Here is a 576,716-nt window from a genome sequence, read left to right as displayed (position 1 = left end):
GGAAAGGGTGTGAAGACATCAATCAAGTGTCAATATTGTTATATTGAGTTATTATTGTTTTTTCCGCTGCTAAAAAGCTATGATTTTTTTGTTTGTTTGTTTCATCTTATACACAAAAATAACATTACATAGTTGTGATGTCACATCAGTGTGCTGCTATTTTATAAACAATTGTATTATAATTATTTTACTGCTTACAGAATACTTTGAGAATACAGAAGTAGAGGGTAAAAGAAGAACATGAAATGAGTATTCGACTGGAAATGCTCTTTGTACAGTGTGCTCTTATAAAGGCATGTTTCTTTACCTTTTAGTCTTTTCCTCCTCTTCTTTCTCTGTCACATTCTGTAAGTATGGTATCTCTATACCTCAGGTTTACTGGACATAAAATACTTTTTCCATTACCTCACACAACTCACAACAGTTTTTTCGGGAACCTGGAAGGGACAGCACATAGAAGAGGTTATGATATGTCTGATGTAGTAAATACAGTTGAATTTCGATGTAGATGGATAGAAAGCTTACAAGGCTCCCACCTGGACGTCAGAAATAGTGGATGGAGGAGGTGACAAATGTCCGATTGACAATGTCTTGTGTACCCTGCCCTTTTCAGTGAATATAAACCTGTAAATATAAAATAAGCAACAACGAGTAAAGGCCTCCTCCCTCCACTATAACCATATCATGTACCTCAGTTATGTCTGTTGCACAACCTCTGTTCAATAAATATCTGCTTTAAAGAGTGTGGTGCTATGTTGGTCCTATGTTATTCTTAACCTTTTATTGGCAATGTTAATGGTGAAAATAACAACGGGAATCTATCCAGCATTTTATAACCTGGTAGAGAATGACTGTAAAGATTGAGTGTGGGTAATCAGACAGACTGGGTGAAAATTACACATTTGAACAGGTTGAACTTTTATATTCAACCATGTTTCCTTACATAATTATCCGCTAAATAATTATAACTTAAATAAGTTGGAAATTGTTACAGCTGATTTATAAGAGATGAATTATAGGGTAAGTCATTAGGGCTTGGCAATTCTGTGGATAATCTTTGGATTTCTGTTGAACTCAAATAATTTGTCATTGAGAGCATGAATGAAGTTAAAGGAGATCTGTATGCTAAGGTCAATAAACTTACCATGAAAGAAGTATTCCGCCTCCTCTTCTTATTTCAGTAGGCCTACTGTAGGCTACTGTGGTAAAATTGTTTAGAAACGTTTATATTTTACTACTGAGGAACAGCTGGTGAGTGCTTAAAATATCATAATTAAAATGAAATACCTATGTCGAGTCAATGTAATGCCAATGAGATACAGTCCAAAAGAAAACTGTGACAGACAGACGTTATACAATTTCAAAGCCCGCCACGCGCCACTGGCGCCAATGTGAGTCACTGCAAGCTTGGAGACATCGCCGTTAACGAATCATTCTTTTGAGTCGGATCTTTTCAAGGATTCGGTTGAGCTGGTGCATACAAAACAAATCTGAACGATTTGTTTATGAATCGAATGTTAAACACACTGGAAATATGTATATGACTTAATCAGCTGTGACAGCTTTATCAACAAACTTACACAACAGAGTTGGTTTTAACAAATGGCATTTTATTAAAACAAGCAACGACTATTTCAGCCGAGAAATATACATTTTAATAATGTTTCAGCTACATCAAAATTAAGTAGGATAAATTAAATTCCAATAAGCAACCTTACAAACAAAATTTAAAAGGATAGCAAATATTGCTTAAAGGCTACATTTTGGAAATTGAGTCGGACCTACCAGCCATGCGTACGAACTTCCGGCTAAATCAAGTACGGTGATAGTCGCTGTCAGTGGCAGTGCTGTCACCACAAAACAGCGCATATTTGAAACCGCAAGGGCCGTGACAGACTCCTGGATCAATGGATGAAGATCTATAACCTCACGACGCTGTTAACTGCATCGTAATAGCTGCTGCAATGCTCGCTTTTGGTTTAACAATAGTCCGACAGTAAGTTGGCTTTTCTGTTTTGTTTGCTTAATGAAAAAATTTTTCTCATTATACCTATTCATTCTACATTGCTATCTGATAATCACTGCATCATTGATTCAGTAACTCTAAATTAAAGTGACCTGATATTTTAATTATTTGCTAAAGTAGTTCTAAATATAGCTGTAGCAGAACGTCGTGGTGTTATAGAACGGTATTAATACATGAGGGCTGTCTGACATTTAGTAGAGTTTGAATATGCTAGTGGGAATTTAGTTTAAACTTTACTGGGCTCATATCATATTACTCCTGTCTGTTGTAACTTGTGTTTAAAGGGCAATACGAATCCCTCTTCCAGTGAAAGGTCAGAGGCAAACTTGATGTAACTCCAAAAACACCAAAAATATGTCCTACCCTCACTGTCCATGTTACATAGACATTTAAGTTATATAGTCTGTTGTCTTCATTGCTAGAGGTTTTGTAGAATCCCTTTCTTTTTCATTACAGCCTACAAGAATAAACGTGTGAAGTTAGGAACACCTCTAGTCACAATTACAACTATAGGGGTTTTCTTGAATTAAAATGATTGGTTACAACTGTGTGCTGGTTAGTAATAAAGTTTTTATTGATCACTATTACTGTTTTGGTTTACCAGTGGTGAGACGCAGTGCAACAAAGATGGCCTTTTACAAGGTATTTTTTTACAGGGGAAAAAACTGTTATCCATATTAGTACCCCTGCATTTATTTCAGGCATTAAGCATTACTCTTTTTTTTTTCTCTTTTTTTTTTTAATCTCACCACATGCTCCACAAACTATAATTTCTTTGCTTTTAGGTCAGAAAATAGACTCACCGCTTTCTGAAATTGGGATACGTCAATCTGAGGCTGCTGGCCAGTACCTCAGGGATGTAAAATTCACAAACGTGTTTGTCAGTGACATGAAACGTGCCAAGCAGGTAAGCAGAAACATACTAGTTCAAGTCTAGTAGAAACATACACGTTTGCCACAGGTAGAGGGAAATGTTTCTCCCCAAAATAAAAGAAACTCTTTTTAGGTTATTCTGTTCAGTGCTCATGTGGGTTAATAGAGCTGGAAATGCATGTTTCCCTGGATAAGAGTCAGTAAGCATTGAAGCGATATACCTATGTGAGTCGATTTTGAACATGATAAAGAAACCATCAATAATAGTCAAACCATATGTTAACAGACAAGATCTGTTAATTTGCAATATGCAACTGTTGCAAATGTTATTGTTATAAGGTTGCACATGCCCACTGAAGTTATAATCATATCTAACTAGTGTGTCATATTGGTTTCTTGTAACAAATATCACTTTCCTTGTGTGTATTCGTTTGTTAGGATGAATAATCACGTTTTTTTTGTAAAATTACAGACTGCGGAGATCATTGTGAGGAACAACAGAACCTGCCATGATATAGAACTAGTAGCAGATCGATCACTTAAAGAGAGAGTAAGTAGAGTACTGCTTGATAATATAAGAAAAATGTCTGATCAGAGTATATGCATCTCAGAACTATTTTTTTCTCCAGAGTTTTGGTATAGCTGAGGGAGGCCGAGTCATAGAAATGAAAAACATGGCTAAAACAGCCGGGCAGCCTTTACCAGAGTTCACTCCACCTGAGGGAGAAACCATGGAGCAGGTAAAATGAATGGCACTTATGTCAACAAAAAAAATAATAGTCAGTATAGCTGGTTTGTGATGAAAGAAAACAGCCACTCTAAATGGCAACACTGTACAAAACAGGAGTTTGTATTTTAATATAATATAACAGTCCATGTCCTATGTCCCATGTATTTAATATAATTTATTTAAATGAATTTTGAATTATTATCAATAAATAAAAAAGGATTTAGTGTCCAGTTCGTCACATTTTCAACAGAAAACAACAAATCTGATCCTAAACTTCTGTTTACCAACATGACATCATGACTTTGCGTAAACATACACGCCACTTTCAATTCAAGTGGCGTGCTATCTATACGCATTTTGAGCTATCCGCGTGTATGTCCACGCCGAAATCTTTTGCGTGTATGTCTACGCCATTAAATGTCCGAGTGATTCCGCGTGTATGTGTACGCCGTTAAATGTCCGAGCGAAACGAAGCAAAATCTATATCTACATCTGTGGAGCGATATTTCTTTTCCTAGGATGGTAGGAGAAGACTCATAAATGGTATTAACCCCAGTGACGGGTAGGTTTAGGGACGGGGTTGGGGTAGGTCATATATTTATATATACATAATACAGTAATATAACGTTAAGTCAAAGGCGTTGATAAACACGCTGAAAAGCGATTATGCGTGTTAATAGCACGCCAAAAATGGAAATACGAATTGGCGTGTCATACATACGCCATTTCATGAGATCAGTCATGTCTTTAAATGAGTTAAATGAGGCAAAAAACAAATAGTTATTTTTACTATATATATATATATATAAAAGCTTCTATTCCTTTCAGGTGAAGGTGCGAATCAAGGATTTTCTCAAGGCTATGATTCAGCGAATAGCTAATGACCATCAAGACAAAGTACAAGATGGTGAGACATCCATATCAGATGAAACCAATTGGGCTCCTGCAGGACTCCCAGATGACGGAGTCTTGAATGTTTCTGTCCATGCCTTGGTTGTTGGCCACGGGGCTTATATGAGCATAATGATGCGGCATTTTTTTGAGGACCTGAAGTGCCCCGTGGGCCGTGGTTTAGACCCAGCTCAACAGTTTTCCATCTGCCCGAACACCGGAATGTGCCGTTTTATTATCACTTTGAAATGTAGTAATGCGGGTTTTGCACTTTCAGACATGAAATGCGTGTTCATCAACAGAAGAGATCACATCAAGACTGATTAAGAACAACAATATATGAATAGAAAAGGCAATAAAATGTTTGCATGTCAAAGTTCAAGCACTTTACCCCGATTCATCATACAGAATTTTGTGCTATAACTTTTAGAAAGACAACCTTTACAAATATCTGATTTGATTTTTTAATATAACTTATGAATCCTATATTGTATACCATTCAGACACTGGCAGTATTAAATATTGTTTTTTGAAGATTATTAATTTTCTGCAAGGGAGTGTTTGTGTGTATGTAAGTTATTGATTTACTTTTAAATGGTATAAACGTGTAAATGTTAACTAAATAAATGTCTTACATCTATGTTGTTGTGTTTATATATAGCCACAATTTTGCTGTTGGGAAATTAAAAGAAGTTCTTTAGGTGAACTTCTGTTTTCATCTTTGAAGGATGACTGTCATGACCTGTTATTACTGAACCCGGAACCATGCATTGCTTGTGTATGTATTCTTGTGTAAAGACTTTTTAAAATGATATGCAAGAACACAATATTTTTATATATGCATTTTGTGCCTCATATTTGCATAAGAGTTGCGGCGGAGTGTCCTGACATGTTCAGCAGCACAGAACAGTCAATATTGAAGATATTCAGCTACTCTGACCTTGTTTTAAGGTGTTTGTTGAGTGAAGGTTTGAATTAACTCATGCACCCAAATCTGTTGACAAAAGAAAGGATAAACTGTTGGTTATATGCACTGCTTGCCTCTTAAAATTACATAATCACTAAAAACAAACATCAACAAGTCCAGCTGATACCAGTCCAATGCAAATGGAAACAAGTTTTAAACAGATTGTCAGTATATGGGCCATTACAGAATATGTGCAATCTGCTGTCCGACAACCAAAAAAACACATTTAAAAAGCATTTAAGTATTCAAATTCTAGATGTTTACTAAGATCCTTCTAATATCTATTGAATCCCACAATATTATTTAAAATATAAGTAAGCTTAATATATATAAAATCATCATTTATTGGGTACTTTCAACTGGGAGGGGGCTGTCCCGAACCCTAACCCCTAAATTTCAACTTGTGAAAATGATATTGAAATGTTTTTTTGTTTTTTTTCAATTTTTTCCATTGTTGTTGCTGCACCGTTCTGAATCATTTGTAGAGGTTTAGTTGCACATGATGGAAGTCCAGCCTGAAGAGCATTGCAGTAATCAAGCCGAGAATATGACCAGGGCCTGGACGAGAAGTTGTGTTGCATGCTCAGTTAGGAAAGGCCTGATCTTCCTGATGTTGTGCAGTGCATCCAGCATGATCGAGTTGTCTTTGTAATTTGGTCTGTGAAGGTCAGCTGGTCATCAAATTACTCCAAGATTTCTGACCGACCTTGATGGGGTGATTGATGATGGAGAAGTCGTGTTGTAGTGATGGATTGGCAGGGAGGACGAGAAGCTCAGTCTTTGCCAGGTTGAGCTGCAGGTGATGTTCCTTCCATGCCGAGATGTCCGCCAGACAGCTTGAGATACGTGCAGCTACTGTGGGCATTTTCCACAGTGGCATTTTCATGTCACTACCAAAACAGTGTGTTTAACTCCATTGGCTGAGACTGATTTGAACCACACTTTCATTGTAGATAGGTACCATCATTTTGAGGGAAATGTGTTCAAAAGTCTGATGAAATCTGTGTGTAACTTTAAGGGACGTCACTACCAAACACCTTTTTTCTGCAATTAAGTGAACTTTTTTGGGTGTACAACTGTTCAGCACCGTGCAACCATGTGCTGGTTATCATCTTTGAAGTAGGCTCAAAAGTATCTTAAATTGTCATTACCGAAACATGCCATCATTATTTTGGTAGTGACAAAAGGGAACACATAAACTTTTTCTTTGCGTTCTCTTACGACTCTTTCCCCGTAGCGTAAGCTAGCTTACGCTACGGGGAAAGATTCATCTTTTCTGAGAAATTGAAGCCAAAAATGATCCTATAATTTTGTATCTATTGTCAACGCAGTTCAGCTGCAGCAGAGCATGAGCAGGCTAGCTAGCAGCTCATTGGCTCGCTCACAGGGAACTGCTTAAGCCTATGAGGAGACACGAATGAACTCTCGGCCAATGAGAGTCTGACCTGCTCTCATTGCGTCAGAGCCCGCCGAAACGGGCGTGGTCAGAGAGTATAAATTCGCCTCTCAGGCTGTAAATTCTGATTTTCATCTCTTCAGCGAGGCTACACGCATCTGCTGATCCTGAGAGAAGCCGCCATCGTAGAAAAGGCACCTTCTAGCGAGCATCTGGGAGACTGAGGAAGCCGGCCGTCTTCGCCACCTTCAGCCGTCCTGCAAGCTAGCGCCATCCGACGGATTCATATCCTTTAATCAAAAGCTTCTTGTTTTGTGTGTGTGTGTATCTAAAAGAGCCGAGCGTCTTTGTAAAGATGTCTCGTTTTTCCTCCTGCGGTTCTTGCCGCGCTCCCCTCGAGACTGGAGACCGCCACGTCATCTGCGCTCTCTGCCTCGGATTGGAGCACACCGAGCTCGCCCTCGCCGATGGCGGCTGCGATCTCTGCGAGGAGATGCCGTTATCGACCCTGCGGGCTCGACTTCAGGCCACAAAAGCTGCTTCCGCGCCGCCTTCGACTTCGCCGCGTAAGAAGAAACGCCGCTCGCAAAGGCCGCCGGAACCCCAGCCAGAAGCATTCATCCCGCCGGAGCCTGTCGCCTCCCGCTCTCCTTCTCCGCCGCTTCCGGACATACAGTTGCCGCCGAGTGGCCGCTCTGTCGCCTCCGACGACGCCGCGGACATCAAGGAGACATGTTCGCTTCTCGCTTCAGACAGTGAGGATTGGTCCGGTTCTCACGCCTCTTCGGCCCGAGAATCCTCTAGGACCCGCGCTGGAATTGAGGAGGAATTAGTGCGCCTCCTCTCACAGGCCGTCGAACGCCTCGGGCTCGATTGGTCTCCTCCCCCCGAGCAGACCATCAACCGCATGGACGGCAGCTATTTCCGCCAGCGCTCGACTCCCGTCACTAAACGGGCCGCGCCCTTCTTGCCCGAACTGCACGCGGAACTCACAAAGTCCTGGAATGCCCCGCTCTCTGCCAGAACTCGCTCCGACTCTTCCGCCCCGCTTCGCGTTGTGGACGGAGCCGCAGAAAAGGGCTATCTTTCCATTCCCTCTGTAGAGGACCTGGTCGCCGCACATCTGTGCCCGCCCTCCACGAGATGGCGCTCATCACCTGTGCTTCCTTCTAAAGCCTGCAGAGCGACTTCGAGCTTCCACGCGCGCGCTTACTCAGCCGCCGGCCAAGCAGCCTCTGCACTTCACTCCATGACCGTCCTCCAGATTCTACAGGGTGATTTACTGCGTGAGTGGGACGAGAGCGGAAAAAATCCCCCATCAGTCGCGGATTTGAGGAGCGCTACGGACATTGCCCTTCGCGCTACAAAGTCTGCTGCTCAAGCCCTGGGGAGATGTATGGCCGCCATTTGTGTGTCCGAAAGACATTTGTGGCTCACGTTCGCCGACATGGGAGATTCCGAGCACGCCACTTTTCTCAACGCCCCGCTCTCTCCGTCCGGCCTCTTCGGATCTGCTGTCACGGGTATCGTTGACCGTTTCTCCGAAGTGCAGAAAGCCTCCCAGGCCATGAATCTTTTTCTGCCTCGTCGCGCTAGCTCCTCTGCAGGCCGCTCACGTGACCAGCCTCCTGCACGAGCCCCACCCCAGCGCCCAGCTCAGCACAGTCAGACTTCTCAGCGACGCCAGGGCGGCCGCCCTCGTTCTCGCTCCGACAGCCGCCACAGACCGCCGCCTCCCCGTGGGCCTCGGTCCAGGATCACGCTGAAACCCGATCACTCTAAGTCTGCCTAGCACAGCTGAGAAAAAGACGGCGCTCTCCCGCCGAGGCCGGACCGCCGTCAAAGTTTCGCCCTCTGTTAGTCCCCGCTCACGCGGCTACTACAGCAGTGTACCCCGCCATTACCAAGCCGGTTCCCTTTCCCGCTTGCATGAGCACAAACGCCGTTTTCACGGCGACCCAGAGAAATCTCAAAAAGAGCATAAAAGCCTCACGTGTAGAAAATGTGCCCACAACACTGTGTTCACTCATACACAAAAGCATTTCAGTTCCCGTGTGTCTCACAGAGCCCACTCTCATAAAGCGGTTCCTACCCGCTCGAGTGTCAGAGTACATAAGCGCGCCCACGAGCCCGTGTGCGCGTCCCACCTCTGCCCACTCTGTTACACGGCCCTTAAACTCATCTCTGAGTGTAAGTCCCGCTGTTATAAACACGATGAGCGCGCCCGCGCGGCCCGCTGTGTACAGCAACGGGGACCATGTAGCCATTCACCCCTTAGCATTACGCTTCAAAGCGTGGGAAGCTATTCCGGGAATTTCCCGCTGGGTGCTAAACACAATAAGGCTAGGCTATCGCTTACAGTTTCACCGCCGCCCTCCACGTTTCCGAGCTCGGCTAGAGACTACTGTGAACCCAGAAGCAGTGACTCTGCTCCGTTCAGAGATAGCGAAACTATTGTGCAAAAGGGCTATAGAGAGAGTCCCTCTATCTATGAGCGAGTCGGGGTTTTACGGCCGTTATTTTCTGGTTCCAAAGAAAGACGGCGGCCTCAGACCAATCTTAGACCTCAGATTTCTGAACAAAGTTCTCATGAAGAGACCGTTCAAAATGCTCACTATCAGAAAACTCCTCGCGCATGTGCGCCAGGGGGACTGGTTCATTTCACTAGATCTGAAAGATGCTTACTTTCAGATTCAAATAAATCCCCTTCACAGGCCATTCTTACGTTTCGCCTTCGAAGGCCAGGTTTATCAATACACCGTCCTCCCGTTCGGCCTATCCCTAGCACCCCGCACATTTACGAAGTGCATGGATGCGGCGCTCGCCCCCCTGTGGAGTCAGGGGCTGCGAATACTGAACTATTTGGACGACTGGCTGATTTTGGCACAATCACAGAGGGAGCTACTGTCTCATCGTACAGTCCTCCTCGACCATCTGAAAAACCTGGGCCTCTCTGTCAACTGAACAAAGAGCGCACTTCAACCCAGTCAGACTATCTCCTTCTTGGGTATAGAGCTAGACTCGGTCTCGATGACGGCTCGCCTGTCTACACAGCGCGCGCGCCGTGTGCAGCGTCTCGCCGCATCCTTTCAGATGAACAGACTCACACCTCTGAAAACTTTTCAGAAGGCGCTGGGTTACATGGCCTCAGCCTCCGCAGTGCTCCAGCTGGGGTTACTGCGCATGCGCCCGCTTCAGTTCTGGTTGAAGAGCCGTGTGTCTCACCGCGCGTGGACCACGGGCCGCCAGCTGATAAAGGTAACGCAGACCTGTATCACAGCTCTGCAGCCATGGACCATGACAGAATGGTTTCAGCGGGGCGTTTCCATGGGGACCTTTTCTCGCCGAAAAGTCATTTCGACAGACGCATCCAACATGGGTTGGGGTGCGGTCTGCGAGGGCTCACCGGCCTTCGGCCCCTGGTCAGCTCAGGAGAGTCTCCTCCACATAAACTGTTTGGAGATGCTGGCGGTCCAGAACGCGCTCACGCGCTTTCTGCCGCGCATTCACGGTCACCATGTGCTGATCCGTTCGGACAATATGGCTGTGGTCTCCTATCTAAACCGTCAGGGCGGTGTCAGATCCAGAATGCTCTTCCGGCTGACAGAACGCATCCTAGTTTGGTCCCAGTGTCACCTGCTCTCGCTCAGAGCGACGCACGTGCCGGGCCATCTGAACGACGGTCCAGACAGTCTGTCCAGGAACCCCATTCCCCCTGGCGAATGGTCCCTGCACACTCTTACAGTCCAAAAGCTGTGGCGAATATTCGGCAGAGCAGAGGTGGACCTCTTCGCCTCAGAAGAAAACACCCACTGCCCAATATTTTTCTCAAAACGCGAGGACGCGCTAGCCCAGACCTGGCCCAGCCGCCCGCTTTATGCATTCCCTCCGGTGTCTCTGCTACCACAGGTGCTTCAGAGAATCAGGGAAACACGCCACTCGGTGCTCCTCATAGCCCCGCGTTGGGAAGGTCAGACTTGGTTTCCGGAGCTCACTCAGCTGTCACAGACAGCCCCGTGGCCCATTCCAGTCAGAACAGATCTCCTCTCCCAAGCTCGCGGCACGATCTGGCATCCCCACCCAGAGCGCTGGGCGCTTCATGCGTGGGTGATCAACGACTACCCGTTGCTTTGCCAGAAGGAGTGTTAAACACGATCATGCAGGCTAGAGCGGCTTCTACTAGAAGGCTCTATGCGTCTAAATGGTCTGTGTTCTCTAAGTGGTGCACCGACAGAAACTTGGACCCACGGTCATGCGAGGTTCCTTCCTTGCTAGTTTTTCTCCAAGAGATGCTGGATAAGGGCAGGTCCCCTTCCACTCTCAAGGTGTATGTGGCAGCCGTCGCAGCGTTCGCTGAACCCCGGCGCGGCCAGTCACTGGGCAAAGATGGCTTAGTCATCCGCTTCCTCAGGGGAGCTAGAAGGATGAACCCCTCACGCCCCCCGTCGGTGCCGATTTGGGACCTTTCCATAGTTCTCGAAGCTATGAAAGCCCCCCCATTCGAACCGTTAAACACCGTGGAGCTCAAATACCTTTCGCTCAAGACTATCTTCCTGCTCCCGCTCGCGTCAGTGAAGCGTGTGGGGGACCTTCACGCGCTGTCTAGCAGCGCTTCCTGTCTGGAGTTTGGGCCCAATGACTCCTTAGTCGTTCTCAAACCTAGACATGGTTATGTCCCAAAAGCGATTGGTACCCCATTCAGGGCACAAGTTATTTCTCTATCGGCTCTGCCTGCATCCGATAGCGAATCTGACTCTAATCTCCTGTGTCCGGTCAGGGCCCTGAGATTATACTTTACTCGCACTGCTCCGGTCAGACGAGCTGAGCAGCTTTTTGTTTCGTTCGGTGGGCGCACCAAAGGGTTGGCCGCCTCGAAACAGACTCTGTCCAGATGGATAGTTGATGCCATTGCAGCCGCATACGCGTCAAAAGACCTGCCATGCCCTCTGGGCATCAGGGCCCATTCCACTAGAGGCATGGCCTCATCGTGGGCTTGGTCCAGCGGAATTTCCATTCATGATATTTGTGTGGCAGCGGGATGGGCTTCCCCCTCCACCTTTATCAGATTTTACAATCTGGAAGTTCCCACCTTGCAGGCTAAACTACTAGCAGTCTAGTATGTTACAGCTCTTCTGGTTGAGCTGCACTATAGGGAGTTATTCACGCAGACCGGTCTCGTTCTGTCCCTCCTTATCATGTGCTTATGTACCTCACAAATCCCCGGCCCGCTCCGCTGGCCTTTGTCTCATGTACATATTTTATTCCCACTCATAAGGGTTCCCCGGGGTCCCCCCTGGGACTCATAGTGGATGCTTAGCACGCACGGCGTTGACCAGGTGTTCCCGTAGCGTAAGCTAGCTTACGCAATACGAGAGAACCTCTCGTAAGAGAACGAATCGGTTACCTAACGTAACCTCGGTTCTCTCTAGATGAGGGAACGAGTATTGCGTTCCTGGCCGTGCTTGTGCTACTAGCGTTCTCGCTTCATTCTATGAAAACCAGAATTTACAGCCTGAGAGGCGAATTTATACTCTCTGACCACGCCCGTTTCCGCGGGCTCTGACGCAATGAGAGCAGGTCAGACTCTCATTGGCCGAGAGTTCATTCGTGTCTCCTCATAGGCTTAAGCAGTTCCCTGTGAGCGAGCCAATGAGCTGCTAGCTAGCCTGCTCATGCTCTGCTGCAGCTGAACTGCGTTGACAATAGATACAAAATTATAGGATAATTTTTGGCTTCAATTTCTCAGAAAAGATGAATCTTTCCCCGTAGCGTAAGCTAGCTTACGCAATACTCGTTCCCTCATCTAGAGAGAACCGAGGTTACGTTAGGTAACCGATTCGTTTTTCACGTACAGACGACAACGTTGTCAAAACAATCCACACGAATCCTCGAAACGACTAAAAACGCTGTATTATGCTGCCAGGCCAGTAGTTGGCGATGCCACTCTGTAAAGAAAAACTACACGCCAATAGACTGAACACGTAATACGTGTCATTTTCCACAAATTTGCCTCTTTTTTGTAGTTTACACGGAGAGAATAACAGTGTCGTTTTCAAAAACTTGCATTTTGAAACCCGTTTTCAAAAGTTTGTGTTTTCAGGCCCCCAAAACGCTGTTGTCGTGTAAATGAACAGCCAAAACACATAAACATTTTTCAGTTTTTAGTTAGTGTGTGAACGGCCCCTCAAACACAATGAAACTAAGCATCCGTTACAATCTTTATATTGATATTACTTGTCATTGTACTTGATTATCATCATCATCCACCATTAATCTTGAGATCTAGAAAATCTTGTTTCAAAAATAAAAAAGTATCATTACCTCACAAAAACAATTTAAACATTGTTTTTGTATAATGTGCTGGGAAATGTGTGAGAAACTAAATTTAAGAGATTTAATGGGAAAATCTGACACTCACGTCATAACATAAAACTTTAACAAGAACAGGAACAAAAAAATGTAACCCAATAATTTTATTGTTTGAATGGATTTTTTTTTTTTTTTTTTTTTTTTTTACATTTTTGCTAAATGAATTACACATTATAATCAATATAAATCCTGGTAAGTACTTTCTTAAGATTTCCTGCAAAGATGATTTCATTTAAGGGTATTATTGAACATACACTTTTAAAAAATTCTTTCACATTTGATAAATTGAAATTTGATCATTTTTCCGATTTAGATTAAAGACATCAATATAAAATGTAATAAATAAAAACGTATCAATACTTCTTCAATAAATAATTCAGTAGAGGTGGCCAGCACCATCTCATATATGTTTGAAACTATGATATTTAGGCCTACTGTCGACATGAAATATAATGATACAAATTGCAGACTCCAAACATTGCAAGAAAATAATTGCCAACTGCACGTGATTCTTAGTATTTCATGATATTACCTACATCAATCAATGAAAAAGGTTCTTGCACAGTTCTGATGAAAACAACGTCATTGCCACAGCATTGCAGAGTAGTTTAAATTTTAACTGACTTAAAAAGGTGAAAGGACTAACAAGCAGTGACCTAAACTAGCCTCGCTCACTGAGCTGAAAAAGAGGCCCTGGATTGCATCAGTTGCTGGTTATTTGTTTCCATGGAACCATTTGCTTTCTTAACCTTACATTAGAAGTTCTTCAGATCGGTGTATTGTTTGTTTTTAGGTAGGCTATCATCCAAAAAGGGAACCATCCCATGTAGTTTAATTCACAGATGGTTTTCTTTGAGGCTGTAAAGGAACCTAATTTGTTCAGAATGGATCAGATGGTGCAACGTGCTTATTTTTCTTTTCTTTTTGTAAATTTGGACTGACTGGGCTCTTGGAAAGCAGTACGTGTAAAGGGTCATCATAGGAACTGATGGTCTCTTTAGAGACATTACTGCTGCGCTCGTGCTCTCGCTCTCGATTTAGTCTTCGATAACTGGTGGTCTTTGACTTGGGGTTCTCGAATCCCAAAGGATCAGATGGGTCAATATTTTGGCTTCTTCTCTGCCTGAGATGTGTTTTATGGTTGTTTGATTGCAGAGAAAGAGCCTCAGTGTGGCTTATAGCTCCAAAAAGCTTGATCATTGCATCACTCCGATAGGAATTCTTTCTTTGAATTGTTTTAAAGGAGTCCTTATTAATGACATCAACCTGAGGATAACACATGTCATTTATTAAGAAAAATAATTTTTCAGGATTCTTTGATGAGCAGAAAGTTCAAAAGAATAGCATTGATTTGAAAAAGAAATCTTTTGAACCATTATAAATATCTTCGCTGTCACTTTTGATCAATTTAATGCATCCTTGCTGAATAAAAGTGTTAATTTCTAACCAATTTTTATTAATTAAAAAAAAATACTCACCCCAAATGTTTCAACAGTACTGGAATTAAAAGTATTTGGTATTGGAATTTATTGTTATTATTATTTGTTATTTAGGGCTTTTAGCCATAATAAATAGGCTATATGTTTATTAATCCATAACATAGTAATTATGATAGCAAATGTCTAAGTATATATCAATAGCTGTAAAATTAGGTGTTTATTTTTTATTAATATTGATAAAAAACAAAACAAAACAAAACAAAAAACTCATACTTACTGAAATATGTGGCTTTTTGGTTGTATCCAAACACATTATATTATTATTTTTAATATCAAATACTGAAAAGCAGTCCTTGCTTCTTTTCTTCAGTAAAATGTCTCCTTTATAAAATAAACGAGTGTCAGTAATATTATTAAAAGTAAAAATATGTAGATTCAGTTTATGTAAAAAAATGAACTTACCTTTTGAGTGTTGATGAATGGCTTTCCTCATCCTATTACTAAATTGAATCATCAGGAAATTGCTGCTGATCTTGGCCTCCATATCTCTCAGATTTTCACATATTAAATCTGTTTGGATTGTTTCCTTTTGTATAGGATGACAAGTTATTAGTGTGCAGATGCTTAGAGCTGCCAGACAGAGAAGATGAATCATGTGCATGATCAGTCTGGATCAGGCAAGAGCTCAGGATACAGTGAGGCATCTCACTGCTGGCTTATATAACTGGGGGAACATTAGTTCAAAGGTCATGTTTGCCAACTAAGAACTTTAGGCTACTGTTGAGCACATGCAACTGGCAGTTGTAACCGGATTATTTTACTGTCAAGTGATCCTGGGTATCCAAATGAAGTTGTTTGATTTGGGAATTTTACATATTTTTACAACATCTTTTAAGTTATAAATGTCTGAAATGGCTATACCGCAAGTTGTGTCCTTTTTTGTAGTTTTTATTGTCATTTATTTATTTGATAACACTTTACAATAAGGCTTCATTTGTAAGCATTAGCATAGTATAGCCCATATTACTGAGGTGGTCCATCCGTCTTGTGTTCCCCCTAGAAATTTTGCGTTGAAAGCGAACGCAAAGTTTCTTGGTGGAAGGCAAAGTTTTTGAGAGGGAATCCAAAGTTTCTCGTGGAAACGCAAAAGCATTGACATATATTTTTTCCTCCATCTCATTATTTTTTTCTCTTCACCAGGTAAAGAATATGAGATAGGAGGAAAAAAATATATTTCAATGCTTTTTTTGTTTTCTCGCAAACAATTTGCGGTCCCCCGAAAAATATTACGTACATATGCAAAGTTTCTTGGGGGAATGCAAAACATTTGCGAAGGAACATAATGTTTCCCGGGGGAACGCAACACATTTGCAAGGGAACGCAAAGGTTTTGCGAGTGAACGAAACGTTTTCGAGAGGGACCATGTTTTTCCTTCACCATGTCCCTTTAGGGACTCCGTAGCTATGGCTACATTAGTTAACATTAATTGACAATGAACAATACTTCTACAGCAATAGCCTATTAACCTTAGTTGATGTAAATCTCAGCATTTACTAATATATTCATTAAGATAAAACGTTGTATCTGTTAACATTAGTTAATGGGAACTAACACAAACATTTTTTTTAGATACACTGTAAAAAATAAAATGCCATTTTTACGGTAAAATACCGGCAGCTGTGGTTGCCAGAACTTTACCGTCAAAAATATGGTACAGACGTTATTGGTTTTACAGACTTAACTTAAAATTTACAGTAATAAACCGTATTTCGTTATCTGATATAAAGTTAATTTACCCACCTAATTATGATTTAATATCTGTTTTGTACCATTGTAATACACTGACAACCAACAGTCATCACAGCAGCGAAGAAAGTCACATGATAAATGAAAGCTCATCACAAGCATCCCTTCCACGACTAAGTTAGTACTACTACTATATAGAAGCTGCACAGTGTGATTCGCACAAACACTAAACAGCATCATGGTAGCACATGAAATTTAAAAAATGCAATAAACATTAATTTAACAACATTAAATGTATCATACAACTCGAATGTACATAACTGATAAGAAAAGAACTAAGAAAACTAAGAAGAAACAGTTATTTCAACAAAAATACATCAAATGTGAAGTGTCACGCAGGGAATTGTGGGAATGTCAATTTACGGTTTTTCACTGTAAATTATACAATGAGTTGTTCTTTTTCACTTTCAAAAACTTTAAATTTAACGGTATTTTACAGTAAAATTACATTAAATGTACCGTTAGATCTATCACAGTTATTTACCTTATATAGCAAGGAAACTTTCTGTTAACCTATTAACAGTTTTTCACTGTAGCATTTTTACCGTTAAAATCACGATCATTTTTTACAGTGTAACATTAACAAAGGTTAATAGGCTAAATGCTCATGTTAGTTAATGTTAACAAATGAGACCTTTAAATATAAGTTAATTATTGGGGGAAGTCAGCAAAAGTGGGACATCAGCTAAAATGGGACAAAGAAGCTTTTTGGTGTAGTACTTTTTTTTTTTAAATGCTTTACATTTAAATTGTAATATATATCAATCTACAATATACATTTGTATTACATTTACATTTATTCCTTTAGCTGGCACTTTTATCCAAAGCGACTTACAATTGCTATATATGTCAGAATTCGCACGTCTCTGGAGCAACTAGGGGTTAAGTGTCTTGCTCAGGGACACCAGTGGATTCGAACCCGGGTCTCTCACACCAAAGGCATGTTACATATGTTCATGTGATAATTCAACTTATTGCAATGATGTGCAAGTTTCTTCGTTCTATTTTTTTAATTAAGTTTACTGTCCCAATTTACCTGAACGTGTTAGATAAAATGGGACAGTATAGCATTCAGCTAAAGTGGGACATCCTATTAAAAAAAAAGATAATACATTGCTTGATGTGAGAAATTATTTTCAGAAAATGGCATAAAGCTATAGGCAGAAAGGGAAAAAAATGGGAAAACATGTCAGCCAAACAGAAGAGAGGTGTAATCCGTGGTGAAGTAAGAATGAAAAGGGCAATCAATGAGTGCAGGGTAAGAGTGGAGGAAGGCCAGGAACCTAGACTTCGTATTTGGCTAGGGCATGGTGTGTTCCAAAATCCACCTTTAAAAAAGAGTGAAGAGTTGTGAGTGTGTAGTCATGCCTCTGTCAGAAAACCATGGAACTGGCAAACATGTTAAAGCTTCTTTCGCAGAGATGTGCAAAAATAGCTTTTGAATATGCAAAAGCTAGTGGAATTAAATTGTTTTCTGAAAGCAAAAAACAAATAGTTCCAAAACTTTTTTTTTTCTTTTTTTAAAGGAAACCAAAGCTGAGCATGAAACATCATCATCATCATTAACACAATCCGCTCATGTGTCTGTTTTTGTAGTTATTCTTTTACATATTGAAAAATAGAAGTACAATATTCTGTTGTAAGTAATTGTATTATCCAAGCACAAACTAGATGAAAATGTGTCCCACTTTATGTGGCCTAAAATGTGTCCCACTTTACCAATTGCACTGTCCCAATTTTCCTGAAAACAGCTGTAGAATAAAAATGGTTTCTTATCATTTTTAAACACACACACACACACACACACACCTATATTTCTTCAAAAAACATAGTTAGAGATACAAGAGACCTGAGTATTTGTTTAAAACATTCAATTTATATGTTTTTAATGCACAGTTTACTAAAACGTTACCCAATTTTGCTGACTTCACCCTTGTTGTTTTATTTATTTACTATTTATTTGTTTGTTCATTCTGTGCATAAACAGGCATAATACATTTTTTAATAAACAGGATGGTAATTTTACGTAAAAATAAAGCACAATTAAATGAGATTCTCATGCATTTCGGATTTTGACCACACGAGGAGGCTCTAACCCAACAAATACCATCCACTTTTTTTTTATTGATAACTCAAACTAAATCTTACATGTAGGCCTACCTGACTAAACAAAACCAAATGATTAAATCACAATTAAAGTACACTGCAAAAACAGAGGCTAAAAAACAACCTTTTATTTTCATTTCAGTAATACAGTTGGCTGCTGTGCACAGCACATACGTATAAAAATAAAAGGAAACATTTTCTTAATATATTAGAATTCTTACTCATTTTTTTTTTCTTTTTACATTTTTTCTTTTCAGAGAACAAAATGATTGGCAAAAAGTTTGTTGTCTCTAACAAATCGTACAATCATTTCAACAAATTGGAACTAAGGCAGAAGGTGAGGTATATGTTAGAAAATAGGAGGGGAATTTGGAGGGGGTCTGCCCCTCAGTGCAGGAATACAAAACTGAGGAAAAACAAAGGCTGCATACGTACAAGGACACGCACACATGCACTACCCCTTACAATCATCTCGCAAGCCGCAAACGGGGCCATTTCGACAAAGGACAGTACAAAGAAACTGGTGGAACTTACATGAGAAATAGCTGTTTCTGTATAAGCACTTAGTTTAGAGGGCCTAACTTCTAGATACAACATTTCCATCCCACATTTTGCATTAAAAACCATGCAAAATTCTGTTCACCTAAATATAAAGAGATCAGAAATGTGACAGGGTACAGTGAAGATACATATCAATAAATTAACATCAGTCATCACATACATAAAAAAGCAGTCATTTTGACAGTTTCATTAAAGCAATAACATTGCATGCCATTTTGGGGGTACAAAGAATTTTAAATCTGTAGTTGTCATTAATAATAGATAGATCATATTAGCAACATAATACAGCTGAAAATCTCTCTTTACCCAAAACACTCACAAAAGAAATGACCATACCATATTGTTTCAGTTTTGCTTAGTTCACCCCGAAAGAAAATGAAGATTCTGTCATTATACTCACCCTCATGTTGTTCCAAACCTATGAAACATAATTTTACAGTGAAAGTCAATGGGGTTCAAAACAACATTTTTGGACCCCATTGACTTTCATTGTATGAACAAAAACATTCTTTCAGAAGAAAGAATGTCACACAGGTTTGGAACGACACAAGGGTCAGAAATCTTAATTTTTCGGTGAACTATAACTTTAAGAAAAAAGTCTCACACACGCTCCATGATAGTACTGTAAATAACATCCTTCTACAAAATAACATCCTTCTCCTTTGTAGCATTAACATGTCTCAAAATGTCAAGTAGAAGCATTAATGCAAGAGAAAGCAAGGTTCATGTGTACTAACCAGAACTGCAGTGATTACCAAACTTGATCATTGCAGTCTGAGCTGCAACCTAGATGGAAAATTAACAGATTATCTTCTGTAAAAAAAAAAAAGAAAGAAAAGTCGCTGCCTTAAATTTTTAAGTACAATCAACTTGGATATTTCAACTTAAGTCATATTAAACTAACTTAAAAAAAATAGTTGAATCTTGTATTACTTATAAAAAATGTTGAAAATTGCTTAACTTATTTTGATGAGTTAAAGGATTAGTTCACTTTTAAAAAAAACTTTTGCTGATAATTTACTCACCCCCATGTCATCCAAGATGTCCATGTCTTTCTTTCTTCAGTCGAAAAGAAATTAAGGTTTTTGATGAAAACATTCCAGGATTTTTCTCCATATAATGCACTTTACTGGGTAAGTTACCAAACGGTTCAAGGTCCAAATGACAGTTTCAGTGCAAACTGCAAACTGTTCAAATGGTTTTAAATGACACCAGACGATGAATAAGGGTCTTATCAAGCTCATTTAAAAAAAAAAAAAAAAAGTTTAAGTTTTATAAGCTCACATGCTCGCCTCGCTCTGTTCTGTGTAACTCTCCTGTTCGAACTCGTTCATCAAATTGAACAAATCTTTTTCCGAGTCAATTCGTTCATTTCGGTCGTTAAATGAATCAAATAACTCGAAAAAAATGAACGATCGTTTCGCTTGATAAGACCATTATTCATCGTCTGGAATCGTTTAAAGCCCTTTGAACAGTTTGCAGTTTGCACTGAAACTGTCTTTTGGACCTTGGACCGTTTGGTACCCAGTAAAGTGCATTATATGGAGAAAAATCCTGGAATGTTTTCATCAAAAACCTTAATTTCTTTTCGACTGAAGAAAGAAAGACATGGACATCTTGGATGACATGGGGGTGAGTAAATTATCAGCAAAAGTTTTTTTTAAAGTGAACTACTCCTTTAAAGCAATGTAAAAACATGTTGTCCTAACTTCTTGATCATATAATTTTTTAACAGTGTAATAATAATTTAATATGATTTGAATTTAAAGGAGTTTGCTGTTCCTTTAATTCTAGAGTTAAAAAAAAAGTGGGGTGACATTGTAAGTGAGGGAAGGGGAATGCCTAAATACCGAAGTTCAATTCAATTTCAAGCGCGACCAAATTCTCTAGACAAAGTCAACTGACTTGGGAATTTAAGAATGTGCACAGGTGTTTGTGCAAATTATGTTATCTCGAACAGATTAAGACGGTTGTATTGGTTTTTACATTCCAAAGACTTTTTAAAGGAGGAGTTCAAGTATGCAGTCAACATGTTGGTGAATGAGCCCTCACTGGAGATCACTGACTGTAGAGGTAAAACAGAGACACCACTGACTAGTATCAATACAGATCTATGATTTAAAAGAAGAAGTTGTTTAATCGCACGCTATATTTAATCTGATAAGTAAAATTATCACTAAGCAACAGCTATGCTTTCATATAATTGTGCCACATGATTCAAGATGAATGCAATTCTATGCATTTCACTAGCTTGATCAGTTTTCACTATTCATTCAAATGGAAGCACCCAAACCTTACAGGTCTAGCCGTCCACAGGCTTTCAGTCAAATTCTGACCTTACATGAGGCGTAAAATGGCCTTCTCCGAGTTTAACTCCCAATAAGTATGCATGCAATCAGTTTTTAGTTATTGATCTAAAAAAGGAACAAAAACCTCTTTCTTGCATGCACAAAAGGAGGCAAAATAGCAGAGGCTAAGGCACCACCTAATCATGAAAAAGGAGTAACTACAGAAAAATAAGTGCTTTCATCTCCCTCGTAAAATGGCGCAACAGATGAAGATCAGAGTAAACTGATATTTATTTTTCCCTCCCTAATTTTTCCAATGCGGACGTGTCTCTTTGAGGTAATAAAAAGTATCCATTTCACTTCTAAAAGCTGAGGATGTTAGTCCAACGCCAGGTATGGTTTACACCAGTTATGGCAAGCACCCATAAAAAGTGAGAGGGCAAAAAAAGCTCCTCGACTCTCATATATTCATAACAGAAATCATAAGCAGCAAAGAATGGCATGTACACAAAGTTCAGACACAAAGTAAGCTACCGAAATATACATATATTATTATTCTTATTTCAATGAGAATAAATACCGTAAGTGTTATTTTAGTTCTTTGCAGTTCACCTCTTAGCATGTTTGGGTTACCTACGAGAACATCCAACATGTGCAAATTATTGTTTTATTGCCAGTTTTGCTCATAAACGTGGGAGGAAATGTGTGACAGTCATTGCTGGGGAAGCCTTGTAGCCTCGCTTCAAGCGGCCATGTTTGCTGAGGGCAATATAAAATCCCTTGTAAATGGAAGACTCGTATGCGTTGTAATTGTTGGGCAGCAACGTCTCCTTGAACTTGCACTCGTCATGGAAGGCCCTCTAAAAATGGTATGGATTAGATAGTTAGTTTGGTATCCTCCTTCTAATTCCACCACTTCTCCATCATACTCTCAATATACATCTAAACTCACAGAGCAATGGTTCATCTTAAATAAATAATGATCTAACTGACAAAAGCTTTGCTTTAAAAATCCAGGCAACTCATTTCCAGTTTTCTTAGAAGCTTCAAAACTTCTCAATGTGAATTCATTTTTAAACTTTCACAGTCATCACATAACATACACATGAATTCAAGGTTAGATTCATTTTCAAGGCCCATGCGCTTTCTAATGGAGATGCCAGTCAGCGGAAAATCGGGAAAGCAAACTTTTTCAGTTTGTCTTTATAACTGATCTTTGAAAGTGCCAACAGAATAAATCTTTTAAGTGACTTTAATTAACAGATTTGATCAATAGAGCAGATTTGGTGCTGTATGCTAAACAAAGCTTTAAGTTCACAATTTATGTTTGAAAAAAAAAAAAGACTGAAGCTAAATAAACATTTTTACTAGGACATAACAAATAAAAAATTTCTATTAAATAAAAATGTTAAAAATATATAAATAATTTATATATATATATATATAAATAGTAATAAACAGGTAGAATTTTAAACAAATGTATACATGGATAACTTCTGCCTTACAACAATACAGCTTTGTTCCATCCTTATTTTGTTTTCTTTCTCTCTTTTTTAACGGCAGTGTGTGTGAATATTGACTTTGACAAGAAGACCATGGAGTTACAAAGGTTGAGAAGCACTTTTGCTGATGATTCTGTCTATGTCATCAAAAGATAATGTGTTACTCATGGTGAAATCTGGCATCTAAGTAATGCAAGTTGAAAGTAGGTCAAAATTTCATTCAAGCTATGCACAACATCACAGTCCACTGCTCATATGAGCCAACAGTTATTAAAAATGAATAACAAGCCAATGTATTCAATGCATCATCAACTAGGCCTACAGCTGAGGAATCCAAAAAATAAAACAAAGCAAATGACATAGTCCATCCAGGCAATGATGCTCCTATTTGAATGCACTTCAAATTAATCAAACACAGCAAAAACAGAGAGAAAATTCATGCATTTGGGTCAATGACGTGATGATCTTTTTTCCGTCTGAACCCATATAAGTTTTTCAAATATAGCCTACAATAAAATTCTTTTTATTTCACTCTTCTGAATCATTAGGCCGAACCGTTCTGAGCACGGTAAGGAACCGTTACATTTGCATTTCCATATGTGCACGTTTCGGCATGGTAGCTAAGATTACAAAACCTTGAGTTTGATGGTTGGATTATGGTTTTCTTGACCTAAAAAACTATTTCTACACGCTTTTCTCGTCAGCCTTTCATATAATATATACATTTACTGTATGTATTATTAATGTAATTTAATGTCAGTAAATGTCTGGTAACTTTTACTTTTCTAAGGTGATCGTCCTCCGCAGCACGCTCGCTAACTCCAAAGTTTACCAACAGCATCGCGTTTCAGTCTCCAGCTCTTGCGTAACCGAGGTTACATGGATACATTCTTCTAATCCTGATTTCATAACGCCAGTACCACACTGTAAAAAAAAGTTGCTGCCTTAAATGTTTCAGTAGCTACAATCAACTTGAATGATTAAGTCATTTCAACTTAAATTAAATTAAAGTGACTTATAAAATAAGTTAGCCTAATTATTGTAGGCTATAACTTGAAAATTGCTTAACTTAGGCTTTTTGATGAGTTAAATCAATGTAAAACATATGTTGTCATAACTTCTTGATCATATCATTTTTTACAGTGCACGGTTAAAAAAGAAACCGTCCGTAACCGTGCCAACTGACCTGGATAGGCACGGTTTCGCAACGAGAACCGTTCGGCCCGATAGCGATAATTTGATATTTTGTGAGTCAATCATTTCGGGTGGTGTTTTGGCCTTTAATGAAAGGATTTAGGTACTTTTTACTTAATGGTTACACCACTTGACATTTCAGAACAAACAAACAAGCAAACGAACAATTTTTTTTTTTTTTTTTTTTTTTAAGAATCAGAATGTGTCAGAATATGACATAGGCCTACAAAGACTAGCCTACTAATTCTAAGAACTTGGCACTAATGTAAAAAGATCAGCATTTTTATCACCTCAAACCACGAATCCTTATTTGCCATTGACCCATTTAAAACCGCAGTAAAACTGTGGCGTTCTCTGCACAATGAAATCAAACGACAGGCATAGGCCTACCTACCGTTCCATATAACCTTCCGCGGCTGCTCATTGCGACAAACATCTCGCTTTTCACCCCGTATAGAGTAACCACTCCTCTCTCTACCGCTGAGATTTCAATGAGACCTGATTGAACAGAACATCAGTGTTACATACATGACAATGTGCCACACGGCTCATTTACTCATTCTGCGGGATGCGTTCTGCACAAGCCTTTGTTCTGCATTTTCTCCCATGCTGGCTCAATTTTTTTATACAGTGACATGAAGAAAAAAAAAAGCCCTGCAGTTTTGGCATGTACGACAAGCAGATGGACGCTGTGTAAAATTAGTTGCCGTCTAAATTCGTCCAAGCATTCGTGTCATGTTTGAGCCTCGGGAAACTCGGCAGTGATTGACACTAGGGTTTATTTTAACAGATATGTCATTGCTTTAGGACACATGCAATAATAATAATAATAATAATTTAAAAGAATAATTATATAGTAAATAATATAATTTATAATAATAATTATAAAAAAATTGTATAGAATATATGCTATATTTTATATTATTATAGCCCATATGTCTATATTCTGAAATTAAAATAATAATTGAGCTGTTCATTCAATCCTTCTGCATCCCTGCTAAAACGAGTCATGCATGACATTTCTGGATGCAACTCACTGTACGGGTTCTCATTATGGACACCGTTGATCTTTCCGCCTGGCAGGACCTGCAGGTGAAACCCGATGCCCACATTGCAGTACAGCCTCCGCACTCTCTTAATGCCCAGCAAATAGTCACTCTCCCAGTTCAGGTCCGATTTGTCCACCGAGATCCCCAAAACGGAGCGGGAGAACAGCATCTCCCACCTTTTCTCCAGTGGAGTTGCATTAGTCCTGTTCGAGGTGGGGTAAGAGGACACGATCCCAAGCAGAAAGCCCAGCAGAACAACCGCAGTCCACGTCCAGCGCCCGCTGCTCTCGCACATACTGATGAGGAACCTTTGCGCAGTGGCCATCCGGTTTACCCTCGGGGCACGTGGTCAAAATTAATGCCCCTAAAAATACCACTCTTGTTTTTCTTCTTTCGGCATGGTGGCAGGGGCTTATTTTTGGAAGGTAGGTCGGGGCTGCGGGCGTGTAACACAATAAGCCCCTCGGTAGATGAGAAGAGCAGGGCGGCAGAGCTTGAGCTGGTGGCGGTGGTGGTGGAGATGATGATTACCATGTTTCACCTCTCTGGATGGGGAGCACCACACACTCACCAAAATGCAAGCTCACCTTGCCTGGGAGATCTTCGGGATGACATCACTCACCTTCAGGATGACATCACGCTGACCTCACCGCGACCGGGGGGTCAGTTCGAACGCGAGAACCCAATCGCTGTCGATCCAGGCGAGCGGCCCCGGGGACAGTGAGCGCGAGAGCTCGCGGCAGAACATGGGGCGTGCGTGATGGGCTTCGTTGACAGCTCCCAAATTGGACCTGTGGTCATATGCCCGACGGGCCGCTTCCTTATTTAGAAGGAAGGTGTAAAAACAGGCCAGTTGTCACCGCGGGGCCATGTCAATCTCGCAAAACACTTCCTGCGCTGTTTGCTCAGGAAGCTTTCACTAAGATATATTTTGAATATGCCCCCGTGATTTATTAATCTGGGCAAAAACACATAGGTTAGTTGCATTGACAAACGTCCGAGCGCGAGCTGAACTCCTTTGATCGCTGACGTAGATAGATAGATAGATAGATAGATAGATAGATAGATAGATAGATAGATAGATAGATAGATAGATAGATAGATAGATAGATAGATAGATAGATAGATAGATAGATAGATAGATAGATAGATAGATTTTTACACCTGGCAGGTACACAAAAATAAAAGACAGTATGTGTCCACCACCAGGTGGCGCTGTATCATAATGTTGCAATCAAATAACCCATTTAAGAAATTACACCCTGAGTGTCAAGTATTTTTTTTATACATTTTCTTTTGTATATTAGGTTATTTAATACTGGTACTATCATTTGGATCATTTATGCATAATTCTGTATAGCACATAATCCTTTTCTATATGAGGCACCAATATCATATAGTACAAATGCAATAGATTTGACCTTTAAGATTATTTTAAAGGAAGTAATAGGCAATTTGTTTTAATTTCCTTGGGGATTAATGATATTTAAGACTCACAACACTTCTCAAATTTAATTAACCTAAATCAGTCAAAATGTTAAGATATGTTAATATTAGTTTATAATTTAAATCAACCTTGCAGGGAAAATAAGTTTCAGAAATATCAACATTAATTTTGAAATATCATGTAATAAAAGGCGAATACAGTGAGAAGATCAGACGAGTATGCATCATTGCTCAATCCCTGCTTCTTTATATTTGGTTTTTAAAGATGTTAAGCTTATCATCTCTAAATGGAGACAAATAATTATTTCTATGAATTTAGGGCCTTGGCCTATAAAGTAATGAATAAACCATTAATAAAACTGAGTCAGACATAATCCCTATGCTATCATGGTCATGCTATGATAAAGCTCAATGCAGTTTGTTTTTTCAATGCAAAATCCTGACCCATTTATCTACAGAATTAATTGTCAAAACACTTCAGAAGTCTAATTTTTGGAACAAAAGAGAATGTTGAGTAGTTGCAGGAGGCAGCATCATGTCACTTGAGTGCTGAAACTGCATCCACTTTATAACATGACACTGCACTAATTTACAGCCTCCAAATGTGTTTACCCTATTTTTAATTGGAAGGTTTTATCCTGTTTACATATAAGATTAACCAAACACCATTTACCCATTCAGGAACAGATAGAAAATTCTTTGAGCTTGCGTTATTTTTTTCTCTTAAATGACAAATATTTAATTCAGTGGCTTTCTAGACACTTGCAACTAAAGTTGTATGATGTAGTGTTTTTTGTTTTACAGAATTTATTTATAGATTTGTCAGCCAGTCAACTCTGGAGGGGAAAAAATCCAATGAGGGAGAAAGCAAGATTAAAAATTCAGAGAAATTTCTGAAATGTTAAAGTTAACACGAAACAGCATTTGCACTCCATTTCACTTCCGCATTGTGACTATATTTAATGAGATTTTTTTTTTAAAGCAGGAACTGATTGGATATGATTTCTGCTGATGCTCATCTGAAACCAACCAGTAAACAAAATTGTTCATGGCATTAGTGTGATGAAGATCATGTCGAGCAGGAACAAAAAGTTGTAAACCTACTGCATTAGATGTGAGAATTCACCACTTTAAAGAAATAGTTCACCCAAAATGAAATGGGACAGAATAAAAAAATATTCTCATATTCTCAGCAATTAAAAAATCAGTACCTCTTTTATTATTTAATTGTGCTGTGGTTGAACAGATGGTTTTTCAACTGGACGACACGTCTATCCTGAGAATCTTACCACTTTTTACAATGTCACACCCCATTACACACACAAATAAGGCTCCACATACACAGTTTCTGGCCAATGGTGAGTGTACCTACAGATAAATAACTTATATAGTACAGGAAACTGTTACAGTTTTGTAAAAGCAACATATGTAACTCAGTCACACCATAGAAATGTCATTTTAATATTGTTGATGATGCTTTGCAACACATAATAGCTTAGGTCTGTGTAAAGTCACCTGTAGAAAGGTATCACAGATTGTCATTTTGAACACCAGACTGAGATTGTATACATGAATATATTGTAAGTCTTGGTTACTGACCAAAATTTCAGGTTAAAAAAAATTAAGCCACATTTGTTCAAGGTTAGAACAACAAGGTTAGAATACTACATAAATACAGACCTCGCCAAAACAGGTTGCATAAAAAATTCCCAAAGGGATATAAATATATATTATCAATATAAAAATATATATACAATAAAATACTTCTTTACAAAAAGTCTTTAAAACACAACAGGAATTACATCAAGTCCATGTGTCCATTGGTCCTATAGAGATCTGAAAAAGCACAATTTATCCTCATAGCAAACATGACCTATGAAGAAAAGAACAATCAGTCAGTACATACAAAGGACTTGCATTAGAAAAAGCGAAAACGTATCTAAGGTTGGTCAGGTATGTAGCCCCTAAGAGGACATGAAATGTTTTTTAGTTCTCTTGCAAAAATACTGCATTCCCACCTTTCATAAAAGTATTGCGTTCCCCCAGAGACACTGTGTTTCTCTAGCAAAAGTATAGTGTTCCTCTGAGAATAGATATTTCTATTTCGGTGCTTTTGAGAGCGAATGCAAAGGGGAACGCAATACTTTTGCAAGAAAACGCAAATGTTTTGTAAATGAACGAAAATGTTTAGCAAGCAAACAAATGTTTTGCGAGCGAACGCAAAGCTTCTCAGGCGAACAAAATCCTTTTGTGCGCAAACACACTTCTGCGAGTGAACGAAAATGTTTAGCAAGCGAACACAAATGTTTTGCGAGATAATCCAAAGTTTCTCAGGGGAACACAATCCATTTGCGAGTGAACCCAAAATTTCTCGGGGGAATACAATACTTTTGCAAGAAAACGCAAATGTTTTGTCAGCAAGCGAACACAAATGCAAATGTGCGTTTGTGAGAATGCAAATGTTTTGCAAGAGAATGCTAAGCTTTCCTCCAATCACCCTGTCCCTTTAGGGGCTCCGTAGATTAGTCAGTAACATTTAAGATGATGCTTGGTACAAGGTCGACTGTGAAATGACTCACATGATTACTGCTTCTTCAGCTTCTGAGGTCCTTTTGGTCAAAGATAATGTGGGTGGCAAAATAGATGCCAATTGCACCAAATATGGCAGAGGAGGCGATATACGCGGTGACGGACTCTGTGAACTGGACGATCATGCCCATGAAGAGGGTAGGGAAGACCTGAGACAGAAGGAAGGTGCTGTCCAGAATGGCAAAGTCTAGTCCCACTCCACGTTTCTCAAAATCCTCTGATTCCAGGCCATTCTGATTGTGCAGAGGTGGGTAATACTCTGGTTTATCTCTATTGTAAGGAGCATGCCCGTTGGAAACACCACTCTTGTGGTTGAGATCTCCAGGGCCATTGTCTAGTGTCAGACAAACAGAATCCCTTGTTATGGTAAATCCATTTGTGTGCGTTTTTTTGGTTTTGCTGTTTTGCATGTACACCTGCGATGAGAAGCAAGTGAGACATCACATATATGACAAATATATCTAGCTTTTATTTTAGGGCTTCTTGTAATTGTATAGGCGCCATACAAGGATGACAATAAATGATAAGGAAAATGTCTTAGTTTTATATATATATATATATATATATATATATATAGGTATATACTATTTTTATAATTGACATTTTTTTAAATATTATATCAGCAAATGTTGCAAGCTGGATTCTATGGAAGCTTGTTTTCGCCACTGAAAAAATTTTTTTAAAAAATAATTGCGACTTTTTATCTCACAATTGCGAGATATGAAGTCAGAATTGTGAGAAACAAAGTCGCAATTGCAAGATATAAAGTCGCAATTCTGAGAAATAAAGTCGCAATTGCGAGATATAGTCGCAATTATGAGAAATAAAGTCGCAATTGCAAGATAAAAAGTCGCAATTATGAGAAATAAAGTCGCAATTGCGAGAAAAAAAGACAGAATTGCGACTTTTTATCTCACAATTCTGACTTTTTTTCTCACAATTGCGAGTTTATAACACATAATTGCGAGTTTATATCTCGCAATTGCGACATCTTTTCTCAGAATTGTGAGATATAAACGAGTTGTCAGGCCAATTCTAAGGGGGAAAAAAGACTAACTTTTTCCCCCTTAGAATAGTTTATATCTCACAATTCTGACTTTACAACACGCAATTTCGACTTTATATCATGCAATTCTGACTTTATAACATGCAATTGCGACTTTATATCATGCAATTCTGACTTTATAACACGCAATTGCGACTTTATATCACGCAATTCTGACTTTATATCTCACAATTCTGACTGTATATCTCGCAATTCTGACTTTATATCTCGCAATTCTGACTTTATATCTCGCAATTCTGACTTTATATCTCGCAATTCTGACTTTATATCTCGCAATTCTGACTTTATATCTCGCAATTCTGACTTTATAACACGCAAGTGCGATTTTATATCACGCAATTCTGACTTTATATCTCGCAATTCTGACTTTACATCTCGCAATTCTGACTTTACATCTCGCAATTCTGAGAAATAAAGTCAGAATTGTGAGATAAAAAGTCGCAATTACCTTTTTTATTTTTCATTCAGTGGCGGAAACAAGCTTCCATAGGATTCTAACTGACCTTTCTAAAAATATAAAAAAATATATTGTGAAACTACTTAAAAAAATATTTTGACTCTATATACAGAATATGTATTTTCTATACAAGCTATATATATATATATAAGCATTTAATGCCTACCTCTTTCTCTTTGTGGTAGTGGCAGGTGAGCGTGTAAGGCAGTGTCTGCAGCGTTGCATAGGCAAAGCCAGTCAGGGCCGACATAGCTGTGACCAACAACACACTCTTGGACAAGCAGATGACCAGAGCAGAGATGGTGAAACACACCATGCTGCTCAGATAGACCGTCCTGGACCCGAAGAGGCGCACCAGCCTGCTCATGGCCAGCGAGAAGAAGGTTGAGGTAGCGCACTGCAGGAACAGGCCCAGGCTGCCCATACGGATACCTGTAGAGGTGACATTAGAGAATTTCACAATAGAAACTACTTAATTCTGATTTAGAATCAATAAAGTATTGATTCAGAATCAGCACTTGATTCTAACTGGTGACTCGCAGCATTGTACAATCAATTAATTTTTTTATATTGCCGCTTAAATATGCTTGAACTGTTATTTGTTCACCAAATCAGCATATTATAGAATGATTTCTAAAGGATCATGTAACACTGAAGACTGGATTAATAATGATGCTGAAAATTCAGCTTTGCCATCACAGAAATATATTATTTTAAATTGTAATAATATTTCACAATATTTCTGTGTTCTTACTGCATTTTATTTATCAAAATAAATGCAGCCTTGGTGAGCTTAAGAGACTACTTTCAAAAACATTAAAGAAAAAAATGTAATGCCCCCAAACTACTGAAAGTGTAGTGTGTGCGTGAGTGTGTGAAAAAATAATATTACAGGTTTTGGTAGTACTATATTTCGATAGTCCACTTTAGACATTCTAATCTACAAGTACAACTACAAGTAACTTTGCAACTACATGTCTCAGAGTATTAGTAGACTGTTAGGTTAGGGTTTGTAGAATAAGTTACTTTTGTCAGTATAATGTATGTTGTGTGTGTGTGTGTGTGTGTGTATAATCATAAATTATAGAATAATGTTATTGTGTATCATTACTCCTTACAAATATTGTTAACTGACCTTTATTATACTTTAAATTCAGTGTGTGCACCATTATTTTCAACAACTGCATGTCCAGGTAAACAACATTCCCCAGCCCTTGCAGATTTGACAGATGAGGTCATTTCAAACGGTTTGGTTTGCTTTGACCATTTGAGCATAATGGAGAATGCTTCCTTTGAATAAATCCTACGAGTGATGTTGACTAAGGCATGTGTTTGCAGGCTTTGGCGTTGTACTTCAAACAACCCAGGAACTTTCCTCACAGTAGGAATTGATCATTTAAACACAATTGCAGAGAGCCGAGATGTTCACTGAACAAGTATCTCAAACATTTTTCGTTACATGGTGCAGTTACACAGTTTGCGGTCGACTGCACTGACAGACTTCATTTGTTTGCACACTGATCTTGACCACATCTGTCAAAATGTTTTGCTAAAGGAGCGTTCTGCTGGTGTCAAAGCTCAGTGGGAGGCATCCAGATGGGTGTAGATTTTGTAAGCCCGTTGTTGACTAGCTAAGGACATGCATTCGTGTTTATGAACATTGCTGGAAACTTAAGCACAAAGCTGACGGATGCCACATGTGGAGGTGAACACAAGTTCACAGTCTTGAGAGAGACGATATGGCTAGAAGACGGAAATTAAAGACCACCAATACCAGGAAAACAAGTTCATGGACAGTGAAAATGATTCCCTAGGGAAAAAATCCTTTTGGCCATAGACAGACAGTGAAATGAGTTGAAGGTCTATTAATGTATATTATTATGCATTATTAGTTATTGTCCCTTTCCCTTAACATTAACAGAAACGCCTCTTGAGTAGGAATGTATGACGCATGAGTCGGAGAGCAATCTGAAATAAATACCATTAATCTCTTGGGGTATCAAGTAATGAACTGCTTAAAATGCAACATCATGACAAAACAAATAGTTATTTTTTACCATCTTAAACATGTTTATAGTGTTTATAATGTTTGTAAACGTTTCATTTTATTTAACGGTATACATTATTTCTTAATGTCATTTTCTCTCAACAATGCAATTTTGACCCAGTGCAATTTAAAGTCAGGTGTGACTTATTTTCTGGAAAATGTGCTATTAATCACAATTTTTGGCCAAAATGTGCAGCCCTACAAACAAGCACACCAATTATGGAGCATTTCTTTTTTTTTTCTAACTATAACAATAGCCTGGCTAAATTACATTAGTGAAAAAAGATGAATCACTGTAATGAATCGCTTACAATAAAGACCAGAAATGTGCCTTAAGAAAGTAAATAGGGTTGATTTTGATTTTATGTTGACTAAGTCTTACTCGCCTTCATCATAACGTTGCCGGAGAGCGGTTCCCGGAGCAGCGCTGGGAACTCCTTCGTACAGTCCCTCGCCGACGAAATCTGTGTAGAAGAGCATGAAGGACATGACACCCATCCAGCTGCAGAGCTGCGCCAAACACAGCTGTCGCATGACGCGCGGCACGTGGCAGTAGCTGCGATAAATGACCGGTGTCATGGACCAGCAAGTCCTCAGCAGGCACATGAGCGGGCCAGACTTAAGAACCCGCAGCTTACACTGAAACAGATAGCAGCACGAGCGCGGAAAACACCGCCCGGGCTCCGACGGTCCCGGTTCCATGGTGGACGAGGGTTCCTCTGATACTTTCATGGTGACTAACACGCTGACCACGAAGATGAGGATGAGGAGGGAGAACAAGCACTCAGCCTGACCACCCAGGTAGAAGGACAGGAGCCCACCGCTCCAGTCCAGGGCGGGTAGCAGGTAGCCCACGCAACCTCCAAGGCTAACCATAAAGGAGAACATGGCGAAAGCCTGTCCGCAGTCGTCCTGTTCGCGGTAGAGGTCCGAGAGTAACGCCTCCAGTGGTGTAAAGCACACCTGCCCGCAGAAGTCTAAAAGGCCCACGCCTAGGATGAGCAGGCCCACCTGGAGAGCCTGGTTGCGGCGGGTGCTACCCCAGCTCAGGTTGGCGGCCAAAACGTCAGCATGTGGTATGATCAAAAGGGCTATGAGAACTCCCAACGACAGCAGCCATATGAAGGGTCGACGCCGGCCGTAGCTACTGTTGCAGTGATCGCTGGCTGAGCCAATCAGGGGGATGAAGAGAAGTCCCAGAACAGGTCCAATACCTAAAAAAATGTCATATGAGTATTAAAGCAAGACACCCAAGGTGAATATTTCCAGAACAGAAATCTGAGCATTGGATAAAACCAGGTTTAAAACCAAATACATTTTCACCATGTTTTTAGGAATAAAAAGTACCGGAATTATATATGAACAACCCCCTATGTAAAACCATCAGAATGTAGATAGGAATACAACTGTAAAAGTTTGGTATAAGTGCTACTGAATTGGAGATTTCTGGCTCTGTACATGAGCAAAACAACTCATTTTTGAGAAATGGCTTTTAAAGATATGTAGTGTAATTGAAATCTACAGATGCAAAATAGATGAAGTAGAATAAAAAAAACTTTAAAGTCAATTTGTGTCAATTTTCTTTCCATTACACTCTTAAAAATAAAGGTTCTTAATTGGCATTGATTGTTCAATTAAGAACATTTAACATCCATGGAACCTTTTCAATGCATAAAAGTTTCTTTATATTTTAAAAAAGTTCTTCACACTAAAAAAAAAAAGTTTTTTAAGAAGTGTTAACTAAACGGTTCATTGGGGGATCTAAAAACGGAATCACTGCAAAACACAAACAAAAAAAAACCTTTTGAAACCTCTTATGAAAAGCCAAATAGCCCAAAATCTCACAATTGACCAGTGCATGAAAAAATAATGATTTGCCTGCAGTTTCTCGCCTTCAACTAAAAGAGAAATAGTCACTGGAAACAACACAGCTGTGGCCTCCATTCCTTCATCTCTGGGCTTGGTCTTAAGCCTGCTAAAGCTGCCTGTAGTTTAAGGTGACCAATCTCTGGCCCAGCTTCCTCGTCACAGCTTTTCTAATTAAAGAAGATTTACATTTTTACATTTACATTTATTCATTTAGCTGACGCTTTTATCCAAAGCGACTTACAATTGCTATATATGTCAGAAGGTCGCACGCCTCTGGAGCAACTAGGGGTTAAGTGTCTTGCTCAGGGACACATTGGTGTCTCACAGTGGATTCGAACCCAGGTCTCTCACACCAAAGGCATGTGTCTTATCCACTGCGCCATCACCACCCCTATATGGATGACTCAAGATGACTCACTCCACTGATTTGGCACAGATTCCCATTTTGATTCATGTCTCGATCTTCAGGAGCTATTTTTATTCAAGTGCGTGGTGCAAAGATGCCCTGAACATGCAATTAAAAGTTAAGAGTCCATTTACACACTGCACACTGTAAAAATGTTAGCTAGTTTAATGATAAAGCAATGTAAAAATCTAAGAACTAATTGACAAATTATATTACATTTAACAGGACAATGCATTACTAAATAAAATGACTACTGTAAATTAAAATTAAGTTAAGTTTTAATTAAGTACAAATGACCTTAGAATTTACAAAACACATACTTGAATAACGCATGAAAAAAACTAAAAGGACATTCCCAGACGTCTTTGCATGATGGTTTGCATTTGGTTATCCCTTATTTATGCCTAAATAGTTTTGTTTCTTACTATTTTTGTTATTGTTATAATCTGTATGGTGTTTTTTATTTGATTTTATGATGTGCATGTTAATATATGTGTAAAGTCTACAGACACCAAAATGCCTGAAACAAATTCAACTGGACTTTTTTAACAGTGTACTCTAAAATTCATATATACACTAGTGATCAAAAGTTTGGGGTCCTTAAGATTTTTGAAAGAAGTTTCTTATGCTCACCAAGGCTGCATTTATTTGATCAAAAATACAGTAAAAACAGTAATATTGTGAAATGTTACCACAACTTAATTGACCATATAAATGTAATTTATTCCTGCTGAATTTGTCAACAAGCATCATTACTCCAGTCTTCAGTGTCACATGATCCTTCAGAAATCATTCTAATATGCTGATTTCCTGCTCATGAAAAATTTTTTCAGGATTCTCTGATGAATAGAACATTTATTTGAAATAGAAATCTATCTATAAATGTATTTACTGTCACATTTGATCAATTTAACGTGTTCTTGCGGAAAAAAGTATTAATTCTTTTTTCTTTTTTTTTATCTTACTGACCTCAAATTTTGAACGGCAGTGTAATTTTATGGTGAGTCATGGTGATTATAACGTTTGCAAATAAGTGAAACTCACACACATCACATTTCCGCAAGAGAACATTTCCATTTAAAGCGGAAAGTGGAAGCAGGTGAGGAATATTACACCACATTTTAAGCCAACCACTTTTTAAGGCATTGAGCAGGTATTGACAAACCATGTGAGGAATACAGTCGAAGAGAAACCATGGAAGTGAAACAGCCAAGGAAAGTGCCTATAAAAAGGTTTATTTAACAATGTCGGTCAACAGTGTCTGTAAGTCAACACATGCTGTTTTTCCCAAAGTGGAGGGCGAGTGGGCTTCCTTTTAAAGGTGCCTTTGTGCTGTTTGCGACAGTTTGAGACAATTAATCACGTTACTCTTTTATATACTACACAGTGCAATTCATTATAGTCATTCTAATTGTTCCTGTAGCTCAAATGGAAAAGCGTGGCTTTAACAACAGCAAGGTCATGGGTTTAATTTCAAGAGAAAAATGTACACATTTAATGCACTGTTAGTTTAAAAAGAGGTCTCAAAACAACTGAACACATGACCATTAAACTGGTCCAAAAAGCTCAGACTAAGGCATGTATTTCTCAGGTCACCATAACAAGAAAATTAATAAAATGCCTCCAAAACCCACTTCGTTAAGAACCAGTTCAGCAAAACCTCTGGAATCACATACAACCACACATGAAATTTCTCCAAATGAGCAGCAATGGCCTTTTGGTGGTTTTGAAAGCACTTAATGACAACGACATTATAAGTTTATAAAGCTTGTGAATGGAAATGAGCACAAAGGATCTTTCTTTGCTTTCCACTGCAGCTGTTGACAAAGAGAGCGGTGTGGAGTATGTATTAACACACCAAATATCTTCTGTCTGTCTGGTGTGAAGTAACCACATGCACGTTTGTGAACTGCTTTCCTTCTGTTTTGGTTGCAAGGCTAATAGTCTTGGAGAGAGATTCATTTACAGCAAAAGCCATGTGGAAGCCATTTGTGGGCACAAAATAATGCATCTGTAATGCATATGGCACGTTGAAAAATCTCAAACACAGAGGCCAAATATTTAGACTTGTAGGTCTGGTTGTTCTAGGACAAAAAGAACAAAAACAATCACGCACCTCGCTGTATTTAAACAAATTTCTCCTGGACACTGTCTCTAGTGGACAAAAACACATGATTCTCTTGACACAAATTAAATTGTTCCACGCCATGGCCGAGTAGTACATCTAAAAAATGAATATATTATATATTATAAAAATAGATACAAATATTTGTAATTAATATATTACATACAATACTGTTAAAAAAGTTTTCATTGTTTTTTAAAAACATCTCTTTGACTCATCAAGGTTGCAATTATTTGATCAAAAATACAGTAAAAACTGTAATATTGTGAAATATTATTACAAATTAATATAACAGTTATCTAATTTAATTAACAGTTAAGATAACGGTTATCTAGTTTAATTTATTTTGAAATGTAATTTACTCCTTGTGGTTACTCCAGTCTTCAATGTCACATGATTCTTCAGAAATCATTCTAATATGCTGATTTGCTGCTCAAGAAACATTTCTTATTAATATCAATGTTAAAATCAGTTTCTTAATATTTTTGGAAACCAATATATTTTTTTCAGGATTTTTTGAATGAATAGAAAGTTCAAAAGAACAGCATTTATTTGAAATTTATATCTTTTATAACATTATAAATGTCTTTACTTTTGACCAATCGATGCGTCCTTGATAATAAAAGTATTAATTTCTTTCAAAAAGAGGGAAAAAAATCTGTATATACACACAGAATAATGTATTTAGTCACATTTGATCTATTTAATGACATCCTTGCTGAATAAAAGCATCCAAAAAATATTTACTGACCCAAACTTTTGAACGGTAGTGTATAAAGATTTAAACTAATAATAATTATTTATATAATATATATATAATCTATATTTTTTATTAATATATTATATTTTTTTTATTTAAAAAGCATGGCTCAAAAAAATAAAATAAAGACCACTGAAGAGTAGAGCTTCATCTACTTGTTTTTTTAAAAGGTTCCAATTGATTACCAAAGTGACATTTTTGAAAATGCATCTCAAGAATTAGGAGAAATGGAAAATGTGCGCATTTAAATAACTCATTCGACTGACTCTGGGGCAGCCCATGATGACTATATTATCTGCTGAAAGTCCAGAGGAAAGTCCTACAGAATTTTAACAGGATGCAGTAAAACTATACAAGCATCCATACAGCTGCTGACCCCTAGAGCCTCTGGGCCTCTTCCTGCAGCCCGGTGCCTTCCAATTAGCACCCGATTACCACCTGGATGAGGCAGCGAGTGATTTAGCCAGTAATTATGATAATGACCCCCATTATAGGATCAACTCCTTAATGGGAAACAACCTTGACTTGCTATATACAGCGCAGCCCTTGGTTTAAACATTGGATTGACATTCCACAGTTAAGATGAAGCCTTACCTAAAACCATCGTCATATACTGTTCCTCCACGCCAGCTTCCAGCAGCAGAGGCGGCACGTAGGTGATCCCAGCTGCCACGCAGATCTCCAGGCCACATGTCAGCGAGTTCAGTAGGACCAGACGCCACTGAGACCTCCATCCAGTCATATTTACACAGGAAGGGTTTACCTTTCTCCCGTGTGTCGGTGTGAAAAGTCTACTGAAGCTTGCTGGAGAAGGAAAACGGCACAGGCTTGGGTGCCCAGGGACGAGGTGGGCGCGTGTGGTGCGGGAGAGCAGAGATGCGGACTCTCAACGGGCTCAGATGAACTAGGGGATCCATCGTGTCTTCAGCATTCTTGATCTAAAAGGAAGAGTGAAGTCAACTTTATTTATATAGCTCTTTATAAAATACAGATCGTTTCAAAGCAGCTTGTAATAAACAGAATAAATGATGGAAACCATCAAATATGAGACAAATTAAAATTCTGCTGTAAAAAGACAATAGTGTCATTATTGAACTCAAGTCAGTTCATTGTTGATTCAGTTCAGTTCAATAACTGTGTAAAGTTCAATTATGAAACAAGTTCAATTCTGTTATAAGCAGCTCTACAGAAGACAATAGAGTCGTTATTCAGCTCAAGTCAGTTCATTGTTGATTCAGTTCAGTTCAATAACTGTAAATATCATCAATTATAAAACGAGTTAAATTTCAGCTATAAGCAGCTCTACAGAAGACAATAGTGTAATTTTTCAGCTCGCGTTTTGTTCTCATCCAATATTGTCAGTGTCATCAAATCAACAATCTTACTGAATTTTAAGCGTCTTTTAAACGAAACAAAAGGTTTGCATGATCCATTTGTGTGATGGACAGTATGAAACACGTTCCTGCGGAGGTTTTTCTCCCCATTCTTCACCCGCAGGCCACACTAAGGTCACCCTGTCTGAGGGCCGCCTTCCCTACGCAGCAGCCATATCACCCTGTAGCCCAAGACTGGTTGCCCACTGAAGCTAAGCAGGGCTGAGCCTGGTTAGTACCTGGATGGGAGACCTTCTGAGAAAACCAGGTTGCTGCTGGAAGAGGTGTTAGTGAGGCCAGCAGGGGGTGCTCACCTGTGGTCTGTGTGGGTCCTAACGCCCCAGTGTAGTGACGGGGACACTATACTGTCAAAGAGCACCGTCCTTCGGATGAGACGTTAAACCGAGGTCCTGACTCTCTGTGGTCATTAAAAATCCCAGGATGTCTTTCGAAAGAGTAGGGGTGTAACCCCGGCATCCTGGCCAAATTTGCCCAGTGGCCTCTGTCCATCATGGCCTCCTAATCATCCCCATATATATATATACACTGATTGGCTTCATCACTCTGTCTCCTCTCCACCAGTAAGCTGGTGTGTGGTGAGCGTTCTGGCGCACTATGGCTGCCGTCGCATCATCCAAGTGGATGCTGCACATTGGTGGTGGTTGAGGAGATTCCCCCTTCCATGTGAAGCGCTTTGAGTGCCTAGAAAAGCGCTATATAAATGTAATGAATTATTATTATTATTATTATTACGCTCTCTGTCATTAGCTCGTTCACTCAGTTCCTCAATGCAGTTGCCACCTCTAATTAGCAGCCTTTGTTCATGAAAAGCAACATTAATGAGTTGGATTTTTACTGCTTCCAGTGGAGAACTGAGCATTGAGAGCGTTAATCTGTGGCTGCTTTTCGTTCACCGGGGGAGATTGTGCAATTATGAATTTTTTATGACTAATATCAGGGTTTGTTTTCCTCAGCAGGTCACTCATGCTTATTCTGGAACATTCCAGTGAGACACACTGTGATGGTTGTTGACTTGAATATTCAAGTCTAGGAGTCTGAACTGAAGTTTACAAGTAATTAAACTAAATTTGATTATTAGAAAACAAATTCACAGAGCCATCCATGCCGTGATATGGATTCAGGTTCAAATCTATCCTGCTAATTACTCAGCAAACAAATATAAATACTCAGCAAACTAATCTATAGCTTGAGATTTGCTCATAGGAGTGGCAAAATGTATTTACATTCTAAATGTCAAATACTATAAGCAATTTATGTGAAAATACAGAATAATAGACAATATGTTATTGGAAAGTTACTGTACTTCTGTTCAGTCATGGTAAATCATAATTATGAAATTATGAAATACTAAGTGATATATAAAAAGTCATAACTATGAATTTGTCAATTTTTACTTTTTGTCAATGTTGACTGTCATAAATTTGACCTTTTATGTCATAATTATAACTTAGTATGCCATACTTTTGACTTATAATTCATAATTATATGACTTTTACATGATTCACCAAAACATGATTAGGGCTTCCAATGCAAAAGTTAGGCTACTGATAATAAAGATAGCACTATTTTAAATAAAAATATAAGTATATCTAAAAGTATATATATATATATTTATTATATTATATTTAAATTATATTTAAAAAAATTATATTGCTTTTTAAGATTTTAATAATTTTAGGAATACATATTTTAACCTTTTTAAGGAAACAAAAATGTGAAAAAGTTACTTTTTTTTGTTGAAGTAGGTTGGCCATAATTATTAATAGGTTTATTAAAAGTATTTTCAAAAGATGGATACTTCATCTTGTAATCTTGACTTAAAAAAAGACTTAAAATCTGTTGATTGTTTCATTAATCACCTGAATAGTCAATAAATCCTAATTAGATTAGTTGATTATCAAAATAATCATTAGTTGCAACCCTTTCTTTTATGCCAAGCTGTTAATTTATATAGCCTAATCAAATCAGCTAGCTAGCTACAATATTTATTTCCACACACACCAACTTCATCCACAACCCGGCGTTCTTCTCCATGCATGTACAAACAAAGCATCTCCTATACGAAATACAACACCAACGCACTCCCTCTCCGAATATCATTTCCTCCCACAACTCTACTGGGCACGATATGTCAATCAGGTGAAGGACGTCTTCCCTCAAAATGACAAGAAACTTCCAACAAGGCTTTTCACATTCTGACCTTGTAGAGAGAAGCTATTTGCTTTTCAAATGCAAATGAATGTTGTTAGAACTTGAATAAGAGGCAAAGCGCACTAGAAAAAAGACTAAAAACAGTATTTCAACAAGAACAAATAATATTCTATCACTTACTTCTCTCCAAGCACTTCAGGTAACTTGATTCGCTTCCAAATTGCTCTCGATAATGGTTAAAGTGCTGAGACTCTCTCTAGATTACATCAAGCTCTTCCTGAGCTCAGATATTAAACCATGAGCGGTGGCGAGTTTTGCGTCTCTGGTTCTGAAAGATGACTGTCACCCTGCCATCTGATTATGAGACATGTGTGAGAACACTCAGAGCAGCCGCCACCTTTCAGGAGGATGAAAAACAACCAGGTGCTAAATTCATATTTGGTGTTACATTCCTCCATCCATGTGAGCCATCTGCTCAACATTGGCAGACAGAAAGCGTAATCATCTTCATTTAAAGAATCTATAAGAAACTTTGCTGAAATGGTTCAAATATACAAGTTCCTTTTGCATTAAACAGCTTCATTAAACAGGTTTTTAAATAGGACTATAGTCAAGAGACCAAAACAAACCAAATATATAACAAAGACTTAATTTGCATTCTGTATTTCATTATTGTATTATGCCTCATAGTGGACTTATTTTAAGCATTCAAATAATCAAGGAAATTAATTAAATATGTTTAATCCAAATCTAGTGAAGTCTAAACGTCTTGCACCACCAAAAAGTGACCATTTCTGCATTAATGGCTCGAGATTGTGTGAATTTGTGAAATATCTAATAACGATTTCATCATATGGTCCATTAATGGATGGTCAAAGAAAAAACAACCACAATACTTGCACAAAGCATATGACAAAATGGGGCTCCACAGACGCAACCATTTCACACCCATTCCTTCAGTCCTGAAAGGAGCCCATCAGGGGTCTATCCCAGTCCATCTCTGTAGGAGCTCCACCCTGCTGTCCCAATGACAAGACAACCCCCTGCTTTTCACCCATCCCATTACAACTTCCCCCTCCTCTAGCCCTATAGGTCATCCTTATTGACGACTTATTACAAAAGAGAGGCACATTAATGCCGTAGTCGTAGTTAATTGACTTTTCTGATGTAGATGTGTTGAATTATCCCACCATCTCCTATAGTTCTGATATGGTCTGTTTTTAGTTCAACTCAGTCAACAGCATTTGTGACATAAGTATTATTTATTAAGTCTGGTTCTGTTTTTATTCAACAATTCAGTAAAGTAACTAGCATTAAGTAACTAGCATTTTTGCAGGTTATTTTGTTATCCTTGCCATTGTTGTTGCGGACAGTTAGCTGTGTTTCTTTCCTAATTGAATCAGTTTCGAATAAATCAGTTTGATTCAATGACTCACTCACAAAGACATCACTTGCTTTGGTTCTGAATGGATCAGTGCTTTTGAACAAATAGGTTTATCAAATGCTTCAAAGACACTTGTTGAATGGGGGGAAAATCGATGTAACTTGCAGAAAGAGTCGCTAAAAAAAATCCCTACAAATAATACGCAGACTGATAATCTGTTTAGGACATCCAAACAGACCAGGGGAATGATACAAACAGTAAAATGTCAGATTGTTTCATAAAATAAATCAATAAAAAGGAAGTTGAAATTGAGTAACATGAATTTTAGGCACAATATTGTGTTATTTTGTTTGTGCCTCTATTGTTCTGCACATAGTTCTTGTTTGTTCCGCACAGTAGTGGTATTTTTTTCCCTGAATGAATTGGTATCTTGAATGAATCAGCTGAGTTGATTCAATGACTCCCTCAAAAATACATCACGTGTAAATGCATCAATGTTTATGAATAAATCACTCAACGACTCTAAAAAAAAAGTCATTCATCATTCAATATTGTTAAAAAAAATTTCAAGACTAATGTACCATTATAACTGACCTTATGAGTACATCTAAATCCAATTATTCTACTTCGACGACCATGTAAAGCTGTTAAACCAGGTCACGTTTATATGACACGTGATGTACCTATCCAACAAATTACTGACGCATACTTCACAGTAGGCTAATTATGTCGGTAATGCATAACTAGATACATTTACTTTAAAAGTATTTTTCAGCTCAAAAAAAATGATCTAGACAACATATAAATCCAAAACTAACTCTTTTTACTGAATAATTAATTCAAGAGCCGAAACATAAATATGAGCTTCACATTTCTACTTTTAACTTAAAAAATTCCGGTAACACTTGACAATAAGGTTCCATTAGTTAACATAAGCAATACATTTGTTACAGTATCTGTTAATCTTTGGTAATGTTAGTTAATAAAAAAATACAAAGTGTTCATTCTTAGTTCATGTTAGTTCAGGTCCATTGAATAAAATGTTGAAATTAACATTTACTAAGATTAATAAATGCTTTAGATGTAATTTACACTGTCAGTTTATGTAATGTAGTTAGCCAATGTTAACAAATAAAACCTTATTGTAAAGTCTTACCAATTGTTCTTTAAAATAATGAATTTTCTTTAAATTCGAGTCCAAGTTATTTACATTTACATTTATGCATTTGGCAGACGCTTTTATCCAAAGCGACTTACATTCCATTTCAAGGTACACATTTACATTCTTATCAGTTCTTGCTTTCCCTGGGAATCGAACTCATGACCTTGGCGTTGCAAGCGCCAACGCTCTACTGTTTGAATACAGGAAAGCCCTGTAGCTCTTTTTATTTGCTTTGGTTATTAACATAAGGCTTCGCCATGGAACATTCCTTTTAAGCACTGCAAACTAAGGACAGCATGAAGGATTGTGTTACTCGAGTTAATTTCAGACCCTTGTTACCAAGGGGAGAATTTGACATAATGAAAAGTGACAATTCAAGGAGATGTGTCACTCAAAGGGCTTTAAAAGTGTTATCGTTCCAGTGGTATCATGGTTCAGAGACACAGGGGAAGCTGGATGTTATAAGCGGAGCTACCGTATAGAATTTAGCAGCATGTTTGACGTGCCTTAAATTATGTGTCAAATGAAAGCCACATGTGTTTGCTTTAAACCTGGCGTGCCTTTACCGTGACATGAATCACGCTAAGCAAAGGCACTGGGTCATTCAGTCAGAATAATGGCCCCATTTTTACATCTCCAAAACCATTTCATCATGTCTACTGATCACCGAAATGCACGTTTCTTGTAAACATGCTCTAAGCACCTGATCTGAAATGGTTTGAGCACTGCATAGCAGGTTAAGGATCTTTTGACACCACCATTGCTCCTCTCGTACACCACAATCCCAGACCTATTCAATATTGCAACCCCCTCTGTCCCTGCAGATAAGCTTTAATGGCTCTGAAGGGCATTATTACCATACAAAACAGGCTTTGTGAACATTGAGCCAATGTTAGTAACTTGATATACTGAGGAACCAAGCCCTTTCAGTTAAGCTTTTATCAAGTCTTAGAAACACCCTTAACAACAGCACGAGTGTCTGAACTTAAAGCCGAGGAGAACATTTCTCCAGAGTGACATCAGAACCACAAGCAACAGCGGACGTCAAACCAAAAACCTCAGATGTTTAACAGTGGTTTGGCTGAAAGTGAGATGAGACCGAGGCGAAGCTGGAGCTCTAATCCCACAATTAACATTCCACGTAGACAAGCTAGCAGTCGACTTAAAATCTCGGACTTTGTCTGGGACTCCACCTTGATGAATCCTGGTCTTGATTGTAGGGACGGTCTTGGCGTAATTCTTGTCTTAACGACAATGGCATGACCTGAAGGCATTAATCTTTTCCTAGCATCCGTTAGAGCGACCCCTGACCTCGGCACTCGGCCCGATCATATGATAAACCTTCCCTCAAAGACACAGAGCAGTTTGACAGTTTGTTCTCAAGTTGTTTTATGAAAAACATCTGGATTAAACACCAAATATTACAGCAATGTAGTTATTTGTTCAAATGAGAAGGTAGGTGTGTAATGGTTCGAAATACTCAAGGTTCAGTTACTTAATTATAAGTAACTTTAGTAATATTAATACTTAATATGCAATTTATGTAATTAGGAGGGTGCACATACAACAGCCCATGTGCGAGAAACTTGAGTGCTTGAATACAAAGTCCACTTGAAAGCATCTTTCAGCACTCATGGCCAATATAGTATACTTTGAAAAGCTTTCATGCTCAACTTTGCACGAGCTGGAGCAGAATGAGGAAAATTAAGTACTTGGGCCTTTATGTCAGAAATAGATTGACACATTAACAGCGCATGATTGGACAGCGCATGCACCGACAGAAGCATACATTGGCAGAACTCTGTTTTACGCGTCATTATAGATGCCTCGTCAGATTTGAGATTAACCGTGGTGCAAGTGCATGCCGAACTTTGGGTGTAGAACAGTTTGGTTCGATTTTTTACCGAAAACTGTTACACCCTGACCCCTAATTAATAGAAATAGAAAATAGTAATTTAATTACTCAAAAATGTACTTGTCTGACATTACAGAAATTATTGTGATGGTATACCTATTTGCTGGTGATATGAAATTAAGTATCAATGTTCAATTCAATTCAAATCAAATTTATTTGTATAGCGCTTTTCACAATATATTGTTTCAAAGCAGCTTTACAGAAAATGCAGAATATCACAATGATTCATTTCCGTAATTCCGTTCATATAGTCAAAAATATAATCAATTCTGAAATCTGATTCAATGTTGGTCAACTCAAAACTGTTCAGTCCCCAGGAAGCATTTTTCATGTAGTAAAATGTTTTAGTAAAACATAAGTAAATATTACTGTTTATTTCTATTCACTATTAAATGTATGCATATAAAAGAAAAAATAAGTATAATTGTTTTTGTTAATTTAGTGAAAACAGAGCAGAAAACACACCTGATTATTTTGAAATAGATTTTTACTGTACTTTTACTTTCGAAATGAAATGCTTTGAATCCACTGGAATAATGGTTCTTCTGGAAAAAATTTAATCAATTCATTTTAGAACAAATCAATAGGCCTACATGATAAGAGAGATATACTCAATATCATCAAAGGGTTGATAATATTGGGATATAATTTTACTGCTACTTCGCCCAGCTAGCAATGCATTGCAAAAGCGAGAAGTTGCCTTCTCTGAACTGTAAGATCCCACACTTTCTCACCCAATGGTATCAGGTTCAGGTGCAGACACACAATCTGTAGAGGCTGTTCACACTCAGGCTTTATGCAGCTCCCGGGAGAGGAGCGCTCAGCTATCTGATACAGAAAGACACTTATCAGGTCAAAAGAGAGAGGAATGTGGGCTGCCGATGACCTGAGAGACACAAAAATGCAAGCGGTGATCCTCTCTAATGGAGTGCTATGAAATTACCGGAAAGTCCTGGAAAGGAAGGACTTCAAATCAGCTAGCTGAAGACTAGTCAGACTAGCTAAATTGTGAGTTGATCCCCCCAGTCAAAACTTAAGAAATGGAATATCATTACATTATGTCACAACTATGTTATTCCTTCACTGTACTTATTAAATAAATAGTACTAATGTGCATATTATTTTAAAATATAAATGAAGAGGAAAAATGTAGAAGTATGTGAAGCATTGCAGGTTTCATCAACATTCATGGCCTTAGCAAATACCAAACATTGGAATTCTTCTATAGGTATAGCTAAAGCATGACTTCATCACCTTTGTACTTTCAAAGCAGCCAGATTACACACATTTCTCTCACAGCATGCACAATTTGCTCGAAGGCAATATGAATAACGAAAGAGTTTTGGACATACAAAAATTCAGAAACCTTACCAAACAGTACACAATTCTTTCTGCCTTTAAACTCATTCTCACCCTTATTCTCCCATTATAAAGGTCTTTCTTCTTTGCCCTGACCTGTGTGTGATGGAAAACCCCCTGTATGGGGCAGAAATCCTCTTCTTAGACACCAAAATCCTGTCATCTCAGGCCCCAAACAACACTAAATATGGCCCCCAGCACAGCAGCCCAACGCTGATACGAAACAAAGAACAGATTCATATCAGTTCCACCTCAGGACTTTATTCTCTCTACCCTCCTCTTGTCCAGCCCACCCACCTACCCCCTTATTCATCTCATTTCCCAGCCCAAAAAACCCTGCAATAATGGCCCAGATCAGGTTAAACTGCACATACGGACAGACCTTTCTCACACCTCTACCTCCCAACCCCGAGGCCAAAATCTTCTATAACCCTCCCCAACATTACCTCAACACCAAAACGTACCCTTATGCTAATCCGTACTCTAAAGCACTTTGAATGTTAACTCCTTTTGTATGTACAGTGAAAGTCAATTGAGTCCAAAACAAATTTGGACCCCATTTACATTCATTGTACAGACACAAACATGCTGAGACATTTTTCACAGAAGAAAGTCATACTGATTTGGAACGACATTAGACTGTCTTTAAGCTAAGATGTATGAATCAATGTAGCTACAACGAACAGCTACAGTTATTGTGGGATGGTATATGAAACAAATGTAAAATGTCATCAGTATTGTCGATCAAGCGAACCTTAAAGCAAACCTGTGACTGGGATTGTCTGTTGTACATCTTTGGCTGAGTGCCAACACTCCTCGCTATGGATCAGTCCTTATTGCGATGACTGCGTTTATTGACATCTATCTTTGGTTCATTAAATAGTGATTATGTGAGCAGAAGGAATGATGAAATTTTCTAGGAAGACAACATGCACTCCCAGTTCCTGAGAAAACAGCCCTCAGGACTGTTTATGACTATGAATCATTCGATCTGTTGGGTATTAAGTATGAGTAAAAGAAGTAAGGAATAAATACTGCCAGTGACTGTTGGTCAGCTCAAAAGAACAGTATCACCTTTTATCACCCTGAAGGGTGCATTATCTTGCATTATCCTGGTTATTATATGGCTGCTTACTAACTAAAACTAACTAAATAACTAAAATAAATAAATATTTTAGTTAAAATTATTTTATTATGTGGAAAGAAAGAAACAGTAGGAATAGTAATAGTAAAGAAATTAACAAGTCTGGTTCCCTTTCTTTAACAGATTAATTAACAATTCTTGTACTTTAAGTACATTTAATTCTCTAAATTGTAAGCTGTATGTGTTTCATTGATAAAAAGAACTGACTCATTGGATTAATTCGTTCGGAAATCCGACTGCACAAATCATGTTGTATGTATTTGCTTCAGAAAAAGAACCAGCTCACTAGAGGCGTTTGTTCAGGAATCAGACTACACTGGATAAAAAGAACAGACTCATAAGAGTCATTTGTTTGGGATTCATCCTTCAGGCTACAATGATTGCGCTGAACCGGCTCACAATAATCATTTGTTCAAGAATTACACTGGTTGCGCTTGTTTGTCACTGGTCATTTGTCCGTCAGTCTGACAACAGAATGATTGACCTTAACCATGGTCAATAGTCAGTACCTCTATAATTTGAAGTTCCATGTGAGTCATGTAAGGATATAGACATTCACCAAATGAGTCACAGTAAAACAGGTACGAAAAGAAACCATACCCTAACCCTTTCAAGATGCTGTAGACAGTAGCCTAACCAAAGTTTGTTGCTCCTCCTATTTCAAAAAGAATTTGTATAATCAGAAAATCCCAAAATTATATGAAGTTTCAACAGGGAATGGAACAAATGGTGCCACAGTAGCAGGCGCAGCCTTGCAGCCATTCCCGAGTGGAAAATTCCGTCATGCAGGAGACGCAATTTGGAAACAGGGAAATTACAATCATTCAGGAGCTCTTTCTATGTTTACGTGCCCATCCATAACCAGGGATTGACTTTTTACTGCCTGCACCTCTTTAAACTCACCTGGTCTATTCTTGTAGACGATAATGTCATTGTTTTGGAAACAGCTGCACTTACAGTGCAAAGTTCTTTTCATGTAGAATTTCCAGATGAAAAGACACTGGAATATAACTTTGGGTGTGGATGTGTACATTCAAAAAGACACACATAAGGCTCTCAAACATTCACTGAATCAACAAAACGCAGAGACGCTTCACCAAAAAAACATTTATGACGCAACAATAGCCAAGCTGAAATGATCATCAAAGCGCATGGCCATACTGACTTAAATCACAGTTTATCTTTTCAAAGAGTTCAGTGCATCTCAAATATCAAAGGTCTTCTTCTATCCTTTTCACTACATGAAAGAGACCTTCTCCCCCAACCCATATTTCTCACTGTCGCCCAGACATTGACTTACTTGAAAGGACAGTAAATCATAAACATTCATTTCATCCCCTTCCTTTTTTCGTATCTTGGGGTTTCCTGGCAAATACAGAATCTGTTTATTCAACCGAAGCATCCGTGTTTATATACGAGGCTGTTCTCCCACACTTCAGTCAATGTGGCTTTTCTCTACCAACATCTGGCATTATCACTCTGGGAAAATGCTTCAAGAAAAGTCTCATTTATCCTATCCTCAGGGCCCCATGTACACCATTGTGATTTTGACCTGATACTCTGCATAAAAGTATTTCTTGCTATTAGAAAAAAAAGCTTAGCTTTGGAGCCTCCACTGCAGACATTAAATTTGTGGTTGCTTTTTTTGCTACCCGTAATGAGGCCTCCATGAAAACACTCTGAGAGGGTTCTAAATTGAATTATGCACAAAATGGACGTTTAAGATGCAGAATGTCTAGCAGCCACGTTGCTGATGAGCGGCAGAGGCACATTAAACAGTTCTAACTTACAAACAAATCCTTAAATGCAGCTTTTAAAAGCCCTAGGAAAGCATTCATGATGATAGGCTTGCAAACCTCGACTAAATTTTCTTCATAACCAAAGACATAAACAGTTGAAACAATGGAAAGACCTAGATTGCATTGCCTTAAGAATATCAGTCTGTCTTGTGCAGGGTCCAGAAATGAAGATTTTTGGCAGAATCAAGCCACAAATAACAACATTTATGTTGAACTTTTGCTGAAAAACAATGTCAAGCATTACTATCATCTTTTAGGCAATTTGTTCAAGCACATACAAAAAAGTAGTCATACTTTCTTGTCAGTTGTTGCGACTACACCAAACATCATCTTTTTAAAGGATGCCAAAAATATCCCATCTACAAGGCTGCAACTCCCCAGTTCTTTGTAATGAAAGTTCTTTGAGACCATGTACGCAGACTCGCACTCTCGCAGAGGGACAAAAAAACAGCAGGTAAAGCGGCAGTGAAACACAGTGTTCCCACATACTCTGTGGGTATACTCAGTGGCTTTCATCACTTTTGTCATCTTATTCTACAAGTGTGAGGTTGGCATGACTAAAAAAAGCTAAATATGAATGAATGGACTTGAAATCATTCTTGATTCTTTACACAAGATGGGTCATATGGGTTTGTCGGCAATCTTAGGATGATGGGCAAATAAAACCATTTGAACCGCACTGCCTAAGGCATGCAATAGGCTACAAAGTGTTTTCATCACAAAATCTGCATTCACCACCATTGTCTTGTAGTCCTTAGAATACACCACATCAATCGGAGTATACATTTCATTTTCCAACTCAAGCAGACATCACTTGCTCAGTCTGGTCTTAGTTGGCAGCTCCGATTATTTACTGAAATCCAGTCCAGCAAACATTAAAGGAATGAACAACTTGAAAGGAATAAACCAAGCCAAGAGGATGGAAGGTGACTTTCCAAAGCTGCTTGGTAGGCAGCCATCCGAATCTTGCAAACTTGGCCCTTTGGTGCAGACATGGAGACATCATTCACCTTAAGCCAGCTGGCAATAGCTCAGTATTACAGGTTAGCGGTGTAAACGCTGACCTTGAGGCAAAGGGAGGCTTTCTGGAATGCGTTTGTGTCTTTTAACGACAATTTGAGTACCACCAACTAGTTGAGTTACTAGGTGAGTTACAGCAACTTAAATTCCAGATGTCAACCGTTTCTCGTCTAATGAAAGACAATAATGGGTAACTAGAACAGGGTAACTAATACTGGCTAAGTATACTGAGGACAGACAAATATGCAAAAGGCTCAACAAATAATCTTGTTTCTGAAGCAGACTATTTGGCCAGCCATGAGTTAAAAATTTTTTATAATAATAATTATATATATATATATATATATATATATATATATATATATATTCTCTCTCTCTCTTGCAGCCATTATATTAATAACTATGCATAATAACAATAATAATAATAATAACCCTTTGGTGCTGTTTGGTCATTTTTGAGCCAAAAAAAAATTTGTCAAAATGTTTTTTTATTTATTTTTACTTTACTTTACTTCATCGGGATGGTACGAAACTTGGTAAAGGTTTTGGCACTTGCTGTGTGAACACAAAAAAAAAATCATGGACATGATTTGAAAAGGTTAAATGGTCCTGAAAAAAATAGTCACACTTGAATTGTTTGCAGTCAAAAAATGACCGCATTGGAAATTAACGGGAGACGAATTTCATCTATTGGAAACGTTTGGTACAGCTCCCAAACAAAATCTTACTGAAATCGCATCTTTTGAGATATCAACCTCAAATTGCACACAGCTTGTTTAGATTTATTTAGATTTTCTCACAGTTTTAACGTGTTTTGGAAAATATATATATATATATCATAAAATTTGAAAATGGTATTTTTTACAACAATAAAAGTAAAATAGTATAACTTTTTTCAAGTTCACTACTTTGAACTTTTTTCACTTGAGAAATAATCTGCTAAGTGTCGTCTTAAAAAAAAATTAAGTCTGTTGCATCAAAGCATTCAAGATTTATGATAGTTTAAGTTGGAAATTTCATTTTCAGGTCCATGATCAAAAAGTGAATAAATGGATTATAACTACTACATACATATAGGCTAATTTAGTATCATAAAATCCCCTAAAAATACAAAATATTAAATAAAAAAACATTATCTAAATAAAAATATAGTAGAATCATTTCATTGGGGAAAAGAAGTATTTCATTAAAATATTTTTTTCTCTACCAGTCATTACCTGCATAAATAATAATATTAATAATAATATAAAATTATAATAATTATTATTGTTATTATTACTATTATTATTATGCAAAGTTATCAAATTATCACTCAAATAAATCAGATGATCACCATTAAACTTTCAACCAAAACGCTGACTATAAATCTACTATAACATGCCTAGTGGTAACGGTGCTTATACAGTCTGGAGGGCTGAAAGAGGAGCATGTGTAATTAAGAAAACAAAACACCTTGCCTAGCTTAAAAGGCTCTGCAGGTTGCGTGATCTTGTGTAGTATTAGGCACGCTTAGTAGTAGGCTGCTGGTCTAGCAAGGGAATTTCGGGTGAGGAACATTTCTCGAGGAAGCAGATGAGCCCTGTTAGTGCTGGATCTCAAGCCCTAAAGCATCTTCATGCTTAGCTAAACTTAATGGGGGGAAAATCTTTCTGTGTTTGTCTGTCTGGTAAAAGAAACAGTGGAGATGCACTCCACCCTCCCACTGAGCAATGTGCTTTTAAATGTGCCACTTTCTGTTTATTAAATTTCAGGCGAACAATGTCAAGAGAGACTGCTATAAATAAATACTTGTCTAGACTCCCCATAAATATTGTCTAGCTGTCAGCAGTGACTCATAACTGTGCTGGTGGATGGAAATGTGACCAAATTTGCTGCCTCAGTTCATAAAAAAAAAATGAACAACTGAACCTGAAAATATAACATAATCGACTTTTAAATGACATGTTTGTTTAGTTTATTACATGCTTTAAAACGTTCCAATAAAGTCTATTTAATTACAATAAAGGGTTGGATCATTTTGAGTCGGATAGGCGGTTCTCCGGTCGGTGAGTCGGCGAGTTGTAAACGAGGATGGCTGCGAGTCGAACGTGGTTGAAAGAGACAGTTCATGGTTCAAAGAGTCAGTAAGTTATAATTCAGAAAAAAAGTTAGACTCCACGGGAGATTCGTTTATGAAGCGGGACTCCGAACGCGCATAAGATGCCGAATATGCCAAATGACGCCAAAAATGCTGTCTAGCAGGCAGCATTCTAGGCATACTTAAGTAGGCTATTTGCCTCCCCCACAGACATGTGTCAAAACAGCGGGGGTCTCACCAAATGCTTCATTTGGGGGAAAGATAATCGACTCTAATCGTTTAACAGTCGTTTAATCGTTTAACACCATGGCACTTGGGACCCCATACAATACAACTAACGTTATATTAGAAAGGCAGAGTACAAGAAGTTTGAGAGTTTAAATGAGAGTCAGGGTTTATAAGTTAAACTTCTAAAGAAACCCACTGTTTATGCTGTGGACATAACTGAGAAGAAAAATTAAGCAAATATCAACCTCATGCAAACAACGCTAGTCATACGTCTCACGTGTTTGTATAACGGTACAAACATGTTTGCTGTTCTCCTCTAGTGATTTTATGCGGCGCGAGCTTATCATGCAGGAAGCGGAAGTCTTTTAATTCAATGAACAAGTTTCTTGCGTTTAACACTCATTTAGAAACCTCTCTCAGCTCGACCACATCAATGACGTAAAGTAAAGCTTTAATATAGCATATCATCACTTATACAGAACATATATGCTGGTCTTACCTTCCAGACGCGGCTCTCGTGTGTCCGCTTGCATTCACGGACGCTCCGCTGTTTCCCAACTTTGTGGGAAGGACTCAGTGACGTGCTGAAATTATCCAGGGAAAGGCTTGAATCAATGCACGGACCCGGGAGGTGTAGAGGATGGGTTAAATCCTCCTATTGAGCTCATGTCAACCACCAAAGAAGAGAAAAAAAAGGCATGGAATTTTCTTTTCTTCTTCGTTTTAGAGTCTGATCCGTGATTTTATTTAGGTTTTAAGGACCGTTTTTTTTTTAAAGGAAAAGTTCTTGATTTTCTTATTTGGCTTGATATATGGAAGTGCCTGAATTTGCATCTAAAAAACAAGTTTCTAACATGACCTTTTAAAACAAAACGACGTCTCTATTACATCTCATCTATCTATCTATCTATCTATCTATCTATCTATCTATCTATCCTTGATCCATCCATTCCTCCGGCATACTTAGTCCCCATAAATCAAAATGGACACATTTTTATGGAATATAACAGTATATGCTAAATGATTTATCCGTGCATATCATTATTTTATAAAAATGTATGTGCTCTTGTAATCTTTAATCAAAGTAATTAAAATCAAAATGTTTAGGCTACTGGTGGAACAACCTGTCATTCACATGAGATCACAGCAAGAGCAAACAACAATCATCCAATCAATTCCAGATGGACAAAATCAAGTCCAGCCATACATTTTTTCCTGTTCGAGAAGCCGTTTCACTCGGATATACATCACAATAGGAAAGAAAAAATATCACAACTTTCATGCCAACTTTAACAGAACAGTCCGTGCCACTATCTGATCCCATGAGGAATGTCTGGGCCTGGCCGCCTGGCTTATGGTGTTCAAATGATAGATTGCAGAAAACTGTTATTAAATTGAGCGTCAACTTCTTTTTAAATCTTAATCACCGGGAGAATCAACTTTCCAATTATTGTTTCTACGCTTTTATGCACCGACGACACATGTAGACAGTGTGCACTGTGCAGATGATGAGCTCTAATTAAAATGAACACATCCTACACTCATCACACAAACAGGACAGATAGGCCAGTCCATCAGCGGAGGCCGTTCAATGTTTCACCCTGGCTGAATAAACAGTGCTCTGTCAGGCACAGTTGTTGGATGATAAGGGCTCAGATGGCTAAAGAGCTGGCCGTTAAAACAGCAAGCCAAGAGGGGGGAGGTGGTTGTGCTGGAGGGGCCGCTGCTGAGCATGCACCCCTGTCCCCTACCCAAAGCAGGGGTAACCAGAGACCAGATTCTGCCACTAACTGATACTGAGAATGTGAGACATTTGGTGACACATTTCCTTAGCACAAGCTCTCTGAGTTGAGCACCAATGACAGCGAGACTGCTGGGCCATTAGAGACTGATTGAGTTCACTTTGGCAGAACAGTCTAGAACTTTTGTTGCCCTTCCGTGACCTGTTTGATTCATACATCAAATTAAAAGGAAAATATTTGTACTGTTTTTGCCAAGAATGAAAGAAACCCTGCTGACCAAAAACACACAATGGTCCTAAAATTAATAATTTAATGTACACACAGACACACACATATTATATATGTGAAAGTATACAAAAGTATATACAAGTATATTAAGGGATAATTCACCCAGAATTTTTAATTCTGTCATAATTAACTCACCTTTAATTGTTTCCAAACCTACATGAGTTTCTTTCTTCTGTTGGAGACAAAATAATTCATTTTAAAAAATGTTGGTAACCAAACAGTTGATGGTAGCCATTGACTTCCATAGTCTTTTTTCCTACTATACAAGTCATTGGCTACCGTCAACCGTCTGGTTACCAAAATTCTTTAAAATAAATTATTTTGTGTCCCAACAGAAGAAAGAAACTCATGCAGATTTGGAACAATATGAGGGTGAGTAAATTATCCCTTTAATTACAAATAATAGTATGCAATAGAGGAAGCAGACCTGCAGTTGATCAAACCAACTCATTTTTAATACAACTTTGGCATTATCAAATAGTCAAATTCAGAGTTAGATTGAAGTGTACTTTAATTACAAAGCATTTACATTTAGCAATGAATGTATAATTAGCACGTCAGTAGTATCAGACAAAAGGCTAATATGGATGCAAATGCTTTAACCCTCAGATTAGCCCTACTTTGCTACTTCATATGGTAATATTCTCATTAGGGGAAATCCAAAAAAAAGACTTAACAGAAAACAGTTAATATGTAGATTTTCTTTGTAAAGGCTCTAAAAATCTTTCCTGATTAATATTATGTAGGTTTATATTTTTAAGAGTCCTGTTAGGTTAGATTTACAATAAAAGACAGATGATACTGTTTTCAAATGCCCCACTTTCCAAAGATTACACAGTTCAAATATAACTGCACATGCCAGGGCTTACAACTGGCACCTAATCTACAAACACATGGTAAATCACTTAGAATGCTTGGAAGGTTGGTTTCATTTGACATTTGGAATCAGCAGCTTTGGTTACCTCAAACTACATGTAAATGCTATACCGAATAAAGCGCCATCTTGTGTTTGTGGAGAGGAATGATGACACAAGAGGCCAAAGGTGGTTGACTGCAATGCAGCACAAACACACAGCTTGTCTTGGCATTACCTGTTTCCCATGCAGCATTAGGTGAACGGCAGTCACAGCAAGACAGCTAAAACTCTGAACACTTTCCTCTGATATTTAATATGTGTGTGTGTGTGTGTTTTTATGTGGAATGCACAGATCTATGAATTCCAGTGAAAATTCATGACTGAAATAATCAGGCCATGGTGCTAAGCCTCCGGTGACAGGATTGTGTTGATCACATGACAGTGTGCATATCAAAACAGCTTACGGTTTGTACGTCTCCGAAAATTAAGAACCTAAAGTGACAAGACACCAGCTGAGGCGTAGTGTGTGTTTAGCGTTTTGACGTTAGCGTAAGCGTCGAGGAGACTCTGAAGATCTGAGGAAGCATGTTGCTCAGCTGGAAGAACATCTCGTCTGAGATACTCTGATGATAAAAGACAATCAGAAAGACAGATTGATGCCACATTCTTTAGTAAGTTGCTTATGTTTTTTGCATTAAATTGACCAAAAGTTAGACTTTCACAATGTTTCTTGAGCAGCAAATCAGCCTATTAGAATGATTTCTAAAGGATCATGTGACACTGAAGACTGGAATAAGGATGCTGAAAATTCAGCTTCGCCGCACCAGGAATAAATGGCATTTTACAATATTTTCAAATAGAATTTTTTTTTACATATTATACCACAATATTACTGTTTTTACTGTATTTTGATCAAATTTCAAAAACATAAGAATCTTACAGACCCCATATTTTTTAATTATAGTGTACATATATATATATATATATACAGTGTAAGTATACAGTGTGTTCGGCATCTAGACAACAGGGTTTAGTTTAGAGGAGTTATTTTAAAAGGTGTTAAAGAGTAAAACAGGCAGCTGTGAATGTGAAGAGTCCACTAAGCCTGTAAGCATTTGTCAACCGATGGACACTATTGTTTGAGAATACAGTTAGTATATTATGGTTTATTTATTCTACTGTACTGTCAATGAGGCTAAAACTAACCTGTGGAACAAGGAACTGAACAGTCCGTGAGATTCCTCCATCCCAGGAGGCCATTTCCATCATAAAACCTAAATAAAAAAGGTAAAGACTCAATTTGCATTCTTACCATTATCATATTGTTTCAAGTAGAGATAATGGAGAAAATGACTTATTTTAAACAGAAGATAATTAAATATGAACAACAATACTCGACTAAATTGATTGATTATACTACTCTTATTGACCCTCAAAAGTAAACAATTGTTTTTTGTTTGTTTGTTTGTTTTGTTATATGCTTTATCCTAAAGGGTTGACCTTGGAAATTACTTAAATATGTTGTTCCCAAATAATATGTAAAGAATAATGTAATGTCTTGCAAAATATTTTTTTTAAATATCCACATTAAGGCTAGTCTTACACAACCAACTAAACGGGATGGGTATCTTTTCAACTAAAATATTTTACAACCCAGTATTAGATGCCTTTAAAACCAACATTACAGACAAAAATAATCAGAATGTAAACAAATTATATATAGGCTATTGATAGAATATGTCGATAATCAATGGCAGTTTCTGCACATTCTACATTTGTGCTCTTTGCATGCCCACCTTTCACACACTTGAAGACCAGCTCAGCTCGTTTCAGACACCAGGGAATGGTCATCTCCTGTACAGAAGAGGAGGAAGAGAGGGATAAAATCAGTGACTGAAATAATATTTAAAGTACCAAACCACTCTTTGTAGAGAAAAACTTCCACAAAGTGAAGAAGAACTACAACTTCTCATACAGTACTATTCAGATCTCAAATTAATTTCACTTTGTCATACGTTTAATATTTTACTATAGATAATTTTGTTAACAGCAATATAAATGCAGTAGTTAGTCGCACTTATCTTGTCGATTTCTACAGACATTCAACGATAAACATTACAGATGTCCAAAGTAACAATTACTTTACAGACATATACGTCCTAAAAACTAATCCTGTCCCAAAAGAGCTTAAGACCTCAGCCTTATAAGCATCCTTGGCCTTTGGCAGGGAGAACACACAGTTCCTGTTCAGATGAAAAACATTTCCTGAACACTGAACATTCCTCAACATCGGCCTGTGGTCAGAGAGGCTGTGATTGAGGCTTTCGTTTACCCAGAACTACATTGGTCAGTCCAGACGGCCTGATCCAAAACAGACTATTTCTAAATTAGACGACAGAGTTTTGAGGTTGAGCATCCAAGTTAAAATTTAACCTAAAGTTAAAGAGTTCAATTTAATCAGGACAAAATCTCAGTACCACATTGGTTACCGTTCATTATTTAAACGATGTGTCAACATACTGGCTGATATTGGATATTTTTTAGCATATTCCTTTTTTTTTTACATTGTCAATTACCTTTGCTGTCACCTTATGCTCACTTACAGGTAATCTTTTTTTTTTTTTTTTTAAGCTAATAAGTTACATAAAAAAAAAAAAGAAGCAATTTTTAATGTTGTGATGCCTAAATTTAGTGATTGGCGCTTCGTGAAGCTTCAAAACCCTTGGAAATCATTTGTTTTGAACCTGTGATTCGCAACATGTTTCAAACGTTTGTGATTTTAGTTAACAAGTCTTCGTTATGTCATAACCGTTTCGAAACATTTAGACATTTCAATGGTTCGCCGCTAGGGGGCAATGATCTCTGTGAACGCATGAACCAGTGTCTATATAGTTTTATGAATTTGTAGACATTTTTAATGACACATTTGTATAATAAGGAAGAGTTGTAGTTAAAAGTCTCTTATTGGCCTGATTAACCAAGCTCTCCATAAAAGCCCTACAATTTATTAAATATTATATTATACAGACAGTTCATATTTAATGGTTTTAAATGATTTGTTAATTGCATTTAATAGATACATTTGCAATTGGTTTGTAAAATGTGTATTTATGCACGTTTTGGATGGGATTTCATTACATTTACACTGTTTTTACCAGCAGGCACCACCAGCGTGTGCATTTCCCATCACTACCTAAATTCACTCTAGGATTCAAAATGATGATTTGTTTATTTGTGTGTTCATATTTTAAGTAGAATACAATTGTTTGCATAATAGGACATGGGCCTTTTCATTTTCCACACATCAATGCAAGCCAGATCACATGCTTTGGCTTGTTAATAAATTACAGTAATTAAGCGTGCACAATGAAGCAACATCTTCAAGGAAAACAAATGCATGCTGAATAATAGGAACACCGATCACAAGTGAACAAAAATGCTTTTTGCTTCTTGAGAGCAAATATATCAGATATATGTAGCGTCACGCAGGTGGTTAAAATGGAACTGGAATGTTTTGTTTTGTTTGGCTGCTTGTTTGCATGTTCTAGAACTAGATGCCATTGTAAAGAGCCAAAGCCTCCAACATTCCCACAAAAACATCTTAATGATGGTAGTTGGCAGCAGAATGTTCTGGAACACACTTAGAATGTAGATTGTTATAGATTCCAGTAATAGAAAAGTTGAGGCTCAGTTGGGTTTTTGAACACCCTACGATATTTAAGTCCTCAACTACAATTTTTACAGACATCAAAATTGTGTCTAGCGGCTCAAAAGTTCAGGCTTTGGACACTTTTAGGAATTCAGACATGAATCACTCCCATGATTCACTTAACAGATGATCAAATAATGTAAACATAAGTCATTGTTTGTAAATGTTTACAAAATAGTTCAGCAATAAAAATGTTTTCTTTAATGAAATGAATGTCATCTATCTACTCTTACCTCAGACATGTCATGCACCAGCAGCAGTGGGATGGTGATGGTGGTGATGTCATGGGTGCAGCAGACCTTCAAGATGTTCCTCAGGCCCATGATGGCCGGGTCCCGGGCTGTGATGTTCCCCGAACGCACGTTATCATCCACACAGAGGTGGAAGACAATATGAACCTCAGACAGGTTGGAATGGCGAGAGATGTAGAATTCACCTTATGAAAAACCACAGCATGTTAGGACTAATCAAACAGAGCGCTAAAAGCATACGGAAATGTTTGAATTACCTGGGAGGATATTGGAGGAATTCCTATCTATGATCTTATTTTTGTCTTCACTTCCCCCATTTCTTGTCATCTCTATAAAACAAAATCAAGATGTGTATTAATGTAATGCATCCAAATATGTTGTCCTTCACTTTTGAGTTTGTAATTATCATAATTTTAAACAATGATTGTCATTAGATTTATTGGACACAAATATTTAGTATCATCACACATTAAAGTCAGTACAACAAATACATAAAAATAAAGTATAAATACAATTTACAATTTAAAGATTATACCATTTTTATTTGCACTATAGTAACTGAATTTGGGAGAGAATGTGCTTGTCATATACAAAATAAAAGAAGGCAGAAACATTACTACAAAAAAACTAAAGGCAACCAAAAAAATTATATTTGTTTTAAAAATAAGAAAAAGCAGGCTGCTGTGAATTGGGGTGGGAGGATATGCTTGATTTAAATAAATAAATTAGTGCTGGGCAACGATTAAAAAATTTAATCGCGATTAATCGCATGATTTTCTTGCGATTAATCGCGATTAATCGCATTGTTACGTGCAAAATTGAATAATGAATTCTAAAGTAGTGTATTGCGCACTTTTGATTTAAATGTACTGCTACAAAAGTGCAATAACATGTGGTTTGCAAAAACTTTAAACAAATAATGTGCTTTTATACCAGCAGTATTTCCTTTACACAGTATCAATAAAATATTTCTTGTAAATCTCAACTTAAACATTAACGTAATCAAATCAAATATTTAAACAAAGCTATTTGCCACTGCCAGGGCATTACCTTTTATCTAGCTTGTTAAAACGAGTCCAGTTTTCTTGTTTGTTTTTTTCTGAACAGGTATATTGTATCAGGGAGCAGCAGAAACAGTCTATGTAGTCAAAGGGTCATGATCACTACTACAGATATAAGTCGAGTCAGTCGACCAACGTTACTTCTCTGATAGCAGCTTAGGTTTGGTCATGGCATGCCATGGTTTCCCACGTAAGATTACATTAAACAGAGGTAAAGCCCAATTTATACTTCTGCGTCGAACTCACGCCGTAGCTGTGTAGCGTGCGTACACTGACGTGCATCTCTCCAAAAATGTAACGTCAAATCAGCCTAGAGTGAGGTGAAGTGGTCGAGCACAGGTGCAGCGACAAGCGGGTGCGTTCCTGTGAAACTGTTGCGGTCATGCTCGCCTCATGCACGCGCCGCGCGTTGCCGAAGTTGAATTGTCTAACTTTTTGTACTCGACGCGCAGCACAAATCATTGGAAGAGAGACTGATCCTCGGCTCGCTGTTTGTGAGTTTCCAGAATCTAAATAGTTATCAGGACATCAACAGGAGGGAATTCACATGGCAGAGCATCCCCGCTAAACGAAACGCAGGCCTATCAGGTAAAGTTATGTATAATTTTAATTCAAGTTAAAAAGGCTACAGCTGCATAGCGCACAGAAGCCGTTGCCATGGTTACTATCCATAGAGTGCCTGTCATTCACTCGCGGAGCGCTGTCTCCCTTTCTGTTCACCTGAGGCTGAGAGAACCTGCCAAAGCCTCTCCACTGCTTGTTTGGGTGGGTTATTTGCTGGCTGACCAACATCCCACCCCTCCTGTGAACATGGTTTGACTGTAGGCCTATGTGTATTCAGAGCCAGTGAGCAACGGACTTTCAAAATAATAATAATAAAAAAAAACTGCGTTAACGCTCGATAAAAAAATTGTCGCCATTAATTAATAAATGCGTTAACGCGATAATAACGCGTTAACTTGCCCAGCACTAAAATAAATACATTTATGTTTCATGTAATTTCCTTTTGATTTAGGGGTGAAATGTATATATGTATATGTATGAAATATACAACCCCTGTGTGTATATACACAACTGGTCCAAAGTTTGGAATAATTTAGATTTTTTTAATGTTTTTAAAATAAGTCTCTTATTGTACCAATTACCACACAATAAAAGTTGAATCTCAGTGGTTTAAATTCACTGCAAATGACTATGTCACTGTGTTAATGAAATATGCAACAGTTATTACAAACAGTTAGCAAACTGAAAAACTGTACCAGTGCACTTTCTGCCAAAACATTTGTGCATCTTGAAAAAAAAAATGTGTATCAAGTTTCATTGTAGCCTGTCATAGTCCCTGTCGAATGAAACTGAACACTTCCTCATGGTGGGACTGAAGTTGGATATGCGATGGTGCAATGTAGAGGTGCTGGTTTTGGACGGACACACACACACACACACACACACAGTTGTTGTGTCACTCACCGGGCTGCTCTCTCTGCTTGCTGCTGCGCTGAGCTCGTGCGTACAGCACCACCTGCTGGATGATGTCCAGCTGCTCATCCACTCTGGAGAAGTGGAAGTCTGTGCACTCTTTAGACACTGTTGCAAAGTCTGAAGCCATAGGAACAATTGAAGATATTATTGTTGTTTATGTTAGTTGTCTTTAATTTGACTTTTGTTTATCTTTGCAACTAAATGCTACAAATTAGATATGATACCTCTTTTGATGCCACTGTACGAGTTGACTCTGTTGTCGACCAGCAGCACCAGGCCGCAGAGCGATGTGGAGTAGAGCGAGAGGGCAGTTTGCAGTCGCCGTAACTTCACCCCACTGCTGCTGTGCCGACGGTGCTTACAAAAGTCCAGAACATCTGATCGCAGCAGACGGAGATTGTGCATGGTCTTCAGCTGAGCCCCTGAAAGAGAGAAATATACGCATCACATCAGTGGCTTTTTGGCTATCTGTTTATTTAAAAATAAATATTTTGATGTACGGTATATTGGATATACTCTACTGTTCAAAAGTTTTGGGTCGGTAAGGTTTTTAATGTTTTTGAAAGAAGTCTCTTATGCTCATCAAGGCTGCATTTATAAGATCGAAAAATACAGTAAAAAACCAATGCTGTGAAATATTATTACAATTATAACAACTGCTTATTTATACAACTTCTGAATTTTCATTAGTCAGTGGCACATGATCCTTCAGAAATCATTCTAATATGCTGATTTGCTGCTCAAAAAACATTTCTTATTACTATCAAGGTTGAAAACAGTTTTCAACATCCTTTTTCAGGATTCTTTGATGAATAGAAAGTTAAATCATGAAGTTGGCATTTATTAGAATTTTTATACTGTACTTTATAGTGTTGTGGCATCTAAATTCTAAGGAAGCTTGTTTCCACCACAGAATAAAAAATTTAAAAAGGTAATTGCGACTTTTTATCTGCGTCTTTGTTTTTTCTTGCAAGTCAGAATTGTGAGATATAAATTCACAATTGCGAGTTATAAATTTCGATTTGTAAGATATAAATTCACAATTGCGAGTTATAAAGTTCGAATTTCGAGCTATAAAGGACTTTTTTTTCTCGCAATTGCGAGTTATATACTCAGAATTGTGAGATATAAACTCATGGCGAGAAAATGAGCTTATATCTCACAACACAATTTGACTTTACAAATCTATAAAACACTTTTTTATGACTTTTTTGACTTTTCATTTGAATGCCACGAATTTACATTTCAATTATCAGATTACGTTCTTGCCCAGAATTTTAAAATGGGTGCATCCTTAACTTATGAAGAGTGGCCCGAAAAATATTTGGTTAAGCCAAAACTAAAAATGCATGAATGTGCATCAATGTCATTATATTAGATACTAAATTAGAGTCAAAGAATATTTCAAGCAAAACATTTCACAAAAAGAAGTTTTAAATCGAGACAAAATGCATTTGGACGCTTTCTGGTCAAACATTAATTGAACATGTCCACTACATGTGAACAAACTGTTGTTTATAATGACCTTGCGAGGCAGACTGAAAACACATTGGAAGTGGGCGTAAATCCCCGCGCCGGTTTGTTGTATGTGGGTATTTTTATGTGCAGTTTTGTAGCGCCCAATGTTTCCAAGGAAACGCCATACCTAAGTGGATGGTGAAGCTCTCCTCCAGCTGTCGCTGCTCCTCGAAGAGCCGAGCCCCCGCTTCCCCTGCCTCCCCCAGCTGACCGGGCTGCACCTTGATCTCCTCGCTGAAACACAAATAACAAGCTCAACTTCTAAAGCTCCTCGCCGTCCATCAATCACAATGATAAATACAGTTGTTTTGCCGTTGGCTCTAGTGTAACACTATTTACTCATGTGCTAGACGGTGTCAATGTGTCCAAGCTGTGATGCAGTAAAAATCAGTTAGAACTGAAACCGCACATAATGTGGTGTTAAAAACATTCACAGTCAATGAAACTGAATGAAATGTTTAAGGCAGAATTTCCTAAATCAGAACCAGAAGAATCTCTTTGAGGATGTTACTCGCACATGGGCAGCTTTCAGCTTCTCTGTGTCTGATTTCTACTACTATTCACTTCAGCACCTGACACAATCATTGATCACCTCGGCAAGGATTCATAATCTTAATGCCATCGGTATCTTTACATCTTTCTCTTTCACTCACTTTATTGTGCTGTTGTTGGGGTTCTGTAGGTCCCGGTGAAGCTTCATCACCCATTCCTGGTACTCGTGTTTCTGGATGCCTGTGACATGCTTCAGCTCACTGGCCCACTTGTTCTCTAGCACCTTCCCATCACAAAAACACCAAACAGAAGAGTCTGGAGTCATTAATATGTTTTGCATTATTATAGTTTGTTTCAATTTGACAGTTTGGTCTTACTTGCTGTGCATCAAAGTGTTGGGCAGCCACTGTATTCACATCCTGGTCACACAAGCTCTTCCCCAGCTCCTGCATGACTTTATTCATCTCAACAGCCTGTCTGTAAAGACAAATTCTAATATTTCATCTATTTCATAGTAGGAGTTTTGGACTTTTGGACATGTTTCTGTGTATACACACATATATGTATGCTATTTACATATAAATATTTAAATATAATATACACACACACATATATATATATGCTGAAAAATCAGCTTTGCATCACAGGAATAACAAATAAATAACAAATAAATAAATATAGCCATGGCAAGCATAAGAGATTTATTTTTAAAAAAAAATTCAATCTAACACCACAACTTTAAATGGTAGTGCATATATTAAAAATAAATAATAATTTCATATTTATGTAACATGTGAAAAATAGTCAATATAAAGAAAAAAGTTGTGTCCAAATGTTGACTTGCATTTCAGTCACAAGTTTCTGTTCAAACAATTAATATTATCATTATCTTTAAAAAGAATATATGCAAAAAAGTACACAAATAAAAGTACTTCATCTGCACTATTATGCAATTAAACAAAACTTCTTATTTTTGACTGAATATGGAGAGATTCTGTATTTACATTCAGAGCTCATTATCCAAATTGCACTCCCTGGCATTTTGCCTCATAAAACAGAATTCCATCTCGCTGCAAACTCCCACACAAACCTCTCCTGAAGTTTCTTGAGCTCCATGTCTCTCTCGCTGATGAGCTCAGAGACACTGACAAAGTAATTGTGTTCCAGGTTGAGAAGGGTCTCTGAGGCTGGAGAGTGGATCAGTTCATGATAGACACTCGCAAAATCCTCGTCCCAGCTGGATTCTTCAGGACGGGCATGTTCCAGTGTAGTCTACACACAGAAATGATACAGAACAGACACACTTACCAGGGTGGCACAAGAGTAATCGACTTGCTGAGTACTTGTTCTGTACCAACTAGTCACCTACTGGAACTACATAAATTGATTTCCCTAAATGCTTTTGTATGTTGTTGTTTTAAAGTCCACCTGCAGTCAATAATTCTATCCATTAAAAAACTGATTAAAAATTGATTAAAAATCAAAATGACCTATCTAAACGTTTTTATTTTTTTGTGAAAATAATATTTTCATGCCTTAAAATAGCTTGAATGTAACTCTACACCCTTGATTCAATAAGAATACGTGGATCCATGAATATGCAAATGAGTCCCTGTCTCCACTCAATCACACCAGCTCGGACTTCCTGATCCACTCGATCAACTGTAGTAAATGCTACACAGTGGCGAGTGGATATATTGGTTTAATTTAGCCATTTATGTTTATACCAAAAACTGATTCAGAAGAGTGAACTATACAGGCTCGTCAACAAAAGTCAATGTATCAGAATGGTAATGCGTTTTATGTTTCGCTCTCTACAACGTCGAACACATAGCGGTAATTGATATGATTAGGTCTTTGATATGATTAGGTCTTTAAATCTTGATGTTGTTATTAATATTTATAGTTCATATTTATTTCTAAATAAATTAATAGGTCGTTTAACATATTTTTATACATTAGATGAACTTTTCCTACATACTTTGTATATGCAGATAGACCTGGAAGCTTAATTAACCGCTATAAATAAAACTATAAGAATCTTTTTACATAAACAACCAGGTGGTCGTTAAAAGGCCATTTGATGAGCTTAAAATAGATTGGAGAGCATCCATGTGTATTTGTGTATGGCTGCTGTAAAATGTTAATGGTTATCCTGTGTGCATAGCTGTGAGCCATCAGCGCTTCATAGAAAAGGGAGGGGGTGGATTCTGCTTTCTTTTTATAAGTTTGCTGGAGCAAGTGGAAGCAGAATTTAAACTGCAATACTTTGAAGTGCTAATGCAGATGGTCAGGCTGACCTTCTTAAATGTGGAAATAGGACAGATATTCTGTTTCAAAGGAATTATTTGTGTGGGCAGAGCCAGTGTGATTTATTGGTTTAAAAGACAAATTAGCAAATTAAAAGACGACTGATATTGAGTAATTCAGTTGATTTAACTGCATTGATGCTACCGGATGAAATAATTGAGCTTAGTAATGGACCTTAATCAGCATAGCGCCATAATTAATTTTTGACGGGAATGAAAATGAGATTGTAAGGGATAGAATTACAGTGCGTTCAATGTATTGTACTGTTGTGTACGCGCCGCATAAAGTAGTTCCAGGCAGGTCTTGACCGCATTACAGTTCCATATCACTACTCTGATTGCATGTTTTGACTGTGTTCAGTTTTTATTTAACCTGTTAGTTAAGACTTCATTAGCCTATTTATTGTATGTTTGAATAAATCTGTCATGAAAACAAGTTATTACAGTTTATTGTCGTTTAAAGGTTTATTTCACCAACAAACTTAAGAAGAAACAATTCTGTTAATAAAACTGTACAACTCAGTTTTAGCTTTTTGAGTGTTGATTATTAAATTAATTCGATTATTAATTGATTATTATTTATTTATCGGCTTCGGTTTTCGGCAAGCGCAACCTGAATTTTCCGCTCCAGCCTAGAATTAAATTGAATAATGACACTATTGCCTTCTGTTGAGCTGCTTATCATAACTTGATTAATAATTAATCAACTTTGCAACACTGACACATTGAAACAATGACTTGAAATTGAAACATCATACTAAATTAAGCTGAAATATAATGGCACTATTAACTTCCGTAGAGCTGTTAAACAGATTAATTTGAATTCGATTCAAAATTGACAATGTTATTTATTTTCCAGTTTTAGTAATGTGAAGCTGCTTTGAAACAACCTGTATTGTGTAAAGCACAATATAAATAAAAGTGACTTGACTGATATAATTAATAAATGGAAATTGATTTAGAATTAAAAGATGAAGTGTGTTTTCATGTTAAAATATCTTTTTAATGTTAATATTCAGAGAAAACTATAAATAAGACAAGTATGTTGTATCCCCAAAAAAGTCTGAACACAAAAAAATAGGCGTTAAAAAATTAAAATGTCATGCCAATAAATAAAATGGTGCTGGTGTAGATGTAGAAGGAATGTAATAATACTTAAGTAATTGAATTATTAGATTAAGTCTGTGCTCTCACCTCAGAATAGGCCTTGGCCCATATATTTGTAAGTTTGTTGACGTCAACCTCTCCAGTAGTGAGTCTCTGCAGGGCTGCCTCTGCTTCTCGGTCGTAATCCGCTAACATTTCCCTCTCTATGAAACTAACAAGTCTGTTTTTCAAGTCTAAAATCAATGTAGAAGCGTTAGAGGGTTTACACAATAATTCATGTTTACAACTTGAAAATAATGTGTTGATAAACTGAGGATTGAATCTGATACATTCTCAAATAAATGTTAATACATTACCATTTTCTACAAAACAGGGGATTTTATGAAGCAGCATGATCCGCCCATGAAGATCACTGACATTTTCTTTGAGTGGGAACTGAATTGGTACTTTGAGGACACAGTGATGTTTTCCTGCCTTAAACTCAAACACAAACTCCTTTTCAATTGTATTGGCTTTCCCTTTGTTTTTCCTCATCTTAGCCTGTATTCAGAAGACAGACAAACAAATAATGGTTTTACAGCATAGACGGCAGAAACAGACGTAGGCAGCTCCCTAGGTTTTGAGACACCGCCATAGATTCTGCAGAGATGGACTGAAACATATAAGCACGTCAAATAACTCTGCCATCGTGATGTAGCCAGAAATTCTCCTTAGACACATACAGAAAATATGGATGCAAATATATGTTCATAACTAAGCGTCTTAATTATTTGAATAAACAAATGCTTTTCAACAACAGCTAACATCACACGAATAAATTCAGTGTTCGGAAACGAGCTCGTCCCAGAAGACCAAAAAACCACATACAAACTCAAGTATGTTTGAAAATCAAGTGTGGTTGAAATACACGGCTATTATTCATGCATTATTCAGTAAACTGTTCAATAATATTTGCTTGCAAGACACTTCGGGCTTACCTCCGCTTGTTTGTTTTTTACTCGGCTAGCTGTCAGCTTCTTCTTCTTCTTCATCTTCTTCTGTAGTTTTGTCAGGTTGCAAACGAGGTGCATTACCGCCATCTTCTGGACTGAGGTGTGATCTCATTGGGCTGTCAGTTTACACGAAAAATAAAATAAAAATCTAAATTCTATTTGCTGAGTTTCTTTCAGAGAGATCATAACTTCCTTAATTATAGATTGTGTGCCATACAAACTCAATAGGTTTTTTAAACACAATCCATTCTTCGTTGCCCTCTCTAGTTCTTTCCTTTTTTCAGAGTACTTTCTTCCTACATATCAAGAGTAAATGTTTTACATTTTCCACTTCTCCACAATGTATACATAGTCCAGTCTGGTGTTTTCCTATTATATTTAGGCAGCCATTTAATATTGTGTGCCCTATTCTCAACCTTGTAATTTTCCTCCTCTCAGATTACTGCATACTTTTTAACTATCACTTCTTTCTGAATGCTTTATAAATGTCTTCCTTTCTCCTCCTGTTCCCATGTATCCAGCCACATTTTGTTAATAGTATCTTTAATGATAACTTTAATTTTTCGATTTACTAGTGGAACTTGTATATCTATGTGCTCTGCCTTCAGGGCTTCTTTTGCTAACTTATTTATCCACCTTTTCATTTCCCTCAATACCCACATGCACTGAAACCCAAATAAACTGTATACTTTGTTGAGTTAATCTAAAAATTAATTGATTTATTTAATCTAAAAGATCTTGCTTACATATTGATTTTCCACTCTGAATACTTGACAAGAAGGACATGAAATCTGAACAGATGACTATCTTATGCGGCTTAACTTCCTCTACCCATTGCAGTGCTAAAATAATGGCCATTATTTCAACGGAGAAGACTGAGAGGTGATCTGATGTTCTTTTTTTTTGGATGTTAATATTGTATTTTGGGATGAATACAGCTGCACCTGTTTTGCCAGTTATTGGATCTTTGGATGCATCAGCGTATCTGCATTGAGTCATTACCTGGTTTCTATATATTGTTGTTGTTCTATGCTCGATTGTGCAATGTCTTTAGTTTCAATGTTTACAGGAAAACAAAATAACCATTGTGGGATGGCCGGCGTCTTACTTATTGTTCTGCATGCAATAGTGTCTATTCCCATCCCTTTTGCCTCTTTCCCCCATTCCATCCAAAGCTACTGATATTAGTATACGGCCATACTCCCAACACTCTTCAAGTAAATTTTTTGTACGGTGTGTTATTTCATGCCCCTGCAGATTTGTCCAGTATGACATTATTAGTTTGAGCCTCCTGATTTTTAATGGAATCTCTACTTCTACTTGCAATGAGGCTACAGGACAGGTGATGTTCTAAGGCTCCACAACACAAACGCAAAGCTGTCAGCTGATCAGCTAGTGTGCAATTGGTAACAGCAGATTCTTCTCGACAGGAGGTTTGTCGTAAAAAAAAAAAAAATGTTTAAACTAATTTATTATAATTATTTCTTTCTCAATAATTATCATTTAATATTTCAGACCAACATACTGGCCAAAAGTTAGCAATAAAACATAAAATATTTGAGTCATCTCCTGCACAGTTTACATTCTAAAAAATTGCTGGGTTAAAACAACCCAATTTGGGTTATTTTGGCAACCCAACGCTGGGTCAAATATGGACTAACCCAGCGGTGGGTTATTTTAACCCAGTTGGTTGGATTAAATCTTTAACCCAACCTGCTGGGTTGTTTAATTGAACTCAACTATTGATTAAAAATTACTACATTGCTGGTTAAAAACAAACCTGAAATAGGTTTGAAAATACTGAGTGCAGATAATTACCAGAGGAAACAGTAATAATCAAAAGGAGAAGATTTATTAATAAGAAAGAACATCCAAATGTAATATAAAAAGAAATTCATAGAAAAAAGGCAATTTTTCATGCTCAATGAACAATAAAACAGCATATAAAACATTTCATTCCAATTTGTTTAGAAATGTATATTTTTTTTTAAATTAAAAAATAATAAGCAAAAATCGATTAGGCCTATTTGTTATGAAAAATGTTAATTGCTGCATTTTTGTTAAATTGCTGCATATTAATCACACAAAATTTGATCTCGTAGGCCAATATGAAAATGTTTGTCTACATGTAGGCCTGAAATCTTTGACATGTTTATCAGATATATCTTAATTAAGATAATAATTAATAGTAGCCTATATTTAATAGGATATAGGCCTTTGTGTGGGCCTAATGGCACTCGAGGACCTAAATGGTCCACTGAATAATATAAATTCCTTTCGTGCTGCAATAGTGTAATATTAGTATTTTGTGTCACTGTATCATTTAGGATGGGACACTGTTGTCTTTGAACAGAAGCATGAGGTGTGAATACAGGATTTGTTCTCTGTTACATAGACAAGACCTCTATTAAAGATGCATGCTGTATCAGTTACAGGTAGAGTGACACATTTGTTGAGCTCTTTGTCTCTTGAAGCCTAGAAAATCACGCACGATACTGTCTCTTTTCAATTAGTCACGAGGAAAAAATTAGGACATCATCACATAATCATGTGGCCTGAGTGTCAAAAAAGCATGCTTGACTAAATAGAACTGAAAGAAAATTGATAAGTAGTGTAATTTAATGTAATTGCTTTGTGTTCTTGATATTATAATCAATATTTTACTGGTATAAAGCCAGCAGATAGAGGCATCACAGAAGAATTCTGTCATTTTGTCAGCTTTTCTGAAAATCATGAACTTGTCACCACATCTTAGGCTATATATCCTAAGCATCTCATTTGATTTGGGGCATTCTGTGATGGAAATTACATTTTAAGTATTTTTGGAGAAAAATGGCTGACTTTATGTGTCATAGCCTACATGGCCTAAATAGTATAAATAGTAAAAAAGAAAAAAGTATACAACAAATAATAATAACATAATTTTTTTTACACTTTTTGCAAATTTTGACAAAATTGCATGCAGTAAATATTTTTCATTGTTTTCTTCACACGTTTCTAAAAAATATATAGGCCTAAAGCTTTTCATTGACACTGTTGTAAACAACTTTCGATAATTTTTTTTAGTGGTGTTGTTGGTTGTGATGAAAGGAACACTCATACAAATATTTAAATAATTTTCACGTGATAAATATTGAAATGGTTTATTGCATTGTTTCAATCATAAACATATTCATATTTATATATAATTATTTATTATTTTAATGGATATGCTTAGGGTAAAACAATATCATAAAATATTAAAATGGAGAGATCTTTTTCTTTTTAGTTTTAATAATAAATAAAAAAAACACACACCTAAAGTGACCAAAGTTGAAGCAACATCCAACTGTGACTTTACTTCCCTTTTAACGGAAAAACAAAACTTTCAATCAAATTTCACGTAACGTTGTCACCATGGTTACGGCGGCCACTACAACAAGAGGGAACATGCGCGTGGGAGGCGCGCCACCTGCCTGCCGCCTTCATCAGTTTCACTCTGCGCGCTGCCGTTTACTACAGTACACTAATCCATCAAATATAGGCTACTCGATGTGAAGAAGATAGGCAGAAATGTATGAATTTCCGTAGACCATTTTAAATGAGGGCATCTGACTATGGACAAAAAGTAAGTAACGTTAGTAGACAACGACGTTTATAGTTTGTTGCAAAGCATTCTTCCAATTTTCGTTGCATGTTGCATGAAGTTGTGCAAGTTAGTCTATACATTTGTAAAAGTTTTATGACATCTGCAAAAATATGTAAAGGCTTATGATGGCTACACAGAGTGAATAGAGGACAAATCTGTAGAGAAAATAAATAGGCTAACGTTATGAAATACCTTTTTACCCAGATGGGGTCACTAGTAGCTCGCAGCTTCCGGCATTAACGTTATTCATATAAGTTAGCCTAATATACTATATCATCAGACTTAATGATACACTGGACATTAAACTGTATAATTCTATATCCTATATAAATGAGTGTTATGAATATTTTTCTAAATAGTTTTGATATATGAATATAGTTTTTATATTAGGCTACATGTACGCCTATACGGCCTACACTGTCAAATGAAAGACATTTGAGTCAATAAAATAAAACAGAGATATTTGGAGTTTTACAAGAAAATACTATTTCAGTCTTTTTTACTTCAAAATTACACATTTAAATCACCGTGTTAATTGCTGTTTCTTTGTAATTATTTGTGAAATATACCAGTAATTTCTGAGTGAAAAGAAATTCAACTGCACCATTTGTTTCAGTGTAGCATTTCCTAAAACAGACATATTTTTTTCTTTGAACAGAAAAGCTGCAAGGAAGAAACTAGAAACCCTCATAAAGGAGAAGAACATTCGCCTTCCTTTGGTGAAAAAGGTAGGTGAATTTAATACATAGTTCAAAGGGATGACTCATAACATCGTGCAGCATACGTGCATAAAGAAACCTCTATTAAAATGTTCAAATGGGGCATATAGGTAAGCACCATTGACTCAAGTTTGGGGCAGAACTATCTGTCTGTTGGACCGATGGCAGATGAAAAAATTTGCATAGGTACCCAATACCCAATATTGGGTATACAGGGTTTGGCCAATACCACAACACTGATGCAACGGTAAACCCATAAATCAGTTACAACATGATGTTATGAAACTGTGGGTGCCTGTTTCTGCTGACATGTCACCCGTGCATCTATTTTGAAAATACTGCCATTCGTTGTTGTTTTTTTAAATGGATGACAGGTTGGTGACATTTGTCCTCAGATTATTGCAATGTACCTGTAAAACAGGAACACTGGTGGCATTTTGCCTAATGGCTGACCTGTTCTGCTATAGAGAGAATAATGTCCTCCTGTTTCCAGATTCAGCACTGCACATAAAGCGGTAGTTTATCAGGAAAAAATATTTATTTTAATAATTTACTCATCCAAATGTCATTCTAAATATGTCTGATTTTCTGTCTTCAATGGAATACAAAAGATGTTTAGCAGAATGTTCACGCTGCTCTTTTCTATGCCAAAAAAAAGACAAAAAAATGTAGGATATTATAATAATATCCTAGGTTATTATATAACTTTAATTAAGGTTTTTCTTTTTTTTTAGCTTGACAGCCCCTTGTCACCATTCACATTCTTTATATCCAAAGAGAGCAGCATGAACATCCTGTTAAACATCTTTTTGTGTTCCATCGAAGAAAGAACATCATCTTAAAAACAAAGTTAAACAGGTTTGGTATGATATGAGGGTGTATATACACTCACCTAAAGGATTATTAGGAACACCTGTTCAATTTCTCATTAATGCAATTATCTAATCAACCAATCACATGGCAGTTGCTTTAATGCATTTAGGGGTGTGGTCCTGGTCAAGACGATCTCCTGAACTCCAAACTGAATGTCAGAATGGGAAAGAAAGGTGATTTAAGCAATTTTGAGCGTGGCATGGTTGTTGGTGCCAGACGGGCCGGTCTGAGTATTTCACAATCTGCTCAGTTACTGGGATTTTCACGCACAACCATTTCTAGGGTTTACAAAGAATGGTGTGAAAAGGGAAAAACATCCAGTTTGCGGCAGTCCTGTGGGCGAAAATGCCTTGTTGATGCTAGAGGTCAGAGGAGAATGGGCCGACTGATTCAAGCTGATAGAAGAGCAACTTTGACTGAAATAACCACTCGTTACAACCGAGGTATGCAGCAAAGCATTTGTGAAGCCACAACACGCACAACCTTGAGGCAGATGGGCTACAACAGCAGAAGACCCCACTGGGTACCACTCATCTCCACTACAAATAGGAAAAAGAGGCTACAATTTGCAAGAGCTCACCAAATTTGGACAGTTGAAGACTGGAAAAATGTTGCCTGGTCTGATGAGTCTCGATTTCTGTTGAGACATTCAGATTGTAGAGACAGATTTTGGCGTAAACAGAATGAGAACATGGATCCATCATGCCTTGTTACCACTGTGCAGGCTGGTGGTGGTGTAATGGTGTGGGGGATGTTTTCTTGGCACACTTTAGGCCCCTTAGTGCCAATTGGGCATCGTTTAAATGCCACTGCCTACCTGAGCATTGTTTCTGACCATGTCCATCCCTTTATGGCCACCATGTACCCATCCTCTGATGGCTACTTCCAGCAGGATAATGCACCATGTCACAAAGCTCGAATCATTTCAAATTGGTTTCTTTGAACATGACAATGAGTTCACTGTACTAAAATGGCCCCCACAGTCACCAGATCTCAACCCAATAGAGCATATTTGAGATGTGGTGGAACGGGAGCTTCGTGCCCTGGATGTGCATCCCACAAATCTCCATCCACTGCAAGATGCTATTTTATCAATATGGGCCAACATTTCTAAAGAATGCTTTCAGCACCTTGTTGAATCAATGCCACGTAGAATTAAGGCAGTTCTGAAGGCGAAAGGGGGTCAAACACAGTATTAGTATGGTGTTCCTAATAATCCTTTAGGTGAGTGTATGTCACAATTATGTTTAGTTTGTCTTATGGGCTGTTTACACGAAACCGTTTTCAACTAAAAACGGTTTTGGTTGTTCATTTACACGACAACTGCGTTTTGGGTGCCTGAAAACACAACCTTTCTGAAAACGGGTTTCAAAGTGCACGTTTTTGAAAATGGTCTTCGTGTAAACAACAAAAACGTGAATCTGTGAAAACGATGATGTCATGCGCATGCGTAATTACGTGTTCAGTCTAGTCTAGTGATTCATCGCCATCTAAAGGCCTGGCAGCAGAATAGACAGCGTTTTAGTCGTTTTCACGGATCCGTGTGGGCATCGTTTTGACAATGGTATCCTCTGCACATGGAGTAGCCTACTTACAGGAAAAACTTCTCCGTTTTAAGCATATCGTTGTCGTGTAAACGTTCCCTTAGTTTGGTTTTCCCTGTTTCCTTGTGGTTTAATTCCTTGTTAATTTCCTGACTAATTACACCTGTGTCCCAATTAGTTCACTTGTTTGCTTCTCTGTATATAGGCCTCTCCCTATTCTGTTCAGTTCATGGTCCGGTATCGTCAATGTTAATGTGGTTGCGTTAAGTTATTCTTCTGGGAGTTTTCTGTTTTGAATTTATTAAAGGTTGTTTTTGTTTCTCCACTCCTTCGTGCACTTTATTACACCAACAAGTGACAGTATAGAGAGCCTAAGTCCCTCCCCTTCCGGTGGACCACCATGGGACCTTATTTCGGAAAAATATTGTATGGTAGTCAATGGCGAGAGACAACAAATATTTTGATCTTGTTTGAATTGTGCCCTGAATTACACATATGATGTTTGTCAATTTAAAAGATACATTTTAAGGTCAAGAAAGTCGCAGTTTGATTTAAAACTGTTGAGGTATAAGACTGTGAAAATACGTAATTAATTACAAAGACTACAAACCCAAAAGGCGCACATGTGACATCATACCTTTTCTCTTAATGAATGAAGCTAACTTTACTGAAGCTAACGTCTGTCATTTTTTCTATAGTCTTACGTTATAATCGTAATGTTACGCCGTCATGCCTGAGTGTTTTGTACCAGACTGCACACATACGAGCAACGGATCTTGCTCGTTGTTTCGCTTCCCGGGAGATGTAGTTCATTGAGCGATTTTCACATAAAACTAAATGTTACTCTTCTGTTTTATGACAAACTGCGACTTTCTTGACTTTCATAATTATCTTTTATATTGACAAACATCATATGTGTAATTCAGGGCACAGTTCAGACGGAATACAAAGATAAGTTGTCTCTCGCCATACATAGGCCTATTTTTTTCCGAAATAAGGTCCCATGTGCTGGAAGCGGAGGGGAGGGACTTAGGCTCTCGATAAATGGTGATAATTTTGATTGATTGATTGATTGGAAGAACTAGGCTATTCCTGTAATGTAAAATACACTGTATACACTGCAGAAATCATGAGCCCAGGATCCAACCTGAAATGTGAAATCAATGACTTTTTGATGATATTCTTGTCTTGATTGACTGTTGCTTTCTTTGCTTGTTGAATAGACCCCGCGTGAGGATTTGTTTAAGATTAGTCATGGATTTAGACTGATTTTTTTTTTTGTTCAATCTGTCTGTAAAACAGTATTACAGAAGCTGTGCATCTGTGCTTTAAATCTGCACAAGATTCTCACAGTGCATCCCTTTAATACGTCACCTGGCAGAAAAACTAGACCATTTGTTTTCTGAAGAAGCTCGTTTCAATAAGAGTGAGAAGCAGTAAAAGACCTTGAGGCGAGTCTCTGAGAAAGAGCCCACTTCTGCTCAACAAGTCACACTGCCATGGAAACAGTTGTTGGACTAAATGTGCTACTGAATGTTTTACTTAAGAACGGTGGACTGGTGCTGGTTTCAATTCTTTTAGTGGAGGTGTTGCGCTCCCACCATTCCTTTGACTGCAGGAGAGATTCACTGAATGTGGCCCATCTGGACATGGCACTGTACTATCATTAGCTCCAGTTTGTGCGTGGAACATACCGTCCATCTGTACTGCTACATATTTTCTAATTTAAGCTTGGGAAGATTTATGGCAAGCTATATTAATAAAATACTGCGTGAAAAGCAGTTTTTTGCAATTGTATATGAATTGTTAAGATTAGGTTTAAAGACTTTTTATGGCTGTATGCGAATATTAAACAGCAGTGTAGTCAGCACAAATGCAAATTGCCTCATTCCTTTTAATAGCAACTATCCAAGATGTAAGGCAGCAAACGATTTCAAAAGGCATCCATAAAACTGCTAAAACATCTGCTATAATTTAAGGATTTATATGTTGCATGGAAAACATCATTTAGTCAAATGCAGGGCTAATTTTAAGTAGCCTTCAATGGAGAAAGATGCTTCTGGGGCCATTAACACAGAATACGTTTTTGAGAGACATTTTTTTTTTTTGAGTGAAAAGGCAGTGAAATGAAAATGAAAGCAGTGGAATGCAAATCTTTAGTTGCAGGGCAGTGGGATAAACAAAACAAGGCCCCAAGATGTGATTTTTAAAAGCTGAACTACTTTTCACTTGAGTTTTTTAACACTGGATGTGCAAGACGCTACAAAAGACGGAAAATACGTACACAATAGTCAAACACGTCCGTTTATTGCACAGAAAAAAACTATGGAAAATAGGTGCAATGGAATACAGAAACACAAGATGCATGGAGGGCGAAGAAATGAAAAAAAGCAAGGTCTAGAGATGTGTTTTTTAAAAGTTGACCTACTTTAAACTTGAGCACCGCATTTTAGAATTCAAGTGTCCTGCACGAGACCACAAAAGTCACAAGACTTAAGCGCAATGGTCAAACACGTCCGTCTAGCTAGCGCATGTTTACAAAGAAAAAAAACAGAAAAGTAGCGCACTGGAATGTAAAAACACATTCTGTGTAAAAGCCATTAAGGTCTATCAGCAGGGGCTTACTGGATCATGCTAACCAGCCTACCCCTTACAATCCCTCTGGTGCACTTTGTGGTTAAGTGCCTTGCTTAAGGGCACAAAGGTGATAGAACACTACTCAATTGTGCTTTATGTCCTTCAAACCAGTAACCTTCCAGTTACCAGCCCTGAGCTTTAGTCTCCAGTCATTTAAAGTTAGCTATCTCCAGAAAACAGATCAGTATAAACAGACGGCTTGCAATTATATTTAGTGCTGCTAGTGACAGAAACTACAGACTTAATTTTCAATATACTATGCTAACATTTTATGATAATAAGCAGTGAATTCAAAACAGCCAGGTTGTTGTTGAGATATCAATCTTAAATGCATTTTAGTATCATATGGAATATGTTGACTCGTGGATTTTTTGTCTGATAAACTAAGTGTTGGCAGGCCCTAGACCTCCAACCGAGTGTGCGTTGATGATAGCCATTATCGAGATGAACTCCTCACCCGATAATGTTTCTTATGGGAGCTTGGAAAGCTCGATGATACTGGATACTCCAAATTAAACCAGGCAATTCACCTCGATGTGTCAGAGAGCAGCGGGTTTCACCCTATACACACCTGATTTACATGACAAGACTAGCCAGTGTTTACACACTCACGCTAGCATATTTAAGTGTGTAAGCACCATATCTGTCTTTAACATTCAGCATAAATACAAAATATGGACACCATTTCTTAATTATGCTTCCCCTCTCTTTCCAAGCCAACATATTGTATTAGTATCGGCCTCTCTGAATAATTGACTAGTAGATTATGAATGAATTTCTTTGGCATCTACTGGTGCCCTCTGGATCATCCCTAGCCATGTGGACAGCATGCCAACAGCCTATCTTTTCTTTTGTCCACCTGTTTGCGGTGATGTTTTTGCATATGAAGGGTTGTAACAGTTCAGCATGCAGCTTAAAGCAGCACTAAGTAGGAATTCCGTTTTTGTCAAACAGCGACCCCTAGAGTCGCTGTGGGGTACTTGTACTGTTGTGAATAGCACTCACGCAGAGATGGCTCGCACTCACGGCCGGATCCCCTCCCCCTGTACACCGGTACCTGTTCAGTAGGATGGACGCTGTAACGAGTGGAAATAAGGTAACTGTCGGCAGTCTGTAGCCTATTGTATGTGCGCCTCGGCGCCGGGTTATTTCTGTTTGATGCTCATTTTATCAGAATTTTATTAGATCTGTTTTTTGCCGTAAAGCAATTCGTTACCTCGCGACCCGCCGGCCCAAAGTTGCAAGGGTGGTTTTGCGGCTCACAGGCACCGGGGGGTGCGAGACGACCACCATTCAACACGAAATCAGTAATATAAAGATTACAATGACTCCAAAGCTGTTCGGTTTAGGTAAAAAAGTTACTTAGTTCACCTTTAAGCTGTAAAAATGATTTTTGATGCTTGTTAATTTGAATTAAAATGAGTTAAAGGAACACAATCGCTAAACATTTTGTTTCTTCATAATTTAATTGTGTTTAATCTACTTAAATATGTAAAATAAGTTAAGTTTAATGAATTTTTTTTTTAGTTGGGACTAAATCACTGTCCTGGAGTGTTTAGCTCCAACCAGCTCCAAAACACCTGCCTAGGAGTTCCTAATAATCCTGAAGACCTTGATTGGCTTGTTTAGGTGTGTTTAATTTGGGGTTTTAGCTAAAAATCTGCAAGACATTGGCCCTCCAGGAACTGAGTTTGACTCGGACTCCCCAAATTATTTTTGTAGCATTAACTGAAACTGGGCAGTGGATTCTTTAGCTCCCAGAATGCTTTGCATAGGGCTGGCTAAGGAGAGTCACACATCAGAAGTAGCACGCGCGCTCCTTGCGCAGCACCGAATGAACCAGACGGATCGTTGAACTAAAGAACCTGTACGAAATGAATGAATAATAAAGAACCAACAAAAAAAAATAAAATACGATTGAGCCGACAGTTAGAACAGGCTTATGCGGTTCTTTTTGAGTCAGACATGATCGAAAAGCTGACTTTCAACTTTATCGACTTGTGATGTGTTGCGCAAAAAGCGTGCAGCTACTTCAGATGTGCATCTTGCGTCATCAAAACTAAAGTTCAATTAAGTTCGATTCCAGTTACTGGCTTGAAAGAATGATTCATTCAAGAATCACATGGGATGAAATCTCCGGAAACAAATTGAGTACAAATTGTTATTTTATTGACTAGATTCTATGGGTTTGTTTCTACAGTGTAGGTTGCCCTATCTGTGACCATGTGTCTTTCATCTATACCATTGTTTCAGTGGGCTAACACAAGCTCTGGACAGCTGGGTTGCATTTTCACCCTAACAAGGCATAATTGGATTTGTAGGGGATTTACTGACTCAAGAGTCTCTTAATGAGGCTGTATGTTTGTTAGAGTAAACTTCACTAGTGTTGACGCACTCAAACTCTACAATTATAGAAGCACACAACAAATACAATTGCGCTGTCTAACAATATATAAAACAAGGAATGTTGTTACATAATAGGCTGTTACCAGTTCTTTATTCATGGAAATGCCTCATCTAATCCATCTCATTATGTTTATCTCGAGATGTTTGTTTATAAACAAATATTGGAGTTACTGTCACGGCACGAAAGAACAGTCGTGGATTCAATCGCGAGTAAATACAGGTGTTTATTAAACACAAGGTAGTGGCAAACAATGCAGTGGACGACAGACAGGCGACAGAACACAGGCTCGGTAACACAGGACTCCGTGGGCAGACGGCAAGGCAGGAAACAGCAGAATCCTCTCAGAAAAGGGCAGATACCACAGATCAGGAACAGTCTCTGGAAGCGGCTGCTGCTTCCCAGAACGAGGCGGAAAACACCGGATCAGGAACAGACTGGATACGGCTGACGCTCCTCAGAACAGGGCAGAGTCCAAACAACAGGAGAACAGACACTGGGCAAGGAGAAAGGACGGTGAGTAATCCGTGAACCTCAACAACCATCTGACAGAGACCAGACAACATGACAAACAATATATAGGACATTCTCATTCAAAACAGCTGGCGCTGATCAGCTCATCAGCGGAGATAACGAGCCGTGCTGATGAGCCGCGCCCATTCACACAACACGCACACACCTAGCGAGGGCGAGTCAATGAATCCATGAACCGTGACAGTACCCCCCCTCCTAGGAATGCCGCCTGGCATTCCCAGACACCCTTACCTGTCGATTGTAATCATCGATAAGGGAGTGGTCCAGGATGTCCCTGGCAGGAACCCAACTTCTCTCCTCCGGACCGTAACCCTCCCAGTCCACCAAATACTGCTACTCCAGGGGGACATCAAGTGTCGGTTGGCAACCTTGCGAAGAGCAGAGAACCTGAGGAAACTTCGCAAGAAGAAGGAACACACAAGAACTAGGTTCTACAAAAACCCCTTCAAGTTCGTTAAAGATCTCTTCGCTAAGGAAAAAAGCGGAATTCTGAAAATTCCGAAGCAGGAACTGGAAGAACATCTAGAAAAGGTCAACCATGACCCAAAAAGGCATGAACAAATAGTTATCCCACATGACATCCCACCTATTCAACCTCCTGAATTCAATCTGGAGACTGGCCCTCCAAAATGGAAGGAAGTAGAGAGTACAGTATGGCGTGCAAGATCAGCATCAGCCCCCGGTCCGAATGGAGTACCGTATAAGCTCTACAAGAACGCACCAGATGTTCTACGCTATCTTTGGAGGCTCATGAGGATAGTGTGGCAGAAGGGAATAATACCTAAGGTGTGGCGAAGGGCTGGAGGGGTGCTGATTCCCAAGGAGAAGGATGCGATAGACATTAGTCAATTCCGGCCAATCTGCCTTCTCAACGTTGAGGGAAAAATCTTTTTCAGCGTGATAGCACGGAGGTTGTCTACCTACTTGGAGAAGAACAAGTACATTGACACATCCGTACAGAAGGCCGGCATTCCTGGGTTCTCTGGTTGCTTGGAGCATACCAGCATGATCTGGCACCAGATCCAAGCGGCGAAGAGAGACAAGAGAGATATCCATGTCATCTTCCTTGACCTGGCCAATGCCTTTGGATCAGTTCCCCATAACCTCCTCTGGGAATCCTTCAAATTCTTCCACGTTCCATCATCCGTCGCTAGTCTAGTAAAAGCCTACTTCGAAGACCTGCAACTATGCTTTACAACAGCCGACTTTACAACATCATGGCAGCGCGTGGAAGTAGGCATCATGGCAGGCTGTACAATCTCACCCCTGGCCTTCACAATGGCCATGGAGGTCATCATCAGGGCCTCAAGATGGGTGGTGGGGGGGGAGCGAACTAAGAACGGGATTCGCCTTCCACCAATCCGAGCATACATGGATGACATGACCACCGTGACCACTACTGCAGCATGTGCCAGGCGGCTACTTGGAAAACTGCAAGAGAACATCAAGTGGGCCCGGATGAAAATCAAACCAAACAAGTCACGAAGCATCTCAATAGTTAAGGGACAGCTTAAAGATGTGAAGTTCTGCATTGGTGATGACCCAATACCAACAGTGTCTGAGCAACCTGTCAAAAGCCTGGGTAGATGGTACAATGCAAGCCTCAGGGACAAAGACCAAGTGCAGCAAGTAAGGCAGGACATTACCAACAGTCTAGAAAACATCAACAGTACCCTTCTGCCAGGGAAGCTCAAGCTCTGGTGCCTGCAATTTGGACTTCTCCCTCGGGTAATGTGGCCACTCACTATTTACGAGCTCCCAATAACAACTGTGGAGAAGATGGAGCGAACCATGACTTCATACGTGAAGAAATGGCTCGGCGTCCCACGATGTCTGACTAACATCAGCCTCTACGGCAAAGGGGTCCTTGAACTTCCTATCACGAGCCTCACCGAAGAGTACAAGTGTTCTAAAGTGAGACTCCAGATGACTTTGAAGGACTCCAGAGACCAGACCATCAGCAATGCCGTTCCATCTCTGTTAACTGGACGGAAATGGACACCATCCGACGCAGTGCAGCAAGCTACATCAGCCCTGAGGCACAGCGACATTGTAGGGCACGTCCAGGTGGGAAGAGGAGGTCTTGGCCTTACGGCAAGCAAGCCAACTTGGCGTAAGGCCTCAACATCAGAGAGGAGGAAAATGGTGGTCGAGGAGGTGCGCCGTCAGGAGGAGGCGGTAAGAAGTGCAAAGGCTGTCTCTCTTGCCAAGCAGGGACAATGGATGAGGTGGGAAGGCCTGGAGAGGAGAAAGCTTAGCTGGAGGGAGCTCTGGGAAATGGAGGCAAGCAACATCAGCTTCATCATCAGAGCCACCTATGATGTGCTCCCATCTCCAAAAAACCTCCACCAGTGGTATGGCGAGGACCCAACCTGTGCCCTCTGCCCAACTCCAGCGACTCTTAAGCACATCTTGGTCGGTTGTAAGACCAGCCTCACACAAGGTCGCTACACCTGGAGACACAACCAGGTCCTCAAGAGTCTGGCAGCAGCTCTTGAGAGCCAGAGGAATACCACCAACTCCTTGCCCCTGAGAGCAATCAAGTCCATCACGGCCCCAACCTTCATCCGAGAGGGACAGAAAAAGTCCAACCATCACCCTACCAAACCAGAAGCTGGACAGCTAGCCATGGCCCGTGACTGGAAGATGCTAGTCGATATAGGCCAGCAACTAATCTTTCCACCTGAGATTGCAGTCACCACTCTTAGGCCAGATTTGGTTCTCTGGTCCCCTTCATTGAAGTCTGTGTACATCACTGAGCTCACAGTCCCATGGGAGAATTCAACGGATGAGGCCTATGAACGCAAGAAACTGCGCTATACAGAACTGGCAGCAGACGCTCATCAACGAGGATGGAAAGCGAACGTCTATCCGGTTGAAGTGGGATGCAGAGGTTTTGTGGCTTCTTCTACCATCAGACTGCTGAAAGACCTTGGCATCCGTGGACAGGCTCTGCGACAAACAATTAGATCAATCTCTGAAGCGGCCGAAAGAAGCAGCCAGTGGATATGGATTAAGAGGAAGGACCCTTGTTGGGCTCAAAGAGCATCAACATGACCCACTCACTAATCCCTCACCCTATAACCCACTTGAGAACCCATGTCACAACCCTCAATGAGGAGGCTGAACAAGGTATGCGGTCAGCCTTAGGCTTGACTCAGGGAAGAGGACGCCTCCTGCCTTGCATAGTCCCATGGGCAGCGCCATGTAACAAACCAGGCAATTTTCATGATTGGGCATGGGACACAAGCTCAGGTTTGATCACCCTGTAGCTGGCCACCTTTGATGAGGGTGTCTAGTGTTGAAAGGCCGAAACACCCCCTGATTCAAAGGTACATTACTGATGATGTGTCCCGAAATTTACATCTTTCCCATGACAGAGGTACAGCTCCCACGCCACTCTCAACATCAAGGCAAATCTCATGTGCATATCATCCATTGGCACAATGGACAGTTTACCATCACGTCCCGTGTTTATGATTCTGGAATCCGCGTCCCTTCCGTCTCGAATCCAGTATACGATTAACCGAATACGTTGGTTCCCCATCTACGAGTCGCGGCGGGGGGGGAACCGGGGCAGGCGGATTAATGTGTGAATGAAACACAGGTTTAATTTTAGATACATGGAAAACGGGATGAATCCTTCTGTACGCTGGAGGAAGGTTGAGGCGGACTGCCACCGGACTAATGATCTTGGTGACAGTAAATGGGCCAATAAATTTGGGAGCAAGTTTATTAGAAACGGAGCGGAGCGGAATGTTCCTGGTTGAAAGCCACACTTTTTGACCAACGACGTATACGGGAGGTTTAGACCGGTGGCGATCGGCCTTAGCCTTGGTGCGTGCACCCACCTGGAGCAGAGTCTCACGGGCTCTGATCCACGTGCGTTGACACCTCTGGATAAAGGCGTGGGCGGAGGGAACCGCGACTTCGGATTCCAGACTGGGAAAAATTGGTGGCTGGTAACCTACACTACACTCAAACGGAGATAGGCCCGTTGACGACACCGGTAACGTATTGTGCGCGTACTCCACCATAGAGAGTTGCTGACTCCAGGAAGAAGGATTCTTGGAGACCAAACATCGTAACGCCCTTTCCAAATCTTGGTTGGCTCTCTCGGTTTGGCCATTGCTCTGGGGATGAAACCCTGAGGACAGACTGACAGTCGCTCCCAGCAATCTACAAAATTCACGCCAAAATTTGGACACAAACTGGGGTCCCCTGTCGGAGACCACGTCCACCGGGAGGCCATGTAAGCGGAAGACGTGGTCTACGACTGTCAACGCCGTCTCCTTGGCTGAAGGTAATTTGGGCAAGGGGATGAAATGAGCCGCCTTAGAGAACCGGTCCACCACGGTTAAAACGACCGTGTTACCTTGGGAGGGTGGGAGGGCGGTAATAAAATCTAGCGCTATGTGGGACCAGGGTCTCGAAGGGACAGGCAGCGGTTGAAGTAACCCATCTGGAGGTCGATTGAAAGTCTTACCAATGGCACAAATCGAGCAAGCCAAAACAAAACTGTGGATGTCACGAGCCATAAGTGGCCACCAGAATCGTTGCTTGACTAAATAACTAGTACGATTAACTCCTGGATGACAAGCCACGTTGGAACAATGCCCCCACTGGATAACGTCGGACCGTAATCCCTCCGGCACAAACAAGCGATTCGGTGGGCAACCGGGCGGAGGCGTTACCCCTTCTAAGGCCGACTTGACCTTCGACTCGACCTCCCATGTGAGTGTGGAGACAAATAGGGTCTCGGGTAAAATGCACTCGGGAGTAGACGGGCGTTCGGAACAGTCAAAAATACGAGATAAAGAGTCGGGTTTGATGTTCTTGGAACCCGGGCGATACGAGAGAACAAAATCAAAACGACCGAAAAAAAGTGCCCACCGAGCCTGCCTGGAGTTCAATCTTTTGGCAGTTTTGATATATTCCAAGTTCTTGTGATCGGTCCAGACGATAAAAGGTACCCCCGACCCCTCTAGCCAGTGACGCCATTCTTCCAACGCTAACTTGACTGCCAACAACTCTCTGTTACTGATGTCGTAGTTATGTTCGGCAGGCGATAAGCGGCGGGAAAAAAAACGCGCAGGGATGCATCTTGTCGTCTGTGGGAGAACGCTGGGACAGCACTGCTCCTACCCCCACCTCTGACGCATCGACCTCCACCACGAACTGACGTGATGAATCAGGGGCTATAAGGATGGGGGCTGAAACGAAGCGGCCCTTAAGTTTAGCAAACACAGCCTCCGCTGTGTCTGACCACCTGAACACCGTTCTGGGGGAGGTCAAGGCAGTCAGAGGCGCGGCTAGTTGGCTGAAGTTGCGAATAAAACGCCGGTAGAAGTTGGCGAACCCCAGAAACCTCTGTAGGGCCTTACGGGAATCTGGACTTGGCCACTCCACCACAGCCTTAACCTTCTCAGGATCCATTCGTATTCCCTCAGACGAGATGATGTACCCTAGAAAAGGAACAGACTGTGCATGAAACGCGCATTTCTCCGCCTTGACAAAAAGCCCATTCTCTAGCAACCTCTGAAGCACTCGTCTGACGTGTTGAACGTGCTCCTGGAGAGACGAAGAAAAAATCAATATGTCATCCAGGTAAACATATATGAACTGATCTACCATGTCTCTCAACACATCATTGACGAGTGCCTGGAAGACCGCTGGGGAGTTGGAAAGCCCAAACGGCATAACCAAATATTCAAAATGCCCCCTGGGGGTGTTGAACGCGGTCTTCCACTCATCCCCCTTCCTGATGCGAACCAAATGATATGCATTACGTAAATCCAGTTTTGTGAAAATTGATGCTCCCTGCAACCTCTCGAAAGCTGAAGACATCAACGGCAAAGGATAAGTATTCTTTACCGTGATGCTGTTCAACCCCCGGTAATCAATACAAGGTCGCAGAGAACCATCCTTCTTCCCTACAAAAAAGAATCCCGCCCCCGCTGGAGAAGAGGAGGGGCGAATGAACTTAGTTGCTAGAGAATCAGAAATATATTTCTCCATAGCCTCCCTTTCTGGAACAGAAAGCGAATATAACTTGCCCTTAGGCGGAGACGTACCTGGCAGTAAATCTATAGCACAGTCGTAAGGACGATGCGGAGGAAGAGAAGCAGCCCGGGACTTACTGAACACTTCCTTCAGGTCTAGATACTGCGGTGGCACGTTAGACAGGTTCACTGGCTCCTCCTGCAACACAGAACGAGAAACAGACGGAACAGCAGACAAAAGACATGAGGCATAACATTTCTCACTCCAACTGGACACAGAGTTCTGTCCCCACTCTATCCGGGGTCCGTGTCTCACCAGCCACGGATGACCCAGGACAAGGGGAGCGTGAGGTGACCGAGTGAGATAGAGTGAAATCCTCTCAGTGTGGTTACCCGAAGTGATGAGTGTGACGAGCCCAGTAATGTGAGTGATGCCCGGGAGTTCCTGTCCATTTAGTGCGTGGATGGTGATAGGGTGGTCCAAGGCAGTGATGGGGAGGTGAAGCTTGTGGGCCAACGACGAGTCCATCAGGTTTCCCTCCGCTCCTGAATCCACCAGCGCCTGGCCGTTGAAGGAATGATCTGCCCACTGGAGTCTCACCGGGAGGAGGGTGGCGTTCGAGGGTCTGGTCAAGGAAAGTCCGCCCGACAGTAGCCTCCGTCCTACCGCCGGGCTTGGCCTTTTAAAGGACAGGTGGAAACGAAGTGGCCGGCCTCCCCGCAGTAAAGACACAGACCCCTCGAGCGGCGGTGTTCTCTCTCCTCCCGGGAGAGTCGAGCTCGACCTACCTGCATGGGCTCCGGATCGTTCGAGGAACTGACCGTGTTCGTTACTCTGAAACCGGGAAACTCCGCGACCTCCACCCTCGGAGTCTGGAACTGTCGATTCCCTCTCTGTTGTAGGCGTGCATCGACTCGGATTGCCAGTTCAATCAGTCCATCAAGAGTCTTGGGTAATTCCAGTGTGTAAATTTCCTTCTGAACACGGTCAGCCAGCCCATACAGGAAAAGGTCCCACTCCGCCTCCTCGTTCCATTTGCACTCGGCGGCCAATGTCCGAAACTGGATGGAATAGTCGGAAACAGAGCTGTTATTCTGACGGAGATCGACAAGATGGCGGGCCGCCTCCCGTCCGGCAACCGCGCGGTCGAACACGCGCCTCATCTCTTGCTCGAGTGCTTGGAACGAGGAGCAGCAAGCGTGTCTATTCTGCCACACCGCTGTTCCCCACCGAGCCGCGCGTCCAGACAGCAGCGTCATAACGAGTGCCACCTTACTCTCCTCAGAGGAAAACGTCACAGGCTGGAGAGAGAAAAAAATAGAGCATTTTGTTAAAAACGCTCTGCACAGGTCTGGTTCCCCAGAATACCTCTCCGGAGTGGGAATGCGCGGCTCTGGTCGGTTGAAGTTCGGAGACTCCGGGGGAACAGGTGGGGGCGGGGCTGGCGCAGCGGGACCTCTCAGACGTTGTATTTGAGAGGTGAGCTCCGACACCTGTGTTACCAGAGCCTGTATCGCCCGACCCGAGGATCCGATCTGTTCATCTTGTCGATCCATGCGGGCGTGGTTCTCGGCGACCATCTTCCCGACCTCGGCTGCACTCGCTGAATCCATGTAGGTGGTCAGATGGTTCTGTCACGGCACGAAAGAACAGTCGTGGATTCAATCGCGAGTAAATACAGGTGTTTATTAAACACAAGGTAGTGGCAAACAATGCAGTGGACGACAGACAGGCGACAGAACACAGGCTCGGTAACACAGGACTCCGTGGGCAGACGGCAAGGCAGGAAACAGCAGAATCCTCTCAGAAAAGGGCAGATACCACAGATCAGGAACAGTCTCTGGAAGCGGCTGCTGCTTCCCAGAACGAGGCGGAAAACACCGGATCAGGAACAGACTGGATACGGCTGACGCTCCTCAGAACAGGGCAGAGTCCAAACAACAGGAGAACAGACACTGGGCAAGGAGAAAGGACGGTGAGTAATCCGTGAACCTCAACAACCATCTGACAGAGACCAGACAACATGACAAACAATATATAGGACATTCTCATTCAAAACAGCTGGCGCTGATCAGCTCATCAGCGGAGATAACGAGCCGTGCTGATGAGCCGCGCCCATTCACACAACACGCACACACCTAGCGAGGGCGAGTCAATGAATCCATGAACCGTGACAGTTACATCATCATAGGATGGTGATTATGGTATAATGGGATCACCTGTTCTACTACACTGGTGATGGAGCCGTTGTCACGCAAACAGTGCTGATTAATCGTGTGTTGATTAAATCTTGAGATGTGTCACTATGATAAGCCGTCGTAGAGGTGTGTGTTTCCATGTGATGTACCACTGGGATATCGCACACCTGAAAGTGAAAAAGGGGAACTTGCTTGATGAGATGCTGTGCTGAAATAGTGAAAGGTTGGATTATGTCATCAACTGAATGACATCTAATGTGATCTAATGTGGTTTTAAAAAAGGATTGTGTTTGGTTAACACAGATCTCTTAAAAATGGTTCCAAACAGAACCTGATTCAGGTTTTTGGTGCTAAACAGAACCTGTATTTTTTGGGGGAAAATTTAACTTGCCTAGCAATGTCTGATTCATTAACGAATCCTTCTTTTGAGTCGAATAATGATGACAGAATTTTCATTTTTGGGTGAACTATCTCTTTATAGATTGTACAAAAATGCTCGATTGTGGTCAGACAAATTCGATACCAATTTGCCAAAATGTAAAATAGTTACAAATTGCCATGATAAACCGTCAGAGCAAGTCAACAACTGAATTATTGAACAGCAATATTTTAAATAAGTGTATATCAATATGTTTTACTTAAAGTTGGAATGAAATGAAAATTCACTATCTATTATTTGAATAAATATAGATCTTATTGAGAACAATTCATCTGTGCATGTTTCATTTTAATAAAAAAATTGACCTTGTAATGTTCAATCAAGATGTAATAACTCAATTGTCTGGTGAAATATGCAGGACTTCTCAAATAATTTATCTCATCTCAACACTCAACTGCAAACTTGCATTCATCTACTTTTGAGTGAAAGGCCCACTTGTGTGCAGGCTTAGATTCTGTGTTGTGTCTGTTACAAAGGAAGATCACCTTGCTTTTTGACTGATGTTGTTACGCGTCACGCGTGTGTCCGAGTGTGTACTGTATTGTGTTAATGATGAACAGACAGTGACATAACAATTCTCAGCTTACCTGTGTGACAGAAAACTCCTTTGGTCGCCAATGGTCTAGTGGCACAGAAAGTGGTTAGTAAACAGATAGATCTTTAACCACCCACAATGCATCACTGTATAGTGTCTTTAATAACACAATCTTCAAAAATCCTTTCATTAATTAATCGTATTATCACATAAAATGTGTTTATATAAAATCATAATCCATGCAGCATATTAAAGCACCGCTATTGTACGTACATGCCAAGAAAGTAATTCGTCTACAATAAAGTAACCTCCATGTTTACCTGAACGTGACACTGACATGCAATGTGTTTCTGAAGAGCACAAGAATGCGAGTGCAATACAACCAAACCTGGCGGATGGCATCAGATGAGCGCGTGGTGGCCTGACTGCATCTGCTTCCATCACTCAATGCCTTATCGTCAGGTTGCTTCCCTGTCCGGGCCAAACATGTCAGCACTAGACGGCAGGCTCACTAGCTGAAGCGTCACAGCACCCAAACAGCGCCATCAGAGCCCACGCTGTAGCTGCTGTCCATACTAGAGCTGGATTTCTTGATTAATTTGCTCCTTGGATTCATCAGAACGCTCTACTCTTACCTTGCCTGAAGTAGAAATGGGCCCGAGGGCAGAATCAGAAAGAGGGGAAGGAGAAAACAGAGGAGAAAAGGTAAGATGTTGAACATGATGATAAAAGATATGGAAGAACACTATATAATGAGCAGGTATGTGATGCTGTGGTATCAGATTGTAATTCCTTTAGGGCTGTGAATTTTCAACTTGTGATATAATGAAATGTCATTCATTAAACTCTCTTAGAGTTAAAAAAAAAGCTTTAAAAAAATGCATGTTTATGCATTAAGAGTGTGTGCTGTATATCCCATGGGTTGTACACTTTAGCTCTGAGCAGTCCACAATGTTGCCCCAAAATATTTGGATACTAATGCCACACCAAACTGAGTGGCATTTATTGAATTTATTCAAAAAAGGGGTTGTGTTGATTTCATGCGTTTGTAATTCAGTTTAAGATAACCTAGGTAAACCATGGGGGATATTCTTTTTGCAACAACAAGATAGTCCCTTGCTTGGTGTTTCTAGGGTTTGAGGTTTCTCCCTTCACCAGGCAACCAGAGAGCACTGGCGTAACTATAGTCTCTTGAGCTTAGTTAACTGATGCCCATAATCCTGTAAGATAATCATCTTTACCTGCAGACTGTAGAAATTATGGTTGCACTTTATTTTAAAGTGCATGCACTTATGTGTACTTACAGTGTACTGTACTTTCCTAAGAAAATACTGGTAATATAAAGTATGGGTGAAGGTTAGGTTTAGGGGTTGGTTCAGGGTTAGTACCTAGTTATTACCCAGTTATTGCAATTACTATAACAAGTACATAGTATGTACATTGAAGCAGGACTGTAAAATAGAGTGCGGTTACACTTTATTTTAAGGGATCTTTGTTACACTGTAATTGTACATTGAAGTACTGAGTGAAATTTAGTAACTATGTACTTACTGTAGGGTTATGATTAAGGTTTGGTTTGGTTTAGGGTTAGTTGCATGTGATTATGCATAATTTATAGTTATTACTGTAGTAACTACATGTAATACTGACACTGTAAAATAAAGTGTGTCGGCCAAATGTGATTGTTGTTCCTGTAAATGTTGATATCAGATTCCTCCTCCTTTGGTATGGGAAATGTCTTCAAGGTTGTGTCATAGCCTTGAAATGAATCTGCATATTTATATCCTTGATTTAACGCTCAAGATCAAGTTCAAGATGACTGACAGCTGAAAAAGTTGGATTAGTTGCATTAGTTTCAAACAGAGGACAGAAAACCACATCCAACGCTCAGCACACCCCTTCAATATCTATAAAAATTATAAAACAAATACACTAAACTACATAACTTTTCATTGCAGAAAACTACCAGAAGCCTTATGTAAAAAGATGCTCGTCAAACCACTTTATCCTCTACAGTTCACGGGTTGCTCAACTATTTAAAATATATTTTTGACCTGATTAGCTTGCAGTATAACTATTTAACAATTATGTTTTTCAAAGGGACTGTAGCGCAAAATAGCAAAGAAAACACATCTTGAGTTTTTGCCAGCGATGACTGCACGCAGAAACAAAAATGTATGCATTGCGACTAGTGTACTCCGATTCATAAAGAAATTACTCTTTTCAAGACAGTTCTTTTAAAGAATCATTAAAAAAAAAACTTACGAACTCAGCTCCCGTTTTGTATTAGACTCTTGAAACTTTTACTGGATTAACTCCCTGAATAAATCTGTGAGGCTACTGAATCAACAAGACTGACTCAAATAATATTTAAAGTGATCAATAATAAAGGTCTATAAATCAAGTTTTGTGTAGGCCTATACTTAAAACTTGTTAATTAGTGTGATTACTATACTACCCATATGTAATACCTTTAACATCTTCAATGTTAGTAACTTAAAAAAGTTAAATACAAGCGTGTTAAAAGTGGCTTGAAATTTAAAAGTAGCTTCCCTGACAAAAGTGGGGTCATTGTGACTCAATCCTTGGCCTAGACATCCCACGGGGCATATGTGCTCAGATAAAGCACGTTTAAAGTCTAGGTCAAAGCAAAAATGAAATCCCTGGCAACAAAAGAAAAGCTTCTTAATTTTAATTTAAACATGAATAGATGTTGAATGTTATCATTGTCATCCTGACCCATCCACTGTGTGAATGCATGGGTTTGTGTATTTGTGTGTGATAAGGATTAGCCCATGTGAGGCCTGGCCCAGACAGCTGACCTTGATAGATAATGTTACTCATGCTGCTTATGCTGGCATAAGTGAGTGGGGCATTGTCAGTCTGTCTCTCTGCCCACTCATTGCACTACTCGACTGTTGAACATGGACATCTGTATATTTCTAGCATCAGTAAATACCAACTGTATTCGTGAGAGATTGGAGTGTTGTTCTTATTCATTCATTTATTTCCATCAATGGTGCTTGCTAAGGTCTAGAATAAACCCCATAATCCAAGGACAAGGTTTTAGCATGCAACTTGTCCTGGGTGTTAGTGCAGCGGATGTGAATGATACAGCAAAAGGTGTGTTATCACTTTTAGAGGTATAGTATTTTTGGCTGGTAGATGATAAAACGAGTGAAAAGTCCCATTGACTTCACTAAAGACATTTCTCAAATACCATAGGGACATAGGGGTAAGCAACCACCCAGAACACCCTGGCAAATGCATAGCAACATGCTAAAAATTAGCAACCACAGAGCAATGCCCTGGCAAGACAACATCCCACAACATCTTGGCGGAAAGTTTTGCACAGACATTTAGGAAGTTAATAAGCACAAGTTTTTTTGAACATAGAATATTTAAAAGTGTACCAATAGTACAGGTTATAAGTTACTTTTAGTGACAGAATGATTTAATTAGCATGCTGAAAGCCTAAGCTAATAAGGCCTGTTCACACCAATAATGATAACTATAAAGAAAACAAACGATAACTATATTAGTATCCACACCAATGGACGATAATGTTCTTCTTACTATAATGTAGGTCATCTGTCAGCTCTTTAAAGCAGGATGGATTCTGTTTGGCTGTCAATGTTTTTTTATCATTCATCAGCAGGAAAAAAAATAGTTTTGAAAGTGATTCCAACAATATCGTTTCTCTGTGCAGTTTCCGTTATAGTTGTGGTGTGGACTCTGCTATCCTTTTAAATTTAGAACGACTATATCTGTATCGATAAAGTTATCGTACTTAGTGTTAACGGGCCTTTAGACGGTTTGCATGGCAAATCCCTCCCACAAAAGTTGTGCCTTTAAATGCATCTTCACTGGAACGCTTGCGGCTATATTCAGGCTGACATCTTTGGACTTTGTGCCAAGGCTTTTTTTTTATCGTCTTGCTGAGTGTTGCGTTTTTTTTTAAAAATAGATAAAAAATAGTCTTTCAAAGGTGTGTCTCACTAACTGACTATTTGTCAGCTACATACATAACTGCTTATACTGTTTAATTTTATTAGGGCAAGTGCAGGCTTAAATTGGTCATCAACATACTTAACCGGTTAAAATAGACTGCCATCTGTAGTCTCAATAAGGCGAACATATAAATGGTCATGTGCAGAAATAACGTCTTAGGTGAAGACTTTACCTCTACTTTATCTTTTGGCTTCCTAAACGTGTCACATGTGGTTAATCCATTACTCTACAACACCTGCTATTGGATGACCCTTTTCTCACCTGAACAACTTATATTCACTTCTTGATTGCTATATATGCTTAAATTGCACTTCTGCCAGCTAGGTCATTAGCCATCAGTCTGTTGCATTTATGAATTTACATTGTTAAACATTTGTAATATCATTGGTGATATAAGGTAACCACAACCAGTTTGCAGCTTTGCACAATATCATTAGATGAGCCAGAAATAGCAAGGCTGGAAAGTGTAAGGTCTAGCATCATTTGTTGAAGCCACTGGATTTTTAATCCTATTTGATTATCTTATGTGCCAATATTCATGATTTTGTAAGAGAGGCTTAGATGTACTTTTTTTTGGCCACAGTAAGTGAAAATCACTCTTTTGCTTCCATAACTATATAGCCAAAATCATTTCTTATTATTGTATAGTCTTTCTTCAGTTCACATAAATTGCTTCTATTCTTCAGTTCTTTTACTGCGATAACATTCCTCTAGAATAAGTACTTGGAACTAAATATTATACTGTCTGGGTGAATTTTCTATATACTTTAAAATATGAACATATTTCCCAACTGTGTTCACAACTAGGAGTGTCCAATCTTGTTCCTGGAGGGCCACCTCCCTACAGAGTTTATCTCCAACCTTAATTAAACACACCTGAACCAGCTAATCAAGGGCAAAACAGGATCAATCGAAACTTCCAGGCAGGTGTGTTGGACCAAGTTAGAGCTAAACTCTGCAGGTAAGGTTGGCCACCAGGACCAAGATTGATGACCCCTGACATAAATGTACCGTGAATGTCGGCATTGCAGGGGTGTCCAATCCTGCTACTGAAGGGCCACATTTCAGCACTGGAAACAGCTAATCAAAGTCTTGAGGATCACTCAAAACTTTCAGGCAGGTGTGTTAGAGCTAAACTTTACAGGATGGTGGCCCTCCAGGAGCAAGATTGGACACCCCTGTATATTGGTTTAAAATCTTTTACAAAAGCTGATCCTAATCCAAATATATCTATGTTACCTTTGGAGAAATTCTATAGAAGAGGTTAATTTATTTAACGACAGTTCCCGGCTGTTCTACTTTAAAACAAATTTGTTGCCAGAAGGCCTGTAATGTCATAGTAGATTGTAACACATCCACCTGACATTAAAAACCCCAGCGCCCATGTGATTGCAGGCGAAACATCTGTTACATAACCATTGAGTGACACGATTTAAGTGATATGTCTAAGGTCTTCCAATTGTCAGTTACAATGTAAACACAAAGCTGGTAAACACATTCCCATTCTCAGTTGATGGCAGGTGCACAATATCCAATTTGTCGTCTCCTAAGTGGCGCTGAGAGATGTGGGTATACACATTAGACCCCACGTCCCCATGGATGAAACAGTCAGAAATATTATCCATGGAGGCAAATGGCGGAGGTATCACTATGAAGGGCAGGGCTAGCTTTCCCACTCTCTCCGTGCTGTAGCAGGAGAAACCAAAGCCTATGTGTGCATGCTGGGAGATAAGATTTCCTCTCTGCACTTCGCTGCTGTTTGTCAGCGTCCTGGGGGAATGTAAGCAGCGGAGGGGAGGAAATATATCCGACTGTCTCCAGGAGACGGCCTCTGGGATGGAGGAGTTACCAATAGTCCCAACAGAAGCCGCTTCTGCTGCCCCTGAGTGGAGCTCTACTGTCAGGGATCACTCCCCTGATGTTTTCCATTGAGGAAGAGGAAGATGGCACTGAGAGCCCCCACTGCTCAGCCTCCGGCTCAGTATGGCTCCCTTGTGGAGTCTCATCCACACGTCACAACCTCTCCCTGTGCACTCCACGTTACCACCGATTTATCGCTGCCTACAACACACATCTCCTCGAGCAGAGATGGCACGTGAAATGGACTCTTAGATCCAGTGCAGAGAAATGAGTGCGACCACATCCTCCTAGAACCAGAGATTGTGTATCTTTTGGACAAGCACATGTCTGTAGAAGTCTAAAAGGAAAGGATCCCATCGGGTTGCTCAGTCTGGACCATGGAGCTCTAGAAGACCATCAAAGGCCGAAGTTGTTTTGGTTAAATTCAGGGTTTCCTTACCGACAGGTGGACATGATGTGTTGGGACTGAGGCCTGTGGTTACTGCAGCATGGGGAGACCCCATTATGGGTGGAAAAGGGACCACACCACCTTGCTGTGGCTTTGAGATCCTCCAGAACTGCTGGGGCACCCGACAGAGTCACAGGAACAGGAGAGTTCAACCCGAGGTAAAGATTTGCCGTGTTCTGCCAACAGTAAGTGCTGTCTCCTAAAATGTCCATCCCCTGTTAATGAATCATGGATAAGTGTACCTACAACTCTAGATCAACTAAATTGCAATTAAGCAGGTTTAGTGGATTTGTAACAGTAAATATAACAGTAGACCTTTGGGAAAATGCTTTTTTCACATTCCAGATTTTTAGTCAAGTCTTTGTAATTCTGTGCTCTACTTCAGTATGACTGAGAATAGAATTTTTAAATTTTTTAAATTTTTCTTCACAAGGCACAAAAATTATTACCTTGCAAAATGTCTGTCATGCTCTTTTGCCTACAGTGGCTGTTTGCACCTTTACGGCAGGGTTCCTCAAATCTTGCCCTTGAGGGCCAATGCCCTACAGAGTTTAGCTTCAAACCCTCACCTAAGCAAGCTTATCAAGGTCTTCAGGACCACTAGAAAATCACAGGTAAATGAGTTTGATCAGGGTTTGAGCTCAACTTTGGAGGGTTTGGCTTGCCCTCCAGGACAAGATTTGAGGAACCCTGCCTTACGGGTACACTGGGGCAGTAGGCTACCCTTAAAAGGCACTCCTAAAAGGTGCATGTTAGTGCCTTAGAGTAGTAATGTACTGCTTGAAGGTGTTTTTATGAACAGGGGTAAATAAGGTTTAAAGATTAGGGTACTGCTCCTGTGACAAGCTGTTGTACGGTATTTTTTCCAATTTTTTTAAAAACATGTCAAGCACCAGAAAAGTACCATAACAACTTAAATTTTAATTTACCCCTCACAAAGTTATCATATGTCTTCAGAAGACTTGAAATATAGTGCTGGAGTCATATGGGCTGCTTTTTATGGTACTATTTTGTAGTTTTTGGAGCTTGACAGCTCCAGTCATCTATACACTTTCATAAAGAGCAGCCTTGAAATACTTATGGACTTTTTCTAACTACTTTTATTTTTAATGAAAAAAGGCTACATGTTTTGAGCAACATGAAGGGGAGTGGATGATGACTGAGTTTTCATTTTTGCGTGAATCTCTCAAAGACAAACATTTTGGATCAAAGTGTTGAGATGATCAAAGGTTTCCTCACTCACCTCTTTAAAAAAACCCTGTTCAGTTCTCTGTAGCATTTGCCTGTGCTAGCAAAGGCCTTCATAGTCATATATGAAATACTTATGCTACTGAAATTATTTACCAAAGTGAGTAAATTCTACTTCAAATGGCTGATTATATAAAATGCAAATAAGCATGGCAGTCTATCACCTTTTAATCATTACTACATCCATAACAGTGAATGTGTGAGTGGTAGTATTTACCTCACACGTTTTCATAACTGGTTTCAGTCATGCAGAGCTCTTATTTTCTTTAATAAATAAGCATTGAATGGGATTGACCAGAGATTCTGACAGGCTGGGGATAGGGCTAGGAAAAAGTTGTCATGTGCATGTCTCTCTGAGCTCCATTGTGCTGAACGAGCACTCCATCAGAAATAGTTCATCCCCATAGGTCACCATGATTATTAGATTGCTTCTGTGTTATGTAACATAAACACTAATCATAATCAGGCCTCTTTCCTCTCCTCCCACCATAGTGAGAGTGTTCTTCTTTCACACACCTTTGTCTCTATGTCTATTTATCTCTGTCTTTGCTTTAGTAGACAGCCTAGTTTGTTCTCTCAAGGGAGTAGTTGAAAAGCTTCACCCAAAAATGAACATTCTGTCATTATTTACTCAACCTCATTTTTTCATGAACATGCCTTTAAATATCATTTAGATTTGTTTAGTTTTTCACTGAAGTAGACCAGTACTCGTTATAGTACAAATCCAAAGGCTATGTGGTTTTGTGATGCTATGCACGCTTGTGTAATTATTCCCACGATCAAAACAAAATGCCCTCCACTTTTTATCTCATCTTATCACTCATTTTCAGAACTACGATCACTATTTGTCTTAAATTAGCATAGACACAGGGAATCTGACAATCTGATAATATTTGATAATAAGCCTAACATGGTGAGTCACGTTGTATGAGATACAGTGCACAGCTTCTGCCTCTGCTGTGCTTGTTACATGTGACCAGTGCAGTCTATAGGGAATAGGTGTGAAAAAAAGTGTCAACTTGCTACCTTGCCATTTATGAAGGCTTAAAGTGTTTTGTATAGCTAGAATAAGTCAAACTAAGTCCAGTAAAATGGACTTGGGCTTTTGGCCATTTGATGATAATTCAAGTCAGTATATTGTTTTGTTTAATTAAACATAAATCACTAGTATAGCTTACAGAAATCCATTTTGCAATCAAGATGTATCTGTACAATGTAGACTTGGGGGCTCCTCACACATTTGCACGTTGTAGACATGCAGACTGATATTATGTGCTAACATCTCACCAAGATGCCACGTCAACTTAAAAACAGCTCGGTTATTAAAAAACTTAACATGAAGTTGGTACTCTGCGGAGTCTGCGCTTTGTTGCTAGGAAAATCCCTTCTTAAAAAATGTATGCATGGCTCGGTGACCATGTTTATTTTATATTATTTTCATTTATTAGTTAATATTTAAATATAGATTTTACTCTTACTATAATTGTGCTTATTTTTTCTTTTGTCAAAATTATTGTTTAGTAATTAATCATAATTAAGTTTAATTTATCTATGACCCTATTAGCAAATGTATTTATAACCAATGAATAATTTATTTTGCAAGCAAATAGAAGGGGGCCTTATAATCTCAACATGGCCGCCACAAGGGCGAATGAAACTTTATGTAGAATGAAACTGCTTTATTTACACAGTATTCTTCTCTTTATTTTTTTGTTTATCTAAACACATGTGTCACCAGTAGGCTACTATTCATTTTGGGATGTAAAAAGTTAAATTTTTGTGGTTAATGCACACAATCTCCCATTCAAATCAAAGCCCACTTAATCACGGAGTTAATAAGGTTGAGTGAGCCTCGGCTCACCCACTGCTCTTCTGACATTTTGAAATAAGGTTTTGCGAATGACGATGTAGGCTACTGATAGGCGTTATTTATTGGGGTCCCATCGTTCGTTGACGGATGGAAACTTAAAGAGAGGGCAGTAAACAGATAGTGCCGAAGGCGGTGCCGTTGCATAGCCTACTCAAAGCTCGTGTTGAAGCGAGGAAATAGTGAGCGGAGGCAGTCGGGTCTCGCGCGGCAAGTAGCTTAGCTACACACGAAACAATTGTGTTATTAGAGGCTGATTTGTGCTGCAGCACATTCGGACATTGAGTCAATAACTGTCCTGGATTTCCACTTTAGGATCGCCATGACTTGGCAAACAAATGCACTGTGCTGTGCTATGGAAGGAATATGGGTTCAGTAAGTAAGCGCACGTAAACACATCTATATAGAGTGCAGTCAGGCTGGAAAACCTGAACAGGTGGCATATCTCGGGACATAGCCTACACGTCAAGTGGAGCAGACGGACAGCTTGCCTCTTTCCGTTAATCTCCTGCTGACGAAAGCTTTTCAACCTCTCTCCTCCTCATCGGGAATCACTTCATTTCGCGAAGTTCTCCCTGGTATTTTCCAGTGCTGACAGGACGGGTTCCGTTGTCTTACAGGATTCTTAAGATGCATATGCAAGTTTCCTGTTGGATTTAATAGCGAGTCCGTTATTTTTTTTTTTCTTAAGCCCTATGCCTTATGACTTGGATGTGTTGAATATCTACGTGTCAAAAAGCGACATGTTTCCTGAAATTAATAACAAGGTAATGTATGAAGAGTAGCAATGTCATTTGCATGCACTTATGAATACTCTTGTTAAAAACTTTATAATATTTTTGAAGCATGTTTAGATACCTGATTCTATTGGTTGCACTGAAGTTTACAATGATTAAGGTTTTAAACATTATTTTATATATGAAATAATATAGCCTATAGGCTACTTAAAACGTATTTATGTAGCCTAATGGTTTTCTTAGTTCATTAGTTCAATATTTTGCTCTTATTTAATGTTATTATTTAGATATGCCTTTTAAAGTGTAGCATAGGCATACCACAAGCTTTTTATTTAATATCATACTGACCTATACAATTTAAATAATAGGCTACCATATAGTTTGGTAACTGGGTATCAGGCTCCACTTTTCTTAAAAAGAAAATGCAGAAATATTATGAAAAAGTTTTTACACAGGTTAACTTATCTATTACTAATATCATTATTATTTTTTATTTAAAAAAATATGTTTGCGCAAGCTATGCTTACCCGTAATTATAATAGATTATAACATTTAATGTTAGCATCATATAGGCTTCAGTGATTGTTTATGATAACGTGATATATTAGTTTTCACCGTTATCAAAAGCAAATGTTTGTATGTAGGCCTATATATAATAGACCTATATATTTCAGAATATATATGTGCATAACATATAGTATTATATAGCCTACTTTTCAAAGGCAGAATCTGGTTACCATGGTAATAATTGTAAGGGACTATAAATATAACGTCCTCACGTTTTTTTATTTGGTTATTTGCTCAGGTTTCATTGCTCTTTGCCTTCTAAGAATCATAACACACAGTAACACGAGAGATTTGATTGCGCTCCGTTCTGTGTATTTTCGGTTTTATATAGGTGATAATGTTTAGTGCAAGGTTACAATAAATTATGTAAATCCCAATCTGATATTCATACTATCACTCTATCAGTGAGATTTGCTGAATTGCATTTGGACAGAATACATGGTCTCTGTTCTGTCAAAGATTGATGTTAAAGCACCCATTAAACCCTATAACTGTGCATGAGTATATTTGACCTGAACATGTGATGGTTAGGTTGCTTAAAAATCCTCAAGCCAGTGTCTAAGTATGAACCATCCTTTTAGGTGGTTGTCAGCAAATTATTCAGTACTGAGCTCCAAGTTACTATGAAAGGCATTCATAGTCCTGAGTATTAAGAACGGCATATTATGTATTTTTGATCCTTTCTGAGTGTGGTTTGGGTTTTGCCCATGACCATTTCTACTTGATTGAGGTGACCCCAAATCCTCCTTTGGTCCGTCTGTGATACAAAAATGTGTAAAAACCATTGGTTTAGGGCTTAAACACCAATGTATATGTTAAAATAGCACATTGGATATAATATTTGGGTATATTGTAGAGTGAAAGCCTATTGTTTAGCTCAGATTTGTCACAATATAGGGCCTATATTAGAGATTCACATACATTCATACATTTTTGCAATATGACCGATATTAAAATTCTATACTATTTGGTCTAAATTAATTATAATTTAAAAACTAAAATCAATTGTTTTAAATGCTACAAGTGAGTTTAGGCATCACAGCATAATTTAAGTATGAAAAATGGATATTCATTTTTAAAAAGTTTACATTTTAGAGTGTTGTTTAATTATTTGTGTTTTTAAGATTAAGTGAGTGTTTAAGTGAGCGTCCGATGATGGCAAAAGTAATCTAAATAAAAAAAATAGGGAAAATTATCCCATTATATGGTACCAATATATTGTGCATCCCTAATCAATATAGATCAGAAAAATGTCAAATCATCACATAAGTTAAAGGAATTAATGTGATCATTTTATGCCGAATGAAGCTGACTGATTAGTGTATCTGAGTGAAACGGCTCCTTGAATAAGAAAAAAATGTAGTGGGGGACTTGATGTTGTCCAACGGGAATCGATTGGATCGTCGTCATTTGCTATTGCTGCAATTTCATGTAAGTGACCGATTGTCCCACCCTCGCATCGAAAAACTCCTGTTAAAAACGATTAAATATTACGTGGGCATGCACATTAATAAATAAATCATTTATGATAAATACTGCAATATTTCATTATAAAAAAACTATATTTGTCCATTTTGATTAAATTTTTTCATGGTGACTTTAAGGAAAGTATCTCTCACTCTTGCATTGCACACTGACCCACATTGTAACACAAAGCCTTTAGTCCTGAACATAGAAACTCAAAGGTGTTAATATTTGAATGAGTCTTTTAAAGCCCTGGGCTCACATTGCACAGCTGACCGCCCGCAGTCTAAGTGTAACAAATTTTTACTGCCTGTTTTCTAAATGCATCTCTTTGTTGCTGGCTCATTGAAGTCCATGTACTCTCTGATCCCGCTATAAGCCTGTATATTCTTCACTGCACTGTGAATGAATGTAGTTAAGACCCAACACATCTGAATAGCTAAACCCCCCCCCCCCCCGATGGGAAGATACGCTCGGCCAAAAACCGCCATATGTTTCAGACTCTGCAAATAATCAGCCAGTGGATTAAGGCTGTGCGAGCCACATCAATCTCCAAGGTGTGTATATGGGTGAGACCATCCCATTGTCTGTGTGTTTCTTGGCAAATCTGTTTGACTTCTGCTACCGGCACGTGTTTGCCCGCCAGTTTGTATCTCGCCCCCACCCGAGAGGCTCTAAGTTTAGCTAGAGCTTTTCATCTGTCCTTATGCTGTCTGTCACCACTATTGACGCACGCTCCACCTGATTAAGATGGATGAGGGCCTGTTTCCTCATATGTCCGCAATCATGAGTGATTGTGGTCATCGCAGGTCCCCTGATATCCTTAAGCATTCGTGCACAAGCGGAACATAGCTTGGAGATGATTGCTATGAGTGTAAAGTACCAGTGAAGGAGTCTGCACGACTGACTGTCCTCTACTATCAAGCCAAACTGCATCATCTGACATGGTGGGCATCAGCTAAATATTATTAATATGCTTTTGAATGAAAAACAAGCAACCTTGGTATCGAACATGAGTCATCAGCAGTGTTGAATAACACCGCGCAAGCAGAGATGATGCCTGAAGTTATATACGCAGAATCCCACACGTTTGGCTGTGGATGTGGGCTGCAAGAGTGTGCCCACTCCTCACGCTCATGACGTCTTTCCTCCGCTCTCTTTCACAGTCAGCCAGACCCGAGGCTTTCCCTCACCCCCACAGGTCTCAGGCCGAGAACACAAAAATAGGACCCAACTGCACCTACTCACAGGTGAGCCCTTATTCACAGAGAAAACAGGTTACTTAACAGTGATGATTCATTCGAATTGATTCTCAAAGGGTGTGTGAATCACTCTACTGTGAGAGCAACTCTGTCTGGGAGGAGAACTGTGAGATGGTTGCAGGGTGTTTTGGACCTTTCGGTCCACCAGTTGAATGGAATACGCAAAGCAGTTTCATTTGCTGATAGAACTTTTAACGGGTATTGAATTCAGTGCCTGGCTAGAAATCCTACAAAATAGCTTTGTGTTGTACACTAACGTTCAAAAGTTTTAGGATCAATATGATTTTTTTTGTTGAAAGAATGTAATATTTATTCAGCGAGGATACACATAAGTGTATGCTATTGAACTGTTATTACGACTGTTAATGTCTTTTAATTGTAACATATAACCGCATATAAATACAAATAGATTGTTAAATTGAACATTTCTAATTCTTTGTTTTCTTTTAGTTAGCTAATGTTTTGCTTTCCCAAAGCCAACTATATGGTTGCAAGTTCCGTTGGTGCCAATGGAGTTTAATGGACTTGCGACCATAGTTGGCTAAATATGGTTTTGTGAAACGCAACCCAGCATATAGCTTAGAATACCACTAGCTGATTGGCCTACATGCTTAGCCTATACACTTCTCTTTTTTTTAAATTGTGCATTACGAACAGCTACCCCAGGGATCCTAAGTAGACTTAACTCGAATTGTAACCACCATAGATATTTCGAATTGTAACCATAATAGATTATATCAATCTAACATTTGACAATCTAGATATCTTAAAGGTGAAGCATGTGTAAATTCTGTGACATTAGCGTCAATTTAACATTAAACATTTGACTTAGTAATAAACAGCATGTATTTACAAGAAATGTAGGCACTTCCATTGTGTGCCCGCTATCTATAGATGACAATGCATGATCCCTCCAGGACCTATGGAAAGCGCTTGTGTTAAATCTTTAATGTTGAATATGAGATGACCCCCTAACAGTTGTCATTAACTAAAAGCAATCTATTCGTAGGTGTTAACATCCGCTTTTAATAAAGTGCTTGGCATAGTGCCTCTTAATGTCAAATTCCTTAGACTCAATCGGGGTTTTAATGTATCTGCGGTACCTGAACGGTGGACGTTGTTTACGCACAGCCTACTGTATTCTTGCAGGTCTCTTCAGGTGCCCCTATACGCTATATTTAGCTACTGTTTCTATGCGTCATGATCAAGTTGGCAGATGCCGCAGTATCCCCAGAACATATGAGATTGAATATCGCATCTATCTATAGACGCACTTGCTCTTTTTTCAGCCCAGAAGTTTGTCGAGCACTGGCTTTGAACCGTGAGATGGGGGAAAACCTGCAAGCTACGAACAAGCCCCTCCCTTGTGCAGTGCCCTACATTTGTTTCATGGCAAGGGAACCTTTCATTTTATTCCTTCCAAGAGAAGATATTGACAAAACTAGGAACCGCGTTGGGGAAAATCTCTATCATTCACTGTTATTATTTACACCCCAAATGTAAGATTTAGTGTACATGTTCATTGCTCTGATGGGTTGTGAAAGACTGCCCTATCGCTGCTTTTGTCCCCACCTCGGTCTCAACCGCCACTGAAATTCCATCCTCTATGCAGGGGGTCCGGTTCACATGGGGCCGTTGGCCACTCAGCTTGTGTGAAGCTCACGTATCTTTCCCCCCGTTTGGCCCTTGTTACTGATTTGTAGAGTTTTTCATGTTGAACGGTACTCATAGTATTGTGTCTTTTTTTTTTTCTAGAAGTGTGGGACGGGAGTTGGTACTTTGCCCCAGCTAGAGGCTCCCGTCAAGCAAATTTTGGTGACCAATGGCAAACTTCTTCATTCGAATGGAACCTTACCCAGTATCGTCAAACAGTTGGTGCAAAGCACTCAAGGGAATCAGGTGGGATAACACTCTTAAGTTTAGCCAAAAATGAAAATCCGTTCATTGTTTACTCCCCCTCATGTATATCTAATCCCAAATTACTTTCTTTATTCTGTGGAACACAATAACTTTTTGATGCATCCTTTTTTCATATATCATCAGTTAACTGCAATCATGTCTGTCAATCTCCAAAAACCACAAATAGCCCATCAGAATTTCTATAAAAATAGCCCAGAAGACTAGAATAGTGTCCGAAATAGTGTCTGTTCCTCAAAAGACTTGGAATATAGTGAATATATATATTATATATTATTGAGAAAAAACAACAGTATATGGGTTTAGAATGAAATGAGGGTGAGTACAAATAAAAAAAAATTTGAGTGAACAATTCATATAATGGTCACATTAGCCACATAAAAACTTATTTCAGTCTGACGTCCATTTCTTGTAACTCAGGAGGAGAGGCCGAGGCCGCAGTTTCCCAATCGCTTTGGTTCGTCGGTGGAAAACCTCTCCGAATCCTTAACCAGGAGCATCATCAATAAGTTTGAGAAGATCAGGACATATGAGGGACAGAGGCTGCCTATGTCTCCAACAAGTATGGAGTGCTCTGGATTTCTGTTTATATTTCATATATTCAGAAATTAATAGATGGATTTTTGCTCTTCAAGCTGAATCGGAAATAATAACTAAAAATAGCATTGAAATGGTCTGATATTTCCCTGGTTAATTGGATTATATGTTCACTCTTTATGTGTGTCTTCCTTCATCTGCAAAACAGCGGCACTGAAGCACTTCCAGAACCAGCTAACAGAATTTGAGAGGGAGGAGATCATGGACTACTCTGAGATCTGGTATCTGGGCTTGGACACTAAGAAGATTGAGGGCTCCCAGGGATCCCCACAGAATTCAGGCTATGACGATGAGCATGGCAGCTACTTAAAGGTTAGATATGATATATCATATATCTTTCTGTGATTACATTACTTTTGCCTGGCAGTGTTATTTTAGTATCACTGAGATTATATTATAGTTTTTATTTCAATTTTGAATTAGCTTCTATTTTCATATTTTATGTTTTTATTTTAATTTTTAAGTATTAGTAATTTTGTTGGGTGTTTTTGCCATCTTTTTATTAGTTTTTGTTGTTTTTTAAATATAGCTATATAGTATTTTATAAATCTTTATATATATTATTATTAGTGCTGTCAAAGCGATTAATCGCATCTAACATAAAAGTTTTTGTTTACATAATATTTGTGTGTAAATATATTATTATATTTATATATTATATACTGTGTGTGTGTGTGTGTGTGTGTGTGTGTGTGTGTGTGTGTGTGTGTGTGTGTGTGTGTGTGTGTGTGTGTGTGTGTGTGTGCGTGCGTATTTACTGTATACACACATTATTAAAATCTGTCAATTTATTTATTCACATGTATATATGAATAAATAAAAAATACATACATAGCTTGGCCTCTGGCAAACAGCTTACTGGGTGACACACTGACCTCATTTTCAACTTCTCGATAAATGATGAAATTGCATTACAGCACGAGGCTGGCGAATTCAGCTGATTTAATGTGTCTGCTGTCCCACCCCATCTTCCTTAAATGTGCCTTTTCAGAATGACATTCCTCAGATTACTGGACATTAGACTGAATGCCTTCATGCTTGACGATTTAAAGAGTCATATAGCTGAAAGTTGCGGTCAAAACATGTAAACAATGTCACATGTCTGACAGTCCAGATAAGTGCCTGAAAGTTAGTTGAGAAACAAACAAATAAGGAGCGTTTATGCATTTCAATATTACCATTGCAGTGTTTCTCTAAGTAACAGGAAGTCTGCCACTGCAAAGGAGATGTAAATAATTATGCTGACCTGTTTGTCAGCTGACCCTGTCCTCTAAATACTCTGTGCAGGTCCAGCATGACCATATAGGTTATCGCTATGAAGTCCTGGAGGTTATTGGGAAAGGATCGTTTGGCCAAGTCTTGAAATGTTTGGATCACAAGACAAATGAGATGGTGGCCATCAAGATCATTCGAAATAAGAAGAGGTAAAACGAACCTCCAGTCCATGTGTTCATTCTCATTCCCATGCAATCTTTAGTACAATAGGGGTTAGCGACCCCTAGGGGGTCCGTGGTGGTACTGCAAGGGGTCTGTCAATTATTGTTTGAGTTCAAGCTCATTTAAAAAAAAAAAAAATTATAAGATTTATTAAATTAAATTTATAAAAAATATATTATATATATATATATATATATATAAATAAAAAATGTTATTATTAAATGTTAAAATAATATTAAAATATAATTTATATAATTTAAAATAATACACTACTTAAATTAATTTACATAAATGAAAGTTAAAAGTACAAGTTAAACTTAAAAGTATAGTTCGCCCAAAAATAAAGATTCTGTCATCATTTACTCACCCTTATGTTGTTCCAAACCTGTTTTCATTTATCTCTTCTGCTAAACATAAAATAAGATATTTTGAAGAATATGGTTAACAGACATTCTAAAAAATATCTTATTTTGTGTACAGCCGAAGAAAGAAATTCATTCAGGTTTGGAACAACCTCTTTTTTGGGGGTGAACTATCCCTTTAAGAGGCTAAAGTTTTCACATTTATCTCATGATAAGGCCATCAGAAGGTCTTTAATCAGCGCTCAATCAGGTCATAGTTTACACTGGACCTGATACACTGTAGGGTGTTAAAAGGTGTCTGTTGTGTATCACATTACGTGTCTGGACAGAACTGATCTCATGCCCTTCCACTGCCATCACACCTACTTTGACTGATGCTTTAACTTAAAACGCAACGCTACTCTGGTGCTTTGAGTTCAGCTATAGAAGAGAAGGGATAGAATTAGCTTTCAGGAGTGTATTTGTAATTATATTATAAATAATATTACATATATTTATTTTATTAGTTTTTGCTTTCCCAGGGAATCAAACCCATGGCCTTGGCGTTGCTAGCACCATGATTGAACTACAGGAAGGTTTATTATTATTATTACAATATATAAGTACAATTATAAAAATATATATTTATAATAATAATAATAATATACAATATTTGCATACAAAACAAGCTGGAAAGTCAATGCATTTTAACCTTTAAAATTGATGGTTGTAGACTAAAGTTACATAAAACTCTAGAAATTAAGTTGTATAATTTGAAAAATGATTATGCTGTCTCACTGTAGGATAAATAGTACAAATTAGCAGCATCTTGATAAAGTTGATAATAAGCAAGTTATTTTTCTTTTGAACTCCAGGTTTCATCATCAGGCTCTTGTAGAGCTAAAGATCCTGGATGCTGTGCGGAGAAGAGACCGAGATAATTGCCACAACGTCATTCACATGAAGGAGTACTTCTACTTCCGCAACCACCTGTGCATCTCCTTCGAGCTGCTGGGGTGGGTGGATAAAAACTGCATTCATTTAGATGGACACATGAGCGCTTTCAATTTATAAACCTGTATAGTAACTCACGTTAAACATGGGAGTCACAGACTGAACTTAAATAGAATACTTCCCTGTAACTACAGCTTATTATAGACGCCTTTTTAAAGTAATTATGAACCCATTTTCCTTTCATATTTATGAGTGAAACAGGATATTCAATTTAAAAATAAATGTAAAAAATATTAATTTTAATTCATAAAATATTACAAAAACATTTATTTATTTAATAGTCCTTTTTGATTTCATGTTGACATTAACTAGTGCAGATCATCATACTAGTTATGAATCATTAGTTAGATGTCATATTAGTTCTGATTTATTAACCGGTGTGATGGTTTGTTCCAACGGTGGCCATGTTAAGGTGTGAAGTGAGAGTTTCCCACTCAAGACCTTTTGGACACTGGGTAAAGTGATCAATTAAAAGACACTTTGCAGGAAAAGCAGCTTCATCTCTGGCAGCCTGACCTTTAGAGGACATCAGATGCGTCGCCCCTGTCTTCGGTTACAGTCACAGAATCCTTTAGTTAATGCCTTGATTAGGCCCCGATCTTTTTCCTTGCCCACTCATGGTGTGAAGTCTCTGATTACATTAGGCTGTTCACAGCTGCTGTTTTAGGCCTCCTTACTGCCAAAGATAATGACTTTCATGGCTTCCCTCTCAAAGGGCTCTTTAGCATAATGCTTAGCGGTTAACGCAGACTAATAGTGAGATTTTGTTTTTATGGTCGTGCTTAAAGACAGGAGGTTGTTGAGTGACATGTTGAGTACAGCGTGTTGGTATAGTGCCAAATTTAATGTGCTGCCCTCTAGAGGCATTTAGATACATGTCATATAGTTTTTTATCCCTACTTACTCTAATCCTAGTAGTTCACAAGGTATCATGAACATCACCCTGTAACATCGTCACAGTCTATGTTAATTGTCTATGTTGTCTCCATACAGAGTGAACCTCTATGAGCTTATTAAGAAGAACAACTTCCAGGGCTTCAGTCTGGGGTTGATTCGGCGTTTTGCTCACTCACTGCTTAAGTGCCTCCAGATGCTGCACAAGGAGAAGATCATCCACTGTGACCTTAAACCGGTAAACCTCACCACTAGAGTTTGTCAAATGTGAATCACCCCAAAACAAAAAGCAAATATAAGAAAAAATATATTTTTTATAGGACCACTCCAACATTACTATAATGACAGCAAAGGAAAAAAATGCAAAAGGATTTCTATTTCAAATAAATGCTATTAATTTGGACTTTCTATTCATCAAAGAATTATGTGTTTCCACAAAAATATTAAGCAGCACAACTGTTTTCAACATTGATAATAATAAATGTTTCTTGAGCAGCAAATCAACATATTAGAATGATTTCTGAAGGATCATGTGACACTGAAGACTGGAGTAATGATGCTGAAAATTCAGGAATCAATTGCATTTTAAAATATATTAAAACAGTTATTTTAAAATGTAATATTATTTTTATTTTTATTTAATAAATGCATTAGAGACTTATTTCAAAAACAAAAATCTTACTGACCCCAAAGTAATTTGAACAGTAGTGCATATTAAAATATATACTATTATGTAATAAAGAAAGTCATTATATTTCTTCTTCTTATTATTATTATTATTAATAAAACAAATGTGTTATCAAATACTATATGGTATATAAACAACTCGCAATAATAATATTGCGAATTATTTAAACATCATATATATACACTCACCGGCCACTTTATTAGGTACCCCATGCTAGTAACGGGTTGGACCCCCTTTTGCCTTCAGAACTGCCTCAATTCTTCGTGGCATAGATTCAACAAGGTGCTGGAAGCATTCCTCAGGGAGTTTGGTCCATATTGACATGATGGCATCACACAGTTGCCGCAGATTTGTCGGCTGCACATCCATGATGCGAATCTCCCGTTCCACCACATCCCAAAGATGCTCTATTGGGTTGAGATCTGGTGACTGTGGAGGCCATTTTAGTACAGTGAACTCATTGTCATGTTCAAGAAACCAATTTGAAATGATTAGAGCTTTGTGACATGGTGGAAGTAGCCATCAGAGGATGGGTACATGGTGGCCATAAAGGGATGGACATGGTCAGAAACAATGCTCAGGTAGGCCGTGGCATTTAAACAATGCCCAATTGGCACTAAGGGGCCTAAAGTGTGCCAGGAAAACATCCCCCACACCATTACACCACCACCACCAGCCTGCACAGTGGTAACAAGGCCTGATGGTTCCATGTTCTCATTCTGTTTACGCCAAATTCTGACTCTAACATCTGAATGTCTCAACAGAAATCGAGACTCATCAGACCAGGCAACATTTTTCCAGTCTTCAACTGTTCAATTTTGGTGAGCTCTTGCAAATTGTAGCCTCTTTTTCCTATTTGTAGTGGAGATGAGTGGTACCCGGTGGAGTCTTCTGCTGTTGTAGCCCATCCGCCTCAAGGTTGTGCGTGTTGTGGCTTCACAAATGCTTTGCTGCATACCTCGGTTGTAACGAGTGGTTATTTCAGTCACTGTTGCCCTTCTATCAGCTCGAACCAGTCTGGCCATTCTCCTCTGACCTCTGGCATCAACAAGGCATTTCCGCCCACAGAACTGCCGCTCACTGGATGTTTTTTCTTTTTCGGACCATTCTCTGTAAACCCTAGAGATGGTTGTGCGTGAAAATCCCAGTAGATTAGCAGTTTCTGAAATACTCAGACCAGCCCTTCTGGCACCAACAATCATGCCACGTTCAAAGTCACTCAAATCAACTTTCTTCCCCATACTGATGCTCGGTTTGAACTGCAGGAGATTGTCTTGACCATGTCTACATGCCTAAATGCACTGAGTTGCCGCCATGTGATTGGCTGCTTAGAAATTAAGTGTTAACGAGCAGTTGGACAGGTGTACCTAATAAAGTGGCCGGTGAGTGTATATATATATATATAATGTTGAATTATTTATTTAACTACTTTATAGGAAAGTAGTTATTTTGTAGCTTGGACATTCAGCCAGATAACTCCTTTAGCCAGTTTCAGTTCAAAGATATACAAATGCATTCATCAGTGAAATGACCATCATGACAAAGCATTATTATTTATCTCTTAATAGGAGAACATACTCCTGTCCCAGAGGGGACAAGGAAACATCAAGGTGGTCGACTTTGGATCAAGCTGCTATGAGCAACAAAGAGGTAATTACCAAACCCTTGTGTAATGAACAACACATCACCAGATTTATCCTGATTCTGTCATTTACTCTGCACTGAGTAAGACTAAGTGTAGCAAAATCTGCAATTGTTTGATTAGACACCTTTGACATAGAATTTGGGAAGCGTTAAATGCTCTCTTTATAAAAAATATTAATAAAGGCTGTTTTAACTATGCACACTTATAGCTGCATTTTATCATTTGCATAATTTAGCATTGTTTTCCCTCCATTTAAACAGACCTATGACCCATCAATTGAGAAACAATGATTTAGTGCTATTTGATGCATTAAGCTAATTCAGACTGGTAAATTGACGTTGTTAAATTCATGTAGCTGTAATAGACCGCTTGCATTCCCATCTACAGTGTACACTTACATTCAGAGCCGCTTCTACCGCTCACCAGAGGTGATTCTGGGCCACACGTACAGCATGGCCATAGACATGTGGAGTCTGGGCTGCATTTTGGCAGAGCTGTACACTGGCTATCCCCTCTTCCCAGGAGAGAGTGAAGTGGAGCAGATCGCCTGTATCATGGAGGTGAGAGACTCTATTAGTACTTAGAATTAGTTAGACTTTCTTTCTTCTGTGAATCATTTCACTTCAAAAATGGATGCAAAATAAAAAAAAACTTCATTCACAGTTCATTGTTATTGCATGAAAAAAACATAGAAAATAAGTCTTAAAATGTTCTCCTTTGTGTTCTATGGATGAAAGAAAGGCATTTAAACAACTTCATGTTCTTTAATGATTCTTCTATAGTTATTCGAAATGCATTGGTTGCTGAAAAGAATTACTTTTGATTTTGTAGATCATGGGACTTCCTCCAAATGACTTTGTTCAAAGTGCATCAAGACGAAGATTATTTTTTGGTAAAATGACTAAATACATGATTGCTTACAAATAACGGTAACACTTTATGATAAGGTTCGTTGTTTACTGCATTAGATAATATGAACTAACAATGAAAAATAATTCTAAAGCATTTATTAATCTTAGTTCATGTTAATTTCAGTATTGACTAATACATTATTTTAAAAAAAGTTGTATCTGTTAATATTATTTGATGAAATATTAACAAAGATTAATAAATACTGTAACAAATAAATTGCACATTGTTAATTAATTTTAGGTATGCATCACCTAATGGGGTCTAATTGTAAAGTGTTACCAAAATAACATCTAATTTCAAATGCATTTTGTTTATGCATTTGAGGTTTCATTTTGATTGACATCTTACCTTTATAATGCTCCAATCAGATTCCAAAGGAAACCCAAGGAATATCACCAACAGCAAAGGGAAAAAACGTCGACCCAACTCAAAAGATCTTGCCAGTGTGCTGAAGACCAACGATCCTCTATTTCTTGACTTCATTCGACGTTGCCTTGTGTATGTAAAGTAGTGAAATGACTTCATATTTGTTATCACCACAACACACATAAATAGGCTTTTTCAACCTGTACCATTGCGTTCTTGTAGGTGGGATCCCACAAAACGGATGACACCTGATGAAGCGATGCAGCACGAGTGGATTACAGAGGGCCGTCTCACCAGGCTCCATCCTAAACCTCGGCCTATGCGGAAAGACATTGACAACAATTATGACTTCACTTACTGCAAAGCGACTTCAAACAGGACAGGCAAGGGTCAAAATATGTGCTTGATCATTACAATTGATAATGATATACAGTGACCTCAAAAATATTTCGATGCTTAAAAATGTATGAATGTCTTGAATTAATGAATTTATTACTAGTTCAAATAAAATGTTATAGAAAATAATTCAAATATTACAGAGCCCCTAAAGGGATATTTACATTCGCCCGAGAAACTTAGCGTTCGACAGCAAATCTTTTATCGTCTTTTTTTTCGAACACAAAAGTTTCTCGAGGGAACGCAAAAACATTGACATAATTTTGCCTCCCATCTCATATTTTTTCCTTCACCATGTCCCTTTAGGGGCTCCATAAAATATAATTATAATGTAAATTATTTATTTTATATGTAGTATTATTTATTTATTATTATATGGAATTAAATTATTATTGTGTAATAGTATAATTAAATATATTTATAAATGATTTTTTTTTTAAATAATTTTTTGTTCAACTTTTGCATAATATAATTTATATCTTTTGTCTTTCCATAGCTGATAAATCTGGATCTGACGACAAACTTAAGAGGGTCAGTGACACTTCAAGCAAAGGAGGCAAAACGGTAACAGAAGAGCGTTTGCGTCCTATAGGAGCCTCAGCCGAGGAAGAAAACTGCGAAAATTCGGGCAAAAGTGTGAGCAAAGACAGCAAGTCGGACTCTAGCGGAGAGCGGTCCGTTCAGATCATCATCAAATCTGAACAAGGATCAAGCACTGATTCTTCGGAAGGACAGGAGCCTCAGTTTCTCCCCCCTATTGTCTAACACCCCAAAGAAAAGCACAAGTAACATCTTTATAGCGTATGATTTCTACTTTAGCCGCTTGGTCTGGACTTACCAAGCGGCTCAGACTAGGTTTGACTTTGTTGTATGGCAAAAAAAGTAAAATGTCAAACAAATGAAAAATGTGTTGTGTGGTCTGTAAAGGTGCGGTCACAATAGAGTTTGAGCGTGTAAAATTATTTTGCGATAAATGTTGGCAAGATGATGTGATGCTGTAATGCTTCTATTTTTAATAATAAATAAATCACAAATTATAAAATAAAATAGATTGTCTATAGTGCAACCTCACCTTCACTTTCCAGTCTAGAGGAATTAGATTAGTAGTTAAGAGCGATAGTCTATTCAAATATTTTGTTGATTTATAAGTAAAGTGAATGACTTGGTATCATTTTGGTGCTTGTGTTGTATTTTGAAAGGATTGCTATGAAATTGTGTGAAACACTGGCATATTTTGCAGAGCATCATGCTATGTGCATGTTTATTGGGTCTAGTGTGCGGTTTCATTTTTCTTTTAAAAGTATCAAAGCTATTAGCAATGTCAAAAAATAGAGCTCAAGCTAACCTTGAGTACCAAAGCTGCTTTATTGTGCAATATAACTGCATGGATTAACAGTGTTTGTATGTTTTCTTGTCATTTGCCAGGTTTTTTTTATTGTTTCTATGAGTTATTAAGCTGTGCAATAATTACTGAGCCAAAGAGATTGATCATATTCATTTTTGTTGTAGAGAAACACATCATCAGACTAAATCTGAGGGAAAGCACACTAGATCATCAAAATGTGCACAATGCTTGCGTGATTGTATTGATGATGACTGATAATGATGGCAATATTGTTGTTGATGAAGATGGTTATGATTATTATTATTTAGATTCAGAGGGAAGGTCAAGAATGATGTTTTTAAAGTTGCTGTTTAAATTAAAATGAGTGCATCATTGTATGTTCACACAGAATGAAAATACAACATTTTATGGATTGTAATGGTTTATTTTTCTGTATATAGAATTCTTAAGGTAAATACTATCCACCCTATGTGGATGGCACCAAGTCATGTAAACATTAGACAAGGTTTTACTTGTTCTTGTATTGTTTATCTGTCATAATTGAAAACGAGATTTTTACTACCATATGCTATCTCTCTCCCTTGTTGTTTCTTGGCAATTTTGTTTATGGGATTTTAGAAGAAAGTGTTGGGTCAAGGGTGTTAGGTAGTGCCTTTCAGTATTAGAATTAAATAATCTAAGTTGTCTTCTCAATTATGTCTGTAATATACTGTCATATCTATGACAATAAATATGTAATACCGTTGGTGAAATTTATAAGTGCACAACATGGCCTGGTCTTTATTTTATTCTGTTTAATTTATTTAGTCAAAAATGGCATTCATGTGTATCAAGGTGATGTGTACTCATTAAAATAAAGAAATTCTGATAAATGTAATATTTTCACACTTTTAAAGTTATATTTTATTTAAAGCTAGAATAACTTTTTTTTAAGAATGTACTATTTAAACTGAAAAGTTACCCAAACTGATAAATAACCAATAAGTCGCATTACTTGTGTTTTTGTGTAAATGTTTGTCAATGCTGTTTATTGCCCATATGCAAAGGTGGACATCCAAGTAAGTTTATTTGAGTACTGCAGGGCTGCCAACTTTTGAGTTCAGCTTAGAGTGAGATTCTGGGGGGCGGGGCTTGGGTTATGGTGGAGGGGCTTATTGAGGGGCGTGGCTTGGTGTGGGGAAAAATACAAACACAAAATCCTTGCATTAGCAGAAGTGTATTAAGTATATATTGATTGTCAAAGTATTTGGTATCTGTACAGAATTTCTTGGGAGATTTACATTACATTTAATTTTACATTTAACATTTTAATTGACATTCTGTTCTTAGAAAACAATAATTAACATTAACTACTAGGCATGTCCAGATATTTGTCTTCTGGAAATGCTTTTGTACTGTTTTTTATGATAAAGTTATGTAAAATAACTGCTCAGTGCTGCAAAACAAACAACTCTGCTAATGCTAACTTAATTCTATATAAACTATATAACAGGCCTATTAGTTACTAGCCTAAACTGGATGGAGACAAGGAGCGCCCTGTAACTCACTGACCTGCCTGCGTTCACAATTCACACGGTGCAGATGGGAGGGAGAACGGCTGACTACACAGTTTATGGGAATAAATTGTGTAGGCTATTTCCCTCTCAATTGTCACACTCTGTCCAACTCTGCCCATATGTGGAGTCTTATCGTCACCACCATAGACTGTAAAAAAAAAATAGGTCACCACAATTATGTATTGTAGCCTATTATAGACAAGGCACTTACAGAATTAAGCTATAAAACGTTGAAACAAAATAAGTACTAAAAATAACTATGACATATTTTATATGTATCCTTTATAGGTTTAACGTTAACGTTACCTCTAAGGTAAACAACTTGTAATGCCAATACAAATGTGGGAAGAATCCTTTATATTAGCGTCCGAAGCTTTCTGTTTTCCTATTTTAATATATTTATAGCTTAGTTTTTGCTGCTTTGACGTACTTAAAATGATAAAAGAAAAGAAAATGCTTTCTACATGTTCTTATCCCCAAAATGTCAGTTTTTCGTTTTGCGTTTGACCCTCCTCAGCTTCCGTCCTCTGCGCTGACGTCCAGAATCATGGCGGCTGTCACTCTGCTTTGCCGTCCTGCCGGTGTCCTTCCCAAGCTTTCAGGTAAGCTCACCGTTAGATTACTTTACCATACAGACAGTGTGACTGTATATAACACCGTTATGGCTGAGGCTGTTAACAGGACGAATAATATAGCGATTAGATGATGTTTAAAGGAAATCTTTGTCTTTTGTTTTGTGACCCCGGCTGAAGACATCAGGCCTCGTTTATGCACTAGAACAGCAGTATACAGTGTAAATACGCTACTCTGTCATTCAAAACTATAAAAACGAGTCGTTTTATTGCAGGACTTTAATTTGATCATTTTCAGCTTGCAGTTGTCGCATGCAGTGTAGCATAATCCGCGAGTATGTCTCGAAACATAGTTAGCTCCCTACCTAACGTTAGAGATGGTGTTTATTTACATCACAGCCGCACATAAGATGGCCGCAATGCGTCTTTTATTATTTTCTATAACTTTATTCTTTCTGCAACAGTATGATATTGGAGAAATGTGGAGCTCATACTTCAGGAGCGAAAAAAATACCTAAATTTTATTCAGAGGCCCAAACTGAGCAAATATATGCAGTCTGATACATTTATACTGACAAAAAATAAGATGAATTATTATATCTTGTAATGTAAGTAATACAAATGCTATACTATAGCATACTACTTCCACAAAATGTATATATCAACTGCCATTCTGTATCTCCCAACAATGTCTTAGTAAGATAATATTTAAATGCTTGGTTATATTATCAAAACTCTGTAGTTAATAAAAGTTATTCTTGCATAACTTACTTTATAAAAGTCAGTAATGATTTCACAGGAAAAAGTCACATTGACCTGAAGGTGGACACTTTTAGAATTACACTAAAAGGCGTTTTACTTGCTATAAAAGTAAAAGCTATCAATCAGGTGACAAAAAGCATGTAGTAGATTGTGTACAACAGGTTTTCCAGCAAAGTTTTGATCATGTTGATAATGTTTATGTTATACAGTAGACTTATTGGGTTATAGGGTTTCATCTGTGTATTTGAATTATTTCAATAAACATTTTATGTCTCTATTATTTTAATAGACATTTGTTTTGGTATGGTTCTCTGTCCGTCAGGCACCTGTTCTCCAGTGTTGCTGGCGGCTGGGCCTGTGACTGTTCAGCACAGGAAGATCCATCATGCCGTGGTGCCGAAAGGAAAAGGAGGCCGCTCGTCCTCCAGTGGAATATCTGCGACAGTGTTTGGAGCCACTGGATTTCTTGGGAGATATGTTGTCAACCGACTCGGTGAGTCCACATATCGTTCATCGTAAAAGCCAGAATGAACCTCATTCACTTACAAGCCTTCCATTGTCGTTTATTCGTTTGAAAAGATGTTGGGGTTTGTTTTAGGACGTATGGGCTCCCAGATCGTGATTCCTCACCGATGTGACCAGTACGATCTTATGTACCTCAGACCTATGGGCGATCTCGGCCAGATCATCTTTATGGTAAGTACACCCATAACCATGTGAGTTATTTCTAGAGGAAGAGTTTTCTTTCTAATGAAAGTGGGCTAAGCTTATGCTTTTACAGGAATGGGATGCAAGAGATAAGGAATCGATCAAAAGAGCGATCGCTCACTCCAACGTGGTGATCAACCTTGTGGGAAGAGAGTGGGAGACCAGGTACTGTAAAATAAGGCTATGCGATTTGGGGGGGAAATCTAATTGCCCAATTTTTTACATTTTTTTGTGATAAATATTGTGATTGTGACTTAAAAAGGTTTGTTGGACTGTATAATTTGGCCAAAATGTTTTGATTATATATCAATATGTCTATATAATAATAATAAAATATTACTGCAACACTATAAAAACTATATAAAATTAATAAATAAAAACAAAGCAATATGACTTAATATTTCACTGTAAAATTAAATAGAGTATTTTAAAAAAAATACAATACTAATAATATTTATGGATGTCTTCAAATGTTCTTTATTCTCAAATGTTAAACCATGAAACTTTTATTTTGATGGAAAAACGGCAGGTAGCCACTAAAGCTTCTCTTTTTACAGTTTAGAGTTTTTCTATATCTCAAAATCAAATATTCATCAGCCACTTCTATTAAACTAGATTCTGCCTAAGCTAAGTGAAATTCTAACTTAGATACTGTTCTACAGATATATTTATATAGATTGTTTCTGTAAAATATTTGATCTCTCTGTTAAAGGAACTACAAGTTTGAAGATATCTTCGTCTCCATCCCCCAGCAGATGGCGAGGGCAGCTCGTGAAGCCGGAATTAAAAAATTTATCCATATGTCCCACCTTAACGCAGATATTCGCAGCCCCTCCAAGTATCTAAGGAATAAGGTAACGGTAACATCCCTATTCAAAAACCATGTGTGTGCATAGAGTTAAAGTCAACCCGCTTTGTATTGTTACAATGTCGGTAGTACCGTACATGTATATGAACTATGTTACATTTATTTTAATACATGTAATCAATTACTACCCAGCAGTGCCCAGTGCATTATGGTTATTGACGTTTTCTTACCTATTTGGTAAAAGGGAAGACATTAGCTTGATTTCTGAAATGACTTTCTGTTTCTCCACTGAAAAAACCTATGCAGAAAATCATCTCAAGCAATAACCATAATGCTATTTATGCTGCTAATATAGGTCAATCTTTCTGAAGTCATTTGTAATGCATTCTACAAATTTAAAGCATGATTGAATGATAAAGTATGATGATTGCACTGTTCTCGTGTCATAACTGGTTGTAATGAGTTCTACTCTTGCAGGCTGTAGGAGAGGCAGCGGTGCGGGAAGAGTTCCCTGATGCCGTCATTATGAAACCCTCGGAGTGCTTTGGAAGAGAAGATAGATTCTTAAACCACTTTGCTAGTAGGTATCTGACTGCATCCTGAAAACGGTTACTGATTGAAACAATTTAATATTTGCCTTCATTTTATGTGGTATATCTGTCTGAAAGAGACAGTTCACCCAAAAATGAGAGTTCTGTTATTTTGCACAGCTCTGTTATCAATAAACTGAATATAAAAGTTAGCACAATTTGCTTTCCCCAGTCTGTTTTCATCCAATTGGCCTTTTACAAATAAAGTGTACATTTTTTTTTATAAAAAAAACAAAAAACAAAAAAACCTTGAGCCATTTCCATGCATAATTTTGTGTATATTGCAAATTCTGCATCATTCGCATTCCCAGATATCACCAAATCTTTGTGGAATGGAGAAAGTAATGAGACAGTTGAAACCACTGGCTATTCTAAATGAATTCACAATGCAGTTTTACTTTTTTCATCTTCAGCACAAAATGTGTAAAAAAAAAAATTAATTTGCAACTTAAATTGGCAAAATTACAGTTTATAATTTTAATCCCTGCTAAGAAAAAAATCACAGAAAATACTTGTTTCATTCGATTGTATATACAACGGGAAGGTCATGAGACCATATAAATATTGTTTTTCAAAATTTAGATTCCACTGTATTTGAAGTTTGAATAGATTTAATGCACTCTTGAACATTACAGTGAAAAAGCGATTAAATGGAAGTAACATAGATGCATTTGTAGTTCTGTCACGTGATCACATTTATTTGTGTTAAAACTCTTTTTCTCTACAAAAACATTTGAAGTAGCGACATTGAGTTAAAGTTAAGCAAAAAAATGCTTGCAAAATTGTATAGATGAATACCATTTCCATCAGCTATTGGTGAATATTTTGAAACTTGGCTTTTAATTCACCCTCATTTTGTTCCAAACCAGACATTCTATTTTCTGACTAATACAAATAGCAAATTTGTACCCAACCTTGTTTTGTTGAATCCATAATATTTCCTTTAATTGTCTGTTTAGACATGCGTTGGTTTGGCAAAGCTGTACCTCTAATTGGAATGGGCAAGAAGACAGTCAAGCAGCCTGTTCATGTAAGTATCAAACTAGAACACAAGAATCTTATTTAAACTGCACCTATTATGCCTTTTCAGATATTACCTTCCATGTAGTGTGTAATATAGCTGTTTGTGAATGTGAAAAGTCTGCAAAGTTTTAAAATATCAGTGCACAAAGTTATTGTCTCCCAAAAGAAAGAACCGATTCTGAACTGCCTGAAATGAGGCTTATTCCAGTCTTACTTCCTGTTCCTGCACAAACCTACGAAGGTTTGTAACACATTTGTATGATGCCAGCCTATGACCTTCATTGGCTGCCCTTGAACAACGTCTATTTTGACTCGCACTCAAACACTGTAGTTGTAGGCCTGGAAGTTTGGTTTGTGTTGTTGAAATGTCGAGATGACTTTGCACTTTGCATGTACTTCCAAGGTATGAGGAATCAAATTGATATGGTAAAACCGGCAGCATCATTACTGTTCGTATCGCTGTCGAAATTCAGATATGGTAGTGTCTGAACCAATCAAAGCAGAGCAGGCTCTCAAAAAGGAGGGGTTTAGAGAGACTGAATAATTTATCAAAATATTTGAGTTTTTCGAACTTGGATGCATGTAAGCCTGACCTTCAAAACAAAATTAGAAACCTTTAAGGCTGATTTATACTTCTGCGTCGGAGCTACGCCGGAGCCTCTACGCTGTAGACTACGCGTTGGTTTTAATTTATACTTCTGCGTCGTTGTCCGCGTCGATGCACGCAGAGGGAGCATGTGAAACCCGAGGGAGCGGTTCTAGCAGACCAATCACAGCGCTTGCGTCCGTGTAGAATTGACGCGTTGTTACACTTTTTGGAGAGGTGCACGTCAGGTTACGCCGAAGGTTACGCGCGCTACACACAGCATACGATGTAGCTACGGCGGGACGTCGACGCAGAAGTATAAATTGGGCTTTAGAGTAGCATAATAGGGGCACTTTAAATTGACATGGTCATGTTCTCTTGTTATTTGAGATTAAATATTAAATATTTCACCCTTGTTTACTTTTTAAAGGTGGTGGATGTGGCCAAAGCCATTGTCAATGCCATGAAAGACCTCGATGCTAATGGGAAAACGTATGCATTAGTTGGGTAAGAAACAGCCCCATTTCTCCTTCACTGCCTTCAAATTTTTCAAAAAAATGATGCATTTCCATTCTATGATTTATTATATCTGAAAACTTGAATCTCTTGCTCCACAGGCCCAACCGGTATCTACTGCATGACCTGGTAGAGTATGTGTACGCACTGGCACACAGACCATTTTTGGCTTATCCCTTGCCTCGTCCTCTCTATCAGTAAGCATCTCCTAAAAAATCACTACATATTACTCTTCTTAAAGGGATAGTTCACCCGAAAATGAAAATTCTGGCATCAATTACTCGCCCTCATGTCATTTCAAACCCATAAGACTTCAGAGCACAAATGTCCCTCCATTGAAAGTTTTTTCACCCAAAACTCTGATGCTTTAAAATCTTCATAAACAGATTGTAAAAGAAATCCAAATGAATCAAGTGGTTTAATCCAATTACTATATTTGTGTGCTTTAGAGTGATCCCTTTAACCTTTACAGATGTTTCCTTTGGCAGCCTCATATTCACTTTGTGTTCTCTGGTTTTAGCCTTATCGCAAGCTTTTTTGAGATGAACCCTTTCGAGCCCTGGACAACCCGTGATAAAGTCGACCGGGTATGTGTGTCAGAGCATTACAACATAATATATTTAGATTATTATAAAGAACTTACCAAGTAATCTAAACCCTCATTTGTAGTTCCACACAACGGACATGAAGTGCTCCGACCTCCCAGGACTGGAAGACTTGGGCATTATACCTTCCTCCATCGAGCAGAAGGCCATCGAAACCTTGCGTCGCCATCGCCGTTATCGTTATCTGGATGCTGAGCTCGGAGAGACCAAGCCCGCCAAAACAGTCAGCTTTTAAGCATGCGTTGGTCGCTCCTGTGTCCAGTCAGCTCTCTGCTGGTCCTCACGTTGTCTAGTTTGACTTTTGTCTGTACATAAATAAAGATAATCAACCTATAGCTTTGGCTCTTGTTTTTTTCTTGAGGGGAGTGAGATGCATTTTCGTATATTTGCCTTACGTAGAACGCATTACAGATGGGAGGGATGTGATTATAAAAAACGTGAAAAGTTTTATGAATTTTTTTATTTATACTTAATATTCAATGTTTTAAAAATGACTTGTGATCTTGCTTAAATTATTGTAGGTGATTTACTTCAATAGAAATTAGCATTGATCACTTGACTGAGGTTAGCTTAATCATAGCTCATTAGAATGATTTCTGAAGGATCATGTGACACTGAAGACTGGAGTAATGATGCTGTAAATTCAGCTTTGCATGATCACAGGAATAAACATTTTAAAATAATTATTTTCAATTGTCCTAACATTTCAGTTACTTTTTTTATACTTCTAACAATTTTGTTATGAAATAAAAGCAGCCTTGGTGAGCATATATGACTCCCTATATCATGTCAGACACTAACCCAGTGTCTCTGCAAGAACTTTGACCAGCAATAATAAATCAGCAGTAACATTAACTACTCCCGGCCATTACCGTGTCAGAACCAGGCAGTGAATCGTGAATAGGGATTCATACTATACCCTCATGCCATTCCAAACTGCAAGGATATTTTGAAAATGAGGGTGGCTGCAAGAATTGGTTTGATAGTTATTGGCGTGATACTGATAGTTTACAGTCTTATGTACATCCCATTTATCAGACAGGAGAAGAGTAATGACAACAGGTTACAAAGGCCAGAAGTTCTGGAGGCTCTTAGAAGACTGAAGAGAATAGAAGATCAAGTTGATAAAATAGGTGAGTTTACATATACACGAGTTTAAACTTAGGCTACATATAATTCATTAAAGTAAGGTTATGCGTATTTGGCGAGTTGTCCGAAGGGAGGGCTCCGAGCTCGAACTTGGCCCGAACCCAGAGTACTCCCCATCCCAGGTAGTAATCGACTAGTCCGAAGTGAGGCGATGGGTCTGGGATGCTGTAAAACTGTCATAGGACAGAGGTAAGTCTGCTGAATATGTCTCCTGATGCTAATTGAGTTGACTTGGTGAGCGTCTCCCATGTTAATGGGAGTGAATTATCTGAACGTGCTCCTCCCGAACTTTGTAAAACAGCAGCATACTGACTCACCTCTGTGGTTGCAAGCCAATAAGAAGAAGAAGAAGAAGACGACTCACCTCTGTCCCACGACAGTTTTTCAGCATCCATCCTCCACCCCAATTCCTAGCTCACTCGTCTTATCTGTTCCTATCTCAGCCAGGGAAGGGGCTAGGACTCTGCGTTCGAGACACATTTTGAATTCGGAAAGCACGCCAAATACGCATACTCTTTCAAGGTTTTCATTATCTTGTGGCACTATCTCCAATGTTATATTGACTACTTTAATTTTCAGCCAAATTCATAGACGTCAAAAACCAAAAAGTCAAAGAGACTGTTGTGAAGCAGAGAATTGAGGTAAAGAAGTTGTATCCACAATCGCCTCTGTTCAGTTCATGGGGAGCTGAACTCACAGTAGAGGAACAGATGGAAGCAGAGAGGCAGTTTCAGGAGTACGGATACAATGTGTTCCTCAGTAACAGATTACCAGTGAACAGAACAATCCCTGATACTCGAGATCACAGGTAACACCTTCATAACTTAAAAAAAAAAAATAGTTTCCTGTAACATTCCTTATTATTCTTGAAAATAGCTGCGCTGCTTTTTTCAGGAATCTTAAAGTGACAGTACCGGTCAAAAGTTTGTATTAGTATTTTTAATGTTTTTGAAAGAAGTCTTTTATGCTCATCAAGTCTGCATTTATTTGATCAAAATACAGAAAAAAACAGTCCTATGATGAAATATTATTACAATTAAAAAGAATGGTTTTCTAATTTAATACTTATTCATTTCTGTGTTGGAAAGCTGAATTTTCACTATCATTACTTTTCATTTAGTTTCACATGATCCTTCAGAAACATTCTAATATGCTGATTTATCATCAATGTTGGAAACAGTTGTGCTGCTTAATACTTTTTATAACCTTTGATACTTTTTTCAAGATTCTTTGATAAATAAAAAGTAAAATTCAAATAAAATCGTTATATCACAAAATGTTTAAACATTTCACAATATAACAGTTTTTTTGCAGTATTTTTGATCAAATAAATTCAGGCTTGTTGAGCACTCTACTCCAAACTTGCTGGTTCTAGTAGTGTATGCATTTATAAACTCATTTGCATATATGTATATATATACACACAGATGTGCTGTGAAGATCTACCCAAAGGACCTGCCATCTATTAGTGTAATTCTGATTTATTTAAATGAGGCTCTGTCAGTCATTAAAAGGGCAATCCGCAGCATCATTGACAAAACGCCTGCTCATCTACTAACAGAAATCATCCTGGTGGACGACTACAGCTTGAATGGTTAGTTTTACTCAAATAATTTTACTTCTTAAATAAATAAAATAATAACAAATATTTAAAGTTCCTAAAAAAATGTGTTAAGCATAGAAAAATGTAATCAAGAAAAGTAAACTTAATTAATGAAGAATATAGAAAAATCGCTAAAAGACAAAAATACTGATTAAGAAAAACATTTACAAAGGGCATGAGTTATTTTAGTAAATATTATTATTGATTATATAATAAATATTAATAAATAAACATGCATATTTTATTTAACTACAGAGGATCTGCAAATGGCTCTAGATGAATATATTAATCTAATTAATAAAGACAAACTTGGCTTAATCAAGAAAGTGAGACACAAAAGGCAGATGGGTCTTGCCAAGGCAAGAGTTTCAGGCTGGGAAGCGGCCAAAGGCCAGGTGGTGGCCATTCTGGATGCCCATATTGAGGTTCACAAGGAATGGTAAATACCACAATCTGATTATTATAATGTGAGGGATGTATTATCTTTGCCAAATAAATATTTGACTGCCTTATTGTTCTAGGGCAGAGCCACTGCTTGCAAGAATCAAAGCAGACAGGACAATTGTGCTTTCGCCAGTGTTTGACAAAGTATCTTTTGACAGCCTGGAGGTTATTAAATATTACCCCTCTGCTCATGGTTTTGACTGGAACCTTTGGTGCATGTACGAGTCTTTCCAGCCAGAATGGTACAAAATGAACGACCCATCAGAACCAGGAAAGTAAGTGGTGTAACTTTTTCACCATTTTAAACAGTTTAGTTTCATGATGCACTCAACCAGTGTATGGATTTTAATAAGGTTATTTTGTCATTTAACATCGGAGTCTGACAGACTCTCCCCCTCCACTATGCATGGAAATCGGCGACAGTTGACTGCACGAAGTGTCATTCTCAAAAAATTCTGTTGTTTTTAACTCTTTCCACGCCATTGATAGAAATCTACGCCTTTCCGTGTTTTCACTGTTATACGGTAGGGGTGCTATTACACATCTTCTGAAGGAGTACTGAATCTTCAGATCAAAACACATGTGAAGAAGCAGAACTTCAGAACGGACAACTTTTTTCCAAAACTCTGGCAGGGAAAGAGTTAAATGTCCCTGCAATTTGACAGATACATTTTAAAAAAAAAGAAAAAGAAAAAAGCAATTTTTACTCCCATATAATAATCCCAGGACATGTCAACAATACTTAAGGTCCCCATGAAATTTAAATGGACAATTCTTTTTTTTTTTTTTTTGAGAGTAGCTATTTATTTAAAAAATGTATTCATTAATATAATTCAAATTTATTTAATTCATGTGACCCAATAATCTTTAATCAAAATAACTTTCCCTCCCTCTTGCAGCGAGTCAGTGACATCTCTTCCTCCTCTGATGTGTTTATTTGCGCGACAACCTGTCAATCACATGACATCACCGCAATAGCAAATTACAACCATCCAATCAATTCCCAAAGGGCAAAATTAAGTCCCTGCCTTTTTTTTTTCTTGTTTGAGAAGCCGTTTCACTCCGATATACATCACAATAGGAAAAAGACTATCACAACTTCCATTTCATGTCGGCTTCAATAAATAGTCAGTTACTTTTTCTGCACTATTAGGAGTCCCTCAATCATGGGTATCCTTGTCGCTGATCGTCAATTCCTGGGAGAAATTGGAGTTTTGGATGAAGGAATGACAATTTATGGAGGTGAAAATGTTGAACTAGCAATACGTGTAAGTTATTACTGCACATTGTGGCACCAAAAAATGCATATAACATGTAAAAAGTGCTTGAATATAATCAACATCTGATTTTAATGAATAAATCAGGTCTGGCTCTGTGGCGGGAGTATTGAAGTGGTGCCATGTTCAAAGATTGCTCACCTTGAAAGAGCACATAAGCCTTATTCACCGGATCTCAGCAAACCCATGATTCGAAATGCTCTGAGAGTGGCTGAAATCTGGATGGATGAATATAAATCATATGTGAATATTGCCTGGAATATCCCTCTAAAGGTAACAGTCATAGTAAACATTGTTTCAAGGTCAGTTCAAGATAAGTTGAATTTTAACAGTCTTGTTTAGAACTATTCATTTCGTTTTTCCTCTAGGATCATGGGATTGATATTGGTGATGTGACTGAAAGAAAACAGTTACGAGAGAAACTCAAATGTAAGCCCTTTAAATGGTATCTGGAAAACGTATATCCTTTACTAGACAGATGGAAAGACATAAAGGGTTATGGCGGGGTAAGTTGCTCAAAGTCTTCTAATATACACAATTTCCCTCCCAAGAAGAGATATAAATAAATGAATTAAACTGCTGCTGTTTATTTTCATGACAGTTGAAGAATGATCTTCATGGAGGCTACTGCGTTGATGAAGGACCTGTTCCTGGAAGTGTACCTATTCTGTATGAGTGTCATTACTATGACTCTCAGGTATGTAAGTGTAAACCCTTGCTGTGAATAGCTACGTCCAAAATGCACTCTTCATTTCAACATCTCTTACAGCGTTGTTCCTACAACAGTAATGGAGAGATATACATTGGAGGAATCAAATCTCACACATATAACTCCAACCGTTGTCTAACGGATCCCGGTAGTGGAAGCACACCGGCGTTACATGACTGTAAACAAGCCAAGGAGAAAGAACTGAGTATATACTGGGACTTCACTCAGGTATGATCCTCCTCTGCATTTTATTCGTTTATTCATTTTTATGGAATATTTCACACCGCATTGCTTACCTCTTTTAAAAAAAAATATATATATAATATAATATATATAATATACTGTATATATATTTTTTGAACAATCGCTAGGACACATTTCTCAATACTTAGGTCTTTTTTTACGAACTACCAAAACAACCAAAACACTTTATACATGTCTCAAATCAACTCATTCTTCCAAAGCACTTGCAAAGGTTTTCAGCAAACAAACACACTTTGTCAATCATAAAACACTAGCATCCAGGTATTATACAATGTTTACTTTTGTAAAATTTCTTTACAAAGCAAAAATGACTCTCTACTACTTATAATTCACTGCAGCATGTTACATGGTCAATGTTTGCATTACAGTACAAACATGTTTCCTAAGTTTTCCCCTTTTGAGTGGATGCTAATGAAATTGAAAGACTAACACTTGTGCAGGTGTTCAGTTCCATCTAATTGCTTTGATTGTATTTGATTTTTTAGATTCAGAATATATTTCAATATCGTATTACTGTAGAAATGGTGCAGATTTATGTCTTATTCATTTTTGTGTTGTGCAAGGTTTTGTTTGTTAAACTTAAGTTTAACAGTTTTTAAAAAAAGAGTTTGTTAACGTGCAAAATGGCCTTTCTAGTACATAAAGTTTTGGTGGTGTTTGTGTCTGTGAGAAAAAAATGTATGTAAATTGAAAGATGTCGTCGTTGGATGCATTTTGTACCAAAGCAATGATAAATGATCCACAGTTTAGCCCACATAGACTGCTGTTGTGATCACTGAAGAGCTGTGAAAATGTGACCTAAGTATTGAGAAATGTGTCCTAGTGATTGTAAAAAAACTAACATTTTGAAATGCGGTTATTCTGTGCTCTGTCTCTCTCTGTCTCTCTGAATTAAAACTTAATTCAAATTTTTGGATTTAAATTTAGGGAAATGCAGTAAGAAATCGAAAGACAAACCGTTGTCTCGAGATCGGACAAGGACAGGATTCCTACTATCATCTCATTTTGCAGACATGCACAGGACAAAAATGGACAATACAACATGTCATCAAAGACTTTTAAAAGGTAACATTGTAAAGGGAATAAATGAAGAACAAACTTCAAAACAAATGTGTGTGTGTGTGTTTCAAACCCGGTAACAAGTTTAAATTAACTGCCAGTTTAACCCCTGGTTTAACCTGATAGGTGACATCAATAAAAAAATGTCATTAAATGGTTTCCTCAAACACTGATAAAACTATTACAATATAATAACAGTGTTATATTACAATATGAAACAGACTTAGTTCTTTGTGAACCTCGGAGAGAATGGTGTCTTTGTACCTTTGTCTGCTCAGGGAGGGGTCGTTCCTCAACCAGACTGTCCGGCATTTCGGCATCTCAATTCTTACAACAGTAAAACCTTTTTATTTATATTTTATAATCACATTTTGTCATCAATTAAAAAATTTAAATAAATGGTTTCCTCAAACACTGATAAAACGATTACAATAAAATAGCAGTCTTTGTGTGCAACAAAAATTAAAATGTTAGATTATAAAAAATTTTTTTAAAGTATTTTACAAAAAAATAAAAAATGCAAAAAAAAAATAAAAAATGCACAACAATCCAAAGTCTGGAGGTTGCGGCATCAAAAAAGAATAGGCCTACTGATTCCCTTATCAGGGGAATTTATAGCGAGAAAAGGTTTATGGAATTGCAGTAATAAAAAAAGTAGGTAACAGGGTCAAAGCAGAAGTTTTGAAATGTGTATCTTTACCTGTATATACTGTTTAAATAGGCTACATAATAAAAATGTATCTGTGTGTGTGTGTGTGGTGTCATTTTATTTTAGCCATTCCATTTAACGCCTGTTGCATAAATCCATAGCATAAACCTATAGCCACCATGTTGTCTTAAAAGGATAGTTCACCTAAAAAGGAAATTTATATGTAATCATTTACTCACACACTCATGTTGAATACACGTGAATTTTGTTTCATGCATGTGAAATTGTCTAGCTACCGTGAATTAATAAGACTGATCTGCTTCCATAGTAAATGATGACATTTGTATTTTGGGGTGAACTATCCCTTTAAGAACTAGTTTGACCGACTAGCAGTTAACCCAGGGTTGGGTGATCATTCTTACTTTTTCAATTACAATTAGACCAATGATGTTACTAACTTGGAAAAAATATGAGCAGTCTTGTAGAAAAAAAAGAGAGAACTTGTATGATAGAGGGCGCAATTCAAACAAGTGATTCAGTCTCTTAGCAACGTGTTTGTTTGTGGGTTTCCCTCGTTTCGTGACATCCAGTTGGTCGATTGTAACATTTCATTGCTCTCTATATCGATCTATAGATAGTGGTGATATACAATGGATCAAGTTGAGCTTCTGTCAGACCGAATCGCAGCTGTTCAACTTGACAGAAAGAGAAACAGGGAACTGCAACGCCGAGAGAGGATCTTTAATGACAAAGTCCGCACGATTGGAGTAAGTCTGTTCGCTGAAAACATCTTTATACAGCTGTAAATAGCATTTTGCAAATTCGTTTTGTTGATTTCTATCTTGGACAGCTTGACTATGATGCTCTCGACCATCAAGTTAAAGAACGAAGAGAGAAAGACCAACGCGAAGCAAACGAACTGGAAGTCTATGGTGAGTAACACCAAAACCAGCAATATTACAATTAACATTTTCAATTTCTGTTTTAAAATAATAATACAAAATTCCAGATGGTATTAACTGTCTGGAAAAAATTCTAATTAAAATGCTGACATTTTTGGGCACTATATATTGGGGACTACGACTATCAGGGGCGTAGCAACCGGGGGGGACGGGGGGGACACGTCCCCCCCACTTTTAGAAACAGGTGATTCTGTCCCCCGCATTTTTTTTTACTCCGCGCCAATATTTCCGCCCGTGTTCTCTGATTTGTTACTTAGACTTGAGTGAGCTAACATTCAGCCAATCACAGCGCGAAGCATCTATTGGGCGCGTCTGCCATGAGCTTCAAATCTTTTGTTGCTCTTGCGAATTTTCGTCTTTGTTTAGTCGCTTTGCTGTTTGGCCGTCTAATGCACCCCAGAAAAAAAGCAGAGGACTACATCATTTTTTTTCAAACACACACTGTTACAGTATGTCGCGATGACATGAATCACACGTAAAGTTTCCTTATTATGATTTAACCTACTGTAACGCTGTAAGAAGTGTAAGACAACAGAACCCGTATGGACCTCGTCACGTCGCGCCGGATTGTGCCGAGTGTGTGTTAAATGCTCTCCTACCTGTTGCTTTGGATAAAAGCGTCTGTTAAATGAGGCATAACAGATTATTCCCAGCAGGCACACAACGTCATAAGACGTTGATATTTGGTTAAATTTTGGTTGCGACGTCGGGTGACCAAAATTCAATGTAAATTCAACATCTAATGTCAATGTTAAATTGATGTCCAATACCGAATACATTGATTTAGGTTTTATTGATATATTTTTTTTATAAAATGTCTGTTGTATAAAATTACTGTAGGCTATATGTAATCTGTTATACTCATTGAACACTTTTTTTGGTCCAACTGTTAGTAAGATAAAAGTTAGGCCTATTGTTCAAGTGTAGTTTAACTGAAATATTGTAAATATCATAAAATATCTTTATTTCATAAAAATAAAGTATAGATGTCCACAGTTGTCTGAAAGTCCCAAGTCCTGCAATATTTTTTTTATTTCGAGTATGATTTCACAAAAATAGGTTGCTGTAAACTATCATGGCATGTTCCCAAATTTGGCACTAGGGTGCTGTAAAATGCCAATTGCTATTCCATCTAGAATTTATTATTATGAACATCAACTTTCAGTCCCTCCAGAAAAACGCGATTATGCGATCGCATGATTCAATGCATAATCAGCCAAAGTCCGCATATTTATGCGGGGGCATTTTTTCAAATAGGCCTACGCCGCACTTTTGCCGTATAAATTGCCGATTTCCACGCAGAATATGCGGCGCTTGTATGATTTCATAATCCCCGCATTTTTGTTGCAAAAAAAAGTCACATATAGCTATCTTAGCAGAAAGTTGAAAAATGTTGCGTTTGCTTCACACGAGAGCAGCCGTTTCCCCCTGTTGCCATGGGAACGTTATGAAGTGACGTAATTACGCGACATGAACATCATTGAAAAAAAAAACTGTAAAACAGGAAACATTTTTTTCATATTTTATTTATTCATTTTTACTGAAGTTGTAGCATATTCCTTTTGTAAAGCTACAGAACTTGTTTGACTCATCAATGTTTTGTAAGTTTGAGCCATGTGTTTATTAAGGTCTGAAATAAAACAAGATTAAATATTCCAGCACTTTCTGTGATGTAGTATGTTTGCTTATCATAGGAAGTAATAAGAAATAGCTCTTTACATTAAGGTAGTAGCCTAGTGAGAACAGGGTGTTGGGGAATCACTTTTTCTCTCTTTTTCATCAAACCGCAGTTTTTGTAAGTTCCCGCAATTTCATCACATAAAATTGCAAATATCCTGCATATTCCATCGCCGCATAATCAAGGATTTTTGCCCGCAACAATCACAAAAAAACTCCGCATTTTTCTGGAAGGACTGACCTTTGGGTCACATCACCACACCATTTTGTCCCCCCCACTTTTATAATGGCTGCTACGCCCCTGACGACTATACGTGTGTGTGTGTGTGTGTGTGTGTGTGTGTGTGTGTGTGTGTGAGAGAGAGAGAGATGATGGGTAGGTTTAGGGTGAGGGTCCGTGTAAGGGGAAGATAAAACACAGTTTGTACAGTATAAAAATCATTATGTCTATGGAAAGTCCTCATACAACATGAGTGTGCGTGTGGAAAGAGGTTTTTTTCCACAAAAATGTTTTTGGATAACTTTAATAACATAACTCACTATTACATTGAGGCTGACTCAGAAACTTCTTCTCCTGTGTGTTTTCAGCTGATGACCTGCTGTGCAGTGATCGTGTAGCCTGTGTCCTGGAGCAGCGGCAGAAGAAAGATGAGCGTCTGCTGAATGAAGCCATCGTGCAATTTAGGGAACAATTCCAACAAACAACCAGCAGACGTGAGTTTGATCTGAACGATCCAGAGCTGCTAAAGAAGCAGGAAGGTGTACGGATTCTCCCGGGACTGACTGGAGAAGATCTGAGCCAGAAGGACAGGCTGAGGAAGCAGCAGGAGCAGCTCAGAGCATGGACCCTTCAACAGCAAGAAGAACTAGAGCGAGCGAAACAACAGCTTCAACAAGAAGGTACGTTCACTCGCTGAATGGCAGCTCCTTATATCTGAGCCCTACCAATTTTCAGTGACTTTTGGTCCCAGTCTTGAATGTTTGCTTGATTCTTTCTGAAACTACATTATGGCCGTGAATCGATTAAAACTAATTTGTTGCACAGGTTTTTTCGCACATAACCTAACAGCTTTGTAACACATTAAAACCCCAAATGAATGTAGAAGCAACACGATGACCGTTTATTTTAAATTATATTTATAAATTTAAATGAAAATTAAAATACAAATATATAAATAATTGTGTATTTTTAAGGGCTGTGCAACGATTAATCTCGATTAATCACATCCAAAATAAAAGTTTGTGTTTACATAATATATGTGTGTGTACTGTGTATAATTATTTTGTATATATAAATACACACATGCATGTATATATTTAAGAAATATTTGCATGTATATACTGTATATATATACATAATTTATATTATATATAAATATGAATATTATATATATAAATTACACATTTTTATTAAATACATACATGCGTGTGTGTGCGTGTGTATTTATATACAAAATAATTATACACAGTAAACACGTATATTATGTAAACACAAACTTTTATTTTGGATGCGATTAATCGAGATTAATCGTTGCACAGTCCTAGTATTTTTAAATAAATAAATCTTTATTATTATAAGTCATCTTTTTATTAAGTACTATACTTACATTTTTCAAATTTGTTTCTAAATTTTGGGGATAAAATGACTGCCATTCAACAATGTATTTGAATAATTGTTAACATGTAATTGGCAGACTGCAAATTGTCAGTCTACTGATTTTATTAATAAACAATAACAACAATTACAGAACATGTCATTTAAACATGTAAAAACAAATAAACTTACAACAATCATTTCATAAATCTTAATCAAAATTATTTCCCCCAGCCCTAGTATCAATGCTTTCTCTTTTTACAAACTGTATAGTGCATCAGCACGATCAAAGCAGAATGTCTCTGGATAACCGAGCTCTTGAACTGCAGAAGATGGAGGAACAATACAAGAGAGCTGCAGCCATCGCCACTAAAGACTTTAACCGGGCACTGGTGAGTCACTGACGACTGAAGTCCACAAAGTGGAAACAAAAAGGCTTTATAATTCAAATAGAACTCAATTTTCCATTGTTCCTTGACCACAGGCTGCAGAAATCACACATCGCCGTCTACAAGAGTGTCACGAGGAAGAGGAGAACAACCAGACGGACATCCTGAACCAGCTAAATGGGGACCTGCTGATGGAAAACCCTGAACAGAAAGTAAGTGTGCTGGGTCTGTCCCGCCTGCGCAGGGACTGTTACAAGGGAATGAGTCCTGAAGAGCTCCAGCAGTACACGCAGTACCAGCTGCAGCAAGCAGAAGATAGGAAGGTAAAGCACAAAAAACTTTAACTCTATTAATAAGTAACATCATGAAATGTTGCCAAAGATCAAAATATTTTTGTTAATTTGTTACGTATTTGTTAAAAAGCGAACAAATATGTGCAGAGCGCTGCCGTGAAGCAACGTGAGAAGGAGCTTCAGGAACATCACGAGAACATGACATCAGCCCGGGCTGCACTGCTGCTGGAAAGACAGCAAGCGCGGATTAATAAGGAGCTGCGCAGGAGTTTGGACAACACCAACGCACAGCTGGCCCAGACCCATGATGCTCGGTGAGTTACAATGGGTTTGGTTGACTAATTAGCACACACTTCTGAAATAATAATCTTACAGTAATTTTAATTCATTTGAAATGACTGAATTTTAGGGCCCTATTGGAATTGCTCTGTTTATTCTTCTTCTGCTTCTTCATCGTCTTCTCTGAAATGAATGGCATTTTGAGGGCCTAAACATACTCGAAAACTCACTAGACTGTGTGCACACGTGTCAAAAGTGCTGAAAATGTACATCTGATATGGGTTTCAAGAAGTCAGTGGGGCCAAATGGCTTGATAGCGCAACTTAAATTTCAACAAAGCGCCCCAATGCATCAATGTAATACGTGTCACGTTCACGTACAAAATTCTGTAGGCACATGTAACATCCCACACATCCTGATTTTGCTGAGTTTTTTAACTCGTTAACATATTTTGTTGATAATGGTCCGAAAATTGAGTAACTAACCCTAACCCTATCCCTTCCCCTAAACCAATCCTACCTATAAGTGATCCCTAAATTCGGAAATGATGGTGAATAACACTGATGTTGAAGCACCTAACCCTGGTTGTAAACCTGAACATAAACTGTAAACTTGTCCCTCAAGTCTGATATGTTGATTTTAATGTTGCTCCAGGATCAACAAAGATGATGGACTTGATGAAATCAGGTTCTACTAACATCCCAATGGGGGTTAAGCGCAACAACTTCCGTATTCTGTCAAATATTCCGTATTCGGTTCAGGTCTTTTGTATGTGCTTCATTAAATATAGAGCTGTTTTACTCAAGATGCCCTCAAAGTAGCTATGAGCATAAGCTATGTCCATCGCATATGCAGATTGATATCTAAAACTAAGTATTTTATTTTTCTCTTCTAACATTCGGATATTCAAATTGAATAAAATTGCAACAATAAACATAATTAGCCGATTGATATCTGAATCTGACAAGCGGATACGATGAGAACTGTTTTCCTGTTTGTTCATGTGACAAAGTCTATACCTTCAAAGTCATACCCTAAATCCAACAAGAAGTTTTAATTTTCTCTGTAATTTTTGTGCAGTTTTTGCCATTTCCAGACATCCTACTTTAACAAACTATGCTTAGAGATTTCATTTGTATTGATTTAGCTTTTTAAAGTTAGTCAGTGGACTACAACAGTGTTGTTTTTGTTAATTTATTGAAAACAAGATATAACAAAATATTAAAATCTTAAGCTAAAATAAAATATAAATACCACATGAAAAAGTTAAAGGAAAATTTGAAATGTGTCCTTGGCAGCGAAGTACTAAAATGACAAAATTTAAATATTAATAAACTAATGCAAATGACAAAAACAGCAAAATTACTAAAACTTAAACTAAAATCTAATGAATTCTAAAAATATTAATAAATACTAAAATTGAAAGAAAATAATTCTCTGTTACTTGAGTTATTTATTTTGTAACAAATGCAAACACTTTTTTACCATTTACAGGAAGGAACATCTCCAGGATCTGTACACCAACATTCCAGACGAGCGCTACTTTTCCCAGTTTAATACCAGCAGTAGATAAACATTACAGCGTGAACCTGAAAGATGAACACCATCTCGGCTCAGCAAATCAAGAACAATAAACCGTATCATTTTACAGTCAACACCTTGGCTTTAAATAGACGGGGGACTTCAATGGAAGTGTTTTGGAATTTTTAATAGGTCACAAAGATGACAAATGTTATGTGGAGTTGTCACACTAGCTTTATTTCATTCATGTTGTAAACAAAACGAGTTACATATTCATAAAGAACTTAAAGAATTTAAAACACCCTACCTAGGTCAGTAAAAATATACTTTTAAAAACTTTTTTTCATGAAATAGAAATGACATTATAAACCAGAATTTGTATGGTTTATCAGGTGTCCTAATAAGGTGATCATAAATCACAATTAGTATTTACAAAAACGCACACAAAACCGCTAGAGTCCTCCATTTTGTTTCGGTGGAAGTACAGACGATCAGTACACGGGTTCTGCACCAGATGGCAGCACAGGCCAGTTCAAGATTTCACATTCAGTTCTTCACAAGTAACAGCATTAATTGCAGTATTCACAGCACAGTATGTTCACCAATATGGCAAACAAAAGGGGGAAAACTCCTGTAAACAATACCTTTAAAGCCGTGTTTTTATGCAAAGTGTTTTAAAGTAAACTTTCCAAAACAAACTTGTCCCATTTTACCAGCAAAACCTCAATAGCCTCTTTCTTTCTTTGACTTGGCAATGAGCTGTACCTAGAAATGAAGAGCGAGAGGTAAAATAAGTTACAAATAAATTATAAAAGTATATTGTAGGTCATAAAAATGCCCAAATAAACTCACAAACTCATCCTAAAAATCCTAAAATAAGACACTTGTAGACAGTTATGTTACCTGAGGGAGTTTATGACCAGCTCTTTCAATGTGCCTAAATTAAAGCTCATTCCTCCAAAGCCCATGAAGGCTTCATAGAAATCGTGTGAAAGGCCGGTGGCCCGAAAGAGAGCTGGATCATCCGAGCTGATCACCAGAGGATGACCCTCAGCCATCAGCACTGTCGCCGGGTGGTCCCGCAAGTCTGAGACCAGTTTCAACACCTGACAAAGGGTCACAGCATTATTAGTATTTTCAAATAAGACACAGGCAGTTGCAATGAAACAAAAATATAGCAAAGACTGAAAGAGGAGCATAGTGGAGAGCTGAAAATATGTATAACGTATAATATGTGTTACCTACTTATTGGGAAGAGTAAAAAATACTATATATGTAGTACCTCTCCCATGTATGTACTCACTTTAACTTTTCAAAAACCATTACTTGTAATTTTTCTGTTATTTAAAGTGACAAAATGTCATGTGGTGCGACCGTCTGGCCATGTTGTTTTGGAAACGTCTTTGAAATAATCTACCGGTACATTTATTTTCTGCACTATTTCGCATTATTTCCAAAGTGTAGGAAAAAAGTTTTTTTTTATTGTAATAATATTTCACAATATTACTGTTCTTACTGTATTTTTGATCAAATAAATGCAGCCTTTGTGAGCATAAGAGACATCTTTCATTTTCCCCCCTTTTTTTCAAATCTTACCGGCCACAAACTTTTGAACGGTGGTGTATATTGATTTCAAATAGTACATTTAATTCAAAACAGACCTAAAACATAACATAACCTTGCACAATATTAAATTAGTAGAACATTTACATAGTATATACTATATTATTACATATTTATAATATTCATATTTTTTCACTATTTCTCTCGTTCATTAACATGTTGTTATTGTAGCATGTTTATAAATATCACAAACAGACATTCATCAGAATTGTGATTTGAATTAAATATGAATAGGAATATAGCTACCTAAATAATTCAAATGTGTTATTTGGAATAACAACATGAACAAAAACAATAGGACCAGGAACATGCATTGAGGAAGTACAGTTTGGACTTCAAAGGCATACCGAGTGATGATATACCTGATTTGAGATGGGGCAGATTTCAATTGGTACGCCCATCTTTCTAGACATCTCTTTAACTACAGGGTGACGTGCCAAGGCAAAGCCATGACCTATACGTGTGGTGTTGAATAGAAGAGCATCCATGAGGTTCTGATCGACATCTGTTCCCTGTGAATCTGTGGGAAAAGCGAATGAAATATGTTACTATAGCAACTGTGAAAAAAGAACAAGCGCTCAATCATTTTGAGCCTAAAGGACGACTTTGAGTTACACTGCTTTGTACCAGATGAAAGAACAAAGATGTCAAAGGAAACCTGTCTCTCCTGCGTGGAAAAAGTAGGGCAGATTAACACCCCTGTCTTCAGGTAGACTCAAAGCGTCCTTGAAGTACCACAGAGGTCTTCCAAGGTCTTCTTGTCCTACCTGGAGTTATAAAAATGATAAAGTTGATTCACGTATTGGATATTTCAGCAATATGCTCATCAACGAACCATCAAATACTCACAAAGTCAAAGCCTGCCATGATGTTTGGAAAGTTCCTTTGTAGTGCCATTGCTTCCTCCACTGCCTTCACTGCCTCTGTTGCATTTATTCCCCTAAGAGCAACAGGAAATGATTTCTATTCATTCAGATCTTCTTGAATCAAACTCATATTTGATCTAGTTCAATGTTTATCTCACCTGTGGACGGTAAAAATAACCCGAGCCCCTAAGAAGTCTGGGTAGTGTGCCGTAAATCTGCTCACAACTTCCTGGCAGGCCCGCATACTCCAGTCCTTATCATGCAGTCTGCCATCAAGTTCATATGTCTAGACATTTTCAAATAAAAATGAGCACATATTACTTTTCATGTATTGTACATTCTATTTTATATGGAAGCTTATTTCCACCATGGAATAATTTTTTTTTTTTTTTTAAAGTTTGAGTTTACGACCCGGTTTCACAGACAGGGCTTAGATTAAGCCAGGATTAGGCCTTAGTTCAATTAGGACATTTAAAAGCTTTTATAAACGTGCCTTAGGAAAAATATTACTGGTGTGCATCTTGAGACAAAACAATGGAACTGACATATTTTAAGATATATAAGTGCAAGTTGCTTTCAGTTAAAACAGCTCAAAAATGCATTTAGTCTTAATAATTTGAGAAAAAAGACAGAACTGCGAGACATAAACTCGCAATTCTAAGAAAACGCAGAGAGAAAAAGTCACTAAAATGTTGAAATTACTTTTTATTTAATTTTTTTTTATTCTGTGGCGGAAACCACAAAAGCGAATTGCGAGATGTAAACTCAGAATTACGAGTTTGCAATTGTGAGATATAAACTTGCAATTGTGGGAAAGTCAGAATTGTGAGATAAAAAGTCGCAATTACCTTTATTTTATATTTTTTGGCGGAAACAAGCTTCTATAATTATAAATGAAGTTTGTATTTTATTAAGGAGAAATGTATCCATACCGCTGGCAGCAGCGCCCTGATTTCCACAAACATGATGTTGTCCTCATAAAACTGTCTGAGACCTTCATAAAGGTAGTCTTTAAAAACGGGTGCATAGGTGACCAGACCGTAGGCCACCAAGAACGCCTGTTCAAATCTCTTCCACACACTGTCTTGGCTAGGATAGTCTCTGTCTGGGTCCTCAGTGAAAAGTGTGAGATTTCGAATGAAACTGTGGAAACAAACATCCCTCAGCTTGAGACAAACATCCCTCAGCTACAGTCTCAGATTTACTGCAGTTTTCTCAGGCTCTACCTGTTGTCCAACTCGGTGCTGTTTTTAATCTTCTCCCTGAGGGATCTGAGCAGGGTCCATGAGGAGCAGCGTGGACGAGATGCAGGCTGTCCGGAAGAGAAGATAAACTGCACGGTCTGCTCATCTGTGAAGCACACGTAGCAGTTCTCCCTGTAGGTCACGTTCTTCACTAGCCAATCCACATCTACCATAGCAAAGTCATGAACATGCAGGGCCGCACCTGGACAAAAGATGATTTGGATAAATCATTATACTTATTTAATTTATTCCTGTGATGCAAAGCTGAATTTTCAGCGTCATTACTCCAGTCTTCAGTGTCACGTGATCCTTCAGAAATCATTCTGATGTGCTGATTTGCTGCTCAAGAAACATTTACTATTATTATTAATGTTAAAAACAGTTGTGTTGCTTAAAATTGTTGTGGAAACCTTTAAAAAATGCAGGATTCTTTGATGAATAGAATAGAAAGTTCAAAAGAACAGCATTATTTGAAATAGAAACCTCTGTAACATAAATGTCTTTACTGTCACTTTTGATCAATTTAATTGATCCTTGCTGAATGAAAGTATTAATTTCTTTCAAAAAACATATTACTGACCCCAAACTTTTTAACTGTAGTAACAGTCGAATCACAAACTACACAATATCTCTGCATCATTAGATTACTGCACCTTTAGGCATCTTTTGAATCAAACTAAAAACAGGGCTTTGATCGATGAAGCGCTTCGCCTTGAAGAAATGCATAGACGGTGGGAAAGGTCCTGCTTCTAAATCATGCTGCTTCAGTTTCTGAAGCTTCGAGTCAAGCAGTTTCTCTCTCTCGTTCAGTGTTATGTTGCCTCCTGTCCGTCTAGATGCCTCCAGTCTTATCAGAGCCTCCCGCTTCCTGGGATCTGGTCCACAGTTACATGATGCACACCACAGAAACAGCATCCACATCCGCACCAGGGGTCTTGCTGTCAGTGTGTGCATGGCTGTGATGTAATTCAACCACCGATCTCTGCGCTAATGCTGAAAAGTAATGAAGTGGATTGTTAATTATTTAAATGTGCATTACATGATTTTTGGTTTATGCTTCAATGACTGATATGATGTTCTTGGATTTAATACTGACAGATGATGCAGTTCCACGCAAAAGTAAACGTTTTCCATTACTGTAGCCATGTCAACTATGATTATATTACAATAATTTATTTAAATATAATAAACAAATAAAGTGAGTAGAAACTGGTGCCTTTGTCTCACCCATGGTTAATATATTATGAGAGTAAAATCTATTCATTTAAATAAAAAAATTAAGTGATTAGTATCTGGCTAGTCATGTGATCTTAAAATGGCAGCCACCAGAAGAGGATCCCCTTAAAGTTTTATGTAGAAAACGGCAGTTTATTATAAATTCATTAATATGTCATCATTTCTAAATGTACATTAATTGATTTTTATTTTTTATATTTTAAGAGGAGGAAAAAATACTAATTTTACTGGTTTAAGCTAAATGTACTAGCAGTATTGAGACTTCTGTTAACCTGTGAGGTCTGCAGTTATAAAGAAAAGGGGTTTTGCCCACAGCTTTGCACTTCTTTCTTTTTTTCAACGGTCAACTGTTACTTTGAGAACAGTTTCAGCCATCAACCACAGCTGTTCCCTAATGCCGGTGTAAAATCAGCTGTCAGCTGTTTGAAACTGTTTACTTCTATCAGCAAAGTATAAACTATCACAATGATATAAAATGAAATCTATCAATCCTTCTAAAACAACGTGACCATCTGTTAGACTCAATTAGGTTACTTGTAAACAATCCACATGACACACAACAGCATGTCGAGCTGCACTCTACCTATTATCAGTCATGGTTAAGTTGTCTAGCTGTTGTCACGTTTTCTTCATACTTCAATTCTGATATCGTTTATAAACATCTGTCGAATTTCAATGATTTAGCGATTGATTTATCAAATAAAGAGGTTTTCACCCAAAACACTTTAAAACTGCACCAGTAAGTTAAAGTTGCCTGAATTAATCCCAAATAAACGTACAGAATAAATAAATACATTCCAAAACACAGCGAATTAGAAAATGTCTTATCTGGCGATTGTATACAATGGATATATACAAAGACACCGACCGTAAGTGTTTTAACCGAGCTCCCGATCGACTCTAACGCGTTACCCTACCACAGTACAGACTTCCACAACAGAAAGTGACGTCATGTCTTTCCTTAAAGATCATTGGTTCTGCTGTGTGGCAGTGCGCGTGGACAAAAGACCCGAGAGGACAAAGATGTATACACGCATTCTAAATCTAGCTATATTAACTGGATTTCGGGCTTGTTTTCCAAAGTTTACAAGTCCACAAATATACGGGTGATTATCATGTCCAGTGAGGTTTCTCAGGCGTTTTGAACCCTAACTGAAATCTTATTCACTTAATTAACTTAATTCATCTTAAATCACTTTTAGTAGTGCCATGTAAGTTTTACAAAGGAGAAATACACAAATGAAAACAAGTGCAAAATCTAATGAAACGTAATTTATTCTAAGAAATGTACAGTATAGAAAATACTTCGGTCCATTTCCAAAATAATTTGTCATTCAGGTAAGAACTTGTAAACTTCACATAATGAAAGTTACAGGTGTCGTTTTGGATTCCAACTTTGCTGATGAGGTAAAGTGAACCGTTTCAAAACAAACATGAAAAGAACATTTATATTTAAAAAGACAAAAATTTACAAAACACAAGAGCAAATAAATATGATTCACATTTAACCAACTAGTAACTTAACTAGTACAGACAGAATAGATGGCAGCAGATACGTTGAAGGGTGGATTTCAAGAAATAAAGACCCAATACCCACCAATAAGAGAATGAAAAAAATAAAAAAACATCTGTACACAGCAAAATTCACACATTCTTGTAGTTCATTACTAAATCATCCCTTTACATATTAACAGTGGAGTAGTACAGTCTTCTGACAGACTGCTAAAGTGATACAACTTATGAGCAAAGACAGGTACAAAATGGTGGACAACTTCCATGTCATCTCACAGCTGCTAGTATTTCCATATCCCTAGATCATAAAATACATATAAACAGTTCACGTGTCTACAAAAATACTCGCCCGACATTATGCACCATCACAGGATTCTGGGACAAAAGACCTCAGTGTACCACAAACATCACTGTCAAATCCTTTGTACAAGGTGCACAACCTCTTTTCCACTTTAAAGTGTGGATTCCATAAAACAACAAAATGAGGGCAAACATTTGAACCTAGGATGCTGCCTTCATTTCACTGATGGTTGTAAAAAACCAACATTCAAAAGGTGGAATGCAGATGTTTTAATCATGTTCAAACTTGGCACTGATAAATTAATAACGACCATTCGGTTTTGTGAGTGGATATATTAAGGCTATAGTGTTGATTTAAGGATCAAGCCGTCAATCAAGAAAAAGTATAGTTCTGAGTAGAAACATGAAAAAGTGAAAAAAAAAGAAAGAAAAAAATATTTTCATGGGTCTAAGAGGGGAATAGAGAATGTGCCACATTCTGACATTATGAGGTAGATTTTCTTGCTGCCATATCACAAATTGCCGTTACTATTTAAAGGTTGATGAGCTGAATAAAACATTAAGTCAGACAGACCATAAGGACACATAAAAAACAAGCTGATATTCAAAGTAATTCATTTAGTGCAGGACAACAATAGGAGGAGCAATGAAAATAAACAAAACCATTCTACTCCATTTTCCGATCAGCCCTTGTCCCCCATAAAAAATTAAGCATTCAAAACAAATATTAGACTAATTCAAAGAACAGTGTGACAAATTACATTAACCACAAGACAAGTACTGCTTGTCTGGTTTCTGCGTCTGTACTGAAGATCACAGATGAATTGAAGTTAATCACAGTTCCAGTGACATTTCATTGGAATTTTTTCACTAAATATTAATTCGACAATACCCGTATTAAAACCACTACACCCTGAGGACATATTCAGTAATTTGAATTAAAAGAGGAAGCATTCATGTAAAATATGAGCACATCGACATTTCTCCCATTTAATAAAAGGAGTCAGTGTAAAGGCTGATATATACACTCATCTAAATGCATTGTTAGTATTGTGACTCCAGCTGGTAATTTTTGTGACAAATGTAATTTTCATTCCAATATGTGAAAAATATTTTAAGACCGATGGCCAATGAAGAATGATATCAGGTCACAAACAATAAACCAGCCTTCAAGGAACCCCAAAAGCTATGGATTACTAGTAGACTGTAAATATTAAGAGGTGAAAGATACCTCAGTATCTGAAATCTGATTCATTCTGTGCATACATAATTTAGCAGGACACATCAATAGGGAACAAGACAACACATACGAGATAGAGACAACTTAAGTGAAAAGTTAGAATTTAGTCCCATACTAAGAAGCACACATCTAATTTAAGTCCAAGGCCACTCATTCCAGTATGAAAGACTATTCCTAGTGCATAACAAATAAAGCAGCCAAGTTCTCTCCCAGTCTAAGAAAACCAAAGACAATCTTCAAATTGAAGTGGCATTAAAAGAATGCACATCACCAGAAATAAAGTGGATACTATGCTTTAGTTGAGATGAACACCACCTCATTAATACACTCCAGGTGTGGTGTTTCCCAGTGGAGCAGAAGATCCATCTTTTATTCATTGAGTTGAATTACTACATCTAAAATCGTTCAGAACATTCAACAAGTACATGAAGGCAAGAGTCTAGTTTTTTCCAAGCTTCATGGACAAACTAAAGTAGTCTCAGTACGTTCCTTACTACACCTGAGTTTAACTTTGTAACTGTTTAATGGCATCTTGCTCTTCTCATGGACAAAAATTCAGTTTCTTTGCTTCCTAAGAAACAGCCCGTGCAAAGGAGCTTGGAGATGTTGTTTCTTTTGTAGGGACTGAGTCCAAAGACATTCCAGGCTGAGAAGAGAAGCTGCAGACCAGTATAATGGAGTTTAAACAGTATTAACAGGACTGAAGATTCACTGGTCAATGGTCATTGAGCCAACCTCTTATCAAGGTGGGTAGGATCTGGGCTCCAATTGGTACAATAACTTGCCTTTTTCAGCAAATAATTACAATCAATCTTCCTTTCCACAACCAATCTTTAGTTGTGGCCTCCATTTCCTTGCATATTCCAGGACATAGCAGTGTTGTAGAAGGTGTTAATTTTCCTTGGGTTGCCAAATAAATCTTTTTTTTTTTCATACACCTTGTTTATTGCCTGGGCCATTGGGAGATGGTGTACCCAACATTTGGTGCCTATCAAACAAGAAAAAGAGTTACTAAAGCTAAGTACATTTGATGTGAAGGCATTATAAAGACAAATGTAGATGAATGTGTAAGTGGATCCAGATCAATTTTGTCATAAGATTTGAGAGATAAATGAGATCTCTTACCCAGTGCGAAGTAAGTGTTCTGCAACCACTGCTCTTTGAGAAACCATCATTCCCTGGAACTGCCCTGCAACATTTGGATGCCTGTACATAACCATTCGAGTTTGACCTGGAGAGAAAGGCAGGTGCTGGGGCCTCTGTAAAGCTTCCATCAAATGTGGATGAGGATGCTGTGGTGCAAAATGTGCACTGGGAAAATGCTGGCCAGAATACGGCCCACTTGCCATCATATGGGGTGGATGAGCACCACTTTGCTGCATGCTGGGATGCATGCCACGAGTCCCATATGGGAAACTGGGGTGCAGCTGAGCTGAAGTACGATGCCGGGCTGAAGCATTGTGGCTGTCCAGGTCTAAGATCTCTTTTGGGCTCTCTGAGCGTTCAGAAGGCTCTTCAGTTCTTGCCTGCTTGGCAGGGCTGCCATCCTCCCTATTCTCCAAAGCACTGCTATGAGACCCATCGGGTATAGGACTGGGTGACATTAAGCTCCCACCAGATCCATCCGAGCCATGTGGAGACATGCTGCTGTCCTTGTGTCGTCCATTAAAACTTCCAACGGATGGTGATTGGTAAGAATTGGGGATCATTGGGTGTTGAGACTGGTATGGAGGTCTAGGCCACTCCTCATGTGAAAATCCAGGTCTGCCATGTCGGTGGTGCTGATAGAACTGCTGATGCTGCTGGAACTGAGGATGCATGCTGGGATGGCCCTGAGGATGCTGTGTGGCCATGCGATACTGGTATGGAACACCTTGCTGGTGATATCCAGGATAGTGTGCAGGATTTTGATGAGGGTTATTACCCTGTGATGGAGGTCCCTGGTTTGGGTATGCCTGGTGATTTGATGGGTGTAATGGTCTACCCATCTGTGGGCCAAAGTGTTGGTGTGCTGGCTCACTTACACCATATTGGAGCACAGTGTTGCTCTCTGGACCCTGAGAGTGTGCTGGAGGAGCCTGATTTTGAGGTGCTGGCTCCTGCCTTCCCAGCTGGGTTTGTGACTTTGGACTGAAGGGCTGTTGTTTGTAAAGCCCACTGGGACAATCAGTCATCATGTTAGCATTGCTGCTGTCTTGGGAAGCTTTACTCTCTCCTGATACTTTCCTGTTGGTAGGCTCACAAGGCCTTTGGTCTCCCTGATCAGCCGGAGAGGGCTGAGCAAGTGGATGGGATACAGGGTGGCTAGGAGGTAGAGAGCTGAGGGTTGCAGGCTGGTGAACACCTGGCTGACCCCCCTGAGGAGGAATCTGTGGCATTCCATGAAGAGGTCCTGCCTGTGGACCTCTGACAGATCCGTTGTGTTGTATTTGCTGTGAGCCGTTCTGAAAGTACTGATTAGATGCATTTTGTGGCATCTGTTGTGGAAGATTCTGTAGAATATGTGGAGGTACATTCTGAGACTGACGTTGAGAACCATTCTGAAGAAACTGTGGTGGAACATGTTTATGGATTTGTAGAGAGGGGTTCTGGGGAATTTCATCAGGGGTTTTATGGGTCATTGGCTGAGGACTATTTTGGGGAATCGAAGAATCATCTACAAATTTTTGCATTAGGGAACCTGGTTGGGTTTGAGAATTTGGGTGGTCACCATTGTGGATTTTCTCTGGATTTGACAGTCTATATCTATCTTCATTATGACTGGGACCTTCCGTACTTGGAGTGGTCACAGATGCCGAAGCTGTTCCTAGTGAAGGATGCTCAGATGTTTCTGTTGGATTGGGAAGAGAACGGTTGTCAGCCTTAGTCAGAGCAGTCTCGGTTGACTGTTTATCACCAGATTCTGGACTTGAACCTGTCAGGATATACAATGGTGGTAAATGTGGTTAAAATCATGCAAATGCCATCAATCTTACAATATAATTTTCATCAAATGCAATAGTGTAATGCCAAAATATGGCCAGGAATACCACTCTTACCTTTAGGGGATATGGGAGTGTGCTGGTTGTCTACAACACAATCTCTAGAAGGCATGAGGAGATGGTTTTCAGGTGAAGACAGTGTAGCAGAAACTAAAGTATTACCACTACTTTGTGGGGATGACTGAAAGCTCCCAACATGATGAGATGATGAGGTCGAGAGCTGCTGGAGGGCAATCATCTCTGGACTATCAAGCATGGATGCCAAATGTGGCCTTGAGACCTGAGGGGCCCCTGGTGGTCTTTGGCCAATAGGACCTTGGGAGTTGACAGAGGGCATTCTATATTGACCATTTGTCATTGCATAACCAGTACTGTGTGGAGGACGGATCATGTTGTGATTGTATGGATGTTGGCTAGTTGCACTCTGTTCTTGCATCATAGGTCCACCAGGTGTCGGCTGCCCTTGATGGTTCATGGGTGGCCACATTCTGGGCATGTTTATGCCATGGGGGCCATAAGGAGGATAGGAACTATGCATTGGGACACCTGGGCTGGAGTACCGGTTCCCCACAGGCTGCATGGACTGCCCTTCTGGATATTGGCGTGAAGGGTACATGTTGCCTTCAGATGGAGGGGCACAGAGGCCTCCAGGCTGAAGGGCCATTGGCCTTGGGCCAAGAGAAGGACCATGAGTGGGACCAGGATAGGAATGTTGTTGATGTGGAGCTTGAACTGGCCGGCCATCAGGTCCAACTGGGTATCTGGGACCAAGATGCGGACCATTTATGTGGGAACCCTGATAAAAAAGAAAAACATTATAAACAACCTTCAAGAGGTGATTTTACTAATTTTAAGTGATCAACACTAATACTGCTGATCAAACATAACATACCTGCATGTTGTAGTGAGGTATATGCTGAGTTCCATGGTCCCCCGGTGGCCTGGACATGAGGGGTCTCTGTCCAGGATATGGATACTGGGGATCAATCATCATACGTTGAGCATACATCCCTGGTCCTGAAGGACCTGCAGGTCGTTGAAACTATTTGCAAAAAGAACACCTGTTATGAAGTACTGACAGTAACAAGCGCACAGGGAGAACTTTAGGATAATAATCAAAACTGTTGTTTCAGCTGTAAACAATAAACAAATTTAGAAACCGAGACTGTGGTCTAACCTGTTGAGCAGGATGTAACATGCCAGCCTGTTGCTGTCCTGGGTAGATGTTATGAGGATATGGGGAACCATTGCGGTAGTGTGGGGGAGGGGGTTGTAAAGCGGATTTGAGTATGTCTTGTTGCTGATTGTTTCCCTTGCCACTATAGGACATTTTGCGTTTTTGAACCTGCTCAGTGGCTCTGATCAAGCTCTCGGGACCTGACTGTTTGTGACTTTTGCCCTTTTTCTTATCCTTGCGGTCACGGTCCTCACTGTTCACGTGAAACTCCTCGTCTGTGTCGCCATCCTCAGAAGGGAAATGCTTCAGTAGGGCTCGGTTAAAGCAGCGTTCCAAGGACTCAGCCATTATTGTGTATTCTGAGGAGATACAGACAGGTAAGCATTAGCACACACACATATGATCTCATCTCCCCAAGCAGAGCAAGCACACCAACTAGGTCACAGAACCACAGTTGACCTCTGACCCCACTACCCCCAGGGGAATGCATTCTGATGGATGGATGGCTCCAGGGAGGGGAGCTGTGGGGCTGGAATGTCTCTGTGGCACTGCAGGACCTGGCGCACTGGAGGACAGCTCAATCACTCTCTATTAATCAATGTCAGAGCCTCTCGACATACTTCCACAACTATCATGACTTGCTTTGCTTATCAATTCTTTAACACTGATACACATTCCTACGTTTTGTTGAGTGGATTATTGTTAAACAGTTTCACTTCTGCTTAGATGCCACAAATCTTGGAAACAAAACGGTTCATCTTGATCATATTTACCACTCTCTTCTCCGTTGTATTCCAGACAGTTCTCAAACATAAGCTTTACATCGGCCACAAACTCATCCTTAGCAATGTACTCCCCATCATTCAGCTTTCTCTCAATGGTGGACAGGTCCATTGGAGTCTGACGAAACATTTTTAACAACTTATTGATTTATTCTTTATGAGATCAAATAAATGTATTTATAAAAGCTTGTATACCCACCTGTATGATTTCATGATAGTTGGGGGCATATGACTCATCAACAGGCTCCATGAAGGGCCAGGCATCTTTTTGAGCTTTGAGGGCCTCCAACACTGAAGAGAACCCAGTTTTACATTATTTCAGTGGAACTGCTGCAAGTATTGAATGAGGAAATGAACACTGTGGTTTGACCACAACACAAGCACCATTGTCCAAACGTACCTTTGTAGAGAGCTGTGTAATCGTCATCCATGTCATAACTACAATACAGAAATAGAAGTAACGAATAGCAACAATCACCATAAAACATACACATAAAAGCTTTTACATATTAATTAGAAAGTAAAATTAACATCAAATGTGTTTGGAGACAATTCGCAAGATGGAAAGCTAATACTGAGTTTGAGAGTTAAAACAGTCCTTACAACTCTTTGGTGCGGCGTGCTCGACGAATAGGTGAGTGGGTCTCCAAATTTAGCAGCTCGGGGGGAAGTTCTTTCCCTTGGGAGAGCAACCAGGCCTTCTCCTCTCGCTGCTTCCTCCTACGTGCACGCTCTGAACAACACAAAAACATGTGAATGACAGAATAAGAAAGCCAAGTTTTACACTTATTACCATTAATAGTGCACTTTTTACCTGCCCGCCTGTGCCAATGTAATGAAAAGTTGGCAAACGAAAATCGAAAACGAAAAAGTCGTAATAAGAGCAAATAATCTGGCAGCTTTAGAAGGCACATTTGATCAAAGGGCACAGGCAAGATAAAGGGGAGAAGTGTTTTATGTGCTGACATTAAAAGCCCTGACTGACACACCCTGCTGGGAGGATTAAAAGAGCTTGAGGAAGAAACCACTGGAGAGAACTGCAGGCTCGATCTTCATCCATAATACATTAATGTGCATAGGCCCATCCGCAGCAGCACAATCAAGAGTTAATTAACCCGCTGACAGAGGATATCAGAGCTGGATGATTCTCACGAGGAGTGAGGTTGATCTTTTCCCCTAGCTCAGCTCTTTGTATGATTAAAGCAGCCTTAGGGTAAAAGCACGCCGATTTCAAATCCGCCATGTTGAGACAAGACCATAGAATGTGCTCTACCATCAGTGTGTGTTTGATCATGCTTCTGGGGAAACTTTGGTCGCCGGTTACCTGAAGTGTTACTCACCCTCGACAGCTTTGACTCGCTCCTGTTCTTCTCTGTCCCGTTCTTCCTGAAGCAGTCTCTCTTCTTCTTTCCGTTGTTCAGCGAGAAGGACTTGCCTTTCCAGGTCCTCCTCCTTCTGTTTCTCCACCTCAATTGTGGCTTGTGTCTGCTTCACACACATGCATAAATGAAACTACAGCTTACAGAAAATATACAAACAAGAAATTACTGACACGTTTAAAAAAAAAACATACCCAATTCTCTTTACTGCCATGTTGTTCAGTGTAGCTGTTGTGTTCCTCAGAAGGATTCAGTAGCTTCTGCTTCATCTCTTTCTCCTGGGGAAGAATAACCTTGTCAGTTGTGGTTACACACATATGTGGGTGTCAGGTAGGTCACTTGGGGGATATTGGCCCCTCCCAAATATGCCCTTTGTTTAACCAAAGCAGGAGGCTAAAGAGTGTCATTGCAAAACCAAACAGCCCATGGTGACAAAGGCTCATCAAAACCACCCCCTTTCCCTCTGTATCTCGGTATATTCAGGATCTTCTGCTTTGTCTATTACCCTACAACACTTAGTCCCATGCTAGATGGAGTGTCTGTGGTATCACCACTTAAGAGGTCAAAAAACCTGCAGCGCTCCAGGCCGTCAATCACCATGCTCCAGCTCACCCCAAGGTGAGAGCCTGCCACATGGAGACGGCTAGATGGATTGGCTCTGACAGGGCTGTGTGCATGTGTGAGAGAGAGTGGGTGTAGGGGTTTGATTTGAAGAGGCAGTTGTCCAAGTTAAAACCCGTTGCATCAAGGTTGCGAAAGAAAATATCTGGTTCTTTGCAGATTGATGTACAGGTGTGAAAAATGTGAAGTTGAATAACGTTGGCAGCACTGAAGAAAGATATACATTTTACAGTGAGGGTATGTAATGGTGATTGCTGGAAGAGGGGTAGCTATAGCAACGAGACACTCTAATAGGTCTTAATTAGCCACGGAAATGACATGTCAACACCACTGCAAAATGTGCATACCAACATGCATCTGATATAGGCAGTTCTCACTGGTAAGAAAAAGATCAGGTATCTAAGTTATCTATGTGCATATTCCAATGAAATAACTTTAATCACATTTTTAATCACATCACAAACTGCAGCAGTTATGATTGTCCCTAAGGACAATGGACGCTGCAAGGCTTTCTGAAAATCAAAATCTCATGCCAGTACGACCAGTCATGAATTGCACTCATGCACTGGTATTAAAAATCAGCAGCAAAAGTACCAGGGAATGGATTAATAAATAATAATAATAATAAATATCTTAAGATTAATAATTAAAAAAATTCAATAATAAATATCTTCTAAATATGTGTGCAAATCTTGAAAAGTTTTGATCTTATCTGATTGTATACTTGCCTACTCTTGAGGCTGCCTTGTCAAGTACAACAAATTCAATGCTTCAAAACTGGTTATTAATATTAATGCAAAATAACTTAAATAAAAACACCTGATACAAATTAAGACCAGTGTAAACTCACCTAACTTGTATCAAAAATCATTAAAAAGATAAGAACATTAAGATGTCTTTCAAGCTAACAATTTTTGAATCAGAAATTTAAAAAAATATTATTTAAGAATAATTTAATTTGAAAGAATGTTTTCTGCATTGTAGGAGGGAATTCTCATTGTTCTCAAACATCCTACTAATATTGCCAAAGTAAAATATGTCACCATTGTTTTTTTTCTGGAGATGGCAATCTCTACTGAGATAATAACCTATATCCCAGTTTAATAACATGACTCATCATTACATCACATCACATGCGGTGCAATCAGACGGACTGAAAAGTCTCACCTTGTGTTCAATCATGTTACTAATCTCAGGCAGGAAGTTTTGAGTGATGATGCGGTACAGGTGACGGTCCTGAGAAGAAATTCGGTCCTTGATACTTTCGGCCAGATTGACCCACTGTTCCTCGGAGTCACACATCAGAGACCAGACACCCCGCTCACGCTCTGACAACACATTACACAAACAGCACCTCATTAACAGATATAAAAAATAATCAATATCAAAAGACAATTCATGTTTGGAGACCAGTTAAAAACTTGCACAGGATAGGAATTTTATAATAAAACTAAGCATCAAGATAATAATTTGTCAAAGGCTTCTAATCTAGCTACCAACCACAATTTGAGCTTTGATCTCTTAGGGCCCTTTCACACCTACCTTGTTTGGTCCGGACTTTCGGACTTTTCAGTTTGGTCCGAATCAAAATTACAGGTGTGAAATCCATCACAGACCACGGTCCGGCCCAAACAGATGAAATTTGGTCCGACGAAAAGAGGTAGTCTCGGGCCCCGCCCACACTACTGTGTTTTCGTTTAAAAACGAAGAATTAAAACGAATACGATCTCCGTCCACGCCAGCGTTTTATCTGCGTATTAGAATTGATCTCCGTCCACATTAAAACACGGATCACGTGACCATTCACCAACACTGGGCATGCGCCTGCCGGTGTAAACAGGAAACGGATTGACATGTGATGGGTGGCTGACGAATCAGGGAAGGATACGTCATGACTGATTACACCCAATCATAGAGCCGAGCGTAAGCCTCTGCATCAACGTTTCTAAAGTCCTCCGTTTTGTCCCGTCTTCACTAAAACACCCTCAGGAGATTCAAAACGCAAAACGGAGCTGCAGCGTTTCTAAACTTCTCTGTTTTAGGTCTTCGTTTTTTCCGTTTTAGTCTGGACGGGAGGTGCAAACGTAGCAAAAGGTCTCCGTTTTTAAACGACGGGGCCTCGGTCCGGATCAAACTGAACAAAGGTTTGGTTCGTTTCTAGTGTGAAAGCATTTCTGTATGGTTCGGACTTTCAGACCTTTTACAGGAAGTGCCGGTGGTTCCCGCATAGCCGAAAAAAACAGAAGGTGGCAGGAAAAATGAGCCGTAGTAGCACATGGGGAGAGGAGGAGACGAGGTTTTTAATTGAAGTATGGACTGATGACATAAGAATTCAACTGGAAAAAACGCACAAAAATACAGACACTTTCCAAATATTTTCGGAGAGGATGAGAGAGAGAGGGTATGAGAGGACGGGAGATATGCGTCTGTTCATTCATGTTGTCAAAGTTGTTGTAGTCATTCATGTTGAATTGACAACATGCTGATGTCAGACACACGTCCATTTACAAACCAATCAATGTCAAGATGTAGCCCACATAGATGATGACGACAGGACGCAAGTATGTCACGTAAAGTTCTTTAGTGCGCTCTCATAATTGCAGTGTGAAACCAAACCAAAACTTTCTGAAAGTATAAAATGTATTAAAACGTGAACTTTGGTTCGGACCTTGGAGCGGACTTTCAGGTGTGAAAACGCCCTTAGAAATCTATGTGAAGCCAAGCTGGCATGGTTACTAGCATTTTTCATTTCAACTTATGTCATGAAAGCGCTCCACATTTCATGCTTTTGCTGAAAAAGCATTTCATGAACATTGCAGCAGACATGTATTACAGCCGCCATGGGCACTGTAAGCCACTTACATTGCAGAATAAAAATGAAGGACAAATGGTTCTGCAATGACTCAACATCTTTACACATAAAACCAACCAAAAGCAGCAAAACCTGTTTCTCACCTATTCCAGGTTTAGACTCCCCGACACTTTCATCCTCTTCCTTCACAGAATCCTCCTCGTCCTCCTCCTCCCTGAAACAAACAAGATTAGAGCCTTATCTTTCCAAATAATTCAACTTCAAAGCACCAAACTCTGACTAGTAAGACTAGTAGTAAGTATGTCATACAGTGCATTTAACGGATGTTTAAAGAGGTCCTTACATAGATTCATCAATATCCTCAGACTTCTTTGGTGGCCTCCCTCTTCTCTTCTTCTCTACTTTTTCATAAATGTCACTGTGAAAATAGTACAACTTTTAGCCTTTTTTTGGGCGATTTTTGCCTTTAATATGATAGGAAAGTATAGAGTGGACAGGAAGCAAGGTGGGAGAGAGAGAGAGAGAGTGGGGGGGGGGGGGGGGGGGGGCGATATGATATTTGATATCTCTCAGCCAGCGATATGATATTTACCTCAAAAAATTCTGCGATACAATTACAATTCAGTTCTATATCGATTGGTTTATCGATATTTAGATATTATTTGCCAAGTTTACACAACCAGTTACACTTTTATTAACTTGCAAATGCAACCAAAATATATTACATGAACGTTTAATTAAACTCTTTGAAAATTGCACCCTCTCTCAATTGGGACATTTACAACAGAAGAGTTAATTTGCAAAAAACTTACAAAATTAAAGTTCATTGAAAGTATGTTTTTTATATATTAAAAGTTTGTTTTTTGGCAAAAGCAGTTAAATCCAAATTTTATATTTCAGAGTTAAACAAAACCAAGTAATTGCTATGATACATAAAATACTCGGTTAATCTTTGTAACGTTAATCTCCTCAGCTGACATAGACGCCTGACAAATTTTGTTGTTGTGGTTACACGCAATACAGGGAGCTTTTCCCTCACCACTGTAACATGCTGCTTTAGCAAGGTTCCGTGAAAAAGTTTCAGCTTTCATTTTCCTTTTACGCCCCGAAGAACATATCACGGGTTCATCAAGTTCGTTGAAGTCATTCATCCTCGATCACTTTTAGTCAGCTTTGCTAAAACTCCTCTCAGCTAGCGCGTTTTTTCGAAGTGACTAACACAGCCCTGTCACCTGACCTGAATACTGTGCGCTGATTCGCTAAAACGGACTTATCGGGTTGGGTTCACAAACAACAGGGGTGCTTGTTGGTTTCTGCTGTAACATGAACTCGCGATGCCTTGACAGTGGACAATACTGGCTTTTGTGACAAAACGTGTTTAGGGTTCAGTCAATCTTGTCAGGCGTCTATTTCAACTGAGAAAATTAACGTTATAAAGACACGCCGCCACCGGCAGATAGTATGGCGAGTAAACGAAATACACTCACCTAAAGGATTATTAGGAACACCTGTTCAATTTCTCATTAATGTAATTATCTAATCAACCAATCACATGGCAGTTCCTTCAATGCATTTAGGGGTGTGGTCCTGGTCAAGACAATCTCCTGAACTCCAAACTGAATGTCAGAATGGGAAAGAAAGGTGATTTAAGCAATTTTGAGCGTGGCATGGTTGTTGGTGCCAGACGGGCCGGTCTGAGTATTTCACAATCTGCTCAGTTACTGGGATTTTCACACACAACCATTTCTAGGGTTTACAAAGAATGGTGTGAAAAGGGAAAAACATCCAGTATGCGGCAGTCCTGTGAGCGAAAATGCCTTGTTGATGCTAGAGGTCTGAGGAGAATGGGCCGACTGATTCAAGCTGATAGAAGAGCAACTTTGACTGAAATAACCACTTGTTACAACCGAGGTATGCAGCAAAGCATTTGTGAAGCCACAACACGCACAACCTTGAGGCGGATGGGCTACAACAGCAGAAGACCCCACCAGGTACCACTCATCTCCACTACAAATAGGAAAAAGAGGCTACAATTTGCAAGAGCTCACCAAAATTGGACAGTTGAAGACTGGAAATATGTTGCCTGGTCTGATGAGTCTCGATTTCTGTTGAGACATTCAGATGGTAGAGTCAGAATTTGGCGTAAACAGAATGAGAACATGGATCCATCATGCCTTGTTACCACTGTGCAGGCTGGTGGTGGTGGTGTAATGGTGTGGGGGATGTTTTCTTGGCACACTTTAGGCCCCTTAGTACCAATTGGGCATCGTTTAAATGCCACGGCCTACCTGAGCATTGTTTCTGACCATGTCCATCCCTTTATGGCCACCATGTACCCATCCTCTGATGGCTACTTCCAGCAGGATAATGCACCATGTCACAAAGCTCGAATCATTTCAAATTGGTTTCTTGGACATGACAATGAGTTCACTGTACTAATGGCCCCCACAGTCACCAGATCTCAACCCAATAGAGCATCTTTGGGATGTGGTGGAACGGGAGCTTCGTGCCCTGGATGTGCATCCCACAAATCTCCATCAACTGCAAGATGCTATCCTATCAATATGGGCCAACATTTCTAAAGAATGCTTTCAGCACCTTGTTGAATCAATGCCACGTAGAATTAAGGCAGTTCTAAAGGCGAAAGGGGGTCACCATATTAGTATGGTGTTCCTAATAATCCTTTAGGTGAGTGTACATAGATGGACGTTACGTGAGGATGTGGAGAGTGTCAAAATAAAGGTACTGTATATCGATATTTTACGTGTGGCATTGATGTATCGTATCATTAGACGTTTGATCGATGCATCGATCCATATCGATGTATTGTTACACCCCTAGCATGTAAGGGTATGTTCATATGTATGTAGAAATGCTCTCCATACCTGTATTGTGGAGACATCCCTTCGACTGGCTCCTCTTTGTAGAGCCGTGTACCGTAAAAGTACCAATAGAGGGCCCCGTTCCCATCCTGGCCCAGAGGCTCAACACGCAAACTGTCTGCATCCAGGCCCTGCAAAACCCATGATCTCTATTAGACTCTTCTGTTATGGTGAGGATTAAACAAACAAACATGTTTTGTTTTTTTAATGAAAAAAAAAAAGTGTGCTATGACACATGAAAACAAGGTTGCTACCTTGAGCCTGTCGAAGACATCAGCAGCATCAAGACGATAGTCACAGAGTCTGTGCAAAAGCTCCACCTGTGTGCGGGGTGGTAGCTCCTCAAATAGGCGCTCCTTCAGTGGATTAGGCTTCCCTTCTTCCAGTTCCCAGCGGTAATTGATGATGTCTTCCAGATAACTGTTAAAGGACTGAATCCTAAAAAGAAAAAGATCGGAATATCACTAAACAATTTGCAAATAAAGCAGCGGTTCCATCCCATTCCATCGGGGGTTAAGTCACATGTGACTAATGATTAAGTCACTTGACTTGAGGCAAAGTCACATGACTTTGATGCACATCTAGGTCCTTATTCAGAAAAGGGTTTTCTATCGTATTTTACGTGCATTACTTCCATCTGAATTATTTAAGTTTTTTGAAAATTCACGTTTCCATCCAGCTTTTATTTTATCCCAAAATGTGCATATAGAAACTATTAAACTGACCTGTGACAACAGGAAAATCAATGCACAAAATCTTACACTTGTCCACTAAGGTGTCAAGTACCATTAAGCAAAACACACAAAAGCAAAGCAAACTCAAACAATCTTGTTTGCGGCAGATCGGGTCTTCCACCTTGATTTTAAGTTAGGATAATTCACTTGATAAATTATTCATATGATTTAAGTTCTACAACTGCCTTTTTTGTGATGAAAAAAAGTTAGTTCCGGGTGGGGTCAATTCGATCAACCCAACACCCAGTTCCTGGTACTAATGCGTAGGGCAAGGGTGAGCCTTAGGACAACAAGAGAGAAGGTAGAGAGCAAAATAGGATAGAAAGAATAGGCTTATCTTGAGAAAGCAGAATGATCTCTCTCACAGCTGCAGGCCCCCTGCCATTCCATCTTTCTCTGCCTCTCTCTCTCATCCGTAACACTCCCTCCCCCATTCTGCTGGAGCGTTTAGCACATGTAGAATGAAAAGGGCACTTCTGTGAAAGGCCAGTGCCCCGCGGCCTCCCCCTGGATGCCAGTTGCTGTCGAATCCAATAAAACCCAGCGTCCTGCTAACGGCCTGCCGGAGTATGCGAAAGGGATCATTCTTGCCTACCCAGTCATCGACCGGACTCCTTTTTGCTGCTGATGAGGCACCGCTATGGAAGGGAGCTCCCTTTAGGGGCTAGTCATTCATCACAGTACTGACTCTCACAATAACTCACACTCTTTAGTGGGATGGGGCCCATGGCCCCTTGACCTACTACTGCTGCAGGTAACCTAGCTCCATGAGTACAGCGCTACTACAGTCAACTGGTTGCATGCAGATTGGAGATGGAGTCTGAGTCAGACACAGGATGTGGGTTGGGCAATACCATGCATAAGATCCTTCAAGAGCACAGAGTAGGGTTGCAAAAACACCCCAGACAGTACAGTATTATGAGTATTTACGGTTCAATACAAGTTAAGTTCCATCGACAACATTTGCTGCATAATGTTGATTACAAAAAATAGACTCATCCATTTTCTTTATGTTGTCATGGCAACAAAGTTGTGAAATTGGATATTGCAAAATTGGACATTCAATTTTATCATACTAAAATCATGTTAACACTCATATTGTTTACATCTGCCTCTACTACTGGAACTGAGTATTATTAACATTTACAGATTCACTTCCACTGTAAGTGCCTAACTGTAACCCAGATGTTTGCTTTTTTAAAGAAAACGAGTGGCAAGTGGAAATACATTTTTATGGTAATCAAAATTATACCATAAACATATACATAATTGTTGATTGAGCTTACATTTTATTTAAAATGTAACTATCCTAGATTTGTTTTCTTTTTCATTAATCTGTTTACTCAGATGTACGTCATAATATGGAAGAAAAGATCTGTCGCTACTTCAGTTACATCACAACTTTAAGGTACAATAGGAACAGGAAATACTGATGGTGATGCACTTACGTGATGTCGCTGCGTTGATAACATCCTTTCAGCAGGGAGCAAAGGAGGTCTGAGAGGAAGTCTTGGTCTTGTTTCAGTAGTGCTTGCTCAAGTTCCTATAAAAAAAGAACAGCAGGGAGGGAAGGTTAGCCATTACAGCAGGACTGAGTTTAACTAGCAGCTGCTTTTACAAACTTATTAAACGATATTGGCCTAAACAGCCTAGCTTGACATTTTTATACCACTCTTTCGCTGATGAGAAAATGTTGTGCCGAACTAACACCACATAACGTGGGGCGCTCACAGTAGTAACAGATTTATGAATTTCATATAGTAGTTTGACATTCAGCAAAACAGTGTAACCTCATGTTACAAAACTCTTTAGGGGTACTTAAGATTAAAGTAAGGGATGCAATAACAGATCCTGTTTGACCGCCTTCTTAGGTTGTCATTAGGCATTACGACTGAAACCAGAGTAAGACTAATTGTTGTTTTAAGGAACTGCCTGTAAAGCAATGTCATTCAACCATGGTCAGTCCAGGAACCAACCTGACGAACTTCCTTTGTTTGCAAGAGCCACATTTTAAAAACACCCAGTGTGCACTGAAATGTTGAGTGAATGTGGTATCAACTTAATTTGATCTTTTATTTACACTATAAGATCATACCACTACAATGCATTTTCTAACTCCTCTGGACTTGGATAAATGTTCCCAATCCTGTATAAACGTGTTTCAATCCTCATACAGGAAAGAAAGCAAAGAGATATGTTAATGAGATTTAGCCTAAGGTTAATTCTGATTGGTTAATCAACATGTAGAGTAGTGGCATGTCACAGTATGCATGTTTAAGTACATTTCCATGTGCACTTATAATCAAGCTACAGCAGGTTTTGGATATGTGAGCTACAGTCCTCATCTGTCTGTCCAAGCATGCATAACACAAAGCATAATCAAATATTTAAAAGTATTAAATGCACCTTGTGCATGAACCGTCTTTTATAGCAAGCACACCCACAGAGGCCAACTGTAACACATTAACGTGTATACTAAACTGAAGTGAACTAAAGTGTTAACGGACCAAGGCGTTCAAATTGTGACAACCTTTTATTTTAGTTGAACTAAAAGCAATTTTTCATTCATCACCCATCCATCTCAATTTTAAAAAGGCCCCAAGCAAAGTCAAACTTTTAAAGTCCAAATAAACGTACTTCATGATGTGCTTGTTGAGTACTAAGTGCTAAAAGTTGAATACTAAGAATGTCACAGTTTGAATGGCTTTGTCAATAAAGCAAAAAAGCAAACTGATGTATTACATCATAACATCTGGAGGCTTAGCCTAGTCATGAAAGATCTGAGCAACACCACTGTAGACTTAATCCCTTCGAGGGGCAATCCATGAGCTATTACCATCATGACTTTGGGCAAAACAATTCACCCCATGTTGCTCTAGATGTATTTTCCCTGTAGGTGTACTGCAAGTTGCTCTGGGTGAAAGTGTCAGCTTAATGACAATTCAAAGCAAATTAGACATCTGAACAGGCTATGAAAACATCAGGTAAAACCAATACGGGAAGCAATAAGTCACTGTCAAGATGAATTAACAGTGGAGTACTACAAGAGTACAGAAACATGGTTGGTAACCAACTGACTTTAAAAACCTATTGGATATAAAGTCCTGGTAAAGTCTGGTCATCTTTATGGTAAAGATGATAAAGTCCTTAGACGTGCACTAAAAACACACCAAAACATTCTCCAGGTTCTCGATAAAGCTTCTAGGAACAAGATGGAACTGAGATTTAACCTTGACCCCTGTCTTCTTTCATTGTGTTGCAGCTATTGAGGGTTTATGAAGCGGCAGTAAGTGGGACTGCAAACTCCAGCCTACTGAAAGGAACTAAGCGACAGCATGAGCCCACAGCCACAGCTAGGACTAGACTGACCCAGCACAACCTGACCCAGCATGCACTGCTCTCTCTTCAGGATGCCCAATGTCACTAAGAAAGAGGGAGGGGGAGCTTGAGAAATGTAAATGGCCAGTGCTCCATCACCGGTCCATCTCAAGGAGTTTAGCGACTACGGTTGCTTTCTTTAACAAGGACACAGCGAGCCACTCGGTCCCTCAGGCAACGGGGAGCACTTTTCAGCTACCGTATAAAATATCCTCCCCCTTTACCCTTTCAGAGCGGAGTGACACAACAAAATTAACTCAAGGGCGAGAGAGGCAGCCCATCCATTCATCGTGAGATTCACTCAAGCTGCAGATTGCCGTTTCTCTCGAGAGAAATGGTGGAGAGAATGGGGTCATGGAAGGTCAGCTCACACACCTCCTAGCTGTAGAGAGGAAACCAGGAGCCCAGTGTCAGCAGCAAGAGGAAAAACAGGATGAGACATGCTTGTGCTTAAGGTGAAAAAAACAAAACACTGTCCTTAGATTGTTCTCTAGGGGAAAAAATGGCGGTGGTGTTGCTTAACATGCTGAATTCATTAGGCTTTTTTGGCTTGATTGTTGAAGCAATTTAAAAGCTATTGATTATCCCCTCCAGGTACTCAAAGAGTCTAAAGTGTCTGTGAAACTCCTTATTGAAGGAGACAGTCTGTTTGGGCAGGAAGTCCAGAGGGGAAATGGATTCACCGTAACAAAAAGGGTTATCGCCTGGAAAAATTTGGTAACTCTTCATGTCTTCATCTATTTATATCCATCTCTTCACAACTCACTCACATTCTGAGTGTTTGGGTCTGCCAGGAACATCCAGGATTGCCTTCAAGTGATGGGCCACTCTGGCCTTCCGCACGACCCTCAGAACCTCCGTTACACCCACAAAACTTTCTGGTCCCTTGACAGTTAGAGGACCAGAGTGGGCACATCTATCAGTGCAGCCTCGACTTTGATCACACTTCAAACCTGAGGCCGGCTACGGGGATTAACAAAACCCCACTTCGCTTTTGAAGTGCCATTCAGTGGCTCAGATGGCAGAGAAGGGGAATTAATGTTGTGCGTGTCCTTTCCACCACAAAGTCTCCTTTAACAGCTCCCTGAAGATATCAGACCTCAATCTTCTGTCTTAACCAACTAGCAAAACAGGTATGGTAAGTGCACAGTACAGTTTGGCAAAAAACAAAGTGATTGTATTAGATGAGTCATTAGGAGTAACATTTTCAGTCAAGTCCAAGGTTACAGTGACAGTTCACCCAACAATGAAAATTCTATCATTTGCTCACGCTGTATGATATTTTAAAGAATGTTTTGACTGTTTTTGTCCAAAACAACATTGGCCCTATTGACTTTCATTGTATGGACAGAAAAAAAATAGGCTTCAAAATATCTTTTGTGTACCACCGATGAAAAAAACAGACATGTTTGGAACAATATAAATGAGTAAATTATGATAATTCAAATTTTTTGGTTAACTACTCCTTTAATAGTTCATCAAATAATTCTTCAATGTGGCTGTCGTTGTAGGTCACATGACATTAAGTTTCAGTCGGCAACCTATGGCACGGGACAATCAGTGGTACGTGACATTAGCTAGAAAAGAGGTGTATGTACTGTATATAATTTGAACAAAGTTCCTCTAAATTGTTAGTACATTTTGGAGTAATCATTCCTCATGGTCACACACACATTTTAACCAGCGCTAGCGCAGATCCGACAAACCATACGTGTGAGCAGAGGTGCGAGCTTCTGTGATTATCCCTCCGCATGCCATAAGGTTGCTGACTGCCGAGATATAAAATTAAAACGTTAGACTATATATATTTTATCAGTCTCAGAGCTAATTCACTGAATGTCACTGATAAAGTTATGTATCTGTCAAGACAGAGCTTTGGCAAAACTGAGCCGCCCTCTGTATCAGTCCCTGGTGCACACCAGAAACTCTCTAAAGATGCATACAAGCAATTAACAGCTCTTGTTAGTTAAGGGAGTAACAGGCAGACAGTGAACGTTCATCTATCTGTATAACGTGCTCTCCACTCCCTGAACTGTATCTCCTGATGCCACACTTTTTAACCTACATAACAGCACAGCAACATTATGAAAAGAAACTTTACTAACCTAATTGTGGATCTTCCAATAACTGAAACTTTCTTATAAAGTGTTTGCAGCAGTGCTTCAGATTCCGCTGAGCAGCACTGGACTGGCAGTTGAGGATAACGTATAATGGAGAGATACAATCCAGATAAGGTATTGTTACTCTCTTCCCAAGAACTTAACCATGCATAAAGTAACTCTCTTTAAGTCACCAGTGGAAAAACGGCCTCGTTACCACCTATTCTTTCAAGGCATTCAGACCTCTTCTGCTGCTGGCAACTAACAACAAACTCTTGCTTGTATATACTTGTGTACTGTATGTTCATTCTTTGTTCGTCCTTGTCGTTCGTTCATCTTCGCTATATTTTTCGTGAAGCTTTATTTTGCTTCGCTTCTGCTATGATAAAGAGACATCCCCTTTCGCATTGTGTGTTCATTCATTTTGGGGGTGAAGCAATGAATATATATACGGTATATATATATTATATATATATAATTTTTTTTTTTTTTTTACATTTTTGGGTTTAATTCCAATAATATTTTGGTCATATCACTACCCACCAGTCAGTGCAATTTTGGAAAGGGTCAAGAGCAGGGCAGGCTATCCGACGGCCACCCATCTCAATGTCAGGGCCAGGTGCAACAGGTGGCCATGGATGGGTGGCCAGACACATCTAGGGTTTGGGATCACTGCACAGGCAACTGAATGGGGATCATTAACTCCCCTAACAACAGCCTCCCCATTCTCAAGTCTCTTGCGTGGCCTCCACTTGGTGGTCTTTTTGCCAATATCTTGAACAGGATATTGTCCAACAACACCACCAGGTGCAATATTAATGTGCTTATGACCATTAACAAGACTAGTTTGCCAGGGAAAGTAAAACAAAACTGAGCATTAGGGCTGCGTGCCTTACCACATACATAATCACACATAATACAGCACCAAAAAGTCTTATCATTAAATGAAGAGCACACTGTTGTGTTTGTTAACCAAACAGATGCTTGCACAAACTCAAACTTGCTGCTTTTACCATCAGTGACAAATATTATTGCAAAAATAACTTCTCGTTACTTAAACGTGAGTTTGAGAGAATGTTGCACAGCAATGCTTTCTGGTTATGAAAGTATTCCTGGTAAACAAAGGCCAACAGCTTAAACTCACTATAATACCATGCCTTGGCAGTAAAGCTAACTTAAAACCATAATGATTAAGAAACTGCCTCAAACTTATAAACATGAACATCAATATCATCCTAAAATAAAAGTTGAAGCATTTCTTTGATCATTAAGGTATATTTCTCTAAAATAAATAGTTTAACTTAAATCAGAAGACCAATTTCTTAACATAACTTTTAAAATGAATATTTAACAATCAAGGGATGGGGAATTCATTTGAAAAACAACATTAAAAATGATTTTCCTTCTGAAAATACCACTCAATAGAAAATTTGTTTTCATTAGAGACTACAGAAAAGACTCAAAGGCTTAAACTCTAAACAGTGCCACAATATTCAGATAAAATATTTCTCCTTGTAGACCTAAACACATAATTTGAGCTAATTGCAGCTAATTTGAAACTTCAAAGTCATGTCGATGCTTATGCTTCCAAGTCGAGTCTGAATTTAAGTGTGACTTGAGACTTTTAGACCCAAATGTATCCAAAAAACAGACTGATCTCATGAAATGGCGTATGTATGACACGCCAATTCGTATTTCCATTTTTGGCGTGCTATCAACACGCATAATCGCTTTTCAGCGTGTTTATCAACGCCTTTGACTTAACGTTATATTACTGTATTATGTATATATAAATATATGACCTACCCCAACCCCGTCCCTAAACCTACCCGTCACTGGGGTTAATACCATTTATTAGTCTTCTCCTACCATCCTAGGAAAATAAATATCGTTCCACAGATGTAGATATAGATTTTGCTTCGTTTCGCTTGGACATTTAACGGCGTACACATACACGCGGAATCACTCGGACATTTAATGGCGTAGACATACACGCAAAAGATTTCGGCGTGGACATACACGCGGATAGCTCAAAATGCGTATAGATAACACGCCACTTGACTTGAAAGTGGCGTGTATGTTTACGCAAAGTCATGATGTCATGTTGCAAAAAAGGTATTAATTAAGCTGCATTTACTAACTAGTTTTAAGCAAAGCATGTAGTAGTAGGCTAATGCTCAATATTACACAGGCTTGATTGTTTATAGCATTGAAAGGCCAATTTCAGAGTTCAGGGTGACTTGGTCTGAACAAGAGGTCAGAGCAAACTGACATTATCTATTTTTAACATCGGGAGCACAACCAGGAAACATTACTATAAGCATAACAGACAAGACAACCATGGCTTCTCTCCAAACAACTGTTCCCAAGAGCAGATGAGTGGGTCTAGCTGGGCCATTGTTACAAACTCGCCTATCAAAGCACATTGACACCCCCCAGCACACCCCTCCAAAACACACACACACACGCTTTACACGTACACACACTCTCCGCCACCTCCGCTGTAGGCTGAGTGTCCCTCACGTCTCATGCACGCAGCCTCCCCCACCATCCAACTCTATCCTGTGGAGTGACATTCCCACTGGAGCCCCTATCACTGCCACCCCCACCTACTCAACTGTCTGCGGGGAGAGCAATCCCAGATGACACACTAAACATCAGATTTCCCATCATGCACTTACAAGCTCCCAGCAGGTTCTTGCATCATGCTGCCACGAGCAAAAAACAGCACGTCGCTCAGAGGAACACCTGACAGTCACACTCTAAGCGGGTTAACACAAACCCGACAAACTAGGATCACAATGGGGGCTTCGATTTCATCCCAGACGAAACACAAACAAGCAACGGCGTGTGTGGAGCGGCAGCCTCAAACTGGAGACAGACACTGGGAGCCATGGGGCGCTGCAACAATAGAGCAGCCTGAAACAAACACCACAGAGAACAAACCCCTTCACCCGTACCCCATGTGGAACCATCTGATACATTTACTTCTGCCCTCACCTGTCAATCAGAGGTGGGGGAGGGGGTTAGTGATCACAATGTGGATGGATACGGTGGTTAAGACAGACTTGGGAAGTACCAGATGTGTTGTGTACATATGATGGATTCACTGTTGCATAAGGGTCATTATTTAACACACAAAGAATGCAAAGTTAATGCAAAACTTGACGCCTTGATGTTGGCTGGTTGCTCTGCAGTAGCTAAATAAGCTTGTTTTTTTTTATGCATCCGAACACGTAGGCTTTCAAAGTACACTCCATTTGATAGCGCAATGTACTCTAAAAAGTTGCCTATTACTGGCCAATCATCAATATGATACGAAATATTGTCCATCCATGCTTTACACCTCTCCTACGCTGGGACAGCATTTTCTTCCACTGAAATCTGAGACATTTGATAAAGCGGTCTAGAATTGCATATTTTGGAAAATGATGACATTAGTGTAGACTAGAGTTCAAATGTTTGGGGTCATTAGGATTTTTTTTTTTTTTAAGGAGTCTCAAGCTCACCAAGGCATTTATTTGATCAAAAACAGTACTTCAATTTAAAGGTGCTCTACGTAACTTTTAGCGGCCTCTAGTGGTGATGTTTCAGATTGCAACCAAATTTTACAAGAGCGCTCGTGCTCGAACTCATAGACAATACCGTCTATTACGCAAATATCTCGGCGAATACTTGACGGATTCGGCGAGCACCGAGCTCGTTGGGACCATCTAGTCAAGCTGAAAAGAACCATATAAGTTCCATAGTTTTTGGTGGTGTTTTCGCGGAGATATTAGCAGAAAACCATCGGGCGCGCTGCAAAATTGCGGACGCCGGTGACGTCACGATCTCAGAAGAAAATCGCTCGTATCTCTGGAACGCAAAGACCCAGAGAGCTCAAATTCGGGGGAGGCGCTCCCAGGGGAACCCTTGCCCGAACGCTAGAGTGGCGGGCCTCGGGGATGCCCCCTACCGGATCGCCGTTCGCTGGGACCCCCGATTTCGAACGGCTATAACTCGGGGAGCCGGGCGAGTTGGACCTCGGGGGTGGGCTCGTTCGAAAGGCCCCGTCCAGCACTACGAACGATTAAAGTCTTGGGAATATTGATCAAAGATTGACTGAGATATATGCCGAAAAACGTGCGCCTTTAACCGGACGTAACTCCCTGACCGTCTACAATAGACTGTTTATAAGGAGAGAGGCTCGGGAGCGCGCATGCACGTCACATCCGTTGGATTTCGCGGTAAATCCGACCCGGAGACTTCACATAGAAATAGGAATACTGGCCTTCAGAGGTAATAGCAAAACTCGACAAGTGGATCATTTTATTGTGTGATTACAACCCCTTCACACACAGGCAATAAAAAAAGGATTCATTTTAGTAGAAAAGTTACATAGAGCACCTTTAAAAGAACTTGCTTTCTATTTTAAAAATGTAATTTATTCCTGTGATGCCAAAGCTGAATTTTCTGCATCATTACTCCAGTCTTCATTGTCACATGATCCTTCAGAAATCATTCTGATATGCTGATTTGGCTGTGATGGACTGGCCAACTGTCCAGTTTGTTCCTCCACCTGTGGCCCGAGACACTGGGATTGGCTCCAGCATCCCTGTGACTCTAAAAAAGGACAAAGCGGTTTGGAGAATGGATGGATAGATGGATGTTGATTAGGTGTTTTCTATTTTCTATTGTGCTGCTAATATTTTTTAACTACATTTTTCTTTCAGAATACTTTGATGAATAGAAAGTTAAAAAGAACAGCATTTATTTGAAATTTAAATATTTTGTAACATTAAACAAGTCTTTATAGACACTATCAATTTAATGCATTCTTGCTGAATAAAAGAAAAGACCCCAAACATTTGAACGGTAGTGTATGATGAGTTGTCGCTGATCACATGATTTGAATGCTTAGAGAGATCATGTCACAAACAGTATGGCCTTGCCACGCTATAGTAATTAATGAAAAGAAATAATGTCGAGAATATGTGAAGGTCTTTTCTCATCTGGTTGACTGGAGCAGATTAGGCATAAGTTAGAATCTCTAGAATGAAGGTGGGTGAGAGTGGTTATTGTCAAGCTGCAGCATCTGGGGTCTGAAACAAGGCCTGCTGACCCGTCAGTTATTGATGGTGCAAATCCCACAGTCAGAGCTCACTTCCTCCTCCTCAAAACCACAGGAGCTCTTCCAAGGGTGAGCCCCTCGCACATCAAAGCTGCTAATTCAACACAGGCTTCACAGATACGCACATGCAAGCGCATACACGCTCACGGCCATCCTTCACAATCGGCACCCGGTGTTGGAGGAAAACGAGAGAGCACCACAGATCCTCCTGACACAAATCCATTTTCCTCATCTTAATCCATTTGTTTTTCAAAACAAGAGCTTGTCGCCAGCTCCTGCTCCACCAGGCCCCATTGAGATTAAATCTCCCTTTACAATCAAGCAGTGCAAGGCCCTAAAGAAAAGGTGCCCCAGATGAACACCAGCACCCAGTTACGACCATCTCAGCACTCCGGGGGGAGAGGCAAAGAAAGCCACCATCTGTGATTTAGTCATGCTCATGCCAGGGCCAATGACGGAGCAGCAGTGAGTGAGAAGGAACGTGAATGAGGCTCTATTCAACACCGGCAGAACACACAACCCCAAGATGGGTGGAGGAAAGAGCATAAGGGGGCACTTGTACCCAAGGATGAAGGTGTGATAAAGATGATGAAAGGGAGAAGTCCACGATAATCCGCTGGGAAAATTCTGTCATGAAAGATCATGGATGAGACAAACAGCTGTCAGGGAACATGTGGATGGATGTGCTACGTCAGAGCTTGACAAAGGCTTAATGAGCTCTTGCACAATAGCCTCTGTGATCTCCGACAGAGACAAGCGTTAATTAGGGGTGCATCAGTCGTCTGAATTATAAACTCGCTCAGTCACTGATTCTCATTACAAAAGAAATGGAGAAACAACTAGTAAACCTGTGTGAAAGGAATCTGGTCGCAAGAGCATTATAAAATATATTTAAATAGAAAACAGTTATTTTAAATGAATAAAACAATATTACTGTTTTTACTGTATTTTGAAATAAATTCAGCCTATTTGAGAATGAGAGACTTTCAAAATGTCAAAACACTAAAAAAAATATTATCGACCCAGGCCAAAACTTTTGAACAGTACTGCAAACATGAAGAACAAGTACACAAATTGGCATGTGATTTAGGAGAAATGGAAATGGCTGCAGATTTACCAAAAGGATCATATGTTCCCTCCCAGAGTCAATTATTACACAATTAAAAAGTGTGAGTGAGTGATGGTCAGTTCTCTATAACAGATGAAGTTTGAGCAATTAGTAATGAGCTTGTCTTTCTCCAGATGCCCACATTGCTGACTTTGCCCACCAAACATAATCAATTCATAAACTAAATTAAGTCCCACTCTCATCTTCTGCTGCGGCAAACGCTTGGACCAAACGCCCACAGATCAATTCTCCATCTCCACTCACTCTCCAGGCACCACCAAATTGATAATGAAGACATATGAAAAAAGACAAGCAACAAAACACCAACTCTGCGTGGAGTCAGCAGGCTCGGTCCTCTGGATGTGTTTGTGTGTGAGGGGTGAGGGGGGACGTCCTGAAGGACTCTGTCTCTCTCGGCTCTTGGAGGCGGTGGGATTTCAGGGCTCGTTTCACAGCCACACTGCCAGGAAATCAAGCGTGCTTCACACAGACAAAGAGCACTGAGAGAGCCCAAGCGAATAAGGCCTCTTCCTGCCGAGCCCTTCTCTCATCTAGGGCAGAGATATGGAGCGCGACTGTGAAATGTAACCAAGGAACAATGTGCAAGGAGCCGTTTTGTCAGCATGCCAAGAAGAATCTTCATTGTCGGCCCCCGGAACGGATCCTGAGAAGAAAAGGAGCTGGCCAACACCTTTTACTTCATACTGGATCATTGCCTTTGTAATATCCACTGTGTTCAACACACAAAGCTTGTGCTCTGAGTGTGACAATAATGATCAAATTCAATCTTTCAGTGGTTTTCAGTCTTAAGGCAAAAAAACATTAAAATATTTGACAAAACAAGATTCTTGACTAGATTCTTTGCCAATTTTATAAAATAAAATACTTTTGTTCAAGGTATATCACTGTTCATTAAATGAATGAAAATCCGACTTCTGAACAAATACTCAACAGGTGAGATTGTTATGGTCTTTGTGACAAAGATCAGGTGTACTAGAATGTCAACGTGCAAAGTCATTTAAAACAAACAGCCATACGGCCACCTTATAAAGTAGGCTTTCTCCCACGTAAAAGACATTGTATCCTCTTACAGACGGATTTGCGTTCTATTTACCGAACTATCCACCTGCTTTTTTTAGACACAGCCCGGCATGAGGCTCACAAGGGCTGAAAAAAAACAGGTGAGGTACAAGAAAACGTCAATGCAACACCACATCAAGGATCGTCTTTGAGCGAGTTGCTGGAAAATCTGCTTTGATGACATTCCCATCAACATGTTTTGAATGGCTCACGCAAATGAGATAGTTTGACAGAAATCCAAAGATGCCAACTGGATGCAAAAAAAACAAAAGCTCAATTCATCATTTTTTTTGCACTAGTTGTACCTGAATTGAACCTGAATTGAATTGAACATAAAATTGCAAAGTTCTTAAATTACAACGCCAAAATATGTTCAACCTACTTATTTACTTTTACGGCAATGCAAAGACAAGAGACTGACTCTTTTACCATGTTCAACAGCCACTTCAACACTAATAAGCATTAGGACAATTCAGCTTAAGGCAAAGATAATAATAGAAGACTGGCGCAATGTGACGGATGACTTAAAAAACGTCTCAATCACTAGATTAAAGCAACCGATTGGATTATTCACAGTCCCATTCACGCGCGGCTGCAAAGTTACCAGGATACTGAAGTGGGACTGAGAGCTTTTGTGTTGAATGACCTTGGACACCTACGTTGAATGCAATTAGGATGCGAGGAGGAATCGTGAAACTGGTCAATGACTTGATTCTGACACAGTCTCACACCCTCTGAATGTAAATCCTTTGACACTGCATTGACACACGCTGCCTGAATCTGTGATCACCAAACTAGACACAGTACACAAATGCAGGAAGCTCAGTTTGCAATAGTGCTGCAAAAAAATCAAAAATGACCAAAAAAAAAAAAGACATCCAAGTTACCAATTAGAGACCGATAACCGGTTAGGCAGATATTATTATAGATATTTTACATTCACACTTTTCAATTGAATTGATACTGACACTCATATACTGATAAATAGCATCATTGGTCACTGAAAAATAGAACCCAAAAACGGTATTAAAAAGTAAAGTATCTTATTTAAAATTCTTGTTTGAATAATAGCCTAAACTTTTTAAATAGCCATTCATTCTCAAGCAAAAAATCTGTTCAGATCACAATAAAAACAAATCTGCATAAAATTATCTTTATGATTAACAACAACAGCAGCATGATTATTATTAGTAATTATAATCGTTGTTGTTATAATGAAAACCTTAACATATTGTTTAATTGCTGATTTGGTCATTTTGAGTCAAATAAAACACAAATAATACAATTAAAAGTAGTTTCTGCATAATAATCTGTCATAAGGCAATATCAGTCCATCTCTAGTATGAAATTCCTATTTGATCACGCCAGTTATAACTTTTCTGGGAAGCAGCACGCGGTGATCAGCAGATCAAACCCCTCATGCCATAACAAAGCCAGTGGCCAGCACGTTTCACACATGTGGGGGTCGAGAAGGACTGATGCCTGTGACAAATACACACGATCTGTACTGTTTCCAAATGTAAATTAAAGGAGGTGATGATAAAAATGGGGGTGACTCAACTACTCCATTAAGGTTTCTGGGTTATATTCATATTGGTAACGTTAGATCAACGCGAGACTAATTTTACAGCATCATTGTTAAGAAATTGAATCAATAACAAACAAAACAGACAGACAGTAGGAAACAATGGCCAAGTCGAAGGCAGCCTGTGATCCAACAATAAACTTGTAACCCAACAATCATGAACTTGGCTTGAGTTTATAATGACTAACGTTAAGATGAAACAAAACAAGCCCAGGTGATCGAGATAATCAAGTCACTGGAAAGTTTATGCGTAACGTTAAATCTATTCGACGCCACTTAAATGTGAGAATGAAAACCGGTCTTACGAGAATGAACAAGAGACTTTAAACTTAAAACAACGCACGACTTAACGCTAAAATTCAGCGCGGATATTAACAGAAATATCGCAGCGTTTATATTAGCAATTGGTTTAACTTAAACAAGGCAGAACAAAGTCTAACCTTACTATATAACCCAACTCACAAACCAATAACGCGGTTTATAAACAAAGACAAAACACTAACGTTACTAACCACTGAAAAAACAAGAATTTTAAAGCTTGTATGGGAGAAATCAGTCAACGCGTCCAGTCAGTGACGGTTTAATTCTGTTATTATATAAACCAAACTAAATAACTGACTTTATTCTACCAACGTCACTATCAGAGACTTGCGTTGACGTCCTATTAGCAGTAACTAACTTATAACGTGAATGGTTAAAGTGAGCGTTTGCTAGGCAAACAAAGTCAGACTGCTGGGAACATGGTCAACTTGAGTTGGTTTTGTTTAGTGAATTCATACAGGTATGGTCATTTACCTCGATTTCAAAGTCTGGTAAACTGAACGCCGTCCTGAAGAGAGAGCAGAAGTGCGCTATGGCGGGGACTTCCCACCAAGACTGGATCTCCTCCACAGAAGTTATACATCCCTGGGACATCTTTCTGTTATCCTACGAGTGTCTCACATTAAAAAGAGTGGCTTAGACGAATCCGCCCAAGGTGTTCCTCACATAGAACTTGTTTAACTGAACAGTAAAACTTGTTGTCCTTGCGGTGCAGCAGCCATTGCGACTCGTAGAGTTGTACAATCTGTTTCAATCCGCATTTCACAGGAGAAGAACAGATGGGCTGGGCGCTACCACTTGTCACGGGGAGGGGGGTTTACGCGCACCAAAACAAATAAAATATCAACACAAATCAAACTAAACCCTCGTTAATTTTTTTCAATCACCACTGTTGGCATTATTAGATTAGTTTATTAACTATTTGACTTGATCTAGTCACTGTGAGAGAAAACTATCGCAGTTAGTCAGTTTATGCGGCAGGTGTCTTACCTCCGCTCGAAGTGGTATGTTCATTTAAAGGGAATGCACACACATTTGAATTTCGTTGAAAGGGAAGTTGCCCTGTCTGTTGTTATTACAGTAGAATCCTCGCGTTTGATCTAGAAGAGATGAGTACGACAGAAAGGATATTGATAATAATACATTACATGACATTTTTGTATTTAATTAGTTTTTTATATATAAATTATTTGTTTGATTTTAACTTCTTAATTGTTGTCGTGTACGAACGCATCATATGATAAAGCCATGAAGTCCATGTTATTAGCTCTATAGTGGCTGTTTTTTGTAACCTACAAAAGTTGACTGACCCTAATTTGTAATGCGCAAAATCTGTTTCTAAATAGTGTTGTTGTTAGTTATTATAGGCCTATACAAAAATAAAAGCCATAAGTCCTAAGAATTAATGACACATTTTAATTCTAATAGCAGGATGGCGCGTTTGAAGACTACCTTTTTTATTATTAATTTAAATAGTGTGAATAAAAAATTGGTCTTCAAAATATGGACCCAGCGCCCCCTGTTGAGACGAAGAGATAAAGCACACTGCTATCTATCTATCTATCTATCTATCTATCTATCTATCTATCTATCTATCTATCTATCTATCTATCTATCTATCTATCTATCTATCTATCTATCTATCTATCTATCTATCTATCTATCTATCTTAAATGTCTAAATATCCGTTTTTTTATTGTTTTATTTGTTGTGTTGAATTAAGATAGGTTGTTCTCAAATACGTAATAAAAAAAAATTCACATACATAGTAGCCTACCATAATAACATGTTATGTGAATTATGGCATCTTGGTTGATTACAGCAAGACAAATCATATTATGATCATTAATATCATTAATTGGGAAGCCGTAAAGGGCTGTGCAAGTGTCCAGTGAGTTTAGCAAATAATTGAAGAAATATAGCCTATATTAATAATTGTAAATTGCTAATACATTTTAAAGCATTTTTTTTAAAATATATGTTTAATATAGCCTAATAATGTTAATATAAAAAAATAAATATAGTTGTTGTAATAGTTGTAAAATGCATATTTGTGTAAGTGTGAATGTGTCAAGTTTCATCACTGGAAAGCTGCGTATTCCCTTTTTATGTCACTGGGAGTCGCCAAAGGGGGAGGGACTTAGGCACGGAGAGACAATGCTTGTGTTTGTGCAAAGGCCCCTGAGTGGCGGCTCTGTCGGATCTCTTGCGCCTGACAACGGCTGATACACACATTGTCAGCGAGCTGAGTGGGAAGTGGACGACTTGATCTGACCGGTCAATGCACAGAGGTAAGAACATAATAATCATCCTCTCAAACAGAGTTTCTAACTTGTGAATTGGTCAAATACAGGCTTGTGTGAGGGGGTTGTGTAAAGTCTTAGTGAGGGAACGCTTTAGGATGGGGAGAGGGGGGCCAGATCGCACTTGTCTGTGTTTTGGCAGTGAAGGGGCATGAATAGAGCTATGTTGAAAGAAAGCAGTGCTGAAGGGAAAGGCATGCTCAGAATGCCACTGGGCTCCAGAAAAGACAGAGCGAGAGAGGGACAGAGAAAAGGGTGGATGTGAGTATGCCGGAGGAAAAGAGAAAAGAGAATGAGGTAAGAGTTAGTGGAAACATGAGGAAAGAGAAAGGTTACTCAAGGGGAAGTTTAAGACAAGTGATGGGAAAGGAGAAAGCAAGAAAAAGAGTGACACAATAAAAATAGTAGCTATAGAAATCTAATGTTAAGAAAAAACAACCTTTGATTTTAATAATGTATTAGTTGAATTAGTTGAGTGAAAGTTTGAAACTAATATTAAAGATTAATAAATGCTGTAGGAGTATTGTTCGTTCTTAGTTCATGTTAACTAAGGTAGTTAACTAACGTTAACTAATGAACCTTATTGTTACCAAGATTTCAAGTGTTTTCAGCAGGGTTCATCTGATACTTTATATTTTAAACCCCAAATTAAAACCAAAAATATCTTCTATAATTATTATGGGTGCAGTTTTATGGCCTCTTATGAATTGTGAGAATATTTAAATGTTTAAAAAAAGTAAACTCAAACTGCAGGACCATTTAAAATGTGATAGCAAAATTAGAAAAAGCAACAAAAAAGTGATGAAAACCGTTTTTACAGGAATATGTAGACTCTCCCTTCTACATAAAAAGGTCATGGACATTTTATGTGTTAACTACCCAAATAAAGTTTACACTACTTTCATTTACTCTAGACAACTAAAAACACACCTACACTGATATACTGATGTAAAATTTGGATTATTTTAGTATTAGAGAGCATAGAAGTATTGTTTGAGCTACTGTAGACTTCTATATTTAGATTTTTCCACAGACAATGTTTTTGATACGGTGTTGAAGAACAGTAAAATCATGCTGATAAGCTCATCGTCTGCTAGCTCTCTTCTCTAGGTTAATTCAGAGGTCAGAACCTCATTAGCAGCAAGATTAGAGAGACTTTAGGAGGGGGGATGTTCCCTATTTGTGCGCTGTAGAAAAGCACAATTCAGAAAGTATTGTTCTGAAATTCTGAAACCAGTTGAAAGTCTTTTTTTATTAAAAAAAATATAGCATGTTGTTATTCTGTAAAGTCATTATGCAACCACAATTATCCTGAATTGTATTTCTCTTGTGTCTTGGTCAATAGCCAGTTCCAAGGTGATTTATTTTTAGAAAAGAGTGGCTGTTCTCCCCAAAAGGAAGGGTGTGAAGATCGGCACACCATTCTAGGAGGCTGGCCCGGGTGGGCCGTGGAAGGTTTGTGCTGACACTTTTGCCGCAGTGAGAGAAGAATTGGAGGAAACAGTTAAAGCGTGGCCACAATGGCCGAGAAAGTGAGGTACATTTGCGAGCGACTTCCTCTGATAGTGGATGTACAGTTTAAGATCCATCTAAACCGTTATATTGACATGTTTTTGTGTGTGCGTGTTTGTTTCCTGGTGTTTACAGCCTCCCTGCTAAGCTGATTAATGGGGGCGTGGCTGGACTGGTGGGCGTGACCTGCGTGTTTCCCATTGATCTCGCCAAGACCCGCCTACAAAATCAGCAGGGTGCTCGTGTTTATAGTGGAATGTGAGTTCAACATCTTTATGAAGTCCCATAACTATGCGTTGTATGGCTTGCACTTTGTTTGGGGTCTTGTTCTGGTAGAAGGTAGAGAGTTTCTCAAGCAATAAAATGACCAACTGTGCAACTTGCATATGATGATGAATAATTGGTTTTGGAGTAACAGTCATTATAATAGCATATGTGAGAGGTGCAAAATGGCAGCTGGTTTGCTGTCTTAAACCTTTTTAAGCCTATAAACCCTACACTCTTAGAAAAAGGTTCAATTGGCTTCTAGAGAACCCTAAGGTGCTTGACTCAATTTTAAGGAGAATGATTAAATGATTGCATAATACTTTTATTTTCATGTTTAACAGGGTAGTCATTTTTTTTACCTGGTGAAAAATAAGTTTATGTTTATTGATTAAAACTAAATCCATAAAATGATCCCATGAAGGGAATCCATGATGGTTCTACAGTAGCTATATGAAGCACATGACAGAACCTTTTAAGGTTCCATAGAGCATTTTCATCTAAGAGTGTAACATAAGGCCTCTAAATTATCACCATCATCAAAACTTTGCTGAAAAACAATACTTTATACATGTTTAGCCTTTTTAAATAGTTATGAAAACATCCTCCTTTATTGTGGTACATGGCTTTTTGCTGTGAAATCTTCACTGTTATTTAAAAAGGCGAAGGCAGCATGTGTTAGTGATTTACTCTGGGCGGAGGACTTTGTCTGGATTTTGAATGACTCAGATACAACTTGAGTCACATGCTTTTGCTTCTTTGATCTCTACACGCTCCCAAAGGTTTTTCATTCCTTTTTAAGTAGCTTGCTCAAAAATATCTTTATGCATGTGTGATACCATTGAGATAAAGAGAAGGACTCTTTGTAGTGATGGTGTGTGTGAGGAGCTCTTTTCTTCTTTGTACACTTATGTAACAAGCGAATACCCAAGTGGTTTGTGGGCAAGAGACAGGCTGCCATGTTTTAAGCTCTTTCTTCCACACATTACTCACTCCTCCAAGAATTTTTTGTGAATGTCTAATTTGGCTGTTTGTTATACACAGACATGGAGAGCAATAAAAAAGGTTTATTACTGTTGTTTAAGAGATTTTCCACCATTTATTCTCGTTACTTTATTCTACTTTCCAAACAAGAATATTTAGGGGCATTTTCATGAAATGTGATTTCATTATATTTAGATTTGCTTATTTCAGAACCAGATTGTAATATTTGATTAATCATATTAAACATTTCTGTCTTGTTATGAAGGCTGGACTGTTTGGCAAAAACGATCAAAATGGAGGGCTACTTTGGCATGTATCGAGGTACAGTGTTTCTATTTTATTTAGTGCTTTTGGTGTGTACAGTCAACGTTAAAATCAAATTAAAAACCACCTTAATGAATGTTCATGGTGTTATTGAAAACAGTGTTATTTAAAACATTATTAGTTTCAATTGTTATAATGCTGTGGGATATGTTGCTTTTTGTATATATTCTCAGAATTACATTTCATGGTGTTTCTCTCAGGTGCAGCTGTGAATCTTACACTGGTCACTCCAGAGAAAGCCATCAAACTGGCTGCCAATGATGTCTTTCGACAGAAGCTCTCCAAAGATGGGTAACGGCCACTTGTTAACCATTTACAAAAGCAAAGCTACTTATACTTATTTTAATATACCCCAAATTTATTGCTATTGGTTTATTCTGTCTGGTTTTGATAGTTTCGAACAGCTTCACAGTATTTGGTTGCCTGTGCATCCTAAGCTGGGTTAAATATACAGAACTGAGTCTCACAGTTAGTTGTAAGCAGTATGCTTGTACTGTGATTAAATCTCATTCGTTCTGGAATCATGACCGCATGTGGTTGCGCTACATGGTTTAGATTCACTGAAAAAGAACTGACCCAATAGACTCATTTGTTTAGGAGTTGAACCACACTGGTTTCATGTTTCTGATTCATATGAAAAGAACCAACACTTGGGTACACTATGTAATTTTTGGCCGGTTTAAAAAAAAACTGCATGCATTTGCAGAAGAACATTGTTTTGGTTGTGCGTCTTTGCGTGACTTTGTGGATGAATATTGTTACTGCTTATAAAACATTCACTACTAGGCTTATAACTAAGAAATATAACTAGATTAGATGGAAAGGATCTCAAGCTGACTCGCTCAAGACGTTACTGTATCTATACCTATTAATAAACATGTTACTTCCTTCAAAATAAATTCCAGCACAGCGCTACAATAACCTGTAATAAGATGACCGTCACAATAGTTAATGCTTCACAATTGACTTTGTTAGAGAGATACATATGGCTGTGCAATAAAATACCAACCTTACTCACCTGGGGCCTCATGTACAAAGACTTGCGTTGAATTCATACTAAAACATTGGGTACGGACAAAGCTGTAAATGTGCCCAGATGTATGAATCTCTGCGTACGAAGGATCCCACGCATATTCTCTTTGTACATCCCAATTAACGTAAAATTGAGCGCACATGCACGAGCACAACACCCCACCCAGTCTCCTACCCCAATAAAATTAATTGAAATATGGTAATTAGTCCAATTTGGCAAAAGAAACCTGCAAGAACATGGCTAAAGCAAGCAAGAAATGAAATTTCACTGAAAATGTCTTCTATGTGAATGTATAGTAAAGTGTAATTTATTCCTGTGATCAAAGCTGAATTTTCAGCATCATTTCAACAGTCTTCAGTGTCACATGATCCTTCAGAAATCATTCTAATATGCTGATTTGATGATCAAGAAACATTTATGATTATTATCAGTGTTGAAAACAGCTGTGCTTCTGCTTCATATTTTCGTGGGAACCAGGATATAGTATTTTCAGGATTCTTTAATGAATAAAAACTTAAATCAAACAGATGTCGAAATCTTATAATCTTTTGTAACATTATAAATGCATTTACTGTCACTTTTACTTGTCACTTCAATGTGTCCTTGCTGAATAAAAATATTACTTTCTTTTTTTATCTTTACTGACCGAATTAATGAAGTTTATTTTTTATTCCTAGTTGAGCCAACGCTGCCATTGCTAGACGGGTTGTATCAATTTGGACATGCTTTATATATGTTCTTACTTAATTGCATAATACAATATTTTAATAAAACTCGTGTGACAATAATATGTCAAATAATTGATCAATTACAAATTATAAGCAATATCTGACAGCTGGTGGTGCGATAGAACAATTCGTAGTGTAATGTTTGCCACTTCACTTTATTGCCTCTATGAGTCGCCAACGGACAAAAATCACGACATATATACGTACGCCAGACATGAAGTTTACTTGGAGGAACGCACATTCTTATGTTAATTTCACTGTTAGTACATCTGGCCGTGAACGTGAAAGCTGGCGTACGCTGTGTTTTTGTGCGTACGCAGTGTTGATACATGAGGCCCCAGTTGAGTAATAAAAACTGCATCTCCGCATCGCTTTATACAACATTTCCAATCCCTCAGTTCTTGCCATCTCACGAAAAGCCTGAGCCACGAGCTCTGAAGCGTTCTCTTTTCGCCAGCAGATTCTCCTGTTTGGCGTTTGTTAAAATGGGTGATTCCCCAGAGGTTTGCGATTTAGCTGCTCCATGTCAACCTTTCTAGCTCGTTGTGACAACTAACCTGTGCCACTTTTACACCATACACAGATCAAAGTAAGCCGGAGCAACTTTTCTCTATTTACAGATATGACGAGACATGCACGGGCGAGGGACGTTTGTACGCAATTTCCCACCAAAACCATCCCGCTAGGACTTAAATATAAACACTTATTGGCTAAATATAATCACTATGGCTTACCATAGTGAATCAGGGTAAGACAAAAAGATGTTTTGGAAGAAGGATTGATGATGTATTGACTCATTATTTAAATTTTAAAGTTACTTAGTGTACCTTTAAGGAATATTTTTGAAGTTTTCATGAAATAATGGAATAATTCACCTAAAAATTACTGTCATCAATTGTCATCAATCTATCATCAATTACTTACTAACCTTCATGTTGTTCCAAAACGGTATGACTTTCATTCTACGGTGGAACACAAAAGGAGAAATGTTGAACTTTCTGATTCACTGAAAAGAGCTCATTAGATTTGTTCTGTAATCGGACTTCACTGGCCGCGCTGTCTGTTGTGTGCTATGGATTCAGTACCGGTGTAAGGAAAGCAGTATGTAGAACTCTGTCAGTATTTTACTATGTATTCAGTCCACATTGGCAGAAGAATGGACAAGTGAGAACCATTAACGGAACTTCCAGTATTTTTTTTTTATCAAATCTGTTCTGAACAAAGACCATATCCCAACCCTAACAACACATTTAACCTTTGAATACAGTATTTACTTAAATGAAAACATTTTCTGTAAACTATTCCACAGAGGCATTTAGGTCACCAGCTGACTAATTAGACCAGTTATTTACTTGGTAAATGCAATAACGATCTCATCTGCCCCATCTGTCATTGTATCTGTCACCCATAGAAAATTACCTCTGTGGGGGGAAATCCTTGCTGGCTGTGGGGCCGGGACCTGTCAGGTGGTAGTCACCACCCCCATGGAAATGCTAAAAATACAACTGCAGGATGCTGGGAGGTTGGGTAAGTGTGTTTATTATGCTCCCATGAGTGTCATCCGAGGTATGTAGGTCTCTATCTTAGGATGCCTTACTGAGTAGTACAAAGGTTAGCCAGAAAAAATAGAAGCTGTTTGAGTAGAATGGTGTCAACCGAATAGCAGTTTCTCCAAACTTTAGTGTTATTTCTACAGGATAAAAACTGTTAGATAAAAAAAAAAGATGATGTTGAAGATATGAGTTGTAACCGGTCCATTTTTGCCTTTACAAGCTGCTCAGCGGACTGTCACTGCCTCTGCCCCTGCTCCGACTCCCTCACTGGTGGCCTCTCAGACGGCCCAGCCAGGCACCAACGCCCCTCCTCGAGCCTCAGCGACTCGTATCACCCTGGAGCTACTTAAGACCCGAGGCCTCATGGGTCTTTATAAGGGTGCAGGTGCTACACTGATGAGGTAAGACACAATCAGCAATATAACCAAATAGGAATATGGTCTATAAAGCAAATTAGGGTTACGTCTTCATTAATCTGCATACATTTGAAAATGGCGTTTCCTTACTAGCATCTTCAAGCGTTTTCCAAAAGTTTCTCATCCACACTGAAACATAGAAAACGCTAAATTCACCTTGCTGTGCATGCGTAAAGCCCTATGAAAGCTTAATAAGATGATACATAACCTAATATGACATCATAAAGTTATCGCACTATTCTTCTGACAGGATCATTTTATTTATCAAAATATCTCTCCATTCACTGATGCGTTTGGTCTAAAACGCAACTTCTCTCATGTTTTGCGCGCAGGACAGAAAATGTGAGTACATTTTCTGTCATCTTTGCAGGACTGTGGTATGAGGAGTGTGCAAAGTAACATATCTTTAGCAACTGTGTGAAAGTGAATATCACATAACAATACCGGTATAAACATGAATATCTATCGGTATAATATGCGTCACATGACTACACACGCGTCATCGTTTTCAGATACCTCCGTTTTTATAGTCCACACTACAACACGAAAACAGCGTTTTCAAATTGATCCACTTTGGAGAGCGTTTTCAAAAAGCGTATTTTTCGTTAATAAAAACGCCATCTCTGTGTGGAGTAAAAATAACAATTCAAGTTGGCATTAAATGGAAATTTAAAGGAAGTGTATCATCTTTTCTTCCTTATTGTGACGTATATCCAAGTGAAACAACTTCTCGAACAAGAAGAAATGTAGGGCGGGATTAAATTTTGTCCATTGGAAACTTATCGGATTGTTGTTGTTTGCGATTACGATTATTTAAAAAAAAAAAGATGTGTAAGTGTAATCACTTTTAAATTAACATAAAATATTCCATAACAAAATTAAAATAGTCAATTTTGATTTCATGGTGACTTTAAAAGCTCGTTCATACGATGAACAATAACTATAAAGTTATATTAGCTTCCACCAATATAGTTATGTGTTGTATGTTGCTTTAAATGCTCGAGCTCTTTAACGTTGAGTAGATTGGCTGTCTATGTTATTATCATTCATCAGCTGGAAAAAAATCATTCTAAAAGTGATTCCAATGATATAATTCCTCTGTGTCGTTATTGTTATAGTTGTGGTGTGGATATTTCAATTCAGTTTTAGTTGTTGTCCTTGGTGTGAATGGGCCTTAAATCATGAATTGGGCATCTCTACTCAGGATTTTAATTGAGTATCAATCTAAATTTTGGTTTGCTCATCAAACAAATCAATATTATGACTTGGAATATAGTACATGAGATATAAGGACCCTTTTTATTATATTATTTGGTGTTTGTTTTTAGGGCTCATTCACTTTCATTATATTGTAAAAGAAGCCAGGAAATTCTTTAAAAAGAAAATTCAGCTTTTATGTTAAGAAAGAAAACCATACGGGTTTGGAACAACATGCCACTGTTATTAATAATAACAGGATTTGAAGGTATTGGTCAAATAACTAAGCGATGTTAGCCGATCAACATCCAGACCTTTTGCAAACCCTCAGTGACGCGTTGTCTTAACTAACTTAAGTGATTGCTCTCTCTGCAAATGCATGCACTGTTTCAGGACAAAAAGATGGATAGACGGCACGGTGACCTCTCACCTTTAACACCGCCCACACAAATAAACCCACTCACCTATCCAAACAGCCCCTCCCCCACAGGATCCCTGCAGTCTGTGATGTAATCCCAGCTGAACTGATGTAACCTGCCAGCTGTCAGTTCTGATCTGTTATTCATAGCTTCTAATTAACCGTAGGCATAATTCTCTTCTTAATGGAATTCTACCGAGAGCTCGATCTATCTCAATCTGTTGTCTCTCGTCTACGGCCTAAATCATATTTCTCCATTCATCGTTTCACGTTTCACATTTACAGGCTAAAACTAATCAGGCACAGTGATCGATAACGATTCATCAATTACGTCCTGCAGCTATGTCTACATTCTACAGCTCTATGTCCTTTCTCTGTTCAGGGACGTTCCGTTCTCCATGATCTACTTCCCGCTGTTCGCCAACCTCAACACTGTGGGCCGCACTGAGGATCGCCATAGCAACCCCCAGGATCGGGCCCCCTTCCTGCAGTCTTTCGTGGCCGGTTGCACGGCCGGCTCGGTGGCGGCGGTAGCTGTCACTCCTCTGGACGGTGAGATACAGGCAAGAGAGGAGTAGAGGAACACAATTTGCTCTCTCTCCTTTTGAAATGCATGCAGATAAATGTCCCGTTCAGTTAGTCGTGGCCGTCCAAGCCTGTGAAAACCACTGCTAATCCTGTTTCAATGCTACTGCGCTGCTGAGAAACTGTTGATAGACAATTGATATAGATTTTGTGTGGCTAATAGACACTGAATATTTATTTATTTCAATAACAATACATATTATATATAAAATGTTTTATATGCATGAAAAATGTACTTAGTGCATGTACATTTATTTTTGTACTTCTAACATTTCTTAACAAAAAGGAGTAGTTCTTCAAAGAAATACTTATTACTTCTAGTACTGAAGATTATTTAAAGGAATCAGATCTTAAAAAGAGCCTTTTTGTTTTGTGATGAATTATGGGTACATTTTTGCCAAACTGTTGATTAACTAGGTCACTCCAAGTATTTCATAAAGGCACAGAATGAGTCTTTTGTTTCTGAGTGATTAATTATTAAACCCCATGTGATGTGTAGACTAAAACATTTCATTTGCTTTGAAGAAAGTCTGTTAAGTTTGCTTTTCAATTCTATTTAGAAAGCTTTTTGTTTATAGCTCTTGTCTCTATGTCTATTGTATTGTGAGTTCTTTGTTGGCTAAAAAAGCAGTAAAGGGGACAGAAGGTTTATTTGGACAGTAGAAACTCTGGCAGTCACTGCAGTGTCTCCATCTGAAGATTTGGCAGTACTCTCTGCAACATTACAACATTACAAATAGACTCATAGGAAACCTATAACCTAGTTTTTCATCAGTTAATTTTTCCATTTTTACTGTAAATTATGTTACAGTAACCACACTGATGTTGATTTAAAGTGCAGAAACATTTACCTAACGCTTAACTAACATTTAAAAAACCTTGAATCTGTTGGTCGATCCTCACTGTGAAAAAAAGGTTGCTAACTTAAATTTTTAAGTGCAATCAACTTGGCTGTATTAGTCATTTCAACTTAAATAATATTAAACTGACTTTTAAAAAAATGAGTTGAATCTAAAAAAAGTTGAAAATTGCTTAACTTTTTTTAAGTTAAAGTAATGTTAAAACATGTTGTCATGACTTGATCATACCATTTTTTACTGCTGTTAAATCTAACTGAATTGGCCAGAGCAGTTCTTGAGTCAACAAACAGATCTGGTTTTACCAAATAGCATTTTATTAAAATATTATAAAAAAATCACGGGTGTAAATTATTATTTATTAATTAGTATTGTTCAGTGTACATTGTAAAAAAATATTGTTGGTTAAACTTACCAAAAGTCGTTATCTGGTTACCTTAAAAATTTTAGTTCATTGAAATATTTTTTTTTTAAATACAATAAAGGAGATTGGTTTAATAAATAGAAACTCAAATATTAAGTTATCTGAACCACATTAATTATCTAAGTTGATTTGACAAAAGATAAAAAGTTGTGATAACAAATCATGAAAATAAATGTTTATAGTAGACTTATATTTAAATGACTTTTTTTAATAAAGTGAATCATGTGGCAACAAACTGAATTGGAACACATAAAATTATAATAAACATTTGCTAATAGAACAGAATCAAGATATTCTACTTGTGGCTTTATTATAATGTTTCAGAGAATGTTTTCATATAAAAAATTGCATAAATAAACAATTAGCACGGTCTTTGAGAATAATTAAATCTTAGTATGTCAGGGACCACATGTGACTTAATGACATCATGACTTAAAAGAATCGCTGAATCGTTTTTTGAAAAGACTCTTTCAAAGAACACTTTGAAGAGCCGATTCATGGAAATGAGTCAGACTAACTACTGAACCGCTCTATAACCTGCATCTGGAAAACCAAATCTGAGAAATTAAAATATTCATTTTAGGCGTAGATCCAACCAAATCTGTTTTTAATATTCATTAATGCTTATTATTTTCAGTTATAAAGACCCGCCTACAGACCTTACAGAAGGGAGAGGGAGAAGACTCCTATAAAGGCATCATTGACTGCACACAGTAAGCTTTTTATTTACATGTTTGGCTTCTTATTGTATGACATAAATAATTAGCATATTCATGTATAATGACATTTATACTTTCTTTTCACAGACGCATTTTAAAACGAGAGGGACCAAGCGCGTTTCTCAAGGGAGCAACGTGTCGTGCTTTGGTCATCGCTCCGCTCTTTGGCATCGCTCAGGGCGTGTACTTCCTGGGCATCGGCGAGCACCTGCTGGGCCTGCTGGGATAGCAGCAGGTGATGTCACCTCAATCACCATACACACATTACTGTTTCTACACGGGCCACGAGATGATGATGAGAGATGAAGGAAGTTGCGACAATGAAAAAAAGAAGGTTCCAGACTTTATTTGCGAAAAGGTAAAGATGGAGAGAAATTCATGTACCCAACCAAAGGAAGTTCAGACCCTTTGGAAGAACAGAGGAGGGTTGTGTAATGCTAACATAAAAGCCTATATTGCACACTAACCAAGTATGCTACCTAAAAACTGCAAACTTTTGGTAAGACAGGGTCCTGGAAGGGTTATTATTTTTATGTCTTAAAGCCCATAGTTACAATCAGTATTAAACCAACATGATTCATGGTTGATCGATCTGTTGTAAACAGGTTCGATGCGTATTTAGATTTAAAGGAGACTTGAATTAAAGTTGAAATGGATTCAGATCTACCAAATTTTTTGCCGCTCTACCACTAATTCCCACCCCTTTAAACAGCAAAAAAATACTCAAAAACAGTTTGCAGGGTCTGCTGACTTAATTTAATTCTTGTCTCTCAATAAATCTGAAGAGACTGCCGGGCTTCGCTGTGGAGGCCTTGTCTTCCTGTTACATGTTCCTCTGCGGGACAGAATTCCTATAGGCTATATAATGTCGGCTTGATATTTTTTAATGCTTCTTTAAATTATTTTGTTGAGTGCGCAATAAATTAAAAAAAGCAAAAAGCCTTATTCTTGCCACTCAAGTTTTTCACTAAAAAGAAATAACAAAACGTAATATAAATTACCAGTGGCTTTTAAAGTGTTATATATATTTTTTTCACCTTCAGTAAGAAAGAATACAGTGAAAAGTATAGAGAAATTAGGTCTTGAATAGTTTAATTTTGAGTGCACTTCTGTAAAATTGCGGAAAAATAAAAGATCTTTCAATTTAAAATACAGTATTATAATAATAACAAGCAGTTTATAGATTCATTGGAAGGCAAAACCTGATTTTTGAGAAAGAAAGAAAAAACACCCCACAGGCTTCATATTCATGTTATACTGAATAATTTTGATAAGCAACAAGCAATCTGTACATTTTAAATATGCAAGACTGATATATGTGTCTCTGCTTATTCAATTTATTCATCAGCCTTTGTATTTTAAAGTCTTTTTGAAAACATGGTCTGGAGACATTTGATTATGCAAAACATTGTTTGTGCACCACAACCGATGCTAATTTGCATCTGATATGTTTGATTTCCACAAGGCGGCAGCGTGTTTTTAATATTTGAGGTGTATGTAGTATTTTCTGTAAGCCTCTGTAAGATGTACGACTTGATATCTTTCCTGTACGGTGGATAAAGTGTAACCACCAAGCGATGCTTTGTTTCTATTGTAATGGGCCCAGAAATGCTTCAGAATATAAATAAAATATATTTGATTTATTTATCTGTAGTATTATGCAATTGTACTACAAATGAAAATGCAGAAAAAAAAAAAACAAAGGCATCTGTTTTTAAGACATTAAATGAGGACTTCTCTTTTCCAGGGAAAACCTGTTAGGCTGCTGGTTTAGATTACAACTTTCAAGGCAAAAACAATGTGAATTCCTGAGTGCTTATTGCTCTTTGTTCAAACAGCTTGAGATAAGATGTCAGGTATCCATTTTCCCTACTGGTGACATGATATTTAAACAGAAACCGCTAAAACACAGAGATATAAGGTAACACGAGCAAATATGATAAGCCTTAAATAAGCCTTAAAAGCCAAAGCCTCAAACACTTTCTTTGGACTTGTTTTCCAAGAGCAAAAACACACAAGAAAAAGAGCACAACAATAAATGGCTGGAACATGACCAATTGAATATCCAGAATTGCAACAAGAATAGTTTTACACTTCAGAAAAACCACAGTGACCTTAAAAAAATAAAACTGCCCATCAGACCTCCTCATCACTTCATCATGTTTTCTGAATTTCACCGTTCTCCCAACTACCACTAATGTGTGTTAGTAACAGTCCATTAATCCATAAACCTGCGGTTTGGGTTGGCACCAAACAGAGTCACTCTGATCTCAGGCATCATCTGTGAAAGCAGAAAAAAATTATGAGGACGACATTCACAAAAACAAGCTTTTATACTGTTTATTTCTGTTGTAAAATGTGATTGTTTTCTCTACCTGTTCCGCTAGAAGGTCTAGTCTGCTTTCCAGTGTGTTGGACACCTTGATCTTGCCATCAGCATTATAAACTTCAACACCTCCTGAACTGAGGATGCCAAGCATGAACAATGAACAATTTGAGAATATATAAATGAGCCTTTTTTTTAAAACAAAACTGTAGAAGAGATCTTACATGTTAGGGGACAGGAAGTTGTTTTCGTCGATGCGCACCTCAATATTACTCTTTACAGCCTCTTTGTAGATAGGGATGTTTTTCTGAACAGCAGCCTAAAATAAACAGGTATATCAACCTCTTCAAAAGTGTAAACGGTTTGCATAGCTGATATGCACATTGTAAAATATTATGTAAACGGATAGACAGGGAATAGAGCTCACCTGCACCATCGCTACATCTTGCTTTCTGCACCGGATTATAACCCTGGGCTCCAGCAGCTGATAAAATCCCTACCGAAGCAAAAAGAGGAAAAAAAGTTCATAAAATACACAATTATTTTATTAATAATAACAATAAAAGATTAATAAAAATAATTATATATATATATTAACTTATATATACAGTGTGTGTGTGTGTATATATATATATATATAAATCATTGATATACTATTACAGTCTTTGCTAATACTTTGGAGAGTTACATTATTTTTAATATTTTAATTCAAGTTAAAGGTGTAGTATTGTTTTGTGTTTGTCTTTTTTATTAGTTTTTTTAAATGTCTTTAGTTTTAAGTTTTAGTTTATGTAGTTTAATTAAATAAAATGTACAACTAGTTGAGGAAATAACTTTTTTACTTAAGTTAATTTTTATTTCAAGTAATGATTTGTTATAGTTTTAGTTAATAATAACCCTGACACATATATGTTGATATAACTACATGTAAACTAAATATAACATGATAATACTAAATTATAAATAATAGAAGACTCAAGGTGCCAGTAAACTAATAAAACAAATTATTAAATAAAGAATCACATATACATACATATATATATATATATATATATATATATATATAAATAAATATAAAATGAAACCTATATATATATATATATATTAAAAACTATAAAAAGAAACCTATATTATATATATATATTTCTTGCTACTTGATTTACATATATATATTATATATATATATATATAGTTTGTTATTAAATAAATATCCAGTGTCTATTAGCCACCTGACTTTCAACACCCAACAGTTTCTCAGTAGTGCTGAAATAATAATAATAATAATTAAAAAAAAGTATGATATGACCACTGCAAGTCGTCAAAATCTGCTTAAAAAACATTTAAAAAAAAAAAAAAAAAGCTAGCATTGCTAACAGGACCATATCTGACCTGTAACACCAGCCCCTCCAGCAGTGCTGGGTACTGATTTGGGTCTTGGGCAATGTTGGCCAACCGTTGCTGTGCATCCTTTAGGAGATCCTGCAAAGAATCACATGAGGAAGATGAAGAAGAGATGGATTTCTTGTAGTTCTATAAAAATATAGACTATATAAATGTAAAAATCACATCATCATCATACCTTAATCATGTCATCGCGGGCTTTGAGCACCTTCAGTCTTGCCTGGTTCAACAAATTCGACATCTGGCTGTGGATTTGAATGGACACATTAAATACGCCAATGAAGGACTCAAGGTTACACATTTAAAGAACTTAAACTCACATTTTCTTCTGCTGTTCAATCTGTTTCTCTTTCTTCTCATAGTACTCCATTATCTTCAACCTTTGAGTCTGTACCAGTCGTCCCTTTTCGATATTAAACTCTTCTTCTGCCTGCAAGCCACAATACACATGACTTAAAGCAGATATTTAAGGAAAATTAATAGACGATAAAGCTCTAGACAAATTCGACCATATTTATGCACTTATGCTAATCATTGGATTTGTGCTACCTTTGCATCAATTTCTTCTGCCTTCTCATTGGCTTCCTGCTCAATAAAGGCCATCATGTGTTTGATCTGGAGAGATGCAATGAGATCAGTGTCAATAAAAGAGCAAAGCAAGGTTAAATTACAATGTGTGAATTGAAGCACCACTGATACTTTATTAAGCTGATGTAATGAAACAAAAGGAGACGAGGGTAGAAACTGATGGGGAAGCGAGACTGAAAGAAGTGTTGAATCGGTGTAGCTGGGAAAGTCCATGGAGCTGCTCTGGACAACTGAAGGACAGATTTCCTCTTTTGCCATTACAATTCACAGCATTAAACACTCACAGTATATTAATTAATAACATCTAGATTTAAGAAAGTGCATTTTCTCTCCTCAAAGTGAATGGGATATTTCAGATGTATCTACGAGTACAAGATAAAATAATAAATAATCATGCTTTCGTTATAGGCGCCTTTCAAAACACTAAGAAAACTTCTTCATAAAATACAAACGACAATATATAAATTAAAAATGTTTGTTTACGAGAATAATAATCCTGAATATCAGTTCAAAACAACGAACCACAAATTTGTGCCTGCCATGTTTCTTTTTAAAAGTTATGAGATTTCTATACTTACCTGATCTTAAATAAAATACCTCATTTAAAAATATAACTTCTAAAAGTAGTTTATAAACTTGTTAACTGGTTTTCTCACCTGTTTCTGTACCGCGGCATCGCTGAGCGCCATGTTTTAAAGTTGTTTTTAAGGCACTGACTGCGATCTGAAGAGGGATTTATCACGGAAACGATTGAATACTAACTTCGGAACTACTAATCGAAACTATTAATAACTACTTAAGCTATATATGAGTGAAATCTGCTGCAACACTAAAGTACAGTTCCGTCAAGCGTCAGCTGACAAGGGTGAAGGCGTCATGTGATTTGAATCGTCATGTCCGAGGTAAGACTCCGCCCACTTTTCATTTACTTGTTTGTAAACTTAACACTTTAAAATGACTTTCGTGCACTGACTAAGTAGTTAATTATTGAAAAGATTATAATTGTGGAAAAACTATCTTTAATCATTTTACCGGTAAATGCCCGGAACCAAGTATTATTGTATTGTTTTTTGTTTTCTACAGGAAACTCTGTTGGGCCACATGCTATGGCCACATGCATGTTTGATATCTCCTAGGCTACTTCTTTTCCTATAGACATAAAGATGGATGTGACTTCTTAAAGGCTAATATAACATTTAATTTTCAATGTTATTGTCAATCATATTTAATGTAACAATTAAAATCCCACTGCAAAATATAAAAGTTAGAGACTAGGAATTGGTATTTGAACCACTTTACAGATGCACATATAATTCCTAATTTTGAAACTCAACATGAGCAACTCTGACCCCCAAGACTCCGTGTATCTTGCATTATGCAGTGGATTTCATGTGAGTTGATTAGAGCTTCCAGTGCGGAAGGAAAGTAGGTGCAGACATCCATAGGAATTACACAATAAAGATGAAATAATATATAATATAACAAATAATAATATAAAGAAAACAACATTTAAATAATGCAATATTGCAAAGTAATAGACATATATAAAAAAGTATATTTACAGATGTACAATTTTTAGATGTTATGTACAAATGGACAGTTATAATAGGCAATGTATAGTTACGTTTTAACTGTTCAGACTGAATATAGCGTGAGGGAAAACTGTTCTTGTGCCTGTTCTGGTGCTCGTTGCTCAGTTCAAACAGAATGTGGGCTGGGTGTGTGGGGTCCAAAGTGGTTTTCTTAGCCCTTTTTCTCACTCTGGAGGTGTAAAGATCTTTGAGGTTGGGCAGGGGGGAACCAATAATCTTCTTAGCCATCCTGACTGTATGTTTTTGTCTCCTGATGTCTGATTTGGCAGCTGAACCAAACCAGACAGTTATAGATTAGATGAGAATAGGACTCGATGACGGAGTAGAACATTAGTAGAATATTAACTCGCATCAGCACTGAAATCACTGAGAAATCAACATGTGTCTCTGAGTGTATAAGAGCAGCAATCCATGAAAGAGACCTACAGTAGAGATCATTCCCAGAGAACATGAGACTCTATCTAGCTGTCTTTGTGCTCCTGGCCGCAGTTCACTGCGAGGAGCTCTTTAATGGGTAAGTTCAGATACTTATTGCCATTTGTCAGCCTCGTTTCTTGTTCAAAATGTCCTAATTATCTTTTTTATTCTTAATAGAGACCAAGTTCTCAGAATCCAGGCAGAATCTGAAGACCACATTCAGGTTTTGAAGGAACTGGAAAAGAACCTGGATTGGGGGGTATGGCATTCTTTACTGGTCAATTGATCACATATGCAATATGACATGAAAATATATATTATGTGTCCTTATAGCTGGATTTCTGGACCCATGGCTTCTCTACTGAACGGCCTGTTGACATCCGTGTGCCTCACACCAGTCTGTTTGCCTTCAAAGACTTCCTTAGGGGAAACAACATCACTTTCACTGTCATGATCAACAATGTGCAGGCGAGTTATTTACAAAAATCTAAAATAAAATAAAAAGACATTGAAAGTCTTGCACAATTTCTAGAGGAAAATCAGTAATTGATTTAATTCCAATAAATCCCAATAGTTAAGGAAGTCTTGTGATTTTCTTTCTTTCTTTCTTTCTTTCTTTCTTTCTTTCTTTCTTTCTTTCTTTCTTTCTTTCTTTCTTTCTTTCTTTCTTTCTTTCTTTCTTTCTTTCTTTCTTTCAGTAAAGTATTTGTAACACAAGTTTTAACTGTGTCTCAGGAACTTTTGGACAGGGAGAGAGCAGAGATGGTTATGAATGCAGAGATGAAATACAAGACCAAGGACTTCAACTTTGCTGCTTATCACAACCTAGAGACTGTAAGGATGCTGACTTCAGCAAAAACGCATGCATAACCATATTTATATACATTATATCATGCATTTCAAATCTAAACTAAACATCTAAAAGTTTTTATTCACTTCAGATTTACAGTTTTATGGACAGCCTTGTTGCGAGTCATCCTAACCTGATCTCTAAAGTGAAGATCGGCAGCACTTATGAGAACCGTCCTATGTATGCCTTGAAGGTGAATAGATTATGTCACCATAAACACAGATTACAGACTGATATTATATATTATATATTATTATATATTTTCAATGTGTCCAGTTCAGCACTGGTGGAGAGAAAAGGCCTGCAGTCTGGATTGATGCTGGAATCCATGCCAGGGAGTGGGTTTCTCATGCCTCAGCAGTGTGGATTGCTGACAGGGTGAGTTTATAACAGCATTTATATCATTACAAGAAAAAAGACTTCAAAATAAGCAAGTGTTTAGTGTTTGAATGTTTGGCCAATGTGGTGACAAAACAAGTACAGAGTAACAATTTACTATAGTCTAAAAGGAACCATAAAATACTGTAGATTAGAACTTGCAGATACAACCAAATCTGATACATAATAAACCTATAAAATATTTTTTTAATATTCTGACCTGATCCTTCTGACTCTCTAGATTGCCATAGACTTCAAGGAAAACCGTGCCCCTGTGCCCAGTATCCTTAGTAAAATGGATATTTTCCTGATGATTGTGGCCAATCCTGATGGATATGTTTTCTCCCACCTCACTGAACGTGTAAGCAGTCATTCATTGTTTGCTTAAGGCACATGTTTAAAAGCATTTATAATGACATTTCTAATTAACATTACCTCAGCCAATTCACCGTTTGTGGCGTAAGAGCCGGTCTGTGACCTCTAACCCCAAGTGCCTTGGTGTTGACCTCAACAGAAACTGGGATGCTGAATTTAGTGGTATGTTCACACTGTCATTTTTGAATTTTTGTGTGGAAACAGATTCAAATTACGTTGCCTTTTTAAATGTCTCTACATTTTCTCCAGGTCCTGGAGCAAGCGATGACCCCTGCGGCGAAGACTATCGTGGTCCTTCTGCTCAATCCGAGATTGAAGTGAAAAACATTGCGGACTTCATCACGAGCCACGGCAACTTCAAATCCTTCATGACCATCCATGCTTACTCTCAGCTCTTAATGTATCCCTATGGCTTCAATGGCACAAACGCCCCTGACCAGCCTGAACTGGTTAAGAAATCTACATCCATAAAGCTCCTTGGTTTTCTTCTAAATCGTATTTGTTTTACATGATCTCACAGTGACAAATTTGTATGTGTCTATTCTAGCATGAAGTGGCCACACAGGCAAGCAAAGCCCTCAATTCTTGGCATGGCACCATTTATAAAGTTGGGAGTATCTTCCACACTATTGGTAAGTGGATTGTGGATTAATTTTTACCACTTACTAAGACATGGCATATGTTGTTACATTGCACAGTTTGATTACATTCGATTACATGGATTTTGACCATAGTTTTGTCATTAGTTTACATTACAATAAATATTTTTGATAGAAATTGCGTTCAGGTACTATATTCGACAAGATTCATGATTATCATAATTATGATTCATGATTCATTCATCTTTTTTTTCACTCAAACACATCCAAACGCTATATCTACAGCCAGTTTTTTTAAAATGTAAAATTAAGCTCAATTAATCGATTTTTTTTATCTCTCCCACCCCTAAAATCTACAAGTATTTAGTGTTTTTAAGGTCTGTTATGTTAAAATGAGTAATTTTTTTATGAGACACATGAAATGAGAGATTAAAGGGATAGTCCACCCAAAAATTTAAATATATGTATTTATTTACTCACCTTCATGTCGTTACAAACCTGTATGCATATCTTCACAACTCAAAAGTAATATTTTTATCAAGGTTTCAGTTCCCATTTACTTCTGTTGTATTTTTTTTTAATTAATTTAAATGGGAACCAAAACTGATTGATCACCAACATTCTTCAAAATATCTTCTTTTGTGTTTTGCAGAAGAAATAAATGGATACTGGTTTGTAATGACACGAGGGTGTGTAAATAATGATCATTTAAATTTTTTGGTGAACTATCTCTTTAAGTGGTGTCTCAAGATGCATGTTAGAAAAGACTGGAGAGTTTGGAGAAAAAGTGGTATCAGTAATATCAGAAATGAATTTAACCTCCATGTTTTATTTCAGAACAAGCTAGTGGTGCAAGTGTTGACTGGGCTTACCAACGTGGCATCAAATATTCCTTTGCTTTTGAGTTGCGTGACACAGGCAAATACGGATTCCTCCTGCCTGCTGACCAGATCGTTTCCACTGCAAGGGAGACGTGGCTTGCTCTCAAATACATTATGCAATATGTTTGTGAACACCCTTATTGAGAGAAATGTAAGCTTCAATAAAGGTCCCAGCGGATTATGCTGGATATGAAATTTGTCATTTGAAAATATTATGCTTCTGCATTGTCCCAAATAACTTGATTAATTTTTGACAGAGGTCAGAGCAGGGTTAAACTGTGAGATAACACCTTTTAAATGGTTTAGTACATAGAATCCCTGAGAAATATGCAGCAATGTTCACCTGGAAAAGACACACTACACACTATCAGTACTGATATTACTGAGAACTCAACATCTGTCTCTGAGTGTATAAGAGCAGCAATCCATGAAAGAGACCTACAGTAGAGATCATTCCCAGAGAACATGAGACTCTATCTAGCTGTCTTTGCGCTCCTGGCCGCAGTTCACTGCGAGGAGCTCTTTAATGGGTAAGTTCAGATACTTTCTCTTTTCCAATGACTTATAACCATATTACAGTGTTGTTTCTTATTCAAAATGTAACCTTACTGTCTTTTTTGATAGAGACCAAGTTCTTAGAATCCATGCAGAATCTGAAGACCACATTCAAGCTTTGAAGGAGCTGGAAGAGGACGTGGATTCAGGGGTATGACAGTTGTATAGCTGCTGACATACTTTAGTTTTCAATTAAACACCTAAAATATTGATTAATATAAATTATGTGATGTGACCCTATAGCTGGATTTTTGGGCCCATGGCTTCTCTACTGAACGGCCTGTTGACATCCGTGTGCCTCACACCAGTCTGAATGCCGTCAAAGACTTCCTTTGGGAAAACAACGTCCCTTTCACTGTCATGATCAACAATGTGCAGGTGCTAGCCTTGAAGCCACATTAAAACCGAACTTTAAAATAGAGATCAAAAACATGAATTGAAATTATCAATCTGTGCAGAATGTTAACTGTCACCTTCAGTTTTACATGGTAAACTTGTGTTTTCAGCACAGAACATAACCGCGAATAAAACCGTAACATCCAAAGTTTTACTTTGTTTTAGGAACTTTTGGACAGGGAAAAGGCAGAGATGGTTAATAATGAAGACATGGAACGCAGCACCAAAAGCTTCAACTTTGCTGCTTATCATGACCTGGAGACTGTAAGTGCTACAAAAACATATGCATGACATAAGAACGATGTCTTTTCAAATGTCTACATTTTTATTTTTCACATCAGATTTACGCTTTTATGGACACCCTTGTGGCAAGTCACCCTAACCTGATCTCTAAAGTGCATATCGGCAGCTCCTATGAGAACCGTCCCATGTATGCCCTGAAGGTAGAGTCTGAGAGTACCGATTATATGATTGTGATGTGAACTGAGATGTGTTAGGTTTTTCATCTTTTTATACACTGATTCCAGTTCAGCACGGGTGGTGTGAGTCGACCAGCGATCTGGGTTGATGCTGGAATCCATGCCAGAGAGTGGGTTACTCAGGCTTCTGCTGTGTGGATTGCCAACAAGGTGAGTGAAAGTGAAAAAAATATGTCTGTGTAACATAAAACTATTCATTTGAATTTTGTGTTCTAATCTTTTTTCTTTAGATTGCTTCAGACTATGGCGTTGATCCTTCTGTGACCTCTCTCCTTGGTCAAATGGATATCTACTTGATGATTGTAACCAACCCTGATGGATATGCTTTCACTCGCTCCAATGTAAGTCACCTGTTGTTGAACTTGCTGATGGTGCATTCATTTAGCACTGATAGCACTAAAATAGATGTCCTGAGCAATCAAACCTGTCTCTGTGACAGCCCAAGACTACAGAAATAAAGAGTCAATGTTTAGCCAATCAAAAAACTAGCCAATTTAGAAAGGCTCTTTGCTTGTTAATAATTTTGCAAGCTTAGTGTTTTCTGACATGTATTTGGAGGCCTATTAAATCTAAATGGTTATATATATATATATATATATATATATATATATATAAATCCTGACAAAAGCACATAACAAAATTGATAAGAATGAAAATAAAATGAACATAAACAGTAATGTTTAAAAAACTCATTAAAACATTTTTTTAAACCTAAATAGTAATATATTTATATTTAATTTATAAAAATAAAAGTGAATTTAAAATATTAATAAAAACTGCAACAGTATGGTATACGGTTAATTTTGGAATGATTACATTTTCTTTTAATGCTTTTGAAATGTGTATCTTATGCTCACCAAGGCTCCATTTTTTTAAATCCAAAATAAAGTAATATAAAATATTATTAAAGTAATATTCCTGTAATGCAAAGCATTGTCACATGATCCTTTAGAAACCATTCGAATATGCTGATTTTACTGCTCAAGAATCATGTCTCATTATTATCAATGTTGAAAACAGTTGTGCTGCTTAATTCGTTTTTATGTTTTACCGAAATACATTTTTTTCCAGGATTTATTAATGAATAGAAAGTTCAAATGAACAGCATTTATTTGAAATAATATTTGATGTCCATCTTCATATTATAAATGGCTTTTTTTCTGTCACTTTTGATCAATTGAATGCATGCTTGCTGAATAAAAGTATTAATATTACTATAATTATTACATAAAATCTTTACTATCCCAAACATTTGAAGATTAGTGCATAAATCAGCATATTAAAATGATTGATCAAATAAATGCAGCCTTGGTTAGCATAAATAGATATATATTTAAGTAGGATGAATTACTTTCTGTAGTAAGGTTGGTTTGAAACAATAAACCAAATTCTGGGGTCTTTGAATGCAAGTAACTATGACCTTTGACGCATTAATTATTGTTCCAAAAATCATTTAATGTAGGATTCCAAACCATGAAGCAAATGTAGTTTTTGACGAGTTTAATATGTTCTATGCAATAAGTTTAAGTTCTATTTAAATTTAGGCTTACAGCACCTTTAAAAATATATATTTTTAGAAGCATTACTAAAGACATTTGTGCCTGTACATTCAGAACCGTATGTGGCGTAAAACTCGTTCGGTGAACGTTGGCTCCTCCTGCCGTGGCGTTGATCCCAATAGGAACTGGGATGCTGGTTTTGGTGGTATGTAGTTTGTTACTCTCTCTTGTTGAAACATAGACCATGTTTTTCCTCATATGACCATGGACATTTTCTCCCAGGTCCTGGAGCCAGCAAGGATCCCTGTTCCGACTCCTACCATGGTCCCTCTGCTCACTCTGAGGTCGAAGTGAAAAATGTCGTGGACCTCATCAAGAGCCACGCAAACTTCAAATCCTTCATCTCCATCCACTCTTACTCCCAACTCTTAATGTATCCCTACGGTTACACATGCACAGACATTCCTGACCAGTCCGAGCTTGTAAGCCAATTCATATCTTTATCAATATACTACAATACCACAACAGTTTTCTACTTTGGTTTGTCTTATGTAATCTCATCCGATTTATTTATTTATAATTTTCTATGACTTTTATTTTCTTCTTACTAATAATTTACTCCGTTTTTTATGTTATGACCTGTGAAGCACTTTGAGCTGCATTTCATGATGGTGCTATACAAATAAAAACAATGTATTGTTTTTATGTATTGTAGCATGCTGTAGGCACAGCTGCGATAAAAGAGCTCACTTCCCTCTATAACACCAGATACCAAGTCGGAAGCATCTGCAAGATTATCTGTAAGTAGACTTTATGCTCTGTTTGAATACCAAGATATGACTTCTGTTATCTGATTGGGAATACCGGCCTGTTAAATTTCAGACCCAGCAAGTGGTGGAAGCATCGATTGGACCTACAATATTGGCATCAAATATTCCTTTGCATTTGAGCTGCGTGACACTGGCTTCTACGGTTTCCTACTGCCTGCCAACCAGATCATTCCCACTGCAGAGGAGACTTGGCTTGGTCTCAAATACATTATGGGATACGTTCGTGATCACACTTATTGAGAGAAATGTGAAAATATGTTGAAGCTTAAATAAAAGTCCTACACACCCTTTGCTGAAGTCGTGGTTATTTTCAATAAGTATGTGGTTAAATGTTGATCACAACATATTTTGCAATTATATGGTGACATGTTTACCCTGTCACAGTATTATTATTATTTTGCCTTAATTACTTTATAATATTTTTATTAGGTTGTGTTGTTGTTATCAAAAACGTAATTGGCAGATTTATAAAATTGGCTGTTATTTTATTAGTATTCTATACACCTTGGGAGTCGGGACAGATAAACAGGTCATAACTATGCCTAAATACATACATTTCTTCGTGACTTTATTGAAAACTTTTATTTCAATTAAATTATATATTAATTCTAATTAATTTGATTTCTGATATGTTGCTTTATAAAAATTAGACAATTATTTTTTCGGAAGAATTAAATGCATCTAAAGTCTTTATTTCTCTTCGAGGTGATTTCATCAGCAGATTCAGCATCATGACGCAGTTTTCCCGCCTTCCCTTTTTTCCTGTCAGTAACTTAACTCGAGTAAACCAAGTTGCCTTTTTCATCTAGAACTGAAACATGGGTTTCTTAAAACAACTAGACGTGGAAAATTTCAAATCCTGGAGAGGAAAGCAAACGATCGGCCCATTTAAAAGGTTTAATTGCATAATTGGCACTAATGGATCAGGTGAGTTGGTAATTAAGCTAATTTGCGTGGCTAATCTGACAAAACCGCGACTGTATTTTGGCCACTAGCGCGACGCCAATCTAATTATTAATAATTTCGCCAAATAACGTTCTTTATTTAGATGCTTTGAGTGATACATGCGTTTTTAAACATGTTAAACGTTAACAATAACTTACATTCATTTATAAGGTGTCGATTCCTGTCAGTTATCAGCGTCATTTTTTTATGGGAAAGAGAGCGATTAGCAGCTAACTGTTAGATAAATATCAATAATATGAATGTCGCCAAAACATATAATTTGTTAAAAGCGTACCAGTTATCTAAGAGACAACCAGTCTAAGAGACGTTAGATATTTATAGTATTATATATAGGCCTAGCGTATTAACTTATATCCTATGATTATATCATAGTGTAACGTTGGTGTAACGTTAGTATAGTAAGAATATCATGTAACGTTAAATACCATGGTAACGTTACTATCTTTTCATACCATAATTTTACCATAAAACCACCAGTCCAAGGGACATGCATATTTAAAGTTTTAAATGGCGTATTATGTCATATAGTCTGGTCTAGTATAGTTAGAATATCATGTAAATACCATGGTACTATCTTCTCATACCATAATGTTGCCATGTTACCACCACTTTAATGTGGTACATTTTAACTTCATGTAGATGTTTTTCATGCTAAAATGTTAAGGAGGCATCATCAGTATGGATTAGTGAGTGTTATTGAAACACTTTTGATGGTTGTTTATCTCCTCTGTAGGCAAATCTAATGTCATGGATGCTCTTGGATTCGTGATGGGAGAGAGGGCGGTCAACCTCCGTGTGAAGCACACCAGAGATCTCATCCATGGTGCCCACATCGGCAAACCTGTGTCGACGTTCGCCAGTGTGACCATGATCTACTGTAGAGACAATGAGGAAATTACCTACAGTAGATGCATTTCAGGTGAGTGTGATTGAGCTCTGCTAGAAGTTTAAGGTAAAACCGAACTGAATGATTTTCTGATGGAACAATTCACTTTTTATAGGGGAATCTTCTGAGTATCATGTGAATGGTAAACAGATGACTTTAGCGAAGTACACTGGAGAGCTAGAGAAGATCGGCATTGTGGTGAAAGCGAAGAATTGTCTGGTGTATCAGGTGCTTCAGTGATAAAATGGTCAACAAATGCTGTAGCATTTGGTTATCAGCATTTGATTAATTGTTTATTAATAGTTTTTCTTTATTCTTACACTAATCATAGATTTATTTGTATATCAGGGTGCTGTGGAGTCAATTGCCATGATGAATGCCAAAGAGCGAACAAAGATGTTTGAACGAATCAGCAACTCTGGAGAGCTGAGAGCTGAATATGATGCCAAGCTAGCGGTCCTGCAGAAAGCCAAAGAGGACACCCAGTTCCATTTTAACCGGAAGAAAGCGGCTACAGCTGAGAAGAAACAAGTCTTCAAAGATAAGACTGAGGTAAGACCTGTCAGATGTCGAAATATTTTCATAAATTAGCATCTCCTTGACAATGTATTTATCTCGATCTTCTCAGGCGGAAAAATATCAGACACTGGTGGACGAACTCAGAGAAAGCAAACTCCAGCTGGCCCTCTTTCATCTCTTCCACAATGAGAAAAACATAAACGCACAGTCAGAAAAACTGAGGGACGCACAGGAGGCCGCAACGCAGCAGAAGAACAGCCTAGAGGTCTGGGAACAAACTGTGAAGGCTCAGAAGAAAGAACATGGGCGCCTGAACCGAGAACTTCAGCAGTTGGAGAAGGAGATCAGGCAAGTCACTGGCAATGTACTTTAACTGGAAATGTCTTTGAATGTAGAGAGAACAAAAGTAAATTATACTGTTAATTCTTGCATTTAACAATACTTTTCATTAAAAAAAACAATTTTAAATAAATAAATTATAAAGTTTTGCTTTTATAAAGTAATGTTTTATATATATATATATATATAAAACATTACTTTATAAAAGCAAAACTTTATAATTTATTTATTTAAAATTGTATAAAGTAATGTTTAATATAAAGTTTTGCTTTTATAAAGTAATGTTTTATATATATATATATATATATATATATATATATATTTATTTAACAATTTACCTATTATATAATATATGAATTAATAATATCATTATTTAATATATTAGATATTTAAAATAAAATATACATGTGAAGCTATTTACTTTAAACAATATAATTCTTGTATTAGGGTTGTCGACTTTAACGCATGCGACTAATTCAAAGTCCTTAATGCGTTAAAATATTTTAAACCGCAAATAAATTACTAAAGCAATCGAAATTGTGTCATTGACATAATTGACGTCACTTAGTTAGATGATCGTGGGAGTTCATCGGTGTGATCTATAATGGCAATCTAAAATCTACAATTAATCGATAAAGACTGGCATAATTTGCTTTAACTCTGCTGAAAACCGAAGAAAGACATTTTCCTGATGCCTGCGCTGAATAGTTCATGAAAGTGGTGGAGTGAGAGATAGAGAGCAAGATCACTACTGTTGGTACAGAACGCACGAGGAACATGATTGCTGCATCTAGGTTGTTTCCTTGCGGGCACATGCCTTGTATAGCACACATTATACAGACGGTAATCGTCATGCCTCTTCGCTTTTCTGGGTACTCAAAGCGCTTTACATGGAAGGGGGAATCTCCTCAACCCCCTCCAATGTGCAGCATCCACCTGGATGATGCGACGACAGCCATATTGCGCCAGAACGCCCACCACACACCAGCTTACTGGTGGAGAGGAGACAGTGATGAAGCCAATTGATATATATGGGGATGATTAGGAGGCCATGATGGACAGAGGCCAAGGGGCAAATTTGGCCAGGATGTCGGGGTTACACCCCTACTCTTTTTCGAAGGACATTACCATTAGGGACAAAATCCATTAAGGATTTTTAATGACCACAGAGAGTCAGGACCTCGGTTTAACGTCTCATCCGAAGGACGGATGTTTCCACAAGGTGGCATTCCACCCTCAAGAATGATAATCTTGCCAGGCTGGAGAAACTACTGGAATAATGCAGGTTGGTACTTCATTTTATTTGGTGGTGATGTTATCTTTTAGCCAGTGTTTATGATTTATTTTATGCTGTTAAAACATGTCCTGTATATATTTAGACTAGCTCATGGAGAGAGTAACACTTTACAATAAGGTCCTATTCATCAATATTAATGCATTAACTATTTTAACTATAATCAATATCAACTATTAGCTATTGCTTATTTTTTATTAATCTTTGTTCATTGTTTAATTTTGTTTAAATAATACTTATACCCTTAATTTTAAAAATGTATTTGTAAATGTTGAAATTAAAATGAACTAAAACCAATGTTAACAGATGGATCCTTGTGTGAAGTGTTCCTGTAGATGGAATGTGTTTTTTGGTGTGTGTGTGTGTACTGTAGGCACTTGTTTGAATAAATTGGATTTGTGTTTTTGTGTGTTTATTATGCAGGTATAACTTCTTGCTGGTGAAAAATGTTTCCTGTTCTGTTGTGTTACCTGCACTTTACCACTTGTCACAGAAGATGGCTGTTTCAGAAGATGATCCTGCTTATATTGTGCGCTTTAAGGATGCATTTAAAGGGGATTTGGCTAAGCGGCGTAAGCGCATGGAAAACACAAACATTGCTTAGCTCAAAATAGCAACAGCTCTTGATGCCAGATTCAAAAACTTGAAATGCATTCCTAAAGTAGAAAGAGCTGGAGTTTGGGAAACATGAGACAATATTCTTAAAGAGACCCTGGCTCCACATCACTCAGATGCTGAATCAGAGCTACCAATAAAGAAATTTGATCTCCTCTAGTTGGGCTCTGATACAGAGTCAGATGATGAAACATAACTGGAATCCAGCCCTCTTGCTAGATATAGAGCAGTGCCCAACATAAGCCTTGAACAATGCCCTTTACAATAGCGGTGTGCACACAGCAAATGTCATGACAAGCTGGTGACTCTTGCACTGAAATATCTTGCAACTCCTGCTTCAACTGTGCCGTGTGAGAGACTATTTTCACTCGCAGGACTCATAGTGCACAAGCAGAGGGCTGCTCTGGCACCTGAGAATGTTACTGTTACCAAAAGCATGATGGGAAATCGCACAGATTAGTCCTCATGGGTTGAAACAACAGTGATATATTGTTCAATTGTTCTCTTTTAAAATGTTTCATTTTAAAACTCTGGTATCATGTTTTTGATACTGTTTCATGTTTCTGACAGTGTGATCTTGCTATGAGTTATGTGTTTGTTGTCATATTTCAAAAGAAAAAAAAACTATGATACACATGTTTTTCGAATGGAATTACTTGTACCTTGGGTGTCTTGTTCGTCATATTTATTTTCATATAAAAGCAACAGAAGACAGAACCTAAATTATATCCAGTTCATTAGCATGAGTGAATCCTGTGATATTTGCCTTTGATCTCGCAGCTGTGATCCACTATGAGAAAGGAGAACTGTCCTTCTTGCCTGCACTTTTTTCAGTCCTCCCCTCACTGCAGCCGCCTACTCTTGCCTACATTTCAGACGAGGCGTGGCACATCTCAAATGAGCCTAATAAACGTATTAAACAAGAAAAATGGTGTATACTTAATTTTATATGGTGTGATTAAAAATTGTAATCTGTTGACAGCCCTATTATATATATATATATACACAATTGTATTGTTATAATTAGTATTCATCATCTATATACATTACATTTATATATATAAAACGCAAAAAGAAATATTTAAATAGTTTATTCAAATAATTATATTTAACATTTCAAATATATATAACAATTTCATTTCTATAATATAATTTTTATAATATAAATGCACACATAACATTTGACCTAGTCAATAAATATATATACATTACATGTATATATACACACACAAACATAAATATTTAAATAATATTATAATATATTTAATATTTAAAGTAAAATATACTTGTAGTAATGGCTACAGAATTTTTTTAAATATTATTTTATATGAATGTTGTTCTTCCAGATCTCAGGAGCAGACTCTTAATCAGCAGAGGCCTCAGTACATCAAAGCTAAAGTGAACACCTCCCACCACCAGCACAAAGTGGAGGAGGCGCGCAGATCGCTTCAGAAGAACCGGAGTCAGCAGGCCAAAAAGGAGCAGGAGCTTGAGGAGCTGAAGGGAGAGCTGACTGAGCTGGAGAAGGCCTGGACGGTCTCTGAGAGGCAGATGGAGGAGGAGGGGGCTCAAAGAGGAGACGGAGTGCAACTAGAGGAGGCCCAGGTTAAAATCAGTGTTTTGTGAACATTCTCTCTATAAGGACAACATAATTGCATTGGAAAATAATAGTCACTGAAATAAAGTAGAGGTGGACTTGATTTTATCCATTGGGGCTGTATTGAATTGTAACAACAACAAAAAAAGTGACATTGGTTGATATTTTTTCTTGCTGACAGGGCATTCGTTATATCTGCAGAATAGAAGCTGTTTCGATTAGAAATTTTAGGGTCATAAATAGGGCCAATTTTGTTAATATGTTGACTGTAAAACATTAAGATATATGATGTTACACACTGTTTGACTTTGTACAGATGGAGCGGTATAAGGAACTCAAAGAGCTGGCCAGGAAAAAGGGAGCGATTTTAAACCAAAGCGCTGAGAAGCTGCACTGGGAGGTAAAAGCAGACCGTGAGAAGCTTCAGTTTGACCTGAGGAGGAAAAGTGAGATACAGGTAGGCTTCTGTGTTTATGTGAGTGTCTTTTTGCAATATTGTGATGTACAGTAACTCTGTTTACTTGTCTTTAATATTTGAACTAGGGCTGGAACAAACGATTATTTTTTCAATCGATTAATCTAATCTATAGATTTTTAGATTGATCGAACGATTACCGTATTTTTTCGCTTCCATTTAATCTATTGATTCTGAATAAATACCGATTTACCGATAAATAATAACCAAATGTTTACAAATAAATAATATCCGTAACTAATCTATGTATGAACTTTTACCTAATGATTTTTGGGGGATTTACAGCAGCAACTGCTTACAAGTATAAATCCTGAAATGTTTTGTTAATTCAGGAGATTAATGTTATGTTCATTCAGCTATAATATGATCATATGATAACCATGCACATTAGGGGTGGAACGGTACACAGAAGTCACGGTTCGGTTCATACCTCGGTTCAGAAATCACGGTTCGGTACGATTTCGGTACAATGGAGGGAAAAGCAAAACAAAAATGCAGAAGGCATTGTATTTTTTAATAAGTTTTATTATTAAAGGCATAGAACCAGTTTATTTGTAGTGCACTGACAATAGTTTTATATAATTAGTGTATTAATTAAATTAATAAAAAGACAAAAAGACCTTGCAATATGTTTGGTAATTGTACCTGAATGAATTTAAAATTAATTTGCTATTTCAGATCAAGATATTTGTTTTCCTTCATTTTAATTAACTAACTTTATTCTCATCTGAATTATAAATAATTGATTTCCGTATAAAATAATACTACCATAAAAACTTTTGTTAACAGTTGTAGGTTACAGTTTGACAAGAGTTAAGAGTGTGACAAAAGCACAATGTTGTGTTTTATTGCCAGTGTACACAAATATAAGTAAACAATTTGCAGTTTTAATGATGTCCTGTATGAAAAAAATGACGGAGTATGTTTTTACGTTTCCACTGTTCGATCGCCCGTGCCTCTCTCTCTCACACACACACACACACACACTGTTCATCGCGCAAAACGCGCCCGCGCCTCTCTCTCTCTCTCGCACGCGCGCGCACACACACACACACACACACACACACTGTTCCACACACACTGTTCATCGCGCGATTCGCGCCCGCGCCTCTCTCTCGCGCGCGCGCGCACACACACACACACACACACACACACTGTTCATCGCGCGATTCGCGCCCGCGCCTCTCTCTCGCACGCGCGCGCACACACACACACACACTGTTCGATCGCGCCTCTCTCTCTCTCGCACACACACACACACACTGTTCATCGCGCCTCTCTCTCTCTCTCTCTCTCGCGCGCGCACACAGACACACACACTCCTGCATTGCAATCTTGATCGCAGCCTGTTCATTGCTGCGTTAACAGTCACACCAAAAGCGAATAGAGCGAAATTTATCGCTATTTAAGAGTTTTTTTTTTTTATTTGTACCGTGTATTCTGCGTGCAAATTCGTGCACCGAACCGTGACGCCCGTACCGTTTCGGTTCAATACGAATACATGTACCGTTCCACCCCTAATGCACATCTATATGATAACCATGCACATTTGTATTAAGCACAAAATATGAGGCTGACAACAGTATTCTATTGCTGTGTAAAATTTCACTGTAATAGTCCAAATACTTACACTGCCGTCACGTCGTTTTGAGGTAAGAGAGCCCCGGGATGTTTTCTTTCTTTTCAGATGCCCCTGCATAAAGGTTGTGCTGCTGTGCTTTGCCATTTCGGTTTTACAGAGTGTACAGAGCAGCATTTTAATTGGTCTCTGTTAAAAAAATTCCTACACTTTAGATTGGGCTGGATATTTTTGTAATAACAGCTGGTTTTCAGCATGCCCGGGAGCCACTATCATTGGGGAACATAAATAAAAATATATATTATTTATTTATTATTTTTGTGGTGGGGCCAGTAAAAAGTAAAAATGTGGGCTTGTAGAAGAAATCCTTAGCACTGAGCCCTGCGATTTATTTCATGATATAAATGTTTGTTTGCAGGCAAATATTAAACACTCTCAAACTCGGATGGAAGATTTCATCAGAAGGGCAGAGAAGCTGGAGGAGTATGCCAGCACTACTAAGTATGACACACTTAAATCCCTTTGCACTAATAAGAACGGACATTATAGAGCTTGTGATTAAGATAGATGTGATTAAGATTTGTTTTGTGTTATTGTATTATTTTACAAAAATAACATTGCTGTAACTGAATTGTGTTTCTTTTTATTGAGTAACATTATTCAGTTGAACTGTCAGTCACATCTTACTCATTTTTCTGAAGGAAAGCTCTGGAGGAGCAGTGTCAGCAGGAGGAGCAACTGGCAGAGGAGCTGTCGAGAGGCTTCATACGAAGGGAGGAGGTGAACGAGGAGCTCGCGCAGGTGCTGACCAAGCTGCAGAACGCTCGGCTGGACAGCCAAGAGAATCGACGACAGCAGAAACGAGACGAAGTCCTTGAAAGCCTCAGGAGACTCTACCCTGATACAGTGGTACTGTAACAATCAGCTTACACAGCCCCCTAATGCCCCCTTATGTTTTTTGTCATCTGTTAGATTGAAGCATTGCAAGAAATTATGGAAAGTGATGTAATTTGAAATATTTTCCTTTTTGACAGTAACATCAATAAGGGGGGATTCCACAAAAATAAGCAGGAACTGTTTCCCATATTGATAATTATTAATGATTCTGGTACAGCAAATTAGCATATTAGAATGATTTCTGAAGGATCATGTGACACTGAAGACTGGAGTAATGATGCTGAAAATTCAGCTTTGCCATTAAAGGAATAAATAAAACATTTAAATATATAAAAAAGTAATATAATGTAATACAGTAATATAATGAAATATTTGTATAATTGAAATGAACTGATTTTACTGTATTTTAGATTAATTAAATGCAGCCTTGGTGAGCATAAGAGACTTCTTTCAAATTAGAAACTTCTGTTGGTTTCTTAACTCATTTCAGTATGGCCGTCTGGTGGACTTGTGCCAGCCCATCCACAAGAAATACCTGCTCGCCGTCACCAAGCTGTTTGGCAAGAACATGAACGCTATTATTGTGACGTCTGCCAAAGTGGCTCATGACTGCATCCGATTTCTGAAAGAGGAAAGAGCCGAACCAGAGACATTTCTTCCTATTGACTATATAGATGTGAGTGACTCATCAGTGAAAGCCCTTCATAATGAATTATTTTGCTTTATTTTTTATTTACTTAAACAGCTTTTTATATGGTTGGATTTGCAAAGAGTGTTCTTTAACTGTATGCGCATCAGGTACACCCTCTGAACGAGCGTCTGAGGGAAGTGCAGGGAGCCAAGATGGTGGTGGATGTGGTTCAGTGCGCTCAAAACGCCCCTCAGCTTAAGAGGGTGATTCAGTTTGTGTGCGGAAACTCCCTGGTCTGCGACTCTCTGATAGGCGCCCGTCGCATTGCCTTCGATGGCCCTGAGCGCCTTCAGGTGAGTACATGCACCTGTATGCCATAAAGATTACATCATCGTTCCAGGTCGATTACATTTACAGTTTTCCTGTACATCTATGACTTGTGTAATGTATTGTTTAGACGGTGGCTCTTGACGGCACCTTGTTTCGCAAGTCTGGGGTGATCTCCGGAGGCTCCTTGGACCTAAGCAAGAAAGCTCGACGCTGGGATGAGAAGGATATGAATAAACTGAAGGAGGAGAAGGATAAGCTGTCATCCGAGATGCGTGTAAGTGTCCCAGATTGCTAATAGACACTATAGATACCTGTGCGATGGCAGACATGCAATAAAAACCGAAAATCATGTTGAAAGTCCAAAATCCTGCTATATATTAAACTTTAAGTACATGCTGACTAGTTGTGGTTTTGTTTCTTAATGCAATGAAAATCACAACTAGTCAGCATGAATTTAATGTTTAATATATAGCAGGATTTTGGACCAATGAGATTTCAGTGTGGGCGTGGCTACTTAGATGAAAAATTCGTATTAGTATGGAAGAGATTAACTTTCTCTTTATCATGTCATAGTGTTATATTGCAGGCTAATACTGTTGATGTATGTGCAGGCCCTGATGAAGCTGAAGCGTAAGGAAGTGGATTTGAAGCAGATCAGGGCTCAGTCTCAGGGAAACCAGACTCGCCTCAAATACTCCAACACAGAACTGGACTCCATACGCAAGAAGAGCATCCCAGCTTGTCAGGCTGCAAGTCACACTCTTTCTTTTTTCTTTCCCCTCCTCCATTGTTGCATGACATTTAAACATCTCTAATTCTCTAATGAAATCTGTGTGTGTGTGTGTGTATGAACTTTAGGAGATTTCCAAACTCAGGAGTGAGCTCTCCAACCTCGAGGCCCAGTTTGAGATACAGACTGAGAATGTAGAACTAAAGGATAATGAGATGAAGGCCATCAGGGACAAAATTCACCAGGTCAATTGATTTAAGTGTAACATGATCTCTTGAGGTTTTCCGTGGTCATGGAAAACTAGGAGATATCAAGGAATTTAAAGTTGTTCAATATGAGCTTTTTTTAGTTACTCATGCCAATAATGACAGCAAGGTGGCACAAATGTACACTAAACTGCTGAAATGATAGTTTTACAGTATTTAGACAATCTCTTTAAAAAAGTGTATTGGTCAATATCATTTCTCCATGCTAAGCTGTCTTGTGGGTTGATTTTGCTCATCTTAGATGGAGGACGTGGTGTTTGCGGACTTCTGCGTAGTGATCGGTGTGGCTAACATCCGTGAGTATGAGCAGGATTATCTGCGACTGCAGCAGGAGCTTGAGAAGAAGCGGTAAGACCTGCACAAACAATTCCTACCCATGTTATCACTGTCATCACAGACAGCTTAGTGCATTTGTACATTATGGCATGAAATATAATGTGAACTAAATCTGGCTAAATAAATCTCCTGATTGTCCAGCCTGGAGTTTGAGTCCCAGCACACCCGCCTAAGTATCCAGCTAGATTACGAGCAGGCTCAGTTGAAGAAACTCGTCAAACAGATGAAGAAGACAGAAGAGACCATCGAAATAGAGGAGAACATCGTTATTAGCTTGAAAGAGGCAAACTCACTCACTCCACTTTTGAGACACAACATTTAACATTTTGACTACATTTATCTTTTTTTTTTACTCTGTTTAATAGTGTCATGTTGAGCTGGTTATGTAAAAAAAAAAGGTTCTGACATGTTTGGTTTTTATATTTGAAGTACTGCTGTCTGTTCCCCACATCTCCACCAGGTGGAGGACAGACTTTTGATAGCTGTGGAGCAGACACAATCAAATCTCCTAGAACTGAACAACCAGCTGTCAGAAAAGACAACTTTAGTTAACGATGCCAAGACAGAGGTTGACAAGACTCTTAAAGGCTCCCAGGAGAGAAACAAGTGGGTATCTGAGCATGATAATGGTTGATCTGAGAAAAAAAAAAGATGCTAATAGTTGGTGTTATTTATTTGATTTATTTCTCCTTTTTGTCTGCAGGGTGCTGATGAAGCTTCAGAAGGAAACGATCTGTGCTGAGGCAGCCCTAGAACAGCTGAGACTGAGCAGACACAACCTGCTGCTGGGCTGTAAGATAGACAACCTACCGTTGACACTGATTTCAGGAGAGCTGGATGACATCAGTGACATACAGGTGCAAACAGAGGGTCAGATCTACTCAAAATAAGGCAGCACAGATTATATTCCCTTTTGTATTTTTCTTATTCTGCTTGTTAAGTGTCCTCTAACTTTATTGCAGCTGGACTCAGAGTCTCAGAGCATCAGCACATTGGATATTTATGAAAGAGAAGCGCAATTGATGTTTGACTATTCAACACTGGACAAGGGCCTTAAGGTGAAAACATGACATTAAAGCAGTCTCACTCAGAGCGGTCATTCTTATGCTGTAGATAGGGTTGTCGCAATAACCGTAATATTGTAGTAACGCGCTTCTGACAAGCCAACCGCAGAGGAATGCAAGTAACCACAGCAACTGCAGTATTCGCGTGTTTTCTTTTTTCATAAGGTTATACCCTTCTTGTTTTGAACTTAATGCATGTGTATTTTTAATGTTAAATGATAATGTTAATGATAACAAGACTGTTTATCATGGTGATTTATACAGAGGCTTTGTGGATTTGCACTTAACAAGCCTAAACAGACAGTGAATGAGAGAGATCGACTGAGCGCGTGCGATTACCTGCCTCTGTCTTTGAGGTCAAGTCATATATTTGTGGTGAGGTTAGGTAAGGTTGCTGAGTCCAAGGAAAGCAAAATATTTGACGTCTCATCCTTTTAACGTTTAAGGGTATTTACCATGAATGGCGGCAGCGCTGGTCAATGCATTGAATCAATGCCATTGGTCTCTATTTAGTGAAGCTTCAGCGTTACCCATGCGACGCATTGCTGGTCAGCTGAGCCTTGAAAAGTGGAGCTCAAAGTTAAAATAATAACACCTTGTTTCATTACATCTATCTTTTAATGAATCAGCGTTTTTGAACGTGTTTGTTGAATGAACGGTTTAACGACTCACTCAAAGACAGTCCCTTGCCGCTATCTAGTGGCGTAACAATGTAACTGCGTGGTGACCATAGACTAAAAAAAATGGACCAAGCGTCTGTGACGTCACCCATAGATTTTCTGAATAGCGGTTTTGAGGCCGTTTATGGGGGGTATGGGCGGCGCCATCTTTTGAAAATCTTGGGAAATCCTAACCCCGCCCCCCTTTTGGCCAATCCATATATGGGTAAAAGGGCGGGCTTTTTGTGAGACTGAGCCGGCTGGTGGACGCGCCTCTTTAGCCAAGCAGCCTTAGGCCCCATCCACACTACTGCGTTTTAGTTTAGAAACGGATAATTAAAACGAATACGATCTCCGTCCACACCAGCGTTTTAGCTGCATATTAGAATTGATCTCCGTCCACATTAAAACGACTGAAAACGCGGATCACGTGACCATTCACCAACACTGGGCATGCGCGTGCCGGTGTAAACACAACTTCATTGATTAAATTATCCCACCATGCTCTGGGTTAACCCCAAACCGACCCTCCATGTACGGTCAACGCCGCCGCTGCACACGGGAATTGTCACAGATCGCTCGAATAATAGCTTGACTCCGGCGCATGTAGGCAGTTATAGCGTTGTAAAATGCAGAATTTACTTGTACAACAGCTGCTAGCAAAGATATACGCCATGACTGATGACACCCAATCATAGAGCCGAGCGTGAGCCTCTACTACGTCATCGTTTCTAAAGTCCTCCGTCTTGACCCGTCTACACTAAAACGCCCTCCGGAGATTCAAAACGAAAAACGGGTCGGCAGCGTTTCTAAACTTCTCCGTTTTGGGTCTCCGTTTTTGCCGTTTTAGTGTGGACGGGAGGTGCAAACGTAGCAAAAGGTCTCCGTTTTTAAATGAAAACGCAGTAGTGTGGACGGGGCCTTAAGGGGCTTTCACACAGGACGCGGAATGCGCTGCGCTGGCCGCTGGGTTCAGCGGTGCTATTCAGATACAACGTGATTTGCGCTGCGCTATGCCAGAGCAAAGTAGGCGGAGTTTTCAAAAACTTTAAGCGGGAGTTCTACACGTCAGTATAATAACGTTAGTTATTTAGATTTTTGTTCCTCCTTTCGGTCAGCAGTAAACTATGTATCTGTCCCGTGCACAGTGCTAGCCGTTCATCCATTTTGATTTCCGTGTTTGTTTGGATGTCCCGTTTCTATTGGCCGCGCTGGTAATCGTCACAGAGCGCAGTGGCAAAAGTTGAACTATTTTGAACTTTGACCGTGGCATGCGCGCGAGCTGCGCACCGCTGCGCTTGCGCTTTGGTCGACGCAGCAACAAAACGTCTTCGCGCGGCGCAAGCCATTGAAATGAATGGGTTTCATAGCGCAGCGCTTTCCGCGTCCTGTGTGAAAGGCCCATTAGCTATCCGTAATGTTACAAGATCGACTGGCAGACTAGGCTACTTTTTACAGTCTATGGCTACTACATTCACTGCAAAGCTCCTGAAGAACACTCCAATGTGGGACATATCAGTCTATTCTTACATTTATTCATTTGGCAGACGCATTTGCAGTGTTTCAAACGTCGGTTATAACCATAGGCATAGGTGTAATTTGCGGGTGGGACGGGTGGGACATGTCCCAACCACTTTTTGCCATGGTCGATATTGTCCCCACCAATTTTGAACTCGGACGTGCTCTTTAATCCGTTGCGGAGACTCTCTATTCGTTCCGGTGAAATCACAAAGTAAAATGCACACAAATATGTCCCTGCTTGATATACAACCACTGATAAACATAATCGGTTTTAATGAGAGAGAAAAAACAAAAAACTATACGAGTGGGGATGAATGATTAGAACCCAGAACCTCTGACACGCTTGGCAAAAGTTCTGCCACTGGACCATTAAAGTGCATGCATGTAACTGTCGGATCTATGTATTTCTTCACGTGAAAATTCTCGCCAACAACGACATATTAGATCTCATTAAACGACAAATTATTCCTTCACCGCGACAGCCCTAGTTGTAGAAGTGATTTTGATTTATTGTGTGTGTAGGCCCTCACTGATGAGAGTGAATTGGAGGTTCAGTTGGAGAAGCTCAAAGAAAGCGTCTCTTCTCTGGAGTCCATGATCATGATGTCTAGAGCTCCCAACCTGAAAGCTCTAGAAAAGATCAGAGATGTTAAGGACAGCTACCGGGAAGTCATGGATGGTACGAGACAAATATGAATACATTTCATGGTGGGGAGTGGGACTACTCCTGAAATAGCCCCTCTATTAAACCTTCTACATTTTACATTTTTAGTTGCCTAGGTAGTCCATGTCTGTTTGCTTTGAGATGATCTATGGTTAGTTTTAGTTTGTTATAATAACCCTTTTTGGGTTTAAATTTATTGTCGTAACACATCCATCAATCACATAAAACATTGATCATGTTTGTGTGTTTTTACCTCTCCATACTCAAAAACCCTCAGCTTTTGAGACCAGCGCACATACTACTAAGAAATGCGGTCAGGAGTTTGAGCAAGTGAAGACCAAACGCTTCCAACTCTTTAATCAGTGCTTTGAACATGTGTCTATCGTCATCGACCAGATCTACAAGAAGCTCTGCAGAAACACCAGCGCTCAGGTCCATGCTTGACTCACTTCTTCAATGACTTGTTCATTCATTTTTATTTTTGTATGAAACTTTGTTTTTACACACGTCCTTTAGGCCATTCTCAGCGCTGAGAACGCATATGACCCTTACCTGGACGGCATCAACTATAACTGTGTGGCTCCTGGGAAACGATTCATGGCCATGGACAACTTGTCAGGAGGAGAGAAGGCCATCGCTGCTCTCGCTTTGGTCTTTGCCATTCACAGGTGGAAAAACAGCATAAGCACATAAACAAACTTCTTGTAAAGTAATATCTGACTATAAATACAGATGTGGGAGAAAACTGTAAAGATCATTGTTGTTTAATTTTAGCTTTCGTCCTGCCCCGTTCTTTGTGCTGGATGAAGTGGATGCTGCCCTGGACAACACAAACATTGGCAAGGTAAAGACCAGCCTCAATGTCTCAAAAACGTGCTGTTTTGATATTCTTTATTTGCCATGATAGAAAGACATTGTTTCCTTTCAGGTTACAGGATTTTTCCGGATGATGTCCAGAGAAAGCTGCCAGATCATTGTGATCTCCCTGAAGGAAGAGTTCTACTCGCGGGCAGACGCTCTTCTTGGAGTCTATTCTTCGGTATACACACATCCACACTGTATCACATCAACCTCATCACTCATGGTCCATTTAGAGTCCCCATAAAATCAAACTCAAACTAAAATGAACACAGTGTCTGTTTTTTTCCTGGCATCCTTTGGATGTGTTACATTAAATGATCATGCTATCATCATTCAAGTGCTTTAAAACCATTGAAGGGTGATAAGATGCAAATGAGAACTCAATTCGTGAAGCATCTCTCTGGCCTGTTTCACACTGAACGCGTAAGCAGTGCATATTTGTTACGCCGCCCATGTTATCAGATTAGAGCATTCACACTGCAAGCAGAGCAGAAACGGCAGTGCTGCCATCGTTTCAGTGCCAAGTCTATTTTTGCTGTCTCTCGTGCTGAATTTAAGCCACAGTGCATTGTTCTTGTTCAAAATAGCATGAAAAATAACACATTTTACCATAAAATCATATAAGTAAGGTGTTCTGTTTCACAATTACCGAATGACATTCAGCGCTGTGAAAAAAATAAAGTACAAGAAAACACATCATTGCCAGAAGTTTTTGCCCAAACTTCAAAGGCTTGTTTAATTGATTAAAACTAGAGGCATATCTTTAAAATGACTTTTATTATGTAAGATGCATTTTTTAAAGAATCAATTAATTGAAAGTTCAAAGGTATAGCATTTATCTGAAACAAATCTTTTGATACATTATAAATGTCTTTACTGTCACGTGTGATCGATTTAATATGTCCTTGCTGAATAAAACTATTAATTTGAAATGAAATGAAATGAAATCCAAACTCTTAATGTATGAGCTTTTTCAAAGTAACCACCTTTTTCTTACAATATGGCTCAATATATTTAGGTAATGCACCAACATATGATAATATTTGAAAATAATGTTTTTTTTATACATTTATTACCTTTTTTTGCAGGAAGTACATCAACACAGAAATTAAACTTGTTTATCAAGTTTATTTAACATTTTTTAATAAGAGTCTTTTCAAATTTTGGATGCTTTTTGATTCATGCCTAACTGTTCTCATTTATCATGCACCCCTTTTTTTTTTCTTTGCTTGTCGTCACAGTTTGATGAATGCATGTTCAGCCGTCTTCTCACCCTGGACCTCACCCCATACCCACTGAACGACGAGAACGGCACAGAAAGAGAGATGGACAAATGATTTAAATGGCTTTATGGCAGATAATGCCAGAACTGTACTACGTGAATGTTGAATGTTATACGGTGAAAGTTAGAAAAGTAGTTACATATAAAAGTGTTTCATTTTAAAGCTGTTTTTTTATGTGTTTGCTTTTGTTCAATATGTAAAGTAATTTTAATACAGTTTTATTGTTTGCGTTTGTGAAGAGTTTTGTTTGAATTTCTTCATTAGTAGTTGTGCAAACTGTACACTTTGACCTGCCGCTCTGTCACTAGGGTGGAGTTTCAGCAAATCCTCAGCCTCTGTTCTTCCACTCTCTCTTACTCTCTGCTTCTCTCCTCGTTACCTCAAATGTAAAGCTTTGCTTTCTTTAGCAACTCCAATGGCATCTTACACAGTGGTCATTGTCCCTCTCAGGAACAGGCTTACCAGTCTGGATGCAGTGCATTTCTTCCTCTGGGTTAGTTTGCTTTCTCATCTATGTTTGTTATAATTTGTAATGCTATCGGGGGTTTTCTAGCAATGCTTTTAGTAAACAAGTTGAAGTAATTCAAATATAATTGAAGTGACCATATTGTTGGATAAACTAAGCATTCACACTGTTTAGAAAAGGTTGAAAGCATAATTCAGTCAAGTGATGTATGTACTGCTGTTAATTCAGGTTTAACTGTATATTTTAGGTTGTTTATCTGTTATCTTAAAACTGTACCATAAAAGTTACATCAGTATTTCTTTCAAACTAATAGTTTATTCTCAACACAGACGTCAGCCATCACAGTTCATCACGACATTCCCATCCAGCTCCGATGGGAATACTCATAGTTCACAGCTACTTAACACACACATTGTGGTCTATTTTTATTTTGTTTACTTTGCACAATGCAATTGTGAAAACCTGTTTTTGTTTTTTGAGGCAGCTGTATGTACACAAACGCTAATACAATCACGGATTATCATGCAAAAATGTCAAAATATTTTTATATTTGCAGGTGAAAAAACTGAAGGATTTGGAGAGGGAAAAGGACCTTCTGTGGATGGGACTACAGGCTTTAGAGCAGGTTCGAGAGAGGTTATGCTCGAAGCTGGAAGACTATTCCAGCAAAAAAGAGATGAGAAAAGTACTTCAGGAGTTCCCAGACACCCCAACCCTGTTGTTGGCTCAGATCCACAGAGTGAACAGGGCATTGAGGAATCTATTGTGTAACTCCAGGAATCCCACCAATCCTGCTCAAGGCAGGCCTTCGATAGAAGGTTATGTTCCTTAAACAGTAATGCATGTCAAATCACTGTAAAAGTTCTTAATTTTCAAAGATCAAGTTAGTTCGATCTTCATTTGTAACTTTTTAGTCAACTATTGAAGTCAATGTATTGAAAGCCGTTTACCTTTTTATCAGGTACTGAAGGACACCTGCCCTCTCCTGCCTGTTCAGAAGAAAGTGCTTGTTTTTGATCAACTGTTTATTCTGATGTCCTGTACTGTATTTTACAGTAATACAGTAATACTTCTTTGAGTGGCTTGAAATCATTTTATGTGCAATAATGGAGGTGTATCGATATTTGACATTTACGAAATGTGCAGTATACAATAGAGCACACTGGATTTAATGAATCCACGTGTAATGTAAATAATGTCATTAACCCTCTGGTCACTTTTGACTGAAAATGGTAAATGGTAACTTCATCGGAATGAATACGAAACCTGGTACCTTTTGTGGCACTGGCCGGAGCAGAAAAAATGTACATGATTGTAAAAAACTAAATGTCAAGAGAGAGAAAAAGTCACACTTGTACTCTTCGCTATAGAAAATTAATGGGAAATATGAAAAAAAAATAAAAAAATACAGAGAATATTTTTGGGTGTACAGTCCACAAATCAGCCACGATGCAAAAAAAAAAAAAAGCACATAGCAATGAGGTTAAAATCTAAACCATCAAGAGTACAAAATAGACAAATAGCCACATAAATGAACTGGTGCGGGTGTAACAATATTGCAAAATTGAGCCAAGAGACTCAACTAAGAGGTTAAAATAGATCAGTCCCAGATGGGTTAAATTCTGATAAAACATTCCATTTCTTTTTTGTTACATTTAATGCATTTTGATTATATGAGAAACAAAATGTTTTTACTTTAATAATGTAAAAGCACCATATTAACATTTTAAACAAACGAAAAAAGAACGTTATATAAAACCCTAAAAACTTGGTTCTCAGTAACCATTATGGTATTACAGGTGATTTTCTTCATTTCTTTCCACCAGATGGCACCAATCTGCCTCCATTCATGGATTTTGGATTGACTCTATTTTGACTTAAATAATGAATGAATTGAAAAAAGGTGAATATTCACTGAGTACCATAAAAATGAAAATACCATTAAACGCGATGACGTCATGATGATGTCATAGAACTAACTTTATACAACGTCGTCTGCGGCCGAATCACATCATCCACAGCCGTGCTGATATAGAGCCATATCGCACGGCTACTCTACTCGTGTGATATTGCTTATATATTTGGGGGTCCTCGGCCACCCAGAGCGATGTAAATGACTCAGAAATATAGAATAATATCACCAGTTGACCAATCCTGACTCAAGAGGAAAGCAGATTCCAATCATAAATATGTTATAAAATAATGTGATTACATTTTCAAATGTGTCAAGTCTAACACAGTTTATTATTATTATTTTTTTTATATCAATAATTTTATATATTTTTTTATTTGTGACTGTCTTACGATATATGTCAAGAGCATAGACTGGAAAAAAAAGTCAAGAGTCAAGACTTTTATTTTGAAGAGTAGTTTGATTGTGTTCATCTTGGCGCTGAGTTCAAGCGTCGGTTACAGTCAGTGTACAGCGCGCAGATGAGAGGACTCGCGTGCAGAATGAAATCAAACTGATTGCCTGAGAGAACCATCATGTTGAAGAGAGCGAGCAGCTCAAGCAGCGGGAAGAGCAGCACTTCACGGCGGAGCAGCTCTGTAGGCTTCGATGAGTTCGGCTTTGCTCTCAGTAAGAAAAGAGTCAGGAAACTCCAACACAGATGTCATGACTACAGGTAACGTTAGATGTTGACTAATACATAAATACTAGTATTGGTAACACTTATACGTTACTTCCTGGTTTGTGTGTTCAATTCATGTATTTATTTCAGCTTTCAGTTCATTTTCATAACTCGAAATATAATTCAGTTTCACGTGAATAAACACTATGCTGTGATGTGCACTCGACAAGTAACGTTAAAACATTAGGAGCATCTTTAACTGTTTTCATCAGTTATCCTCAGCCTAATCCAGTTAAAGTGAAGGAGCTGTGTGAATTTCTCACTTACTGGAATGGATCCAGTTTCATCTGCAGAAATCAGGTGTGCATCTTTCTCTAGAAGACTTAAAATATTTTGACGTTTACCCAGGGTATTAACGTAGGTACTCAGGATTGATAGTGGCATTCACAAAAATGTACATCATCTTTAAGTATAATCTTTAAAATCTGATCTTTAGAGAAATCAATGAACACATCAGAATGAATATTCATATTTAGTCTAAATGATTGACTTTACAGCAAAACTGGTGTTGGACAAATTACATTCTTCTGTTGATTTGTTTTTTTTTTTACTTGCTGTTATTCCAAACCCAATTCCAGCTCATCAATTAAAAATCTAATCTTATATACTGAATTTTGCCCAGCCCTGCATTTAAAATGATTTACTCAATGTGTTTAATAATTTTCACATTCCTTTTTCCCCAAATCAGATCGAGAGGTTTATTCGTATTGGTATTCCTCCGGCAATACGTGGACGAGTTTGGAAATGCCTCCTAAATATCGACAGTCTCAGAGCTGCTAGCTCTTTTGATTATGAGGTGCAACCCCATCAATATATTTATTTTTGTCATTATTATTCAAACAAATCAGAGACATTTGCCTTGTTTTAACCCATTTGCTCCAGGCATGTCAGGCTGAGATCCGTAGACCTCTGGTTGATCTTGGAGTCAGTGAGTACAGCATCATCTCTACTATAGACTCTCTAGTGGACACAGAGAATGAGATCAGCAGCGGACAGTCGGATCTCCCCAGTGCTGACCTCACACTCTTCAAACAGATCGCCCTCGACCTACGTGAGTTCTGCCTTTGGATGTCCACTGAAATTGCATGATATTTTTCTATAATGTACACTTATCTGAACTATGTTGAGTACTATATTTGAGTACTTTTATTTTAATTAATTAAAAAATGTAGTCTGTACAATTTTATAATATTTTTGAAAGAAGTCGCTTGGGCTGCATTTATTTGATAAAAATACAGTAAAAACAGGAATATTGTGAAATATTATTACAATTTGATATAACTGTTTTCAATGTCAATATATTTTAAAATATAATTTATTCCTTTGCTATTTTCAGCATCATTACTCCAGTCTTCAGTCACATGATCCTTCAGAAACCATTCTAATGTGCTGATTTACTGCTCAAAAAATATTTCTTATTTATTATTGTTGTCAAAAATAATATTAAGTTTGGGATATGTAAGATGTTTTTTTTTATTCAATTTAAATTATATAATTATTAAAATGTAAATGTAATAATTTTAATTAATACTTTTATTAAGCAATGATGCATTAAATTGATCAAATGCGACAGTAATGACATATATGTTGTTACAAAAGATTTTTTATTTCAAATAAATGCTGTTAAATGGCGATAGCTGCTGAAAATTGAACTTTGCCATCAAAGGAATAAATTACATTTTAAAATGTATTCAAATAGAAAACAGTTGTTTTAAATTGTAATATAATATTTCACAACATTACTGTTTTTACTGTATTTTCTATTACATAAATTTGGTTAGCATAACATACTTCTTTCAGAACCATTTAAAAAAAAAAAATCTTACAGACCCCAAACTTCTGAACAGCTAAAAACTGTTTTACTGCCTCATTTTCAGATGAAAAAATGTGAAATGTCCTGTGACTTTTAAGAGGAAGCTGTAATTTTTCACTGATTGCAGTGTTTTTGTTTGAACTTGGCCAATATTCGGAAAACCACATGGGGGCGCTGCCTAAACACACTTCCCATGTTGATTTACACTTCTATTAATGCATTTTGCAGGCCCTTTTACCCAAAGTGCACCAGGGTATACATTCAAAGTTTGATTGTTTTCTGGGAATCAGACCCTTATCCTTGTTGTTTCTGAAACCGTGCTCTACCTTTTGAGCTACAAAAAGCCTAACGCTTCTATATTGGCCAACTTGAACATTTGCCCTTTTGTATGTGTTCTTTTTATAACTTTTGCATTATATATAGAGTTTTGAAAGGTTGTGGCAGTTCCGTTCCATATTTGTCTACATAGGAAGGTCATTTCCGACCCATCGCACTCTGATGGGGGATCGTCCCGAGGCTATTGAGGGCCAGGCCAAACTTTTCAGAGTTCTTACCGCATTTGCCCGATATAATCCCCAGATTGGATATGTACAAGGTAATAAACTGCCTGTACTTCCACAAATGAGGTCACTGGCATTACTGAAATCTTATTGAACTTTGTGCCTGTGCCTTTATTGGTCCTTTCAAACATATTTGAGTACAGAATATACTGATATTCAGTCTCAAGAGGGCAGTCAAGTGCTGTCTTGTTGATATTGCATGTCATTGTCATAATTTGGTTTGCATTTTTTTTTTGTGGAGCTAATTTAGCTAGTTCACCCTTGACATTGAGGCCATAATGGGACTATGTGATGCCTCAAGGTTTGTTTGTTTTGCTCAGGGATGTCCTATATAGCTGCTGTGCTCCTAATGATCCTGTCTGAAGAAGAGGCTTTCTGGGCACTGGTTGCTCTGTTAGAGAAGCCCAAGTATCTCTCAGAGCTCTTTGATTCCTCTATGAAGAAGTAAGACCTTAGCTTTACTGTGTGAACTTTAAACATGCACATAAAATGGTTCCTACTTTACTTGCTTTATATTTTTTAACGAATATTTTCCTAACTAAAATCATCTGTTGACAAAGCTGTTGGAAGATTTTGGAAATCACACATCAGCCAAGTTGATTGTTTTTCGGCCAATGTCAATAATTGCAAATAGGTCAACAATTGGTTGATTAATCACCCTCACTAATATATTAGTGTAGCATTAGTAATTTCTTGTTTCTTTCTAATAAACCTAGTTTAACCTTTTACCTATTTGAATCATTTATTTTATTTTCAGGATTCAACTTCAAGCTTTGGTTTTTCACCAGCTCCTGAAACACAGGAAACCTCTGCTCTTCCAGCACTTGGTGAGAATTATGGTCTACATTTTTATTAGATTTGTATGTAATGAAATTGCATTCCAGGTTTTTATTGTGTGTATATATAAATAAATCATGGCCTCAACTCTCATCAGGAAAATGTCTGAATATAAAAACAGGCACATGCTGCATAACACACAGTCTCTCAGTCCTCTAGATCACAGCCTTTCTCCTGAGAAGCCTTTCTCATTTAATGTCCCTCACAGATTTGTCTCCGTGTCTTATAGACCTTTTCCCAAGGGCTTTTAAATGAGCTCTTCTGTGTTTTTATTTTTATTTTTATAGTAGTGGCTGTCCGCCCCCTCAGAGCATTTGTGCTGCTTTGAGAACTCTTAAGGGATTTCCTTCTCTCTGTGTGTTGACTCAGCACAGCTGTCTAAAAAGCTGAGCTATTAGACTGCAGCACAGGACAAAAGATGATGCTGTAAACTTACAGGCAAGGCAGATTGCAGTGACAAACCTAAAACTAAATGGAGTAGATTGTTATAATCAAGCATTCTGTAATTTGCTCACTCTCATATTGTAACTAACATTAAAGAGGACCTTTTATGCTTTCTACATTTTCTTTAGTGTGTAATGTTGCTGTTTGAGCATGAAAAAAGCAGTGTCTACTTCAAAAAGGGAGTTATTCTCTATATCACACTGTTTCTGAACTCTTTGAAACTCTTTGATTGTAGTCTTCAGTTTTTTTCTGTGAATGTACTCATCACAATACTCCTCATAAAAAAAAATCCTAAAAAAACGATTTTATTTTTCTAGCTGATGTACGATAAAAACATAGACAGCCAATCCATCCTGCTTTAAAGAGCTTGAATATTTAAAGCAGCAGACGACAAAACTCAGTGTGCAGATAACCATATCGATATCGTCCACTGGTGTGGTCCACTAATATAGTTTTCGGTATCGTTTTTGGTGTGAACGGGCATTTACAGTCAGACTGGGAAGAGAGGTGCCGCAACAATAAAATATGTGAAAAATAATGTGTTTTTTGAACATTCAAGCATGAAAACCTATCCTAGCAGACCGCAAAAACAGAATCAAGACTGTGTAAAAGGGCATAATATGGCCTCTTTAAAGCTCCTGTAGGTAACTTTTGAAAACATGTATTTGTTAAAACTGTCATTATGTCCTGACAGTAGAATATGAGACAGATAATCTGTGTAAAAATCAAGCTCCTCTGGCTCCTCCCAGTGGTCCTATTGCCATTTGCAAGAAATACACGCTCCCGGTCAGAAACAACCAATCAGAGCCAGGAGGCATGTCTTAGCACTGTCAATCCCGCTCGTGTACGCGCTGATCACACCCCTCTCTTGCACAGCGCGAGCCGTCGTTCAAACTCAAGATTGCCGGCGTGCTGCAGCTGTGCTTATGACGGAGAAACAACCTAAACTGCCAATTCTCGAGTGACACCTGCTCATAAAACAAAGAGGTAAAAGGAAAAAGACAGATGACGATAAACAAGCGGAAAAAAAAAGAATTACACAGAGCCCATTGACTCGGTGTCAAAACTCTAGCCGCACAACATGTAGATAAAATGTCACGCACTCTGCTAAGCAACAATTGAAACCTGCTAATTCACTGGCTTGTCATGTTGCTGAAATAATGTACTAGCACACCTTATCTAGCATTATATATCGGTAGAAAAATGACTTGCATACTGTAACGTTAGTTACCGTTATATTAACGTTATCTTACTAGCTATTTATTACTTATAGAAAGAGTGCAACGTTATAAAGTTACATGTAGGCAATTGGAAAATACATAATGATTTGAGGACCAAGTTTGTAGTCAAAGTATGGGCAGGCCATAGTCAATGTAAAGCATATTGTTAACGTTTAGTCCCTATAGTGAATGTGCCATATAACTTTTTATCCGCTGTTATCGGTGGCCCTGTTTACTAGCCTGCGCGTTCACGACCGGCTCCGCTGTGGAGGACGAGCTGTGGAGGGAGGGCTGTAGCGCAGCAGAGAGCAAGGGGTGGGACCTGTAAGTCGTGCTTGTTCAAATTTTCAGGCTAAGTCAACGTTTTCTCAAAACTCCCTACTGCAGCTTTAATGAAGTTTAGTAGAAGGTTCATATCGTTCTTTTCCATTCCATTTTGATGGATGGAGACTAGAGCTTTCAAGCTTCAAACAGGGTGCAAAAACAGCTTAAAAGTTTGTCTGTATTGACTGTGTATTGTATTCCAACGTTTATAAGAGATTTGTGTGAGTAACAGACTAAAATGTGGGTAATTATTCACTAAAAATGTAAGTGCTGCATTGATTAAGTCTCATTTCATCCCAAATCAAAAGAAATTATCTTTTGTATAAAATGCTTTAATGAAGCCTTTTTTCAGAACTGTTACGTACTAAGACTATTAAGTTTGCATTGTGACTGACATTTTCCTCTCATGCAACTCTTATGCAAAAAAATAGGCTTGTTTTACTTAAATGAAAAATTTGAATTGATTGATGTGAAATGTGACCTGTTCTTTCGGATGTGTCACGAATGTCAGATAATAATAGGAGTGTGTTGTTTTCTGTCTGCTTTTAGGAGACTCTTGGGGTGTCTTCTCTGCATTTCATCATGCAGTGGTTTCTTACCCTCTTCACCTCCCTGCCGTGCTGGGACTCGGTTTTGGCCATCTGGGATCTTATCATGCTGCACGGTATTACACCCCTTTTTCTTGTTTTTGTACTATAATAACATCCCAAGCGTCAAGCTGCCATGTTTGCTTATCAAAGTCGAAGTGTGTGATTTCTGCACCACTAGTGTCACTTAACAGAATAGCAAATGATTGTTTTAAAACAGGTTTCCCGAACATGATCCAATCAATTCTTCATACTCTCTGCAGGGCTGCAGGCTGTATTTCGCACTGGCCTCACCATCATCCTGCTACTGGAGTCTCGTATCATGAACATGACTGAGGAGGCCGCCGTGCTGCCCGTTCTGCTGCGAGTGCCTATGGATGTGTGAGTGCAACGATATTACAGTCTGGCAGATGATTTTTCATGTTATGATTGATATTAAAAATATATTATTTTGTTTAAATTAAAAATCAAGCATTCATGCCTGGTTTCACAGAAGGCTTAAGCCTAGTCCCAGACTAAAATGCATGTTTGAGCTGTTTTTGAAAACATTTCTTAAAATATGTCAGTGACATTGTTTTGTCTCCAGTCCAGATGCACACCAGAAATGTTTTTTTTCTAAGGAACGTTTATAAAAACGACTTAAATGTCCTAATTTAACAAAGGCCTACACTGTCTGTGAAACAAGGCCTTAGTCATTTTAAGTGACTTTAGACATCATTATAATGTACAGTATCAAAAGATGTATATTCGTTTTGAGATTTGCTAAAGATTACGTTTAATATTTTTATTAAATTATTAGCGTTTTTAAAGATTAACTTTTAAGTGAGCGTTAGATGATGGCAAAGGTAATCTAAATGTAAAAATAAAGGAAATAATAATCATCATCATTATCTTATTATTGTGCATTCCTTGTTTTAGGCTTTTTTCCTTTAATTGCCGGCAGTATTCAGAGATATTAATGCTTTAATATGGGAAATTGTGATGCACGTATAGAAATTTGACTTAATTTGGCCATAATATGATGACTTATATTTTAAATCTTTTCTGGTTTGTTTTTTCTTTTAGTCTTTGCATTAAATTGCAAGAACCTTAAATCAAGCAAACCTGCTGTTATCCAAAAACTGATATTGCTTTCGAAACTGATAATATACAGATAAATTAACTGCTATTTCTTTTCCCAATATGGTCACTAATATATCAAGTGAAGTCAAGCAGCTTCATTATGTCTTTCTCATCATAACAGTGGAAGAACCGAGACCTAGTCCAAGTTCTAGGAGGTACATTTATAGAAAATATTGGTAACACTTTACTTGAAGGGGTGTACATAAGACTGACATGACACTTTCATAATCATGACATGACACATGTCATGAATATGAAGGAGGTTTTATGCATGTTTATGACAACTGTCATTAAAGGTGCTCTATGTATTTTTTAGCAGCCTCTAGGGGTGATGTTTCAGATTGCAACAAGAGGGCTCGTGCTCGTGTGCGTGCTCGATCTCAAGAGCGAGTATTCACTACCGGCCACATGGAGACTTTCAACGCAACGGCGAAAGCATCACACAACATGCTGGAAACTCATGTATAGGGCTGGGTACCGAGTTCGGTACTTTTTAGGTACCGACCGAATTGCCTCGATACTACCGAGTATCGAAACATGTCTTGTTTTTCGGTACCACATTTCGGTACCTAAGTGGTTAATCTCGTCAACGTCAGTGAAACAATAAGCATGCAGCATGATTGGCTGTGGCGGAAAAACACTAGATTACGCGGCTGCCCAGAGACGCGGCTCGTCGCACGTGAGGCTGCAGTGTGTGTGTGTGTGTGTGTGTGTGTGTGTGTAAGCGTGCGTCCCAACCCAGATAGATAGAAAATATGTGGAAATGATCCAAAGTGTACCTATGTCATGTGCCAGACTCGATGCCAGATGCACGCGATGCAATATTTTCGACAAGATCATTGCTGCCAAGACCGGCAACACGGTAAATCTAGGCACTGAAGCGCACAAAATACACTTGAGAGTAATGGTGTTCACATCGAACGCGAATAGAGCGTCAAATACGCGTCTATCGCGTCTAGTTCGACGCTTGAATCTTCAGCTCGAGTTCAAATTTTTCAACTTGCGCGGAAGACGTTCGCGGCAAACGCGTCGCCCAATTCGCGTCATTCGCGACGCCCGGCGCGAATGATGCGTCTATTCGCGTCTTTGCATTGACTATGTATGTAATCTACTCGCACAAATAATTAAATTCGCGTTCGGTGTGAACACACCATTAGTAAACACTTGTTCATTAATAAACAATTAAAATATCTCCTTGCTATTGTTTCCACATCCATAATCATTAGGCTACTTTTGCCAGTGCTTTGCTGCAAGCTTCACGTGCAGGTATATATCCCGCCCCCCAGTAGCCTATATTTAATTTAATTCACATTTATTTGTATAGCATTTTTCACAATACATATCGTTTCAAAGCAGCTTTACAGAAAATGCATGTCTAAATTACAATTTAGAGTGATCTGTTATCAGAGGTGACAGTGTAATGCATTTCAATTAATTTTCATTCAGTTTCATCGTTAATTAATGCATTAAGTTAAAGCAGAAACAATGAGCTCATTGAAGTAAAGAATACATGTTGTTAAATGAATAGGAAACATAGAAAACTTTAGCATTGGTGCTTTTTTACATACTCAAAATATGAGTGTAAAAAAGTCAACAAACTGAAAAAAAATTTAGGTAATGTTATATTGTTAAACCTGGTTACATAAAATTGGTATCGAAAAAAGTATCGTTCAGGAACCGGTATCGAAGTCAAGGTATCGGTATCGGTACCGAACATTTTGTTACGATACCCAGCCCTATGTAAACGCCCACTGCAACGTTACAATAATAGGCATAGGCTACTTTTATCAGCTTGACGTTGAACTAATGCTCCATGCTCGTACCATGATAATGTTACATTGACTGCATTTAGCCGACATGTGATGTTATCTAGCATAAGGCATTTCACTAACTATTCGTGTATCTTTCACAATCAGCAATGTCAACATAGGTGAATATATAATATGATAACGAAAACGGTGAACTAGACTGAACAATGTCAGTGAGACAGTAGGAAGTAACATTACTGTACTGACCGTGTCTGGAAATGTTTATTATAAACAATATGATAGTAGTGGGATGAGTAACGTTAGACAGTAGATCTAGTACATAAAATAAGTTACATCCTAAAGGACCTACTTTTTGTTATCCTGGAACAGTCTTTTGTATTAATTTCATGTCTCATGTAGTTTACCTTGCTATTTCATTAGAGTTTACTCTGCCGATGTTGATCCGTGTTTTCGTCCTAAGTCGATCCGATTGACGTTTGGCCTGACGAGCTTCAGCAGATAAAACTTTTTTTGTTTTTTATATTTATGTGGTGTTTGTGTTGGAGTCTGTGTTGTGCTGGATGCAGGTTGTTTTGGGGTGTTAGCAGACTCCATGTCGTTAGCAGAAGTGCCGTCGCATAGACTGTATATAAGGAGAGCGGCTCGGGAGCGCGCATGCACGTCACATCCGATGGATTTCGCGGTAAATCCGACCCGGAGACTTTACATATAAATATGAATATTGGCCTTCAAAGATAATAGCAAAACCCCACAAATGGATCATTGTAATGTGTGATTACAACCCCTTCACACACAGGCAATAAAAAAAGGATTCATTTTAGAAGAAAAGCTACATAGAGCACCTTTAAGTGTCATTCGCTCAATTATGACATTTTTAATGCAAATATGACATTGTTTGAGATGTCTTTGTTATGACAACTTGAAATAGACCAATACATCATAACCTGTCAGTGTCTTTGTCATGACAACTTGACATTACTAAGTCAACACAACCTGTCATAAACATGACATAGCAGATTAATTATCAAACTTAAAAAAAACACTTAGCTTTATGGGTTAACATTACAATAAACTGTCAGGTGGTTGGTTTTGACATTGGCTGTCATGAGACCATTATAACATTTTAATGACAAATTCAATTTGTACCACTGTAGTTGAGGTCAAGAAAAATATTCATGACACAGTTATAATGGCCTCATGACAGCCAATGTCAAAACCAACCACATGACAGTTTAATGTAATCTTAACCCATAAAGCTAAGTCGTTTCTTAAGTTTGAGTATTAATGTGCTATGTCATGTTTATGACATATTTATGTTGTCTTGGTAATGTCAAAATTGTCATTACCAAGACACTGACAGGTTATGATGTATTGGTTCATGTCAAGTTGTCATAACAAAGACATCTCAAACAATGTCATATTTGCATTAAAAATGTCATAATTGAGCGAATGAAACTTAATGACAGTTGTCATAAACATGCATAAAACCGCCTTCATATTCATGACATGTGTCATGTCATGATTATGAATGTGTCATGTCATTCTTATGCACACACCTTCAAGTAAAGTGTTACCAAAATATTTCTTGTTTACTGAGGAAATAAGAGAACGTGTTCATGTCGATGCAAACTTCAAACAGATATTGGTAGGAGTCATTTCATAGCAGATGTGTTTATTTGATGATGTCACAGTCACCATGGCGACGTGGCCATGAGAACTACTTTGATTAACATAGCGGATCTCAAAGACACATGAAGCCAGGCCATATTGTTAAGTTGTTTCTATGGTCGCCTTTTATTCAATACTGCGTGTTGTCATGCCAATCTGAACCCATTGTCATGTGATCCGGAATTCTTTTATAGTCATGTGCCCATATTAAAACTCACCTTTGCGAATGGATCTTCAATTAACATTTAAAAACGATATTTTTTTGTGGCTTGGTAGAGATGTTCGTGCCCATGCAGAGCCCATTGCGCTTTGCCAGCCACTTTACAGGATTATAAGGGCAAACGAAGCCATTTGCCAGTTTCAAAGGGGATATTTGGCATTGACATGCAGATGGCAGTCAGCACAAAGCTCCTACACATCAGGGAACGGGTTCACGTTGCTCGCCTGGCAGGACGTCAGTGCCGGCAAGGTCAAGCCTAAATGCTCCCCTCTGATTCAGAGTATCGGAGTTTTGCTAGGCAGAGAACTGAGCCGTCTGAGAACGAAGCAGTCGCCTTGCTGAGGAGGCCAAACAGAGGAACCGAAAGAAGAAAGAGGTGAAAAGAGAAGAAACGCCTCAAAATCCCTCCAGAAAAAAGTCTAAAGTGGTTCTTTAAGTTCCCAAAACCTCTTTAAAACGATCAAACCGAGCTGTGAAAACCAGCTTGATGTGCATTTAACCATCAGACCAATCAACCTAAGCTGGTTTAAACAGTTTGGATGACTAACTTCTACAGCTCATCTTGAGTTGTGGTTATGTAATCATTAAATCAGGGAGACTCGGTTGACATCACTTCAGTGCTAGTTGGCTCTTTGGTATCCTGAGTGACAAGGGGGTCCGTCACCTGTCATCAGAGACTGTGAACAATATTAGTCCTTCATGAAAGGGACTGAGGTGTCCTTGCACTTTTTTACAATGCTCGGCCCCTCCTCCAATTCAGTCCCATTGACGTGTTGCTTGCCGCAAAGCCTTGACAGATGGTTTGTGTACGTCTTTTTCCCCTGACAAGGCCACTTCGGGACTTATGTAACTCGCTGTGACATTAAGCACAGACAGACAAGGTTTACTTCTGTTAGGAGGGCTGGTTTCACAGTGATAGTGTTTTCTTTAAATAGCAAGGGAAATAAATATTTTAGTTTTTTGTTTAATCTCTCAATGTTTCTCAGTTTCTGGCTGCTGTTTGATCCAGAGGAATATGTCAAAATGGTCTAAAACTGTCAATTTTTTTAGAAAAGCAGTAGATTATAGATGCTAGATACCCTTTTTTGTCTTCCCTAATCTTTCATCAACTTCTGAAACCACCTCAGTTTACGTCACTTAATCCAGATTTTTTTTTTCAACCTTAATGATACCAAGGACCCACAAAGTAAAAGTATTAATAAGTATTTATAATAAACACAGTGCCCTCCACTAATATTGGAACCCTTGGTAAATATGACCAATGGCAGCTGTGAAAATAAATCTGCATTGTTTACCCTTTTGATCTTTCATTAAAAAAATGAAACAAATTCTAACCTTTCATTGAAGTAAAACAATTGAAAGTGGGGATAAAATCTCATTATAAAATAATTGTATTTCTCTAGTTCACGTTTGCACAATTATTGGCACCCAATTATTGCAACCTTCTTTTCCGAAGATAACCGCTCTGAGTTTCTCCTAAAATGCCTCTAAACATTTTGATGTTTGTTCTGGATCGTTGTCCTGATGGAAGATCCAACCACGGCCCATTAAATGATTTCTAGCAGAAGCTGTCAGGTTTTGATTTTTTTACCTGTTTGTATTTTCTAGAATCCATGATAGCATGTATCTGAACAAGATTTCCAGGACCTTCAGCAACAAAATATAGGCCCACAACATTAAAGATCCAGCAGTATATTTAACCGTGGGCATGGGATACTCTTTATCCCTGTTTGCCTGTTTTTTTGTTTCATCTGACCATAGAATCCGGTCCCTTTTGAAGTTCAAGTCATGTCTGACAACTGAAAATGCTGGAGTTTGTTTTTGGATGAGCGGGAAGGATTTTTCTTGAAACCCTCCCAAACAACTTGGGGTCAGAAAGCCTAATTCTTTTTTTTTTTTTTTATCAAACAGCACCTACATCACCACAAGACTCAACTAATCTCGGCAATTTTCCATGTAATAGTAATAATAATAATTCACCCAGTTGGGCCATTTGTTAATATACAATTTTTTCCCCAACAATCATTGTGGAAAATGTGGAGAAAAAAAATCTATATTATAATATATGCTAAGTTTGACAAAGTAATAATCTGTTTTGTGTTTGTATATGTATCCAGCTCCCAACATCGTGTCCTGATCCCAGCACTCTGGAACACGGATGTTCAGGAATGGGAAATCAACTGCATGAACAGCCTGGTATTGGAAGAGGCCAGTGGTGGACATGATGAAGGTAAACAAACGCATACACACAATCCCACTTTAAAACATCCGAGCATACAAGGACAGCTTACAACATTCAGTCGATTTCAACAATGAATACGCTTGTTCTCCAAGCACAGCCCCATCCAAACATGTGCAGACATTCCAGCCCCCTTACATAAGACCTCCTCCTTTGTCCCGCTTGTTTGTTTAGTGTACATATGAGCCCACCTTCAGTACAGTATGTTGTCCCATGTGCCTCAGTAGCCTACTGTGCTGTAAGCAAGAAGCTGAGTTCAAGACTAAGGGTCAAGTGTAATGGGCTGACAGAGACACTAGATAGGGATAGACTGTTGACTCAATCTCTTCGGTCATCAGCGTCCGATAGGGGACCAATGACAGGGATGCTTTTGACTAGATGAGTCTTTAAGTGCCAGCTTTTTGGGAACAAAATGTCAGCTGCATCTCATGTTAGACCCAGGGGAGGATGCCTTGCCCGAGTGTACAAAGCGCACTCTTAAGTGTGCTCAGGCTGGATGCTATCTTTGACTTCAGTAAGAACAGGCCAAAGTGAACAGACCTTGTGTACTAATGTGGGTTTCAGTGTTTTTGCACATATAAGTATCTTTTATATAAGTATCTTAATAAAAAGGTCTAAAAAATCTCAATTCATTTAAAATTAACACAATAGAAAAAATGTGAATATTTAATTAATTGATTTATATTTCATTTATTTATTAATACAAATTAAATTCTGACTCTACCATCTGAATGTTGTGGCAGAAATCAAGATTTTTGAATTCAATTCTTGCAATATCTGGTACTTTTAACATTTTACATAAGTATTTTTACTCATTGACTCATAGCTTTATTTCTGTTTGTTTATACCTTAGTGTTTTATGAATTCACGTTCCAGCTAATCACCACAATTGTCTGTCTATCTTACTGTAGCTGCTCTCTATTCCCAGTGAAAAAACCCTCCATATTATCTTGTCCGCCCACACGGGGAGCATTAGGTTTCTGTTCTCTTACCGAGAGTCCCTGGAATTATTTTTGTTGTTGCTCTGAGTTTCCTCATTCACAGCTTCTGATTTAAATTGATTTACAGTAGGTTTGACAGAATCCCGTTCAACGGGCACTTCTCTGTCTGGCGGCCGTGACTCATCGGCTTTTAACGACGAAGAAACTCCCGGAGGGTGGGTGGGCATGCTGGAGCTGTTTTTTGGAGGGTGCTGGTGTAATTGAAAGGCCCAGGCAGTGATTTTTACAGTATGAATTATCATCCAAAGCTCTGTGAGTCAATATGAGTCACCCAGGGGGCCGTCAGCCCTCTCTGTCCCCCTTTTAACAAGGTAATGAGAACTGACTCACATAGCCGTCACTCACTGCACCTGAGCTTCCATTGAAGGTCTATTTGGGAAACACCTGGATGTCAGGAAGCCACAGAACGACCACAGCTGACTTACTGTTGAACGAAGAGTTTTTAGTGGTCGGTATCTTTAAATAGATTGTATATTTATTATGCACACCTGTCGGTGACATCATAGGCTGCCTGAAGGTATTTGATTTGCTCTCTCTGCATTTTGAGCAGCTTTAATGATGTTATTGATTTAATTCAACACTTTCTTTAAAGAACAGTAGCGAATAAAAATGCTTAATGTCACAATTAATTTAAGTAAAAGTTTTTTCAAAGTAAGGATGTTGTTAATTGTTAACATTAAAAATGTTTTAATGTTCACACCAAGATAACTATAAAGATAACTGTAATAACAACTATATTAACGTCCACACCAGTGGATGATATCGTTTTGTTTTTTTCTAAGCACTTGCTGCAGTTTTGTCGTCTGCTGCTTCAAGCTCTTTAAAGCAGAATGGATTCTGATTGGCTCTCAAATGTTTTTATTCATCAACTAGACAAAATCGTTCTGAAAGTGATTCCAATGATATTGTTCCTCTGTGTTGTTATCGTTATAGTTGTGATGTGGACTCTGCTATTCTTTTATATTTAGAATGATTTTTATTTATTGTTATCATTATAGTTATCGTCCTTGATGTGAACGGGCCTTTACAAAAGATTTCCATTTCAAATAAATACTGTTCTTTTGAACTTTCGATTCATCAAAGAATCCTGAATTTTACACCATTTTTCACAAAAATATGAAGCAGTACAACTGCTTTCAACATTGATAATAATAAATGTATCTTGAGCATCAAAATCAGCATATTAGAATGATTTCTGAAGGATCATGTGACACTGAAGACTAGAGTAATGATGTATTTATTCCGTCACAGGAATAAATAGTTTTTAAATAAATAGAAAACTGTTATTTTGGATATAAAATAAATATTACATGTAATATTTCACAATATTACTGTGTTTTTGTTTACTGTATTTTTGATCAAATAAATGCAGACTTGTTGAGCATAAAAGACTTTTTTCAAAAACATAACAAAATCTTTCCAACTCCAGACCTTTGAACGGAAGTTTAAAATCAGATTTATGCCAGTTTATTTAACTCACACCATACACTGACATCTTCATTCTTATGGAATGATCTGTAAAGCTTGTTTGAGTTATTAACAGTAACCAAGGGAGGCGGGGCTTGGCGAGGATCAAGTGCATAAATACTGTAGTTCCTTTTTCTACTATTGGCTAAAGATGATGTAAAATTTGATGATTATACACTATAAAAGCTTTGAATTTTCTTTTGACTTCCTGTTTCAGCTAATAAAGTGGCTGTTCTTCTGCAGGTCTCTCTTAGGGCTCAGAGAAACTTAAGTCTGGATCCACGTCTGAAAGTCACGCTTTATAGCTGACAAGAACAGATTTGTCATTTCTATTTCATGGACATATCTGATGATTGCTGTATAGACTCTCATGGGGGTGTGTTGTACAGAAAAGTGTTTGTTGCCTGAGAGCAGGATTGCATTTTGCTTGTGAGTGTGTTGGCAGAATCCTGAGGTGTGCTGCCATCTCAGCGCTGTTTTCCCCGGCTGTCTGTGGTGCAGTGACTCAGCTGATTCCTACAGGTGCAATGAATCCAAAATGTAAAATACTTGTATATTATTTACTAAAATAAAAAATTGTGTGTGTATATATATATATATATATATATATATATATATATATATTCGGAGATCTTAAGTATTTAAAACAGTTCTTTGTACATTTTGAAGCATAGTTCATTCAGTGAACAATTCATTAAAAGAATCAGTTCATAAGAATTATTTATTTGTGAATCAGACTACACAAGCTTTCTTGCCATTATTTTGCTATATGTTTTTATAATCACAATCAATTCAAATTTGTGGGGCCTGGAACAATTGCAATACCAACAAGTGTTCAATATCTTAGGGGACCTTTTTGAAATCCCTTGACGATGACTCTGGCCTTTGGGATGGTACAGTGCTGACTGAAAAATATACCCGAAAAGCCTTATAAAGCATCTATCAAAACCGTTTATGTTGTGTATTAGCTCTGAATCTGCTTCTCTGGTCACCTTGAGCAGGGCTCTGTGCCTGGGCAAACACAATAGTCAGCCATTTCTCCTCTAATCCTGTAAAATGAGATGATTAAGTCAGCCCTTCATTGCGTTTGACTGTTCTGTCCCCGAGCGCGTTCTGCTGAAGGCTAATATTTTCTGTAACCCGAGTGCTCCCGCTGGACCGGCTTAATCAAATGACCGCCCAGCGCTTGTTCAGAAGATGTGAAACAGACAATGACCAACGCAAGCCTTCTCCTTCTGGGCGGCACAGTTGATGAGCGTGAAGAGATGGCTTCATTGCATTTTGTCAAAAGTGGGCAGTGCGGCTTAGGCTCGGGCTTAGCAAGGTCAGAAAGGTGAAATTCTTCCGACCCTCTTGAGTAATGCCTTATGTTGGTTATAAATCCACTAATGACAGAAGGCTTTCCTGGACTTTCAGTATCAGGCCACCCATCATCCACTTTGAACCATTTCATGTGTCTCCTGAACTTCTATGTGCTGAGAGTAGAGGTTTATCTTCTCGAGGTCGTGCACTTGTGATTGAAGGTGGTTTCCATGTGATGGACAGTTTCAGTCTCTTTTGAACTGGAGGACATTCATTTCTGTGTTTGTCCATTATGTCATTTTTCTTAAAGGTGTTTTGTTTGTTATGCAGTAAAGCCTAAATGTGTTTGTTTGCCAAAAGTCTGTTTTACCATCTGTTATGCAATATTAAAAAAATATATATATTATCAAAGGTTTAAAAGACTAGATGTTTTATGGATCCTGTAATAACTATGGATAACTGCATTCACTTGATAGAAAAAAATTAGGTTACACTTTATTTTAAGGTGTCTGTGTTACAGTGTGATTCTGCATTTAAGTACTGTGTAAAAATTAACTACATGTCCTTACGATAGGGTTAGGGTTAGGATTGGGGTATGGTTTAGGGTTAGTTGCATGTATTTATGCATAATTTATAGTTATTACTACAGTAACTACATGTAACGTGTAACAAGGACACTGTAAAATAAAGTGTTACCAAATATGATGATATTTAGAATCTGTTTAGTTGTTTCAAACAAAGTCTAATTTGAAATAATCATTACGTGATCATTTTAGATTTTTAGCTTCTAGGACGGTGGTTGCCTAGAATTCTGGGGTGTTCCGGGTGGTTGCCAAGTCGTTGTTAGGGTTTTCTGGGTGGTTTCTAGGGTGTTGCTACTGTAGGTGTTGGCTCAGCACTTGAATGGAGGTTAGGGTTTGATTGGTGGTTGCTATGACGTTGCTAAGTGGTTGCAAGGTAGTCGCTATAGGCAGTTTCTTCAAGAACTGCATGTGGTTGTTGCATGCCACTTTCTGCCATTTTGGTAATATTATTTAATTTCTTAAATATGAATATAGACAAATTGTATGTGTAAATAAAACAAATAACACAAAAAAATACTAATGAGATTTAAATAAATACATTTTTTTTATACAATTTATTTTTATTTATTTACTAATAAAATGTGCTTAATTTGGTTAGTAAGCTAGAAACCCAGTTGATAGGGTTTTATGAGTGGTTGCCAGGGCGTTGCCAGGTGGTTGCAAGGATTTGCATAGTTTCTAGGGTGTTGCTAGAGTATTCTCATGAATTTCTAGGCAATAAATAGGTTTTAATGGGTGGTTGTTAGAGCATTGCCAAGTGGTTGATTGAATGTTTTGGGTGGTTGCTAAGACATTGATAGGTGATTTCTAGAGTTTCAGTTCACAGTCCCTTATCATACCATTTCTAGCACATGTTTGCTTGCACCACTAATGAATGTTTTAAGCAGGTCTCTTGAATCTTGAATATTCCCCTCATCTTCCATTGGTTGATCAAACAGATCACGCCATTGGTTGAGTCAGTGTGGTTGTTGGGCAAACATCAATGTTTCTATAGAGACTTTTTAGGTAAATCATCCTGCAAATGTCTTTCAAATAGATCTGTCTCTGCAGGAGAACATGTTTAACTTTTTTTTCCTCCCAATGTTGAAAGCTAAATCCTGTCTTTAGCTCTTTCCATCTGGATTTGCAATATATATATATATATATATATATATATATATATATATATATAAGGACTCTTGGGCAATTTTATTTGAGAAAAGGACTTGAGCGAATCTGGGACAAAACTTGAAAAGGAAATGTATAACAACCTAGTAATTTAAATTGAAGGAAAAAGCCAAACCGCAAAGGAATTAACAGACACGCTATGCTGGACTTCTGTTGGTTTATGCTACTGTGACTCATCATATCCATTGGGATATTTTTATACCCTCCCATTAAAACTAACAAGGGCTTGTGTAGTGATTGAAAGATGCTCTAGTCTTTTGTAACTATGTCCAGTATTTACAGACAGCTTTATTTAAAAGGTTTTTATTTAATATAAAAAAGACAGTCTTTAAAAGGTTTAATTTTATTTAATAAGGTTAATTAAACGGTTTGAATGAAGGATTCAAGGATTCACTCATAAAGACTTAACTTGTTTCATTACTGGATGATTCAGCGTTTTTAAACGAATCTCTGGAATGAATGATTCAATGGCAAATACATTTTTAAGTCACTTGTCACTTGTCACCACAGAAATAACAATACTGAGTGGTTGAAAATATTGATTGTGAAGCTGTTTCATACCTATACATGATAACTGCTTTCTCTGGCTCAGTTGAAGCATCAATGCAGATTTTAATGTTCCGCTGTGATTTTGTCAAAGGTTTTACAGAATTGCCCGAATTGTTGTCATTTAGGAATGCGATCGCGTGGGTTTAAATCGAGATCGCTATCTTTTAACGATTAATCGTGCAGCTCTAATCCAGACTATCACTATAGAAATTCTTATCAGAATAAAAAACAATAACATCTTCTCCAGCACACTTTTCTCCATGTTCCTTAAGTCCTTGTTGAGTGTTTGGCCCCTGTGCTGCCCCCTGAACTGCGATCGGGCTTAAAGGCCCATTTAAAAGTCCTGAGTGAGGGAATGTGGTGAAGTCTAAGCTCAGTGTCAGCAGGTCAGGAAGCTCCTCCCATTCTTGCCATATTGATGCGTTCAAATCAACTGGTAAATGATCTAGCCTACCACTCCACATGGATTAAAAGAGCAGACTGTCTGTGCATATATTTAGAAATGGATTGATTGAGTTGAGTGCGTTTAAAAAAAAAAAGATTATATCAACATGTTCAGTATGTTGCAGAATTGTATCATCATTACTTAATTACTTTAAATTTAGAATTGATTTATTTTATTTTTAAACCGTTTTTCTGAAGGAAATTAGTGATGCTTGAAATGAAAGCCATGGTTAGTGGCTCGGATTGAAAAGACCAGTATCAAGTAGTTCTTCTATGACCCGCCTTTGCATTTCGACCATGCAGTGATTGATATTCCTGAGGCGTTGATAGATGACTATCTTTGAAAGAGGATTCAGGACTGATTGATGGCTGGAAAGCACAATGCAGTGGTGCTCCCTCCACACAACTCCTCCTTTATTCCCCTTCGTGACCTTCTTACCTGTCCCTGGAAAGACATGCTTTGAAAACCAAAAGCAGAGTGATGTAAAATAAATAAAATGGCATGTGGGAAGCCATATAAAGATGATTAAAGATGGTGTGTGTGTTTGTGTGTGAGTGTGTGTGCGCGAGTGTGTACATTTATATTAATCTTTTTATTTATTTAAATATAAAATTTGTGTCAGTATTAATAGTGCAAATGGTTGTTACATGGCACTTGCTGCTGTTTGGTAATATTACTTTATTTTTTATGAAAAATTAAGACACATTTTATGGGGGAAAAAATACACTTATTATACTATTTATTATTATTTATTTACATATAAAATGTGTGTATTTATTTAAAATAGTATAATAATAGTAACAAAAATACCTTTTATTTATATAAAAGATGTGCTTAAATTGTCTTGATTAGACCTAGAAATAGTGCCGAATCATAATGTTTCTCCCTCAGATTGCGTTTCCATGTAATATTGGAATATAGCCCAGGATTTGTCCAAACAGAAGGAGTACGGTTAATCACTGTAAAGATGCTTCGGTTTTGTGTTTTACTGTCTGCCAAACCTCCTCATGTCTGCTTCAATCTCTTTAATATCCTTAAAGGTTCGTCTGAACTGCATCGGCAGCACACATGGTGACATCCCTCTCAGAAACAGATGGTTTACCAGTAAATATTTTCCTGTGTCAATTTGTCACAATCAAATCCAAAGCCTGAAGCAAGCGGATCATCTTACAGTCAGTCTTTTAAAGGAATAGTTCACCCTAAAAATGATTTTCTTTAATTTTGTTTCCCTACCAGTATGCTGTGTTTTGTATATATAAAAAAGTCATACAGGGTTGGATTGACATGAGGACGAGTTTGAGATGACAGAATTTTGATTTTGTATGACCTATCCTTTAAAACTAAAGTGAGCATGTTCATGAATGAAACTTTTTTTCGGTGTCATGAATTTCCCATCTTAGTTAATGACCTCCTGTAATCACATGTCCCACAGCTGTACCATAAATCTCATCAAAGGGAGAGCAGGACATTTACAGAAGTTAAATCAACAGCATGTTAGCTTTACTTTGCGGAGGTGCAGGTCTTTTAATGTTAAGTCTTCTAAGTGGTGGTCTTGACTGTTTTTATTGTGATTGATTGTTTGGGTGCAAGTTCAAAAGTCAGCCCATTTCCTTTGTATTTCTATTGTGTTCCTTGGCTTCATCTCAGGACTTTTACTGTACTCATTGTTAGGCTCCACGTTATCTGTTGTTAGGCTCCACGTTATCTGTTTTCCTGCGACGCAATATTTTGGCATGTAAAAACTTCACACATAACTTGGAGAAACAGCTTAATTGAAAACTGATTCTTGGGCGTTTTGTTTGAACTTCGTTAGATGTGCATTGTTTGCTTGAGGGTACAGGAAATCCCTCAAAGAAACACTGGGCCCCAAGGTAAAAAAGGTAAAGGAAATAAATGTAACTCTTTCTGGTGCATGAGAACCTGGAGCCCCCTCCCTCCAGGTGTAATGATAGTGAGTTATGGGAGTTTTAATGGGAATTTATGGGAAGAGGAAGCTTTGAAGGAGGATCTTGGACACTGATGAGACATCCTGCATGTTCACACTGCTTCCATGAGCGTGAGTTAAGCATGATTATGATCCTTGTGGAAATATGGACCCACTATATTGACTTATTTATGCATTGATATATTTATTTGTGCATTTATTTATCAATTTAATTATGATTTTTTTGTTGTTGTCTTTATTCATATTTATTTAATTTCTTAAGATTGCTATTAGGTCAAAATGTACTATGTTGATTTTATTGTTGTACAGTTTTGTGCCTTATGTAATATAATCTTATCAGTAACATTACAGGAGAGAGTTTTTAATAGAATTTAATCTGATGTAATTTAATTAGCTTTTTGTGATTTATATAGCAGGGTTTAAATGGCGACGTTAAAGAAAAATATTAAAGGAAAAAAAACATTGTGAAAAACAATAAAGATAAAATCTAATTTAAACCTGCAAATAAACATAAGTTTTAGTATTTTTAATCCACGTTAAAGTCATGGCATACAATGCAAAATGCAACAAAAAAAAAACAAAAGAAAGTATTTTCACCAGTGGAATCAGTTTTAAACCCCACTTCTCTATAATATACTATACTGTACTATTTTTATTATTTTATGTAGTTCATTCTCTTTGAGTAGTACTTGTGCATTACAAGAGATCCGGTCTTTATGAAACAGGGACTGGCGTCCAGAAGGAAACTTCAGGTTTAATCTTGGTCTTACAGAGTTCCTGTGCACAGACGCCATGGTTACCTGTTGCCAGGCCAACATTGTTGTTTGTGCGTCAGAGGAAGTGGCAGATACCAGTTTGAGAGCAGGAATTTGCTGCCACTGCTGATCCATGCTGACCCGAACGCTTGCACCGATTGGCACACATGACATGCACAAGCAGATTGTGACGGTAGCAGATCTGATCTGGTGGGTTCACATCCAATGCAAATGATGTAATTTGTTGCATAAGGCTCTTGAAATTCAGAGTGTCACAATTTTTTACAAATTCAAATCAAAAGACTTGTTCTCTTTGTTAGATAATGTGCTCGATTTATTCTGTATTGCCCTCAGGGGTCTTTAAATGACTTAATGATTTAGACTTAGTTCTCAACGAATATACTGTATCTTGGCAAATATGTTTTCTGCTTTATTTTAAGCATAAGCCTGACTGCATTTTCTTCGATGTATCCTTAAAAGAACCATGACAATCATGCTCAATCATGACAACATGCTATTTGAATATGGCAATGTTAATGCATTTGGTCTTGGTGGACTAGATCTGCTAAACTGCTGGAGATTATTATTGCTGCTGCAGAGCAAGTATGGATTTGCAGCTGCTAATATTTACACAGACATGCTGCTATGAGCATGTAAGATATGCTGCTGCTGCATAGACATACATAAATCCCATAGCAGATCTAGGCAGGTGGAGCTGGGGGAGGTGGAGGGTTTCAGGGGAACTCTGATAGCTCGTTGCAGGACTAGCTTACAGCAAACAATGAACCAGACTATTTAAATGTTGAACAAGCAATCTCATTGGCTGCAGACCAATCAGCTTGTGACATGTGGTAATGATGTGATTGCTTGCAGGCTGCATGTAAAGGACCTGTCAGCCTGCGCCCTCTAGTTTCATGACTGAACTAGATATTTAGATATTTTTATTTCAAAAAACTCAAATAAAAAGTTTCACAGTATTTCCACTATTTATTCAAGCATCAATTATTATGGGTAAATTATTATGGGTAAACTAGGTAAACTGAACTGATGTTGTCTGTATACACTGCTTTTAAAATGACTTCTCGTAATAGAGCGGCAGCACACACACATACACACCAAACGTGTGTATCGACACCAATGCGTCATGGTTGCTATCATGGTTGCACAGACTTTTAAACACAGAAAGGTGGCCTTTTTCTGCGTCTGGTAGAGTACGATAGCCTTCTGGTTATCAGTTGAGTAATTCGAGAGGAAAGACGCTTTTCAGCTCCACCTAAAGCTGGGAGTTTTGTTCTTCAAAGACCGTATGTGTCCGTGAGAGAGGGCTGGAGAAAGTGAGCAAGCATGGATGAGTTTAATACAGCTGGCTAGTTTATAAGACTGTATCCTATCATTCTGCCAACTTTCTCTTTTATTGTTCTCAAATGGAAACTCTTTTCGTTTGAACCCTTTTGTTGTCATCTGATATTTATCAGATATTTGTTCTCATCTGCAGTCACATCAGTTTATGTTCTGTTTGTGACGCCAGTTGTAGGAGAAAATACAATGCACATTCTTCCTATCAAACGGCACAAAAATGATGGGATTACCCATCATTCTTTTAGAATAGCCCTGTCATTATTGCATTAGAGCCACAGAATAAACCTTTGCTTTGCATCATCAGCTAATCTGTTTTGTTCCTGCTCTTTGAAACCGATGCCAGTGGGTGACATGGTCCATTAACTTTTATTCCCTACAAAATTATACCTCTGAATCTCTACAAGGGAAACCCCAAGAATTTGGCAGAAAGGATTTTGAATTGTCTCAATAGCTCCTCTCTGGCATGTTTTTGATGTACGTCATTTAAAAATCGACCAGAAAATTCATGTAAATGAGTAAATAAGATGACTTTTATGTGTCCTTTGAGGCCCTCGGGTGCTTCAGGGAGGCAAGGTGAGCTCTGGTACCTTCCAGTGTTTTCTCATTACGCTCCTGAACATGGCAGAACTTGTCTTTATGAGATCCACTGCAAACTAAAGCTTTTAAACTGCCGCTGATTGAGATTGATTGTGAAATTACTGCTTTCTCCAAAGCTCGGGATTAAGGTTTAATTGTAGTTGCGAAGTACTTCAAATGTATCTTGACTTTTTGTATAGTTTAAAATGCGACACAAACATTTACTACTATGTAATTTGCGATGAGTTGGCGGGTGTCTGCAGTATTTTTATTTGTTTTGCTTTGCTTGTCTTTTTGTGGGATAGAAAAGCTTGCATACCAAATAAAGTACTGTTATTTATTTTATTTACTATAATTTCTGCCTTTTTTCTGTTTTTTTTGTAATTTTTATATAACTTGATTTTATTTTATAGAACTATTTATTTTTATTTACTACTGTTATTTATTTTTATTTGCTATGTTTTTTTTACTATGTTTTTTTTTTTTGGGCCACCAGATCTTTCACATACCTGTTACATATAAAAATGTCTCTTTTACATCTGTCTTTGCAGAGAAAGTGAAAAAAGACAGCGCAAAAGGCTGTACGAGTTCTCTCAGCGATGGACAACGCGATGTGAAACCTTCACAAAAAGGTGCTAAGAACACTTCTAAAAAAGGTGAGCTGGTTCATAGAGATTATTTATGAGTAATTTAGGCAGGTCTGGACCTCCACGTTATTAATCTAATGGGTCATCGCTATGAGAGATACAATGTCTCATACCGAAAGTGCTCCAGTACCTTGAGATGGCACCCTGGCGTATCATACATGAGATTATAACGCCCCTTGGATCCAATCACATGGCACAAGTTAATACTATTGGCGGAAAGCCCAGAAAAAGAAATTCAAGACAATAGGCTAAAACCTTTGACACACTGTACTTCAGGTCACCAATTCATGCTTTCAATGTCAAGTGAATTACACTCAAGCAGAGAGCGTATCTACCAACTGTACTCTGTCACCTACCCGACTCAAAACCACCAAAACAGACGCTTTGAAATACAATACAGCCCACATTTCCTTGTTCTGTTGATGAGATTACAGGGGACAGGCTGAATCCCTAGTGGCATATGTGGCTGACATGGATATCTGTTCTCTAGCACACAGCCTGCATTAGCAAGAGCAGGCCGGCAGCACCTGTGTAAATGTGATAGTCTGATAACATTCACTTTTGTGCTGTGGGCGCATTTGTGCTGTGATGTTTGTTTGTATCTGGAAATATACTGCAACTCACAGAAGTTCACCCATTGACCCATTGGTACTACTTTTTAAATTTACTCACTAAAGACACTTTTCCACTACAGGAACTTTCCCCAGGAACTAGGGACTTTGGGGTGGTACAAACCGTCGTGTTTCGACCGCAGGGACCAGGTTCTAAATTAAGTTCCGGGTAAATATTTCCCCCTCAGAGAGTCCCTGCTCTGCTCGCAAGGTAGTACTTTCTCAAAGTTAAGGAACTTTCTTGGGCTTGGGCGCTGAACATGGGCGCTCAAGTTCACGCAGCATTTCAATTGGTTGACTCCACGCAGCATTTTATTTCAACCACCAGTCTTTTGCGGTGCTCGCAGTAAGAGTTGTTGCGGTGCTGTTCAAATCAACAATGGAGTTTTAAAAATTCGACCAATGGACCGACGCGACGACAAGGTTCAGGCTTTATTAAGCTTATACGCGGAGGATGAAATCCAGCGGGAACTGGAAATAAATTTGCCGGACTAAATCTTCAAAGTATTTTAGACCGCGATGGAAACACAGACAGCAACAGGTCTGAAAAAAAAAAAAAAGTTCCTGGAACAAATTGTTCCGGGTAATTTCGGTGGAAACACGGCTACAAGTGATTGTGTGTGTGTATAATATATTTGTATAAATGTTGATAAACATATACTGGACTTCCACTTCCGAGTCTTGCGATCCGTGATTCTTGAGACTTTCTTAAGATTACGTTTCTTTTGTGTTTCTACAGAGGCTCCGGGCTCCGGCGCTAAGAATGTTTTCACACGACTGCTGAAAGTGGCTCAGCATTACCTTTTGGAATCAGGCAAGTATAGTACAGCTGCCAAATCTTCTCCTGCCAAGAAGAGCCCTGCCCTCAGCCGCCTCCCCAAAGCAAGAATCTCCACCTCCTTCGCTCAGGCACAGGTGCACCTGCTTTTATGACCACCTTTGTATATAGATAAACCACATATTTGGCCTTAAACATGGCCTTTGCATTATCTGAAATCAAAAATGACAATGTGGTATCAGCAACTCGAATGTCTGTATTATATTTCTGAGAGAAGATACACTTTTGACACCTTTTTTGCTATACATTTATTCTATGTACATATTCAGTCTAAGAAATATGTGATTCAGGTTCGAACCAAGAGGAGCAGTAGTAGACGTTCCCAGAATTCCATTCTGGGTGGGGTCAAGAAGGAGCGACTCCCTTCTCAAGATTCAGATGAAGGTGCTACTGAAGACAGGTGTGTAAAAGAAATAGAGGCAAGATGGTAGAGCGATGTACAAGGAGTCAATAACCTGTCCCCTTTTGTGTTTAAATGGGTTTTCGTTAATTGGTACATTTTAATTGACTGCAATTCCTCTGCCTCAGAACTGTTAAATATAATACACTAATATAAATAGGATACTTCCAAAAATAAACATTTTGTCATTATTTACTCAAGTAATTGTTCCAAAATTTGAGTGTGAGTAAATAATGACCAAATTTTAATTTTTGGAAGTATTAAAAAAAAGCATATAACCCATGACTTTTTTTTCTCTCTCTTTGCAACACCAAAAAAAGTATTCAATGGAATTACAATAAATAAGAATATGCCTCTTGAAAATAAAATGAAGAAATAATTACCAGACATAATGTATTATTAAAAAATAAAAATTAAAGTTTAAAACTTATTCTTATTCTTTTTATTTACTTATTTTTATTTTAATAATTATTTTATTATTATTGAAAATAATTTTTTTAAATGTAACTTTATCCATTTGATGAACAGACATAATTCAATAAAAAAAAATCCTGAAATTCATCCTAAATTATAGCATGTTTCTGAGAGAACTAGCGATGTCCACTAGCGAATCACACAACTCTTATAAACAACTTTCATGATGATTCGATGGTACTTTTGCATCCTTTTTGAAGCTTGAAAGCTCCAGTCCTTATTAAAGGCACACTATGCAAGAGTTGTACCTTAATATAACAGCTTCAAAGTCATTTCGGTGGTAAACAAACTCATAGTAGGGCGAATCATCCTGGTAGTAAAGCTTGGGGGGGGGATGCCGCTGGAAAAACCAGCAATGCAAGTTTGAGAGGAGCGCCCCTGTCAAATCTCGCGAGAATCACAACATGCTTTACGGCAACGACGTCACACACATCAACAACAACATATGAAGCACGAAGACACTTGCGCGCATTTCAGACGTGATACTCGACGATGGAAAAAGCAAAGAAAACGCGGTCGGAAGAGACTAGGAAAAGGAAAAGAGAATGAGCCTCTCTGCTCAACCCGTAAATAAATGCATCAATCCGCAAGTTTTGTTTGAGTTCTTTAATGGTCTAGTGGTAAATCTTTTGCCAAGCGTGTCAGAGGTTACAGGTTCTACGTTTTTTTCTCTCTCATCAAAACTGAATATGTTCATCAGTGGTTACAGTCTATATCAAGCAGGGACACGTTTTTGTGCTTTTTATTTTGTGATTTCACCGGAATGAATAGAGAGTCTCCGCAACGGCGATAGATTGAAGAGCGCGTCCGAGTGAAGACTGCACGCCACAGAGAACACTGTATCCATGACACTGATAGCAGCGGACACGAGCGCTCAGCTTGAGTTCAAAAACACATTTTAGTGCTAGATCTCTTATTTAATGAAAAAAAAATGCACACTGCAAGATTTGTACCTTAATATAACAGCTTCAAAGGGGTATCAGGCCATGAGTGCAGAGACCAGTCTGGCAGAGACGCTCTGCGTGAGTGGTATTTACGACAGTAACGTTAAATACAAGTACTCCACAGCGACTCTAGGGGTCGCTGTTGGACAAAAACGGAATTCCTGCATAGTGTGCCTTTAAAGGGTTAGTTCTCCCCAAAATGAAAATGCTGTCATTAATTACTCACCCTCATGTCATTCCAAACCCGTAAGACCTTTTCAGTCTCTGAACAGCGCCAGAGACTGACACAGAAGAATAAAGGTTTTTTTCCGCACAAAAAGTACTCTAGTTGCTTCATAAAATTAAGGTTGAACCACTGTAAGGCAAGGCAAGGCAAGTTTATTTATATAGCACATTTCATACACAATGGTAATTCAAAGTGCTTTACATAGAAGAAATTAAAATAATCAAAACAAATAAGAATAATTAAAACAGTTTAGAATAAAAAATAAAGTACAGTAAAAACAGTCGGACGAACAGTGGCACAGTACTCATTCAGTAAATGCATAGCTAAACAGATGTGTTTTGAGTCTGGATTTGAATGTGACTACTACTGTAGTCACATGAACTATTTCAACAATGTGTTTACTACCTTTATGGGCCTTGGAAGTGGCAATTACGTTGCAGTCTATCTTTATTTCTGTTCCGAAAAGATGAACGAAGGTCTTACGGGTTTGGAACGACATGAGGGGGAGTAATTAATGACAGAATTTTAATTTTTGGGTGAACTAACACTTTAATTGTAATTGCATGAAAAAAAACAGCCAGCACATTCTTCAAAATATCTTTTTTGTTGCACAGAAGAAATAAAGTCATACAGGTTTGGAACGAGATGAGGGAGTAAATGATGAAAGAATTTTTATATTTCTGTGAATTATCCCTTTAAACAATGTTCAGGTAGTTAAAGATAGGTGGATGCCACCAATCAGGTCTTGCGTTTTTGTTTTGTTTTTTCGTCGCCACAGAGTGACATAATTTATGACTTTGTACTTTTGTCTGAGCATGAATGAATCTGGTTCTGGAGCTTTAACCGTATGGGAAAATGCTTCTGGCTAGTTGAAATAGTTTTGCGTGTCTAACTCACCTGTTTGCATGTGTGTGTATCTGATTATCTTTGTGCAGGAAATTCAAGTTCAAGTGCGCGTCATTGAATTTTATTATGAAGGCTTGTGTTCATACAGAACATTGCTAAGATGCCTAGATGTAGGCATAGTTTTGTAATTAGTTGATTTAGGTATTACGATTTAAAATGGTTTAATCCATATTTCGAGGTGGCTGCATCCAACGTAATATCCCATAGTTCCTCAATGTTTGAAATAATTGGAAAATGTGCAATTGAAATTATGCAGTAAATTTCAACATTTGAACACCCTGGTTGTTTTTTTATATCCTTTCTCTTGATAAAATTTGGATTAAGCATGCTTACATATACCTGACATTCCCATCAGCTCCTGCATTAGGGTCAATAGAATGATCCTTGAGACGGAATCGGGTCACTGAGGGGTCAGCGCATGGATTTTTTAATTTGACATGATGAGGAAATAAGGGGGCTGTTTCTCTGTGTGTGTCCAATCACCCAGCTCAAGTTTTCATCACTTCACCCTGATCCCAGAAAAACAGGCTTAAATACCTGGAGAGCAGGCTGTGTTGAAATACAGATATTCATTGGCCAGTCATGGAAGGAATCAGTGATTTTAAAGGGGTTTTAGGGTTATCCAGATTTGCATAAATAGGGTATTAGAAATAATATTGGAAAAACTCAAAGCTTTGTACAAAAGATCAGGATACTCTGGCATAGTATTTTGCATCTTATAGGTAGCAAACGCTAGTTGGTCTGTGCTGTGAAAAAGCATTTTAATCCTAAAACAAGATACCTTTAATTAAGAAGAAGAGTTTGCTCAGATAAATAAAAATATAATGTATTAATATAGATACTTAATGAAAATTCATTAAGTTGATGTAATTATGCTGTTTAGTTTTTAATGGTTTATTTGAATGATTATTTGCATAAAAAAGTACATAAAACATGTGGTTTATTTAAACCGTAATGTTCATTGAATGTAGTCAGTACTAGTTCTTAGTCAATAGCAATTTCCATACTAATACATTTTGAACTGTCTAGTCATCTGTTACACAGTGGGGATGATAACTAGTGTGGCTATGCTATGTTTTGTGATGCAGTAAGTGTAATTATATGAGGGTGTGTGTGTGTTTTTTGTGAGTACAGTAAACAGGGTGTATCATTCATGACTGCAGGTGTAAATCAGTGTGTGTATGGTGTCCTGTTACTTCGGTGTAAAATCATCCAGTTAAAAGCAAAAGGAAGTGGAGATGGTCTCAGTAGGCGCGTTTCCATTACAGATTTGTGCAAAACTTTTGCGATTTTTTTTCTTTTCTTTTTTTCTTCTTTTTTTCTTTCTAAATGTCGACATTGCGAAATGATGCCGTTTCCATGTTATGCGACTACAACTTTATTTTTTCTTTGCAGTTTTGCGAAATATTTCTTTTTCGAATTGCCTGAAAAACCACCTCATGCGAGCGTAAACTTTTTTGCGATAAATGGGAGTTTTTGCGAAATTGACGTGTTTCCATTGGGCGTATTTTCAATTCGCGCAATTTGAAGGGTAATTGAAATGCCTATTGTTTGTTTGCAGATGCCACTTGGTTTATGCAATAAAATAAATAAATGTTTAAGTCTGTCCAAATACAGTCACTGTATGTCCCTGAGTGAGTTTTGAGTACTGATTTCTGGCTCTTCACAGCTCCAACTCTTCAGTCCGGCGGGTGAGGTCAGGGCCCGTGGGTAAAGTGGCTCGCAGAAGGAGTCGAGGTCAGTCCAGACGAGGAACTTCCCTCCTGTTGAAGAATCGCAGCTCTAGATCTCAACAAACCTCTGAGCAGCCTGAGAACAGCAAGAATGAGGATTGTCAAGAAACCCAAAGCAGGTACTTAATCATTTGCATTGAAGATTAATACATATTTGCTTTGTGTAGGCGCAGTGAAGACATTTGATCTTCTATCATAAACATTTGTTTGGCAATAATTAATGTGTTTTAACATTCTCTCTCCTTTGAGATCGGCTTAAGCTGACAGGTGGCCACGTTGGTTTGGTTTGGCAGGTTTTTGTACTCGTTGAAGACGTTAGTTATAATGATGCTTTAATCTGGGCCGAATCCCTCACATTGAAAGTGATTCATGCGACCGTATGGATTCTCTACAATAGAAAAGGATTTAAATAAAAAGATCAGGTAACCATGAAAGGTGAAAATTGAACGAGGTAAATGGGTTTTAGGGGCTTTTTTCACCACTTTCGAGTGGCATACCTGTGGATTAGTTTGAGCCCAGTGAGGAAGTCAGAGTTTTTGTTAGAAATAAATCAGGGCTTGTACATACTGTATATATCACAAGCCAAACCTCAAGCATCATATTTATCATCAATAATCAATATCATATTGGCTATTAGATATTACATTTTGATTTTATTTATTGATTTATATATATCAGCCAGTAATAGATATTTGTCATCTAACACTCACTTGAAGTTGATGTTTAAAAACACTTATAATTTAATAACACTGTTAAGTATAATTTTTAGCAATCTCTAAATGAGTATCTAGTTTTTCATATTGTACATTATAATGTTGTGTTGCCTTAATTCTAGGGATGCACGATATATCGGCCACCATATCGGCATCGGCCGTTATATGTTCATTTTTAATGTTATCGTTATCGGCCCAATAAAAAAAATTGGTGTATATATATTAAAGCTCATAAATAATGGATTATTTCCTTCAGCTGAGACACTTCAAATGTGCACTGTTCGCCATGATGGTTTTGAATTGCTTGAAATATGATTGGAATCCATTCAAAAAAGGATAATACAGTTAAGTGCAACATGTGCAGCGCAAGTCTGTCATATAGGCCACATAAAATTATAATGAGAACATTATAACTGTGTGCTTGAGACATGGATTTTAATGGTGAGACTTTTGTTTTTGTAATCAGGCTCTCAAAAATTATATTAAAAACCTGGATTTAGATTTATTATCCAATATATCGGTTATCAGCTTTCAAATATAAAGAATTATCAGTTATGGGTATCGACCAAAATTTTCATATCGGTCATCCCTACTAAATTCACATTTACAATAGCATTTAAAACAAATGGTTGTAGTGTTTGGTTTTTTATTTATTTAGACAAAATAGTGCTCATTTTAATACCGACCATTTATTGGTTATCGGCTGTAATGTAAAATGAATTATCAAGTTATCTGTTTCGGAATTTTAATATTGGTGCATCACTATATTTATCAGAATTCCCACCTTGAGAAATTCATTGCATTGACTTTGTCACTGGGGGAAAAAGTGAATGATAAAGATAGCTTATGAGCCTGCTTTTTTGGGCCCTGACACCGTTTTACATCCAGGATCTTTACCCTCTGGGATCAGGCGGAAAAGCTGTAGGTGTGGTGGAAAAATGAAGCAGAAGCCTAGATCTCCGGTCAGTTATGTCAGCAGGCTGTATTTAAACCCTCAGGCCCCCAGAGGCCAATGTCCTGCCATTTCCACCTGCCCTCTTCTGACACCGGAGCAGAGTCAGACCAGCTATGAAAACAAGCATCTGGCCTTTTAACATCCACCTTCCTGGTGCCTTTGCACTGTCCTTTGTAGCACTTGTAATGATGTCAGGGAAGACCGTGAAACTTTCCTTGAATGGGACTTGAAAGTTTTTGCAAAGGCTTTCTTAAAGTCACCATGAAATCAATTTTTTTTATTGCAGTATTTATTATGATTTTTTTTTTTTAAAGTACTTTAATCAAGATAACTGTCCCTCCCTTTTGCAATGACTTCTCTGATGAAGTGTTTACTGGCGTGAGGGCGGAGCAACCTGTCACTCACATGAGATCACAGCAATAGCCAACCACAACCATCCAATCAATTCGCTATGGACAAAATCCATTTTTTTTCTAGTTTGAGATGCTGTTTCTCTTATTCACTTATTATTGGTCACAATAGGGAAGAAAAGACTCACAACTTCCGTTTCACATCGACTTTAAGTTTGTGTCTGTGCGTGAGTGTTCAACAAACATGTTGTTCCTCTATTTCAGCATCACCTCCTGAGAATTTTAATCCTCCCGTGAACCAATAATGCTGTTAATACGGGGTTCAAAATGAGGTTCCTGAATCCTTGCCAGGAACATCTTAATTACTACTTCGAAGCATAAAAGTGGTCTAAGTACATTTTTCTTTTTTCAAATTCATAGAGAATAATGTGAAGAGAAACTTTTATGCAGGCTAACTGACTCGGTTTTCTTCCAGTTAGTTTTTGGTTTTATAAAAAAATGTCCCTGTGGCACATAAAAAGTAAACACAATGAAACTCTTTTATGAAAGGAAATTTAGTCCGAAGGTTTCCTTTTGGCTTCGGAGGTGTCCAATAACCGCATACGATTTGTTTTGTTAATCTTCTTCACTTGGTTTTGTTTTGCTTTTATCTTGTTTTTTCTTCTTCTTTTAAACATTGTATTTTTTTGTTTCTTCTTAGTTTTTTGTGCATTCCTTTTTAAACTTTCTATCTTTTACTTTGGTTATTGCTCTATTCTGCTTTTTTAGTTTAGCTTTTTTTTTGCTTTCTTTTAAACATTCGATCATTTATTATCTTAAAAATTTATTTATTTGCAAATGTAATTTTAAATACTTAAATATTTATTTATTTAATTTTTAGAGCAATTTAAGTTCATTTAAATTGTAGTATATAAAATGTACTTTTTATATTTCCACTTTTTATGCTTCTTTCCATTGGTAAACTTCATATACTTTTATTAGATGTTTGCAATGGACGTTATTTTTGTTGCTCAGCGAGTTTAAAAAATTATAATAATTTATTTACATATTTTGAATTTGATTCTTATACAAGTAGTGTATCAGGGGATAACTACTACTTTTTTCCTTCTTTGAAGTTAGCAGTGCTTCTAGTGGAATGATTGTTGTTGTTTTTTTTGTTGTTTTTTGTGCTTTTTCCCCACCACAGTTCGCTTTCTTCTCAAACCTGACTGGATCTGTGGTGTGGTTCTTTTCTTAATCTTGTGATTACCAGACGTCCCACCTCTGAAAAGAGCCAGAGTGAGGGAGGGTATGGGAAAATCCTGTCCCTGTATGCCATGTGTGCGTCACGCTCCGAACGAACAGCGGAGACATGTGATCCCATGCCCAGTGTTTGATCTTCCTCTTCAGTATCTGGTTTCCACGGGCTCCCAGGGGGAAAGATTACAGCATATCTGGCAACTCTGACAATGAAGTGATGGGATACATGGGCTGAAATACAGCACACATTTGTCGATGTGTGTAGGTTCGTGCCCGGCTGTTGGATAGGGGTGCGATAGCCTTTGTCGTTCGCTCAGGTGCGATAGTTGCGTAACAACCGTGAGCGTGAGTAGGAAAGTTGATCAGGGAACTGCTGACATTATCTGATCACATAGAGATTCAAGTGACCGTGTTGGTGGCTCTGCTATAGGTGTTGCATAAACAACACTGAGGAATGATGTGGTAGGATCAAATCACAAGGGAAGTGTGTGTCGTATGAACTCCCATGATTAACAACACCGAGCCGGAGTGGCGTTTACTTATTCATAGGTTAGCTCCTGATTTCCCAGCATCACCCTGCTGTTTAGAAGTCTGTGTCTTCCCTAGAAGAGCGAGTCATTAGGGAATTTCTTTCCATCTTGTTTCGAAACCCGAGTCCGTGCGAAGTTTTTAAAGTGCATGGTTACTCGGTTGTTTTAAATATCATTTAGACAGGTGAGTAATAGTTTAGCTCTCTTCCAAAGCCTAGTTGCAATTAACTTCACGACTGATTAGAAATGCACAGGCGACTTGACTATTTTATTCCAATAGAGTTTGACATTAGCATGTTGCTAAGATAACAACTCGGTAGTAAACATAATTAGTGCACAGTTAATAGCTTTTAATATGCTATATTATATGTTTTATATTTTCACACACAAGTACAGTATATTGAGTTCAAGTTTTTATATGGATCTAAATTGAAAATGTTTTACTTTTAGGATTTGAATGAAATCCAATATATTTATAACTGAAGTTTCTCCTAATTCACTGAGCGTGCCATTCTTCCTTAGATTTTAGCCAAATTATTATATATTTAAAGGGAGATTAGGGTTACTAGATTTTGCAATTCATTCAAACATTCATACAAATATAAAATGTTGGTTATGCAAATTTAATATCTGTATTGATGGAAATGTATAGGTTGGATCTTTGGTACTAAATGAGGAGTGCGGGTCTTTGGACTTTGAATATTTCACACTCTTTAACTATGCAAATATTTCCCAACCGAGAGGAATGGTCTGGATCTTTCTTCATCACACAAACACACACACCTGCCTTTTGTCCTGCACACAATCAATGTGCTGACCTTTATTACTTTTGAAGAGGTGTAAAGATGCCACTTCAAGTTTCTTTCAAGGATCCTTCTCTTTCTGCACATTCACATATATATATATATATATATATATATATATGTATGTGTGTGTGTGTGTTTTCATTCATTCCAGTTTAGTTCATGTATACTTGGTGTAATTGAAATTGTTTGAATATGTTTGCATATCTTTAACTGACCCCAGGTGATCTTGCTACAGTACAAGGTCCACCAAAACCACTGTTCAAGCTCACTCCTATTGTGACCACAGAAATACTAAATGAGGTTTAGTTGCCTAAGTGTAATTTAAGCATGAATATTGATAATTAGTGCCGTCAAAATTACATCTATAGGGTCCATAAGTCTGAAACCATTAGTGAAAACTTTTACTTTGCATGCTTTTATGTATACAGTATATATATACTGTGTATGTGTGTATATATATATATATATATATATATATATATATATATATATATATATATATATATATATATATATATATACATACATATAATCCGGAAATATTCAATTACTTGAAGTTTACATGAATTTCTTAGTATTTGCTTTGATGACAGCATACAAAATCATATAAAATAATAATTATAAAGTCATATTTTCTGGCTTTTAAATATTTTAGAACACTAAAAATGGCAGTTTTTTCCCCCATATTTAAATGACACAGATAACATTTACACCTTCAGGGCTTTGCCACTTCACTCCAACCCGTTCACGTACGTTCATGTCCAAGTCACACTTGGGCAGTGTTATGCTGTCCAGGGTCAAGAGGCCAGCAAGGTTCTTTAATGAACCAATGAATTATAGATATTCGGTAAACCCATCATCAGCAAAGGTCCAGATTTCCATTTTTCCCCACATCCTTTTAAGCAACAGCAGCTTTTTTAACATTATAGAGTTTGTGCCCAAATAGGTCATCCCAAACCCAGGTCTTTATTTCCATGTAACAAAAAAGGAGAAATTTTTCACTGCAGGTTTTCCATGCAGTGACCATAACGGACAAAAAAGCACCGTGCAAGTTGTTAATACAACCCGTGCACTACATTTGAATTCTTTTTAAGTTGTAGAATAGCGAAATATTATTTCATATATTCAATCTTACACACAAGAACCAATAGCGTTTGGTGTCATTGATGTTAAAATCTGTTGTGCCTGTTTGAATATGTGAATTAATGTCCGTCGGATCGCATTTCGATCCATCAAGACTGTGAGATCGGTATTTCTGGCCATTCTACACCTCCATTGTCCTCCAGGCTGCTCTGTCTCAGTGGCTCTCCTCTCGCTGGGCCTTCTGCACCTCACAGGACCGACAAACGCTAAATCCAGCATGGCTAAACTCTTCAGAATAATCTTCTTAAACACAATTGTGGCGGACCCCAGTGAATGTGCAGTGGAAAGCAGCTGGTCCATACGGACACACATACTCCATACTGGTGCATATGATAGACTGCAGAGCTCTCAGGCTGTATAGCGGAGCTGGGGAGCTTGAAAGAGACATATTGGGATAAAGCATTCTTAATCTGAAAGCATGCTTAGCACACCGTTTAACCACCACTGGGCTTGTGTTTGTGGACATAGTGATGTGGAAACAGATCGGCCCTATTCATAGCTCCAGCTGGTGAATGTGCGATTCTCTTCGGAAGGAAAACACTTTTAAAGCAAGGAGTTCTTATGAAAAAGAGGAGCTTGTTATCTTTGCCACAGAAACATTCTTAAATGCATCAGTTAGAGCCACAAATGTGATTTTTAGTGGATTTTCCGGTTAGTTGATTCAAATCAGCTAATGAAACATAATTCTTGAACATCAAAACTTAAGTTAATTTTGCGCAATCGGTTTAAATTTGTAAAAAAAAAAAAAAAATTGTTCATTACCAGATTTTCTGAAAATCTCAAGCGTTCATTTTTGTCAGTGTGCTGTTTAGTACAATTCTAATACTTTAAGAATTTTAAAAAATCATCATCTTTTTTTTTTGTTGAATATTTTTTTTACACTTCTGGTTGTATGCCAGAAATTTTGTTTTGTGTATTAATTTTTTTATATATATATATATATATATATACACTACCGTTCAAAAGTTTGGGGTCAGTGAGAATTTTATTTTTATTTTTTGGAGGAAAGAAATCAATACTTTTATTTATCAAGGAATAATTAATTTGATCGAAAGTGACAGTAAAGACATTTATAATGTTACAAAAGTCTTTTGAACTTCCTATTCATCAAAGAATCCTAAAAAAAAAAAAAAAAAAAAACTGTACAACTGACAGACCAACAACTGTTTCAACATTGATAATAATAATAAATGTTTCTTGAGCTTCAAATCCTCATATTATACTGATTTGTGAAGGATCATTTGACACTGAAGACACAGCACTGTGGGGCTGTTTACACCTGGCCACTTCATGCGTTTTCCGTGATCGGATAGCTATCCGATCGTGAAAAGACCAGGTGTAAATGCCCTCTGAAACGCATTCGAGACGGATTTAAATCCGATCACTCAAACCACTTCAGGAGGTGGTCTGGGCCGCATTCCAGATGAAACTGGACAAGTGTAAATGCATCTGGTTGTTGAAACCACATATGTAAATTTCACTCCTCACAAAAATGCTAAAAAATAAACGTGTGAGAGCGTGTTATATAGGCTATATGTCATGTTATAGTCAGATATGACGTCGCTACTGCAACACGCATTACCGCAGAAGAGCAGCTGAGCATCTATTCATCAAGCCAACGTGCAAACTATCGCAAATCAAAGTGAAAGTAAGTCGCAGACGCTTAACACACTAATCATCTTCATTAAAAGTAAAGAAACGAAATGATCTTACCAGGGCTGTTGCCGCTCCCTCTTATTGCGGTCTTTGATTTTGAAATTAGCTGATGATCAATAAAATGCAGCTCATATCTGTTGCTTTCGGTGACGTGCACTCCATTAAATCTGCATATAGCGCGGGAATTGAAGATCGGATTTATATCCGTTTTGCAAAAACACATTTATGTGACCAGGTGTAAATGGAATCGTTTTGATAAATCAGATAGCTATCCGATCTGAGAAAACGCATGAAGTGGCCAGGTGTAAACAGCCCCTGTGATGCTGAAAATTCAGCTTTGATCACAGGAATAAATTACACTTTATTATATATTCACACAGAAAACAGCTGATTTACACTGGAATAATATTTAATACTATAACTGATTTTTGTTGTATTTTTAATCAAATAAGCGCAGCCATGGTTAGCAGAAGAGAATTCTTTTAAAAGTATTTAAAATCGTACCGACCCCAAACTTTTGAACGGTAGTGTATATATAATATAACCACATATATTATATAAAATAACTTGTATTATATATATACACTCACCGGCCACTTTATTAGGTACACCTGTCCAACTGCTCGTTAACACTTAATTTCTAAGCAGCCAATCACATGGCGGCAACTCAGTGCATTTAGGCATGTAGACATGGTCAAGACAATCTCCTGCAGTTCAAACCGAGCATCAGTATGGGGAAGAAAGGTGATTTGAGTGACTTTGAACGTGGCATGATTGTTGGTGCCAGAAGGGCTGGTCTGAGTATTTCAGAAACTGCTAATCTACTGGGATTTTCACGCACAACCATCTCTAGGGTTTACAGAGAATGGTCCGAAAAAGAAAAAACATCCAGTGAGCGGCAGTTCTGTGGGCGGAAATGCCTTGTTGATGCCAGAGGTCAGAGGAGAATGGCCAGACTGGTTCGAGCTGATAGAAGGGCAACAGTGACTGAAATAACCACTCGTTACAACCGAGGTATGCAGCAAAGCATTTGTGAAGCCACAACACGCACAACCTTGAGGCGGATGGGCTACAACAGCAGAAGACTCCACCGGGTACCACTCATCTCCACTACAAATAGGAAAAAGAGGCTACAATTTGCAAGAGCTCACCAAAATTGAACAGTTGAAGACTGGAAAAATGTTGCCTGGTCTGATGAGTCTCGATTTCTGTTGAGACATTCAGATGTTAGAGTCAGAATTTGGCGTAAACAGAATGAGAACATGGAACCATCATGCCTTGTTACCACTGTGCAGGCTGGTGGTGGTGGTGTAATGGTGTGGGGGATGTTTTCCTGGCACACTTTAGGCCCCTTAGTGCCAATTGGGCATCGTTTAAATGCCACGGCCTACCTGAGCATTGTTTCTGACCATGTCCATCCCTTTATGGCCACCATGTACCCATCCTCTGATGGCTACTTCCACCATGTCACAAAGCTCTAATCATTTCAAATTGGTTTCTTGAACATGACAATGAGTTCACTGTACTAAAATGGCCTCCACAGTCACCAGATCTCAACCCAATAGAGCATCTTTGGGATGTGGTGGAACGGGAGATTCGCATCATGGATGTGCAGCCGACAAATCTGCGGCAACTGTGTGATGCCATCATGTCAATATGGACCAAACTCCCTGAGGAATGCTTCCAGCACCTTGTTGAATCTATGCCACGAGGAATTGAGGCAGTTCTGAAGGCAAAAGGGGGTCCAACCCGTTACTAGCATGGGGTACCTAATAAAGTGGCCGGTGAGTGTATATAATTGTATTACAATTAAATACTATTAATTAATAATAATATTTAAAATAATTATTATATTATATTATATTATATTACATTATATTGGTAATACTTTCTACCAAAGTCTTCATCAGATGACCATATGCTGTGCACAGTCAAATATGCTGTGGTCATGCATATTCATTTTCTGAATATGCACATCTTGTAGATATAACTGAATGAATTTCAGTTCATACAAGACTAGAACAAACCCATTTGAATTTTTGATTCCATTCGATTTTAATTGTCATTGAAAAGGTTTCATTTAATGGGAATATTTTATTATTATTTTTTGAGTGATTTTAAGTGCAAGATACTGTTCAGTGAACGGCACAGCAGGGCAAAGTGATATTTTGAGCAGTCCTGAGAGACTAGAGCGAGACAATAAAGGACGAGAGTGCTCTTGTTGCCTGAGGTGGCTTTAGCTAAGAACAGCTCATGCTTTTAGCACTCAGTTTTGTAGAGCACAAGCTGCAGGGCCTATAAGAACAGTTGTTACAACGGGCTGTTTTTGTAGCTACATACACATGAGATGTGCTTCATTTCCCTTGTAGTTTTAAATCTATACTGGATCTAATTTTAGTTATGCAATTTATTGAGGCATGTGATTTTTTTTATCTTATTCTATTTTTTCTACTATAAAATAATCTTATTTTATAGTCTAACAGGTTGCAGATTCAAATTCGTAAGTGAACCATGAGCTGGGCAAGGACAGACACTGTGATCATGCTATTATTGTTCTGAAAGTCATTTTGACCCACACCTTAACTAACTACTACTTTGTGTTTGTAAACAAAGGAATGCATCTACACGGCGTCCGTTGCTGAACGAGAGAAACTTCATCACGTGCCCAATGACAGCAAGTCAAGTGCGAGAATCGCAGCTAATTTGAGACCACGTGGGACTCGATATGGAACAAGGTGTGCTCACTTCATAACTGCTCAATGAAACACTGCCATTTGACAGTTAAATCAGGCCTTGTCGGACTCCTTAGGTAATGTCTCTGAAGATGCTGCTAATGTGCACTACGAACTTTAAATCAGTGAATGTTAATGTATGAATTTAGCATTCTCACTACCCTGTTTTTTTTTTTTTCTGGACTATTCCATCAATAAATGTGTGATGTCCAAATTTTAATGTAGCTTTTATAGCCATTTAATAAAAGATTAATTCATAATAAACTTTTTGGCTCGTCTTCTTGGCTCAGAGTTCCTGTCCTAACTGGACGTCTTAAATAGCATCTGTACTGGATCATTGCTGTTGTGCAGTATATTTTCATGCCCAATTGCCCATCCAGCCATCCGTAATAAGTTTGTCTCTAATGACGTAATTATCCAGAAGATGACATCATTTCCAGTGGGAAAACAACTGCACAAAAATCTGTACAAATAAATGAATATATTCAATCGTATCCTGTTACATAAAATTACTAAAATTGCATATCAACATTTCAAAAGAAAGATCAATTTTAAGTTGACACCCTAATTTAAAGAACTGAGCAATGGAAAAGTTGCTAGTGCTTTATTTCCATCCTGTTAGGAATCGTTTTAATTTTCTTGCCATTATTTAAAAAAAATCCATATGCTTAATCAGTTTAAGTTGTGTATGAGCTTAACCACGGTACATTTTTGAAAGTGTGTCCATTTAAAGAAATTCTTCAAATTATCACACAAGAATTATCTTTATTACAAGAGTTCAAAAGGTACTGCGTAACAGCAATGATCCTACTTCAGAGCCTCTAAGATGTTTGTTTTCCGAGTCTGTGAGATAGTATTCCAGTCTAATCAAGGTAGCGGATTTAATATTGTGTGTCAATAAAATTAAAAGCCGTGCTTGTTAGAGACTAAGGGCCAGATTTACAAAACAGGGCAAATTAGCCTGAGAACGCAATTCCAAAAAAGCACCGATGGGAGTGGAAAGTTCTGCGCGTGATCGACTGAAGCCGCGCAAATGAAAGAACAGACACAGCCGGGCCAGTTCCATAATGACCAACACAATCTACTAAGAGCAGCGCAAATTAGCGTCTGGTTTAAGACGTCTGTTTCTGGTTCATCCTTTATTGTAAATAATGGTGCAAATACCAGTAAATTGTCTAGCGCAAACCTTAGTAAATTGAAATTCTCTCCTCCCATAAACTTTGCGTGTGAAAGGGAAACTCCAACAAATGCACATGCAGATCAGCCGCAAAAATAACCATGTTCACGCTAATTTTTCACTGCGTGTCTTTAGTGAATCCTGACAGTAGTTTATTAACGCCAAAAGAGGGTTTGCGCTGAATGCCCTAATCTGGCCCTAAATGAACAGTGTGTATCTATTGGATCCCACAGGGCTCTCTACTGTAGGTTCACAGCCTTCTCTGGTAAGAGGTTGGTACTTGCTAGTTGGAGTACAGTGACAAGATACAAAAACATAGACAAGTTTTTTTAAGAGTGTGAGAGCATGTGTGCTTTTGCGTGGGTGTGTCATAAAGTGTCTGAGCGTCACGGCCCTGTAATTATCTGAGGTGTAGGTTTCAAATTAACACCGCCACACGCGAACGAGACCTGCACTGATGTCATGTAACAGTGGAGGAGCCGGTTTCTGTTTTTCTCTGAAATGTTGTTTTATCTCCTCCTCTGTTTGTCCCGCTTCATACCCCTCGAAGGCCTTTTTCTGTTTGCAAGTGAGCATATAGATTCAGTCCTGAAACGCTCCACATTCACACACGTTTTGACATCAATGGCAAGGTAAATCTGCAGTTGTGTGCCTGTTAAGTCAACATAAAGAGTAACGTGGGAAGGGCTTTATTCACACACTGAAAAGCTGATTGATTATCCTGAGATAGTCTTATCATTAGTCTTGTTAGATTTTTGTCACACAGACCTCGCACTTTCACCGGCTGACTTCACCTCAAATGAAGTTGGAGGCTTGGAGAACAGCCAGTATTTCAGTTCTTTTTACCCATTCAAAGCGTCTTTAATGGCCTAAATTAACTTTAAACTGAGTATTAGTCACTGACCACTATTGAAAAGTTTTTTTTGGTGCCGTTTACTACAACATACACAAATTAAAACTAAAACACGAAGGAGCAGACCAGAATGTTTTTGGTGCTTTTCATGTAAAGCTCATAATTGGGGTGTTGTGGGTGGTTGACAGGGGGTTTTCAGTGTTGTTAGTGTATTGTTATGCGGTTAACCTTGTTCTGGATGGTTTCTAGGTTGTTTTAAGTGGCTACTTGGTGGTTGCTACAGTGTTTTGGGTGGTTACTAGGTTGTTGCTAGGGTATTCTGGGTGGATGGATGCTATGGTGTTTTAAGTGGCTGCTAGGTGGTTTCATATGTTTCCCATTCATTTTCCTCATACGGATTTAAGCAAATTTGTCAGTAAAGACTTTAAGCTTTTAACTTGTTCAACCAGCTCTGAGATGAGTCACAACATTGATTTGAAACGATCAAACAAAAAATCTCAAAGTTCACTTGGGAATTAACTATAATTCCATGAAGCATTGCGAATAGTATTTACCGTACTAAAAAAATGATGGTACTATAAAACTTGATATATTGTCATTGGTCATAATAAGAATAAAATGTATCCATTTTATATTTATTCAAAAATATTAATATGAACATGCACTGCCGTTCAAAAGTTTAGGGTCAGTAGGTTTTGATGTGTGGTAACCAAGTGAAATAGTTGCACTTTTCGGTTGCACTGTAAAAAAAAAAAAATCTTCTTTTAAGATTGTCGAATGCATTTACTACTACGAGAAGTTCTTCTATTGTACATTGCATGGGCCTTTTGCTTTCTGTGCTCTGAGTGTGTCACAACCCCTGCGAGACGCTGCATACCTGTGTCAACCCACTCCCACCCATCTCCACATAATCTATTAGCGTAGTGACCTATTAAGTCGAGGAATGCTTTGAATGAACCTTCATGACCTTGTAATGGCCGAAAGCCGCTAGTTCAGGATCAAAGCCGGCAGGTTTTTGCTCCTCTGAAACCCGAATGCACACAGAGGTCAGCTTTGTTTGTATTTCAGAAACATCCCTGTCCGTTTGAACTTCCTCCTCTCTCTAATGCGCTTGTTAATCTGATGCACCATTTATATTTCATCACCAATAACCCATTAAAGATATTGTTTGTGATGACAGAGCGTGGGAAGACGAAAGTCCGCTTTGATCCCAGGACGTATCTTGCATATTGCAGTCACCTTGTTTTGTTTAAATGAAAGCCACCAAGAAAAGAGTCAAACATTTACAATGAATTTAACTCTGACTGATTCCAATATGATCCAGTTTCCCGAGGTTTCCAGATCGTTTGGCTTTTTGTCAATGTTTTGCCTGAAGGCTGTACTGAAGTGAATATATCAGCCTGTTTAAAGCTGATACCTTTAGGCCAACATGCTGCTATGTTGTGTTTGTTGTGGCTTTTATTCGGTGGAAGGTCAGTTTTCATGTAGCTGTTCGGGTCGGGACAGATGAGAGGTGGTCTGCCCTAAAGGGATGTCTTGGTCCGGGGGCTTCATTCGGGATGTTATTTGTCTCCTTGCTGTTCTCGGAAGTGGCTCTGACAGCATATGTTAGAAACACGTTCACATCTGCCCAGACTGTGTTTAAAAGCTAAGAGGGTTTAATTATTGATCGCTTCCGTCCCTGAAGAAAAGGGTCCATGGTGTCTCTATGAAGGCTTTGACAGTTGTGTTTCAACCACAGTGTCATTTCCAGCACATCTCGAATGGTGTATAATGTTTAATACCATTCTGTGATGGAAATGATTAATCTATTTATGATGTTTAATTATATTTTAAGATTGATAGCATTCTCTGATGGAAAGGATGATTTTGGAAATGACTTTTTAAACATTTTTGGAACAAAATAGCCGACTACTTTGTCTTGCTAAGGCCTAGTTTCACAACTGGCGTTTTATGTATCCTGAAAACACACAATTAAATAATATTTTTGCTAAATTTAAGCTTAATTGGAAATGACACACATTTATATAAGTCAAATATTTAATTTATAAAAAATATAATGAATTATTTTCACAATATTATAAATAAATATATTTTTTTACATTTTACTGAAATTATATATTTCACTGTTTATATGATCACAGTTTTACATGAAGTAATTCATGTATTTATGATGCTTAATCATATTTTACAATTTAACACCATTCAGTGATGGAAATTATGATTTTGGAAATGACATTTTGACATTTTTTTTAAATAAAATAGCGATTCCTTTGTCTTGCTGAGGCTAATTTCACAGCTAGCATTTTATGTATCCTGAATACACGTGAATAAATTTTTTATTTTTGCAGAATTTTGGCAAAATTGATTGGAAATGACACAAGTAGGCTACTTTGTTTACAAGTGATATTTAACTTTGGGTTTCTTTTTCTTCTCAAGCATTTAAATGACAAAAATTCCACCACATAAAAAAAACAACTTTTATTAGTGGTAAAATTGTTGTGGCATAGTTGTCATTTTTTAATAATTTAAATGTATATTTATATATTTTAAAATTATAATTTATATTTATTTATTCAAATTATTATTTGTTTCCCTTAATGATTAATTATTTGTTTATTAAATTAATTATTTGTTGATCAACAATCAACAATATTATATTATTAAATGTAATAAATCATGTATTTATGATGGATAATCATATTTTAGTGGGTTTGGGACAAAAGTAAAAGAATCTAATCTACATAAAAGGCATCTGAAAAGTCCTGGCATGGTAACATTATAATAATTTCAATTTATTTATTTTTTTAATCTCTTGACAGTTTACCCTCTGTAAATAACCTCATGAGTATGCAGGTTCTTTGGAAAGAAAGCAGGCAATAACCAGGTGTAACAAGAGACTGAAAGAGAAATTCTGGTTTTCTTTTTCAAAATAACCTGCACACACACTCACACTTTGTTTCTCTTCCTCTCATTTCGTCAGTGCATTTGGGAAACATTTTGCAGGAAAGGGCGAAAAGCCATCTGCTTCCTGAGATTCATATTATGGGATGCATGAGCATTAAAATTAGAATCCGGCACATTTGAACATATTGACTCATTTTTGCAAAGCGCATCTTCAGTCTGAGAAAAAGATCGGTTTTGTCACCAGACTGGATTTATCATCCAAATCTGGTAAATATATTTTTTATTTCCATAGCTATATCCAAATTCTTTGTTCATGTGAACCCCAATTAGATGTAATGCAGGTGATTACTTGAATGCAGTAAACACATCATCTGTCAGCATGTACTTATTTGCTTCTCCTCAGGGTCAGATGAAGGATGTCCCGCCTAATGCACAAGCAATTAGCTAATCCTTCAAACCAGTTATCCACACTTGGGATGAAATATACAAAAGCATGTCGTTTTTGACCTGACTTTTTGATGCATGTTGTGTGAATTTTTTGATACAATACTATTAAGCATGCTTGCCACCAAGTTGTATACAGGGTAACATTAGCCTATCTGATATGAGATTACAATCGTTGACGGGTAAAGTGGAAGCAAATTTGTTTTCTTTCTTCCAGAGCAGGTGTCCCAACTTGTTCTGCTGAAAACCTGTTAAATGCCCCTTGAGTTTTCCTCCACCCTATGTGTTTTCAATTTGAGACACCGGTGCTCTGGGAAAACAGGAAGTGTGCAGGACTTGTGGTAATATCAGGTGTGCTGATATACTGTCGATTGGTCCTCTTGAAATTTCGAGAAACGTCAAAGACGTCCATTTAATAATGCATGTTTACATACTTGCGTCTCACATTTTTGCATTCCACTTCTCTGCTTGTCTGCTGTTTTCTATGTGAACATGGGCGTATTTAACCGTTGCGCTCAAGTTTTTTGTCTTTTGAGGCATCTTTCAAAATTATTTTTTTAATTCCGCTGCCTCGTGTCTTATTTTTGCATTCCACTGCACTGCTTTTCCATTGTTTTTCTTTGTAAACATGCGCTAGACAGACGTGTTTGTGTTTGCATCTTTTGCAGCATCTAAAAATGCCACTCAAGTCAATAGATCAACTATTAAAAAACACATCTCTAGACCTTGTGTTTTAATCATTTCACTTCCCTGCATCTCACATTTTTAAATGCAAAAACTCATTCTATATGAATGGCCCTTAAACTGAAAAGTTTGCCATTTCGATGCGCTGCGACAGAATGTGAGATTAACAATTAACAACGATATTATCGATTAATATTGTTGATTTAATATGGCTATGATTCAAAACGTGCTTTTTTTATTTTATTTGAACCTATCATTTGATAGGCATCTTTGAAGTTGCCCGAGGCAAAGTCTCGAGACTCATATTTGCTGAACTGTCAAAGATATTGTCTAATAACGCATGTTTACATTACAAGAATGATTAAAATGCAGAGCAGTTGAACTCAAAAACAGGTTCTGGCTGAGACGCAATTTTCCACAGAACATGTTTCCTCATCCACTGGGTTTGTCTTTGGCTGTCACTGGGGTCAAGGAAATGGGCCCGATGTGTTTACCTTTTGTAAATGAGTAATCCTTATTACAAACTCACATTCCTTTACTGTAAATCACTGCAGAGAAATTCACACACTATTTTGGACGCCCTCTTGATTCCACAAATCCCTCCCCCAGCATTTCATCCCAGCTTCAAAATACAGTTAAAACATTGTTTGCTTTTAATTGAAATGTTTATGCATTCGGACTCATGTGATTCCAATCAACTCATCCCTTATTTGTTTCTCTTGTATTTATGTCTCTTACATCTGTATTATATATATATGTAACAGCATAATTTGAGTGAAAATACTGATACAACGTAAAGTGATGCTAAAAAGCCCATGCCACATGGCAGAAGGGTGGAAATGAACTAATCTCTGTGAGTGACAGATTCTCTGGCAGCTTTAATATTTTCACCATTATGTCTGTGTGCACTGCGTTTGGAATTTAACTAAACTTCGCTATTGGCCGATCTTAATCTTCTCTTAAGGCATTGCCCTAGGAAACTATTATTTATAATCTTCTTGTGCAAGTCACATGAGATCACATCATGTCTCAGAGAGATTTCACCGCTCAATCTGTCAGTCCATGTGTGCATGTGTGTCATGGCAAGCACAGAGCTGTTCGGTCCGTGTATTTCAAAACATCCAAGTGTTCATTCCAACTAAGAAACATCCATCTTTCTTTTTTAATAATATATTTGGTCGGCTTGAGTGCCCATCTTATCGTCAGATGTTATATAACTTTCCCAATAAATGAGCTTCTCGGTTCATTTCCCTAACATGCACTGTCATGTTATGTCACTATCATTCCTATTCCATATAAACAGGTTTGTAAATTTGTCCCGAGCAGGTGTGTGTGTGTGTGTGTCTGTGCACCTGCGTGCGGAAATATGCTCTGCGACTTCTTATTTAGCAGTGCTTTATTCTCAGCTGCTGAATATACAAGTTCATCAGCTGACATTATTACTGAACCTGTTAGTGCTGCCTCACTACAGATTGAATATAACAGAAAAGCAGGAATTCACCTTAGCAGGTGCAGGACGGGGCTGGAAAGCACCTTCAGCGTTTAATCGTTTTGCAGAGTGACTCACATTCTGCTCACGGAGTTTAGTTGATATATACACTAATGAGCCAAAACATTATGACCAGTCACAGGTCTGGGTAGATTAGATGGGAAGCAAAGATCAGCAGTTGTCCGAGAAGGGACAAACCACAAACCGGCCACAGGGTGTCCAGGGCTCATTGATGCACGAGGGCACCGAAGGCTATCCCGTCTGGTCCGAGCCAACAGAAGGTCTACTGTTGCACAAGTCACACAAAATTTGAGTGATGGTTATGGGAGGAATGTGTCTCAGTGCATCTCCCTCTGCTGCGTATGGGGCTGTGTAGTCGCAGACCAATCAGAGTGCCTGATAACCCCTGAAAACTGTCGAAAGTGTGGGGTACAACAGGGCTAAAGGCGCACCAGGGTAAAAAGTGCCTTTGATTTGATTTTCCTCTAAACGGCGCAAAAACTTGACGCAGCACTTTCCAAAACATCTGCTTTTCAAGATGCGCGTGGAAATTTGTCTGATTCTTGATGCGATATTGCGCTGAATTTGATCTAATATTTGATGTTTGTAGATTTAACTAGCAAATGAGAATCGCTAAAATTATTGAATATATTTTGAGACAAATGTCGTCTTCATTTTTAGGTTTGAAAAATCCATCATATTTAAATATATATATTATATGCAGGGTTCCCGCGGATCCTTAAAAAGTCTTAAATTAGATTTTTTAAAATTTAAGACCATAAAAAGTCTTATAAAGTCTTATTTTTACTTATGAAAGGTCTTAAATTTTAGATGACACTTTGACTTAGACATATCTAAAAGCTTTCCAAATTAAAACTATCTAATTAGCGTACGTTTTTTTTATTTTTTTTTATTCTATCTTTGTGGATTTGCTAGTTCACGTGACATTTCGCGTCACTCGCGAGTCGCGGCAGCATAACTGTCTCCTGCACGCAAGAGGAGAGAAAGAGAAGAAAGGTCATAAATGTCAGTTCAGTTATAAGTTCATTCTTTATGTGCGTATGGTGTGCGATCATGTGTATTGTCTATTATGATATTGTATTCATTGTTTTAACAATGTACGAGGCACTGCCAGCTGACATCGCATTTGTCTCGTGCTTTCACTGCGTGATGTGTGCAGTGTAACTGTTATGTCCCCAAATTAATTTTTGTCTTATATTTATATCATATTATGTTCTTATATTAGAATATCACATCAGAAAGAGTGCCGTTTTCCCGTGCACGATTCCAAGTGTGATATTTATGTTATACAACTGTTAAATTAACAATAAGTTAACATTGAAACTACTTTTTAGACACAATATTGTTAATATTGTTTGTTTTCCCTTTATTTCGCCGACTATAATTTCAAAATGAAACCGTAGCAGAGTCTCAATGCAACCGACAGCGATGATTTCTTGACTGAAATCCGCGTTTTGAACGAATCACTTGCTTCTTTCCCGAATGAATCAGCCGTTTGAACGAATCGGTTGAATGAATGACTCCCTCAACTCACTTATTAAGACAGTGATTTGCCGCTGCGGTTTCATATTTAAAGTACCCTTTAAATAAAATGTTAAAATTAGAAATCATTTCATATTTAAATATTGAATATTGATTTAAAAATATAGATCTCATAGCTTTATTTATGCAGTTGTAAATGGAGTGTAAATAAATTAATTCCACTTCTGATGCCGCTTCTGTCACCTCTGCACTGCAAAGATGGATTTTGATTGAATGATTTAATTTGACTGGTAACAGTGGTACTGTATGATTATTATATAATTAAGTATTATTGTATAATTACTGTATAATTTAATTTGAATGATAGTATTTGACATTAAAGGTGATGCATAACTCTAAATAAGTTTAGAAAAAATGTCCATATATAGGTGAAAATGCCCCTGAAAAAATCAATTTAAGGTGGCAAATATTGCCCCTTAATCAAAATTTTTATTTGTCACTGCTGTGAACCGACCACTGCATAGAATATGAAAAATATGAATATCTTCGTGAGTCAGCAAGGCACCAGCACAAAAACACAATCAGTAAAATATCATCTAATTATTATCAACAAAACGTTGAAAATATCAAGATATATTTGTCAATACTGCACAGCCCTAATGTACGGTATTAATTTGGATTTCTTAAGGTCTTAAAAAGGTCTTAAAAAGCCTTAAATTTGACTTTCAAAAGTGTGCAGGAACCCTGTATATGATATTAATCATCCTATAATAAAATATCATTTATTGTTACTACTGTAAATCTTTATTAAATTATTATGGGATCTCCTTCAATTCTCCTCCCTTTCAGAATCTTTACTTTTTTAAATAATTTGGTTTCTGTATTTAAAAAATATATATTTTTATACTAACATTTTAATGACAGTATTGAACAAAAATAAAAATAAACTGAGAATATTACAAACTTTGCTAAAGGGATCGTTTTGAACAAGTATTAACCTAGACATTATTAAAAACATTATTTGAACTAAAGTATTTGTATAAATCTGCACCTTTTGCCTCATGCTGGTGAGCCTTTTACTCCGTTACCCACATTTTAAACTAAACAAACCACTTTTATGATTTATTTTCACACAAAATCTGTTGCTCCATCAATTAAACATCAAACATATATTGTGTTTTTTTTAAGGTGTGCCTTTAGCCCCGTTGTACCCTATAGTTTTTGCTGCAGAGATGGGTGTCTAAAAGAAATGTAAAGAAAAATAAAGTGGTGTTTTGTTGATGTTGTTTTTAGTGGTTGCTTTGGTAACCTACAGTGTCTTAACAAGAAACATGTATTATCATTCCTAGAGATAAAAGCTGCATAGCCTGTTTTCTTTATGCTAAATGTTACATGCTTCTAACAATGGCTGGTTAATCTAGCCTAAGCGGTTAAAATTTGTCCGTTCCACAGTTGTAATCTAAGCTTAATCTAAGACAACAATTGCAGCTCATTCCATGCATTAACGTTGATGCCAAGTACAAAACTGACGCACTTTTTTGCCTTTGAGGTATTTTTTTCATGTGTCAATCATTTACGCATCACTCTCTGTAATGAATGACAGCGGTTATTGAATGCGCCCTTGCAAAATCAACTTTCTTGTATTACGATCTCATTGTAAGACGTAATTTAAAGTGCTTAACAGACTTATTGAATGATAATGCCTTTGATCCTGCCAAAACGGTACTGGTGATCTCAATTATGTGTGTGTAATGAGCCTGTGTCGGCTCAGAACCCATAAACACACTGGTTTATCGTCACAAAACCCCTGCTTTTATTTCAGATGGATAAAGAGGACAATAAATAATAGCAAACATTAGATCTACGTTTTTACAATACAGCAGTTCTTGGATCTCATGGATAATCCTAAAGGTTTTGTTGAATGTCATTTTCGCCCTCTCGGCATGCCTCCTGATTCAACACGGCATGTTTGTCCCACATTGGTACGCTGTCGCTGTGCATCTCTGCTCGTCCAGCTGTTCTTGAATCTTTTCCAAACCCGTCAGAGCTCTTGTTTATTCAAAATGGTTCAATCCAATCCAGATTAATGGCGCTTTATCATCTGTCCCCTCCTCCTCCTCCTCTTCGACTTTAATCACAGGACAACGTTGCCAGCAGGAAACCAGGCCCAGAATTTCCCCCTTTTTTAAAAGACTTCCGATGGATTTGCTTCATTTTGATGGGAAATGAAATGCCTCATTATTAATTGACAAAATTATGGCTCTTTTTTTTTTTAGAGCCTAAATCTAGTTGTGTACTAAGTATAAGTATACTACTGTAAGTAGAAGCATTTCAGTTCTCTTTGGCCCGGTTTCACAGGCGGGGCTTAGATCTTAGTTCAGTTAGGACATTAAAATAGCTTTTAGAAATTTGCCTTAGAAACAAAACATTACTGGTGTGTATCTTGAGACAAAACGCATATCAGTGCAAGTTGCTTTCAGCTCAAACATGCGTTTTAGTCTGGGACAAGGCTTAAGCCTTCTGTGAACCCGGGGGTTTAACTTTAATTTGATGTTGTTTATATGATAACTTGAAGAGATGGAACATAAAAACACTGTTTTATCTGCAAATTTGGAGAGTGCTGACCTAGGGCTTTTCCAAATACCATAATTCATCCGTTTCAAAACTACGTAATTGAGAATGAAGTGGGAGGGCGGCTCTATCCCTTTTCTTCCTCTGTTTTTAAACATCACATTTAAGGCTTAACTCTTAAATCCTTTTCATACACCACCGAATCCTTGAACTCGGTGACATTTCTGCATTGAGGGTTGGTTGGATGGATGCCCTGCCCAACCTTAAGAAACTTTGTGTTGGTTACACTGTGCTGAGGTCATGCCGGAGCCGAATGTATGTTTTTAGTGTATATATGACTTTATGCTTCATAATGCATTTGTACTATACAGCAGCAAGAAAGTTTTGAGTTTGATTTTGCCATTAATTCTAATTCAGATGTGGATATCATTCATAAATGACTTTGTAAGCATCCACATATTGAGATGAAATGCTGCAACAGCATTCATAAAACATATTTGCGCATTCCACTTGATCATTTTTCTATTAGTTGCAATGGAGAAATCAAATGCATTGCGTGAAATTAGTCAACCACAAAATGCATTTGATGCTGAAAGGTCCCTTGTGACAAGAAAATGAATGGGTGTAAAGAAAAAGATTAAGCAGAAATGACTTTACTGACATCACATTTAGTTGAATTAAAACAGTCTCGTTTTGAAATTGCTTCAGTCTATCTCTTCACTGTAAGCAAACAGGGATTCACGCATCAGCTCCTCACAAGTGAATAAACAGCAGTGCTTCACACGCAACTTTTGATTCCCACAACTTTAGTTCCCACAGCTCTGAATGTTTTCTGGTTATGCAAATTGATTCCTTGTGTAAAAGCTCTAAGTGAATCATTCGAATTAGTCACCTGGTGAGGATGGAGGTGGTTAGCACTATTTTATCTGCCTAAATGTACAATAAATAATTCTAGACATTTAAAAACCCCGTTAAATAAAAAATTAGAGTTTTGTGCTTTTTAGTCGATGTGCGTTAACTTTGAGAAGTTGTATATGCTAAACGTTGACAAAATTCACTATAAACATTCATATTTGCAATGTTACTCTTCTAGTAAAAATGACCAAAACAAATTGATGACTCATCCTGCACTGCACTTATTTTTGTCCAATCAGATGCTCTCTAAAAGGAGAATGCCCCGCCCCCTAACACCACCTGCAATCTGACTAGCAAATCGTGGTCATGGGTTTGACGTACCTACAGCTGCGCTGGTCAGATTTCTTTCCTGTGTTAACATTTCCCTTTGAAACAGGAAGTGTAGGTGGGTCATATCAAAAGACTCATCCCTTTTATTTTTAAATAGCCAGCAGATTTCAGTTACATCCCAGCAAAAAAAAAAAAAAAAAACTATGATGTTCTATTTGCTAGTCATTTGCTAGTCAATCTCATTATAAAGAGCATTTGATTGGGCAAAAATCCATCATTCCATCAGAGTCATCAATATTTTCTCAGAAAGAAAACACTAAATTTTATATTTATATTTAGGAAGAGCGAAGCTACTGCACTAAACCACAAAACTCTAATTCCAACGTTTAAACATAAGGCTACATAACACAAATACATAGTGTTGGTATTATAACATTAGTCAGCACACAGTGGACATCTCTCAGTCTATGCATCGGTTAATTAGTTTTAATTTGATAAGCTGCACCTTATAAGCGATTCTCCATTTGTACAAGTGAGGCAATTAGAGAGTGAGGCGATCGTAACACTACACTGGTATAATTTACATGCATTCCTCTCTTATAAAGAGAGAATATTACTGAAATCTAGAGAGGCGAAATATTCCCTGAGTTCGCGTCGTATTGAATGATTCTGGGCCCATTATGATTTCAACAGTCACACAAGTGACTCGCAAACAGGTGCGTTATCCGAGTCTTGGCTGTGCATTGAACTCAGTCCGGTGTCCGAATCATCATCATTGGCGCATGTTTTTGACAGTCCCCTCGCCTGCTCTACCCATACATTGTCTTTGTCTACGGAAGGCAGTTGTTCAGTTTTCCCCTCATCTTTGCTGTCATCAGCCTGTTTCCCTTCCAGCTCGTCTAATCTGTGAACCTTTTCAAGTAATTCCCTCAACTCCTGTTCCTTCGCGCCCAAAAGCTCCTCACTCATATCCAAGTCGCTCTTCACCGTCTCCAGATCAGTGTTCAAGCGCAACCCGATGTATAAACTCGTATCCAGCTGTGTTTTGATCCTCTCCTCCTCTAATTGGAGTTCATTGTCTGTTAGGAGGTCCGGAGCAACTAAGACCGGTTCCTCGGGGACAGAAGTCACCCTGAGAGCCGTTTCTTCTCCAGCGCTGTCCGCGTCTTTGTTGGAGAGCTCCTCCTGCCGCCGTCTCATCCACCTTTGGTTGAGTTCTTCTTGTATTTCACCTGTAAGTATCTCCATCAGAGCCTCCCTCTCGGTTAGTTCCTCCTGAAGTTGAATGACTTGGTCGCAGCGTGACGCGTATTCCTCAAACTGCGCAAAGGAGGACGCGTCCGGATGCGCGCTGGAATCCCTATCCAAGCCCTGGTCGAGCAAATACGTGTCTTGCACATAGTTTACGCCGTGTATTTTCATTCTGTCAGAGTGAACTTTTGATTCATACCTCTCGATTTCACTGTCCAGCTCTTTTATTCGCTCTACCTGCTGTCGAATTGTATGATCCTGCGAGATGATAAGATGAACGAGCGTTTCCATTTTCTCCGCAGATTTGTCTTTGGAAACCTCCTCCTTCTTTTTGTTAATTTTATCCAACTTTCTAAAAGCCTTTCGCACAATCCTCCGCTGTTTTTCCTGTGAAAATGGCGTGGTGGTTTTCGCAGTGCAGGGACTGTCTTTGCTGAGCACGACCCGAGCCTCGGCGCTCCTCGGTCCGCTGTTGGGCAGCGACGCATCGCTTCTGACCAGGACGAAGCGCACGTTTTCCTGCTCGTCTCCCCAAGCGCCCCACAGCCGAAGGATTTTCGTTTTATTCGGCAGAATCCGCTCAAAACCCCTCCATTTCTCCACGATGCAGTAAGACTGTGGAGTACCGCTGAGCATCGCGCCTTGCTGTAAGGTCTGGTCCTCCAGCAACACTTTTACCACGTCCGCGCAGGTGGTGCGTCTGGACAGTCCGGACACCAGCTTCTCCTCCCGGCATACCCACACCGAGATTTTGCTCTCCTCTTGTTCCATGATGATTCACATCGAGGCACTTTCACATTCATATAATGTTAGAAGGGGTGAAAACTTGATCAACTGGAGAGATGACTCGTCACTGTGCGTTCGCCACTGTGAACTGAGAGTTGTGTTTGTCCCTGAACTACAGCAGCGTGTTTCTGAGGGCTCAGGCACCTCCCAACATCACATGACTTTATACTCCAACTTCACTCATTGTTGATAATAATGCACTGACTGAGGTGATCATAAACACATACTGAGAATATCGGTGCTACTTGTCACATATTTAGTCCATTTACGCCACTGAATATTTCTCAGGATATGGCTATTTTTATTTTTATGTACAAAATGGATTTTAACATTTCAATCAGAATTGCGCATAAACGTTGACCAATAGCGGGGCTTGATGTCACAATGGAAGCTTCCATTAAACAAACTGTAAAAAAAAAAAAAAAAAACTTTTGTTAATACAAAAATTAACAAATATCCATCAATATAGGCTTTTCAGCAAAATGTAAACTCACAAAACTATGTCACAAATACATTTTTGAAACAACGAAAATGTTTTACTAACACAAAAATATCAAACATTTCTTTTGACAAACAATGTTGTTCGTGGTTTCCCAAACTGGGTTTTTTAAAAAGCTAATAATTATATCATAAAATGTTAAATTAAAATAAACGATAAAAAAAAACTTAATAAAATGTTAACATGTTACATATAATAGAACACTGCATTCAATTATTGAAATTAAACTTTATTTTAAGGTGACGTAGTTACACGTTACTACAGTAGGGTGAAGGTCTGGTTTAGGGTTAGTTGTTATGCATACTTTACTGTTATTACTATTATACATGTAGTTAATTAATATTGATCAGTATAGGCTACTTATTTGAATAAGTGCAATGTAACTACGTCACCTTAAAAAAATAAAGTGTAAACCTCAAGAGGGATATGCTTCGAGTAAATATTTTAGATCAAAGGGTTTCGGCAGACCAAAATTTGGGAATCCTCTTGTAATTAATAAATTACATACATTTGTAACAACGTGTTTACAACACAATTTACAACGTGCCCCAATAAATATTTGATGACTTGCCTGACATTTAAGAAAATGTCCCTATTCTGAGAACACAGATCAACAAGTGATATACAATATAAAGCATTATATAACGTAAGCTATAATCTTTGTTAATATTATTGGTGTTACTAGTTCTTTAAATGTAGTTGCCTACGTCTATTCATGACGCAATTTGATAAAATGAGATTTAGACCATACTGTAGCCAGGGCTAGGCTATAAGATTAAGCCTGTAAAGTGGAGATTCTTAGACTGAAAAAGGTCAACGACTCTAGCGTAAATCACTACACTGGTATTATCCAACTGTGCATAACCGGATGTCCAAATTTCCCACCGGTCAGTCGTCAGTGCGGATTTAGGCCGTAATATCCACAGATGAGAGAGAGGGCAAAAGACAATTTTCCTGGTGAAATAAGCCGTCAGGATTATATCAACAGTTCTGCTGTGCTGACCTGTCGACAAACATCTGTAGAGCCCTATTAATTATGTACAGTTAATAATACTAATAATTGTATATAATTCTCTCTCTCTCTCTCTCTCTCTCTCTCTTTCTCTCTCTCTCACTACATATAGGCTATAATATATATATATATATATATATATATATATATATATATATATATATATATATATATATATATATTAGTGCTGGGCAACGATTAAAAAATTTAATCTCGATTAATCGCATGAATTTATTGCGATTAATCGCATTGTTACGCGCAAGAGTGAATAGTGAATTCGAAAGTAGTGTATTGCGCACTTTTGATTTAAATATAGGCCTACTGCTGTATACACAAAAGTGCAATAACATATGGTTTGCCAAAACTTTAAACAAATAAGCTGCTTTATACCAGCAGAATTCCCTTTACACAGTAGCAATAAAATATTTATTGTAAATCTCACCTTAAACAATAATGTAATCAAATCAAATATTAAAACAAAGCTATGCCACTGCCAGGGCATTACCTTTTATCTAGCTTGTTAAAACGAGTCCGGTTTTCTTGTTTTTCTTTCTGAACAGGTATCTTTTATCAGGGAGCAGAAACAGTCTATGTAGTCAGAGGTCATGACCACTACTACAGATATAAGTCGACCAACGTTACTTCTCTGATAGTAGCTTAGGTTTGGTCATGACATGGTTTCCCACGTACACTAAGATTACATTAAACAGATGTAAAGCCCAATTTATACTTTTGCGTCGAACTCACGCTACGTACCTGCTGTGTAGCGCGCGTACCCTGACGTGCACCTCTCCAAAAATGTAACAATGCGTCAATTATACGCGTACCGCAAGCGCTGTGAGCTAGTGCGACAAGCAAATGTGTTCCTGTGAAACTGTTGCGGTCATGCTCGCCTCATGCACGCGCCCGCGCCCTCCCGTTGCCGAAGTTGAATGGACGACGCGCAGCACAAATCATTGGAAGAGAGACTGATCCTCGGCTCGCTGTTTGTGAGTTTCCACAATCTAAATAGTTATCAGGACGTCATCAACAGAAGGGAATTCACATGGCAGCGCATCTCCACTAAACTAAACGCAGGCCTATCAGGTAAAATTATGTATAATTTTAATTTAAGTTAAAAAGGCTACAGCTGCGTAGCGCACAGAAGCCGTTGCATGGTTACTATCCATAGAGCGCCTGTCATTCACTCGAGCGGCGCTGTCTCCCTTTCTGTTCACCTGAGAGAACCTGCCAAAGCCTCTCCACTGCTTGTTTGGGTGGGTTATTTGCTGGCTGACCAATCCCACCCCTCGTGTGATCCATGGTTTGACTGTAGGCCTATGTGTATTCAGAGCCAGTGAGCAACGGACTTTCAAAATAATAAAAAAAAAAACCTGCGTTAACGTGCGATAAAAAAATTGTCGGCATTAATTAATAAATGCGTTAACGCGATAATAACGCGTTAACTTGCCCAGCCCTAATATATATATATATATATAATCTATCTATATATATATATACACTATAAATTAGGGGTGTAACGATACCCACATGTCACGAGTCGATACATATCACGATACTGAACTCACGATACGGATGTAAATGAATAGGCTTGGACTTGGTGCTGGTAACCAATGCACAGGACAATAGTGACATTAGAATACAAATATTCATGATTCTGAAGCTGAAAATGCAGAATTGTTTTAGACGAATATGTTTCTGACTAGATATATTTAAAATATTGTTGACCACTTTTTACTGGTAACAAGACATTTGGCATTATCAGGACCCACACATATTCCCAGATTGCATTATTATACATTTATATTCAACATTATATTGCAGTCTAATGTAGTACTGACACTAAAACTCTGAAAAGTGGATTTTTTTTCTCTCACAGTATTTTTTTATTTTGGGTGAACTATACACAATACATAGGCCTATTGTCACTGTCCACGATAAACATTGTTGCGTTTGTATTGGGATATATTGCGACATATTATTCATATATATATATAATGGCAAGTAGCCTATATATTATATAGGCCTACAATAATTTCAAAAATAATAAAAAATAGCCTACATAATAAATCTTTATAATAACAGTAATAGTATATCATTGTATTAACAACTATTATTATTTTAGTGAATTATTTCATATAATATATAATAATGTTGATTTAATTTAGTTAATTTGTATTCAATTTTAGTTGAAGAAACGGTAATGTAGCGTGTCATTATTGACTATGTACTGCCACATAGTGGTTGTAATAAACATTACACAGACTATGTTTTTTAGCGTCCACCAAACAGAGCCACATGTCATTCATACTGGTGGTGATATAGGCTATTTGTTTATCAAAAACGTGTGTATGTGTGTAAACAAACAATAATTGACCTTTTCACAGACTGTGATGACGTGTTTTGTCATCAGCATCGTAAATCCTGCAAAGTGTTTTATATTTGACTTTTTTCCAAAAATTTATATAGTCTACAATTATAACTTTCTTTGTATTGTATACTGTTGTATCAACCTACAAAAAAAACTAGTTAATGCTGTTGTGAGGGTGTTTCTGCTTCTGCTATGTGGGAGTGACGGTCAAATTGACACATTGGTTCCGTTATCAGTCTCTCTTTATGGTTTTCCTCTTTTGAAAGTTGTGAAAACACTGTTATGGAGTTTTTCTTTTGCTATTTGAGCAAATGGGAACACGAAAAATATATGTAATGTAAGTTAGTCTCTCATTCACCGCTATAGTTTACCCAACTATGAAGACTTCCGCTTCTGAGAAACCTGAAATGTGAAAAGAGTCAATGCTAGGCCTAATTATTTAGTGCAGAGAAAATAGAGAAGCTCAGTGAAACAGTTTGCAGTACAAACACTAAAAGTTTATTTTCATTTTCTTTTCGTGTCATCCTCTCAAGGAAAATTACACGATTGAAAACAATTATTTGACAAGAGTCCACCTATTAAAAAGCTACCCCAAACTCAGCGTTTCAGTGCTCTCTTTACTGAAAACAAAATGCCGTCAAATACATTAGTGTTCCGTTTTAATGCTCATTTTACTAACAGATACTCTGCAAAACATGTAAAACATGACAAAAACGAACGAACAAAACAGAACCCACAATCGTGTGTGGTAAATAAGACTGAAATCAACAATTTGATTCAGATTAAGGAGTCATCAACAAAAACGGCTCTGTAAGCACTGGACTGTCACTCATCGCTCTGGCTGTCGCTGTAACATGTCATTTGATGCACATGAAATCTCTTTCCACATGACACCACAATCAACGGCTTTCTTTACAGGGTGGAAAATGAATTTCTGACGTATCATTTGATTCATATTGAAATTAAAAATATATTTCCATCAATTAATTAATTATTTTTCCCAGCTTTTTAAAAATGTCAAAGGCATTATGGTGATAGAATCCAAATCTGACCTTTTTTTTTTTTGGCATATACCATTTTCTGAGCTGGAAAAAACAAAAAACAAAAGGCACTTTCAACACCTGTAGCTTTCACTTGGCATGAACAGAAGTGATAGAATGTGTTTATTTGGTGTACAAGAGAGACATGTGACCTACTTAGACTGGCTTGACAAAAAAAAATGTGGCAGAACATTTTTTTGTGGGACAAAATGCAAACATCAAGTGAGGTTATATACTTTTACTCACAAATAGACAAAGTCTGTGATGATAAACACTAAGGCACAATATGCTTTGGTGATTTTGCTATGTAAATTACCTCTATTGTGTAGCCTATTCTGATATGGGACGAAATAACGTGCTAGTTTCTTAAATCTGAAGTATGTAATTTATTTCTATGCCCCAACAGCGCCTCCTAACGGAATTTAAAAAAATAAAATATTGATAGCCCCGCCCCCAAATCACACCATTGGTCGAGTCAGTGTTGTTGCGTAGAACTAGACGAGTCGCTTAAAATAAAAAGGTTAAAGTTTAAAGTTAACCCATGAAATGGCTTTACTTATTTATAACACAGAAAAAGTTACATACTTCAGTTTTAAATGCAAATAAACAAAACTGATTAAGGTTTGTATTTGCCTTCAACATCTTTTGTTATTTGGAAAGTTTCTATGATGAAAATGATTTGTTTCTTAGTGTTTTAGTACTGGAACAGCCCATGTGCAGTGTAAGGCAGGTAGTTCCACATAAATAATACAGTACCTTTTTATGCTCTTTCATTAAAGTTAAATCCACTCAATGTGAAAAAACAAACAAAACAAAAACAAATACCAGGGGCGAATTAAGCATTTGAAATGTAGTTCAACGTGAGAATAAAAGGCTGAACAACAGAAAAAAGCTTCCATGTACTATGACAATACAACTTTATATAGGCTGAGCAACGTTCTTTCAAAACACATTGTGGTTTAAAACATCAACCGAGTTAAACAGACATCCAGACAAAAATAACAAAACTGTACCGTTTCACCCACGACAGGTTAAAGAAAAATAAACACCAAAACACGAGTGATGAACAAATTATAATGTAATTATTCATTCCAGACCTCACCCAAAAACGTGAGAAAAAGCCTTCTGGGGTGGGACTGACAGAGGCACAGCCACTTAAAATGAGCTCGAGTCATTCAAAGGCTTTTCTTAGTCCGTCAGGCTTTGCCGCTCTTGGCGGACGTCAGCTGTGTAAAGCCTCAGTGAATATAAAGTCTCCACTGTTCTGTGTGTGAGCAGTGGGTCGCTGACTGACTGACTGCTGTTAGTGTTACTGGTGTGAGTCGGGAGCCTCAGTCTTTGACCAGTCTGTAGATGTGATGCTGAGCGCCGTGCTCGCTGTTTGACACCTCGAACACGCAGGCCATGCACAGCAGGGTCTCCTGAGTGTCTCTGTTCGTCACCACCTGCAGGAACAGGAGAGAAAGCCGGCTTTTAGAAACCGCCCAACACGAGGACACATTTTTCACTGACTATATACACGTGGATTTAGATAACAGAATGAGATGGGGATTGCAGGACATACCAGGAGGATGGTAAAGTTTTCTAGTACGCTGTTCATCATGTACTTCTCAGGCAGGTGCTTGAGCTTATGGATGAAGTTGATCATGTATTCACACATGGGAGACCGGCTGATCTTGTACACAAAACGTCCGTTCTCAAACCGAGCATACTCCGTCTACCAAAGAAATAAGAGACTTTAATTAATTAATTAAATGAATTCATACAGTTTATATATATATATATATATATATATATATATATATTTATATATATATAAAACATTTTACACATTAAATATTTCAATTTTACAAATAAAATTTAAACACATAATTTAACTGAACTTTAAAAATAGTAAAGAAAACAAACAAATATAATTCATGTTATAACTGTATATAAAACACTACAATACATATTAATATGTACATGTTTATATGAAATATTACATATAAATTATATTAAAACATATAAATATATATATAATATTTGTATATACAAATACATAATATATACAATTTTACACATGATTTAAAACATGTCAATATTACAAATAACACTGAAAAATACAAATAAAATTCATATTATAATTGTATATAAAAATACATATTATTAAATTAAATATATACGCCTACATACATTTTACATGTATATACAATTTTAAATATTACAAGATTACACATAAAATTGAATATTTATTAACTGAACTTTAAAAATTGTAATTGTGTATATAAAAAGGTCTAATATAAAATTATAGTTAAACATATTAAAAAATAATAATAATAATTAAAAAAAATATATATATATATATTAATATGACCAAAAACAAGTGAAATAAACTAAACATATATAGTACATTTTGAGTTTACTTTTGATAGGATACATTTTGACGTTTACAAACATCTTTTTACTCCTTTATTTATCATATTCATTAGCACTCACCTCAACTTTCTCCACCACTTGTTTCCCGAAGGAGCAGACCTTTGTGGAGCAGGTAATGGTCATGTTCTCTGAGCTCTCGTACTGACTGGTCACGCCGTAGAAAGCCCCAGAATCCTCCTGGATGTTGCAGTTCAGGTCGGCCTGCGGACGCACCAGATAACAGCTCAGTGACGGATGGAGAGAAAACATTGACAAAAGCCACTTCGCATACAGTTGGGCAAATAAATGAGTAATTTGTCAGACACTAAAAAAATAAAAAGGTGCTTTATGTCAACAGTAAACTCTTTGGCAACTTTAACCTGTGAATAGAGCCTTCTGTGAAGTTTATCAAGGCCACACACACCTACAATCACTCAGTCTGATTTACAGCTGCATTTCATGAAACATCTGCAAATCTATTTTAAAACGTTGAGATATCAAATGCTGTTGAAAGAACATAAGAAAAAAAGAATAATCTTTTGTACAGTCTCAGAGATTTCAAGGTTATAAAACATGATTTATTATGCCACAATTGTGTAGAGATATAATAAAAATAATAAGAACACTTTGGCCAGCACAATTCACCATCCGAAAACTAGTGTCCGACGTAAGAGTGTAATAAGTGTTAACCTTCAGTTCTTTATTTCAGTCTGTCCAGGATGAGGCCGTCATGCGCTTGCACCTGTCGCTCAGAGCGGCAGGTGTTCAAATAAAGGCTCCCTATCAAACCCAGCATCAGCAGTATTAAAGGACAGAGCGCGCTGTGTTTCACAGGGATTAAACACACCACTGCTGGCTTTAACACAGCACTTTAATCAAACGCCGACGTGTTGAACCGATTCAGCTGCCTCAACTCAAGCGCATGCAGGTCACTAGAGCTCGGCGGACACTGCTTTCTCAGCGGCTCGTATAATGCTGACGTATGGTGGATTCTGTAACTGTGGGTGCTTTTGTGTCACATGACTTTATTTTTTATAAAAAATAAAAACTTTTAAATGTTTTTCAGATGTCTTTTTTATTGATGTCTGATTTTATTGTTTTACATTTTATCCCAGATCCAGACTTTCAGTCTTAAACTAGCAAAAGCTATCATAAAACATAAATTATGTTTTAGGTTTATTTTAGAATTAAAGTTCAAAATGGATAAATAATTAGTTTATGATTGAAATGTGATTTAAATAAAGCCAAAATTACCCATACTTGAAGAAACACTTGAAGTAAATTTACAAAACTACAAATTAACTTTGTATTTACTATTTACTACTTAAGTTTCATATTGACAATGATAGCTTTCAATATGAAAATTATTTGTATTAAAAAAGAACTGACCCAGACTTTTACTCATTCTTAAAAGCCATCACAAAAAAACAATTATGTTTAATGTTTATTTTAGAACTAAAGCTACATTTTTTTTATATAAAACCCATACTAGTATTTATTAGTTATTCAATAAATTATTATAAGAATTACTCTTACCCAAGACCAGAATTTCATTCATTCTTAAACTATAAAAAGCCATCATGAAGAGTGATTTATTATGTTTAAAAGTTAATTTTAGAATTTGTTACATTTTTGTTATATAAAACGTATTCATTTAAAATTGTCCATTCTAAGTATTTATTTATTTTTCAAATTAGGTTTTGACAATGATATCTTTTAGTACAAAAAAATGTTTATATTAAAAAAGAATTAACTGAATTATAATTTATTATAAGAACTACCCTTATCCCAGATCCTAAACTATAAAAAGCCATAATACAAAAATTATTATTATTTATTATTATTATAAGTATTTATTAGTTAGGTTTTTATATTGACAATATCTTTTAATATGAAAATGATTTACATTACAGCCAAAAGTGAAAATAAAATGTGCACAAAAATGCTGAAACTAATTATGATTATAATAATTATTTACTTTTTTTCACATTTATTTTATAAATATATTCACTATATATATATATATATATATACATACAGTTGTGGTCAGAGTTATTGCCACCCCTGGTAAATATGATCAAAGACGGCTGTGAAAGTAAATCTGCATTGTTTATTATTTTGATCTTTCATTCAAAAAAAAAATCCACAAAACTCAAACCTTTCATTGAAGAAAAAGAATTGAAAGGGGGGGGGGGGGTGTTTTGTTTTTTCTCCAAAACACGTTGGCCACAATTACTGGCGCCCCTAGAATTTTTTATGAGTAAAATATCTCTGAAGTATATTTTCATGAATATTTACATTTTTTTGCTTTCAGAGGAGTATAAATATGAGGAAACACAAAGGGCAAATTCCCTTAATCTCATTCATCACAATGAGTAAAGCCAAAGAATATAGTTCTGATGTGCAGCAAAAGATTGTTGACCTTCACAAAATAGAAAGTGGCAGTAAGAAATAAGCTAAAGCAGTGAAAATCCCCATTTCCACCATCAGGGCAATAATCAAGAAGTTCCAATCAACTAAAGATGTTATGAATCTGCCTGGAAGAGGACGTGTGTCTATATCGTCCTAATGCACGGTGAGGAGGAGAGTTTGAGTGGCCAAAGACTCTCCAAGGATCACAGATGGAGAATTGCAGAGATTACTTGAGTCTTGGGGTCAAAAAGCCTTAAAAAAAAAAAATCAAACAACCCCTACATCCCCACATGTTGTTTGGGAGGGTTTCAAGAAAAATCCTCCTCGCTCATCCAAAAACAAACTCCAGCATATTCAGTTGTCAGACACGACTGGAACTTCAAATGGCATGAGGTTCTGTGGTCAGATGAAACTAAAAAAAGAGCTTTTTGGCAGCAAACCCACCAGATGTGTTTGGTACTAACAGGGATAAAGAGTATCCCATGCCCACGGTTAAATATACTGCTGGATCTTTAATGTTGTGGGTCTATATTTTGTTGCTGAAGGTCCTGGAAATCTTGTTCAGATACATGGTATCATGGATTCTAGCAAATACAAACACATAAAAAATCAAAACTTGACAGCCTCTGCTAGAAATCATTTAATGGGCTGTGGTTGGATCTTCCATCAGGACAACGATCCAGAACAAACATCAAAATCAACACAAAAATGTGTCTCTGAGCACAAAATGAAGCTTCTGCCATGACCGTCCCAGTCCCTGACCTGAACCCTAAAATGAGTGGGCTGAACTGAAGAGGAGAAGCACCAACATGGATCTGGGAATCTGAAGGATCTGGAGGAATGCTCTCTGATCTCTTGTCAGGTGTTCTCCAAACTCATCAGGCATAGGAGAAAACTCAGAGCTGTTATTTTAGCAAAAAGAGGTCACAAAAAGACAATAATTAATAAAAGGGTGCCAGTAAATTATGGCCAACGTGTTTTGGAGAAAAACATTTATTTCATAATGTGTTTTTCCCCCCAATTTCAATTCATTTACTTCAGTAAAAGGTTGGAGGTTTGCACATTTTTTGGTAACAATGCAGATTTATTTTTACAGCCATCTTTGATCACATTTACCAAGGGGTGCCAATAATTCTGACCACAACTGTATATATATATTTATATATATTCACTATATATTAATCACTATAATGCACTATAACACCATTGTTTAAAAAAATGTCTCACTATTACAGGTGTTTCTGGACATTTTTATTGGATTGAGAAGTGAAGTAGCACATAAAATGATGTGGAAAAAAGAAGAAAATGGGTTTAGAAAATGATTTGAACTGAATTAGTATAGTTAGCATGAGCAGCAGAGCACATGCGCTAACAGCTAGGCCGCGGCCCGACTGCTCAAACTGACTCACCCAGAACTTGACCAGGAAGAAGGCGTTCTGAGGTCCTTTCCCAAACAGCTCCTTCAGCCCACCCTTCTTCTCAGGGAATTTGTCGTAGATTTGACGTATGTCCACTGTCTCCAGAAGCGCGTCGTTGTACGAGTAACTCGTCTGGCCGATGTGCACAAACAGATGCTTGTTGTACTGCACAAAGAGTTGCGAATTAGATCGATGCAACATATACACAAACATACTTTTTTTGTAAGATGTTTGTTGTCGAAGCAACAATATTTTTTATAGTTTATCGTTTTCAATGAGTTAAAATGCTATTCCCAAATGTTGTTTGTATCCGTAATGAAGCATTTCAGATTTCAGGTTCTGCTGAATGTTTGTGTGGCTGGACGACTGTGTTGAGAACACGACCGGTTCTGCGTATAACGCATGATTAATAGCTGCTGTCACGCCAGACCAGAGGGACAAGCATTTCATACAGATGCTGCCAACATGATGGATAACACAGGTCTGCTTTAACACGGACACTAGACATTTTGATAACCTGTAGGTCACAAGAAGTTCTTCCCAGGTCTCACTTTTAATCTGCACATACAGTTTTGTCTTCATTGTCTTGACTGCAGTCAGATCAGGGCGTAAATAGGACATTCAGCATCGGTCAGCTGATCTACAGACACTTTTGGAGGACTACTAGATCATAATAAGCAGGGGCAGTTCTGCACCAGAAAAGATGTGTTTTGGTTTAGCGCTGCATTTAATTTGAGCTGAAAATGACTTAAGAAATGCAATCTTGAGCTTCTGTAGTTTTCCATCATTATCATTGGATCAGGAAAAATGCAGGATGTGACCTTGGTCATCATGACCATCTCCAATAAGACCCAAACGGCCGGCAGCTGCTGTCCGTGGATTTACATTTCTTTAAAGCATCGCACAAGCTTGCTGATCCAAGGCTAAACTCAATACTTTCACCAAGTTATGTAATTCTTATATTATTAAACAAATATATTATGATTTAATAATAGAAATAATATCAATTTGATAAACAATTCTACCACTAAGTAATGTACTACTGTATTTATATTCTCATTTTATATTATAACTATTATATTATATTATATTATATTATGATATTTTATTCAGTATTTTATTTCTTAGAGGTGTAACTAGTTGATTAATACAAACGCACAATGCAACATTTCTAAAGTAAGAAATTTATAATAAATTAATATAGTTATAAACATTACATTATTTTAAATATTATATTATATTATATTATATTATATTATATTATTTTATATTATATTAAATTATATTATATTATATTATATTATCACCAACACCAAGGATATGCAAGTAAAATAATGCAATACTACTAAAATCAATCGTAGCATTTATGGTAAAAGTATCTTTAATTTAAAATAAATAAATACATTTCACATATTACTCATCTGGTGAAAAGAGTATTTAAGCAATACATTTAAGTAAATAAATAAAAACATACTTTTTTATTTTTATTTACTATAATATTATTTAATTATAGATTTATTATTACTTTAGAAATGTTGCATTATGCTTTTGAGCATGTGTATTCAACAACACCTCCAAGAAATAAAAATACTGAATAAAATAGTAGTTTAAATTTTTTTTTCAGCTATAAACCATAAACATTCTTTTATAATAATTCTGCTGAATATTTATATATATATATATATATATATATATATATATATATATATATATATATATATATAATGTAATATAATATATAATATAATATTATTACATTATACAATGCTTAACAGATGATAAAAATTGCAGAGCTGCAGAAGTCATCATTTAATAGTGTTTGTTGTGATGTTGATTTGATCTCTCCATGATAAAGATGTAGATGTTCAGTGCTGAAGAAGTAAAGCAGCAGTATTTTTGAGGCTGGTAAAGCAGGTCAAGGCTGCTCTTCTGCAGTAATTCTGGGTATGTGTGCTGACTCACTGAATCTGGGTCCCGCTGATGCTCCAGGAAGGAGGAGAACTCCACCAGCCGCAGTTTAGAGGTGCCAATAGAGCGCCCGTGCCACACCGGGACAGCAGCTGTGAGGGCTGTGGGGGACTCGTAAGCTACACACACACACACAGCACACATCAGTGATGGATTAAAGAAATAAGACCAGACTCGTTAAAGGGATAGTTCACCCATAAATGAAAAGTAAATGATGACAGAATTTAAATTTTTGGGTGAACTGTCCCTTTAAGAGTGATTTAACTATAATAAATATACTAGATTTTTTTTTAAATGAATAAATCTTCTTACACTTAATAATTTAATTACATTGTTTTAATATGATAGTATACATATAATTTATATATTTACATATTATATTACAATTAAAGCGAAATATATAATAGTGTAAATATACTTTTTATTTATTAATATTACATAGAAAATACAATTTTAATACAATTTTAATAATAAACAATTCTTCAACCAAGTAATGTAATTCTCATATCATATTATAAATATATATTTTATTTATATTATATAAACTAAATTATATTACAAATTAATCATTTATACAAACCTGCAATAGCTGTGGCCGTCTGGATGGGGTAATTCTGCTGTGAGAACGGCTTTATACTGAGGAACAAGAGAGCTCATTATTACAAGGGGGCAGTTTTATGTTTGCAACAAGTTGTTTATTAGTTTATAATACATTATTTTACTAGGTACAAATTCAACCATGTGTAGCCTAACTGACTTAGTTTAAGTTCTATCTACTTACTCTTGTGAGGAACCAGGCTGTCCTGTCGGCACCTGCCAAATCTAGAAAGGGAGCAAAAGTTACACTTATTCACAAATGTTGCAGTGCTCAAGTGAAACCATACGCATGGATTTATTCTTTTGCTTGTCCTTTAAATGGACACTAATGGCTTTAAAGTGTGCTGGGGCATGTCTTACCCCTGTGGACCCAGGTAAGGTGGCCCGTGGGAGTCCCGCGAGCCCCAGCCGGCTGTGGATGGCCGTGGCCGAGACGATCTGTGCTGAAGACATGGCTGCCATCCTGCTGATCGCATCATTCTTCACGCTCTGGTCCTTCAACGACACACATCACAGAGAACATTCAGCTCCTGTATTTATGACTTAAAGGCAGAGGGTCTCATCATTTCTTCAAATGAATTTGTCTTAAGACCAGACGGCGTGAAAACGTAGGTAAGGCCCATTTAAACTGCTCTATGGAGGCATGATTCTTTAAACAAGCTAAATGGGAAAATTGTTTTGTCATTGACCTATGAATCTGAAAATTAATTGACTTTTTATATAAAACGTAGCCTTATATAAGTATAGTAATGCATAAAGCAGAGGTAAATTGTATGCGAGGAACTACATTTAATTAGACAGAGTGCTTTCTGAATCATGTGAATTACTGTGAATGTACAGTAAGACCAGCAATATGCCCTCAAATGTTCTCGTAACTAGTAATCAGAGTTGTTAAGAGTCTCTGAGCTCCCGTCATGCATTGCACATGTGGTAAAGTTTTGACTTTATGCATGCTGTTGCACCATTTGGTGAGGTCTGTTAGACTTCTGTGGCTTGTGTTACTCATTTGGAGAATGTGAGCTGTTTTTGTCAGCTGCAGTGCATGAAAGCAGCAGTCAGTCTGAGTGTCTGATCAATGGCTTTCATTCTGGTCAAGCATGCTGTCAAGTACGGGAGTGCATACGCTCAAAGAAGAGCCTTTTGTATAATCAAATGAGTAACCGATCCTATTCCCGCCTTTTCTCCCTTCTGTATGTCCACTGTATCAGGCTTATAAAGAAGGCAAAAGCATCAGGGCGAAAACATTAAAGACTAATCAGAGGTTTTACCTTATTAACTGCAGGTTTAGTGTTGTTCATATTAAAGTCAGCATGAAATCCCTCCCTCTTGCAGTGACATCTCTTCTCTGTTTACTGGCGCGAGGGCGGGACAACCCGGCAATCACATGAGATCTACCAATAGCAAACCGCAACTATCCAATCAATTCCTGATGGACAAAATCAAGTCTCGTCCTACATATATATATTTTTTTTCAAGAAGCTGTTTCATTCGGATATACCGTACATCAAAATAGGGAAGAAAAGACGATCGCAACTTCCATTTCATGCCGACTTTAAGTACTGTCGGTATGAAGTATTAAATAGTGGTCAGTCAGCAATATTTAGGTCTACAATGTATGAAAATGACCTGTCTAACCTTTATCGTTCTGCAGTAGACGATGTTAGCACACTTGAACTTGTCAAAGTGTATTCATACAAGCAAATGATGTCGATGGCAGACTGAGTCTGAACTGTCATTCGCTGTTTAACCACCAGATGCCACAGCTGCTCAAAAGCGTGATCCTTTGACACCCCTCCTCCTTTACACGTCAGACGATCACAACATCAGCCAACGTGCCACTATGCATTATGTTGTAAATAGTACAATGAAAAATTTTAATTCATAATTTTTATATAACTGTATAGGTGGTCAGTAATTATCTTTTACCAAAGACACATTAAATTGATCAAAAGTAACAGTAAAATCATTTATAATGGTACCAAAGATTTCTGTTTCAAATGAATGCTGTTCTTTGTTTCCACAAAAATATTAAGCAGCACAACTGTTTTCAACATTGATAATATAAGAAATGTTTCTTGAGGAGCAAATCAGCATATTATAATGATTTCTGAAGGATCATGTGACACTGAAGACTGGAGTAATGATGCTGAAAATACAGCTTTGCATCACAGGAATAAATTACATTTTATAATATAGGAAACAGTTATTTTATATTTTAATAATATTTAACAGTTTTACTGTATTCTTGATCAAATGCAACCTTGGTGAGCATTAGAGACTTATTTTCAAAAATGTTTTAATATTTTATTGAAAAACTAATTTTATGCATCATTTTACATAATATATCATTTTTTGAATCATTTAATAATATATTTTAATATTTTATTAATTATAAATATTTATTGTCAAATAATTTAACATTAGCCAGTCACTGGCCTACAACCCACAGTAATCCTTATTAAAACAATTTTTTTTTAAATGGTTGATTTAAAAAGAACATTTTTACTAAATTACTATTTAAAATGCGATTTGAATTAAATGGTTGAGCATTTCACAATATCAATGTATTTTTTGATCAAACAAATGCTGTTTTGGTAAAGAATTTTTTTTATTGAAAAACTCATTATCTATATACATAATATATGTTTTAACCATTTAATAAATAATATGATTTAAAAAAAATATTTTAGCATCATAAGTTATCAGGCTAAACAATGCCAGTGACCTGAAACTATGACACGTCTGGAAATCTTGGATTAGATTGGATAGTTACTCATATATTGTCACATGCAAAAATGATATCTAAAGGGGGCACGTCTGCCTTTGAGTTTCATGCTGCTTTTCAAATCATGTGCTTGTCCTTGAACAACTTTGCTCAAGCCAAGTATATCACACATTAACACACATTTTTCAGTGTGTATGCAACGCCTGGCAAAATGCAGTTTCTTCCAAAACAAACACACTTTTGTGCGAAACAGGAAGGAAACGGACAAACATGCAGAAGAAAAGAAGTTAGCCAGTTGACTGCATACTAAGCAGGGCAGTCACAAGCAGGAAATCTAGGTTACAGACACCCAAACAGCAGGGCACCCGTACACACACACACACACACACACACACACACACACTGTTCGGTACGGATATGGCCTGAGAGAATACACATACACACACAGACTGTGTCAAACACAAGATGTAGGCATGTACCTTTAGCTTGGAGTGAAATTCTCTGGATTTCCGCCGGGCAAGAACCTGGATATGACTGGAGACCTGGTCACACACACACACACACACACACACACAAACACAAAAGGAGCATTTTGTAACCATGGAGATGAAAGGCTCCCTGCCATTAGCCACAAAAAAACATGTACTTTAATTACAACCAGAACATCTACCGTAATACAACCTTTCACATCATTTGTTCAGGAACCAGGAAGAAGCATGCGATCAGCTATTTAATTAGTTAAGAATTCAGTTTTTAAGTCAAACTGACTTTACAGTAAAACTGTAAAGATTTGCAGTGAACTGAGAGCACAAAGCAACAGGTGTCCGCTCGCTGAAGAACGCTTCGGTAACTAAGGAAGGCAGTAAGCCAGCAAGACCACGTTTGGTTGAAGCTATAAACAAAGCCTGGCTTGTCACTGTCAATGTTGAGAATTTACTGGAAATAAACCGTAGATCAGTCACGGTAACCAGCATTATTTAGAATTGAACTTAGAATTTGAAGCAGCTCCACAAACCTGCTTTCTCGTCCGTGTTTTTCCCGTTCTGAGTTTGATGTATCTGGCAATTAATTCATTACGACCTGTAAGAGAAAACAAAGAAATGCTTGTTTATGGACAACAAAATTATATGTAGTCAATATTTATATTTTAAAGAAATGATTTCAGTTACTTCACTTTGATTCATAGGTGAATACATGAACAATTAGATATTACACAACACAAACTGTCTTTCAGACAATTAAAGATAAAAATTGTGCATATTTATTATTTTATATAATTAACCTCAATTAATGGCATATATCAAATGAATAAATATTGTCTTTGAATTTACAATATTGTGGCAGTCGAATATATCATTCAATAGACAAAAAGAATCAATATATTGTTTATTTTTATATTATATATTAATATATAATTATATTAATAAAATAAAATCTTTATTAAAAAAATTGTAAATCAAAAATTAATAAAAAAAAAATTTAATTGTACTAAATTAACATTTAAAAAGCGATTTGAATTATATGGTGAAATCAAAGATTATTAGTGCATAACTTATTCCTCAGACAATGCTATTCTACTGAATTCAAGAAGACTTGAAATGAGGAGCTATGGAAGTTTCTAATGTGAATATGAACTATAGAGCTTATAGTGCTTTTTGAAGTTTGACAGCCGCTGGTCACAATATACACTACAAAATGCTGGGTTGTTTCAACCCAAGGTTGGGTCAAATATCAAACCCAACCGTTGGTTTAAAGTTTTAAATACAATTTTTAAAACCAACGGTTGGATTAGTCCATATTTGACCCAAACCCATTTTTACGATTTTTCACTGTATGGAAAAGAGCCGCGTGAACCTTCTTCAAAACATCTCCTTTTGTGTTTCACGGATGACAGATGTCATTTGGGTTTGGAATGACATGAAGGTGAGTAAATAGTTTCATTTTTTGGGCAAACTATTCCTTTAAGGACAATATCTGACTGTCAGTCAGGGTATTTTTCTCCAGCTAGCCTTTACCCAATGTGCTTGCATGCAGTGTAATCTCTTCTAACCCAGACCTGGGCCTCCCTATTCTTCCAAACACAAACATTCGTGTACACACACACACACACACACACACACACAATGCGGGCATTCATGCACACTCCGCTCTCAGATCAAAGACTCTCCAAACGGCCAGCTGTAAGCATGCTTACTGCTGCATAATTCATTCTTTTCAGTCACTTGAAAACATGCTCAGCTGGACTTGGCAAACCTGCAAAACAACCTCCAGAGAGGAAGGGGACTTACAGGGACAGAGAAAGAGAGCCTGTCGACGAATGTTGAGTTTTGAGAGTCTCCCCCGTGGAGTTTAGTAGACAAACCAAAGCATAAACCGATCAAAGAGACCGGTTCACTCTCAACAAGAGATAAGATAAACAACACTATCAGTTCAGTAAATACTGAATGACAGCTGATTACAGTTTTTTTTTTTTTTCAATTGCTAACAAGCATCAAACAACAAAACATCAACACTATGTCTAGTATAATGACGTGTGTGCAGTATTGGAGCTGTGTTAGGAGGAATTTCTGTGGAGTTTGCATGTTCTCTCCGTGTTGGCGTTGGTTTCCTCTGGGTTTACCCCAGTAAGTTTGCCCGTAGGTGTGACTGTGAATATGCTTGTGTGTGATGTACCGGCTGTCTGTCTTAAGGTCTTTTCCTGCCTCCGTCCCGAGACACTGGAAAAGGCTCCAACCTCCCCACGACCCCACATGGGACAAGCGCTTCGGAAAATGTATGGAATATATGGACAAATGGAAGGATGGACAATACTGTGAGGGTTAGTCCCTCTCTCTGCCACTCTTCTTTCCCCATCAATGTGTCATCCTTGAGCCAATGTATACACATTTATAAAATATATATATATATATATATAAAAAAATATATATATATATATATATTATTCATATATAATATGAATATGTATGAATATTAATTTATAATTACATTTAATTATAATACATACATTATAATAAATAACATACATAGGCCTATACATTCAGACATTTTTATTTATATATATTACATTATATATTACTAATATATTAATATTGAATTAATTATATAAATATTAAATAATTAAAAAAAATACTTCTGTAGTTATTTTTTTATTTGATATATTACTTATGTTGTATTATTAATAAAATCACTATTATGTGAATTATACATAATTCAATTATAAATTATATTTATTCTAATATATATAGCTGATGATCCACCATTAACAGGACATCTGAATCTTCTGATGACTCGGCAATGTCAGGCAACACTAAGTGAAGTGGGTTTTTTCCAATTCATTCAGGTTTGGTGATGACTTACTCAACACTGAGCCAAGACTGAGAAACACTTATAGTTGAACAGATGGACTAGAATTAGCTGTAAAGTGAGGGGGTCGGACGGAGTTCCTTTCTAATGGTGTTACAGAAGTATTGAAGTTATGCTGGTGGAGGTCACATCACAAAAACCATTGAGGATGTGGTGGGTTAAAGGTCATTCAATGACAATATCAGCTTGATCAGCAAGTAAAGCAGCCCTGAGGAACACCCGCTGTTTGCAATTAAAAGCGAGCTGATAAATGGACCTCACATTGAGGCAGGGTTAACCTCAGCGGTCCTTCTAAGGGGAAAGATGGCGCCAAAAATGTGTCTCGTCAATCATTGTGCACTGACAGCTTACTCTACCACCAAACGCTGTGATATCCAAACCTGCGTGCTTTTCTCAGGACTTGTCACTCTCAGTAAAGCAACAGGTGCAATGCCTTTAAGGGACAGTTCACCAACAAAATAACATTTGTCATCATTTACTCACTCTCATTCCAAACCTGTATAACTGTATGTTACTCACACTTGTATACTTCAGAAAACTTGGAATATATGCATGAGTTATGATAGAGTCATTTTGCATCCTTTTTGAAGCTACAAAATTGCTCTTTTGTGTCCTGCAGGAAACAAAAGTTGGTTTGTAAAGTCATGAGGGTGAGTGAATGATGATTCGTCATTTACATGTAATTATGTAATTGCCCCTAAAAGGTTGTGATAATACAGTAAAATCAGCTTTAGCTCTTTGCTAGTAAGAACTACGTTTAGCTTACTGCTGAGCCAGATTGTTCTTTCTTCTGATTTCAGATAACACTGACTCTCCGTTCTGCAAGTGATGTCATTTCCTTGCTGAGTCTGTCTGTAGAGAGTTTAGACTGCATGGGTCACTGAAGAGAAAGGGTGATGTCAGAAGCTGAGAGTGAGCCTGACGCGTGGCTCACATACTCTCTCTCTCTCTCTCTCAATTTGATCATTTTGCTGTCATCTTGTCAACTCTCAGAAAGTGGTGAGATTGGATAAAAGAATTTGGTTCTCCTTGCAAATCTTTGACCGTTTCAGATGACCCACAAGTATTGGGGTGTTGGCCCGTGGGTGTGACGGTGACGGGCAGGGTAGAAACCCCAAATCTTTGGGACAATGGGTCCGCTGCACTGCCAGGCCTGATGGATGACTCTGAGGACTCGCTGCCATTACAATCACAATGGCCTAAACTAACAATGCAAAGACTTTCTGTAGGAGGTCCATGACTAAGGAATGACGGGTCTAAACTGAGACTGCAATATTCATGGCTGATTTCCACAGGCATTACAGAGATCAACAATTTACCTGTTGGTTTACATTACATCTTAAGCAACAGTAATAAAAAAACAGAATCGAATGATAGACATAATAATAATATTATAACAGTGTTTCCCCTAGGATTTTGGTTTGGGGGGGGGGGGGGGGGGGGGGGGGGGGGGACTGCTAGTGTTGCGGAGCGGGCGTGTTACGGATACCTGGTGTAATTTTTTTATTTTTTATTAATTGAAATCATGTATTATGAATCATTAAACTTATACAGCTTCTTTTTTTTTTAATATATGAAAAAAAAATTCACACTAATTCTGTGTTGTGTTTTTTCTGGTAATAAAATGAAGACATAAAACACAAATTGTATCATTTATCATCAATTTTAATCATATGAAATTAAATAAACTTTAGTTTTTGTCAAATAACTTGCTGCACAATGAGCTTTAGCCTACTGTTAAAATTAAAACATGGATTATTCCTTAAAAATTTCAGTTTTGATGATAATTTATTTGGATTAGTGTTAGTGTATTATTACATTGGGACATATCTAAATTCTAATGTACAACAGTAATATATTTCTGTCAAGTTAAACCGAACTTTTATTTTGACGGGTTGCCGTGAAGACCTTTTGAGTTTCTGTGTGTTTGTCATGATGATAGTTTTTCTCAAATGAAGCGGTGAAATGATCACGAAGTGACTTTCAGAGTGAATCTAGAGCCTGGAGAGGAAGTTCATGCGTTTGTGTCTTCATACAGGCCAAAAAACAGCGCAAGCGTCACACGTGCTTCGTTCAGTGTGTGTGTGTGTGTGTGTGTGTGGTAAATGCGTGTCGGCGGCACCATTCATTTACACAGAACATGCAGGATTCGTATTTAAATAGTCTTTGTGTTTTAATATTCACACACACTAGTCTACATCGCGATTTGATTTCAAGTGTACTGAACTGCTTTCTATTTTTTCCTCAAATTTACAAATTCCGTGAAATTCCGTGTTATACACTAAATTCCTTTTTTATGACTGGATTTCGTCAGCATTTTTTTGGGCGGGCCGCCCCCCCAAAACAATGGTAGGGGAAACACTGTATAATGTAATATTTGTCATTAAAAAAATATAAAAATCACAAAAACAGACTTGAAATAAATAAAAGCATAAATAAATTAATTTTTCTAATTTCTAATGTATGTTATGTTATACAGGGCTGGACTGGGACAAAAAATCGGCCCGGGCATTTTGGCCCAGACTGGCCCACTATATACCACAACCGAACTTTGCACGCCCTTGAATATGTATACCAACTCCTATTAAAACCACTAATGCCATAAGTGAATAGGAGTGAGTAAGAGTTAACCGATGAAAATAACTACTAAGTTGAACTATACTCCACAGTGATGAATCCTAAAGAAAGCTATAAGCTGGGATAGCAATACTGTTTTTTCCCACAGGTTTTTGTGAAATCTGTGGTGAGTGCACCTCTGTCCCTCTAGGGGGGTTCGGGGGCATGCTCCCCCGTAAGAAAATGTTGTGCTTTTTAATGTTAAATTCATCAATCTGGTGCACTTTGAGAGTTAAAAATAAAGAGCTCCAACCCATATTCAGTGTGCAAATTGAACAAAGAAAAACTCAAAACTCTTTTAGTTGTGATATAGTGTCTGTCTACATTACACTACTACATAATAATAGTTATAATATTAATCCCATGGCAGTAATAGCCATATGTTGTAAAACAAATGCACTGAAAAATAAAAGCAACTTTCATAATTAGTTTCGTACTAATTTCTATACAGAGATAAGCACATGATCTTTTATTTTGACGGAAACGGCATCGAGCTTTTATTTTGAAGAAAAATATGGTTTACAAACTCATTACTCATTATTGTCTCATTACAATTCTAATAAAATGCGTAATCGTCAAATATGCAGATGTGTTAATAATGCGTAACTGGGTAGTGGGTTCTTACATAGGCATAGCCTAATGGTGTGTTCACACCGAACGCGAATTTAATTATTTGGGCGAGTAGATTACATACAAAGTCAATGCAAAGACGCGAATAGACGCATCATTCGCGCCGGGCGTTGCGAATGACGCGAATTGGGCGACGCGTTTGCCGCGAATGTCTTCCGCGCAAGTTGAAAAATTTGAACTCGAGCGAATGTTCAAGCGTCTAACTAAACGCGATAGACGCGTACTTGACGCTCTATTCGCGTTCGGTGTGTGAACACACCATAAGTGTTGTTGTGACAGTAGCCTAGTTCTGCTTACCACAGTTCTCTACACTCACTCATCTCTCTCCTTATCCTCCTCACTATCCTCATCAGACACTTGAAGGCCCTTTGAAGTGTCTTTTTTCACGCTATTTCTCTGCACATTCCTTGCGTTTCTTCTCCATCGCTCTGACTATTTTGACAGATACACACTGACACTGCTCGCTCACTCAGAGCTCAAAGGGGGAGGAGTTTAAAGATGTGATTGGACCAGCCCAGTGTCAATCAAGAAAATAACCAATGGGCTGCTGATCTACGCGTTTCATCATGCGCCGGTCTGTGAGAAAAAGAAAAACCTACGCTGACTTTTTTGTCCAATGCATTACACCGGCACAAAGATCCCAGAGCCGCCAATTAAACAAAACTAAACGCAATGGGCCGCCGATATACGAGTTTTATGGGCCGTTCAGAAAAAAAGAAAAAAAAAGAAAAGAAATTAAGTATGAGATGTATCGGCCCACAAAGCACGTCGGCCCACCGGGCAAATGCCCGGTATGCCCGATGGCCAGTCCAGCCCTGATGTTATATAAGAATTACATATTTTTGTCATTGTAGTTTTATTTTATTTGTTATCTTCAACTGTTCTTATATAAATAATAAATATAAACATCTTAAAATAAAATACAATACAATTTTGTACACATACACACACACACACACACACACACGTTCAGGTTGAGTTTTGTGAAAGATAATAATAATAATAATAACAACAACAATAATATATGATTGTTATTATCATATAAATAAAACAAAATTAAAATAAAACAATACAATTATAATACAATGTATTTAAATGTATGTTATACAAATAATTATAATAATATAAATATGTATAATATAAATATATTATTATAATAATTATTTAATATTTAATTATAAATATAATTTATAAATAAATATGGTTTAGCTTATATTTATTTAATTACAATTATATATTTAAATACAATTGAAAACAAAAGTATGTGACGGATCACTATTAAAATATTGTTTTATTTGATCATTTCTGTAAAAACGTCTGTCTCAAAGAAAAAAGAAAACTCGGATATTTAAATTCAGAGAACTTCTTCAATGTTTGCAACTTTACTCAACTATAGGGTTGGAAATAACTGAACTAAAATCTATCTTTCAGAACAATTTCGATCAAAGCCATTCGATCAAGTTTAACTGTGATAAATCAAGGTATTCTGACTTGGTCCAATCCCACTAACAGACTAATGATCTACCTGCCCATTTAGCGCACAAGCATGCATGGTGAGGAACGACAAACTGCCATATGGATACAAGTAAAGGTCAGCCTCCAGAAGCAGATGGTGGTCTGAACAATCCCCTCTCTGGGAGTCAGTCAGCTTAGACTGATATGATCTACAGGCTCAATGCAGGTGTTTCCCTGAGAGCAGGACCGAGGGGTGCGGCCAGCTTTTCCCCTGCCAGATAAAGCCATTCACACACACACACACACATACACACGCTTATGTGCACACACATGCCTGCTACCATCTGATTAGAGTTAGCCAGCTGTCCTCTGTGACGGGTAGAGCCCGTAACACGATGACACCCCTCTGTCCGCAAATCATTTTCAGAGGGAGGGTCTGAGAGGAAATTCAAGGCCAGATGGCAAGAGACCGTGACGGACAGTCTTTTCTTTTCCAGTGGACACAACCCCAACCCCAACCCCCCCCCCCCATACACACACACACACCCCTCATCCCGCCAAATCTGCTATGATTATTTAGTGAAACCAAATCTGATAGGAAAGTCATGGACATGATCAGATGGACCAAATGTGTACTTGATAAACTCTCAACAATGCGCTAAAAATCAAATATATAGCTTGAAATCCAGTCCTGTCTTGAATTTATTCTTTTTAAATGTTGTTTCACTACACGTTCTAAATGTAAAATGGATTCTTAATGCATTTCACGGTCAAACAGAAGGAAGCACAGAAATTAAAGGAAGCGTTTCTACTGCCTCTGCTAGTCTGGAGTCACATTAAACAGCTCACTGCAGTATGTTTGATGTTAAAAGCCCTGAAAGTGTGTACATGTACAACAGTCCGGTACTGAAAGAGCTCTAGAACGCTGAAAGCTTCTCTGCCTGCGATAGCAGAAGCCAAACTGGAAACAGAGTGGAAGGAGTCGGTTTGGAGCTGTTTTCTTTAATGGGAGCAATTAAGCATGCTTCCTGTATGTGTGTGTGTGTGTGTGTGTGTGTGTGTGTGTGTCTGACTGTGTCCTAACATGGTCCGCTGGCTGGAAACATCACACCAGCCTGCTGGAAATCACACATGAAAAATCCAAACAACCCCAAATGACCTCTCGCTCACTCACACTTTCTCTCAACTCTTTCTCCATCATTTCATAAATCACTGTCTGCAAACTTGGAGGGCTAAAAATGAAGTGTGTCTGTCTGCCAGGGTAAATTTGCCAACCATTATGACTTTGAAGAGAAACTTTTATCAAATGTATTTATCAGTCAAAATACGATTTCAAAATAAGTTTTCAATTATACTGTTTTTAATGAGCACTTTTGTATTTGCAGCAACATTACAGAACAATTTGGAGTTGAAGTCTTGCTCATGTGCAACTTTTTCCACCCTCGCTGGTCATGCTGCTGTTTTACAGTAACTGCCAATGAACAATAAAACTAGGGCTGCATGATTAACCAAAATAAAACCAGGATATAAATAAATCATGATATATGCTGCGTGCGTGTTTCACAGTGAAACGCTGCACTGTATTTATTTACATGCGAGGTGTGATAGTGATAACATGATATAGTGTTTTTAGTGTCTCAGAGCGCCTCGGTTTGAAGTAAATGCAGCTCAAATAAAAACATTATTTTTATTATATTTTCTTAAATACTAAATTTTTTATTGTACAGAGAAATTTACAATAGTATTTTTTTATTTTGTTCAATATTTTATTATTTATTTTTAATAGTTATTATTATATTTTGCTAAATACTCAATATTTTAAATAATCAATAAAATAGTAATCAAACTGCAATATATATATATATATACATAAACACACATACATACATATATTTATACTATTCATATATATTTAATGCTTGAATCTGATTGGTTGATGAACGTTCTAAGGTGTTCAATTATTTTCTGGGAAACGCACGGCTAAAGTAGTTCTAGGCAAGTCTTGACCGCATTATAGTTCCATATCACTTCGCCAAATTATTTCAGTTATTGCAAAGGTCTTTACAGCCTACAACAGCAGAAAAACAAAAACTGTACATTTGATCGCTTAGAAAGGGAATAGCACACCACTCCTCAATAAACCGCACAATGTGAGGTGATATTCATGTTCAATAGGTTTGAAAAAGTATGAGTGTATAGTTTTCCTTGTCTGACAACAGACAAATAAGTGAAAATATTTAAAAAAATCGTTCACGCTTGAGAACTTTTTGAATTTCAGGGCAGGAAAGAATAGAATACAGTAATGAGGAACACAAGCTTCTTTACAGCTGCCACCAAACAAAAATAACATGCACTATACGGCTCAAGGACTCTCTGTAACATGATATCGGTGTCTGTTTCAATCACTCATCCGTCTCAAACAGTTAAGAGGTGTGAGGCTGAAGCATGCTGTGACCTGTCTCCTAACTGGCTCTCGGTGAGGTAACATCCAGGCCTCTCACACCTATCAAAGCCAAATGAGAACATTAATGCGGTTCACACAGGACTCATTTCTTGTGTCCATACGGTCTTCCGGGCATCAGTCCCACCTTGCACAAAAACCCCTTTTTCAAATTCACATGCCATCCCTTGAGAAACATGATTAAACTCTGTACCTCTGGGAAACGGGCAAAATTACTCTTCGGCCCCATTTTATGCAACACAAAAGAAGCAAAGTGCAGGTTTAGAGTGGGAATATACATAGTTCTTTGGTAGACCTTGAAAAGTAAAGAGTTTTTTTAAAGCGGCCCACATCGAGGGACCTCCTCTGGAGCACAATACAGCTCTGAACACAAAAGCAATGTCCTGTGTGATTTTACAAACACTTCTTTCAGATAGCAACTGCCTCCCACCTGAGTCTCCCACCTGAATCCCTCCTTTTCCATCACACTACATCTCACATCGACAAGCTTCCTGTACCTTTATCATTATGTAAGGAAGTCTTTCTGTGTGACTCTAAACATACCCGTAGGTAGAGGTGTGGCGGGATTTTGTAAGGACTTAAAACATAATCGGCTGTGTAAGTACAGTGAGTGAGCACTTATGGGTGTATTACACCATCTCGTTTTGTCATTTTAATAATGATTTTGAATCACTAGGAGATCAAATCTAGCTGTTGAGCTGTGGTGCTGCTCACGTGGACAAAGAAAGTTTGAATCTGGCTCACAACATTTCTCGTTCCTCAATTTACTCCTCTCTTTTCTAATCAACTTAAAGGGATAGTTCACACAAAAATGAAAATCACCCCATCATTTTCTCACCCTCAAACCATCCAAGGTGTATATGACTTTCGTCTTTCCACCAAACACAAACAAGAGTTATATTACAAAATATTATCACTGGCTTCCAGTAACGGCCGTATACAAGTAGAGTTCTGGCGGAAGAGTGACCGTGGCTTTGACCCGACGTATGATGTAGGATGTAGGAGTAGCGTAAGCTTAAGTGAGAGTAGACGCCTCTTGCGGTTCAAACAAATAGGGCTGGGCAACAAACTCAAGCTCCTCTTCTATTATATCGAAATCCTCCAACATTTCTCTTTAAAAATACTAGTTTTAGACTTCTAATTTGTGACCGGAGTTTTGTCTTGCTCTATCCTCTGCGTTTCCGTGTTTGTGAATACGTCAGGTCAGAGGTCACTCTTCCCCCGGAACTAAACTCACGTACGGCTGTTACCAGAACCCAGTGATTATAGTTTATAAAGTTATAAATTTGAATATTTTTCTTACAAAAACGCATAGAGTTGCTTCAGAAGGCTTTTATGAACCCCCTGGAGCCGTATGGATTTACTTATAAGATGGATGGATGCGCTTTTTTGGGCTTCTATTCTAGGGTACTATTCACTCCCATTATAAAGCTTGGAAAATCCAGGATATTTATAAATCTGATTGTGTTTGGCTGAAAGAAGAAAGTCATATACACCTAGGATGGCTTGCGGGCGAGTAAATTATGTATAAATTACACTTTGGGGTGAGCTAACCCTTTAACTGTCCCTATTAGCGATGATGTAAAAAACCAGTGGACAAACCAGTTGTTGACCAATCTCAACAACTGACCACTGTTAGTTCCTATAAATAAATAAAAATGTATGTTCATTGCTTGTCTTTCATCTTTGAAAATAAATCTTAAGAAAAGAGTGGATTGATTTGAGAGTGATTTGTGTATTTGGTTCGCCTTGTGTACTTCTGCTGCTGACAGAGATTCAACAGCATATAGTTAGCCAGAACAGAGTGATTCTGACTCCCATAACCACTAGTTTCCCCTGCGGAGCGTAATGTAGCCCAAACTGGCACCACAGTCTCGGAGCGGGTCTGTTATCCTATTGTTAAAGACACAGCTTTCCAATTTCCAATCCTCCGAGGCACACATTATGTTCACAAAGCCCAACACTGCCTGAGCACACCAGTCTATTCATTATTTTACACTCACAATTTGCTATTATAAAATGCAGAAAGACATGGTGCTGTAAGGTAAAATTAATAACGTTTCAGGCTCTGTTTGCATGAATAGAGCTGCACTCAAAATGTCCTTTAAATTAAAGTAAATTGAAGGTATTTTACAACCAACGAAATACGCTACCGAAATGTCTGTCAAAGACTGAATAGCAATAATAGGTATTTTAGGACTTATATTTATTTACGAACATAAGACAAACACATTAAAGCAGATTTACATATATTCTCAATCATAATATTTTTACAAACTTCTGCTAAATGTGATAAATGTTGTTATAACATCTGACAGGAAATATTTTAGCTGTGCATTGCACACGAGTAAATACTTAAAAATTACATTTTCAAAATGAAAACAGGCATACGGAAGCAAATCAATGATGATGCACAGTGCTGGTGCTAAACTAAAGTAAACTAAACTAAACTAAAATAAATAATAAAATAAAATGAAATTTAAGTTAGAATAAGTTTACTTTGTGAGAAGAAAAAAACTATTGGCATGAAATTACCACAGCTATGGGACGACAGTCAATATATGAAAATATTTGATCACAGAATGGCCAGGTATGTCAATTGTGCTTAAAAAAGCTACAATAAATTTCTCAAGTATAGGTGGATATGGATATCCACCTTAGAAATATTAATTGGCTGAGACTATGTTAAGTCCTCACAGTATATCCCCTCAGAAGTGAAACCACTGAGATTAGATCTTTCTTTCATTGAACCCAGCGGGGGACTGTCAAATCTACTTATGGCATGTTTTCTCTGCCTCAAATAAGCCTAGCAAAGCAGAGCCGAATGGTTCATAATATCAGAGGCGATAGAGAGGGCACACTAATTTTACAATGTTGGGAAAAAAAATCATGCACCAACAGTCGAAAAGGACGTCTGTGAGGGGAAGGATTAGGATTATGTGGAAAAAAGAAGTGCTTGGTTCACCTGTAAAACCAAACGGCAGCCGCCACAGCATTACGAACCATCTAAAGTGAAAACTCTGATTCTTTGGCTTGACTCCAGTTTTAGTGCTTCCATGATGCTGTAAAGAGCCCCCTCAGGTAAACAGTGAGATAAGCTGAGCCACGACACAAGGAAAAAAAGCTACATATTGTTTTGAAGTGAAAGGCGGTTGCTATAGGGATGGCTGCTAATTAACCACACAGCGCTTGCAGACCTGAGAGCGGCAGGACTGGGGACTAGGATCTTGACTTGTATGGATCTGTGATGGGTTGGGTACATAAAATAAATCTCAAGCAGTTGTTATGGACCATGAAATAATGAAGGTGACGTAAAGCACAAGGCTAAGGAATGTTACACGGACACCAGTGTAGGAGGTGACAGGTTTGCCTCAGCGACCCAAGAACCCCCCCACCAACAACAGCCAATTTATTTAGAAGGAAATGCTTGAAGGAAAAAACGACTGTGGCCATGGGAACAAACAGGTGCCTATTGAGAGACCTCAATCCATTTAACTTTGCAAATTTTCTAGTAAAGTTCAATTTGTCAACATTAGTTAAAACACAAACAAAAGTTAAAACTAATTTTTATAATATTTTCTGAAAAATAAGTTTCACCGGGTCAAATATTGCTAATTTTTAGGTAATGCATTAGGTAATGTTAAAAAGTATAAGCCTGAAAATAAAGTCTTACCAAGATTTCACAGGACAAGTTTCAAAAAGCAGAGCATTCAATTCGCAAAATCAAGGTCATGGGTCAGATTCCCAAGGAATTAATGCATGACTTAAACACCCTGAATCCAAAGTCACTTTGGAAATAAGCGTGCGCCAATTGCATACATGTAAATGTTTTAAAAGAATAGGAAATTGGAAAAAGGCAGAAATTGGCAAGTTGGATTCAAAACTACATCCCCATGGGAGCAGCAACCGTGTGCACTGCTATTCTACCACGGAAAAAAAACAGCGGCTTTATGATTTATAAACTTGTCCACCTTTTCCATCATGCATCCAGATTTAACAACTGTTTGGTTTCCGAGTTGTTCCTAATAAAGACAGCTGGATACAAGTCCAAGCAGAGTGAGGAGGCTTCACTGTGGACAAGGCCAAGAGCATGTTTAATATCCTACGAGAAAAGAAAAGCAGTATTCCCTCTTTCCATGACATCACCCCAGCCGAGAGTTTGAGGGAGGCGTTGGAGGAGGGGGTGGCTTTGGGGAATGAGGTGGGGGGGATTGGGAGCGCAGCTGGTGTCAGCCGCACGACCATCTGCTCCTAACTAATGGTTCACGCTGACTTTACAAACAGAACCCAGGACAGACAACCCGCTCCACCGCCTGGCCCGCTGGAGTTACGTTTTCCAGTTTCAGAGGCCCGACAGACATCATCATCTCACCCTGAGGACAAACAACTAACAACTTCCCTGAGAACTTTCTGATGAGCCAACCTCAACAAACAACACACGATTACAAGCAGTCAAAACAACCCCCAACGGCAGTCATAACTCCACATAGCCAGTCAAAATACTGAGATTGAGAAAAAGGGTTGATTGTAAATTGTGTTAAGATGTATAACCTCAACATATTAAAGGTGTATTCAACACTAGAGCATTTAAAGCGACTGAAAGTCAATTTGATGTCACATTTTGGCTCATTTGGTTGGTTCAATCCATACTTAGAAACGGTGGTCTGGTTCATGCGATCTCAAGATTCAAACTCGAGTTCTGACCTAGCAATCAAACCAAGCTTTTTTGACTCACCATACATTTTCCCCTCATCGGACAGGATGATTTTCCGTCGGCCGCAGGGTGGGTAGATGGCCAGGGCCTCCTGGAAGCTCTGCTCAATGTCAGGGCTCCACACACCCTCTGCGTCGTTGTCCATGGGCTTATCGGCCGAGTCGCTCATCCTCTCGATATCCTCCCCGGCACTTTCACTGCCACTCCAGCTGCTGGGATCCATGGCGACGGCTGGGATCTCGGAGCCCGAGCCTGGGGAAATTTAGGTGCACTGACCTGGGAAGACCAACCACAAAAAAAAGCAAATGATTGGTCTGTTCAACCCGAGGAGTTCTGACAAGAGGTAGTTTAAGTCTCTGACAACACAACAATTCAAGCAGGGGTAAACATGAAGAAAATGGGATTGCCATATTCATTTACAATGGTATTGCTTATGATATCCCAAAATACTTCAAAGATTACTATAGTTTTACCATAATGCTAACATTATGCAGTTCAAAACCATGGCAATTGAGTTCATTCATTATGTCAATTAATGTTACTTTGGATAGATTTGCTAATTGTAAAAATGTAGACAAATTTACTTTTAGCAGATATGCACATTTAAAATTAACAGCATTTATCTTCCAGGAAAACAGACCAAATATATTGATGACTTGATCCTGCACTACAAGGATTTTGTCCAATCAGATGCTCTATGGAATGAGAATCAACTTCACTGGCAACTTCAAACATACTGTTTAAAGAAGAAATACATCAATGCAGGAAAGAAAACTGGCCCTGTTAATCAATGTCACTGCATTTTTAAAAATGGGCCTGTGAAAAAACTTCACACAGTGAATCTATTTGTGGTTTGGAAATGAAAAAATAATAATGAATGCTGGCCACATTAAATACAATTAAAACATTCTCTCATCATCCATAAAAAACATCAACCCAAAAGCTAAAGATCAACACATGATTGAAAACCTATGAAGAAAAGGAAATGAGAAAACACATAAGCCACGCCAATTTAGGAATGGCACTTAGGCTAAACCAAAACATCTGCTGTCTTAGAAGAGAACACTTACAAGCTGGCAATGATGTCAGGCCAGCTTTTACATTTTGTGGTAGAAGATTGCTGAATGACAAATGTTGATCCCATAGCTTAAGAGAGAGTGATTATCCCAAATCACATGCAACAGTCCTCAGAGTCACTGTGTTTAGCATTAGCACCACACATTACGTTTCATGTTAAAGAAAACGGCTTGCGCAAAAGCTCTGTGGCTAATCGCAATCTCATTATAAACATTACACTAGAAATCAAGGAAAGACACACAAAAAAAAAACATGCCCATGTGCAGCCAACTGCTCACATAAACAGCCAAGAGCGCAACAACATCAAACGTGTGTGTGCTTTACAACTTTGGGGTAAAGCATGAAGTGTTAAAACAATACAAATCTCAACTGAATGATCACACAGATTGATTGCTAACTACAAACTTGTGTATTCAAGTCATGTTTGGCTTAGTGGCTACGCTAACCGGGGAAATACAGTGAACACAGTGCTGCCTATTGTAGAACTAGCATGTGTTTCCTGTCAAATTTGAGCAGGCTGCACTTTGCAATGTGTTAATGTGTGTGTAGAAAGTGTTGGACCCTTGTGAAAATGAGAAAATGAACACTTCAGCACACTTTAAAAAAAAAAAGGTACTTATTACAGAAATAATACTTTAAAAATATATACTTTAGTGCGAGCTGAATAACGTTGTTGGTCTATTAATTGCTTGTTATTTGCAATTGAATGAAAATGTATTAATGTATTAAATCAATTAGTGCTTTTTGGACATAAAATTATAATCAAGTACTTCACACATCAAAATAAGTGTACTACTTTAATGCAGGATAAAATATTATAAATAAAAAAGTAACAAAAGTTTTTTTTACGGTAACTAAAAAAGTTAAACTTTTAATTTGTCATTAAAAGTAGTTAGTAGTGATTATATTTAACTTTACATAAGAGTAATAAACTGTCATCTATTGTAAGTCCCCATTTGGATAACTAAATGTGTGTGTACAAGTGTGTGACTGCAGTTGTAACTGACTGTTTTGTGTGTGTGTTTGTGTACTAAATGCTGGCATTGCAAAAAAAAAAAAAAAAAGTACTGCTGAAAGAGAGTGATAAAATTTGTGCATGCTGCAAACTGCTAAATGCTTGGCCTCTTAAACATCATCTTCCTGACTTGGAGATGAACTCAACTGTAATCACTTCCAGCACAGTCATGTGTGCACTTTTGGCTTGGCCCACAATTACACTCACTGCAATCTGTAGTTTTCCACTTCTGGCACATCATGGAAACACTTACCGAATACTGTATTTGTACATTCAGCACACTACATCTGAGTTTGTCCTTTGTGTTTTTGTTGAGCTCTATGCGGATATATCGCATGTGAAGGTTTTGTTTCATGAGAATACTCCCTGATCTTGTGCATTACCAGCCGGCCGAACCAGAAGTACATGCTATAATTACTTTTACTGTAATATCTTGGAAATCTGAGAGATTCATGAGTTTTGAATTAGCATCAACAAAAGCATGGCTGGTGGTTTGGACATTTGAAGATTAAAGAGAGCCTGAGTGTGATGGTTTAATCGGAGAGAGCGAGAGAGGTGGCTCTCAACACACCACACATTCTCCCTGTAATTTACAAAACTTCACACTTCAAAAGAGAGAGAACCTCAGTATAAGAGAAACTCTAAAGAAGAAAGAAACTAAAAAAATAAATAACCTGTTTTACTAGTCTATCAGGGATGAGTGATGTCAGTCGACTAATCGATTAGTTGTCCAACAACCAACTACTTGGTTAGCGATGTTGACTAGTTTATCTTGATTTTAACAAAGGACAATAACTATACCAATAACTAACTCTCTTAAGTTTTAATAATTATTTTACATGTCCACATCACAGATATAATAATAACGACACGGAAGAACAATATCATTGAAATTACTTTCAGAATGAGTTGTTTTCCAGCTGATGAACAATAAAAACATTGACAGCGAATCAGAATACACCCGACTTTAAAGAGCGAATTGTTTAAAGTGGCAGATGACTACAGCACGCACTTATAAAAAAACAGAATATCGTTCGTTTATGTGGACACTAATATAGTTATTGTTATAGTTATCATCCTTGGTGTGAACGGCCATTAGAGTTACAATTTAATTAGAATTCTCAAAAAATATTGCGTCTTTTAATTTATCCACTTAAAATTGGCCTTTTGGTCACAGTTTTTGCGTCACAGTTTTTTTTTGAACATCCCACCAATGGCGTTGCACTTTTAAGATGGCGTGTCAAGTTAAAAATAGAACAACGACAAATCTTAAAGGTGCAGTCCGTAGTTTTTCCTCTTTGTCGCCATCTCTGTCCGAAATCTGCAATTGCAGTTATTCGCGTAATTGACCGTTCGCAAAAGCCACGCCCCCTAGTTATTGTTGCTACGCCCGTCAAACAAATGGTCAAACACGACCAGCGCCACAGATTGCCATGACGGGAAGAGGTGCGTCAGTGACCTTTTTTGGAGCAATACCTCCGCGATATCCTCCAGATCGAGGCAAAAGGGGTTAACGTTACAGTATGCAGTGGAGGGATATATTCAAAATATAAAAATACGCAATGAAGGAGACACGCCTACCATCGAGGCTAATAATGCTCTCAAGCTCTCAAACCGGTCTCAAGCGAAATCTGAGAAACCCCATGACCTGTAACGTTACCTCAAATGCAACCAGCACAGCCTTGAAGAAGATTCTATAAGCTGTTTCAGTGGCTAATTGTTTGGAGTTAGAAATATATAACTCGCGCTGCATATTTAGTAATTTTGCCTCAGATACAGGATTATTCATTCGCTTTAACAAGCAGGTTGTTCATTACCACGGCAACCGCTTGCGTGTCATGCTAAATGCGATTTTCGTGTTTAAAAAGTAACTATACATAATAGACGGAAAGATGCAGATAACCATACATTATTTCTATTCGTTACGATATTGATATGAACTGATGTTGTCAAGTAAGCTTCATGCGTTCCCCGTTGCGAACGTGCACTCCTCTAACGTTAGTCTAAACTGTAGTCTACAGGTGCTGCCTACACTGCTAGTGACTGCTGCTCATTCCCCCCCGAAAATATCATGTTAACAACGACACTTTAGAAAACGTAATTCCTTTGTGGATCCTCTTGATCTGCTTTCTCCATGTGTCTTTGACTAATCTCATTGTCTCAGTCTCACGCACGCTGCACACGAGTTAACCATGTTCGACACATTTAACTGGGAGTGGGGCCGTCCACACTGTTTTTATCCATTGTAGGGACAGCGCACGTTGTGTTTTCGGCTTTTGAAACGAAAAGAACACAACTCCTCCAGACAATCTCTCGGGGTATCTAGTGTCCGATTTACAAACGCCGTGGGCGCACCGCTTCACCATCTTGCTTGGAGTCAATGTTTGACGGACCTGCTCACATAGTAACGGTTGCTATGATGTGTGATTGGACAATAGCCGTTTTGGGGGAGGGGCCTGCGAACGGTCAATTATCAACTTTACGTGGGTTGTGCCTCGGCACGGCACAGCGCGGATGAATGCGATGTTTTGAGGAGAGTGTGCGGCTGTCAGTCACCGCGCCGGTGTGGATACTGGCATTCAGAATCACAGATTCTACTTTTTGGAAGTATGACCAACATAAGAATCCACTTTTGTTCTGATTCTGACCAACTAAGGGGAAAAAAGCATTTAAATTTATCCTTGTTTTAGCATGGGCCCGGATGCAGTCTCTTTTTTTCTGTAGCCACTCCGAAGTCCAAAAGTCTTTTGCATTTTGTCCAGTTGTCACTGGTGATTGTCGTTTGAACCTTTCTGGATCCACGATCAAACTGATAACATAGCCTACTAGCCGAGACACAGTCTTTATGTGTACAGATGTGACGTAATGACGCAAAGACATGCTCGAATTTCCCGCGGAAATCCACCAGTACCACTAGAATTAAAAACATTATTACAAGCTTACCGTTTTTAATCGAGCTAAGGAAAGCAGAGAGTTTTGAACACTGGCTGGTTATGTACTTGCTGATATGTATAATATGTATAATTTTTAACCCAAAAAAGTTACAGACTGACGGTTCACCCAAAAATGAAAATTCTGTTCATCATTTACTCACCCTCATCTCAATCCAAACCTATAGGAATTTTTTTGATAGTGAAAAACTTGAGAAAATATGTTGATAAATGTCAATGGGGACCAAAATGTAAAAAAAAAAATCAATTTGTTTTTCAATGTTTTGCAGAAGAAAGTCATACGTGTTTGTAACAACAAAAGGTTGAGTAAATGGCGGCTGCATTTTTGTGGACTATCCCTTTAAACTAAACGCATGATAACATGCATAACATTCAAGTTCTGTCAAACCAAAGACATTTGCACAAGCCGTCAGCAATCTCTGTGTTTCGTTATGTGTGCACATGTAACGTCCCATAATTCCCGGCCGTGAGTCCACCCCGGCGCTTCTGCACAAGCAGAGTGCCAGTCAAAGCCAAGATGTTGTGACTGCAGCAATATGGCAGTGCTTGATGTTGGAGAGCACAGTGCTTGTGCAGGGCCTCGGTGGCAGATGGAAGGCCGAGATTAGTCATGCAACAATGTACTGTGGTCACACTTACAATACACTTCACCCTCCAGGCAGCCACAGCCGGCCAAACGAGAGGCATGGGTGCGATCCCACACAAACCGGGAAGAACACATCCACCCCGGGCAGCTGTCTCACTCCCTCTGGTCAACTCTCGCTGCCAATGGAGACGAGGGTATATCACAGTATACATGTGTACGCTTGTGTGTGTCCATGTCCACGGGGCGAGAACACCACTAAAGCGCCAGCTTGTTGTAATTAAATGTAATGATATGTATATGAGTACAGACAGTATTTGCGTGGGGTCCCATTTGTGTTGTAATGCTAGAAAACTCTGTGTAGATCACAAAATCTGCTTTATTCGATGCAAAACCATCACGCTGAGCTCTTTAAAGTGTTCGCAGGAGCCTCTCGCTCTCACTTCATTACCAAATTAAGCTGTAATCGAAGCGCCCGGCTCTCGTCTGCACATTAGCGGCTCCCTATTGATGAAGCTGGCAGCCGGACCGATAGAAAACAGCTACATTTCCACCCGCCTCTACTTTGCTGCTTTGGATGGTTTAAATGTATTAAAGATACAGTTTACTGGGAATTACAGCCGTACCTCGAGATGTGTGTAATTGCTCTGTGATTAGTTAAAGGTAATTAACAACTGGACTGTGTATGAACAGTTCGTTTTTTTTTAAAAGGGGTCAAGATAGGAAAAAATAAGGCAAATTGGTGACAACACATTTTTTTAACAGCTATATAATATATACATAGCCTAGCTGTTAAAATATGTGTTATTTTTTATTTGAATTGCAATTTATTTGAATTTCATGCATTTATATTTTTATTACACAATATTAGATAAGTGAAACAATTTCTATTTTATTCAAATGTATTTGTATAGCACTTTGTGTAGAAGAAAAGATAAATGCCATATAACAGTGGTAAGCAAACATAAATAAAAATGATAAAAAATATATAAAATTATAAAAAATGCATATAATTTATATAGTTATAATTTTGTTTTTTGTTTTATTTCCACTGTTTCACTGTTGTGGCAATAATAATATTAATTAATTAATTAATTAAATAAATGTTGTCAATAATATCATTGTAAATGGGCCAGTTTACACGAAAATATATAGCTGACTCTTACATGTGGGGGTCATTGGGACTGAAAACTCCTGATATATGCACGTCACATAAGCAGAACATCAAACATTTGTTAATTATGTCAATTAATGTTCATCTCAGTAGCTTGAAGAGTGTCAAAAAGACCATAGAGAACAAAAACGATCCGATTACAATGAAAAACATAAAAATAAAACACAGTTGTAACGGCACTAGATGCTCCATTCAATTAATCAAAAAGAATGGTTACATTAACCCTCATAAACCTTTTCCACTTACATAACAGGAGCTTTATAACGGAGAAGGCTTATTAAGTTATTAAGCGGTTTAAGGGTTTTCATATATCCAGTATCTGTAAGTGATCGCAAAGAGCCTTCCTCCAGTGCATTTCTAGCGGTGACACGAGATGCACGCACAATGCTATTAGTCTCTATATTACTCTGTCATCAGCCAGGAAATTCAATTAAGGATGACCTAAAAATCCCTTCTTTCAGTCTTTCTCTGAGAGAGAGAGGCTTTTGCATTTCAATGGCATGTGTTGTATAGCGGCCAGCACATCTTGTACTCTGATTGTCAGAGTAGTATTTGCTTAGATGAAACCGTGTCCTTTTATTTCTGCGAAGGAACCACGCCAGAGAATCCTTCCTCAAAGAAACCCTTGCCTTAGACTCCAAAAAAGCATTATAGGAGGAAGACGTCTTGAAGATGCAAGAAATGTGAAGGGTTCTTAAGAAATGGGCTGTTGATCCTATTCAGAAACATGTGCAAAGAAGCATCTTTAATCAGAAAAAAATGTTCACAGCCTTGTAATACATCTTCAGCGTATTGAGCTCTATAACTTGGCATGCGCTTCAAATTAATTATTTGTCACGCTGATGACTAAAGCGGGGGTCTTACAAAACATATCAGTCTTTGAGAAGCCATCCTTGAGATGGCATTTTACTCATCTAAATATGTACTGAACCCACAGGTCCAAGGTTTCATTCACCTGAACAGAAATCGCACAGCTTGGCTCGCTCGCTCCCCAGGTTATGACTTTATTCAATGCCGTTTCGGAGGAACCTGCTAATATCCAAGCGAAAATATGTCTGTGAATTGCACCGTATGGACTCCTAAGGGGCGGGTATGTAAGCACCGTTGTTATTGCTTTCCCCGCGGCTATGTAATCCTCTCAACCAAGTGCTAATGACCCAGAGTGACGGCTGGACTTCTGGAAAGTTATTGTCCAGTGGGTAGAGAAAGCTGGCGTTACAAGACAATAATGCTACTCACTTCCATTCAAATAAATCATTAGTTTAGCAACATGGAATCAGATTCAATGAGTCTAAAAGAATCAAATCTGATGCTTTGTTGGTTCTGGAACAATATTCCTATTCTAACCAGACCCTAAAATCAATGAATGGTTGAAAGCAATGAATGATATTAAAATTCTGTCTAAGAGCTGATTATTATTTTCATGTTGTGGCTAGTATTAAAATTCTATACAGTAAAAACAAAACAAAAACACAAAAAATCAATCATTTTAAATGTTATTTGAATTTAGGCATCATGGTGAGATTACATTTAACAGTGTTACTAAATTATCAGTGCTATTAAAAAATGAACTTTGTGAGCATTAGATGACGGTAAAGACAAATTAAATGAAAAACAGTGGAAATGAGCATGCACAATCAATTATCCGACATCTACTGATATTGATAAATTACAAAAAAATTATCTTTAGTGTATTGACCGATAACCGATAAATGGCCAATATTTTATAAAATCAATGCTACAAGTGAATTCAGGGATCACAACATGATAATGTACAGTATTAGACATGGATATTTATTTGGCGATTTGCCAAAGATTCATTTTTAACTGTTAAATTATCCATGTTTGAATTTTTAAGTGAGTGTTAGATGACAGAAAAGATATTTTAAATGCAAAAATGAGCATGCACGATTAAATATACAATATCAACAGTAATAAATTTAAAAAAAAAAATCAAATAAATCTATAATAAAATTCTGCCGATAACCGATATGCTTCCGATATATTGCGCATCCCTAGTGGATCCCTAATTAATATTAGTGAGCAAGGTTATATGTCCCCTCGTGTTCCTGCAATATAATTGGTTGGTACAGGAAAGTTGATTCAGGACCTTGTACTTAAATGATTCAATTCAGTGGCTACACTGCCAGAGGCCACGTACAAAGTCCACTTCCTTGAAGACAATCCATGAGTGGACCGGCTTCCTCTCAGTGTTGTGGGGCAGACATGTTCTATGATCACTCCACAGGCTCCATTCTTCTGAAGCAGGCTATTTTTCGCTGAGTCAGACCCCGCTATTATCCAATGTCTTCCTGGGGTGCCACTCTCCCCACGCCGTCCCACAATGCCTCCTCCAGGAAATGGAAGAGACGACGTGCTCAAATAAGTGTGAGCTCCCGAGAAGCATGACCAGTGTTTGCTCATAACCTTTCCTGACCATCCAGCAGGGGACAAATACATTTACTCCAAAGGGTGCCGTGAACCACGCTCTCGTCCCGATTTACCACAGATACGGTTTCGCACAGAGAACACAGATGCTTCTTATAAACGGTGAAGAAAGTCTTTTCAAAACTCACAGTACATCTGATCAAATTGTATCAAAACAGATTTGCTCACCCTTTCTTGGCTAAATCTATCTAGGACACAGCGGCGTCTTTTTGTTGATGTACTGTCCCAATAGGAAAAGGTTTTTGTGCTTTGTTTTTTGTTAGTTCTGTTCAGGAGCATGTCTTTTCTTTTAAAAACACTATCAAGGTACTATAAACAAGGTACTAACTCTTGCCTGAAATGCTGTTTTAACAGCTGTATCAACTGTAAACTGGAAGGAGAGACCACCTCTGATTAATAGGTGAATAATGGGCTGTTTAACTGGAACTCTGAGCTCTGCGCTTGTGTCAGGAACTGACTCATTTAGTGACTGATTTCACTCTGACTCTCCCTAAAGTGTTGTTCTGACGTTTCCACTGAGCTGAAGAACATTAAAAGAAAAACAGATTTGATAATAATTAAACAACCTACACAAAGAAAAGCTCTTCGGTTTTTACCAAACCACACAAAGCCATGATCTATACAGTAAATTCCAAAATAACTCTCTGCTTGTCCATCCATCCATTCATCCATCCATCCATTCACTCACTCACTCTATCTATTGTTCTATTTATCGCACCATCATCTTATTGTTCTATCTATCTATCTGATCTTTTTTCATAATACTTTTCCAAAATAACTATCTGCTTGTCCATCCATCCATCCATCCATCATCTTTTGAGATAAAACTTTTTCAAAATCACTCAATTATCTGTTTGTCTGTCTGTCTATATATATCAGGGAAGATCATTTGTTTCCTCTTTATTTCACTCAAGTATCTATCCATTTCTTTCACAGTAATTCACTCCAGTATTTCTTTTCTTCTTTCTGAAATCACTCAAAAACTTTTCCTTAAGCTAAGTCCAGCAACATTTACAAGCTAGCTAAAAGGCCGTCCAGTGCCCAGCCTGGAGAGGACGTGCTGACGTCAGTGGCAGAGTTCCAGTAAGGGTCTCTCTCTGGCTGTCCTTGGTCTCGTGGAGCGGTGGAGCGGTGGGCTGTGTGGAGAGAGCCGTCCTTTTGTGACAACAGAGTTTACCTCAGGGCACGGCGTGGGCCTCCTGCTGCCCCGGGCCACAGAGGACACCCTATTGTTCCTGTGTTCCCTGAACAAAGCCGGCCACCCGTGCCCCTGCTACACACAGTCCCACTGAGCTATTGTTCAGCTGACAAACTCTCAACCCAAATTTCATTACATATGAATTTTCCTTTGTCGCCCCTTCAGGCCCCCCTCTCACGTTTGCTCCGACAAATCTTTTCGGGTTTCGTATACCCCCCCACCTCCCCCCCCCCAACTCCCCACCTCCAGTTATCATACAAGACTTGTGATTTTGAGCATGCCAAAAGAAAAAGATGAAACTACAAGGTAACATGTAACTTATAAAACCAACATTATATTTGTTCGTATGGTCAAATTTAGCATCAATCTCTACACCGAAAACCATTCCGCTATATTAAAATAGCTAATTTCTCTTCTTTTGATAAGCAAAAACAACCCAAAGAAAATGTCTCATACAATGCTAGTCATAAGCACCTGTTGCTTAAATACTTGGCATCTTCGCCTCAGATATCTGAACTTATTTCTAAAAACATGACACAAGAAAATGGCTTAACGCTCAGCAAAAACTTGGGATTATTTTTGACTTTTTCATTTAAAAAAAACTAAAACACATTTTTTTTATGTAAACTTCAACAAAATGTAGGGAATATTTATTATACGCATGATAAATTTTGCTCAATTTTGCTAGCCTTTCCCTTATCAAAAATTGCAATTATTGAGTCATTTGTTCCCTAAACTGTATGTAAACCAAAGGTATTAATTGTACTTTGAGTAAGTTTAGTAAAAGAGGGATTGTGTTTATGTAGCCAAACACCCTCTTTGCATAAAAAGACATGTAAAAGAAAGGACAAAATACAACATAATGGTGTTGATAAGCTAAATTACCAGATAACATCGAGGCACACACAAGCCATATGGTGCCTCCACCACTATCGCCTGTTGCTGGCATAACAATAGAGTTGGCTAGATGAGTGGCAGCAACAGTCAAACAAATGGCCGTTCCTCTGAATTAGTCTAGCGCCAGAATGAATACACAGTTTAGCATCTTTCAGCCTACAGGTGCGCTTAAGTGGCAAACCAGATGTCAGCATGGGAGCGGGACTGTTTGTGGAGTAATTCAGCCGCTCCACGAGCCCCTGCTTCAATAACAGCAGGAACAATGAAGGGCCCCTTCCCCCATTTTCCCACAATCCCGTGCTCCCAGAGGAAGCCGTGACTAGTAAATCAGGCACATTTCTTTTTCCCTTCTCTGACAAAGTTTTAATTCTTGAAAACAGAAAAAGAAAATAGCATAATTAACTAATTGATTCCCTCCCTCTGAAAGGTTATGTCAGTATAATGTTAAACTCATAAAGGAAGAGAAGAAAACAAAAAGTTCAGATGCGTTCCGTTCCACTTAAGTGGCCATATGTTCCTACACTTCAAAATACTTGTTAGGTTTTGATTAAATTACATTCAAAAATGAATGAAAACTGTCACAGATATTGATTTTTAATACTGATATAGTCAAAAAACATTGTTTAGGAGCTGGCGTAAGAATGTATTTAAATTTTGAAAGGGTTTATCTACTCTGTTTACATAAGTTAAATAGACTGGCAAGTCAAAACAACAAGACAATGGCGAAGGGGGTCGATCTCATCTGAGACAACACACCTCTGTCAGACAGCAGTTGGAGAGGGGGGGGAAAGACAAAAAATAATACTACAAATGCACTACAGTATAAGACATGTTCTTGAAGTACTACAGTAGCCTGTGTCCTACAGTATAAGACATGTACATAATGTTTACAATGAAACACAGTTATTCAACTTTTCACAATGCTTTTCACACACAGATTGCACAAAATGAATCAAGTCTTCCAAGTCAGTTAGATTAGCCCTTAAAAGTTGTCTCTATCATGTTATTTAAATGGCAGACAGTAAAATTAAAAATCGCAATAAAATTGGAAAATAGCTATAAAGCATATGTCACTGTTTCTTCAGTCTTTTAGAGGGAAATATGACAAATGAGACCAACATATGACACATGATACCCAAAAAATGCTGTCTAGGTAGGCAGTTTTTGAGACTGTCTTAGACCAGAGACTAATTTTAGTCTGAGGGCTTTCTAACGTCCAGATTAATTATTAACAGGGGCTGGACCATGGACTTTCTCCCTAATCCTTTATTTATGTACACAAAACTGGCGTTTTTCAGGAAAGCAAAAACGGGAGCGGGGTGTTAACCGGACCAAATAATCGCCTAAACATCCACAAGTCACTGAGGTCAAGTTAATAACCAGAAATCAATGACACTGATTCAGTCGTGCCAGAAACATGAGTCACAGCGTGAGGTTTAGCCTACTATTAAAGTAAATATGAACTTACTGTTACAACGAGATCGTGGTCAACTAGTTGGCATAGATAAAATCAAAAACTGTTTTCTGAACCTCCACAAATGATGAAAATATCTGCGGGTGTGTGCACAATCTACAAAAAAAAAAAAAAAATACATTAATAGCTTTATTTAACTAGCCTACCTCGTTTGGCACAGTGTATTTTTTTCCTTTTTCATCGTGAAAGGCTGCTTATTTTTGCCGTGGCACTTTAAGAACTGGGAATAAAACTAGCCTCTATTCTCTCAGTATTTATCTACAGATCCATAATATACAAGCCAAAACACATAAAGTGTTAGTATAACTAGTAGCAAAAAAAAATCTACCATTCTTATACTTAAAAGCAATTTTACAGAAAATCTAAATAGCGTTTATAACTTCACACCCCTTTTAACAACTTAGTATAAAGCACAAACGTACCTCAAGTGTTTTAAATGTGTCTGATGCAGAGTAATCGGATCGAGCGCACGCTCTGATTTATTTCCAGCTGATCACTTTTTTTCTTCTTCTTGTCGGAGCGCGAGAGCTCGACAATTCTGCGTATATAACAACGATGTGAAGTATGCGCGGAATGAGGGCAAGAATGAAATGAACGCGAAGAACTGAGTTTGCGTTGGGGGCGGGTCCAGAGTGACGTCACTCGCAGAACTCCTCGGCGGTGGGAGGGGAGTGTGTGTGACTGAAGTGGTGAGGATTTTTTGATTCATCAGTGACTCGAATCTTTTGAATCCCTTCACTGACGACTGAAGAGATTCGGGGTTTTTTTTTTTCATTGAGCAGTAGGCTACAGTGGCTCTTTTAGGACTGGTTGCATAAACAAATGGTCTTACAACTTACAAGGTATAGCGTTATTCATCCAATTTTTTTATGTAAGACTGTTCATAATATTTTAAAGTCAGTTACATTAAAGATTGGTCTAATTTGATACTGAAAAGTAAGACTGATTACCCCTAAATAACTGCTAGTTGGTCACACATAGTTCTTAAGAGACGGGCTACGTCCTAAATCGCATAGGCCTACTCTCTTAAGTACGTAGCCTACTTATTTTTAATAAGTAGCAATTGCTTCACGACCACTAAAAAAGCATGTTCTATAATATGAATGTAATCTGGATGTAGCTACTACATTAAAGGGATAGTTCACTTTGAAATTAATTTTTGGTATGTTTTAGCTTACCTCCAAGATGTAGGTGTCTTTGTTTCCACAGTAGTTTCAATTTTGATATTTTTAGGTCAAACCGTTCTTGTCTGTCAGTCATATAATGCAGGTCTATGGTCACCACCTCAAAGAGCATGCACAGAGAAGTCCAAATTAAACATGATTTAATGACTCGTAAATGTAAGTACACATTGATGGCCTAAGACACGAAATGAGCGGTTTGTATGAGAAAACAAACAGTATTTATATCGTTTTTACCTCTTGTAACCACAGCCACGTCCAAGTGATCTGAGGGTGCGGGCGCTTCGGACTGCGCGTTAAAAACGATATAAATACTGTTCGTTTTCTCACACAAACCGCTCGTTTCGTGTCTTAGGCCATCAATGTGTACTTACATTTACGAGTCATTAAATCATGTTTAATTTGGACTTCTCTGTGCATGCTCTTTGAGGTGGTGACCATAGACCTGCATTATATGACTGACAGACAAGAACGGTTTGACCTAAAAATATCAATTTAAACTACTGCGGAAACAAAGACACCTACATCTTGGATGCCCTTGATGGAAGCTAAAACATACCAAAAATTAATTTCACAGTGAACTATCCCTTTAATCATGTTGTCATTATCATGTGACCTACCAGCATCAGTTATATGTCGCTTCACTGCCATTCATTAATTTTCTCCCGTGGCCTTAACCTCACTGGAAGTAGTAGGTCATCCGGATGCTTTTTGCCTACTCTTTTATGAGTACTGTGACTTCGGACATACTTCTTTTGTCACATACTGTTTTTCACCTACTACTGTATATAGTAGGGAAGTATGTGATTTCAGATGCAGCCATTGTCTTAAGTTAATGGCTATGTTTATGCAACTGACCCCGGAAGTTACATCTTTACACTATTAGGTGGCGACACATCATTGAATTATTTATTCAATTGATTTGTTACATTCGGTATCAAAAGGAATTTGCAATCGCCTTTTCTTCCCTATTGTGACTTATATCTGAGTGAAGCAGCTTCTCGAATGAAGAAAAAATGTAGGGCGGGAGTTGATTTTGTCCATCGGGAATTGATTGGATCGTTGGATGGCTGTGGTTTGCTATTGCTGTGATGTCATGTGAGTGACAGGTCGTCCCTCCCTCGTGCCAGTAAACATGTCATCAGAGAAGAGATGTTGTTGCAAGTGGGAGAAGTTAATTTGATTAAAGATTAGGGCACATGAATTAAAACAATATTTGCACGCATAAATACCATAGAGTGGGAGATTTTTTTACTGTCATTCTGAAAATATAATTATATTTTCTTTAAATAACATGTTCTCCCGACCCTAACTACAGGCCTTACTATACTCATATCTTATATAACTGTGATATTCTGCAAAACAACAAGATTTAAAACAAATTTTTTCTTACTGTTAAAATTTATATCACTTAACGTGAAATCCGTTTTCTCTCAGGTACGTCACCAGTGTGAGCTTCACGGTGAATACTTCTACATCACTCTTATCAATGTAGTTCATAGCAGTAACAAAAATATATCTTGACTTTATCTAGTGGTTATTTTGGGGAAAACATAAGGGGGCGTTTCACCCCACTCTACCCTAAGTTATAATAAACACTGTGATATTCCATTTAAAAAAAAGGAGTTGTCTATTTTGATTTCATGGTGACTTGAAAGTAATCTTTGAAGTGAATAAAAATGCATCATAAGTAGCTTACTTTCCTACACTTTGTCAACTGCTGGACATAAGTTATAAAGCTATAGAAAAAACAATAATAGGCCTAGCTTAGATAAATTACGTTTTTTTTTAGGGTCATTATTACACGTTTATAATTTTTCGCAATCAAAAATGTCTACATTCCCGCCTGGGGTGACGACGTTACCAAGAGGAGATGGACGTATTAAACAATTACATACTGCCCTCTTGTATAAAAGTGAGTCACTCAGACATCTTATTTCAATAGAGTTAGGCTACATCAGAGGAAACACTGAAATATACATTAAAGTTACCACTGGATCCACAGAAGGGTTGTTAACATTGATAATAGAATACAGTCAGTCATTATATGTACCATTGCCATCTTGTGGTAAAAACAGACATAAGCTGTAGCCATGGAAATGCTTTGACTGTTTCTACACAACATGGGAAACAGAAGCTTTAGTGATTCATTAAAGTCAAATGATCTACATCTATATAGGCCTGTGTGCCTGTGTGTGTACATAGCCTGCATTTAGTTTATAATTGACAAAATAAATGAAAGTGCTTGTTATCAGTTTTAACTTTGCCATGTTCACAAATTTAGTGATTTTAATAAATAAACTGGTAATTTAACACACAAATCAAACGTAGTTCTGGCAGGTCACGTCAGTCAAGCTAGCATCAGCTGACTCTCATCTGATCCACGTATACCTATCACAGCATCCCTATGGGGCATAAAGTATTATTAGCAGCTTTATCGCATTGCTCAGGAGATATTAATTACCCTTCTCCATCCCCAGCTCCCCCTCTCGTCCATAGTCAGGACTTAGCCTACAGATATTCCTTTATCTTGATTTTTCTTGTTACATTAAATTATTGTCATTCAGAACTTTATTCATACCTGCAAAACATTTATGTTGGTTCGGTTCTATTTACCCTAAGGATGGTTATCACTGCTCTCCCATACCGCCATTCCAAACTGTATGCGACTTGTCAATCATCTTTGATGATAATAGTGATCCTGACAGAAATGTGCAGGCTTGATTTGAAAGGTTTGGAAGAAAAAGCTGCGCTCATCAACTTGTTAATTGAGCACTTTGTTAAAGATTTGAACATGACGACTACATCCAGCCAACACACTTCACAGGAACAGTGAACAAAACTGGTAAACGTATAACATCCTTGAAAATCAATATGTGCTTTTACAGGAAAAGCGAGCAGGAGCAAGATGAAGGGGTGTAATTAAATGGTCATATAATTGGATCTGAACAAGCAATGAAGCAGCTTGTTAACTTGTTACTGTTACCCATGAGAGCAAGCCAGCGTGCCTGAGCCTGCCGTTAGCAGAATGTTGCTCTCGTTCTATAGGGATGCAATGAACGGCATGAAAAGGAATCAGAGAGGAAGACCTTGTGCGTTTCTCTTTCTGAGAATGATATTCGCAGAGGAAGGAGCACTTGACGTATATAACAAATATGACATAATTAGTCTTAGATACGACGTTCAGATGTGATGTATGAATCAACTATAGCCGGAAAGAATATAAACGCTCTTCAGCAGATTGGAGGTCATGTCTTTCCTGTAAATGTTTTATAAATGGAGTCCTCAGAGGCACACATTTCAGAGGTTGAATTTCAGGCCAGCGTAACTTTGAAAATCCACACGCTAAGGGTCCGAACCTTCATGGGCAATCAAAAAAGGTGAGAAGAGAGAGGCAAGAGAATTAAAGAAAAAAAATCAAATGTTTAAGAGAAAGAGAACAAATGTTACGAAGAGCAAAATAATTGCAACCTAATGGAAGCAACACGACAATTCAGGACATTACACACAGATCAGTCAATTACCCAGGTGTCCTTTTAGTAATTTCCCCCCTTAGATTACACTAATCGCCTGCTTTTGGGATAACAGGAAGTCAGGATATGTGAAAATTGCATCATTTTATACAATTTGTAATGTTCTTTTCCCATATTTAAAACAAACAGAGCTACATATAGTGAATCATAATATATTTTCACTGTTTATCTGTTGAATCTTCATTATGGAAGACAATTTTAAAATGAAGGAAAATGTATGTAACTACTTTCCCTTTGTGCTAGACATAATTGATACCTCGAATCACAAGGTTTGTTTGGCTGTCATAAGGAATTTCACACGAAACAATTTCATGCACATTTTGCATCAGGTTTTTCACGCAGAAATTCACCACATTGACCAACACTACGCTATTGACCGTAGAACATAGACCTTTCTTTGTCTGCGAAATTTCCCTAATGTGACCATCTACTTTTCTAAGTGATCAGACTTCCCACATTTGACTAAGGCACCATAAAATTGGTGAGAACGCCATATAGGCTTGCATTTAAAAGGGGGCCAGAATAAGAGAGACTTGGCTGGGGTCTCTTGATTTTTTGTCCAATAGGAAACCACTAGCAACAGCATAGAAACGCCCAATTGTTGCGGTAAATCGTGCTCGACAAGCACCACTCACATTTTCCTTAGGAAATTCAAAATCTTATTATACATAAAGATCTGAAATTTTCTAAAGCAGGCACAAGCATTTCAACGCTTCAGGTAGAAAACTCATTTTCTGGGAAATCCATCCATTCCGACTAGAAAAATCCATCAAAGATTAGAGCATTTTTCTCCTGTTTAAACCAACAGTATTTGTTCAGATGTCTCAAAACAGATATTCCATATTAGAATTTTGATATTTATTGGTTGTTATAAAGCACAAAACAAAATACAGCGCTCAAGCACTGTAGCATATGGAGTCTGTCAAGATCAAATTAGACCGTCATTTCGATTTGCAGGCATTTTGAAAGAATCCAATAAGAATGTTAAAGCGATTTTTCAAGCACCGGTTCCCCATGTGGACGTGGATGGTTTTGAATGGAAGTAAATTACCCCCAAACAGCCTTCCACTTAAACAAGGACAAAGAGGGCCCATGTCTGCCGGTCATCCCTGCGGTATTTTGAACGCCGTAAGCATCTGTTCTAGTGAGTGAAGTGAACAGAGTCTATCAGTGACAAGACGGCTTAAAGTACAGCACTCAAGAATGCAGCCGTGGAATGGAAAGATAAAACTAGATCACAATGGGCTAGATAATTCATCCATGTTTAATGTAGATTTTGTAACATTTTCAAGTGCCGATAAAACATTGAGGTTTACAAATGATGCTACTGGAATGACATCAACCAATACAAAGTATAAAAAATTATTTTCTTGTAGCTTCCACCAAAAGTTGCGCTAACGCTAATTAAATCTGGTTTCCATTTTAAATTTAAAATTTTCAAATTTTCCACTATGATGATGCAAGACTCCACGTTTTAAGACGTAAGAAAATAAATTAATCGCTATGAAGTCTGAGACAAATTTGTGTGGCAACATTTTTTGTTGACTCAGATAGACTACGCAAGTGGACAGATTATTAGCACAGAAAGCATGACAAATTAAGATATGTAGTGAAACAGACACTCATTACAACAAACAATTATTTGGCCAGACACCCACTTGATAATATAAGCAAATACTGTGACTTAAGAGAATATAGTGTTTTATGTGATATAATGTAGTGCAAGCTGGATATTTTTTGAATGAATACATTTCAAACAGATTAAACAGCTTTTACATTTCCACAAATAAAAGCCGAAGTTATGCTAGACTTCAATGCATCATCTGAGGAATGGAATGCTTTCATTAAAAAAACATTAGTATGCATAGTGTTTTTTTCTTTAGTGTTTTTACATCCATCAAGATGACACCTAGACACAATTATTAGCCGTATAGGGGTATTATACAATACTCCAAAATAATTAACAGCATATTTTGTTTGTCAGCCTCATAAAAACTCGTTATTCCATAAACGTTTTACCCATTTCGACTCATTCCACGTGTCTGTACTTGGTGAAAAGGTTGTAAAGAACTCGAAGTGTTGATTTTAGGTCACAATTCACAATATCTGGAACAAAACAGAGGAACAAAAAAAAAATGACTCGTTTTGACATTTGAGAACAAAAGCTTTTATACAGTTACAATTCTGCCTCACTCTGAAGAACACCTTGAGCAGCTAAAACACATTCAGTGCATAGTTTCTTCAGGTCCAGTTCTTGTTTGAATTGATTTAAAGCATGAAGTGGATTTATCCAATGTTAAATAATGTACCTGACTCTTCAAGGACTCTGAATGGCATTATACAAACAACACTAACAAACCTAGACACACATTTAACTTGAAATCATTCAAATACACACAAACAATCATACACACAGTATAAAGACTATCATACACTAAATTAATAGCAGTATATAGAGAGAGCTGCATAAATTAGGTATTTGTGTAGTATTTATAATAGTATGTGTATATTATGGATACTGTATATGTGGCATAACATATATATATATAGTATAAATAGCAAAACTTTTGAAAACGGGTTTCAAAGTGCAAGTTTTTGAAAACGACAGAAAACTACAGAAATGCGAATTTGTGAAAATGGTGACATCATGCGTATTGCGTCATGTGACATCGCCAACTACTGGCCTGGCAGCATAATACAGCAGCGCTTTTAATCGTTTTCACGGATATGTGTGAACGTGATTGTTTTGACAACGTTGTCGTAGTTACGCAAAGGAAAGCGTTTATGTTTTTAGTACATTGTTGTCGTGTAAACATACCCTGACTATTGTTAAGGGAGGGAAATAGTACTACCCGTATTTTCCGCACTATAAGGCGCACTTAAAAGCCTTTAATTTTCTCAAAAAACGACAGTGCGCCTTGTAATGCGGAGCGCCTTATATATGGATGGTGAACACACGTTCACCAAGACGGGGAGACAGCGCCGGGCGACTTACGCCACTATCTGCCAATGGATCATGGATGCCTGGGCTGATATATCAGTCTCCTGTGATCCGAGCTTTCACGAAGACAGGAATAATCTCTTTATTCAGCCGGCTCACATACCCGTATTTACTTCCTGTTTTCGGCAGAAGTCCACAGTAGTTGATTGTCTAGTTCGCGCGGGCGCGATCAAACCTCCTCCGTGTGTTCAACATCTGATTCGGATGAACTATCCATTTGAGCTGATATTCTCCGAACACCATACAGCACCGTCATCGGCTGACAGCTGACAGGCTGAGTCTCCACTGTTGCTTAGTTACCAATGATCGCGCGCGCGCGCGCACTCGACAATCGCCTACTGTGGACTTCGACCGAAAACAGGAAGAAAATACGGGTATGTGAGCTGGCTGAATAAACATCATTTTTATTCATATCTTTCACATTTACTGGAGTCAGATTCACCGTGTTCACTCACATGGCTGTGCACTTGTAATGACACATTAAGGTTGTTAAGAGGCTAAAAGCAGGTTTAAAACTTTTCCCGTTTAAGTCAACAGGGTGCAAATTTTAAAAAGAGGATAACACGGTGTAGGCAACACCGGTTTTTGTCGTTGTTATCTGTACTGACAGCACTCCAAATTTACAAAAAATGAGCTCAATGTTAAAATTGACCGGAGTTTTCCTTTAACGTTTGAACAACGTTACCATGGGAGTGAACAGAGTTGTCAGAAAGCTTAATAAAGTTTAACTTTATCTGACTTTTTTGTTGACATTTGTTGACATCTAGTGGACGCATAACGCAAACCCAGTCAAACTTTTGACTGCAGTATCTTATGCGCCTTATAATCCGGTGCGCCCTATATATGAAAAATGTTCTAAAATAGGTCATTCATTGAAGGCGCGCCTTATAATCCGGTGCGCCGTATAGTGCGGAAAATACGGTAACTATTCTTAACTGAATGAAAATGACTAAGAAGCTAAATATTATTAAGCGTAGGAAAAGTTCTAACTAACTATTCTTAAGGAAAGAAAAGTACTAATTAATTAACTGAAGGAAAAAGTACTAACCAACCAACTAACTAAACCTTTAAAAAAAAAAAAAAATATTAATATTAAAAAACTGAGAATCATGTATAAGATATACTGCAAACAAAAAATATAGATTATATGAATAAAATTTAATTTACAGCACGACCCAAGAAAGGCCTGTTTTTAATGTAATTTAAATATTTTTCAATTATCTCTGAACTTTCGGTTTAAAAGAGCAACATTTGAGAATTGGCAAAACATCAGTAGCAGAGTACAGCCCTGACAAGACAAATCTTTTTACAATGATAGGATTAGCAGAAAACAAAGCCATAATTACCCTCAGGCCTGGGTTTGGGCCTCTCTAGGCCACCGTCCTGCATCAGCTCGAAGGAGAAAGACACATTATGAACCTGCGGATAAAAAAGAAACAACCATATTTTGACACCTTGAAGAAGTACAAAGTGGGGTACGCATTTAAAAAAAAAGAAGTGATTTCCCAAAACTGGACTGTAGAAGGACCTAAAGCAGTTATCTCTGAAATCCACACACAAGCACTGGATATTAGAAGGGAGCCACACATCACACCACTTATCCGTTTCCTGTGCAGAGGCAGATTACAGATGCATCCTGGTGCAACATGCCCATTTGGCACGGGCCGGGCCTGCTGGATGTGACCCAGGTGAGCAGCCTGTACTCTGGGCTGACTGTCAACCCCACCCCCTCTCGATGACACTCAACACAGCACACCGGGATAGCCTGCCACACTGAAGCACGTTAACCGCCCATGTACTTAGAATTTATACCTTTTGGTCAAAATTCTCAGGGGTCAGGAAGAAGTTGTAGAGGGGGACGAAGTATCCTTCTAGAAGTCCCATCAGCAGGACCAGATACACACCATCTGCAAACTACAAACACGCCTCAGTCAGAACAACTCAATCCAGTCATACACGCCAAATCGCAATTACAGAGTTCTGTTTTAAGAAATACTACTTTTTTTTTGTATTTTCAGCAAGGATGCATTAAAGGGATAGTTCACCATTACTTACACTCATGTTGTTCCAAACCTGTATGAGTTTCTTTCTTCTGTTGAACACAAAAGATACTTTAAAGAATGTCGGTAACCAAACAGTTGACGGGAGTATTTTTTTTTCCTACTATGGAAGTCAATGGCTACCGTCAACAGTTTGATTACCAACATTCTTTAAAATATCTTCTTTTGTGTTTAACAGAAGGAAGAAACTCATAAAGGTTTGGAACAACATGAGGGCGAACTATTTTGGGGTGAACTATCCCTTTAAAATTAATCAAAAGTGGCAGTGAATCAATTTCTACTCATCAAAGAATCCTGAAAAAAGATCACGGTTTCCACATAAATATGAAGCAGTACAATTGTTTTCAACATTGATGATAATAATAAGAAATGTTTCTTGAGCAGCAAAACCTCATATTAGAATGATTTCTGAAGGATCACGTGACACTGGAGTGATGATGCTGAAAATTCAGCTTTGCATCACAGGAATAAATTACATTTTAAAAATATATGAAAAACTTTCAATTCAAATTAAAAATAAAATAATTTAACTGTTCTAACAGTTTTTTTATTAAAGAAATGCAGCCTTGGTGAGCATAACAGACTTCTTTTAAAAATTTTTTTTTTTTTTAAATCTTACTGACCGGCGAACATACCAATCGTTTAGCATCTTATTAGTAGATTAATATTTGCCAACCGTAAACAGCCTATATATAAGCTAATGAACTACTTTATTTAGTGAAGAATAGCGACTTAAATTTCAGTATATTTCTGACACAAAGCTATCATATGGGTTCAGAAAACTTGAAATATAAAGTAAATCGAACGAGCTACTTTAAATACTATTTTCATGGAGCTTTTGTGTCTGTTTTGAAGATTGAAAGCTTCAGTTCCCATTTTAGTTCCGTGTAAAAGATCGACTGGAACAGCCAAATGGACTGTGCCATGTGACATGAAGGGGAATAAATGATGACAGACCTGTAATTTCATTAAATTTATTGAACAAATACCCTTTTATCGTGTCGTTGCTGCTACCATTTTATAAAATCACTGTAACGGATGATTTCTCATGGCTTAGCGCTTTAATTTACCACAGTCACAGGATATTTATTGTGTTGATCCATGTGTTAGTTACCTGTGTATCCAGTTCAGCAACCTCCAAGTTCAGTTTATTCAGGTGTTTGTTGACGAAGGTGATTAGAGTCTGTGGAAAACAGATGCACATGTAGTCAGGCTTGTCTTAGGATGTCAATTCGGCTAATACTTGTGCTCTTTCATACCTTCTTCACGACATTCAGCTTGTCAGGAGCATGATCAAACAAGGTATCAAAAGCATCACGCTCTGCATGGAAGAATACATCCATGTATTAGAAAACAACAAACATTTACACAATCATTCAAAAGTTTGGGGTTGGTAAGATTTTCATTTTCTCATTTTTCTCTATAAGCTCACCAAGCCTGCATTTATCTATCAAAAACTACAATCACAACATTACAATTTAAAAATAACTTAACTATTTTAATATATTATAACATTTATCACTGTAATGCAAAGTTGAATTTTCAGCATCATTCATTCAGTCTTCAGTGTCACATGATCCTTCAGAAATCATTCAAATATGCTGATTTGCTGCTCAAGAAAATTTTCTTATAATTATCAATTAGAAAACAGTTGTGCTGCTTAACATTTTTGTGGAAACCAGGATACTTTTTTTCAAGTTCAAAAGAACAGAATTTATATGAAAAATCTTTTAAAACATTATAAATGTTTTTACAGTCAACTATTGATCAATTTAACACATCCTTGCTGAATAAAAGTTTTTTTTTTGTTTTTTTTTATCTTACTGACCCAAACTTTTGAACAGTAGTGTATATAACATCTAAATGATATAAATTTTAATACTTACCATGCCTGCCAGATAATGCCCTATGAACAAAGAACATCTATTAAATTATGACTGAACATGCGGTTAGAAAAACATGATAATTCCAGCTTCTCTAGGGGAGATGATATATATCGGTAACGTAGCAGTCTTTGGCCGATATTAGTTTTTTTATGATATTGCATATTTAAACGTTCATGCTCATTTCCTCTTTGCCACCATTAAATGCTCGATTAAAGTTAATCTTTAAAAACACTGATTTAATTACATAGTTTAATGAAATCTTTAACAAATCTCAAAACGAATATTCAATTTTCAGGATTTAAAATGATTAATTTTTGTTTTTAGCATTTTCAAAATGTATTTAGACAATCGTGTAGAATTTTAATATCGACCATTTGGTCATGAAAAAAAAAATTATTGGCAACAATTTTAATATCAGTACATTATTGCATGTTATGCATTTCATTCATCTCTTGTACAGCATGGGAGGTAATTTATCTTTCGTAATGCTACAGTCACTGAAATCCAGGCACAAAAAAAGTCAGCTGCTATTTGGGCGTGTGGAAGGGTGATCAAATTGATCAGGCAAGTCTGGGACTGCCCTGGACAGGGCTTTCTCCCCATGAGGCCCCCTCCTCTCACTCTCTAATCACTCCTGCCAGCCATCAGCCTGGGCAGCAGCAGCTACTGTGTGTGTGATAACAGGCTCAGGAAGTATTCCACAAACACACACGTGCAAAAACACACACTTATCTCCCCAGCTGCCAGGTGCCTGCTGGACCGCTCTACAGTCAGCTGTGAACATATGTATGTGTGTGTGTTTCCACACAAAGGGTGACAAAACAGCGCTATAGGCTAACCCAGACGCCATCTTGTAATCAGTGATCTACTGCACAATGATTGAAGCATATGAAAGGAATCATTAAAACCTGATATTGGCACATTTATGAACACATGGGGGTGACATTTGGAAATTAGGGATGCAGCATTGACGTACTCAGTGTTGCCAGTGATCTCCTCCATAACCTGACGGGATTGGAGAATGCCCTCTCGTTTCTAAGGGAAAAGAAAAAGCGAACAGATTGGATATCAACAAGAGTCAGAATTCTCTAGAAGACTTAAGAAACCACCATCGTTTGATATCAAAATATCTGTAATGAAACAAATGAAAAAATTAAAAATGACAGCATCAACATCAGCAAGCTAGCATTAGTTACTGAGGTTAATTAGCTTTAGATATTGGGGATAATTAACTAGAACTCCGTATTTCATTCTGTATCCAATGATTGCATGAAAATATTGACTTATTTATAATATTGACTACAAATTATCATTTGTAACATTGAAGTAAAGCAAGAAAATATCAAAAGGAATCATGACAAAATACAGATGAAAGTAAAGCTAATTAGCTTTCATCTGCACTTTCTATTCTGACTTGCCTTCTTTCCTAAAATATATTGACAATAATTGGTATGACATCATCAACAAATTTACCTTTTATTTGATTTTGTGGAGATTTGTGAGAAGAATTTGTATGAAAAGTTCATCAGAGAGTGTTTTAAACGCAAATAACAACAAAGATGTATTAGCAGCATCACGGTCTAAAACAGTCTCTACATACCTGGACCACAACCACCTGAATGGACACATGGTCAGGGAGGCGAATGGGCGCTCTGAAGTGCTGTGAAACCGCCACCAGCAGATGAAGGATGGCCACAATGCTCTTAGCATGAACCGCTAGCAAAAAACAAAAAACAAAACAAAAGAAAGTCACCATGAAATCAAATGAAAATTCTTATTTTTTTAATGAAATATTGCATTGTTTATTATAAATGATTTATCCATGCACATCATTTTATACAAATTTGTGCCCTCGTAATCTTTACTCAATTTCCCCTCCCTCTAATGACGCGTTTACTGGCGTGAGGGCGGAGCAACCTGTCACTCACATGACATCACAGCAATAGTAAACCACAACCATCCAATCAATTTTCGATGGGCAAAATTAAGTACCCCCTACATTTTAGTCATTCCACTCAGATATACATAAGAATAGGGAAGACTATTGCAACTTCCATTTCATGCCGACTTTAAATCTTAACATTCCTTGAATGTATTAAAACCAGTATTGACACGAAACAAGCTGAGGAGTACCCTTAGATCTGTGAATTGTTACTTAAGGACATGGGATTGATGTTCTCCTCCATTTAATACAAAAATCAATAGCGCATAAATCTTTCTGCCTCATAAAATGAACTGCAATCTCTTTAGTGTCTCTTCCACATAAGTAGAGTGATTGAAATCCACTAAAAGACACTGTTGCATCACCTTAAGTGTTTTCCAAGCCTTTGAAACTCAAAGCTACGAGAAACACCCATCAATAGCATTTCAAACATACTTTACTTTGTTGTAAAGCCATTTTGTGCACCACAGCATGTCTAAGTAGACACTTTAAGCCAGGTCCATATTTAACATCACATAACACTCGTCTTGTCTTATTTAGGATCATTTGAACAAATCATGTTGAAGCTCTAGGGACCTACAGTCGACGTTCCACTTGATGCTCCTGGTGGAGACCTTCAGCGCGTCATTGATTCTCTCCAGAACCGTCTGCAGCTTCTGCTTCTGGGCAATCTCAGATTGGGTCACCTCTGCAACATTTAGCTTCTCACCTTCAAGCTTTTCTACAGGACAGAAACACAAGGCCAAATCAGAATAGGGATGAGGGGTAGATCTCAAGGTAGAACTTGCTTGGTTAAGTCAAGTCAAATAAAACCAATCAGAAGAAGCCATATAGTAAAATAAGCAGTTTTGTACCAAAGAGCTTCTGGAGAACCTGTCCATCATAGAGATCTTCAGCCAGGTCCTTCACAATGATCCTTTCCCCAACCAGAACATCATTGATCCAGTCGATGAGCACCTAATTTAGGCATAATCATGGGTGTCGTTTGGAAGACATAAGGGTGAATAAATGATGACAGAATTGACATTTTGGCTTTAAACACAAACCTTCATGAGTTCCTGGAGTTTTCGGTCATTTTTCGAGTTTGGGTCCACCATAGTGCGGACTTCATTTTCCTCTGTGAGAGAAAGAGACAGACAGAAGGAGAGGAAGGTGTAAGGGCTTATTATTAACCTGAGGGAGCATCAATTGAATAATCAGGCTACGGGTTCAGTACCTAGCATGATGTCCTCAGGATGAAGCTCAAAAGGTGTGGGACTCATCGGGAGATTAATGGCGTTCATCCCCTCCTCCTGCAGCTCCGATACTATAGGATACAGGACACATCGGGTGAGAGGTAACAAATTATTTCTGAATACAGTGGCAAAAAAAAAAAGAGAAAAGAAACCGAGTGTTTTATTCCTTGTGTTATGGCTGTTTTATAAGGTTTCAAAAGATTTCTATTTCAAATAATTGTTGTTTTTTGAACTTTCTATTTATCAAAGAATACTGAAAAAATATGAAGCAGCACAAATGTTTTCAACATTGCTAATATCCCAGATAGCACACGTAAGTCTGCAAGATGTCTGTTAAAGATCACGTCATCTGGAAAGCATCTGCCGTTTACTAACATCTGATAGACGTCTTTAAGATGTCAGTTTTACATACATTCTAAATCATAAACATCCTAAAGACATTTTCTAAACGTCTATTTGACATCTGACAGGAAACGTCCTATAGACGTATTGCAGATGAGCAAACACTCTAATAAATACGTCTTCCAGATGCAAACGCACATCAAATAGACGTCTCCGTGATGTAATAATAATAATATTTAGCCACCAGAGACATCATTATAAGTTTTCAATAAGCAACTACCAAGAAATGACAAAAAACACCTTAGCAACACCCTGGCAACCGCCCACAACACTATCATCACGGCTCATTTTCAGATGAAACGGTTTAAAAAATCCTATATTTATTAGACTTCAGGAAACCGTTGAGATTCTCAACATCCTCTGAGAAAAACCCAAGACTCCAGCTTTTCGCTCCAACAGCAACCCAGCATGCATCACTGTCTACAGCGCTGATTATGGGGATGCGAACATCCTGTGCTGGATTCCAGAGGCCTCCCATGGAGGACGATATCCTATTAATCAACACCCTCTCGACCTCACGCGCAGCTGCTCTCCTGCTGCTTCTTCTCGCTGACACGAGGGGTGCATCCAATCCAACGGCACGACAAAGATGTCATGTAACTTGTATTATGAGGAGCGATGAGGTTAACATGGGTGACTGCCTGGGAGGAAGCACCACAATTTCTTTAGAAATATTAGTCATCAACAAGAACTTCACAAGAAGATCTCTCTTTTATGGTGCTTTTTGCACTCTTTGAAGCTCTACAGAAATAAATAACATAATGGAGTGACATGAAAGGTGACTAAAAAAATTCCACATTTTTTTCACCAACCATTTAAGTTGTAGTACTTATCCTGTGTAATTTATATTTTCAATTGCAACTAAAGCAATAAACATAAAATGCACTGCATTTTGTGAAATAGCCCTTTTTAAAATCCAATCCTACATCAATTACCCATCCGGATCACAGTTCTCGTCCTGTGCGTGGGTGAATACGAGAAATAGGCAGTCAGAGAATCCGAAGGCTCAGCTGCGTTTTCCTCTCAAACGGCCTTGCAAGTGCTGATGGATGCCGTGCAATCATTACAGAAGTGCACTCTGGGAATCGTGCAAACCCAGAAGAAACACTTGAATGTAATGGGTAGCGGCACACAGACTAATTTACTTACTGGATAAGAGGACAACAACAAAACTAATATATTTTTATTTGTTAAGGATGTGGATCACCAGAAGTTGTCAGGATTATTATTGGGTATTGCGGTCTAGTTTCGCAGCTGTTCTTGTCTCAAGGCTGAGATGACTGTTCTCATTCCTGTACAATAACAATCTCAAGCCTCGTCCAGACAGAATACCTTACATGGTTAGAACAACACTGCCAAAGCTAAGTGTTAGCTGAAGACAGAGCTTAAGAACACTTTATAATGTGCCAACGTGTGATTTTTAGACTATAAAAAGGCTGATTATTGCTACTCAAGGCTGTAGTTTGATTTTCATCAGAACAATTCGATGACATGTGTGGGTGAATATTTTGAAAGGTTTTTTATAATCATGCCTCCAAGGTAAATACTTTAAAGAGCTACTTGCCAAAATGGAGCATAAAAAAATGACTAATACATTTCGGAATAACTAATGTTAAAATCTTAAATGAACCACTATGCGTGGATGTGACATTTATGATATCAGTGTGTTATTGAGCACAGTAGAGTGCAACAGTGTCCACTCACTTTTTCAGTGGCCTTTCAGGAATTAGTTTTCCAACAGGGGTTTAAAGAAAGTCTAATTAGACATTTAAGAGTTAGAAGCCTAATCCCAAACCAAACAGCTACCAGGTGAACCACAAAAGGTGCATTACGAGGTGAATAACCAAAAAAAACCTTTTTGTTTTGAAAATCAGACAAAAAGACAAAGGCACAAAACTGTGTACTTAACAGCTTTAATGATGGAAAGAACTACAATCCCATGAAGCACTGCAAATGACAAATGAAATAAAAACAATGGATAAATATAAAACTATTGATTTAAAGGTTGATTATGTATACAGAAGCAATAAATGTAACATTTATTGCAAAATATGCCTGCATATATATATATATATATATATATATATATATATATATATACTGACTCATTTATATAATTTGCAATGTTTCAAGGGAGTGGGCGAGCACTAAAGAGTTATTGTGGAGCAGTTTGCTTGTCTTGATTCTCTGATTGGTGGAGCTTCTCTGCAGAACCATGGGTATTGTAGTTTTTCACAAGGAATTCCACTGTTAAACGATTATTTACAAAATAAGAAATAATGCGGTCTGACAGCTTCAACAGAAGCAACAACCTCAAAGCTCATAGTATAGGTTTGTCTTTGATTGTTTATAATTAATTTTTCCTACAGATAAATAAATCCAATTTTTACTTTTGCAAGCTGACAGTTACACTCTGTTGCGTAATCTAACTCTGAGATCTAAATCTAACATTTCTGCTATATTTGCTTTTCTAAAATAACTTAATATTCGCCCCCAATTCAATCGGTTTTAGGACGAGCTAGACATGTTCAAAAGAGAAGTTTTTCGATTCAACGAGTCGATTCAACTGAGTTAGAGAAGTGCAAGGGCCGATTAGTGAAATGATTCATTGAAAAATTCCGACTCAAAAGAGCGATTCGCTAAAAAGCGGCACAAACTTTAGAGTGTAAACATTATATTTCTAGCTACTTTAAACACAACCCGTTGTCTTTTCTTGTGAGGTTTTTAAAATATACCCTACACAAGAAACAGAGATGTTGACAGTGTTAACAAACGCCCATCCGTTGAAGGAGGGAATTATTTGGACTTCTGAAGTTATGGGGCAACTTGGGTAGCCTAACGTTAGCCTACTTTCAAGCGAAACGGTCATGACTAGATCAGCTGTTCAGTATTTAAGTACTTTTTTAGCTCAATCTACCTTCTTTCGCCTTTTTTCTCCTGGCCAGAGTCCCACCAAGTTTTCCCAGAAATGAGTCATCTTTCTTTCTGGAGGACGGAGACTTTGGAGTTGGCGACTTGGGAGAAGACGGAGATTTCTGCGGGGAAGAAGCCATCAGTAACAGTCAGGGGCAGAAAAGTGTAAATAATATGTGATTTCCCCCGCTGAGAGAGTGCGTAAAATCCCAGGAACAGGAACGGAAACGGAATTCCAGCTATTTGCCCAGCCTTCTAAAACGAGCTTCCCTTTTCCTTTGATCCCACCCTCTTTCCTGAGGGAGACTGTTCAGAAAGTTATTCGTAGTGAGCTGCCATTATAGACTGCAATGCAATTACCGTATTACAGACTTGAGCTATAAAGAGCCAACTGTAAAATAATCCGTACAAAATTGAGATAAAAATCACTGATTTTGCTAATTTAATTAAATGTAAGATTCTTATATTTTTCAAAGGTAAAAATACAAATTTAGCATTTAATTTGTATATTATTTAATTTCGACTTGTATGCAAATAAGCATTTGACAAAATAATAAAACTACATTTATTTTATATAAACCGCAGAAAACAGGCATTTTGAAAATAGATATTTTTCTGTTCATATTTTATAAAATTCAGAAACTTAAATATTCTTACAAATATCTTTGTTAGTTTCCAAGGTTTTTTTGAAGAGAAAAGGAGAGCCCACTCATTGTTTTTACATTTATTAAATAAATTACACAAGGCAACAGACAGACAAGATTAAAACCAGATGCATTTGTAAATTTTCTTAAGCACTTCTTGATTCTTGAAACAATGACATTTGGTTTGACTTCAGAAATAGTTGATATTAAAGGTCACTTAAGATACCCTGTTCATTGCGAGATAGAAACAAACACTCAACAAACACACTTTACCACTGCCATTAAACTTTGGCATCTATTGGAATATTCGCTGAAGAACTAAACAAACATTCAATAAGAAATTTAACAAAACAGGAAGATAAATCAAACTAGTCAAATTACCTATATAAATACAATTGCACCAGTGTGAATAAATGTGTAGTCAGTCCTCTCACCCGTGCAACTTTGCGCTTGGAAATATTTTCAGTTAGTAAAGAGACACGTGTTTTGGTTTTAGGTTTATTTCTTTTGAAGAACACAAAAGGCAGCATTAAGTTGGGTTTGAATAAACAAGCGTATTGCAGTCTGTTCAAAATCTTCAAATAAGGCTCTCTCAGTCTAAAGTAGTTGTTCTCACAGAAGGAGTTTAGGTCCAGTGGAACTGATAGCCTCTGGACAGGATCATGCCCTCCAGATCTCGGTCCTCCGCTTTCTCCTTCAGCCGCTGTTCCTCCAGCAGACTGACCAGTTTATCTCTTCTCTCCACCACCTTCATGATCTCCACCAGCAGGCTCTGCTCCTCCGCCAGCTCGCTCGCACTCTTCTCGCAGTCTGGATATGGAGGGAATACAAAGACAAGGCCTATCATCAATAATCAAGTAAAATATTGTCCACATAACATAACATTTTCGCCATGTAACAAGGTTTAATCGCTTTTGAATAACATCATATATTTGTATGATAACCATAATTATTACACAATGACACCTCTGTGTTCTGTGGCTCAACGCTGCATGTCTCAGTGGTAAACGGTGAGCTTCACCACCACGAAGAACTAAAATAAACTTGTGTTTGCCGGAGGCTGAGGGACCAACCATTGACTTGCAAATGAAGACACTATCACCTTCCTCTGCTGATATCAATTCCTGTTCACAAGTATTGTAAATGCGCTTCCACTTACAATGTTTTCACTCTAACAAACCAATTATCTAATCCAATATCCGAAAAGTTGGTCCACAGTCCGACCTAAATGTTTTCACATTTAATGTGGAATACACCTAAAGATGACAACCTTCCAGTTACCGGATTCTGTAACCACTAGTTATATATATATATATATATATATATATATATAGTAACGAACCCACCTTCAGTGTTCATTCGCCGTCTCATGTCTTGCTGTAGCCGACTTTGAGTGTCCTCCAACTCCAGTTCTTGAGCACTAGGGACAAGAGCATGTATAAGATTTGTATAGAAAGCTTGATAAAAATCTAGAAGAGTCACAGTACTCACAAGATCATGAGTTCAGACTCATATCTGGACAGTTTGTTCTTCTCCAGGACCAGTTTGAACCAGGTTTGTAGAAGCGCGGTCTCATCTGTGGAGTCGTCACCTGTGAACACGAGATAGACCAGAATTGACTGAACATTTGCATCTGCTAGAACACAACTAACACTACTCAGCCCTGTGATGTTGCCAACTTTTAATACGATTAGAATTTTGAACATTTGATTGACGGTGTACGATATGAGTCTCAAGCTTCAGATGAAAAATGTCCACATAATTAACATAAGTCCTTTTCCAGGCATTTGTGATTACTCTAAAAAAATTTATTATAAAGTGGTGGCCAAAATTATTAGAACGGTAAGATTTTATAATGGTTTTAAAAGAAGTCTCTTCTGCTCACCAAGGCTTCGTTTATTTGATCCAAAATACAGCAAAAACAGCAATATTGTGAAATATTTTTACAATGAAAAATAACTGTTTTCTATATGAATATATTTTAAAATGTAATTTATTCCAGTGATCAAAGCTGAATTTTCAGCATAAAAAAAAAACTGACCCCAAACCTTTGAACGTTTGTTATAATGTTATAAAAGCTTTCCATTTCAGATAAATGCTGTTCTTTTGAAGTTTCTATTCATCAAATAATCCTGAATTATTTTTTATACAACTGTTTTCAACATTGATAATAATAATAAATGTTTCTTGAGCATCAAATCATCATATTAGAATAATTTCAGAAGGATCATGTGACACTGAAGACTAATGAAGCTGAAAATTCAGCTTTACCATCACATAAATAAATTGCATTTTAAAATATATTCAAATAAATTATTTTAAATTGTAAAAATATTTCACAATATTACTGTTTTTGCTGTATTTTGGATCAAATAAATGAAGCCTTGGTGAGCAGAAGAGACTTCTAATAAGAATTAGACGTTCTAATCATTTTGACCACCACTGTACGTGTATGTATGTATATGTATATATATATACACACACACACATATACAAACACACACACAGCATATACTATTAATAAATAAAACATAATATTATTTTAATATATTATGTTTTATTTATTAATAGTATATACTGTGTGTGTGTGTGTGTGTGTTTGTATATGTGTGTATATATATACTCACAGTATATATACACATAGTAAACTATTTTATAATATTCAAATACTAATAAAATAAAACGATAAAAAAATAAAAAAAAGTATTTTAAAATAAAGAATTTATGGAGACTGTCCTTGCACAAAGCAATTTCTATACATTATAAATATTGTTGCTTACATTAATACTAAATTGTAGCTAATTGTCTAATGAATGTTAGTCTCCCACATTGCCAGTTTCAGAGCGTTGTTTACTACATACTTCCACTCTCCATCCATTTGGAGGCCGCAAATGTCAGTTAACAAAGAACCTATTCATCAAAAAATGCACACCCCACAGCCCCTCATCTTAACACAATTATCCTGACAAAGACACGTAAACATGCCGAACAATGGATTGTGGCAGGTCACAAAAGATTCACCCCCATGCATTTATTAATAGAATTCTGCTGCCCTCAATGAAGTCTGTTGATAGAAGACACACTGTATCCTTGCTGTCCACTTTACAAAAGGGACGTCTTCCACAATGCTACAAGGATGCAGGCGGTATAGAAGACAGAGACAGAGGCCAGGCCACATGACATATACTTAAAGCAAAAGATTTGCTTTCTTTATGCAATAATAGTATGGAAACCTTCAACTATCTAGGAATAAAGTATTTCCTAGTGCATTAGTAGTTTCATTCGGTTTCTTAATATCTAACAATGCCTGTCTAGGTTTTAGGATGTCAAAAAAGGAATTTCTATGAGGAAGCAGGAGAAATGGATTTCTAGGAGATGTTAAAATTCAATTTGCAGACCTTATAATTAGAGCTTAGAGCTTTCAAAATATGATTATAAACTCATTATGCAGTATGTTAAAAGGCTGCTGCGATTTGGCTTTTTTCATCGGAACGACTTGTTGCCTTTAATAATCCCCACGTAGATCAACATTCACCGAAATAATGAAACATCACATTTTCAGCTCATTTCGGAGGCACTTTTCCCTTTCTAGGCCTATTTACAGAACCCATTACCTCTGCAGTCATTTCAATATAATATTTGATTCTAAATGGCCATTTAGTTTGAATGCAAATCACTATTATTTGAATCTCTAATTTTCCTCCTCTAAAAAAAGTCAGTTTATTTGCATTTGTTGTCTTTGTGTATATGCCATATAGATCCGGGGCTAGTCTTCACGTAGTATTTATGTTGTGGTTCAAAATCTTTCTATGGACAATCACAATGCATTGACAATACATACACAATAAAATAAAACATTAATATAGAAACAATTCATATATATATATATATAAACTCAGCAAAAAAAGAAACGTCCTCTGACTTTCAACTGTTTTTACTTTCAGTAAACTTAATGTGTGTAAATATTTGTATGAACACTAAAAGAGTCAACACCATAAGACATAAACTGAAAATGTTTCACAGACATGTGACTAACAGAAATAGAATAATGTGTCCCTGAATGAAGGGAGGCTCAAAATCAAAGTACCAGTCAGTATCTGGTGTGGCCACCAGCTGCTTGAAGTACTGCAGTGCATCTCCTCCTCATGGACCTGACCAGATTTGTCAGTTCTTGCTGTGAGATGTTACCCCACTCTTCCACCAAGGCACTAGCAAGTTCCTGGACATTTCTGGGGGGACGGGCCCTAGCCCTCACCCTGCGATCCAACAGGTCCCAGACGTGCTCAATGGGATTGAGATCCGGGCTCTTCGCTGGCCATGGCAGAACACTGACATTGCCGTCATGCAGGAACTCACGCACAGAACGAGCAGTATGGCTGGTGGCATTGTCCTGCTGGAGGATCATGTCCGGATGAGCATGCATAAAGGGTACCACATGAGGGAGGAGGATGTCTTCCCTGTACCGTGAGGCATTGAGATTGCCTGCAATGACAACAAGCTCAGTCCGATGGTGATGTGATATACCGCCCCAGACCATGACGGACCCCCCACCTCCAAATCGATCCCGCTCCAGGGTACAGGCCTCGGTGTAACGCTCATTCCTTCGACGATAAACACGAATCCGTCCATCACCCCTGTTGAGACAAAACCGTGACTCATCAGTGAAGAGCACTTTTTGCCACTCCTGTCTGGTCCAGCGAAGGTGGGTTTGTGCCCATAGGCGGCGTTGTTGCTGGTGATGTCTGGTAAGGACCTGCCTTACAACAGGCCTACAAGCCCTCAGTCCAGCCTCTCTCAGCCTATTGCGGACAGTCTGAGCACTGATGGAGGGATTGTGTGTTCCTGGTGTGACTCGGGCAGTTGTTGTGGCCATCCTGTACCTGTCACGCAGGTGTGATATTCGGATGTACCGATCCTGTGCAGGTGTTGTTACACGTGGTCTTCCACTGCGAGGACGATCAGCTGTCCTTCCTGTCTCCCTGTAGCGCTGTCTTAGGCGTCTCACAGTGCGGACATGGCAATTTATTGCCCTGGCCACATCAGCAGTCCTGATGCCTCCCTGCAGCATGCCTAATGCACGTTCACGCAGATGAGCAGGGACCCTGGGCATCTTTCTTTGGGTGTTTTTCACAGTCGGTAGACAAGTCTCTTTAGTGTCCTGCGTTTTTAGAACTGTGACCTTAAATGCCTACTCTCTGTAAGCTGTTAAGGTCTTAACGACCATTCCACAGGTGCATGTTAATTAATTGATTATGGTTAATTGAACATGCATGGAAAACATTGTTTAAACCCTTTACAATGAAGATCTGTAAAGTTATTTGGATTTTTACAACATTATTGTTGAAATACACAGTCCTGAAAAAAGGACATTTCTTTTTTTGCTGAGTTTATATATATATATATATATATATATATATATATATATATATATATATATATATATATATGTAAATACAATTATACATATTTTTTAATATTATAACATTTTATATAAAAATTAAAAATTAAAATATTAAACTAAAAAAGAAAAAGAAAGATCTTATTGTATGCAAGTCATCAAATCAATCTAAGAAGAGAAACAGGAAGTCCACACAGAGACACCCTATCAAGTCACTCCCTGCTGACTTCCTGTGCGACATATGAAATAAACAGGGTAAAACAAAAACATAATAATGAATTCAAGAACAAGTCTATGGAATAAGGTTGTGAAATCTTGTTCGCGACTGCAAGTTTGCATGCTTGATAGGCCGACAGCATTGCGTGCTTCATTTGTATAGCTGTCAGCAACCGAAATGAAAGTCTTAAGTGTCATAACACCCCTTTAAATAATCATATCACCATCACAAAGTGAGTGGGTGGAGACGGGGGACATGTAAGGACAATGGGACTGATAATGAGGCATTTTAAATAATATATTTCCAGATGTAATAATGTGTGACTGTGTTTAAATATTCCGTACCAGTTTCTCCTCTGAGGACCTTCTCCAGAGCCACACCTCTCTCCTCCAGAGCTCTCTGCTTCTCCTCTACTTCCTCCAGTTGTCTTTGGATTACCTGCCAATCACACCAGACAACCCGAATATACATTGAGGAACTGGAATATATGCAATTCATATGCATGTTTCTAAAGCAGCCATGTTTTGCAGTGAAATTTATGGGAAAATGTCCCCAGAAAGAGGATAAATCTGACAAATCCTCAAAGAGCAGTTCATAAATGTGATTCTAAAAATGCAAAAATAAGTCTTATGCTGAACAAGGGTTATCATCACTCTAGCTTGATATTTATTAATTACATTTATTTGAATACAGTAGCACTCTGGTGACTCATTTAGTTGTATAAATGTGTGTGTGTGTGGCATACCTGAGCCCTGTGAAGTCTTTTCAGCTGATCTCTCTTGGTTGGTTGGACTGCGGTTTTCTCCTTTTTCTTCTGTGAGGTGCCACTGTGGGTCTTTATAGCAAATAATGAGCAAAAAAAGTAAAGGTTCAAATTGGGCTTTCTGTTTGAAATTTGTAGAAGATTCCACACAGAGTTGGAATAACATTAGTTGTTTCTTTAGGAGAAGTGTTGAGAAGCGATGTTTACCCTTTGTGAGTCTGGGTCATGTTCCTCCTCACTGGATGAGTTGGACTCCTGTTGCTGTGGTTGCGGAGCAGAAGCTGTGGATACAATTTTAAACAATAATTTAGGTCAAGGGATTTATCAGTCAATACCTAAATAAACAAATAAGAGCAGATTGAAACGACGACAACAAAGTGTTAATTATTGTAGGTGAAGGCACATTTAAAAATGTAGTCAATCAATCAAAATAAACCAACGTCCAATGATAATAATAAAGGCCAACACAAACTGTCATAAAATATAAAGTGAAAATATCTTGAGCTTGTTTTAACCACAAACCTTATTTCATGCATTTAACCAAAAACCCATTGACTTCAGGACGATAAAATCGGAACTTTCTTCCGGGTTTTAGCCTACAAAAGTATGTCCTCCCTGCAGCACTCTATAATGTTATGCTGAATATGAATGTACTTGAATCAGATTTGTGCATCAGAATCGATCCATTGTTTGAAATTACATTTATGAAACTGTATCACTATACCATCAAAACATTGTGCTGCCAACAACGTGGAATGAATATAGTTTTTGATACATCACAAGATTAAAGTGCAGTGCTCCACAGTTACCTGACTATTGCATGCAGGGAATATAATGAAAGCTGGTGGGAGATTATAATACAAGAGATAACGGTGCTGCATATAATAACAATGAAGTTAACACAAGCAGCGCGATGCGTTTGTGCATGTGACTTATCACTTGGAAATGAGGAGCGTGTGAGAACGAGTGCTGATGTTAATCGTCTAGGGTCAAGAACACACTAGATTTATTTAAAGCTACACTATATAACTCATGCAAGTCCCTTTAGCAATTAAAAATAAATAAAAAGTGCATGGATCTTGTGGAAGAACATTGTTTTTTTATTTTATTCTACCTCTTACACTTTGTGCTTTCCTTATTATATTTACTGATTTTAAACCACTTTTAAACTGCAGAAAAGCATCAAAGATCCCTTTAACCTGCAATTACCTTTGCTTCTAAACCTGGAAAGAATGGTCAAGATGTCTTTCTGGTCGTCTCCTTTGCTCTTATCTGCTCCTTCGCTCCTCTTAATGCGCAGGGAGGAGAAGAAATTGAGTTTTCTGGGCGGTAAGGAGGCCATGTCATCTTTTGTGCCCTTCTTGGAGCCGAGAGCCACCTGCTCCAGTAACGTCGTGAGCTCGCTTCCAGTCCTCGCTCTGGACTGACTTTCGTCCGTAGACGTGCAGCTGTGTTCCTCCTCCTGGCTGCCGAGCAAGCCACTGAGGTTGAAGGAGCCCTCAGACAACGGCCGAGCTTTCAAAGGCCGGTTTCTCCTGAGGACCACAGGGTTGCTCCCTTTGCTGGCGGAGAAGGACTTCCGGAGACTGTTGGCCCACTGTTGGAAGCCGAAGAGTGGAGGAGTGGGCTCGGGTTGGGGACGGCTTGGTTTCGGTGGAGCTTCTGGTTCTGGTTGATCGTTTCGAGGATTCGTAGAGGTCCTGTCATGTTGTTCCCCTTCAGAAGTTGAGGGCTTTCCAGGTGTGGTTAATTCCCAGTTGAGCAGCTTCTCCTTCTCGGATAAAGACAACGTGAGCTTCTTCTTGGGGCTGAAGGAGTTCGCCTCTGAGGGAACGGCTGGGACGACAGGCTCTGGAGAGGAAGTGCTGGGTTTTGGGGTTTCAGGATGAAAATGTGCACGATATAGAGGGATCTTTGGGATCTCATCAAGAGCTGTTGAGTTCTTGTCCTCCAGTAGGGGGCAGTCAGACTCTGTAGTCTGTGTTGCAGGCTTTGTTGGGGAGAGCTGTGTGAGAAAAGACTATCTTTAACAGCTCATGGATATAGGAACTTAAGAACAGTGACATATCAAACAATTTATACACTGTTTTGGCAATTTAGTCCAAGAAACCACCTAATAGCTGGATGCAATGACTGATCATGATAGACGCGATGACACAAAATGATAGACAAAAAAAGAGAATGAAAATGTGTTTACAGATTCATGGATCTCCTCAAAGTCTGAGTCTCCATCTTCCTTGCCGGGGGCTTCAGTTTTATCGTCTGGTTTTCCACGGTGAAATTTCTTAAGCAGGACGAGGGGAAGGGCTGGGTGAGGAAATTATGCCACAAAAGAGCTTTGAGAAGTGATCACAGATCTAATGCACATTATTAATAGCAATATAAAACATGAATAATGGTTAAATGAATAGATTCTACTACTACTAATAATAATGCTATCTATGTTGAGAAATGGCTACCTAGCTTAAAAATGTCTGTACAGCACCAGCACAATTTTTTCATAGCTAAATTCATAATACATTTTTGTTGTTATTAAATCACATAACAAATAATAACTCAGTGTTTTTTTTTTTTTGGAAACAGTACATAGTTATAAATGAATAAAGTTAATAAAACAAATGAATTTTAAATATTATTAATCATACTCTATGTTGAGAAATGGCTACCCACTTTAAAATGTCTGTACAGCACCAGCACAATTTATTTCAGTGCTAAATTAATACATTTATAATTTATTATTATTATTCATCATCACCATTGTTGTTGTTAAATCATGTAGCCTAATAATAATACTTCAGTATCTTTAAAAAAAATGAGAAACAATAGTGAAATTCATAAAATAAATACAAATAATTTTTAGTTATTATTATTACTAATGTTGTTAAATCATAATTATTTTATAATTTAATTGTTAACTTAAAGAATGATAATGACAATAATAGTGATCATTATATAATTTTAATTCTTATTATCCAATAATGGTTAATTACTCTCAGAATTTTAAATTATCTATTTTGGCCAAGTTATACTTGCAAGGAATCTGACATTGTAAACGATGGCTAAATTATGCTAATAACTACATATTATAGTGCAACACTCAAAATTTGCAGACCAGATTGTAATTGCTCTTGTATCGTCTGAATCAATAGCGGTGAAACAGACCAGCAGCGCCCTCTAGAGAAGAGGGTGGATATGACCAGCATCAAAAAAAAAAAAAAAAAAAAATGGTTTTACGTGAAGTTGTCACAAACTATTTCTATAATGGAGCCTTCAGAGTTCAGTTATTTACTTCAGAGCTAAATATAAAGAAATTGAGCTCTAATAATGAAGAACACGTGTTCAGGGTGACCAAAAGCAGCATTAGCTTTTATAAATAGAACATGTATGACGCCTGATATTAATCCAGTGAGGATTAACAAACACATGAATTCAGAATCAGATTCGCGCACGTGTCGCACCTGACATCACAGCCACTACAACAAGCAAGGTTAAGCGTTCAGTCGAGACACAGAGTCTCTGAGCTCTTCAACAACCTTGAGCAGAAACATAACAAGTACATAGAAACTCAACTATAGGTCCTATAGTTTAAGATCGTGGCTGACAACACAAAACACTTCTGCTGTGGTCGAAGGTTCCCATGGAACACTGGAAGAATGATACTTACTGGATCGAATTTTCTTCCTCCAGAGGTTGTTTTTGTTGGTCATTTCTCCTTTTGCAGTGGAGTGTTTAACTGATGAAAAGAGGACAACAGAATGAACGCTTAAAGTGACATTGATCATTTAATAACATTAACCTCATTCAAAAGACACTATTTAGAATAGCTCACTATTCTATAGTTCCACTAATGATGGCTTAAGTGTGTAAAATCAACACTTTTGAGCTAGTAAATTATGTATAAATTAAAGGGACGGGCCCTTGGATATTTGACTTATACGTGTCCAAAAACATTTTGGAGCCATTGTAAAAGGCAATATTATGAGATACTGTGAAATAGTAAAAATGTGAGAAAGATATAACTAACATGAGCTTTTCACTGACCTTTCTGCAGTTGAGAATCGAGACATGCGGGAGCAGAATCTGCAGGATCGGGCTTTTTAGATGAATCTTTCACTTCACTACAAAAACATGCACATAAAAGGCATGAAGTAATTAGACGGGATGTTTTTAGCTTTCACACAAATTATAATTTTAAAATAATTATTATTAATGAAATGTTTTTTTATCTTGATTAAAATAAATCAATAATACGTTAGAAGTAATAATAAATAGGCCTAATAATATTAATTATAATTAATAAGTTAAAAATGTTCATGATAAAGTGGAAATAATGAAATTAGAGTATCTCTCAGTCTCATATGGGCCGTCAACACACGTGACTAGAGTATACAAGTCTACATTTCACAGCTCCTCGTCATGGTAAAGGATTAGACATTGACATCTGTCGTGAGTATTCTGACCCGACCTCGTGTTGATGAGCTCTGTTGAGTCTGACAGGGCCGTCACCTCTGTCCTCTCAGCCGGAGCGCTGGGCTTCCACAAACACTGGCGACTTCTGGAGTCGGACTCGGCTCCTGCGGGGTCCACGCACACACACGACACACTCCATTCAGAAACCGGACTTCTGCTATCATGCGCTTTATGTTGAGAAATGACTACGTACCTTGTACATCACCAGCACAACAACTAATAATAAAAATTATAATTATTAATAATACATTTATTAATTTAATTACTAAATTTGTATTGGTATTATTATTATTATTAATACCACATAAATAAATAAAATTAGCTTTTTATTATATTATTACTATTATTATTATTATTAGTAGTATTATCATCAATACTGAATAAAAATAATAAATTGATGAGAAATTCATAATAATAATAATACATTCATTTAATTACTTTATTAATTTTATTAATTAATAATGATAATAATAATAAAATGCTATCTTCAAATCTATTATTTTAATTAAGTTACTTTATTATTATTATGAACAATAATACATTACTTTATTAACATCTTTATTATTATTATTACAACATAACCTTCAATTTAATTTAGTTACTTTATTATGTGGTAATAATAATAATAATAATAAATGATGTAAATTTAATAAAGTAAATTAATAACATTTAAAATGATAATTTAATTTGTATATGGTATTATTATTATTTTTATTAATAATATGATTATTATTATTATTAATGTTATTATATACCACATACATGTCCCTAGAAGAGAACAATTTCTAACTAATTTTTAAGTTACAGGCAGACTTTAGTTGATGACTATTTCAATGGCTTGAAAAAGCTGAATTCCTGTTTGAATGACAGTATAAGGTATTTGAAACTTTCATTAGATGATGATATGTGAAAATATCCCTAAATATGAACTAATTTCTCATCTGTTATTTAATGTTAAACAGATATTATAACCTTGAGGGACATGATGCTTTACAGTAGTTTTTATCTTTCACTATTTAGCGCACTCTTTCCCTCTAATACGCTCCATGATCATCATTCATGTATATGATAATGCACTCAATACTGCATTTGTCTGTCAAATGAGTTAAAGACATTTAGCAGGAGGTCTTTGAAGATGTTTTCATTCATTTTTGACCCTGTGAATCTTTATAGAATAAATAAATAAAAAAGGATTTGCAATTTACTGTAGGTTTTAAATGAGCAAAATTCCTGAAATTCATGAAAATTCATGGATATGAATAAATTAAATTAATTTAACCCCCATGCTCTGTTTGAGGTGCAAGAGACGCAAAGATAATTTAAGAGCTCAATAAATATACATTTGTGTGTCAGGTTATAAAGGTATATTTTCTCATTTTTCAAAAGTACTGTATTATCAAGTCAACCTCAACAGAACATGAAGGTTAAAAATGTTCATGATTATTCTGTATCATTTGAGTTCAAAATAGGAGGCAATGCACTACCCAAAAGAAGATAAAAGGAAAGGATAGAAAAGACCCAAAAGAACCAAGTTGAGTTGGACTATACAAAAATTCAGACATAATTTGAAATGGGTCTGATGTATGTACCAAAAAAAAAAGAAAAAAAAAGATTTGACGTTCCAATGCTTTAAATCGTGGGATGTGAAATTAAAAATTGTGGGGGAAAAAAATTGGGGAGGGTTGTGTATGTGAATGTGATATATTTAGCACAGGGTTAATGGAGCGCTGACCTGTGATAGTGTTGCATTTCATATTAATTGCTTGGCAGCAAAATATTTGTATAGAATTTTTCATCACTGCACTGATGAATACAAACACTTTGGGACGGCTGTGGGTTACACAGGAAGCTCAGTGAATCGTAGACAAAAAGGCAGAAACAAACTTTTAGAGTTAAAAATGGATTTATTTTAAGCGTACAAGTTTTAAATATATTATAAATTAAGATAAACAGTCTTTCATTGTGAAATGTACAAGAAACAGTAAGCTAAAATTTACAAAAAAAAACAAAACAAAACAAAAAGGACTTTTAAAATTGTGCAAAACTAAAGTCTTCTTATATAACGACCTCAGTTTGTTTTTTAGGAAAAGGAACAAGAAAGTGGTCTTACATGGGATTGGGATAGTAAAGCAGCCTCTGCAACAGAGAGGACAAAACACGGAGAGAAAGAAGGGAGGTTACTTTACGGGACGCGGTGAGCTAGAAAAAAACAAGTGCATTCAAAAAGCATGCTGGGATAGTCGAGCGTTCAAGTGCACTTCTGTTAGTATGTTAGCTCTGGGTACAAACAAACGCAATCCCGTCTTTCTGTGAAGGACTGTGATGTTTGTGACGCTTAAGAAGTGTTCATACATTAGACCCATGCTGGCTGCATTCACAATAATGGGGTTATTATTATTATTATAGGTCAAGGAATATGCAGGGAGCCAGTGCGAAGCGAAACAACCTGATCACCTGACCCATGCAGGCCAATCGCGGTCCTGCTCTCACGGTTCAGCCAATCAGGGGTTGGAGCATTGGAAACTTGAAACAGACTATATATGATGTGGGACAGGATGGGAAGAATGAAATATGAAGAGAAAGAAGGAAATTGAGAGATAAATAGCACTAAAATCATTGGTGAATTTTCCAAAAGAACTATAATTATGCATATTCAGTACACTTAGACACTGATAAAACAGTGAAAAAAAAACAAAAAAACATTTTAAAGCTTTACACCACACATTTAGGGGGAATGTTTGAACACCAATTGATTAAACAATTGAAGTCGCCCTCTTCACGGTGATCCCGAAGGACATCTCCTCCACTTTAACATTAGAATAATCTATGCATTTCACCAATAACGACTATTTGCATTACATCACAAAGAAAAAACAAAACACAAAGTTTAAGTAGTTGTACCCAAAAAGGCTGTAAACTACAAAAATAGTGAACATTTCAACAAAAAAAAAAAAAGATAAAGGCTAGATTATGTCCTCATTAACAGTCATCAAAATGCATTTTAATTCTGTTTGGCATTTCCATTGCACATGAGGGGATATGCAAACCTTAACGTTGCAGTAACGTTAACCGGCAGTTTCAGGCAGTTAGGATGAAGCGGCAAACCCTTCAGTAAAGTGCTCTTAGTTTATCAGCTTTGGATCTTATGTTTGTCAATCAGATGAATATACGAACACTGAATGATTCTTAAACCCTGTAGGCCAATGAAGTTGCAGCTTAAAGGGACAGTTCACCCAAAAAATGACAATTGTGTCATCATTTACTCACTCTCTTGTCATTCCAAACCTGAATTACTTACTTGCTTGCTTCTTCCACTGACTGCATTGTATGTACAAAAACACTTTTGTGTTTCACAGAAGCAAGTCAAACAGGTTTGAAGCGACATGAGGGTGAGTAAATGACAGAATTTGAATTTTGGGTGAAGCGTCTCTTTAAGATGTTTTCGTACAAATCACAAAAACTGTAATATAGGCAAATAAACTAAGCATGGCAGTGTAAGGACTGAGCCGGTCTACAGAGTTTAAGAAGCCCCTTCCCTCGTCAGTCCAGCAGTACCGAAGCCCCTTTAAGAGAGTGGGATCCCAGGCACCGCTGGAGTGACTACATCATGCTCACTGGGGAGGGAGCGACGGCCTCTCGGCTCATCTGGGCCGTGATCTCATGCAGCACGTACATGAAGGGCACACCCAGACTCAGCAGCTCATAAAGGAATACATAGTCCTCCTGGCGCTCTCTGATGTGTAGCCCTACGGCCCGGGCCGCCTTAAACATCCAGCGGGCAAGCTGGCGGGGGGAACCGAACAGTGTGCGGCCCACGTGCAGTGGCCAGTGCAGACTTTTCCTAATAAGGGAAGTCAGGGTACCTGAGGGCTGGCCGCGGAGGCCGTCGGTGGCCGTGTAATCTGAGCTAGCGCTGGACGAGGGTCTGCTGCCTCCGTTGATCTGTGTGGTGATGTAAAGAAACAGAAGAGGAGAGTCACATTTATTTACATAAATTATGCTGTGTTTATGTAACACAGCATAATACATAAAGATAATATTTTCATTTAATAATAATAAAAAAATAACATGACTGAATTATTCATTATAAGCTATTATTATTATTATTAACAAATCTAGATGATTATTTTCATTAATAAAAAAATAAAAAATAAACAACTAAAAATTACATAAAATGACAATATTATGTGTTATGCTGGTATTATTTATAATAATAGTAAATGATAAAGCATAATAATGATATTTTCATTTTATAATAATGATAAATAATAAATGATAATTATAATAGCAACATGACTGGATAATAATACATATTAGTAATTATAATAATAATAATAATAATCTAGATTTGTTAATATTAATAATTATTAAAATCACATTAACAACAATAATTAGTGTTCACTTAAATGTCATAAATTTTGTGTGCGCCTCATTTGCTATTAAACACAATAAAACAACTAAAATGATGCTGCGATAATGTAAACAAAACCATTCTGCTTTGACCATTACCACAACATAGTTCTGATCACAGGATTCTAAAGTCAAATATTTTGTATAATGAACTCTATAACTGACTGTTGTCGATTTAAAAACACATATTGGCTGACCACATCCATTTAATCAAATATATTATTAATATTACCTCTCCTCTTCGATGCCTACTGCTGATCTTTTGCTGAGAAAAGTGCAGCTTGCAGTAAAAAGTGCCTGCAAGAAAACGACAATAGTGAACCATCTTCTCCATTCAACACTACGGCAGTCTAATGAATAAAAATGTCATTATAAATGCAATCCTCACGAATAACACACCTTGGTTGGAGTCAAAGGCATGAGCGCCCAGACGCAGTGTGCAGCCGCAGATGTTACAGCGGAAACACTCTCTGTGGAAGAAGAATCCCTCCGCACTGAGGCGCTCCATGATATACACACGCTTCTTACAGAAGTGACATGTGTCGCTGCCGCCCAGACCCTGAGGAAACTCCTTTCGCATGCTCGTCTGAAACACAACAGCGTCTATCAGATCATGGGGAAGCAACATGTTGCTGTTACAATACTGTTCACTGTACAAAACAGTGTACAAGTGGTACAATTTAAAAAAAAAAGAATAAGGGATACAACAAGAGGAAAAAAAAGAATAAATAAAATAAAACAAAAATAAATAAAACAATAAATAAATGGCATGCTGACGTATTTTGCCATATTGCTAGCACTGATCAGCTGTTTTAATGGAAAATTAGGGCAAAACCTGCTAGGAAACCACTTAGTCCATGAAGTAAAAGTTCACAAATGATCACTTATTAGCATAAGTTCTAACTTATTAGCAGGTCAGTGCCACACTGTGCAATCACACAAGATGAAAAGGGCATAATAGTTAATCGGTCAATGCTTAAGCCAAAGCATGAAGTATTTTCCTGACAAAATGAGCCGAAAAGCTTTGTGCTTAGAGCCAGATACAAAAATATATTACCGCCCCAGATTCTGCACACCTTCTGGCCTCTATCTGTGGACAAAGACTCTCTTAACTACAGAAAACGTCACAAAGTTGTGGCCGTCAGCAAAAGAATATGCAGTTTATCCACTTTCTACAGATCACAAGATTTAAACATCAGTTTACATTAACAAAACCTGAGAAATTAAAGAAAAACACATGATGTTGGCCTACATCCTGAGGCTGTAACTTAAGCAATACAGACTGAATCTTTGTTGGGAACATGAAATCACTTCTGATTCACATTTATAAAAAATTAAATAAATACACGAACATCAAGGCTTCTCTTTATATTTGCGGATTCTGCAGCCTGAAGAAACAACCGTATCTCTGTCTTAAACATGGTCATCTTGTCCCGGGACGGAAGGTGCTTACCAGCGAGAGGGTAAAGGGGTTGTTAGGTCTGTGATCGGTCTCATATAAGATGGCCAATGTAGCGGCTTTAACCCCAATGGCAGAGGAAACCTTCCCCACTGTTCTCTAGCAATCAGTAGTGAAGGAAAAGAGAAAATAGAAAGTAAATGCAACTGCAAATCAGTGAAAGGTGAAGAAAAGGGGAAAAACTATAGGGAAGAGTGATTTTTGTTGTCACTGGACTACGTTTAACAGCTTGAATACCTGTTTGGAGGAGTCCAGGCACTCTACACGTCTGATTTCAGAGCGATCTGCGTGTTTATCGTGGTTCAGCTGTGTTTCTGGATCTTCACTGCACTATACAACCAATGGGAAAATGCCTTTCAGCATCACTTACTTTCAGGCTTTAAAACACACTGATCTCTGTGACTCGAAGCACAGTCTGTGTTCCAGTCGAAAACAGGAGAGCTCCTGAAATGACCAGTATCAGTAGAATCATGATGTTTTACCTGCTCGTGTTGGACTGAAGGAACAGGAGACAGAAGACAAGACCGAGTAGAGCATTCTGTGATAGTGTGGACTGAGAAAGGAGAAGGAGAAGAAGAAAGCGAAGGAGTTTCATCTGTCTGTGTGAGGAGAGCAGAAGAGCAGAAAGACGAAGAAGAAGAAATAAAGCATTACAATCTCCAGATTATTCAGGCACTGAATGCAAGATGACAGAAGGGAAGGACAGATATTTAATAATAATAATAATAATAATATATTGTAAATATTGATATTACACTACTACTACTAATAATAATAATAAATAAACTGATTGATTTGTTGTTATTATAAGTAGTGTAATAAAATAATATATGTTGTTATTATTACTACTACTACTACAAATAATAATAAACAATAATAACAATAAAAATCAGCTATTATTGTAGCTAATTTTACAGTATTATATTTATTTTTTGTAGATAATTAGTATTATATAAAATATTTGTTGTTAAAAAATTACTACTAATAGTAGTGATAATAATGATAATAATATTATTATGTTGCCAATATTGAAATTACAGTCATATTTATTGATATAATACATATATAAATAAACACCAATACTAATAATAATGATAATAACAACTGATTCATTAGTAGTAGTGTAACAATAACTACTACTACTAGTGTAGCTAATATTGAAATAATAGAGTATGACTTTAAATATGTATTATTTTACATACAAACTACTACAATAAATAATAATACTAATTAGTGGTGCTTGCCTATGGCAAAGCAACACTAGTGTTATTGTGCATACTTATTATTCTTATTCTTCTTATTCTTCTTATTAAGTTGGCTTGTGAGAGCCAACTTACTGATATTGTACTTAAACTTATTAAGTTGGCTTGGAGAGCCAACTTACTGAAATGCTATTTAAACTTATTATTATTATTATTATTATTAAGTTGGCTTGTGAGAGCCAACTTACTGATGTTGTATTTAAACTTATTATTAGTGGTGCTTGCCTATGGCGAAGCAACACTATTGTTATCTCACATACTTATTATTATTCTTCTTATTATTATTCTTCTGGCCACTTTTTGACGCGCTACTCCTCCCGCAGTTTTTGTCACAGACCCATGAATGAGGTGTCAAAACGTGCGGCCTGTTCGGGAATGGTGTGCTATGACTTTTCTAAGAGATCGGGGGTACGATGGTCGCCCCAGGGGCGAAAAACGGCCCAAAAAAATCCCATAGACTTAACATTGCGAAAAACTTTGACGAGTCATAGCTCAGAGTGTGAATTTCGCAGAAACGTGAAATTTGCCACATTTGAAGAGGCTGACAGACTCTGTAAGAACATACCACACAATGGGGTAAAAGTTGCACCCCTGGGGGGCAGGAGCTGCCCAAAGTTTCCCCATTGACTTACTATGGTGTAGGACGGCCCATGAAATGGGCCGTCCTACACCATAGAAACCGCTTTTATATTGAACATAACTCTGGATCACAGTGTCATAGAGACAAGGGGGCGGGCTCATTTTACTCAGACAACCAATCAGTCTCTCAGGATCATTGTGAAGCTATCAAGCCACGCCCTAGCAACCATTTAGAGCACCTTAGCAACAACTCCCATAGACTTCCATTGAAAGAGATCGAAGGGATATCTCTGGACTGAATTGTCATAGAAACATGAGGGTGGTCTCGTTTGACTCGGGGCAGCAAACAGCCAATCATGAATCACCTCAACACTTCCTAGCCACGCCCTAGCAACCATTGTCGAGCACCTTAGCAACCAAAATCCAATGAGGGATATCTTCCATTCTGAATGTCACAAAGGCGTGGGAGTTGGTTTATATCATTCATAGTGACAAGAAGCCTTTGGAGTTTCATGATTGGCAACTGCCAAGCCACTCCCTAGCAACCAAACAGAGTACCCTAGCAACCATTTTGCAAGACCAATATCTCTGCATCAGAACATCGTATAGAGATGGGGGTTGGTTTATACATTCACATTGACTTTGGAGCTTCATGATTGGCAGCTGCCAAGCCACTCCCTAGCAACCAAACAGAGTACCCTAGCAACCGTTTTGCAAGACCAATATCTCTGCATCAGAACATCGTATAGAGATGGGGGTTGGGTCTTTTGACTCATGCTAGCAAACAGGACTTGCTACATGCTACACATACTAGCAGTGAATAGCTACATGCTAATATTGATTAGCTAAGTGCTAAATCATGCCAATAAAATGCTACAAACTCAACAGTAACCATCTTTGACAACTACCAACCACCTAGTAACACCATAGCAACCACCCAAATTACCCTAGCAACACCCTAGCAACCACCCAGAACACCCTAGCAACTGCCTAGCAACGCCCTAGCAACCACCCAGAACACCCTAGCAACCGCCTAGCAACACCCTAGCAACCACCCAGAACACCCTAGCAACCGCCTAGCAACCACTCAAAACACCCTAGCAACCACCTAGCAACACCCTAGCAACCACCCAGAACACCCTAGCAACCACCCAGAACACCCTAGCAACGCCCTAGCAACCACCCAGAACACCCTAGCAACCGCCTAGCAACACCCTAGCAACCACCCAGAACACCCTAGCAACCGCCTAGCAACCACTCAAAACACCCTAGCAACCGCCTAGCAACACCATAGCAACCACCCAGAATACCCTAGCAACCGCCTAGCAACCGCACAGAACACCCTAGCAACCACCTAGCAACACCCTAGCAACCACCCAGAATACCCTAGCAACCACCTAGCAACACCCTAGCAACCACTCAGAACACCCTAGCAACCGCCTAGCAACACCCTAGCAACCACCCAGAACACCCTAGCAACCGCCTAGCAACACCCTAGCAACCACCCAGAATACCCTAGCAACCACCCAGAATACCCTAGCAACCACCCAGAACACCCTAGCAACCACTCAGAACACCCTAGCAACCACCTAGCAACACCCTAGCAACCACCCAGAACACCCTAGCAACCGCCTAGCAACACCCTAGCAACCACCCAGAATACCCTAGCAACCACCTAGCAACACCCTAGCAACCACTCAGAACACCCTAGCAACCACCTAGCAACCACCCAGAACACCCTAGCAACTGCCTTGCATCATCATAGCAAACTCCAACAACACCCTAGCAACCGAGCGGCGAGTTTTGCCACTGCAAGCACCACTTCACATTTTCTTCTGGAAATGTACATTCTAGTTATTATTATTATTATTATTCTTCTTACTCAAATTTACAACTCTAACTCCTCCTAGAGCTTTAACTCCACATACTCCAAACTCGGCACGGACACTCAAACTGTTCTGACTCGGTATGCTATATCTTTTCTAACTGATCGGACTTACGGTTTTCCTAAAAATGACGATCAAAGTCGGAAAAAACTCCCATTGACTTTACATTGCGGAATGTTCAGATTTTCAAACTCCCCAACTGTCAAAAATTCAAATGTAAATCCCTTGAAACCCTAGACTGAATCAAACTGCCATTCTATATACTATATGAGCCAATGAGACTCATTCAAACTCATAAACTCATATATCTATGACACTCATCTATCTATCTACTTTAAACTAAATTAAACTTCAAACTAAATTAAACTTTAAACTTCAAACTAATTTAAACTAATTTAAACTTCAAACTAATTTAAACTTTAAACTCATAAACTCGTACACTTATAAACTCATGAATTCATACACTTATGAACTCATAAATTAATAAACTCTGAACTCTTTCTCATTTAAACTTATAAACTATAACCTCATACACTTATAAACTCATGAAATCATACACTTATGAACTCAAACTCATAAATTAATAAACTCTGAACTCTTACTCATTTAAACTTATAAACTCTAAACTCATAAATTCATACACTTATAAACTCATGAACTTATAAATGCATTAATTCATACACGTATGAACTCTCATGAATTCATACACTTATGAACTTTTAAACTCATAAATAGTTCACCATAGCAAACACCCAGAACACCCTAGCAACTGCATAGCAACCACCCAGAACACCCTAGAAACCAACTGAAATACCTTAGAACACCCTAGCAACACCATAGCAACCACCCACAATACCTTAGAACACCCTAGCAACCACAAAATATACCTTAGAACACCCTAGCAACCACCCAGAACACCCTAGCAACCACCCAAAATACCTTAGAACACCCTAGCAACCACCCAAAATAACTTAGAACACCCTAGCAACCACCCAAAATACCTTAGAACACCCTAGCAACACCATAGCAACCACCCAAAATACCTTAGAACACCCTAGCAACACCCTAGCAACCACCAAAATACCTTAGAACACCCTAGCAACCACCCAAAATACCTTAGAACACCCTAGCAACCACCTAAAATACCTTAGAACACCCTAGCAACACCATAGCAACCACCCAAAATACCTTAGAACACCCTAGCAACACCCTAGCAACCACCCGAAATACCTCAGAACATCCTAGCAACACCCTAGCAACCACCCAAAATACCTTAGAACACCATAGCAACACCATAGCAACCACCCAGAACACCCTAGCAACCACCCAAAATACCTTAGAACACCCTAGCAACCACCAAAAATACCTTAGAACACCCTAGCAACCACCCAGAACACCCTAGCAACCACCCAAAATACCTTAGAACACCCTAGCAACACCCTAGCAACCACCCAAAATACCTTAGAACACCCTAGCAACACCATAGCAACCACCCAAAATACCTTAGAACACCCTAACAACACCCTAGCAACCACCCAAAATACCTTAAAACACCCTAGCAACACCATAGCATCCACCTAAAATACCCTAGAACACCCTAGCAACCACTCAAAATACCTTAGAAACCACCTAGCAACCACCCACAACACCTTAGCAACCCACTAGAAACACCCTAGCAACATTTAATTACTTGAAACTATACTTTAACCTTTAAACTACTTTGAACTTTAAACTATTTAAAACTTTAAACTACTTTAAACTACTTTAAACTAATTTAAACTTCAAACTACTTTAAAATTCAAACTTATTTAAACTTTAAACTACTTTAACTTTCAAACTAATTTAAACTTCAAACTACTTTAAAATTCAAACTAATTTAAACTTTAAACTAATTTAAACTACTTTAAACTTTAAACTAAGTTAAACTATAAACTACTTTAAACTAATTTAAACTTCAAACTAATTTAAACTTTAAACTAATTTAAACTTCAAACTACTTTAAACTTCTTCAAACTTTGCGGTCCAAACTTTCACAAGCCAACTTAAAGTTTGTCTGGACGAACTTTTTCTAGTTATTATTCTTTTTCTGAGACTAAAATTTACAACTCTATCTCCTCCTAGAGCTTTAACTCCACATACTCCAAACTCGGCACGGACACTCAAACTGTTCTGACTCGGTGTGCTATATCTTTTCTAACTGATCGGACTTACGGTTTTCCTAAAAACTACGATCAAACTCGGAAAAAACTCCCATTGACTTTACATTGCGGAATCTTCAGATTTTCAAACTCCCCAACTGTCAAAAATTCAAATGTAAATCCCTTGAAACCCTAGACTGAATCAAACTGCCATTCTATATACTATATGAGCCAATGAGACTCATTCAAACTAATAAACTCATCTATCTATGACACTTATCAATCTATCTATCTATCTACTTTAAACTAAATTAAACTTCAAACTAAATTAAACTTTAAACTTCAAACTAATTTAAACTTCAAACTTATTTAAACTTTAAACTTCAAACTTATTTAAACTTTAAACTTCAAACTAATTTAAACTTTAAACTCATAAACTCGTACACTTATAAACTCATGAATTCATACACTTATGAACTCAAACTCATAAATTAATAAACTCTGAACTCTTACTCATTTAAACTTATAAACTCTAAACTCATAAATTCATACACTTATAAACTCATGAACTTATAAATGCATTAATTCATACACGTATGAACTCTCATGAATTCATACACTTATGAACTTTTAAACTCATAAATAGTTCACCATAGCAAACACCCAGAACACTCTAGCAACTGCATAGCAACCACCCAGAACACCCTAGAAACCAACTGAAATACCTTAGAACACCCTAGCAACACCATAGCAACCACCCACAATACCTTAGAACACCCTAGCAACCACATAATATACCTTAGAACACCCTAGCAACCACCCAGAACACCCTAGCAACCACCCAAAATACCTTAGAACACCCTAGCAACCACCCCCAATGCCTTATAACACCCTAGCAACACCCTAGCAACCACCCAAAATACCTTAGAACACCCTAGCAACCACCCAAAATACCTTAGAACACCCTAGCAACACCGTAGCAACCACCCAAAATACCTTAGAACACCCTAGCAACCACCCAAAATACCTTAGAACACCCTAGCAACACCGTAGCAACCACCCAAAATACCTTAGAACACCCTAGCAACACCCTAGCAACCACCAAAAATACCTTAGAACACCCTAGCAACCACCCGAAATACCTCAGAACATCCTAGCAACACCCTAGCAACCACCCAAAATACCTTAGAACACCATAGCAACCACCCAGAACACCCTAGCAACCACCCAAAATACCTTAGAACACCCTAGCAACCACCCAGAACACCCTAGCAACCACCAAAAATACCTTAGAACACCCTAGCAACACCCTAGCAACCACCCAAAATACCTTAGAACACCCTAGCAACACCCTAGCAACCACCCAAAATGCCTTATAACACCCTAGCAACACCATAGCAACCACCCAAAATACCTTAGAGCACCCTAGCAACACCCTAGCAACCACCCAAAATACCTTAGAACACCCTAGCAACACCCTAGCAACCACCCAAAATGCCTTATAACACCCTAGCAACACCCTAGCAACCACCCAAAATACCTTAGAACACCCTAGCAACCACCCAAAATAACTTAGAACACCCTAGCAACACCATAGCAACCCCCCAAAATACCTTAGAACACCCTAGCAACACCCTAGCAACCACCAAAAATACCTTAGAACACCCTAGCAACACCCTAGCAACCACCCAAAATACCTCAGAACATCCTAGCAACACCCTAGCAACCACCCAAAATACCTTAGAACACCATAGCAACACCATAGCAACCACCCAGAACACCCTAGCAACCACCCAAAATACCTTAGAACACCCCAGCAACCACCCAGAACACCCTAGCAACCACCAAAAATACCTTAGAACACCCTAGCAACACCCTAGCAACCACCCAAAATACCTTAGAACACCCTAGCAACACCATAGCAACCACCCAAAATACCTTAGAACACCCTAACAACACCCTAGCAACCACCCAAAATGCCTTAAAACACCATAGCAACACCATAGCAACCACCTAAAATACCCTAGAACACCCTAGCAACCACCCAGAACACCCTAGCAACCACTCAAAATACCTTAGAAACCACCTAGCAACCACCCACAACACCTTAGCAACCCACTAGAAACACCCTAGCAACATTTAATTACTTGAAACTATACTTTAACCTTTAAACTACTTTGAACTTTAAACTATTTAAAACTTTAAACTACTTTAAACTAATTTAAACTTCAAACTACTTTAAAATTCAAACTTATTTAAACTTTAAACTACTTTAACTTTCAAACTAATTTAAACTTTAAATTAATTTAAACTACTTTAAACTTTAAACTAAGTTAAACTATAAACTACTTTAAACTAATTTAAACTTCAAACTAATTTAAACTTTAAACTAATTTAAACTTCAAACTACTTTAAACTTCTTCAAACTTTGCGGTCCAAACTTTCACAAGCCAACTTAAAGTTTGTCTCGACGAACTTTTTCTAGTTATTATTATTCTTCTTTTTCTTACTCTGAAATTTCTGACTCTAACTCCTCCTAGAGCTTTAACTCCACATACTCCAAACTCGGCACGGACACTCAAACTGTTCTGACTTAGTGTGCTATATCTTTTCTAACTGATCGGACTTACGGTTTTCCTAAAAATGACGATCAAACTCGGAAAAAACTCCCATTGACTTTACATTGCGGAATCTTCAGATTTTCAAACTCCCCAACTGTCAAAAATTCAAATGTAAATCCCTTGAAACCCTAGACTGAATCAAACTGCCATTCCATATACTATATGAGCCAATGAGACTCATTCAAACTAATAAACTCATCTATCTATGACACTCATCTATCTATCTATCTACTTTAAACTAAATGAAACTTCAAACTAAATTAAACTTTAAACTTCAAACTAATTTAAACTTCAAACTTATTTAAACTTTAAACTTCAAACTTATTTAAACTTTAAACTTCAAACTAATTTAAACTTTAAACTCATAAACTCGTACACTTATAAACTCATACACTTATAAACTCATGAATTTATACACTTATGAACTCAAACTCATAAATTAATAAACTCTGAACTCTTACTCATTTAAACTTATAAACTCTAAACTCATAAATTCATACACTTATAAACTCAATGAACTTATAAATACATTAATTCATACACTTATGAACTCTCATGAATTCATACACTTAATGAACTTTTAAACTCATAAATAGTTCACCATAGCAAACACCCAGAACACCCTAGCAACTGCATAGCAACCACCCAGAACACCCTAGAAACCAACTGAAATACCTTAGAACACCCTAGCAACACCATAGCAACCACCCACAATACCTTAGAACACCCAAGCAACCACAAAATATACCTTAGAACACCCTAGCAACCACCCAGAACACCCTAGCAACCACCCAAAATACCTTAGAACACCCTAGCAACCACCCAAAATGCCTTATAACACCCTAGCAACACCCTAGCAACCACCCAAAATACCTTAGAACACCCGAGCAACCACCCAAAATGCCTTATAACACCCTAGCAACACCCTAGCAACCACCCAAAATACCTTAGAACACCCTAGCAACCACCCAAAATAACTTAGAACACCCTAGCAACCACCCAAAATACCTTAGAACACCCTAGCAACACCATAGCAACCACCCAAAATACCTTAGAACACCCTAGCAACACCCTAGCAACCACCAAAAATACCTTAGAACACCCTAGCAACACCCTAGCAACCACCCGAAATACCTCAGAACATCCTAGCAACATCCTAGCAACCACCCAAAATACCTTAGAACACCATAGCAACACCATAGCAACCACCCAGAACACCCTAGCAACCACCCAGAACACCCTAGCAACCACCAAAAATACCTTAGAACACCCTAGCAACCACCCAAAATACCTTAGAACACCCTAGCAACACCTTAGCAACCACCCAAAATACCTTAGAACACCCTAGCAACACCATAGCAACCACCCAAAATACCTTAGAACACCCTAACAACACCCTAGCAACCACCCAAAATACCTTAAAACACCATAGCAACACCATAGCAACCACCTAAAATACCCTAGAACACCCTAGCAACCACCCACAATACCTTAGAACACCCTAGCATCTCCATAGCAACCACCCAAAATACCTTAGAGCACCCTAGCAACACCCTAGCAACCACCCAAAATACCTTAGAACACCCTAGCAACCACCCAGAACCCCCTAGCAACCACCAAAAATGCCTTAGAACACCCTAGCAACACCCTAGCAACCACCCAAAATACCTCAGAACACCCTAGCAACCACCCAAAATGCCTTAGAAAACCCTAGCAACACCCTAGAAACCACCCAAAATACATATGAACACCCTAGCAACCACTCAAAATACCTTAGAACACCCTAGCAACACCCTAGCAACCACCAAAAATACCTTAGAACACCCTAGCAACACCATAGCAACCACCCAAAATACCTTAAAACACCCTAGCAACACCATAGCAACCACCTAAAATACTCTAGAACACCCTAGCAACCACCCAGAACACCCTAGCAACCACTTTAAAATACCTTAGAAACCACCTAGCAACCACCCACAACACCTTAGCAACCCACTAGAAACACCCTAGCAACATTTAATTACTTGAAACTATACTTTAACCTTTAAACTACTTTGAACTTTAAACTATTTAAAACTTTAAACTATTTTAAACTACTTTAAACTAATTTAAACTTCAAACTACTTTAAAATTCAAACTTATTTAAACTTTAAACTACTTTAACTTTCAAACTAATTTAAACTTCAAACTACTTTAAAATTCAAACTAATTTAAACTTTAAATTAATTTAAACTACTTTAAACATTAAACTAAGTTAAACTATAAACTACTTTAAACTAATTTAAACTTCAAACTAATTTAAACTTTAAACTAATTTAAACTTCAAACTACTTTAAACTTCTTCAAACTTTGCGGTCCAAACTTTCACAAGCCAACTTAAAGTTTGTCTCGACGAACTTTTTCTAGTTCTTCTTATTCTTCTGGCCACTTTTTGACGCGCTACTCCTCCCGCAGTTTTTGTCACAGACCCATGAATGAGGTGTCAAAACGTGCGGCCTGTTCGGGAATGGTGTGCTATGACTTTTATAAGGGATCGGGGGTACGATGTTCGCCCCAGGGGCGAAAAACCGGCCGAAAAATCCCATAGACTTAACATTGCGTCAAACTTTGACGCGTCGTAGCTCGGAACGAGGATGTCGCAGAAACGTGTAATTTACCACATTTGAAGAGGCTGACAGGCTCTGTAAGAACATACCACACAATGGGGTAAAAGTTGCACCCGTGGGGGGCAGGAGGGGCCCAAAGTTGCCCCATTGACTTACTATGGTGTAGGACGGCCCATGAAATGGGCCGTCCTACACCATAGAAACCGCTTTTATATTGAACATAACTCTGGATCACAGTGTCGTAGAGACAAAGGGGCGGGCTCATTTTACTCAGACGGCCAATCAGTCTCTCAGGATCATTGTGAAGCTATCTAGCCACGCCCTAGCAACCATTTAGAGCTCCTTAGCAACAAGTTCCATAGACTTCCATTAAAACAGATCAAAGGGATATCTCAGGATATAAGAGTCATAGAAACATGAGGGTGGTCTCGTTTGACTCGGGGCAGCAAACAGCCAATCCTGAATCACCTCAACACATCCTAACCCCTCCCTAGCAACCATTGTCAAGCACCTTAGCAACCAAAATCCGAAGAGGGATATCTTCCATTCTGAATGTCACAAAGGCGTGGGAGTTGGTTTATATCATTCATACTTACAAGAAGCCTTTGGAGTTTCATAATTGGCAGCTGCCAAGCCACTCCCTAGCAACCAAACAGAGTACCCTAGCAACCATTTTGCAAGACCTATATCTCTGCATCAAAACATCGTATAGAGATGGGGGTTGGTTTATACATTCACATTGACTTTGGAGCTTCATGATTGCCAGCTGTGAAGCCACTCCCTAGCAACCAAACAGAGTACCCTAGCAACCGTTTTGCAAGACCAATATCTCTGCATCAGAACATCGTATAGAGATGGGGGTTGGCTCTTTTGACTCATGCTAGCAAACAGGACTTGCTACATCCTACACATGCTAGCAGTGAATAGCTACATGCTAATATTGATTAGCTAAGTGCTAAATCATGCCAATAAAATGCTACAAACTCAACAGTAACCATCTTTGACAACTACCAACCACCTAGTAACACCATAGCAACCACCCAGATTACCCTAGCAACACCCTAGCAACCACCTAGAACACCCTAGCAACTGCCTAGCAACGCCCTAGCAACCACCCAGAACACCCTAGCAACCGCCTAGCAACCACCCAGATTACCCTAGCAACCACCTAGCAATGCCCTAGAAACCGCCTAGCAACCACCCAGAATACCATAGCAACCGACTAGCGACACCCTAGCAACCACCTAGAACACCCTAGCAACCGCCTAGCAACCACCCAGAACACCCTAGCAACCACTCACAATACCCTAGCAACCAACCAGAACACCCTAGCAACTGCCAATCAACGCCCTAGCAACCACCCAGAACACCCTAGCAACCACCTAGCAACGCCCTAACAACCACCTACAACACCCTTGCATCCGCCTAACAACCAACCAGAACACCCTAGCAACCGCCTAGCAACCACCCAGAATACCCTAGCAACGACCTAGAAAAACCCTAGCAACCACCCATAACACCCTAGCAACCACCTAGCAACCACCCAGAACACCCTAGCAACCGCCTAGCAACCACCCAGAACACCCTAGCAACTGCCTTGCATCATCATAGCAAACTCCAAGAACAACCTAGCAACCGGGTGGTGTTTTTTGCCACTGCAAGCACCACTTCACATTTTCTTCTGGAAATGTACATTCTAGTTAGTGGTGCTTGCCTATGGCAAAGCAACACTAGTGTTATTGTGCATACTTATTAGTGGTGCTTGCCTATGGCGAAGCAACACTATTGTTATCTCACATACTTATTATTCTTCTTATAATTAGTGGTGCTTGCCTATGGCAAAGCAACACTAGTGTTATTGTGCATACTTATTATTCTTATTCTTATTATTCTTCTGGCCACTTTTTGACGCGCTACTCCTCCCGCAGTTTTTGTCACAGACCCATGAATGAGGTGTCAAAACGTGCGGCCTGTTCGGGAATGGTGTGCTATGACTTTTATAAGGGATCGGGGGTACGATGTTCGCCCCAGGGGCGAAAAACCGGCCGAAAAATCCCATAGACTTAACATTGCGTCAAACTTTGACGAGTCGTAGCTCGGAACGAGGATGTCGCAGAAACGTGTAATTTACCACATTTGAAGAGGCTGACAGGCTCTGTAAGAATATACCACACAATGGGGTAAAAGTTGCACCCCTGTGGGGCAGGAGCTGCCCAAAGTTGCCCCATTGACTTACTATGGTGTAGGACGGCGCATGAAATGGGCCGTCCTACACCATAGAAACCGCTTTTATATTGAACATAACTCTGGATCACAGTGTCGTAGAGACAAGGGGGCGGGCTCATTTTACTCAGACGGCCAATCAGTCTTTCAGGATCATTGTGAAGCTATCAAGCCACGCCCTAGCAACCATTTAGAGCTCCTTAGCAACAAGTTCCATAGACTTCCATTGAAAGAGATCAAAGGGATATCTCAGGATATAAGTGTCATAGAAACATGAGGGTGGGCTTGTTTGACTCGGGCCAGCAAACAGCCAATCCTGAATCACCTCAACACTTACTGGCCACGCCCTAGCAACCATTGTCGAGCACCTTAGCAACCAAAATCCAAAAAGGGATATCTTCCATTCTGAATGTCACAAAGGCGTGGGAGTTGGTTTATATCATTTATACTGACAAGCAGCCTTTGGAGTTTCATGATTGGCAGCTGCCAAGCCACTCCCTAGCAACCAAACAGAGTACCCTAGCAACCATTTTGCAAGACCTATATCTCTGCATCAAAACATCGTATAGAGATGGGGGTTGGTTTATACATTCACATTGACTTTGGAGCTTCATGATTGGCAGCTGCCAAGCCACTCCCTAGCAACCAAACAGAGTACCCTAGCAACCATTTTGCAAGACCAATATCTCTGCATCAGAACATCGTATAGAGATGGGGGTTGGGTCTTTTGACTCATGCTGGCACACAGGACTTTCAACATGCTAAACATGCTAGCTGTGAATAGCTACATGCTAATATTGATTAGCTAAGTGCTAAATCATGCCATGAACATTATAAAAACTCTATAGTAACCAAATGTGAACACTACCAACCACCTAGTAACACCATAGCAACCATCCAGAATACCATAGCAACCACCTAAAACACCCTAGCAACCACCCAAAACACCCTAGCAACCGCCTAGCAACACCATAGCAACCACCCAGAATACCCTAGCAACCACCTAGCAACACCCTAGCAACCACCCAGAATACCCTAGCAACCACCTAGCAACACCCTAGCAACCACTCAGAACACCCTAGCAACCACCCAGAACACCCTAGCAACCGCCTAGCAACCACCCAAAACACCTTAGCAACCACCCAGAATACCCTAGCAACCGCATAGCAACAACATAGCAACCACCCAGAACCGCCTAGCAACACCCTAGCAACCACCCAGAACACCCTAGCAACCGCCTAGCAACACCCTAGCAACCAACCAGAACACCCTAACAACCCCCTAGCAACACCCTAGCAACCACCCAGAACACCCTAGCAACCGCCTAGCAACCACCCAGAATACCCTAGCAACCGCATAGCAACACCATAGCAACCACCCAGAACACCCTAGCAACCGCCTAGCAACCACCCATAATACCCTAGCAACCACCTAGTAACACCTTAGCAACCATGCTAGTAACATGCTAAACATGCTAGCATGATGCTAATCATGCTAGCATGTTGGTAGCATGATGCTAACAACATGCTAATCATGCTAGCATGATGCTAACAACATGCTAATCATGCTAGCATGATGCTAGCAACATGCTAATCATGCTAGCATCATGCTAGCAACATGCTAGCAACATGCTAATCATGCTAGCATCATGCTAATCATGCTAGCATCATGCTAGCATCATGCTAGCATCATGCTAGCAACATGCTAATCATGCTAGCAACATGCTAATAATGCTAGCATAATGCTAACAACATGCTAATCATGCTAGCATGATACTAGCAACATCCTAATCATGCTAGCAGCTTGGTAAAAACTAGCTAACCGCACCCTAGCAACCGAGCGGCGAGTTTTGCCACTGCAAGCACCACTTCACATTTTCTTCTGGAAATGTACATTCTAGTTAGTGGTGCTTGCCAAAGGCAAAGCAACACTAGTGTTATTGTGCATACTTATTATTAGTGGTGCTTGCCAAAGGCAAAGCAACACTAGTGTTATTGTGCATACTTATTATTCTTATTCTAATTTTTATTATTATTATTCTGGACAAAGTTTGACGCGCTACTCCTCCCGCAGTTTTTGTCACAGACCCATGAATGAGGTGTCAAAACGTGCGGCCTGTTCGGGAATGGTGTGCTATGACTTTTATAAGGGATCGGGGGTACGATGTTCGCCCCAGGGGCGAAAAACCGGCCGAAAAATCCCATAGACTTAACATTGCGTCAAACTTTGACGAGTCGTAGCTCGGAACGAGGATGTCGCAGAAACGTGTAATTTACCACATTTGAAGAGGCTGACAGGCTCTGTAAGAATATACCACACAATGGGGTAAAAGTTGCACCCCTGTGGGGCAGGAGCTGCCCAAATTTGCCCCATTGACTTACTATGGTGTAGGACGGCCCATGAAATGGGCCGTCCTACACCATAGAAACCGCTTTTATATTGAACATAACTCTGGATCACAGTGTCGTAGAGACAAAGGGGCGGGCTCATTTTACTCAGATGACCAATCAGTCTCTCAGGATCATTGTTAAGCTTTTAAGCCACGCCCTAGCAACCATTTAGAGCACCTTAGCAACAAGTTCCATAGACTTCCATTGAAAGAGATGGAAGGGATATCTCCGGATAGAAGTGTCATAGAAACACGAGGGTGGTCTCGTTTGACTCGGGGTAGCAAACAGCCAATCATGAATGACCTCAACACTTCCTAGCCACGCCCTAGCAACCATTGTCGAGCACCTTAGCAACCAAAATCCAAAGAGGGATATCTTCCATTCTGAATGTCACAGAGGCATGGGAGTTGGTTTATATCATTTATACTGACAAGCAGCCTTTGGAGTTTCATGATTGGCAGCTGCCAAGCCACTCCCTAGCAACCAAACATAGTACCCAAGCAACCATTTTGTAACAGCTATATCTCAGCATCAGAACATTGTATCGCGATGGGGGTTGGTTTATATCATTCATACTGACAAGCAGCCTTTGGAGTTTCATGATTGGCAGCTGCCAAGCCACTCCCTAGCAACCAAACAGAGTACCCTAGCAACCATTTTGTAACAGCTATATCTCAGCATCAGAACATTGTATCGCGATGGGGGTTGGGTCTTTTGACTCATGTTAACACACAGGACTTTCAACATGCTAAACATGCTAGCTGTGAATAGCTACATGCTAATATCGATTAGTTAAGTGCTAAATGATGCTAGCAACATGCTAATCTTGCTAGTATCTGGCTACAAACATGCTAGCAAACATGCTAATCATGCTAGCATGATGCTAGCAACATGCTAATCATGCTAACATGATGCTAGCAACATGCTAATCATGCTAGCATGATGCTAGCAACATGCTAATCATGCTAGCATGATGCTAGCAACATGCTAATCATGCTAGCATGATGCTAGCAACATGCTAATCATGCTAACATGATGCTAGCAACATGCTAATCATGCTAGCATCTAACTACAAACATGCTAACAAACATGCTAATCATGCTAGCATGATGCTAGCAACATGCTAATCATGCTAGCATGATGCTAGCAACATGCTAATCATGCTAGCATGATGCTAGCAACATGCTAATCATGCTAGCATGATGCTAGCAACATGCTAATCATGCTAGCATGATGCTAGAAACATGCTTATCATGCTAGCATGATGCTAGCAACATGCTAATCATGCTAGCATGATGCTAGAAACATGCTAATCATGCTAGCATGATGCTAGCAACATGCTAATCATGCTAGCATCTAGCTACAAACATGCTAATCATGCTAGCATGATGCTAGCAACATGCTAATCATGCTAGCATGATGCTAGCAACATGCTAATCATGCTAGCATGATGCTAGAAACATGCTAATCATGCTAGCATGATGCTAGAAACATGCTAATCATGCTAACATTATGCTAGCAACATGCCAATCATGCTAGCATGATGCTAGCAACATGCTAATCATGCTAGCATGATGCTAGAAACATGCTAATAATGCTAGCATGATGCTAGCAACATGCTAATCATGCTAGCATAATGCTAGCAACATGCTAATCATGCTAGCATGATGCTAGCAACATGCTAATCATGCTAGCATGATGCTAGAAACATGCTAATCATGCTAGCATTATGCTAGCAACATGCCAATCATGCTAGCATGATGCTAGCAACATGCTAATCATGCTAGCATGATGCTAGAAACATGCTAATCATGCTAGCATGATGCTAGCAACATGCTAATCATGCTAGCATAATGCTAGCAACATGCTAATCATGCTAGCATGATGCTAGCAACATGCTAATCATGCTAGCATGATGCTAGCAACATGCTATTCATGCTAGCATCTAGCTACAAACATGCTAGCAACCTGCTAATCATGTTAGCATCATGCTAAAGACACGGTAGCATGATGCTAGCAACATGCTAATCATGCTATCATTATGCTTATTTTGTTAGCATCTTACTAAAAACTAGCTAAACACACCCTAGCAACCGAGCGGCGAGTTTTGCCACTGCAAGCACCACTTCACATTTTCTTCTGGAAATGTACATTCTAGTTAGTGGTGCTTGCCTATGGCAAAGCAACACTAGTGTTATTGTGCATACTTATTATTCTTATTCTTATTATTATTCCGGACAAAAGTTTGACGCGCTACTCCTCCCGCAGTTTTTGTCACAGACCCATGAATGAGGTGTCAAAACGTGCGGCCTGTTCGGGAATGGTGTGCTATGACTTTTCTAAGAGATCGGGTGTACGATGTTCGCACAGCGGACGAAAAAGCGGCCGAAAAAGTCCCATTGACTTAACATTGCGGAATGTTCGGAAATTTGAATCCAACTGTCACTTTTTCACACACACCCAAGAAAAGGGCCTGACAGCCCTGCTGTCAGGCCCTCTCTCTCTCCCTCAGAGGATTTATTTTATCAAGCAGCCAATAAGTAATGGCCCTAAATCTTCAAAGCCACACCATAGCAACCAGTTACAGCACCCTAGCAACCGTTGGTGATAGGCACGAGGCCGCAGGCCTCGTGCCATACTAAATAACTCTATAAAAACTCTATAAAACTCTATAAAAACTCCAAATAAAAACTCCACAGTAATTATCTGTTAAAAAATACACGCCGACATCACACACCCCTGATTGAGGCGTCAAATTGTGCGGATTATTGAGGAGAGGTGTGGTATGATTTTTCTTAGCGATCAGGGGTACGGTGTTCGCCCCAGGGGCAAATCATTGGGTAAAAAAGTCCCATAGACTTAACATTGGCACAAAATTTGTGAGATCATATCTTTTGACTAGAAGGTCATAGAGACTTGGGCTTGGGCTCTTTTGACTCGGCTTATGAAGCAGCCAATAAGTAGGGACATAACAACTTCATGGCCACGCCCTAGCAACCACTTATGCCACCCTAGCAACCATAAAACTACATTTCCAAGCTATATTTTAGCTCCAGAAAATCGTAGAGACGTGGAGTTCGGCTTTTTTGACTCAGACTGTCAACTAGTCTTCTAATATCATCTAATAAACTGTATGAGCACACCATAGCAACCATATAGGGTACCCTAGTAACCATACAAACACATAAATAAGCCATATCTCAGCACCAGAACATCGTACAGACGTGTTTGTTGTCTCGTATGCAATCATGTACCACACTCTAGCAACCGAGCGACGAATTTTGCCACTGCAAGCACCACTTCACATTTTCTTCTGGAAATGTACATTCTAGTGTTGTGATTACTATTCACCAAGACAAAACTTCGGCACGCTACTCCTCCCGCACCTTTTGTCGTACACCCATGAGTGAGGTGTCAAATCGACCGGTTCATTGAGGAGAGGTGTGCTATGTCTTTTCTAAGCGATCGGTTGTACGATGATCGTCCGGCGGGCGAAAACATTTCCGAAAAAAGTCCCATAGACTTAACATTGGCACAAAATTTGTGAGATCATATCTTTTGACCAGAAGGTCATAGAGACTTGGAATTGGGCTCTTTTGACTCGGCCTATCAAGCAGCCAATAAGTAGTGACATAATAACTTCATATTCCCGCCCTAGCAACCACTTAGGGCAGCCTAGCAACCATAAAACAACATATTCAAGCCATATCTCAGCTCCAGAAAATAGAAGAAACATGGAGTTTGCTTTTTTTGACTCAGACTGTCAACTGGTCTTTAAATATAATCTCATAAACTGTATAAGCACACCATAGCAACCATATAGGGAACCCTAGTTACCACCTGAACACATGAATAAGCCATATCTCAGCACCAGAACATCGTACAGACGTGGTTGTTGTCTCGTATGCAATATTGTACCACACCCTAGCAACCGACCGGCGAGTTTTGCCACTGCAAGCACCACTTCACATTTTCTTCTGGAAATGTACATTCTAGTTATTCTTCTTATTATTATTATTCTTCTGGCCACTTTTTGACGCGCTACTCCTCCCGCAGTTTTTGTCACAGACCCATGAATGAGGTGTCAAAACGTGCGGCCTGTTCGGGAATGGTGTGCTATGACTTTTCTAAGAGATCGGGGGTACGATGGTCGCCCCAGGGGCGAAAAACGGCCCAAAAAAATCCCATAGACTTAACATTGCGAAAAACTTTGACGAGTCGTAGCTCGGAACGAGGATGTCGCAGAAACGTGAAATTTGCCACATTTGAAGAGGCTGACAGGCTCTGTAAGAACATACCACACAATGGGGTAAAAGTTGCACCCCTGGGGCGCAGGAGCTGCCCAAAGTTGCCCCATTGACTTACTATGGTGTAGGACGGCCCATGAAATGGGCCGTCCTACACCATAGAAACCGCTTTTATATTGAACATAACTCTGGATCACAGCGTCGTAGAGACAAAGGGGCGGGCTCATTTTACTCAGACAACCAATCAGTCTCTCAGGATCATTTTGAAGCTATCAAGCCACGCCCTAGCAACCATTTAGAGCACCTTAGCAACAACTCCCATAGACTTCCATTGAAAGAGATCGAAGGGATATCTCTGGACTGAATTGTCATAGAAACATGAGGGTGGTCTCGTTTGACTCGGGGCAGCAAACAGCCAATTATGAATCACCTCAACACTTCCTAGCCACGCCCTAGCAACCATTGTCGAGCACCTTAGCAACCAAAATCCAAAGAGGAATATCGTCCATTCTGAATGTCACAGAGGCATGGGAGTTGGTTTATATCATTCATACTGACAAGCAGCCTTTGGAGTTTCATGATTGGCAGCTGCCAAGCCACTCCCTAGCAACCAAACAGAGTACCCTAGCAACCATTTTGCAAGACCTACATCTCTATATCAGAACATCGTATAGAGATGGGGGTTGGTTTATATCATTCATACTGACAAGCAGCCTTTGGAGTTTCATCATTGGCAGCTGCCAAGCCACTCCCTAGCAACCAAACAGAGTACCCTAGCAACCATTTTGCAAGACCTACATCTCTGCATCAGAACATCGTATAGAGATGGGGGTTGGGTCTTTTGACTCATGCTAGCACACAGGACTTTCAACATGCTAAACATGCTAGCTGTGAATAGCTACATGCTAATATTGATTAGCTAAGTGCTAAATCATGCCATGAACATTATAAAAACTCTATAGTAACCAAATGTGAACACTACCAACCACCTAGTAACACCATAGCAACCATCCAGAATACCATAGCAACCACCCAAAACACCCTAGCAACCGCCTAGCAACACCATAGCAACCAACCAGAATACCCTAGCAACCGCCTAGCAACACCCTAGCAACCACCCAAAATACCCTAGCAACCACCTAGCAACACCCTAACAACCACTCAGAACACCCTAGCAACCGCCTAGCAACACCCTAGCAACCACCAAGAACACCCTAGCAACCGCCTAGCAACACCCTAGGAACCACCCAGAATACCCTAGCAACCACCTAGCAACACCCTAGCAACCACTCAGAACACCCTAGCAACCGCCTAGCAACACCCTAGCAACCACCCAGAACGCCCTAGCAACCGCCTAGCAACACCCTAGCAACCACCCAGAAGACCCTAGCAACCGCCTAGCAACACCCTAGCAACCACCTAGCAACACCCTAGCAACCACCCAGAACACCCTAGCAACCGCCTAGCAACCACCCAGAACACCCTAGCAACCGCCTAGCAACCACCCAAAACACCCTAGCAACCACCCAGAATACCCTAGCAACCGCCTAGCAACACCATAGCAACCACCCAGAACACCCTAGCAACCGCCTAGCAACGCCCTAGCAACCACCAATAATACCCTAGCAACCACCTAGTAACACCTTAGCAACCAAGCTAGCAACATGCTAGCAACATGCTAAAAATGCTAGCATGATGCTAGCAATATGCTAATCATGCTAGCATCTAGCTAAAACATGTTTGCAACATGCTTATTTTTGCTAGCAACATGCTAGCATGTTGGTAGCATGATGCTAACAACATGCTAATCATGCTAGCATGATGCTAGCAACATGCTAATCATGCTAGCATCATGCTAGCAACATGCTAGCAACATGCTAATCATGCTAGCATCATGCTAGCAACATGCTAATCAAGCTAGCATCATGCTAATCATGCTAGCATGATGTTAGCAACATGCTAATAATGCTAGCATAATGCTAACAACATGCTAATCATGCTAGCATGATACTAGCATCATGCTAATCATGCTAGCATCTTGGAAAAAACTAGCTAACCGCACCCTAGCAACCGAGCGGCGAGTTTTGCCACTGCAAGCACCACTTCACATTTTCTTCTGGAAATGTACATTCTAGTGTTGTGATTACTATTCACCTAGACAAAACTTCGGCACGCTACTCCTCCCGCAGCTTTTGTCGTAGACCCATGAATGAGGTGTCAAATCGACCGGTTCATTGAGGAGAGGTGTGCTATGTCTTTTCTAAGCGTTCGGGTGTACGATGATTGTCCGGTGGGCGATAAATTGGCCGAAAAAAGTCCCATAGACTTAACATTGGCACAAAATCTGTGAGATCATACCTTTTGACCAAAAGGTCATAGAGACTTGGGGTTGGCCTCATTTGACTCGGCCTATCAAGAAGCCAATAAGTAGTGATATAACAACTTCATAGCCATTCCCTAGCAACCACTTAGGGCACCCTAGCAACCATAAAACTACTTTTCCGAGCCATATTTCAGCTCCAGAAAATAGTGGAAACATGGAGTTTGGATTTTTTTACTTAGACTGTCAACTAGTCTTTAAATATCATCTCATAAACTGTATAAGCACACCATAGGAACCACATAGAGTACCCTAGTAACCACCTGAACACATGAATAAGCCATATCTCAGCACCAGAACATCGTACAGACATGGTTGTTGGCTCGTATGCAATCATGTACAACACCCTAGCAACCGAGCGGCGAGTTTTGCCACTGCAAGCACCACTTCACATTTTCTTCTGGAAATGTACATTCTAGTATTGTGATTACTATTCACCTAGACAAAACTTCGGCACGCTACTCCTCCCGCACGTTTTGTCGTAGACCCATGAATGAGGTGTCAAATCGACCGGTTCATTGAGGAGAGGTGTGCTATGACTTTTCTAAGCGATCGGTTGTACGATGATCGTCCGGCGGGCGATAAATTGGACAAAAAAAGTCCCATAGACTTAACATTGGCACAAAATTTGTGAGATCATATCTTTTGACCAGAAGGTCATAGAGACTTGGGGTTGGGCTCTTTTGACTCGGCCTATCCAGCAGCCAATAAGTAGTCACATAATAACTTCATATTTGCGCCCTAGCAACCACTTAGGGCAGCCTAGCAACCATAAAACAACATATTCAAGCCATTATCTCAGCTCCAGAAAATAGAAGAAACATGGAGTTTGGCTTTTTTGACTCAGACTGTCAACTAGTCTTTAAATATCATCTCATAAACTGTATAAGGACACCATAGCAACCATATAGAGTACCCTAGTAACCATACAAACACATGAATAAGCCTTATCTCAGCACCAGAACATCGTACAGACATGGTTGTTGGCTCGTATGCAATAATGTACCACACTCTAGCAACCGGGCGGCGAGTTTTGCCACTGCAAGCACCACTTCACATTTTCTTCTGGAAATGTACATTCTAGTTTTTATTATTATTATTCTGGACAAAGTTTGACGCGCTACTCCTCCCGCAGTTTTTGTCACAGACCCATGAATGAGGTGTCAAAACGTGCGGCCTGTTCGGGAATGGTGTGCTATGACTTTTCTAAGCGATCGGGTGTACGATGTTCGCACAGCGGACGAAAAAGCGGCCAAAAAAATCCCATTGACTTAACATTGCGGAATTTTCAGAGATTTAAATCTCAACTGTCACTTTCACACACACCCACAGAAAAGGGCCTGACAGCCCTGCTGTCAGGCCCTCTTCTCTCTCCCTCAGAGGATTTATTTTATCAAGCAGCCAATAAGTAATGGCCTAACATCTTCATAGCCACACCATAGCAACCAGTTACAGCACCCTAGCAACCGTGGGTGATAGGCACGAGGCCGCAGGCCTCGTGCCATACTAAATAACTCTATAAAAACTCTATAAAACTCTATAAAAACTCCAAATAAAAACTCCACAGTAATTATCTGTTAAAAAATACACGCCGACATCACACACCCCTGATTGAGGCGTCAAATTGTGCGGATTATTGAGGAGAGGTGTGGTATGATTTTTCTTAGCGATCAGGGGTACGGTGTTCGCCCCAGGGGCAAATAATTGGCCGAAAAAAGTCCCATAGACTTAACATTGGCACAAAATTTGTGAGATCATATCTTTTCACCAGAAGGTCATAGAGACTTGGGGTTGGGCTCTTTTGACTCGGCCTATCAAGAAGCCAATAAGTAGTGATATAACAACTTCATAGCCGTTCCCTAGCAACCACTTAGGGCACCCTAACAACCATAAAACTATATTTCCAAGGCATATTTCAGCTCCAGAAAATAGTAGAAACATGGAGTTTGGCTTTTTTGACTCAGACTGTCAACTAGTCTTTAAATATCATCTCATAAACTGTATAAGCACACCATAGCAACCATATAGGGTACCCTAGTAACCATACAAACACATAAATAAGCCATGTCTCAGCTCCACAATATCGTACAGACATGGTTGTTGGCTCGTATGCAATCATGTACAACACTCTAGCAACCGAGCGGCGAGTTTTGCCACTGCAAGCACCACTTCACATTTTCTTCTGGAAATGTACATTCTAGTTAGTGGTGCTTGCCAAAGGCAAAGCAACACTAGTGTTATTGTGCATACTTATTATTCTTATTCTAATTTTTATTATTATTATTCTGGACAAAGTTTGACGCGCTACTCCTCCCGCAGTTTTTGTCACAGACCCATGAATGAGGTGTCAAAACGTGCGGCCTGTTCGGGAATGGTGTGCTATGACTTTTCTAAGAGATCGGGTGTACGATGTTCGCACAGCGGACGAAAAAGCGGCCAAAAAAGTCCCATTGACTTAACATTGCGGAATTTTCAGAAATTTAAATCTCAACTGTCATTTTCACACAGACACAAAAGGGCCTGACAGCCCTGCTGTCAGGCAGACCTCTCTCTCTCCCTAGGAGGATTTATTTTATCAAGCAGCCAATAAGTAATGGCCCTAAATCTTCAAAGCCACACCATAGCAACCAGTTACAGCACCCTAGCAACCGTGGGTGATAGGCACGAGGCCGCAGGCCTCGTGCCATACTAAATAACTCTATAAAACTCTATAAAAACTCCAAATAAAAACTCCACAGTAATTATCTGTTAAAAAATACACGCCGACATCACACACCCCTGATTGAGGCGTCAAATTGTGCGGATTATTGAGGAGAGGTGTGGTATGATTTTTCTTAGCGATCAGGGGTACGGTGTTCGCCCCAGGGGCAAATCATTGGGTAAAAAAGTCCCATAGACTTAACATTGGCACAAAATTTTTGAGATCATATCTTTTGACTAGAAGGTCACAGAGACTTGGGGTTGGGCTCTTTTGACTCGGCTTATGAAGCAGCCAATAAGTAGGGACATAACAACTTCATGGCCACGCCCTAGCAACCACTTAGGGCACCCTAGCAACCATAAAACTACATTTCCAAGCCATAATTCAGCTCCAGAAAATAGTAGAAACATGGAGTTTAGCTTTTTTGACTTAGACTGTCAACTAGTCTTTAAATATCATCTCATAAACTGTATAAGCACACCATAGCAACCATATAGAGTACCCTAGTAACCATACAAACACATGAATAAGCCATATCTCAGCACCAGAATATCGTACAGATATGGTTCTTTGCTCGTATGCAATCATTTACCACACCTTAGCAACCGAGCGGCGAGATTTGCCACTGGAAGCACCACTTCACATTTTCTTCTGGAAATGTACATTCTAGTTCTTATTCTTATTCTTCTGGCCACTTTTTGACGCGCTACTCCTCCCGCAGTTTTTGTCACAGACCCACGAATGAGGTGTCAAAACGTGCGGCCTGTTCGGGAATGGTGTGCTATGACTTTTATAAGGGATCGGGGGTACGATGTTCGCCCCAGGGGCGAAAAACCGGCCGAAAAATCCCATAGACTTAACATTGCGTCAAACTTTGACGAGTCGTAGCTCGGAACGAGGATGTCGCAGAAACGTGTAATTTACCACATTTGAAGAGGCTGACAGGCTCTGTAAGAATATACCACACAATGGGGTAAAAGTTGCACCCCTGTGGGGCAGGAGCTGCCCAAAGTTGCCCCATTGACTTACTATGGTGTAGGACGGCCCATGAAATGGGCCGTCCTACACCATAGAAACCGCTTTTATATTGAACATAACTCTGGATCACAGTGTCGTAGAGACAAAGGGGCGGGCTCATTTTACTCAGATGGCCAATCAGTCTCTCAGGATCATTGTGAAGCTATCTAGCCACGCCCTAGCAACCATTTAGAGCTCCTTAGCAACAAGTTCCATAGACTTCCATTGAAAGAGATCGAAGGGATATCTCTGGACTGAATTGTCATAGAAACATGAGGGTGGTCTCGTTTGACTCGGGGCAGCAAACAGCCAATCATGAATCACCTCAACACTTCCTAGCCACGCCCTAGCAACCATTGTCGAGCACCTTAGCAACCAAAATCCAAAGAGGAATATCGTCCATTCTGAATGTCACAGAGGCATGGGAGTTGGTTTATATCATTCATACTGACAAGCAGCCTTTGGAGTTTCATGATTGGCAGCTGCCAAGCCACTCCCTAGCAACCAAACAGAGTACCCTAGCAACCATTTTGCAAGACCTACATCTCTCTATCAGAACATCGTAGAGAGATGGGGGTTGATTTATATCATTCATACTGACAAGCAGCCTTTGGAGTTTCATCATTGGCAGCTGCCAAGCCACTCCCTAGCAACCAAACAGAGTACCCTAGCAACCATTTTCCAAGACCTACATCTCTGCATCAGAACATCGTATAGAGATGGGGGTTGGGTATTTTGACTCATGCTGGCACACAGGACCTTCAACATGCTAAACATGCTAGCTGTGAATAGCTACATGCTAATATTGATTAGCTAAGTGCTAAATCATGCCATGAACATTATAAAAACTCTATAGTAACCAAATGTGAACACTACCAACCACCTAGTAACACCATAGCAACCATCCAAAACACCCTAGCAACACCCTAGCAACCACGCAAAACACCCTAGCAACACCATAGCAACCACCCAGAATACCCTAGCAACCGCCTAGCAACACCCTAGCAACCATCCAGAACACCCTAGCAACCGCCTAGCAACACCCTAGCAACCACCCAGAACACCCTAGCAACCGCCTAGCAACCACCCAAAACACCTTAGCAACCACCCAGAATACCCTAGCAACCGCATAGCAACACCATATCAACCACCCAGAACACCCTAGCAACTGCCTAGCAACACCCAAGCAACCACCCAGAACACCCTAGCAACCGCCTAGCAACACCCTAGCAACCACCCAGAATACCCTAGCAACCACCTAGCAACACCCTAGCAACCACTCAGAACACCCTAGCAACCGCCTAGCAACACCCTAGCAACCACCCGCAAAACCCTAGCAACACCCTAGCAACCACCCAAAGCACCCTAGCAACCACCTAGCAACCCCCTAGCAACACCCTCGCAACCACCCAGAACACCCTAGCAACCGCCTAGCAACCACCCAAAACACCTTAGCAACCACCCAGAATACCCTAGCAACCGCATAGCAACACCCTAGCAACCACCCAGAACACCCTAGCAACCGCCTAGCAACACCCTAGCAACCACCCAGAACACCCTAGCAACCACCCACGATACCCTAGCAACCAACCAGAACACCCTAGCAACACCCTAGCAACCACCTAGCAACCACCCAAAACACCTTATCAACCACCCAGAATACCCTAGCAACACCATAGCAACCACCCAGAACACCCTAGCAACCGCCTAGCAACGCCCTAGCAACCACCCATAATACCCTAGCAACCACTTAGTAACACCTTAGCAACCATGCTAGCATCATGCTAGCAACATGCTAAACATACTAGCATGATGCTAGCAACATGCTAATCATGCTAGCATCTACCTAAAACATGTTTGCAACATGCTTATTTTTGCTAGCATCATGCTAGCAACATGCTAATCATGCTAGCATGTTTGTAGCATGATGCTAACAACATGCTAATCATGCTAGCATAATGCTAGCATAATGCTAACAACAAGCTAATCATGCTAGCATGATGCTAACAACAAGCTAATCATGCTAGCATGATGCTAGCAACATGCTAATCATGCTAGCATCATGCTAGCAACATGCTAGCAAAATGCTAATCATGCTAGCATCATGCTAGCAACATGCTAATAATGCTAACAGAATGCTAACAACATGCTAATCATGCTAGCATGATGTTAGCAACATGCTAATCATGCTAGCATCTTGGTAAAAACTAGCTAACCGCACGCTAGCAACCGAGCGGCGAGTTTTGCCACTGCAAGCACCACTTCACATTTTCTTCTGGAAATGTACATTCTAGTTATTATTATTCTTCTGGCCACTTTTTGACGCGCTACTCCTCCCGCAGTTTTTGTCACAGACCCATGAATGAGGTGTCAAAACGTGCGGCCTGTTCGGGAATGGTGTGCTATGACTTTTATAAGGGATCGGGGGTACGATGTTCGCCCCAGGGGCGAAAAACCGGCCGAAAAATCCCATAGACTTAACATTGCGTCAAACTTTGACGAGTCGTAGCTCGGAACGAGGATGTCGCAGAAACGTGTAATTTACCACATTTGAAGAGGCTGACAGGCTCTGTAAGAATATACCACACAATGGGGTAAAAGTTGCACCCCTGTGGGGCAGGAGCTGCCCAAAGTTGCCCCATTGACTTACTATGGTGTAGGACGGCCCATGAAATGGGCCGTCCTACACCATAGAAACCGCTTTTATATTGAACATAACTCTGGATCACAGTGTCGTAGAGACAAGGGGGCGGGCTCATTTTACTCAGACGGCCAATCAGTCTCTCAGGATCATTGTGAAGCTATCAAGCCACGCCCTAGCAACCATTTAGAGCTCCTTAGCAACAAGTTCCATAGACTTCCATTGAAAGAGATCAAAGGGATATCTCAGGATATAAGTGTCATAGAAACATGAGGGTGGGCTCGTTTGACTCGGGCCAGCAAACAGCCAATCCTGAATCACCTCAACACTTACTGCCCACGCCCTAGCAACCATTGTCGAGCACCTTAGCAACCAAAATCCAAAAAGGGATATCTTCCATTCTGAATGTCACAAAGGCGTGGGAGTTGGTTTATATCATTCATACTGACAAGCAGCCTTTGGAGTTTCATGATAGGCAGCTGCCAAGCCACTCCCTAGCAACCAAACAGAGTACCCTAGCAACCATTTTGCAAGACCTATATCTCTGCATCAAAACATCGTATAGAGATGGGGGTTGGTTTATACATTCACATTGACTTTGGAGCTTCATGATTGGCAGCTGCCAAGCCACTCCCTAGCAACCAAACAGAGTACCCTAGCAACCATTTTGCAAGACCAATATCTCTGCATCAGAACATCGTATAGAGATGGGGGTTGGGTCTTTTGACTCATGCTGGCACACAGGACTTTCAACATGCTAAACATGCTAGCTGTGAATAGCTACATGCTAATATTGATTAGCTAAGTGCTAAATCATGCCATGAACATTATAAAAACTCTATACTAACCAAATGTGAACACTACCAACCACCTAGTAACACCATAGCAACCATCCAGAATACCATAGCAACCACCTAAAACACCCTAGCAACCACCCAAAACACCCTAGCAACCGCCTAGCAACACCATAGCAACCACCCAGAATACCCTAGCAACCGCCTAGCAACACCCTAGCAACCACCCAGAACACCCTAGCAACCGCCTAGCAACACCCTGGCAACCACCCAGAATACCCTAGCAACCACCTAGCAACAGCCTAGCAACCACCCAGAATACCCTAGCAACCACCTAGCAACACTCTAGCAACCACTCAGAACACCCTAGCAACCACCCAGAACACCCTAGCAACCGCCTAGCAACCACCCAAAACACCTTAGCAACCACCCAGAATACCCTAGCAACCGCATAGCAACAACATAGCAACCACCCAGAACCGCCTAGCAACACCCTAGCAACCACCCAGAACACCCTAGCAACCGCCTAGCAACACCCTAGCAACCAACCAGAACACCCTAGCAACCCCCTAGCAACACCCTAGCAACCACCCAGAACACCCTAGCAACCGCCTAGCAACCACCCAGAATACCCTAGCAACCGCATAGCAACACCATAGCAACCACCCAGAACACCCTAGCAACCGCCTAGCAACCACCCATAATACCCTAGCAACCACCTAGTAACACCTTAGCAACCATGCTAGCAACATGCTAAACATGCTAGCATGATGCTAGCAATATGCTAATCATGCTAGCATCTAGCTAAAACATGTTTGCAACATGCTTATTTTTGCTAGCATCATGCTAATCATGCTAGCATCATGCTAGCAACATGCTAATCATGCTAGCATGTTAGTAGCATGATGCTAACAACATGCTAATCATGCTAGCATGATGCTAACAACATGCTAATCATGCTAGCATGATGCTAGCAACATGCTAATCATGCTAGCATCATGCTAGCAACATGCTAGCAACATGCTAATCATGCTAGCATCATGCTAGCATCATGCTAGCAACATGCTAATCATGCTAGCAACATGCTAATAATGCTAGCATAATGCTAACAACATGCTAATCATGCTAGCATGATACTAGCAACATGCTAATCATGCTAGCATCTTGGTAAAAACTAGCTAACCGCACCCTAGCAACCGAGCGGCGAGTTTTGTCACTGCAAGCACCACTTCACATTTTCTTCTGGAAATGTACATTCTAGTTAGTGGTGCTTGCCTATGGCAAAGCAACACTAGTGTTATTGTGCATACTTATTATTCTTATTCTTCTTATTCTTCTTATTAGTGGTGCTTGCCTATGGCGAAGCAACACTATTGTTATCTCACATACTTATTATTCTTCTTATTATTATTCTTCTGGCCACTTTTTGACGCGCTACTCCTCCCGCAGTTTTTGTCACAGACCCATGAATGAGGTGTCAAAACGTGCGGCCTGTTCGGGAATGGTGTGCTATGACTTTTCTAAGAGATCGGGGGTACGATGGTCGCCCCAGGGGCGAAAAACGGCCCAAAAAAATCCCATAGACTTAACATTGCGAAAAACTTTGACGAGTCGTAGCTCGGAACGAGGATGTCGCAGAAACGTGAAATTTGCCACATTTGAAGAGGCTGACAGGCTCTGTAAGAACATACCACACAATGGGGTAAAAGTTGCACCCCTGAGGGGCAGGAGGGGCCCAAAGTTGCCCCATTGACTTACTATGGTGTAGGACGGCCCATGAAATGGGCCGTCCTACACCATAGAAACCGCTTTTGTATTGAACATAACTCTGGATCACAGTGTCATAGAGACAAGAGGGCGGGCTCATTTTACTCAGACAGCCAATCAGTCTCTCAGGATCATTGTGAAGCTATCAAGCCACGCCCTAGCAACCATTTAGAGCACCTTAGCAACAACTCCCATAGACTTCCATTGAAAGAGATCGAAGGGATATCTCTGGACTGAATTGTCATAGAAACATGAGGGTGGGCTCGTTTGACTCGGGGCAGCAAACAGCCAATCCTGAATCACCTCAACACTTACTGGCCACGCCCTAGCAACCATTGTCGAGCACCTTAGCAACAAAAATCCAAAGAGGAATATCGTCCATTCTGAATGTCACAGAGGCATGGGAGTTGGTTTATATCATTCATACTGACAAGCAGCCTTTGGAGTTTCATGATTGGCAGCTGCCAAGCCACTCCCTAGCAACCAAACAGAGTACCCTAGCAACCATTTTGCAAGACCTACATCTCTGCATCAGAACATCGTATAGAGATGGGGGTTGGTTTATACATTCACATTGACTTTGGAGCTTCATGATTGGCAGCTGCCAAGCCACTCCCTAGCAACCAAACAGTGTACCCTAGCAACCGTTTTGCAAGACCGATATCTCTGCATCAGAACATCGTATAGAGATGGGGGTTGGGTCTTTTGACTCATGCTAGCAAACAGGACTTGCTACATGCTACACATGCTAGCAGTGAATAGCTACATGCTAATATTGATTAGCTAAGTGCTAAATCATGCCAATAAAATGCTACAAACTCAACAGTAACCATCTTTGACAACTACCAACCACCTAGTAACACCATAGCAACCACACAGATTACCCTAGCAACCACCCAGAACACCCTAGCAACTGCCTAGCAACGCCCTAGCAACCACCCAGAACACCCTAGCAACCGCCTAGCAACCACCCAGGATACCCTAGCAACTGCCTAGCAACACCCTAGCAACCACCCAGAACACCCTAGCAACTGCCTAGCAACGCCCTAGCAACCACCCAAATTACCCTAGCAACCGCCTAGCAACCACCCAGGATACCCTAGCAACTGCCTAGCAACCACCCAGAACACCCTAGCAACTGCCTAGCAACCACCCAGAACACCCTAGCAACCATCCAGAATACCTTAGCAACAACCTAGCAACACCCTAGCAACCACCCTGAACACCCTAGGAATGCCCTAGCAACCACACAAATTACCCTAGCAACCGCTTAGCAACCACCCAGGATACCCTAGCAACTGCCTAGCAACGCCCTAGCAACCACCCAGAACACCCTAGCAACCGCCTAGCAACACCCTAGCAACCACCTAGTAATACCTTAGCAACCATGCTAGCAACATGCTAAACATGCTAGCATCATGCTAGCAACATGCTAATCATGCTAGCATAATGCTAGCAACATGCTATTCATGCTAGCATGATGCTAGAAACATGCTAATCATGCTAGCAACTAGCTACAAACATGCTAGGAACAGGCTAATCATGCTAGCATCATGCTAGCAACATGCTAATCATGCTAGTAACATGGTAGCAACATGCTAATCATGCTACAAATATGCTAGAAACATGCTAATCATGCTAGCATCATGCTAGCAACATGCTAATCATGCTAGCATCATGCTAGCAACATGCTAATCATGCTAGCATCATGTTAGCATCATGCTAGCAACATGCTAATCATGCTAGCAACATGCTAGCAATATGCTAGCAACATGCTAATCATGCTAGCATCATGCTAGCAACATGCTAATCATGCTAGCATCATGCTAGCAACATGCTAGCAACATGCTAAACATGCTAGCATCATGCTAGCAACATGCTAATCATGCTAGCATCATGCTAGCAACATGCTAGCAACATGCTAAACATGCTAGCATCATGCTAGCAAGATGCTAGCAACATGCTAGCAACATGCTAAACATGCTAGCATCATGCTAGCAACATGCTAAACATGCTAGCATGATGCTAGCAATATGCTAATCATGCTAGCATGATGCTAGCAATATGCTAATCATGCTAGCATGATGCTAGCAATATGCTAATCATGCTAGCATGATGCAAATAATGCTAGCATCTAACTAAAACATGTTTGCAACATTCTTATTTTTGCTAGCATCATGCTAGCAACATGCTAGCATAATGGGAGAATCTAACTAAAACATGCTAGTAACATGCTTATAATGCTAGCATGATGCTAGCAACATGCTAATCATGCTAGCATGATGCTAGCAACATGCTAATCATGCTAATCATGCTAGCATCTTGGTAAAAACTAGCTAACCGCACGCTAGCAACCGAGCGGCGAGTTTTGCCACTGCAAGCACCACTTCACATTTTCTTCTGGAAATGTACATTCTAGTGTTGTGATTACTATTCACCTAGACAAAACTTCGGCACACTACTCCTCCCGCACGTTTTGTCGTAGACCCATGAGTGAGGTGTCAAATCAACCGGTTCATTGAGGAGAGGTGTGCTATGTCTTTTCTAAACGATCGGTTGTACGATGTTCATCCGGCGGGCGATAAATCGGCCGAAAAAAGTCCCATAGACTTAACATTGGCACAAAATTTGTTATATCATATCTTTTGACCAGAAGGTCATAGAGACTTGGGGTTGGGCTCTTTTGACTCGGCCTATCAAGCAGCCAATAAGTAGAGACATAACAACTACATGGCCATGCCCTAGCAACCACTTAGGGCACCCTAGCAACCATTAAACTACATTTACAGGCCATATTTCAGCTCCTGAAAATAGTAGAAACATGCAGTTTGGCTTTTTTGACTTAGACTGTCAACTAGTCTTTAAATACCATCTCATAAACTGTATAAGCACACCATAGCAACCATATAGAGTACCCTAGTAACCACCTGAACACATGAATAAGACATATCTCAGCACCAGAACATCGTACAGACGTATTTTTTGTCTCGTATGCAATCATGTACCACACGCTAGCAACCGAGCGGCGAGTTTTGCCACTGCAAGCACCACTTCACATTTTCTTCTGGAAATGTACATTCTAGTTAGTGGTGCTTGCCTATGGCGAAGCAACACTATTGTTATCTCACATACTTATTATTCTTCTTCTTCTTATTATTATTATTCTTCTGGCCACTTTTTGACGCGCTACTCCTCCCGCAGTTTTTGTCACAGACCCATGAATGAGGTGTCAAAACGTGCGGCCTGTTCGGGAATGGTGTGCTATGACTTTTCTAAGAGATCGGGGGTACGATGGTCGCCCCAGGGGCGAAAAACGGCCCAAAAAAATCCCATAGACTTAACATTGCGAAAAACTTTGACGAGCCGTAGCTCGGAACGAGGATGTCGCAGAAACGTGAAATTTGCCACATTTGAAGAGGCTGACAGGCTCTGTAAGAACATACCACACAATGGGGTAAAAGTTGCACCCCTGAGGGGCAGGAGGGGCCCAAAGTTGCCCCATTGACTTACTATGGTGTAGGACGGCCCATGAAATGGGCCGTCCTACACCATAGAAACCGCTTTTGTATTGAACATAACTCTGGATCACAGTGTCATAGAGACAAGAGGGTGGGCTCATTTTACTCAGACAACCAATCAGTCTCTCAGGATCATTGTGAAGCTATTAAGCCACGCCCTAGCAACCATTTAGAGCACCTTAGCAACAACTCCCATAGACTTCCATTGAAAGAGATCGAAGGGATATCTCTGGACTCAATTGTCATAGAAACATGAGGGTGGTCTCGTTTGACTCGGGGCAGCAAACAGCCAATCATGAGTCACCTCAACACTTCCTAGCCACGCCCTAGCAACCATTGTCGAGCACCTTAGCAACCAAAATCCAAAGAGGAATATCGTCCATTCTGAATGTCACAGAGGCATGGGAGTTGGTTTATATCTTTCATAGTGACAAGCAGCCTTTGGAGTTTCATGATTGGCAGCTGCCAAGCCACTCCCTAGCAACCAAACAGAGTACCCTAGCAACCATTTTGCAAAACCAATATCTCTGCATCAGAACATCGTATAGAGATGGGGGTTGGTTTATACATTCACATTGACTTTGGAGCTTCATGATTGGCAGCTGCCAAGCCACTCCCTAGCAACCAAACAGAGTACCCTAGCAACCATTTTGCAAGACCTACATCTCTGCATCAGAACATCGTATAGAGATGGGGGTTGGGTCTTTTGACTCATGCTAGCAAACAGGACTTGCTACATGCTACACATGCTAGCAGTGAATAGCTACATGCTAATATTGATTAGCTAAGTGCTAAATCATGCCAATAAAATGCTACAAACTCAACAGTAACCATATTTGACAACTACCAACCACCTAGTAACACCATAGCAACCACCCAAATTACTCTAGCAACACCCTAGCAACCACCCAGAACACCCTAGCAACTGCCTAGCAACGCCCTAGCAACCACCCAGAACACCCTAGCAACCGCCTAGCAACCACCCAGGATACCCTAGCAACCGCCTAGCAACGCCCTAGCAACAACCCAGATTACCCTAGCAACCGCCTAGCAACGCCCTAGCAACCGCCTAGCAACCACCCAAAACACCCTAGCAACTGCCTAGCAACCACCCAGAACACCCTAGCAACCGCCTAGCAACCGCCCAGGATACCCTAGCAACTGCCTAGCAACGCCCTAGCAACCACCCTCGAACACCATAGCAACGGCCTAGCAACACCCTAGCAACCACTCAGAACACCCTAGCAACCACCTAGCAACACCCTAGCAACCACTCAGAACACCCTAGCAACCACCTAGCAACACCCTAGCAACCACCCAGAATACCCTAGCAACCACCTAGCAACACCCTAGCAACCACCCAGAACACCCTAGCAACCACCTAGCAACACCCTAGCAACCACTCAGAACACCCTAGCAACCACCTAGCAACACCCTAGCAACCACCCAGAACACCCTAGCAACCGCCTAGCAACACCCTAGCAACCACCCAGAACACCCTAGCAACCGCCTAGCAACACCCTAGCAACCACCCAAAACACCCTAGCAACCACCTACCAACAAACTAGCAACACCCTAGCAACCACCCAGAACACCCTAGAAACCGCCTAGCAACCACCCAAAACACCTTAGCAACCACCCAGAATACCCTAGCAACCGCATAGCAACACCATAGCAACCACCCAGAACACCCTAGCAACTGCCTTGCATCATCATAGCAAACTCCAAGAACACCCTAGCAACCGAGCGGCGAGTTTTGCCACTGCAAGCACCACTTCACATTTTCTTCTGGAAATGTACATTCTAGTTAGTGGTGCTTGCCTATGGCGAAGCAACACTATTGTTATCTCACATACTTATTATTCTTCTTATTATTATTCTTCTGGCCACTTTTTGACGCGCTACTCCTCCCGCAGTTTTTGTCACAGACCCATGAATGAGGTGTCAAAACGTGCGGCCTGTTCGGGAATGGTGTGCTATGACTTTTCTAAGAGATCGGGGGTACGATGGTCGCCCCAGGGGCGAAAAACGGCCCAAAAAAATCCCATAGACTTAACATTGCGAAAAACTTTGACGAGTCGTAGCTCGGAACGAGGATGTCGCAGAAACGTGAAATTTGCCACATTTGAAGAGGCTGACAGGCTCTGTAAGAACATACCACACAATGGGGTAAAAGTTGCACCCCTGAGGGGCAGGAGGGGCCCAAAGTTGCCCCATTGACTTACTATGGTGTAGGACGGCCCATGAAATGGGCCGTCCTACACCATAGAAACCGCTTTTGTATTGAACATAACTCTGGATCACAGTGTCATAGAGACAAGAGGGCGGGCTCATTTTACTCAGACAGCCAATCAGTCTCTCAGGATCATTGTGAAGCTATCAAGCCACGCCCTAGCAACCATTTAGAGCACCTTAGCAACAACTCCCATAGACTTCCATTGAAAGAGATCGAAGGGATATCTCTGGACTGAATTGTCATAGAAACATGAGGGTGGGCTCGTTTGACTCGGGGCAGCAAACAGCCAATCCTGAATCACCTCAACACTTACTGGCCACGCCCTAGCAACCATTGTCGAGCACCTTAGCAACAAAAATCCAAAGAGGAATATCGTCCATTCTGAATGTCACAGAGGCATGGGAGTTGGTTTATATCATTCATACTGACAAGCAGCCTTTGGAGTTTCATGATTGGCAGCTGCCAAGCCACTCCCTAGCAACCAAACAGAGTACCCTAGCAACCATTTTGCAAGACCTACATCTCTGCATCAGAACATCGTATAGAGATGGGGGTTGGTTTATACATTCACATTGACTTTGGAGCTTCATGATTGGCAGCTGCCAAGCCACTCCCTAGCAACCAAACAGTGTACCCTAGCAACCGTTTTGCAAGACCGATATCTCTGCATCAGAACATCGTATAGAGATGGGGGTTGGGTCTTTTGACTCATGCTAGCAAACAGGACTTGCTACATGCTACACATGCTAGCAGTGAATAGCTACATGCTAATATTGATTAGCTAAGTGCTAAATCATGCCAATAAAATGCTACAAACTCAACAGTAACCATCTTTGACAACTACCAACCACCTAGTAACACCATAGCAACCACACAGATTACCCTAGCAACCACCCAGAACACCCTAGCAACTGCCTAGCAACGCCCTAGCAACCACCCAGAACACCCTAGCAACCGCCTAGCAACCACCCAGGATACCCTAGCAACTGCCTAGCAACACCCTAGCAACCACCCAGAACACCCTAGCAACTGCCTAGCAACGCCCTAGCAACCACCCAAATTACCCTAGCAACCGCCTAGCAACCACCCAGGATACCCTAGCAACTGCCTAGCAACCACCCAGAACACCCTAGCAACTGCCTAGCAACCACCCAGAACACCCTAGCAACCATCCAGAATACCTTAGCAACAACCTAGCAACACCCTAGCAACCACCCTGAACACCCTAGGAATGCCCTAGCAACCACACAAATTACCCTAGCAACCGCTTAGCAACCACCCAGGATACCCTAGCAACTGCCTAGCAACGCCCTAGCAACCACCCAGAACACCCTAGCAACCGCCTAGCAACACCCTAGCAACCACCTAGTAATACCTTAGCAACCATGCTAGCAACATGCTAAACATGCTAGCATCATGCTAGCAACATGCTAATCATGCTAGCATAATGCTAGCAACATGCTATTCATGCTAGCATGATGCTAGAAACATGCTAATCATGCTAGCAACTAGCTACAAACATGCTAGGAACAGGCTAATCATGCTAGCATCATGCTAGCAACATGCTAATCATGCTAGTAACATGGTAGCAACATGCTAATCATGCTACAAATATGCTAGAAACATGCTAATCATGCTAGCATCATGCTAGCAACATGCTAATCATGCTAGCATCATGCTAGCAACATGCTAATCATGCTAGCATCATGTTAGCATCATGCTAGCAACATGCTAATCATGCTAGCAACATGCTAGCAATATGCTAGCAACATGCTAATCATGCTAGCATCATGCTAGCAACATGCTAATCATGCTAGCATCATGCTAGCAACATGCTAGCAACATGCTAAACATGCTAGCATCATGCTAGCAACATGCTAATCATGCTAGCATCATGCTAGCAACATGCTAGCAACATGCTAAACATGCTAGCATCATGCTAGCAAGATGCTAGCAACATGCTAGCAACATGCTAAACATGCTAGCATCATGCTAGCAACATGCTAAACATGCTAGCATGATGCTAGCAATATGCTAATCATGCTAGCATGATGCTAGCAATATGCTAATCATGCTAGCATGATGCTAGCAATATGCTAATCATGCTAGCATGATGCAAATAATGCTAGCATCTAACTAAAACATGTTTGCAACATTCTTATTTTTGCTAGCATCATGCTAGCAACATGCTAGCATAATGGGAGAATCTAACTAAAACATGCTAGTAACATGCTTATAATGCTAGCATGATGCTAGCAACATGCTAATCATGCTAGCATGATGCTAGCAACATGCTAATCATGCTAATCATGCTAGCATCTTGGTAAAAACTAGCTAACCGCACGCTAGCAACCGAGCGGCGAGTTTTGCCACTGCAAGCACCACTTCACATTTTCTTCTGGAAATGTACATTCTAGTGTTGTGATTACTATTCACCTAGACAAAACTTCGGCACGCTACTCCTCCCGCACCTTTTGTCGTACACCCATGAATGAGGTGTCAAATCGACCGGTTCATTAAGGAGAGGTGTGCTATGTCTTTTCTAAGCGATCGGTTGTACGATGTTCGTCCGGCGGGCGAAACATTTTCCAAAAAAACTCCCATAGACTTAACATTGGCACAAAATTTGTGAGATCATATCTTTTCACCAGAAGGTCATAGAGACTTGGGGTTGGGCTCTTTTGACTCGGCCTATCAAGAAGCCAATAAGTAGTGATATAACAACTTCATAGCCGTTCCCTAGCAACCATTTAGGGCACCCTAGCAACCATAAAACTATATTTCCAAGGCATATTTCAGCTCCAGAAAATAGTAGAAACATGGAGTTTGGCTTTTTTGACTCAGACTGTCAACTAGTCTTTAAATATCATCTCATAAACTGTATAAGCACACCATAGCAACCATATAGAGTACCCTAGTAACCACCTGAACACATGAATAAGCCATATCTCAGCACCAGAACATCGTACAGACGTGTTTGTTGTCTCGTATGCAATAATGTACCACACCCTAGCAACCGAGCGGCGACTTTTGCCACTGCAAGCACCACTTCACATTTTCTTCTGGAAATGTACATTCTAGTTAGTGGTGCTTGCCTATGGCGAAGCAACACTATTGTTATCTCACATACTTATTATTAGTGGTGCTTGCCAAAGGCAAAGCAACACTAGTGTTATTGTGCATACTTATTATTCTTATTCTAATTAGTGGTGCTTGCCTATGGCAAAGCAACACTAGTGTTATTGTGCATACTTATTATTCTTATTCTTATTCTTCTTATTCTTCTGGCCACTTTTTGACGCGCTACTCCTCCCGCAGTTTTTGTCACAGACCCATGAATGAGGTGTCAAAACGTGCGGCCTGTTCGGGAATGGTGTGCTATGACTTTTATAAGGGATCGGGGGTACGATGTTCGCCCCAGGGGCGAAAAACCGGCCGAAAAATCCCATAGACTTAACATTGCGTCAAACTTTGACGAGTCGTAGCTCGGAACGAGGATGTCGCAGAAACGTGTAATTTACCACATTTGAAGAGGCTGACAGGCTCTGTAAGAACATACCACACAATGGGGTAAAAGTTGCACCCCTGGGGCGCAGGAGCTGCCCAAAGTTGCCCCATTGACTTACTATGGTGTAGGACGGCCCATGAAATGGGCCGTCCTACACCATAGAAACCGCTTTTATATTGAACATAGCTCTTGATCACAGTGTCATAGAGACAAGGGGGCGGGCTCATTTTATTCAGACAACCAATCAGTCTCTCAGGATCATTGTGAAGCTATCAAGCCACGCCCTAGCAACCATTTAGAGCACCTTAGCAACAAGTTCCATAGACTTCCATTGAAAGAGATGGAAGGGATATCTCAGGATTGAAGTGTCATAGAAACACGAGGGTGGTCTCGTTTGACTCGGGGTAGCAAACAGCCAATCATGAATCACCTCAACACTTCCTAGCCATGCCTTAGCAACCATTGTCGAGCACCTTAGCAACCAAAATCCAAAGAGGGATATCTTCCATTCTGAATGTCACAGAGGCATGGGAGTTGGTTTATATCATTCATACTGACAAGCAGCCTTTGGAGTTTCATGATTGGCAGCTGCCAAGCCACTCCCTAGCAACCAAACATAGTACCCTAGCAACCATTTTGTAACAGCTATATCTCAGCATCAGAACATTGTATCGCGATGGGGGTTGGTTTATATCATTCATACTGACAAGCAGCCTTTGGAGTTTCATGATTGGCAGCTGCCAAGCCACTCCCTAGCAACCAAACAGAGTACCCTAGCAACCATTTTGTAACAGCTATATCTCAGCATCAGAACATTGTATCGCGATGGGGGTTGGGTCTTTTGACTCATGTTAACACACAGGACTTTCAACATGCTAAACATGCTAGCTGTGAATAGCTACATGCTAATATCGATTAGTTAAGTGCTAAATGATGCTAGCAACATGCTAATCTTGCTAGTATCTGGCTACAAACATGCTAGCAAACATGCTAATCATGCTAGCATGATGCTAGCAACATGCTAATCATGTTAGCATGATCCTAGCAACATGCTAATCATGCTAGCATGATGCTAGCAACATGCTAATCATGCTAGCATGATGCTAGCAACATGCTAATCATGCTAACATGATGCTAGCAACATGCTAATCATGCTAGCATCTAACTACAAACATGCTAGCAAACATGCTAATCATGCTAGCATGATGCTAGCAACATGCTAATCATGCTAGCATGATGCTAGCAACATGCTAATCATGCTAGCATGATGCTAGCAACATGCTAATCATGCTAGCATGATGCTAGCAACATGCTAATCATGCTAGCATGATGCTAGAAACATGCTAATCATGCTAGCATGATGCTAGAAACATGCTAATCATGCTAGCATTATGCTAGCAACATGCCAATCATGCTAGCATGATGCTAGCAACATGCTAATCATGCTAGCATGATGCTAGAAACATGCTAATCATGCTAGCATGATGCTAGCAACATGCTAATCATGCTAGCATAATGCTAGCAACATGCTAATCATGCTAGCATGATGCTAGCAACATGCTAATCATGCTAGCATGATGCTAGCAACATGCTATTCATGCTAGCATCTAGCTACAAACATGCTAGCAACCTGCTAATCATGTTAGCATCATGCTAAAGACACGGTAGCATGATGCTAGCAACATGCTAATCATGCTATCATTATGCTTATTTTGTTAGCATCTTACTAAAAACTAGCTAAACACACCCTAGCAACCGAGCGGCGAGTTTTGCCACTGCAAGCACCACTTCACATTTTCTTCTGGAAATGTACATTCTAGTATTGTGATTACTATTCACCTAGACAAAACTTCGGCACGCTACTCCTCCCGCACGTTTTGTCGTAGACCCATGAATGAGGTGTCAAATCGACCGGTTCATTGAGGAGAGGTGTGCTATGACTTTTCTAAGCGATCGGTTGTACGATGATCGTCCGGCGGGCGATAAATTGGACAAAAAAAGTCCCATAGACTTAACATTGGCACAAAATTTGTGAGATCATATCTTTTGACCAGAAGGTCATAGAGACTTGGGGTTGGGCTCTTTTGACTCGGCCTATCCAGCAGCCAATAAGTAGTCACATAATAACTTCATATTTGCGCCCTAGCAACCACTTAGGGCAGCCTAGCAACCATAAAACAACATATTCAAGCCATTATCTCAGCTCCAGAAAATAGAAGAAACATGGAGTTTGGCTTTTTTGACTCAGACTGTCAACTAGTCTTTAAATATCATCTCATAAACTGTATAAGGACACCATAGCAACCATATAGAGTACCCTAGTAACCATACAAACACATGAATAAGCCTTATCTCAGCACCAGAACATCGTACAGACATGGTTGTTGGCTCGTATGCAATAATGTACCACACTCTAGCAACCGGGCGGCGAGTTTTGCCACTGCAAGCACCACTTCACATTTTCTTCTGGAAATGTACATTCTAGTTTTTATTATTATTATTCTGGACAAAGTTTGACGCGCTACTCCTCCCGCAGTTTTTGTCACAGACCCATGAATGAGGTGTCAAAACGTGCGGCCTGTTCGGGAATGGTGTGCTATGACTTTTCTAAGCGATCGGGTGTACGATGTTCGCACAGCGGACGAAAAAGCGGCCAAAAAAATCCCATTGACTTAACATTGCGGAATTTTCAGAGATTTAAATCTCAACTGTCACTTTCACACACACCCACAGAAAAGGGCCTGACAGCCCTGCTGTCAGGCCCTCTTCTCTCTCCCTCAGAGGATTTATTTTATCAAGCAGCCAATAAGTAATGGCCTAACATCTTCATAGCCACACCATAGCAACCAGTTACAGCACCCTAGCAACCGTGGGTGATAGGCACGAGGCCGCAGGCCTCGTGCCATACTAAATAACTCTATAAAAACTCTATAAAACTCTATAAAAACTCCAAATAAAAACTCCACAGTAATTATCTGTTAAAAAATACACGCCGACATCACACACCCCTGATTGAGGCGTCAAATTGTGCGGATTATTGAGGAGAGGTGTGGTATGATTTTTCTTAGCGATCAGGGGTACGGTGTTCGCCCCAGGGGCAAATAATTGGCCGAAAAAAGTCCCATAGACTTAACATTGGCACAAAATTTGTGAGATCATATCTTTTCACCAGAAGGTCATAGAGACTTGGGGTTGGGCTCTTTTGACTCGGCCTATCAAGAAGCCAATAAGTAGTGATATAACAACTTCATAGCCGTTCCCTAGCAACCACTTAGGGCACCCTAACAACCATAAAACTATATTTCCAAGGCATATTTCAGCTCCAGAAAATAGTAGAAACATGGAGTTTGGCTTTTTTGACTCAGACTGTCAACTAGTCTTTAAATATCATCTCATAAACTGTATAAGCACACCATAGCAACCATATAGGGTACCCTAGTAACCATACAAACACATAAATAAGCCATGTCTCAGCTCCACAATATCGTACAGACATGGTTGTTGGCTCGTATGCAATCATGTACAACACTCTAGCAACCGAGCGGCGAGTTTTGCCACTGCAAGCACCACTTCACATTTTCTTCTGGAAATGTACATTCTAGTTAGTGGTGCTTGCCAAAGGCAAAGCAACACTAGTGTTATTGTGCATACTTATTATTCTTATTCTAATTTTTATTATTATTATTCTGGACAAAGTTTGACGCGCTACTCCTCCCGCAGTTTTTGTCACAGACCCATGAATGAGGTGTCAAAACGTGCGGCCTGTTCGGGAATGGTGTGCTATGACTTTTCTAAGAGATCGGGTGTACGATGTTCGCACAGCGGACGAAAAAGCGGCCAAAAAAGTCCCATTGACTTAACATTGCGGAATTTTCAGAAATTTAAATCTCAACTGTCATTTTCACACAGACACAAAAGGGCCTGACAGCCCTGCTGTCAGGCAGACCTCTCTCTCTCCCTAGGAGGATTTATTTTATCAAGCAGCCAATAAGTAATGGCCCTAAATCTTCAAAGCCACACCATAGCAACCAGTTACAGCACCCTAGCAACCGTGGGTGATAGGCACGAGGCCGCAGGCCTCGTGCCATACTAAATAACTCTATAAAACTCTATAAAAACTCCAAATAAAAACTCCACAGTAATTATCTGTTAAAAAATACACGCCGACATCACACACCCCTGATTGAGGCGTCAAATTGTGCGGATTATTGAGGAGAGGTGTGGTATGATTTTTCTTAGCGATCAGGGGTACGGTGTTCGCCCCAGGGGCAAATCATTGGGTAAAAAAGTCCCATAGACTTAACATTGGCACAAAATTTTTGAGATCATATCTTTTGACTAGAAGGTCACAGAGACTTGGGGTTGGGCTCTTTTGACTCGGCTTATGAAGCAGCCAATAAGTAGGGACATAACAACTTCATGGCCACGCCCTAGCAACCACTTAGGGCACCCTAGCAACCATAAAACTACATTTCCAAGCCATAATTCAGCTCCAGAAAATAGTAGAAACATGGAGTTTAGCTTTTTTGACTTAGACTGTCAACTAGTCTTTAAATATCATCTCATAAACTGTATAAGCACACCATAGCAACCATATAGAGTACCCTAGTAACCATACAAACACATGAATAAGCCATATCTCAGCACCAGAATATCGTACAGATATGGTTCTTTGCTCGTATGCAATCATTTACCACACCTTAGCAACCGAGCGGCGAGATTTGCCACTGGAAGCACCACTTCACATTTTCTTCTGGAAATGTACATTCTAGTTCTTATTCTTATTCTTCTGGCCACTTTTTGACGCGCTACTCCTCCCGCAGTTTTTGTCACAGACCCACGAATGAGGTGTCAAAACGTGCGGCCTGTTCGGGAATGGTGTGCTATGACTTTTATAAGGGATCGGGGGTACGATGTTCGCCCCAGGGGCGAAAAACCGGCCGAAAAATCCCATAGACTTAACATTGCGTCAAACTTTGACGAGTCGTAGCTCGGAACGAGGATGTCGCAGAAACGTGTAATTTACCACATTTGAAGAGGCTGACAGGCTCTGTAAGAATATACCACACAATGGGGTAAAAGTTGCACCCCTGTGGGGCAGGAGCTGCCCAAAGTTGCCCCATTGACTTACTATGGTGTAGGACGGCCCATGAAATGGGCCGTCCTACACCATAGAAACCGCTTTTATATTGAACATAACTCTGGATCACAGTGTCGTAGAGACAAAGGGGCGGGCTCATTTTACTCAGATGGCCAATCAGTCTCTCAGGATCATTGTGAAGCTATCTAGCCACGCCCTAGCAACCATTTAGAGCTCCTTAGCAACAAGTTCCATAGACTTCCATTGAAAGAGATCGAAGGGATATCTCTGGACTGAATTGTCATAGAAACATGAGGGTGGTCTCGTTTGACTCGGGGCAGCAAACAGCCAATCATGAATCACCTCAACACTTCCTAGCCACGCCCTAGCAACCATTGTCGAGCACCTTAGCAACCAAAATCCAAAGAGGAATATCGTCCATTCTGAATGTCACAGAGGCATGGGAGTTGGTTTATATCATTCATACTGACAAGCAGCCTTTGGAGTTTCATGATTGGCAGCTGCCAAGCCACTCCCTAGCAACCAAACAGAGTACCCTAGCAACCATTTTGCAAGACCTACATCTCTCTATCAGAACATCGTAGAGAGATGGGGGTTGATTTATATCATTCATACTGACAAGCAGCCTTTGGAGTTTCATCATTGGCAGCTGCCAAGCCACTCCCTAGCAACCAAACAGAGTACCCTAGCAACCATTTTCCAAGACCTACATCTCTGCATCAGAACATCGTATAGAGATGGGGGTTGGGTATTTTGACTCATGCTGGCACACAGGACCTTCAACATGCTAAACATGCTAGCTGTGAATAGCTACATGCTAATATTGATTAGCTAAGTGCTAAATCATGCCATGAACATTATAAAAACTCTATAGTAACCAAATGTGAACACTACCAACCACCTAGTAACACCATAGCAACCATCCAAAACACCCTAGCAACACCCTAGCAACCACGCAAAACACCCTAGCAACACCATAGCAACCACCCAGAATACCCTAGCAACCGCCTAGCAACACCCTAGCAACCATCCAGAACACCCTAGCAACCGCCTAGCAACACCCTAGCAACCACCCAGAACACCCTAGCAACCGCCTAGCAACCACCCAAAACACCTTAGCAACCACCCAGAATACCCTAGCAACCGCATAGCAACACCATATCAACCACCCAGAACACCCTAGCAACTGCCTAGCAACACCCAAGCAACCACCCAGAACACCCTAGCAACCGCCTAGCAACACCCTAGCAACCACCCAGAATACCCTAGCAACCACCTAGCAACACCCTAGCAACCACTCAGAACACCCTAGCAACCGCCTAGCAACACCCTAGCAACCACCCGCAAAACCCTAGCAACACCCTAGCAACCACCCAAAGCACCCTAGCAACCACCTAGCAACCCCCTAGCAACACCCTCGCAACCACCCAGAACACCCTAGCAACCGCCTAGCAACCACCCAAAACACCTTAGCAACCACCCAGAATACCCTAGCAACCGCATAGCAACACCCTAGCAACCACCCAGAACACCCTAGCAACCGCCTAGCAACACCCTAGCAACCACCCAGAACACCCTAGCAACCACCCACGATACCCTAGCAACCAACCAGAACACCCTAGCAACACCCTAGCAACCACCTAGCAACCACCCAAAACACCTTATCAACCACCCAGAATACCCTAGCAACACCATAGCAACCACCCAGAACACCCTAGCAACCGCCTAGCAACGCCCTAGCAACCACCCATAATACCCTAGCAACCACTTAGTAACACCTTAGCAACCATGCTAGCATCATGCTAGCAACATGCTAAACATACTAGCATGATGCTAGCAACATGCTAATCATGCTAGCATCTACCTAAAACATGTTTGCAACATGCTTATTTTTGCTAGCATCATGCTAGCAACATGCTAATCATGCTAGCATGTTTGTAGCATGATGCTAACAACATGCTAATCATGCTAGCATAATGCTAGCATAATGCTAACAACAAGCTAATCATGCTAGCATGATGCTAACAACAAGCTAATCATGCTAGCATGATGCTAGCAACATGCTAATCATGCTAGCATCATGCTAGCAACATGCTAGCAAAATGCTAATCATGCTAGCATCATGCTAGCAACATGCTAATAATGCTAACAGAATGCTAACAACATGCTAATCATGCTAGCATGATGTTAGCAACATGCTAATCATGCTAGCATCTTGGTAAAAACTAGCTAACCGCACGCTAGCAACCGAGCGGCGAGTTTTGCCACTGCAAGCACCACTTCACATTTTCTTCTGGAAATGTACATTCTAGTTATTATTATTCTTCTGGCCACTTTTTGACGCGCTACTCCTCCCGCAGTTTTTGTCACAGACCCATGAATGAGGTGTCAAAACGTGCGGCCTGTTCGGGAATGGTGTGCTATGACTTTTATAAGGGATCGGGGGTACGATGTTCGCCCCAGGGGCGAAAAACCGGCCGAAAAATCCCATAGACTTAACATTGCGTCAAACTTTGACGAGTCGTAGCTCGGAACGAGGATGTCGCAGAAACGTGTAATTTACCACATTTGAAGAGGCTGACAGGCTCTGTAAGAATATACCACACAATGGGGTAAAAGTTGCACCCCTGTGGGGCAGGAGCTGCCCAAAGTTGCCCCATTGACTTACTATGGTGTAGGACGGCCCATGAAATGGGCCGTCCTACACCATAGAAACCGCTTTTATATTGAACATAACTCTGGATCACAGTGTCGTAGAGACAAGGGGGCGGGCTCATTTTACTCAGACGGCCAATCAGTCTCTCAGGATCATTGTGAAGCTATCAAGCCACGCCCTAGCAACCATTTAGAGCTCCTTAGCAACAAGTTCCATAGACTTCCATTGAAAGAGATCAAAGGGATATCTCAGGATATAAGTGTCATAGAAACATGAGGGTGGGCTCGTTTGACTCGGGCCAGCAAACAGCCAATCCTGAATCACCTCAACACTTACTGCCCACGCCCTAGCAACCATTGTCGAGCACCTTAGCAACCAAAATCCAAAAAGGGATATCTTCCATTCTGAATGTCACAAAGGCGTGGGAGTTGGTTTATATCATTCATACTGACAAGCAGCCTTTGGAGTTTCATGATAGGCAGCTGCCAAGCCACTCCCTAGCAACCAAACAGAGTACCCTAGCAACCATTTTGCAAGACCTATATCTCTGCATCAAAACATCGTATAGAGATGGGGGTTGGTTTATACATTCACATTGACTTTGGAGCTTCATGATTGGCAGCTGCCAAGCCACTCCCTAGCAACCAAACAGAGTACCCTAGCAACCATTTTGCAAGACCAATATCTCTGCATCAGAACATCGTATAGAGATGGGGGTTGGGTCTTTTGACTCATGCTGGCACACAGGACTTTCAACATGCTAAACATGCTAGCTGTGAATAGCTACATGCTAATATTGATTAGCTAAGTGCTAAATCATGCCATGAACATTATAAAAACTCTATACTAACCAAATGTGAACACTACCAACCACCTAGTAACACCATAGCAACCATCCAGAATACCATAGCAACCACCTAAAACACCCTAGCAACCACCCAAAACACCCTAGCAACCGCCTAGCAACACCATAGCAACCACCCAGAATACCCTAGCAACCGCCTAGCAACACCCTAGCAACCACCCAGAACACCCTAGCAACCGCCTAGCAACACCCTGGCAACCACCCAGAATACCCTAGCAACCACCTAGCAACAGCCTAGCAACCACCCAGAATACCCTAGCAACCACCTAGCAACACTCTAGCAACCACTCAGAACACCCTAGCAACCACCCAGAACACCCTAGCAACCGCCTAGCAACCACCCAAAACACCTTAGCAACCACCCAGAATACCCTAGCAACCGCATAGCAACAACATAGCAACCACCCAGAACCGCCTAGCAACACCCTAGCAACCACCCAGAACACCCTAGCAACCGCCTAGCAACACCCTAGCAACCAACCAGAACACCCTAGCAACCCCCTAGCAACACCCTAGCAACCACCCAGAACACCCTAGCAACCGCCTAGCAACCACCCAGAATACCCTAGCAACCGCATAGCAACACCATAGCAACCACCCAGAACACCCTAGCAACCGCCTAGCAACCACCCATAATACCCTAGCAACCACCTAGTAACACCTTAGCAACCATGCTAGCAACATGCTAAACATGCTAGCATGATGCTAGCAATATGCTAATCATGCTAGCATCTAGCTAAAACATGTTTGCAACATGCTTATTTTTGCTAGCATCATGCTAATCATGCTAGCATCATGCTAGCAACATGCTAATCATGCTAGCATGTTAGTAGCATGATGCTAACAACATGCTAATCATGCTAGCATGATGCTAACAACATGCTAATCATGCTAGCATGATGCTAGCAACATGCTAATCATGCTAGCATCATGCTAGCAACATGCTAGCAACATGCTAATCATGCTAGCATCATGCTAGCATCATGCTAGCAACATGCTAATCATGCTAGCAACATGCTAATAATGCTAGCATAATGCTAACAACATGCTAATCATGCTAGCATGATACTAGCAACATGCTAATCATGCTAGCATCTTGGTAAAAACTAGCTAACCGCACCCTAGCAACCGAGCGGCGAGTTTTGTCACTGCAAGCACCACTTCACATTTTCTTCTGGAAATGTACATTCTAGTTAGTGGTGCTTGCCTATGGCAAAGCAACACTAGTGTTATTGTGCATACTTATTATTCTTATTCTTCTTATTCTTCTTATTAGTGGTGCTTGCCTATGGCGAAGCAACACTATTGTTATCTCACATACTTATTATTCTTCTTATTATTATTCTTCTGGCCACTTTTTGACGCGCTACTCCTCCCGCAGTTTTTGTCACAGACCCATGAATGAGGTGTCAAAACGTGCGGCCTGTTCGGGAATGGTGTGCTATGACTTTTCTAAGAGATCGGGGGTACGATGGTCGCCCCAGGGGCGAAAAACGGCCCAAAAAAATCCCATAGACTTAACATTGCGAAAAACTTTGACGAGTCGTAGCTCGGAACGAGGATGTCGCAGAAACGTGAAATTTGCCACATTTGAAGAGGCTGACAGGCTCTGTAAGAACATACCACACAATGGGGTAAAAGTTGCACCCCTGAGGGGCAGGAGGGGCCCAAAGTTGCCCCATTGACTTACTATGGTGTAGGACGGCCCATGAAATGGGCCGTCCTACACCATAGAAACCGCTTTTGTATTGAACATAACTCTGGATCACAGTGTCATAGAGACAAGAGGGCGGGCTCATTTTACTCAGACAGCCAATCAGTCTCTCAGGATCATTGTGAAGCTATCAAGCCACGCCCTAGCAACCATTTAGAGCACCTTAGCAACAACTCCCATAGACTTCCATTGAAAGAGATCGAAGGGATATCTCTGGACTGAATTGTCATAGAAACATGAGGGTGGGCTCGTTTGACTCGGGGCAGCAAACAGCCAATCCTGAATCACCTCAACACTTACTGGCCACGCCCTAGCAACCATTGTCGAGCACCTTAGCAACAAAAATCCAAAGAGGAATATCGTCCATTCTGAATGTCACAGAGGCATGGGAGTTGGTTTATATCATTCATACTGACAAGCAGCCTTTGGAGTTTCATGATTGGCAGCTGCCAAGCCACTCCCTAGCAACCAAACAGAGTACCCTAGCAACCATTTTGCAAGACCTACATCTCTGCATCAGAACATCGTATAGAGATGGGGGTTGGTTTATACATTCACATTGACTTTGGAGCTTCATGATTGGCAGCTGCCAAGCCACTCCCTAGCAACCAAACAGTGTACCCTAGCAACCGTTTTGCAAGACCGATATCTCTGCATCAGAACATCGTATAGAGATGGGGGTTGGGTCTTTTGACTCATGCTAGCAAACAGGACTTGCTACATGCTACACATGCTAGCAGTGAATAGCTACATGCTAATATTGATTAGCTAAGTGCTAAATCATGCCAATAAAATGCTACAAACTCAACAGTAACCATCTTTGACAACTACCAACCACCTAGTAACACCATAGCAACCACACAGATTACCCTAGCAACCACCCAGAACACCCTAGCAACTGCCTAGCAACGCCCTAGCAACCACCCAGAACACCCTAGCAACCGCCTAGCAACCACCCAGGATACCCTAGCAACTGCCTAGCAACACCCTAGCAACCACCCAGAACACCCTAGCAACTGCCTAGCAACGCCCTAGCAACCACCCAAATTACCCTAGCAACCGCCTAGCAACCACCCAGGATACCCTAGCAACTGCCTAGCAACCACCCAGAACACCCTAGCAACTGCCTAGCAACCACCCAGAACACCCTAGCAACCATCCAGAATACCTTAGCAACAACCTAGCAACACCCTAGCAACCACCCTGAACACCCTAGGAATGCCCTAGCAACCACACAAATTACCCTAGCAACCGCTTAGCAACCACCCAGGATACCCTAGCAACTGCCTAGCAACGCCCTAGCAACCACCCAGAACACCCTAGCAACCGCCTAGCAACACCCTAGCAACCACCTAGTAATACCTTAGCAACCATGCTAGCAACATGCTAAACATGCTAGCATCATGCTAGCAACATGCTAATCATGCTAGCATAATGCTAGCAACATGCTATTCATGCTAGCATGATGCTAGAAACATGCTAATCATGCTAGCAACTAGCTACAAACATGCTAGGAACAGGCTAATCATGCTAGCATCATGCTAGCAACATGCTAATCATGCTAGTAACATGGTAGCAACATGCTAATCATGCTACAAATATGCTAGAAACATGCTAATCATGCTAGCATCATGCTAGCAACATGCTAATCATGCTAGCATCATGCTAGCAACATGCTAATCATGCTAGCATCATGTTAGCATCATGCTAGCAACATGCTAATCATGCTAGCAACATGCTAGCAATATGCTAGCAACATGCTAATCATGCTAGCATCATGCTAGCAACATGCTAATCATGCTAGCATCATGCTAGCAACATGCTAGCAACATGCTAAACATGCTAGCATCATGCTAGCAACATGCTAATCATGCTAGCATCATGCTAGCAACATGCTAGCAACATGCTAAACATGCTAGCATCATGCTAGCAAGATGCTAGCAACATGCTAGCAACATGCTAAACATGCTAGCATCATGCTAGCAACATGCTAAACATGCTAGCATGATGCTAGCAATATGCTAATCATGCTAGCATGATGCTAGCAATATGCTAATCATGCTAGCATGATGCTAGCAATATGCTAATCATGCTAGCATGATGCAAATAATGCTAGCATCTAACTAAAACATGTTTGCAACATTCTTATTTTTGCTAGCATCATGCTAGCAACATGCTAGCATAATGGGAGAATCTAACTAAAACATGCTAGTAACATGCTTATAATGCTAGCATGATGCTAGCAACATGCTAATCATGCTAGCATGATGCTAGCAACATGCTAATCATGCTAATCATGCTAGCATCTTGGTAAAAACTAGCTAACCGCACGCTAGCAACCGAGCGGCGAGTTTTGCCACTGCAAGCACCACTTCACATTTTCTTCTGGAAATGTACATTCTAGTTCTTCTTATTCTTCTTATTCTTCTGGCCACTTTTTGACGCGCTACTCCTCCCGCAGTTTTTGTCACAGACCCATGAATGAGGTGTCAAAACGTGCGGCCTGTTCGGGAATGGTGTGCTATGACTTTTATAAGGGATCGGGGGTACGATGTTCGCCCCAGGGGCGAAAAACCGGCCGAAAAATCCCATAGACTTAACATTGCGTCAAACTTTGACGAGTCGTAGCTCGGAACGAGGATGTCGCAGAAACGTGTAATTTACCACATTTGAAGAGGCTGACAGGCTCTGTAAGAATATACCACACAATGGGGTAAAAGTTGCACCCCTGTGGGGCAGGAGCTGCCCAAATTTGCCCCATTGACTTACTATGGTGTAGGACGGCCCATGAAATGGGCCGTCCTACACCATAGAAACCGCTTTTATATTGAACATAACTCTGGATCACAGTGTCGTAGAGACAAAGGGGCGGGCTCATTTTACTCAGATGACCAATCAGTCTCTCAGGATCATTGTTAAGCTTTTAAGCCACGCCCTAGCAACCATTTAGAGCACCTTAGCAACAAGTTCCATAGACTTCCATTGAAAGAGATGGAAGGGATATCTCCGGATAGAAGTGTCATAGAAACACGAGGGTGGTCTCGTTTGACTCGGGGTAGCAAACAGCCAATCATGAATGACCTCAACACTTCCTAGCCACGCCCTAGCAACCATTGTCGAGCACCTTAGCAACCAAAATCCAAAGAGGGATATCTTCCATTCTGAATGTCACAGAGGCATGGGAGTTGGTTTATATCATTTATACTGACAAGCAGCCTTTGGAGTTTCATGATTGGCAGCTGCCAAGCCACTCCCTAGCAACCAAACATAGTACCCTAGCAACCATTTTGTAACAGCTATATCTCAGCATCAGAACATTGTATCGCGATGGGGGTTGGTTTATATCATTCATACTGACAAGCAGCCTTTGGAGTTTCATGATTGGCAGCTGCCAAGCCACTCCCTAGCAACCAAACAGAGTACCCTAGCAACCATTTTGTAACAGCTATATCTCAGCATCAGAACATTGTATCGCGATGGGGGTTGGGTCTTTTGACTCATGTTAACACACAGGACTTTCAACATGCTAAACATGCTAGCTGTGAATAGCTACATGCTAATATCGATTAGTTAAGTGCTAAATGATGCTAGCAACATGCTAATCTTGCTAGTATCTGGCTACAAACATGCTAGCAAACATGCTAATCATGCTAGCATGATGCTAGGAACATGCTAATCATGCTAGCATGATGCTAGCAACATGCTAATCATGCTAGCATGATGCTAGCAACATGCTAATCATGCTAGCATGATGCTAGCAACATGCTAATCATGCTAGCATGATGCTAGCAACATGCTAATCATGCTAACATGATGCTAGCAACATGCTAATCATGCTAGCATCTAACTACAAACATGCTAACAAACATGCTAATCATGCTAGCATGATGCTAGCAACATGCTAATCATGCTAGCATGATGCTAGCAACATGCTAATCATGCTAGCATGATGCTAGCAACATGCTAATCATGCTAGCATGATGCTAGCAACATGCTAATCATGCTAGCATGATGCTAGAAACATGCTAATCATGCTAGCATGATGCTAGCAACATGCTAATCATGCTAGCATGATGCTAGAAACATGCTAATCATGCTAGCATGATGCTAGCAACATGCTAATCATGCTAGCATCTAGCTACAAACATGCTAATCATGCTAGCATGATGCTAGCAACATGCTAATCATGCTAGCATGATGCTAGCAACATGCTAATCATGCTAGCATGATGCTAGAAACATGCTAATCATGCTAGCATGATGCTAGAAACATGCTAATCATGCTAGCAACCATATAGAGTACCCTAGTAACCATACAAACACATGAATAAGCCATATCTCAGCACCAGAATATCGTACAGACATGGTTCTTTGCTCATATGCAATCATTTACCACACCGTAGCAACCGAGCGGCGAGTTTTGCCACTGCAAGCACCACTTCACATTTTCTTCTGGAAATGTACATTCTAGTGTTGTGATTACTATTCACCTAGACAAAACTTCGGCACGCTACTCCTCCCGCACCTTTTGTCGTAGACCCATGAGTGAGGTGTCAAATCGACCGGTTCATTGAGGAGAGGTGTGCTATGTCTTTTCTAAGCGATCGGTTGTACGATGTTCGTCCGGCGGGCGATAAATCGGCCGAAAAAAGTCCCATAGACTTAACATTGGCACAAAATTTGTGAGATCATATCTTTTCACCAGAAGGTCATAGAGACTTGGAGTTGGTCTCTTTTGACTCGGCCTATCAAGCAGCCAATAAGTAGTGACATAATAACTTCATGGCCACGCCCTAGCAACCACTTAGGGCACCCTAGCAACCATAAAACTACATTTACAAGCCATATTTTAGCTCCAGTTCGGCTTTTTTTGACTCAGACTGTCAACTAGTCTTTAAATGTCATCCCATAAACTGTATAAGCACACCATAGCAACCATATAGGGTGCCCTAGTAACCATACAAACACATGAATAAGCCATATCTCAACTCCACAATATCGTACCGACATGGTTGTTGGCTCGTATGCAATCATGTACAACAACCTAGCAACCGAGCGGCGAGTTTTGCCACTGCAAGCACCACTTCACATTTTCTTCTGGAAATGTACATTCTAGTGTTGTGATTACTATTCACCTAGACAAAACTTCGGCACGCTACTCCTCCCGCACCTTTTGTCGTAGACCCATGAGTGAGATGTCAAATCGACCAGTTCATTGAGGAGAGGTGTGCTATGACTTTTCTAAGCGATCAGTTGTACGATGTTCGTCCGGCGGGCGAATAAATCAGCCAAAAAAAGTCCCATAGACTTAACATTGGCACAAAATTTGTGAGATCATATCTTTTCACCAGAAGGTCATAGAGACTTGGGGTTGGGCTCTTTTGACTCGGCCTATCAAGAAGCCAATAAGTAGTGATATAACAACTTCATAGCCGTTCCCTAGCAACCACTTAGGGCACCCTAACAACCATAAAACTATATTTCCAAGGCATATTTCAGCTCCAGAAAATAGTAGAAACATGGAGTTTGGCTTTTTTGACTCAGACTGTCAACTAGTCTTTAAATATCATCTCATAAACTGTATAAGCACACCATAGCAACCATATAGGGTACCCTAGTAACCATACAAACACATAAATAAGCCATGTCTCAGCTCCACAATATCGTACAGACATGGTTGTTGGCTCGTATGCAATCATGTACAACACTCTAGCAACCGAGCGGCGAGTTTTGCCACTGCAAGCACCACTTCACATTTTCTTCTGGAAATGTACATTCTAGTATTGTGATTACTATTCACCAAGACAAAACTTCGGCACGCTACTCCTCCCGCATTTTTTGTCGTAGACCCATGAATGAGGTGTCAAATCGACCGGCTCATTGAGGAGAGGTGTGCTATGACTTTTCTAAGTGATCGATTGTACGATGTTCGTTCAGCAGCCGATAAATCGGACGAAAAAATTCCCATAGAATTAACATTGTCACAAAATTTGTGAGATCATATCTTTTGACCAGAATGTCATAGAGACTTGGGGTTGGCCTCTTTTGACTCGGCCTATCAAGAAGCCAATAAGTAGTGATATAATAACTTCATAGCCGTGCCCTAGCAACCACTTAGGGCACCCTAACAACCATAAAACTACATTTCCAAGCCATATTTCAGCTCCAGAAAATAGTAGAAACATGGAGTTTGGCTTTTTTAACTCAGACTGTCAACTACTCTTTAAATATCATCTGATAAACTGTATAAGCACACCATAGCAACCATATAGGGTACCCTAGTAACCACCTGAACACATGAATAATCCATATCTCGGCACCAGAACATCGTACAGACATGGTTGTTGGCTCGTATGCAATCATGTACCACACCCTAGCAACCGAGCGGCGAGTTTTGCCACTGCAAGCACCACTTCACATTTTCTTCTGGAAATGTACATTCTAGTTAGTGGTGCTTGCCTATGGCAAAGCAACACTAGTGTTATTGTGCATACTTATTATTCTTATTCTTCTTATTCTTCTTATTAGTGGTGCTTGCCTATGGCGAAGCAACACTATTGTTATCTCACATACTTATTATTCTTCTTCTTCTTATTAGTGGTGCTTGCCTATGGCAAAGCAACACTAGTGTTATTGTGCATACTTATTATTCTTATTCTTCTTATTAGTGGTGCTTGCCTATGGCGAAGCAACACTATTGTTATCTCACATACTTATTATTATTCTTCTTATTATTATTCTTCTGGCCACTTTTTGACGCGCTACTCCTCCCGCAGTTTTTGTCACAGACCCATGAATGAGGTGTCAAAACGTGCGGCCTGTTCGGGAATGGTGTGCTATGACTTTTCTAAGAGATCGGGGGTACGATGGTCGCCCCAGGGGCGAAAAACGGCCCAAAAAAATCCCATAGACTTAACATTGCGAAAAACTTTGACGAGTCATAGCTCAGAGTGTGAATTTCGCAGAAACGTGAAATTTGCCACATTTGAAGAGGCTGACAGACTCTGTAAGAACATACCACACAATGGGGTAAAAGTTGCACCCCTGGGGGGCAGGAGCTGCCCAAAGTTTCCCCATTGACTTACTATGGTGTAGGACGGCCCATGAAATGGGCCGTCCTACACCATAGAAACCGCTTTTATATTGAACATAACTCTGGATCACAGTGTCATAGAGACAAGGGGGCGGGCTCATTTTACTCAGACAACCAATCAGTCTCTCAGGATCATTGTGAAGCTATCAAGCCACGCCCTAGCAACCATTTAGAGCACCTTAGCAACAACTCCCATAGACTTCCATTGAAAGAGATCGAAGGGATATCTCTGGACTGAATTGTCATAGAAACATGAGGGTGGGCTCGTTTGACTCGGGGCAGCAAACAGCCAATCCTGAATCACCTCAACACTTACTGGCCACGCCCTAGCAACCATTGTCGAGCACCTTAGCAACAAAAATCCAAAGAGGAATATCGTCCATTCTGAATGTCACAGAGGCATGGGAGTTGGTTTATATCATTCATACTGACAAGCAGCCTTTGGAGTTTCATCATTGGCAGCTGCCAAGCCACTCCCTAGCAACCAAACAGAGTACCCTAGCAACCAATTTGCAAGACCTACATCTCTGCATCAGAACATCGTATAGAGATGGGGGTTGGGTCTTTTGACTCATGCTAGCACACAGGACTTTCAACATGCTAAACATGCTAGCTGTGAATAGCTACATGCTAATATTGATTAGCTAAGTGCTAAATCATGCCATGAACATTATAAAAACTCTATAGTAACCAAATGTGAACACTACCAACCACCTAGTAACACCATAGCAACCATCCAGAATACCATAGCAACCACCTAAAACACCCTAGCAACCACCCAAAACACCCTAGCAACCGCCTAGCAACACCATAGCAACCACCCAGAATACCCTAGCAACCACCTAACAACACCCTAGCAACCACCAAGAATACCCTAGCAACACCATAGCAACCACTCAGAACACCCTAGCAACCGCCTAGCAACACCCTAGCAACCACCCAGAACACCCTAGCAACTGCCTAGCAACACCCTAGCAACCACCCAGAATACCCTAGAAACCGCCTAGCAACCACTCAGAACACCCTAGCAACCGCCTAGCAACACCCTAGCAACCACCCAGAACACCCTAGCAACCGCCTAGCAACACCATAGCAACCAGCCAAAAACCCTAGCAACCGCCTAGCAACGCCCTAGCAACCACCCATAATACCCTAGCAACCACCTAGTAACACCTTAGCAACCATGCTAGCATCATGCTAGCAACATGCTAAACATGATAGCATCATGCTAGCAATATGCTAATCATGCTAGCATCTACCTAAAACATGTTTGCAACATGCTTATTTTTGCTAGCAACATGCTAATCATGCTAGCATGTTGGTAGCATGATGCTAACAACATGCTAATCATGCTAGCATGATGCTAACAACATGCTAATCATGCTAGCATCATGCTAGCAACATGCTAATCATGCTAGCAACATGCTAGCAAAATGCTAATCATGCTAGCATCATGCTAGCAACATGCTAATCATCATGCTAGCAACATGCTAATCATGCTAGCATCATGCTAGCAACATGCTAATCATGCTAGCAACATGCTAGCAAAATGCTAATCATGCTAGCATCATGCTAGCAACATGCTAATCATCATGCTAGCAACATGCTAATCTTGCTAGCATCATGCTAGCAACATGCTAATCATGCTAGCATCATGCTAGCAAAATGCTAATCATGCTAGCATCTTAGTAAAAACTAGCTAACCGCACGTTAGCAACCGAGCGGCGAGTTTTGCCACTGCAAGCACCACTTCACATTTTCTTCTGGAAATGTACATTCTAGTTCTTCTTATTCTTCTTATTCTTCTGGCCACTTTTTGACGCGCTACTCCTCCCGCAGTTTTTGTCACAGACCCATGAATGAGGTGTCAAAACGTGCGGCCTGTTCGGGAATGGTGTGCTATGACTTTTATAAGGGATCGGGGGTACGATGTTCGCCCCAGGGGCGAAAAACCGGCCGAAAAATCCCATAGACTTAACATTGCGTCAAACTTTGACGAGTCGTAGCTCGGAACGAGGATGTCGCAGAAACGTGTAATTTACCACATTTGAAGAGGCTGACAGGCTCTGTAAGAATATACCACACAATGGGGTAAAAGTTGCACCCCTGTGGGGCAGGAGCTGCCCAAATTTGCCCCATTGACTTACTATGGTGTAGGACGGCCCATGAAATGGGCCGTCCTACACCATAGAAACCGCTTTTATATTGAACATAACTCTGGATCACAGTGTCGTAGAGACAAAGGGGCGGGCTCATTTTACTCAGATGACCAATCAGTCTCTCAGGATCATTGTTAAGCTTTTAAGCCACGCCCTAGCAACCATTTAGAGCACCTTAGCAACAAGTTCCATAGACTTCCATTGAAAGAGATGGAAGGGATATCTCCGGATAGAAGTGTCATAGAAACACGAGGGTGGTCTCGTTTGACTCGGGGTAGCAAACAGCCAATCATGAATGACCTCAACACTTCCTAGCCACGCCCTAGCAACCATTGTCGAGCACCTTAGCAACCAAAATCCAAAGAGGGATATCTTCCATTCTGAATGTCACAGAGGCATGGGAGTTGGTTTATATCATTTATACTGACAAGCAGCCTTTGGAGTTTCATGATTGGCAGCTGCCAAGCCACTCCCTAGCAACCAAACATAGTACCCTAGCAACCATTTTGTAACAGCTATATCTCAGCATCAGAACATTGTATCGCGATGGGGGTTGGTTTATATCATTCATACTGACAAGCAGCCTTTGGAGTTTCATGATTGGCAGCTGCCAAGCCACTCCCTAGCAACCAAACAGAGTACCCTAGCAACCATTTTGTAACAGCTATATCTCAGCATCAGAACATTGTATCGCGATGGGGGTTGGGTCTTTTGACTCATGTTAACACACAGGACTTTCAACATGCTAAACATGCTAGCTGTGAATAGCTACATGCTAATATCGATTAGTTAAGTGCTAAATGATGCTAGCAACATGCTAATCTTGCTAGTATCTGGCTACAAACATGCTAGCAAACATGCTAATCATGCTAGCATGATGCTAGGAACATGCTAATCATGCTAGCATGATGCTAGCAACATGCTAATCATGCTAGCATGATGCTAGCAACATGCTAATCATGCTAGCATGATGCTAGCAACATGCTAATCATGCTAGCATGATGCTAGCAACATGCTAATCATGCTAACATGATGCTAGCAACATGCTAATCATGCTAGCATCTAACTACAAACATGCTAACAAACATGCTAATCATGCTAGCATGATGCTAGCAACATGCTAATCATGCTAGCATGATGCTAGCAACATGCTAATCATGCTAGCATGATGCTAGCAACATGCTAATCATGCTAGCATGATGCTAGCAACATGCTAATCATGCTAGCATGATGCTAGAAACATGCTAATCATGCTAGCATGATGCTAGCAACATGCTAATCATGCTAGCATGATGCTAGAAACATGCTAATCATGCTAGCATGATGCTAGCAACATGCTAATCATGCTAGCATCTAGCTACAAACATGCTAATCATGCTAGCATGATGCTAGCAACATGCTAATCATGCTAGCATGATGCTAGCAACATGCTAATCATGCTAGCATGATGCTAGAAACATGCTAATCATGCTAGCATGATGCTAGAAACATGCTAATCATGCTAGCAACCATATAGAGTACCCTAGTAACCATACAAACACATGAATAAGCCATATCTCAGCACCAGAATATCGTACAGACATGGTTCTTTGCTCATATGCAATCATTTACCACACCGTAGCAACCGAGCGGCGAGTTTTGCCACTGCAAGCACCACTTCACATTTTCTTCTGGAAATGTACATTCTAGTGTTGTGATTACTATTCACCTAGACAAAACTTCGGCACGCTACTCCTCCCGCACCTTTTGTCGTAGACCCATGAGTGAGGTGTCAAATCGACCGGTTCATTGAGGAGAGGTGTGCTATGTCTTTTCTAAGCGATCGGTTGTACGATGTTCGTCCGGCGGGCGATAAATCGGCCGAAAAAAGTCCCATAGACTTAACATTGGCACAAAATTTGTGAGATCATATCTTTTCACCAGAAGGTCATAGAGACTTGGAGTTGGTCTCTTTTGACTCGGCCTATCAAGCAGCCAATAAGTAGTGACATAATAACTTCATGGCCACGCCCTAGCAACCACTTAGGGCACCCTAGCAACCATAAAACTACATTTACAAGCCATATTTTAGCTCCAGTTCGGCTTTTTTTGACTCAGACTGTCAACTAGTCTTTAAATGTCATCCCATAAACTGTATAAGCACACCATAGCAACCATATAGGGTGCCCTAGTAACCATACAAACACATGAATAAGCCATATCTCAACTCCACAATATCGTACCGACATGGTTGTTGGCTCGTATGCAATCATGTACAACAACCTAGCAACCGAGCGGCGAGTTTTGCCACTGCAAGCACCACTTCACATTTTCTTCTGGAAATGTACATTCTAGTGTTGTGATTACTATTCACCTAGACAAAACTTCGGCACGCTACTCCTCCCGCACCTTTTGTCGTAGACCCATGAGTGAGATGTCAAATCGACCAGTTCATTGAGGAGAGGTGTGCTATGACTTTTCTAAGCGATCAGTTGTACGATGTTCGTCCGGCGGGCGAATAAATCAGCCAAAAAAAGTCCCATAGACTTAACATTGGCACAAAATTTGTGAGATCATATCTTTTCACCAGAAGGTCATAGAGACTTGGGGTTGGGCTCTTTTGACTCGGCCTATCAAGAAGCCAATAAGTAGTGATATAACAACTTCATAGCCGTTCCCTAGCAACCACTTAGGGCACCCTAACAACCATAAAACTATATTTCCAAGGCATATTTCAGCTCCAGAAAATAGTAGAAACATGGAGTTTGGCTTTTTTGACTCAGACTGTCAACTAGTCTTTAAATATCATCTCATAAACTGTATAAGCACACCATAGCAACCATATAGGGTACCCTAGTAACCATACAAACACATAAATAAGCCATGTCTCAGCTCCACAATATCGTACAGACATGGTTGTTGGCTCGTATGCAATCATGTACAACACTCTAGCAACCGAGCGGCGAGTTTTGCCACTGCAAGCACCACTTCACATTTTCTTCTGGAAATGTACATTCTAGTCTATTATTATCATCATTGTGTAGCTAATATTGAAATAATAGAGTATGACTTTAAATATGTATTATTTTACATACAAACTACTACAATAAATAATAATAATAATAATAATCTTTTATTATCATCATTGTGTAGCTAATATTGAAATGACGACTAGGACTTTAAATATGTATTGTTATATTACATATATAAATGAACTACTACAATAAATAACAATATTAATACAATTAATATAATAATAATAATAATAACAATAATATTTAACAATCACTTATACATATCTTAAAATAATCATATTGGTCTCATATTTCATAGAGAATGAAAAAGTGAAAGACAGACAGAACGGGAGAACAGAGGACTCCATTCAGCAAAACGGCCAACCGCAACGCGCCTATTTGATGCATTCCTGATTAGTTCTGCTGAAATGAAAGCGTGCTGACCAAACAAACTTCTCTGCGTTTCTTCTGCTTCAGTTGTGGTGTACTGTTCAATAATTATATAAGTCGGGATGAAAAAGAAAAGGCCACAGTAAATAAAGCATGGAGATCACCGGATGCTGGAGTTCTTTCAACCTCTGAGAGGGAAAATCCCTCGTGAGGTCAAGCAAGGGCAAACTAACTGAGCAGAAACTGAACACAGTCTGAGATCAAATGTTATAGATACTGAGGCTATTTTCAGTTAGACCAAAAGCACTCAGTTCACATAGTCACTTGGTAAAACACACTAAACTGGCCACTGCAGTTTTGTGAACACACAGCACGCATCATGCTTGAATATTAGTGATGCACTTGGACTACCGACACAGGCAACTTCTCTTTTCACCTGAGGTGGAGGCGGTGTGCCAGTGAACAGACCGTTCAGTTGCTGAGCTCGCTCTTTAATGCTCTTTTTGTTGAACTGTCTAGTCATTTCAGCTTGCACTTTTCTCTGCAAATAATTCAAAGGCAGATGACACAGAAAGCATCACAAATAAGATAGGAAAGGAATTTATACAAGTTTACTATAAAAATATTCATGCATGGCATGCAACATCAAATGAAGTAAGGAAAAATAGATCTAGATGCTTTCCTCATGCTCAAAGCAAAAAAATAAAAAATAAAAAATTAAGAGATGGCGATAACTTTAATTATTTTCTTTTTTTTTTAATTAACCCAAATCATTTTGGCCAAAACTCACTGAAATAATCATCTAAATAATTTTTTTTTAATGCATACATTTGTTTTGTTATGGGTGGTTGCCAGATATTTACTATGCAGTTCCTAAAGTGTTTTAATTGGTCTGTTTTAGAAATGTAACGGGTTTGGATCCATGCATCACAGCATTCACCTGACTGACTTCCTCTTCCAGCTTCTGCAGGCAGTGCAACGTCCCGCCCTGGGCTGGTGTGAATGACGGGGGTGAATCTGAGGGGTCTGTTGTCGATGAGGGCAGATGACTATCCGACTGGAGCACTTTGAAGGGAATGTGAGGAGATCTGGGACGAGACTCGCTGGCTTGATAACTTGAGGGAATTTCAGTGTTTTTGTAGTTGGACTGGATTTGTGTGTGCTTGTGGGTCTCATTCCGCGTGTGAGATTCAAGCAGTCTTAGATAAGGAGATGGCTGAAAGGACACAGGGGACAAGTTGAAGCCAGATTCACTAAACAATTATTAGGGATGCATGAGTGCCATTTTAGTTATCGGACGATAACTTTTTTTTCTTCAATTATCGTACTGAGGATATTGGATATTTGAATTGTTCATGCTTATTTCCTATTTTACATTTAGATGATTTTTTCTGGCACTTGTAAAAACAGTAATAATTTAGAAGAGTTATTTTAAATACTGAAATTAATTGGTAAAAATTTATAACACCTAAATATAATCTCAAATCTTAAAATGAATATCCATTTTTCTTTAACCAATGTTGTGATGCTTAAATTGACTTGCACCATCAATTTATTTAAGTTTAAGTGTTTTATTTTACATTTATTTTTAAAAAAAATTACATTTTCTTTAAAACATTTTAAATTAAATTATTTTATTAAATCGTTTAAATGTGAATTTTATTTTAAAAAATTAATACAAAATAGTATAAATTTGGTTATCAGCCATAACATGAAATAATTATTGGCTTATTGGCATAGGTGTATATATCAGTGCATCCCTAAAATTTGTGTCTAAATTCAAACAGTTCTTGAAAAGAGTTCAACAACCACTGAAACGACTGATAATGGAAAACATATACGCAATGATTGATTGATAGGAATGTTATTCTAGGAACAATGTCGATCAAGTGACGCATCATGGATGTGCGTCACATCAGCAGTGGACACACACATGAAATCAATACACTGATGCATGCGATTGTAAGTAATGTGGAATGATGGATGTTTCACACGCTGGCTGAGCGTACCTGCCATTTTGGTTTGGTTTGGGGCAGAGAGGGTGCGGGCTGGCTCTTAGGTTTGGCAAAGCGAGGGTTTTCAGTCATGTCCAGAGATACGGGCTGGTCAGCAACAGAGTCAGTCTCAGATTCAGACTAGTTTCGGTAACATTGCACCAGGGGAGACAGAAGATGCAGAAAGAAACAGGACAGATAGAAAGAGATCAGAGGAAAGCTGAAAGAGCCACAGAAAAAGGAAAGCAAGCAAGTGTAAAGGCCCGTTCACATCAAGAACGAATACCATAAGGATAACTATTTTAGCATCCAGACCAGCGGACGATATCGTTCTGTTTATTCTAAGTATGCGCTTCAGTTATGCAGTCTACCACTTTAAATGCTTAAGCTCTTTACACTCTTGTTGATTGGCTGTCATTGTTTTTATTGTTCATCAGCTGGAAAAAAAATTTAAAATCACTCTGAAAGTGCGATATCGTTTCTCAGTGCCATTATCGCTATATTTGTGGTGTGGACCTTAAGAGCAGAGCAACTGAATGAAACGGTATAAAATGCTTAAAACCTCAGATTGCCTTATGATCAACTTCTCAACTGCACAGCAAAGACAGTTCATTACTGTAGATGTTCATATTCAGTTATGGAGAATTAACGCTCCATGAGTGACCTACATCCTTTAAGCCTATAATTGAGCAGCCAGAACATTTAATGACCGCTGCTAATCTCAAAAAAGGAAAGCTGACAGAAAAACAGCAGGCTGACTGTGAAAAATCGCACTGCATTAGGGATTACAACTAGTCAAAACATTCATTCTTCTGATTTAAACTTTTTTCTTGAAAATCTGTATCACATCTACATAAAATATCTGTCTGACATCGGTCAAACAAAACATCTGTCATGTTTTGAAATGTACCATCATGCATCCAAATCAAATATCTTCATTGTGGTCTGTGATGCTCAGATCCTGCATATGATGAACCAGAGGATTTACTTTCACTGCACAAAGACAGGTATTCATATGGAATTACAGGCACGGTTAAGGAGCCGGATTAAATCCCGACAGCTCGTTCTACTTACTCAAGAGTATCGGTACCACATGAGCAGTTCACGGTCCAACTTTCTCAAATGGTAAAATGACCGACTTCAAGACAAAAGATAACTCTAAAACTCCTCAAATAGCCTCAATATACATTGTTATTTCAGAAGCTAAAGCTTAGAAGACCTTAAGCAGCGTAGATGTAGTAATATCTCCTGATACACATAGGCTGCTTTAATAAAAGAAGAAAAAAGAAAGAAAAAGGAGATGAGCCGTACCTGTCTGCGCAAACCAGAGCTTGGCGCGTTCTCCTCAAACCTGGCCAGCAGTTGAGTTGCCATGAAGCGCACCTTATTTTCCTTCTGTTCCTCTCTCTCACCTACAGGGGGCGCACTCTGATTGGACGTTAGCTGGAGAAAGAAACCGACCAATTAGAGGAAGTAAAGCAATAAACAATGCTTAGAAGGAAAACATTCAACACCAAAAGGGCAAGTTAACATACCTCCTCCAGGTGACTGCTGGCCTTCTTCCTTTTTTTGTTTGTGTCATTGTCTTCCAACTTCTTATCAACCTTTGGATAAAGAAAAGGTATTGTGTTTTACATCATTAGGGGGAGATGTAGGTTCGGTTTACATTGATTAAAGTGATTTATGTCACAGAGGAAGATAACGGTAAAAATGCTACCTTTGGGATTCTCTTCCTTGGCTGCGTGTTATTTATCGAGTTGTAATGAGAGTTTGCAGTTTTTGATGAATAGTCTTCATTATTTGTATCAGTCTCTTTGGGAACACCTGCAAACAGAACATTAGACTCTTTAGCATCATACTTCAGTGTGTGTTAAGTCAATGAAAATGTACAAGAAATGCTACACCAGCGTTATCAACAAGATGCCAGCATGTACCTTTAATACTACACTGCTGAAGCTTTCAGTACATGCTTAAAGGCAAGAATTTAAAAATAAACTCTTAATACATTACAAGTTGGAGAACGCTCAAAACCAGAGAGCATGTGTACAGCAGATGCACACCATCAGCTAACACCGCACCCCACAATCTGCAAGTTAACATCTGCGATTCCAACATTTTTAAAATGCCTTGCTGTAACTCATGCAGAATGTGTAACATGCACTGCTATCCAGTGCAATGCATTGAGAAATAATAGCCAGCTCTTTAACATGTTAGATGGCTAATGCAATCTATATCTAAAAAACAAAGTTAAATAACAAACATTCTTTAAAAATGGTGGCATTGGAGATCTTCACACTTTATTTGGCATAAAGTATATTTAAGAAGAGTTTAAGAATAAATTTGAGGTGCATGGGGTATATAGCCTTCTTTTAAATAAATCCAGAATATTAGTACATTTGACAAATGTTATTTTTTAATAACATTACTGATACACCCCAAATTAAGTTTTTGGAAAATTCATTTGGGGTTTTTATTGAGGTGCAATAGTGAGGAAAGCTCTACCTGTGTTGGACTGAGTTGAGTTGCGGAACATCTCATAATATTTGGATAGGTAGAGCACCATAATGAGCTTGTCTGGCCCCCGTTCGGAATCCATTTCCTTTCCTGTGGTGACCGGCTGGATGCCAAACTCCCGCTCTGCCACGTCAAACGCCAACTGGTTGTTTTTAGCGCAGTCTGCCTCGTTCAGGGAGTTAAAATCACTGGGGGAAGGGACAAAGAGAGGAAGAACAGACCACAGAAGTGAGATAAAGTGGCAGATCAGGAGAGAGAATCAGGTCAAAAAAGACCTTATCAGGTGGAAATGCCATTCCATTAAACTGAGAATCTGTGTTCTTCACAATCTGTATCCTTGGTGAACAACAATATTTGTCAAACAGAGTGGTGATGACTGGATGAGCTGATTTATAATTTCAGTCCCCGTCACATTGTCCTTCACATCCAGAAGGGGCTGCAAGATTAATGGCAATTTCAGAAACGTGAAAATTACTTCATGATGCTATCGCCAGTGTAAATCATGATGCAAGCTCTACAGAGTCTTGTTTTGATTAGTGAGAGGACAGGTCAAGACATGGACATGTTGTTTCTTCCCCTTTCTTTTGGAAACACTTCTCTTCCCTATTTGTCCCTGTTGATCTATTCACCCTATTGAATTAAAAACAATTTCTTTCGAAAGCCGCAGGGGAAATGAAGTTGAAAAATCAAAGCTATTGTCCTTCAGCAAAAGGAAACAACTTGTTTTGATGGCTTCAGGGAAGGAGGTACCGCCACGTGTGTGAGATCAAAGAGGCACTAAATAATGGAGCATTTGTCAAACCGTATGAGAGTGAGATCATGCGACTGAATCAATATGACAGCCAGTTTTGTGTCTTGCTCACATGAGGTCCTGCCGCTGGCGGTGAATGAGGGCGCACAGAGCCAGGCCACTTCTCCAGGAGGACGTAAGGTCAGTCACATTTACCCCCCTGTAGCCCTGGGTCTGCTTCTGGCACCACAGCAGCAGCCGGCTGGGACGCACCTCGGACTCTGAAATCAAATTGTACCATCATTAGGAGGTTTCGAATCGTTTTTGAGTGGGAAACTTATATTGCATAATACATATTCTGAGACAAAATTTTGAATGTTGACAAATAAGACCCTGCTTTTTATAATACTTGCCAGTTTGGGTTCAGCGATATTCATTTATTTTGATTAATACTTTTATTCATCAAGGACCCGTTAAATTGATGAAAAGTTAAACATTTTTTTATGTTACAAAATAATTATTTATATTTATATATATATATATATATAGTACTTAATATATACACAAATACATTATACAATTTCTTCTTTACACAACCCTTATGATGATTCAAGACCCCTGCACTGTCTGTGTTTTGTTATTATTATTTTAATTGCACATGAAGCAGAGTAAAACCCATAAAATCTCACTAGAGTGCAAGTGATAAGGTTTACTAAAAGCCGGCACATGCTTTTGTTAAATATTTGGTTATGAAACATGACCCTTTTGATTGAGTACAGGGTGTGGACATCTTTGTTCCCGTGAGGCCAGATTCAGGTGAAGCCAATATAAGAGAAACAAGGACCTCATGGAGCCACTACATCATATTAGAGTATGAGGAATCTGAATGAGATTTTGAAAGTTGGGCTGAGTGAAAATAAGACATTAGTCATATATTGTGATTATAGCATGGAGTTAGCATGTTCAAGGGAAATTGGTCAGGGTGAATCATTACCTGATATTGCTTTCTTTTTCCAATTTTATGTGGAAATACAGAAATAAGACAAAATTGCAAGTTGTTGCAAAGCAAATGCAGGGATCGGTTGAATTTGCATTGATTTTTGTGATCATAGTCCCTGAAAGAACTGTTTCAACATCAGAACAGAATCAAGCAGTCAAATTTGCTGCCATATTTCAAAGACAAACAATATTGAATCTACCTCGTCTGGAGATGTTTGCGGATCTGCGTGTGGGTCCACTGCGCTCCAGAGAACTTAAGTCCTGCTCGCCGTTGATGTACAGATGTCGCACCTGAAAGAGAAAGATTAGGATTTACAGGTGGAAGACAGATGCATATAATGATAATGGGCAGCGGCCTCACCTGGTGTGATCGTACACAGGATGAGTTGAGGTTGGGGTAACGTGTGGCTGGGTCTATGGTGTACTGCTCAAAGTTTTTTGAGATATTTTCTGCGGTCGTCTGAGGCAGCAGCCGATAGATGCTCTCCCTATAATAAAAAAACAGAGGGCATTGGGGGTGGTTTTTAACCAAAAAAATTATATATTTAAAAAAAAAGACAAAATATTTTTCATTGGAGAGTTGCAGCGGTGATGGAGCATGTTCACACCTCTCTGACAGAAGATCAAGGGGTCCTTTGCCCTGAGCCCAACTCTTCACCATCCACACTGTGTCAAAGGCAGCCAGAAACCCTCGAGCACATCCTGTCCCCATGGGCCAGAAAGGCTGGAGACCGATGAGATGTAGAGAAAACATGGCATGTTTACAGGCCACACTAAACAAAACACTGTACAGTCAAGCGGCATGTTGCAACTCAGGAAATATTTAAACCTAAAGTAAACTATCTTTTGTCGGTTTAATTTTAGACATGCAGTGGGGTCCAAAATCAAATCTTAAAAAAAAAAGTGAATCATTAAAAAAATTTATTAAATTTAAATCTAATTTAAACATTTAACCCTCTGGTGTTCCTTGCATGGAGGTAAAAAATTACAGATTTTAAATGTGCTATATTTTGGTTCGATAATGTTTATTTAATATTTTTAGGGGGTTTTATCGTACTAAATTATATTTATGCTGTAATCCATTTATTACATGTTAACCACTTTTTAAGAATAGACCTGAAAATAAAATTTCCAGCTTAAACGGTCATACATCTTGAATGTTATGAAGCACAGACTTTTTAGTTTAGTTTAGTCTCTTTTTAAAAGACACACTGCAGATTATTGCTGAAGTGAAAGAGTTTAAAGTTTAAAAGTTTTAAAAAAGTGAACTTAAAGTTATATAATTGTACGTTTATTATGAAAAATGCACAAAAACACTACACTTCAATTTAATATGAAATGCATATTTTCCAAAATATGTTTATACTCCAAAACTGTGAGAAAAATCAAAGCCATAAATCTAAAAAAGTTGTGTTTCAAATTTTAGGTTGATATCTTAAAAAATGAGCTTTCGGTAAGATTTTGTTTGGGCGCAGTGCCAAACATTTCTACTAGATGAAATTAATTTTCATTTAGTTTCCAAAGCGTTCATGTTGGACAACGAGGAGTACACGTGTGACTATTATTTTCAGGATCATTTAACCTCTTCAAATCATGTCCATGATTTTTTTGTTGTTGTGTGTATTCAACCTTTACCAAGTTTTGTACCATAATTTCTGATTAAGTAAAGAATTCTTAAAAAACAAAACGTAAAATTGTCCAAAATGACCGAAGAGCACAAAACAAGAAAGTATAGAGGTAAAATAAGTAAATATTTAAGGTTCGTGATGTGTAGTTTAAGTGTTGCTGATATTAAAGCAAAAGGTGGACAAAATATTCTGAAATTCAAGTTAATTATTTACTTATAATATCATAATATATATTAATTATCATTATACATAATTACTATATACACAATACATGTCTAATATAATTATATAGTACAAATTGTATTTATTTAATTAGAAAAAAACTATAAAATCAAGAATGTAACTATTGATCTTTCTCCTCATATATAGTATGCTATAAGATGACACCTACCTCCAGAAGACTATCTCCAACCAGCGCCACCAGCAGCTGATGTCCGTTCTTTTCCCTCACCAGTGCGGCGTTCTCCGAGGCGTACATGCAGGTGAAGTCAAACATGGCCACATCTGGCTGGCCATAGTGGTTGATGGCGTAATCCAAAGAGGGCAGCTGGTAGTTTGTGCCAAAATCCGCAGCCTCGCGGGCGTACGAGAGCAAAGCCTCTTGGTTCACGTTGTCATTTGCCAACAGCCGTTCAGTCTCAATATAGTCCTGGGAATGGAAAAAAAACAAACAGAGGAAACGTGCTTTTAAATGGAAAATTATGACCAAAAAAAACATTACATTTGAAATATTAACTACAAAAATATTCATGAATGATGAATATCCAAACACTATGAACTCCAAACACTACAAAGAGCTTCAATCACTCAGCAGCTGTGCTGTAATATCCTGTATGATACTCTGAGAAACTACATCTAGCACAGACACCAACACAAGGCTTCCTGGTAGGGTTTCTTTTCATAATAAACATGAAATAGTTCTTTCTAATGCACTCAAAGAACAAAATATCCACTTCGTAATGGTTACCATAGGAAAACTAATACTCGCCATAGCACATGTCCACTTACACAAAAATTATTGTTTTTACACAATAGTAAGGGTCTTCTATATAGATTTTTATCATTTGCAAATTAAGCTCATTACAATCATTAAAGACTTACTCTAATCCAAGTCCTTACCTTACTACTAAAATACATTTTATGTGATAAACATTTACAATTATCTAAAAAAAAAATTAAGATCAAATCAGATTATATAAGACTAAAAAGGCAGTACAACAAATACTACCATGATGTTAAATGCTTCACAAATGAATATAGAAAAATCTTTCAAATTAAATACATTTAATCCCTTATATTTTATTACTAAATACTCGTTACTATAATATTTGTTAATGTAAATAAAATGCACAAAAAAAAAAGTTTACACACTCCAACATTTAAATTGTTACATTTTTTTTTAACTCCAATATATTGTGGCATTTCATGCTCACACAACATTGACACACTGAAGACACTAAACCATTACACCATTCACCATGAACAGCCCACCAGAACTCACATTGATGATCACACCCTTATCCAGCAAGCTTTGTTTCTTAGCAGTCATGACAAAGTAGTGCGTGTTGTCCCTGTAATAGACGATGTTTTCCAAATCAATCCCTGTACAAAAGATAAATGAGGTCAATTAGCATGACTGTGCAAAGTGTTTAACAATGAATGACTACTTTTGTTGCTGGTGTTTTATGAATCGCTGTGCAAGATGAATTAAGCTCTATTAATAACTTTGACAAATTACATCTGTCTCAGAAGAAGAATACAATCCAGTTTTGCTCATCTCCACTTTAAGTAGGGGAACCATTACGGAATGATTCCAAGTATGCGTCAGTATTTGACTTATGATGTAATTTGCATTAAAAACATTAAATCATTTTGTCATCCAGCTCTTGTTGTAGTGAAGTTGTCGTCATGCACAGTAGGTCACCTGACCTGTCTCCTCCCTGAGCTCCAGGAAGAACTTCTGATTGAAGATGAAGGCCACTCCGCTGATCTCCTCCACTTTGGCCTCAGCTGTGGTGTTACGATTGACGAAGTTTGCGGTAATGGCGATGGCTAGTTTCCCTCTGAACTCCTTTCTCCTGAAGCCTGCAGCAGAGAGAGGATTTTTATTTAGAGTTGATTGCAAACAAACATACAGTATTGTTATTTGTTTGTTTGCTCAAGATTCCTAATGGCAAATATACTTTGGCACGTAATGTTTGAGTTACAGATAAAATTTTTTTTTTACTGACATCTTTAAGTATAAGATAAGATGCAAGTTGCCTTTAAAATGGTGAACGTGTTTTTTTTTTTATCAATAGATAATGTAATTGCTAAGACAGCATATATTTGCAAAAATAAGTGCACATTGACCTGTGCAAAACAAAAGCATTTGCACAACAACATATTGCAAAATACGGTCTTTGCTTTCATGGTAGCACTCAACACCAAGCGCTTGTTTACCACCACTATCCCACATTTAAAAAATAATGATAAAACCATAATTCACGTCAGTCTGAGTGCTTCTCACACGTCTCAGTGTAATTTAGCACAGCATGGTTCAAAGGTTTCTTATTGTAACTTGAGAGCAGATTTAAGTCTGATCTAGGATCAGTTCATGTCTGTGAACTCCAGCAGAGTCTAACTGTGTCAGCAGGAAGCAATGAAAGTAGTCCTGTCCCACCCCTCCTGTGGTGGGTTAAACTTCCTGTCAAACACAAAGAGCTGACCCGTATTCTGAAGACTGGATGTAGGACACAGTTTTTGGAAATTGGAATCACTGGGTCCATTTTCTTGACTGAGTGAGCATGTTAAAGCCTTTTTAAGCAGGTTTATCATGCTTGAGAGAGCCAAATCTCATAAGATGAAAGATTCCAGTCTGAAACTGCTAAATGTGTGTCATTCACAGACAAATACATTTGCAGTGTAATTTTTCTTGTATGGTGTTAATGTTCTGAAGAGTTCATTTTGTTGGTTTGGTCCACCATATGATGTATGGAGAACAAAGCCCAAAATTGCCATGCCATAATGTGCTTAGTGGAGACAAATGTTTGAATGTGGAAGTAGGCTTATTTGATAATCTACATTAATGCATTGTTCCAAAGTGACTTCCAAATGAGGAACATAGCAAGCAATTTATCATGAAGACCAACAATATTTGCAGTAAACAAATCTAAGTTGAGTATAAGCTAGATTAGTACACAAAATAGAACCAAAGTAATAATATTATATATATATAATATTTTGTATTGCAATATAATACTAATTTATAATAATAAATACTCCAAATGAATAATTATAATATTAAATATGTATATATAATTTAATATTAATATAATAGATACATTACTACTTACATTTATAATAGTACTATATTAATTTATTTATTTTATTTATTTACTATTACAAATTGAGTAATTATTTATATTATAAACAATAATATTTAAAGTTAATATATAATATATTGCTATACTACTTGCATTACTAATACTATTTGTAAAATATAAAATACGTAAACCATAATAATATATCTATATAATTTGACGTATATAATAATGATGACGAATGATATATAGAGAGTATGTGCATTCCCTGGAAATAAAACCCTTGACCCTTGCTTGAATAAAATCATGTTCAACGTTCAACAGTTGGGATCCAGAAATATTTCAGCCAAGATCAATATTGATTCCGAAGAGGAAGTACCATTCCATACAAGAGGGATGTTTGTTTAGAAGATATGATTCATTCCTCCATTTCCAAGAGAATATATTGAAAGACACATGGAGGTTATAATTAACCTCAGCTGATTTATGGAACAGTAAAACATCTCGATTTCAAACACAAGCCAATTAGAATCTATGCATGCTGAAAGAAATTTCAATAACTGAATATTCGCTTACCATCAAGAGTGCTTCTCCTTCCATCTGCTCCAATTATCACATCGAAGTCATAGTCTGAGATCAGGTGATCAGCCGGGCGGATCTCCGTCCTCCATCCAGGCCCTGGAATGCAGACACCAGGTCAAACTCAAAAGAGGCTCAGCTCAGAAGAAAACAAACTAACTTGGCCTTTCTTTTGTTTACCACAACTCTAAAAGTACAGCCAGCTCAGTGTGTAACTGTCAAGCCGCCAGGAAGAAAAGCTTGCTTGTATCGGAAAATACAACCTTCATGTTCTGTCCATGTGTGAGGCCTTTATAATTTGACATAAGGCCAGCGATGCTCTTTTAACCAGCAATGCATTGCAGGAGAGGTGCTATAGACCCCACTGACCCCTGACTTTATATATAGTACAGAACTGAGGGTTTATCATTTGCAAAATGCAGACTGTTGAGTGCCAGTGACGCGCGGAGGAACGGCCCAAACCTTCTCGGTATCAGCGGCGTGTGTGCGTCAAGGGTACATAGTGGGAAAGGTGTCAATTTTCATGATCTGGTTTAGCCCTGCTTTTGCTTCCGTAAATCCATTAGGATCTTGAAGTAGGAAGATACAACAGAGTAACTTAACTAAAAGTGTTAAATAGGCTGCAAGAAACACAGCCCATAGTGTAAACAGAGTAAATAAATTTGCAAACCGGTTAACAGCTGCTCTTTGTCTGTGATCTCATTCTTAAACACACTTGCCGGGATGTGCGTGTAGGGCCACTGGCAAAAGGGTGTGTAAATCCACCAAAAATGACATAAGACGAAAGGTAATGATTACCCAACCCTTTCCAGACCACAAGAGGTGTAAAGAAAACAGCTGATGGCTTTCTTGGACGTATTTATAGTTATTTTTATGGCTGTGTGGGATTATGTTATGATGCCTTGGAGTTCCACACGTCTCAGGTCTGTCAGGTTGCATCATGGACAGTAAATGTGAGCTAAGGTAACACCATGGTGAACGTAGTGCCAGTGTAGTCCTCAAAGCTAGATGGTTATAGCACTAAGATGACATGATGATTGATTACCATCAGTGCCTTGGTCCTCAGGCGGCTCGAGAAGCTTTACAAACTCCACGTTGACGTGTACCTCCACCCCAACAATGAGAGCGATCTTTAACAGCATGAGCTGCAGCTGACGAATACCTGAAAAATATAAGGAAGTCACCATCAAATCCACTAGGAAACCCATTTATATGGTTTATTTTGTCATGTCCTATAACTGTGCTGATGTTGGACGAGACCATTACAATACTGTTGTGAGTTTGAATGAAATGTGATGAGAGAAATAAAAAAAGACTGGATTCTGTGAAATTTAAAATAAAACAAATTAAGAAAACAAAATAGAAAAAAGAAAACTAATAAATAAATAAAAATAAAGTAATAAAAATATATATATATATATATATATATAATTAGCACAAAACAAAAACAAAACAAAAATCACAGAACATAAAATAAATACAACTAAAAAATTAAGATTTAAAATTAAAGGGGTCATATAATGCCATTTTTGTACAAGCTAATATGATTCTTTAGAGTCTAAATTAAAACTTTGTAATATACTTTAATTAAAAATTCTCATTAGTATTGTAAGAAAACACTTATTTTACCTGGTCAAAAACAGCTCTGTTTTCAGCACGCCGTTTCAGTGCATATGCCTTTAAATGATCATGAGCTTTGCTCACCCCGCCTCTCTGTTCTGTGTACACCGTTTGTAACACAATAACCATAACGCGTTGTTCATTATAGACGTGGGATTATGAATTATATTGAGAATGTCGTACATAGAAAACATGCCGTAATGTACCCTGAGTGTAAACCTTAGACGCATTCATTGTGAAGCGTGCATCTAGCGATTTGCAAAGATTAATATATTAATATAAAGTTTAATAAAACGTTACACTTACTTCAGTATTTTGGAGGTTCAGCAGGAACACGAATAGTTGGTACCGGTCCAGGAGCAGCTTCTTAGCAAAACCAGCTTTATACTGACCCTCCTCGTTTATAAGCAGTCGTGTGAAATGATTCGCGCAAACATGAAAGCATTGACGTTGCTCGTGGGGAATATTCCCTTCGGAAACAAACTCAGCCACTGCGTCTTCAGCGGTTCGGATTTAGGAACATTAAAATGACTGCTGTGTTCGTTATTACACCCAAGAACAAAACACCACAATCGCTTAGACGCCATTCTGCTCATAGACAGTGCTCCAGCATATCAACAATGACCGCGCCGGTCCACGCCGCGCAGACTATGATTGACAGCTCTCACGAGCGAGGGCGGGTCTGTGTTGAAACGCGGCTGTCATTCAACAATCGCGGGAGGGGCGTGCGAGCTTGTGACGTCACAGGCTCGAACGGCTCGATTTGAGGCAGGGGAAAACATATAAGGAGATTAAAACAAAAACACTGGATGGATTATCATTTTATGATGTTTGTGTACAGGCACTGCCAACACACATTTCAGTACAATCAACTTGTAAAAGTGCATGTACCATTATATGACCCCTTTAAAAAAAAAAAAAAAAAAAAAAAAAAAAAATATATATATATATATATATATATATATATATATATATATATATATATATATATATATATATATATATATATATATATATATATATATATATATATATATATATATATATATATATATATATATAAAAAATAAAAAGACATCTTTCTATTGTGTTGTCTCTATGGCTTGGCTATTTTAAAGAATCATTCAAAGTACTGTTCAAATAAAACATTTAGGCATGCATGTATCTACATTAAGAATGTATAAATTTGTGCAGCACAAACATAAACTATAAAAAGGCAACCAAAATCTTTCAAGAGATAAGTGTGGAAAAAGACATTTGCATAATCCCGGCTACTCTGGATGTTTTACATATCTTTTGGTTGGGTAGAGCTTGAAAGAGCTTGAAAGAGAAAGACCATCAGAGTGTCTGAAAATCTCATCCAACAAGCTCATACACAAATCTCTGAATCTGATTGCAACATCTAATAGGTTCCAACAGTGAAACCATATCTCATGTTCCTGTTGTGGTGTCTCTTGATGACTGCATGGGGTTATGTAAAAGTATCGTCAAAAGCATGGTACTGTAACTGGAGCAGATGTAACCTACTGATGTGGTCTATAGATCCAGCGCAGAACTTTCCATAGAACTTCTTGGCTCCAAGGTTCCTGAGATCATGGATGGTGTAAGGCCAAAGGTGCAGGACATTGTTCCTAGAGAAGGTGTCCCTCTTTTCAATCACCACCACCTTGGCGCCAAGCAAAGCCAGTTCTATGGCGGCCCGAAAGCCGCATGGGCCGCCACCAATGATGAGACACTGTGAAAACAAACAAGTTTGGTATTTATTATTGCATATAACTGCTTGGCTTTTTGGAGAACTTCTACAAGTATAAGCAAAGACTTAATGACCTCACTGCCTCAGTCCACATACATCAACTTCCTGACAAATCAAAACCAATTTGTGCATACCCATTCTTCTGGCACAACCACATGGAATGATTTCATCTCCCTCCTCGTTACTTCAAAACCCAATCCAAGCTAATTCTAACACGAGCCAGGACTGTGGGTGACGCCTTTACTTGTCCTTCACAACAAAACAGGGATTATGACTGTACTGTAAAAAGTGTTAAGACACATCCATAAAAGGCTTGTTCAAAAGTGGTCATAAAATGGCGAACACACTTTTATTACCTGTAATTAGATGCCAAGGGCGTGTAAGGGTGAAGCAAGAAGACTGTATTTAACACACAATGAATTGCTGCTCTAACTTGTAGGTGTTTGACACAATTTCAAAAGTCTTGGCCTTGAGGAACGTAATATTTTAACCATTGATATCCACATATAGGAATTTTTTTCACCTCAGAGGATGTCTGAACAAGGTGCCTTCATAAAACTGACCTAACCTAAAAATGCATTTATTATTTTATGAGAAAAATGTCTGCCATCACTCTTTATCTTAGCCTTTGGCTGATGGTCCCAACATCCTGTGAGATAAGTCAGCGTGCCAATGTTTCCTGTTCTGGACATGATCACTGGAGGAAGTCTTCCTCTCAGCATCACTGTGGGCTTCTGTCACTTTACATTTCTACTTTTGAAGACATTCAGGAAGGCGTTTCTATGCCAGAGCAGTGCTAACAGCAGTTGACCCGCATTCAAAAGCCAAGTTCGAGGATTAATCTTATGGTCTCTCAAGCATGGAAGACCACTGTGATAGAACAGTCAGAAAATAGAGCACTAAGCGTCAAACAAAGCACAGTAAGTGTTCAAATTATCAATAAATTTAAGGCATTATTTACTGTAAATCTTGCCCTCCACATCTATTGAAATATGCATTATATTAAGTTGTGTCAATAATGGCATGACATTGTGACATCAAGACACGATGACCAATCATCGATAACCACGTATCGTGAACGATTGCAATGCATTGAGTTTGAATATGCAAAACTGAATTATGGCTAAAATTTTGGTCTGTTTGTCACACAAAGTTATCATATGGTTTCAGAAGATGTACACAATTTGTAGGTCCATTTTTATTAACCTTTTAATGCTTTTTGTCACTTTGGAACTTGAGAGCCCACATTTATTTATTTTATGTATTGTGAGTTTCCATTCTTTGGTGAAATATTTCTTTAAAACTGTTGTTGTGGAACAAGTCAACAAATCTGTGAGCAATAAACTTTAAGCACACAATGTGAAATGCAAACCTATGCAAACAAACTACAACTTGCACCACAATAGCAGAGACCAAGATAAAACACTAGAAATTAATAGCCAAAGCCCCAGAAATTTAGAGATTAGCATTGAAATCTCCTTAACCTGACAATAAACTGCAAAACTAATATTCTTTAGGGTTTCCAATTCTTTCAACGCCTTATCAAGCTCAAATAAGGTCAATAAGTCCACAGGCACAGTGCAAAACCACCATGCAAAACTCACTAACAACAATCTCAACATGTATGCTAAGTCAAGTGACCTCAGATTGACTCTTCCATTGACTGCTCACAAATGTCTACACGATAAAGCAGTGGTCTAGTAATGCTTCGTAGACTTTAACAGTCACCCTGAGCTTATAGTTAAACAAAAGACGACTTTTTTTCCCAAGCTACCAACATAATAATAGCCCAAACACTAGCTAGCATGCAGCCTCCACATAGAGTAAGCCTAGATTAGCTTGGTATGGCACTCCAGCATAGAGATCATGCCATTCTCATAATTTAAAGCAACATTATTGAATCACTCTGATGAGGAAAATCACTTGTATGGGATTTCAGAGGCGAAATTTCAGTGAAACCATGCTAATGCTAATATTACAATTCAGATCTCATAAACATGGATATTTCAATGCATGTGCTCCTCTTCTAAAAGAGCTCTAGATAGACAAAAATCCTGACTCATATCCTCCTAACCCTTGATCCCTCAGTCCAACGGTCAACTGAAGCAGAAAAATGGCTAAAACTAAATGATGCTGATCCTCATTTCCTGTTTCGTTTTATAAATAGAAGGAACACAAACTTTTCACAAAGACGACCACCGCTACAGCGATCTCTGCCACTATATCAGGCAAAAGTGATTTGACTAACAAATGTGGATATGAAAATGAGTTGTTGTTGTGCCATTTCAATTCTCTTTTGTTGCACAACAGGTATTGACGTTTTTATTCAGAATTCCATAAACGTAGTTCGTCTTCTACATCAACAAACTTACCTTGCTGAACCAGCCTTTCAAAGTGCCCTTATTTCTTTAAAGTAATTTCTGCTTCCTCTAAGAAGTGTGACATTTGAAGGACACGTATAGAGCTCTAGAGACTTACTCTGGTTTCCGTGCAGGCTTTGCCCTTGTTATACTCCTTATGGCTGGCTCTCTTGTCCAGTTTCGCCCACAGGCCTTGGGCCTTCCAGTAAGTGACGGCAGCTTTCAGGCTGCTGTAGAAGCCTCTGTGGTCGGAGGGGTTCAGCTCTAGCTGCCTGCATAGGATGCTGAAGGCCTGAAGAGTTCCCTTACAGGTAGTGGCCTGCACAAAGTTCTCAAACAGCTGGCCGGCCTGAGACGCACGCTCGTCCTCCGTCTCTCCCATCTCTTTCCCTCTGTTGACAGGGGATTCAGTCAGAGGTTGATTGGTGCTGGCATTCCTTTCCAAGACTGGGGAAAGCAAAAGAACAGAGGGTTTTATTTGTTTATAGACTGAGATGAAAGTGCCATAAATTTCATTATCTGGAATCCACAATCTGTATGTGGGGAAAAACACCCTATATATGGGTATACAGAGCAGTGAAATGACTAAAACTGGTAGGCAGTGGATTCATTTATTGCTTTAGGGCTCTGATTGCAGCCAGTCGAAGCTTGAATATAATGTTTGTACTTTGTATATAAAGGTCAATTCTCTCAAAACATCACTGTCATTGTACGAATTAAAGAGGTGCACAACTAAATTTCAGATAGATCAGGGTTTTTTAAACTGGGGCCCAGGGGTCTGTGGAAAATGATTTTTTTTTTTCTGGTATGGTATATAATACTAACTCAAATAAAAATAAAATACATAAAGTAAATAAAGAAGAAATAAAAATAAATGAAGTGATAAAAAGTAAATATATATAGAATAATAATAAAAAAACGAATTAATTGTCAACTTAAAAAAAGTGAATATTTTTAAGATCATTTTAAGCAATTATTTAGGAAACAATGTTTTCATTTAGCTGTTTTTATAAAGAATATTTTAGAAAGAGGGTCTCCCATGTAAGGGGATTATACTTTTTAGCATCAAAAACGTCATTAACGGACTAGTCGACTGCTGGACAACTAGTCAACCATCCTAACAACAATGTATGTCAATCTTTGGCTATCTGGACCATGCCTTGTAAAACGCAGTGCATTCTGTCCTGAAGTACTGCTGGTAAATCAAATAAAAATGACACAAAAACACTTGGCATGTGCTGTAAAATAGGCTAGAAGAGTCACGTTAACTCAGACTCTAGTGCCTGATAGGATTACTGCACGCAGAGCAAACGGGACAGAACAAAGGAATGTTCAAAATCAGGACACCAAGATTGGCCCATTGTAGACAACCTGTGAGCCAGAAAACTAATTTTCATGCACGAAGAATGGCCTTCACATTCTTCAAAAAGTCTCCCTCTCGTGCAGTGCAGGAGAGGGGAAATATGTTTGGAATGGCATGAAGGTGGGACTATGTGCATTTCTCAATGTGTCCTTCAGGTAAATTCAGCAAGTGAACAGAGAGTTGATTTTGAGAGTGAAACCAGTTCTGAACGAGTGAGAAAACTTGCCAAAAGCTCGAGCTCAATAGCAGTCCAGCATCTTTCTCTCAATGAACACTCCTGAGGGTCACTTGAGTCTCACCAGCCTAATCAAATCTGGCAGCTGACGAGAGGTTCTCATTTATCTGCAGGGTGGCATTACGCATTAGCTGCTCTCTCCTGATTCATTTGTGCAGTCACATCCACTGTTTGTTAACATTTCCACTGGTTCATACACACACATAAAAGACAAGACTGGAGTAATGATGCTGAAGACATATTTATATATAATAAAAATAACTTGACCCAAATTTCTAGTCCTTGAATTCTCCAAGGACCGGATTTTTATGTGTCACCAATGATCAGTGCAGCCAATGCAGTGTGGGAAAGTTCCCATTGCTAAATTTAACCATGCTGAAAAGGCATCAGGGGATATTTCTTGAAGCAAGATGAGCCAGGAAAGTTGCCTGGCACAAAATCTAGTTGCATGTGAGACAAACAGTAAGACGGACCACATTTAGAAGCTACAAATCATATTGTCTCTACTGATCAGTAGAACCAGCCTCTCGACAGATGGGACAACTGCAAGCAACCTGTGCCACTGCCTTCAGAGATATTTTTCAAGGATCATGCACATTTGCCCATCCCGTCTATCATTAACAGACATTAAAAACTAGTTCATACTAGTGTCACTGTGACTCCCAAACAAATTGACTCCGACAGCTCAGACATGCAGTCTTTCACCATTAGGTCTTGACGGATCTTTTTGCAGGAGCTTCAGCTTTGAGAGAACCATCAAAGGGTTCATACGCATCCCAGTGGATTCGGCAGAAAGCAGCACCACTTAAAATTGGAAGTCCTAAGAGCCAACATTCCTACACCACTAAGATTATTCATGTGACATACTCACCTAAAGGATTATTAGGAACACCTGTTCAATTTCTCATTAATGCAATTATCTAATCAACCAATCACATGGCAGTTGCTTCAATGCATTTAGGGTGTGGTCCTGGTCAAGACTCCAAACTGAATGTCAGAATGGGAAAGAAAGGTGATTTAAGCAATTTTGAGCGTGGCATGGTTGTTGGTGCCAGACGGGCCGGTCTGAGTATTTCACAATCTGCTCAGTTACTGGGATTTTAACGCACAACCATTTCTAGGGTTTACAAAGAATGGTGTGAAAAGGGAAAAACATCCAGTATGCGGCAGTCCTGTGGGGGCGAAAATGCCTTGTTGATGCTAGAGGTCAGAGGAGAATGGGCCGACTGATTCAAGCTGATAGAAGAGCAACTTTGACTGAAATAACCACTCGTTACAACCGAGGTATGCAGCAAAGCATTTGTGAAGCCACAACACGCACAACCTTGAGGCGAATGGGCTACAACAGCAGAAGACCCCACCGGGTACCACTCATCTCCACTACAAATAGGAAAAAGAGGCTACAATTTGCAAGAGCTCACCAAAATTGGACAGTTGAAGACTGGAAAAATGTTGCCTGGTCTGATGAGTCTCGATTTCTGTTGAGACATTCAGATGGTAGAATCAGAATTTGGCATAAACAGAATGAGAACATGGATCCATCATGCCTTGTTACCACTGTGCAGGCTGGTGGTGGTGGTGTAATGGTGTGGGGGATGTTTTCTTGGCACACTTTAGGCCCCTTAGTGCCAATTGGGCATCGTTTAAATGCCACGGCCTACCTGAGCATTGTTTCTGACCATGTCCATCCCTTTATGGCAACCACGTACCCATCCTCTGATGGCTACTTCCAGCAGGATAATGCACCATGTCACAAAGCTCGAATCATTTCAAATTGGTTTCTTGAACATGACAATGAGTTCACTGTACTAAAATGGCCCCCACAGTCACCAGATCTCAACCCAATAGAGCATCTTTGGGATGTGGTGGAACGGGAGCTTCGTGCCCTGGATGTGCATCCCACAAATCTCCATCAACTGCAAGATGCTATCCTATCAATATGGGCCAACATTTCTAAAGAATGCTTTCAGCACCTTTCAGCCACGTAGAATGAAGGCAGTTCTGAAGGCGAAAGGGGGTCAAACACAGTATTAGTATGGTGTTCCTAATAATCCTTTAGGTGAGTGTATAGGAGCACACAAAAGGGAAGTTAACCTCCTCTATTATTCTCACCAGGGCTGTATTTATTTGATAAAAAATAAATAAAAATAAGAACAATAAAAATAAAACTAATAACATTTTACAATATTTAAAATAACTGAGTATATTTTAAAATGTAATTTATTCCTGTGATGGCAAGTATTTTCAGCATCATTGCTCATTCTAATATGCTGATTTGGTGCTCAAGAAACATTTCTTATTATCATCAATGTTGAAAACAGTTGTGCAGCTTAACATTTTGTGGAAACTGTGATACACTACCTAGTACGAAAAAATGAGATGTTAATACTTTTATTCAGCAATTACAAATTAAATTGTTTAAAAGTGACACTAAAGACAAAATATTTCTATTTCAAATAAATGCTGTTCTTTTGAACTATTCATACTGAAAAAAAGTATTAAAATAGTAATAAAAAAATATGTGTGTATATATGTGAATATATTAGTAGTTGTTGATGTGTTTTTTGTGTGTGTTTTGAAGATAGAAATGGTGCTTCTCAAGGGGTTTATCCTAAAGAATACATTTGTTCAAAATACACGCACACACTGGGTTTCCATGTTTCAAGGTGAATTTCCATAGACAATGGTTTTTATCCTGTACAAACTGTATATTATATCCCGACCCCTAACCACAACCCATTTTCAAAAAACAATTTAAGATGATGATAATAAGTGGTTTTCCTCATGGGGACAAGGTTATAAAAAGTGTCTTTGTGGGGACATTTGGTCCACATAAAGTAGCGTTTACCAGGAACACACACACACACACACACATAAACAAACGGGTGTTCATGTTTGTAGGGAAAGTACACCCTACAGAGTCAATATAGATCAGTAGTTTACTGCCTGAAGTATTACTGTACCAGCAAACAAAAGTAACCGGAGAGCAATGCTGCTGTCTAGGAGAGTTCGGTTACACTGGTTGAAGTGACGTTCGTTATTGTTAGCCAGCTGACCTATAAGTAAGCATAATGTATTATGTATTTATTACAGTATATGGCATTGGTCGATATTGGATATTTAAAGCATGCGCATTTCCTATATTTTTAGATTTAGATTACATTGGCCATCATACAAAACTCACTTATAAATTTGATCTTTAAAAACTGTCATACTTTAATAACACTGTTAAATCAGCATTTCTTAAAAGAAACAAAAAAGTATAAAATTTAAATATCTAGGATATTAAACAAAGAATGAAAGAGAAAGTATTTTAATTCGACATGATTGCACACTTTGCCAGAAAGCCCTGAGAAATAAAACATTTAAAAGAAATGTCTCAGATGTTTTATTCCTTAAAGGGAATTACTCCCTTATTTCCCAATGCGTTTTTCCAACTTTTGGAAGTACACAGCCAAAAGTGCATTAAAAAAAAGTGCGATTTTCTGCACAGTATTTCCAGAGGCAGGATATCTGATATTGTATGAGGTCCAAGTCCTTCCTGTTTGTGCACTTTTTACTGCTTTGTGGTGGACAAAGAATTCAGAGCAGTCCCTCTAGATCACATCAGTGCTAAAATGTTGCCACTTTTTAGGATTTCAAAATATGGCACAACAGCTCAACTAATGGGCTAATATCATTGGCAAACAGATGTAGAAAGAAAAATGCAAATGGGCAAAATCAGCTATTTTGAGATCATAGTTCTTGAGAATGATATCTCAATCACTCTTGTTTAAACAAACTAAGCCGCAAAACAGCACAACTTATCATACATTAGGCATAATGAAGGGGAAGATGTAGGTCAAACCCGTAATGAGTTCTCTAGAGTAACGTCTTTAGTACAGATTTGGTCGAGTGACATTGAACTGGGCAACACCCTTGTGCAACCAGGAATCCTTAAGCCATCAGAATCAACACCAGGCCTACATTTCCCACTAAATATATAACCGATACAGTAGTTGTGCAAAAAAAAGAGAAAAAGAACACATTGTGAGGCATTTACAGAAAGAACTTCAGAGGAAAACTGGCCTTTAAACAAGGTCTGAATATTTTGTAGGGTAATATAATTTTATAAAATGTCATGCTAGATTGCATTTGGAAGATTGTTAAGAAATTTGAGAATAAAACGATGGATCTACCAAATGCAGCTTGTTGCACATTAACAAATCTTACTGTCCTGCTGTATTAAGTAACATTATATGGAAGCCAGTTTCTGAATCAGAGAAAAAAACATATTTTAAGTAATTGACTCTCATAATCAACTTTATATCTCACTGCTCACAGTCACAATTTAAACTTTATATCTAAAAATTGTGACTTTATATCTAACAATTGCCAATTTAGATCTCACAATTGTCACTTTATATATTACAATTGCCCCTTTATCGCTCACAATCATACCTTATAGATATTATTTATATCTCAAAATTGCCAATATATCTCTCACAATTACCACTGTATTGCTCACAATTGCCTTATAGATATTTTTTAGGCTATATCTCAAAACTGCCAATATACATCTCATAATTGCCACTTTATATATTACAAATGCGACTTCATTGCTAAAAGTTGGCCTCTTTCTCACAATTGCCACTTTATATATTACAATTGCGACTATCTAACAATTGCCAATCTATAGCCCATTTCAATTGCGACTTCATTGCTAACAATTTCCACTTTTCACAATTGCCATTTTAAATCTCAATTTCAAATTTATACCTCACAATTGCCACATTATAGTTTCAACTTCATTTCTAACAATTGCCACTTTATATCTCACAATTGCAACTTTCACAAATCACAATTGCGACTTGTGTGATTTGTGTGAAATCTCTCACTGTTGCTTTCTATTTCTTTTTAACATTTTCTCCTACGATTTTATTTTTCACTCTGAAGCAGACACAGACTTCCATATAAAGTGGATAAGCTCTTGGAGAAACATTCTGGTGATCCTGCTCAGAATAGACAGGCCTCAAGTTTCAAGTGCTGCCATGGTGTGATTCTATAGCCGTGCAGCAATGTACAGCAGGTTCAAAGCCTTAACATTAGGCTAATGAAGTCCTGGGGCAAATAATTCTAGCCTACGCAGAAAATCATTTGCAGAGTTTGCCTAAACTTTAAAAACAGAATCATCGTTCCATAAACATGCATTTTAAAAGCTCTTTTGAGCTTTTGTCCTATATTCTCCAGAAATTCTGACAGATACTGTACCTTGCAGACATCAAGATTTCTGGCAGCATCTTTAACTGATCCTGTTGTGTGGATGATATGATCCTTACGATAACAAACACAACTTTCCACTTCCTCTAACGTTCTCTAACCCACTGGGAAGCAGAAGGAAGAATCATAATGGAAACATGCATGAGGAATTTAAAGACTCTAAAAGTGGTGCTGCTCCAGACAAGCAGGTCTAAATGAACAACAGTTTCAACTAAAAAAAAGTGCATTCACTGGATTAAAGTCTTTCCGTTACACTAACAGGATGGCCAAATGTAAACCACGTATTCACTAGGGTGAACGGATTTAGGTTTGGTATGGTCTTACACACCCTCCAATTTTACTAATGGAAACCTCGTACTAACCTTTGCCAAGACCAAAAACTACATATAGCCTTTTAGGTTAATTAAAATAAGTCAGTCATTTAAATACATTTAGTATCAATCCTCTCAAGATATCAAATGTCAACATGAAGCAACTTTAACAGGTGTTCAGATTCTCCTCTCAGCTGGGTAGTGAAAAAGTACAAACCGAGTTGAGAAGCATTATTTGTTCCACATGAACCAGCTGGAGTCTGATCAACCAGCCGGTTGGGTTATTTTATCGTGAACGGCACTAACAAAATCCAATAGATGAACTTATGCAATTCCACGAAAAGCCGTGTCTTACAGAGACTGCCATGTTGCGATATACCCACATGAAAGGCATGAGGATCCCAGCAGGTCAAGAGGAACGGGGAGGTTGTTATTTTGAGAGATGTCCACAGTGCAGCAGATAAACTTTCAGCATTCACATCTGTGGATAATTGGAGTCAAGCCATTTTAACTGAACCTCTATGGAGTCTCATCTTAAAAAAATCCCAAATAACTGCCTAAACAGCTCAGAGGATCTCCAACATTATTTGTGTTAGTCATTTCCCTATCCACCTCATGATCCTCTCTACGACTTTATAACTCACAATAGCGACTGGGGCTGAACGATATATTGAAATATACACTGTAATGGTTATATTGTGTTTTGGTTCTGTTATCCCTGTTCGCCTGTATGACCTAGTTTCCTAGTGTGTGTCAGTTTGTTCCCTTGATTAAATATTCCATTCACCTGTTGTCCCAGTTAATTTACTCATTAGTTCCTCTGTCTATTTAAGTACTGTCTTCTTTCAGTTCATTGTTTGGTGTCGTCTAAGTTAATTGGTTGTGATGTTTCCCTGAGTGTTCCTGTGGGTTTTTGAGTTCAAATACTGTGTCCGTGAGTTCTTCGTCTTCATGATTTTCATTTCTTTCCAAATATAGCCATTTAAGTTATCTAGTGAATATTCCGGTATTTCTTCATATCGCAAAATAAAAATCGCAGAACAAGTAAACATCGCAATGCCAGTTTTTTCCAATATTGTGCAGCCCTAATTGTGACTTTATATCTCACAATACCGACTTTATTTATTGCACCTTTGTACTGTACATCACAATTGCGACTTCTCTGCAGATCTTTCCTCATGCCTGTGATGAAGCTGTGGTTGATTAAACAGAAATCCATTTGATAGAACACCATAGTAGTGTATTTCTGTCTTTCTCTGTGCTCAGGACGGCCCTTATAAGTCAATGGCATATTCCAGGAAGCGGGGATTGTGTAACAGTATCGTTTTGCTCTATAGGCAAGAACAGAGGTAGCTACAACATATTGAAAAGCTCTCATAAACAACCACATGATCTGCAAGAGACTAAACGGATCAAGAAAAGCAAACACCGGTGCATCTCGTACATTGCGTTATGAGAACCCATATAAACTAGATGGTGTTAAAGTTCAGCAGCACTGCTGGGAATTTAGGATACAGACATACTAGTCTTAGAAAAAAAGAACAAATATTTATCTAGACAACTTGAAATTCATTACATATTAAACTAAACACACAAATACAAAAACATCTGCGGAGGCAATAATCAAGTTATTCATCAATTGAGACATATTTGATGCCAGTCTGAGCCTGTTGATCTCGACAGTCAGAGCAATACACACCAACAATGAGTAATCCTGGACAACAGGGAGAGAAAAACAACACTCGAGTCTAACCAAAACTATTCATGTTACATATCAGAAGTTAGGAAACTTTCATCAGCATGAAGAAACACAATCACCATAGGAAAATTGCTGATCAAAACAAGTTTACCTGACAACAGTCATGACTAAGACTAAAACTGGTCTCTTAGTAACTGTTTTGGAATATTGTAGCTAGTTTCTAACTGGTAGACCATCCTTCAGATAGATTCCCAAAAGGAAATGTTGTCATGTAGCTAGTGACTGTATCAGGCAAAAGATAAAGATAAAAAAATAAAAAAATCATGCTTTAGTGCTGTATTGGCATTATCTAGGAGATAAACTACAAACTAAACCCTGACAGCTGACAAGAACTCCAAAGGCTGTAGTAAATTATTTACACCACTCTTGAAACTAACCTGGCTAAGATGTAATCAAACACCCGACTGGATATCCAATACAACCTTGTTAACCTTGTTCATTATAATAATATAATTATCATAACGCAATTATACATAGCATAACTAACCCTATTTATTTGTGTTATAATATAACAATGTTTTTTCCATATGTATGGCAGCAGTGTATCTGTCAATGCAGCGCGTGCCCAATATAGCGTCACTTCTAGTTTCCCAGCAGCTCGTGCTTTAATGCGCTCAAATGAAGTGATCAACAAACTTACTTTTTCCGCTGTAATGTGACTTTGGGCTTCAGCGACAGCCGCAGAATCTGATTGACAGAGGTCGATATTATCCGTATACAGTATCTGACCTCTGAAGTTTATCTCGCAGAGAGAAATGTTTGTATCTTATGATTCCATCCACCCGGTTGTTGATATAGGTCGCCCTCGCGACTCACTGGCTCTTTATGCCGTTTATAATTAGAGGCGGCGCTTCCCATGACGCCCAATGGGAAGTGCAGATCAACTTGGAAGGCAAATCCCACTGTTGATTTTTTTTTTTTTTATCAGGCATCTGTACTTTACTTCATTCTATGGAGAAACTGTCTTGAGGGTTTGAGCTGAACGAACGAAAGCTGTAATTGCAATGCTTTCAACAATATATAAAAAACTTTAGACGTTGGTTTTAAATAAAATTTGGTATTGTAAAATATGATATGGGGAGCAACAACACATCGATTGCAAAACGGCATTTCATTGATACGAATGGAATTTTACAAGTAGGCCTACATACACACTACACCACAACATAAAACATGTTGTGCATTAATGATTGGAATATTCCCAATGTTTTCTGCCCTGTACCAGCTGTCCTACAGACGCCTCATGATCCAGGTAGGCCTACCTGACCATATGTCCTTTAACATGCACTCTAATTTTAAACTTTACGCCAAAATCTATTTTTCTCATTCTTTTAAATGTTATATACAATATGCAACTATTCTACATAGTATTTGAGTCTTGATAACGATTTTGAGCATCATTCATGCATCTTACCTACAACAGTGGAAGAGTTCTGGCTCGAACGCCAACAGTTTAATCTCACACATGCTGGCAGGTGTTTCATTAGCACAGCCAATCACAGCGGTGAACGAGATCTTGTACTCTGTCGCCATCTACTGGACTCTTAAAGGATGTGCACGCTTAATGCACTTCGAGAAGAGGTGCCTTTACTGTAAGTGCAATCAGATGCGTTCATTAGACTCTAGGAATTTGTAAACAAAAAAAACAACAACAAAAAAAAAAACCCCATTTCATGTTGGTAACCCTGTACACTGAGTGAGACCTAGAGCCATATGAATACATTCAGTTATTATTATTATTACTACTATTATTATTATTACAACTTTCATTTCCAACCAAAATCCAACGTCTGTACGACGCTGGCGGTACATCCTTTTCCTATTTAGCACCTAAACTCTGGAACAGTCTTCCTAACATTGTGAAGAAGAGAAGACACACTCTGTCAGTTTAAATCTAGACTAAAAAGGCATTTCTTTAACCTGGCATACACATATAAAATTGTACATTCCTATTATTCAAATCATTAAATGATTATTAGGCTGCATAAATTAGGTCAGCCGGAACCGGGAACACTTCCTATAACCCCCAATGTACTCGTTACATCGTAAGAAGAATGGCATCTACGCTAATATTAGTCTTTCTGCTTATTCCGAGGTTTACTGTAATCAGCTGGATCCGGGCCGTATCCAGATCAGATGGTGCACCTGCACCTATAGACACGACCAAAACGCATGATGTAGTCAGCCAGATTTGGGCCGGATCCAGACCAGATGGAGGACCAGTGCCTAGACTCAACCACAACGCATGATTTAGTCAGCAAGATCCGGGCCGGGTCCAAACCAGATGGAGGACCTGTATCTAGACTCAACCACAACGCATGATTTAGTCAGCCAGATCCGGGCCGTATCCAGATCAGATGGTGCACCTGCACCTAGACACGACCAAAACACATGATGTTGTCAGCCGGATCCAGACCAGATGGAGGACCTGTGCCTAGACTTAACCATAACCCATGATTTAGTCAGCCAGATCCGGGCCGGGTCCAGACCAGATGGAGGACCTGTATAGACACGACCACAACGCATCCCTGAAGTGTCAGCAGAGATTGTGTCAACTATCTCCCCTGTGAAGACCTCATCTACACGACAGCCATCAGCACTGATCCTCAACAAACCCGTCTCCTACCAGCGTGACTCCGATCTTCAACCAGATGGAACTGGATAAATATTCTGATTGTTCCAAACCAACCATTCTCCATTCTGCCACCTGATGGAGTTTTGGTTCCTTGCCACTGTCGCCTTTTTCGCCTTCGTCGCCTTTTCACCTTTGTTGCCATTGGCTTGCTTGGGGACATTAAATTTAATATTCAACGATAATATTGATCTGCCTGCATTGACACTATTATACAAGAACTGAACTGAGCTGGACGATGACATCACGGTTTACTCCAGATCGGCTATATATATATAAATGTCAATTAATCAAAATTAATAACTTTTTTAAAACAAAAATGAAACATCACTGAACTTACTTAAGCTGGATTGTGATGCTATTTTCTTCTGGAAACAAACTTTTTTTGCATTATTTCCCTGTTATCTCTGTAAAGCTGCTTTGAAACAATCTGTATTGTAAAAAGCTCTATATAAATAAATGTGACGACGAATACAAGTATTACTTTATTTATTTTTTAAAAAGAAAAAAAATTACTGACCAAAAACATTTGAACGGTACATTGTTACAAAGCTTTATATTTTAAATAAATCTTTTTTTGTAAAAAACTTTTTATTCAAAGAATACTGAAAAAAAGTATCACAGACAGATTATAAAAAAAATATTAAGCAGAACAACTGTTTCCAACATTGATAATAAATCAGCATATTAGAATGATTTCTGAAGGATCATGTGACACTGAAGACTGGAGTAATACAGAAAATACAGCTTTGCATCACAGAAATTAATTAGGCTATATTTTAAAATAGCCTACATTAAAATAGAAAACCATTATTTCAAATTGTAATAATATTTCACAATATTATTGTTTTCTCTATATATTTTTGAGCAAATAAATGCAGGCTTGATGAGCAAGATATTTTCAAAAACATTATAGCCGATAATTTAGTCTACAGTAGTAAAAATATTGTAATGCACTTAAAGACTTATATCAATAAACAAGATATTGTTCTGTTTTAAATTATGTTTTATATCGAGCTAAAAAACACATTTTCCTCATTTTTGAAGGGCAGTGCGCTGTCGCTTTAATAATTGAGCCATCAGACGCAATAGTGGGAGCCAAAAACCTTTTCCGGTCTTTTTTTCCCCTTACAAGTTTCCAAATAAACCACGTCCCAGGCAGGCACAGACAGGGTCTGTGATTTTCGCCAGAGGTGACTCGTCTAAGTAAAAAACGATGCTGAAGTGTGTGATATTATCCCTTTGCGTGGGCTTTGTGTTGGGCAGCTCAGTTCACAGAGGGGGACATCTGGACATCACCGAGACCCTGCAGGAGCATGTGGCACACGGACAAACCACTTTAAACGAGATGTTCAGGGAGGTGGAAAAACTGATGGAGGACACGCAGCAGAAACTAGAGGAGGCTGTCCACCAGGTATGACTGGAGAAACAACAAAACAATCTCAGCAGACTGAATTTTGTTTTGCGCCGCATGTCCTTGCTTATACGCGAGGATGTCCAAATCAAACGAATGGTGAACGAAATTTGAGTCGGATCTTTTCATGGAATCTTTTTTTTTAAAACATCACAAAACATCGAACGAATCTCATAACGGATTTGGTTTTACTAATTTTTTTTAATAAATCGTACCTTTTTTTTTTTAGTATTGTTCAGCGTATATTTTTATATTTTGGTTTGAAAGGCTAAACTGAACTGGGACACATGAAATTGCAAAAAACAATCCCCCGGTTTCACAGACAAGGCAAGTCTCAGACTAAAATGCAATATTGAGCTCTTTTAACCTGAAGCATCTTTCACTGACAATACCAGTGCATGTTTTGTCCATAGACTGTAAAAGGTTTTGTCTCAAGATGCACGCCAATATTTTTTTCTAAGGCATCTTATAAAAGCTATTTAAATGTCCTAATTTAAAAACTATCGACAAAAACCGTAATATGCAATGTGTCTGAATCATTTTGATTCATTAGAATCGATTCACGGAATTGAATCGGACTTTCCATAACTCACTAGAGCAGCGGTTTTCAATAGGTGAGGCGCGCCTCCCCTGGGGGGCGCCAAAGAGCCACAGGGGAGGCGCGACACGCGAAGAAAAAATAACTCTGTATGCAGCTCTATTAATGTCGCAGGGCTTAAAGTATCCCGGCAACGCATGCGATACGTTTTTGTATATGATCACGCTCTTATTCACGCAAATGCTTTTAAACCATTCATTCGCGACAAGACAAAAGAGAACGCGCTGTCAGTGAATGTCCTCCTGTCCTGACACACGCACACATACGCACGCACGCATGACGCACAGAAAGACGCGCGCCAGTATCGAGTTCTCTTTCGCGGCTGAACGAACAATAACCCACACATTTATGCCAAAATGTCAGTTTTGTCGAGTATCCTCACAAGAACAGTCTTAAATGAGTTAAATAAAATCTTAAATAGAAGTAAAGAGTAGAGAATGAGATGATTCCAATGCTGGAGTGTGTGTGTGTGTGTGTGTGTGTGTGTGTGTGCGCGCGCGCGCGAGAGAGAGAGAGTAGGCACGGGCACGAGAGAGTGAGACACGCGGGCGCGATCGAACAGTGAAGACATAAAAACATACTCCGTCATTTTCTTAATACAGGACATCATTCAGTCTGCAAAGTGTTTACTCATATTTGTGTAGTCCTATACTCGCAATAAAACACAACATCGTGCTTTTTTCACTCTGTATTTCTTGTCAAACTGTAACCTATAACTGTCACACACACATACACACCGTTTTAAAAGCAAAACATATTTATCCAACCCCTTTTTAAAACAGTCTGTGTGTTCCATCTTTTGGACATTCATCATATCGCATTGGTTTTCATTTCTTGTCCTCAAAACAGAGCACTAATCTGTTTATTTTTAAGTTACACATTAATTAAAAAAGAAAAAATCCATTATTTATAATTCTGATGAGAATAAAGTTACGGTTAATTAAAATGAAGGAAAACAAATTATTGATCTGAAATATTGCAAATTTTAAATTCATTCAGGTACAATTACCAAACATATCTCAAGGTCTTTTTATCTTTTTATTAATTTAATAAACTAATTATATAAAAATATTATCAGTGCACTATAAATAAACTGGTTCTATGCCTTTATTAATAAAACTTATTTAAAAAATACAAGGCTTAAGACATTTATAAAAATGCCTTCTATATTTCTGTTTTGCTTTTCACTCCATTGTACTGAAATCGTACCGAACCGTGGTGTCTGAACCGAACCGTGACTTCTGTGTACCGTTCCACCCCTAGTATTGTCTTCATACTATGAATTATGTTAAGCTATGGTAAAAGTGGTACCGCCAGACCTGGAGATCGGCTGAATCCTATAAACGGTAAAAAAAAACAATTGTTTTACTCGAGGGGAGGTGGAAAATGAGCTTAATTTCCCAAATGGTGCAATATCCCTGTAACGTTAGCTTGGCTTATCGTTACCTGGGTGCTCTGCCCTGACTTCTTATGATACAGTGCATGTGTAAGATACAAACTTCCGGGTTGCAACACAAAGATTTTTGATAAGTATGCTGATTTTTGTTAAGTCACGCTCAGAAATGTGTCATTTGCATATTAAAATCACAAAAAATCGAGCAGGGGGCACGTACGACCACAACCCCCCACCACCCCCGTCCCGCCGCGCCACTGTCACCTTTTTTACTCTGAGGAGTTTGCAGGTCTGATTGTGAATTTAGACTTATGTTTACATTTTAATTATTTGAGTTTTCCATGGTTGTGTTGACATTTCTGTCTTGGGATTATAATCAGAGGAAGGTTAAGTTTAAAATAAAAATGTTTAAATGTAATATATTTTTTCTCCTGGTCCTTATTTTAAATGGGTCATAAAAAAATCAATAATTATCGATATCGACCGATATGAAACACTGATATCGTGATACAGTTTTCAGCCTTATCGCCCAGCCCTAGGCGACAGAAGCAACTTATTGTGTCACGTATGGCAGGCAAACCCCATAACATCGGCGAAACACTGCTACTCATTGCATTACACATGTTAAGCATGTTTTGTTGACTTGTGGTTAGGCCAGTGATTTTAAAAGTAGCCTCAATTAGGCCTGCATAAAGTTGGAAATTATTTGCTGTTGCAAAGAATAGTTTATGAATGCACTTTTAAAAAAGTTGTGGAAATAAAATGTCTTCAAATAGGCTACAATATTAAAAAATATTTACATTTTATCCGTTTTTATTGGAACTCATCGTTGCCTGGAACACACAAAAGATGGCATTTACTGCAGAGGTGTGTGGGTTAGGGCAGGGGGGCGGGATTTTGGGGAAGGGGGGGCTCGGCTGTCCTAACCTACTGTTAGGGGAGGCTCACATTCACCCAATTTGAAAACCCCTGCACTAGAGGATTAAATGCAAGATTTACCTCAGAAGAATTCTCAATGTCTAATAATAAAGTACAGTCAAAACATTATTCACATCTAGACAATATTAATCTTATTTGATAAATATGCTCAATCAGATGGAGAACGAGTCCTCAAAATCGCTGTTACATGGACGTAACTTTCCTGCCAATTTTCACAATGAAACTACAACAGAGATCAAGGTGGGGAATCGGACCGTGCATCTGATAGAGAGAATTGACAAGGTATTTCATATGTTTATTGGCTTGTACTTGATGTGATTTTTATGTATATTTGCACTGTATTGACATGAACAGAACCTCATTGTGCTCATGCCTTTGTAGATTGATTTGCCTTGTCTCTATCTGCAACTTACTCCTGGTTTTCCTGTAGGAAACAGATAATAAGACTGGAAAGACTCATTTTTCCAGAACTCTCATTCAGGACACTGAACGGTGGAATGAAGTAGATCATGTGAGTCTATATTTCATCTATAGCCTTAATATCCCATATCACTTTTAATAATAAACCATTTTTATTTCTCAAAAAGTGACCATATACAACAGATATCAAACTTCCAGTGCTATGAACCCTGAAGTGAGTTTGTCGTCACTTTGGCAACCTGGGGTTAGAAAGCAGAGTTTATTTATTAAAACCAACATGGATTTTCCACTTCACCAGTCATCAAACTTCCATTTGCATGGGAAACATGTGGCACATCATTGAGACTTTTCTAAACATGGACAATTCTTGTAAATAAAGTAGTTGAGGGACAGATGGTCCACGACCACATCAGTCCTCTTTCCTCACATTTTGTATTGTTGCTGTGACTAAAATATAAGCTTTTACTTTTTATAAGGCTTATAAAAGATGCCCTCTACAGAAATTAGTCTTTTAAACACTGGATCATTCAACATAAACACATTCCCCCGGTTTCACAGACAAGGCTTACGCCTAGTCCCAGACTAATGCATATTTGAGCTGTCTTATAGCAACTTGTACTGACTTTTAAAATATGTCAAAAGATGCACACCAGTAATGTTTTTTTTAGGCACGTTGTTGTGGCAAAAATTCATCTCAAACAAACATCACTGCGTAAGAGACACTCATAGTCAAATTATAAAATAGAAGTATTTATTCTTGCAAGAATAGGAGCAGTCTAATACACAGTTGTTACCCTGTGCAGAAGAGTGACACCCCCCAGACAGACTGAACCAGCTTTTATCTAAGTTTCAAGGCCTTCTTTCCCCCAGAGCCTTCCTCCCAGTAGTTTTCCATAGACTAAGCCCCCCTGCACCAAATGGCCTTCCGACATCTAGGTCAGAGGTCCCTGTTCGTCTGCTCCCTGGAGTGTCTCCCCCTTCTGCTTCCCCAGGTACATAAACAGAATCTTGTCTCACTACAAGTGAGAGACACACATGTGACATTCTTTGAATCATCTATATTTTACACATTGAATAGGTTCTCTCTCTTATGATATCTGTTAGGGATCAATGACTATTAAAATTTCCACAACAAATTCCCGCTTTTTATCATTCTGATTACCCATAATCATAACAATAAACAATAAGACAAATTTTAAGTCATATCATCACACTTATACTCTTCATCTCTGATTTTTTGCATAAATGATCACTCTCCTTGAACCTGTGAAGAAAAGTTTAGAATGAAGAAGCATAAGGCTGTTTTTGTGGGGGAAAGCCCCGTAATATTTTAGCTAGCAAGTAAATATTTTCACGACGCCGGGCTGAACGAGAAATCTCTGTTCCTGCGCTCCTGTAAACAGACCCTCAGTCACGCCAGTAAGGAAAAAGGTAGTTATAACATAGTAAGGAAACAAACAGATAAAAGTATAATAAAAAAATCCCTCAGTTCCAACCCCTGTCCTTGTACGCCATCTCGTAACACGGATGACCGCTGCTTTTAACCCTCTTTAAATCTTTTGCCCTTAATCTTTCTCAGAAAATAAACAAATAGAAGAAAAACAAACAGAACATACATTTAACACATATCTCACTGTAGCTCCCGCTACATGTATCGTCACATCATTTTGTTCATCCTTGGGATAGACTGTCATTTTCACCAATTGAACAGACAGCATGTTTCACCTGTCACTGTAATCGTATTCCCCCATGAATAACAAAATTATTAGAATAACAATCCTAAACCCTATCATTAAGCCTTTTCCATTAATCTACGCCCATCTTCATATTTCACCTCGGTTTTCCTAACCATATTTTGTTCACTTCTAATTCAATTTAGTAAGCTCTATTTAATGCCATATTTAACAAAATCTAACCAGAGAAGTCTTATAATTTTATCCATTCTTCTAACCAATGCAGTTGTTCAATATTAACGGACACAATCAATATATTTCTACATTTACAATCAAATCAATACCTAGTTTGATTCAATCAAACAAAATCATCACAAAAACAGATTCTTCTGTTAAACTTAAACCATCAGTTGTGTTGATCATCTCGTTCGCCCCACGGACGTTCTGTTTCTTTTACCTCTAACTTTTAATTCAAACATGCTGTGGTTCTACTTAATAAGCTTCAACAATTATCCCTATAATTTACATTAATTAATAGATCTTCTCTTCCCAAAAACATTTTCCTTAAATATTTCCTAATGAATAAGTAACCAATCAAATATTTTGATCTAGTGTATATCAATACTAAGCCCTATTTTGATTTAATCAAATAAAATCCTCAAAATAATCACAAAACCACATTCTTAAACCATTAGTTGGTTCACATCCTCCTCCAGGCGTGTTGATCATCTCGTTCGCCCCATGGACTATGGGATGGTTGTGGCCTGTCGGTGTTGTCTAAGGTGAGAGGCTTGGACCCAGGTGACACACTGATCTCCTGAGATCACCACCGCACCCCCACTGGAATGAACCATTTCCTGCTTCCCGTCACCTGTGAATGGAGACCTTAAGTATTTTGTTAGTGACCGCTTGTCTTGCCGCTCGTCCCCTTTGGTGTGACCTGTGGATTCAACAATCTGAAACATTATCACCGGATAATTTCTTGCTCACTTAATAGCACTCAGTCCTTTTCCCCTGAAAAACACATATCCACTTTGCTTACGTTAACAAGTCAATATTCATACATTTGGAAACACAATCAGTTCAGCTTGATGCAATCCATCCTGACATTCTGTAAAAGGAAAATTTTAAGTTATGCGCTGCGCAGGTGTAGCACCTTTCTTCCACAATAATAACCCAGGCCAGGACAGTTAGCCAAATTCATCCATAACCATTATTTTATTGGGCACATTTTGCCCTGTCTCCCAATCCTGCATGCTCTCTGTAAAGAGAAACAAATTTCGAGGTTATTGTCAGATAGTAAAGTACGTAGTTTCTTTTGTCTACTGTTCTCCCGTGTCCTTCGATGCCCTGGCGTTTCCTGTTGAAACAATCTTTGTTATTGGTGTGTGCAGCACACTCACAGACATAAATTTTGTTAGGCAGAAAAATGGCTTCTTTCAGGGCTTTTATCCAAATACCCCTAGTGTTCTCCCAACATTTATTCAGCAAATGTGAACCCCTTAATAAACCATATTTGGCAATTGTTATACCATCTCCCTCTTGATGCATTAATCAACTCATGCATCAATTTAAACTAATTTGATTTGCCATCAACACCAACCCAAACGGCGTCCTTCAGCCAAATTTTCCTCCAGACATCTTTCCCTGTCTCTGAAACAAAAATATTACATTCTTCACTTAAAGCCACAATCTCATCATCTTCTCGCAGTATTTGAAGGACAACGGCCCTGAGTCTCACAGCAAATCCCGCTTTTCAGGCCTGTTGTTTGGTCTCTCAAGTCAGTCATCTACAAACATTTCCAAAGTCATAAATTGTTTCTATCAGGTCAGGTCGTGCTGTACAGACTTGGTCATTGTCAGTCAATCATTTCTCCCCCTTTGTTCACAATAATCATAAATGTGAGAGGCTCTCTTGATAATTTCATGTTGACTTAGCCAATATGTCACTTTGTTGTTTCCCTCAAATCTACAACATTTTCATTTATCTCAGCCCATGCCAGCTGGTGATCTACAACTACACAATTCCAATTTACTTAAACTGATCTTCAAATCTACATTATGTATGACAAAAGTATTACTACCAGACAGAGCTTGATGACCAATCAACTTAAAGCTTGTCCCATGTTCTGTATTGTCTTTTCATCAGAATTATCAGCTTCTTTAAAATTTTTCATTTGCCTTAACCCATCTGTAATGATAAACTCATTCCAGAGGTTAATGACGCAATATACACACCATTCAGGTGGAATATTAGTGCCCCAAACTAATACATACAAGACATAAAGTGCGGTCACTAGCACACGCACTCATTCTAGACACACATATGTTAACTGCTCATTCTCAATGTTCACTTTTCTTTATATTATTGCTTAAAGATTTAAATTTTAAATAAGATTTTAACCTTTTCATTTTTCCTGTAGCTTCTACCTAATTTTACATCTGTTCATTATTCATTTGATTTTTAGACAAGTCAGCTGGGTTGTTTTGTTTCATTATCATTATTTTGCTTCAGCTTGCTCTAGCAGGCCGATAACAGAAAGACAGACACAGTTACCATCCCTTCCTCCAACTCAGGCAGTCTCTCTCACTATAAACAAATAATTTTTTCACCAGCCTCCTAAGGCTGTAACTTAGTCAAAATTTGTATTCATTACAATAACCTTTGACCATTCACCTTTGTCATCCAGACTTTCCTTAAATCAAAAGCTGTCTTCATCTTTAGCCACCACCATGTCTAACGACCTTCAAGAGTTAAAACTATGTTATAACATATTAGTTCAAAATCAACACTATGATTTTCCTTGCCCATAAGGCAAACCAGTACATAAAAAGTTTTGCTACTGTCTCCACAACAACTAATGGGAATCACTTCATGGCCTCAGCTGGCTCTTGAAAGCCCATTTCTGTTAGCCCTTTATCTATAATCTCCATCAGGGTGTTTTCCCCTGGCATATTTGCAGACTTGTCACAATGAAAAACAAGCCATACAATGAATGCGGTTTCTTCTGGCGAGTGGTATGTAGAGGAAACTCACATTTTCCGGGTCAGACCGCCGTGACTCGTCACAGCGCATCTCACCTCTCAATGCTCTGCTGACCCCGGTGGCCTCCAGTAATCAGCGCTCAACTCTCATACCTTTCTCACATATAACACCTCCATCCCGGAGGTGCCCAATGTTCGTGACCCCCTGCGTTAGGCTGTCCCCTGGCCAGGAAGATCAAACCCGTCATTGAGTAGCCACTGTACACACTGGTGACCGCTCTTTCCCATCACAGGCTGTTTGCTTCAACAGAACTCAGCTGTTTTCTAGAGCTTAGGAAAGGCACGTTAAAGAGTCACCAGAGCCATTCCGATTGCCTAATAGTGTTCACACAGGGAGACAGATTAATAACAACAGTATTTAATCACTTAAATCCATTAAGCATCTTAAAAGCAGAAACCTAGCTGCTTAGATTTATACTCAGTGAATTTAGATCACAACCGTACATTCAGTGTACTTCATCTGTAGCCGGAGCTATCGGTCCTGAATGGTGGAGACTAAATCAGACAAAGAAGTTACTGGTCCTAAAATAAGCTAATCAAAATGTCATCTCTATCTGTATTATTATTTTAAATACTTCTTTAAAAAGTCATTCAGTTTTACTTCTAAAACAAATTGCTCTCTAAATGGTTTCTTTTACCATCTCTGTGTCTATGATTCTTCAACTGAAACACTGTGCTTTACACATTATCACAGATACCAGCTTTTAGCTGACTCATTGAATGAGAGAGACTCTGAGACTCTATTGGATGGTACACTGCTCTCTCATATACTTCTAACATCAAACTTTTATTTATTATCTTTTAACTCTATCCCAGCTTAAGGCATCTTTGCCAGATATTACATACGGTTTCAAATAAACATATTATTTATATTTGTCTTTTGCCCACACATCAGGAAATTTAGGCATTACAAATTTCCACTCAGATTGAGTCTGTTGCACTGGCAGTTTCAGCCACAGCACACATCAGATTTTAGATAAGCGAACTGTTTCATTACAGCCCATAACAAACTTATCTTTTGAAAGCAAAACATCAGCTCTGTTCTTTTCATGGTCAACACTAGCAGGCCTTTTTTGTTTAATCAAATGCCTTTCAACACATTTTACATTTAGCAACTGTTAATTCAGTAGCCTACTGCTTCTGCTTATTTGTTCTTACATAATGGTAATTATTCTAGTTCTCAATAACATTTCACATTTCTCAATCCCTATTTTAGTTGTCAAGTTCTCAATTACCATAACTTAATATCTGACCTCAAAGTTTTCTCTTCTAGGAGTTTATCAGTCTCCAATCAGGATTCACACTAACTTTTACAAGGCTACTGCCTCTTTTGCAGTTATTATAAATCATCTTTGAGATCTGTCTCTCTATATTACCTGAACCCTTTTAAAAATGCTTAATTAAAACACAATTCTCCTTCTAGTTACCTTTACTATATTTTGCAACTCACATTTGTTGCAGTCATTCATTTTACAACCTGTATTCCACAATTCACTTATAAAAATTAGTATTATAGATCTTTTCTTCAAAAGGGTTCACTTTAAGATCAATCTTTTGACCTTGTTTTTTATCTCTTATTTCTCAGACCAAAAATTGTCACTGTCGTCATTTAAACACTGATCTATTTTCAAACCAATACATTATTATCAGAAATGTGTTGTCATTTTATCACATTTTTAAAACCCCTCTCGGTGGAAATTTACAGTTACCTATTAAATTGTCCCGATGACCACCATTAAAACACTCTCTGTCATCTAGTGAATTTGTTTCAGCCTCAACTTCAGCATCAGACACCTTGCAGTTTGATCACTGTGAGCTTCCAAAGGGCTTCAACTTAACACGCCCTTGAAGCAGTGTGTGTCCCATTCAGGAATGTAAACAGACCCACTGATAAGCAGTTCTCTGTATTCCTTTGACCATCCACCAATGGCGGATTCAAATCACAATAGCCAAATCATACTCTTTATCATTATTATTGGCAGAACATAATTTCATGAGCAGCACAGAAAATGCTCAAAATATTCGAATTTGTTTTCTGTCTTTACCTTACTAATTTGGTATTATCATCAACAACACTAACTACAAGCACTGTTGCTGTTATCCCAGCTTATCTTTTACAAAACATCATCTGCAAATCTCTTCAAAGTGAGATCTTCAGAGCAGAGCTGTTTACAGCATTTGCTCTCTTCTGTCTCACTATTTATTTACTCATTTATTTTCCCGGACTGTTCCGTTACTCTTCATAAAGTGTAACAATTTGTACATCATTATTTTCATTACAACTGGTTTGAAGCCTTTTTTCCTTCCATCACATTATTGTCTCAGTCTTATCTCTACTGTTTCTCCAAAACAGATTATATTACTCAGTCCGTAAATTACACAGACAACCATTATAGCTACTTGCTTCTTTAATCTTATTTTCTTAACATTAATAAAATAAAACAGATATATCATCATTTCAATCATTATTTTATCAAAATCTAGAATTGTTCCCCATTCTGCTTAAAACATTCTTCATATCATGTTAATCCCTGTCAATCATACAATGCCTTATTTTATTCTAAAACTTTTCATATCATTTAAACTTCCATAAATTCTATCAGACCATGTCTATTTTCATCACATATAGTTTTCTACTATATTTCTCCTTTCTTTTCCCTACATGCCAGTTCCTTCATTATCCTCTCCTTTCTTTTCTCAAACATGCCAGTTCCTTCATTATCCTCTCCTTTCTTTTCTCAAACATGCCAGTTCCTTCATTATCCTCTCCTTTCTTTTCTCAAACATGCCAGTTCCTTCATTATCTAACCAGTACATGATTGTTTGAACAATCCCCACACACACATGTCTCAACCTTTTGTTTTTTCACTTCCCTCTTCCACCAAGTCTCACTTACAGTTCAGTTCCCTCTATTTCACACAGACAGGCTTATTGCTTCTTGCTACTTCAATCCTTGTCATATAAATTTAAGTTCTATAGACATCCCATGTCATGCATCCATTATCTGTTCACATTTTTACACACATGTTGAACGCAGCCACAACAACCTTTTGTCCCGCTGCCCTGTTCCACTGATTCTCGCACACTCTTAGTCTATTTGTGCTCAGTGTTCCCTCCCTGGGAAAATCATGGTATTTTCTCAGTTTTTCCAATATCTAAAACATACATTTTTTCCCCCATACTTTCCTAGTTCTACAGAAAACCGGTGTATCAAATTTCGCAAGCTTGCTTTTGAGACATCCCCATACTGGCTGTTTTCTGTTCTCTGTGGATTTCTCTTCAACGCGCGTTCTCTTGGTCTGAAAGGCGTCCCTCCCAGACCCGATTTTTCTTTTAACCCAAATCGGTCGGGTTGCACTATTAGTGCCCTCCTAATTATGGTTTACCAAAAAATCTTTTCTGGTTCCCCCTAATTAGCCTCAGCACCTAAAAACAATTTGCTCCGTGGTGGAACAACTAATTTTCAGGGTACCTATCTGTTTGAAATCTCTTGATCTGTTACAGTTCTCACTTAATCCCAGATTATTTATCTGCTTGAAATTTCTTGTTCTGTCACAGACCTCAATTAATCTCAGATATTTTCTCTCGTATCTGTTTGAAACCTCTTGATCTATATATAGATCTCAATTAATCTCAGATTACGTACCACAGAAACAGCCCTCAGCCAATATGGTTCAATTTCACTCTTTCCCCAATTAAACTGAATTTAATTAACTTACCCAAAAGAAAATAAATTGAACTGTCTCTTACCAGAGATGCTTCTGTTGCCACCTGCGGGTTCTTTAGATTCCAGTGGTCGATTCTCCCGGCCCTGATATCGGTCGGCCCCTCTCTCTCAAGTTTACGAGGTAGAGCTGGAACTTACTTAGTCCAGGTGGCCAAACACCGTCCGATCTCAGGTCCAGGAGGCACGTCCAAGGAATCCCACTTCTGACACCAAAACTGTTGTGGCAAAAATTCATCTCAAACAAACATCACTGCGTAAGAGACACTCATAGTCAAATTATAAAATAGAAGTATTTATTCTTGCAAGAATAGGAGCAGTCTAATACACAGTTGTTACCCTGTGCAGAAGAGTGACACCCCCCAGACAGACTGAACCAGCTTTTATCTAAGTTTCAAGGCCTTCTTTCCCCCAGAGCCTTCCTCCCAGTAGTTTTCCATAGACTAAGCCCCCCTGCACCAAATGGCCTTCCGACATCTAGGTCAGAGGTCCCTGTTCGTCTGCTCCCTGGAGTGTCTCCCCCTTCTGCTTCCCCAGGTACATAAACAGAATCTTGTCTCACTACAAGTGAGAGACACACATGTGACATTCTTTGAATCATCTATATTTTACACATTGAATAGGTTCTCTCTCTTATGATATCTGTTAGGGATCAATGACTATTAAAATTTCCACAACAACGTTTATAAAAGTTACTTAAATGCCCTAATTGAACTAAGGCCTAATCCTGGCTTAATCTAAGCTCTGTCTGTGAAACCGGGCCATAATGTCTTTGTTTTCAAGACTAAATGTAATGTTTAGCATCCTTCATTTCTACAGTACACTCTCAATTCTCTTGAATAACAGACTAACTGTGTTTAATAGCTTTTGATTGAAATTAGATGCATCAGACAGCTACCATTATATCTATTCCAGGGTAAAACCTGAATATATAAACATTACACTTAAGGTCTCTTTGCATTTCTGCAACAATTTTACAGATGGCAATGCCATTAGAGGCTGTTGTTCATGCAGTCTTCTGGCACCAGGACAATATATGGTGAAATTAGAACAGCTGGAAAAAATGCATGGAAAGTGGTGCACTGGGATTGTGTGGTCGAGAGTTAGTGCCAGCAGCCATGTTGCCATGAGGCAGCTCTTAGTGGTTTCTCTCCCATTTTGCACAGTGGCAAATCTGAGCTCACACGCAGTTGATAAGCATTGTCAGTGTAGTAATGGACAGCTGGTAATTTATTTGCAAAATAAAATCCACATTTGAACAACAATCAATACTTTATTTTAATGTATTACAGGACTAAATACCAAAAAAGTAATAATAATAATATATATAGATATAGATACATAGCAATTGATATGGTGGTTTTCATTTTATATACTGTATATTTATTATTTAATAACTAAATACAATTATTAAAATATACAATTAGATATACAAGATATGTACTGGATAAATACATTTATTTATATATACATATATCCACATTGATATAAATGAATATGTATAATGTATGTAAATATGTTTAATCATTATATATCACTTAGAATATATAAAGGTACGTACATATATATACGTAAATCTCACTCATTCATTTTAAAATTGAATGAATTTTGTAATGTCGTCTTATGTTTTTTACACATTTTCAGTTTGTATTCTGTCTTCCAGAAGAACTTGTTGGAACAGAACCAGAAGGAAAGTTGTTTTTTGTTCGTGAGGAATTGCTGAGAGTTTTTTTCACGTGACTCACTCACATTAGTCTAGACTCCAGGCATTGTAACTCTGGGGGGAAGGGCAGTGGTAGTGGTAGGTCGCTGTTACGGCTCTCACAGGAGTGAAGTGCTGAGATGGGTTTCTGGACCCCCGGATCTGTAAATGTGGAATTAATTATAACACCGCTGATGAGATCATCAGGCATTAACTGTTAAAAATGACTCCTGTTTGTCTGCATTGAACTGCAGGGCAGTTGGAGACTATTCGCTATTCTTTATTCAGTTTATTTGTAAATATTTTCAGCTGAGTGGAAATGTTCAAAATATTACCCTCCTTTTCCTTAGGATATAAAGTTGAGTCATAATTTCCATCATATCAATTTCCAACGTCTAAGAAAGTACAAGCACACAAAGGACTGTTTTTGTTACTACATTATTCACTCATCGCTGTAAGCGTAGATGAGGTGGATGTTCCAGACAACACAAAAGTGTTTTTCAGTTAATGGTAGGTGGTTGTTTCTTTGAGTCCCCCAGATGAATATCTGTCTGGGAGGAGAAACACCTCGTTGGAATGTCTTGACCTAAAGTACAAAACAAGACTTACTATTACAGTACTTTAGGGACAATACTGTAGGATACTTAAAAGAAAAATGAGACGAACAAAAATATTGTCATCGTACTCACCCTCATGTTGTTCCAAACCTCTATGAGTTTCTTTCTTCTGTAGATTATAATAAATGTTTAGCAGAATGTCCACGCTGCTCTTTTCCATACAATGAAAGTGAATGGTGAACAAAAGCAGCACACTAGTACTGCCCGCCACTGTCAGAATTTTTTAATTTTATGTTATGTATCTGATGTCGAATCATTAAAATATAGTCCAGCAGGGTTTATTGTATAAATAGGGGTCCTTGGGATTTTTGCTGAACTGTAGCTGCAATATCAGTGTTTCTGTAATATGTTATGTCAGTTTCATTCTTGTTCACACAGGAGTGCATGATTGACGAGGACTGTGGGGACAACAGCTTCTGCCTCTATGAGATCATCACCTCCAAATGCATCCCGTGCCAGACGACTAATATGGTCTGTGCTCATCTTTTGTTAAAAAAAAAGAAAAGAAATTATACATACGGTCGTGGTCAAGTTTACATACACCTTGAAAAATCTGCAAAATAATAATTATTAGAACAAAATAAGAGGGATCATACAAAATGCATGTTATTTTTTATTGAATACTGTCCTAAATAAGATATTTTACATAAAATGTTTATAAATTTATAAATGATGACCCCGTTCAAAAGTTTACATACCCTTGATTCTTAATACTGTGTTACCTTGTGATGGTTGTTCTTGAGTCCCTTGTTTGTCCTGAGCAGTTAAACTGGCCAATGTTCTGAAAAATCCTTCAGGTCCAGCAAATTCTTCAGTTTTCCAGCATCTTTTGCATATTTGAACCCTTGACAGCTGTGACCGTATAATTTGGAGATCCATCTTTTCACACTGAGGACAATTGGGGGACTCGAATACAACTATAATTAAAAAAAAGTGAAACACGATGCATTAAGAGCCTTTGAACAGGATGAAGATGTCCAAGTATAAAAATTTTAATTTAGTACTGCCCTTCGGAAGCAACAGAAGATACTTACTTGTTTTCCAGAAGACAAATTAAGTACAATTTACCTTGATCTTCAACTTCAAAAAGTTTTCAGTTTTTATGGCTCTTTTTGCTTCGTGTTTCCTTCTTTATATATATGTATATGTATATAAATATATATATATATATATATATACTCACACACAAAAACATTTTGTTAAAATATATTTGTATTATTTACTTCTAGGAGTGCACCAAGGACGTGGAGTGTTGTGGACATCAGCTGTGTGTGTGGGGTGTTTGTGCGCAGAACAGAACCAAAGGACAGTCTGGAACAATCTGCCAGTACCAGAGCGACTGCAGTCCTCAACACTGCTGTGCCTTTCACAAAGGTTGTGTAATCTTTGTATAGATTATTTCTGTTTTAAAAATGTAATAATTCATATTTTTATTACGGATTTTCGTGTTTTAGGATTTAAAGTCTGGGACAATGGTAAAACTAAATCTATGAATAAAATGCATTTCAAAAGTAGCAAAAATAAATGATAAAGACATGAGGAAAAGTTTTAACCTTCATATAAACAAAAGAAAAAGTTTTAATAAAAATCAACCCCTGGGACATAAAAGTGCCTATATAAGCAACTATGTTAGATAAGCAGTTGGTGGTTATATTGTAAAACATCTGAAAAATATCCTGTTTCACTGGGCCTCCCAGTCAGGAGATTTCTCCTCAAAGTACTAAATAATTGTTTCCTTATGAATTTACAATTGAACTCCTTGCTCCTCGCTCAGTTCAGTGTTCCTCGGTTGTCTTACTGTTGCCAAATATGCATTAATCACAAGATGCACACTAACAACATTTGCTGTGGTTTTGACATCACCTCATTTCCTGAGTTCTGGAGTCCATCTAATCCTTATCTCCCTAAATTCTGCTGTACCTCTCTCTGTAGTCTCTATCTCTCCCTCCCTCTTCTTTTTAATATTTCTAGTTTTTTCCTCTCCAGCCCTGCTCTTCCCAGTGTGCCGCCCCAAGCCACAGGAAGGCCAAGGCTGCCCCAGTCACCCTAACCAGCTGATGGAGTTATTACTGTGGGACGAGGAGGGTCCGCGGGAGCACTGCCCCTGTGCTGCAGGCCTGCACTGCCAGCCTCTCGAGTGAGACCGCAATTTCATCACAAACATTCCTTGCATGCGTCTATCTGGTGTGTTGCACACGGCTTAACAGGTCTGGCCTTATTCGTATAGACATTTTTGTTTTTTATAATTGTAATCTAGCCAGCCAATCAGATTGCAGCTTGCGGGTAAGGGAAAGCTCTTGGTATTTTACTAATATACACTCACCGGCCACTTTATTAGGTACACCTGTCCAACTGCTCGTTAACACTTAATTTCTAAGCAGCCAATCACATGGCGGCAACTCAGTGCATTTAGGCATGTAGACATGGTCAAGACAATCTCCTGCAGTTCAAACCGAGCATCAGTATGGGGAAGAAAGTTGATTTGAGTGACTTTGAACGTGGCATGATTGTTGGTGCCAGAAGGGCTGGTCTGAGTATTTCAGAAACTGCTAATCTACTGGGATTTTCACGCACAACCATCTCTAGGGTTTACAGAGAATGGTCCGAAAAAGAAAAAACATCCAGTGAGCGGCAGTTCTGTGGGCGGAAATGCCTTGTTGATGCCAGAGGTCAGAGGAGAATGGCCAGACTGGTTCGAGCTGATAGAAGGGCAACAGTGACTGAAATAACCACTCGTTACAACCGAGGTATGCAGCAAAGCATTTGTGAAGCCACAACACGCACAACCTTGAGGCGGATGGGCTACAACAGCAGAAGACTCCACCGGGTACCACTCATCTCCACTACAAATAGGAAAAAGAGGCTACAATTTGCAAGAGCTCACCAAAATTGAACAGTTGAAGACTGGAAAAATGTTGCCTGGTCTGATGAGTCTCGATTTCTGTTGAGACATTCAGATGTTAGAGTCAGAATTTGGCGTAAACAGAATGAGAACATGGAACCATCATGCCTTGTTACCACTGTGCAGGCTGGTGGTGGTGGTGTAATGGTGTGGGGGATGTTTTCCTGGCACACTTTAGGCCCCTTAGTGCCAATTGGGCATCGTTTAAATGCCACGGCCTACCTGAGCATTGTTTCTGACCATGTCCATCCCTTTATGGCCACCATGTACCCATCCTCTGATGGCTACTTCCACCATGTCACAAAGCTCTAATCATTTCAAATTGGTTTCTTGAACATGACAATGAGTTCACTGTACTAAAATGGCCTCCACAGTCACCAGATCTCAACCCAATAGAGCATCTTTGGGATGTGGTGGAACGGGAGATTCGCATCATGGATGTGCAGCCGACAAATCTGCGGCAACTGTGTGATGCCATCATGTCAATATGGACCAAACTCCCTGAGGAATGCTTCCAGCACCTTGTTGAATCTATGCCACGAAGAATTGAGGCAGTTCTGAAGGCAAAAGGGGGTCCAACCCGTTACTAGCATGGGGTACCTAATAAAGTGGCCGGTGAGTGTATATATATATACGTATATGTATATGAGTATTTACTAGTGTGTATGTATTTATATCTTTAATATATATATATATATATAATATATGTACATAAAATATGTGTGTGTGTATATATATATATATACATACACATATTTTATGTAAACAAACTTTTGTTGGATGTGATTAATCGATTTGACAGCACTAATACACACATACAAAATATATATATATATATATATATATATGTAATATATTATGCTCATCAAGCCTGCATTTATTTGATCAAAAATAAAAAAACATTAATATTGTGAAATATTACAATTTAAAATAATAGTTTTCTATTTTAATATACTTTAAAATATAAGTTATTCCTGTGATCAAAGCTGTATTTTCAGCATCATTACTCCAGTCTTCAGTGTCACATGATCCTTCAGAAATCATTCTAATATGCTGATTTATCAATGTTGGAAACAGTTGTTCTGCTTTAGATTGCTTGATAAGCATAAGAGACTTCTTTCAAAAACATAAAAAATAGCAATGTTTCCAAACTTTTGACTGTGTGTGTGTGTGTGTGTATATATATATATATATATATAAACAAAAAAAACCTCACATTTATCTGTTTTATTGTTACAGGAAAAGATCAGTGTGTGTAGATGAGAGGAAATCTTCTGGTGAAAGAAATGTGGACTGATCGCTCCCACAGAAACTGAAACTTTGTAGCATCAAAGTGCCTTATTTCATTTCTTAATAAAATCAGAGGAACTCTTATTTATATATATATATTAAAGTGCCATTTGTACTTTGTGTGATATCACATGGAATTACAAAGAAACGTGTTTTCAAAAAAATATTTTGATAGAGAATGACAGTGTTCTGAATATGTTGACCTAGCTTGATATTATATTACTTCCTAATAAATATGATTTCTGGTTATTTTTGGTTGACTTTTGAATGTATTATTTTGAAAAGCAAAAAATGCAACATAACTTGTTGAAATATGAACAGCAGATGGCAGTGTTGAATTGTGGATGTTAATGAGGTTGAGAATGTAAAGAACACTTCAAATTGATTCATTTACAGGCTTATTTTCACACAAATGTGAATCTTTCAGGGGGGCTTAAATGTTTTACAATCCATCTCATTAACTATTAGAAAACTTTTCTTGTAAAAAAACAACAGACATCTACATGACAGATTCGGTTTCTTTATATAACAATATTTTACTATCTAGGGCAGCAAGTTATGTGCTTTAGTTCTATTAAATCATAGTTATGTTCTTCACAGCTTAAAAACAGTAACACCCAATGATGAATCATTAAACTGAAAAATAAGTTTATTCTTTATTTCTTTTGGTTTACAAACGAAAGGCACCCATTGATTTTTTTTAACCCTCCAATGACTTTTTAATGTGGCAATTGCAATTTTCTCAAACATTTTAGATCATTACAGGATATTAAACAAAACAGTACATATAAATAAGGCAGACAAAATGGAAAGAAAGGGAAACAAACTACATTTGTCCAGTCAAGGCCTGACATCGACTTGATCTTACATTTTATAATGACCAATGAAAACAATTATATTACCACCTTTATAAAATGCTGTGATCTGTGACAAAAATACCAATGATGCCTAATTTGAATCATCACAAAGAAAACTACAAAGATAAGTTGACTACTGTACATTGCAATATATTTTCCTTAATTTGACCCTATTTCGGGATAAAAAAAAAATACTCTTGATGAGACCCTGCATACACAGAACTCGTTCTCAAACTCACTATTCCACTCAAACTCCCACATAAAAATATGGATCCTGACAGAAGCGCTGAAATGAAGGCAACGATCATTTTTATCAGTTCTTTAAACCGTTAATTGAAAAGACAGAATAGTTAATCTATAATCCACACAGTAACAAGCCATCGTTCCCTGCTATTATATTAAACTGTGCAAATAGTTCTTGACATTAATTGTGATCCGAAGCACGAGTGACCATAAAAGCAGCCTTTACATCTCTTCTTTTCACTTGTCATTTCACGTCATAAACAACCACTTCCTATTTATTTCAAACATGGAAAATACTTGGTAGCGGACAATGTTAAATTACAGTGTTTTATCTAAATAGAAGTACAGAAATGGTTTAGAAAACATACATCCGTCAGCTCTTTCACATTACTTCAACATTCAGACAGGTCACAGAATAAATCGGGTGAAGAAAGGAAAGAAAAACACTTAAGTTAATCCAGTTAAAATATGAACCGTCACCCTCTGATATGGAATAGAAGCTCTGAAGAACGTAAAGAAATTAGCGTACGGTTTTAAACGAGAGTTTTGAAAGTCAACATATTCGGTTTTCTCAGGCTGCCTTAGAGATTTATGCAAAAGGTAACGTGTTTTATGTACAAAAGTCCATTACCTGAACACTAAGTTATGGCAAGAAACAATAATCGCGCTTTAATCATGAAACTCGAGCGGAACAAAAGTGTAAATTCTTCGTTTGACATCAACGGTTTAACAAACCTTCGACGCAAATTCCTTCAGCTCATGTTTATTTATGAAGCTCATTATTCATAAAAGGCAACAGGTTTAAGCGTGTGAAAACCCAAGGCTTGCGTTTGCTAGCAAATTTTTTTTAGGGAAACAGACAAGCCTGATTGATTAAAAGCGACTGATTGCTTTCACAAAAACAAGAGACCCCAACTAGCACAAATAAATATATTTGAAGATGACATGGTATTGACTAAAGAAAAGAGTGTGAAGACACAAGCATAAGGCCTGGAATCAGACGCTTAAGATGCTAATTTGGTGACACGTCAATTCCCTTTGTCTCTAAGAGGGTGAGAGGAATTGGAAAGAAGTAAGGCAAAAGAGATGAATCTAACAAAGACACTGGGCACATGATGAAGATAATTTTTGAATTGCAGGCACAGAGCTGAGACAAAGCCATCTCTCATTTTTTTCTCATTGTGCTTCGTTGATTACAGTTAGAAAAGGGGCCATTGGCGCCAACAAGTATGAGCAAGTATGTAAACCATAATAATCAAGCATCGTCCACAACCTGTTTGCGTTCAGGAGGTGGAACGGGTACAAGTAAGTGCTCAAACGCGCTCGGCACGAAGCAGTCGCTCTCGTTATGCTGAGAGAGCTTCTTAGACCTCGAGCCCTGAAAATTCATGCTTTCTACATAGCAGTTGAGTGCACTTGCACCCTGTGATGTTGAGGGCGCACTAGCGCAGGAGGGGAGGATAGCGGATACTATGCCCGAACGCTTGACCCTCGGAGTTCAGAGTGTCGCAAAGCAGAAGTGTGTGCATAGCTGTCGGGAGAGAGAGAGAGAGAGAGAGAGGGGGGGGAGGGGGGAGCTGGGGTGGATTCAATATCTCATGGTGCTGGAAGCTCTGAAATAGGAGAGGAACTTGAAGCACAAGCTGACGACGAAGTACCAGATGTTTCTGGCCATCTGTGAACGGGCGATGAAGATGCGCCAGATCAAAACTACCAAGATGGTGTTGAAAGTATAGCGAATGTTCCGGAGCCTACGGGAAAAGAAAACAAATGTAAAAAAAGGGAAAATAATCCATTTAATAATATATTTTATACATATTATCACATATTTAAATTTCATATTAGTGGCATCTCCACTTAAGTCAATAATTATTTTTACTTCATGGCTGATATTAAATTATATACTATTCTGTAGGGATGCACCGATATAAAAATTTTGGCCGATACAGATAACCGATAATTCTCTATATTTGAAAGTCGATAACCGATATATTGGCCGATAAATCTCAATCCACATTTTTTTTTCATTTTTGAGAGCCTGATTACAAAAACAAAGTCTCACCATTAAAATCCATGTCCCAAGCACACAGTTATTAAGGATGTTCTCATTATAATTTTATGTAGCCTATATGACAGACTTGAAGCGTCTCAGCTAAGGGAAATAATCCATTATTTATCAGCTTTAATATATCAGTCAAATGTCCTTATCCGGCCGATAAAGATAACATTAAAAATGAACATATATTGGCCAATACCGATATGGTGGCCGATATATCGTGCATCCCTACCATTACGTCTAAATAGATTAAAGAAAACACTCAAAACTAAAAATAATTATTTGAAAAGCTGAATTTAGGCATCAAAACATAACTTACAATATGAAAAATATGCATTTATTTTGAGATTTGCTAATTCCATTCAGTTTAGATTCTATTTAACAGTTTGTTTTTTTAAGTGAGCATTAGGCCATGTTCAGACTGCCAGCAAAAATCAAGATTTTTTTGCATATACAGATTTTTGCAAGTCTGGACAGCAGAAAAAAACAAACATGAAATCCTATTTTTTCAAATCTTATTCAAACCACATATGGAGGTGGTTTGAAATGTGATTCCAATGAGATTTTTATAGATGCATCTCAGTCTGGATAAACCCATTTTTTTCACTCATTTACAATAGAGTTCAATGGGGGACAGAGACATTTGGCAATGCGACAAAATTGAGCAGCTGCATACGACAGTGCAGCAATTACTATTTCAGTGTGACTGTTGCTCTAGATAATCAGTTATCCTCAAGGTAACCTTGAGAACTTCAATACATACTTGTTCAAGTGTTTGCGTGCCGCTGGGAGTCCTGACAACTCTTCGTTGAGAACATACTTCTTAGTGCCCATGCAGTAATTCTCCATGTATTCTGCCCAGTGTAACTGCCTGACGTCAAAGTTAAATACCTGAGCATTGATAAAAGTCAGAAATTAATTTGAAAGAATATTTCATTCACAATATAATTTTAGTGTACGGACACATTTTAACCGATGTAAATCATGATTCACAGTCACAGATGAGACTTCTTTAACTGTGCTAACGGCAGGCTGTGAGTGTATTAATAGTACATATACAAACACACACCTTCTTGTCCTCAGCTCCCATCTGATTCATGAGCATGGTTACGTTGTCCGTGTTCCACACCCACGAGTGGCTAGTGAAGTACTCCAGCACCATCATGGCCTTGTGCAACCGAGTGATTGTCTTCATCATCCTGCGTCGCCACGGAAACAACACAGGGAACGAGTGGGAGAAAAGGAGAAATAGCTTCAGATGAGGATTGAAGGGGGGCTGGATGTGGAGTTTAACCCCGAAAGGGCATTCAATTTAATAAGAGCAGATGGTGACAAACTACAAAAGTAGTTTTAAGAAACCACAGCTTGTATATGACTTAATCTGGATGGTTTAGCGATAGCAAAATATTTAATTCCATGCAATGCTTTATTAAATAACAAAATGTAGGTTATTAGAGAAGCCCATTTCTGCCCCCCTGAGTAAAAATAAAACTGGTAACTGTCAGATTAAGTTTAAAATATTAAATATTTACATGGTTAAATATAAAGTCACAATTACAGTTGCAATTATATGATATCAAGTCGCATTGTCAGATATAGTCATAAGTATGAGAAAAATGTGAAATTTTTTACTAGGAGGAAAAAAGAGGCTTCCATAGGTTAGCTTGCCCAAATAAAGAGACGTAAATAAAATAAAAAGTAAAAAACTATGGAGCCCGGAAAGGGACCTTTGCAAAAAATAAAACATTAATACTTTAGCGTGCGCATGAGAATCTTTTTTATGTGCTCACAAGAAACTGTTCACGTGTTTCCGCGGAATATTTTGTGTGGTCACGCCATATAATTTCCGGTTATGTATAGGCTACTAACATTTCCTTTGTGTGTAACTGTCATCTTACTATGAAGAAAATAAGAGCATGGATGTGCATGGAATTAATAGAGATCTATTTGCTCAAAATATAACTTTCATTAGGACAGTAACTCTAATATCAAGGCCTTATGTCCTCTTTAAAGCATCCTCTGTGGCGGCCGTGAAACCGCGCCACGAAATGGGCTGATGGCGCAATACTGCTGTGTGCATCGTCCTATTTGCCAAATTTGAGGGTCGATAAAAAAAGATTGGTACACTGAAAAGTGCTCAAAATTTGGCTTTCATTAATGGAGTACATCTAATCTCAAGGCCTTATGTCCAGTTGAACAAATTTAACTCTGTGGCAGCCGAGAAACTACACTGAAATAGGCTGATGGAGCAATAATTTATGAACCAGTATGTAAAGCATACAGGACAATGCACAAATTTAACTCTGTGGTGGCCGAGAAACCACACTGTGAATTAGGCTGAAAAGACAGTTACTGTAAAAAGTGCAAATTTGGATACTGTAAAAACGTTTGTGTTTATGCAAAAGTCTGTATATTTTTTTATTTTTGCAAAGGTCAAGGGTCTCTGTAAAAAAAACAACAACAACAACAACAAAAAACCTCAATTACTCAAAATGAATATATGAAGACTTTCTTTGACCCATTCATCCTGTAGTTTATTAGATTCAGGTTAGATCCCACTGCAGCACTTTCGAACCACAGTCCTCCGGCAAACACAACTGTGGATTCCCATTATGTTTTGGTTGAGCAAAGATCACACGGTTAAAAGACATTGAAGGATCTTGGAGGGCACCTGGGCGCATTTGTGTACTTGAGATTCTTGATTTTTTTTCTGTTTTTCTTTGTGTACATTTATAAACTGTACTAGATGTAGACCAAATTTTATCAGGCTTTATCTGACAAAGCACTGTTGGAATTGTAAATGGAAATGTCCAGAAACGCCCAGTTTCCCATCAAGATCGGTTGGATAGGGGATGACGGCATGCATCGTATTAGAACAGCAACTTTGAAAAATCTCCAGATACCAAACACACCTACTCACTACTTTTGCACGGATGGATCAAATATCCAACTTATGCAGCCATCTTATTTTTTATATAAAATTAGAAGTACAGATCCTTGTAATTATATTTTAGTGGATTAAACTAGGGATTTTCAAACCTTTTAGAGCCAAGGTCCCCCAAATATGACCCCTTTGCGAAGGACCGCTATTTTAATAGATACAGGCAGCTGTAGTTTAATTAAAAAATCTTAAATCGCATGATTTCCAACCAGTCTTTGGAAAACAGAATTAAAATGAAATCATAATATAAAATTAAAAGAGAGAGATATTTCATTATTTTGTGCCTATAATTATTATTATTTTATAAATATAAATTATTTTAATTATTTAAAAAACAAACAAATATTTACATAAATTCAAAAATTGTATAAAATTATTGATAAAATATTGAAATGCATTTAAAATATATAATTATACAATTTGTATATGGTTAAAAGTTACCTTGAAAACCCTCAAAAAAGTAAAAAGTACAATTTTCTTGCAGGCATCCTAGACCCCCGTTTGAAAACCCCCCGTCTTAAACCAATTCCTAGAGCAGAGAGTTTGGTACCTGGCCCCATTGCTTATATTGAGTGCTGTTCTCTGATCAGTTTGGCGTTTTTGACAGAAAACTCGTGTAAACTGTCCGTATCTGATCTGAGTGGAGCACTCCGACTTGCTTGGTGAGTACAGGCGTTGTTGATCAAAACATTATTCCCAGCTTCCATGTTTCCATGTGCTACATGAGTAGACCAAAAGATCTCTCTTGAAGACTTAATGGCATGGTTTAGAAAAAGAAAACAAACATAACAAATAAGATAAACATGGAATTATGGGATGGATCCATCTCCTTTTCCAAAGAAGTAACAAAAAAACGTGCAGGACTCCATGCACTTTAATGCTAGCCCGCCATCAGCGTTTGTCCGATGCCATGAAGACGAGCAGAAGGCCAGGCTGGGCGCTTCCTTCCCAGCCGGCCGGCCGGCCATGCCTCCCCACGCACCCAATACCCAGTGGTGGAGGTGAGGGAGGGGAAGGAGGGAGGACAAAGAGGTGGAGAAGCGGGTACTGAAGACCTTACCGGGGCTTCTGACCCATCAACATGAGAAACCCGTCGTACAGCAGGGCAGGGAGGGTGTGACTCACTGTGGTCCAGTACTGATTGGTAAAAGGGTTGGATCGCAGGTTAACATTGGGGCGTCTGAAAGCCTGTTCTAAGGGGTTGGTCTTGAACGTCATGTTTATGCAGTACTCTGCGAAAAGGAATACAGGCATACAACATACAAGAGCATTTTAAACACAGAGCTACACACACACACGGCTAAGCACACACGTGGACGGGAAGCGTGCAGAACCCAGTCTCCGAGTGGGTTATGCATCCTTGCCCAAGACGAGGAGAACGACACGTGATGGCTAGACCGAGCGTGGAGGAGGAAGCGTGGGGGAGGAAGCGGGACGAAGCGGTCGGATTTACCTGGGCTCTCTTCCTGACATCCTGAGGAAGAGATCATATAGGAATGCTGGCGCCTTGTGGCTTACAGCAATCCAGTACTGATTGATAAGGTGATTGGTTGTGAGATTTACATTTGGCCGCCTGAAGGCCTGCTCGAGGGGGTTCCTCTTGAAAGTAGATGTAACATGGTACTCTAAGAGACAAAAACGTTTAACAGTAAACGGCACAGGTGCGCATGACTTGGTTCAGAGTTAAAAAGCAACACGGTCATTTACTTAGCATAGTATTAGGGATCCTTTTTAAAGTATCATCCCATCCATATATGGTCAAATTCATCTTAGTAAGTAGCCAGGGCTCAACAATGACGAGAGTGCTTTGGTCCAGTTAATAGAACTGTCATTTATTTTAATTGGATCACAATTTTTTTTTATAAATGATCATATTTATATATAATAAATGATTATATTAATAATCAATAATACTCAAATATATATATATATACCGAATTATGTTGTAACTGGTTTCGTAAGGTATTATCTTAATTCTGTCTGATACATAATGAAAAATATTGTTTTCTTTTTTTAGTTTGGGCAGTGAACATTTGGGCAGGGCAACAAAAAAAATCCGTATTGTTGAGTCCTATGGATTGCTCCAACTGCAAACACAATGCTGATTATAACTAAACATTCATTTGAATATTAACTAATTAATTAGGGATGCAATGGTTCCAGTAGAAAATGTGAACAATAGGGGCTTTCGCACCGGAGGAACCTTTTCCTAGTTCCTAGAACTATTGGTGAAAGTACGCGGATGACAGCGAGTTCGCACAGCGGGAACTAGGAACCATTTTAGTTCTAGGAGCTTTTGGAGGAATTTAGCTCCTACTTCAGAGTAGGGTCTAAACCAGCACAATAGGAACTATCAGTGACGTTAGAGTACGCGGATTGGCCAAACGTGGAAAACAGTGATAGATGGGCCTCTTAACCTTTACGCTGAGGAGAAAATCCAACGCAACTTTGAGGGGACCAAGCTAAACATGATCGTGTATTTCTGCTCAGCGAGCAACACTGGACATTAACCACACGGCATACGCTAATACCTTTTCATATACTGTCTACTTGTGTTAACGTATTAGACAGGACTGTTAGACAGATCGTAAACTAATGAACACAGAGAATGCGAGCACTGTTTGTTTGCTCAGGCTCTGGCGTTCTCAGCACCATCAAAATAAAGGTGTGCCGCGCCGTCAAAATAAAAGTCACAACAACAAGCGCGGCTTACGTCACTTCAAAGTTCCTACTGGCGGTGTGAATACAACAGGAAAACATTCCAAGGAGAACCATTAGTTCTCGGGGAACCGCCCTGGTGGCTAGTTCCTAGAACTATCCGGTACGAAAGCCCCTAATATGGTTCAGTACACTCTTGTACCATGGTTCATCTAATGTCTCTAATATCTATTTATATCTGTAAATAGATATAAATATTTTCAGTCCCACTGAATGTCAGTCACTCATCACAGCGATAGAATGAGTCAAACCTGTTTTAAGAGATCACTAGAGACATGTTTGTTGTGATAACAGTAACAACGGCATTGAAACGTATTCCAACAAATGCTTAGTTAAAAGGGAATGTGTCACTCAACCTAAACATGACATATCAGAAACTAAGGAGTTCTCACTGAAGCTAAGTATTAAATATACAGTTCATTTTTGAAAACCTTTGGTGTGTGTAATGCTCAATCATCATGGTATTTACTAGTTTTTATATATTCATACAAAAAGAAAAACATATACGGCACATTTTGCTGCAATATGCAGCTAGATGGTTGTGTAAAAAAGGGTCTTTTTAAAAATAAAAATGTTATAAAAATAGTGTTAAAATACAATTTAACTCAAATAATGACATTAACAAAACTGTTATACCCTTACAATTAACTGATTAATATGGATACAATTTTAAAAAAGCATTTAGTAATATAATACAATATAGTATAATCATAAAATATAGAACACATTATAATTTATATATTATATACTTATAGGTATTATATAACATTATTAACCTATTTATTTGCTGAAAATGTTTATGTAAAAGAAATTAATTCATGAAATATATATTGCCAAACGCTTAGTTTAACTGATTTAATGTAAATACTTGATGCGTTATTACTTGAGACAGTTAAATTATATTTTAAACACTGCTGGTGTCAAAAAATGGTGTTCAAATTGTGATTTGGCCAGTGAAAAATTACACTTAAAGGTAGGGTATGGGATTTGCAAAACGGCAGATTTTGAAAATACACAACTCAAAGGTCCTACCTTCTTTCCTCCAACGCTGGCCCTGACTCCACCCATTCGGAGAACATGGACGCGCAACTTGCACTTACTCTCTCTCTCTCTCTCTCTGTACCGGGGCGACGTGCACTTACTGTGACTGGGTCACGAGCTTTGAGTATGCACACGAAGGGGACACGCGCGCGAGGGGGATGGGGGTGTGGTACGACCGTTTGAGTGACGCACTTACTGTCCAATGATTCTAGGTGGTCTTGGAAATGATTGGCTGGAGTTTTTCCGAGTCCTGCCCGTTCCACAGATAATTAAATTGCTTAATTTTCATTTCAGTGCTTCTAACTCAGTGGCTGTAAGTGGGTTAGGAATAGGATTTCAAGTGATTTTGAAAAAATGGTCAAAAAGAAAATCACATACCCCACCTTTAACTGATTAAAATGGATTAAATTAATGTGTTTGGCAATAATATAATATAATAATGGACAAAGATTTACTTTGTTGCCATGTCACTTTTTCCATAAAGTGATGAAAGGAAAAAAACAACAATGACTACAGCACCACTACACCAATCATAATTCATCTACTAATGGTTATCATAACTCATTTCTCCCCACCCTACTTCACTTAAATCTGAAAACAATGAAGTTGTTTAAAAACTTGCATAAATCTCAATTTTAAAAATCCAAGTTAAATCTGTTCCCATAAAAAACAGAGCAAAAGAATGAGCCAGCTAACGCCCATAATATACAAGTTCGCATGTTCAAACGTGACACGGTTTTAAAGCTCATTCATTTAACGTGACAAGTTCTTCGATTTGCAGTTGGAGAGCAAAAATTAAATGGGAAAATGAAGCACTGAAGGCCAATGTGGGCATTTGAGTCATGCAGGGATTTGTTAGAAAAAGTGATTCATACCAACTTCACCCCAATGAAAAGGATTGATCCCGCCCGTCGTGCAGTTGTACACCAACATGCTTCTCGGCCTGTGATGGAGACAAAGGACACTTTCAGAAAACTGGCACCAAATATTCCATGACTTTATTTTCCAGTGATCTGTGCGTGAGGGATTTAGTGTGCCTGTTGGTGTTTGTGTGGTTGTCCAACCTGGCGTGCCTCTGTGAACCGGAATACCAGGCAGCGGCCAAAGTTGTGTTTATGACCACGTCGACTGGCACGAGGTCAGCGACAGCGTTATTTGAAGCCCTCATTGTTCGTAGAATCCCCTTTCCTGCCTGCACAACCAAAAAAAACAAAAACAGCTTTTAACATCAAGTAGCAATAAACAATGATACGAATGCAGTGAAATGCCACTGCATTTAAATCTGCTCTAAAAAAGTCAAAGTGGGGACTCACAGCGATGAATATCCCGCTAGGCCCATTGAAATTATCAATCCAGCCCTTTGACAGAGTGGGAAAGAAAGAGTGGTGTTCAAAATCCAGGCAGTATGTTTTAATGATGTTTGAGAATGTAAATGAGCATATTTACGGGGAACGGTTCCTTCCAGCTGGCTCCTACTATAGAGGGCCTGACGATGGCGATATTGAGGTTTCCAGACTCCTGTTGGACGAGGTGCTCCGCCAAGGCTTTAGTGAACGTGTATGTGTTAGGCCGCTCACCTAACAACTTTGGCGTTATTAAAGAGACAAGTTTGTCGTCCATCCACCTGTCAGTATCGTACAAATCCAGGAAGTTGAGGGAAAGCAAAAGAAGAGTTGCGTCTAGTTAATCATGCTTGAAATAGCTTCAATGTTCATTGTGTGTTACTTTGTCATTTCTGTTCTTGAATTTTATTTGTTGTTGTGTCGGCAATCTTTTTAAGCTTTTATTAGCAACATCATTTTTTGGGGTTATAAGATTGCAGGATCCACAGACAAGAAGAGTGTTTTGTAAGGACTTACTCCAGTGTGTCTATTAGCTTCCTGTAATCGACAGGTGGTGGATAGACCACCTCTTCGATGAGCTCTCGGTCGCAGTGGGCGTAGGCTGTGGACACGTGGATAAACACATCCAAATGCTTCATACTGTGAGCCAAACTAACCATCTTCTGCGTGGCCAGCACATTTAACTGCATGGCATCTCTGCAGCAAAGGGGACAGAAAAACCACAAACACTGAACTCCAAGGACACTGCAGAAACATGAGGTTTTGAATATACAGATGTGAAAATAAACCTGCAGCGATTTCTGTAAAACCACCTGACCCAAAAACGTTATCTAATCATGATCATTTGCAATTACTGTAGTTTCAGTCTTTCAACTTACTGAGTTATCCAAATAAATCATTGTTTAGCAAATATATACAGTGAATGACATAAAATATGCATTTTATGTCTCTCTCACTGGGCCAGCAGTGTTACTTGAGCACTCCAAAATGAAGTCAGGTGAAGAATGCAAGCGTTCGTGTCACAAATGTATAAACATGGCGTTAGCATGCATTTTGGACGTATAGCATTCCAGTTTTTTTTCCGTTTTTTTTTTATTGGCCAGTACAGGTTGGATCTGATAAAATGCCACAGTGACAGAAGAATTTGGGTAGAAATATATTACTAATGCAAAATATTAAAATAATATATTAGAAAAAAACAATAATGAACATTTCTTATAATTACTACTATTATTACTACTAGTATTAATAATAATATAATTATAAATTTGTATTATTATAAATACAATAATTGTAGTATTGTATAAATATTATTATTAGCAATTAGCAATAATAATCATATCGATTATATATTATATATTAGCTACTCATATATTATGAATACTATTACTAATAATTATTATTTATTAATATTAGTATTATAGTGCTTAATTTGTGCTATAATTATTACTATTATTATTGATGTTGTTGTTAATAATAAATTGATTATGTTATTCAAACTTGTATTATTATTATTAGCATTAACAATAATTATAATAGCAATAATAAAAGTAATTAAAACATAATAAAAATAATATTTATTATTATTGTTACAGTAGGGCTGTAACGATACACCAAACCCACGATTCGGTTCGTATCACGATTTTTGACCCACGATTCGGTTCGTATCACGATTCTATCACGGGGGCGGGGCTTTGGGGTAAAAAAAAAAAGAGAGCGATTTTGAGGGGAAAAAAATTATATCTTTATTAAATAACATTTGAAAAAAACTGTATAAACTGAACACAAAAGAACAATATTAACTATGCAAATTATTAAACTAAACTAGGCAGTGTAGGCTGCTGCTTATAGGTTGTTTTCTGTGCTCCAACTAAATTGATTTCGGGATGGTGCCGTAAGATATGCATCTGCATGTTGGACGTGTTGCCGGTCATTTGAGGAAGCTTCTTAAAACACTTATGGCAAATTGTGTGGGTCTTGTCGACTACACGATTTAATTATAGAATATCAAATAAGTTGTGCGATTATTGATTAAAAAAAACTCCATGTTTTTGGTGCTGACGAGTAACATGTAAGGGTGGCGCTGCCAATAAAGGACCTAAAAGCTGTCACAAAGAACCGGCAAAAGTAATGATTATGAATATGTCAAATATAGCGAGGAGAGATTTTAATTGTTTATTAATAAACAAGTGTTTTCTGTTAGTGTCGGCTCACTCGGCTAGAAAGATGAAGTTGACGATGCTGACTCGCGATTGTCGCAGTAGTGAACGCGCCAGAGAGAAATGCACTTTTCATACGGATTACAAGAGCAGTCTGTTTTCTTTCGTTTTGAATTGTTCTGTTTAAAAGTAGACATTTCAATATAGATATATGTCTCAGGTCTGTGAGGCAAGACCTGAGACATATACCTTATACGCTGAGTTTCGGTTCATTTATGAGACGAGCTCCAGTTCACGCGCCGACGCCTCCGTGTCATGATTATCTATTGTCTGCTATATTTACTTCTTATTTATTAAATCCAGGTAATTGGTTGATGAAACACTGATTAAAATTAAGAAACAATTAATACAAAAAGAAATTCACTTTAAAGAAAAGCTTTGTGCTTTCTGTTTGAGGTCTCTGTGAAAGTTTTAGTGCCGCTTCCAGAGAACTGTCACGTCTGTAACATTGTTTTTTCCTCATAAATGCGAACACGAAAAAATAAAAGACTATTTTATGTTCTGGGGAGAACCAACCCTTCTTCATCCGGTGGGTAGGATAGTATTACTTTTGGTTTGTGCAGTGTAATTCACTGAATTACTAAAACCATATTTTGCCACCTAAAAGGTAGAAAGATGTTTTGTGTCACGTCCGTAACGCATGTGTATTTCCCTCATATTAAATACAAAATGCATGTGTAGACTTATATTTTTCTAATGTCTGGACTCCTTTTTAAAAGGAGTATGGATATATAAACAGAAGTTTCAATATAGTGGTATTAAATGCATTAAATACATTTATATTTCAAGTTTTGACTGCAAATGTCACGTCCCATAACGCTGAAATTGTCCAATTTTACTAGTTTTGGGATGTAGGTCTACGTATTTTATATTAACTTCAAATAATACTAATAGTAATTTAAAGATGTGGTAGCATTGGATCTGGACGGGAAGGATAACTCTGGGAGTTGGAAGGGGTGTGTCGCGATTCTGCCTTCTCACATCGTGGATCTGAGTATCGCGATTTCGGTTTTATATATCGCGTATCGTTACAGCCCTAGTAAACAGTCCCTCAGTTGCTTCCTGTGATGTATCCGCCTAAATAATCAGAAGCATCTAAACTTGTAGCAGTAGATTTGTGGCGTCCTGTGGCTGGAGATTACGGCTTACTTCAGAGGCTCGTTGAAGCGGATAGTGGCAGCGCAGTGAAACACGATGTTCACGCAGCCTGTTAGGGTCTCCTTGTCGTCCGTGCTCAGATCCAGATCTGGCTGCGTCAGGTCGCTGTTGACCGCCACGATCTTCTCTCCGAAATCAGGCTGCTCCTCCCGCAGTCTGTCAAAAAGCTGAAACATTTAAAGATTCAAGATCACTTTCACCATAATCCCATATCACAGTCTAGCCAAGCACTACAGCAAACACATGCATTTCTGTCATGCACGCCCTGTGAAACATGCTGATGTCACATACATAGTGCATCTGCGGCTTAGTCATTAATCCATACTTTTAAACATTAAGAAGTGAGCAGTGACATATGCTTTAGTTTAGGAATTGATTTCAACTACATTAAGAGAAATCAGAAGCTGAAAACTCCTTAGAAATCTTTTTTGGACTTCTTATGCTGCTGGGAAAACTATTCTCATCAGACTTTTGAGGAACATTTGAAATATTTTGCTTAAAATGTCCACAATAGAACACTAGTTTTTTTTTTCCAAGGAGAAAAAGAAACATAAATAACTAATATATATATATATATATATATATAATAACTACCAATAATTAGGACTTTACGTTATACTAAAAATGTTATATACACAATGAAAAGGCAATTCAAAATTAATGTAAATACCACAAATATTAATGGACTGTTCTATTTGCCAAGTTAACTAATGTCACTGTTAATAGCATGACTAATTTCACGACCCCTCCTTGTTTTACAAAAATTGTCATGTATCATAATGATACATGATGTATCATGATGATGATAATGTATCATGCTATCGTGTTTTTTTATACAAATATGAGGTATATGGACTAATAAACATGTTGCTAAACAACAAGGCCATCCTTAAAAATATTTTGGTTTGCAGTAACAGCAAAAAAAAAAAAAAAAAGGGTCGGTAGGTAGGTCTATATATTTTTTTTTCAAGATTCAATGTAAAAAAAAAAGGATAATTTTGGTCATGGTGATTAGGTCGGTATGAATTTAAACAAATTTGCATATCGTGACGTCACTGACTGGGTCTTCAACCCCCATGCCTTCGGGCGCACCATTGCGAACCTCATTCTGATACAGGTTATAGACCACAAACAATTTGAAATCTTTGTAAAAAAAAAAACATATTTATTGCATTAATTCCAGCTGCATTCATTTGGAAAAAAATAGGCAGAATCAAAAGAAAAAAAGGAGCCACTAGATTTCAATGAAAGTGGATTTTCAGAGGAAAACAAATAAATTAAAATGACTAATCTCACCAGCGCCGCGCCGACTAATAAAACAGCGCGTTTGGCACCATTCGTTTACATTTGACCCATACTGTTACAAGCCCCCTATCTGGTCTAGGGGCAGGAAAGGAGGGTAACAAAAAGTTGCAGGGAGAGAGTGAGAGATTTGACCCATAAACATCTGCTATTATTAACGGAAATCAGTGTGGTCAAATAGCTAGGCGCATTGTAGGAAACTATAGGCCGATTAAGTAGTCCTGACATATTATGGAATGGTCGATTTTCTTTTGTGCAATTTAGTACATTTCGGTATGGGATGTGCTGTTTTATTGGTCAGCGCGGCGCTGGTGAGATTAATTCGCGCCGCTCTGACCATTGGCTGGCGCAAGCAAACACTTCTCCTGCGCTGTCGAGTCTGTCGCGCTCGCGCGTCTCGGTCCATTGAGCCACGCAGATTACAAGTCAGCGCAGCGCGAACTCTGTAACACACCGCGCCGTTTCGTCCCCCTTTCGGTGTGTTTGGCTTCCCACACTTATGTGTGTTTGTTTGTCAGAGCCTGCAGTTGCTGTGTGACGCGCGTTCGCGGTGGGCATGTCATGACGAGCTGGACGGGCTCCGAGAAAAGGCCGTTAACATTGATTCCCTATTTGACCATTAAGAATTTCCAATAATGAGCGACTAAATGTAGGCTCATACAGACGTATTTTCACAAGCAGCCGCGCCGCAGCCATCATCACCGAGCGCGAACCATTGACAGTGAATGAAACGAAGCGAACGCACAGGCCATAGTGTGACATGCGTAAACCAATGGTGTAAACATAATCATAATAGATGACGCCACGGGTTTTTATTTAAAAGAAAGAACGTAGCCTACGCAATTTATATTCACAATACTTACTATAATAAATGTATATTATTTTATTGCATTTGTATTAGTTGTTTGAAGAGTAAAAAAAAAATCGGTCGGTCTTAATGCAAGTTTACAACCGGCAAGTCGGTCGGACTAAAAGGGGAAAAAAATAAATAATTGGGTCGGTCCTAATTTGACAGGGTCGGTCGGGTTACGGCAAACAAGAATATTTTTAAGCATGGCCCAAAGTCGAAAAAACTGAAGATAAAAAAAAAAAATTAAAAGCTAAATAGAATAATAACTAAATCAAATAAGAATGACTTTATATAATGACAAAACATTATATAAAAAATATATATAAAATAAAGGCAAATTCAAAATATTAATAAACACTATAATATAAAAATAATACTAAAATAAGATATTAATAATACTAAAGTAACACAGAAAATTTTAATTTTATTAAAGAAGCCTCTAGTTTTATTTGATGTAAACCTAAACTTAGGAGTTATGTTCAATTCATTATCCTTGAACAATTTGCTTGCATGCATCATTGCAGAGTAGAATTGTAATAGATTTAACAAGTTCTAACCGTATTTTGCTTTTTTAATTAAACATTTTGATTCCAATTGGCCAAAATGACTGCCTAGTTGAAATATTTGTTCACTTGAGAGAAAAAAAATCAATTCAAAAGCTGAAAAATATACAGACTTATTTTCTACATCACCTTGTTTTATGCCAAATGTATCACTCAACAAAGTAAAATTAAAATAAATAAATACCCGAATTGAGAAACCAAACCAAGGTCCCCAACAATCTTCCAGGCCTGCACTTACTCACCTTGCAGTTGATCATGTCAGAGATACGGGTATGGGGTGCCTGTCCTGCTTTGGGCCGGACAAGTACATAGGCAGCTTTGACACCGGGACAGGAGCGTAGCAGCTTCTCCAGAAGTACTTTCCCCATAAAGCCTGTAGCCCCTGTGATGAGAACATTTTTCCCCTCGTAGTACTCTGGAATGGTGACCATCTTGAGTGCACCTTCCCTCCTCTGTTACACCCCTGAAAAAGACCAAGAGAAACATTGCCACACGGTATCACACTGCAAATATGCACACATTTCACAAGGGATCTCACCCAAATAGAGAACTGTAAAGAAGCTCAAAGCCATTGCTTTAGAAATAGTGCCGTTTCGTTAGTCTGCGGTAAATATTTTCTGAGGTCACTTCCTTCCTTCCTTTCCTGCCCAGATCTCAGTCCAAAATTACTGCAGAACACTAAAGGCTTAACCGCCTGAGACTTAAAAATCTGTAATGCCTACTTAAGAGGCGGTATTGTATTACTATTCAGGACCGCAGCTGGGTCAATAAAAGTGCTCCTGAATGGCCTTTAGGTGCATCGAACGAAAATGTTTTACATTTTACTAATTGATTGGACAAATTGAATGGTGTAGTAAATCACAACAAAATACACAAGTTTATTATTCTTATCTATTCTTATCTCTTGTCCACTGATAACAAGCTAATACAGCTCATCCACAGCAGATACTGGGTTAATATGTAACCAAATAACAGTGAAGAATTTTCTACTTCAGATTTCTTCTTGCCCAGCCAAAGTAATCACATACACTACTGTTCAGAGGTTTGTGGTCAGGAGGATTTTTTTTTAAAGATGGGCTATTAATGTTTTTATTCAACAAGGATGCTTTTAACTGATAAAAAGTTACATTAAAGACATATATATACCTATATACAATAATACAAATTCTTTTTAAAATGCATTTCCTCGCATAATGTAGTAATTACATTAAAAACCTCCAAGATAGCCCTAAATCCATAAACATTGGAAAATGAAGGCATATATGATTAGATTCAGATTGTACTGCATACTAGATCATTTAATCTATCTGACAAGTTTAAAAAGTTGGCAAGCCTAAAAACAGTATGTGGGTCAAATGTAAATGACCCAAAAAATAAAGGATGCAATCTAATCTCACTCAGTGTTTGATCAGAACAAGGCTCACTTAAACACCCTGTAAAACAAGAGTTTCAACTTAAAGTAAGTGTTTGTGCGGCCTTAAAATTTTACGTTTAGTCAACTTGAAAAGTTAAGTTGTACTAATTAACAACTTGGATATTTAAGTTGACTAAATGTAATTTTAAATGAACATTTAGTTTATTAACTCTTTCCCCGCCATTTCCGTTAGGGGGCGCTTTTACTCATCTTCTGAAAGAGTACAGAATCTCCTGATCAAAACACAGACGAATAAGAAGCAGAAACAAGCGATATCACGCATGTAATATAATGCGATCATCAACATTAAACAGCATATAAATCAAAACTGCCTAATGTTACTGAATGAAATGTTGACCCAGGACGAGGTACAGGACTGTGAAGCGTTGGGGGTTGATGGACTCGATCTGCTCCATCTATGTTTTGATCATTATATTCTGACTGTATCCGATCTGGATGTCAGCTTTTTGCTAAAAATGTTCAAGTATTCGATAAAAAAGCATTGCATGAAACTAGAATACAACGTTTTGTTTGTTTAAAAGCAGTGGGTCTGTTCTTTCTTTTGACATATTGAATGTTCAGATATTCATACAACAGATATTTAAACTTTTGTGAAAAAATGCTGGCAGTGGCTGGCCTGGCAACTACAAAAACGCTGGTGGGGAAATAGTTAAATTGAAAAAGATTTTTTAGAGTGCATAACACACGTTGGCTTGAACCAATATATGTTGTTTCAATCTCAGCCTGCCACTTTCACCTAATGTGTCCAGCCACATCATACGATCCTTTCCGTAAACACTAAACAGGCCACTCAGTATAAAAACTTCCCGCTGGCCATGTGCTGCTTTGTTTGCTGCATAACACTGATGCCAAGTTCCACAGCTGCATGCACCCCAGAGTCTGACACTGTATGGCAGCAAATCCTGGGTTCTTTCCAGACTTGCAGGGCAAAATCTGCATCAAAAAGTCTCTTAAAATCATTTAGTGAAGTGCATGGGTTATTTTGACGCCCTTGCCTTAAGGGCAAGCAGCCAATCTAGAACTAATGAACGCTGGTTTAATTGTAGGGGTCAGGTGCATTATTCCAGAAGCCGAGACAAAACGTTGTGCAGTGCGATTTCTTTCCAAGAGCCACTCAGCACTTCTCTGACTAAGGACCGAAAGCTGCCTCTGCAGTGACACTGGCATTAAACAGCGTACAACTGTCAGGGAGCAAAGCTTAAAAGAAAGTTCAGGGACTGGGCAAAAGAAATCAGTCCCTATAGAGAGGTTGGCATTTTCTAACCCTGAAAGCTGATCTCTCACTAGGCTTGCAGCGGTAGTCGTTGATACCTGTGTTACATGGTGTTCGGCCATACAGCGATTACATTACTTGCCCACTACTGTCGTTTTGCTTTTTTTATAGAAATAAAGAAACATTTAATTCAATTGGAAAAAGGACGCTACAATTATAAACTGAAAGCATCTGCTCTGCTCTAAAGTTGTCAAAAGAACCGACTTCGGTGCCACGAACGCATCGCTTCACTTCAGAAGGCCTTTATTAACCCCAGGAGATGCGTAGAGCACTTTAATCATGAATGCATTCGCTTTGATGGACTTCCAAAGACATACAGCCATTCACTCCCATTATTAAGCTTGGAAGAGCCAGTTACATTTTTTAATATAACTCCGATTGTATTCGCCTGACAGAAGAATGTCATATACACCTAGGATGGCTTCAGGGTGAGTAAATCATGGGCTAATTTTCATTTTTGGGTAAACTATCTAGGGCTGCACGATTAATTGCATCAAAACCGCAACGCGATTTGCGATTATTTTATGCGCAGCTTGTAGTTGCAGTGCGGCTGATCGGTAGTAGGGGTGTAACGGTACATGTATTCGTATTGAACCGTTTCGGTTCGAGGCTTCCGGTTCGGTACACATACAAACCGAACGAATCCTTGGACCATTTTTCCTGTCGACAAAATTCGCGCTGGCGCGACCACCACAACGTTGCGCAACATCAAATGGCAAGCGTAATGAAAGCGGAACGAAACTGCGCTACTTATGTGCTTCACGGATCGTTTATCAGTTCGGACCAGCAACATCTGTGCAGCGCGCACCGGTCTTGATCAAGCGACACTACAACACAGCGCTAAGATCCAGTAAAGAAAACATTTGAATTCGCCACTGAAGTAATACCATCGCTGCGAGATCTAGTGAGAAGCATTCACATTTCTCCGTAATTATCCGCAGATCTCTATTAGATCAAACAGCGCTGACGTGGAAACCAGGAGAAATATTGTGCCGTGAATGAACTAGTAATACTTTACGTCCACAGACCAGCAACATTCACCATGGATTTAATATAGTAACACTAAATGTAACCAGTTTGGCTGGAATAGTGAAATGCTTTCAAGTACTTCACACATCTTTTTCCAGCACTTCAAAACTCAAATATTATACAAATAAATATATGAAGAGTTCAGATGCAAAAGCCTCTAAGTGCCATTTGAAATTTTCTTCTCGAATGATCATTTTTATGAAGCTTGTATATTTAAGTTCAGTAATTTCACTCAAATGACAATTAATAGGTAATCTTCATTGCCATTTAAAGGAACACTCCGACTTTTTGGGACTTTAGCCTATTCACCTTATCCCCCAGAGTTAGATAAGTCCATACATACCTTTTTCATCTCCGTGCGTGCTATAAGTCTGTTTGACGCACCCACCGCTAGCCTAGCTTAGCACAAAGACTGGATGTAAATGGTTGCAGCTAGCATACTAATCCAAATAAGTGACAAAATAGCGCAAACATTTTCCTATTTACATGTTGTGATTTGTATAGTCACAGAGTGTACAAAAAACAAAGTCACATGAGAGACAGACATATTTTAACCGTATAAATACTGGGAACTATATTCTCTGAAGGCGAAGCACTGCTACTTGGGCGGAGTGATAACCGCAGCACCTGAGACGCGCTCTCTGCTCCTCACCACGGCTCGTCTCAGGTGCTGCGGTTATCACTCCGCCCAAGTAGCAGTGCTTCGCCTTCAGAGAATATAGTTCCCAGTATTTATACGGTTAAAATATGTCTGTCTCATGTGACTTTGTTTTTTGTACACTCTGTGACTATACAAATCACAACATGTAAATAGGAAAATGTTTGCGCTATTTTGTCACTTATTTGGATTAGGAAATGCTGGTTCATCTGAATGCCAGAGGGCGCTCTCATGCAGACACGCCAAATATGCCCCGCAGCAGAAGTACAACACCACACATAATTCCGGGAAATCCCTATCGGGCATCATCACTGTAGCTGAATAAACATAAGATTTAAACGCTTTAATTGTTGATAAACATGACTTATAAATACACGACTGCCTTATTCTGTGTAAGAAGAAGCCACATCATCTAACAGAAGGATGCTCAACTGTCGTTATGGATTGAGTTTGGAGTAAAGCATGTTATTAAAATGTTGTCTTTTGTTGGACAGGAGGTTCATAATGATTCTCATTTCTCATGTTTGAAAAGATGTTTGACCTGTGTTGCTTTTTCGAATGCACACTATAAGTGACTCAAACTCACAGTGCTTTCAGATGGAGCCGTGTTTACGAGCTGTTCATCAATGACAATCTCCGCATAAAAAACAATCGCAGCATTAGCGATTTCAAAATCGCGATAAGCCATCTCGATTTAAAGTGCGATTACATGGAAATTGCGATTAATCGTGCAGTCCTACAACTATCCCTTTAAGAACCCGTTCAACAGTGCTCAAAATGCTAGAAGGAAATGCTGGTAGTCACATTTTGAAATTTCAGTATTTTGACAATTTCTTTTTGACAACTCTACTCTGCTCCATAAAGTACGAGCTGCAGAGTCACAGCACAGTCAGATTTCACCCATCACATGATGATAATAAGGAGAGATAACTGTCAGGATTTGGTGTGCAACAGATCCTGAGCATAGACTAATTTAATCTTGTGAAATGTGTGGTCAGTACTGCCACTCCCTCCCTATACACAGAATATGCGTGATCGTGAATTCAAGAATGCAAATCTCACCAACTTTTTCCGAATTCTATATGGAAACATCTGACATGATCATGTCCCTTTCATGTACACCAGATGCAAATTGATCCTAGATCCCACATCCTCAGTTTGAATAATTCATGTGTCACATGGGCACCTGAGGAACTGAACAACTGTAACAAGTAAGAGGTATGTAAACAAATACCATCAACAGAATGAATATGGTCAGGAGTGCTTTAGCATTAAGCTTTCCATTAAGAGCCTATCCAAAAGTACCTAACCAAGTAAGAGCCTAACCTCAAAGCTAATGGGATCGAATATCGTGTGCATAGTAAAACATTACACCAATAGACCTAAGTACTGAAGTACAGATTCAAAGATACAGTGACAGTAAATAAATTGGTGTTGTCACAAGACTGCACTGCCTTTGCATCTTGTGATCCTTATCAAAACAACACAGTGGGGATGTTCATCCACACGAAACAGCATGTTACTGAAATATGCAGAATGAACTATTTTAAAAGTAGAAAAATCAGGGATACAGACAGAAATTGTTCAAATAAACCCTGCCATCCAAATCAAAACAAATCTGTCAAGTGAACAAATCACTTATTTACTTCCAAGAACTCATATTTTCCTCTTACTCTCTGTTTTGAAGCGCATGACTGCTTTTCTCTCTTTAAAAACTATGGAACAAGAAATTAACAATTGGGTATGGGAATGAGCTGTTCATTGGTTGGACTTGTTGAATGAATACACCTTTATTGAACAAGTCAGTGTTTTGAGTCTGACTCAGAGTGACTGGCTGCATCCGAAATCTCATACTTCCCTACTATATAGCAGGCGAAAACAGTATGTGACAAAAGAAGTAGGCCTATGTCCGAATTCACAGTGCTCATAAAACAGTAGGCAAAAAGTACCCAGATGACCTACTACCCAGTGAGATTCTGAGGCCACAGGAGATGATTGGTGAATGGTAGTGAAGCAAACGCAAATGATGCTGGTAGGTCACATGATAATGACAACATGGCGAATGTAGTACGTCCAGATTACATTCATACCACACACATTCATACTACAGTACTAGTCAACATTTGAAGTGCATCAAAAAAGTTAATCAAAGTTGTCCTACCTAAGACAAGAACAGGTATTGTTCAAAAATTCATGGATAACTTTGATGAAAGGTTTTGGTCCACTTCAAATGTTAACTACTATATATAGATTATAGAACATACTGAAAAGGGTAGGCTATCATTTAAGTCATTCAGTTTATCACGAGTCAATCGCCATCATATCAAAAATAGGCAGAATAATTACATGTAGAGTTAATAAAGGGCAGGGAAAAGATGCTTTAATACTCTTTTTTGAGTCGCTTAGTAGTTTAACAAACATGCAGAATAATAAAGGATTTGTTTTGTAATTGAACGAATGTTAGGTTAACAAATCAGTTGAGTAAATGACTCAATGACTCGTTCAAACGCAAAAAGGCAGACACTTTTGTCGCCACCTACAGGCATAACGCCGTGACGTGCAGAAAGAGTGAATGAACGAATCAGCTAAACAAATCTTTTGGTGAGCAAACGATTCGAATCACTGAGTGTGATGATTCTTTTACTGTCTATGGATGAATCACGTTATCACAATCATCATCACTACCGCGTTGAGCGCGAGCACAAATGACACATGCGTCACGTTTAATAAGAAGCTCACGCGCCCCCTAAAATTAACATTTTAACCTCACTGGTCGCACAAACTGTAGTGTTTCGTTATTTATGCTTAAAATGTTTTGAAAGCATATGGGGAGATGACAATCAATATTACAACATAGGCCTAATTGCAGACAATAGGGGAATCCGATATATACACATTTAATAACTGTGCATTATTAATAAAGAACACACACTGCAATACAAGTCTTATAAGTTTCAACAGACATTCACATATGTTTAAATATACCCACGAACTCTTTAAACGAAGAAAAAAAACTGTTTATGGTCACCAATTTGAAATGGAAACAAAATGTTATTTCTCGAACAAAATTGTGAATTTAAACAAAATATAGTTGAAGCATTACTTTCCAGCTGTGCGTCTTTCAGGGAGGATTTTCTACACACCGGCGCGGCGCTAAAAACCGCGCATGCGAAAGTGTGCTAACGGCTAGCATTCACTCTCTAAAAACGTGCACACTTAATTTTGCGCTTAGGAAAAACAAGGCAACAAAGGATTTAACCGTGAAAAACACGTGCGCTTACCTGTAATGTTTAATCTATTTTCCCCGCACTGTTTTTGCGCGTTGATCCGAGGGCTCTGGTGCTCTATCCAGCTGTGATGGGAAACGCAGTGATGTAGCTTAGCTTCGCTGAGAGAGGAACTGACTGATGATGGGTTGCCAGATGATGCGTCTCAGAGGAGAACAGACGTCATAACCCACCACGCGCCAGGAATACCGTCCATTCGTGATGATTCTATTTGCAAAAAGATTTGTATCATTATTCATATTTGGTGTATATTCGCTGGTGAGAGTTTGACTGGTTCTGGTTAGAACCTTAGGAGTAGGGATATTTTCCATAATAATAGTGCTTCTCTAATTGTACTGTAAATTCCTATAGCATTAAGCATTTATAGGCGTATAATCCTTAAACATGGCCACCGTTGTAAGGCATCAAAGTTTGTAGCTCGACAACCTGAATATGACAGTTTACAGGCTACATTTTACCCACAATGCAACTAAACAAACTAATGTCAAAAACAGCTCGTCACTTCCCGAAAAATAAGCAAAACGATTCTGATTGATAATTTTCTTGTCAGTTTGAACCATTTTCAAGTGACTTAAGAACAAAATGAATCATCATCATTCAGTGTAACTTAAGCTTTTCAGTAACTTACATAGAATCCAGTGAGCAAATCGAGTTACTGGCAAATACTGGGACGAGGGGTTGTGAGTTCTCAACAGAAAAATGATGTCAGTCTCCATAAAACAAGGCATTTCTGGTTTTTCTGGCTTCTGTCAGTCTCCATAAAACAAGGCATTTCTGGTTTTTCTGGCTTCTCTTAACAGCTGTCCTTTGGTTTACTGTGGTGGCCAGGTAACATGGCTCAAAAGATTCCATATGCATTCATATTCTTAAAAGCATATGCATTCTGATCTTTCTCTCTCCCTGTAGCTTATTTTTGGAGTGATTTGTGACCATGTTTGACTGGACTGAACCTGACAAGTCAATTTGTTTAAGATTATTTTTGCAAGATGAATTACTTATTCATGTATAACTTTGATGAAAGGTTTTGGTCCACTTCAAATGTTAACTTCTATATATAGATTATAGAACATACTGAAAAGGGTAGGCTATCATTTAAGTCATTCAGTTTATCACGAGTCAATCTCCATCATATCAAAAAATAGGCAGAATAATTACATGTAGAGTTATTAAAGGGCAGGGAAAAGATGCATTTACTTCGAAAACTGTTGGCTGTTTGGTTCGAAAAGCATATGCATTCTTATCTTTCTCTCTCCCTGTAGCTTATTTTTGGAGTGATTTGTGACCATGTTTGACTAGACTGAACCTGACAAGTCAATTTGTTTAAGATTATTTTTGCAAGATGAATTACTTAACTGCCTTTAGCGTTTGTTCTCTGCAGACAAACGCACAAATGTGTTGACAATTTTAAAACAGGACACTCGCCCTTGTTTGGTCTGGTGTCGTCGGTGCCAGTGGTGAGCTTCCTACCATCATCTTGCAAGTTGCAACAATTGTCTTTTGTGTCAAGAAGAGCTCCCCTACTGTTTACTAGACCTCTGGTTTGTGTAAATTCTCTGACACATGCACATTGCCATTGCTGTCTGCATCTAAGACATGAATTCCCAATTCTTTCATTTAAGAGTGTCTAATGCAGGAAATTGCACTAAATGTGGCAGTTATCAGAATGACTGAAAATACTAACATACTGTAAAGTTTCTCTAGTTCATGGTAAGTGCAATAATAATCGGCAGACATACACATTAAACTCATAACAGAATACAACAAATAATGTCCATTTCCCTTCATAAACGACTAGAATTGGATTAATTTAAAGAATCTATACAAGAGAAAGAATCTATTTATATATAATGTAAATAAGTAGCCTAGTAACTTAATTTGGTTAATAATTCTATATTTGTTACACATAGTATGTTAGTACACAATTTTAAGCCTTAAGACTCTGAGAGTGTAAAAATCCAACAACTTCCAATAAACCTTTAGATTAAAAGGTCAATCTGGTCATTGAGGGAAGCATTGTCAGGAGCTTTTCTCTTTCGGCTGAATCACAAACTGTAAAACTTTTTTCTGCGGATGCTCCTTGTACATTTAGGAAACCGTATAGGCTAATTAATTAGACACACAGATGCACAAAATATTTAAGTTCGATTTAGATCCTTAATATTAGTAGACTGTTAAACTATCCTTGGGTCTAGGTTTAAAATTTGGGTAACAAAGCTACTCACAATGCAAATCTTCTGTTCCACATGCCTGTTTCCTGTGTAAAGTTAATGAGTAACCACCCCAAAAGACCACCCCTCTATCACCTCTATAAATACCCCAATCTTAGTCTTTGACAGCAGAGGACACAGAATGTCTGAATTATCCTACAGGACCTTTGTTGGCTTTCTCAGCTTGTTGGGTTGTCTCGAAATGACCTATGCTGTTCATCTCAGTGGTAAGAAAATGTTTCATTCAATTTTATGTGGAATAGCCACAAATGAATGACAAACATTTGTCCTGTCACTTTATATGCAGAAGCAAAGTGCGGATCTACTAAGTCAAGAGGCATACTTGACCGTTCTTTGAGAATAGTTGGAGGGTCAGAGGCTAGACGAGGTTCCCATCCGTGGCTGGCACGTAACTGTTCATCTTTACAAATCGCATGATACTTAATTTTATTTCCAAAAGGCATGCTGTAGATATATCAGTGTGCAAAAATCTATTTCACAATCATCTACAGGTGTCTCTTAGGATCAGAGGATCGCATTTCTGCGCTGCAGCCATCTTGACAGACCACTGGCTTTTGACTGCTGCTCACTGCTTTGCAAGTGTATCCGCGTAGGTCCACTCATTTAACCATGACTAATCATAACTTTTGACCCTGTCAACACTTAAATGACCTACTTTTGAATATAACTGCTTGCCCTAGGGAATTCCTTCACAATATTGAGACTGTAGCAGGTGAATTCAACCAAAGAAAAGTTGACAGAGGGGAGCAGAACTTCCACATAAAGACTGCAATGTTCCATGAAAAATATCAACGCACCTCTCCCATGAGCTACGACATCGCCTTGCTTGAGATCAATGGACGCATTCACTTTGGCAAGTTGTTTTATGAGACTAACTTATGCAATATATCCGCTATAGAATCAGAGATGAACATATGTGTGTTTTCTTGACAGATGATTTCATTAAACCTGTTTGTCTGCCTCATTCTGGTGAGAGGTTTCCACCCAAGACCATGTGTGTTGTTGGTGGATGGGGTCGTATTACTGAGAGTGAGAGGCCACTTGAATAACATTGAAATAACAATTGGGAGAAATATATCAAATATCTCAAACCATTACTATAATTAAGGTATTAAAAAAGTGTTATCCTCTCTTTAGGAGGGCCACTTCCATTGGTTCTTCAAGAGGTGCATCTGGACCTGTTAAAGCAAAGCAAGTGCAAACATGTCCTGCAAACTCTTAGACCTGAGCAGAAGACCTTCACAGTCCTGTGTGCTGGCCCAGAGAGAGGTCGGAGAGATGCCTGTCAAGTAAGTTGACACCAAATTTGTTTACCTAACATTGACATTGATTCTCTAACGTCCTGAATATTACACCTATATGGGACTCCTCTGGTTCAGGTCGGCAGAGATGGTTTAAGCTCTTGCAAGTTGCCACTCTCTGTTTTGAGTTCCTATCTGCCCTCTTTTGCTCCAGGGGGATTCTGGGGGTCCTCTCCTCTGCCCTAGAGAAGATGGAAGCTGGGTGGCTGTGGGGGTCACGTCATGGGGTAAGGGCTGTGGTCGAAGCTGGAATGACAACAATTTCAAACCATCATCCAAAAGAGGCTCACCTGGAATATTCACTGATGTCTTAATGTTTCTGTCATGGATCAAGTCAAATCTTAGGAAAGGTGGGTATTGTTGTCGAGTTGGTCCTAGCCTAATAACTGAAACAATGTAGGTTCAGCAAGAGCTGATCAATCACCATTTGCTCTCGAGCAAGACACCTTACCAAGGGCGGACTGGCCATCTGGAGTACCTGGAGTTTTCCCAGTGGGCCGCTATACAATGTGGGCTGGCTAACCCCAAGTTTCAATAAGTAAGAGCACTGCAAGACCCTTTAAATAAATGATTACTTGCTTACAGAACTCAGTGTAGGTGTGGAAAGGTCCCTGTGCAGTGTACCAGACGGAGTTGTACCTGGAAATGAAGGCATTATCAGAAATCCAGCTCATTCAGGGCAAAGCTACAACCACAATGAGTGAGTTACATCTGAAGTATTTTACATATTTGCAACCAAAAGGCAAAAACTGAAACTTTCACAGCAACTTATGTTTTAATTTTTTTGGTGCAGAATGTGTTTGTGGTCCATTCGAGTTGCCATTGGTGAACGTATTCTTCTGGAGTTCTTGGAGTTTGACTTGGAGAATGACACACAGTGCCAAAGTGATCATCTGACTGTGAATGTAAATGAAGACAGGCGAATAGGTGATGGGGGAAGCATTAACAGAAACTATAACTTTGCTGTTCTTTTACCTTCTGCAAGTGGTTGCATGTTTCACCTTGTGACCTTGCTTACCAGGGCGGTTCTGTGGCGGTCAACCACCCTCTCCAATTCTTATTGGTGGTTCCCATAGTGTCACAGTACAGTTTGTATCAGATGTAAGCAGCACAGGTGCAGGATTTGCCATCCAGATCAGTGGTGTTGGCGAGGATTTCAGTTTTGGTGAGTTTAATCTGTCTGACTGGTTTCTCCTGCTCTAAAAAAAAGTCAACAATGTTTCCTGAAAGGGACAAAACAATGATTGAAGAAATCTGTATGCACAAGCCTGTTTGGCGACAGTCCAATTCAGAATGAGGTGTGCAATTGTAGCCCCTGGCGATCACCATGCATACATTGCGTGGATGCTTGGAATAGCATGCTTGCTTGCATACTGTGTGCGTGATTAGCATACTTGCTTGCACATGCCTGATGATGTAGTTTTCGAGCATTGTCCATTTACACGTCTGTGTATCCACAGTTCTCTTATTTAAAAAAATGTTCATCCTAATTGTGCTCTCCTTAGCAGCACAGGTTGTGCCCAAATGATCTATCAGTTCCATGACCTGGTCTGCAAAGTGTGTTAATTTCCCCACCCAGTCAGGTTGAGAGGCAAGCTAACATTCCCCAGTAGAATTTTGTTTTCACACTGCAGCCGCTCAGATAGGCTCCTCGGAGAGCAGAGAGCTTATCTCAATAGGACCGTTACTATAGTTACATGTCTGCCAGGGGGCCATCTACCAGTGGCAAGTTCAGAGAAGGTAAGAGCCAGGTTCAAATCACCACCCTGCTCCCGTCAGTATGACCCTTGCCATACAGAAATGTGACACCATGCTGCAATGCCATTGGCTGGGCTCCATTCCACCAGTTTCTCCTTTTGTGTTTGTGCAGGAGCTGAATGTGGAACAGTGGTGCTGTTAGAGCCCAAGGGGGCTGTGCGGAGCCCCGCCTACCCAAATGCCTACAGGAACAACAGCCTTTGCCACTGGGTCATCTATGCCCCAGAAGGCCACATAGTCAAGGTAAAAACAACCCTGTAGCCCTGTTGTTGGCCCAGTCAGCGCCTGGTGTCCCCTCTGTCCAGTCATGACCTCTCTGTCCGGTCATGAATGCATGCATGCATTTAGATTGGAGGCTCTGATCAGTTTCACTGCAAAAGAGAATGTGATACTCAATTAGACTCCAAAGAGCGACGTTATGACGTCACTGCAGTCATGTAACACTGGTTGTTACCTGCTGTTTACAAAATGCTCTAGATTGTTTCAAATTAAGAACCTTTCATACATTTTTTGGCCTAAACGATTTTAGGCATTAACAATGACAGAAACGCCTGACTGGGCCATTCTGTGTTCATGATCATCTCACTCTGTTTGCTATATGCTAACATGCTAATTGCAAGTAACTTTATGTGTCTTAAAGCTTGACTTTGATGACTTTGACCTTGAGGAGTCAGAAAACTGCCAATATGATTCACTCACAGTGTTCGGAGACATTGATGGCATGGATGAAATAGGTAAAGTACAAAAAGATGATTACATTTTTTAATGTTTTTAAAATAAATGTATTGCTCACTAAGGCTCCATTCATTTAATTAAAAATACACTAAAACAGTAATATTATTATTTTTATGATTTGAAAATACTACATTTCTGGTAACACTTTAGGGTTTAATTCTCACTATTAACTAATTGCTTATTCACATGCATATTACTATAGGATATTGGCTGTTTTTTAGTACTTATAAAGCACATATTAATGCCTTATTCTGGGTGACCATATTCCCTTAATCCTACCTAAACTTAACAACTTCCTCACTAACTATTAATAAGCAGTAATTAGTTTATTTAATTAGTATATAGAGTTTGAGGCAAAAGTCATAGTTAATATTTATTTAATATTGGACCCTAAACTAAAGTGTGACCACCACACATTTTATTATTATTATCAATGTTGAAAAAAGTTGCTGTTTAATATTTCTGTGGAAACATTTTTTTTATGATTCTTTGATGAAAAGAAACCATTTAGAAAATAAAACTTTAAAAACATTATAAAATGTCTTTACTGACACTTTTGATTAATTTAATGCATCCTTACTAAATAAAAGTATTAATGTCTTTCAAAAAAATAATCTACCCAAACTTTTGAACGACAGTGTACATTTTAAAATAAAACGAATCGGTTTTATTTTATCTTTAATAATGTAAACATTAGAGTTGACAGTTTAATGTTACATGCACTGTGTGTGTTACAGTGTCACACTGTTATCAGTTACACAGGAACATTTTGCACTGCGGCATTATGGGAAATTTAGTTTTCAAATGCTCTGCTATTATAATTTTTGTGTTTTAAGTGGTTGTATGTGGCAGGAGCGTTCCTCCGGCTGTTCTCAGCTACGGTTCCATAATGCTTCTGCAGTTCAGCACAGATAACACCATCTCCGCCCGTGGCTTCATCGCCACCCTTTCTTTTATCAACGAAAAAGGTGAGAGTCAACATTAGCAAAGAAACACTCACTGCAGGTGTTTAAATGTCACACAACCAAACCTTGTGCAGACATGTAACTCACGTGTGCAAATAGTATGCCACAGTATAAACACACTAGCTAACTAACTACTATTTATACTACCTCAAAGGTCAACAGTAAAGTTGAATTGTTTTGCAATCTATACATGCGTTTATACAGAAAGTTTATCATATTATATATGAGGCTATATAAGACATATGATAAACATTATGTGGAAACATTATGTGGAGGGCAGGGCTACATATAAAATCTCAAATTCATGTATCAATTTAGGTTTTCTATTGATTATTGATAATATAATTATATGTATATAATATAGTACATGTATTTAATATTTAGTACATGATACAACAAAGGCACAACTGTTTATACATCTCAACTTACTCAACTTACTAAGCCTTTCTTCTTGAATATTACATTTCCTCACAGATCTCCAAAAGACAGCATATCAAGATCAGGGGGAGGAAGCCGATTATGACAGCAGAGTTATCTCGCCACATTTGCAGGCTGGTTTGTTCTTTGTGTTCTCCACTTTAAAATAGGCTCTTTGTCTCAGAGGGCCTTTAGAATGTGTGGAATCCAGCTGGAGCCAAAAAAATGTGGAAAATAAGGGAATATACACGTATTCAGAGTCACAAATGAGAATGTTTCTCTGAACAGATTGTGTAGGTGTATTTGGTTTTACATCAAGTATTCATGCTTGCGTTCCACTGACTTCTCAGCTCCGTGTGGAATGACTGATATCTTTGCTGGCTCTGGAATGGACGCCCTGAGGAGAGAAGAGGATGATGGGAAACTGCCATGGCTGTGGCACGTGAGCATTGGTCTGGGTGCAGGCCACGACTGCAGCGGGGCGATCATCCAGTCACAATGGATCCTTACTGATGCACACTGTGTCTATGACCTGTGAGCAGCCGACATGCCAGAAGTGTTATAAAAGGCTGTATCTAATGGAGCCCCTAAGGGGACACGGTGATGAAAAAACCAGTTGGGCGGGAAATATATGATATTTGCGTAAAACATTTGCGTTCTACAAAACTTTTGCACAACGTTTCTCGGGGAAAGGCAATGGTGAGAGTGCAAAACAATTTCATTTTAAGTTTTCCTCCCATCTTATTATTATTATTATTTTTATCATTACCATGGCCCTTTAAGGTGCGGTCACATTACCAAAATTCCAGCAAATTTTCAGGCAAAAACCGGTTCATTGTCCATTGACTATTGTGTAGAGATGTATGAAGCAGCACTCTCACAGAAGTCACTTTCATTCTAGAAGCTTTCTGTTGGTCAGCGTTGCGAATTCGGGTGACCAACTTGAGCGAAATCTGCGTGGGGAACTTTATTGCCTTCACAAGAAACTCCACATCTTCTCTTAATAACTGGATCTCGCCTGTTTTTTTGCAGAGCAAGGGTAAAAGTGACACCTTTAGGGGCTCCATAGTTTCTAGAGCCGTGCACATGCATTAACTTTGAAAAAGACATTAAAACTTTTGAATACACAATATACTTGTTTATGAAGGCACTATACTAAAAGTACTTTTTATGTTGATTTCTTTGTAGGGAAGAAAGACTTCTAAGAATTGTATCAGTGACGACAGAAGGCTCAAAGAAACAGGTGAAGTAGCTAAATCAACATCCCACCAACAGGAAATAGGCAGGAATGTTGTTCCAGGAACTAAAGATGTTGATTTTGTGTCTTTAAAGGGACAGTTCACCCAAAAAATGAAAATTCTCCTTAGTAAATGAGATCTCTTTTCAGACCCGTGATGTGATCAGAGTACACGTAAACCCTTATTACAACCCATCCTCTCTCGAATTTAATGTGGCTTTGCTTCAGTTGAGCTCTCCGATAAATCTCAGTGAAAGCACGCAGCCTGTCTGTCTACCCTCTGCTGGACAGGACATCTCACCCTCCCTCCGCTGCTGGACCAGCCAAATGTGTACGTCACCCATCTGCCTTCACGAGTTGACCGCTGCGATGGTTACACAATAGTCTGGAGGATTTTGATATGTGTGTGTGCATCATAAGCAAACATGACATTTCACGAATACTTGTTGACCTAGAGTGGAACTTTCAGAACTTGAATGTCACTTGAACAGCGTCATTTTCTCTGTTGCACATTTTGCTCTCTGTGGATCTTTAGGTGAATGTTATGCATTCTTTTTAGCAGGACATGGGCAGCACAGACCTGTATGGCTAAAAATATCTGTGCTGGAACGAGCGGTGTGTGAACAACAACACGGAACTAGATTGACACCTACTTTGTTATGTGCTGGACTGAGCACTGGAGAATCATGCATGGTGAGGACTGGAGCTGTAGGCCTACTGTGAACTACACTAAACACTTACTGTTTACTAGTAGGGAATGCAATTGAAGAAATACTGACCTCTAGTGGGTAAGTTAAGTAAAGACTCTTAAATGTGCTCTGCTCTGTCCAAAACCACTTGATGTGTGCTTGTGGTGATCAATAGGGCGGTATTTGGAAGAGACTGTGGCTGCGCCTGAATATGCATACTTCCCTACTTTATAGGCGAAAAACTGTATGTAAAAAGAATAGTATGTACTAATTCACACAGTATTCATTAATTAAGCTGTAGCAGCAAAGTACCTGAATTACCTATTATTCCAGCGAGATTCTGAAGTGTGCATCCAATGTACACTTTACTATCCCATGAGTCCATGGGAGAGGAGTTATGAATGGGAGAGAAGAGACGCCTCGCGGTGTCCAAAATCACCCCATATACCCTTAAATAAGGCACTATTTGAGGGGACAGCCATTTGCAGTGGTGTCCGAAACCATGGACGTTATTGAGTGCACTCATTCAATCCCACAATGCAGTGCAATTGAGTGTACAACTAGGTGTACTCTCGACGGCTAGAGAATACCCATAATTCACTGTGACGGTCGCCCCGAATGAATTCCCGCGTCTCGCCAGAAGATGGTGCCCGCAGCTTAATCCACACACACACACACACACACACACACACTAACCTAAAGGATTATTAGGAACACGTGTTCAATTTCTCATTAATGCAATTATCTAATCAACCAATCACAGTTGCTTCAATGCATTTAGGGGTGTGGTCCTGGTCAAGACAATCTCCTGAACTCCAAACTGAATGACTGAATGTCAGAATGGGAAAGAAAGGTGATTTAAGCAATTTTGAGCGTGGCATGGTTGTTGGTGCCTGACGGGGCGGTCTGAGTATTTCACAATCTGCTCAGTTACTTGGATTTTCACGCACAACCATTTCTAGGGTTTACAAAGAATGGTGTGAAAAGGGAAAAACATCCAGTATGCGGCAGTCCTGTGGGCGAAAATGCCTTGTTGATGCTAGAGGTCAGAGGAGAATGGGCCGACTGATTCAAGCTGATAGAAGAGCAACTTTGACTGAAATAACCACTCGTTACAACCGAGGTATGCAGCAAAGCATTTGTGAAGCCACAAGACGCACAACCTTGAGGTGAATGGGCTACAACAGCAGAAGACCCCACCGGGTACCACTCATCTCCACTACAAATAGGAAAAAGAGGCTACAATTGGCAAGAGCTCACCAAAATTGGACAGTTGAAGACTGGAAAAATGTTGCCTGGTCTGATGAGTCTCGATTTCTGTTGAGACATTCAGATGGTAGAGTCAGAATTTGGCGTAAACAGAATGAGAACATTGATCCATCATGCCTTGTTACCACTGTGCAGGCTGGTGGTGGTGGTGTAATGGTGTGGGGATGTTTTCTTGGCACACTTTAGGCCCCTTAGTGCCAATTGGGTATCGTTTAAATGCTACGGCCTACCTGAGCATTGTTTCTGACCATGTCCATCCATTTATGGCCACCATGTACCCATCCTCTGATGGCTACTTCCAGCAGGATAATGCACCATGTCACAAAGCTCGAATCATTTCAAATTGGTTTCTTGAACATGACAATGAGTTCACTGTACTAAAATGGCCCCCACAGTCACCAGATCTCAACCCAATAGAGCATCTTTGGGATGTGGTGGAACGGGAGCTTCGTGCCCTGGATGTGCATCCCACAAATCTCCATCAACTGCAAGATGCTATCCTATCAATATGGGCCAACATTTCTAAAGAATGCTTTCAGCACCTTGTTGAATCAATGCCACGTAGAATTAAGGCAGTTATGAAACGGGAAAGGGGGTCAAACACAGTATTAGTATGGTGTTCCTAATAATCCTTTAGGTGAGTGTATATATGGCTGAATCATCCATCCATCCATTTTCTAAACCGATGGTCCAATGTGGCTACAGCATAATATCATACAGATATTGATGACTTTTTAATCGTTTAATTAAGGTTTATACATGCTAGTTTACATGACATAGTTCAAGATACATTTTTTCATTACTACTGGAGCTGCCAGTTTGCTATGTTTTAAATGATTATTAAACATCAAAAACACAAACTGTGCAAAAGCGGCAGCCCTTCTGGCACACCCAGTGTCCGAATTTATTCACTCGTTTTCATTCACTCCTTCAAGTGGACTATATTAGTGGAGTAATGTAGGGAATAGTGAATGAGTGTATAGGGGGCGCTTTCTAACACAGCCGACGTAACTGATGCCGTAAATCACATGACAATGACAACATCACGGTCACGGATGTAGGCCTATGTCCAGATTGGATTCATCCTACACATATGCTGTATACACTATATATACAAAAAAAATTTTGAACTGTTGCAAAGTAATTACTTATTCAAAAGAAGTACCTAAAGAGTATGTTATTTCGGTTGCATAACCTATGACCTTCTTTATTGTAACAATAAAAGATGTTAGGCAGAATGTCAGGCAACATAGTGACAAATCACTAGTCCATATGAAGATATTTTGAAGAATGTTGGTAGCCGAACAGTTTTGGTGACCATTGTATGAATGATTTTTTGGGGGAGAACTATGTCACTTGATGCAGCAAATTTTCATCTGGAATTGCACATTTCAGAGACTAGACAAAAAAACTGGTAGTAGCTATTTTGCTAGTCAATTTCTGACCTTTTCACAGACTCATTGGAACGGTGGACCTCTCGTCTGTCAGACAAACACATCTGGGGTTGTTCTGATGGGAGTGAAGAGTTGGGGAGGACCTTGTGGTGGGATCCAGAAGCCTGCAGTATATTCTTCAGTACCAGCTGTCATGAACTGGATCTCAAAGCATTTGGACACTGAGTGAAAATCCTGAATTAGCAGAATTCAATATATTTTTGTGAATTATTTTGTTCTGAAGTCAAAATGCTCTGTGGTGCAAAAGTCCCTCAGTGGTGAAAATCAAGTTTTTAATGTTGTTTATATGTCTATGTTGTGTTTTAATGTGCTTTAAGACGAACCATGTGCAAATGCATAAGTCAACACCATTGACTATTTTCTACTTAAAACTGCAGTGAACCAAAGACAGTCTCAAAAACGCGGTTTCAAATCGCTGGTGTTTCTGACGTCACAAACTATCTTGTAGCCAATCACGTCAATGTGTGATCGTCAATGAGTGGGTCTCTCAGCTGGTGCGAGTGAGTGGAGGCGGGGATAATTTGTATATTCATAGAACCATATGAGGCAAGGGTGTAGAGTTATATTCAAGCTATTTTAAGGCATGAATATATTTTTTTTTCAAGGATTTTATTAAAAAAATATGTTATTTTGGTATAAACAAAGATTAGTTTTAAGGAATAAAAAAATATTGACAACAGGGGGACTTTAAATTGTTTAGACAACCTTGGCTAACTTGAATAAATATATTTTAAAGCTTCAAAAATGTCCGGCATTTTTGTTTTTATTACTCTAACTGCCTTGGCCTAATGTGCTGTACTTGAGGAGATTCCTTGACCCATCCCGCTGAATGTGACATCAGGCAGTGGGGTGATCCCACACCATTCACAGACACACATGAAGAACCATAGGCAATGCTCTGCTCATTTAAATATTCTATTCCTATTGGCTGAGACCACCAACTCCTGTTGGCTGCATTTCATTAACTCTCTGTACTCTTCTACTATTAACTAGCCTTGGTGCAAAGGTTGGAATACAGGAAAGAGATGAACCATGAACAACTTTTACCTCACATACAGTGAACCCTGACCATATTAACTGATACAGCACATTAGAGGAATAAGACTGCAGCATGGATCAAATTCTAGTGAGTATTTCCCCCCCTTTACATTCATAAATGTATTTCTTCCTCACTCTGCCTTGCAAAAAGCAATTAGCACCTTGCTTGTCCTCCATGTCAGTTTCACACTTATCTGTTGATTTTATTCTGGTTAGAATGACAGCAGTGGAAAGAAGGTGAGATGTAATTACAGACATATGCAGGTTATCAAATCAGTGTTGAATGTAGCACAATATGCCAATAGTTTAGTGTTAATTGCTCTGTTTATTATCAAATGTTTAAACACACCTACTCTATTACTAGACCGCTTTTCACATTTTTAGAATTATAGTTATCAAAATAAATGCAAGTTGTTAAATAATGTTAAATAATTAAATAACAAATTAACTTAATAGTATTATATAATATGCTTAATATATATTTAAATTATATATATATATATACTTACATTTTTTATAAATATTACATTTTATATTTGTGTACAAAACTAGTTAGAATGTAGAATAACAGTGAAGTCATTAAAACAATGCACGTGTGGTGGTTATGTAGTGTCGACATGTTGAATTAGTTAAATTAGGATGAATTTTGTTAAATTTAATATTTAAATAATAAATTAAACACCATCAAGTCCATATCCTGCATAAAAAACTATTTAAATTGTAATATAAGATAATAATTACAATATTTAATTAAACATTTGATTTATATTTATAATTTACACATACATTTACTTATATTTTTACTATAAATATACATTTAATTTACCTATATTTTGTATTAAATTATAATTTATATTTGCCTACAAAACTCATTTCAACCATAAACCAATTGTGCCAATAACGTGTTTAATGTGTATTTTGCAGACAGCACCTGTGCTAATTGGGATATCTGTAGTGGTGATCACAGTCCTCTTCCTCGTCCTAAACTCAGGAGGTTCCAATGGAGATCGAAAGCAAAGCAAGTTTCCAAAAACCTTGCAGGATCCCAATCTGAAATACCAACTGCCACTCATAGAGAAAGAGGTTAGTCAGAATTTAAATGTGAACTTGAATATGTTTTCTACTGCAAAAGATAAAAGTAATAATATTGTTGCAGCCCAATTGCACTACTTGTATTTGCTTTGCAACAGGAGATCACTCATGACACTAAAAAATTCCGGTTTGGTCTTCCATCCTCGTCTCACGTTCTTGGTCTCCCTATTGGTAGGGCATTACACTACACCTTTATCACATCAGCAGAATCACCAGACCTCAAATATAATATCACAATATCACCTGAGTTTCACTCATTTTCTAAGATGGATCTTGTATTCGGTGTCACAGGTCAGCATGTTTACCTGTCTGCAAAGGTGAATGGGAATCTGGTTATTCGTGCGTACACACCTGTGTCCAGCGATGAAGACCAGGGATACGTTGATCTAGTTGTAAAGGTGTGATGCAATACATTTTGTAGTTGCAAATCATAACTGGTTATGTTTTATAGTGGGCTTCATACAAATCCCTTTCTTCAATATCTCACATAAGGTCTACTATAAAAATACTCATACAAACTATCCTGATGGAGGCAAGATGTCTCAGTATTTGAATGATATGAAGATTGGAGACACCATTGACTTTAGGGGTCCAAATGGATTACTGGTATACAATGGAAAAGGTAAGGGAAAATACTCCTTTTAGTTTATTATTACTTATGAATAATCACATATTCACTGTTATTTTAGCATTATTTATACTCTATTACATTATTTATTAATAATATGAATTAACTTATATTTTCAGTTTTCCTAGTTCTATCATTTCCAATGTTACACCAGTTTTGTTTTGTACGATGCAATGCATTTAGCCATTAGAGGGCGATGTCTTATTGTTTTAAGATTACTAAATGCATGACCTGTATACACAATGCATTTTTTAAAAATATTGAAATGCTTCAGATGTTGCATATATTTCTTTACTGACATTTACAGGGCAGTTTGGTATTCGACCTGATAAAAAATCTGAACCTAAAGTGCGGAAGTTTCGACACGTGGGCATGATTGCTGGTGGAACAGGTAATGATGGACATATTTTGAATGGGCTCCAATGTATTCATAGTAGTTTCCAGGAATTGCTGCCAAGACATTTAATCTAAATACGTATTAATTAAAGACGTCGCATTCATTCTTTCAGGCGTCACTCCAATGATGCAGCTGATCAGGAGTATAACCGCAGATCCTGCTGACAACACCAAGTGCTCCATTATATTTGCTAACCAGGTCAGTCACATTCATGACGGAATTCTCATTAAAAAAATAAATAGGCAATAGATTACTGTAAATGGAGCTCAGTGTGCGTTTGACCACTTATTTTTGTGTTGCTTCCCAGAAACAATATCTAAACATCCTCAGTTAAGTGATAATAGTTTCAGACATACCCATCTTTTCTCCACCAAAGGAAATAGTTCTAAAAGGTAGTCAAGGCGTCGAGCTTAAAGGGTTAGTTCACCCAAAAATGAAAATTCTGTCATTAATTACTCACCCTCATGTTATTCCAAACCAGTAAGACCTTCGTTCATCTTTGGAACACAAATAAAGATATTTTTGATGAAATCCTAGAGCTTTCTGTTACTTACTGGTTATGCGCATGTGCAGACTCACAGTTTTTTTTAACAAAAGGTCAATTTTAATGTGTTATAATGTAATTTCCCTGTAAAAAAAATATGCTAACTACCATATGAATATTTGTACGGTCAGCCAGCTGAACAAGAATAACTAAAAGTTTCAGTTACAAAGGAAAGGTGTGCTTTGACAAGTCAAAGATGAATATTTGATGATAATTTTTACTTTTCCCACCGTTTTAAAAATAAAAACAGTAGTCTACAGTATACAGTAGCTACTCATAACTTAGAATTGTATTATAATTGTATTTCATATAATATTAATCGACATTCTCTGTGATCGATTCGCGCTATGGTAGAATTTTTCAACAAGGCAGCACAAATCGTCAGAACAACACCGGCTCCTGCGTCAGCATCATATGCATGCGTCGTGGTGCTCACGTGAACAGCATCGGAGACTGACAACCATTTTTGGTTCCCAAAACATTAGTTTTTGGTTTTTAAGGTTTGTTTTTCGTTAGCCAGTAACGCTTTCTTAACGGAAATAGAACGTTAGTTTTTGGTTTGTACGTTATTCTAGCGTTACCTTAATGTTACCCTAACGTTATTCTACAGTTCCCAGAACATATAACCTCTTTACTCCAATATCATTAACCTACTGTACGTCAATAATCATCCAGCACAAGGTTGTGACCCATAGTAAAAGTGGTATGGAAGATGTATGTATGGAGGATGCCTATAGTATTATACAATCTTGTTTTTATTTTTTGTTGAATTATTAAAAAATAAGATTAAATTTGTCCATTAATATGCCAGATTTACTATATTTCACAGGGTACCCAGATTTTACATTTCTTCAGCACCAAATAGCTAAAAATGACTTCAACACAATCTATGGTTTTTCAAATATGAAATTTACTCACAGACATTTAAAAAAATTATTTGACTTAAAGTAGGATATCAGTACATTTATTTCTTACCACAGCGGGACATGCTTCTTTTGGTCCGTAAACGAAAAATTCTCGATTTACTTCATGTTCAATTAGGGTGTCAGATCTATCCGAAATCACATTCTCACATCTATATTAATTATAAGTAATTATTCAACAAAGAGATGGATAAACGAATGTTAGTCAGTAAGGCAGTAATACCCTCTCCGCTCTAGCTCCAGCGAAGCCTGACTTTCAATTTTAAAAACTCGCTCCTCACACACACATTATATTTATATATTTGTCCACGTCTCCGTACATTTCAGCTGGAAAACAAAAAAATTAACTGAATTTTTGCAGATATTTCTAAAGTCTTATTTTAAATTATATTTTCCTAGTGAGTGTTAACACGTTATATATTTGTCATAACATAAGGACACCTTGTTAACAGTTTATATATTTGTCATAACATAAGTAAACCTTATTTAATGTTTGTTAGCGGTGTTGTAAAGTGTGTTTCACTCCCACAGACTGAGGACGACATATTGTTACGTAAAGAGCTGGATGAAGTTCATAGAAATCACCCTGATAAACTCAATCTGTGGTACACACTGGACAAGCCCTCTGAAGGTACAATTCATCTTCTGATATAAATATCTAGATGAATGCTAATTGTAGAGATCATTTGACTGCCCAGCAGTAGAGACGACTGTGAAGATTTTCTGTCTCTGTTCTTGTGACAGGGTGGAAGTACAGCAAAGGGTTTGTTGATGCTGCCATGATAAAAGACCATCTCCCGCCTCCGGCCAATGATGTGCTCATCGTGATGTGCGGTCCACCCCCCATGATCCAGTATGCCTGCCTGCCAAACCTCGACAAGCTGGGCTACAGAACTGACAACACTTTTGCATACTGATAATGTGTATTACACAAACATATTCTGTGATCATTTGTAATAGATGGTTTACAGCTTGTGAAACATGTCGAATCAATGCCAGATGTAGGTTTAAAAAGAGTTCTTTTGTTGAATCCATTTGGTTTTTCTTTTATGGGGAATTATCTTTGAAAAAAGTCCAATTCAGGCCAGTAATAGTGAACAACTTTTTTTATCTGTATTTTTTGTTGTTTTTAAGGATAAATATCAAAGTATTTTAAATACAGGGTATATGTACATTTCCAGAAAAGTTTTGCATAAATTTACGAAAGTTTTGTAAAATGCAATAAAATCAATAATCTGTGGTTTGTTAATTCTCTTTAACCTTTATTTAACTGACAGAAGTAAAAAGACAAGTTTTTCAATGTTTTCAATGACCATCTTAAAGGGACAGTTCAGCCAAAAATGAAAATTATGTCATTACTCACCCTCATGTCTTTCCAAACCCGTAAGACTTTCTTTCATCTTCGGAACACAAATAAAGATATTTTTAATGAAATCTGAGCGATTTCTGTCCCTCCATAGACAGCTAAGCAACTACCACTTTGACGCTTCAAAAAGCTCACTAATCCATATGAATTAAGTGGTTTAGTCCAATTTTTCTAAAGAGACACTATCGCTTTAAATGATGAACAGATTGAATTAAGGGAATTAAGAATGAGGGTGAGTAATTAAAAAAAATCATTTAGGGTGATCTATCCCTTTAAGTGTATTTTGTAAATATAAACAAATTTGAATTTTGAGGGCTGCAACACACTCCAAAAAAAGTTGGGACATGTTTACCACGGTCACATCAGCTTTACTTTAATTACACGTTTTAATCATCACAAAAGAAGATATTTTAAACCATTACAAAAGAGAACATTTTAACCATCAAAAAAGAAGATATTTTGAAGAATGTTGGTAACCAGACAGTTGGCGCGCCCCATTGACTTCCACAGTATTTTTTTTTTTTTTGCCTATTATGGAAGTCAATGGCTACCGTCAACTGTCTGGTTACCAACATTCTTCAAAATATCTTCTTTTGTGTTCAACGGAAGAAAAAAAACACATTCAGGTTTGGAACAACATGGGGGTGAGTAAATGATGATAGAATTTTCATTATTGGGTGAACTATCCCTTTAATAGATACTGTAGACAGACATTTTTTAAATGTGGGGTAGTAACAAAGAAAGTACAAAACATGTCAGCAAAAATATTTATTTCTGCACATCATTTTGCATCGAGTAACAGTTAAGTATTGCTGGAGGCGGATCGACATCAGACACTAGTTTTAAGGCTGGAAAGTCTTGGGAACATATTAACATACAGACCCAGGGCTGCAATCAAAGCATCTGTTACCAAGCAGTGAGCTGCTCATTAGAATAAACCCCCCAAAAATTGTTAATGAATCTAGTAAGAACAGCTCAGCTGTTAGGTGAACTTAACAAGCATGGTCAGAGGATCGTCACCCTCCTTACCGACCAGTGCTTGCATCATTCCACTTGAAGTGGCAAAGCATTTCGCACCTTTGAAGAAGTGATCGATAAAAACCTGATCAATCCTCACACACTTCCCCACAGCTGCTTGCAGGTTGTTGCTTAGTAGCCCGTAAATGTTTCCTTTGTCGTTTTGTCGACCGAAGAAGAGAAAAAGCGCGTAACAGTCTCTGCCGATGGAAGAGCAGAACTCCACCATCCTCTCGGCCTGGGTTCTCTCCACCACATCCATCCCGGCCATGCGCATGATGTCGCTGTAGATATCCAAGGACAGTTCCTCCACGTTCTCCTCCGTTCTTTCTGGCAGGTGAAAAACCTGGGCCGCGATCTGGATCCGGGGGTTCTTGCTCGGCTGATCCAGCACGGCCCAGACCCAGTGGGCTCCCAACAGTATCCTCTGTTCCTGGGTCATGGCGGTGCAGTTGAACGTGTCGCTGAGATTCAACAGGCTGCTGTGCTGGATGTAGGTCATCAGAAAGATCTCGCTTAGGGTTGAAGGACTTGGGTGGAACTTGTTCTCTGGGTCCCTGAAGAGCAGATATTCCTTTGTTCTGGATGAAGCCGCTCGAATGCAGTCGCTAAAGAGGTGGATGAGGTCCGCCGAGGAGGTTCTGTTGGGTTTAGCCCATAAGGTTCTGAAAATGCTGGTTTTGGCTTCATACTGGAGATATTTTTGGTTCATTCCAGCTGGTCCAGTTCAAAGTGTTGTTTCCCTTATACACTGGAAATATTGACACATAATTGTATTATTTTATTGCATTTTCCATTTCTTTAAGGACAACCAAAAAACTAATTTAAAATCCAATAGACAATGACTGAAATTTAACAGAAAAAAAATATGAAGTTCTATTTTTACAAATGAACATTTCTAGACAAAAATAAATATATGATTAAAAATAATGGCATGTCGCTAATATAAGCGTTTATGTTACAAGGAAATAGTTGTTAATGTGGTCACACTTCAGATTAGGGTCCAATTCTCACTATTAACTATGACTTTTGCCTCAGTAAACTCCTAATTACGGTTTAATAGTTAGTCAGAGTTTCTTAGATTTAGGTATTGGGCAGGATTAAGCGGTGTAGAATATGATCATGCAGAAGGAGGCATTAATATGTGCTTTATAAGTACTAATAAACTGCCAGTATCCTAGTAATACGCATGCTAATAAACTAACTAGCTAATAGTGAGAATTGGCATTAATGGACACTGTAAAATGTCATTAGATAAAATAACTCACCAATATTATTCTTTCCTTAGTATTGGGTGAGAGTGAACCTGCAGTCGGATCTTTCTTCTCTTGTCTGGTGTCCTATTAAAGTAAGTGTGCGCATTTAAGGCTAAACCATCAGATAAGGACCTCCCAAATATAATGTTTGCCATTTGGGTCATGGGACACATTGGACAAGTCATCATAAAGCCCCTTAAAACAACAAACCCCTTTCAACTCTTGAGATGGATTTAACAGAGGTATAGCAAGCAAACAACCATTTCTGCTTGAAAAAAACAAACAAAGTGCTTTTAACATATTATATAGATTTGAAAAAAGATCAAGCCCAAGAAAATGACAAACTGCTGGGCAAACAGAAAGATTTACTCGCATCCAGTTCCACTGGCTACAAGAACACAACAACATATGAAAAACATAAAGGTAGCTAATTATCTCTTGACATAAAATAAGGGCTGTTCGCATAGCACACAAAAAGTTTAAAAATAATTTTCATATAGTGCATTATAAACTCACAAATCAAAAACAAACAGTAATACAATAAGAAAATAGTGTTGAGCTGGATGGTGAACAGGTGAGATTGTGACACAGCTGAAGTCCTGAAGGTTTGAGGGTGAGGCGGGTTAAGTTCTTGGCAGTTAGTGTGGCTCACACTATTGCGGTGTGGCTGCGTCTCATTCCTCTCAGCAGCTCGTCTCGGCTCAGTAAGTACTGGAAGTGAGAGGAGGGGATGGTGCCACGATTAGTGCGAAGCGCTCCACAAGTTAAACTAGTTTAGCAGAGTTAAACCAGTTTAGCAGAGTTAAACCAGAGTTAAACTTTTCAGTAACTGTTTGGAATATGTGACACTAGGGCTGAATATTCACTTAGGATCTAGAACGATAATATTAACTCTATCCCTTCCAAAGAAAAAGAAAAAAGTTGCCAGCCAGGGCCAGGATTTTTGATCATTTTCACAAAACTTACATGGCCCCCAGAATATTTTGTTGTATTAATATCTGAACATACAATATATCAAAAGAAAGAACAGACCCTCTGCTTTTATAAAAAAAAAAAAAAAAACATTTTATTCTAGCTTCATGCATTTTTTTTAATCAACACTTGAATGTGGGTAAGTTTCGTAAAAAAAAGCAACATTTTGAACAAAAAGCTGAGGAAAATCAAAACCATTTGAAAAAGACTACACTCGGATCGGATTCAGAACGATGCTCGATACATTGATTGAGTAGATCACTAATGTTAGGCCGTTTTAAAATGCTGTTTAATGTTTGAGGATCACATTATTTTACATGTGCATAAGCAATGTTTTGATCTGGAGATTCAGTCCTCTTTAAGAAGCGTAATAGCTCCCCCTACCATATAACAGCGAAAACATGGATTGCAGGAAAATTCAGTCAATGGCTGGAAATATTAAGACGTGAATATTAAAATTTAGTTTAAAATGTGACTTTCATTTGGTCATTAAGTGTATGAGTAGATTAGTTTTGCAATTCAAGTCTCAGGAGTGTTAAAAATATGTAGATAAGTATTGATTCCTTTCTTTACAATGAATTGTAATATGGGTACATGTAAATAAAAAACATAAGCATCATTATAAGCATCAGGCTACAAGAAGATTCATTGAAATGATGAGTCTATATTTTAGTTTGGTTTATTTCAATTACATTCACAATATTCACACTGCTTAATATATTACAGAATAATATATGCGGTATATATTTACGAATAATCTACTGTATATAGCCTAAACCTATCTGTATCTGTTAGAACATTATTGGTTAATAGATACTGCAGAGTTAATAAAATAAAATAAAAACCTTACTGTGAGGTTGTTAATTCCCCTGGATAAGGCCTCGATCTGCATCCCTGATCCTTTAGCGCACAGAATCTGAAATGTCAAGATATCCATCAAATATATCAACCTAAATAATACAAGTTAATATTCATCATTGTACGCAAGTACAAATAAATATATTTGTATTAATAGATGGAATATTAAGCAGAAGCAATGGGTGGTAATGAAGTGCAAATAATGTGAATATAGAGAAATGTATATTAGAATGTACCTGCACAAGTGCATGAAAATCCTTTCCCAGCATGCACTTCTCCACATTGTGAAAATGACCATTTGTTGGTGGCCAGATGCATGGATGACAGCAGGTTAATGCTTAATGTTTGTAAATCATGCATGCCAATGTTTTTTGTGTGTGTGCAAAGTTTGTTATTAAAAATCATTTTGCAAGATGATTAAGTTTTCAGCCAAGAAAACATATTTATCAAGGAACATTTTTTTAAAGGGAAAACATCCCTCTATGTGCTGGAAAAAAACACACAATATCACTGTGATCGAGGAGGTTTATTGTTTATGTAACAATATTTTGCGTTATATATCGCAAATATATCATTAGTCTATCTTCAACTGAAGAGGCAAGATATCTACCTATAAAAATACTCTTGTGCATTTCATTGTATGAAAATAACCATCAGATTAGTCAAAATGCGCTGCTGCTGCTGCTGAGCATTTAAGTAGTAGTCTGTATGCCTCTTAAAAATTCACCATAAATAAACCATTAAATAACTCTAAAATATGCAAATATTGCACAAGATAGTACACACTGTCTTTTGAAACAGTAGGTGTTGGGTTACAAAAATGGAATACTTTTAAATCTCAATACATTTTTTACGATCCACAAAAAAAATTATAGAGTCGACCGTATCATCACAGGTGAAGTGGCACTATTCTGGGAAAAGCGTTCAACTAAACCCTGTTTCCCTTGTGAGATGATGTACTAAACCCTTGGATCCAAGTCTTTCCGCAGTGTCCGTACTGCGGTCTAGTGTCCGTCAATGAAGGATGCTGGGGGTGTTAGAAAATGGCACTGAACAGAAGCAGGGTGTCGTTGGGAGGTTGCCGTGGTTTTGTGGGATATGGGTGCAAGCGTCAGATCTGTAGAGCTCCCACCTGCTCCCGCCTCTCTGGGTCCCTGTCGAAGATGGGGCTCAGGCCCCTGAAGCCGCTGTAGGGCCGGTTGGCCCCGTTGAGCAGGGCCTGGGCTTGGGATGCATCCAGAGGGCAGATGTAGTCTGTGGAGTCGTCAGCGCGCTTCTTGCGGTGGCCAAAACTGGAGAAGCCTATTTTACGTGCCTGAGGAACAGAAATACGCAGAATACAACAGCATGAATAACAGGGATTAACAACAGTATATCAGTAGTACCTATCTGCCAATATCAGAAGACCATTTTAATATGTCATTATTATATCAGCTGAGATTTCATATTTAACTATGCATACACAATTCCTTTATTTTTTTATTTAATAAGTTCAATCTTTAGCAAATCTCAAAATTAATATTAATTTTCATACTGTGTTAGGATGTTTGTTTTATTTTCTATTTAGACAAAAAGAGTATAAAAGTAATATACTCCTATTATATAATATAAAGTTTGTGGAAAAATTCTGAAAATTACTACAGCATTTATTAATCTTGTTAATCGTTAACATTTAATCTTGTTAACACAATGTTATTACAATCATAAGTTGCATCCGTCAACATCAGTTAATTCACTGTGAACTAACATGTATAAACTTTTGTTCATTTTAGTTAATAGAAATATTCAAGTTAAATAGTTAATAAATGCTGTAAAAAAATATTACTCATTTTTGTTGTTAAATTATGTTTCCAATACATTTGTCTACAAATTTTTTTATTATTATGAATTAAATTTGGTGGAAAAGATTGTTTTATTATTAATAAAAAAGTTAATTCATTCATTACATTCCATAATTAATTAATTGAATTGGGCTGGATATAAGCAACTATCTTATTAAAAGAATAATAATAAATATTTGTTGACCAAATTCAATCAATTTAATAATTAATGAACTGGGCTGGATATCAGCAAATATGATAGGATACACACTGCGATTCATCAAATTATCATAATCGGAAACGGTGCCAAATATTGAGACAAACCCAGTCCATGAATCTCCAAGATCAGTTCATTTTTTTTGTAAAAGACTCAAAATTGTACCAGGTGAGGCAAAAGAACAACAATAAGAGACCCTTTAATGTCACGTCATCCTTACCGGAAATAATTTATCTTAAAAAACAGAAAAAACTAAAAAAAGGTGAACTAACGTTTCGTCTAAAGCTGCATTGTGCTTAGTAAGTATGTTACACACTGTAGGACCATTCGCTCAGCACATTCCGTATAGATGGCCTAAGCAAAATCTAAGTGTCAAAACACGTGTGCTGCATCAGCTGAGCTTAAACACGAATCAGGCTGCTGAAGCAGGAGTCCGTATATATTTACATGTGTAAGGGCTTCCATCTTCATTCTGAGGTGTACGGTTGGCAGGGATTAAGGTGTTTCTAAAGATGTGGTCAGCAAATGTGAACTGCTTTTCTTACCCGGACTTTTGCGGTGGTGGTTAGTGGCGTGTAGCTTGATGATTCCAGGAACTCTTGTTTCTCTTGCTGAGCCTGAGAGCCCACCAGCGTGTTGAAATTAGTGGCCAGGTGCCTCCTCAACAGAGTCTTCTGCGGGGGGATGTTCAGGAGCAGCGCAAGGGTGTCGGAGTTAAAACGAGGTTCCAAGATCTGACAAAAAAAAAAAATTTTTATAAATATAATCTGAACAAGAAATATTTGCTATGGCGTTCTGAGTGGTTTTTGCTAAGGTGTCGCTATGGGGTTTTGAGTGATTTTTAGCACATTGTGATGCATTTTCTAGGGCATGGGTCGGCAAGTAAGTTTGGCATCAGGCCAAAAAAAGAAATAAATGTCATCACTAGATGGCGGCCCAGAAAGGATAATTTAAGAAATTAATTGATGAAAAATGCAACTAGAATTGCCCGTGACAGACTGTTACAGTGTCTTTTGTAACTGGTAGTGAGCTGTTACTCTTTGTTATTGACTGTCCTAATACAGGATTTAACACAAAGCCACATTTGTGTGGCGGTGTCCGGGTTTTACACTGGATAAATTAATAAAGCAGCAGTGACGCGAAACCTGGCAAGTATCTTCATTCACCAACTTGCAACACAGACCTTGCTAAAACACATGTGGGAGACGCGGTATGGATAAAAATAACAAAAATAAAAGAGGACTTGAATAAGCCCAATGGCATGTTCTAGGGTGTTCTAGATGATTGCTAGGGCATTTCATGATAGTTTCTATGGAGTTTCTATGGAGTTGTAATGTTATGAAGTTCTGAGTGGTTTTTGCTAAGGTGTTGCTTGGGGCGTTGCTAAGGGGTTGCTAAGATGTTCTGAGTGATTTTTAGCATGTGGAAATGCATTTTGTATGGCATTCTGACCAGGATTTAGTGTGTTATGTGTTATGATATGCATTTGTTAGTGTTGATAAGGTTACAAGGGAGTTTCGGGTGGTTGCTAGGATACTAAGAGATTGCTTAGGTGTTCCCTGTGTTTATGTGTTCATATGCATTTGCTTGGATGCTCTGCATAGTTGTTAAGGTGTTGGTGGACGTTGGTGGACGTTGCTATAGTGTGGCTAAGGTAAGTGTTTTTTAGTGCTCTGAACTGCTAGGACATTGCTGGTTGTGGCTAGGGTGTTGCTAGAAGGTTGCAAAGATACTCTCAGCACTTTGTGATATGCATTTGCTATGGTGTTCTGGATGGTTGTTTGCCGACCCAAGTGAAAATAACCCACAACCTTTCTTTAAATTGTGAAGTAAGATTTTTTTTAATGATAAAATACATTTTCTCAACCCAGTTTATTTTTCATCAACTACTGTTAGTATGCCATTCATGGGTTTATCTCCTCCAAAAATGAACCCATCGAGCTACAGCCTGAGAGCTGTCCGCTCAGATCCGTCAATCTCTTTCCAGCCCAACCAATAGTGCGAGTTTGGGTACAGAAGTGCAATCCAAAATTCACTGCATTTAGACCTTCAAAGATTAAACGAGTCATGACCACGTCAAAGCGAACGGGGAATTGAGATGGCAATGCGTTACAAAACATAAACGAGACGCTCACGTTTGCTCTAGACAGAGTGTTAGGCTACTCAATTGCTTACACATGACACATACAGTAGCACAGCTAAAAGTATTCCTAATATGTACCGTTATTGAAATTAGTGTACTTTTTCCCACTTAATATATGCCTTCACAAGCACCCATGTTTGTGATGTTTGAGTTGGGGGAGGCGCGACGCGGCGTTTGCAAATATGCGTTATTTTTGTAATTCCGCTAAGTGCCACTAGTGTCGCAGAAACTATTTAATCACCTTTAATTAGTAACAGGACAAAGTTTGATTTGAGTTACTCACTATAAGTCCTCCATGCACTCCGCTGCCTCTCAGGTTGGGGGCGTATTCTGCCAGGTCAACTGATCTGAGCCACTCCATCACACGGTGATTGGACCACTGGACGACCTCAGAAGGGGATGTCTTATTCTGTCAAAACAACATGAATTAGCATATCCATAATGTGCATTATCATACTCTTTGTTTTCTGTTTACTTCATCCACACCTCATCTCCAGGTCTTCTTTTGAGGCAGTTGGGGTTGAACTTGTTTACATGTAGGACGTGGATAGCACACTTGATGCTGAGATGATGAAGTTGACTGGTGACTTTCATGAACAGCAGATCATTCTGAAAATGAAAGAAAGTACCAATATTAATCTCAGTTGATACTGTACATTAAATTCCAGACCTTTAATTTAATTGGCAAGGCACTAAAGGTTAACAAATATATTTACCACTGTCAAGTACTGCAGCATTCTACCGTCCACACGTCCGTCATGAAACTGGTCTTTATACTGCGGTAATCCGATATCATCCAGCCATCCTGTGTAGAAATAACACGGTTTCTTTATATAGAGTGTAACTGTAATTCCTTATTTATGTTTTCTAAAATATCTATGTATGGAGCACTAGGAGCCGAGGGTCACCTAAAAAAAATGAAGCAATCAAATATAACTTTATTCAGTCACAAAACCTTCAAATAAATCACTTTCAAATTGAGAATTAAAGACATACATTTATAAATATTTACAGTATTTAATTCATGTTTTAAAATGTAGTTAATAAAGCCAGTTGTAAATTTAAAAATATAGCATTTAATAAAAAGTTGCTATGTATATAGACTATTTATTTTTCAACTTTAAAAGGGGCTAGATTTATTTACTTGGTAATTTTAACTGTTCATTGATTTCTTCATTTTATTTTTAATAAGCAGCACTCCAAATCCTCCATATGTGCCACAAACAAAACAAAAAAGAGTGATGAAAATTGATTTGTTCATAGGTACATACGTGTGACCCAGATGTGGTCGAGTTCAGAGGATTTCTCTGTGATTTTGGTGCTGAAGGAGCGCAGAGCCAGCTGGAGCTTCTTCCTGTGTAGTGGATGTTTAATTCCCAGATCCTAAATGTGAAAATCAATTCAAAAATCAAGATGGTTGTAACCGCATATTATTTCTTTGGTAAATGGAATCTATCAATATCAAGGAATGAACATTTTTAAGTGTTCAATTATGGAAGCGTAAAGTCTTGTAAAGCCGAACATTTAATTGAGTGAGTTTGAAGGCAGAACAAATGAGTAAGTCACGCAGCATTACTGGCGTGGGACAGAGGTTAAAGCTGCCCTGGCAGGTAGAACCAAACCAGAATTTGAGTGGCACCACAACGACCTGAGGCGAGAGGCATAGCCAAATCATTTTACAGGAACCGCCAGGTGTTGCACGAGAATATCAGATTGTTACAACCTGAAACCACAGGTCTGCATATGTTCTTTATCCCAAAGTCTTTCCAACATGTGCTGATATCTTGTATAAAGGATCTCTCACCTTCTCTACATCCTGCGAAGAGGCAGAGAGTAGAGTCTGACCGCTAGTCACCCACTGTCTGGCCATATTCACGTACTGACCCATGCCGGAGTCCTCCATCCATGCACACACCTGATCACATGACCATTTCGAGAAGGGGGCGTTCATGTCACTGCAGAACACAAATGTAGAATATGAGAAACAGGAATGAAGGTGCTTACACGTCTCAGAACAGATCTCGTTGTAGGTGCTTTAGATACCGTGCTGAAGAACCGATGCCCAGGCAGGCGAGTCGTGGGCCAGCCGTGGCTCTGAAACCCCCTCTCTTAAAATCCGAATCCGAACCGTCAGCTGGAAGACTGCCAGACTGGGTTCTCCTGATCCTGTGAAGCCGAGGAAAAAACATGTGACAAAACAATAGTAACAGCACACTTTTCATGATCCAATCAAGTATCCCTGATGGATGAAATCAACTTTTGTCCTATGCCAATAAAAAAAAAAAAAATCACATTATGAAACATAAATGCTTATCGAATGCTGTCTGTCAACAACCAACTCACTTTCCCCACAGTTTTCGGATGCCTTTCTGGTTCTTCTTGTGCTCTGGTGAAACAGGGGACTGTTGACCTGATTCTACTCCAGATGACATTGGCGAAAGGTCAGACAAGGTTGAGTCATCTGTCTTCTCGGTCTTTCCTGTGAACAGGAAGTAATCCACTTGTTCTGATAGGTTTATGTGTTTCTATGTTTTTATAGCTTCACTATTGGACTGAATACACATTCTATCTGTACCCACCAACCACAAAGTGATCATGCTTTCCCCGCGGCCCTGCGCCAAATATTAGCCATGCAAGAGAGCAGAAGGGAAAAAAGCAAAAACTAACATCACAATGCTGTTTTAGATATGCATTTAAGCTCATAGATTCCAAAAATGTAGAATAATACTTTTATAAAATAGCCTTTGCTGCTGATTAAATAGAAAATAAGAAAATATAACATTTTCCCAGGAAAGAAAGGTCTAATATAGTCTAATATAATTTAAAGCAGGTCAATCCAATATATGGGTATATGAGTGTATACAATACTACTACTACTACTACTACTACTACTACTAATAATAATAATCCATGCCACTGGTACTTATTTTAACTCCTTAGACATTCCAAGAAAAGAATCAAAATTATTGTTTAACCTTTTATAATATAATTTATTTAATAATGGATTATTCAATTCAATTATATAATAATTCAATAATAATTCAATTCAATGATTAGATTATATATACACTGTTCATTTATTAATAATATTATATATGTATTTATTAATAATATAATATGATATAAATGATAAATAACCAAACCAAAGCATGGTAAACGCTCATAAAAGTTGCTGGATTTTAACATTAGACTTCTGTATATGAAACCTAAATGGATTTTTCCTTATTCCTTTTTTCCATATACAGTACATTATATTTTCATCACATGGCACCAGTTTAAACTCAAAGTAAAGCAGCAAGGCTCACATAAACAAAGTCTAATCTCTGAGAGGAGAGGGAGAGAGTGTGTGAGAGAAAAAAAACTCTGCTTTCAGCTTTAAAGAATCAGGATAGGAGAGCTTAGGTTAAATCCAATGTGACACAGCAAGAGTGTGCTCTGTGGTCGCATGCTAACGTGAGATTGAGAGGACAATACCTAAAGCTGGAGCGCTGGCGCTTCGGCAGCGATCTTCGCACGGAGTGAGAGAGGGGAAACGTGTGCGGAGACAGCCACACAGCCCGAGAGATGGATTAGTTCGAGAGAAAGAGTAAAGAGAAGATACACAGAAGCCCATGCAAAGACACCGTAGTGTTAAAAAAAGCTGTTATGGTTGAAAAGCTTAGAGCACAAAAGTAGTAAGAATACAGTCTGTTGAGCTCAGAAAATGGAAAAGCAGACAAGCACGGTCAAATATGATTGAGGTTACACAGTGTTAAGAAGGTCAAAGGTCATGGTATAAAACAAAATTATGGGTGTGTCCGAAAGATAAAAAAATTATTGAAATGCATACATGCATATATATAAAATGATTAATTTAATATATTATGACTCAATTTCTAGCCAGAAATAAACAAATCTATGCTTGCTCACTTATATTTGCTTTCAAACACAGCCCATGTGAAAAATGATTCTGACAAGGAATTGTGGGTGCTGTGAGACGATTGCTTACTTAGGTTGAATTCACTGTCTTCACTTTCATCAGGAGACAGCTGTAGTGGGGAAGACGCCAGAAGTCTCACTCCATTCTGCTCTGGACGACTAAACTTGCCCGGGAGCGTCTGGTATTTGTTATTTTCTGGATTATATCGGTTCTGCAGAAGAAAGTTATTTATCTTAGCGATTAAATATTTATCATAAGATTTTTATGTTGCTACAGTATGAGTATATTAATTATATTAACCATATACATTTATAATAATTACAAACAGCTTTAGAATTTAATGAAAAATGATACATGATATAATAAATAACACATTTTATTAGAATGACTATAACGAACACTACTATCAGGTGTAAGTGTTTTCTCGTTAATAAGCATTTTTATTAAATAAGCCAGGCAAACAAAAAGCAAAGCATATGTGATGTTAATTAATGCATATGCATACAGCAAAGGCTATTGTTGTGGTTGTTTGCTTTAGTTTTATTGGTTCATGTTAGCTTGCAGTACCTCTAAAACAGCCTCTACTGGTTGGCCCACTACATGCTTAAGAAAAACCAACAGTATAAACACACAAACATACACTCAGTTAGGTGAGTCACTTGTTAAATGTGTTAAAACATACAACAAAGCACTATTGTTAATGTAAATCTAGTATTAAAGAGATTTGAGTTGAGCTGAGACATTCATACTAAAAGCATTTTGTTAATGAGATGAGTTAGTTGGCAAGAGTCACATTTATTTAGAACAAAACGATTCAGGTTTTTGTACCATCTGTAAGCTTCCACTTTGGAGCTCTTCCAAGCTGGTGGACAGCATTCGCTGCATTGACCTGAAAATAAAACCATGAACAATTATATTAAACAAGCTATGCTTACGGTATTGCGGAGTAAGAGCATCTCATTGGTTCAGGTTATCATGGACTAACAAATGTCTACACTGGAAGCACATACAGTACACATGGTTACAAACAAAAGATGACTGAAATTAGAAGGTCAAGAACCAAAAACATTATGAACTAACTTTATATGTAGCCTAAAACCTTCCCATATAAAAAAAAAAGATTAAAATGATAACTATGATTTGCTATTTAATTTTCCAAAGCAAATTAAGCCCAAATGACAAAACCATTTTCAAGGTGACAATGATATCTTTCCAGTCAAATTTAAATTTAAAATGCAATTAATGATTTGACATTTGAAATCTCAAGGCAAGACTGCATTATTAAATTATGTGAAAAAACAAACAAAACAATTGCAGTTTTTACAAAGCTTTTGCCCCATATTAACATTTTTTTTTTCAATTTCTTTTTTTCTTTCACAATTTAAGAAAAAGCAAGCTCTACTACGCATACACTACAATTTTTGGGTCAGTGGGATTTTTGTTTTTTAAAAGAAAAAATGCTTTTATTCAGTATGGATGCATTAAATTAATCAAAAGTCACATTAAAGATATTTATAATGTTACAAAAGATTTCCATTTTAAATAAATGCTGTTTTTTTTAACTTTCAATTTTATTTTTCTAGTTGCTAAAATACTGCAAAAAATAATACATCTAGAAACTGACTGTTTTGGGGGGGAAAAGGGGTGCATAATGTCTTAATATAATTACATACACCAGAGGTCCAATCGGAATCCTCAGTCATCCTAGACTAGATCGATGTGTGTAAACCAGCGTGTGTGTGGCGTATGGCAATGACATCACAACAAAAAGCCACTGCTACATTAGAAAGGCTCTTAAACACGCACAAGCACACACACTGCACTTGCCATTGTCTGCTGTAAAAGCCCAAATCGCCAATGGATACCATCGAGGTCTCCATGGAGGGCTGTATACTGTGACAGCTGGGCCAGAGAAGGATAGAATGGGATGGAGTGCAAGGAAGAGAGATAGAGGTGACAAAATCACATTAGCTTGGGTGAACGATTGGGACAGCGAGTTTGCAGCAAAATGGTCCTTCTCCCATAGATGCCTTTAAGTAAAGCTTCCCACTGAGACTCTGCTATCATCAGTGTACTGTTAATAACACAACCTCTCGCTCACCTGGAGTCCAGTTCCCTCTGAAGACATGGAGGAGAGACCAGGAGTGGCGACGGGCCTCGGGAAGACATCTATGCAGAGGAAAATAAATAGAAATTGTCATTGGGAACAACAGGAACAAAAAACCTAACTAAAGTTGAATAGAAATATGGACCAAATGGGATATAATCTTTGCTTTTGGATTTTATGTTTCCCCTGAAGTCCACTTATAATATTAATCAAGGTTTCTAGTACCAAAAACAATCATAATGTAGTTTTTCCACAATCATTTTACTCCTTCGCTCTGACAATGTCAAATTAAACTGACCGTTTCTACTACACATACACTACAATTTTTGGGTCAGTACGATTTTTGTTTTTGAAAGAAATTAATGCTTTTATTCAGTAAGGATGCATTCAATTGATCAAAGGTTACAGTAAAGATATTATAATGTTACAAAAGATTTCTATTTTAAATAAATGCTGTTCTTTTGACACATCACAGGAATAAATTACATTGCTTCATTTCTTCATGTAAAAACTACACACTCAATTGATATGAAAACATGGACCGTCTTATGTGACATTGTAATGATTTCTGAATGAACTGTTTTTCCATAAATGGCCTGATTGAACTAAAAAAGGGAAGCAAGAACAGAGTTTTTCCTGATATAACCCCTTTGAAACATTACCTGCAGTTCTGATCTGATGATGTCCGAGTACACTCTATGGGTCAGGGCTCTTATTTTTCGGTTGCCAGAAAGATCCTCTTCACTGCTGCCAGACAGCAACGTATCGTTGGTCACTGAAGGGAGAGAGAAACAGAATCAGCTTCAGCTATGATTTGGGTCAAATTCATCGAGCAAAGGTGACTAAAACATTGAAGAAGCAAGATGGCGTTTTAGGCAAAGGTTGTCCAACAAATAAACACGTACCTTGAGAAAGGGCCAAGCCATCCTTCAATTTTCTGTACTGGCCCAAAAGAACATTGAGTTCGTCTATGTGGCGATCCTACAGAAACAAAATGGAGTAAATGTTCAGTCCATCAGCAAACCACTCGAAATGTACAAGATGCATGTTGCTTCCAGCAGATTTTGTTGACGAATCCAAGTGCACAGATGCTGACTTACCTTTTCATTATTGGCAGCTATCAGCGTCTCCATTCCAGTTTTTAACCGCTGTAACTCTTGATCTGGAACATAAAGAGCAAAACTCAGTTCATATGCATTACATCATTATGGTAAGCTACTTTAAATTATGAGTAGCATTACATCATTTAATGTACTGTAGTTAAACTAGAAGTAAGCTACACTAGAAACTTAAATGGTTATCTTTCTAGATATACTGTATGTATGCTATAATTCACAATTTAATCGAGTTTTTGAACAAACAAATGATTTCTAAGCTGACAGCATCAAATTTGAATAGTAAAATTTACACTAAATACAATTTAAAAAACTAAAATGCACCCTGATTTGCCATACAAAAACGTAGTAATGTGCAACAGATTTAACGGAATATTCCTCTATACATGAAAAACGTCTAGGACAAATCGATTCAACAGAATCAGACTTTGATTCACGAGAATTAACTGAATCTTTCTGAGCTACAGCCAAGCTAAAAGAAACCGCTACTTTTAGTTGGCTACTCCTCAACACTGCATTATGGTGACGTACTCCATTTAAAAAACACACAGATAGATGATGTTGAGGTAAACCAGCCCTCTAAGAGAGAAAAAAACTGCCAAAAGTGTCAGTCCAAAAAAGCTCAAAGACATACTGGTCTTTCTGAAGGTTTGTCAGGAGAATTAGCAGGCAGGCGCAAGACTCTTTTAAAATACATTCTCTCTAAGTGTGTACATGCTTGTCCAGGTTAATACATGCTTTTTATCCAAGCAGTGATTTACTCTGAGACTTCATAGCAGAGCCTCATGCTTAGAGAAAAACTGACATGATAGTCAACAACCTCATCCTGCAAGATTAACCTTGTTAGAGCTGGCTGACAACCCCAGCTAAATCAGCTAACCAGCTACCATGTTACAAAAAAAACAAAACAAAAAACAGATTAGTTTATTAGTATTATTATTAGATAATCATTCATATCACACATATTCATTATAGTAAATTAATATAATATATTATTAATTACAATATTCATTACATTATAAAATGTAATTTATAATATGTGGCCAATGTATACTTTATATATTTTTATTAACAGTTTCAAATTATGTAAAACTGTATATTCAACATAACAAATGGATTACAAATACAAACAGTAAACTATATTTTATAATATAATGGGACAAATGTACTTAATATATATTTTTATATATTATATATTTTATTTTATACTTTATTACATTTTTATAAATATTATTCATAACAAATATATATTTAACATTCCATGTAATAGGATTATATACAAGGATATATACAAGGATTACAAAAAAACAAAGTCAAATATCATTATGATATAATGAGGCCGATGTACTTTATATGCTCTTATATAATATATTTATATATACAGTATATATATATATGAAGAGTTCAGATGCAAAAGCCTCTAAGTGCCATCTGAAATTTTCTTCTAGAATGATCATTTTTATCAAGCTTGTATATTTAAGTTCAGTAATTTCACTTAAATGGCTATGAAAATTACCTATTAATTGTAATTTAAGAGAAATTATTGAACTTAAACAAACTTTATAAAAATGATCATTCTAGAAGAAAATTTCAGATGGCACTTAGAGGCTTTTGCATCTGAACTCTTCATATATATATATATATATATATATATATATGAAATATAGTATTCATAATATCTGTACAATTATGTAGTATATTTAACATCATATAAAAATTATTACATATAAAGGTCTTTTCACACACTAAGATGACGGAGTAAGACTTGAGTCAATAAAATACATTCACTACTGAGCTGTTAATAAATGCACATATTATAAGATTAGCTGCTTAGTGCTATAATGAAGAATGAAGTTCAGCAACATACAGTAGCTCTGAGGTGATTAGTTGATTCATCATTTCTTTTCTCTGAACTGGCCATGGCCCTAGCCCTACATAAATAGTAAAGGATGAGTTTTAGCTCATAGACCCATGGGAAAGCAATGAGTGGCTGCAGGGTGTGACGACAAGCATGAATCAGACACTTAACAATCCCTCCGTGCGCGCACACACGCGCACACACACACAGGTAGCCACGGAGGAGATGTGCGCGACATGCTTGACAGCATGCCAGTGTACATTAGCCAGATTGACAGAGACGCTGAAGGGCAGTTGAATCAAGCTGGGGTACAGCATGGGAGGATCTGAGATGTTGATCTGAAATGTGCGCTTACGTTTGTCTCTCAGCTTTTTCTTATACACTTCCTCTACAACAGGGAGCGTCGAAGACCAGAGGCCACAGTGATTACCAAAAAAAGCCACATGTTAGTAATTTCAACACTCACATGAACATTTTCCAACACACACACACACACCGTCACTCCCATGCAGCTAGTATTTGGTACTTTCCACAAACGGGGAACATTTTTAAGTGAACTAACCATTTAATTTTTATCGTATAAAACAACAGTAATTCAAACAAATCAGGGCTTAAATTTCAGGCCTGTTTTTGTTGCCTATTCATGGAAAATGCCATTTAGTAATGTAATGCTAAATTATTCTGGGTTAAGGCCTTGGTAGCATGTTGTAGCACTTCAACAACCATTAGGATTTAATCTTCTTAGATGTACCTCTCTCTGTGATGTCATTGTTGATGGTTCCTCGGGACAGAAGCTGACTCTGTAGACACTCGATTTCTGCATCTTTCGTAGAAAGCAGCTGCTGGAGTTTGGCAATCTCAGTCTAACAAAAACGAAACACTTTAGCAGATTAGCACCTTTCAAAAGATGGTGAAAACATCATCTTAAACCATGATTCTTTTTCATTTTCATGTAAGAAAGACAACAGGGCACACATTTTCCACAACATCATGGTGGATATTCAAAATGGACTTTATCACATTAATGCTTTTTGGGAGAACAGAAGAATCTAACATTGACAACACAAATGTGACAGTCAGGCACAGAGGCAACAAGGTTAAATAAGGATAAAATGACCTTCACCGTTTTGGGGGCGACAAACGGCACTTTCACACATAACACTCACTAAACCATCACAAAGCAGGAAGAAAGTTACGATACCACACACAAGCAAACACTTTCTGTATTTGTAGCATATTGATACCATTAACGTACAACCATTCAAAATGCTAGCAGAACTCTCTAAATATGATTTCCCAGAAAACACATTCAAGCAGCTATGCTGGGATTAAAGTAGGCTACATAGTTGAATAAAATGGTGTACATTTTTTTTATTTTGAGCTAAATGAACATTCTAGCAAGCTAAAATCAAGATAACAGATTTTTGACTCGATTTGCATCAGCTTGAAGAGATTACATCTACGTCATCCCCATCAGAAGTTTGTGATTGGCTAAAAACTGTTTGGTAGCAGACTCAGAGAATACTAACCCTGTAAATGCTCAAATGTTAGCAAATAACATCACCAATAGCACGACAAATAAACATCCCCCCATCTGCCGTTGTTTAGTCAAACACGAGAGAGGGTTGAGTGGGTAGTAACAGGCAAATATGACTAAACTTGGGAAAATCATTACAGGCTAGAGAAAAACAACCAGATATAATGAAGTCTACAGAAATGTAGACGTACATTTCTACATGTACATTTCAGATGTATGTACCCCCATATGGTGTGCATATCTGTTTATATCGCCACTTTGAACTGCTCAACCCTTATTCCCCAAGACAGACAGACCCAACAATCTGCTGGAGGATGTAGTCATGCATACCTGAACTAATACGCAAATACTTACACAAACATACAATTCCATCAATGAGCACGAGGCAAACACAGATGGATGATCTCTAGTAGCCCATCCACTCATACGGTTTCCCTACATTGCTTGCTTCCACACATAACGTGGTTTAAAAGATTGCCACTAGACCATGTAGAGCTCGCTCTTGAGAGCAATTGTGAGCGGTCTAAAAAGGTCAACATCAAGTTAAGAACTGGGGATCATGAAGCTGCAAGATTATTGCACAAAACTACACAGTGCATGCAAAAAGCTTGTCAACAACTGACCGAGTAAATCAATTACATAAACCAGGGGCGTTCAATCTTGCTCCTGGAGGGCCACCTTCCTGCAAAGTTTAGCTCTAACACACCGGCCTGAAAGTTCCTGAAGATCCTGAAGACCCTGATTAGCTGGTTCAGGTGTGTTTAATTGGGGTTGTAGCTAAACTCTGCAGGATGGTTGCCCGGATTGAACGTCCCTGAAATAAAACAATAGGTGGAAGAGGGTTCAAGAGACGCACAGAGAATGGGGTTCAGACTAGGAGCTCAGAGAGGCATAACAACCAAAGGAGTGGATATTTTCAAGAAACCATGAAAAAGCTCGGTTGAAAACATAGACCTCCAAGTCCTGTCAGAGTTGGAAATGTTATGAAATCGACCCTGTCCAAAATGGCACTTCCTGATGCAAACTTGCAGCCTTCATTTTTTTAGTGTCCCTGTGGTCCACGAGACATTATGGTGTCCCATTTTGTGATTCAAGAGGGTACTTCCCATGTGTCTTCAATGGACCTTGAAGGAGTCTATAGCAATCTCTATAGTGGTGTTATCCAGCAACACTACATTAAACTGTGTACGCAAGTACTGAGGGTGCCATTTTTGGACAGGACCATCATCACCCTCTCCTTTGTGTCATACTCCTCAGGGAGGATGGCAAGGGATAAGGAGTGGGAGTGGGGTTAAGCACCTGAGCTGTCCGACAGCGCTCCTCCCAATGCTGTCGTTCTACCTGAGTGTGCTCGACCGTGAGCTTCAGGGTAGAAAGTTTGGTCATGAGCGACTGGTAACAGACATGGAGGGAATAGGTGATAGAAAGCTGGAGGAAGAGAAAGCCAGAGGGATGTTCATTATGCTGAGAGCTTAAGAATTTGTGAGTGCAATGAACTATTGAATAAAGAGTCCAATTAGTATGCATAGAATAGTTACAAGATCAAAGAAAGAAGTTGCATTGAGAGTTTGCATTTGGGTTTATGCCAATATGGCTAAAAGAGACTGTTAGTAAATGCTGATGGTTCATGATGAACAAATCAAAACCGCAAGAGCAACAATTGTAGACTGAAGGCTAACAGGAGTCCAGATTAAATATACAGTACATTACCTTTGTGGCTTTGAGCTTCCTCTCATATTGCGATTTCTCTCCCTCCAGTTCTTCAACTTTGTTCTTAAAAAGGCGAAGCTCTTGTAGCAATGCCTGAAGAATGAACAAAAGCAAAGAAGAAAAATTACACATTACCTTTTGGTGGCAAATTTCCTACCCCTTTGGCAACAGCTATCTAAGGTACGGAGCCCCTAAATTGACTTTGTAGAAAAAATAAAACCCCAAGATTTACTTGTACATGTGGAAAAACGTTCTTGCGCACACTCGAAAGTTCCAGGGGCTTTTCCCATACGAATTTCACTTTAGGGGCTCTGCACTAAGATCATTCAGATCAATACAAAGAAAATTCAGAGGAGAGGGTTTGGACTGACCCATGAAACCCACACACCGTGCAGTTAAATACAAGAAAGCTCCGGAGATTCCTGGGAAACCTTGTTTCTTAAAAAGATGCCTTGGCTCCTCAAAAACGGTCAGAACTGATCAAGGAGGAAACATCTAATAGAGTCACCACTAAGCCCACAACCCTTCTGGAAGCTCTCTGGAACTACTCAGCAACCGTTAGCGTTAGTGAGCATCAATCATGCAGGTTTACACCCAAAATAAATCACATTCTTTCATCAGAACACACTGCAAACACCAATAACCATGAGATTCCCACAGTGGAGCCCACAGACACTGTAGGAAGAGGCAGTTAGTAGTAATTCCTGTTGGAGTGTCCAAAAGTGAGATGGGGGAATGGTTATGTTTTAGGGTAGAGCAAAGAGTTAAAAGAGGGTCTTGAAGTAAATCCACCATGTAATGGAGGATCTGCCTACATTCTCTCCTCCGCTTCTACAGCGGCAGCTGCATTCCTCAGCGTCCGAGGCACCAAGGCCCACATCGGGGCTCTGGTCGAGAGCCTCGCGTGTGCTACTGTCCCCCATGCTCTCCAGGGCCCTCTGCTCCTGAATGCGATTGCTGATTTCCTCCTGGAATTTACACATCTGCTCCTGTAGTTCACTAATTAGATTAACCACACTCTGAGAGAGCAAAAACAAGAAAGCCAGAAAAAGGAAAATGTTGATCAGATTTGGAAACAAAATTATGAATAGACATAGATGGTTTTGTGATTAATCTGGGTTCTCTGAAAAGGCATATTCATTCCTTGGCTTTGTGGAATTGAAGCCAGTTTTAGTATCTAATAAGTCACATGTCCACTCCAGAAAAGTATTTCCAGGGTCAGGTTTCTTAAACTTTTGGCCTTGTGGACTTTTATCATTTAAAAAAAAAAATAATACATTGTCTGTCACTGTCACTTAGTTAATTTGTCCGTCACTGTCACTTAGTTAATTTGTCCACTAACAAAGTCCTACAGTATATATATACATATACACCACAATAGCATTGTCATTTTATTTTTCTGAAACTAAATTTAGTGTTATTTCCATCAACCAATGTTTTTATTAGCACTGTGATATGGAAATCTTTTTTTTCAACCTAAATCTATAATAAAGGCATTCAACTGAACACCTCTCCATGTTGCTAGCATTATATGTACGTTTTATGTTTTATGCTTGAAACAATGCCGCTTTGTATAAATAGTAAAGGTGACGATGGGACCTGCATTGTGACCTCTTTGCCAGAGTAAATAAGTTACTGAATTACTAATTTTCCAGAATGGTCTCTATGAGGGCAAGCTTTTCTGGGGACCAAGCTACTGTATTTCATGAGACAAAATGCAGATGCTTGTGATTCAAATAAAATAGTTTTTGGGACAACATGGGGAGTAAATCTCTAATTCTTAATCAAAACTGAGATGTATAACAGTACTATGCACTGATTACGAGATTTGACTTTAGCAAGAGCGTGTTAATGTTCGGTTTGTTTTTCACTTGTGAACAAGTGAATGATTAGTCAGACTAAATGCAGTCAGCCAGAGGAAGTTTCATATTCCCCATTGATGCTAAAGCTGATGATAAGGCACACGTTCCACGCCTATATTTAGCTCCATGCTAAAGGTTTGTGAGTGGGGGAGATGTCTGTGGTGAAAGTGTTTGTGACTGTGGTATGTTCAAAGAGAATTTCATCCATTCCGTCCCGTTGAATGGAGCCTTGCAGCTGTCACCCTTGAGGCTAGTGTTTGTTGATGCAACAAATGCAAGGAGAGCTCAGTTACCCCAACACTAAGAGTGTGAGGTGACGCTTAAAAAAAAAAAAAAAAAAAAAAAAAAAAAAGTAAAAAAGATTGGTTTACAAAATTTAGTCATTACCCAGAAAAACTAGAAATTTCATTAACCAGTCACAGAATATGCACACTCTTGTAATAAGCAAGATTTGACAGAAATTTGATTACTCTCCCCTTGTATTGAAGGCCTGAGTTTCCTTAGTTATGTGTCCAGTATTGTCTATGTTAGCGTCTAAGGTTAATGTGGTTGTTTATGTTTTCTCCAGGGATCTCCTGAGTATTTGGTATAGATTTAATAAAAACTGTTTTGTTTCCCTATTCCTTTCATTATGCGCTTCTCTACAGACACAACGTGACAACTAGGTTATCTGTTTGTTTGTTTTCATACCGTATGCATATCTTAGTAGTTTTTTTGACTGCTACATATTTTCAAAATCAACTTGTCATTCAGTTTAGGTTTATACATCCCTATTTCAAAACGTATAAATATTAAATGTAAAATGTACGTGCGGTGCCCTAAAAACTGAAAAAAGCTACATGCATTTCAGCGGGCATTAGCAGCCTTTTCTTTGCGTTTCACTTCATTTCTAAAGGTGAATGACACCCATTGCAGATACGTGTTAAAAACCGTGTGTGTGTGATGTTGATGTGTGCAGCTGAATTCTCATCAAGACAAGCACTGAGCACTTCTGGCGTCTGTCATTTCACGTTCATCAAACTGCCTGTCACTGTCTCCCATTTAGGCCCACCGCATGCTTTTGTGTCTCTACCGATTAACATCTTCCTTTATCAGCGCATTGCCTTTTTGGCACTGGGAGCATTTGTGGGACATAGGTTTTGAGTGTGTATGTGTAATTGTCTGTGCGTGTGTGTACATATCGTTAAATCATGTTTCTGTAAGCACACTGTCAGTGTGGAAAGGCTGAGTCTGTGTGATAGCCCGGCTCAAACGATTGATGAAGACATAACAATGAGACATCTATGGGCTCACATTTCTTCCCATTTTTTCATCTCTTTGAGTCCTTGGTATACTGTACCTACCTGAAATATAACACCAGCAAAATGTTCACATATTAATTAAAAAATCCGATATAGACAGCACTCATAAAGAGCTAAATATCTTGAGATGAGGATACCAAGACAAATGTATATTCACTACGAAAATTCCTATGATTTTAAGTTTCTATTAATTTCCATGATTGTAATTTGCCCTGTTTTTTTTCCAGGTTTTCCCATGGCTGTGGGAAACCCATCTGGTAAAATGCTTTGAAAAAGGAACCTTCCAATTTTTAGTCAGCAAGCCAGAGATTTAGTCTGTTCAAGAAAAATAAAGCTCAGGACAGATGCACTTTTAAAGTGTTATGGTGTTTTTCTGAGTCTCTGTTTAGTCTGTTGTCTATACACAGTGTAACTCAGGGAGTCCTATAAGTAATTAGGTGTTAAGAGGTGATAAATCTACAGGATCCACATATACACACACTACAACATAAACATGCCACCATGACTTCCCTGTCCTCTAGTTAGGTTTCCATGTGCCATATGGAAACATCAGATTAAATATCAGCTCATATTTTGAGCAGGTTTACTGTTCTTGTATTTCAAGATTTGCGGTCTTCGTAACCACAATATTATGTCTGATATCAGATTCTCTTCTATAGAACAACACACTTTTCGATTAATATTTCTAAAAGTATTAAACCACACATACTGACATGGCTGATTTCTGTGGTTTCAATTGAATTAGAGCCAACAGGTGGACAACAAAGACACAGGCACAATGAAAAAGACGAATATAACAATCAGGACATCTAAACCAGTATTTCACTTGTTTAAATGTTGCCTCACAAATTAATATATATATATATATATATATATATATATATATATATATATATATATATATATATATATATATATATATATATATATATATATATATATATATATATAAATAATACACACCACACAACTTATAATAACAATATTCAGTTTTTAACGTTCATACTTAAAGATAAAATATAACGAAATATAATTAATTATTATATAACAACTTAAAAATGCCTTGCCACATAACTGAAAACAAACTAAAACCTAAAATCTAAGCTAAAAAAAACGAATAAAAATTACATATGCATTTAATAACATTAAAAAGTACAAAACAACAAATTAAAATAAATGTAAAAAATTAAAAATAAGAAATACTAAGAAATATAAAAATCATTCCTAAATCAAAATATTAATAAATACTATAATAATAATAAATATTATATTGACAGTACATTCGTTTTTGCTTTAATAATAAAATTGGTATAGAGAATTGCGAAATTATTGCAGTCAGTATATTGTGACATCCTTACAAGACAGACCATAAAAATAGAGGAAGCAAACAACTATAGGATAAACCGTAGTTAAAAGAACAACGTTAATATGATATTATTCAAGTAACATCGTATAATGGATGAACCCGTTGCCCTGTATGAGCTGACAGTCTGATACAGTACCTCTGCTTTATGATGTTTGTTCTCTTCATCTATGTGGTTGTGTTCCTCCTCCATGCCGACAAGCTTGAGTTTCAGATAGGAAACTTCATCCACCAGTTCCAGTTTCTGCGTCTCCAGTGAGGTTCGGCTGAAGAGCTCCTAGAGCAGACGCACACATGTTAGCGAACACATGGTGACACACAAACACACCCACACAGTTGTGCTGTATACAGTAACAATCCCACGGCACACGGTCGGCTCCTCGTTGCTCCACTGGCCAAGTTCTTTCACAGAAACGCTTGAGCCAAAGCTAAGCACCGCTAAATATACTCAAGCAATGAACGCTATTTTTACTTCCTCACCCTCTCTGGTGCCTGTATGTGAGAAAGTCAGGAGGGCCAAAAGAGGGAAACTTTGTTTCTCAGCATTTCTGATACTATGGGCTAAATTCAGCAGGGCTCTGAGAACCTTTGCTAACCAGTGTTTTAAAAAGCCAAAAAGGTCACAAAATATACATAATAGCCCTCATAAAAAAGTATTGTGGAGATACAATGATGGTATCAGATGGAAATATCGTGGTACTATAATATATACAGAATGATTACAATATTCATGCATGTAAAAAAAAAAATAATAAATTGTTTATATATATATATATATATATATATATATATATATATACCAGATTTTGTCTGGTCTCAGTTTGAGTTATGCCTCATTCTTCAACCAGAATTACACTTAAATGCTCTAACTTTTTTTTTTAAACGCACTTGCGCTTCCTCTTTCACAGTACAACTTCTCCTTTCTAGTTTCTGAAGCAGAATACAACATTTCATGTCATTCTAACTATCAGAAAGCTCGGACAGTTACAATAGACCACAGATGGTGTGCTCATGTCTCCAAATCTATATTTCTGAAATCCATATTCTCTTAATTAGTTGAATCTAATAGAAGTGTGAATGGCAATCGAGTCCCAAGCATAGTGATGATGGATGAAAACCACTGAATCCAACACAAACATCCGTGGTATATTGATTATCTCAGTTCTGTGAAATACAGTGGACATGAGTCACAATCACCCACCAGCAACACACTCTATCATGCAATAGACCTTAGTCAGGGTAGTGCTATTTTTCCATTATCCAGCCCCTTTGACTCCAAGGCCCCTCACTGTCCACAAGAATATACAATAAGGCATTTGTCTCCAGTTGTTTTTGATTTACTGGATAAGGAAAACATTTTTTTTTTTTTACTCACAATTTCTAAAATCTATATTCATAAAATGTTCAAAAACGTCCATGGAGTTATAAGATTTTATTCATTTAAATGGCTTTTTCACATCTAAAAAAACTCTATATAGTCTCCTACTATATAGTCATTATTTAAAATATCCTTCAAGTAATGTTAAAGAAAACGGTCATGTCTAAAACTGTGAGTTTACTTGCACTATCAAGCAAGAAAAACACAAGGGCTGTCTTTATCTCTCCATCTCTGACATTCCATCTTGATATGATTGTTAGCAAAGCATTCCAGTTATGGAATCCTTAACGTGATCCCAGGAAAAGAGGGCAATTCTCACTAATATAACTGGTTATCATTTAAAATATATGTTCAGATGATAAAAATTTTTTTATTAAAAATATATTACTATTATTTACATTATAAATCTAAATCATTTATAATAATTTAAAATATTTCATAAATAACTTACTGGCAGAATTCCAAGTAAAAAAAGTGTCTTAAGTGCAAAGAAACTGGACACATTAATCATTTAACCTTTTGTAAACATTGTACCAATGACTCAAATCAGTTCTGTCGGATTTAACATTTTTTATAAAATCCTACAACGGAAACTCACAAATAAGTGTTTATTTTTGTGGTTCCACTTGGCAATGCTAAAGGAACATAGCCGTTTCAAAAACAGTACTTTGGAAATGATACTACACAAATCAAAGGAACAGTTGCCAGCAAACAGCTACTAAACACAATGGCCAAACAAGTATGATTACAAACCCAGCGGTTTAAGCCAGTTAATCATACAGCAAACAGTAAAACATGTAAATCACACTGTACGAACGACTAACTCCACGGAGACACTCTTGGATGTGAAGGTCTGAAGGTGTCATTATGCCAGGACTGAGTAAACCACATGCATAAATCAAACACACTAAAAAGTCTGACCATTTAATCTGAATCAGGTCTACACAATTACAACTGAAACTGTTGCAAAACCAGCAGGTAGAAGATTCAATCATTTTCAACTTCCCTTCCTTATATTCCTCTGATTTCTGCTTGAATCTGAATGTAAAGCCTGATAAATGACAGGGAGTAGTCTTACCTGCTGGAGCATTTCCTCAGTGGAAATGAGTTTGTGGTGGTGTTCTTCCAGGGAACTTTCCAGATCTCTGATCTTTTCTCCTTGAGCTTCAACCTGGTCAGTGAGGACACTCACCTAAAACCAACAGACAGCAGACAACGTTCACTCAGGCTAACCTTGAAACCTGGCCAGTGTTTCCCTGTCAGTCCCTCCTACAGGTATGCTAATGACGATTGCAATACACAGGGAACTCCAAAGTCTAAACAGCAGAGGAATGTAATCCTTCAAATGTGTACATATGGGTTAAAAACGACCATTGCTTAGCCTTGACACACAGCCATGCTAACATGTGAGCCTGCTTGAGTTTCAATTGTTTTGAAAGTGTCCTTTTGTTCAACACCAACTGAAGGACTGCCAACCAGCAGGACAGGTAAAAGGAGAAGAACAACACCTTGAGGGCATTAGGAGCCAATCATGTTCATCAGTGTTTCAGAGCTCAATACAATCCACCAATCAGAGAGCAAGAAGGGCGGGCATATGGAGATTGACAACTTTTGACACTAGTTGCAGAGTTAGACAACCTAACTTCTTAAAGGTGAAGTGTGTCATTTTGTAATGGTAAAATATATTCTTATACCCCTGTTTAATGTGCATTAATAGGTTGACTTGTGGCTATGTGGTGGTTTCAAAACATTGCAATGTTTGTTTGTCAAACAACTTGGAATGGATGATCAAATTGTTTGGAGAGGAGAGGTTTGCTAGTATTTTCAAAGCAATTGGACTTTTTCTGCTTTTGAATAGTCTGTTAACTGAACACAAGCTTGCTAGTTTAGTGTAAACATTACCATAAAGAACAGGTTTGAGCTGATAATGGCTAAACTCACTCTGTGGTGGCTACCATTGTGACTTAGTAGCATGTTGAGTAACACCAACCCAACCCTCTAACCTTTCACCAGATTGTCCCATAGCTATGTGATCATTGACCAACCCATTGTGTATTGGACAGGGAGTTGTGTCACCCTGGGCTGGAGCGCGGCAGTGTCACATGTCTATTCGTTCACAGAGACACCACAGTCCCCTGGTTTGACCCTGTGAGGTTTTACAAGCATGTTGGCTAGTTGTCTTCTCATTGTGTTGACATTGTTACTATTATACTGAGCTGAAATGCCTTGGAGGTCTTAGTGAAATATCTCACCTGGAGAACCAGAGACTCTTTGTCCCCTTCTAATCTCGCCAGCCGTTCTTGATAGGTCTCATTGTTGCTCGAGGACTGGAGGTTAACCTGTGGAGACACACACGTGCATATGTATTTTTACATCAGAGATGTCATTTTATCTCTTTAAGTGGCTGTTTTCCTCACGAGGGCCTCCCAAATGTCCCCTTAATGTAGGTTGTTTCAAGTTGTGCTTGCTTTGTGGGGACATTCAGCTCACATAGCAAAAACTAAACCACACACACAGAAACTGAAAGTCAACAGAGAGGTGTGCAAGAGGAGGAGCTAACCTGCTTATCCAGTTTTTTGAGAATGAATGGCTCACCACCGATGACAGAATAAACTTCTTCAACAAAGAGTAGTATACAAGTGAGCCAAATACATTTGAGAGTTGTAAAGGTGTTAAATGACACGTTGGCGCCAAAAATGAACGGACAGGTTTGACGTCCCTTCAATGCAAACGCAATAAAGGAGCTCATTGCAAATTAATGAGGACATTTGTATAAAGTTTAAGGGTCACAATTAAAATGGAAAAAGAAACATGTTGATGTGCCCCAGGGTTGTTATGGATGGATGGATGGATGAGTGGATGGATGATACCAATTTAGCATAACAAATTATCATAAGCTGAAAAAAAAAAGATTAAATAAATCTTCTGTCCAGTCTTCAGACTATATCAGCAGAAAACATGCCAGTAAATACACAGGATGCAAGATAGGACACTGTCACTTGTCAGCGCTAAGCTAGCACTTGCCACACAGATAATCTCTCTCTTTTAAAAGCTTCTGCTGTGTCCAGGGCTGTCAATTCCTTCTGAGCGCCACAATAAAGCTGTCTACTCAGGTTTTACCGGCCGGCTGCCTGGCGGAGTAACAGGGTTAAGCCTGTCTAAAGGCAGTGCTCAGTCTTCACACATGAGGCTTTCACTGCATAGTAATTGCAGTTCACAGCAAATTTAAACCGAATGTTCATTTATTTCTTGGGAAACAGGTAGAAAGAAGATAAGAGTTTTATGTGATATCATTTGATATTTATGTTTATACACGAATCCGACGAGCGTTCTGTGTAGGCTGCCATCTTGTGGCAACGCCATTACTGAGCTGTTACCGGTATGTAAACAAACCTCCGTGATAACGCACCCTCGATGCCAGCTACAGCCAGGCAGAATGACTTGTTGGGTTGATGATGTCAGACAGTGGCCTCCAGTCACAGATGAAGGTACAAACGATCTTACAGATTATTTATGAAAATAGCTTGGCAAGCTAGCTAGGCTAACGTTAGCTAACGAGGAAACTATAAAAAGATCTGTCCATTTGGCAACAATAAATAAATGAATGACATCAAATAAACGAATTCATGTTTTTCATTTGTGTCCATTATTTATCTCATTTTCACATTGCAAAAGGCAAGGGTAAGGTACAGCTAGAAAGTATACATAATATCGACCAATTAGTGTTTTTAAACCATGGAAAGAGGTCAATATAACAGCAGGAGAACAATTATGTCACATAACGTTACATTTAGCTCAGGAAAGCCATTTAATGACCATAGCATGTTAATTGAATAGAAAAAATAGCTAGAGAGGAGATTTTGCTGAGCACTATATTACATATTTATTATATTTTTTACTTATGTCATTAAATAATTCTTATTATAACAAAAACTGCATATTTAATTTAATTTATTTAAAAAAAAATCTGTCACAGTCAAGCAAATCAAACATTAACAACAGACATAACAGTACTGTTAATAACGTTACTACCCCAATGCGCCCCTTCTGTTGTTTTAAAGGTATTCAAGAGAATTTTCTCCTTCGCCTGGCATCCGATGATTTTTCAAAATGCCAACATGTTTTCCCACTCGACATTATAAAATTTGTAACGTTAGTGACAGTCGTAAAACGCGGGCTGTTTATTCCAGTGGAGCAAGTTGCAACTAAAACAATAGGAGGCAATGGCGCAACGCTACCCAGCAACAGCTCAGTTATGGCGCCCGCTTACTTCCGGTAGTTTCGCCGGATTCGTCTATACAACGGTTCTTTCTGGTTCTCGAATCTGATTGGCTGAGAGCCTTTTCCAGCTGTGCGATATTCGTTTCACCGTTTGTATCACTCCACTTGCGGAGACTGTCATATCGCCTAGCAACCACTCTTAGCAACTTAAACACATATTTGATCTCATTGATATTGTTCATTATGTAGCCACGCCCCTTTTCCGCACTGAGCTCATTGTCTTTTGACTTCCGGTCTGTATTTTCACAGCGATCTTGCGTAGTTATGAATGAACGGCTCGTTAAAAAAATTCCCAAGGTCCATTTGTTAAGACATATGCTTTACAATGCTTATCATAAACATTACAATGCTCATGATAACTTTCGTTAACTCTACAATAAGTAAATCAACTTCATCAGCGAATTACTCCTGGACAGCGATGCCATAGAAATATACAGAGTGACCGCAAAAACGGAAGTTCAAAGACAATATTCTAAAGATGGCGGCGCCCTCGTTTCTCTGGTGCATAAGGTCTATAGTAGAGTATTGTGAGAAATCGAGTAAGCGTAAGCGAGTAAAAGCAATAAGGTACTCGAGGCTCGTAACTTATTGCTTACTTATAATGGCAATTGTTGTTAATTTAAAAATGTTTGTTCAATAGCTAAATATTATTCTATAATATGCCGTATTTGGAACTGAGAAAGGATCGTGATATGGACTTCAGTGAAAGTTACATTATTACGCCGTTAGATGGCGAAAAAGATTGTATTTATGAGTGAGTCAGAATAAGGAAGTTGTTTTAGCGCTGTCATGGGAAGGACAAAGACGAACGCTTCCCTCAGCGGACATTCAAACTGATGTTTTGGATATAATATTATGGACATCGACCTGAAGAATGAATGCTATATCAGATGCAGGTAATACACCCGTTTAGTCGATCTCTTTCATAATACCATTCGCTTCATTGATGTTTTTTGTAGAGTACAGTATAATACTGTACTCTACAAAAAACATCAATGAAGCGATTCAATGTTCCTTCGTTACTAGTCCAAAAGCGACGTTTTAGAATTAGTAACGGAGGCTTGTGCTCAACTGTCAAACTGTCCGAGATTTGAATCCGTGGCGGAAGGAAGTAGTTCTGCACAAAAGAGGGGTTTTAAAGACACTCCGTTGTTGTTTCTTATTTATTTACTCAAGTGTGCCGTTGAACTGTTGTATAAACGCAATATGACACTCGTAGCCGAGCGATATGGATATCAGCAGGCTGTGAACCTACGGCCGAATATTGTGATATTGCACTGCTAAGAGACTACTGTGATCTTGCTAATGAAGAGCTCAAAAGTAACTTACCGGTAAACAGTATAATTATTATTTATGCAATGATTTAAACCATAGAATCCTTTCATACTTGAAGTATGAAAAAAAATGACCAAAGAGTTTCGATATTTTTCCTATTTAAAACTTGACTCTTCTGTAGTTACATCGTGCACTAAGACCGACGGAAAATGTAAAGTTGCGATTTTCTAGGCTGATATGGCTAGGAACTCTCATTCCTGCGTAATAATCAAGAAACTTCACTGCCGTACCATGAGTGCAGCAGGCGTAATGATATGACGCAGCGCCTGAAAATAGTTCCGTTGTGTTGAAGGAAGGTGGCCTATTTTCAGGCGCTGCGTCATATCATTACGCCTGCTGCTCTCATGGTACGGCAGTGAAGTTTCTTGATTATTACGCAGGAATGAGAGTATAGTTCCTAGCCATATCAGCCTAGAAAATCGCAACTTTACATTTTCCGTCGGTCTTAGTGCACGATGTAACTACAGAAGAGTCAAGCTTTAAATAGGAAAAATATCGAAACTCTTTGGTCATTTTTTTTTGAGAAATGCTAATGGTCTTGTCCACTTCAGTGATGTATGCTAAGCTATGCTAAAAGTGGTACCGCCAGAACCGGAGATCGGCTGAATGGATTCAAAAACGGTAAAACTGAACAGTTTAACTCTGGGGGAGTTGTAAAATGAGCCTATTTCCAAAAAAAGTGGAGTATCCCTTTAATGGCATTATTGAAGGAAAAAACTACAATCCCGTGAAGAATTGCAAATGATATAATCGAATGAAAAAACAATGGATAAATATAAAAAAATTCATTTACATTTTTTGATTATGTATATATTTAGTCATTTGAGAGCGTAGGGAGACTACCAATTCCGTAATTCGCAGTGCTTCATATCTTCTTGTCTATCGCAATTCTCTGATTGGTGGAGATTCTCTGCAGAATCATGGATAATGTGATAATTTAATATTCAATAATATTATTGATCTGCCTTACTTAAGGTGGACGTTGACGCAATTTCTTTTAGAAACAAACTTTGTTATATTGTTTTCATGTTATCACTGTGAAGCGCTTTGATACAATCTGTATTGTAAAAAGCGCTATATAAATAAAGGTGACTTGACTTGACTTAATGTAGTTTTTCACCAAGAATGTCACTGTTAAACAATTATTTTAAAAAGTTGAAATAATGTAGGCTGATGGTCTAAACAAAAGTATATACCATCAATTAACAACCTCGTTGGTCATAGGTCTGTCTTTAACGGTCTATAATTTATCATTAAATATTAATTACCCTATGGAGAAAATTAATGGGATTTTTCTTCCATAACCCGACTGTTGCCGTTCAGTGGCACTAGTCCTTCATAAATCACACTTTAGCTTTTAACCTGGAAACCATAACCGTAAACATTAAAAATAAAGAAGAATTTACATTTAACTAAAAAACCCAAACTCAGAGAAAGCAACTTTGCCTCATTTTTTAAGAAGTCCACAAAACGCACAATTAACCTTTAGAGCTGAGTTCACACACAGAGATTCATGATGCTCTCTAGAGCACCGTTTCAATTTATTACCTCACCAGAGAGATGTTTATAAGCAAGACAACCCACAAGCCCCGGAATTTCCCCCTTTTCATGTCCCACTGCCTGTTAACAGAACTGTAAAGGCCTGAAATGACTTCAGAGGAGCTCAAAAGGAAACTACAGTGATTATTATTACTCCACTGTCCAAGAATGTATGACAATATTGAGAGTTTTATGATACAACCCCTCCCTGTAATAGTGTAATGCACTCCATTCCTCTTCTTAACCGGCATTTTTTAGTTTTTTTTCTCGTGTGGGATAATTACTGTAATTTCTTTCTTACTTTGAAATGTAATGGTTGGTTAAGTTTTACATTGTGTGCTTTCCTGCAATGTTACACATACCTGGCTTACCGCAATACCTTGTAAACCACATCAACCATGGCAAGCAAGCGTTTCAAGGCCTCTTGCACTTCAAGAACAGGTGTGCATGCTGGTGTTCATACCCCCAACTTTAATCTGAATTTTACTGCATGATTTACGACCACTAAGAATCAAGTGTTGTGTCAGTGAATGCATTTTTGTTTGTGTTCAAGGGCATGAGCTCAGAATCATTAAAGCTGGACAGAATAAAAAGCGCTTTTGTACTATTGCAAATCACAAGCTCCCGGCACACATCCACACCAGCACAAAGCAGCCTGACGTTTTGAACAACAACAAACAGTTCTACACAAATCCAACCACTCTATATCAGTCTGCTCATCCAAGACAAAGTGCAAGTGCAACAGAAACCGGCGCATCTTTCACGTCTCATGTATCTGGTTTGTATTTCATACAAATGCAACTTCTGCCAGGGATCAAATAGAGATAATAGGGATATAATAGTTATCTAAAACTAAAATAAACGTTAAACTGCAATAAAATAAAATATTTTTTACAAATTAAACATATTTTATTTTATTTAGTTCCCAAATCAACATTTTTAATATAAAAATGAATAAATATTAATAAAAACTAGTATCTCAACTATACTAAAATAACATTGTCCATCTTGTATAACACTTAGCGTTTGTTGAAAATCACCTTCAAAATCACTAATATTACTGTAATATTGTCATTGTGTTTGTCTTGTTGATTGTTTTGTACATTTTAATGGGCTATTTTTTTCTTAGTGGAAGCTTTAAGATAATATACAGGTAAGATTATCAAATATTTGAAACTCAAATCAATATTTCATAATATATATATATATATATTGCAATAATGACCTCTTGACTGTGCATGATCCCTTTCATATATCCTGCTCAAATAAAATAAAATGCTGAATGGAAATATCCATAAAAGTGGATAACTTACAGTAGAAAAGCAGACATTTCAACCTACCTTTTTAAGCCAAGTGAAATGCTTATAAAAGTCAATTTTGTCTTCCATGCTGAAGGCCCATCTCGACCCGTTATAGTAAGGGAGCGACTGCAGCGGCAGGCTGAGATCTGAGCTTTGGGTTTCAATGAATCTGTGCGCCTGTTTTACAGTCGTCTCCTCCTCCTCCTCCTCCTCCTCCTCCTCCTCCTCCTCCTTATATTGGCTGCTGAAGACAGGAGTTCCTAACATGCTGAAGCAACTGCACAAACCTCATTTCTAATGCCAGACGTCTGCCAGAGACCCCCTGCGTCTGATGTCCAGCCAGATACTTAGAAGTTCAGTGTGTGTGTGTGTGTGTGTGTGTGTGTGTGTGTGTGTGTGTGTGTGTGTGTGTGTGTGTGTGTGTGTGTGTCAGATGCAAAACATAAATCCACAATTTCCACTTCCTGATGTTACATACTACAACACACCAACTTCATTGTTCATGTGAAAGTCTATATATTTGTAATGTTTCCCTCCCTTTCTTTCAGCCTTTTTCTTTTCTCTGTGTGAGACAGTGGCTTTAATTAAGTCCAATGCAAGTATGAACCGAAACAAGCCAGTGTCTCTGTTTAAGCACAAGAAAGACAGAGAGGGTGGGGGGGCATTTAAAGGCACACTGGCTTCCAGTGATCTCCCATCTGTTTTTACTCAAGGCTACAACCCAAAGACCCTGTTTCCTGTGGAAGACATCCATCCATTTCTGTCTTTTTAACTTTACAAGCAACCCTGCTGTCCAGTTGTCTCCTTCATAGACAAACACAGCTGAGGCAAAGACTGTGAAGGGAATGACAAGCACAAACTAGCCTGTTTAGTACTAGATAACAACATAATAACCTTGTGATCTGGTCAGGCCTTTAGCTTACATGCCCCTATGTACACTGCTATAAACTATTATATAATTAACTTTCTTAAAGAGCTAAAAAAAGGAAAATCATCATTTAAGGTGTAGTCACTCACATTAGCAAAATTTCATGTGCAGAAAAATGTCCATTGTCACCACTCACACAGAAGACAATTTTATAAATGTGCTAGTCGCTCTTTGGATACAATTACGATACATGGACACCGAAGTTTTAAAACTACAAAAAGCATTGTAAAAGTACACAGCAAAAAAACAGTAAAAACGTGTTAGTTAATTAAGTTACCATCCAATTAAAAAAAAAATGTATTTAACATCACATCATAAGTAATCTTACAGTAAAACACTGTCTTTGCAAGTAAAACTGAATAATTATGGTATAATTTATAGTGAACAACAGTAAAAGGACATTTTCAGAAGTCCCTGTGTGACATTATATATGACTATTTTATATAAAATGTAGTTTCTTCTCATCTTTGTTATCAGTATAATTATTTGTACTTGTATATTTGGGTGTTTTTTCTGTTACAATATATGTTATTAATGTAATTTTTAATGCATTATTTTTAGAGTCATTATATCAGTATATAACTTAATTAAATATATGGTTATAAGTTGTAAATTATACAGGGATCCATATGAAACAGCTTCTTTTTTTGGGAAAAATAACTAATAATATTTTTCTTTTTTACAGTGAATTGGTCTATATGGCTAATACACTATATCCCAAGCTTTCTCATATGATAGCTTTGTGTGAGCAAAAGACTGAAATTTAAGTCATTATTTACTAAAATGCCCCTCTCTAGTGAGCTGTAGTCAAGATTCAGACCAATTCATGAATGAATCATTCATGCAGGTTTAGGGAAATGGATCGACTGATTCATTAAAAAGATTCTTATAAACGTGCCAAGAAGAGCTAGGGAAGACTTTTCTGTGATGGTAAAGAGTTCAGATTCATACAGGTTTGGAATGACATAAGGGTGAGTAAATGGTTAACTATCCACATAAGTCAAAACTATCAAAAAGCCATAACTATCAAACAAGTACAAAAAAATTATACAAAATGCTGAAACACTTAGTATGGGCATGGAGATGGCCATTAAACCTTCTTCTAGTATCGCCTCGCTCGGAGCGTTTCCTGTTTGTGTCATGGGGTGTTGTGTAAGAGTGGGGATACGGTCACCGCATGGGACTCTTGTCAAAAACATTAAATGAATACAGCTGGAGTCAACAAATGACACTGGCTATTGTTTTTTTTTTGGTGCTTTACGGTGAACTTTCTCCATTTTAAGACAAAAACTACATATTCTCGAGGGAGGGATGGAGGCTGTGATTATGTCAGCTATCAAGCATTATTAGAGGTTCCACCCTGAGATCAAGCACAGATGATTGGGTCTTTATTAGTGTACCACACAACTTATCCAGAGCTTTGCGAGTTCAGCTGCACCTGGCAAAGTCTCTGATCCTGACAGCTGCGGAGTACCAGACACACGTGCGCATGCATACATAAACAAGAGTAGACATATTTTAATAGTATCAAACGGACACGCTTTACCTACAGCGGCTCAGACAGGTCTCAGATCAGGTTATGAGAAGAACGACCTCTCTTATCTCTTTTCTGCAGCTGCCACAAACATTCCTCATGTGCACGTAAACACAGGCCAGATACAGCGTGTAAGAACAAAGCGTAATGCGGTCCCTCTAATGCGAACGTCTCACTATCGAGACTTGATCGCATTTCCTGCACTGTTTTTACCAGCTGTAATTAGGGAGCATGTGTACTTGATCCCACTTAGAGACACAGTTCAGAGGACTGTTGTGTTGTAGAAGGACCCTATGTACTAAAGCCCATTTAGATTTGACATTTACGCTAGGGTATGCGTACTACTGTGTGCTTGATGTGAATTTCATCATCAGCAAAGTATCCACAAATTGAACGAACACCCAGACAGATTTTTCCAACTCGCTTATGCGCTTAGATTTTTTTTTGCGCCAATTAGTTTGGCCACAAGGTGGCAACTCTGGCGGATAAACGGACAACAAGAAAAACAAACTAGATGGAAACAACCATAGAAACCCATGTTGACGAGTTTGTCTGAGGAGATCAAGAGATACTCATAACTCTAGTTTAAATGAGTACAAAGACTTTTTTTTTTTCACTAACGTTTTAACATTTGGAGAAAAATAGCGCAGACAGTGGACAAGCATGAATCTTTTTATAGCACTTGTGTTCATGCACACTATGAGTAAACTTTGAAAGGCTATGCATTTGACTATACTTGAACTTTAAGGAATACATTTTTTATCATCCATTGTCTATCATCAATATTGTAGTGGGAGAAAGTGCAACACCCAATATGGCGGAATAAGTCCCGCCTTCTGAATAAAAGAGCCAATTGCCAATTGGCAAAGTCATTGCGTCACTGCAGCTGCCGACCAATAGAGTGGTGCAGGTATGACATCACTTTGTTGGCCAAAACGTGGAAACGAGTTAGCATTTTAGCACTTCCGGTTCCATCGTCCCAAAGTCAATGGGATTTTGGTTAAATGGCTAAAATAAGGTCTGTTGTGAACACAAGCTCAATAAGACACTTTCACGTTTTATTCTACGACATAAAATACATCAGTATTACCCCACTCAATTGTCGAGGAAATGAAACGTCATCACTCTGAACAGGTAAACTCAGTCCGCTTTCACAGCCGCGTTATGCTTATAATTGTGCTCTTATAAACTATTCTAACTCAAGCGTTCAAGAAATTTTTTTTTAGATAAAAACTGAAATGTCGGAAGCTTAGTGATGTTGATATTGAAGTCGTGGGACCATGGTGTAGTTCATTTATAGCCTACCTTTAGCTTTTTACTTCAGGCGACTGCATTTAGGCTTCAAAATTCATAAAGGTTGTGTTCATCTGGGAAAATTAACTTGATGGACAAAACGCGCAAGTGTCATAAAACTTTGTTGATTACAGAGCTTTTTTTTTTTTTTTTTTTATAATCCAAAAGCCTATGGAAAATGGGGATGCTAACTGCCGGTTGGCCTACAAAGTGACGTCATACCTGCACCACTCTATATAGGCTTTAACAGTTAGTGTTGTGAGACGCGCACTTAGAGGCCAATTCACCCTGCACGACAGACGCCAACCAATGAGGACAATCACTGGATTACAGTATGTCACTTCTCAGACATTCCAAGACCCGATAAATGCTGATTCAACATGTTCAATCAGCAAAAACGAGAGCCAGCCAACACCGACAGGGGTAACACACTGATCCGACAAAACCCGACAACCTGCACATGTACATTGGCTGGTCTAGCCTGAAATATAAGCTTTTTTAAATGCAAAAATGAGCCATATGAAATAGCATTTATGGGACAGTTCATGTCAGATTGTGTTGTTGATTTAAAATATGTTAGTGTGGCAAGCAGATTTTAAAATTCCCTCATTCAAGTAGATAGACTTGGTCTTGGTTGCCCGAAATAGCTGCCCGGAGGAGTTGCAAATATGGTAGCCGAGTAAACAGACTTTCGTTGAAAGGGACTTTGATGAAGCACAGTCACTTTCAAACCAATCAGCTTTCTGTTGGTAAGCGTGGCGAATCCACATGACCAACTTGAAACCGTAGCGAAATCTGCGTAGGGGAATCTTGAGAATTTTCCATCGTGTGGATTCCTATTGAAATTACTGGATTTCGAGCTTGAAAATATTAACAAATGTGATCCCTGCAAAAACACGGCCGTTGACTGATCTTCGAGCTCCGCCAACAGGTTGCTTATGCACTTTACATAGAGATTTTCTATGTTAGTTGACCAAGAAATCACCACAGGCTACTGATGAGAATCATGTGCCAGCATTTTCCATTGGGATACACAAATAACAGTATAATGAATCTTGTGACTGGTTTTGCCAATAACAAATACCAGCAAAACAAGAAAAACACTATTCTGAGAAAGCAAGTATGCAAGCATTGCCAGGTTACACATCAACAAACTAATCTAGTTGCATGAGCAGAGATGTCAGTTGAATACTTACCCTAAAGGAGATGAAGCCGAGTTAAAGGTGACTGCATAGATTTTAAAGCAGAGTAAAAGAGTGAGTGAAGAGAAAGGAGAGAATGACTGTGTGGAGAGAGGAATATGAAGGGAAGAGAGGGAGAGAGGCAGGAAGCGCAGCCCTATCAATGTCTCAGAGGGGATCCGAACTCTTTTAAAAACATCCAAGGAACATACACGCATACGCACGCAAATGCTGGGCCAGAAACTGCCTCTGGGACACGTGAGAAAAGACCCTGTATTAGGCAGAAGTTTGTACTTAAAGGGATTGTTCCCTCAACAATGAAAATGATCATAATTATCATTATTTATGTTGTTAGGCTGTTATTTTTTCATTGGAATACAGAAGGAAAGTTTTAAAGATTCTTTCAGTTCTTTTTTCAATAAAATATTTTAATTTTTTATTATTATCAATAATATTTCTATGTAGAATTTAATTATTCATTATGGTCAAAAAGGGTTAATGTGAGGGGGGGGGGGGGGGGACTTAAAAATTTTGCAGTTTTATGGAGCTCTTTGTTAATGCTTTGGAAAAGTAAAAAAAAATAGTTTTCAGTAATTAAGTTGAAATAAAATATAGATATTAGATGGAAAACTTAATGTAAAAGGAAGTGAAAATTATAAATGTTACCTTGGCAACTAACTAAAAAAAAACAAGTTGATATAATATAATATAACTAATATAAAAATATATTATAAAATATTTTATTTTAATAAAATATTAATAAATAATACTGAAATAACCACTTTCATAAAACGTTGATTGTGTTTTTTCCCCTTGCTATTGAAAATCATGGTCACTATGATCTGCTGTTGTATATATATATATATATATATATATTTTTTTTTTATTCTACTTATGTGTTCGACAGAAGAAATAAAGCCATACAGGTTTAGAACAACATAAGGGTGAGAAAATGATGACAGAATTTTCATGAATGGATCATTGGATGAACTGTCCCTTTAAGACTCAGTATCGCTGCCTATTGAATTGTCCTAACACTTTCAGGGTCTTTTATTGTTTACAATCATGTCACCACATTTACATTAAAAATGTTTTTGTTTCTAAAACATGACAAATGTCATCTGAAAAACATCTGTATCACTGCACTGTGTGTAAATATTTATATAAAGTAGAAAACACTATCCAAAAAACTTGAGGATGGCACGAGACTAAACAGAGAAGCTCAGAAAACATCAACCCTCCAGATGTAAGCATTGTTCATGAGTTAGTTATGGGTGAATGAGCTGATTGAGTTAGGACTTAGAAGGACCCTTACGAAGGCTTAAATAAACCTGTATGAAAACTGTCCATGGTTCTTGGCGGTATAGATTGGTTATTATTTGCTGTAGGTTATTACTGCTGCTGCTGCAGAGCCAGTACGAGACTTGCTACCGCCAATACATACACAGACACGCTGCTGTGAACAAGTAGGCTAACAAAGCATACATGAATTATCCATAGCAGATCTATACAGGTGGAGCTGGGGAAGGTGGAGGGTTTCTGAAAGCGTGATGCAACTGCGAAATGCTGACCAAGTATTTGAAGGTTCAGCAGCGAGCTTATTGGCTACTGATACAGCAGGAACCAATCAGCTGTGCCCAATAGAGAATGATGTGATTGCAGGCAGATTGAGTTAAGGATCTATGAGCCTGTGCCATTTCGAGTTTCATGAAAGAACTTTGTATTACTATTCCAACATAAAATCCACATTGATTTTCTAGGCTTTAACTCACCGATCCTTTCTCCAGCCACTCCATGAGGCTCTGTGCGGTGGTGCAGGGCAGCTGGGAGCGCAGTGACTTGCGGTCCTCGTCCCCGACCTGCAGCTCCAGTGTCAGTCTCAGCTCCTCAGCCAGCTGGAGAACCTGCAGGGGCCCGACACTCACAGGAGAGCCCAGGTCATAGAGCCCGTTACTGAACTCCACCGCAGCCTTGGAACCTGCCGTCAGAAACATAAGGTACACTAAATAAGAAGCAAAAGAGGTTAGACCCTTGCCTTAGTGGTCATACGCTCATATCGGCGATACAAGTTCGAATCCACCAAATGGTTCAATGCAATTTCTTCTTTTTTCCCCCCTTATGTTGTACCAAAGCAGTCAAAAGGTCTTAAAAATGACTTTGAAACAATTTCCACTAAAAATTGCTAGTAAATTTCACAAATAATTGCAAAAAATAAACGTGACTTTTTGAAGACTGCATAGAGCAGGGTTATTATCGTTAACTAAAACTAAAATTATCAAAACATTTCTGTTAATTTAAATAAAGCTGAAATAAAATAATTTTTATATATATATTAGTTGAAAAACTTAAACCAAGCGAAAATTAGAAATAATGCCTTGGCAATAAACTGAAAGAGTAAGTTAAATTAGAAGCACAAAAATTATTAACTGTACATAAATAAAAACTAACACTAGCTAAGAGTAAAACTGAAATAAAAATAAATTAAACCTAAATAGCAATATTTTAAAAGAAATGAAATAAAAGGACAAAAGCACATAACGAAATGACTAAAAATTAAACTACAATGAATTACCATGAAAATGAATAATATAACAACAAAAACTAATTTATAATATTAATAAAGCTAAAATAATACTAAATAGTATGTCCTTGTAAAGTGTACTCCAATAATCATTGTTTTAATTCAAATCATTTTTACAGTGTATGTGAAAAAAGATACAAACAGGGCAAAAAGTGACTCGAGAGGCAAAGAGATGCACCATCACGCCATGTCATACATCATCACATCATATTACCCATCACCCACAGCACACCGCTGCAGCCACGTGTTGACTCCATCAACACTTCCAACTGTCCCCATCTGGATACTATGGAATGAGACGTAACAAATATACAGGAAGCACCAGAACATCTGGAAACCATCAGGATTCTATAACACTTTAAAAGTCTATGATGACATCGCTCCATTTTTTAACAGCAGAATCACCAATAAGAACAAAGAGAGACACAGCTGACAATTGGATAATGGCCTCAGTGTCATTTTTCATATGCAATTGCCAGCACGTTATACAATTTTCCATTAGTTTAAGTGGAATAAAATCAGGTCTCGTTAACGTAAGATTTGTATCGTTTCCATATGTCTTCTGCTAGTGTGTGTTTCCATATGTCTTTTGCTGCTACAAAGAATGTGAGGACAAAATGTACATAGCCTAACTGTTTATATAAATGCGTAATTTGTGCATTCAGGCACAAGTGTTTTGCTTGCCTGAGAGCATGAAATGACCTCATTGGTTGTTTTAATGAAGGGGTGGAGGGGTGTTGTGCCCCTCTCTGATACTCATGCTCACAAATATCCCTTAGGTTTTGATAATCCAAAATAATAAAATAAAAAATCGCCTAAAATAAATAAAATCACCTAAATAAAATCCAAAAAAATAAAATCCAAAAACACCTCAAATAAATGAAAATCACCTAAAATAAGACAAAATAAAAAAAACGAAGCTATTAGAAATGATCTTTTAATCGAATAAGGCTAGAGAATGCTAGATGTTGGATCATCTTGGTTGTAATTGAGATGTTCCAACTGCCACCAGCAGATGGAGACATTCAAGAAGCATGAGAAACTCTTAGAACAACAGTCCTTCATTGTCATGAGTCAGTTCACTCAGCAGACCTGAGGAGACACAACATGCCTGTGGTCAACTCTCATCACGCCCTCCTATTCTTAACACGCACAGACAGACACTCATTTAAAGTCTAGATCCAGGATTAGCCTCACTGTATGACATTTGATTACTAAACATTAATGGTTTCAAATGATTTAAATTCATAAGCAATTGATTTATAAGCCTGTGCTATTTGAAGTCCTGCATCTGTAATATTTGGCACATGTAGCCTTCATTCTGTACAATTATAACTCATGACATGCAGGACTACTCAGCTAATAGACTATGTGTGGTATGCAATCCATATCTTATATTACGGTATGAATAATTTTACATATATGCTAACATATAACTCATGATAAAAATGGTTTAAATATTAAATAAATAAATAAATATGCAGTATTGTAGTTATTAAATATGTAGTATTTCCTTATCGAGTCCCAGCTCAGTAAAAAAAAAAAAAATCCAACATGGAGGATGACTTATGAAATATGACAATATAGTTGTATTGTATTCAATACTGAAAAGAATCAATAAAAAATTGTTTAGTGTAGTTAAAAACAGATTATTTTACACAATAAATACTCATTTTCTAATAATATTTAGTTGAGGGTTTTAATGATTTTTTTTATGTTGTTGCTTTATTTATTTGATTAAAAAAATACTGTAAACAGCAATATTGTAAAACATTATTACGTTTTAAAATAACTGGTTTCTATTTAAGTATGTTAAAAAATGTAATTTATTCCTGTGATGTAAAGCTGAATTTTCTGCATCATTACTGAATCTTCAGTGTCACATGATCCTTCAGAAATCTTTCTAATGTGCTGATTTGCTGCTCAATAAACATTTCTTATTATTATAAATGTTGAAAACAGTTGGGCTGCTTTATATTTTTGTGGAAACCGTGATACACGTTTTTCAGGATTCCTTGATGAATAGAACGTTCAAAAGAACAGCACTTACTTAGAACTCATTTATTACATACATGTCTTTACTGTCAATTTTGATCAATTTAATGCTTCCTTGCTAAATTAAAATATAAAAAAATTATATGATGTGAAGCCTATCAAAAATAGGAGCCATTGGTCTTTAGATCACCATGTTGCTCTTTTTATCCCACATTAAAAGTAAATAAGCCAACACTGTTTTGCCTAAATGTTAATGGTAGTATGACCTTAGGTTATGAAACTGAAATAAACAGTGTTTCTCACAGATTTTGTCACAGTCCAGACTAGCTGAGTCCACTGCATTGTACCTCTCTGTCTCAGACAGCAAACTGCATGTTCCGCTCCATTCCTCCCCCAGTCTTCATTTGTTGACTGCCCACATTAAACATTTATCCTCTATTAGTTAAATCATGTTGGCAATCGCTGAGAATGCTTGAGGGGCTTCACGGCCCCCACATCCTCTCTTTACCCAGCCCTGTTAAGAGTTTCCCCTCTGAAACTGGCTGCCAGTTACTCTGCTTTGTTATAAAATGTTGTGCTATATATATATATATATATAGTGCAGATGGAATATATAGCCTTTGTTTTGTAGGGGCATGATTAAATGAATACATTTTTAATGCATTATATTAATATAATTTACTAAATTAATTAACATGTTAAATTGACAGCCCCATCATTAAGCCGTACATTTTAACTATCAAGGCTTTTTATTTAGCTTTACCTTTGTTTGGCAAGTACTTTTCTTTCAAAATATCCAACAACACCATGTAATCCTTTCAAAAACCTTCACACATGTAGTGCTGAGGGAATCCAATTAGCATGCATAGATCAAGAGATATGCTGAAAAACACATTGTATAGGAGCAGACCCTTATCTGATCGCTTCCTGAAAAGCAGCCAATCAGGAACAGACTCCAAGATTACCTTTACCATTTTTGTGGGAAGCTAAACCTGCTATTTTGAAATATCCTGTTTGTTATTCTGTAATTGAGTTCATCAGGAGGATTTCAAATCGACTTGAAGCTAAATTAAAGTCTTACCAGCAATAATATCATCCATTTGTTCCAAGGCTGCTTCTAACATGTGACTTGCATCTGAGGCCATGGCGCCAGCCGTCTACTGCATCTGCTGGTTTGCTTCTCAGCGACCTGCAAAAATGTGTCATGTGATGATGCAACATTAGGAATAAAAGTCACAATTACAGTTGCTGGGAAAGTGTGTTTCGAAATTGAGGGTGGAGTAAAAACATTAATCTTGTGTGTGAACCAATACCATGAATCTCATCTGACACAAGTAGCAGCTTGGCATGTCTAAGACTGCAGCTTTCCTGACTGGAATGTACAATGATGCCAATCTAACTTGACATTACATAAATTGCCTTGAGCAAATGTGGTATACAACGACATGTAAATACGTACAAATCAAACTGTCCACTCTGACAAGTCTGTTTTTAGAAAGTGCCACTTAGAAAGCTGTACGTGTTTGACTGCATGCTTTCTGAAGCTATAATATAAAATGGTCTCCATATTAAGAGCTGGTATTTTCCCAAGCGTTAACCCCTGACTCTCTGCTTTGACGTATCCCGAGGCAGGTTGACTTTCTCCCTGTGGGACCTCAGTGATGGAGGGAAATTTGAGAATGATTACGCTTGTCAGGGTCAAGTTTCACCCTATTGTCATGCCTTGTGGCATGTGTAATACGCACATTCATTCATCATATATTTAGCCTCACACACATAAGCAAACAAAGAGGCATCTCTAAATTATGGAAGCCCGTTTCTGTCTCAGAGTAAAGCTCCGGTCACATTTACCGTTGCTCGGACAGTCATTTCAATAGGAATCCACAACCAGGACCATGTGAGAAGTGCCGGTTTGCAAGAAAAAGTGAGGTTACGCCACAGATTAAAATATAGAAGTGCCGGCCAACTTCGAGCACTGGATATACATTTTTTATAAATGTTAGGCCACATCATGAACAGAACATTTAACCTACTTGTTGTAATCTTGTAAGTGGGCAGCCGGGACACATGCCAGTCAGGTAGAGGGTCACAAAAGGCAACTGTCGAGGGCCACCGTGCTGAAAGGGTGCGCGGCCCACAATGCTGTTCATTATGTATAGCTTAATTTAGTCTCACACGACAAGAGAGTGTTGACTCTATTCGGGGCAGTGGGATCTTTCACTGCTGAAACACACAACAGCGCTGTAATCACGGCCCTGATAGGAATGTGAATACAAGCCTTCAGTTAAATGACAAGAAGAGATGAGCGCAGTTCATTAATAGATAGCATGCTTTTTAATGCAAGCGAAAATGGAAAATCCAGTACAACCTCAAGCATTGCGCACACACCCCAGTTGTTCGAGCAGATAAGGGTGTGTAGGCTTTCTGTCATGTGCTATCTGCCCTAAAAAAGGAGTCACGTCTTATTTGATCATGCTGATGAGGCTTTTTCGTCTCTCTTCACTTATTATAAGGTGGCACAGGGCAAAGAAATATACCGCTGTTGCTTATCAAATCAAGAAGTTTTACCATTCTCTTTCTCGTCTCACGTCCAATAATCTGCTTACAAACATCCAATCCCTTAAGGTTCTCCTGCCATTTTATGAGAAATCACAACAATTTTTAGATTCCTGACCCACTACAGAACAGGCGGTCTTATCTGACCCACACACTCAAACTCAATTTCTGTTTAGGCAATTAAATCAGTCTGAAAAAGATAATGTTAACCATAGTAGTTCTCCTGTGTCATCTGTTTCATACCATTACGACCTGACAAATCACTTCAAGAGATTCTTCTGTTGTTTAGGTTATTTATTTCTCACTGTGGACAGTTCCCCATTCAAACGCTCCACCTGTGTAGTTTTCTCCATGTACTGTATAGTGTGTTTCACATGAGCTCAATGCCAGTCAACTACAGTTAAAGCACATTATGGAAACAGTATGTGATGCAAATATCAAAGTTACCATATAAACTAAAATCAAACACTCCTGAGGAAGTTGGAGTCATTCAAATTCTTCTGGCCTTTAGATCATACTAGTGAGTAGTCTCATGGAGTCAGAATTTAGAGATAATTAGTATAATGTAATGTAATGTAATTGTATACATATAAAATTGTTATATTTAAAACAACAATTATTAATATAATACAATTATATATATATATACACTCACCTAAAGGATTAGGAACACCATACTAATACTGTGTTTGACCCCCTTTCGCCTTCAGAACTGCCTTAATTCTACGTGGCATTGATTCAACAAGGTGCTGAAAGCATTCTTTAGAAATGTTGGCCCATATTGATAGGATAACATCTTGCAGTTGATGGAGATTTGTGGGATGCACATCCAGGGCATGAAGCTCCCGTTCCACCACATCCCAAAGATGCTCTATTGGGTTGAGATCTGGTGACTGTGGGGGCCATTTTAGTACAGTGAACTCATTGTCATGTTCAAGAAACCAATTTGAGATGATTCGAACTTTGTGACATGGTGCATTATCCTGCTGGAAGTAGCCATCAGAGGATGGGTACGTGGTGGCCATAAAGGGATGGACATGGTCAGAAACAATGCTCAGGTAGGCTGTGGCATTTAAACGATGCCCAATTGGCACTAAGGGGGCTAAAGTGTGCCAAGAAAACATCCCCCACACCATTACACCACCACCACCAGCCTGCACAGTGGTAACAAGCCATGATGGTTCCATGTTCTCATTCTGATTACGCCAAATTCTGACTCTACCATCTGAATGTCTCAACAGAAATCGAGACTCATCAGACCAGGCAACATTTTTCCAGTCTTCAACTGTCCAATTTTGGTGAGCTCTTGCAAGTTGTAGCCTCTTTTTCCTATTTGTAGTGGAGATGAGTGGTACCCGGTGGGGTCTTCTGCTGTTGTAGCCCATCTGCCTTAAGGTTGTGCGTGTTGTGGCTTCACAAATGCTTTGCTGCATACCTCGGTTGTAACGAGTGGTTATTTCAGTCAAAGTTGCTCTTCTATCAGCTTCAGTCAGTCGGCCCATTCTCCTCTGACCTCTAGCATCAACAAGGCATTTTCGCCCACAGGACTGCTGCATACTGGATGTTTTTCCCTTTTCACACCATTCTTTGTAAACCCTAGAAATGGTTGTGCGTGAAAATCCCAGTAACCAAGCAGATTTTGAAATACTCAGACCGGCCCGTCTGGCACCAACAACCATGCCACGCTCAAAATTGCTTAAATCACCTTTCTTTCCCATTCTGACATTCAGTTTGGAGTTCAGGAGATTGTCTTGACCAGGACCACACCCCTAAATGCATTGAAGCAACTGCCATGTGATTGGTTGATTAGATAATTGCATTAATGAGAAATTGAACAGGTGTTCCTAATAATCCTTTAGGTGAGTGTATATATATATAGATAGCATTATATTACTACTATGTTAATAATTAGTATAATAATAAAAGCAATATTTTTAATATTATATTAATTATTGCATAATATAACAAAAACACAACAATAGACACAACAACACGGAAATGTGTGTAGAGAGTTTGTACTTGGAATTTGTGATTATCGAAAATTACTAATTATTTTACATTACTAAGTAAAATAATCAATACTATGGATCTAGTTAATCTAGTTTCTCAAACAAATCTTTTAAATGTTTGTTTAGATGAAAAGTAATACAACTTCTGAAATGTCCCTCACAGTAAGTCAGTGTTGCTTCTATCAGTGTTGACACATTCCAATAGAAGCCCCTGCCCTCAGTGTTCCTGATACTCAAGAGTGTGACCGAGCCGCCCAGAGGGACTGAATCACACACACACATCACATGCCGGACAGCATTCAAGTCCTCGGCTGCTTAGATCCTCTGTGTTTATAAAACCCTGATAAGCCAACACAAACAGCGAAACCTGTAAACAGCTGGACCTTGAATTATAAAAAAATCACTCTTTCCGCCCAAACCCATTCTGAATATTTCCGTTCACACTGTTTCTCTTAGAGATTGCAAGGCCATCCAAACCACAGGTTATTCATGCGGAGGCTTTGAGAGGGGAAACTGATTTTAAGGAAGTGTTTGAACCTGATCCCAACTACAGTATCCCTCACCTCACTTTACTCATTTATGATATCAATCCCATAGACTTATATTGAAGGAGGGACGAGAATCATATTAGAGACCAGGATATCATCATAGAGAACTTACTGGGCCATTTAGACTTTACCCTGAATACCATAGTAATCTGCCTTGTGGAGGTGACCTTTTCACGACACTTGTAAGCACCGCCTACATTTTCTTCGGAAAATGTAAAAATCTTGTTTCAACCATCATTACAGTGTCTCTCTGTGTGTGTGTGTGGGTGTGTGTGTGTGTGTGTGTGTGTGTGTGTGTACAGTGTTATGTAAGTTAGTTACTCAAAAAAAAATTATGAATTAGATTACTGTACTAATTACTCTCTCTACAACGTATTGCATTATTAATAATTACTTTCTAAATCCCATATCAACCACGACCAGTTGAACAATACAAAGATAGACATGAAACTGCTCTTTCAAATAAATAATATAAAAGTGCATACATTATTCTTGAACAGACAAAAGTATTTAAGGGGAGAAGGTTACATTAAAAAAATACATTTTATTATTTTGATGTTAAATCCACTATTGTTTTAAATAAAGTTGTACTATAGTCTATTCAGTATTTAATGCAATGAAATCAGAAGTAACTATAATTAAATTACAGAGGAATTAAGAGTTATCCCTTACTTTACTTTTTCAAGGGAAAAGTAATTAAATTACAGTCATTAATTACTTAGTAATGCATTACATCAACCCAACACTGTATGTACTTTTTTTGGTATGAAAAAAAATGACCAAAAAAAAAAAAACTAAAGTAAATAATTGTTTTTTTCATGCAAAATATAAAAAATATATATTTTTGATTTGGGGTGAAATGTGACCTGGACATGTTTTCAAAAGATTCACCTCGTGAGACACATTAGTCTAGTGTTGTTTGCTTTACTTTGACATGTGACAAGTTTTGACAATACCGGTACTTAAGTGTTTGCTCTAGATATCACTCACAAGCAGACACTGAAGAATCTATAGATCTTTTGGATCCAAAACCCTTTGAAATATTGTGAAACCAAACAAGCAAACTAATTCTTTGGTTTTAACAAGCTACTGCTATTTATCATGTGATTCAAAAACTGCCCGAGACTGTGAGCCCAGCGTTTGGTGCCAAACAGCAAACTGTGGTGTTAGAATAACCGTTCTCCTTACTTTACTCCAGGATGTTTAGAGAGGCAAACAGAAACTACTGCGGGAAGTCCCTGTATTTTTGAGCTACATTACAGTTAATGATAAACCGGCTCATCCAAGGTTGTTCTTTACTAAAATACTGGACAATTGTGACCATGAACATGTTTGGACTTTGGAGCAGATGCACTAATAATGAGTCTGAGTAAGCATTAGTAAAAGCCTGTTCACACCAAGAACAATAACGATATAGTTTATACTAAATAGTAAACTAAAAATGTATCTAAATATAAAAGAATAGCGATTTACTGATTTACTAATCAGGTTTAAAGTCCATTCACACCAAGAATAATAACTATAACGATAACTATATTAGTGTGTCCATACCAGCAGACGAGAACGGTATTGTTGGAATCACTTTCAGAATGATTTTTTCCAGCTTATGATACGATAAAATCATTTTTAGCATTTTTATAGAGCCAATCAGAATCCATCGTGTTTTAAAGAGCTCGAGCATTTAAAGGGACAGATGACAAAACTGCAGCGCGCTCTTAGAATAAACAGAACGATATCGTCCGCTGGTGTGGACTTTAATCGTTATAGTTATTATTCTTGGTATGAATGGTCTTTAAACCTGATTAGTAAATCAGACATCAAACTTCTATCTATATCACTTCAGGAACTTAAAGCAATAGATACATAACTTATAGCAATAGTTTGAGGAAAGACTTATTTTTCCTCACTTATTGTGAATTTTACTCTTTTGAAAACAGTTACCATAAAATGTTTAAATATTAAAGTATATACACTTTATATAAAATAGTAGGCCTATATTATATTATTATATAAATAACATACTAATAAGAAATATTATATACAAATTATATACATATATTAAATGTACTTTTATGTAAAATGTTTTCTTTGAAAAAAGTTCCCATAAATTAACACTAGGCCTACTGTTCAAAGGTTTTGGGGTCAGTAAAAAAAAAATATGTAAATGAAATTAATGCTTTTATTCAGTAAGGATTTATCAAAAGTGACAGTAAAGACATTTATAACGTTACAAAAGATTTCCATTTGTTGCATTCATATATATATACAAAAAAAAACGTTTCCACAAAAATATTAAGCAGCACAACTGTTTTCAACATTGATATAATAATAAGAAATGTTTCTTGAGCAGCAAATCAGTGTGTAAGAATGATTTCTGAAGGATCATGTGACACTGAAGACTGCTGAAAATTCAGCTTTACCATCACAGGAATAAATTACATTTTAAAATATATTCAAATAGAAAAGTTATTTTAAATTGCAATATTTCACAATATTATTATTTTTCTGTATTTTTGATCAAATAAATGCACTGGTGAGAAAAGACTTATTTAAAAAAAATGTAATCTTACAGACCCCAATCTTTTGAACAGTAGTGTATATCAAAATATTAAATGTTATGTTAATAAATCCACTGTGCCAACTATGGTATTATTCGAAACCTAAAACCATGTTAATTATAATTTTTAATTGTTATTAATTTGCCTGTAAGCCACTCCATATACGTATTTTCCATCCATGTTGTTAGCAAATAGCAATCCCCACTATGTACAGTAAAACCCAAAAAAATGACACATACTGTATCAGCCTTGGGCAGAAATACTGCAGGGGGAGGAAGTGGCATCAGCATTAGGTGTCAGACCAATAAACCCAGCACGTCAACACAGCTTAATATGAGAACATCAAAGACAGCAGTCCTCGAACAGCTTAACCGTCCCCACTCAGCACTCTGCATTAAACCATCCCAATGTGTTTGTGTGTGTGTTCAGTAAGCAGCTGACGGAGTGACATATCGCGTGGGCACTGCGCATACCTTGGTCAAACGCTCTATAATGTTAGAAAGGTGACCTGAAGCGCAGTTCCCAATGTGACACAAGGCCTCATCGCTGTGGGATCTGGACGTTTTGTGTGATTTTACAAGCAGGTTTACGCTCTGCCACAAGCTACCTTCTCAATACAGGTTACTTTTCAAACACGTTAAGTCATCCACAACAAACCTGGTTCAAATAACAAGGGGATAGAGTTGCAGAACCTTATGACTAAACACCACAGGCGGAGTAGCGTGATCAACAAGCGGAAGACAAAGAGGAAGCTTCGCCGTATTAATAAAGACGTTTCACATAACACTTCCACACATATTAACGTCAGAATGTCCAAGAGATCAAAACAGCTCTGATGTTACACACTCGGAATGATTCATGACTCGGTGTAGGCGGTTGTAAGTTCGATTCGGGCTCAGACCCTGGACGATCCTGAGCTGTACTCACCGGAGCGGATGCGTTCTGGCAGCTGGGGTGAACGCTGCACTCCTCCACAGTAACAAGAGAAATGTCAGCCCTGAGCAGGTGCATTCGACTGTGGTGCCAAGGCCCGTGAAAATGTCAGTGAGCCGCTCGGCACAGGAAAACCCTGCTCACGGGGCAAAACGTCACGGCTCTGTCCTACAGGTCCCTGACATCAATACTGCCCAATGCATATTGCATGGGATCTCCACAGCTGTCTACCTCAGTCCTCAGGACGGGGTTCACAAAAAGTCTGATGCCAACTGTAGATGTTCAAGTTAGTTTCCTCCGCTAGGTTACAGTATTCAGTGCAAAATGCAACTGGGAATTGGATCTCGATTCTTAAACCTAGTGTTGGTATCTAAATCAAAGAGTTTATTGTTTGTTTTTTGTTTAAGTGAAGTGAGTGATGGACCCTTTTAGATGCTGATTGAACTGCATTTAACTTTACAAGCCTTCGAAAAGGTTGCACTGAGTGGGACAGTTTACTTGAATATTAAAAATATGTCATTATTTATTCACCTTCATGTTGTTCCCAACCTGTATGACTTTCTTTATTCTGTGGAATACAAACAAAGATATTTTTAGAAATGTCCATACAATAAAAATTAATTGGGGTTGTTCTGAATATAATACTAGTTATATGAATGTTAAATAGTGTTGAATAATAATAATAGAAACAGTTTAAACTGCCTTGATATAATGCTGTTTAGCTTTAAGAATACATTTCCCATAATGCTTTGCAGAGAGCCCTGTGAGGAAGCGAACTGAGTGAATGATCCAATGGCTGCATCCGAAAGCTTAAAAACGCTGCCTTCGGAAGACGCATTCCAAGGTAGGAAGGCATCAAGGCACATCCGAATCCAATGTTAGCTTCACTTCCGATTTTTGAAGGCAGCATAGATGTATCCTTCACTGCCTTTGATATCCCACAATCCTGTGCTTTCCATTCTGTGACAATTGCGCTAAAAAATAAAGCTGGCATCTAAAAGTTGCGGTTGGTGGTCAGTTTGTGTTTAAATGTACGTTTTTGACCAATGTTCCCTACTTTTTATGTAAATTCGAGCGCTAAAAAATTTCGCTAAAAAATTTCGCTAAAAAATAAAGCTGGGGTCTAAAAGTTGCGGTTGGTGGTCAGTTTGTGTTTAAATGTACGTTTTTGACCAACGTTCTCTACTTTTTATGTAAATTCTAGCGCTAAAAAATCTCGCTAAAAAATTGCGCTAAAAAATAAAGCTGGCGTCTAAAAGTTGCGGTTGGTGGTCAGTTTGTGTTTAAATGTACGTTTTTGACCAACGTTCCCTACTTTTTATGTAAATTCTAGCGCTAAAAAATCTCGCTAAAAAATTGCGCTAAAAAATAAAGCTGGCGTCTAAAAGTTGCGGTTGGTGGTCAGTTTGTGTTTAAATGTACGTTTTTGACCAACGTTCTCTACTTTTTATGTAAATTCTAGCGCTAAAAAATCTCGCTAAAAAATTGCGCTAAAAAATAAAGCTGGCGTCTAAAAGTTGCGGTTGGTGGTCAGTTTATGTTTAAATGTACGTTTTTGACCAACGTTCCCTACTTTTTATGTAAATTCGAGCGCTAAAAAAATTCGCTAAAAAATAAAGCTGGCGTCTAAAAGTTGCGGTTGGTGGTCAGTTTGTGTTTAAATGTACGTTTTTGACCAACGTTCCCTACTTTTTATGTAAATTCTAGCGCGAAATTACTATTGTAGTCATTAAATATTCACTTAGTTATCACCAAACCTCATTATATTTTGCTGTAGATCATTAAACTGTTACGCTACCTCAGAAGTCTGTCCCAAATCAATTTCATGAGGTGCCTTCGTGCGCAAAAGCTCCCTGCAAAGTCATGGCCTGATAAGGCAACGAGGCAACAAGTCAGCTGCCTACGTTTTTGGACTACTTCAAAGTGTGCGCTGGAGAAATGATTGAATCCCTATACAATACTGCACAAAACTTCAGTAAACAGTTAGTATTATTTTATTTAGTTGTCAGTCATCATTATTGAGTTGTTTTGGTCACCATTAACATTCAGTATAAAGCTGCCACTGGGGCGGTACCCTTTCAAAAGGTACACCTTTGTACCTGAGGAGTGCATATTAGTACCTCAAAGATTCTTATTGGTACCAAACGTGTACATTTTAGTACCTAAATGGTACAAATTAGAGCCTTTTTAAAGGGTACCAATCCCAGTGACCGCTTTTTGTACCATTTTTGTTCAATTTTGGCAAAATGTTCTTCAAAATATCAGGTTTTGGCATGACATGAGGGTGAGTAAATAATGACAGACTTTTTATTTTTGTGTGAACTATCTTGAACTAACTACTTGATATCAGTGAGAGAATCACTACAATTTTCAAATTATCGTTCTGGGAATGAAACGGTTGTGGTAAAACTGGTCAATCAGGACGTGTGTGTGCACCTCTATGGAAATAAGGGCACGGTAATAATCACACAGTAGAGCCTGAGGGCTAAGTGTCTGTCCAAAACAACGATATGAACGCTCTCCTTCACCTGTTATCATAAACCATTTACTGTGTTCAACTTTGCTACAACAACAACAAAAAATCAATCAGAAATCAATGTCTTGCTTTTAATTAGCTCTGACAAGAAATTGCTAAGATGCTAAGATGATCTCACTAGATTTCAACATCTCTTTCCCTGAATACAGAAAGGTGAGGGTCAAAGCGGGACGGAGAAGGAAGTCAAAGGTTATGAAGACTGTAAAGGCTTGATTCCGCCTTAAACATCTCTGAAATGTTAAGCTACTTCAAGACTACACATTATCACATGGTTATTTAAAAAAAAAACTGTACTGTAACAACTAAAATGTTCATCCACAACAAGTTATTAAACTCTTATATTTCTAAATGCTTTAATTTGGCAAACATATGGTAGTTTCATCAAAGAGCAATACAATTGTGTTGTTTTCAGAACGCCAGGGACAAATAAAAAAGCCTTTATCCTTTTCTCTAAGCACATGATCTTCACAGACAGCTTTGTTGAACCCCACAGTCATTACCAAGTGAAATCTCCATCGCAGCACAGAGTGTGGCTGCTCACTGAGCCCACTGGGGTCAGCACTGAAGGAAGAGGCTTTATGCACTATAATAAAAACTGGCAGTAAAACAAACGTGGACAATGAATGGTAACAGGCAGAGACAAGAACTGTAATAGGCTTCAGTGCCGAATGTTTTGTGAATATTCGCTCAGATAATGGCTAATCTGAGACCGTTCATCCTACACTGTATGACCCAGTTATCTACCTAGATCCTTCAGGATTTGACAGACCAATCACGTTTGAGTTTAAGTTTCTGGTCAGTGATTATTCCTCTTTGGTCATCATCACAGTATAGCTTATTTGTGTACTACTACTATATAATGTAATGCAAGAAGACTTTAAATGGGAGTGATTTATATTTACTCACATTTGACGTTTTTATGTTTTCATTAAATAGGCTAGTTATTTGCATTAGATAATAGAATTCACATGGTCATCATTACAGCTTATTGGTGTACTAATATATAAATGTAAATAATTATATTCACTCGAATTTAAAGTTTTTATGTATAGCCTACTTATTTGGATTCGGTATTAAACTTCACAAACACTATATGCTAATGCATTTTTTTTAAAGATAATTTTTAAGATAATTAAGATCATTTTGATCCCATATAGTAGCTACAACTCACACATTTATCATTAATAATAATAATACAACGGCAGAAATGATCAATCAATGTGATTTAAATTAAATTTATCTCGAGGAACCGTTGCACCTAAACTTTCTTGATAATTTCTATGACATTACACATGCGAAAGACTATTTAAAACTGCTTAAAATGACGAAAAAGTTGTTATGTAGCTAAGAAAGGAATGTTGGCAGGATGTTTTTAAAAATTCAACGTACCTGTATTGTAAGTAATTTCCGATCCTGGCCGATTTTAAATCCTCTTGTTGTCAGCTGGCGTCCCGCTCATCTGTTATCATCGAACTGCGTTGCTCCAATATAATAAAGCCCTATGAGGTACATTACATCTGACCAATCACCTGTCATGTGCTGTAAGGGGCGGGTCTTATCGCCAAAAGATTTCCATATTATAATTAAAATAAATAAACTAAAGTAACACTTTAGTCATAATAATGCGGTCAAAGTATAGCGGAACAGTTTAATTTGGTATAGGTAACGAGGAGGGAATATTTAAAAAAACACAAGAGCAGTGAAAACAAATTTCATTAGTTTTAAATGTTTTGTCACCGAATTAAATAAACTCATAAAATAATCATTTCAATAACTGTTTGTAGTGTCGCCTTTGTCTTCAAATATGTTCCGTTACTTACAACCACAGTCTATGGTTACAACAACTAGTGACCACATGTTCAGGTGGTGCTGGAAATCTGTGGGGAGAATCATAGACAGTAAAAGAAAGGGGAGAATAGCAGCGCCATCTATTGTTCAGGCCGTTCAAATTCACAAATATGACAAGTACAGCTAACATGTACACGTGCGCATGCGCTAACGTTTATCAGCGCAGGTACATGCTTGCAAGCTAAAAACAAAATGTAAAAAGGCCAAAGTATTTGACTCATGAAAATAAACCTGGAAATATTTTAAAATCATAATTTAAAGCCTTGGAAAAGTGAACAAAATAGTAATAAACATTTATTTAATGAATATACTTTGAAGACTTTGTACTCAAAAGCATAATTACTTAGAGGTGTTAATACTGATACTTGACATTAGGGTTGCCAACTTAATAATCGGGACAAGAGAGGTAATAATAAATTAGGCCCAAAAATCGGGACGTCCCGGCTAATTCGGGACAGTTGGCAACCCTACTTGACATATCAATTACAATCCCCAACAATCTTCATTAAATTATTATAGAATTGTGTAAACAAGTAATAAAAAAATTAGCTGGAAAAGTTCATTGGTCAAAAACGGTGGGAGCCTATTCTGGGCCAATAGTGACAACCATGGCAATTGCAGGCTGAGAACAAGAATTGATGTTGAACAAATTAATTAAATTATTACTAATTAAATAATAATTATCAATGATTATTTATTGCCAAAATGTGTCATACAAATAAGTAATACACAAATTGTGCTTGTATGGAGCACATTGTAATATTTCAATGCATGATCCACCTCAGCAATACTGTGAATTTGAAATGGCAACAAATTCTGTACAAAAATATTTTCTTTGAGAGACATATTCATTGGAGATCATTTGTTTTTGTATAATGCTCTTTATTTCTAGTGTAGGCCTACTGCTGTTGGATAAACTTCTTTTATAAACAACTTTTATTGTCTCAAATCAATCATAGAAAGAGTGCAGATACGATACTAGCGGTCCTCTGGCTGAACCGAGGAAGCCAAAGAGTCCTTTGTTTTTCAGGAAATTACAGTCTGGTACAACAACAAAGTGCACTACAAAGTGCTTTCCGTTAAATTACAAGCAGATCAGATGTGATTGGGAAGAAGAATAAAGCACTGCTGGTTAAAAGGACCTTATTGTAACTGCCCTTTTGATTCCATGTAGAACTGACCTATCTTATATCTTCTTGATATCTAACTTATAGATGGTCTGATAACCATCATCCCAAGCATACAGATGCTTATCCTTGGGGTGGAAATGCAAACCGGAATGGCTGGTGTAACGTTTTGGGAAGAAAAGCACAGGGATGCTCTCGGGGTAGATGGTGTCGTGGATATCAAACAAGCATTGGATGCTGGACCTTCCACCATAGTGGGAGTTGTAGACCACATATAAGGTGCCACAGATTATGAAAGCTGCTTCTGCATCACGGCTATTGCAATTGGTATCCCAAGTGTGTTCCACAGCCAGGCTACTGTGGTCCAGCTTGGAGATCACCAAGTTGCCGCCGAAGTCTGGGTCCGCATGGATCGACCAGAGCCCCATTTCGTCTAGGGCGAGATCCAGCAAGGTGTGAGGGCTGAGGGAATAAGCCGGCATTCGACCGGCTCCAGGAAGCAGCAAGCGATCAGCCACTGTGCGGTTGCTGAGGTGGACCTTCAGGATCTCATTGTTGGTGTCTGCGTTGTGGTAGTACACAAAGCCGTTGTTGACTACATGGCCGGTTCCATGCCAGGGAAAAGGAAGACGGATAACTTCCGTCTTTTTGGTGGAGTTTGCTTCGGTGAAAGTCTTCAGAGAAGTATATGCTAATATTGTACTGTTTCGAGTGCCGCTAAAAAAGTAAATCTTAGCAGAACCCTTCGTCGGATCCTTCATCCAGGATCCATTGACGTCGCCTGCCTTCTTGACGATTTTGAGGGACTTGATACCCACAAGCTCTGAACTGCAGTCTGGAAGAATCAAGATCAAAATAATCAACTTTATGCAGCAATAGCAATATAAGTTATTAGAAATATTACATTTATACAATTACATCCTTTATTTACCATATGTTTTTTATAGGAACGCACAATTCATTGATACCTTTTATCAATTACTGGAAACTAAGGCACGTTTTCACAGACAGAAGCCAGGATTAGACCTTAGTTCAATTAGGACGTAGTAGCTTTTATAAACATGCCTTAGAAAAAAAAATATTTTTTAAGATATTAAGTTAAAACAGCTCAAACGTGCATTTTAGTCTGGGACTAGGCTCAAGCCTTGTTTGTGAAACCGGGGGTAAATATTCTTAATCTACATGTTTACATGTAATACTCTAACACCAAAAAAAGTCCTAAAAATTAAAATTGTAGGGCTTAATTCCAAATGATAGATACCTAAACTTCTTATTTACCTTTGCCCTTAGGGATTACAGATGTCTTTTTTAGCTTGGCTTCTTTCATCTGGTGCTCGATCAGCGAGTCTTCAATGTCAACCTGAGCGTTGTCAGGGATCTTATTCTGCAGGTATTCCACATCTCTCTCCACTCGATCCATGCGCATAGCGATGGTATCAATGTGACCTTTGACCTCTGATTTCAACACGTTCGCCTTGCTTGTTTGCCCATGTATCTCCTTAGAGATTTCATACATCCTTTGACTGAAGTGCTGGAAGTCCTGCTCGCATTTGATCAGTCGTCCCTGTTCAGATGAATGCACAAAAATACCATGTGACTGATCACGCTATATTAAAACTCAAGAATAAAACTAAAATGAATAGAACGGCAACTGGTAAAACATCTACTATATTTAAATGTTAGCAATTTATATGTGTTTTGCTTGAAATTTAATTCAGTCTGAACACATAGCTAACCAGCTAAACCTGGACCCCCTGATTTGGCCAAGTACGGCAAGGATCAACATCCTTGTTAGTCTTGGAGCAACATTCCAAATCGCCAGTCACATTGTAGAGAAATGGAAAAAAGTTCTAGGCTAATGGGAACTGCACATTAGTGCAGTTAAATTTCTCTGCCTGGTTTTATAAGTTTATGGTTAGGTTAGTGTTATGTTGTAGAAATTTTGCTCCAGAACCAACAATCCAGATCCAGGAACACATACTTAACAAAATCACAGTATACAAAAAGAGTATAAAACGTATAGCTAATAGTAAGCTTTAATTGTCCTAAAAGTACCCAATGTATAATGTATTAATATATTTTATTGGCTACTGTTAAAGCAAACATATTTGGCCACAAATAAGTTATCTTAGGGAAAAAATTCTTACCTCCAGCTGCTGAAGTTGTCTCTGAAAATACTCCATCATAAAATCAGGAGTTGTCCTTTGAGTTTGTGCAGTTCCAAGCAAAAGTATAGTTATCAATGACAAAAGCATGATGTATATTTCAACTCTGATGTATTTCCCTATTGTTTAGTTTGTGTTATATAATAAAACCAAGAAAACTCCCTTTCTTATCTAATGTCAGTCTGCTAAAATGGAGCCAGGCGGAGTTCCAGAAGCAACTGGATGTTTGTTATTCAAATTCTGGAACTGTATTCGAAGGAAGATGCTGAAAAGGCAGGTCTTCACAAGCTGTGTTTTTAGTATTAATCAACTCCAGATGTCCCGACACGCTTTCACTCGATAAATCAAATTAGCAGATAATACGATTCAAATTACTGCATATTTACAGTATAATGTACACCATATTTGCCTCACCCCCTTCAGTTTGTCGATTAGCCTTTTTAAAGAGTTCAATTTGGTAATTTGAGAGCAGGAAACACATCAGGACACCTTCAGGAGCTTCAGTCTGGCTGGCCGACGCAACCCTCATTTTTGGCCCAAAAACAGACACTTTCCTGCCAAATAAGTGACGGGGGGAAGAAAATGACTTTATTCCTGGAAGAAGTTGTTTGAGCCCTGCACTTCTTTAAAAAAAATTATTATTCACCGATTTTATTTCTATTAGTAAGAACTAAAATTACAAAAAAAATATTTTATTGCTAAAAACACTATTAGCATAACATTATTGCTAATATCTTTTAACTTTCTTTTAACATTTGCGACTCCCAGAGAAAGGTGATTCTGTTTGTCCATCAGATGGCGCCAATACCAAAACAACAATGTGAACTCTGGGAACAGGATTCACAAGTGTCCATTGTTGATTTTGTTTGCTAAGACAATGACAGTTTGTTTACATGGATTAAAAACATATCCGTTTCCAACATCTCTGGTTTATCAGTGATTATCAGAAATTCAGCATTTTAACTTGCATCACTTCCTTTAGACGTTTTTGTGCTTCTGACACAACTGGCCCAAATTCCACTAGTCAATTATTTAGGCTGTTATATAATGGCATCATTCAATTATTATGCCTCATCTTAAATAGAAATCACAAAACAAGCCTTCTGCATTAGGGTATCAGATCATATCTTCTTTATATTTGCCTCATTCATTTGCTTTTTACTGTAGCCTATTATTATTTTTTCATTTAATCAGAAATGACAATGTAGAAGCTCGGGCAATTGTCAAAAATGAGGTTTGCTTGTCACGAGGGGACTGGGCTTGTTGTCAAAGAAAACACTGCAAAAGGAAGCGACAGGCTCAAATGATGTAGAAACATTTGATGTGGAAACTTTTGTGGCCTAATTCAATCTCTGCAAATACAAGGACTTGATTTACTAAAGTAAGCACACTGCAAATACATGAAGAGAAAATCAAAAACAACAACTTCAATAGAAAAAGAGCTATATTTATTATTTACCCTATTTTTCTATTTACAAGAAGAAAATAAAAACATTTTAAAACTATTTCAACACACCTAGTCCCAAAGTAGTCCTACTTCCATTAATAACATTGTTTAAGTGGCTGGTGACCGAACTCTATAGCACAGCGAGACAAACCCCCTCATCAAAAGCTCCATTAGTGGAACAGTGTCTCTTCCAATGCTGAATGAGTTTAACAACATCCCATCTTCAGTGACTTCATGTCCCTGTCTCAAGCCCATAAAAGCTTTCTAATGTGTATGTCTGATATTAATATTTTTTGGGGCTTATAACATCTCTGCTCTGGAGAGTTGCAACTAATGCTAACGGTTATGGTTATTTACACAAAAGACACATAAAACAACAGTCAGTATCCCTAAAATTCAACAGGTAAATGACTAGAAATTAATGTTTATCTATACAGATGAACTTTTATACACAAATGAATTAATAAGAGTGAAATGGTACATCTGTTCGGAAACATCAGACAGACCCAAACATCCATTTTACCACCAAATGAGGGCATGCATGGTCCCCAAACAGTCTCCACAACTGAGCCAACCCTCTGACACACTTCCATAATTCCCTCTCATCTTTTCTTAGGGGTTTAGCCCTACCAGCTCCCTGCTGTTTATAACAACATACACAACAACACATTCATGACTTTGTCAGAACACTTCAAAGCTGATACCTGATAGATTTGCATCCTAAGCAGGAGTAGATAAAAAGACTAGGCCTTCAAATAGGCTTATATAGCATTGCATGTCATTTAAACTATAGTAACAAATAAGGTGTTGCAAAGGCTTTTTAAATAACAATTTAAAAGTGTCTTGCACTATCAAAAACGTGCTTCTAACGTGAATCCCGACCAGAACGCTAGTCCAATGGTGTGAGTTTGGGGGCGGGACTACCTGTCTCTCCGACCTATCACAGTCAGGGGGAGTGTTTGGACAGGGGACCCTCATATAGGCGTCCGAAATCCCATACTCTCTTGAGTAGGTACTTATTTTGAATAAGTAGCCTAATTACTTCACGACCGATAAAAAAGCATGTTCTATGTAGTATGATTGAATGTGTGTATGAATGTAATCTGGACGTAGCCTACTACATTCGCCATGTTGTCATTATCATGTGACCTAACAGTGCCAGTTACGTCGCTTCACTGCCATTCATAAATTGTCTCCCGTGGCCTCATGGGATAGTAAAGTGTCCATCGTATGCACACTTCAGAATCTCACCAGAAGAAGTAGGTCATCTGGGTACTTTTTACTCTACTCTTTGCCTACTGTGATTTCGAACATACTTCTTTTGTTACACTAGAGCCTTCGAAATTACCTACTTCACATTAAACATCGATTACCAAATAAAATCATAAACATCCATGAAATCAAGCAATGTGTGAAGATATAACAGTTCTCTGTGAAGGGATAGCTACTGTAGATGTTTGGATTTTCACTGGAAGTTACACAGATACAGGGTCTTGCCTACTTTGAGAAGAAACCAGGCACTGGATATTCTTTGCTTCAATCAAGGGTTATTGCTTAGCTGGAACAACTATAACATTAGGGATCCCTCAAGGCTCTATTCTTGGACTGGTTTTATTCAGACGTTATTGCCTTGCAGCCTCCTGGGAATGTTATCAGAGCAACTCTTTGATATTTGAAATGCTAAAACTCATGCTAGAGTTATTTAGATTTCTGGACACGCAGACTGCCCAGTCTGAGACTGAACATGTTATTATAAACTTGGCTTTGATCTCTTATACAGAATATTGTGTGGCACTAATTGTTTAATGATTCACCCAGTTGCTTTTTGATTAGGCGATTGTTATGACTCATTTAACTATTTGCTTTGTCTGAAACAAAAGTTGGTTATATTTACTGACCTTGTCACTAATGTCTTCTGTCTGAGGTTTTCTTTAACTAGTTGTGGAAGTCTTTGTTTTGGTGATTGCACTTGCCTAACCTTGCAGCATTTATTAAACATGCTTTGAGAACCGAGACCTGAATGTCTTTCTTCTGAGCTTGCGCGGAAGAAAATTAATCACCATTGAAACTTCCTGTCTTGCACCTTGGGACTCAGTGGGAAAGCAAGCAGTCTATTTATTCCTCTTTAATGTATACAAGGACTTGAATATTCATGCTGTCTACTAACATGTGTGTTGCGTACACATACTGGATTAGGGAAAAAATACACTGGGGTCCTAAAGCCTCATACATACCACTATCAAAATCTGGAAATAAACAGACAGTTAATGTTAATTTAGAATCTTTAAAGACATTTATTTTTACTCTGTTTTTGTAAAAAAAAGAAAAAAAAAGTATTCTTACTAGTGGTTTCAGACTTTTGGACCCACATGTATCTGAGAATAGTACAGTATATCTTACTGAGTTGGATCATCTTGACATCTGGTGACATTCCCATGCTGATATATTATGCACCATCACATACTCTAAGTGCTTCGGTGGTCTTGCTGAAACCTGATCCATGTTAGGCAGATGGATCTGATAGATAGTGACACCCTTACAGGAGGAAAAACAGAACACACACCCAGGCTACTTGTGCAAATTCTGACATAATTCTTATTAATAACATTATCTTGTTATTTTAATTGTTTTATATGGTCTTCCCTTGTATTTTAACAATAAGTTCAGGTTAGGATCCAGATTTTACATTGGACATCAGGATGCAACTCAACACTTTTATTATTTACAAGTATTTGTTGCATATAAGTAAACAAAAATCTGTATCGTATATTACCTTAAACGGTTCATGCAACTTCTGCCAGGTGTTTGCTCCAAAACATCGTAGAGTTTGATTTCACACAACCTTTTACTTGCAATCAACAAAATAATTTGAAGTTTTCCCATTGCATTTAAAGGTTGATGAGCTTATTCACTTCTCTGTCTTAACTATGGA

At 38.4% G+C, this 576,716-nt stretch overlaps 28 protein-coding genes and 2 long non-coding RNA genes across 58 annotated transcripts; 14 read left to right on the top strand and 16 right to left on the bottom strand.

The window, feature by feature from the left end:
• Positions 1-1,842: 1,842 nt before the first annotated feature.
• Positions 1,843-5,160, top strand: tigara (TP53 induced glycolysis regulatory phosphatase a). The gene is made up of 6 exons (XM_056250994.1): positions 1,843-1,996; positions 2,631-2,668; positions 2,812-2,933; positions 3,372-3,449; positions 3,529-3,639; positions 4,458-5,160. Exons 1-6 carry the CDS (start codon positions 1,965-1,967, stop codon positions 4,845-4,847), a joined length of 771 nt encoding a protein of 256 aa, XP_056106969.1. The 5' UTR covers positions 1,843-1,964; the 3' UTR covers positions 4,848-5,160.
• A 9,303-nt stretch (positions 5,161-14,463) lies between these two features.
• Positions 14,464-15,400, bottom strand: LOC130085297 (uncharacterized). Its single transcript, XR_008807128.1, has 3 exons — positions 15,154-15,400; positions 14,969-15,072; positions 14,464-14,518 (listed from the first exon to the last, which is right to left on the bottom strand). It is a non-coding gene; the product is annotated as an uncharacterized LOC130085297 (long non-coding RNA).
• Positions 15,401-21,323: 5,923 nt separating this feature from the next.
• On the bottom strand, positions 21,324-25,931 carry fgf6a (fibroblast growth factor 6a). The gene is made up of 3 exons (XM_056250998.1): positions 25,186-25,931; positions 24,543-24,646; positions 21,324-22,312 (listed from the first exon to the last, which is right to left on the bottom strand). The coding sequence occupies exons 1-3, from the start codon at positions 25,520-25,522 to the stop codon at positions 22,136-22,138; spliced, it is 618 nt and encodes a 205-aa protein (XP_056106973.1). The 5' UTR covers positions 25,523-25,931; the 3' UTR covers positions 21,324-22,135.
• A 3,134-nt stretch (positions 25,932-29,065) lies between these two features.
• Positions 29,066-47,513, bottom strand: slc45a3 (solute carrier family 45 member 3). Its single transcript, XM_056251003.1, has 5 exons — positions 47,424-47,513; positions 38,557-38,900; positions 33,189-34,016; positions 30,922-31,187; positions 29,066-29,648 (listed from the first exon to the last, which is right to left on the bottom strand). The coding sequence occupies exons 2-5, from the start codon at positions 38,702-38,704 to the stop codon at positions 29,238-29,240; spliced, it is 1,653 nt and encodes a 550-aa protein (XP_056106978.1). The 5' UTR covers positions 38,705-38,900; positions 47,424-47,513; the 3' UTR covers positions 29,066-29,237.
• A 9,478-nt stretch (positions 47,514-56,991) lies between these two features.
• Positions 56,992-68,975, bottom strand: cunh12orf4 (chromosome unknown C12orf4 homolog). The gene is made up of 13 exons (XM_056250977.1): positions 68,764-68,975; positions 68,495-68,640; positions 66,082-66,263; positions 65,369-65,468; positions 65,153-65,274; positions 64,627-64,733; positions 63,206-63,403; positions 62,970-63,098; positions 60,699-60,770; positions 60,424-60,626; positions 58,278-58,335; positions 57,688-57,755; positions 56,992-57,104 (listed from the first exon to the last, which is right to left on the bottom strand). The coding sequence occupies exons 1-13, from the start codon at positions 68,939-68,941 to the stop codon at positions 57,012-57,014; spliced, it is 1,656 nt and encodes a 551-aa protein (XP_056106952.1). The 5' UTR covers positions 68,942-68,975; the 3' UTR covers positions 56,992-57,011.
• Positions 68,976-96,961: 27,986 nt separating this feature from the next.
• Positions 96,962-116,806, top strand: dyrk4 (dual-specificity tyrosine-(Y)-phosphorylation regulated kinase 4). The gene is made up of 14 exons (XM_056251001.1): positions 96,962-97,390; positions 104,282-104,365; positions 106,133-106,276; positions 106,715-106,856; positions 107,040-107,203; positions 108,179-108,315; positions 109,545-109,685; positions 110,677-110,815; positions 112,834-112,915; positions 113,298-113,470; positions 113,742-113,802; positions 114,191-114,320; positions 114,411-114,571; positions 115,081-116,806. The coding sequence occupies exons 1-14, from the start codon at positions 97,289-97,291 to the stop codon at positions 115,347-115,349; spliced, it is 1,929 nt and encodes a 642-aa protein (XP_056106976.1). The 5' UTR covers positions 96,962-97,288; the 3' UTR covers positions 115,350-116,806.
• A 1,194-nt stretch (positions 116,807-118,000) lies between these two features.
• Positions 118,001-123,990, top strand: ndufa9a (NADH:ubiquinone oxidoreductase subunit A9a). Its single transcript, XM_056250988.1, has 11 exons — positions 118,001-118,087; positions 119,142-119,312; positions 119,418-119,515; positions 119,601-119,692; positions 120,240-120,381; positions 120,813-120,915; positions 121,885-121,955; positions 122,965-123,041; positions 123,152-123,247; positions 123,571-123,637; positions 123,720-123,990. The coding sequence occupies exons 1-11, from the start codon at positions 118,033-118,035 to the stop codon at positions 123,888-123,890; spliced, it is 1,143 nt and encodes a 380-aa protein (XP_056106963.1). The 5' UTR covers positions 118,001-118,032; the 3' UTR covers positions 123,891-123,990.
• A 614-nt stretch (positions 123,991-124,604) lies between these two features.
• On the top strand, positions 124,605-130,170 carry LOC130085273 (probable polypeptide N-acetylgalactosaminyltransferase 8). The gene is made up of 11 exons (XM_056250976.1): positions 124,605-124,788; positions 125,384-125,612; positions 126,232-126,398; positions 126,663-126,846; positions 126,929-127,126; positions 128,005-128,119; positions 128,216-128,401; positions 128,497-128,634; positions 128,730-128,825; positions 128,898-129,065; positions 130,029-130,170. Exons 1-11 carry the CDS (start codon positions 124,611-124,613, stop codon positions 130,161-130,163), a joined length of 1,794 nt encoding a protein of 597 aa, XP_056106951.1. The 5' UTR covers positions 124,605-124,610; the 3' UTR covers positions 130,164-130,170.
• Positions 130,171-131,426: 1,256 nt separating this feature from the next.
• On the top strand, positions 131,427-137,588 carry ribc2 (RIB43A domain with coiled-coils 2). Its single transcript, XM_056250990.1, has 7 exons — positions 131,427-131,576; positions 131,660-131,741; positions 134,037-134,348; positions 135,316-135,434; positions 135,527-135,754; positions 135,872-136,038; positions 137,498-137,588. Exons 1-7 carry the CDS (start codon positions 131,460-131,462, stop codon positions 137,574-137,576), a joined length of 1,104 nt encoding a protein of 367 aa, XP_056106965.1. The 5' UTR covers positions 131,427-131,459; the 3' UTR covers positions 137,577-137,588.
• A 104-nt stretch (positions 137,589-137,692) lies between these two features.
• ada2a (adenosine deaminase 2a) lies at positions 137,693-142,250 on the bottom strand. Its single transcript, XM_056250978.1, has 9 exons — positions 141,911-142,250; positions 141,240-141,459; positions 140,946-141,156; positions 140,172-140,299; positions 139,997-140,087; positions 139,806-139,914; positions 139,510-139,667; positions 138,428-138,630; positions 137,693-138,289 (listed from the first exon to the last, which is right to left on the bottom strand). Exons 1-9 carry the CDS (start codon positions 142,209-142,211, stop codon positions 138,199-138,201), a joined length of 1,512 nt encoding a protein of 503 aa, XP_056106953.1. The 5' UTR covers positions 142,212-142,250; the 3' UTR covers positions 137,693-138,198.
• Positions 142,251-146,465: 4,215 nt separating this feature from the next.
• LOC130085267 (chromatin remodeling regulator CECR2) lies at positions 146,466-174,348 on the bottom strand. 2 transcript variants are annotated; one of them, XM_056250966.1, is made up of 18 exons: positions 174,069-174,348; positions 160,362-160,456; positions 158,434-158,617; positions 158,183-158,310; positions 155,641-155,715; positions 155,441-155,511; positions 153,653-153,813; positions 152,059-152,142; positions 151,826-151,973; positions 151,089-151,218; positions 150,886-150,923; positions 150,685-150,776; positions 150,477-150,603; positions 149,704-150,062; positions 149,419-149,568; positions 148,584-149,322; positions 146,671-148,459; positions 146,466-146,533 (listed from the first exon to the last, which is right to left on the bottom strand). In XM_056250966.1, exons 1-18 carry the CDS (start codon positions 174,186-174,188, stop codon positions 146,476-146,478), a joined length of 4,548 nt encoding a protein of 1,515 aa, XP_056106941.1. In that variant the 5' UTR covers positions 174,189-174,348; the 3' UTR covers positions 146,466-146,475. The 2 variants fall into 2 exon arrangements, with proteins under 2 accessions (XP_056106941.1, XP_056106942.1); XM_056250967.1 differs by having other exon boundaries at positions 151,826-151,970.
• Positions 174,349-176,029: 1,681 nt separating this feature from the next.
• Positions 176,030-187,573, top strand: slc25a18 (solute carrier family 25 member 18). Its single transcript, XM_056250991.1, has 10 exons — positions 176,030-176,158; positions 177,243-177,434; positions 177,545-177,667; positions 178,923-178,978; positions 179,182-179,272; positions 182,154-182,269; positions 182,516-182,696; positions 184,709-184,878; positions 186,830-186,905; positions 186,999-187,573. Exons 2-10 carry the CDS (start codon positions 177,418-177,420, stop codon positions 187,138-187,140), a joined length of 972 nt encoding a protein of 323 aa, XP_056106966.1. The 5' UTR covers positions 176,030-176,158; positions 177,243-177,417; the 3' UTR covers positions 187,141-187,573.
• Positions 187,574-187,988: 415 nt separating this feature from the next.
• On the bottom strand, positions 187,989-342,213 carry atp6v1e1a (ATPase H+ transporting V1 subunit E1a). 2 transcript variants are annotated; one of them, XM_056250996.1, is made up of 10 exons: positions 342,202-342,213; positions 191,883-192,008; positions 191,188-191,253; positions 190,959-191,068; positions 190,817-190,883; positions 190,627-190,716; positions 189,665-189,733; positions 189,462-189,556; positions 189,287-189,374; positions 187,989-189,192 (listed from the first exon to the last, which is right to left on the bottom strand). In XM_056250996.1, exons 2-10 carry the CDS (start codon positions 191,913-191,915, stop codon positions 189,130-189,132), a joined length of 681 nt encoding a protein of 226 aa, XP_056106971.1. In that variant the 5' UTR covers positions 191,916-192,008; positions 342,202-342,213; the 3' UTR covers positions 187,989-189,129. The 2 variants fall into 2 exon arrangements, with proteins under 2 accessions (XP_056106971.1, XP_056106970.1); XM_056250995.1 differs by lacking the exon at positions 342,202-342,213 and having other exon boundaries at positions 191,883-192,078.
• On the top strand, positions 193,178-196,497 carry cpa2 (carboxypeptidase A2 (pancreatic)). The gene is made up of 11 exons (XM_056250983.1): positions 193,178-193,332; positions 193,413-193,494; positions 193,569-193,703; positions 193,971-194,069; positions 194,177-194,278; positions 194,362-194,463; positions 194,705-194,824; positions 194,904-195,000; positions 195,088-195,287; positions 195,386-195,470; positions 196,275-196,497. Exons 1-11 carry the CDS (start codon positions 193,268-193,270, stop codon positions 196,460-196,462), a joined length of 1,275 nt encoding a protein of 424 aa, XP_056106958.1. The 5' UTR covers positions 193,178-193,267; the 3' UTR covers positions 196,463-196,497.
• Positions 196,578-200,364, top strand: cpa4 (carboxypeptidase A4). Its single transcript, XM_056250987.1, has 11 exons — positions 196,578-196,848; positions 196,943-197,024; positions 197,117-197,251; positions 197,435-197,533; positions 197,611-197,712; positions 197,797-197,898; positions 197,979-198,089; positions 199,362-199,452; positions 199,530-199,729; positions 199,963-200,047; positions 200,130-200,364. The coding sequence occupies exons 1-11, from the start codon at positions 196,784-196,786 to the stop codon at positions 200,315-200,317; spliced, it is 1,260 nt and encodes a 419-aa protein (XP_056106962.1). The 5' UTR covers positions 196,578-196,783; the 3' UTR covers positions 200,318-200,364.
• smc1b (structural maintenance of chromosomes 1B) lies at positions 200,833-217,733 on the top strand. Its single transcript, XM_056251000.1, has 25 exons — positions 200,833-201,004; positions 201,777-201,962; positions 202,045-202,157; positions 202,278-202,481; positions 202,558-202,796; positions 206,043-206,301; positions 206,610-206,750; positions 208,766-208,848; positions 209,049-209,256; positions 209,735-209,920; positions 210,043-210,228; positions 210,333-210,479; positions 210,817-210,954; positions 211,064-211,180; positions 211,443-211,549; positions 211,679-211,820; positions 211,998-212,143; positions 212,241-212,394; positions 212,500-212,595; positions 215,304-215,460; positions 215,723-215,877; positions 215,962-216,113; positions 216,220-216,289; positions 216,374-216,484; positions 217,548-217,733. The coding sequence occupies exons 1-25, from the start codon at positions 200,896-200,898 to the stop codon at positions 217,641-217,643; spliced, it is 3,702 nt and encodes a 1,233-aa protein (XP_056106975.1). The 5' UTR covers positions 200,833-200,895; the 3' UTR covers positions 217,644-217,733.
• LOC130085293 (suppressor APC domain-containing protein 1-like) lies at positions 217,764-219,133 on the top strand. The gene is made up of 3 exons (XM_056250999.1): positions 217,764-218,082; positions 218,612-218,873; positions 219,017-219,133. Exons 1-3 carry the CDS (start codon positions 218,005-218,007, stop codon positions 219,070-219,072), a joined length of 396 nt encoding a protein of 131 aa, XP_056106974.1. The 5' UTR covers positions 217,764-218,004; the 3' UTR covers positions 219,073-219,133.
• si:ch211-266k8.4 (TBC1 domain family member 10B) lies at positions 220,526-261,808 on the top strand. The gene is made up of 15 exons (XM_056250975.1): positions 220,526-220,682; positions 220,901-220,988; positions 221,377-221,484; positions 221,571-221,739; positions 222,971-223,096; positions 223,382-223,505; positions 223,819-223,888; positions 226,436-226,550; positions 226,737-226,854; positions 233,370-233,482; positions 245,193-245,297; positions 246,639-246,814; positions 247,028-247,137; positions 251,357-251,539; positions 261,426-261,808. Exons 1-15 carry the CDS (start codon positions 220,543-220,545, stop codon positions 261,517-261,519), a joined length of 1,839 nt encoding a protein of 612 aa, XP_056106950.1. The 5' UTR covers positions 220,526-220,542; the 3' UTR covers positions 261,520-261,808.
• On the bottom strand, positions 274,675-276,480 carry rassf10a (Ras association domain family member 10a). Its single transcript, XM_056250982.1, has one exon. It carries the CDS (start codon positions 276,377-276,379, stop codon positions 275,051-275,053), a length of 1,329 nt encoding a protein of 442 aa, XP_056106957.1. The 5' UTR covers positions 276,380-276,480; the 3' UTR covers positions 274,675-275,050.
• Positions 282,613-321,485, bottom strand: tead1a (TEA domain family member 1a). Of its 2 annotated transcripts, none has more exons than XM_056250984.1 (12): positions 321,312-321,485; positions 308,094-308,348; positions 293,849-293,913; positions 293,313-293,375; positions 290,469-290,603; positions 290,293-290,333; positions 290,092-290,147; positions 289,506-289,630; positions 287,535-287,708; positions 283,795-283,935; positions 282,881-283,033; positions 282,613-282,761 (listed from the first exon to the last, which is right to left on the bottom strand). In XM_056250984.1, exons 2-12 carry the CDS (start codon positions 308,293-308,295, stop codon positions 282,648-282,650), a joined length of 1,269 nt encoding a protein of 422 aa, XP_056106959.1. In that variant the 5' UTR covers positions 308,296-308,348; positions 321,312-321,485; the 3' UTR covers positions 282,613-282,647. The 2 variants fall into 2 exon arrangements, with proteins under 2 accessions (XP_056106959.1, XP_056106960.1); XM_056250985.1 differs by lacking the exon at positions 321,312-321,485 and adding an exon at positions 313,755-313,773.
• parvaa (parvin, alpha a) lies at positions 327,288-339,290 on the bottom strand. Its single transcript, XM_056250989.1, has 13 exons — positions 339,047-339,290; positions 335,709-335,798; positions 335,539-335,609; positions 335,347-335,449; positions 335,073-335,213; positions 334,151-334,266; positions 333,527-333,585; positions 332,551-332,570; positions 331,924-331,985; positions 331,779-331,847; positions 330,417-330,518; positions 329,951-330,023; positions 327,288-327,709 (listed from the first exon to the last, which is right to left on the bottom strand). Exons 1-13 carry the CDS (start codon positions 339,180-339,182, stop codon positions 327,633-327,635), a joined length of 1,119 nt encoding a protein of 372 aa, XP_056106964.1. The 5' UTR covers positions 339,183-339,290; the 3' UTR covers positions 327,288-327,632.
• On the bottom strand, positions 340,069-447,099 carry mical2b (microtubule associated monooxygenase, calponin and LIM domain containing 2b). Of its 8 annotated transcripts, XM_056250957.1 has the most exons (37): positions 446,934-447,099; positions 437,485-437,813; positions 434,781-434,988; positions 432,679-432,795; positions 431,631-431,732; positions 429,682-429,837; positions 429,254-429,354; positions 428,144-428,401; positions 426,733-426,848; positions 426,486-426,612; positions 426,325-426,415; positions 425,259-425,406; positions 424,384-424,583; positions 423,599-423,705; positions 423,417-423,485; positions 423,193-423,324; positions 421,897-422,022; positions 420,828-421,103; positions 420,324-420,428; positions 356,886-357,002; positions 356,641-356,733; positions 356,398-356,502; positions 356,002-356,034; positions 355,344-355,530; positions 355,177-355,241; positions 354,398-354,476; positions 350,530-350,638; positions 350,106-350,182; positions 349,729-349,797; positions 348,262-348,371; positions 347,274-348,069; positions 346,272-346,345; positions 346,047-346,136; positions 345,646-345,739; positions 341,178-341,277; positions 341,033-341,106; positions 340,069-340,496 (listed from the first exon to the last, which is right to left on the bottom strand). In XM_056250957.1, exons 2-37 carry the CDS (start codon positions 437,746-437,748, stop codon positions 340,312-340,314), a joined length of 5,160 nt encoding a protein of 1,719 aa, XP_056106932.1. In that variant the 5' UTR covers positions 437,749-437,813; positions 446,934-447,099; the 3' UTR covers positions 340,069-340,311. The 8 variants fall into 8 exon arrangements, with proteins under 8 accessions (XP_056106932.1, XP_056106933.1, XP_056106934.1 ...); XM_056250958.1 differs by lacking the exon at positions 356,002-356,034; XM_056250959.1 differs by lacking the exon at positions 420,324-420,428.
• A 2,930-nt stretch (positions 447,100-450,029) lies between these two features.
• On the top strand, positions 450,030-468,682 carry dkk3b (dickkopf WNT signaling pathway inhibitor 3b). The gene is made up of 7 exons (XM_056250945.1): positions 450,030-450,339; positions 453,426-453,551; positions 453,700-453,780; positions 464,829-464,921; positions 465,680-465,824; positions 466,437-466,587; positions 468,592-468,682. The coding sequence occupies exons 1-7, from the start codon at positions 450,142-450,144 to the stop codon at positions 468,647-468,649; spliced, it is 852 nt and encodes a 283-aa protein (XP_056106920.1). The 5' UTR covers positions 450,030-450,141; the 3' UTR covers positions 468,650-468,682.
• Positions 468,683-470,503: 1,821 nt separating this feature from the next.
• Positions 470,504-493,736, bottom strand: far1 (fatty acyl CoA reductase 1). Of its 2 annotated transcripts, none has more exons than XM_056250944.1 (12): positions 493,610-493,736; positions 486,176-486,396; positions 483,210-483,385; positions 480,358-480,537; positions 479,945-480,122; positions 479,812-479,856; positions 479,563-479,690; positions 479,374-479,441; positions 475,800-475,971; positions 472,868-472,997; positions 472,562-472,689; positions 470,504-471,493 (listed from the first exon to the last, which is right to left on the bottom strand). In XM_056250944.1, the coding sequence occupies exons 2-12, from the start codon at positions 486,362-486,364 to the stop codon at positions 471,331-471,333; spliced, it is 1,557 nt and encodes a 518-aa protein (XP_056106919.1). In that variant the 5' UTR covers positions 486,365-486,396; positions 493,610-493,736; the 3' UTR covers positions 470,504-471,330. The 2 variants fall into 2 exon arrangements, with proteins under 2 accessions (XP_056106919.1, XP_056106918.1); XM_056250943.1 differs by lacking the exon at positions 475,800-475,971 and adding an exon at positions 476,193-476,364 and having other exon boundaries at positions 493,610-493,734.
• A 2,575-nt stretch (positions 493,737-496,311) lies between these two features.
• On the top strand, positions 496,312-505,976 carry LOC130085248 (ovochymase-2-like). 2 transcript variants are annotated; one of them, XM_056250922.1, is made up of 16 exons: positions 496,312-496,432; positions 496,524-496,872; positions 496,981-497,132; positions 497,299-497,494; positions 497,730-497,844; positions 497,938-498,071; positions 498,166-498,309; positions 499,015-499,145; positions 499,543-499,636; positions 500,474-500,605; positions 501,077-501,157; positions 501,370-501,553; positions 502,208-502,262; positions 502,407-502,587; positions 502,816-502,949; positions 505,670-505,976. In XM_056250922.1, the coding sequence occupies exons 2-16, from the start codon at positions 496,722-496,724 to the stop codon at positions 505,835-505,837; spliced, it is 2,052 nt and encodes a 683-aa protein (XP_056106897.1). In that variant the 5' UTR covers positions 496,312-496,432; positions 496,524-496,721; the 3' UTR covers positions 505,838-505,976. The 2 variants fall into 2 exon arrangements, with proteins under 2 accessions (XP_056106897.1, XP_056106898.1); XM_056250923.1 differs by lacking the exon at positions 505,670-505,976 and having other exon boundaries at positions 502,819-502,945.
• LOC130085258 (uncharacterized) lies at positions 499,119-505,730 on the bottom strand. Its single transcript, XR_008807126.1, has 4 exons — positions 505,660-505,730; positions 501,333-501,551; positions 501,065-501,230; positions 499,119-499,273 (listed from the first exon to the last, which is right to left on the bottom strand). It is a non-coding gene; the product is annotated as an uncharacterized LOC130085258 (long non-coding RNA).
• Positions 505,977-506,764: 788 nt separating the features above from the next.
• LOC130085255 (NADH-cytochrome b5 reductase 2) lies at positions 506,765-511,217 on the top strand. Its single transcript, XM_056250941.1, has 9 exons — positions 506,765-506,794; positions 507,631-507,789; positions 507,897-507,969; positions 508,090-508,196; positions 508,291-508,420; positions 508,734-508,817; positions 508,936-509,021; positions 510,822-510,921; positions 511,035-511,217. The coding sequence occupies exons 1-9, from the start codon at positions 506,780-506,782 to the stop codon at positions 511,205-511,207; spliced, it is 927 nt and encodes a 308-aa protein (XP_056106916.1). The 5' UTR covers positions 506,765-506,779; the 3' UTR covers positions 511,208-511,217.
• Positions 511,218-512,537: 1,320 nt separating this feature from the next.
• Positions 512,538-513,385, bottom strand: rep15 (RAB15 effector protein). Its single transcript, XM_056250942.1, has one exon. The coding sequence runs from the start codon at positions 513,383-513,385 to the stop codon at positions 512,639-512,641; it is 747 nt and encodes a 248-aa protein (XP_056106917.1). The 3' UTR covers positions 512,538-512,638.
• ppfibp2b (PPFIA binding protein 2b) lies at positions 513,301-568,687 on the bottom strand. 17 transcript variants are annotated; one of them, XM_056250901.1, is made up of 32 exons: positions 568,587-568,687; positions 557,139-557,246; positions 553,254-553,459; positions 540,342-540,428; positions 539,168-539,281; positions 536,851-536,988; positions 533,001-533,204; positions 532,186-532,278; positions 531,775-531,903; positions 529,690-529,801; positions 529,294-529,326; positions 527,066-527,127; positions 526,871-526,946; positions 526,628-526,740; positions 525,960-526,027; positions 525,686-525,760; positions 524,687-524,747; positions 524,426-524,461; positions 523,928-524,069; positions 522,519-522,551; positions 522,283-522,418; positions 521,983-522,105; positions 521,744-521,894; positions 521,211-521,322; positions 520,656-520,744; positions 520,426-520,548; positions 520,223-520,348; positions 518,342-518,530; positions 516,892-517,074; positions 515,752-515,817; positions 513,942-514,013; positions 513,301-513,424 (listed from the first exon to the last, which is right to left on the bottom strand). In XM_056250901.1, the coding sequence occupies exons 2-32, from the start codon at positions 557,200-557,202 to the stop codon at positions 513,401-513,403; spliced, it is 3,240 nt and encodes a 1,079-aa protein (XP_056106876.1). In that variant the 5' UTR covers positions 557,203-557,246; positions 568,587-568,687; the 3' UTR covers positions 513,301-513,400. The 17 variants fall into 17 exon arrangements, with proteins under 17 accessions (XP_056106876.1, XP_056106877.1, XP_056106880.1 ...); XM_056250902.1 differs by lacking the exon at positions 522,519-522,551; XM_056250905.1 differs by lacking the exon at positions 524,426-524,461.
• Positions 568,688-569,722: 1,035 nt separating this feature from the next.
• On the bottom strand, positions 569,723-572,990 carry olfml1 (olfactomedin-like 1). Its single transcript, XM_056250940.1, has 3 exons — positions 572,320-572,990; positions 571,451-571,736; positions 569,723-571,007 (listed from the first exon to the last, which is right to left on the bottom strand). Exons 1-3 carry the CDS (start codon positions 572,425-572,427, stop codon positions 570,232-570,234), a joined length of 1,170 nt encoding a protein of 389 aa, XP_056106915.1. The 5' UTR covers positions 572,428-572,990; the 3' UTR covers positions 569,723-570,231.
• Positions 572,991-576,716: the final 3,726 nt, after the last annotated feature.

Source organism: Rhinichthys klamathensis, unplaced genomic scaffold, assembly GCF_029890125.1.
Source record: "Rhinichthys klamathensis goyatoka isolate OS25496 unplaced genomic scaffold, OSU_Roscu_1.1 h1tg000076l_1, whole genome shotgun sequence".
NCBI lineage: Eukaryota > Metazoa > Chordata > Actinopteri > Cypriniformes > Leuciscidae > Rhinichthys > Rhinichthys klamathensis.
The sequence above is the reverse complement of the archived record's forward strand: the minus strand, read 5'-3'. Positions and strand labels throughout refer to the sequence as shown.

What these genes read in the sequence shown, in the direction of transcription:
- tigara (XM_056250994.1), top strand. Translation starts at nt 1,965, where the DNA reads ATGCTCGCTTTTGGTTTAACAATAGTCCGACA. An exon ending in ACATGAAACGTGCCAAGCAG is followed by an intron (nt 2,934 to 3,371) that starts GTAAGCAGAAAC and finishes GTAAAATTACAG; the next exon opens with ACTGCGGAGATCATTGTGAG. An exon ending in ATCGATCACTTAAAGAGAGA is followed by an intron (nt 3,450 to 3,528) that starts GTAAGTAGAGTA and finishes TTTTTTCTCCAG; the next exon opens with AGTTTTGGTATAGCTGAGGG.
- fgf6a (XM_056250998.1), bottom strand. Translation starts at nt 25,522, where the DNA reads ATGGCCACTGCGCAAAGGTTCCTCATCAGTATGTGCGAGAGCAGCGGG. An exon ending in CCATAATGAGAACCCGTACA is followed by an intron (nt 24,647 to 25,185) that starts GTGAGTTGCATC and finishes CTGTTCAATCAG; the next exon opens with GTCTCATTGAAATCTCAGCG. An exon ending in GCGGAAGGTTATATGGAACG is followed by an intron (nt 22,313 to 24,542) that starts GTAGGTAGGCCT and finishes TACCATTTTTAG; the next exon opens with AGGGCCTTCCATGACGAGTG.
- slc45a3 (XM_056251003.1), bottom strand. Translation starts at nt 38,704, where the DNA reads ATGACTGGATGGAGGTCTCAGTGGCGTCTGGTCCTACTGAACTCGCTG. An exon ending in GTATATGACGATGGTTTTAG is followed by an intron (nt 34,017 to 38,556) that starts GTAAGGCTTCAT and finishes ACATTTTTTTAG; the next exon opens with GTATTGGACCTGTTCTGGGA. An exon ending in ACTACCACAAAGAGAAAGAG is followed by an intron (nt 29,649 to 30,921) that starts GTAGGCATTAAA and finishes TTCTCATCGCAG; the next exon opens with GTGTACATGCAAAACAGCAA.
- cunh12orf4 (XM_056250977.1), bottom strand. Translation starts at nt 68,941, where the DNA reads ATGAGGAAAAACAAAGGGAAAGCCAATACAATTGAAAAGGAGTTTGTG. An exon ending in CCCCTGTTTTGTAGAAAATG is followed by an intron (nt 68,641 to 68,763) that starts GTAATGTATTAA and finishes CATTGATTTTAG; the next exon opens with ACTTGAAAAACAGACTTGTT. An exon ending in GGGCCAAGGCCTATTCTGAG is followed by an intron (nt 66,264 to 68,494) that starts GTGAGAGCACAG and finishes TTCTGTGTGTAG; the next exon opens with ACTACACTGGAACATGCCCG.
- dyrk4 (XM_056251001.1), top strand. Translation starts at nt 97,289, where the DNA reads ATGGGTGGAAAAGGGACCACACCACCTTGCTGTGGCTTTGAGATCCTC. An exon ending in CCAACTGCACCTACTCACAG is followed by an intron (nt 104,366 to 106,132) that starts GTGAGCCCTTAT and finishes TTTTTTTTCTAG; the next exon opens with AAGTGTGGGACGGGAGTTGG. An exon ending in TCCACTGTGACCTTAAACCG is followed by an intron (nt 110,816 to 112,833) that starts GTAAACCTCACC and finishes ATCTCTTAATAG; the next exon opens with GAGAACATACTCCTGTCCCA.
- ndufa9a (XM_056250988.1), top strand. Translation starts at nt 118,033, where the DNA reads ATGGCGGCTGTCACTCTGCTTTGCCGTCCTGCCGGTGTCCTTCCCAAG. An exon ending in CCAAGTATCTAAGGAATAAG is followed by an intron (nt 120,382 to 120,812) that starts GTAACGGTAACA and finishes CTACTCTTGCAG; the next exon opens with GCTGTAGGAGAGGCAGCGGT. An exon ending in AAAACGTATGCATTAGTTGG is followed by an intron (nt 123,042 to 123,151) that starts GTAAGAAACAGC and finishes CTTGCTCCACAG; the next exon opens with GCCCAACCGGTATCTACTGC.
- LOC130085273 (XM_056250976.1), top strand. Translation starts at nt 124,611, where the DNA reads ATGAGGGTGGCTGCAAGAATTGGTTTGATAGTTATTGGCGTGATACTG. An exon ending in AGATCAAGTTGATAAAATAG is followed by an intron (nt 124,789 to 125,383) that starts GTGAGTTTACAT and finishes TTTAATTTTCAG; the next exon opens with CCAAATTCATAGACGTCAAA. An exon ending in CCTGGAATATCCCTCTAAAG is followed by an intron (nt 128,402 to 128,496) that starts GTAACAGTCATA and finishes TTTTTCCTCTAG; the next exon opens with GATCATGGGATTGATATTGG.
- ribc2 (XM_056250990.1), top strand. Translation starts at nt 131,460, where the DNA reads ATGGATCAAGTTGAGCTTCTGTCAGACCGAATCGCAGCTGTTCAACTT. An exon ending in ACAAAGTCCGCACGATTGGA is followed by an intron (nt 131,577 to 131,659) that starts GTAAGTCTGTTC and finishes TATCTTGGACAG; the next exon opens with CTTGACTATGATGCTCTCGA. An exon ending in AAGACTTTAACCGGGCACTG is followed by an intron (nt 135,435 to 135,526) that starts GTGAGTCACTGA and finishes CCTTGACCACAG; the next exon opens with GCTGCAGAAATCACACATCG.
- ada2a (XM_056250978.1), bottom strand. Translation starts at nt 142,211, where the DNA reads ATGCACACACTGACAGCAAGACCCCTGGTGCGGATGTGGATGCTGTTT. An exon ending in TCAGGGCGCTGCTGCCAGCG is followed by an intron (nt 140,300 to 140,945) that starts GTATGGATACAT and finishes GAAAATGTCTAG; the next exon opens with ACATATGAACTTGATGGCAG. An exon ending in CTGGTCATAAACTCCCTCAG is followed by an intron (nt 138,290 to 138,427) that starts GTAACATAACTG and finishes CTTCATTTCTAG; the next exon opens with GTACAGCTCATTGCCAAGTC.
- LOC130085267 (XM_056250966.1), bottom strand. Translation starts at nt 174,188, where the DNA reads ATGTCCCAGGGATGTATAACTTCTGTGGAGGAGATCCAGTCTTGGTGG. An exon ending in GGGATGTCTCCACAATACAG is followed by an intron (nt 155,716 to 158,182) that starts GTATGGAGAGCA and finishes CTATTTTCACAG; the next exon opens with TGACATTTATGAAAAAGTAG. An exon ending in TGTTACATCCTGCTCAACAG is followed by an intron (nt 149,569 to 149,703) that starts GTTAGACCACAG and finishes TTTTGCAAATAG; the next exon opens with TTTCAACGACCTGCAGGTCC.
- slc25a18 (XM_056250991.1), top strand. An exon ending in GCTCGTGTTTATAGTGGAAT is followed by an intron (nt 177,668 to 178,922) that starts GTGAGTTCAACA and finishes CTTGTTATGAAG; the next exon opens with GCTGGACTGTTTGGCAAAAA. An exon ending in GCAGGTGCTACACTGATGAG is followed by an intron (nt 182,697 to 184,708) that starts GTAAGACACAAT and finishes TTCTCTGTTCAG; the next exon opens with GGACGTTCCGTTCTCCATGA.
- atp6v1e1a (XM_056250996.1), bottom strand. Translation starts at nt 191,915, where the DNA reads ATGGCGCTCAGCGATGCCGCGGTACAGAAACAG. An exon ending in ATGCCGCGGTACAGAAACAG is followed by an intron (nt 191,254 to 191,882) that starts GTGAGAAAACCA and finishes GCATCTCTCCAG; the next exon opens with ATCAAACACATGATGGCCTT. An exon ending in TAGACCTTCTAGCGGAACAG is followed by an intron (nt 189,193 to 189,286) that starts GTAGAGAAAACA and finishes CTGCTTTCACAG; the next exon opens with ATGATGCCTGAGATCAGAGT.
- cpa2 (XM_056250983.1), top strand. Translation starts at nt 193,268, where the DNA reads ATGAGACTCTATCTAGCTGTCTTTGTGCTCCTGGCCGCAGTTCACTGC. An exon ending in CAGTGTGGATTGCTGACAGG is followed by an intron (nt 194,464 to 194,704) that starts GTGAGTTTATAA and finishes CTGACTCTCTAG; the next exon opens with ATTGCCATAGACTTCAAGGA. An exon ending in CCCCTGACCAGCCTGAACTG is followed by an intron (nt 195,288 to 195,385) that starts GTTAAGAAATCT and finishes TGTCTATTCTAG; the next exon opens with CATGAAGTGGCCACACAGGC.
- cpa4 (XM_056250987.1), top strand. Translation starts at nt 196,784, where the DNA reads ATGAGACTCTATCTAGCTGTCTTTGCGCTCCTGGCCGCAGTTCACTGC. An exon ending in ATGCTTTCACTCGCTCCAAT is followed by an intron (nt 198,090 to 199,361) that starts GTAAGTCACCTG and finishes CTGTACATTCAG; the next exon opens with AACCGTATGTGGCGTAAAAC. An exon ending in CTGGGATGCTGGTTTTGGTG is followed by an intron (nt 199,453 to 199,529) that starts GTATGTAGTTTG and finishes ATTTTCTCCCAG; the next exon opens with GTCCTGGAGCCAGCAAGGAT.
- smc1b (XM_056251000.1), top strand. Translation starts at nt 200,896, where the DNA reads ATGGGTTTCTTAAAACAACTAGACGTGGAAAATTTCAAATCCTGGAGA. An exon ending in AATTGGCACTAATGGATCAG is followed by an intron (nt 201,005 to 201,776) that starts GTGAGTTGGTAA and finishes TCTCCTCTGTAG; the next exon opens with GCAAATCTAATGTCATGGAT. An exon ending in CACTGGACAAGGGCCTTAAG is followed by an intron (nt 212,596 to 215,303) that starts GTGAAAACATGA and finishes TTGTGTGTGTAG; the next exon opens with GCCCTCACTGATGAGAGTGA.
- LOC130085293 (XM_056250999.1), top strand. Translation starts at nt 218,005, where the DNA reads ATGGCATCTTACACAGTGGTCATTGTCCCTCTCAGGAACAGGCTTACC. An exon ending in CAGTGCATTTCTTCCTCTGG is followed by an intron (nt 218,083 to 218,611) that starts GTTAGTTTGCTT and finishes TTATATTTGCAG; the next exon opens with GTGAAAAAACTGAAGGATTT. An exon ending in AGGCAGGCCTTCGATAGAAG is followed by an intron (nt 218,874 to 219,016) that starts GTTATGTTCCTT and finishes CCTTTTTATCAG; the next exon opens with GTACTGAAGGACACCTGCCC.
- si:ch211-266k8.4 (XM_056250975.1), top strand. Translation starts at nt 220,543, where the DNA reads ATGTTGAAGAGAGCGAGCAGCTCAAGCAGCGGGAAGAGCAGCACTTCA. An exon ending in CTGCGAGTGCCTATGGATGT is followed by an intron (nt 226,855 to 233,369) that starts GTGAGTGCAACG and finishes ATATGTATCCAG; the next exon opens with CTCCCAACATCGTGTCCTGA. An exon ending in CAGTGGTGGACATGATGAAG is followed by an intron (nt 233,483 to 245,192) that starts GTAAACAAACGC and finishes CTGTCTTTGCAG; the next exon opens with AGAAAGTGAAAAAAGACAGC.
- rassf10a (XM_056250982.1), bottom strand. Translation starts at nt 276,379, where the DNA reads ATGGAACAAGAGGAGAGCAAAATCTCGGTGTGGGTATGCCGGGAGGAG.
- tead1a (XM_056250984.1), bottom strand. Translation starts at nt 308,295, where the DNA reads ATGGATCCCAGCAGCTGGAGTGGCAGTGAAAGTGCCGGGGAGGATATC. An exon ending in CGATGAGGGGAAAATGTATG is followed by an intron (nt 293,914 to 308,093) that starts GTGAGTCAAAAA and finishes TTTCTCTTACAG; the next exon opens with GTCGTAATGAATTAATTGCC. An exon ending in GACGGCCACAGCTATTGCAG is followed by an intron (nt 289,631 to 290,091) that starts GTTTGTATAAAT and finishes GTGTGTGTGTAG; the next exon opens with CTTACGAGTCCCCCACAGCC.
- parvaa (XM_056250989.1), bottom strand. Translation starts at nt 339,182, where the DNA reads ATGGCTTCTTCCCCGCAGAAATCTCCGTCTTCTCCCAAGTCGCCAACT. An exon ending in CATCAAGTGGAACGTCGACT is followed by an intron (nt 334,267 to 335,072) that starts GTAGGTCCCTAG and finishes GTTTTTTGCTAG; the next exon opens with CGGTTCATGCTAAGAGCATT. An exon ending in GGCATTATCTGGCAGGCATG is followed by an intron (nt 331,986 to 332,550) that starts GTAAGTATTAAA and finishes TCTTCCATGCAG; the next exon opens with AGCGTGATGCTTTTGATACC.
- mical2b (XM_056250957.1), bottom strand. Translation starts at nt 437,748, where the DNA reads ATGGGAGAGACGGAGGACGAGCGTGCGTCTCAGGCCGGCCAGCTGTTT. An exon ending in TGGAAGAGGAAGTCAGTCAG is followed by an intron (nt 420,429 to 420,827) that starts GTGAATGCTGTG and finishes AATTATTTGCAG; the next exon opens with AGAAAAGTGCAAGCTGAAAT. An exon ending in GGTGTGCAGAATCTGGGGCG is followed by an intron (nt 355,531 to 356,001) that starts GTAATATATTTT and finishes GTTGTGTTTCAG; the next exon opens with ACGAGCATGCGAAAGGAGTT.
- dkk3b (XM_056250945.1), top strand. Translation starts at nt 450,142, where the DNA reads ATGCTGAAGTGTGTGATATTATCCCTTTGCGTGGGCTTTGTGTTGGGC. An exon ending in TGATAGAGAGAATTGACAAG is followed by an intron (nt 453,552 to 453,699) that starts GTATTTCATATG and finishes GTTTTCCTGTAG; the next exon opens with GAAACAGATAATAAGACTGG. An exon ending in CTGCTGTGCCTTTCACAAAG is followed by an intron (nt 465,825 to 466,436) that starts GTTGTGTAATCT and finishes TTTCCTCTCCAG; the next exon opens with CCCTGCTCTTCCCAGTGTGC.
- far1 (XM_056250944.1), bottom strand. Translation starts at nt 486,364, where the DNA reads ATGGTCACCATTCCAGAGTACTACGAGGGGAAAAATGTTCTCATCACA. An exon ending in CGCTTCAACGAGCCTCTGAA is followed by an intron (nt 480,538 to 483,209) that starts GTAAGCCGTAAT and finishes CCTTTGCTGCAG; the next exon opens with AGATGCCATGCAGTTAAATG. An exon ending in TTTTCATTGGGGTGAAGTTG is followed by an intron (nt 475,972 to 479,373) that starts GTATGAATCACT and finishes TCCTTTTCGCAG; the next exon opens with AGTACTGCATAAACATGACG.
- LOC130085248 (XM_056250922.1), top strand. Translation starts at nt 496,722, where the DNA reads ATGCAATATATCCGCTATAGAATCAGAGATGAACATATGTGTGTTTTC. An exon ending in CAAAGCTACAACCACAATGA is followed by an intron (nt 497,845 to 497,937) that starts GTGAGTTACATC and finishes TTTTTGGTGCAG; the next exon opens with AATGTGTTTGTGGTCCATTC. An exon ending in CTCGCCACATTTGCAGGCTG is followed by an intron (nt 501,158 to 501,369) that starts GTTTGTTCTTTG and finishes CTGACTTCTCAG; the next exon opens with CTCCGTGTGGAATGACTGAT.
- LOC130085255 (XM_056250941.1), top strand. An exon ending in CATGATTGCTGGTGGAACAG is followed by an intron (nt 508,818 to 508,935) that starts GTAATGATGGAC and finishes TCATTCTTTCAG; the next exon opens with GCGTCACTCCAATGATGCAG. An exon ending in ACTGGACAAGCCCTCTGAAG is followed by an intron (nt 510,922 to 511,034) that starts GTACAATTCATC and finishes TTCTTGTGACAG; the next exon opens with GGTGGAAGTACAGCAAAGGG.
- rep15 (XM_056250942.1), bottom strand. Translation starts at nt 513,385, where the DNA reads ATGAACCAAAAATATCTCCAGTATGAAGCCAAAACCAGCATTTTCAGA.
- ppfibp2b (XM_056250901.1), bottom strand. Translation starts at nt 557,202, where the DNA reads ATGGCCTCAGATGCAAGTCACATGTTAGAAGCAGCCTTGGAACAAATG. An exon ending in CGACCACATCTGGGTCACAC is followed by an intron (nt 520,745 to 521,210) that starts GTATGTACCTAT and finishes ATTTCTACACAG; the next exon opens with GATGGCTGGATGATATCGGA. An exon ending in TGCTGCAGTACTTGACAGTG is followed by an intron (nt 520,549 to 520,655) that starts GTAAATATATTT and finishes TTTCATTTTCAG; the next exon opens with AATGATCTGCTGTTCATGAA.
- olfml1 (XM_056250940.1), bottom strand. Translation starts at nt 572,427, where the DNA reads ATGCTTTTGTCATTGATAACTATACTTTTGCTTGGAACTGCACAAACT. An exon ending in GACAACTTCAGCAGCTGGAG is followed by an intron (nt 571,737 to 572,319) that starts GTAAGAATTTTT and finishes TCATCTGAACAG; the next exon opens with GGACGACTGATCAAATGCGA. An exon ending in TGTAATCCCTAAGGGCAAAG is followed by an intron (nt 571,008 to 571,450) that starts GTAAATAAGAAG and finishes TGATTCTTCCAG; the next exon opens with ACTGCAGTTCAGAGCTTGTG.